The sequence below is a fragment of the Neoarius graeffei genome, chromosome 9 (assembly GCF_027579695.1).
Source record: "Neoarius graeffei isolate fNeoGra1 chromosome 9, fNeoGra1.pri, whole genome shotgun sequence".
In the NCBI taxonomy this organism is placed as follows: domain Eukaryota; kingdom Metazoa; phylum Chordata; class Actinopteri; order Siluriformes; family Ariidae; genus Neoarius; species Neoarius graeffei.
This window is the reverse complement of record NC_083577.1, coordinates 18,318,018-18,891,651: the sequence shown is the minus strand read 5'-3', so window position 1 is coordinate 18,891,651 and position 573,634 is coordinate 18,318,018. Positions and strand designations below refer to the sequence as shown.

The 573,634-nt window shown below is 44.2% G+C and overlaps 5 protein-coding genes, 89 non-coding genes and 1 pseudogene across 111 annotated transcripts; 3 read left to right on the top strand and 92 right to left on the bottom strand.

The window, feature by feature from the left end:
• Nucleotides 1-61,898: 61,898 nt before the first annotated feature.
• LOC132891505 (histone-lysine N-methyltransferase PRDM9-like) lies at nt 61,899-144,860 on the bottom strand. 5 transcript variants are annotated; one of them, XM_060929158.1, is made up of 8 exons: nt 144,651-144,834; nt 143,843-143,921; nt 143,501-143,606; nt 143,264-143,380; nt 116,417-116,688; nt 102,083-102,150; nt 101,708-101,898; nt 61,899-63,278 (listed from the first exon to the last, which is right to left on the bottom strand). In XM_060929158.1, the coding sequence occupies exons 2-8, from the start codon at nt 143,897-143,899 to the stop codon at nt 62,182-62,184; spliced, it is 1,908 nt and encodes a 635-aa protein (XP_060785141.1). In that variant the 5' UTR covers nt 143,900-143,921; nt 144,651-144,834; the 3' UTR covers nt 61,899-62,181. The 5 variants fall into 5 exon arrangements, with proteins under 5 accessions (XP_060785141.1, XP_060785138.1, XP_060785137.1 ...); XM_060929155.1 differs by having other exon boundaries at nt 61,900-63,278; nt 143,264-143,383; nt 144,787-144,860; XM_060929154.1 differs by having other exon boundaries at nt 61,900-63,278; nt 143,264-143,383.
• Nucleotides 144,861-170,139: 25,279 nt separating this feature from the next.
• LOC132892106 (zinc finger protein 239-like) lies at nt 170,140-171,410 on the bottom strand (annotated as a pseudogene).
• On the bottom strand, nt 171,375-265,820 carry LOC132891504 (histone-lysine N-methyltransferase PRDM7-like). Of its 7 annotated transcripts, none has more exons than XM_060929150.1 (8): nt 265,679-265,820; nt 263,276-263,342; nt 262,928-263,033; nt 262,689-262,808; nt 233,306-233,577; nt 211,746-211,813; nt 211,387-211,576; nt 171,375-171,432 (listed from the first exon to the last, which is right to left on the bottom strand). In XM_060929150.1, the coding sequence occupies exons 2-8, from the start codon at nt 263,330-263,332 to the stop codon at nt 171,427-171,429; spliced, it is 819 nt and encodes a 272-aa protein (XP_060785133.1). In that variant the 5' UTR covers nt 263,333-263,342; nt 265,679-265,820; the 3' UTR covers nt 171,375-171,426. The 7 variants fall into 7 exon arrangements, with proteins under 7 accessions (XP_060785133.1, XP_060785129.1, XP_060785131.1 ...); XM_060929148.1 differs by lacking the exon at nt 171,375-171,432 and adding an exon at nt 187,772-187,897; XM_060929149.1 differs by lacking the exon at nt 171,375-171,432 and adding an exon at nt 187,918-188,049.
• Nucleotides 265,821-287,753: 21,933 nt separating this feature from the next.
• trnal-aag (transfer RNA leucine (anticodon AAG)) lies at nt 287,754-287,836 on the bottom strand. Its single transcript has one exon. It is a non-coding gene; the product is annotated as a tRNA-Leu (tRNA).
• A 996-nt stretch (nt 287,837-288,832) lies between these two features.
• Nucleotides 288,833-288,914, bottom strand: trnas-uga (transfer RNA serine (anticodon UGA)). Its single transcript has one exon. It is a non-coding gene; the product is annotated as a tRNA-Ser (tRNA).
• A 164-nt stretch (nt 288,915-289,078) lies between these two features.
• trnal-aag (transfer RNA leucine (anticodon AAG)) lies at nt 289,079-289,161 on the bottom strand. Its single transcript has one exon. It is a non-coding gene; the product is annotated as a tRNA-Leu (tRNA).
• Nucleotides 289,162-290,157: 996 nt separating this feature from the next.
• trnas-uga (transfer RNA serine (anticodon UGA)) lies at nt 290,158-290,239 on the bottom strand. The gene has a single exon. It is a non-coding gene; the product is annotated as a tRNA-Ser (tRNA).
• A 164-nt stretch (nt 290,240-290,403) lies between these two features.
• On the bottom strand, nt 290,404-290,486 carry trnal-aag (transfer RNA leucine (anticodon AAG)). The gene has a single exon. It is a non-coding gene; the product is annotated as a tRNA-Leu (tRNA).
• Nucleotides 290,487-291,834: 1,348 nt separating this feature from the next.
• Nucleotides 291,835-291,916, bottom strand: trnas-uga (transfer RNA serine (anticodon UGA)). The gene has a single exon. It is a non-coding gene; the product is annotated as a tRNA-Ser (tRNA).
• Nucleotides 291,917-292,080: 164 nt separating this feature from the next.
• trnal-aag (transfer RNA leucine (anticodon AAG)) lies at nt 292,081-292,163 on the bottom strand. Its single transcript has one exon. It is a non-coding gene; the product is annotated as a tRNA-Leu (tRNA).
• Nucleotides 292,164-293,159: 996 nt separating this feature from the next.
• On the bottom strand, nt 293,160-293,241 carry trnas-uga (transfer RNA serine (anticodon UGA)). Its single transcript has one exon. It is a non-coding gene; the product is annotated as a tRNA-Ser (tRNA).
• A 164-nt stretch (nt 293,242-293,405) lies between these two features.
• trnal-aag (transfer RNA leucine (anticodon AAG)) lies at nt 293,406-293,488 on the bottom strand. The gene has a single exon. It is a non-coding gene; the product is annotated as a tRNA-Leu (tRNA).
• Nucleotides 293,489-294,484: 996 nt separating this feature from the next.
• On the bottom strand, nt 294,485-294,566 carry trnas-uga (transfer RNA serine (anticodon UGA)). The gene has a single exon. It is a non-coding gene; the product is annotated as a tRNA-Ser (tRNA).
• Nucleotides 294,567-294,730: 164 nt separating this feature from the next.
• Nucleotides 294,731-294,813, bottom strand: trnal-aag (transfer RNA leucine (anticodon AAG)). Its single transcript has one exon. It is a non-coding gene; the product is annotated as a tRNA-Leu (tRNA).
• Nucleotides 294,814-296,161: 1,348 nt separating this feature from the next.
• On the bottom strand, nt 296,162-296,243 carry trnas-uga (transfer RNA serine (anticodon UGA)). Its single transcript has one exon. It is a non-coding gene; the product is annotated as a tRNA-Ser (tRNA).
• Nucleotides 296,244-296,407: 164 nt separating this feature from the next.
• trnal-aag (transfer RNA leucine (anticodon AAG)) lies at nt 296,408-296,490 on the bottom strand. Its single transcript has one exon. It is a non-coding gene; the product is annotated as a tRNA-Leu (tRNA).
• A 996-nt stretch (nt 296,491-297,486) lies between these two features.
• On the bottom strand, nt 297,487-297,568 carry trnas-uga (transfer RNA serine (anticodon UGA)). Its single transcript has one exon. It is a non-coding gene; the product is annotated as a tRNA-Ser (tRNA).
• A 164-nt stretch (nt 297,569-297,732) lies between these two features.
• Nucleotides 297,733-297,815, bottom strand: trnal-aag (transfer RNA leucine (anticodon AAG)). The gene has a single exon. It is a non-coding gene; the product is annotated as a tRNA-Leu (tRNA).
• A 996-nt stretch (nt 297,816-298,811) lies between these two features.
• trnas-uga (transfer RNA serine (anticodon UGA)) lies at nt 298,812-298,893 on the bottom strand. The gene has a single exon. It is a non-coding gene; the product is annotated as a tRNA-Ser (tRNA).
• Nucleotides 298,894-299,057: 164 nt separating this feature from the next.
• On the bottom strand, nt 299,058-299,140 carry trnal-aag (transfer RNA leucine (anticodon AAG)). Its single transcript has one exon. It is a non-coding gene; the product is annotated as a tRNA-Leu (tRNA).
• Nucleotides 299,141-300,488: 1,348 nt separating this feature from the next.
• Nucleotides 300,489-300,570, bottom strand: trnas-uga (transfer RNA serine (anticodon UGA)). Its single transcript has one exon. It is a non-coding gene; the product is annotated as a tRNA-Ser (tRNA).
• Nucleotides 300,571-300,734: 164 nt separating this feature from the next.
• On the bottom strand, nt 300,735-300,817 carry trnal-aag (transfer RNA leucine (anticodon AAG)). Its single transcript has one exon. It is a non-coding gene; the product is annotated as a tRNA-Leu (tRNA).
• A 996-nt stretch (nt 300,818-301,813) lies between these two features.
• On the bottom strand, nt 301,814-301,895 carry trnas-uga (transfer RNA serine (anticodon UGA)). The gene has a single exon. It is a non-coding gene; the product is annotated as a tRNA-Ser (tRNA).
• Nucleotides 301,896-302,059: 164 nt separating this feature from the next.
• On the bottom strand, nt 302,060-302,142 carry trnal-aag (transfer RNA leucine (anticodon AAG)). Its single transcript has one exon. It is a non-coding gene; the product is annotated as a tRNA-Leu (tRNA).
• Nucleotides 302,143-303,490: 1,348 nt separating this feature from the next.
• Nucleotides 303,491-303,572, bottom strand: trnas-uga (transfer RNA serine (anticodon UGA)). Its single transcript has one exon. It is a non-coding gene; the product is annotated as a tRNA-Ser (tRNA).
• Nucleotides 303,573-303,736: 164 nt separating this feature from the next.
• trnal-aag (transfer RNA leucine (anticodon AAG)) lies at nt 303,737-303,819 on the bottom strand. Its single transcript has one exon. It is a non-coding gene; the product is annotated as a tRNA-Leu (tRNA).
• A 1,348-nt stretch (nt 303,820-305,167) lies between these two features.
• trnas-uga (transfer RNA serine (anticodon UGA)) lies at nt 305,168-305,249 on the bottom strand. The gene has a single exon. It is a non-coding gene; the product is annotated as a tRNA-Ser (tRNA).
• A 164-nt stretch (nt 305,250-305,413) lies between these two features.
• Nucleotides 305,414-305,496, bottom strand: trnal-aag (transfer RNA leucine (anticodon AAG)). Its single transcript has one exon. It is a non-coding gene; the product is annotated as a tRNA-Leu (tRNA).
• A 1,348-nt stretch (nt 305,497-306,844) lies between these two features.
• trnas-uga (transfer RNA serine (anticodon UGA)) lies at nt 306,845-306,926 on the bottom strand. Its single transcript has one exon. It is a non-coding gene; the product is annotated as a tRNA-Ser (tRNA).
• A 164-nt stretch (nt 306,927-307,090) lies between these two features.
• On the bottom strand, nt 307,091-307,173 carry trnal-aag (transfer RNA leucine (anticodon AAG)). The gene has a single exon. It is a non-coding gene; the product is annotated as a tRNA-Leu (tRNA).
• A 996-nt stretch (nt 307,174-308,169) lies between these two features.
• On the bottom strand, nt 308,170-308,251 carry trnas-uga (transfer RNA serine (anticodon UGA)). The gene has a single exon. It is a non-coding gene; the product is annotated as a tRNA-Ser (tRNA).
• Nucleotides 308,252-308,415: 164 nt separating this feature from the next.
• On the bottom strand, nt 308,416-308,498 carry trnal-aag (transfer RNA leucine (anticodon AAG)). Its single transcript has one exon. It is a non-coding gene; the product is annotated as a tRNA-Leu (tRNA).
• Nucleotides 308,499-309,494: 996 nt separating this feature from the next.
• trnas-uga (transfer RNA serine (anticodon UGA)) lies at nt 309,495-309,576 on the bottom strand. Its single transcript has one exon. It is a non-coding gene; the product is annotated as a tRNA-Ser (tRNA).
• A 164-nt stretch (nt 309,577-309,740) lies between these two features.
• On the bottom strand, nt 309,741-309,823 carry trnal-aag (transfer RNA leucine (anticodon AAG)). The gene has a single exon. It is a non-coding gene; the product is annotated as a tRNA-Leu (tRNA).
• Nucleotides 309,824-311,171: 1,348 nt separating this feature from the next.
• Nucleotides 311,172-311,253, bottom strand: trnas-uga (transfer RNA serine (anticodon UGA)). Its single transcript has one exon. It is a non-coding gene; the product is annotated as a tRNA-Ser (tRNA).
• A 164-nt stretch (nt 311,254-311,417) lies between these two features.
• trnal-aag (transfer RNA leucine (anticodon AAG)) lies at nt 311,418-311,500 on the bottom strand. Its single transcript has one exon. It is a non-coding gene; the product is annotated as a tRNA-Leu (tRNA).
• A 1,348-nt stretch (nt 311,501-312,848) lies between these two features.
• trnas-uga (transfer RNA serine (anticodon UGA)) lies at nt 312,849-312,930 on the bottom strand. Its single transcript has one exon. It is a non-coding gene; the product is annotated as a tRNA-Ser (tRNA).
• A 164-nt stretch (nt 312,931-313,094) lies between these two features.
• On the bottom strand, nt 313,095-313,177 carry trnal-aag (transfer RNA leucine (anticodon AAG)). Its single transcript has one exon. It is a non-coding gene; the product is annotated as a tRNA-Leu (tRNA).
• A 988-nt stretch (nt 313,178-314,165) lies between these two features.
• On the bottom strand, nt 314,166-314,247 carry trnas-uga (transfer RNA serine (anticodon UGA)). Its single transcript has one exon. It is a non-coding gene; the product is annotated as a tRNA-Ser (tRNA).
• A 164-nt stretch (nt 314,248-314,411) lies between these two features.
• Nucleotides 314,412-314,494, bottom strand: trnal-aag (transfer RNA leucine (anticodon AAG)). The gene has a single exon. It is a non-coding gene; the product is annotated as a tRNA-Leu (tRNA).
• Nucleotides 314,495-315,834: 1,340 nt separating this feature from the next.
• trnas-uga (transfer RNA serine (anticodon UGA)) lies at nt 315,835-315,916 on the bottom strand. Its single transcript has one exon. It is a non-coding gene; the product is annotated as a tRNA-Ser (tRNA).
• Nucleotides 315,917-316,080: 164 nt separating this feature from the next.
• Nucleotides 316,081-316,163, bottom strand: trnal-aag (transfer RNA leucine (anticodon AAG)). Its single transcript has one exon. It is a non-coding gene; the product is annotated as a tRNA-Leu (tRNA).
• A 1,340-nt stretch (nt 316,164-317,503) lies between these two features.
• trnas-uga (transfer RNA serine (anticodon UGA)) lies at nt 317,504-317,585 on the bottom strand. Its single transcript has one exon. It is a non-coding gene; the product is annotated as a tRNA-Ser (tRNA).
• Nucleotides 317,586-317,740: 155 nt separating this feature from the next.
• trnal-aag (transfer RNA leucine (anticodon AAG)) lies at nt 317,741-317,823 on the bottom strand. Its single transcript has one exon. It is a non-coding gene; the product is annotated as a tRNA-Leu (tRNA).
• A 1,340-nt stretch (nt 317,824-319,163) lies between these two features.
• On the bottom strand, nt 319,164-319,245 carry trnas-uga (transfer RNA serine (anticodon UGA)). Its single transcript has one exon. It is a non-coding gene; the product is annotated as a tRNA-Ser (tRNA).
• Nucleotides 319,246-319,409: 164 nt separating this feature from the next.
• Nucleotides 319,410-319,492, bottom strand: trnal-aag (transfer RNA leucine (anticodon AAG)). The gene has a single exon. It is a non-coding gene; the product is annotated as a tRNA-Leu (tRNA).
• Nucleotides 319,493-320,832: 1,340 nt separating this feature from the next.
• Nucleotides 320,833-320,914, bottom strand: trnas-uga (transfer RNA serine (anticodon UGA)). The gene has a single exon. It is a non-coding gene; the product is annotated as a tRNA-Ser (tRNA).
• A 164-nt stretch (nt 320,915-321,078) lies between these two features.
• On the bottom strand, nt 321,079-321,161 carry trnal-aag (transfer RNA leucine (anticodon AAG)). Its single transcript has one exon. It is a non-coding gene; the product is annotated as a tRNA-Leu (tRNA).
• Nucleotides 321,162-322,501: 1,340 nt separating this feature from the next.
• Nucleotides 322,502-322,583, bottom strand: trnas-uga (transfer RNA serine (anticodon UGA)). The gene has a single exon. It is a non-coding gene; the product is annotated as a tRNA-Ser (tRNA).
• Nucleotides 322,584-322,747: 164 nt separating this feature from the next.
• trnal-aag (transfer RNA leucine (anticodon AAG)) lies at nt 322,748-322,830 on the bottom strand. The gene has a single exon. It is a non-coding gene; the product is annotated as a tRNA-Leu (tRNA).
• A 1,340-nt stretch (nt 322,831-324,170) lies between these two features.
• Nucleotides 324,171-324,252, bottom strand: trnas-uga (transfer RNA serine (anticodon UGA)). The gene has a single exon. It is a non-coding gene; the product is annotated as a tRNA-Ser (tRNA).
• A 164-nt stretch (nt 324,253-324,416) lies between these two features.
• On the bottom strand, nt 324,417-324,499 carry trnal-aag (transfer RNA leucine (anticodon AAG)). The gene has a single exon. It is a non-coding gene; the product is annotated as a tRNA-Leu (tRNA).
• A 1,340-nt stretch (nt 324,500-325,839) lies between these two features.
• On the bottom strand, nt 325,840-325,921 carry trnas-uga (transfer RNA serine (anticodon UGA)). Its single transcript has one exon. It is a non-coding gene; the product is annotated as a tRNA-Ser (tRNA).
• Nucleotides 325,922-326,085: 164 nt separating this feature from the next.
• trnal-aag (transfer RNA leucine (anticodon AAG)) lies at nt 326,086-326,168 on the bottom strand. Its single transcript has one exon. It is a non-coding gene; the product is annotated as a tRNA-Leu (tRNA).
• A 1,340-nt stretch (nt 326,169-327,508) lies between these two features.
• On the bottom strand, nt 327,509-327,590 carry trnas-uga (transfer RNA serine (anticodon UGA)). The gene has a single exon. It is a non-coding gene; the product is annotated as a tRNA-Ser (tRNA).
• Nucleotides 327,591-327,754: 164 nt separating this feature from the next.
• Nucleotides 327,755-327,837, bottom strand: trnal-aag (transfer RNA leucine (anticodon AAG)). Its single transcript has one exon. It is a non-coding gene; the product is annotated as a tRNA-Leu (tRNA).
• Nucleotides 327,838-329,177: 1,340 nt separating this feature from the next.
• trnas-uga (transfer RNA serine (anticodon UGA)) lies at nt 329,178-329,259 on the bottom strand. The gene has a single exon. It is a non-coding gene; the product is annotated as a tRNA-Ser (tRNA).
• Nucleotides 329,260-329,423: 164 nt separating this feature from the next.
• trnal-aag (transfer RNA leucine (anticodon AAG)) lies at nt 329,424-329,506 on the bottom strand. Its single transcript has one exon. It is a non-coding gene; the product is annotated as a tRNA-Leu (tRNA).
• Nucleotides 329,507-330,846: 1,340 nt separating this feature from the next.
• On the bottom strand, nt 330,847-330,928 carry trnas-uga (transfer RNA serine (anticodon UGA)). The gene has a single exon. It is a non-coding gene; the product is annotated as a tRNA-Ser (tRNA).
• Nucleotides 330,929-331,092: 164 nt separating this feature from the next.
• Nucleotides 331,093-331,175, bottom strand: trnal-aag (transfer RNA leucine (anticodon AAG)). The gene has a single exon. It is a non-coding gene; the product is annotated as a tRNA-Leu (tRNA).
• Nucleotides 331,176-332,515: 1,340 nt separating this feature from the next.
• Nucleotides 332,516-332,597, bottom strand: trnas-uga (transfer RNA serine (anticodon UGA)). The gene has a single exon. It is a non-coding gene; the product is annotated as a tRNA-Ser (tRNA).
• A 155-nt stretch (nt 332,598-332,752) lies between these two features.
• Nucleotides 332,753-332,835, bottom strand: trnal-aag (transfer RNA leucine (anticodon AAG)). The gene has a single exon. It is a non-coding gene; the product is annotated as a tRNA-Leu (tRNA).
• Nucleotides 332,836-334,175: 1,340 nt separating this feature from the next.
• Nucleotides 334,176-334,257, bottom strand: trnas-uga (transfer RNA serine (anticodon UGA)). The gene has a single exon. It is a non-coding gene; the product is annotated as a tRNA-Ser (tRNA).
• A 164-nt stretch (nt 334,258-334,421) lies between these two features.
• trnal-aag (transfer RNA leucine (anticodon AAG)) lies at nt 334,422-334,504 on the bottom strand. Its single transcript has one exon. It is a non-coding gene; the product is annotated as a tRNA-Leu (tRNA).
• Nucleotides 334,505-335,837: 1,333 nt separating this feature from the next.
• Nucleotides 335,838-335,919, bottom strand: trnas-uga (transfer RNA serine (anticodon UGA)). Its single transcript has one exon. It is a non-coding gene; the product is annotated as a tRNA-Ser (tRNA).
• Nucleotides 335,920-336,083: 164 nt separating this feature from the next.
• trnal-aag (transfer RNA leucine (anticodon AAG)) lies at nt 336,084-336,166 on the bottom strand. Its single transcript has one exon. It is a non-coding gene; the product is annotated as a tRNA-Leu (tRNA).
• Nucleotides 336,167-337,506: 1,340 nt separating this feature from the next.
• trnas-uga (transfer RNA serine (anticodon UGA)) lies at nt 337,507-337,588 on the bottom strand. Its single transcript has one exon. It is a non-coding gene; the product is annotated as a tRNA-Ser (tRNA).
• Nucleotides 337,589-337,752: 164 nt separating this feature from the next.
• trnal-aag (transfer RNA leucine (anticodon AAG)) lies at nt 337,753-337,835 on the bottom strand. Its single transcript has one exon. It is a non-coding gene; the product is annotated as a tRNA-Leu (tRNA).
• A 1,340-nt stretch (nt 337,836-339,175) lies between these two features.
• On the bottom strand, nt 339,176-339,257 carry trnas-uga (transfer RNA serine (anticodon UGA)). The gene has a single exon. It is a non-coding gene; the product is annotated as a tRNA-Ser (tRNA).
• A 164-nt stretch (nt 339,258-339,421) lies between these two features.
• On the bottom strand, nt 339,422-339,504 carry trnal-aag (transfer RNA leucine (anticodon AAG)). Its single transcript has one exon. It is a non-coding gene; the product is annotated as a tRNA-Leu (tRNA).
• A 1,340-nt stretch (nt 339,505-340,844) lies between these two features.
• Nucleotides 340,845-340,926, bottom strand: trnas-uga (transfer RNA serine (anticodon UGA)). The gene has a single exon. It is a non-coding gene; the product is annotated as a tRNA-Ser (tRNA).
• Nucleotides 340,927-341,081: 155 nt separating this feature from the next.
• On the bottom strand, nt 341,082-341,164 carry trnal-aag (transfer RNA leucine (anticodon AAG)). Its single transcript has one exon. It is a non-coding gene; the product is annotated as a tRNA-Leu (tRNA).
• Nucleotides 341,165-342,504: 1,340 nt separating this feature from the next.
• Nucleotides 342,505-342,586, bottom strand: trnas-uga (transfer RNA serine (anticodon UGA)). Its single transcript has one exon. It is a non-coding gene; the product is annotated as a tRNA-Ser (tRNA).
• A 164-nt stretch (nt 342,587-342,750) lies between these two features.
• Nucleotides 342,751-342,833, bottom strand: trnal-aag (transfer RNA leucine (anticodon AAG)). The gene has a single exon. It is a non-coding gene; the product is annotated as a tRNA-Leu (tRNA).
• A 1,340-nt stretch (nt 342,834-344,173) lies between these two features.
• On the bottom strand, nt 344,174-344,255 carry trnas-uga (transfer RNA serine (anticodon UGA)). The gene has a single exon. It is a non-coding gene; the product is annotated as a tRNA-Ser (tRNA).
• A 155-nt stretch (nt 344,256-344,410) lies between these two features.
• Nucleotides 344,411-344,493, bottom strand: trnal-aag (transfer RNA leucine (anticodon AAG)). Its single transcript has one exon. It is a non-coding gene; the product is annotated as a tRNA-Leu (tRNA).
• Nucleotides 344,494-345,833: 1,340 nt separating this feature from the next.
• On the bottom strand, nt 345,834-345,915 carry trnas-uga (transfer RNA serine (anticodon UGA)). Its single transcript has one exon. It is a non-coding gene; the product is annotated as a tRNA-Ser (tRNA).
• Nucleotides 345,916-346,079: 164 nt separating this feature from the next.
• Nucleotides 346,080-346,162, bottom strand: trnal-aag (transfer RNA leucine (anticodon AAG)). The gene has a single exon. It is a non-coding gene; the product is annotated as a tRNA-Leu (tRNA).
• Nucleotides 346,163-347,495: 1,333 nt separating this feature from the next.
• trnas-uga (transfer RNA serine (anticodon UGA)) lies at nt 347,496-347,577 on the bottom strand. Its single transcript has one exon. It is a non-coding gene; the product is annotated as a tRNA-Ser (tRNA).
• Nucleotides 347,578-347,741: 164 nt separating this feature from the next.
• On the bottom strand, nt 347,742-347,824 carry trnal-aag (transfer RNA leucine (anticodon AAG)). Its single transcript has one exon. It is a non-coding gene; the product is annotated as a tRNA-Leu (tRNA).
• A 1,340-nt stretch (nt 347,825-349,164) lies between these two features.
• On the bottom strand, nt 349,165-349,246 carry trnas-uga (transfer RNA serine (anticodon UGA)). Its single transcript has one exon. It is a non-coding gene; the product is annotated as a tRNA-Ser (tRNA).
• A 164-nt stretch (nt 349,247-349,410) lies between these two features.
• trnal-aag (transfer RNA leucine (anticodon AAG)) lies at nt 349,411-349,493 on the bottom strand. Its single transcript has one exon. It is a non-coding gene; the product is annotated as a tRNA-Leu (tRNA).
• A 1,340-nt stretch (nt 349,494-350,833) lies between these two features.
• trnas-uga (transfer RNA serine (anticodon UGA)) lies at nt 350,834-350,915 on the bottom strand. Its single transcript has one exon. It is a non-coding gene; the product is annotated as a tRNA-Ser (tRNA).
• Nucleotides 350,916-351,088: 173 nt separating this feature from the next.
• trnal-aag (transfer RNA leucine (anticodon AAG)) lies at nt 351,089-351,171 on the bottom strand. The gene has a single exon. It is a non-coding gene; the product is annotated as a tRNA-Leu (tRNA).
• Nucleotides 351,172-352,511: 1,340 nt separating this feature from the next.
• trnas-uga (transfer RNA serine (anticodon UGA)) lies at nt 352,512-352,593 on the bottom strand. Its single transcript has one exon. It is a non-coding gene; the product is annotated as a tRNA-Ser (tRNA).
• Nucleotides 352,594-352,757: 164 nt separating this feature from the next.
• On the bottom strand, nt 352,758-352,840 carry trnal-aag (transfer RNA leucine (anticodon AAG)). The gene has a single exon. It is a non-coding gene; the product is annotated as a tRNA-Leu (tRNA).
• Nucleotides 352,841-354,180: 1,340 nt separating this feature from the next.
• trnas-uga (transfer RNA serine (anticodon UGA)) lies at nt 354,181-354,262 on the bottom strand. The gene has a single exon. It is a non-coding gene; the product is annotated as a tRNA-Ser (tRNA).
• Nucleotides 354,263-354,435: 173 nt separating this feature from the next.
• trnal-aag (transfer RNA leucine (anticodon AAG)) lies at nt 354,436-354,518 on the bottom strand. Its single transcript has one exon. It is a non-coding gene; the product is annotated as a tRNA-Leu (tRNA).
• Nucleotides 354,519-355,858: 1,340 nt separating this feature from the next.
• On the bottom strand, nt 355,859-355,940 carry trnas-uga (transfer RNA serine (anticodon UGA)). The gene has a single exon. It is a non-coding gene; the product is annotated as a tRNA-Ser (tRNA).
• Nucleotides 355,941-356,104: 164 nt separating this feature from the next.
• Nucleotides 356,105-356,187, bottom strand: trnal-aag (transfer RNA leucine (anticodon AAG)). Its single transcript has one exon. It is a non-coding gene; the product is annotated as a tRNA-Leu (tRNA).
• A 1,340-nt stretch (nt 356,188-357,527) lies between these two features.
• On the bottom strand, nt 357,528-357,609 carry trnas-uga (transfer RNA serine (anticodon UGA)). Its single transcript has one exon. It is a non-coding gene; the product is annotated as a tRNA-Ser (tRNA).
• Nucleotides 357,610-357,773: 164 nt separating this feature from the next.
• Nucleotides 357,774-357,856, bottom strand: trnal-aag (transfer RNA leucine (anticodon AAG)). The gene has a single exon. It is a non-coding gene; the product is annotated as a tRNA-Leu (tRNA).
• A 5,750-nt stretch (nt 357,857-363,606) lies between these two features.
• LOC132891145 (uncharacterized protein C21orf62-like) lies at nt 363,607-369,048 on the top strand. 2 transcript variants are annotated; one of them, XM_060928608.1, is made up of 3 exons: nt 363,607-363,693; nt 363,878-363,957; nt 367,648-369,048. In XM_060928608.1, the coding sequence occupies exon 3, from the start codon at nt 367,688-367,690 to the stop codon at nt 368,342-368,344; it is 657 nt and encodes a 218-aa protein (XP_060784591.1). In that variant the 5' UTR covers nt 363,607-363,693; nt 363,878-363,957; nt 367,648-367,687; the 3' UTR covers nt 368,345-369,048. The 2 variants fall into 2 exon arrangements, with proteins under 2 accessions (XP_060784591.1, XP_060784592.1); XM_060928609.1 differs by having other exon boundaries at nt 363,621-363,693; nt 363,885-363,957.
• A 9,438-nt stretch (nt 369,049-378,486) lies between these two features.
• On the top strand, nt 378,487-426,612 carry LOC132891502 (interleukin-10 receptor subunit beta-like). Of its 7 annotated transcripts, XM_060929139.1 has the most exons (10): nt 378,487-378,642; nt 379,130-379,303; nt 392,749-392,837; nt 397,602-397,722; nt 400,902-401,053; nt 401,209-401,357; nt 406,979-407,162; nt 410,414-410,538; nt 423,150-423,287; nt 423,393-426,612. In XM_060929139.1, exons 3-10 carry the CDS (start codon nt 392,786-392,788, stop codon nt 424,086-424,088), a joined length of 1,617 nt encoding a protein of 538 aa, XP_060785122.1. In that variant the 5' UTR covers nt 378,487-378,642; nt 379,130-379,303; nt 392,749-392,785; the 3' UTR covers nt 424,089-426,612. The 7 variants fall into 7 exon arrangements, with proteins under 7 accessions (XP_060785122.1, XP_060785128.1, XP_060785121.1 ...); XM_060929145.1 differs by lacking the exons at nt 379,130-379,303; nt 392,749-392,837 and adding an exon at nt 400,668-400,731; XM_060929138.1 differs by lacking the exon at nt 379,130-379,303.
• Nucleotides 426,613-526,514: 99,902 nt separating this feature from the next.
• Nucleotides 526,515-573,063, top strand: LOC132891499 (interferon alpha/beta receptor 2-like). The gene is made up of 7 exons (XM_060929136.1): nt 526,515-526,949; nt 537,046-537,178; nt 540,712-540,884; nt 541,515-541,657; nt 542,851-542,998; nt 552,399-552,511; nt 571,048-573,063. The coding sequence occupies exons 1-7, from the start codon at nt 526,901-526,903 to the stop codon at nt 571,753-571,755; spliced, it is 1,467 nt and encodes a 488-aa protein (XP_060785119.1). The 5' UTR covers nt 526,515-526,900; the 3' UTR covers nt 571,756-573,063.
• The last annotated feature ends 571 nt before the right edge of the window (nt 573,064-573,634 follow it).

The window sequence follows — 573,634 nt, the reverse complement described above, 5'->3', positions numbered from 1 at the left end:
ATGTCTTGGAATGGCCTAGTCAAACCCCAGACCTCAAGCCAATTGAGAACCTGTGGCATAACTTGAAGCTTGCTGTACACCAACATAACCCATCTAACTTGAAGGAGTTGGAGCAGTTTTGCCTTGAGGAATGGGCAAAAATCCCAGTGGCTAGATGTGGCAAGCTAATAGAGACATACCCCAAGAGACATGCAGCTGTAATTGCAGCAAAAGATGACTGTACAATGTGTTGACTTTTGGGGGTGAATACCTATGCACATTCCAGATTTCTGGTTTTTCATCTTAATTATTGTTTGTGTCACAATTAAAAAAAAACTGCACCTTTTTAAAGTGGTCGGCATTTTGTGTAAATCAAATGGTGCTAACCTCCCAAAAATCCATTTTAATTCCAACTCGTAATGCGGCAAAACAGGACAAACACCAAGGGGGATGAATACTTTTGCAGGACACTGTATGCTCATTTTGAATTTAGTGGCAGCAACATGTTTCAAAAAAGTTGGGTAACAAAAGACTGGAAAAGTTGTGTTATAAAAAAAAGTAATTAATAAAAAAAGCTTTATTCATTATACAACCAGCTTTGATGTGTATTTGGGGTCATTGTCCTGTTGGAACATCCAGTTGTGTTTCTGATGGGTTTGAGGTTATCCTGATGAATTCTGAGGTAGTCCTTCTTCTATACTATTCCATTACCTGCAATACATCACTTCCAGTGGCAGCAAAACAGCCCTAGAGCATGATGCTACTATGACCATGCTTAACAGCTGGTACAGTGTTCCTATGTACCTTTGGTCACTGTAGCCAAACAACTAATCTTTGTCTCATCTGATTATAAAACTTTCCTCCATAAGGCTTTTCTTTGTCCATGTGGTCAACTGCAAACTTTAGTCAAGCTTGAGGGTATTGATTTTGGAGCAGGGGCTTCTTTCTTTGATGGTAGCCTCTCAGGCTATGGAGATGTAAAACTTGCTTGACTGTAGACGGTGGTCCAGCAGCATCCAGTTGGCAGGCCTGTGCCTTGATGGTTCCTGACTTGTTCCTGACCAGCCAAACAATTTCCTTTCAGCTGAGGGTGACAGTTTGGGTCTTCTTTCAGCAAAGTGGCTTGGTAAAATGGCTACACCTCCCAATAACTTGTACTTGCATAGAATGTTTGAACTGATAATCTGGGAATCTGCAGTTGTGTAGGAATGGCTCCAAGAGACATTCCTGCATTGTATAAATCTACGATCCTCTTGTTCAATATCCTTTTTCTCAGATCTGCACTGAGCTCCAAAGATGAAACTTACTAAGTGACATTTAGCCAAATTTAACCAAAGGTGTGCTGTTTGTATAATTTTGACCCTATGTTGGTTTCAGAAAACCCAAAATAAATTAAAAACTTATGCACCAAATTCATGTTTTTTTGTTGTTTTTTTTAAATAAAGATCTTATTCAATCATTCTGCCAGAAGAAAAAGGAACAGTTCAGAGAAATAATTGAAAGCCCATTACATTCATCCCCATGATGACATTTATATTTGTGTATGTAAACTTATGACTGCAACTGTTTACATTTAAAAAAAAAAAGCTCTGATGCCATTAATATTCACCTCTGTTGCTGTGATACCACTAAATTAGTTTTAGTGCAACCCGTTACCATCAGAAGTCACATAATTAGTTGAATGGATTTGACCTTAGTGCAAATATAATTACACCTGTCTCTGGAATGTCCCAGATTTTTTTTTAAATACGTTTTTATTTCGAAGTTTGAACAAGGCAAACACACAACAATAAATAAATACATGAATGAATGAATGAATGAATGAATGAATGAGGGTTTGATACAACATACACAGCAACTTAACAGTTATATATCATACACATGGCTTAGATACATGCCTTATGTTCAAAAATAATTATTTCTTTAACTCTTTGAAGAAAGCTATAGCAGCTGACCAGTTATTGCTTGTTTGTGGTGCTTTATGAAATCTGGCTGTAGCATGCTCCAAAATCAAAACATCCAAAAAGTAGGAATGCCAGACAGATGACGGATGAATATCGGGTTCAACCCGACCTTTCAAAATTGTCTTTTTTGAGGCGGTCAAAGCTTCCATTAATATCCTTTTCTGTTGTAAGCTAAGCATTAAACCAGAGTCATCTGCTAGTAAAAGTAAACCTGGGCATAAAGGGATATCAGTCATTAAAAATTTTGAAAGTACTGTAACCACATTATTTCCAAAACTTCACAGTGGAAGGGCATTCTCAAAACATATGCATATAATCCCCAATAGAACATGTACTGCATTTATTACAAAATTTGTCATTCAACAGTTTCATCAAAAAAGCTCTGCATGGTGTTACAGTATGTAAACCCTATGGGTAAACTTAGTGTCTTAACTGATGAGACAGACATTTGGATGATGAGAAAATATTGCTCCAGATAGTTTCCCAGTCAAGTTCCACACCACGTGCATGAAATTCCCTGAACCACACTGAAACAGTACCTATAGCAGGATATTTAAGTGTAGCAAATAAATCATACAGATAAGACACCAAACCCCTGGATGATTTAAATTTCTGCAGGTGTTCAAGAAGGGGATGATTATCTAAGTGGTTATCCCACGGAACACCATATGCCGTAAGTGCAGAGTGTAGTCTAAGGTATAAGAAATAAGATGTACCAGGGAGAGAGAAGGAGTTGCAAAGGTCCTGAAAGGAGGGTAAACCATCAGAGTTGAAACAAAGGAATGTCCCAGAATTTGTTAGACAACACACGTAATCAAACAGCATGAAGCCCAAAGAGTTTAAAAAATAAATAAATAAATAACCTCAAGCTTTGAGCATCAACAAATTATTAAAACTTGGAAAGGACATGGCGCAACTATGAATCTGCCTAGAGGAGGCCATCCATCAAAACTCAGTGACTGGCTAAAGAGGGAAATGGTCATAAAAGCAATCAAGAAGGCATGGTTAGCACTCAACATGATGTTACCACCACCATGCTTCATTGTGGGAATGGTCATCGCAGGGTAATGAGCAGTGTTGGGTTTTCGACAAACATGGTGGTTTGTGCCAAGTCCACAGTGGCACTTTTGTGTCATCAGACCAAAAGAACCATTTTCTGAATTTCTGCTTTTTGGTAAACACTAAGTGGGTTTTCATATGACTCACCTCATACAGCATATCCATTCTGTGGTTGTCCTATGAACAGCTTCTACCATCTGTAGATCTCTCCTGTTCATTCAGAGTTACCCTTGGCCACTTGGTTGCTGTTCCCACTGATGCCCACTTTACCATCACTTTTGTTGGGTGGCCTCCTCTAGGCAAAGTTGTAGTTGTCTTATTATTTCCACTTTTTAAATAATGGATTTAATGCTTCTGTGACAGTTTATCAAAGTTTGGACATTTTTTAACAATTTTTATTAAAAGGGGTCATAGTGAATACTTATGCAATACTCAGGCACTGTACCTGTAAAATTAAATCATCTTATTATTTGTTACATTGGTCACGTTTAGTGACTTCAGCTATTTTAGAAAAGAGAAGCACAATTCTGTTATTTACTTAACCAAAGCTGTATTTGTGTATGTATTTATTTATTTAGAACCATTTAGGCAAACAGATTTTTAAATTTTGTAATATTTTTATTATTTATTGTTCAGAGGTTATTTGTAAAGTCTGCAGAAAAAAAACCTAAAAATATTTTGGATTATGCTTTTAAAATAATTTCTTTATTTTTGGAATGATGACAGTGTGAACCTTAATCCTGGGAGACATTAGCTTCATAAAGCCATAAGGAACCAAACTGCCATGGAGAATCGAACACCTGAACATTCATGTAATTATCCAGTCTGCGAATCATGTGACACCAGGACAGTGCATAATATCATGCAAGTCAATAGCTTCAAGTAATGTTCACATCAAACGTCAGGAGGGTGGGGTTGGGGTATAATGTGCAGCTGGAGTAACGTGTAGTTTGACAGAGAAAGAGAACGCAGAGCATTAGTTTTATCCTGTAGTGGTTTAAGTGGATGTACTTTGTGTATAGATTGCACGCTTGCAAGATGGGCTGACAGCGTAACTAAAAAAAAACTTGAGTGAACACGTGAGTTGCAGGGTTAGCCAAGTCAACCAAAACACCCTATGCTTGTGAAACCTCCATATCTGTGCCTGTACCTGTAAGAAAATCTATTAACAAAAGTGTTGACTAAATAAATAGTTTTCAAGCCAAGACAAGATGCCAGAATGTAAAGCAAAAATATTGAAATTAAATGTTTCTACATTTAAAGAAAATACTATAAAGAGCAGTAAACAGTAATAAATGCAACAAAGTCAGTATTTCTTGTGATGACCCTTTGCTTAAAAATATTGTAGTCTCAGGTAAAAACTGAGTGTAGTTTTATAAGGAAATGAGTTATAAGTTTTACTGAGCATCTTGCAGAAGCAACCACAGTTCTTCTGGACACTTTGACTGTCATACTTGCTTCTTATGTTTGCAGCAAAACCCAGAAGCCTTCATTATGTGGGTTTTTTTTTTTGGTCTGAAAAGTGGTCTCTTACTTAATATACTGCTTTTGTGGTTACCAGACGACTAGCTCCCCACTGTAACCCTAGCTAGGTAATAGGTGAGAGGCTGAGGGCTACGGAAACAGAGATTGGCAGTGCCCTATGTACCACATGGCGTGGGAAGGGACTTCGACTTTTTGACCTGACTTTCTTTACTGACCTACAAACATTTTTCTGTAACATTTAATTTTGGGATGGAAGGCTAATTTTTGGAATCTAAAATGTTTTTGTACTACATGATAATGCTGTTTTCAAATAAAAATCTATGACAAAATTTGTACTAAAAATAAATAGGGTGCCTAAGACTTTTGTACAGTAATGTATGTCATGACTAATATTTTATAATCAGTGAAAAATTTTAATGGTTGCGGATACAGTGTGGATAAGCGAGGATGTGATGTGATGTCAGATCTTCTGGTTAACATTTGGCTGCTGAATTCTGGGCTAACTGGAGTTTGTTTACATTCCTACTGGAACATCCATGAAGCAAGGCAATTATAATAGTCCAACCTAGAGGTGACAAACCATGAACTAGTTTTCCTGCATCTTTCATGGAGCACATAAACGTTATTTATTATTGTCTGTTAGGGTGCAGAGATAGGCTGCTCTAGCAGCTTTAAGAGCCTTTCTGTAGCTAAGACTGGTTCAGTTTTATACACACACGCACACACCTCCTCTCACTCCACTCTATTTAAAGTAATAAACCTGAGGTGTTCCACAAATGTGAAATGAGTAAAGGATGGCCGCACACAAAATTTCCAGTAAAAAAAAGTCCAATCTCTCCTTAAAAACTTTAAGATACAATGAACTTCACAGCAGGTAAGAAGTTGTATTTTTAAAATGTGTAAAATTGTTAAATTATAATGGTGTTAGAATGTTCAAATAATTTTTATTACAGAGCAAGACCAAACTATGCTCATCTGATTCTAGTGTCTAGGAATTTGAAACAACAAATGAAAACCAATTTGGTAAGCGGAGCCCCATAGGCATAGTGTGGATACATAAAGAAACCCATCGAATTGTTTACTGATGGTTTTGATCCTGTGTGTGTGCCTGCCACTGCAGGAAACCCAACAGCTGAGTAGTGAGTAACCCATCGAGTTGTTTTCTGATGGTTTCGGTCCTGTGCGTGCGTACCCTGACTCTACTCATCAAGCCAGAGCTATTCTCTTTCTGTGTATGTTTTGTACAACATAAGGAAACAGTATAGTAACTATAATGGTAAAGAAATAAAACAAAAGAGGCTGGCTATGACATAAGAGAATTCTACAACCCAGAAACAGATGGGAGTTCCGTTTTAAGGTAATGCCTAAATCTATATATTATCATTTTGTGTCTCAGAGCTGTGAAGTAAGCTAAAAAAATAACTAAGAGAATGTGTGTGTGTGTGTACTGATTATTTTAGACAAGATTCCAGGAACATCCACACAAGGCCATTCGAATTCTAGATCACTGGGACATAACCGTTCTATCCAAAGATCAAAAAGCATGTTTGTAGCCACTATAGTACCACAGCCTAAAACAATCACGAAAACACTCCATAAAAGTGTGAAAATTTTCAAGTTGCAATGTCTTTCATTTATCATATGCATGCATTTTGTTTATTTCATATTTAGAAGTTGAGGATATCCCAATTATTAGTGATGATGAAGCAAGTGCTTCAGGTGATGTCTATATTTCACCTTCTATTTCAGTCTATGTTCATCTAAGATGATGGTAATATAGAACACCAAGAGGAGGAGGACAATGTTGAAGAAAATAACATCAGACAAACTGATAGCAAACAAAATGAGATCAATATCACGTCAAATAAATTCTTCCAACTAAAGAAAGCTTATACAGTACCAGTCAAAAGTTTGGACACACCTCCTAATTCAGTGTTTTTTTTTTTTCTTTATTAATTAAAAGATACTTCATGTCTTGAAGTAATGATGGATGTCGTTTCTCTTTACTTAGTTGAGCGGTTCTTGACATAGATTATTACAGTTGTGGAATAAGGCTATTTATAATTTACTATTTACTGTTTGATCTTAAATGCGTTAAGAAGGCGAAAAATTGCACTAATTAACTTTTGACAAGGCACACCTGACAATTGAAAAGCATTCCAGGTGACTACCTCATGAAGCTGGCTAAGATAATGCCAATAGTGTGCAAAGCTTTCATCAAGTTTGATTATATTAAACATTTTGTTTTTGTTTTTAACACTTCTTTATGTTCCATGTGTTATTTCATAGTTTTGATGTTTTCAAGTCAGTTTATTTGTATAGGGTTTTTAACAACAGACATTGTCGCAAAGCAGTTTTACAGAAAAATAAAGTATCAGAGTGCAGGCACTTACAGATGTATGTGCAGAAGAAGATGAGAAACAAACTGTAAACGAAGCCAAAACGAGAGACGGAAATTGTGGGCGGAGACTAGCAAGGGTCAGGCGATCGGCGAACAACTTGGTAGAGATGAGATAAAGGGTGAAAACGAGAAAGGGCAAGAAAAGAGTCAGAGAAACAAAGCTTGGTATGTACTGAAATGAGCAGAACGATACTTCGCACTGAAGTGGCATGTGTGAGAGGCTTAAATGGGGAGAGCAGTGATTAGGGAAAAGAGTGTCAGCTGAGTTCAATAATTGGAAGACAGAGGGCGCTGTGAGACTTGGGAGTTGTAGTTTGAGGTGTCCATCTTTTGTAGTCCGGGTGTTCTCAGCCGATTTACTGACAGGACCCCCCGAGGAGCTCCCTCTGGGAGCTACAGTCTTCTTGGGATGACCCCTACCTCTGGGTGCTGGTTTGTCAGGATGTTGAGTGTGGAATTCTTGCATGAGCAGCAGGTCTAGGATGTCTTTGGCAGTGACCCAGCTCTGTTTTTCAGGGCTGTAACCCTCCCAGTCTACCAGGTACTCAATTTGTCCTCCTCTTCGTCTGGAGTTGAGGATCTTATTTACCTGACAGACGGGTTCTCCCTCAATGTCGAGAGCTGGGTGCTCCTGAACCAGTGTGTTCTCAGCAAGGGGCCCTGGGATGGCAGGTTTTAGACTGGAGACATGAAAAGTGGGTGCTAACCTGCTGTGAGGGGGGAGTTCCAAACGGTACGAGACCTCATTAATCTGCCGAAGGACCTTGAATGGTCTGATGTATCGTGGTTGGAGCTTTCTACAAGTGTTGGGTTCCGTTAGGTTCCTTGTTGCCACCCATACTCTGTTGCCTGGTGAAAAGTCTGGATTGTTTGCCCGATGTTTATCTGCATACTCCTTATATCGGGCATTGACTGTTTCAAGACATTGGTGGACCTCTTCCCATATTGTCTGGCTGTGAGAAAACCAATCGTCTATTGATTGTACTTAGCTGGGCGTGTCATCCCAGAGGAACAAAGGTGGCTGGTAGCCGAATATGCATTGGAATGGGGTCAGTTGCATTGCAGTGTGTTTAAGCGAATTTTGTGCATACTCGGCCCATGGGAGGAATCATGCCCAGTCCCCTGGTTATGCATGCAGAAAATTCTTAAGAAGCAGCCAATTTCTTGATTGACTGTTGCCACTTGGCTGTTAGATTGAGGATGATATCTGGACTTGAGACTCACAGATACCCCCAGTCTCTCCATGAAACATGTCCAGAAGCGTGAGATGAATTGAGGGCCCGGATCGCTGACAATGTCCTTAGGTAGGCCATAGTATCTGAAGACGTGCCGAAATATACCCCTTTTCCACCAAATCAGTTTCAGGGCTGGTTCGGGGCCAGTGCTGATGCTGGTTCACAACTCGTTCAACTTGCGAGCCAGCTGAGAACCAGTTTGCTTTTCCATGGCTCGGGGTGCTAAGGGGAGCCACGTCATTACGTCACTGTATACATCAGTTACGTACGGTAGCTGCGTTTGCATAAACCTTGGCGCAAACATCGAAGCAACAATAACACAGAGAAGAAGAAGAAGAAGCAGCAACAACAACAATAATAATGGATGACTGCTGCTTTACTGCATCCATGATATCTCGTCGCTTATTTAAAACTGCCGACCTTTCGCGGTCTTGCTATTGTTGGTCTTAACAACTCCCCCCCCCCCCCCCCCGCTGACATAAGCAGTTCTTTCCTCTGGCCCAGCAAAGAGCTGGTGCTAGCCTGGAACCGTTTTTTCTGGCCCCAGAGCCAGTTCTTTGTCAGTGGAAACAGAAAACCCTGTTCCAAACTAAGCACTGGCCCCGAACCAGCCCTGGAACTGATTTGGTGGAAAAGGGGCAACAGTAGTTCTGTGGTTTGACATGCTGTGGGGATGCCAGGTAACAGGATGAGTCTTGGAGCCTTTGAAAAGCGGTCGATGATCACTATTATGGTGGTGCTACCCTGGGGGGGGGGGAGGTCGGTGATGAAGTCAATGGCTGTGTGTGACCAGGGTCTCTGGGGTACAGGGAGTGGACAGAGTTTGCCTGCTGGCAGAGTTCTGGGAACTTTGGCTTGGGCACACATGGAGGATGAAGTGGTTGATATCAGTGATCATGCTCTCCCACCAATACTTGTTCTTTAGCAACTGGTGGGTGCGTTGGCTGCCAGGGTGTCCAGTGGCAGGAGATGCATGAGCCCAGATGGTAAGTTTATCTCTGATGCGCTTTGGTACATACAGTAGTCCCAGGGGGAGGCTGTGGGGTAGGGTCAGAGGTTGTGAGTTCCTTATCTCCCTATCTAGGTCCCAGGTGACGGACTATACAAAGCACTGCTGAGGAAGAATGGAGTGTGTGACAGTGTCCTGATGAGGTGTGGCAAAGACTCAAAACAGTGCATCAGCCTTAGTGTTCTTGGAGCTTGGGCGGAAAGATATGGTGAAATCAAAACGCATGAAAAAAGGGCTCACCTGGCCTGGCACGGGTTTAATCTCTTTGCTTTTCTGAGGTATTCCAGGTTTTTATGGTCTGTGAGGATGATAAATGGATGAGTAGCTCCCTCTAACCAGTGTCGCCATTCTCTAAGGGCTAATTTTATGGCAAGCAACTCTCTGTTCCCCACGTCATAATTCCTTTCAGCAGCTAAGAGTTTCCTGGAAAAGAAGGCTACAGGATGAGTTCTCAATTTCTCCCCAAAACATTGAGACAAGATGGCACCTACCCCAGTATCTGATGCATCAGCCTCAAGGATGAAAGGTTTCGACGGGTTGGGGTGCTGCAATATCGGAGTGGAGGTGAAAGCTTGCTTCAAACTTTCGAAGGCCTCTTCTGCTGCAGGGTTCCACTGGAGCCGCTTGGGACCCTTCTTGAGCAAAGCGGTTAAGGGGGCGGCGACCATGCTGAAACCCCTAATGAAGCAGTGATAGAAGTTGGCGAAGCCCAGGAAATGTTGGAGGTCCTCGATGGACTTGGGAGTGGGCCAGGATGTGACTGCTGAAACCTTGGATGAGTCCATGCTAACCCCTTCAGCACTGATGACAGCCTAAGAAAGAGATACGTCTCTGATGGAATTCACATTTCTCTGCTTTGACGTACAGGTGGTTCTTGAGCAGGCAAGTGAGAACAGCTCGAACATGATCCATGTGGGTTGCTTTGTCTGGAGAGCAGGGGTGAAAGTAAGCCGGTCCTGGCCGGTCTGGCGTACCACTAAAAGATTTTGCCGTACCGGAAAGAAAAATATACTGTCTCTGAAAAAAAAAATGCACTTTCAGCATAACAACACACCTGCTAATGTCCAAGTTTTCCTCAATATACATTGCATATAACTCGTTCTGACCTGTCTCTGAATTATGTCTGAAGTGAATTCCTTCCGTGTTTCACTCGACAGCCAACGTGCGAGATAGTGCGCGGAGCCCACTGCTTAACCATCTTGCGCCAACATGCACAGCTGGTATTCAAAGTGTTTTAGTAGACGGATGTTTGTTGCAAAGTCTCCCAAATAAAAACAACATATACAGAAACATATGTTGATGTTTCAATATTCTATTATGTGTACAGTGTTTCCCTGGACAAACAGCGAGCGAGCTACAGCGCACGTACGGCTTAACCAGATCTTGTACTATAACGTGCGCAGCTGGTAATCAAAGTAACTTTCACTTTTCTGTTCTGTTACACTGTTCTGTGTCCAATGTCCAAAATGAAAAGTTAGTTTTCAACTGTTCAGCTAAAAAAAAGTTATTAAAACGATTGTGTTGTTGAAATAATGTTTGCAATTTTTTTATAATCAAAAACTGATAGGTGGATGAAAGAGTGATAGTGTGATAAAGTACTATACTAGTACTACTGAGTGATAAGAAGTCCTAGTGAATGCTTGATAAGTAGACAATAATAAATAATTAGGTGTATTTTTTGGTACGCGCTGCGCGCACGCACTATGACTCAAATAATAGTACCAGCAAGAAATAAAAGTTACTTTCACACCTGCTGGAGAGTAGATGAGGATATCAATATATGCAATGGCATATTTGCCTAGCATGTCCTGTAGAACATTGGTTATTAGACACTGGAACACGCTAGGTGCTGAAGAAAGGACATACGGCATTACCCGGTATTCAAAGTGACCGGCAGTAGTGCTAAAGGTGGTCTTCCACTCATCGCCCCTTTTGATTCTTATGAGATTATAAGCGCTGCGTAAGTCAAGCTTGGAAAAGATTTTCGCAGACCTGAGTTGTTCCAAAGCTGCCGGAACCAGTGGAAGAGGATATGGATACTTTACTGAAACTTGATCAAGCCCTCTATAGTCAATGCGTGGCTGGATACCGCCACCCCATTTCTCCACAAAGAAGAATCCCGCCAAGGCTGGAGATCTGGAAGGTCAGATGTAGCCTTGTTTGAGAGCCTCCTGAATATATTCTTCCATAGCTGCGTGCTCCTTCTGGTAGAATGGGTAAATGCAGCCCTGTGGTGGTGACATACCTGGCAGCAAGTCGATCGCGCAGTCATATGGACAGTGAGGTGGTAGCCCACAGGCTTTTCCCTTGCTAAACACGTTCTTGATGTCCAGGTAGTACTCAGGGACGTTGTCAAGGGAATCAGGTTGAGGGCTTTCCACCAAGGTTTAAGAAATGTTGACTTATGGTCGATCTATGCAACTTTGGAAGCAGGCTGGTGACCACTGGAGTTTTTCTTTATTTTGCGAGGAGATCAAGGGGTTGTGAAGTTGTAGCCAAGGGTAACTGAGGACATTGTCATGCTTCTCTGTAGTGGTGACATAGAGAGAGATGAGTTCTGAATGCAACGCCCCCCATCTACATGTGAAGGGGAGTGGTGCGCCTAGTGACGAAACCCTCTCCTATGGGTCCTCCGTCAATGGCTAAGTTGCTGAGTGCACTTCGGAGAAGGGTGGTTGGAAGGTTAAACCGCTGCATAACTGAGTCGCTGACAAAGTTCCCCTCTGCTCCTGAGTCGATAAAAGCAGAAAGTACATGTGTGGCATCTGCCAATTTTAACAGTACAGGAACCTTAAATGATTTGGAATTAAAAGTTCGTGTTGGACTCACACTTCATGCTGGGGCTGCTGTACAGGACAGGCGGATGGTACATTGCCTGAGCTGGTGTTTGGCATTCCAGCAGTAAAAGCATAAGCCCTCCCATTTCCTCTTGAGACATTCAGACCATGACAGTTGAGCACATGACACTTCCATGGGTGAACTGCTGTCGGATGACTAAACCGGTTGAACACTTTCCTGAATGGAGGGGCGGTGTGTCAATAGATGATCCAGGTGAATGGCTAGGTCAATGAGTGAGTTCAGCATGCACTGTTCATCTTTGCAGGTGAGCTCGCTGAGGATTTCTGGACGCAGGCATTGACGAAAAACAGCTTTCAGAGCTGGATCATTCCACCCACTGGTTGCTGCCAGTGTCCTGAAGTCCAGGGCATATGCAGCCACACTCCGGGAACCTTGAGAAATGTTGAGAAGGCTTTCTCCTACCTCAATTCCCTTGGGTTCATGGTCGAAGACCCTCTTAAATTGGACGAGAAACTGCTCATAAGTCTTCGTTTGCTCTTCTCATTGGTTCTAAACAGCACTGGCCCATTGGAGTGCTTTGCCTTGCCTGTGAGAAAAGAGAGGAACTTCGCAATTTTATGTTCATCAGACAGGTGAGGCATAGTAGCAAAATACATGGAGCATTGTAGCAGGAAACCCTTACATGCATTTGTGTCCCCAGCAAATCTTTCTGGACCTGGAAGTTGCAGCGTGGGGCTCAGAGAAGCTTCAGGACACGCTACGAGGGCCTGCAACATCACAGAAGCTAGTTGTGCCATCCGTGTGTTGGGGTCTGCTAGCATCTGCTGATTTTCTCCTAGAAGGTGTCCCTGAGCGTTAAGCGCAGTCTGTTTCGCTTCCTCCACTACATCCATGGTAGCGAAGTATCCTGTCAGAGTGCAGGCACTTATGTGCAGAAGAAGATGAGAAACAAACTGTAAATGAAGCCAAAACAGGGGAGAGACAACATAGTGGCGAGCTGAACACAGGCGTCGACGGCTGATCCCTCCGAGCTAGTGGCTAATTCTGCAGTTAGATTAGATTAGATAAGATAAAACTTTATTGATCCCTTTGGGAGGGTTCCCTCAGGGAAATTAAGATTCTAGCAGCATCATTACAGATAAACAGAGAAAAGAAATAGAGAAAAACTTCTAGATAAATTAAGTTGTAAGACTTTGAGCAGGTGGGTGGAGCACAGAAGTACAGCAGGCCAGAACTGAGTTACAAAAACACTTTTATTTTCAGCTTTTACAATCTCCCAGTCACACAGACACACACATCAGTCGTCTGGTTGGGGAGAGAGCTCCCTTCCTCTGCTCTCTCTCTCGTTATATAGGGCATGGTCACTGGGGAAGACACACAAACACAGGTTAACTGACATCAGGCGCAGTGATTCTGCCACTTACCTTCCCTGACTCCGCCCTCCGGTCACAGACCGCCACTTGACCACACCCCCGCTGCCACATACCCCCACCGCCTGACTCAGGCCGGGCAGCCATCTGGTCTGCAGCCGACTCCCCCCCCCCGACGAGAGAGGAAGTCCGCCACGACCATCTGCGCCCCTGGCCTGTGGATCACCTTGAAGTTAAAGGGCTGGAGTGCCAGATACAAACGGGTGATCCGCACGTTGGCATCCTTCATGCAGTGGAGCCACTGGTGGGGCGCATGGTCCGAACAGAGGGTGAAAGGGTGTCCCAGCAGGTAGTAGCGGAGGGCGAGGACCGCCCACTTGATGGCTAGGCACTCTTTCTCTATGGTGTTGTAGCGCCCCTCACGCACCGACAGCTTTCTGCTGATGTACAGCACGGGGCAATCCTCCCCCTCCACCTCCTGGGACAGAACAGCCCCCAGCCCTCTGTCTGGGCCATTATTCAGGCTAGTGTCTTATCCTACCTCAAGTGTCCAGCCATGGGATTAAAGTGAGCTGCCTGGAATACCAATTCCCGGCGGCTCTTTGGGATCAAAAGTTGTGTGATCGGCTCCTTAGTCTGAGTGTCCTGCGTCACTCAGTATAACCTATCCTTCATAATGGAAAAATAGGGGAAGGACGGGGTGGCGTTTGGCTGGAGTGTTTGACTATCGATTACTCTCACTTGGTCAAACGCATGCTGCAGAGTCTCATCTCGTGACTGCTCCAACGGGAAATCTGCGAGGGATTCCCCGAGAGAGGGAGAAGGAGCCTGCTGCTCCTCACTCTGACGCGGACATGACGTAGACAGCTCTGTGACAGCTGCTCCCACCAAAGCCACACCGGGACCTCCCCCTGCTGAACTACAGCAGGACCCACTCTTCACTAAATGAGTCATTAACTCCCGAAATCCCGGCCAATCAGTCCCCAAAATTATCAAGTGGGTAAGGCGAGGATTAACTGCTGCCTTTACACTAAATTTTTACCCTCGAAATAGAATGTGGACCGACACTAAAGGGTAGTTGTGAACATCCCCGTGCACACACAACACCACCAATTGTGCTCCCCCCAATGCCTCGTCTTGCACCAGGCTTTGGTGGATTGAGGTCTGATTACAGCCAGAGTCCACCAAAGCCTGATACATATCCCCTTGGACACTCACTGGTATGCGATACGCTCCGGCCCGATCGAGGGCAGTTCCTGGCGCGTCGGGGATCCGGACCACCGCGCCCACCTCCATTGCCGAGCACTGATGCTGGAGGTGCCCCGACTCCCCGCAGCGCCAGCAAACCAGCCCGGGCTCTCTCTCTGCATCGGCGCTCTGGGGCTTGCTCACCTGAGGGGGGGGAGAGACAGACACGGAAGCAGAAAACAGGAGGGCACCGTTGGTGCGGCGGGCCGGCTGGGGTGGAGTCGGCCCCTGCCTCCGCAGTGGGAGAACGGGGCGAGGGCGAGACACAGAAGGGGAGGGGGAGGGAGAGAGAGAGGAGAAGAAGAGATCTGTGATCCTGCCGTTGGAACAGCTGCCAGATGATCCTCTGCCAATTCAATGGCCTGATCCAGCGATGCCAGGCGGTGGCACTGGACCCACTCCGTGGTCCCTTCGGGAAGTCAGGCGATGAAGTGCTCCAGTACCACTGGATCAACGATTCCATCGGCGTCTCGGTTGTCAGCCTTCAGCCACCGCCAGCAGGCGTCCCGGAGTTGCTGGCTAAATGCAAACGGCCGGCCAACCTCCTCTAGGCGTAGAGCGCGGAAGCGCTGGCGCTGTCGTTCTGGGGTGCACCCCACACGCTGGAGGACGGCCCGGCACAGGTCTGCGTAGACCAGCCGGCTGGCAGCGGGGAGCTGTAGCGCGGCCAGCTGCGCCTCGCCCATTAGCAGGGGGAGGAGGCGTACCATTCCACCGGCCAGCCCCAGGCCTCTGCTGCTTGCTCGAAGAGCGCTAGGAAGGCCTCGGGGTCATCGTGTGGGCCTGTGGTAGCGGGGGTGTGGTCAAGTGTCGGTCTGTGACCGGAGGGCGGAGTCAGGGAAGGTAAGTGGCAGAATCACTGCACCTGATGTCAATTAACCTGTGTTTGTGTGTCTTCCCCATTGACCACGCCCTATATAAGGAGAGAGAGAGCAGAGGAAGGGAGCTCTTTCCCCAACCAGACGCCTGATGTGTGTGTGCGTGTGTCTGTGACTGGGAGATTGTAGGCTGAAAAGCTGCAAATAGAGTTTTTTGGAACTCAGTTCTGACCTGCAGTACTTCTGTGCTCCACCCACCCGCTCAAAGTCCTACAGTGGTGCTGAAACCCGGGAAGGAGCACAGAGGAGAACAGCCCCATGGAGTCCTCCCCCTTCGTGGACCTGATCCATGCCCTCGCCAAGGCCCAACAGAGCCAGCACCAGGTGCTGGTGACCCTCCAAAAGGAGCAAGCACAAAGGTTCGAGGCCCTGGTGCTGGCACAACAGGAAGATCGTCAGGCGTTCCAGCACCTCCTCATGTCGGCGGGGTCCACCACCTCCACCGCCGTGGGCCCTCCCCACCTCACCCTAACGAAGACGGGCCCACACGATGACCCCGAGGCCTTCCTAGCGCTCTTCGAGCAAGCAGCTGAGGCCTGGAGCTGGCCGGTGGAACAGCACGCGGCATGCCTCCTTCCCCTGCTAATGGGTGAAGCGCAGCTGGCCGTGCTACAGCTCCCCACCGACAGCCGGCTGGTCTACGCAGACTTGCGCCAGGCCGTCCTCCAGCGTGTGGGGCGCACCCCAGACCAACAACGCTAGTGCTTCCACACTCTACGCCTAGAGGAGGTCGGCCGGCCGTTCGCGTTTGGCCAGCAACTCCGGGACGCCTGCCGGCGGTGGCTGAAGGCTGACAACTGCGATGCCGAGGGAATCGTCGATATGGTGGTACTGGAGCAGTTCATCGTCCGACTTCCCGAAGGGACCGAGGAGTGAGTCCAGTGTCACCGCCCGGCGTCGCGGGATCAGGCCATCGAGTTGGCGGAGGATCATCTGGCAGCTGTTCCAACGGCAGGATCGCAGATCTCCTCTTCTCCTCTCTCTCTCTCTCCCTCCCCCTTCCCTTCTGTGTTTCATCCTCGCCCCGTTCCCCCACCACGGAGGCGGGGGCCGACTCCACCCCAGCCGGCCCGCCGCACCCGCAGTGCCCTCCCGTTTTCCACTTCCGTGTCTGTCTCTCCCCCCCGTCAGGTGAGTGAGCCCCAGAATGCCAGTGCAAAGAGAGAGCCCGGGCCGGTTTGCTGGCGCTGCGGGGAGCCGGGGCATCTCCAGCATCAGTGCTCGGCAATGGAGGTAGGCGCGGTGGTCCAGATCCCCAACGTGCCAAGAGATTGGGCCGGAGCATATCGCATACCGGTGAGTGTCCAAGGGGATACCTATCAGGCTTTGGTGGACTCTCGCTGTAATCAGACCTCAATCCACCAAAGCCTGGTGCAAGACGAGGCATTGGGGGGAGCACAATTGGTGTAGGTGTTGTGTGCGCACGGGGATGTTCACAACTACCCTTTAGTGTTGGTCCACATTCTTTTCCGAGGAGAAAAATTTATAGTGAAGGCGGCGGTTAATCCTCGCCTTACCCACTCTATAATTTTGGGGACTGATTGGCCGGGATTTTGGGAGTTAATGACTCATTTAGTGAAGAGTGGGTCCTGCTGTAGTTCAGCAGGGGGAGGTCCTGGTGTGGCTTTGGCAGGAGCAGCTGTCACAGAGCCATCTACGTCATCTCCGTGTCAGAATGAGGAGCAGCAGGCTCCTCCTCCCTCTCTCGAGGAATCCCTCACGGATTTCCCGGTGGAGCAGTCACGAGACTCTGCAGCATGCGTTTGACCAAGTGAGAGTAATCGATGGTCAAATGCTCCAGCCAAATGCCACCCCGTCCTTCCCCTATTTTTCCATTATGAAGGATAGGTTATACCGAGTGACGCAGGACACTCAGACTAAGGAGCCGATCACACAACTTTTGATCCCAAAGAGCCGCTGGGAATTGGTATTCCAGGCGGCTCACTTTAATCCCATGGCTGGACCCTTGGGGCAGGATAAGACACTAACCCGAATAATGGCCCGGTTCTATTGGCCAGGGATTCACGGCGATGTCCGTAGGTGGTGTATGGCGTGCCGCGAATGCCAGTTAGTAAATCCAGTGGCCATTCCAAAAGCGCCTTTGCGCCTTCTGCCATTAATCGAGACCCTGTTTGAAAGAATTGGGATGGATCTCGTCGGGCCATTAGATTGTTCAACACGAGGGTATCGCTTTATTTTAGTTCTGGTGGACTAGGCAACGCAATACCTGGAAGCAGTGCCCCTTCACAATATCTCAGCATGTAGTATTGAAGAAGCGCTCGTCCACGTCATCTCCCGAGTCGGAATCCCCAAAGAGATTCTGACTGATCAAAGCACTTCGTTTATGTCATGCACACTGCGCGAACTGTATGGGTTACTGGGAATTAAGCCAAGCCGCACCAGCGTTTATCACCCACAAACGGACGGTTTAGTCGAATGGTTCAATCGCACCCTCAAGAACATAATTAAAAAGTTTGTACGTGAGGACGCACGCAATTGGGATAAATGGCTCGAACCCCTGTTATTCACAGTGCGAGAGGTCCCACAAGCCTCCACGGGGTTCTCCCCATTCAAATTATTATATGGGCGTAAGCCGCGCGGCATCCTAGATGTATTGCGGGAAAATTGGGAGGAGGGACCTTCACCGAGCAAAAATGAAATTCAATACATAATCGACCTGCGCGCAAAACTCCACACTCACACACCTAACCCAGGAGAATTTGTGGCAGGCCCAAGAATGGCAAATCCGTCTGTACGACAGGGGTACGCGCCTTAGGGAGTTCACACCGGGAGATAAAGTACTCGTACTGTTGCCCACGTCGAGCTCCAAATTGATCGCCAAGTGGCAAGGACCCTTTGAGGTCACACGGCGAGTCGGGGACGTTGACTATGAGGTGAGGCGAACGGACAGGGGTGGGGCACTACAGATTTACCACCTCAATCTGCTCAAACTCTGGAACGAGGAGGTCCCCGTGGCGTTGGTGTCGTTGGTTCCGGAGAAGGCAGAGCTGGGGCCGGAGTTTCAAAAGGGAACATTGACATCGCTTACCTCTCCGGTCCCCTGTGGAGACCACCTCTCCCCGACCCAACTCACGGAGGTTGCCCAGTTGCAGACAGAGTTTTCGGACGTGTTCTCGCCCCTGCCCGGCCGCACCCGCCTCATAGAACACTACATTGAGACGCCCCCGGGGGTGGTATTGCGCAGCTGCCCTTACAGGCTGCCCGAACACAAGAAAAAGGTGGTTCGGGAAGAACTCGAGGCCGTGCTCAAAATTGGCATTGTCGAGGAGTCCCACAGTGACTGGAGCAGCCCGGTGGTCTTGGTTCCCAAGGCCGACGGGTCGGTCTGGTTCTGTGTGGACTATAGAAAAGTCAACGCGGTGTCTAAATTCGATGCGTACCCAATGCCTCGTATTGACGAGTTCCTGGATTGACTAGGCACGGCTCGCTTTTATTCGACACTGGATTTGACAAAGGGTTATTGGCAGATCCCCTTGACTCTACTATCCCGAGAAAAAATAGCCTTTTCCACACCGTTTGGCTTACACCAATTTGTCACGCTTCCTTTTGGGCTGTTTGGGGTGCCCGTCACGTTCCAGCGGCTTATGGACAGGGTCCTCCGCCCCCACGCCACCTATGCAGCCTCATACTTAGACGACATCATAATCTATAGTAATGACTGGCTGCGGCATCTGCAACACCTGAGGGCTGTCCTTAGGTCGCTGAGGCGAGCGGGTCTCACCGCCAACCCGAAGAAGTGTGCGATTGGGCGGGTGGAAGTACGGTATCTGGGCTTCCACTTGGGCAATGGGCAGGTGCGTCCCCAAATTAATAAGACAGCAGCGATTGTGGCTTGCCCGAGGCCCAAGACCAAAAAGGGGGTGAGACAGTTCCTGGGGCTGGCTGGCTACTATCGTAGGTTTATACCTAATTATTTGGACGTCACCAGCCCGCTGACTGATCTCACTAAAAAGGGGGCACCAGATCTGGTCCAGTGGACAGAGCAATGCCAGCTGGCTTTCTCTGAGGTGAAGGCTGCACTGTGCGGGGGGGCCACTGAGACACTTCCCTGACTTTTCTCTCCCCTTTATGTTGCAGATGGATGTGTCAGACAGAGGGCTGGAGGCTGTTCTGTCCCAGGAGGTGGAGGGGGAGGATTGCCCCGTGCTGTACATCAGCAGAAAGCTGTCAGTGCGTGAGGGGCGCTACAGCACCATAGAGAAAGAGTGCCTAGCCATCAAGTGGGCAGTCCTTGCCCTCCACTACTACCTGCTGGGACGCCCTTTCACCCTCTGTTCGGACCACGCGCCCCTCCAGTGGCTCCACCGCATGAAGGATGCCAACGCACAGATCACCCGTTGGTATCTGGCACTCCATCCCTTTAACTTCAAGGTGATCCACAGGCTGGGGGCGCAGATGGTCATGGCAGACTTCCTCTCCCATCGGGGGGACTCGGCTGCAGGCCGGACGGCTGCCCAGCCTGAGTCGGGTGGTGGGGGTATGTGGCAGCGAGGGCGTGGTCAAGCGTCAGTCTGTGACCAGAGGGCAGAATCAGGGAAGGTAAGTGGCAGAATCACTGCACCTGGTGTCAATTAACCTGTGTTCATGTGTCTTCCCCAGTGACCGCGCCCTATATAAGGAGAGAGAGAGCAGAGGAAGGGAGCTCTCTCCTCAACCAGACGCCTGATATGTGTGCACGTGTGTCTGTGTGACTGGGAGATTGTAAGCTGAAAAGCTGCAAATAAAGAGTTTTTTGGAACTCAGTTCTGGCCTGCCATACTTCTGTGCTCCACCCACCTGCTCAAAGTCCTACAGGGCCCATCTTCGTTGGGGTGAGGTGGGGAGGGCCCACGGCAGTGGAGGTGGTGGACCCCGCTGATATGAGGAGGTGCCAGAACGCCTGACGATCTTCCTGTTGCACCAGGGCCTCGAACCTTTGCGCTTGCTCCTTTCGGAGGGCGACCAGCGCCTGGTGCTGGTGTTGGGCCGTGGCGAGGGCATGGATCAGGTCCGCGAAGGGGGAGGACTCCATGGGGCTGTTCTCCTCTGTGCTCCTTTCCCGGGTTTCGGCACCACTGTAAGACTTTGAGCAGGTGGGTGGAGCACAGAAGTACGGTAGGCCAGAACTGAGTTCCAAAAACACTTTTATTTTCATCTTTTCAGCTTTTACAATCTCCCAGTCACACAGACACGCGCGCACACACACATCAGTCATCTGGTTGGGGAGAGAGCTCCCTTCCTCTGCTCTCTCTGTTATATAGGGCACGGTCACTGGGGAAGACACACAAACACAGGTTAACTGACATCAGGTGCAGTGATTCTGCCACTTACCTTCCCTGACTCCGCCCTCCGGTCACAGACCGATGCTTGACCACACCCCCGCTGCCACATAAGTATTTACATATACAAATATAAAAAGAATAAGTTATGGGGAAGAGAGGAAGGGGGGAGAGAGGAGGGGAGAAAGGAAAAAAAAGGAAAAGGGGGGCAGCAGAAGAGATATTGCACATTATATTGCACATTGTCTGGTATTGCTTATTGTTAGGCTAGGCTACTGCTCCTTCCCATCCTCTGTCCTCCTGTTACCCATCCTCCCCCCCCAGAGAGGAGTTGTACAGTCTGATGGCATGAGGGACAAAGGAGTTTTTGAGTTTGTTCATCCTGCACTTGGGAAGGAGCATTCTGTCACTGAACAGGCTCCTCTGGTTGCTGATGACAATGTGCAGAGGGTGACTGGCATCATCCATGATGTTCAATAGTTTGTCCATAGACCTCTTCTCTGCCACCGTCACCAGAGAGTCCAGCTTCATGCCTACCACAGAGCCGGCCCGCCTGATCAGTTTGTCCAGCCTGGATGTGTCCTTCTTGGATGTGCTGCCCCCTCAGCACGCCACAGTGTAAAACAGGACACTGGCGACCACAGACTGATAGAACACCCACAGGAGTTTCCTGCAGGTGTTAAAGGAGGACCGCAGCCTCCTAAGGAAGTATAGCCTGCTCTGTCCCTTCCTGTATAAGTAATTGGTGTTGCAAGTCCAGTCCAGCTTGCTGTCCAGCCACAGCCCAAGGTACTTGTAGGAATCCACAGCCTCCACCTCGACTCCCTCGATCAGAACTGGTCGTGACCTTGGTGATCCCGGCGATAACAACCCTTAGAACCATTTAAGTATCCCAAATACTTTTCACAGGGAAATTGTTTCAATATGATTCAACATACTCCGAATCAAAATTGAAAACTACCATGATACAAACAAGCCAAAGTTACAGACAAAATACGAATACACTTACCCATCTGATGACAGTCGTTAAATTCTTCTCCGGAACTTTTTTAACACTGATTTCTCTCACCCATCCACACACAAACTGGTTACATGCTTGTAAGCTTTTATAAGCTCAAAATTCATCCATGAGTTTGTTTTTAAGACTAGATAGGACACAATATCCAAGAACAAAATGGCTGAATATTTGTCAGTTTCTCTGCACAATTGATTATTAGGCACCTCATAAAGGTCGATGCTGTCTATTCTTGCTACTTTTTCCTGATATCGTTGCTTTTCCTTTGAATCTAGTGATCATGGATATGATTTCTTCCATGACATGACAAACTCCTTCATACAGCTGTCAGAACTGACCTTAAATATGGTGGTCAAAAGGGTTGTCATGGGACATGTGATGTCAAAGAAAAACCTCTGGAGCCAGGGTGCCAGACATAGCAGGTAATCTTAGGGTCTTAGGCAAGCATATGTTTCCAAAGTTAGTTATTCTTGTGGGAGCTAACAATATACACCTTCATCAGCCTGAGATTACTAAGAGTAACTTTGTAGAGGTGTTTAAATTAGTGAAGGTGATGTCCAATGCTGTAATATGCTCTGGCCCCATCCCAATGCAGTGTGGTGATGTACCATACAGCAGGTTATGGTTGCTGAACTGCTGGTTGTCCAGGTGGTGCTCTGAACACAATGGAGGCTTTATAGATAATTGGAGTAATTTTGAGGGCAAAGCTGGCCTGTTAGGGTGGGACGGTATCCATCCCACTCGGGAAGGTGCTGCTCTCATTTCCTGCAGCATAGCTCATAGTCTCAGAACAGGCCTAGTTAACTTGTGACAATCCAGAGCCAAGGCCAGGGAGCAGACAAACAAGATAAATTGACTTCCACTATATTGAGACTGTGTCTGTTCCCTGGACTATATAAAAAAGTAGAAATACTCAGAGAGTTTGTTCTAGTAACCTAATTAACATAAAAGTAGATCATACTGAATGTACAGCCATTGCCAGCACCTTTTGATCTAAGAGTAGGACTATTAAAAATCAGATCTCTTACATCTAAAGCACTAATTGTTATTGAAATTATTACTGATTGGGAGTTTAATGTACAGTATTTAACAAAAACGTGGACTAAACCAAATGAGTATGTAGCATTAAATGAAGCTAGTCCTCCTGGATATATGGTTATATGCCAAATCAAATATCTGGAACAGATCCACTTTGGTGACCCCTAATGGGAGCAGCCAAAAGGAGAAGTTATCAGTTTGTTGATGTAAATGGTGATTTTTTTTCTATGCATACTAAAGCCTCACTCACAACCCGCTGTATGTGCTGTTACAGGCAGTCTACAGTAAAAAAAAATTGGCAAAACTGTGCTTGAGACCTGCACAACACTTGCATCTGTTCAGCGCCGTAGAAGGTCTCAGACTGCCCATGGAGACTTTTGGTCCTGCACATGCAAATTCTACGGGTCTTGCGACAAATCAAGAATGCATACACTACGTACATAACCTGTACTCCTTTTGTACGCCTGAACCAAGTCAGCAGCATGGCTAGTAGGGGCTTTTTGTGATGACAGTAAAGCCTCACTCACAACCTCCTGTAAGTGTTTTGGACACGCATGGGTTGCAGGGTTTGGTAACTCACAGCTGTGCCGCAGGGTTGCGGTGAACCCGGGGGAAAGTTCGGGGGAGGAGTATGGGCAAAGTATTTGTCAAGTACAGGTTGCACACCTGACTTCCTCGAGGCGTGGGAACAATTGCACTGTTAGCCCATGGAAAGCGTATGTCTGACGCATGTGATCAGTGCGTGTTCAGTGAGTGTGGAGTGTGTGAGACTTGCATTTTATCAGTTTCCTGCGCTACGAGTTCAGGCCGCACTTGTGAAGCATGTGTGATGCATGTGATTTAGCATGTTACAATCACTCATAACTTGCGTGTGATGCAAGCCAGGAGTGGGTATAACACCAGCGTGTGTGCAGCATTCTGCATCTGTCTTTCGACTGAAGAACATTGGATATTTTGTGGGAAAAATTAAAAAATTTTCAATTTAAAGTTTAGAAAATGGGACCCAAGAAGAAGCGAGCAAAAGTGAAATAACCCAGCCCGAAACAGCAGAGGGGGAGGAGGAGGAAGAATTTGATGATGGTAGCAGCACCGGCAAGCCCTGCACAGATGGAGAAGTATGCCTTCAAGCAAGCAGAAGGCACAGCACCCCACCAGAGATATTTTCACAGGTAAATACACATGCTTTAAACATTCATTTCAGTATCTATGCTTATGTAATTAATATTATATATGCTGATTTTTGGCAGCACGGTGGTGTAGTGGTTAGCACTGTTGCCTCACAGCAAGAAGGTCTGGGTTTGAGCCCCGTAGCCGGCGAGGGCCTTTCTGTGCGGAGTTTTCATGTTCTCCCCGTGTCCGCGTGGGTTTCCTCCGGGTGCTCCGGTTTCCCCCACAGTCCAAAGACATGCAGGTTAGGTTAACTGGTGACTCTAAATTGACCGTAGGTGTGAATGTGAGTGTTAATGGTTGTCTGTGTCTATATGTCAGCCCTGTGATGACCTGGCGACATGTCCAGGGTGTACCCCGCCTTTCGCCCATAGTCAGCTGGGATAGGCTCCAGTTTGCCTGTGACCCTGTAGAACAGGATAAAGCGGCTAGAGATAATGAGATGAGATGAGATGCTGATTTTCATGTATGTTTCAGCTAACGACACCCAGAAGTGAGGACACTGCAATCCCATCGTTGCTGTCAGGCCATTGTGCCATGCTCAGTGATGAGGACAAGAACATCCTGACACCCCTTCCCACCACTCAGCAGCAGTAGGAGCAGGACAGTAGCTCGGAGTCAAAGTGTGTTTCAGTGCTCAAACTGGTGGGCTATTTAGTTGGGATTTTTTACAGTGTAATAAAATGTGTTATTCCCTTATACTCATGTTTTATTATTTGACGTTTGCATGGTAAACATATACTCAAATAAAAACAGCAAATGAGTTGGTCTTCTTCCTTTCTACAATGCTACACGATCGGTTCCCTGGTTCCTCTCCAATATATATACCCAGAGTCCTGCCCCTCGTGTCACATGCAGGTGGCATGCGCTGCATGCAGGTCACGTACGCTGTGTGCACACCACACATGGGGTAAAAAGTGAGATGAACAGTGGTGCTTGAAAGTTTGTGAACCCTTTAGAATTTTCTATATTTCTGAATAAATATGACCTAAAACAATCAGATTTTCACACAAGTCCTAAAAGTAGATAAAGAAAACCCAGTTAAACAAATGAGACAAAAATATTATACTTGGTCATTTATTTATTGAGGAAAATGATCCAATATTACATATCTGTGAGTGGGAAAAGTATGTGAACCTTTGCTTTCAGTATCTGGTGTGACCCCCTTGTGCAGCAATAACGGCAACTAAATGTTTCCAGTAACTGTTGATCAGTCCTGCACACTGGCTTGGAGGAATTTTAGCCCATTCCTCCATACAGAACAGCTTCAACTCTGGGATCTTGGTGGGTTTCCTCACATGAACTGCTCGCTTCAGGTCCTTCCACAATATTTCGATTGGATTAAGGTTAGGACTTTGACTTGGCCATTCCAAAACATTAGCTTTATTCTTCTTTAACCATTCTTTGGTAGAACGACTTGTGTGCTTAGGGTCATTGTCTTGCTGCATGACCCACCTTCTCTTGAGATTCAGTTCATAGACAGATGTCCTGTAATTTTCCTTTAGAATTCGCTGGTATAATTCAGAATTCATTGTTGCATTAATGATGGCAAGCTGTCCTGGCCCAGATGCAGCAAAACAGGCCCAAACCATGATACTACCACCACCTTGTTTCACAGATGCACAGTAGCACAGAAGATAGTGTGTAGGGTGAAATAATCAGTGAGAGTGAGCTCCATGATTGACACTAGTGTACATCGCAGCTGGCCCGACAGCAGAGGATAAGCAGGCCAATTGCGGGGGCATTCCTGATTTGAGGCTGGTCAGAAACAATTATCTGCCCAAATATAATCCTGTAGTGTGAGGAATTTGCAGAGATAGTAATCTTAAGGTCACTAACCTATGATTGGGTTGCGCATGCGCATTCTGTGCTATGCGCTTCCTAGTTCCCGAGTTGTTTGTGATGTCTTTTGTCCGTGAGTGTTGGCGTTAAACACTAATCTTTTTTTATTTTTTTCTACAAACAATTTTCCAGTATCCTCTTCAGTTTTTATTGTACTTTCAATACAATACTTTCAATACAATGTACTTTTTATTGTACTTTCCTTTTTGTACTTTCCACTTTTGCTTTCCTTTTTCCGTTTTTTTCTCTCTTTTTTTGGAAGAACGCCAAGACCAGAAGCTTTCTTTTTTTTCTCCTCCTGCATAAAGACCACAAGTGGAGGCCATCCACATGGGATCTGCTTTAATATCAACAGATCTTCGATTAAGGTACGTGAATCCTTTCATCATGGCACACCTTCAGCCTGTTCAGTGTGCTGAGTGCAGGATGTTTAGTCATTCTTCCTCCATTGCTAGCGATTGCTTTATTTGTGATAAATGCAGATTAGTTAGCTCTCCAACGGAGAAGATAACAGTGTTAGAAGCGCATATCCAAGCTTTAGAGAAGGCCAGTGAGAATGAGAACAGTGTAGTTTCTGTAGGGGAAAGTCTGGATGCCCTAAGTGGAGTTAGTAATCCCCCAACTCCAGCATTAGAGCCCTTACAGCGGGGCAAATGGGTGACGGCTTGGCGGCATAAGCGTAGAGCCAAAGCTACTGATGAGGCTCGCCCACAGGAGCACCACTCCTCTCCGCTTCACATGTCGAACAGGTTTGCTCTCCTTAGTGATGCACCCACTGAGAAACCCAAAAGAGCTCTGGTTATAGGGGACTCTATCATACGGCATGTGAAATTAGCTCAGCCTTTAGGGGCACCAGCAGCTTTAGTCAGGTGTATTCCGGGAGCCAGGGTGCCAGACATAGCAGGTAATCTTAGGGTCCTAGGCAAGCACAGGTTCTCAAAGATAGTTATCCATGCAGGAGCTAATGATATATGCCTTCATCAGTCTGAGGTTACTAAGAGTAAATTTGTAGAGGTGTTTAAATTAGCTAAGGCGATGTCTGATGCTGTAGTATGCTCTGGCCCCATCCCAATGCGGCATGGCAATGTAGCTTACAGCAGGTTATGGTCGCTGAACTGCTGGTTGTCCAGGTGGTGCTCTGAAAACAGTGTGGGGTTTATAGATAATTGGGCTAATTTTGACGGCACTGCTGGCCTGTTAGGGTGGGACGGTATCCATCCCACTCGGTTAGGTACTGCTCTCATTTCCTGCAGCATAGGTCATTGTCTCAGAACAGGCCTAGTTAATTTCTGACAATCCAGAGCCAAGACCAGGGAGCAGACGAACAGGCTAAACTGACTGTCTGCTAGCTGCACAGAGTCGCCACTCAGGATCCACTACATCGAGACTGTGTCTGTTCCCCAAGCTCAACTAAAAAGTAGAAATACTCTGAGAGTTTGTTCCAGTAACCTAATCAATAAAAAATTAGATCATACTGACTGTACAGCTGCTGCCAGCACCTTTGATCTAAAGGTGGGGCTATTACAGTGGTATGCAAACGTTTGGGCACCCCAGTCAAAATTGCTGTTACTGTGAACAGTAAGCAAGTTGAAGATGAAATGATCTCCAAAAGGCATAAAGTTAAAGATGACTCATTCCCTTTATATTTTAAGCAAAAACATTTTCTTATTTTCTTCTTTTACATTTTCAAAATGACAAAAAAGGAAAAGGGCCTGAAGCAAAAGTTTGGGCACCCTGCATAGTTAGTACCTAGTAACACCCCCTTTGGCAAGTATCACAGCTTGTAAACACTTTTTGTAGCCAGCTAATAATCTTTCAGTTCTTACCTGGGGGATTTTCACACATTCGTCCTTGCAAAAGGCTTCCAGTTCTACAAGTTTCTTGGGCTGTCTTGCATACACTGCTCTTTTGAGATCTATCCACAGATTTTCAATGATGTTTAGGTCAGGGGACTGTGAGGGCCATGGCAAAACCTTCAGCTTGTGCCTCTTGAGGTATTCCATTGTAGACTTTCATCGTCTTATTGTAGGACCCATCCTCTTTTTAACTTCAACTTTTTTACAGATAGTGTGATGTTTCCTTCCAGAATTTGCTGGTATTTATTCAAATCCATGCTTCCCTCGACCAATGAAATGTGCCCTGTGCCACTGTCTGCAACACAACCCCAAAGCATGATCGATCCACACCCATGCTTCAGAGTTGGAGAGGTGTTCTTTTCCTGGAATTTGGCACCCTTTTTTCTCCAAACATACCTTTGCACATTGTGGCAAAAAAGTTCTATTTTGATTTCATCAGTCCACAGGACTTGTTTCCAAAATGCATCAGGCTTATTTATATGTTCATTTTCAAACTTCAGACACTGAATTTTGTGGCTAGGACACAGGAAAGGTTTTCTCCTGATGACTCTCCCATGAAGGTCATATTTGTTCAGGTGTCGCTGTATAGTAGAACAGTGCACCACCACTCCAGGGTCTGCTAAATCTTTCTGAAGGTCTTTTCCAGTCAAACAGGGGTTTTTATTTGCCTTTCTAGCAATCCAACGAGCAGTTCTTTCAGAAAGTTTTCTTCATCTTCCAGACCTCACCTTGATCTCCACTGTTTCTGTTAACTGCCATTTCTTAATAACATTACAGTCTGAGGAAACAGCTACCTGAAAACACTTTGCTACGTTCTTATAGCCTTCTCCTGCTTTGTGAGCATCAATTATTTTATTATTTAGAATGCGAGGGAGTTGCTTAGAGGAGCCCATGGCTGTTGATTTTAGGGACAAGTTTGAGGAGTCAGAGAGTTTATGCAGCTTTGAAATCTGCATCATCTGACCTTTCCTAACAAAGAATTTGAACAAGCCACAGTTCAATAAGCTAATTAAGGTCTGGAACCTTGGTAAAAGTTACCTGAGAACTCAAATGTATTGGGGTGCCCAAACTTTCACATGGTGTTCCCTTTCTTTTTTCACTCTCCAATTGTACAAACAAAAATAATACACAAATCTTGCAGAAAACGCTGAAAAGAAATGTGTCATCTTTACCTTTATGCCTTTTGGTGATCAGTTCATCTTCTGCTCACTTAACTATTCACAGTAACAGACATTTTCAGTAAGGCTGCCCAAACTTTTGTATGCCACTGTATTAGATCTCTTACATCTAAAGCGCTAATGGTTAATCAACTTATTACTGATCAGGAGTTTAATGTACTTTGTTTAACTGAAACATGGATTAAGCCAAATGAATATATAGCATTAAATGAAGCTCGTCCTCCTGGATACAGTTATATACACCAGCCTCGTCTAACTGGTAGAGGAGGTGTCGCGGTTATTTATAATGATTATCTAGGTGTAACACAAAAACCTGGTTATAAATTTAATACATTTGGAGTTCTTCATACTCATATCATGTATGTAGCCTCGAAAAATACGTCTACCCAGTTAATTCCGTTACTTATTATTTACAGGCCCACAGGGCCATATTCTGAGTTTCTTTCTGAATTTGCAGATTTTATCTCAGATCTGGTTATTTCCTTAGACAAAGCTTTAGTTGCCGGAGATTTTAATATTCACTTTGATAACCCAGAAGACCCTTTGAAAACAGCATTTGTGTCCATTTTAGATTCAGTAGGGATTAATCAGAATGTCATAGGACCGACCCATAATGGTGGTCACACCCTCGATCTAATACTAACATTCGGGTTAAACGTAGAAAATATAGTCATACTTCCACAGTCTGAAGTTATCTCAGAACATTATCTCATCTCATTCAAAATATGTCTGAGTAATAATATATGCACCTCGCCACGCTACTGTATTAAACGTACATTCACGCCAACTACTGCACAGAGCTTTATAAATGATCTCCCAGAGTTATCAACTTTGATTGGGCCACTGTCAGCCCCTGCAGAACTTGATCAGGCAATTGATTGCTTAGACTCAACGTTCCACTATACCTTAGATAATGTAGCTCCTCTTAAAAGAAAAATGGTCAGAGACAAAAAAAAATTAGCACCCTGGTATAATGATGACACTCGCACATTAAAACAGACTACTTGAAAATTTGAACGTAAATGGTGTCAAACAAAATTGATAGCGTTCAAATTAGCGTGGAAGGAGAGCTTCCTGAAGTATAGAAAAGCTCTTAGTGCTGCGAGATCAACATATCTCTCCTCCCTAATAGAAGATAACAAAAATAATCCTAGATTCCAATTTGATACTGTAGCAAAATTAACCAGGAATAAGTCCACTATAGACACATGCACACCTGTAGTATGTAGTAGCAACGACTTCATGAATTTTTTTAATGACAAACTTGAGAATATCCGACAAAAAATTCAAACTACTAATTTAAGGTCAGACAATGTAAGTGACCCAGTGGTTAACAATATAACTGTATCAGATCAGCAATTAGAATGTTTTATTCCCCTTAGAGAAATTGAATTACTTTCATTAATCTCCGCATCAAAAGCCTCAACTTGTGTACTAGATCCCTTACCTACACGTCTATTCAAACAGATAATACCTGAAGTAATTGAACTGCTTCTAAAAATAATAAATTCTTCTCTTACGATTGGCTATGTACCCAAATCCTTTAAACTAGCAGTTATTAAACCCCTGATTAAAAAACCTGACCTTAATCCCTGTCAGCTGTCCAATTATCGGCCAATATCAAACCTCCCCTTTATCTCCAAGATCCTTGAAAAAGCTGGGGCACAGCAGTTATGCTCATATTTACATAGGAATAACATCCATGAAGTGTATCAGTCAGGATTTAGACCTCATCATAGCACAGAGACAGCTCTGGTTAAAGTAGTAAACGACCTACTGTTGGCGTCTGATCAGGGCTGTGTCTCGCTGCTTGTGTTGCTTGACCTTAGTGCAGCATTTGATACCATTGATCATTCCATTCTTCTGGATAGACTAGAAAATGTTGTGGGAGTTAAGGGAACGGCCCCCTCCTGGCTCAGGTCTTATTTAACTGATCGCTATCAGTATGTTGATGTAAATGGTGATTTTTCTAGACACACTGAGGTAAAGTTTGGTGTTCCACAAGGTTCTGTCTTGGGTCCATTGCTTTTTTTCTTTATGTTACCTCTGGGTGATATTTTTCGTAAACATTGTATTAGTTTCCACTGTTACGCTGATGACACACAGTTGTATGTTTCTGCAAAACCTGACGAGACACACCAGCTTAATAGAATTGAGGAATGTGTGAAGGACATTAGACACTAGATGCTTATTAACTTCCTTCTGCTTAACTCTGACAAGACTGAAGTACTTGTACTAGGACCACATGCAGCTAGAAGTAAGTTTTCTGATTACACAGTAACTCTGGATGGCCTTTCTGTTTCTTCGCGTGCAGCAGTAAAAGACCTCGGAGTGATTATTGACCCCAGTCTTTCATTCGAAACTCACATTGATAAGATTACCCAGATAGCTTTCTTTCATCTCAGAAATATTGCTAAGATAAGAAATTTAATGTCACTACATGATGCGGAAAAATTAGTTAATGCTTTCGTTACCTCCAGGTTGGATTATTGTAATGCCTTACTGTATGGATGTTCCAATAAGTGCATAAACAAGCTCCAGTTAGTTCAAAATGCAGCAGCAAGAGTCCTTACTAGAACTAGAAAATATGACCACATCACCCCTGTCTTATCCACACTGCACTGTCTCCCAATCAAATTTCGTATTCATTATAAAATACTACTATTGGGGCGGCACGGTGGTGTAGTGGTTAGCGCTGTCGCCTCACAGCAAGAAGGTCCTGGGTTCGAGCCCCGGGGCCTTTCTGTGTGGAGTTTGCATGTTCTCCCCGTGTCCGCGTGGGTTTCCTCCGGGTGCTCCGGTTTCCCCCACAGTCCAAAGACATGCAGGTTAGGTTAACTGGTGACTCTAAATTGACCGTAGGTGTGAATGTGAGTGTGAATGGTTGTCTGTGTCTATGTGTCAGCCCTGTGATGACCTGGCGACTTGTCCAGGGTGTACCCCGCCTTTCGCCCATAGTCAGCTGGGATAGGCTCCAGCTTGCCTGCGACCCTGTAGAAGGATAAAGCGGCTAGAGATAATGAGATGAGATACTACGATTGACCTTTAAATACTGAATGGTCTCGCACCACAGTACCTGAGTGAACTTCTGGTCCTCTATGACCCGCCACACCTACTTAGATCAAAAGGTGCAGGCTATCTGCTGGTACATCATATAGTGAAGGCTACATCAGGGGGCAGAGCCTTTTCTTACAAAGCCCCACAGTTATGGAACAGCCTTCCAAGTAATGTTCGAGAATCAGACACAGTCTCAGCATTTAAGTCTCGGTTGAAAACATATCTGTTTAGTCAAGCCTCTTGTTAATGGTGTTTATGAGGTAAAGGAGTAGATCTAGAGCAGACCTGGGCATTTAACGGCCCGCGGGCCGCATCCGGCCCGTTGGTTCATTCTGACCGGCCCGCGTAAGGTTAATTAGAAATTACAAAATAAACGTATTTTCTAATTTTACCTCATGCATGGACTGAATGTGCATTGCTTTTATTTTGAAGTTGTGTTTAACAAAAACGCAATGCGCGCGACATGAACATGACATGAAATCCCACGAAACCTAATCCCGCGATAACTACTTCCGTAATTTGTCCAGACCAACCACAAACTTGTACGTCATCCTTCAAACGGTCCAGCCAATCACATAGTGTGACGTCACCAGCAGGCGCCGCAGCCCGAGCCGATCTGTAGATCTGATTCCTACTTTTTGGTGAATAATCTCATTATTTTTACAAAATATTACATACACAAGTGTCGATATGCCAAATCCCCCCCTTCATGGCCTGCTCTTAAGAATGAACTGTCCTTGTTACAAAAATGTCTGAAATATATAAACAATCCCCATGCAAATATACTGTACACATTCATAGCAGAAGTTAATCTTTCATAAACCCCTCGTTTTTTTTTTCCATTTTACATATATTGTGTATATATGTATTTGATAAGTTTTCTTTTTAGATTATATTTTCAGAGGAGGTGTGATTTTATGTTGTAATATAAAATAATTCTGTTTATGTTTGAATTTAATAATTTAAAGTTTATAACAAGTTATAAACAAGTTATTAGATTATATTTTCAGAGGTGTGATTTTATGTTGTAATATAAAATAATTCTGTTTGTTTGAATTTAATAAAAAAAAAAAGATCTGATTCCTACACCGAATCGACTGATGATCATCTGTCAGCTGTGCTTCGCATCTCCACCTCAGACATTCAATCTGACTCTGATGCACTCGTTAAAGACCAACAGAGACTAGATTTCTCTCACTGAACAAATAAAAAACTGAAAAAGTAAAACTGAAAAACACCAAATGAGGTGATTAGACTACAAATGTGGACATCATTATTATAATATGATGTATCTTGCTTGATATTTGGAGTAGAAAGACAATATTGTGATGTCTTTATTGTGTTTTGGGGTGAATGTGACTGAAAAAAAATGGTACAAATGTTCACATTTTGTTAACCATTGTTTTGGGAAATTTGATTGAATAAATGACATTTTTTGTAAGGCAACCTCGTTTTTTCCATACTCTTACCAGTCTTAGCAGCTTGTAAAAACAATGTTATTTATTGCTTTATATAAAGAAATACAATTAATATTATGCAGAATTTAGTTCAGCCTTTTGGTCCGGCCCTCCACAAAATTTTCTGTTTCTCATGTGGCCCCATGGAAAAAATAATTGCCCACCCCTGATCTACAGGGTCCTCAGACATGGAGTGTTTTGGTAAACTGGGATGTATGGATGCTGTCAGTCCCCCACTCGCTTGCTCACTCGAGTTTGTTGATGGTGTAGTGGCTGCTGCTTAATGTCCCGGGGCTCCCTCATGCCTGTGTTACCTTCTGGCTCTCCCCTTTTAGTTATGCTGTCATAGTTTTGCCGGAGTCCCTGCTTGTACTCAGTGCAATATGTATACTGTTCCTACTTATTCAGGTGACATTGGGCACACCTTACAATATGTGTTTTCTCTCTTTCTCCCCTCCCCCCCAATCTGTCCCTCTGAGTTACATGTCGGTCCTGGGATCAAGATGCTGACCTCTTCTGCTCCTCTGACCTGCCTGAGCCATCCTGATGCCCTGTGTCTGGTTGGAGTCTCATCACATTGCTCTTGTGGGCGACGGCCCCATATGGACAGTTGAAAGTCACACTTGGAAGATGCTCTGGACACTTACAGTCATGCTTTTATGGCTGAGGACTACAGTTGACTTGCTAACTTTAGGACTGCAGTTGTCATGAACAGTTTTGCACTCAAGTTTCCATCAATGAAGAGTTTATAACATCAACAAAACTGACTTTATGTTAAAACTGTTAATATTATAGTCATGTTGTCTGTTGTTGCCCAAATGAGGGTGGGTTCCCTTTTGAGTCTGGTTCCTCTCGAGGTTTCTTCCTCATGTCATCTGAGGGAGTTTTTCCTTGCCACCGTCGCCACAGGCTTGCTCATTGGGGATAGATTAGGGATAAAGTTAGCTCATGTTTTAAGTCGTTCAAATTCTGTAAAGCTGCTTTGCGACAATGTTTATTATTAAAAGTGCTATACAAATAAACTTGACTTGACTGGATCAGACCCTCCCCAATTTCGAATTGTAATTATCAAACGTTTGATATTTACGACTCGAAATCCTGTAGTGTGAAAGGAACAGAGATGGAATATTGAGCAGAAACCCTTAGTAACCAATGAGAATGAGCTGACTGGGAAGCGTCACCAACCAGTTGTTGCATATATGTGTAGAAAGGCATCTCCATAGCAGTGGAAGGTCGGATAATGTATAAAAATGACTACATTTCTAATGGTCACAGGTTTCACTCTCCCCTCAACCTGTGTACAAATAACATTAGTTTGTAGCAGTATTTTACACTAGCTCACCTGCAGCTTGTGCTGCAAAATGTATAAAGCCATGCTGATTCCATTCTTCTTAGCCATGAATTCAACCATTTTTTTCTTCACATTTTTGTTTTTCAGCACAAAACACAGCACATACACACGTGCAATCAACTGACAACGTCAGTCTGCCTCCATGTTTGTCTTGCTGAAGTCATATTTGATCTCGAGTTCTCTGTAGTATACTCGCCAAGTGTGTGGTCCTGCATCTTGACTGAATCATCTGGTGTGCTTTCTTACAATTAAAATATTAAAAATCAGTTAAGATGTTATTACTTGTGTGGTTTACCACATTTTAAAAATCACTTAAAGAGGAACCAAAGGCAAATTTTTTTATCAAAATTCTATTTATTTCATTTTATAAAATGTAGGAATGCATTTCTGACAGCTATTTTGTCACTGCTATAGCAAGTTATGAGTGTTTGAAATATGCTATGTAATATATCAGTCCATATGTCAACGCAATGGCCGTAAACGAGATTCACTGAGATCTGTGTGAGACCTCATAGGACAGAAGTAAAACATAAAGTGGAAATCAAAGTGACCAACATCTGCCAACATTGTCAAAAGATGCGTGCGCCCTCCTTCGAATGCTGACATAATCAAGCCGGAAGTTTTTCCTGTGTCCGAAATCGCTCCCTACTCACTATATAGGGCACTATATAGTGGGGACGCCATTGTGTAGTGCTTTCCAAAACCTGAGTGAGGATTATGTGGGAAATGCGCTCAGTATAATATGTATTTATCACAAAAATGCATGCATTTATTTATTCTTTTGAAAACCCACCAGCCACCTGATCTGGCATGTTTTAATTGTGCAACAGTAATGAGGTAAACACTAGTGCGACGGACTAGTCCTTATCCTGTCGTCTTTCCAACTCTTCTCTACGCCACGTTGGTTCGAAGTCATATGGAATAATCTCCATGTCACGTACGCGAGGGAGGCGGATGAATGTGCGGAAGTATACAGTTTAATAAAATGCAGAATATATATACAGTGAGACAATATATACATAGGCAAACAATCCAAAATGGCAGGCTAGATCAAAAACGAGAATACGGGCAAAAGGGTCGGTTGAGGCGCAAACAGTTCCTCAAAGGCTAAGCGAGGACAAGAATGAGAAACAGGCACAAGGATTGTGAAACAGGAAATCAAGACAACAGGTAGAAAGGCTCAGTCATGCGTACATGCGTATCGTAATACTTCGCGATGCAAATGCATCAGGGTAAGTCCAAGCCAAAAAGACCCAATATATAGAAAATTGGTTGCAGCAATATCTCATCTCATCTCATTATCTGTAGCCGCTTTATCCTGTTCTACAGGGTCGCAGGCAAGCTGGAGCCTATCCCAGCTGACTACGGGTGAAAGGCGGGGTACACCCTGGACAAGTCGCCAGGTCATCACAGGGCTGACACATAGACACAGACAACCATTCACACTCACATTCACACCTACGGTCAATTTAGAGTCACCAGTTAACCTAACCTGCATGTCTTTGGACTGTGGGGGAAACCGGAGGACCCGGAGGAAACCCACGCGGACACGGGGAGAACATGCAAACTCCGCACAGAAAGGCCCTCGCCGGCCACGGGGCTCGAACCTGGACCTTCTTGGTTGCAGCAATATTTTTATGTTGGAAGTTTGGTGCAGGGACCAAACACATTTTGCTATATATTATTAAGGAACTAACCATTAGTTCTATTTATAGAGTTCCAGCACCATACAGTAAGTTTGTTACAAGTACTATCTACACTCTAGACTACAAGTTTGGATCTTTGAACAGGAGCAATTTTAAAGATCACTCAGATCTCAAAACAGAAAGGAAATATCAAATAAAACTGATATAAATTATATGCACGCATTTTAAAATACTGGTGTATACATGATCTATGGAAAATTATAAATCCTGATATAGTCTCTGTCAGAAATGCAACTGTAAACAAACAATACACCCAATATCAGTCATGACAAACATATGAATAGGAGAGTGTTGCGTCTGTGATCTTAAATTACTTTTTCATGGTCAAGTATATAGTTATTTTTGAACTGTAGAGTACATGTAACAGCAAAAAAAAAAAATCGAGGGCATTAAAAATGGATGATTTGGGATTGAAAAAAGAGAATGATGCACAAATAACAAGATGACACTTCACATGTTTGTAGTGATTGAATTAATGAAACTATTTACCAAGTTGCGGACCTGTGCTACCTGTGCTTCATTTCCATTCAGGGTCTTAAAAATATGATACTTTTTGTGGGGTATGTAATTGAATCTGCCATATTTCTGTAAATACTCTATCTAGAGAGTTCCCATTATATAAGTGACCAGGCAATCTGGTTTATAATAAGACCAGGCAGTGATAGGAAAAGAATACATTTGTTTTCTAGTATTTTTAGGGCCCTAAACCCCACTCACGAGTTTTTCTTAATTTTTTAGCATTTTTGGGAAGTACCTATGGCCAGGATTTTCTAGAGTGAAGGCTCTATGTTTTCCTTCCAGATTAGCAACATGTAGAGAGTTAATTTACCAAATTTCAAACCTCTGTGTAGCCTAGAAGCTGAGAAAAATGCATTTAAAACCCCAAAAATACCTGGCGAGGATTTAGGGGGTACATTGTAGTCTAATTTCAGTGATTTTCAAAATGACCTAGTTCATTAAATACACAGAATACGGCCCTGAAATTTTTAATCAGTTCATATTTCACCAGTATCTATTACCATAAGCTCTCACAAAGAAAATGAATCTGGTGCTGCAACCACCATCTGGTCATTTGGCATGGACCTACCCATCAGCACAGTCCTTAAATAGGCAAACACACAGTTCCTTAATTGAGCTCAGGTGCACCTTGTTCATGGTGCACATGCTGGAGTCCACTCAGTGTGCGCACAGCCCAAGGCGCGCCTTCAGGTGCATGCGCCACAGAGCGCAGGACACTCCATCACTGATAAAGCTGGCAAATCTCAAATTAATCTAAATTGGAATGATATGGCGATCTGGCCGCTGTGTAAACTGTTTTCAAAACAACGGCGCTGACACGTCACGTTTAAAGTCTCGCATAAGTCTCGTGAAGATCACGTGGATAAGCGACGCCTGCCATGGACCATACGAACTACATTCAACATGGCTAAAAATCGAAAAGGCTGATAAGTGTAATATAATATGCCAATACGAGTCATGATATAAGGTTAATAAAACCGAAAACATAATTGAATAACAAATAAAGCAAGTTTAAAAATTACTTCAGTTCCCCTTTAATATTTGAAAATCCTTGAGTGTGCGCCAGGCTTGATGTCTTACAGAGGTAGTCTTTGTCAGCTTCTTCATCTATAATGGAGATAACTTCAGGTGTGTTGTTGAAGTTGTCTCCATGGTTGAAGATGCTCAGCTCCAAGGTTTCCTCTTTCTTCACAGCAGTGGCGGCTGGTAGTCTTTCAAACAGGGGAGGCTGGTCGGTTACGATATTTCCAGATTTTAAAAGAAAAAAGAAAAAAACACATCGATTTTGCCCATACTCTTGCCTCTGATCTGGCTGATTGTTGGCAGGGTCACAAACTGTGAAATAACAGGTTCTTTTGGCCCATTAGCCTACTGTCCAATATACATGATGGTGGTGTTGGGGGGGGGTATATTTTAACATTTTATATTTTAAAATTGTGCCATGTTGTTTAAAAATTGATCATTATTGAAAGCAGCTCTTTGTCAGGAACCTCAGCAGTAACAGCAGTGTTCTGGAATAGGCACAAGCACTGACCTTGGGGAGCCAAACATAGAGCTGGGTGCCACACATTTCATTCAATGACACTTTCCCTATATTTTACTTATTTTGACTGAGAAATGTTTTATTGACAATTTTGATAACCCTTCACTTTTAATCCAGGTCTGTAGTGTGAAATGTTCTCAGCTGTGTTTTTGTTTAAAAATGTTTTCCACATTGTAGCTGTGTTTAATTCATATCCAGAAAAATATATATTCCAATATAATATACTCAGCATAAACATTTTAAATAGATTCTATATTTTTGGTCCATCCATGACATATTACTAAAGTAGCCTATTTACTGTTGTTGATGTGGGTCACTTGCTGTTAGCCAATTCACTTTCTCGTACCAGGAGACCTGAAAGGAACGAGTATTATTCCCTACCTTTTTCACCAAGTCAATTTGAGGCGTTGGTCTACCCTGCTCTTTAATTTAAATTTTTTCCTCGAAAGGAAGACTGGCAAATGGCTTCGCCAAAATTAAATCAGCAATGCTTGGCATCCGTGCGCAGCTTTCTTGCTAGCTGACTAGCCCCCTCAAGTTCAAGTTCAGTCACTCAAATAAACGAAATTTCTGGAACTAAGATAGCAAACTTGACAACACTATATTTACACTTTATTTACAGTGAAAATATATACAAACTAAAAAAGCTGGTAGAAACCGTATGTAATGAATGAAATCGAAATGTAAGCTGATCTCTTACAATACACCACAGCACTTGCGAATCCGCATGGGACTGAACTGAAATTCACCGCTGCCTGTCTATAGTTGAAACGAGCTGTCAATCAAAGAAAATATCCAGCCGCTTTCACCAATCACCAGTCTCCTCGCGGAAACTGCCATGTCCCTCCCACTGTGAGGCTGGGAGTCCGTGGGGCGGGCGTTTTCGCAGTATTTGTCCAATAACCGTCTTGCATTTTGATTTTGAAAAGCGCATAGCTCCCAAATGCCATTGAAGTCCACTGAGGCTGGGAGTCCGTGGGACTCCGTGGGCGGGCGTTTTTGCAGTATTTGTCCAATAATCATCTTGCATTTTGAGATTGACAAGCGCATAGCTCCCAAATGTCAATGAAGTCCACTGAGGCTGGGCTGCATTGCGCTGTCACGAGGGGGAGAAACGCACGCACACATTAGGCGAACTGGGGAAAGTTATAACGGAATGATTTCACACTGTAGTTGGGTTGAGCACATATATTTCTATGATTCTGGATCTGAAATAGCAATGTTGTAAGGTTGGCTATAACATAAGCCTAGCACAATTCATCCTACACGATGTTCATTTTTATAGGAGGCTGAGCCTCCCTCGTTGTCTTAGAGCAATCGCTCGTGCTTCACAGAGCCTTCTAATGTGCATGTCCGGACACAGACAGGATGAGAGTCTTACACATACTGACAGAACACCACCATTAATTAGACATTTACAGTGTTTATATATCTGTATGTGTAGCAGCTGGACTGACCAGGGCTGAGAGCCATATGGACTCCTCCAGCCTGCTGGTCCACAGGGGGATCCTCTGAATCTGATATCCCTCCACTTGAAATCTCTGTTTCCAAATCCTCACACAGCTAAAGTGCAAACAAGACTTGTTCAGCAAAGAACATAAACACTGTTTAGACTTTGGTTTGCTGATCTGAAAACAGCTTTAGATCTTATTTTTCACTCCTAATTAAAGGATATGGTTAGCAGAACAGCATGTAAGTGATGAAACAAGGGATTAAAACTTAAAAGACTGGTCTAACTTTAACATCAGATTACTGATTTCTCATAGAAACTGTGAGAAAGTTCATCTCATCTCATTATCTCAAGCCGCTTTATCCTTCTACAGGGTCGCAGGCAAGCTGGAGCCTATCCCAGCTGACTACGGGCGAAAGGCGGGGTACACCCTGGACAAGTCGCCAGGTCATCACAGGGCTGACACATAGACACAGACAACCATTCACACTCACATTCACACCTACGGTCAATTTAGAGTCACCAGTTAACCTAACCTGCATGTCTTTGGACTGTGGGGGAAACCGGAGCACCCGGAGGAAACCCACGCGGACACGGGGAGAACATGCAAACTCCGCACAGAAAGGCCCTCGCCGGCCCCGGGGCTCGAACCCAGGACCTTCTTGCTGTGAGGCGACAGCGCTAACCACTACACCACCGTGCCGCCCTGTGAGAAAGTTATACACATCATTAAGCTTTACCTGTGAGCAAGCAGGATCAGGAGCCTGAGACTGCTGTCTGTCTTCTCCTGAACTCATTATAACAGGTCTAAAAAGATGACGATGATGATGATGATATAGAAAGAGTAAGCACTACATGCGTATACATGTATATAGTATACTTAGGGTCATTTTTCATCTGCACTGTAAAGTGCTGTCCAATGCAGTTTTAAACATTTGGCTGAATCTGAGCATATAATGTAGCCCTGTACACGTCAGAATTCATCCTACTGCTTTTGGCAGCAGTCACATCATCAATAAATACAAGAAAACCAGTTCTACTTTGATTTTTCAGCCAAATAATGGCTTGCTTCATTGACAGTGGCCACTCTTTGGACTTCATTTTGTGGGTTAACAACAGCAGCTCCCAAATATATATACTAGTGCATCTAAAAAAATTAGAATATTGTGAAAAAGTTCAATATTTTCCATCAGTTATTTAAGAAAGTGAAAATGTTATATATTATAGACTCATGACACAAACTAAAATGTTTCAAGCATTTTTCTATTTTAATTTTAATCAGTATGGCAAACAGTACAAAAACATAAAAAACCTCTCTCAAAATATTAGAATAATTCATTTCGAGTTTGAGTAAAACAGTATGAACACAGTGTATCTCTCGGTCTAGTTCAGTACACACAACCACAATCATGGGGAAGACTGCTGACTTGACTGTTGTCCAGAAGATGATCACTGATGCCCTCCACAAGGAGGGTAAGCAACAAAAGGTCATTGCTGGGTGGCTGGAAAAGGTGCACAAGCAACAGGGATGGCCGCAGTCTTGAGAGGATTGTCAAGAAAAGTTGATTCAAGAACTTAGGAGAGCTTCACAAGGAGTGGACTGAGGCTGGTGTCAGTGTATCAAGACCCATCACGAACAGACATCTTCAAGAAAGGGGATACAACTTTTGCATTCCTAATATCAAGCTACTCCTGAGCCAGAGACAATGTCAGAAGTGTCTTATCTGGGCTAAGGAGAGAAAGAAATGGACTGTTGCTCAGTGGTCCAAAGTCCTCTTTTCAGATGAAAGTACATTTTGCATTTAATTTGGAAATCACGGTTCTAGAGTCTGGAGGAAGAGTGGAGAGGCACAGAATCCAAGGTGTTTGAAGCCCAGTGTGAAGTTTCCACAGTCTGTGATGATTTGGGGTGCCATGTCATCTGCTGGTGTTGGTCCACTGTATTTTATCAAGCAGGGTATCTGCACATTTTTCAAGTACAAATTTAAAGACTTTTAAGACCTTTTCAAGACCTCTAAATGGAAAAATTAAGACTGTACCATGGCAAAGAAAGTGATAAATACGACAACTTAAAACTGTTTTCTGCAATAGTTTTTTTTTTTACTAACTTTAAGAAGAATGCACACAAGTGGTGAACAACAGGGTGCATCAATGGCAACTGTTAGACGTGCAAACAGCTGAAGCAAAGTCGTGTGTTTTGGGCCTGCAGAACTACTGTAGCAGCAAGGAGAAGACTAGTGTTTACTGGAGAAAACACCATGAATCATTTCAAAAACGAAAACAATAAATGGCAAGTAGAACCAGCTGAACAACCTTAGCCGGCATTATTTCAATCCGCAAAGATTATCTTTGATGATGTGTGATTTTGTGTCTGACAGCAAAATCAGTCTGAGTGTCGTACAGTATACAGCTGGCTGAGGAAGTTCTCGAGTATCTTCTGCATGATAGCAGGTAACAGCATAAACCTGTTTATGCAGTCATACAATCATCAGAATGTTACATTAAACACAGAAAAACAACTGTCATCTTTCATAACTATCATCAATATTAATCAATGTGTTGTAATAACTGTAAACTAATTATCAGTGCAATTGCTATATCAATGTTCATTATTCAAAAATAATCATTATTATCTATAATCCATGAATAATTTTGTATTACTACTACTACTACTACTAATAATAATAATAATAATAATAATAATAATAATAATAAACTACTTTTTAATAATAATTTTAAAAAATTAACTCAATTTTATAACATTTTAACAATCACTACTTATTAGCTATATTAATTAATAAGTAATAGAGTAGGAATTATTATAATTCAGTATTATTAATTACTACTTAATAAGCAGTGATTATCAAAATGTAATTTAATAATAAGGAGTAATTATTATCAACTACTAAATTATACTAATAAATAATAAGTAGTGATTATTAAAATGCTATAAAATTGAGTTATAAGATTAGTTAAAATTATTATTAAAAAAGTAGTAATTATTATTATTATTATTATTATTATTATTATTAGTAGTAGTAGTAGTAGTAGTAGTAGTGATACAAACAATTATTCATGGATTATAGATAATTTGTTTTTAATAGTGAACATTGATATAACAATTGAACTCATAATAATAACATTAACAACAAGTCTTACTAGTAGTATTATTGTTTACTATTATTAGTAGTATTACAATTATTTTATATCAGTGTTCACTATTTAAAAAAATTATCTATAATCCATGAGTATTTGTTTGTATTCTACCAATTACTACTTTTTAATAATTATTTGTAATAATTTTTAATAACAATTTTATAACATTTAATAATCCCTAGTACTTATTAATCACTAATTCATAAGTAGTAATGATTAATAATCAATAATAATTACTATTACTACTAATTATTATTAGTGGTTTTTAATATAATAATAAGAATAATATTAACAACACTGTTGTAGACGATAAGCAATAAAACAAAACTTTTTGTACAAATTAGTTATATTGTACTATATTTAGAATTATTGTATTTTCTGGAGTTCTTTTTAATTGAGTTTTGAAATAAAGGTTGTTTATATATTTATATTTAACTTAGTACAATAAACAATGTTAATTATGTAAAAAAATGCTAATTATTATTATTAGTATTATGTCCTATAAGTCCCATTTTCTACCTGACTCTTGTGCGCATGCGCAAACCCCCCTGCATTTCACTCCGGAGCACTTGACCTCTAACACACGCGCGCGCGCCTCGTGTCCATGAAAAACCAGTTTCCCAGTCCGCCGTGTCCCCAGTGCTGCATTACCGTCTTTAAACACATTTGTGCGATCCAGCGCTTTTTATCGCCAACAATTCTTCTCCTTATTTGGGGGGTATTTGTCATCCCCCAACCACTTGTTAAACAGACATCTTCCCATAATTATCAACGCTTTCTAGCGCCTGCGTAAGCTACCTGCGTATCTCTCACTCTTCACAACCACCACACCACACTTCCTCCAGTAGCCTCCTAACGTTAGTTCTTGATCTATGGAATGCACAGAATGCACAGAACCAATGCTGCCCCCAAAAGGTACGCTGGTCACTTTTAAAATTACGGTTAAAAAAATACCCCAAACCGGATGGAGACATTTCACTCGTTCGGTCCAATATTAAATTTAATACCTCCCTTTCGAAAATTCCAGTCATTCCAAACAATTTAAGACGTTTTTAGGCCTTGAAAACCGAAAGTTGTATTTAAGACTTTTTAAGGACCCGCAGGAACCCTGTCAAGTCCAAAGTCAACACAGCCATCTACCAGGAGATTTTAGAGCACTTCATGCTTCCATCTGCTGACGAGCTTTTTGGAGATGCTGATTTCCTTTTCCAGCAGGACTTAGCACCTACCCACAGTGCCAAAACTACTACCAAATGGTTTGCTGACCATGATATTACTGTGTTTGACTGGCCAGCCAACTTGCCTGACCTGAACCCCATAGAGAATCTATGGGGTATTGTCAAGAGGAAGATGAGAAACACCCGACCCAAATACAGATACGCATACAGATACGCTGAAGGCCACTATCAAAGCAACCTGGGCTTCAATAACACCTCAGCAGTGCCACAGACTGATCACCTCCATGCAGGCCCGGCGCCATGGGGGGGCGAAAGGGGGCGTCGCCCCCTCGTGGCTACAGCCCCGCCCCCTCAACGGAGACTCAGATCACTTAACTGATTTCTTATGAAAATATAATGTATTATAGACGTATTAATAATTTGCATTTTCAAATACGAAATATTAAGTGGTTGCGCATTGCACAAAAATACATTTCACATAAACCACTACTAAAACTGGCACGGTAGAACAAATCTGATTGGTTGTTATGATTCTTACGTTGCAATCATAGAATTCAACTGTATTAAGGTAGGATTATTTCAAAAAGCCTGAATTTAATATTAACCCTGTTTTAGACATATGTATCAATCCTAACTACTGGGGACTAGTTATTGTGGGTGTATGTGTGAAATGCTGACACAGCCGCGCACACACAGACCTGTGATAAGGACAGGGGGAGGGGTCGCGCTGGCGGGCGGGGGTTTTACATGCACTCTTACAAGTGCACTGTCTCTGCAATATCCTGTAATGTGCAGTCAGTTTCCGGGAGTAGTCTTTCCCCTTCCGAATTAAACCAATTCAATCACAATATTGTGAATCCATTTTCTTTCTTTGTAGGCTAAGTTTATCTCCGTTTATGTTGGTGTATGTGTTCATATATGGTCCGCTTTGTGCGCAAATAGCGTAAGAATATGTGTCGTTGACGTCACCCCCCCATGCAGCCGGGGGTGAAAATTCATCACTTCAGAGTGTTTAGTCCCCTACACGCCTAAACTGGGATCGCGGATTAAGTGGTTAGCGTTACTTGCATTGACGTTTTGTTTTCATGCCGCGGAGCTATTTGTATGTATTTTAAATGTAAAGGACTTGCCTGTAGGTTTGTGTGTGTTGTTTTATGTTTGGCATCTTTCCGGTTGTACCGCGTGTCTGTGAGAAAATTGGAGGGGAGGGGTAACAGGTGGGCATGGGGGTTGATAAAGCGCAACTGCCCTGGTTATATGCCACATGATTTTCCCGGACTAAAGCAACCTTCGGGGCCGTGGTTTTGTGGTTGGCGCAGTTAATTGTTTGAAACATGTTGTCAGACCGCCATCACTACTACACACTATATGAAAAATATTTGCCCCCTTGCGATTTCTAATTGCCCCCTTAGTAAACTGTTCCTGGCGCCGGGCCTGCCTCCATGCCACACCGCATTGATACAGTAATTCATGGTAAAGGAGCCCCAACCAAGTACTGAGTGTATAAATGAATATACTTTTCAGAAGTTGGACATTTCTGTACTGTAAATCCTTTTTTTGATTGATCTTAGGGAATATTCTAATAATTTGAGATACTGGATTTCTGATTTTCATGAGCTATAAGCCATAATCATCAAAATTAAAACAAAAAGGCTTTAAATATTTCACTTTACATGTAATGAATATAGAATATATGAAAGTTTACCTTTTTGAATTAAATTATTTTAAAAAAAGGAACTTTTTCATGGTATTCTAATTTTTTGAGATGCACTAGTATATATTGAAGTTATTCTCAGTGTTACTATGACATTTGTTATACTACTATAACAACGTTAGTAAATGGAATCTGGTCTGAAAGTATGACTTAGAACAAGTTACAGTTATTTAAATGCTTGTAAAACATACACAGATAAAACGTTTTGCTGCACTACACATTAAAACAGCTCACTAAGGCCGAATTCTAAATCACTCCACAACAAACACATAGTGCACTACATAGGGTCTAAACGTTATCCGCGGTACGATGTCGTCATATGAAAGGCCCCTATAAAGTGTACGAAAATTACGTTTACAAATCGGACATAAACCATTAGCCGAGTAGCTTCAGTTTAATTTACCTCAGGTTTTAAAGCAGAACGAGAGTTTTAGAAACTCAAATACTGACGCAATAAAGTTTTTTTATTTTTACTCGATCAAATCTATTAACTGTAAAACTTTATTAGGAATATTATAGTATGAAAATGACTAATCCGGCCTCATAATTAATCCGTTTAGGCGAAGAAGCAGCAGCTTCTTCATCATCTTCGAATTGATAGCGGTACTGGTGCATTACTGCCATCTACTGGCCTGGAGGGAAGGCGGGCGGGGGAATGTGAGTGACTCATCTCATCTCATTATCTCTAGCCGCTTTATCCTTCGACAGGGTCGCAGGCAAGCTGGAACCTATCCCAGCTGACTATGGGCGAAAGGCGGGGTACACCCTGGACAAGTCGCCAGGTCATCACAGGGCTGACACATAGACACAGACAACCATTCACACCTACAGTCAATTTAGAGTCACCAGTCACCTAACCTGCATGTCTCTGGACTGTGGAGGAAACCGGGGCACCCAGAGGAAACCCACGCGGACACGGGGAGAACATGCAAACTCCGCACAGAAAGGCCCTCGCCGGCCACAGGGCTCGAACCCAGAACTTCTTGCTGTGAGGCGACAGCGCTAACCACTACACCACCGTGCCACCGGGTTTTTATCAGATGTTCATTAATATTTCGCACCAACGTTCTGTGTGAGAATGCAGCCAGCCAGAGACACTTATATAGCCTTAGAAGGACTTTGATGCAGCACATTCTATGTACTATCTACGTCCACTAGTCTACATCCAATCCAATCCATATTAAACACTTCTGTGACCCAATCAGAGATCGTGGGCATCACACGACACAGAGTGCAGTTAGTGAACGACGGCTAGTCAAGATGCCAAAGTGGGCAAAATACAAAAAAAGTACAGAAAGGAGTGGGGAAAATGACCCAGATTTAAAGTTATGGATAGTTTCATCGAATGACGGAGAGAAGGCACACTGCAAAGTTTGCAACACTGACATAAGAGCTCACCTCAAGGACTTGAAAGACCACGCTGCAACTAAAAAGCACAAGATGAGGTGCCAGCCAACAGTCAGAACTTTTACGGTGAGGAGAGCTAACACGACTGATATCCGTGATGACCATAAACGTCATGAACTACGGATAGCAACATGCATTGCTTACAAATAGTATACTGGTCTTTAGCTGCATATTTTTACTTTACAAGATAGACATCAAGTACATTTTGGACGGTTTTAAGTGCATTTTGGCAGGTTTTGAACATATTTTGGGCTGGAAAACGTCAGCAGTATCTGGCAACACTGCCTGGTAGCTATAGTCTCCCTTGGTCATCAGTGGCGAAAGCAGCACCACCTACTGCAATGGTTGCTTAACTGAGCAGTGGGTCAGGACATCAGACCCAACCATCTGAAGTTGTTCCAGGGGTTCTTCAACACAACCAAAGCAGGGAAAAACACACCTGCATAGGAAATGGGCACCTGAAATTAGCACTTTCATCATGCACACCTATTATGAGGCATATTAGGTGAAAAATTAAATTCAAGTCTGTGTGGGTTTCCTCTGGGTGCTTCGGTTTCCCCCACAGTTCAAAGACATGAGGTTAGGTTAACGTGGGGCAACCTTAGGTTGAGGGGTAGGAGCGGGGCACCTACCCCTCAACTGCTACCTGGGAGCTGTTAACATGGCTGCCTACTGCTCTGGGTATGTGTGTATGTGTGCGCGGTCACTGCTTCAGATGAGTTAAATGCAGAGAGGAATTTCACAAGTGTACATGTGATGAATAAAGTTGTTGTTCTTCTTCTAAATTGAAATAAAAAAAAACCTGAAAGCCTAAACAAAATAAAAACTAATGAAAGTTTCAAAACTATAATAATTCTGATTCCAACAGGCCAAACTTATTGTACATAAGCACATTAAATACACACTAACACAAAAATACACATTTCACCTTACAGAAATATTAAAAACACATCTACATGCACGTCATACAATCAAAGCTATCAACATAAATATGGACATCCACAAAACTACCACAGCTCCAAAGGAAAACATGTACATTACTAACAACACATAAACATCACCTAAAATCAGCCATGGAGAAACTCATCCTCCCACGTGCTATTAAGTTAGCTAATGTGATGTGACGAACATTCATAGTGAGATCATGTTGGAATATGATGTCACTTTGTAAATATTTTACAGTGGTGCTTGAAAGTTTGTGAATCCTTTAGAATTTTCTATATTTCTGCATAAATATGAGCTAAAACATCATCAGATTTTCACAAGTCCTAAAAGTAGATAAAGAGAACCCAGTTAAACAAATGAGACAAAAATATTATACTTGCTCATTTATTTATTGAGGAAAATGATCCAATATTATACTGTATATCTGTGAGTGGCAAAAGTATGTGAACCTCTAGGATTAGCAGTTAATTTGAAGGTGAAATTAGAGTCAGGTGATTTCAATCAATGGGATGACAATCAGGTGTGAGTGGGCACCCTGTTTTATTTAAAGAACAGGGATCTATCAAAGTCTGATCTTCACAAAACATGTTTGTGGAAGTGTATCATGGCATGAACAAAGGAGATTTCTGAGGACCTCAGAAAAAGCATTGTTGATGCTCATCAGGATGGAAAAGGTGACAAAACAATCTCTAAAGAGTTTGGACTCCACCAATCCACAGTCAGACAGATTGGGTACAAATGGAGGAAATTCAAGAGCATTGTTACCTTCCCCAGGAGTGGTAGAGACACAAAGATCACTCCAAGAGCAAGGTGTGCAATAGTCGGCGAGGTCACAAAGGACCCCAGGGTAACTTCTAAGCAACTGAAGGCCTCTCTCTCATTGGCTAATGTTAATGTTCATGAGTCCACCATCAGGAGAACACCGAACAACAGAGGTGTGCATGGCAGGGTTGAAAGGAGAAAGCCACTACTCTCCAAAAAGAACATTGCTGCTCGTCTGCAGTTTGCTAAAGATAATGTGGACAAGCCAGAAGACTACTGGAAAAATGTTTTGTGGACGGATGAGACCAAAATAGAACTTTTTGGTTAAAATGAGAAGCGTTATGTTTGGAGAAAGGAAACACTGCATTCCAGCATAAGAACCTTAGCCTATCTGTGAAACATGGTGGTGGTAGTATCATGGTTTGGGCCTGTTTTGCTGCGTCTGGGCCAGGACGGCTTGCTATCATTGATGGAACAATGAATTCTGAATTATACCAGCGAATTCTAAAGAAAAATGTCAGGACATCTGTCCATGAACTGAATCTCAAGAGAAGGTGGGTTATGCAGCAAGACAACGACCCTAAGCACACAAGTCGTTCTACCAAAGAATGGTTAAAGAAGAATAAAGTTAATGTTTTGGAATTGGCCAAGTCAAACTCCTGACCTTAATCCAATCGAAATGTTGTGGAAGGACCTGAAGCGAGCAGTTCACATGAAGAAACCCACCAAAATCCCAGAGTTGAAGCTGTTCTGCACAGAGGGATGGGTTAAAATTCCTCCAAGCCGGTGTGCAGGACTGATCAACAGTTATCGGAAACGTTTAGTTGCAGTTATTGCTGCACAAGGGGGTCACGCCAGATACTAAAAGCAAAGCTTCACATACTTTTGCCACTCACAGATATGTCTCTCATCTCATTATCTCTAGCCGCTTTATCCTTCTACAGGGTCACAGGCAAGCTGGAACCTATCCCAGCTGACTACGGGCAAAAGGCGGGGTACACCCTGGACAAGTCGCCAGGTCATCACAGGGCTGACACATAGACACAGACAACCATTCACACTCAATTTAGAGTCACCAGTTAACCTAACCTGCATGTCTTTGGACTGTGGGGGAAACCGGAGCACCCGGAGGAAACCCACGCGGAGAACATGCAAACTCCACACAGAAAGGCCCTCGCCGGCCCCGGGGCTCGAACCCAGGACCTTCTTGCTGTGAGGCGACAGCACTAACCACTACACCACCGTGCCACCCCTCACAGATATGTAATATTGGATAATTTTCCTCAATAAATAAATGACCAAGTAGAATATTTTTGTCTCATTTGTTTAACTGGGTTCTCTTTATCTACTTTTAGGACTTGGGTGAAAATCTGATGATGTTTTAGTTCATATTTATGCAGAAATACAGAAAATTCTAAAGAGTTAACAAACTTTCAAGCACCACTGTATATGGCTAGCTAACTTAAAGATGACTTTTTTTCATGTTCTTTCAAAAAAGAACAGTCAGTCTACTACTGTACTTCTTCACTCAACACATAAGTCAAAAGATTGATCGGCAGTGGAGAGGTGAGTGAAAAAAACTTCAGAAAGAAAAAATAAAATGTCCGACTTTAATTAGAATTATAAATCAATTAGGACTATAAATGGTTCAAATGCCATTTTAATTTCTAATTCACTACAACATGAATGAAAGTATTTTTATTTGGAAATAATTTCTTGTGTCTGTAACTCAGCAGAAACAGCTGCTCCAGGAGATAGGTAGGGAGGAGGAACAGCTGTGGCAGGTCATAGGCAAGGAGCAGGAACAGCAGGTAGAAAGTGGAGAGGTGAGCAAATTACAAATTACAGAATCAAACAACAAGGTATGAAAGGCTATGGTGCAGATGGGTGACAAATTAAAACCAAAATGAAGTGTCTTAACAGGGAGGCCACCATCAGACTCCAGAATATTTGAGTGCTCCTTGCCAAGTCGGTGGAACTGTATTGGAGGGATGAAATTGCTTCCAAGATATTCCTTCATTTATATACAGTGGTGCTTGAAAATTTGTGAACCCTTTAAAATTTTCTATATTTCTGCATAAATATTACCCTAAACCATCATCAGTTTTTCACAGGACCGAAAAGTAGATAAAGAGAACCCAGTTAAACAAATGAGACAAAAATATTATACTTGGCCAATTATTTATCGAGGAAAATGATCCAATATTACATATCTGTGAGTGGCAAAAGTATGAGAACCTTTGCTTTCAGTATCTGGTGTGACTCCCTTGTGTAGCAATAACTGCAACTAAACATTTCTGGTAATTGTTGATCAGTCCTGCACACCGGCTTGGAGGAATTTTAGCCCATTACTCAGTACAGAACAGCTTCAACTCTGGGATGTTGGTGGGTTTCCTCACATGAACTGCTCGCTTCAGGTCCTTCCACAACATTTCGATTGGATTAAGGTCAGGACTTTGACTTGGCCATTCCAAAACATTAACTTTATTCTTCTTTAACCATTCTTTGGTAGAACGACTTGTGTGCTAAGGGTCGTTGTCTTGCTGCATGACCCACCTTCTCTTGAGATTCAGTTCATAGACAGATGTCCTGACATTTTCCTTTAGAATTCGCTGGTATAATTCAGAATTCACTGTTGCATTAATGATGGCAAGCCGTCCTGGCCCAAAAGCAGCAAAAAAGGCCCACACCATGATACTACCACCACATTGTTTCACAGATGGGATAAGGTTTTCATGCTGGAATGCAGTGTTTTTCTATCTCCAAATATAACACTTCTCATTGAACACAAAAAGTTTTATTTTGGTCTCATCCATCCACAAAACATTTTGCCAATAGTCTTATGGCTTGTCCACGTGATCTATAGCAAACTGTAGACAAGCAGCAATTTTCTTTTGGAGAGAAGTGGCTTTCTCCGTGCAACCCTGCCATGCACACCATTGTTGTTTAGTGTTCTCTGATGGTGGATGCATGAAATAATGTTCATTGGCCAATGAGAGAGAGTTAAGGTTAAGGTTGCAGCCTCCTCTGGAGGTGTGGGTTTGAATCCCACTTTTGACAAGTGCTGTAGCAGGTTGGGCTGTGGGGTCTGTGCTCAGTAGCTGAAGGTGCAGTCCAGCAGGAAGCATTTCCAGGTTGAAATGGAGAAAACAGTCACGTTCTCATATTGGTTAGTTGCTTTTAAAATGAAGCCAACCAAAACGATGATAAAAATGTTCATCAGTGAATCCTTTTCTCATGAGTAAAATGTGATGCTGATGAGACACAGACAAGTGTAACATTACTCAGTCAGTGGCAGTTGGAACGACTTGCTATTTTGCCTAACGTTAACCTGGCTAGATTAGCTGTTATATTTTTACACACAATTTAAGCATGCTTAATCAGATGAGTTTGAACTGTCTTTGAATAAACTTGTGCTAGAAATAAATCAAGAAGGCTATATAATGTGTGAAGCCACTGTCATTGTCAAGTCTGTGTCATTGTCTTTGTAACTTTGCAGATGAACTCCTTTACTAATATTGAATATTTAGGAACTACATGACTGCCCTTCTGTTCTCAACGAAGAAACAAATGAAAGGGGATGCAAGAACAGAGCATGGGAGGGTGGGCCCGTGGGCTGAGACTCTGACCTCAGTACACACTAGACACGTCCATGAGACAATGTATTTTGTTCCGAGGTGCAGGGCCTTCAGTGTCCACTGGAGGTGCCAAGGACCCTATTGTTTCCACAAGGATATTAGTTATATCATATATTTCAAAAAGGGGAAAAAAAGCAATATAATGTGTTTAAGCTTTAGTTATGCTGTGTGAGCAAGCTGATACTGATGGTGAATCTGGATATGGGATAGGATACCTCTAATTGTCACCTTTCATTTGAGGCGAAAATTCAAGACTAGTAGCCTTTTTTTATCCTATGTATGCGACCATGGTTACCAAGGATCCTTTGGAGTCTCCAAATGGTCTATTTTGGGAAATGCATAGATATACCCTTAGAAAAACATGTTGTAAAATATTCATGTTCTGTTGTATAAAATGTGAACCTGGAGTAGGTAAGACTTCCTGCTGTGGTCCCAGTGTGTTATAGCTATAGTCATCTACAGGCATCTGTTTGCAACAAAATATTCAGGCAGAAAAAAAATACCTTCTACTTCAGTGTGTTCAAACTTCTATTATTCAATGCCAGTAGCACTTAGAGTGATTCTGACTGTTGTAGAAACACGTCAGTGTTGCCTTTCAGAGAAGCCCAAAATCAAGCTTGATTTTCTGTGTCAATTTCACAACAAATAAAGGCCTTTGAAACAACATGGTCAGGTGGTGTCACTGGTGTAACCCGTATTCTTCATAAAAATATGAAGATTAATATTGAATAAAATGTAATCCTCCACTGCAGTGTAATAGCATGTTTTTTTATAAAGATATTTTTATTGAAGTCTTTATGTATAATTTCACAAACAAAGGAACAGACATACAAAATCAGAACCCCTCACCAACCCCCACCCCTGGTATGGCTAAAAAAAAAAAAAAATTATATTATATACACACACACACAGTACCAGTCAAAAGTTTGGAAACACCTTCAAATTCGATGTTTTTTCTTTATTTTAATTAACTAAAAGACACTTTGTGTCTTAAAGTAATGACTGACTGTTATTTCTCTTTACTTAGTTGAGTGGTTCTTGACATAATATGGATTACTACAGTTGTTGAACAGGGCTATTTACTGTATTTTTATTATTTACTCTTTACTGGTTGATGGTGTCAAATGCATTAAGAAGGCAAGAAATTCCATTTTTGACAAGACACACCTGTTAATTGAGAAGCATTCCAGGTGACTACCTCATGAAGCTTTTTCAGATAATGCCAATAGTATGCCAAGCTGTTATCAAGGTAAATAGTGACGACTTTGAAGAATCTAAAAGATGAAACTTTGTTTTTTTAACACTTTTTTGTTTATCATATAATTCCGTACGTTCCATATGTTATTTCATAGTTTTGATGAGTTCAGTATTGTTCTACAATGTAGGAAAAAAAATTAAAATAAAAACATTGAATCTGAAGGTGTTTCCAAACTTCTGACTGGTACTGTATATATACAAATACAATCATTTGATTGTATTTTATTTTGATTTTCAGATGTAACCAAAGGTGAATTCATGCAATTGATTATTTTATATATATATATATATATATATATATATATATATATATATATATATATATGAGTGATTCCACGCTTATGGGTACTGAAATGGGGACATGAACTTATTCACTTAAACCATTTCTTTTTTTACCATCGGGTCACAAAACATGTACTCTTTAATGAATGATATGTTAAAAGAACTTTAATTTTCTGAGATGTAATAAAAACATATTTATATGCCAAAGTCAAGCCTATGAGTTCCAAAATGATGTCTGTTACATTACTTCTGTTACAATTGTCCATCTCGCGTCTGTTACAAATTAATTACAATCTAGCTATATACCATGTTAATCTTATTGAAAGAATGTGTATGTTTATTCTACTACACATGTTTATTAATTATATTTGCTAAAACATCACCTTCCTATGTTTCAAAAAGTAATTCTACATTGTTAAAATTGAGAATATATATGTCCACAACACTTCTGTTACGTTCTGACTTTGGCATATAAATATGTTTTTATTACATCTCAGAAAATTAAAGTTATCTTTTAACATATCATTCATTAAAGATTACATGTTTTGTGACCTGATGGTAAAAAAAAAAGAAATGGCTTTAGGTGAATTTTTAAAAATAAGTTCATGTCCCCATTTCAGTACTCATAAGCGTGGAATCACTCTCTATATATATATATATATATATATATATATATATATATATATATATATATATATATATATATATATAATAAATTGCATGAATTCACCTTTGGTTACATCTGAAAATCAAAATAAAATACAATCAAATGAAGTATGAGGTCCCAAATAATCATAAAATCATAAAAGTTTAGTAGACAAAATAGTAAAAATAGTAAAGGGGAACAAGTTATATACTGACGTACTAATTAAAGTAATGTAATGATGGTAGTAAGGCCAAGAAAGAGCCCCATATCTTTTCATACTTCTCTGGGTTTCTCCTCACACTGAATAAGATTTTTTCAGGTGTGCTGTAGGATGTTAATTCATTTAACCATTGTCTCTGCGATGGAGGAAACTCTGATTTCCAATTCTGCAAAATACATTTTTTACCAGCTGTACCTGCCAGTAATATGAAATATTTTTTAGTAAAGCTTACATCTAGAGTTTGTATATCTCCCAGAATCCATATCTTCGGGTCAGGGGGAATCTTGATATTTGTAGTTTTTGAAGCTATATTAATGATGTATTTCCAATAGGTTTCCAAGTTAGGACATTTCCAAAGCATATGAAGCAAGTCCCCCTCACAGGTTCTACATCTCTGACAATTTGGAGAGGAATTGTGGTGTATTTTGTGCAGTCTATATGGAGTATAATAAGTTCCATTAAATATTTCATAACTGTATTTGTCTGTGTTTTGTTGAGATTAGTACTGATTGAAAGATTTCAGGGATATTACACCAGTCATTATTGTCATATCTTATGTTAAGATCTGATTCCCATTTCTTATTTGTATTAATCTTATTATATATTGTAAGGTTATTATTTAAAATAATATAAATAGCAGATATCACCCCCTTACTAGTGTTTAATGTTTCACACATTAAATATTTTTCAAACGGGGATTCCGGGGGGATATAAGGGAAGTTTGAACAGTTATTGCAGATCCACTGTCTAATATGAAAATATTTAAATAAGTTATGTTTGGGTAGTTTGAATTTCTCTATCAGTTGTTAAAAGTTTGAAAATTCATTTTGGATATGCAGATCTTCAACTGCTTTTATGCCCTTACTAACCCAATTGCTCAATATTCCATCTGTAATCTGATGGGTAATGTTGGGATTATCACATAGAGGAGTTTTACAAAACAGAGAGATGTTCAGACCGATGACAGCATAAGCTTCACACCATGCAGAGAAAGAGTTCAAAATGATAGGGTTCTTAGTAATGTTTAGGAGTATTTTCTTAGAGGTTAGGAAGAGACTTCAACGGAACGTTTTAATTGGTGTTGTTCAATAGGGAGCCATCTTGCCACACATTTGTCCCCATGTAACCAGCACCATACTGAGCGAAACTGAGCTGCAAAATAATAGCATCTAAAATTGGGAAGATTTAACCCTCCTTTAGAGTATGGAGCCTGAAGAGTTGATAGTTTGACTCTGGGGGATTTAGCTTTCCAAAGAAAACTACATAAAGATTTATTTAGGTCATCAAAGAAAAAATTGGGTACTTTAAATGGGATGCATTGGAAAAGATATAAGAATTTGGGGAGGATGCACATCTTAATTAGATTAACTCTGCCAATTAGTGATAACGGAAGGTCCCTCCAGTTTTGTAAATCTATTTTAACCTGGTCTAAGAGACTGATATAATTTTCTTTAAAGGTTTTATCTACAGAGGTTTGAATTTCTATGCCCAAGTATTTAAGTCCACTGGGGCGCCATTGCAAAGGTTTGGTTAAGTTCTTGATATAGTTGTCCTGTATGTTTAAGGGCAGGACCTCACTTTTCATAAGGTTTAGTTTATAGCCAGAAGCTACACTATACTGTTGGAAATATTGTAAAGGGGGGGTTTGCAGGGTCAGCCACAAAGGCTAATAGGTCATCTGCATACAAAGCCAGTTTATGCTCACTCGTCCCAAAAATACCAGTAATTGTGTTGTTAGAGCGAATAGCCAGAGGTTCTATAGCGATCAAGAACAACAATGGAGAGCAGGGGCAGCCCTAACGGACCCCCCTGGATAGTGAGAAGATATCCGATAAGACCCCATTTGTTAAAATTTTTGCTTTAGGGCCGCTGAACAGTGTTTTAATGTAGTAAATAAATTTAGTTCCAAAATTCATCGCTTCAAGAGTTTGAAAGAGAAAGCTGGGTTCGATCTTGTCGAACGCCTTTTCCACGTCCATTGACAGTATTAGCATGGGGTCCTTTTGTGAGTGGGCTGCTTCAATTATATGAAAAAGTCTACGTACATTGTCTGATCCATATCGATTTTTAACAAAACCTGTCTGATCAGCATTAATAATTTTGGGGATTATGCATTCCAATCTTAATGCAATTAACTTTGATAAAATTTTACAGTCCGAGTTCAGAAGACTGAGAGGACGATAAGAAGTACATTTTTGGCGATCCTTTCCTGGTTTTGGTAGCAAAATTATCGTAGCCAATTCCAAAGAGTTAGGGAGAGTTTTATTAGTCAGTGCTTCGTTGATCATGTTTGTTAAAGGGGTTATAAGCTTATCAGAAAAGGTTTTAAAGAAATCAACTGGAAAGCCATCTGGCCCAGGGGCTTTATTATTTTGAAGGGATTTCATAGCATCAAGAACCTCCTTTTCAGATATATTAGCATCCAGGCAGTTTTTATCAACAGGGTCTAATTTAGGCAGGGTTAATGAACTTAAAAATGTTGTTGCTTTGGTGTTCTCAATCCCATGTTCTGTCTTATATAGTGTCTCATAGAATAATTGAAATTCACGATTGATATCATATGGATTAAAAACGGATCTTCCATCGTCTGTGATAATAGAATGTATAGTTTTTTCGTTTTCTTCCCTTTTAATTTGCCAAGCTAGTAGCTTGCTGATTTTGTCATGAAATTCGTAGTAATGATAACTGGTCCTAGCTAAATCAGCTTCAGCCTTATTAGTACATAAGTTATTATATTGAATACGTTTTAAAGACAAGGTATTGAACACCACTTCACTTTTAGTGTGAGCATGATCACGCTCCAGGTCTCATTTTGTTTTCCAAATTCGCAAGAGTTTTCTTTTATTCTCTGATCTTGTGAGAGCTATACAATAGGATCTAGCCTCCCATATAAAAGCATGAGATGAGGAATTAATATTCATTTCCATAAATACATCAATGTGAGCGCTCATAAATCTAATAAATTCAGGGTCCTTCAGCATATAGGATTTAAACCTCCAGGTAAAGGGTTTCGATTGTGTAGTATCAATCTCCCAGGTTATTTTTATAGGATTATGATCAGACAATGTAGCTGATAGATAAGAGCAATCAGTGACCCTGGCGGCTATATTGTAGGGTATTAGAAACATGTCAATTCTGGAATACGACTTGTGAACATTTGAAAAGAATGAAAAGTCTTTAGCTTTTGGGTTAAGTTGCCGCCAAATATCACACAGTCCCAAATCCCTCATCCCCATGAGCAGAATTAAAGCAGCCTTAGAGCGATTAACAGATCTTGGTGTGGCTCGATCTAAATTGGGGTCCAATACCAAATTGAAGTCACCACCAACCAAACAGTGCTCCTCAGCAGTTGCAAGTTTTAATACAAGGTCATTAAAAAAAGCAGGATCGTCGTGGTTGTGGCCATACATATTAATAAGTGTAACCCTATTGGAGTTCAAGTCACCCTTAACTAAGACAAATCTTCCATTACTATCTTTTTCTATTGATGTTAATTTGAAGTTCAATTTTTTATTAATAAGGATGGCAACCCCCCTAGGTTTTGTGTTGAATGAGGAGTGGTAGACGTGTCCCACCCAATCTCTCCTTAGTTTGATATGTTCTGCATCGGAAAGGTGAGTTTCTTGAATAAATGAAACATCAATGGACTGTCTCTTTAAGTATGTCAAAATTTTCCTCCTCTTAATTGGAGAATTGATCCTTGACATTCAAAGAAATTAAGTTTAGTTGGCTAGTCATATTTTAGTAACAGATGCAACTTAAGTATATTGGGAGCCTCAGTGCTTACATATAAAATGAAAGTTAGGTGAGTAACTATGCTTTTAAATAAAAACCGTACCAAACCCCCATATGCAACCCACCCATTGATAGCCTTAGTACTAAACAACCCCATTGGGTAGGTAACTCTACTCTCTCTACATGACCTCTCAACAGTCAGAAAAAATATATATTAAGCATCAAACTATGGTGAAAATTCCAAGAAGCAGTTATATATCAAAAAGAAAGAAGAAGAAAAAGAAGAAATAAAAAATAAAAATATTACTAGGATTTAAAGCATAAACACGAGATTTGGTAGCTCAGCGTGAAGCAGACTAGAAGTATAGCATGATCCAGTGGCTTATAAGGGGAATGGCATGTAGAAGGGGAACAGAGTTAAATGATTATTTGACCCATGTTGGTGATCTATGCTCCCTGGTTCCCCTAATATATTTTACTGAATTAAAGAAAACAAATAAGTAAATAATACCACTAAGGTACACAAGTAAAAAGATAAATAACTGAAATAATTATAATATTAGCAACATCCCCAACAGCCAATAAATAACTAAGGGTGGTCAAAGTAAGTAAATATTGGTGGCTATAAGAAATAAGGGGAGCAAAGAAGAAAGATATAGATAAATAAATAAAAAATTAAAATTAACAAATTTAAAAAATAAATAAAATAATAACAATAGTAATAATAATAATAATAATAATAATAATAATGTTATAATAATAAATTTTCCTGCTACTCAAAATAAAGTGAACATATGTTTCAAAAGGTCAGCTGGATACAGCCACTATTTTTGTTATTACCGTATTAAACAAAAGTCTAAACATCCACCCGGAACCGGGAGTGGGACCATCTTTTCCACATGTCTGAAGTGGGACCAGGAACAGAACAGATGTAATGCAGGGATTAAACACATATCTAGCCAGAGTCACTTTGCGTTACGACAGACAGCTTCACGCGAGTTCAGACTGTCCACTAGTCACTGCGTTTGGGCAAAGTCATTCTAAACAGTGTGGAAATTGAGCGGGGCTCTTAAGACAATGATTTCTATCCTACTCAGTAGTAGACATATCTCAAAAGTTATGTATGAGCCCTCTTTGTAGACCGCATGTTAAGTTACGCGTAACCTCGCCTCTGCGTCACAGCAGTGCAGGTGGAGCAGCCAGGTGGGAGCCCCCTGGTGCATATACTGCTGTGACATCTCAGCTGCTCGGTCAGTTGTTATTGTCAATAGTTTTCAAAAGTCCGCCGCTGCGGAAGGTGATGCAAACCACCTAATGTTGCCCTCATGCGTAATCCATAGTTTGGCTGGATAATGCAGGGAATAAGCAATTCCTCTTGCCCGAAGGCTCTTTATAACATCCTTAAAGGTGTCTTTAAGGTGTTGCAGACTGGGGCTGCAGTCTGGGAAGATGTACACCCTGCTGTTATCGTAATGAATCTCTCCCTTTTGTCTGGTGAGGCGCATTATTTTCTCCTTGTTCTTAAAGTTGAGGAGCTTAGCGACCATGGGTCTCGGCATGTTCCCTCTGCCAGCGGGGGGTTTTCCCAGGTGGTGAGCTCTTTCACAGGTAATGGGGGTAGGAAAGTTTTCGATACCGAGGATTTCCGGTATGACTCGCTCCAAAAACCCCGCAGCATTGCGGCCTTCGGCCTCCTCGGGGAGCCCGAGTATGCGGATGTTGTTACGCCGGCTCCTGTTCTCCAAGTCGTCCACTTTATCTTTGAGGGACTGTACCTCCTTCTCCAGTTTCCCAATATGCGTGGTGACATCTTTAATGTTATCATTTGCTGATATGCGTCCCTCCATTCCTTTGACTTGGTCCGCTAGTGTTGACATCGCCGTTTCAATCTTAGAGAGTGAGGACTGGATGGAAGTTGTTTTAGCATCAATCTGTCTTGATATCTCTTCCTTACTTTCCTGAATGGCTGCCATCACTGCATCAAGAGTAGGGCTTTCACCTTTAAGAGAACTGGTCGCCATTCTGGTTGTGTGCACGGGTCTGGCTGTTTGCTTAGACAGCGGTGTAATATCCTTAAGACCCCTTAAGTTATACTGTGCCATGCGCCACAACAAAGAGTCAATTACTTTCTAGGGTTTTAGTATCATGGTTTTGAAAAGTTTAACGGAAAATAAAAGCAACTGTTGAGGTACCACCTGTGGACCTCATGCTTGCATGTCCATCCGGAAGTCCCCGTAATAGCATGTTTTTGACAAATTATTTAATAATTGTTTGTAAAGATTATTTACAAAACAGGTGTTTTCAGCACATGTCCTACTTGATATTGAAAAAGCATATAAAATTTAAATTTAGAGATAATGCTAATTATCACTATTTTCATGTGATATTTTAAAATGTAACTGTTTTTACTTACAGACTTGCACTCTCAGGGAATAAATATTTATTAATATTTCCCATTATTTTGTGGTTGCGGGGCAGCACAGTGGTGTAGTGGTTAGCGCTGTCCCCTCACAGCAAGAAGGTCTGGGTTCGAGCCCCGTGGCCGGCGAGGGCCTTTCTGTGTGGAGTTTGCATGTTCTCCCCGTGGGTTTCCTCCGGGTGCTCCGGTTTCCCCCCACAGTCCAAAGACATGCAGGTTAGGTTAACTGGTGCCTCTAAATTAACCGTAGGTGTGAATGTGAGTGTGAATGGTTGTCTGTGTCAGCCCTGTGATGACCCGGCGACTTGTCCAGGGTGTACCCCGCCTTTCGCCCGTAGTCAGCTGGGATAGGCTCCAGCTTGCCTGCGACCCTGTAGAACAGGATAAAGCGCCTAGAGATAATGAGATGAGATTTTGTGGTTGCACCACTTGATATTTTCAGGAGCATTCAGTCTTACATTTTGTAGAAAAAAAGGTGAAAATGTCATTTCAAATGACAGGAAACCAACATAAATAGAAAATGTACATTTTTATAAACTTGATGCATGTTTTTAAAGCAAGTTTTTAAAAGATTTTTCTATTACTCATCTTGCAGAAGCTCATTTGTAATAATGGGAATGACCCTTACACAGATCATTTTAAACCAAAACAATAATGATAATCATCTTTAATTTGACAAATAAAAATTATGCAATGGCTCCGTTTTAATGCACTCATGAGTCTTCAATGTAACTGAATAAGTGAAATACTTTGTTGTGTAAAACTCTTCTCACACTGTGAGCACTGATATGGCTTCTCTCCTGTGTGAATGCGCTAGTGTTTTCTTAGGTCACCCTTTCGAGTAAAGCTCTTTCCACAATGTGAGCAAAGATATGCCTTCTCTCCTGTGTGAATGCTCTGATGTTTTCGCAGATTACACTGGTGACTAAATCTCCTCTCACACAGTGAGCACTGATACGGCTTCTCTCGTGTGAATGCGCTGGTGTACTTTGAGAGTACTTTTTTGATGAAAATTCTTTCCACACTGTAAGCATTGATACGGTTTCTCTCCTGTGTGAATGCGCTGGTGTTTTCTGACGTGACTCTGGTAAATAAAACGTTTCCCACATTGCGAACACGAATACGGCTTCTCTCCTGTGTGAATGCTCTGATGTGTTTGGAGATTAAATTTGGCTGCAAAACTCTTTCCACACTGTGAGCAGTGATATGGCTTCTCTCCAGTATGAAGGTGCTGGTGTTTTTGGAGCTTACTCTGGTGATTAAAACACTTCCCACACTGTAAGCATGAATACGGTTTCTCTCCTGTGTGAATGCGCTGGTGTGTTTGGAGAGTACTCTGTTGATTAAAACTCTTTCCACACTGTGAGCAGTGATACGGCTTCTCTCCTGTATGAATGCGCTGGTGTCGTTGGAGATCACTCTGTCGGTAAAAACTCTTCCCACACTGTAAGCATGAATACGGCCTCTCTCCTGTGTGAATGCGCTGGTGTCGTTGGAGATCACCCTGTCGATTAAAACTCTTCTCACACTGTAAGCAGTGATACGGCTTCTCTCCTGTATGAATGCGCTGGTGTGTTTGGAGAGTACTCTGTTGATTAAAACTCTTTTCACACTGTGAGCAGTGATACGGCTTCTCTCCTGTGTGAATTCTCTGGTGTCGTTGAAGAGCACTCTGATGAGAAAAACTTTTCGTACACTCTGAGCAGTGATGCGGCTTTTCTCTTGTGTGAATGCGCTGGTGTGTTTGGAGATGACTCTGGTAAGAAAAACATTTCCCACACTGTGAGCAGTGGTGAATTTCCTTCTGCATTTCTTTGACAGAGGTGTCGGAGTCAAGAGTACCAGGTGATGTTTGTTGACTAAGAAAGTCTTTAGTGGGTATCTGAACGTTATATTCCATCTCAGGTGATTTCTGCACTCTCACATATTCCTCAGAGTGACATCTCTGGATGTGGTTCTGGAGATATATTTGAGATGTATCGGAAAGTGGACGCAAGGAGCAGGAGAAGACTTGCAACAGAGCGTTGTTTACTTCTAGAGTAGTGGAAGAAAAAGCAAACAAGTGAAAATTTATTTTAAGAATCTGAAACTTTTGAACTATGCATTAAAATTCTATGAGGTTAGGTTAAAATTATTATGAACACTAGTAGTCATTCACTTACAGCCTTACATCCCTGACAAGGCATAACCGGCCAGCATCATAAATTAATGTGTTTAGTTGACTCGCTACCCATCATCCAGAAAACAGCTATCAATGGGAAGTGCATTTAGTCAGCATTGACGAAGCTCCTGCATGGCATAGGTAGCTCTGTGTAGAGGTAGTACAGTTGTAGGCTATCAGCTGCACTCCTGGAGTGCACTGTTGCACTAGTCCTCACATGTCTGCTCAAAGCGCCAGACACTGGGACACCACTTCTGCTGGCTGGGCTAAAATATAATAGGGAGTGATGTTAACACTGAATCACTGGACAACTTCTGATCTCAACGGCCAAGAGTTTGGGATAAGGGTGCAACACCACCTTGTGGACTGCTGTACTGGCAATCCACATCTATGGCTTGAAATAGGAGGGAAGGTGGACATCTTCAGGCTTGTACCACAATATGCCAAAAAACATGTGACCTATAGACCTCACTGTCACCATCCTAGCTTCCTAGGCCATGACAGATGAACACACTGCACTCCATCTTAAAATTCCACTGCAGATGCACGAACCATGTCCATGTCTCCTTTTCCCAACTTGTTCTTCATATGGGCAAAGTACACTACAGAAGAAAATGTATTTCCCACTTACCATAAAATTGGAAAAGGGTAATTGCGCATCAAATCAGATAAGATTGTTGCAGCACTATCTCAGGTTTTGTTCAAACCTCGTCTATATCATGAATGGGTCCCAAAACTAAGGCCTATAAAATAGTTCTGTTCAAATCCTGTTTTCATGTTTTTTCAGCCCTTGGTATTTCATTATATAGCTTCATCTGGGAAGCCATGCTTGGGCATTAATATCCTGAGAACTATTATTCCTAGCCCCGCCAAACCTTGTAGGATGGAAGACAAAGGAGTAGGGGTGTGTGTGTGTGTGTGTGTGTGTGTGAGAGAGAGTGAGTGAGTGAGAGAGAGAACCATTAAAGCCTGTGCTGCATGCCATTTCATTTTTAGAAGATCCTAGATTTTTTTATTTTTTTGGGGGGAGGGGTAAACTTCCTAAACAAGAGTGATATTGAAGTTACTACAAACCTCATTTTTGCACCAATATGATCAGGGTTAGATCTTAACACTAGACCGCTAGCCCGTGGCTAGTGCAGATAGCCACGGGCTAGTGCAAAGTCTCTGCTACTAGCCCGTGTTGGCTAGTGCAATAACTTGACATGGGTGTGGCCATCTTGAATCACGCAAAATCTGATACAAAATCTTTTAGCTCATTCTATTTATTGTACATGGTGTAATGCATTGTTGCTGAACATTACTGTCACAGTTCATTGACACAGATTGTAACTGTGTACCATGATGAGTGCCTAATTTGCCAGACCTACCACAAGGTGGCACCACCATTCAGCACATTTAATATTCTGTAAGAGTAGGTGGCAGGGCAGTGGGGGCTGATGTCAGCCATGTTTGAAAAGTTTTGAGACGTGAGTAAGAGGAGATTTGCACTGAATTTGCAAGACAGCATAGTTTTTAACTGGCCTATCCATATGGCCAGTGATTCTGAGTGAATGAAGCATAACCTTGTGAGTATGAAAATTCAAGATGACTCCAAATCAGTCAGTTTTTAGAATTGAAATACATGTCACATTGTGCTTGTATGGCAAAGCATTAATGCCATAACATACAATTTAAAGCAATGTATTGTCATCAGTAGTTTATCATTTTGTATTTTGAAGAGTGCATTCACAATGTTTGCTCACTTGTAATTTCATTAATTTGCAGGAATGGAACAGAATTTTTAAAAATTGTGGCTGTTAAATTTTAGTTATTTTATTTTATTACCTATAAATTGTCAGTATATTATGAGCATAGAGGTAAATATCGAAGTTGATATGCCTGAAATAGAGACATGTTAAGGCCAGCTTTCTTTACCAGATTTTTTGTTGTTAATTTACTGCAGTTTTGGTTCCAGGTCCACCACTAGCCCATGCGCATAGAGCAAATGAAGTCTGAATAAAGCAGAATTGTGTTGTCATCCTCTACACACAACAGTTGCAGCATGTGGCTTAAATTGAATTGGGCTTAAAATAGCAGGCTAGTGCAACACTCTGCGGGCTAGTGCAATTTGCAAGCCACTAGCCCGGCTGGCTAGTGCAGAAAAACCTTAAGATCTAACCCTGATGATAATGATTACATTTCCTGCAAATACAATCTTATTGTGTGCCAATATTTGAGGTCTCTATCATCAATGCACATGATATTATGAATAAAACGAGGCATGGTAGCATATTTTGATTATTTCCATAGGATCAAAATAGTATGTGGCTAATAGGAACATAAATGTACATGGAAATTGCGCATGTTATTTAGGGGACAAAATGCCAGTGTCCTTCCAATTTTTTCCTTCTAACAAAAAATAGACACGGATTTGAGAGATATTTTACCTGTGGCAGAAAAATGTTACATTTTATTGCCCAAGTTTCTCCATGAATATTGAATTCCCGTATCATAGAAATTGTAATAAATAAAAGATAAACATTCTCAGTGTGCTTACTGGAATAGAGGGCATTTGAGATGGGAATTGTGCCTTTGGTAAGGTCCTGGATATTTAAAATAAGTGAAATATTGTGATAAAACTTTTGGTATAAGGAGCAATAACTGGTATCTTAAATAGCCCTCTCAGGCTCCAGTGGGAGTATCTGAACATGTTTACTGTACACTTAAAATGTTGGAGGAGCTTATAGATGTAATTTTACAGTGTGCATGTCAAAGCTACATATGGAATTTGGTACACTGGACATCATCCTCAATAAAAGTTATTTAATTTATTAAATGCTATTCTTTTTTAAATATAGTATATCAAATATACCCATTCCATTGAATATAGCATCTATCAGAGTTAATGTCTTTTTCTATAATGAGGCCCTGATAGTAAAGAATATAGCTTGCATTAATTACCTATAATAAAATGATACAGAAAACATGCATTTCTTTACTCCAGTCAATATTTCAGAGGCTGGGATACACATAAGTAGAGGCAGAGATGGGGACTCGAGTCTGAGACTCGAACTCGAGTTGCACTTAAGTCGCACAAAGAATTGAAACTTGACTTGAGACTTGACTTGAACTTGCGTGTTGTGACTCGTGAACAACGTTCATTTCATGGAAGTATTTATTTCATTATTTCAGTTTTTCCAATGTGTTGCCAGATTTCAAATCAACACTGACCATGGTGATGGCAAGTTCACCTGGAACTGTGCTATTTGTTATCGCATTTGGATATAAAGCCTTCACACAGACAGCTAACAAGCGAACGGCCACTTGCAAAGTGTGTGGCATCAGGATAAATGATGCCGGCTCAACTACATCCAACTTTATCAGGCACCTCAGAACGCACAAGGATCGGTCAGTTACTTGGTTAGGTGAAATGAAAATTTAGCGTGTATGGACAGATAACGTTACCGCTAGCAAACTAATCGAACCACAGATTACATGCAGATTATAGATTTATTGTTACCCGCCCGACGTTAGGGTTTTATTTGATTAACATCTCACCATGTTTGAGCCTACTATTATACTCTGCTACCTGTTACCAGATAGTGGCAGAGTAGGCTATATGGATGTAGCCTAACGTTAATCTTATGCATTAATCGCGGTTTCAGAATAGGCTACTGTTATGATCTGGTAAAACTACATTCACCTCCCCAAGTGTTTATTCAGAAAAAATATTAAAACGTATTTCTTTCAGAACGTCTATCACAAACATACTGTTGGCCTATTCCACTGCATTATTACTGTTATCCTAATATTGTTCTGGAGTAAATGTCATATTTTGGACAAAATGTATACAAAATAGCCTACTGGATTTTACTGCAAAAATGCAATATGGTATAAAAAAAAAAATATTGCAGCAATGCAGTTAATATAAAATAACAGCAGGGTTTTTAATTGTGAAGGTACATCCACATATAGTATTTTGTCTATAAGCAACAATATTAGCTTTAGCATCCATATTTTATAAATGGATTTATATGTTCATCTTCAGGTTTGCAGAATTCAGCAAAGCAAAGACAGGAACCAGTGAAGAGGGACAGAGCAGCACCGAGTCTTTCTTGGTTCAGACGAGAGGTGTGCAAGTATACCACCAGGGTCATCCTAGACAGAGGATCATCACTGAATCAAGTCAATGACCTGGTCATTGGATGCAATTTGCCTGTCTTTGATTGAGCACCCCAATTTCAGGAAATTTTTTGTCAGTGACAGAGGAGAGATATAAACCAGTAAGTCGATGCACCGTTACAAGACGTCTGAGTGATCTAACATCAGAGAAACAGGCCTCTATCAAATCAAAACTAGAAAAGACAGGCACTTGTGGCTGTGACTGTGGACATTTGGACAGACAGGACCATGCAAGGCTTTTTAGGGGTAACAGCCCACTTCATGGAGCTAGATAGAAGTAGCCCAAGATTCCAGACAGTTCTTTTAAGTTGTGAAAGATTCACAGGGTCACACACTGGTCAGAGAATTAGTGATGCATTTAAAGAAATGTGAGACAACTTTCACATCAAGCACAAAATAGATTTTATCATCTGTGACAATGCATCTAACATGAAGAAAGCTTTCACAGTTTGTTTTCCCTCTGCTACAAGTAGTGAAGATAATGAAGGCCTGGACAACAGTGATCTCTGGGAGGACTTAAGTGAGGAGTACCAGGATGACATAGAAACTAGCCAGAGCAGTTGCCGACAACGACTGCAGTGCTTTGCTCATTCACTACAGGTTGTCATGCAAGATGGACTGAAAGAGACAAAGGTTCTGAATAGTGCCATGGCAAAGGTGATCAAATTCTGCAGTTTACTGCATTCCACTTGTGGCCTAAAAGAAGCATTTGAGGCAGAGTATGGAGCCAACCATAGCATCCTCTCAGCTGTATCAACGCCATGGAATAGCACACTCTACCTTGTCCAGGCAGTGACTGACTTGGATCTCCAAAGTTTGAATGCACTCCTGGAAGCCCAAGGTCATAAAAGCCTGTGTCTATCAGCCAGAGAATGGGGTCAGCTGAAAGAGCTTGTGGATGTTTTGGCTCCATTTCAACAAGCCACAGACCTTACTCAAGGGGAGAAAGTGGTGACCATAAGTACAGCGCTCCCTTGTGTGCTCTCACTGAACAGTCACTTCATCAGGATGCTGAGTACGACACGTCACCTGGTGGCTTTAGTGAAAGCACTGCAGAAGTCCCTCCAGATCCGGTTTGAGGGGATGTTTGTGAATGTCAGAATGGATGGCTCCAGTAACCTGGCAGTGGATCTTCCATTTGGAGATCTACATGATTTCTGCATTGCTAGACCCATCATTCTGCTTCTTTTGGCTAGAGCAAGATATCCAAGGGCCAGACGAAGTTAAGAGTGAGGTGAAAGAGATGATTATAGGTAGATATACACAACCTTGCTAAACACCTGAACATCACATTATAGAACAAAATACAAAACAAAATTAAAGCCGCTAGCGGCCTTGACGGGCCCTCGCACGTGTGGTTCTGCAGCCCAGGACATTCCGCCACCCAACAAAACAGTCACATGTCATACATTCATCAAATGTTCCAAGGTGATGCGCATGTTACAAATGCCATGACTGCTTGACGGATGAGAGATAGACAAAGACTAAGTGTGTGTGTTTCTGTGGTGTGAAAAAGTCATTTATACATGTACAAAACTATACGTGTTTCCTCCTCATCTCTATCTCACGCTGTAATCTTAAGTCATCTTAGCTTTCCTGTGTCTGCAGTGTGTGTGTCTGCAGCAAAATGCACAATGATGGCAAGTCACTATAATTGTGTGTGTGGCTGTTTGTCAGAGGGGGAGAGAGAGAGAGAAAAAAAGTGTGTGTGTGTGAAAGAGAGTGCTCATAGATGTGTGTGCATGTGAGTGCATACTTGTGAGTGTGTGTATGCATAAATATGCATATGAGTGTGCACAGAATTGTATACGTTACCCATTCTTGTGAGTATTCATGTGTATATATAATTGCAACTGTGCGCGCGCGCATGATAGAGGTGGGGGTATCGATCTGAGTATCGATACCAAGGTGAGTATCGGAATCGAATCAATACTAGTGTGATGAGATCGATACTTTCGTCGCAGTTTCTCTTCAATACGTCCAGTAAATTACTCGAATTTCCTCAGAGTTCATGCAAGCGTAGTTTCTCTCTAAATCTGTCTGTGTACACAGCACACCTCTCTCTCTCTCTCTCTCTCTCTCTCTCTCTCTCTCTCCCACTCACACCTTGCCCCTCCCCCTCCCTGCTTTGTCAGAGAGCGGAGAGTCAGAGCACTGACTGAGAGCAGGCCGTGATGGCGGAGAGAAAGAGAAGCACTGTGTGGACATTATTCATTGCAGTTGACAAAGACAATGCCACATGTGATGTGTGCAGAAAAGTTATTCGCTACTGTGGTAACACCACCGATTTATTTAAATATATTAAAGCAGTTCACCCCAGGGAGAACAGTGAACTACAAAAAAAGTTGAGGGAGGGGGAGGGGGGAGATCCCCAAACCCAGGCCAGACCTCCGACAGAGACAGAGGTCTCTGGAAGAGACTCTTCAACCCAAAACTCAGGAACATCCAGGTAATCTCCAGCATAAAGTAATATTTTCACAGCGTAATTGGTGATCAGAGATGCAATTTCAGCAGACTAATTAAACCATTATCATATATTCAGCCCTTTGAAAAAAAATTTGTTTTACTGAAACTAAAAAAATATACACTTATATAAAGATGTCTCAAAACTGAAATATGAATATGGCTGAACATAAAAACCTTTTTGTGTTAACTGTTGAAGGAAAAATAGTATTCCTATTTAGGCCTACATGCAGATTACAGTTACAGAATTAATTATCATTTTATGTCACCTAGATAATTCACAAAGAGCACTGCCAAGATGATTGTGAAGGACCTACAACCCCTTTCTGTGGTTGAACAGGAGGGTTTTAAGGAGTTTAATCAAGACACTTGATCCCCGCTACAGAATTCCAAGTAGGAAATTTTTCATGGGAGAGAAATACCTTCAATGTATGAAGAGTGTCGCTCAAAAATAAGAAAATGTCTGGATGCTGCTGACAGTGCTGTATTGACCACTGATATGTGGACATCAAGAGCCACAGAGGCTTATTTAACTGTCACTTGCCATATTATTGATGAAAACTGGCAAATGCAAGCATGTGTGCTAGAAACCAGTAGTTTCTCAGGAAAGCACAGTGCTGATAATATTTGCTCGGAATTAAAAAGAAAATCACATATGAACGGGGCATAACTGCCAAAATTCAGGCTGTGGTCACGGATAATGCTGCCAATGTGGTTGCTGCTGTACACAGAGCAGGTTGGGCACATTATCTATGTTTTGCACACACCCTTAATCGGGTAGTGAAAGACTTCATTAAGACCCTCCCTGAGCTTCTTGACATCCAACACAGATGCAGTGCTATTGTAGCTTTTTTCCATCACAGCACAAAAGCAACAGAGAAGCTCAAAGAAATACAGAAACAATTGAAGTTTCCAGAGCACAGACTGATCCAAATCAGTTGAAACACGCTGGAACTCTGTATTTTACATGTTTGAGAGACTTTGTGAGCAAAAGGAAGCAGTGACTACCATACTTTGCCTTCTTGGCAAGAGCTCACTGTGCTTGAGTGAAGAGGATTAGTCCATGGTTCGTCTCTCCCTTGATGCCTTGAGACCATTTGAAGAAGTCACGAGGGAGATATCATCTGAAAAACATGTCAGTTTCAAAGGTGATCGCCCGGTAACATTACTTCTTAGGTCGGCTGCATCTCATGAGGCCCAAGGCAGTAAGCTAGCTGCTGTGCTGTCAGCACAGTGCCAGCACCGTTTCAGGAATACTGAAACCTACTATGCTCTCAGTACCAGCACCTACCTGGACACAAGATTTAAAAACTTTGGGTTCCGGGACATGGCAAATGTTAACACAGTGAAAAAAAAAAAACTTGTTGCTGAAATGCAGTCACTGAGCCAGTCCTCAGTCTATTCAGAATCAGATCCTAAACCTAGCACAATCTCTGCCACCAGCACTGCCTCAGCAATGGCTCCTGCAACTACCTCACACTACCCTGCAGGAGCTTCTCCATCCCCAGCTGTAGCAAAAGGCAGGATATGGACAGAGTTTGACACTCAAATCCTGCAACTGCAGCAGCATCGCACAGCTACTGTAGCACTGATGCAACTATTGAAATGCGCCGGTACACGGAAGAGAAGCCAATTCCACAGGATGGAGACCCACTTCTTTGGTGGAAAATGAATGAACCTACATTTCCCTCTCTGAGCAAGATTGCAAAAAAACATCTGGGAGTAATTGCAACATCCATACCTGCAGAAAGGATTTTCTCTAAGGCAGGACAGTTAATAACTCAGAGAAGTGCAATAAAAGGGAAGAATGTAAACATGTTACTGTTCCTGAACAAAAACCTTTAACCCTTTGGTGACTGACCCCTTGAAAATGGTTCCTCCAGGAACCATGACGTTTCAGTTGTCAAGACAACGGAAAAACTAAAATACAAATACAAAAGCATTTTGTTTTGTGCACAAGAGCATTGTGACGTATCTTTCTGTTTTTGTATTTTAGTTTTTCCGTTGTCTTGACAACTGAAACGTCATCGTTCCTGGAGGAACCATTTTCAAGGGGTCAGTCACCAAAGGGTTAAATCTGTTAACATGGGAACAGAGCCAAAAGGGCACCTCAAGGGATACTTCCTTGGACGGCTTTGTGAGCAAAGAGCCAAAGGTTACGAGCCACTTGTAGTTTACACCTGATTTGCACTACTGACTTTATTTTTCACACATATTTGCGTGCAATGGAAGGTATTTTTTTGTTGTGTTTGTTAATATTGTTTTATATTTATTACCTTGTTGCTTTTGTTTACTTATTTTGCACTACTGGCTTTGTTACTTTATTACTGACTATTTTTCACAATATTTGCGTGCAATGGAAGGTATTTTCTGTGGTGTTGACATTGTTATATTTATACTTTTATTACATTGTTGCTTTGTTATTTTGCACTAGTGACTTTTTTCTTAAACAATTGTGTAGCAGAAGGTGTTAAGGGAATTTTATTATTAATATACTGTTACATTGTTATATATTGTTGTAGTTAGTTAATAAAAACATTTTTATTTGCCTAAAATATTTGTCCTGTGTTTTATCATACTCAATCAACTAAAAAAGGCAAAATCACAAAATTATTCAATGATCATAACATTTCAAGTAAAAAGTATCGGTATCGGCGATACTAGCCCTGTATTTACTTGGTATCGGATCAATACCCAAATTCCCAATATCACCCACCCCTAGTGCGCGTGCGTGCGTGTGTGCTACATGTATAATATATGGATTTAGGCACTGCCTAAAAGCGGAGCTGCCATCTGTTTCTGGGTTGTAGAATTTTCTTATATCATAGCCAGCCTCTTTTGTTTTATTTCTTTACTGGCGAGCACTGCCCACTAGGTGGTGTGTATGACTGGTAATTACTAACACTGGCCACTAGGCGGTATGACTGGTAATTAACACTGGCCACTAGGCGGTGTGTATGACTGGTAATTACTAACACTGGCCACTAGGCGGTGTGTATGACTGGTAATTACTAACACTGGCCACTAGGCGGTGTGTATGACTGGTAATTGCTAACACTGGCCACTAGGCGGTGTGTATGACTGGTAATTGCTAACACTGGCCACAAGGCGGTGTGTGTGACTGGTAGTTGCTAACACTGGCCACAAGGCGGTGTGTGTGACTGGTAGTTGCTAACACTGGCCACTAGGCGGTGTGTATGACTGGTAGTTACTAACACTGGCCACTAGGCGGTGTGTATGACTGGTAGTTACTAACACTGGCCACTAGGCGGTGTGTATACGTTTCCTGTACACGTACGCGGACAAACCACACACAAAAAAAAATAAAATAAATACTCAATGGGTTTACCATTTTTTCTTAGGTATGGAGCTCCACGAGTTTGAGTGTGTTGGTGGCGCCATGTCAGGCATGTCATAGATCAATCCGTCAAAGCATTGAAAATTTTTGGCACATTTCCTGCTTGGCCAGATGGTGATACTGTGCTAGGCATGTGAATTAGACATGTCAATATCATCAGAATCACGATATCCAATATTTTGTAAAGTTTCAGATCAATCCATCAATGAATTGAACATTTTTTGCCCATTTCCTGCTTGGCCAGATGGTAGCGCTGTGCTAGGCATCTGAATATCATCACAATCATAATACACAATATTTTGTAAAGTGTCAGATCAATCAGTTAAGGCATTGCCGATTTCTGGCACATTTCCTGCTTGGCCAGGTGGTGGCGCTATAACAGGCAGGCCCATTGGGCGTCAGGTTATCATAATATCTATTGAAGTAAGAAGTGTCTGACCATACAGTCAATGCACTGTGGCTTTCTGACACGTTTCCTGTTTATGTGGCAAGATATTAAAATCATAAGGCCATTCCAACAAATTAGTACAAGATATCAAAAATCCCTTCGCAATTTAATATCAGCGACATCTTGGCATCACGTATAACAAATTTCACATGAATCTCATGAACCGTCGAGGAGGAGCATGTTAAAATTCATCATGTGTCAAAACACACACATTCAAAACCCTATTCTTTCCTTGGTCAGTTGGTGGCGCTATACCAGACAGGCCCATAACGGCTAAAGAGCATCAGAATCAGAATCATATTACAAGATATCAAGTTCAACATTCAGCAATATCTTGGCATATTATATGTTATAATATTTCAACATATCAAAAATCCCTACGCAATTCAACTTCAGCAATATCTTGGCATCATGTTTGCCAAGTTTGACATGAATTTGATGAACCGTCTAGGAGGAGTATGTTAAAAATGACCATGTGTAATTTCACTCCTAATGGCCTTATGACATCATTCCAAAGTTCTACCCATTCATTTCAATGGGAAATGGAAAAAGGGGTGCTATGAAGTCCCTCGGCCATGCCCGGGGCCAAACGTCTGTGGCTGAGTAGCAGTGACAATGACTGATGTGTGCATCAAATTTCATGAGTTTTCGTGCATGGGAAATGCCTCAAATAAGGCCAAACGCGATAGAAAAAAAAAAAAAATCCTTCGAAAAACAATAAGGTCTCGCACCAAACGGTGCTCGGGCCCTAATAATCTCATCTCATTATCTATAGCCGCTTTATCCTGTTCTCCAGGGTCGCAGGCAAGCTGGAGCCTACCCCAGGTGACTACGGGTGAAAGGCGGGGTACACCCTGGACACGTTGCCAGGTCATCACAGGGCTGACACATAGACACAGACAACCATTCACACTCACACCTACGGTCAATTTAGAGTCACCAGTTAACCTAACCTGCATATCTTTGGACTGTGGGGAAAACCGGAGCACTCCGAGGAAACCCACGCGGACAACATGCAAACTCCGCACAGAAAGGCCCTCGCCGGCCAAGGGGCTCGAACCCAGACCTCGAACCGGACCTTCTTGCTGTGAGGCGACAGCGCTAACCACTACACCACCGTGCTGCCCCATAATAATCCTTCGAAAAACAATAGGGTCTTGCACCGAACGGTGCTCTGGCCTTAATAATAATCCTTAGAAAAACAATAGGGTCTTCGCACTGAATGGTGCTCAGGCCCTAACAAAAAGAAGATTAATTTGTTTATTAACTTTACCCTCAACTCTGTGTATATTAATGTGCATGTGTAATGTGATGTATATTATAACTCAGTGTGGATTTATTGAACTTTTTAAGAACTCGTCTTGGCTGAGGCACGCAAAGTCACTGTACCAGACAGCAGTAGTGGTGGTGGTGATGATGATGATCAAGAGCCATCACCACCTGCAAAAATTCCACATCTCTTCTCTAGATCCAAAAAAAAGCAAGAAAAGCACTGACCATGGCTCATCTGTGAGGGCAGAGCTGATCATTCAGTTGTCAGCTAATGAAGAGGACAAGGGATGTCTGGACTTTTGGCAAAGGCATCAAAAGGCTTTCTCTGGTGGCTATGAGGGTGTTGGCTGTGCCTGCCACCAGTGCTCCTGTGGAGAGGGTGTTCAGCCAGAGCAGGATCATCATGCGCCCTCACAGAGCCAGACTTAGTGCAAAGACACTGTCAGAATTAATGTTTTTAAAATGCAACTATTCTGTTGTCTAAACCCTTTTCCAGAATGTAGATCATATTCAAAGGTTTGTTCCACAGATGTTGTTACAGCTGTGTTGGTCACCTTTTGGCAGAACTATTTTGTTATTTTTCTCATTACTTGCAGTTGAGAGTGTTAAAGGACAAGGAAATTGTTAGTTCAGTGCCTTTGGCACCATGATTGGTGGTAGAACACTATCAAAACAGATGTTAGACCTTAAGAATGAAAAGGCTACACAACATAATACATTTGTTAATGTATCCTGTGGTATTTTTTTCCAAAATATATTTATCAAGTTCAAACAAAGCTTTCATGTTTCTTCACATTACACATTGAAATAGCCCTCCTAGGTTACCATGCTCTGATAAATTTTGATAGTGTATAATAGCCTAATAGATGATAAAGTACAGTAAATGCTTTCAATCCAAAACATACAGAAACACAGTATCATCTCAGATAGCATCTAATGAGAGAATGTCAATTTCAGTCATTTGAGACTTGACTTGGGACAAAAGACTCGAGACTTGACATTGCCCGCCTCTCACCCGTAGTCTGCTGGGATAGGCTCCAGCTTGCCTGCGACCCTGTAGAACAGGATAAAGCGGCTAGAGATAATGAGATGAGATAAACACGTTGTGAATTTGATGCCTGCAACACATTCCAAAAAAAGGTAAGTTGGGGTATGGTTACCACTATTACATCACTTTCTTTTAACACTCACTGTTTGGGAACAAAGGAGAGTAATTGTCGAAGTTTAGAAAATGAAATTCTTTCCCATTCTTGCTCGATATACGACTTCAGTTGCTCAACTGTCTTTGAATCTTTGTTTCAACAGTCTATGAAAAAGCTTTCATGTTTCTTCACATTACACATTGAAATAGCCCTCCTAGGTTACCATGCTCTGATCAATTTTGATAGTGTATAATAGCTTAATAGATGATAAAGTACAGTAAATGCTTTCAATCCAAAACATACAGAAATGCAGTATCATCTCAGATAGCATCTAATGAGAGAACGTTAATTTCAGTCATCTGAGACTTGACTTGGGACAAAAGACTCGAGACTTGACTTGGCATTGGAAAGAATGACTTGTGAACATCTCTGAGTAGAGATAACAGGGTATCTGCACATTTTTCAAGTACAAATTTAAAGACTTTTAAGACCTTTTCAAGACCTCTAAATGGAAAAATTAAGACTGTACCATGGCAAAGAAAATGATAAATACGACAACTTAAAACTGTTTTCTGCAATAGTTTTTTTTTTTTTTTACTAACTTTAAGAAGAATGCACACAATTGGTGAACAACAGGGTGCATCAATGGCAGCTGTTAGACATGCAAACAGCTGAAGCAAAATCGTGTGTTTTGGGCCTGCAGAACTACTGTAGCAGCAAGGAGAAGACTGGTGTTTACTGGAGAAAACACCATGAATCATTTCAAAAACGAAAACAATAAACGGCAAGTAGAACCAGCTGAACAACCTTAGCCGGCATTATTTCAATCCCCAAAGATTATCTTTGATGTGTGATTTTGTGTCCGACAGCAAAATCAGTCTGACTGTCGTACAGTATACAGCTGGCTGAGGAAGTTCGAGTATCTTCTGCATTATAGCAGGTAACAGCATAAACCTGCTTATGCAGTCATACAATCAGAGCGTTACATTAAACACAGAAAAACAACTGTCACCTTTCATAACCATTATCAATATTAATCAATGTGTTGTAATAACTGTAAACTAATTATCAGTGCAATTGTTATCAATGTTCATTATTCAAAATGAATCATTAATTATCTATAATCCATGAATAATTGTTTGTACTACTACTACTACTAATAATAATAATAATCTACTTTTTTTAATAATAATTTTAAAAAATTAACTCAATTTTATAACATTTTAATAATCACTACTTATTAGCTATATTAATAGTAGAGTAGCAATTATAATTCAGTATTATTAATTACTTAATTAATAAGCAGTGATTACCAAAATGTAATTTAATAATAAGTAGTAATTATTATCATCAACTACTAAATTATACTAATAAATAATAGTGATTATTAAAATGCTACAAAATTGAGTTATAAGATTAGTTAAAATTATTAAAAAAGTAGTAATTATTATGGGCGGCACGGTGGTGTAGTGGTTAGCGCTGTCGCCTCACAGCAAGAAGGTCCTGGGTTCGAGCCCCGGGGCCGGCGAGGGCCTTTCTGTGTGGAGTTTGCATGTTCTCCCCGTGTCCGCGTGGGTTTCCTCCAGGTGCTCCGGTTTCCCCCACAGTCCAAAGACATGCAGATTAGGTTAACTGGTGACTCTAAATTGACCGTAGGTGTGAATGTGAGTGTGAATGGTTGTCTGTGTCTATGTGTCAGCCCTGTGATGACCTGGCGACTTGTCCAGGGTGTACCCCGCCTTTCGCCCGTAGTCAGCTGGGATAGGCTCCAGCTTGCCTGCGACCCTGTAGAAGGATAAAGCGGCTAGAGATAATGAGATGAGATGAGTAATTATTATTAGTAGTAGTGATACAAACAATTATTCATGGATTATAGATAATTTGTTTTTAATAGTGAACATTGATAACAACTGAACTGATAATAATAATAATAATAATAATAATAACAACATTACCAACAAGTATTACTAGTAGTATTATTGTTTATTATTATTAGTAGTATAGTTATTTTATATCAATGTTCACTATTTTAAAAAAATATCTATAATCCATGAGTATTTGTTTGTATTCTACCAATTACTACATTTTAATAATTACTTGTAATAACTTTTAATAACTTAAATTTTATAACATTTAATAATCCCTAGTACTTAATCACTAATTCATAAGTAGTAATGATTAATAATCAATAATAATTACTATTACTATTAATTATTAGTGGTTTTTAATATTCTTATTACATTAAAAACACTTGTAGATGATAAGTAATAAAACTAAAAAAACTTTTTGTACAAATTATTTATATTGTACTATATTTAGAATTATTGTATTTTCTGGAGTTCTTTTTAATTGAGTTTTGAAATAAAGGTTTATATATTTATATTAAACTTAGTACAATAAACAATTTTAATTACGTAAAAAAAAAATTGATGCTAATCATTATTATTAGTAGTATTATGTCCTACAAGTCCCATTTTTCACCTGACTCTTGTGCGCATGCATGAACCCCCCTGCGTTTCACTCCGGAGCACCTGACCTCTAACACACGCGCGCGCCTCGTGTCCATGAAAAGCCAGTTTCCCAGTGGGCGTGTCCCCAGTGCTGCGTTACCATCTTTAAACACATTTGTGCGATCCAGCGCTTTTTATCGCAAACGATTCTTCTCCTTATTTGGGGGTATTATTACAAAAGCACACATTTAATAAAATATGATGGTTTAATCAACTGAAACTTGTACAAAAACTAAGTTAGCATTTTAAATGCTGACTGCAACATTTGCAAAACTTTTACAAAGGTACTTAAAATGTCCAACACACAGACTTTTTGTAGTTCTAAATCGACCGTTAGGCCTAGTTCGGATGAAATTAATTACTTACTGCTGCTGTTGTGGGTAGACCCACATAGTGCCAACACAAACGACCGCCAACTTTTCCTGTCCTGCGACGCCACCATAGCCTCCTCATATGTTAGGGATTGTTGAAGGTCTCTAGTGACCGCGTTACGCCAACGCATACGCTGTCTGCCTGGGTGCCGGCGTCCTTGAGGTGCCCAATAAAGTCGGCGCGGCAGCAGTGTTGGAGGCATGCGCATAACGTGCCCAAACCATGATAGTCGTCTTTGTCGAAGGATGTTCGTTAGAGGAACCTGTCCAGTTCTTTGGAAGATCTCCGCATTGGATTTACGCTCCCTCCAGGAAACACCAAGAGTTCTGCGAAGGCATCTAGTATGGAAGGCCGATAGTCGCTTCTCTTGCTGCATTGTTGTGTTCCAGGCTTCGGCTCCATACATTAGGATGGTAATTACTACGGCCTGATAGATTGCCATTTTTGTGCGAAGCTGGATGGACTTGTGGTACATGATGGGTAGAAGTTTATTAAAGCCGTTCGCTGCTTTCCCTATACGGTTGTTAATCTCTCGGGTTAAGTTACCATCGGATGTTATCGTACTTCCCAAATAAACAAACTTCACCTTCTCCAACGCATCTTGGTTGTTTAGACTGATTGTAATGTCGCATTTATCCTTTGAGACAGCCATAACTTTGGTCTTCGTGGGGTTAATGGTTAGTCCTATTTTACTCCCTCCCTCTTTCACTTGAGTGGTTGCATACTGTAATCTTTCTTCCGACTCGTCAATAAGAGCGATGTCGTCTGCAAAGTCAAGATCAGATAATCTTTGCTGCTGGTAATGTGGGCTCCTTCGTCGTTCGAGTACAATTCCACAGTCATTCCTGTCCAGGGCTTGTTTCAGCACCCAATCGATCAATATGGCAAACAACATTGGAGACCATACACAGCCTTGTCTAACGCCTGCCGATACCGGGAACCATTCAGTTGTTTCTCCGTCGACCTTGACACAGCATTCCGATCCGTCATAGGTGTTCATGATGTTTACTATCTTCTTGGGAAACCCATATGCTTCAAGAATTTTCCAGAGGGATTCTCTGTCTACGCTGTCGAAAGCAGCTTTAAAGTCGACGAAGTTGATGTTGGCCGAGAGTTGAAATTCAAGGCACTTTTCTACTTGTTGGTGTAGGGCGAAGCACGGATTGATGCATGATCTCCCCTTTCTAAATCCACCCTGGTTTTCTGAGTCACTCATCCACGGCGAAGCTGCGCGAGAGCGGGCCGAGAGGTTGCGCGGGAGCGAAGCTGCGCGAGAGCGGGCCGAGAGGTTGCGCGGGAGCGAAGCTGCGCGAGAGCGGGCCGAGAGGTTGCGCGGGAGCGAAGCTGCGCGAGAGCGGGCCGAGAGGTAGCGCGGGAACGGGCCGCGTAATAACAACAAACGCAATGCCCCCGAAGAAAGCTCCTACGGTCGAGGAGATAGATGATATTAAAAAATCCCTCAACTTTCTGGGGGAAGAAATCTCTGCTGTCAGGATGCAGCAGAAGACCATCCTGGACCTGGTAGAAGAGGTCAAAGCTCTGAGGCTGCAGAACACGGAGAAGGCAAAGAGAATCGCCATTCTCGAGAACCGAGTGGAGGAGCTGGAGCAGTACACCCGGATGAATGACATCATTGTGACCGGACTGCAGATTCAGCCCCGCTCATATGCTGGAGCAGTGGCGAGAAGAGGTGGAGAGGAACTGAACGAGGAGGATGCTAACTCTGTGGAGAAACAGGTGTTAGCATTCCTGCACTCCAAGGGGATTGAGGTAAAAAGCAATAACATTGAAGCATGTCACCCTCTCCCACGGAGAAGCAACACTGGCAAACCAGCTGTAATAATGCGATTTGCCAACAGAAAGCATAAGATGCAATTGTTAAAACAAGGGAAGAAACTGAAAGGCTCAGATGTTTTTTTAAATGAGCACTTAACAAAAAAAAAATGCAGACATTGCAAAAAAGGCGAGACTACTAAGGAAACAGGGGAAAATCCAAAACACTTGGACACAAAACTGCAAGATTTTCATCAAGCTGAAGGGATCTCCAGAAGAGGCCAAGATCTTGGTCATCAGAGATATTGGGGAACTGGACAAATTCTGAGGGAGCCAAATAAAGCAATTTACAATCATGACACAAGGACTGGACACTGGACACAAGAACTGGACACTTTCCATTATACTGAGCACAAAATACAAGATATGGAAAATAATATTGATCCGGAAAATAATCTTTTCAGCAACATCAATATCAGCTGCCGGTATTACACTGAATATCAATACAATGCAAAGATCAGAGACGGAAATAAGATATCAATTATTCATTTCAATATCAGAAGTATGTATGCCAATTTCCATAAAATGAAGGAATATCTCAGTCAGTTCAATACTCCATTCAATATAATAGCCATATCAGAAACTTGGATCAACAATGAGATGGGAGTAGATTTTGAGCTGAACGGGTATGAATTAAATTATATCAACAGAAAGAACAAAAGAGGAGGGGGAGTGGCAATATATGTTGATAATAGTTTGGAATATAAAATTAATAATAAAATGACGGTAGCTGTTGATGATTGGATGGAGTGTATTACAGTAGAAATATGCTGTGAAAAAATGAAAAATATAATAGTGAGCTGTATATACAGATGTCCTGGATCAAGCATAGAAGTTTTTATAGATTGGATGGAAAGTATGTTTATAAAATCAACTCAGAAGGTCATGTACATCTGTGGTGATTTTAACATCGACCTCTTAAATCATAAGAAACACAAAATGACAGAAGAGTTCATTAATTCAATGTTAAGTATGGGACTGTACCCAACTATTACCAGACCAAGCAGGATCACTTCTCACAGCACCACTTTAATAGATAATATATTTACTAATATCCTGGAAAATAATATAGAGAGCGGTCTACTATTAACAGACATCAGTGACCACCTACCTATTTTTAATGTATATTACTGTAATTATAGCAAGAAAAAGGATACTAAAAATTATAAATATATAAGAGTGAAAACTGAAGAAACCATGATTGCACTAAAAAATGACTTAATACAGGACTGGAATGTAGTTTATAAAGAAAAAGATGTTGATAAAGCATATGAGGAATTTTTAATAATATTCAATGAACTATATAATAAAAATTGTCCTATAAAGAAATACAGTAATATACATAAATATACAAATAGTCCGTGGGTCACCAAGGGGCTACAAAATGCCTGCAAAAAGAAAAATATATTATACAGACAATTCTTAAAGCATCGAACTATAGAGGCAGAGGAAAAATATAAAAAATATAAAAATAAATTAACTAATATTATGAGGATATGTAAGAAAGACTATTATAATAAATTAGTGGAGAAAAATAAAAATATTAAAAGGTATACGGACTGTATTAAATGGTATTGTGAGAAATGGATCCAAAACTACAAATTACCCGGAGTATTACACTGAAAATGACAAGACCATAAATAATATGAAGGATGTGGTGAATGGTTTTAATCAATTCTTTGTAAATGTGGGACCAGATTTAGCGGCAAAAATAAAGGAACCTGAGACAACACAATGTGGGAACATAGAAGATATGGGGGACAGAAATCCAAGTACAATTTTTCTAACTGCAACTGATGAGGAAGAAATTATCCAAATTGTAAGAAAATGTAAAAACAAAACTTCTGCAGACTGGAATGATATAGACATGTTAACAGTGAAGACAGTTATTGAGGGAATTGTGAAACCACTCACCCACATCTGCAATTTATCTTTTCAATCAGGTACATTTCCAGACAAAATGAAAATTGCAAAAGTGATACCATTGTTTAAAACTGGAGATAGACACCATTTCACAAACTACAGGCCTGTTTCTTTACTCCCCCAATTTTCCAAAATACTCGAAAAACTTTTTTCAGATAGATTGGACAAATTCATTGAAAAACACAACCTCCTTACAGACAGTCAATATGGATTCAGAACAGACAGATCAACATCGATGGCACTAATGGAACTAATAGAGGAAATCACAAAATGTATAGATAATAAAAAAATAGCAATTGGAGTATTTGTGGACCTAAAAAAAGCATTCGATACTATTGATCATAATATATTATTAAGTAAACTAGAAAAGTGTGGTGTTAGGGGAGTCGGGTGGAGCTGGCTGTCGAGCTATCTAAGAAACAGGCAACAGTTTGTGCAGATAGGTGACCATAAATCTGATTTCATGAATATTAAATGCGGGGTACCACAGGGGTCAATATTAGGTCCGAAATTATTCATAATATACATCAATGACATATGTACAATTTCGAAAGAACTGAAATTTGTTTTGTTTGCAGATGACACCAATATTTTTTGTTCCGGTGAGAATTTGCAGCAGACTTTAGAGATAATCACAACTGAAATAAATAAACTAAAACTATGGTTTGACAAAAATAAATTATCATTAAATCTAAGCAAAACAAAGATTATGTTGTTTGGGAGACATAAAATAGGTTGTAATGTAGAATTGATAATAGACAATATTAAGATAGAAATGGTACAGGAAATTAAATTTCTTGGTGTGATTTTGGATCCTAAAGTCTGCTGGAAACCTCATGTAGGATATGTACAAGCAAAACTGGCAAAGTGCTTGGCAATTCTGTGGAAAACAAAATATATTCTTGATTGTAAATCTTTGCATACTCTATATTACTCATTATTTTTGCCATATCTGACTTATTGTGTCGAAGTCTGGGGAAACACCTACAAAACCACTCTGCAGCCGATATGTACAATACAGAAAAGAGCAATAAGGACAATAAACAAAACAGGATACAGAGATCACACAAACCCACTATTCATAAAATCACACATGTTGAAATTTATGGATCTGGTCAAATTCAGAACAGCACAAATAATGTACAAAGCAAGAAATAATCTATTGCCGAAAAATATACAAGGAATGTTTAGTGAGAGAGAGGGGGGATATAATCTAAGGGGAGACCTAAATTTTAAAAAACCAAAAGTTCGAACAAATATGAAAAGCATGTGCGTATCGAGCTGTGGGGTGACTTTATGGAACAGACTGGAGACAGAAACAAAAAGTGCAAATATAAATCTGTTTAAAAAAAGGTACAAAAAAATATTTTTAATCAAGTATATTACAGAGGAAGTATGTTAATGGAGGATGATGAGGGATAAATAGAATAGGGTTGATTGTTATATTAGAACTAGCTTAGTATATGGTATATAATTATTTATGGGGATAGATATCTTCATATTTACTGGGATATGTAGTAGATATTTTTTTTGTAATTATATATTTATATAGATATTTATGAAGTGTATGTGTTTGTATGTATGTATGTGTGTGTGTGTATATATATATATATATATATATATATATATATATATATATATATATATATATATGTGTGTATGTATATATGTATGTATATGTGTATATGGTATGTAGTATATATTTATTTTTGTAATTATAAATTTATATGGATAATCATGAAGTGTATATATGGTATATATTTTTATAGGTGTATTAATGTAGTTTGGATTTCGGGGTAGTTAAAAAGGGGTGGGAAATTAAAAAAAAAAAAAAGTATTGTACTTCTTCCCACTCCTTTTTCGAACAATGTGCAGTGTATTGTAATGTATTAGCTCTTTATGTTATTTTATTTATTCTTTTTTTTGTCACTTTTTTCATTTTCTTTCTTTTGTATGTACAAATAGTTACATACATTTTTATACATGTTCGAAATAAATAAATTCATCATCATCATCATCATCATCTCTAGTACGCAGGAGAACCAAGATGCAGAGTACTTTCCCAGCTATGCTTAGAAGGGTAATACCGCGGTTATTACTACAGATGGTGAGATCTCCTTTCTTTGGGAGTTTGATGATGACTCCTCTTTTCTAATCTTTTGGCACGCTTTCCGTCTTCCACACTACAATGCAGATTCGCAACAACCAGTCTACTAACTTCTCTCCTCCAGCTTTTAACATCTCTGCAGTAATTTCATCATATCCAGGTACTTTATTTTTCAGACGCTTAATGGCTTCAATAACTTCCTCCCTAGTAGGGTCATTCAGGTCAATATCAAGCTGGTCCCACTCAACGGGGATGTCCTCCATCGCATTTGCAGGTGGTTCAGCATTGAGGAGTTCACTGAAATGTTCAGCCCATCTCTCCAACTTCTTTTCCTCGTCACCTATTATATTTCCATCTTTATCTTTGACTAAACGTGATGATACACGGGGCAACTTTTTGGGCAATGTTGCCGAGCAATGTTGCTGGGCAATTGCGTTTTGACTCTCTTCTATTGAGATTGGGCAACATTGTTTCTTTCTGAATGGTTTTGATAATCTCTGGCAACTTTGAGATAAGCCAATCAGAACGCGAGTATCGAGTCATGTGACCTCCGGTGAGGTTTGGATCAGAAATTTCAAACAAATATGGCGGCCGCTCAGTGTCAGTGGAGTGAAGAGATGGAGAGACTCCTCATCTGTTTTTACGCCGGTAAGTTATTTTAATATTCTATATGGAGGAATTTACCTCACCAAAGCTCTAAAAAACAACAGACAGCTTGATTAAATGGTCACAGCAAAAATTAAGACATCGTTTTTTTTTTAGCTAACTGTAAACTGCCGTTGCTAACTGTTGTTGCCCATTGTAAGTTGCCCTGTGTCTCACCTAGTTGCCCGTTGCCAGCAACATTGCTCAGCAACATCGCCCAAAAAGTTGCCCCGTGTATCATCACCATAAGGGTGTACTGCTTGTCTTTTTGCCTGTAAGCGTCTTCACTTTTTGGTATACGACTCTCTGGTTGTTTTTAGTTGATGCTTCTTCAAGCTCCTTCGCTTGCTCATCTATCCAGGATTTCCAATCTTTCTCAGCACTGTTCTTAACGCTCTTGTCTAACTCTCTGTACTTCCTCTTGTTATCCTCCGTATTGTCATGATCTCTGACCCTCTTTGCGATTCTGCGTTGCTCAATCAATTCATATATCTCCTTACTTATCCAGCTCTTATGCTCTCTTGTCTGGGGTCCTACCGTCTCCTCAGCTGCTTTGTAGACCGTTTCTTTAAATCTACTTCATTCGTAATCTATATCCGGCTCAGATGCTATATCAGATAATGCTTCGAATTTTTCAGCTATCTTTGACTGGTAGTCTCTAGAGAAGGGTGGAAGCTGTAGATCCGTGCATTTCAGTTTAGACTTCTTTGACGTTTTCTTCTGTGCCACCAATTTAAGTTGGACTTTGGCTATAACTAAGTCATGGTCACTCCCTATATCTGCTCCCCTGAAGGTTCGAACGTCCAGTAATGACTTTCTCCACCTGCCGTTGATCAACACATGGTCGATCTGATTATGAGTGTTACCATCAGGAGATGTCCAGGTCGTCTTGTGGATGATTTTATGTTGGAATAAGGTACCACCAATGACCATGTCGTTTTCAGCACAGTACTCAACCAGCCTCAATCCATTGTTGTTCATAACATCCACACCATGGGACCCCATAACTCTTGTCCAGTTGCTATTATCGCTACCAACTTTCGCATTGAAGTCCCCAATAACAAGTCTGAGGTCGTGTCTTGGCACATCATCCGTGACTGACTGCAGAATTTCATAGAAATGATCTTTCACATCGTCTTCTGCCTCTTCGGTAGGGCCACAATGATAGTAACCTTTACTTGCTTTGTGTATAGCCTCGCTCTCAAGATTCTCTCATTAATAGTTTCGTATGGCATTAAACTTGCTCTTGTTCTTCTAGAAAGCATCAGACCTACACCGTGTGCATGAATGTCGGGCAAGCCTGAATTAATGTGTGTCCAACCTTCAATAGTCTCGATATCAGATCCGGTGATATGAGTTTCGCAGATGCCACAAACATCAAGATTGTATCGTTCCATCTCATTTACTAAGAGTTCTTGTGTTCCACAACCCAACTCTCAATGGTTTCTTCATGATTTTAAGGCTCTTCCGTTTGCCACCTCGTGTCAGACTATCGGCTTCTTGGGTCAAGCTTTGACCGTTAGTCGTCATCATACTGGCTTGTGAGGCAGTGAGGTCGCTCACAGAAGAAAGTTCAGTGATGTGATTTGTCCTTGTGTTAGATTCCGTAGCAAACTATACTCCAGGCGGGATGCTGGCCCACTGTGGAGGGTTTTTCTGTCGGGGTGGCCTTCCCTTACCCCTTTTAGTTGCCTCTTACGACACGCACGGGTTACGTTGGATGTATTCTAAAGCCCAATCCACAGGCTTTGAAATTACACTATTAAAATGATCACTGAATTATTTGTTTTTCTGAATCTTTACTATTTTGTTGTTCGCTAGAATACCATTTTGCAATTTCACACTTAAGCAAATGTTTGAAAACTCCAGATCTCCTTCCTTCATGGTGGCTGCCATTTTTTTGTGCCGCACGGCGCATGCGCAGAGCTGATCCAATTCTATATTCTGCACGGAATGCAGGGCTTTCCACAAGCGCCGGCTGCCGGCCGTACAGTCGCCTACACAATTAAGTCCAACCGGCTACTTTAATGACTACTTTTGTAGCCCACAGGCTCCAAATATTAATTTTCGATTTTAATAAAATTAAATGTTTATCTAACAGACTGAATGTCAAACTGAACCGCACTCATTTAAGTTGTGATTCGCGCTGTTTGTACCGATAACCACCACAAACTCCCCGCCGACTTCGTTGATCAAGGGAGAGTAACTCATCCGCGGCCCTGACATGCGGTGTGCGTGCGCGCACTCGGCGGAGGCAGTAGTGTGTCGGGGCCATCGGAGGGAACAGAAGCAGAGATAATGCTTCTTTTGTCTCCAGTAAACCAGTCTTCTCTCGTTCAATTACGTGCTGGCATCAAAAGACACCGTTGGTTGTAAATGAAACCAAACTGAGTCGTTGGAGTGTACTTTCATACACAAATGGAGAAATGTTCGCTGAGTGTTTGTGTAACTGCCATTGCAGACTGTTGTCGTTAATTCATAGCATGCTCAGTTGTGTGAATGTGTCATGCACCGAAAATAAGAGATTTACAAGCCAGGAATGCCTCATGATGCAATACGCAAGAAAAGAAAGATGATTTACTTAGCCTGGGCCCGCCCATCCTAAGTGTGACGCAACACGGGGGCCTGTTGCGAACTTAGCTTGCCTTTTGCCAGACTATCTCCAGCTCTTCCAAGCTCCTGAAAAATCGGGAGCCAATCAACTTTGAGCATCTCCAACGGCCCTGGGTAGAGGCGTGTTCAAGGCAGTGAGGTAGTAGAACTGCGACCAGAAGCCATAGATTGTTTACAGAATCTATGCCGGAAGCGCTTCATTCACTAGAAACATTACGAACATGGAGCAGCGGCAAGCCTTTGACACAGCGGTAGATGCTGTATTGAAAGCATTCAACGGGAAGTTCTCATTGAAAACGGAGCAAAGAGCAGCCCTGGAGGTATTTATCTTCCTGTTACTCAAGCAGTTGCCGTCGCGTCACATACGTCAGAGGAAAGAGTGATGTGATTGGTTTAAGCTTCGTCACAGCCTTTTCTGGCTTCGACCAGTAGCAAACTGAGGCATTTCAGGGAGGCGGGTCAACCACACGTTTTGAGAAACGGTTGGGCTTAATATCTTTGCCAGACCAATGCTCGCAGAGCTTTGAAGTTGCGTTAGCCAGACTAAAGGCCTCTGCATGCTCTTGCGACAAGGCTTTCGCAGATAGCTTTTCGCAGACAGTTGTAATTTATCGTTGAGCGGGGAGTAATAGGCATGCGTGATGTTATTCACCGCCACAACACAAGGGGGCACGAAGTTGCGAAATCGCTAGGAGTAGTTGGTGGGTGTGGTTAGTGGAGTGTTTATCCTCCGGTTACTTATAATGACTAGAACTGGAGTCGTATAGATGTCCGTACTTCCTCACTTCCTCGATCAACCGCTCTTCATGCTGCTCCATCTTCACTCGTGTTTTTAAAAATGGCGGTCGTGAAAACAAAACAAACCAGGAAAGTAGGGACGCGGAAGTGCGTGTACAGCGGATGTAGAGTGGACCAATCAGAGCCCTCTTGTCTGCGACGCTGTCTGCGAGGCTTCTGCGGTGGTCACAATTTTTGGGAGGTGCGTGCAGAGTGTCTGCGAAGGTGGGGGGGCTACGCAGACGCTATCTGCGACACCATCTGCGAGGACTGCGTTGTCAGCATAAATTGGCCTTAAGATTTACTGCCATTTTACTTTGTATTTGAGTAAAGTGAATAAATAAATGGTCTGTGGAAAATACATTTAATCCTGGGAACTGCGTGCACAGGAGTTTATTTTGTGTTTACTCCCCCCTGGCTGGCTACTTATTTGTCATGGCTGCCTAGTATGAGCCTTAGTGGAAAGTCCTGGGAATGCGTAAATGTCAAGTTCGAGTTTAGATTTATGAACCCAAAAAAGTGTCAAAAAAAAAAAAATTTCAACCGCACAAACGGCACTCACCCGGCCAGTGGACCGGAAACAGAACATTTTTTAATAATGGCCTCAGGGAAATTAAGATTCCAGCAGCATTATTACAGATAAACAGAAAAAATAGAGAAAAAACTTCTAGATAAATTAAATTATTTACATATACAAATATAAAAAGAATAAAAGATATGGGGAAGAGAGGAAGGGGGGGAGAGAGAAGAGGAAAAAAGGGGGGGAAAGGGGGGGGGCAGCAGGAGAGATATTGCACTTTATATTGCACATTGTCCAGTATTGCTTATTGTTAGGCTAGGCTACTGCTCCTTCCCATCCTCTGTCCTCCTGTTACCCCTCCTCCCCTCCAGAGAGGAGTTGTACAGTCTGAGGGCATGAGGGACAAATCAAATCACCATTTGATTTACACAACATACCTACCACTTTAAAGGTGTAATTTTTTTTTTTTTTTAAATTGTGACAAACAGTAATTAAGATGAAAAAACAGAAATCTAGAGTGTGCATAGGTATTCACCCCCCAAATTCAATACTATGTAGAGCCACCTTTTGCTGCAATTACAGCTACAAGTCTCTTGGGGTATGTCTCTATTAGCTTAGCATATCTAGCCACTGGGATTTTTGCCCATTTCTCAAGGCAAAACAGCTCCAAATCCTTCAAGTTAGATGGATTGTGTTGGTGTACAGCAGTCTTCAAGTTATCCCACAGATTCTCAATTGGACTGAGGTCTGGGCTTTGATTAGGCCATTCCAAGACATTTAAATGTTTCCCTTTAAACCACTCCAGTGTAGCTTTAGCAGTATGCTTAGGGTCATTTTCCTGTTGGAACATGAACCTTCATCCCAGTCTCAAACCTCTGGCTGACCAAAACAGGTTTTCCTTCAGAATTGCCCTGTATTTAGTGCCATCCATTTTTCCTTCTGTCCAGACCAACTTTCCTGTCCCTGCAGATGAAAAATATCCCCACAGCATGACACTGCCACCACCATGCTTCACTGTAAGAATGGTGTTCTCAGGATGTTGGGTTTGCACCACACATGGCATTTCCCATGATGGCCAAAAAGATCAATTTTAGTCTCATTTAACCAAAGACTATTCTTCCATATTTTTGCGGAGTCTGCCACGTGTTGTTGGGCAAACTCTAAATGTGTTTTCTTCAGCAATTACTTTTTTCTGGCCACTCTTCCATAAAGTCCCACTCTGAGGCGTGTACAGCTTAAAGTGGTCCTATGGACAGATACTCCCATCTCCACTGTGGATCTTTGCAGCTCCTTTAGTGTTATCTTTGGTGTCTTTGTTGCATCTCTGATTAATGCCCTCCTAGCCTGGTCTGTGAGCTTTGGTGGGCAGCCTTCTCTTGTTAGGTTTGTAGAGGTGCCATATTCTTTCCATTTTGCTGTAATGGATTTAATAGTGCTCCGTGGGATATTCAAAGTTTGGGATTTTTTTAATAACCCCACCCTAATCCATACTTCACATCTTTGTCTCGGACTTGTCTGAAGTGGTCCTTGGTTTTCATGTTGCTTGCTTAGTAATGTTACAGAGTCAGGGTCCTTCCAGAACAGGTTGATTTATACAGACATCATGGGGCAGATCATGTGACATTTTGATTGCACACAGGTGGATCTTAATCAACTAATTACTGTATGTGACTTATGAAGTGAACTGGTAGGTTCAGCTCTTATCTGGGGTTTCATACGAAAGGGGGTGAATACCTATGCACACTCCAAATTTTCTGTTTTTTCATCTTATTGTTTGTGTCACAACAAAACTTGCACCATTAAAGCAGTAGGCATGTTGTGTAAAGTAAATGGTGCTAATCCTCCAAACATCCATTTTAACTCCATCTTGTAATGCAACAAAACAGGACAAATACCAATGGGGATGAATACCTTTGCAAGACACTGTACCTATAACCCCTCTCCAACATATCTTGGAGTAAAACTAGACAGGCAATTGACTTTCAAACACCTTGAATCACTACGCACTAAAGTGTAATCCAGGAACAACCTCCATTATTGCCTGGCAGGTTCATCAGGGGGAGCCAGTATGTCCACCCTCCGAACTGGTGCCCTTGCCCTGGTCTACAGTGCCGCAGAATACGCCACACCAACGTGGTGCTGGAGTGTACACACAAGAAAGCTAGACACAACTCGCAAGGAGACTTTGAGAATTATCACTGTCCGTCTATGACCCACTCCTATTGACCTCCTTCCAGTGTTATTGGTATCGCACCTGCGGCTCTTCACAGAGAACACCACACCTATAGACTGGTGAACAAGGCTCTCTATGACTTCAAGCACCCTTAACACAACTTCACCCAAAACTCACAATTAGGTTGTCAATGCCTACCTGCTTACTGCCCCATCTCCTGCTATGCAGCAACCCTGTGTGGCTTTAATTTCATCATCCTTGACTCATGGAGAACTGGCTGGCGGCAGACCCCTCGAATTCCTAGCATGAAGCTGCCACCAGGTGCAGACCTACCACGCAGAGAATGGGTCACCCTGAACCAGCTATGCACAGGAGTCGACCGGTTCAATGCCAACATGTACTACTGGGGGCTGCGGCTGTTAGCAGCTTGCATATGTGGACCCACCAATAAGACCACACACCACATTCTACACGAGTGCCCCACCCTCCACCCACCCAAGGACAAAATCCTAGACTTGACCAATACATGCATTCTGCATGTATTACAACTGCACAGTCAGATGACTGCAGCGCCTGCCTGAAACTGCATAGCTACACAGCTTCCTCATATGCAAAAAGTAGTAGCTATGGATACCGCATCCTTTGGGCTAAAGAGGAGAGGGACCATTCAGCTTCTCATCAGCACACGGTTCAAAAGCCAGTATCTGTGGTGGTATGGAGCGCATTAGTGCACATGGCATGGGTAGCATGCACATCCAGGAAGGCTCCATTAATGCTGAATGATTTATATATAGATTTTGCCACAAAACATGCTGCCATCCAGATGATGTCTTTTTTGGAGGGAAAGACCTTGTTTATTTTGGCAAGATGATGCCTAACTGCATTCTGCATGTATTACAACTGCATGGTTCAACAGTAAGAGAGTCTGTGTGCTAAACTGAACTGACTGCAATCCAGACCTGTCTTCCACTGAAAACATGTGATGTGTTAGGAATTGCAAAATATGACAAAGGAGACCCCAAAATGTTCAGCAGCCGAAATCTTATATCAGGCAAGAATGGGACAACATTTCCCTTTCAAATCTACAGCAACTGGTCTCTTCAGTTCCCAAAAGTTTAGAGAGTGTTGTTTAAAACAGGGGTGATGCAACACAGTGGTAAACATGTCCCTATTCCAACTTTTTTGTAAAAAGTGTTGCTGGCATCAAATACAAAATAAGTATATAAATTTTTCAGTTTCAACATCTAATATGTTGTCTTTGTACTATTTTCAATGAACTATAGGGTTTCCATGATTTGCAAATCACCACATTGTGTAAACGTAAAAACAGCGTCCGAACTTTTTTGGAAATGGGGTTGTATTTCTACACATTTGTCACACTTAACTGCTTCAGATCTTAAAACTAAATTTAATAGAAGACAAAGCCAACTGAATAAACAAAAAATAAATATTTAAATGATCATTTTATTTTTTGAAAGGGAAAAAAAGTTATCCAACAACTGACCCTGTGTGTTTTTTGTTTTTCCAAAGACTCCTTAGGCCCTGTCCACACGGCAACGGATTCAGGTGAATCCGATAAAATTGTTTATCGTTTCGGCCTGGCGTCCACACGGCACCGGCGTTTTGGGTGCCCCAAAACGAAATCTTTTGAGAACGGGTTCCAGAGTGGAAAGATCTGGCAACGGCGCCGTTGCAAAGTCGTCTGGATGAGTAGAATGGATTTGTTTACGATGACGTCACAACCACATGTGCTTCACGCCAGGTAGAAGTGTAACGAACTCGATGCGAGTTGTCAACAAATCCTATAACTTGGTTCATGAAACGCGCTTACAAAATATTTTCACTGTGAATATTTATTGTGTAATGGTGCAAAGTGAGAGAGAGAGAGAGAGAGAGAGAGAGAGAGAGAGAGAGAGAGAGAGAGAAAATAGCCCTTAGGGCAGAGTCAATCCCGCCAGCAAAAATAGGGAAAAAAAGGAGCGATCTCACCTCTTCAGATGTTGGTTTAAGTCCTACAATACATTCCTCAAAAAGGGCGTAGAAGAACAAATTAATCCATCAACGTGTAGCATTCAATTTATTCCGGACCATTAAAGACGCCGCCTTCCGCGTAGAATCATAAGTCATCCTCGCCGCCATATTGGATGGGTCAAAGCGGAGAATAAAGATGCCTCATTCATGTGCTGCGTTTAACTGTACCAACAGGTTTGCCGTCCAAACGAGATCACATGGGATTACCTTTCACAGATGAGACTGGAAAAATACTTTTCATTGTATTTGGTTATTATAATGTAATTTTACGAACAGATTTTTCTGACTTTGGGGCTAATATGAAGTCTCGCGCATAATAGTTTATGTGCACGCGTCCTTACTTCTATTGTTCTGGTGTCTCCGAAGGGACTGTCTTACAGCGCCCCTAGAGGTGTGGCATGTGTATTGCATCGTTTTCAGCAAGCGTTGCATTGCCTTGTGTACCTGATATTTTACTGATCCGTTGCCCATGTGGACGCGATATTTTAATAACATCTCGTTGCCGTTGTCGTGTGGATGTAGCCTTAGTGACTCAACCAATGAACCAAATGTAAGTGATAATTTGGTTAATTTAGACTAGACACAACCAGGATAGATTACTGATGCTGTTGAATATACATATCATGTAAATAGGACCATTCCAGCAATGTGAAGTAGGCTAAAAGATCTCAACAATTAGCACACGATGTCATGATCAAAAGAATTTTGGAAGAGAGGAGAAAGTTGTTATAAAAATACATCAGTCTGGAAAGGATTACAAAGCAATTTCTAAGGCTCTAGGACACTAGCAAACAACATTATCTCCAAAGGGAGAGCCATTATCTTCAAATGAGCTTGGAATGGTGGTGAATCTGAAGTGGCCAACGTAATTTCTCTAAAAGCACATTGACGACTCATGCAAAAGGTCCCAAGGACCCAGATCAACATCTAAGAAACTGCAGACCTCATTCACCCAAGATAAGGTCAGCATTCATGATTCCACCATTAGAAAGAAACCAGGTATCCATGGGAGAAAATGGTATCCATGGGAGAGTTGAAAGGCAAAAACCAGAGGAACATAAAATTGTCATACTTCTGTAGAAAAAACACCTCTGATCACCCTCACGCTTTCCGGGATAATGTTCTGTAGACTGATTAGCTCTTCTCGCTATCCTGCACCTGGCTTGAATATGGTGTTTAATTAGTCTCAAAACCCATGCACATAAAAACCATGCACATGCATGTGATACAAGCCAACAGAACAAAATGCGAGCAGAAAAGCATCCTTGTGAGGGAGCATTTCTGCTCTGCATACAGAAATGTGGTCTCAAGAGGATACTGTTCTGCAGAGCAGAAATGTTCCCTTGCAAGGATGCTTTTCCACTTATGATGCCCCATAACCCACCACCTCCCCTCCCCTTTCACATTTTATTTTACCTAGTATATGAGAAGCATTGTGTGAAATTTTAGCCCTCTATCTTGAAAACACTTTGTTTTTACAAGTGTTACTAAGAACAACAACAACAACTTTATTCATCACACACTTGTGAAATTCCTCTCTGCATTTAACCCATCTGAAGCAGTGAACACACATGAGCAATGAGCACACGCACATACCCAGAGCAGCTGGCAGCCATGCTAACAGCGCCCGGGGAGCAGTTGGGAGTTAGGTGCCTCACTCAAGGGCATCTCAGGTGGGGTTTACATTAGACCGTATAAAGCGGATCATCAGATTAACGTTTTTAAAACGATTAGCGTGCACAGAGCAACACCAATACACGGATACGCTCAGCTCCGCAGGCATCCTGCGCTCCAAATCACTCCGCCCTGAAAAGCGAGTGCCCTCTGGAGGGTGCGCACTCCGGCCCTGCGCAGCTCACAGAGCACGCGAGTGTAGTGCACGAGCAGTGATTCGGGACTGAGCTGCTGTGTGTGAGATCTCAGTGCATATCACTTACCACTTGCAAGTGGAAGGATGGCAAGCCTAAAGACAATCATAACTACACAATGGGCAGTATTTGCATCAGTATTTGCAGTATTTTCATACTTTTATACTCTTTAATGAAAGGTGATACAAGGCAGAAGTCCGCGCCGTTTTTCAGCAGTCGCGTCACATGACCAACGCCAGCGAATCAGGAAGGTGGATGTCACAGTGACGTTGTCCAATGACGACGCCAGCTAGAGCTCGGCACAGCGTATCCGCGTATTCTCAATGTTTACACAGCACCGGACCAGACACGATCTAGATTGAATATGTGGACCCTGGCGGATTCCCGTTTCCCGGCGTTTTAATGTAAACGGACAGTGCATCCGCGAAGAAAACGAGACAGATACGGTCTAATGTAAACTTGGCCTCAGACCAAGGCCGTCTCATATTAACCTAACTGCATGTCTTTGAACTGTGGTGGAAACTGGAGCACCCAGAAGAAACCCACGCAGACACGAGGAGAACATGCAAACTACACACAGAAAGGCCCCCGCCGGCCGCTGGGCTCGAACCCAGAACTTTCTTGCTGTGAGGCGACCATGCTAACCACTTACACTAAGTGTATATAGTATATACAGTGGTATGCAAACGTTTGGGCACCCCTGGTCAAAATTCCTGTTACTGTGAACAGTTAAGGAAGTTGAAGATGAAATGATCTCCAAAAGGCATAAAGATGATTCATTCCTTTTATATTTTAAGCAAAAACAATTTTTAATTTTCATATTTTACATTTTCAAAATGACAAAAAAGGAAAAGGGCCCAAAGCAAAAGTTTGGGCACCCTGCATGGTTAGTACCAAGTAACACCCCCTTTGACAAGTATCACAGCTTGTAAACACGTTTTGTAGCCAGCTAATAATCTTTCAGTTCTTACCTGGGGGATTTTCACACATTCGTCATTGCAAAAGGCTTCCAGTTCTACAAGTTTCTTGGGCTGTCTTGCATGCACTGCTCTTTTGAGATCTATCCACAGATTTTCAATGATGTTTAGGTCAGGGGACTGTGTGGGCCATGGCAAAACCTTCAGCTTGTGCCTCTTGAGGTATTCCATTGTAGATTTTGAGGTGTGTTTTGGATCATCGTCTTATTGTAGGACCCATCCTCTTTTTAACTTCAACTTTTTTACAGATGGTGTGATGTTTGCTTCCAGAATTTGCTGGTATTTATTCGAATACATGCTTCCCTCGACCAATGAAACGTGCCCTGTGCCACTGGCTGCAACACAACCCCAAAGAATGATCGATCCACACCCATGCTTCAGAGTTAGAGAGGTGTTCTTTTCTTGGAATTTGGCACCCTTTTTTCTCCAAACATACCTTTGCACATTGTGGCCAAAAAGTTCTATTTTGATTTCATCAGTCCATAGGACTTGTTTCCAAAATGCATCAGGCTTATTCAGATGTTCATTTGCAAACTTCAGACGCTGAATTTTGTGGCTAGGATGCAGGAAAGGTTTTCTTCTGATGACTCTCCCATGAAGGTCATATTTATTCAGGTGTCGCTGCATAGTAGCAGTGCACCACCACTCCAGGGTCTGCTAAATCTTTCTGAAGGTCTTTTCCAGTCAAATAGGGGTTTTTATTTGCCTTTCTAGCAATCCAACAAGCATTTCTTTCAGAAAGTTTTCATCTTCCAGACCTCAGCTTGATCTCCACTGTTTCTGTTAACTGCCATTTCTTAACATTACAACCCCGATTCCAAAAAGGTTGGGACAAAGTACAAATTGTAAATAAAAACGGAATGCAATGATGTGGAAGTTTCAAAACTCCATATTTTATTCAGAATAGAACATAGATGACATATCAAATGTTTAAACTGAGAAAATGTATCATTTAAAGAGAAAAATTAGGTGATTTTAAATTTCATGACAACACCACATCTCAAAAAAGTTGGGACAAGGCCATGTTTACCACTGCGAGACGTCCACTTTTCTCTTTACAACAGTCTGTAAACGTCTGGGGACTGAGGAGACAAGTTGCTCAAGTTTAGGGATAGGAATGCTAACCCATTCTTGTCTAATGTAGGATTCTAGTTGCTCAACTGTCATAGGTCTTTGTCATATCTTTCGTTTTATGATGCGCCAAATGTTTTCTATGGGTGAAAGAGCTGGACTGCAGGCTGGCCAGTTCAGTACCCGGACCCTTCTTCTACGCAGCCATGATGCTGTAATTGATGCAGTATGTGGTTTGGCATTGTCATGTTGGAAAATGCAAGGTCTTCCCTGAAAGAGACGTCGTCTGGATGGGAGCATATGTTGCTCTAGAACCTGGATATACCTTTCAGCATTGATGGTGTCTTTCCAGATGTGTAAGCTGCCCATGCCACACGCACTAATGCAACCCCATACCATCAGAGATGCAGGCTTCTGAACTGAGCGCTGATAACTTGGGTCGTCCTTCTCCTCTTTAGTCCGTCCCTGATTTCCATAAAGAACTTCAAATTTTGATTCGTCTGACCACAGAACAGTTTTCCACTTTGCCACAGTCCATTTTAAATGAGCCTTGGCCCAGAGAAGACATCTGCGCTTCTGGATCATGTTTAGATACGGCTTCTTCTTTGAACTATAGAGTTTTAGCTAGCAACGGCGGATGGCACGGTGAACTGTGTTCACAGATAATGTTCTCTGGAAATGTTCCTGAGCCCATTTTGTGATTTCAAATACAGAAGCATGCCTGTATGTGATGCAGTGCAGTCTAAGGGCCCGAAGATCACGGGTACCCAGTATGGTTTTCCGGCCTTGACCCTTACGCACAGAGATTCTTCCAGATTCTCTGAATCTTTTGATATTATGCACTGTAGATGATGATATGTTCAAACTCTTTGCAATTTTACACTGTTGAACTCCTTTCTGATATTGCTCCACTATTTGTCGGCGCAGAATTAGGGGGATTGGTGATCCTCTTCCCATCTTTACTTCTGAGAGCCGCTGCCACTCCAAGATGCTCTTTTTATACTCAGTCATGTTAATGACCTATTGCCAATTAACCTAATGAGTTGCAATTTGGTCCTCCAGCTGTTCCTTTTTTGTACCTTCAACTTTTCCAGCCTCTTATTGCCCCTATCCAAACTTCTTTGAGATGTGTTGCTGTCATGAAATTTCAAATGAGCCAATATTTGGCATGAAATTTCAAAATGTCTCACTTTCGACATTTGATATGTTGTCTATGTTCTATTGTGAATACAATATCAGTTTTTGAGATTTGCAAGTTATTGCATTCCGTTTTTATTTACAATTTGTACTTTGTCCTAACTTTTTTGGAATCGGGGTTGTACAATCTGAGAAAACGTCTACCTGAAAACACTTTGCTACGTTCTTGTAGCCTTCTCCTGCTTTGTGAGCATCAATTATTTTATTATTTAGAATGCGAGGGAGTTGCTTAGAGGAGCCCATGGCTGTTGATTATAGGGACAAGTTTGAGGAGTCAGAGAATTTATACAGCTTAAGAAATCTGCCATCATCTGACCTTTCCTAATGAAGAATTAGAACAAACCACAGCTCAATAAGCTAATTAAGGTCTGGAACCTTAGTAAAAGCTACCTGAGAACTCAAATGTATTGGGGTGCCCAAACTTTCACATGGTGTTCCTTTTCTTTTTTCACTCTCCAATTGTACAAAAAAAAAAAAAAAAAAAAAAATCTTGCAGAAAATGCTGAAATGTGTCGTCTTTACCTTTATGCCTTTTGGTGATCAGTTCATCTTCTGCTCACTTAACTATTCACAGTAACAAACATTTTCAGTAAGGGTGCCCAAACTTTTGCATGCCACTGCAGGGCTCGAAATTCGCGGTGGTCCGGTCGCCCGAGGTGACTTAATTTGTCATTTGGCGAGTAATTCCTGTCACTAGCCAGCCCGGCTGGCTAGTTGAAAATAAAAAAAAGATATATGAAGCGAAAATTCAGACACACCGTCAACTAAAGCCGCCACATATTAAGCATGTGCCGTGTCTGTGTTAATCGATGTGTTTATTGGCAGGACGGTCAGGCTGTCGTTTTTTTCACTACTGCACATGCATATAACAGACATCCCAAGTCTCCCAGAAGTTCCAGGAGTCTCCCGCATATTGATAGTGGCTCCCTGATGCCCGCAAATTGGAGAATATCTCCCGGAATCTAGAGCAAGCGAGCAAGCGCGTGCACGCGAAACATTAATGTCTGCATCACGCATATGACGGAATGCGCGACTGAGACTGTGTGTGTGCCTGTTCATGAAGTGCATGCTAGACAAAGAGCATCCTGATTGGTTTACAGACATCGCAACTTGCAGACCCCTAACCCGCTGATGGGGAAAAAAGTCCAATATATTATTTGTTGATATTATAGTGCTCTGTGCTGTTCTCATTTATGTATTTAACAACAGTATCAAAATAATCCGGTTCTTGAAATAAATGCACATTAGTCATGAACAATGGCAACTACTCTCTTTTGTGTTATTTTTGACAGAAGTAAAATCAGGGGTGAAAGTAAGCCGGTCCTGGCCGTTCCGGCGTACCACTAAAAGATTTGGCCGTACCGGAAAGAAAGATGTACTGTCTCTGGGAAAAAAAAAAAAAAAAATGCACTTTCAGCATAACACACCAGCTAACGTCAATTTACCAAAAGCAACACGTTTTCCTCAATATACATTGCATATAACTTGTTCTGACCTGTCTCTGAATTCTGTCTGAAGTGAATTCCTTCCGTGTTTCACTCGATAGACGTGCGAGTGCGCGCGCGTAGCCCACTGCTTAACCATCTTGCGCCAACGTGCGCAGCTGGTATCCAAAGTGTTTTAGTAGACAGAATGTCCAAAATGAAAAGTTAGTTTTCAACTGTTCAGCTAAAAAATGTAATTAAAACGATTTTGTTGAAATGATGTGTTTGCAATTTATTTATAATCAAAAACTGATACAGGTGGATGAAAGAGTGATAAAGTACTATACTAGTACTACTGAGTGACAAGAAGTCCTAGTGAATGATAGACAATAATAAATAATTAGGTGTATTTTTCGGCGTGCTGTGCGTGCGCACTATTACTCAAAATAATAATACCGGCAAGAAATAAAAGTTACTTTCACCCGAGTAAAATTCATACATGAACAAATTTGGGCTAGTTGATTTTCTGTTTGGCTAGTTACTTTGAAAGGTAACTAGTCCGGCTGGCTGGTGAAAAAATATACGAATTCCGAGCCCTGCACTGTTGTACACGAAATGTACTATATACACAAAGTGGCCGCCGAACTTAAATATAGGAGTGTTTCAAAAATGCATTTGGGGAAAATGAAGAACACCATCACAAACTCTGGATATAATATAAACAGAAACATGCTCTTCCTAAAAAAGTCAATTTGGTACATGGCATCATACCTGGGGAAGTTGAAGTGAAGACACTGAAGTTGGATGAAAATGTGTGGGCATGTGAGTTTTTTCTCTGATACCATTCACCTGATTTAGACTATTTCAGACAACATATTTCATCTTGCATATGTGAAGCTGCATATATATTATCAGTTCCCTATGGTTAAAACTGTGGTTTTCTATAGGTTTTCAAATCTGCTGCCAGAATTCACACAGTTGATATTTTTAGGAAATTTAAGCACCCAGCATTCTATGGTCAAGTTGAGCTACATTCCTGAGAGTTCATAGTCATAGTACCAGATATTTATAACACATTTGAAGGACCTAGCTCAAGTATTTTTCTAGATATTGCCATTTTAAAATGGCCCCTCAATACATAATGCTAGAAAAAGACTTCAAAACACCCCCTAACTCTGTCCCTTTATAAAAAAAAAAAAAAAAAATTGAGAAAACTAATAACAGTAGAAACCAGAAATTTTGTACTTTTGTAATATCTTCAACCTGGAATTTTTTTAGGCAAATCTGACATGGCCAGGTGGGAGACATTTGATAAACTGGTATGGAATGATTAAATACATTTATTTAGCTGTTAATAATAAAATGAGTTTTAAAATAAAATATTTATTGTAAAAATATTACATTTGAACCTTACCATTTTCAAAGCACTTTTTAATCCAGAGTGAGTCAAATGTAGGGCCAAGATTTTTGGCATACTCCTTTTCAGGCCACACCAAGAGCTCCTGTCCTGGGTTAATAGGTTGACAGCAACGATAGAGAATCCCCCCGCGATACTGAAATGCCACAAGATTCTTCTCTTCATCATTACGAGCACAATTCACATACCTAGAAAATGAGTCAAAGCATCAGAAAAGGTAAAAAGAAAAAAAAAATCTCAGAAATGAAAACACAGAGGGAGAGAAAGCATGGGGAGATATCAGTGAGAGGAGAAAGACAAAGTTTTTCCAACAAATCAAGAACCGGAAAATCAAAGACTAAGCAAGGACCAAATAACCAATATATTCCTCACCTCATCCAATTAGCATACATTTCTCTCTTGGCATCTATGTATTTGTGGTACTGGTCGCTCCTGTATATCTGTAAAAAATGTACATTTCATGCATTAAATAAATCTATGCCTTCAATTTAAGAGTTCTGCAGCAAAAAGTATGATGTTCCATGCAAATATTTTCTACTAAACATTGTAAAGGCAATAGTAATCTTTTGCTTTAAACAAAATTAACAGACTCACTTGTCACGTTAATAGCAACACCTGTACACTTGCTCATTCATGCAATTATCAAATTAGCCAATCATTTGGCAACAACACAATGCATAAAATCATGCAGACACAACTCAAGAGCTTCAGCTAAAGGGAAACTCCGGGATTTTTTAACTTGGGCCCCAATTTAAGATTCAAAGATTTTTATTGTCAATTGACTATACATCCAGTTCATATAGGAGAATCAAAATGCCGTTTCTCTCTCAACTTACTTGTAAAATCAGATCAAAAAATATTTATATTAAGAAAAAATTAATAATTATTATATATATATATATATATATATACATACACACACACACACACACAGAGATAGACAGATAGTGACCAGAATGGACGAGCAGGGTAACGTCGACCCGTTTCAAGCCTAACCAAATTTCAATCTTATCTTTGGCTCTCGCAGCCAGCACTGCCTCAAGGTCGTTGCTGGAGCAACAGTCTTCCCCTGAAGATCACTGCAGTTAGACTCTCTCCCTGTATTTCCTATTATTCCCTACTATTGCACCATTCCTGCGTTTTGTTTGTTCGTTGTGTGTGTACGCTTTTATCTGTGTTGTACTATGAAAGCTAAGTAGTACTGGAGTCAAATTCCTCGTGTGTGTTCGCACACCTGAAAATAAAAGTGTTTCTGATTCAGATAGACAGACAGACAGATAAAAATACACTCTAAAATCAAACAATGTACAAAATAGCAGTAGTGCAAACAGTGCAATATCTAATGGAGAAGGTGCTTAGAAGAGTAGCTTATGAGGTGTATATGAACAGTAGTGCAAATGACCAACAGCAGCAGATACAACAGGAATGCAAATGATTGTAGTGATGTGCAAACAGATGAGATCGAGTTTCTTGTGTGAATGAATGTGTTGCAGACCAGGGGCAGGTAGTGGACAGAGTTCAGCATCCTGACAACCTGGTGGATGAAGCTGTTCAGTAGTCTTGTGGAGCAGGCCCGGAGGCTCCGGTACCTTTTCCCTGAGGGCAGGAGGCTGAAGAGCGAGTGTGAAGGGTGGGAGGTGTCACCAGCGATGCTGATGGCTCTGCGGGTGAGATGGGAGTGATAGATGTCCGTAAGGGAGGGCTGAGGGGTACCAATGATCTTGCTGACCATGTTCACTATGCTTTGCAGAGTCTTCCAGCAGGAGGCATTGCAGCCTCCATACCACGCAGTGATGCAGCCAGTAAGGACACTCTCAATGGTGCCCCGTAGAAAGAGCACATGATGGGGGTGGGACTCATGCACTCCTCAGTTTGTGGAGAAAGTAGAAGCGAGTTTGAGCCTTCTTGGTCAGCGATGTGGTGGTGTTGGACCAGGAGAGGTCCTCAGGTGATATGCACCCCTAGGAATTTGGTGCTGCTCGCCCTCTCCACTGCAGCACTGTCGATGGTCAGAGGGGGATGCTGTGAATGACCTCTTCTGAAGTCGACCACAATCTCTTTGGTCTTCCCAACGTTCAAGAAGAGATTTTTGTCTTTACTCCACTGGACCAGTTGGCTCACCTTATTCCTGTAGTTGGCTTCATCGTTGTTAGTGATGAGGCGCACCACAGTCATGTCATCCGCAAACTTGATGATGTGGTTGGTGCTGTAGATTGGTACACAGTCATGGGTCAGCAGGGTGAAGAGCAGCAGGCTGAGCACACACCCTTGTGGGGCCCCTGTGCTCAGCATGATGGTCCTGGAGGTGTTACTGCCGACCCAAACATTCTGTGGCCTCCCTTTAAGAAAGTCCAGCACCCAGTTACAAAGAGAGATGTTGAGTCCCAAATGTCCGAGTTTTTGTATTAGCTGCTGGGGAATGATTGCGTTGAATGCTGAACTGTAAATCAAGAACAACATTCGCACATGGGTGTTCTTTGAGTCCAGGTGAGTGGGGGCTGAGTGTAGAGCAGCGGAGATAGCGTCCTGTATGGACCTGTTTGACCTATATGCAAACTGGAATGGGTCATGAGAGGGAGGGAGGATGGACTTGATGTTCTGCACGACCAGTCGCTCAAAGCACTTCATGATAATGGAAGTTAGTGCTACGGGCCGATAGTCGTTATAGCTGGATGGGAGGGGCTTCTTTGGCACTAGTATTATGGTTGTAGCTTTGAAACACGTGGGGACAGCAGCTTGGTTCAGGAAGACGTTAAAGATGTCAGTAAGGACATCATTGAGGTCTCAGCTCCATGGCACAGTCCTACAGAACATGACCAGGTATGTTGTCTGGTCCAGCTGCCTTACGGGGGTTGATCCTGGAGAGGGTCCTCTCCACACTGGCTGGAGCCAGACATACAGCCTGCTCATCCGGGGGAGGAATGATAATCTGTGCTGGTGTGCTGTTTTGTATTTCAAAGCGTCCAAAGAAGTCATTTAGGCAGTTTAGCAATGTGATGTCACTCTCACAGGTCCATGGGGGTTTGTAGTTTGTGAGGGTTTGAATGCCATGCCAGAGAGACTGTGCATCTCTGGTGTTGCTGAAGTGTTCAAATATTTTCTTGCTGTACTGACGTTTTACCTCCCTGATGCCGCGGGACAGGTTGGCTTGGGCTGTTGCTAGTCCTGCGGTGTCACCGGCCCTAAAGGCTACGTCCCGAGCCTGCAGGAGCCTGTGAACCTCTTCTGTCAGCCAAGGCTTCTGGTTAGCATGAACAGTGTTTTGCACTGAGTAACATCACCAGTGCATTTCACGATGTATGCTGTGATGGCCTCGGTGTATTCCTCTAAGTCTATGTGGTCATTGTAGGTGGCTGCTTCTTTGAAAATTTCCCAGTGTGTAGTGCTAAAACAGTCTTTCAAAGCATAGGAGGCCCCCTGTGGCCACACATGTACCTCCTTTTGTGTTGGGCTGATGGCTCTCACTCTGGGTCTATGGACCCATCCCACGTGACGTCACGACAAATGCGGCTGCCATTTTGGACATGAACTACCAGTAGTCTACCACAGCCAACAACGAGGAATGACGGCGAAGCATCGAAAGGAATATAGCCATCAAAGAAAGTTTTTACTTTCAGCAAGACTTCCATCATGCCATTATATTGTTGTGCACCTGGATGTAGTAACCATCAACACACAAGGCAAGATTTATCATTTTATCGGATCCCAACAGATGCTGACCAACGGAGAAGATGGATGGTCTCTAAAATATTGTCAAAATGATGTTTATTGACATAGCAATCGTGTGTAACGGGAAGCATTTGCATATCCGAAGTGTTGTGTTTACATCAAAGATAAAATAAACCGATATGACAACGACTGCTGCTGCCAGGTTGGGGACACAAACTAGTAGAAAGGAAGTGTGCCAACACACTTCCTTTCTACTAGTTTGTGTCCCCAGAATTTTCCCACAACTTCTATCCATGTTTCCGTAGTTGCCCCTCTTTCCCACGGTTGTTTTGCTACAATGTTTGTAGTGGGTGTGGCAGTAGGTTGAGAAAGTGTTTATCATTTGGTGCATCTTCAGATCATGCGAGTGCTAGTCTTCAGCGTTAGCCATGTCGAAAAGAAAACAAGGTACTCTTTCGAGTTTTGGATTTGTTAAGAAAAGTAAAAATTCCGAGGAGCAGCAAGACGGTTCTTCAGCAGATGACAGTGGACAATCGTCTGCAACCACCATCGCTGCACCTGCTTGGAATACCGGGCCCGCTGTCAGCATGCAGCAGGATGAGCAAAACCTGCAACAGACTGCATGAGAAAAGCCTGTCATCACTACTTTTTGTGGATTTAAATGGGCCCCCACTGGAGCGATTTGACCCAGCAAATCAGTATCACATCATGGATTAAATCAGGTCATCGCCTGTCCACGTCATGGGTTTCGGGACCAACAGCCAAGGAAGAAAAGCCCAGGCCTTTGTGGTCGATTCTGCTTAAGGTAAGATGCATTTAATTATTCGTCTGCTGTGGGTTTGGAATCGGTAGCCTGACCGATTTGTTCATGTTTGTGGTGCCATTTGTTTGTTGACGTGTGTTGAAATGGAAGATTGGTTGTTGACATGATTTCCAGTGATGCTTTGGTGCTGCTGTGGATCAGATGTGTTGAGTAGCCTGACTTTTTTTTTTTTTTTTTCTTGCGTGTGGTATCATTGTTGACGCGAGGTTGTTTTTTGAACATGCCAATGCGGACACGATTTTCCCTGATGAGTTATGACTTCAGACGCGATGCGTGTGTGGAGTCCGCGTGATACAGTGGGGCAAAAAAGTATTTAGTCAGCCACCAATTGTGCAAGTTCTCCCACTTAAAAAGATGAGAGAGGCCTGTAATTTTCATCATAGGTATACCTCAACTATGAGAGACAGAATGGGGGGAAAGAATCCAGGAAATCACATTGTAGGATTTTTAATGAATTAATTGGTAAATTCCTCGGTAAAATAAGTATTTGGTCACCTACAAACAAGTAAGATTTCTGGCTCTCACAGACCTGTAACAACTTAAGAGGCTCCTCTGTCCTCCACTCATTACCTGTATTAATGGCACCTGTTTGAACTCGTTATCACTATAAAAGACACCTGTCCACAACCTCAAACAGTCACACTCCAAACTCCACTATGGCCAAGACCAGTCAAAGGACACCAGAAACAAAACTGTAGACCTGCACCAGGCTGGGAAGACTGAATCTGCAATAGGTAAGCAGCTTGGTGTGAAGAAATCAACTGTGGGAGCAATTATTAGAAAATGGAAGACATACAAGACCACTGATAATCTCCCTCGATCTGGGGCTCCACGCAAGATCTTACCCCGTGGGGTCAAAATGATCACAAGAACGGTGAGCAAAAATCCCAGAACCACATGGGGGGGGACCTAGCGAATGACCTGCAGAGAGCTGGTACCAAAGTAACAAAGGCTACCATCAGTAACACTACGCCGCCAGGGACTCAAATCCTGCAGTGCCAGACATGTCCCCCTGCTTAAGCCAGTACGTGTCCAGGCCCGTCTGAAGTTTGCTAGAGAGCATTTGGATGATCCAGAAGAGGACTGGGAGAATATCATATGGTCAGATGAAACCAAAATAGAACTTTTTGGTAAAAACTCAACTTGTCGTGTTTGGAGGAGAAAGAATGCTGAGTTGCATCCAAAGAACACCATACCTACTGTGAAGCATGGGGGTGGAAACATCATGCTTTGGGGCTGTTTTTCTGGAAAGGGACCAGGACGACTGATCCGTGTAAAGGAAAGAATGAATGGGGCCATGTATCGTGAGATTTTGAGTGAAAACCTCCTTCCATCAGCAAGGGCATTGAAGATGAAACGTGGCTGGGTCTTTCAGCATGACAATGATCCCAAACACACCGCCCGGGCAACGAAGGAGTGGCTTCGTAAGAGGCATTTCAAGGTCCTGGAGTGGCCTAGCCAGTCTCCAGATCTCAACCCCAGAGAAAATCTTTGGAGGGAGTTGAAAGTCAGTGTTGCCCAGCGACAGCCCCAAAACATCACTGCTCTAGAGGAGATCTGCATGGAGGAATGGGCCAAAATACCAGCAACAGTGTGTGAAAACCTTGTGAAGACTTACAGAAAACTTTTGACCTCTGTCATTGCCAACAAAGGGTATATAACAAAGTATTGAGATGAACTTTTGTTATTGACCAAATACTTATTTTCCACCATAATTTGCAAATAAATTCTTTAAAAATCAGACAAATGTGATTTTCTGGATTTTTTTTCTCATTTTGTCTCTCATAGTTGAGGTATACCTATGACGAAAATTACAGGCCTCTCTCATCTTTTTAAGTGGGAGAACTTGCACAATTGGTGACTGACTAAATACTTTTGTGCCCCACTGTATGTGCGTAAGATAGGCTTCTCATGTGTTTGGAGATCCACGCTCTGAGACAAGCACAAGCACCCCCCCCAAGGGAAAAAAAAGGGACCCCCCGAAAATATCGGCATAGTTCGAACACTGGGTTGGAGAAAGTAATGGCAAATAGTGAGTGCACAAACCATAGAAGGTAAACTGTACACAGCGCCAGGGCAGTGTGATGGTGTCTACTTTTAGATTGTGTTAGCTTATCAATGAACACACTCGTCACTCGACAAGTTTCACGTCTTTACGATGGATACTTAAATGTGTGTTAGGTATTATTGTTGCAGTCTAAGCAGTCGTTGTAGCAGCTAGATGAGCGAGAACCGAAAGGGTCTGTGCCATAAACCGTTATTTCTTCATGTCCAAAATGGCGGTCGCGTTTACGAAGGTCACGTGAGTGGGAAGGGTATGCAGGTATCAGCATGATGGTGATGTGATCAGAGAGACCCAGGTGGGGGAGGGGGGAGGCCTTGTAAGCTCCTTTGTGGGTTGTGTACACCAAGTCCAGTAAGTTGTCACCTCTTGTTGGAAAGTCCACATGTTGATGTAGTTTGGGCAGTAAAACCTTTAAATCTGCATGACTGAAATCTCCTGCTGTGATGAGGAATCCGTCTGGGTGCGCTGTCTGTTGTTCACTGATGGCCTGGTAGAGTTCATCGAGTGCCTCGCTCCTAACATTGGTGTTAGCGGTGGGAGGGATGTAAACAGCAACGAGCATAATCGACGTAAACTCCCTCAGTAAGTAGAAGGGTCGGCACTTGATGATGGAAAAACTCCGCCAGCGGAGAACAGTGTTTGTGTACAACAGTAGCATTCCAGCACCAAGCATCGCTGATGTAAACACACGCTCCCCCGACATGGGTCTTGCCTCCTTCCATAAAGGCTCGGTCAACGCGGTAGCATGTTAGCCCAGCTAGCTGGATAGCGGAGTCCGGGATGTTGTTATTCAGCCAGGATTCCGTAAAGATGAAAACACAGCAGTCCCTCACATCACGTAGCGCAGATCGCATGAGTTCTAGGTTATCTATTTTGTTATCTAGTCAGCATACATTGGCCAGAATGAAGGATAGTATGGCGGGTCTGTGCGGGCTAATGACTAGCCTGGCTGCCTCCACGCTTGCCACATTTCTGTTTTCTCTCTCACCACTTCTAGCACCTCCTCTCTGGGTGAGACACAGCAGGTGAGTCTGGTGATGTAGTAGCCCGGCAGAGAAGACCCAGGCCTCGAAGTTCCTCAATGACTTTCTGGTCCAAGGCGAGATGTTTGGTCATATTTCCTGTAGCGAGAAGGCAGTGGCAATGGTATCTTGTGACCGATGTCAAGTGCACTACTCGCACATATGCATAGACATAAAGCACAGAGACATACACTGGAACATGCACTTTTAGACACTAAATACGGAGAGAGAGGGGCTGCTGCATCCGTTCGCACCGCCATCTTGATATAATTTCCCATCTTCTTGCATACAAATTTTTACAAGGGACAAAAACAATCAAAATCGATCCAGTATTGAGTTAGAACCCTGGAACCAGCAACCACAAAAAGGTTATACAATATAATCCTACAGGGCAAACACCCATGTCAAAGTAAACCGCTTGTTTTCACCAATGTTAAGTGTCTGACAACGTGGAAAGGATCCAAGAGAGATACACCTGTATCTGTTTACCTCAATAAGTGTAAAGAAACTGTAGAAAACAACTGCTTCTACACTAATTGTTTTACAACCCCGATTCCAAAAAAGTTGGGACAAAGTACAAATTGTAAATAAAAACAGAATGCAATAATTTACAAATCTCAAAAACTGATACTGTATTCACAAAAGAACATAGACAACATATCAAATGTCGAAAGCGAGACATTTTGAAATTTTATGCCAAATATTGGAGCTGGAGGACCAAATTGCAACTCATTAGGTCAATTGGCATAGGTCATTAACATGACTGGGTATAAAAAGAGCATCTTGGAGTGGCAGCAGCTCTCAGAAGTAAAGTTGGGAAGAGGATCACCAATCCCCCCCCCCAATTCTGTGCCAACAAATAGTGGACCAATATCAGAAAGGAGTTCGACAGTGTAAAACTGCAAAGAGTTTGAACATATCATCATCATCATCTACAGTGCATATCATCATCAAAAGATTCAGAGAATCTGGAAGAATCTGTGTGTAAGGGTCAAGGCCGGAAAACCATACTGGGTCCCCGTGATCTTCAGGCCCTTAGACGGCACTGCATCACATACAGGCATGCTTCTGTATTGGAAATCACAAAATGGGCTCAGGAATATTTCCAGAGAACGTTATCTGTGAACACAATTCACCGTGCCATCCGGCATTGCCAGCTAAAACTCTATAGTTCAAAAAAGAAGAAGCCGTATCCAAACATGATCCAGAAGCGCAGAAGTCTTCTTTGGGCAGAGGCTCATTTAAAATGGACTGTGACAAAGTGGAAAACTGTTCTGTGGTCAGACGAATCAAAATTTGAAGTTCTTTATGGAAATCAGGGACGCCGTGTCATTCGGACTAAAGAGGAGAAGAACGACCCAAGTTGTCATCAGCGCTCAGTTCAGAAGCCTGCATCTCTGATGGTATGGGGTTGCATTAGTGCGTGTGGCATGGGCAGATCTGGAAAGACACCATCAATGCTGAAAGGTATATCCAGGTTCTAGAGCAACATATGCTCCCATCCAGATGATGTCTCTTTCAGGGAAGACCTTGCATTTTCCAACATGACAATGCCAAACCACATACTGCATCAATTACATCATCATGGCTGCATAGAAGAAGGGTCTGGGTACTGAACTGGCCAGCCTGCAGTCCAGATCTTTCACCCATAGAAAACATTTGGCGCATCATAAAACGGAAGATACGACAAAAAAGACCCAAGACAGTTGAGCAACTAGAATCTTACATTAGACAAGAAAACTGGGTTAACATTCCTATCCCTGAACTTGAGCAACTTGTCTCCTCAGTCCCCAGACATTTACAGACTGTTGTAAAGAGAAAAGGGGATGTCTTACAGTGGTAAACATGGCCTTGTCCCAACTTTGAGATGATGTGTTGTCATGAAATTTAAAATCACCTAATTTTTCTCTTTAAATGATACATTTTCTCAGTTTAAACATTTGATATGTCATCTATGTTCTATTCTGAATGAAATATGGAATTTTGAAACTTCCAAATCATTGCATTCCGTTTTTACTGACAATTTGTACTTTGTCCCAACTTTTTTTGGAATCGGAGTTGTACCTATTCCATCTTCCAATCTCTGCTGCAGCTACCCATTCAAGTGACTGCAGTCAATTATCACACGGGGTGGTTTTCTGATGTTTACAAATGGAGAAGTCATGCAGAATTTGTGAAGTCTATTTCCAAAATAATGCCTGAATATTTTGCTGAATATGACAATATGAATGAAACATTTGTATTTGATGGCCATCCCTATTTACTTGAGCCAGAGTATACAGTCCCTGTCCAATAATCGACGACAGACACTGAATGCGGCCCAGGTTAAAAAATACTGGAGTTTCCCTTAAAGGTTCACATCAAACATCAGAATGCAAAATGCAAACTTTGACTTTGAACATGGCATGGTTATGGGTGCCAAATGGACTGGTTTGAGTATTTCAGAAACTGATCATTTCTTTGAATTCTCACACATACAACAGCCTCTAGAGTTTACCCTGTAAAGCAAGGAAAACGATCAACCAAACAAAAAGAAAACTTCCAGCAAGAGAGAGAGAGAGAGATCAGAGGAGAACAGCCAGACTGGTTCAGGCTAACAGGAAGGCTACTGCACCTTAATTAACAATCTTCACAACTATAGTGAGCATAAAAGCATCTAGGAACACAGGACACGTGAAATTTTCAGAGAGATGGGCTACAACAGCAGAAGCCCACACTGGGTTTCACTCCAGTCAGTCAAGAGCAGGAATCCGAGACTACAGGTGGGCAGTTCTGCCTGGATAACTCCAGCTTACTGAAGATCAACAATTGCTGAAATACTCAAACCAGCCTATCTGACCCCAACAACTATGTTGTTTGCTGCATGGCTGTGGAAATTTCCCATTCAGCCACAAGAGCATTGGTGAGGTTAGGCTCGATGCAGGGCTCAGTTCTTCCTCTTCAAACCTGGCACACCATGTCTGAATGGAACTCGGTTTGTGCACAAGGACATTGTCATGCTTGAACAGGTTTGGGCCTCATTTCTCCAGTTAAGGGAAACTGTAATGCTACAGCATACAAAGACATTCTATACAACTGGGTGGTAAGAAGTTTACATGCACTCATCATTGGGCTTTCAATGATTTATTTGAATTGTTCTTTTTCCATGGCAGAATGATTGTAAAAGTTTTAATTTATTTTGGGTTTTCTGAAATCAATACAAGGTCAAAACTACACATACAGGGTTAAAAACATACCAACTACACACCTAATCTCTGGGTAAATATCCCTTAGCAAGTTTCACCTTCTCCAGACACTTCTGGTAGCCATAAACAAGTGCCTGGCAAAATCCTGGTTGGATATTTGACCACCCTGCTTGGCAGAATTGGTTGTGTTCAATTATATTTGTTAGCACAGATCATACTTTTAAGCACAGTCCACATATTTTCAACCATCAAGCTGATGGTTTGAGTTTATGCTGAAGAATGCCGAGGTAGACCTTTTTATTCATTATTCCATTTACTTTAACTATGCATAACAGTTGTACAGTGTTCTTGGCATTGTTCATTGTGGCCAAACAACTCAATCTTCATCTCATCTGACCATAAAACCTTCCTCCAAAACACTTTTTCTTTGGTCATGTAGTCAGCTGCAAACTTTATTTGAGCTTGAAGGTGTCAATTTTGGAGCAGGGGCTTCTTTCTTCAACAGAAGCCTCTCAGTTCATGGTGATGGATTTTTATTCACCATGTACACTGTTCTCAACAATTACATGAAAATGAGCATGCCTAACAATCTCTCTCTTGCTCTATAGCTACACATGCCACTCCCAAGATACCAGTGATGCTGACCATTCCTGTTCTCTGGACCTGCCTGATGCATCCTGATGCCCTACTTCTGGCTGGAGTTCTCATTACTTTGCTCCTGTGGAGAAGGGCTTAAAGATAGACTTAAAAGAATGGCTTTGGAAAATTAATACAAACAATTTTGTATGATGGCTGAGGACGACAACTGCCATGATAAGTTTTGGTCTGCAGTTGTCATGAACATTTTTGCACTCAAGTATCCTTCAGGAAACATTTGATAACGTCAACAAAATAGACTACAAAAACTATAGTATATAACAGGATAGTAAAAACTATAATAAATTTCCTGGTTACACAATTGCACTTTTTGAACATATAGGACACAGTTATTGAAGCAAGTTATTCATAAATCACACTATCTGTTATCACCCAGATGAGGATGGGTTCCCTTTCGAGTTTGTTTCCTCTCAAGCTTTGTTCCTCATGTCACCTCAGGGAGCTTTTCCTTGCCAGCATCACCTCAGCCTTGCTCATTAGGAATATATGTTTATAAATTCATATATGTTTAAAATAAGATATCCGAAGTGTATATATTTTTGTAAAGCTGCTTTGCAACAATGTCTATTGTTAAAAGCATTATACAAATAAAACAGACATGACAATTTACAGTGAAATGCATTTAAACTAATTCAGAGGAACTTCATCATGCTACAAGAAAATGTCCTAAAGTGCACTACCATCACAATAAAGGACTTCAACAGGAGAAACAGTGGAAGGTTTTAGCCTGGCCAGAAGAGAAGACTGAAGGGAGAAACCCCCCAAACCAGGGGCGTGTTTAGCCTATTTTTGGGGGTGCTCAAGCACCCCCAAAAACGAGCTCAGCACCCCCTAGCTCAGCACCCTCAAAAACACTGCTTTTGGACGTAATTTTCAGAAATAAGTGCCCTTGCACACTGCGCAATGAATGTGTGCGCGGGCGTGTGTGTGTTCTTGAATTCACGTGTTACGTGATAGTTCTACGACCAGTAAAATACCTCTCCTCCTTGCGTCCCCTCTGATTGGGTTGCCTGTCCGCGCGAGTGCTTGCTACGACATGGTGTTTTTTAACCCCGCCGACAGTAGTCGGAGGGGTTATTATTTTCACCTGCGTCAGTCTGTGTGTGTGTGTGTGTGTGTGTGTGTGTGTGTATCTGTCTGTCTGTGTGTCTGCAAGATATCTCAAGAACCAATGGATCGATTTGGACCAAATTTTGTACGTGTTGCCAATCACCCAGGAAGGAAACCATTAAATTTTGGAGGTCAAAGGTCAAGGTCATGGCAGAACTTCGAAATTTTCGCCCAATGTATTTTAATAGGGAAAAGGCGGGGTTTGCACTCGTTAGAGTGTCCCTGTCTAGTTTTTAACTGGATTCCACGCCGATGAGGAACTCGAAGTAGCACCTGAGTATTACTGGCATAGCGAGATGTGAAGGTACGGACTGGAGTTACAATTGTTAAACACAACACAATAATATGCATAATGCAATATTGATGTTCCCTGGTCTATGAACAGAATGATAAAAACGACATTTATCATCCATATCGAGATACTTTTGTGCAGAGCTGTACAAGTGCTACGGTGCTAGACCACCGTGTGTTAGTCAATTTTATTTAATGTAACATAGCATTTACGTTTGCTTATCATTCACAAATCCAAACCCTGGTCATTGTCTGGGGGGGGTGGGGGGGTGGGGGGGGGGGGGGTGACAGTGAGTGTGGTTTGGATATAGCCTACATTTTCAAAAGAACACTACCAAAATATAACAAAAAATATAAACTAACGTAAACTAATGTAAAATCATAATACACACTATTATTACACAATAACACATTAACAATTACCACTGTTCAAAATGAATAGCTCCAACATTACAAATGCAGTAGTAGGTCTTGTTAAGTTAAAAATATAAATATTTGTGTCAGTGGTTGTAAATGTGTAGATATCATAGTTTATTGGGTCAGCTTCTGTTAAAACATTGCATAAGTCTAGTCTTCTTGTCTAGTTAAGTCTAGTCTAAATGCGGAATAAACGTGGAAACACTGTCGTTCAAGCCAGGTGCCTCTGTCAGCTCTGGGGGCTAAGCACCCCCAAAGATCAGATGCTAGAATCGCCCCTGCCCCAAACCAAACAACAACTGAAAGAAGCTGAAGCTTGGAAAAAAGCCATCTGGATGCCATTATTGCAAGCAAGGTACATGCAACCAAATATTAAGTGTTATTTACTTTTAAGACCATCTATTCCAATACTTTTACTGACCTAAACATCGGGTGATCCGACACAGTGTTATGTTCTAAGCTGTTCAACTCATCTAGATGTAAATATCAGGAAATACAGCCGAATCTTTAATCTCTCAACTCATTTATCTTTTGATCTCAAATCCAAATGTCTTACGTTTAAACAAAAACACAAAAGAATTGGCCTTGCCATTCAAATACTTTTAAAGGGATCCATATATGGTTAAGAGTCAGAAATGAACTAACGAGGCTTGAACGATATATTAGACAAGGTACTATGCGATACTGAGGTATTTAGAAATCCTCTTTTTATCAAACATATGGAGATGCTGTATTGAGGTGATATAGTGCACAGCACGCACCACCAGTCAATCTACTGGTGAGAAAGATGGTGATTGGTTAACTACATTTCCCATGCAACTTAGGCAGTGATTACATTGTGTGTTCTGTAACAATGAGGAAGTGGAGTGGTGGTGTTGAAATAAACAGAGATGTCAACAAGAAATTGTCTCTGTGTTCACTTAGCACTCAACTTCCACACTGGCAATCCCATTTACTCTTGGACAAGTCCGATGCTGCTCTATAGGCAATTAGTTAAATACAACTAGATCTGGAATCATGAAAATATTGCCACATATAACTTTATCTTGAGATGTCTTCTTCCAACTACAAAAGCAATTCATTAGCCAATTTTTTTTTTCAACTGCCAAACAGATCATCTCCATTCAGCACACTGATGTTTCGATATCCACCGTGGCAATGTCCAGTATCTGCCGTGGCATTGGGTCCTACAGAAAGGTGTGCTGAATCTATGGAAGAAGAGCACTTATTTCCTATCAAGTATTCCATGGCTCATAAATACTACATGCTACAATGATCTCTATCACCAGCAGCTCAACTGTTGTGTTTAAATATAAATAAATAAATAAATACAAAACATCACCATAAACCCAGGAGATACCCTGGAGAAATGTCAGGATGGTATGAAGATATGAAAAAGGAGATACTGCCCAAGCCTTGAACTAACCTTGCTCTTGTGCCATTTATCACAAATTTACAAAAACTCACCACCCAGGAGTATCCACTGTTCACAGCTTCCTCTCCGTCAACCAGCTCTCCCTGGTAGGGTCCAAAGTGTGCACCAACTGGAACAGTCTCCCCCTTATTAAACACTCCCAGGCCTGCGTCAGGAATACTGGAATTCTGAATCTCTAGTCCAGGAGGAAGTGTTTGTATGGCTCGGTCAGGGACTCCCATGGGAACAGTCGTATCAGGGATGAAGAGTGCTGGACCATGAACCTCACATTTGTTGAAGAAAAAGGATTTGCAAACCTCACAGTCTGGAAGGAAAGAATTTTTAATAAATAAATGAAATATAAAGGTGAGCTTGTTTCAACCACCAGAGCCTATTTATAAGTGTGACACTAGAATACATGGCTATATGCATGTATTTGATACCTCACCACTGTTAAATACTATCTGATTAAATTGAGATGGAAATCATAGTCAGTAATTTGCTCTTCTGTTTTTTTTAGGCCCCTCCTTCAATATCCATTTTATCATGGTGGAGGGGTTTGTGTGTTCCAGTGATCCTAGAAGCTAAGTTGCTGGGGGTAATCACCCCTGGTAGGGTCTCCCAAGGCAAACTGGTTCTAGGTGAAGTACCAGACAAAAAAGCAATTCAGAAGACCCTCATAAGGAAAGATTAAAAACAAGGACACTGATAGCTCGCCCGGAACAGGGGGCTCAGGTCTGGAGCCAGGTCTGTGGGAGGGGCTTGAGGTGTTCATAAGTACACTCGGTAGCAGACAGTGTTGCCAGATTGGGCGGTTTTCCGCCCAATTGGGCTACTTTTGATTACATCTGGCGGGGAAAAAATGCATTGGGCGGGTATATACAATTTGGGCTGCTTTTGCCAACAACTGGCGGTTTTTTAATATTGTGAAAACTGCACAACAAACCTTATTTTATGGTTTAAAAACAATACAAATACAAAATTCAGTATACATCACTCACTCGTATTATGGTCATTGCAGTGAGTTATTCAGTCGCTATAACAACGTGACGTCACATCAACAAACTAGCGTAGTGCGCCGACGCAGAAGCCTGAGGCAGAAGCCCGCGCTCTCTCAACTCTGGTATCCTAGTCGTTCTAGGCTCTGTGCTGGTATTCTGGTAGCGAAATAGTCATCATGCCGAAGTGGGGAAAATATAAAAAACTTTACAGGAAGGAATGGGAGACCGACCCTGAATTAAAAACCTGGATCGCGCCTATCCCAGCAGACGACAGCAGGGCTCGTTGCAGGTATTGTAATGTTGAATTAAGAGCACACCTCAACGACTTGAAAGAACATGGTGCTACAAAAAAAGCACAAGTCTCGCTGTCAGCCCAGCATTAAAGCCTTTGCTGTCCCAGCGGGATCTGGTGCAGGACAAGCCACAATCAAAGATGATCAAAAACGTCGTGAACTTAGGGTTGCAACCTACGTTGCCTGCCATACATCCATCAATGCTGTCGATGATTTGTCTGATACTCCAAGAGGAGATGGGTGCATTCAAAATGCACAGGACAAAATGTACGGCCGTTATAACATCAGTTCTGGCACCGCACTTCAGAGATGAGTTAAAGGAGGATATCGGTGAGTCTCCGTATTCTCTCTACCTGGATGAGAGCACGGATATATCAGTGAACAAGCTCCTCTGCATTTGTGTGAAGTACCGCTCACAGAAACACGGCAAGTTTGTAAGTACCTACCTGGGGCTGGTCAACCTGCTCAGCGCAGATGCTTGTGGCATAGCAGATGCAATAGTGACTTTTCTCGGTGAGTACGGACTGGACATCAAAAATATGGTGGGCATTGCCACAGACGGCGCAAGTGTTATGGTCGGAAAAAATCATTCAGTTTTTTCACTTCTTAAAGAGAAGCAGCCTAGCTTGCAGCTTATTCGCTGCGTTTGCCACTCACTTGACATTGTTGCTAACAAAGCAATGCAACTTCTCCCAAGCAACCTGGAATACATGATCAGGGAAACGTACAATTGGTTTGCGCATTCTGCAAAACGCCAGAGTGATTATAACAGCATCTACCGGGCTATTAATGATGGCGGCTGTCCGCTTAAATTAATATCACCCAGCTCAACCCGATGGTTGGTGATCGCAGATTGCATTGAGAGGATTTTAGATCAGGAAGATGCCCTCAAGCTACACTTCAGTTTGGCATCAGGCGTAGAGCACTGCTATGCTGCCAGGATTCTGAATGATATGTAGAGTGACAAATCAAACAGGATGTACATGCACTTTCTCCGGCCTGTCTTGATTGAGATCAAGACTGTGAACAAATATTTTCAGCTGGAAACTGGAGATTCACTGGGTGTGTTCAGAGATCTTGACAGACAATACATGTCTACACTGAGGAGAATTGTGAAGCCCAGCGTACTACGCATGAACAATGACAGTCATCTCAGGGAGCTTGACCTGAAATCATCAAGCCTCTACCTTTCACACCAGGACGCAGATCTGGGTTATGACTTCCAGCGGCAGTTGGAGGCCAGTACATTAGCACCAGAAGTGAAGGAGAGGATTTTATCTCGGTGTTTTGACTTTCTAAAGGAAGTGCTGGTGCAATATCAAATGCGCCTTCCTGCATCATTGGAAATGCTGCGCAAACTGGAGCTGTTTTGCCCGACCTCTGTGATGTCCGCGACAAATAGGCCAGGAGTTAAAGATCTGCCCACTGACGACTTCTTGTGCTCATACGACACCTTGGAGTGCCAGTGGAGAAACGTTGCTTCAGCCGGCTTCTCAGGTGATCAGACAATTGACGCATTTTGGCTGCAAGTTGAAGCATTCAAAGATGCTGGTGGAAACCAGTGCTTTAAAGAATTAGCCCTCGGTGTGATCAGACTACTCACTCTGCCAATATCAAATGCTCACGTTGAGAGAGCGTTCTCCCAAGTGACACTCCTGAAGGATGACACAAGAAACCGCATGGGATTACGGCTCCTTTCCAGCCTCATGGGTGTGCGCTCTGGCCTGAGCAGAAATGGATGGACATCCGCTACCTTCAAACCTCCCCGGCAGTTGTTGGGGAGATTTGATTCATCCATGTATTAGCCAGCTGACCTGGCTTCAAGTAACTGTGCATAGTTCTAAAAGTTCTTCAAATCAAATCAAGTTCTTCAAATGAAAGACACTGATTCTGCGTAAAGGTAAGATGATTTTTTTTTATTTACGCCATGACCTTTGTTAATTGCGTCCACTGTTTTAATGCATTTACTGACTGGCTTAAAATAACTTTTCACGGCGTTGTGTGCTCTTGATCCATGTTAGCTGTCATACTGTAGACTAACAGCTGTAGCGCCGTGCGTCTTTCAGCACCCTGGTGGAGAGTGACTGTTCATGTAAATATAGTCTCCATATGTCCATAGTAATCTTTTTACGTGTAAATAGCAGGTGGTTACTGCTGCTGTGTTAACTTGGGCCTGGCACTGGGATACACGAGGTGTATTTGGCAAGTTCTGTGATTGTTTTATGATGCTCTTTTTGGTTGTGATTTGCTATCTGTAACAGTCTAGATATTTCTGCAGTGTCGAGTAAGGCCACAAGAGGGTGGCGCCTACTTTTTTGTATCGTGTATGCACTATCTTGTTCTCCCCTGCCACACGGACTTCCATTCTCTTTCTTATGCTTATATTCTCTTGTAAGTGGTGATAGCGTATCAGCCTATGCGATCCTACGCATGTATGACTAATAAACGCAAATACCGTTGAGATCTGGCAACTTAAGCCTTTGGGCGGGATTTTATTGGATTGGGCGGGTTTCAAACTGTGATTGGGCTGGAAACTGTCACTCTCATCTGGCAACACTGGTAGCAGAGCACTCTAAGTAGTAGGTCGATGATCGATTTCGTAGTCATATCATCAGACCTGTGGCTGTACGTCTTGGACACTCAGGTGAAGAGAGAAGCTGAGCTATCAACTGATCACCACCTGGTAGTGAGTTGGATCAGATGGCAGGGGAAAACACCAGACAGACCTGGCAAACCCAAAACGTATAGAGCAGGTGTGCTGGGAACATTTAGCAAAGCCCCCCGTCAGAAAGGACTTCAACTCACACCTTCACCAGAGTTTCTCCTACATTCCGAGAAAAGCTGGGGACATCGAGTCCAAATGGACCTTCAATACTGAACCAGCTGTGGGGCACTGTGGTTGCAAGGTGGTGGCAACCCCTGAACCCAGTCATGGACACCAGCAGTTAAGAGAGTCATCAAGCTGAAGGAGGCCTTCCAAGCTTATGAAACTCCTGAAGCAGCTGACAGGTATCTACAGGCCAAGTGGAGCATGGCTGCAGCAGTTGTGGAAGCAAAAACTTGGGTGTGGGAGGAATTTGGTGAGGCCATGGAAAAAGACTTTTGGTTGGCTTTGAAAAGATTCTGGCAAACTGTCAGGTGACTCAGGAGGGGAAAGCAGTGCTTTGCCAATGCTGTTTACAGCAGGGATGGAGTGCTATTGACCTCAACTGGGGATACAGTCTGGCAGTGGAAGAAATACTCTGAGGATCTCCTGAACCTGTCTGATATGCCTTCCATAGAGGAGGCAGATTTGGAGGACTTGGGGGAGGATTCTCCCAGAATTAGAGCCAAGGTTATTGAGGTTAGGGGTCGACCGATAATCGGCCTGGCCAATATATCGGGCCGATATTCTGCATTTTTAGGGTTATCGGTATCGGCCATAATTTCCACCGATATGCCGATAACATGCCTTTTTGCAGCCATTTCGTTCCTAACGCGACTGTCACTGCACATCCTTTCCTGCACTCACCTCTCTGAGTTCAAGAACACGGTCCCGCCCACCACAACCTCTGATTTGTTTGGCACAAGAGATGTAGCCAATCGACACGCGTAGCTAACCGCTGTGAACTGTTTCAAGGCGGCTGTATGGGCACTCGGGCAGAAGCAGATCCCACTTCAAGGTAAGGACATGCTGCTTTTGCCGCAATAAGTCACAAACACACAAGTTGCAAAAGCACAACATCATTATATGTTTACATTCTTCATCTACTACTCGTTAAAATTGTCCATTTGCATCTGTGTAGCCAGGCAAACTTAGCTTACGGAAGGAAGCACTTGAATTAGCCTACAACCAACTAGTCTCGCTGAAACTACATGTAATGTTGTCCATAGTAAGCAGTCCCCAGCATAACGTAGGCTGCAGTCATTTTTAAATCCCCGTCTGGAAACGTTGTGAATGTGCCAGTAGTTCTACTCGAACAGTAGAATGACAGCCATACAGGGAGGTGGTCAAGGGAAGACGAAATAAAACGTAGTGTTTGTGCTCTGTAGGCTAGCGCAAGCCTACTGGCTATTTGTTATGGTGATGAGTAAACTTCATGACGTGACTCGTGCTCAAAAAGCGCATTGCACTTGTATATGTTAGGTAACTTTATAAAGCGCTATTTGAACATTTAAACACGCCAGGTGTGATATGGTGCTAGCAGGCTATGTTTGTCAGGACGCTTGTTGTGGGCTCAGTAATTAATTGTGTCGTGGATGCACACTTGCTTGGATAAACGCTAATGAACGAAATACATCAATTAAATTCCTGACTTAAATGTTCTTATGCTACTTCACATTGCGCTGTAATGCACTCCACTAGTATTTATAATTCTTGCGCAAGTGATTCTCCTCGCTAGCGCTTCGGATTCGGAAAGCGATATACTCTTAAAGGAGCAGCCGCTCCTTTTAACCAGAGCTTTTAACATGCAGAGCAACTGTGCTTCCTTCACTACAATATAATCCTGAATTGGGAATATTAGGCTTGGGCATTAAAAGCATTAGAATGTAGATGGTTACTTGTTAAGTTGTTACATAATAGGGAGTGATAGCCTACTTTATGTTTGATTTTACTTTTAAAAAAATGCTGCAGGCAGCTCCCGACACTTGATTTGTTATTTAAAAACTACTTGAAGTTGGTAAGTCTTACTTAGTTCTTAGTGTAAAAGAATCCAGAGTGTATTTTCATTTATTTTCCACTGAAAATGGTGAGCTGTAATATAGTAGGGGGATTTATTTTTTTATTGGTGAATATTTATTTTATTATTTCTCATTTTATTCTAACTAATGTTTGACTTTATTGTACAAATGCTGCTGGCATCTCCCTGCACAAAATTTCATGTTCAATTTTACAATTAAACATACATTTCATGGATATGAAGGTCTGTGTCAGTGTGTGCTATGTTTAATTTCATGTGACTTATAATGTTTACATTTATCGGTTGCACATATCGGTTATCGGCATCCCAATTCCATAATAATTGGTATCGGTATCGGCCCTGAAAAAAACAATCGGTCGATCCCTAATTGAGGTAATCCAAAAACTCCTCAGTTGCAGGGCTCCAGGAGTGAATGAGATTCCTCCTGAGTTCCTGAAGGCTTTGGATATTGTTGGGCTGTCTTGGCTGACATGCCTCCACAACACTGTGTGGAGTGCTCCCACACCCAATCTGGGCTGTGCACTGGACTCAGTGGACCTAGTGGGAGAGAGGAGGATGTTGGCCAAGTTGTCATTCTTAATGGCGAACACCTCCCATCCACTGCAGGAGACAGTAACAGTACTGGGAAGCTCCTTCAGTGACCGGCTTCTCCATCTGCGGTGTGTTAAGGAGAGATATAGCAGCTCCTTCCTCCCTACTGCTGAGAGACTGTACAACTGGCACCTCACCAAGCACAGCACCAGTCACTCCTCACAATAATGAACAATACTGTCCAGATTACTTCTACATCCACAGAAACCCCTCTGAATGTATACTGTGTTCACTGACTATCAGCATCAGTACTTTACAGTGAACTGCTAGCTACACACTGATAAAATGGCTCTTGTGCAATTTATCTACTTGTGCAATGCTACCTGTGTAATACTGGTAATACTACCTGTGTAATACTTACACATGCAATACCACCTGTGTAATATACTTATGTTAACTGTATATATGCAAACCTGTTCATTGATGCAAATTTGTTAATTTTTATCTTTAAATCTGTAGCTTATTTCTTTTCATATATACCCTTTAATATATTTAGTACTTTTGCACTATTCCTTCACTGTCTTATCTTTTTCTCTTTCTATATTTTGCTGCTATAACAATGTAAATTTCCCCTTGGGGGATAATAAAAGGCTCTCTTATTTATTTGAATTTTAAGCAGCATTTTAATACTCATGCCAATTCACACCCTTTAACCTCCAGAGAATCTCTTCCTTCTTTCATGTGGAGTTATACAATGGGAAAACAACACAATCAACTAGAATACAGATAGCTTTGGGTTTGTATTTGTTGCTGAGCCATGTTGTTGTAGTGGTGAAGTGCCAGTAACGCAGAAAGTAGTGTGTAGGGTGAAATAATCAGTGAGAGTGAGCTCCATGATTGACACTAGGGTACATCGCGGCTGGCCCAACAGCAGAGGATAAACAGGCCAATTGCGGGGGCAGGGATGTGATTGGCCAAGGACAAAAAAGCAGGAAAATATATAGACCCATAATGCGACATGGCAGCAGTGTGGTGTGGTATAAACAGACAGTTTCAGAGAACTTTACCCAGGAATTTTATAATCTTTACTTTCTCTGCATGTTTTAAATTTACTTTAATTTTAACTTTATTCTATTTTATTCTTTATTCTATTCTGCTGGTTTCTTTTTTTTTCCTCCTCCTATTTGAACTTCTACTTCATTTTATTATTTTATTTCTACTATTGTTTAATTCTTATTCTTTTCTTTTAATTCTTTTAATTAATTGTTTTAGAATAAAAATAAAATTATGTAATTTTATTTCTCTATTGTTTACTGTTTTTGTTTTTACTTCTGTAAAGCACATTGAACTGCCATTGCGTATGAAATGTGCTATATAAATAAACTTGCCTTGCCAGGAGATGTTATAATGACTCAGCACCCCGTTAATGGCCAAATGGAATTCAAGGTGAGCAGTTTAACTCCACACAGAAAGGCCCTTGCCGGCCACGCGGCTCGAACCCAGGACCTTCTTGCTGTGAGGCGACAGTGCTAACCACTACACCACCGTGCAGTATAATAATAATAATTATTATTATATAATTATATAATATAATTATCATCATGATTATGAACAGGCCAAATCCCAAACAGCTCCTGGTTGAAGATGGAGTGCACTACTGTAGAAGCCTTTTTATATTTTCTATAGGGCGGTTTTGGAGAGAGCTGGGAGGCATTTGGGATTCAGTTAATTATTATTAACAAAAGAGCAGCTAGCTGCGGCTGAATCCCAAATGCCTCCCAGCTCTCTCCAAAACCACCCTATAGAAAGTATAAAAAGGCTTCTACAGTAGTGCACGCCGTCTCCAACCAGGAGCCGTTTGGGATTCGGCCTGTTCATACGCATGTGTAATAGCGCTCGTTTAAGGAGGTCGGTCGGTCGGACGGACATTTCCAGTGAATTCAAACTGGGACACACTTTAAAACTACTACCTAGAAAACAAAACTGTTGATGAATTAACAAACTGATTAATTCCTAACTTCACTCGTGTGTACTTATGTAAAGTATTAAATTAGTTTGCAAACTAACAGTGTAATGTGTTTCTACATCCAGGCTGCTTTAGCTCGCGCGCACACACGCAAACACAGCCAACATGGACTGAGAGAGGAACCCCACACACACACACTCAGACACTCACCCAGAAGTTTCTTCACCTCATCTTCACTCATGTAAACATTGACACTCGGGTGGTTATGGCTGTTGGTGCTGATTATCCCGCTGGGTCTGGCAAGGCACAGGGCCACCTGGAGCAGCAGGAGCAGCACGCAGCCCCCAAGTGTCCTGACGGCTGGAAGCGGCCAAGCGCGGAACTCCGTCCGGCAACCCTCAGCGCCCCGCGCCGCCTCCTTTTGCCCCAGCAGCGCACCTTCACTTTTCCCTCACACGGCTTTAGCAAACCCTCAGGCTCTACCCTCATCCAAAACTTGAGTGGCCTCAGGTGGGCAGCATTCCTATAGTAGGTGTTGATAACGACGCTCACAAAAACCCCGCTCCGTCTCCAGCCTGTTGTCCGGTGCTTCCTGGCCGAGCTAACCATACCGCTACCGACGCCAGCTAGCTAGCTAACTTTGTTCAAGTCTTCAAGACTCAGGTCACAAAGGTTACTCTCGCGTTATGCATAATGGGCTTTTTTTTTTTTTATTGGGGGCCAAGCAGCAAAGGCACCCACAGTGTTTCTATTGTTTCTTATTATTATTCAGTCCACTTCCGCCTCTGCAAGTCTATGGCAGCCCATAGAACCGTCTGGTAAAAAGTTGTGAAATTTGGCACACTGATTCTAGACAGTCTCAACATTCCTCTCTTCAAATTTCAGGCCTCTACCTGAAACCCTCTAGCGCCACCAACAGCTCAAATTCACAGGTACATTTCTACTTGTAACTTTTGAAATGTTGGTCCGATTTTAAAAAAACTTGGTATCACTGGAACCCTTGGGCCAAGACGAATCCAACGCACCCTATGACGTCATTTTCCACCCATTTAGTTTTCCCGCCATTTTGAATTTTGTGAAAATCAATTAAAATGCTACTCCTCCCTCAATTTTTGACCAATTTTTCCCCAGACTTGGTACATAGCATAAGGGGACCAAGCCGCACAAAAGTTATACTCAGTGTTTTGAATTTCATAAGCGTTTGGCCGTGGCAGCCAATCAAAATTGGCTTCGCAGACGCGAAACAGGAAGTGTGCTCATATCTCGGCCGCCCTCTGGCGTATCTTAACGAAACTTGGTGGCATTATGCCCCACCCCTCCACAAATGCCCACAAAACATTTGGAACAAATTGGAGGCTAGGGGGCGCTATAACTAGGAAAAATGTCTTTTGGCTCATATCTCATGATGCATTTTGGGTAGAAACAAAATTCCACTATCTCTGGAATCCTTGGGTCAAGACGAATCCGTCACACCCTATGACGTCATATTCTGCCTTGAGGATTTTCCGCCATTTTGAATTTTGTTAAAATCAATGAAATTCTATGGCAACCCATAGAACCGTCTGACGAGAGGTTGTGAAATTTGGCACACTGATTCTAGGCTGCCTCAAGGTTCTTGTCAGCAAAATTTCAACTCACCACCTCAAACTCTCTAGCGCCACCAATAGGTCAAAGTTGGAAGTACATTTCTGCTTGTTACTTTTGAACCGCATGTCTGATCGTCAAAATCTTAGTATCGCTGGAATCCGTCGGTCAAAACGAATCCAACACGCCCTATGCCATCATATTCCACGTGGTAGATTTTCCGCCATTTTGAATTTTGTGAAAATCAATTAAAATGCTTCTCCTCCCTCAATTTTTGATCAATTTCTCCCAAACTTGGAACATTGCAACTTTGGACTAAGCTGCACAAGGGCCTTACCCAGTGTTTTGAATTTCATAAGCGTTTGGTCGTGGCAGCCAATCAAAATTGGCTGCGCAGACGCAAAACAGTTAGTGTGCTCATATCTCGGCCGCCCTTTGGCGTATCTTAACGAAACTTGGTGGCATAATGCCCCACCCCTCCAAAAAGGCCCACAAAAAATTTGGAACAAATTGGCCGCTACGGGACGCTATAACTAGGAAAAAAATATCGTCCAAAATTTCCCATTCATTTTCTATGGAATTAATTTTAAATAAGCCACTTTTTCAAACCTCCACTGCTATGGCATGCTTTGACCTAGAGACATGATTCAGACTTCAAAACATAGGAAAACTTCTCCTCTGTGGATCTGCCATTCAACTTTTTTGCTAGGGTCTCTACTTTTGGATCAGTCCCAGCTCAAACTCTATGTGGGTGCCTGGATAAAAATCAGGCTTTATAATGGGTGTCTATTGCGTTACACACCAATGGAGCTCAGGAATTTAGAGTGTAGGCAGCCTGAAAAAAAAGCTCAAACTTTCTCTTTTAAACTGTGATTTCAGCCACAATTCTCACTCTACACACAATTTTCTCAAAAGTAGTAGCCACACTTGTCCTGATTCACACTATGTGTCTACCTCTACACGATAGGATTTACAGTTTTTGAATGAGAAGCCTGGAAGTAAGGAGAGGACAGGCGCACTTCCCCATAGACTCCCATTATAAACGTGGCAGAAAAGTCACTCATTTTTAACTCGCTCTAGTGTCCTCAATTTTTACACTACAGACAAAATAATTACATCAATGTGTTCAGGAGACCCTTGCGGCACTCAATGTGAAAGAATTGTGTGACTATCTCCTTCCGTTTTCGTGTAAATCCGCGTTGTTTGGGGGGTCCCCCCTGAGGAAAAACTGCCCTTTTTGTGTGCTTCTCTGTCTCTCTGCTTGCAGCGAGCTGGTGGGGGAGGGGCTGCTCGCTCTTATACACACACGGGAGGGAGGGGCTGCTCCCTCTCAGAGAGACACAGGCTTGTAGCTTCATGGCAAGTCACACATTCAAACAGTACAGCTCAGCTCCAGCAACTGTGACTGCTACGAAAATCCTCAAGGCAGCTACTGCCATCAACAGGTCAAAGATGGAAGTACATTTCTGCTTGTTACTTTTGAACCGTACGTCTGATCGTCAAAATCTTAGTATCGCTGGGATCCTTCAGTCAAAACGAATCCAACGCGCCCTATGGCGTCATATTCTGCTTGGCCCCCACATTGCTGCTTGCAGCTATATTTATTATCGGTACCGCTTACCCTAAGGTAGGTTATTATGCACACGCGTGGCTCATTGGAGTTGCCTATGGATAATGTGGTCCTACCCCGCCCCCCCAAAAAACCCCCCGAATTTGCATGATTCACGAGGGTCGCATTTTTATGCCTGAAAATCCGGAATTCCGGAAAAATCACATCCTCGGGGGGCATTCCTGATTTGAGGCTGGTCAGAAACTATTATCTGCCCAAATATAATCCTGTAGTGTGAGGAATTTGCAGAGACAGTAATCTTAAGGTCACTAACCTATGATTGGGTTTGCGCATGCGCATTCTGTGCTACGCACTTCCTAGTTCCCGAGTTGTTTGTGATGTCTTTTGTCTGCGAGTGTTGGCGTTAAACACGAATCTTTTTTTATTTTTTCTACAAACAATTTTCCAGTATCCTCTTCATTTTTTTTAATTGTACTTTCGCTTTGCTTTTTCTTTCCTCTCTTTTTTCGGAAGAACGCCAAGACCAGAAGCTTTCTTTTTTTCTTCTCCTGCGTAAAGACCACAAGCGGAGGCCATCCACATGGGATCTGCTTTAATATCAACAGATCTTCGATTAAGGTACGTGAATCCTTTCATCATGGCACACCTTCAGCCTGTTCAGTGTGCTGAGTGCAGGATGTTTAGTCATTCTTCCTCCATTGCTAGCGATTGCTTTATTTGTGCTTTATTTATAAATGCAGATTAGTTAGCTCTCCAACGGAGAAGATTACAGTGTTAGAAGTGCATATCCAGGCTTTAGAGAAGGCCAGTGAGAATGAGAACAGTGTAGTTTCTGTAGGGGAAAGTCTGGATGCCCTAGGTAGAGTTAGTAATACCCCAACTCCGGCATTCGAGCACGTACAGTGGGGCGAATGGGTGACGGCTCGGCAGCATAAGTGTAGAGCCAAAGCTACTGCTGAGGCTCGCCCACAGGAGCACCACTCCTCTCCGCTTCATGTATCGAACAGATTTGCTCTCCTTATTGATGCACCCACTGAGAAACCCGAACGAGCTCTGGTTATAGGGGACTCTATCATACGGCATGTGAAATTAGCTCAGCCTTTAGGGGCACCAGCAGCTTTAGTCAGGTGTATTCCGGCAGCCAGGGTGCCGGACATAGCAGGTAATCTTAGGGTCCTAGGCAAGCACAGGTTCTCAAAGATAGTTATCCATGCAGGAGCTAAGGATATACGCCTTCATCAGTCTGAGGTTACTAAGAGCAAGTTTGCAGATGTGTTTAAATTAGCGAAGGCGATGTCTGATGCTGTAGTATGCTCTGGCCCCATCCCAATGCGGCATGGCGATGTAGCTTACAGCAGGTTATGGTCGTTGAACTGCTGGTTGTCCAGGTGGTGCTCTGAAAACAGTGTGGGCTTTATAGATAACTGGGCTAATTTTGAGGGCACTGCTGGCCTATTAGGGTGGGACAGTATCCATCCCACTCGGGAAGGTGCTGCTCTCATTTCCTGCAGCATAGGTCATCGTCTCAGAACAGGCCTAGTTAATTTCTGACAATCCAGAGCCAAGGCCAGGGAGCAGACGAACAGGCTAAACCAACTGTCTGCTAGCTGCACAGAGTCGCCACTCAGGGTCCACTACATCGAGACTGTGTCTTTTCCCCAAGCTCAACAAAAAAGTAGAAATAGTGTGTTTGTTCCAGTAACCTAATAAATATAAAATTAGATCATACTGACTGTACAGCTGCTGACAGCACCTTTGATCTAAAGGTGGGGCTATTAAATACAATGGTATGCAAAAGTTTGGGGACCCCAGTCAAAATTGCTGTTACTGTGAACAGTTAAGCAAGTTGAAGATGAAATGATCTCCAAAAGGTATAAAGTTAAAGATGACTCATTCCCTTTATATTTTAAGCAAAAACATTGTTATTTTCTTCTTTTACATTTTCAAAATGACAAAAAAGGAAAAGGGCCCGAAGAAAAAGTTTGGGCACCCTGCATGGTTAGTACCTAGTAACACCCCCTTTGGTAAGTATCACAGCTTGTAAACACTTTTTGTAGCCAGCTAATAATCTTTTAGTTCTTACCTGGGGGATTTTCACACATGCATTCTTGCAAAAGGCTTCCAGTTCTACAAGTTTCTTGGGCTGTCTTGCATACACTGCTCTTTCGAGATCTATCCACAGATTTTCAATGATGTTTAGGTCAGGGGACTGTGAGGGCCATGGCAAAACCTTCAGCTTGTGCCTCTTGAGGTATTCCATTGTAGATTTTGAGGTGTGTTTTGGATCATCTTATTGTAGGACTCATCCTCTTTTTAACTTCAACTTTTTTTACAGATAGTGTGATGTTTGCTTCCAGAATTTGCTGGTATTTATTCGAATACATGCTTCCCTCGACCAGTGAAACGTGCCCTGTGCCACTGGCTGCAACACAACCCCAAAGCATGATTGATCCACACCCATGCTTCAGAGTTGGAGAGGTGTTCTTTTCCTGGAACTTGGCACCCTTTTTTCTCCAAATGCACCTTTGCACATTGTGGCCAAAAAGTTCGATTTTGATTTCATCAGTCCACAGGACTTGTTTCCAAAATGCATCAAGCTTATTTAGATGTTCATTTGCAAACTTCAGACGCTGAATTTCGTGGCTAGGACACAGGAAAGGTTTTCTTCTGATGACTCTCCCATGAAGGTCATATTTGTTCAGGTGTCACTGCATAGTAGAACAGTGCACCACCGCTCCAGGGTCTGCTAAATCTTTCTGAAGGTCTTTTCCAGTCAAACAGGGGTTTTTATTTGCCTTTCTACCAATCCAACGAGCAGTTCTTTCAGAAAGTTTTCTTCATCTTCCAGACCTCACCTTGATCTCCACTGTTTCTGTTAAGTGCCATTTCTTAATAACATTACAATCTGAGGAAACAGCTACCTGAAAACACTTTGCTACGTTCTTGTAGCCTTCTCCTGCTTTGTGAGCATCAATTATTTTATTATTTAGAATGCGAGGGAGTTACTTAGAGGAGCCCATGGCTGTTGATTTTAGGGACAAGTTTGAGGAGTCAGAGTGTTTATACAGCTTTGAAATCTGTATCATCTGACCTTTCCTAACAGAGTTTGAACAAGCCACAGTTCAATAAGCTAAGTAAGGTCTGTAACCTTGGTAAAAGTTACCTGAGAACTCAAATGTATTGGGGTGCCCAAACTTTCACATGGTGTTCCCTTTCTTTTTTCACTCTCCAATTGTACAAAACAAAAATAATACACAAATCTTGCAGAAAACACTGAAAAGAAATGTGCCATCTTTACCTTTATGCCTTTTGGTGATTAGTTCATCTTCTGCTCACTTAACTATTCACAGTAACAGACATTTTCAGTAAGGCTGCCCAAACTTTTGCATGCCACTGTATTAGATCTCTTACATCTAAAGCGCAAATGGTTAATGAACTTATTACTGATCAGAAGTTTAATGTACTTTGTTTAACTGAAACATGGATTAAGCCAAATGAATATATAGCATTAAATGAAGCTAGTCCTCCTGGGTACAGTTATATACACCAGCCTCGTCTAACTGGCAGAGGTGGTGTCGCAGTTATTTATAATGATTATCTAGGTGTAACACAAAAACCTGGTCATAAATTTAATACATTTGAAGTTCTTCATACTCATATCATGTATGTAGCCTCAAAAAATAGGTCTACCCAGTTAATTCCGTTACTTATTATTTACAGGCCCACAGAGCCATATTCTGAGTTTCTTTCTGAATTTGCAGATTTTATCTCAGATCTGGTTATTTCCTTAGACAAAGCTTTAGTTGCCGGAGATTTTAATATTCACTTTGATAACCCAGAAGACCCTTTGAAAACAGCGTTTGTGTCCATTTTAGATTCAGTAGGGATTAATCAGAATGTCAGAGGACCGACCCATAATGGTGGTCACACCCTCGAGCTAATGCTAACATTCGGGTTAAACGTAGAAAATATAGTCATACTTCCACAGTCTGAAGTTCTCAGATCATTATCTCATCTCATTCAAACTATGTCTGAGTAATAATATATGCACCTCACCATGCTACTGTATTAAACGTACATTCACGTCAACTACTGCACAGAGCTTTATAAATGATCTCCCAGAGTTATCAACTTTGATTGGGTCACTGTCAGCCCCTGCAGAACTTGATCAGGCAACTGAATGCTTAGAGTCAACGTTCCGCTATACCTTAGATAATGTAGCTCCTCTTAAAAGGAAAATGGTCAGAGACAAAAAAAAAAAAAGGCACCCTGGTTTAATGATGACACTCGCACTTTAAAACAGAATACTTGAAAATTGGAACATAAATGGCATCAAACAAAATTGGTAGCATTCAATTTAGCGTGGTAGGAGAGCTTGCTGAAGTATAGAAAAGCTCTTAGTGCTGCTAGATCAACATATCTCTCCTCTCTAATAGAAGATAACAAAAATAATCCTAGATTCCAATTAACCAGGAATGAGTCCACTATAGACACATGCACAACTGTACTATGTAGTAGCAACGACTTCATGAATTTTTTTTATGACAAGATTGAGAATATCCAACAAAAAATTCAAACTACTAATTTAAGGTCAATGTAAGTGATCCAGTGGTTAACAATATAACTATCAGATCAGCAATTAGAATGTTTTACTCCCCTTAGAGAAACTGAATTACTTTTCATTAATCTCCGCATCAAAAGCCTCAACTTGTGTACTAGATCCCTTACCTACATCTCATCTCATTATCTCTAGCCGCTTTATCCTTCTACAGGGTCGCAGGCAAGCTGGAGCCTATCCCAGCTGACTACGGGCGAAAGGCGGGGTACACCCTGGACAAGTCGCCAGGTCATCACAGGGCTGACACATATGCCGCTTTTCCACTACAAACGTGGCTGAGCCGTGCCGTGCCGAGTCGAGCTGAGCGGGGCTGTTGGAGTTGCATTTCGACTACAACCGCGCTGAACCGTGCTGGCTGGAAGTGGGTGGACACATTGGGTGGAGTTAGCGAAAGTGGGTGGACGTCATGTGATGCCGTTAAGCAGCGCAAACAGTGACATCAGTGACAGTGGCGGAACAAGTCAGAGCCGGGCCGGGGGCGGGGCAAATGACCGGGCCCTTTATTAAAGCTTATCATAACATCATTTTAGGCTACAAAATGTCCGCAACTGCGGTGTTTACCAATTTCAACACTACCGGGTGCAACTATGTTATTTAGTACATCAAGTCCTTCAAACGAACATGTAACTCAGAAACAAAAAACATTAGGATACTGTACATGGCTCATAATAAAACATCAATAGCCTATACTGCGCACATTATTTGAAGGGCATACGAATGAGCGCTCAGAGGTTGCAACGCTGACAGGAAGAGTCAGAAATAAAAGGAGGGCGGTGCAAACCTCACTGAATGCACTGTGTTTACCAATTTCAACACTCCGGGGTGCAACTATATGTTAGTTTGTACATTAAGTCCTTCAAACGAACATGTAACTCAGAAACAAAAAAAACCATTCGGCGACATACTGTACATGGCTCATAATAAAACATCAGTAGCCTACTGCGCGCATTATTTGAAGGGCATACGGCGAGCCTTGCGCTCCGCGAACTCGTCCACGATGCTCTGTATGTCACTGATTCAGTGAGCTTTTAAGCGGTAGTCTCACGACCCGGATAGTAAACAATAAACATGGAGGACATGGAGTCGTTAGTGTTGCTGGTCTTGGTGCTGTGGCTTGTTGTCACCGACAACGCGGACAGATACTGGCAAGAGCGTATAGATGAGGCGAGGCGCATAAGGCTTCAGAAATTCTCGTAATTCGTAATTATTCTTCTTCCGGGTTTGCGGTGTTTACAGATCCCAGCGCGCTCGCGGGGCGTGTGTGGGCATGTGAGGACACTCCTCCTCACCAGTCAGTGCACAGGGGAGTGTCTGCTCACGCCCCCAGCCTCAGTCGGCACGGTTTGGCTCGCTTCAGCCCTACTCCAAAACGGTGCGAGTTTTAGGGGCTAAGCAGGGCTGAAACGAGCTGAGTCGTGCTGGTTTTTGGTAGTCGAAACGCGAGCCGTGTCGGGCTGAAGTGAGCTGAAGCGAGCTGAAGTGAGCTGAAAAAGGGTAGTGGAAAAGGGCCAATAGACACAGACACAGACAACCATTCACACTCACATTCACACCTACGGTCAATTTAGAGTCACCAGTTAACCTAACCTGCATGTCTTTGGACTGTGGGGGAAACCGGAGCACCCGGAGGAAACCCACGCGGACACGGGGAGAACATGCAAACTCCGCACAGAAAGGCCCTCGCCGGCCACGGGGATCGAACCCGGACCTTCTTGCTGTGAGGCGACAGCGCTAACCACTACACCACCGTGCCGCCCCCCCCTTACCTACATGTCTATTCAAACAGATAATACCTGAAGTAATTGAACCGCTTCTAAAAATAATAAATTCTTCTCTTACGATTGGCCATGTACCCAAATCATTTAAACTAGCAGTTATCAAACCCCTGATTAAAAAAACCTGACCTTGAGCCCTGTCAGCTGTCCAATTATCGGCCAATATCAAACCTCCCCTTTATCTCCAAGATCCTTGAAAAAGTTGGTGATTTTTCTAGACATACTGAGGTAAAGTCTGGCGTTCCACAAGGTTCTGTCTTGGGTCCACTGCTTTTTTCTTTATATATGTTTAGAGATTAGCCGTGTTTCTGACAGAATCTGCATAATTAAGATCAATATTGGTGCCTCTATCCTGACAGTTGTCACTGTGTATGCTCCACAGTCAGGGCTAGATGAAAGAACAAAAGATGCCTTTTATGACCTTCAGTGCACTGTTTCTAAGATCTCTGATTCTGAGTGCCTGTTTGTCTGCGGTGACTTTAATGGTCACATTGGTGAAAAGTCTTCTGCCTATGATGGTGTACATGGTGGGTTTGGCTATGGTGAGCGTGGCTATGGTGAGCGTAACATCGAGGGGGAGAGAATCCTTGAATTCTCCACAGCCAATGACTTAGTTATTTGTAACTCCTTCTTTCATAAAAGGAATAGCCACCTTGTTACTTACCAGTCTGGAGGAGCCTCAACCCGGGTAGATTACATCTTAACCAGGAAGCGCCATTTCAAATCTGTTCGAAATGTGAAAGTTATACCGAATGAGGAATGTGCCTCCCAGCATAAGCTGCTTGTGTGTGATCTTGTTCTTACATCAAGAAAGCAGCTGAAACCTTCATTTACACCTAAGCTTCGAGTTTGGAAGCTAAAAGATCCTGCAGTAAGGAGTGAGTTTCTCAAAGAGGTGGAGACCAAAGTGAAAGACAGTCCTCATCCTTCATCAGTTAATGGTCAATGGCATCTTTTGAAAGACAGCCTCTTGGAGGTTGGTGACAAAATCTGTGGCTTCACCAAAAAGAACATCTGGAGAAAGCAAACCTGGTGGTGGGATGACTCAGTCAGCTCAGCCATAGAGAAGAAGAGGTATGTGGAAAGCCTGGAAGAATGGAGGTAGTAAAGATGACTACTATCATGCCAAGTGTGCAGCCAAGAAGGCAGTCTATGCAGCCAAGAAAAGGGCTGAGGCTGAGCATTTTGCTAACATAGAGAACGGCAAGGAAGGTATCTTTCGAATTGCCAAGCAGATGAAGAAGGAAAACCAAGACATGGTCAACGTATGCTGCATTAGAGATGATCATGGGAATCTTGCTCTCAGCACTGAGGCAAAGGCAAAGGCTTGGAAAGACCATTATGAGCACTTGTTAAATGTGGAGTTCCCCTGGTCTGTTGATGACCTGCCAGCAGCAGAACCTGTACTTGGTCCCCCCATCTTTATTAGTGCTGAGATGGTTGCTGAGGCAATCAACAAGATGAAGCAGTGCAAAGCCCCGGGACCCAGTGGTATTGTGGCCGAGATGTTAAAGGCCTCCTCTGAAGTCAGCTGCCCAATCCTCTGTGACCTTGCAAATGCAATTATTGCAGAAAAAGAAATTCCAAGTGACTGGAACATGAGCCATATCATCAATTTGTATAAAGGCAAGGGTGATGCTTTAGAAAGAGAAAGTTATCGTGGGCTCAAGCTAACAGAGCACTGTCTAAAGGTTATTGAAAGAGTGTTGGAGAAGATAACTCGCAGTCTTGTGGAAATAGATGAGATGCAGTTGGGCTGTGTCCCCAGTAAGGGCACAAATTATGCAATTTTTATCCTGCGCCAACTGCAGGAAAAACATCTGGAAAAAAGGCAAAACCCTGTACTTAGCCTTTGTTGACCTTGAAAAGGCTTTTGATCGAGTCCCACGTGAAGTACTATGGTGGGCAATGAGGCGACTGGGTATACCGGAATGGCTCGTCGGCACTGTCAAAGCAATGTACTCATTTGCTACAAGCAGTGTCAGAATTGACAATTTATACAGTGAGAGCTTTAAAGTCCAAGTTGGTGTCCACCAAGGATCAGTGCTGAGCCCCCTCCTGTTTATCATTGTCCTTGAGGCCTTGTCACAGGAGTTCCGCACTGGATGCCCTTGGGAGCTGCTGTATGCTGACGACCTGGTACTTGCCTCAGACTCCCTAGAGGGTTTGCAACAGACAGTGAGCTCCTGGAAGGCAGGCATGGAGTCAAAAGGCCTCTGTGTTAATATGAAGAAAACCAAAGTCATGATCTCAGGCATAAACCTGGGTACACTTAAAGATTCTGGTGGATACCCTTGTGGAGTATGTAGGAAGGGAGTTGGGGTGAACTCTATCCTCTGCACCAGTTGCTCCCACTGGATTCACAAGAAACGTAGTGGTATCCGTGGTAGACTGAACCCTGATCCATCCTTTAGATACAACCGGTGCCTAGGAACAGCTCGTCCCATTGATGGTAGACCATGCACTTCAGTAAGAGTCGATGACCAAGATCTTGCTGTCGTGGATTCCTTTTGTTATCTGGGGGACAGCATATCTGCAGAAGGTGGCTGTGAGGCTGCCACTGTAACTAGGGTCAGGGTTGCATGGGGTAAATTTAGAGAGCTTCTACCACTCCTCTGTTCCAGGAGTCTGTCTCTCAATACACGTGGCAAAATCTACAACAGCTGTGTTAGGGGGGCATTGCTTTATGCATGCGAATGCTGGCCCCTGAAACAGGCAGACTTGGCCAGGCTCCAGAGGAATGAAAGAACCATGCTTTGCTGGATGTGCGGCATCAAACCAACGGACAACATCCGAACCCAGGACCTCCGCCAGTGGTTGTACTTAGAAGATCTTGCTGATACCATTCGACGGAAGCGCCTCAGATGGTTTGGCCACATCCAGAGGAACAACACCTGGCTGAGTCGTATATACACCCTGGAAGTCGATGGACGTAGGCCACCTGGGTGACCTAGAAAGAGCTGGAGTGAGGTGCTGAAGGGAGACCTGAAGGCGTTGGGACTGACCCCGGGCAATGCATATGATAGAGGGTTGTGGAGGAGCAAAACCATGCAACGTCATACCCGCAGTTCAGTGGTCCAGTGACGTAAAATGGATAGTGAGTGAGTGATATGTTACCTCTGGGTGATATTATTCGTAAACATTGTATTAGTTTCCACTGTTATGCTGATGACACACAGTTGTATGTTTCTGCAAAACCTGATGAGAGACACCAGCTTAATAGAATTGAGGAATGTGTAAAGGACATTAGACACTGGATGCTTATTAACTTCCTTCTGCTTAACTCTGACAAGACTGAAGGACTTGTACTAGGACCACATGCAGCTAGAAGCAAGTTTTCTGATTACACAGCAACTCTGGATGGCCTTTCTGTTTCTTCACGTGCAGCAGTAAAAGACCTCGGAGTGATTATTGACCCCAGCCTTTCATTCGAAACTCACACTGATAACATTAGCCAGATAGCTTTCTTTCATCTCAGAAATATTGCTAAGATAAGAAATTTCATGACACTACATGACGCGGAAAAACTAGTTCATGCTTTCGTTACCTCCAGGTTGGATTATTGTAATGCCTTACTGTCTGGATGTTCCAATAAGTGCATAAACAAGCTCCAGTTAGTTCAAAATGCAGCAGGAAGAGTCCTTACTAGAACTAGAAAATATGACCACATCACCCCTGTCTTATCCACACTGCACTGTCTCCCAATCAAATTTCGTAGATTATAAAATACTACTATTGACCTTTAAAGCACTGAATGGTCTCGCACCACAGTACCTGAGTGAACTTCTGGTCCTCTATGATCCACCACGCCTACTTAGATCAAAAGGTGCAGGCTGTCTGCTGGTACATCATATAGCAAAGACTACATCAGGGGGCAGAGCCTTTTCTTACAAAGCCCTACAGTTATGGAACAGCCTTCCAAGTAATGTTCGGGAATCAGACACCGTCTCAGCATTTAAGTCTCGGTTGAAAACATATCTGTTTAGTCAAGCCTTTTGTTAATGGTGTTTATGAGGTAAAGGAGTAGATCTAGAGGGTCCTCAGACAGAGTGTTTTGGTAAACTGGGATGTATGGATGCTGTCAGTCCCCCACTCGCTTGCTCACTCGAGTTTGTTGACTGTGTAGTGGCTGCTGCTTAACGTCCCGGGGCTCCCACATGCCTGTGTTACCTTCTGGCTCTCCCCTTTTATGTTGTCATAGTTTTGCCGGAGTCCCTGCTTGTACTCAGTGCAATATGTATACTGTTCCTACTTATTCAGGTGACACTGGGCATACCTTACAACATGCGTTTTCTCTCTCTTCCCCCCCCCCCCCCCCCCCAATCTGTCCCTCTGAGTTACATATTGGTCCTGGAATCAAGATGCTGACATCATCTGCTCCTCTGACCTGCCTGATCCATCCTGGTGCCCTGTGTCTGGTTGGAGTCTCATCGCATCGCTCTTGTGGACGACGGCCCCATATGGACAGTTGAAAGTCACACTTGGAAGATGCTCTGGACACTTACAGTAATGCTTTTATGGCTGAGGACTACAGTTGACTTGCTAACTTTAGGACTGCAGTTGTCATGAACAGTTTTGCACTCAAGTTTCTCTCAATGAAGAGTTTATAACGTCAACAAAACTGACTATGGTGGGGTTTACATTAGACCATATCAGCGAATCATCAGATTAACGTTTTTAAAAACGATTAGCGTGCACACAGCAATGCCAATACACGATTCGCGTGCACACAGCAACGCCAATACACGGATACGCTAATCACATGACTAATTCGGCACGCAAGTTGAAATGTGTCAGTGCGGCTCATCGCTTCCTCCTCAGCGGCTGCGCTCCAAATCACTCCGCCCTGAACAGCGAGTGCCCTCTGGAGGGTGCGCACTCTGGCCCTGCGCAGCTCACAGAGCGCGCGAGTGTAGTGCACGAGCAGTGCTTCGGGACTGAGCCGCTGTGCACAAGTCACTTACGACTTGCAAGTGGAAGGATGGCAAGCCTAAAGACCATCATAACTACACAATGGGCAGTATTTGCATCAGTATTTGCAGTATTTTCATACTTTTATACTCTTTAATGAAAGGTGATACAAGGCGGAAGTCCGCGCCGTTTTTCAGCAGTCGCGTCACATGACCAACGCCAGCGAATCAGGAAGGTGGATGTCACAGTGACGTTGTCCAATGACGACGCCAGCTAGAGCTCAGCACAGCGTATCCGCGTATTCTCAATGTTTACACAGCACCGGATCAGACACGATCTGGACTGAATACGTGGACCCTGGCGGATTCCCGTTTCCCGGCATTTCCAGGCGGTTTAATGTAAACGGACAGTGCATCCACGAAGAAAACGAGACAGATACGGTCTAATGTAAACTTGGCCTATGTTAAAACTGTTAATCCTATATTCATGTTGTCTACTGTTGCCCAAATGAGGGTGGGTTCCCTTTTGAGTCTGGTTCCTCTTGAAGTTTCTTCCTCATGTCATCTGAGGGAGTTTTTCCTTGCCACCGTCGCCACAGGCTCGCTCATTGCGGATAGATTAGGGATAAATTTAGCTCATGTTTTAAGTCGTTCAAATTCTGTAAAGCTGCTTTGCGACAATGTTTATCGTTAAAAGTGCTATACAAATAAACTTGACTGGATCAGAGCCTCCCCAATTTCGAACTGTAATTATCAAACATGTTTGATATTTATGACTCGAAATCCTGTAGTGTGAAAGGAGCAGAGATGGAATATTGAGCAGAAACCCTTAGTAGCCAATGAGAATGAGCTGACTGGGAAGCGTCACCAACCAGTTGTTGCATATATGTGTAGAAAGGCATCTCAATAGCAGTGGAAGGTCGGATAATGTATAAAAATGACTACATTTCTAATGGTCACAGGTTTCACTCTCCCCTCAACCTGTGTACAAATAACATTAGTTTGTAGCAGTATTTTACACTAGCTCACCTGCAGCTTGTGCTGCAAAATGTATAATGATTCCATTCTTCTTAGCCATGAATTCAACCATTTTTTTCTTCACATTTTGTTTTTCAGCACAAAACACAGCACATACACACGTGCAATCAACTGACAACGTCAGTCTGCCTCCATGTTTGTCTTGCTGAAGTCATTTGATCACGAGTTCTCTGCAGTATACTTGCCAAGTGTGTGGTCCTGCATTTTGACTGAATCATCTGATGTGCTTTCTTACAATTAAAATATTAAAAATCAGTTAAGATGTTATTACATGTGTGGTTTACCACATTTTAAAAATCACTTAAAGAGGAACCGAAGGAAAATTTATCATCAAAATTCTATTTATTTCATTTTATAAAATGTAGGAATGCATTTCTGACAGCTATTTTGTCACTGCTATAGCAAGTTATGAGTGTTTGAAATATGCTATGTAATATATCAGTCCATATGTCAACGCAATGGCCGTAAACGAGATTCACTGAGATCTGTGCGAGACCTCATAGGACAGAAGTAAAACATAAAGCGGAAATCAAAGTGACCAACATCGTCAAAAGACATGCCCGCCCTCCTTCCTTCGAATGCTGACATAATCAAGCCGGAAGTTTTTCCTGTGTCCGAAATCGCTCCCTACTCACTATATAGGGCACTCTATAGTGGGGACGCCATTGTGTAGTGCTTTCCAAAATCTGAGTGAGGATTATGTGGGAAATGCGCTCAGTATAATATGCATTTATCACAAAAATACATGCATTTATTTATTCTTTTGAAAACCCACCAGCCACCTGATCTGGCATGTTTTAATTGTGCAACAGTAATGAGGTAAATACTAGTGCGACAGACTAGTCCTTATCCTGTTGTCTTTCCAACTCTTCTCTACGCCACGTTGGTTCGAAGTCATATGGAATAATCTCCATGTCACGTACGCGAGGGAGGCGGATGAATGTGCGGATGTATACGGTTTAATAAAATGCAGAATATATATACAGTGAGACAATATATACACAGGCAAACAATCCAAAATGGCAGGCTAGATCAAAAACGAGAATACGGGCAAAAGGGTCGGTTGAGGCGCAAACAGTTCATCAAAGGCTAAGCAAGGACAAGAATGAGAAACAGGCACAAGGATTGTGAAACAGGAAATCAAGACAATGGGTAGAAAGGCTCAGTCATGCGTACATGCGTATCGTAATACTTCGCGATGCAAATGCATCAGGGTAAGTCCAAGCCAAAAAGACCCAATATATAGAAAATTGGTTGCAGCAATATTTTTTATTTTAATGTTGGAAGTTTGGAGCAGGAACCAAACACATTTTGCTATATATTATTAAGGAACTAACCATTAGTTCTATTTATAGAGTTCCAGCACCATAAGTTTGTTACAAGTACTATCTACACTCTAGACTACAAGTTCGGATCTTTGAACAGGAGCAATGTTAAAGATCACTCAGATCTCGAAACAGAAAGGAAATATCAAATAAAAAGTGATATAAATTATATGCACGCATTTTAAAATACTGGTGTATACATGATCTATGGAAAATTATAAATCCTGATATAGTCTGTCAGAAATGCAACTGCAAACAAACAATACACCCAATATCAGTCATAAACATATGAATAGGAGAGTGTTGCATCCGTGATCTTAAATTACTTTTTCATGGTCAAGTATATAGTTATTTTTGAACTGTAGAGTACATGTAACAGCAAAAAAAATAAATAAATTCGAGGGCATTAAAAATGGATGATTTGGGATTGAAAAAAGAGAATGATGCACAAATAAGATGACACTTCACATGTTTGTAGTGACTGAATTAATGAAACGATTTACCAAGTTGCGGACCTGTGCTACCTGTGCTTCATTTCCATTCAGGTTCTTAAAGATATGATACTTTTTGAGGGGTATGTAATTGAATCTGCCATATTTCTGTAAATACTCTATCTAGAGAGTTACCATTATATAAGTGACCAAGCAATCTGGTTTATAATAAGACCAGGTAGTGATGGGAAAAGAATACATTTGTTTTCTAGTATTTTTAGGGCCCTAAACCCCACTCACGAGTGCGTTTTTCTTAAGTTTTAGCATTTTTAGAATTTTCTAGAGAGAAGGCTCTGTTTTTCTTCCAGATTAGCAACATGTAGAGAGTTAATTTACCAAATTTCAAACCTCTGTGTAGCCTAGAAGCTGAGAAAAATGCATTTAAAACCCCAAAAATACCTGGTGAGGATTTAGGGGGTACATTGTAGTCTAATTTCAGTGATTTTCAAAATGACCTACTTCATTAAATACACAGAATACGGCCCTGAAATTTTTCACGAGTTCATATTTCACCAGTATCTATTACCATAAGCTCTCTCAAAGAAAATGAATCTGGTGCTGCAACCACCATCTGGTCATTTGGCATGGACCTACCCATCAGCACAGTCCTTAAATAGGCAAACACATAGTTCCTTAATTGAGCTCAGGTGCACCTTGTTCATGGCGCGTGTGCTGGAGTCCACTCAGTGCGCGCACAGCCCGAGGCGCGCCTTCAGGTGCACGCGCCACAGAGCGCAGGACACTCCATCACTGATAAAGCTGGCAAATCTCAAATTAATCTAAATTGGAATGATATGGCGATCTGGCCGCTGTGTAAAATGTTTTCAAAACAACGGCGCTGACACTTCACGTTTAAAGTCTCGCATAAGCCTCGTGAAGGTCGCGTGGATAAGCGACGCCTGCCGTGGACCATACGAACTACATTCAACATGGCTAAAAATCGAAAAGGCGGATAAGTGTAATATAATATGCCAATACAAGTCACGATATAAGGTTAATAAAACTGAAAACATAATTGAATAACACTAATTAAGAAATAAAGCAAGTTTAAAAATGACTTCAGTTCCCCTTTAAGATTTGAAAATCCTTGAGTGTGCGCCAGGCTTGATGTCTTACAGAGGTAGTCTTTGTCAGCTTCTTCATCTATAATGGAGATAATTTCAGGTGCGTTGTTGAAGTTGTCTCCATGGTTGAAGATGCTCAGCTCCAAGGTCTTGTCTTTCTTCACAGAGCCTTCTAACGTGCATGTCCACACACAGACAGAATGAGAGAGTCTTACACATACTGACAGAACACCACCATTAATTAGACATTTACAGCGTTTATATATCTGTGTGTAGCAGCTGGACTGACCAGGGCTGAGAGCCATATGAACTCCTCCAGCCTGCTGGTCCACAGGGGGATCCTCTGAATCTGATATCCCTCCACTTGAAATCTCTGTTTCCAAATCCTCACACAGCTAAAGCGCAAACAAGACTTGTTCAGCAAAGAACAAACACTGTTTAGACTTTGGTTTGCTGATCTGAAAACAGCTTTAGATCTTATTTTTCACTCCTGATTAAAGGACATGATTAGCAGAACAGCATGTAGGTGAACAATGAAACAAGGGATTAAAATTTAAAAGACTAGTCTAACATCAGATTACTGATTTCTCATAGAAACTGAGAGAAAGTTATACACATCATTAAGCTTTACCTGTGAGCAAGCAGGATCAGGAGCCTGAGACTGCTGTCTGTCTTCTCCTGAACTCATTATAACAGGTCTAAAAAGATGACTGATGATGATGAAGAAAGAGTAAACACTACATACGTATACATGTATATAGTATACTTAGGGTCATTTTTCATCTGCACTGTAAAGTGCTGTCCAATACAGTTTTAAACATTTGGCTGAATCTGAGCATATAATGTAGCCCTGTACACTTCAGAATTCATCCTACTGCTTTTGGCAGCAGTCACATCATCAATAAATACAAGAAAACCAGTTCTACTTTGCTTTTTCAGCCAAATGATGGCTTGCTTCATTGACAGTGGCCACTCTCAGGACTCCATTTTGTGGGTTAACAACAGCAGCTCCCAAATCTCATCTCATTATCTCCAGCCGCTTTATCCTGTTCTACAAGGTCGCAGGCAAGCTGGAGCCTATCCCAGCTGATTACGGGCGAAAGGCGTGGTACACCCTGGACAAGTCGCCATTTGTTATACTACTATAACAACGTTAGTAAATGGAATCTGGTCTGAAAGTATGACTTAGAACAAGTTACAGTTATTTAAATGCTTGTAAAACATACACAGATAAAACGTTTGGCTGCACTACACATTAAAACAGCTCACTAAGGCCGAATTCTAAATCACTCCAAAACAAACACATAGTGCACTACATAGGGTCTAAACGTTATTACATCAATCCGCGGTACGATATCGTCATATGAAAGGCCCCTATAAAGTGTACGAAAATTACGTTTACAAATCGGACATAAAACATTAGCTTCAGTTTAATTTACCTCAGGTTTTAAAGCAGAACGAGAGTTTTAGAAACTCAAATACTGACGCAATAAAGTTTTTTTTTTTTACTCGATCAAATCTATTAACTGTAAAACTTTATTAGGAATATTACAGAAAGAAAATGACTAGCCCGACCTCGTAAGTCGATCCGTTTAGGCGAAGAATCAGCAGCTTCTTCATCATCTTCGAATTGATAGCGGTACTGGTGCATTACTGCCATCAACTGGCCTGGAGGAAAGGAGGGAGGGAAAGTGAAACACAGCGATCCTAGTGGTAGCGTTCCTAAGCCGAGAGCCATACTATTGAAAATCCCATAGACCCGATTTTAAAAAAAATCCCACGAAGTTATGACGTGGAACTTGTACACCCCCCAAAAAATATGTCGAATATGTTGGGATTATCTACTAACTGTGAAAGTATCAGGTGAAATTTCGCTGTCTTTTAAAAGGTCGAAATTGCGCCTAACCGGTCAGAAACGGACTACAACCAAACTGTCTAGTCAGAGTCGCTCATATGACGTCAGCAGTAGGCTTGATAAGTTTTGTTCTTCATACGAGCCCTTACGAGTGCTGACAGCTCTCCCTGTGAATAGCGGCAGTTGACTACATGCCCTGATCTGTAATGGTTATCCGCACGAGGGATGCATTTCTTATTGGTACAGAAATACTCAACCAACCACGCTATACAAATCGGCATGTTGATGTAGGCTACTCGCCGGCCGCTACCTGCTACAGATTTGGAAAGGCGCTAGACTTGCGGTGACGTCACATACGCGACGTCGGGTCCGTGTAGTCTTTGATCAGCTTATTAAAAACATTCAAAACAATTCAAATCGGTGGAAAAAATAAAGTATGATCACCAGGATCGATAGAGCTGCCTGACATGCACAACATATGGAAGCCGTTGTTTTAACTTTGAAGCGTGACCCGAAATGTAATTTTTTGAAAAGATATTCCCATTCATTTTGCCATAGAGGTTGGAACGCATCCAGTAGGGGGCGATGAGATTACTTTCCCTCCCTATAGTCTCCCTTGGTCATCAGTGGCGAAAGCAGCACCAGCAATGGTTGCTTAACTGAGCAGTGGGTCAGGACATCAGACCCAACCATCTGAAATTGTTCCAGGGGTTCTTCAACACAACCAAAGCAGGGAAAAACACACCTGCATAGGAAATGGGCACCTGAAATTAGCACTTTCATCATGCACACCTATCATGAGGCATATTAGGTGAAAAATTAAATTCAAGTCTGTATGGGTTTCCTCTGGGTGCTTCGGTTTCCCCCACAGTTCAAAGACATGAGGTTAGGTTAACGTGGGGCAACCTTAGGTTGAGGGGTAGGAGCGGGGCACCTACCCCTCAACTGCTCCCTGGGAGCTGTTAGCATGGCTGCCTACTGCTCTGGGTATGTGTGTGTGCATTCACTGCTTCAGATGAGTTAAATGCAGAGAGGAATTTCACAAGTGTACATGTGATGAATAAAGTTGTTGTTCTTCTTCTAAATTGAAATTAAAAAAAACCCTGAAAGCCTAAACAAAAATAAAAACTAATGAAAGTTTCAAAACTATAATAATTCTGATTCCAACAGGCCAAACTTACTGTACATAAGCACATTAAATACACACTAACACAAAAATACACATTTCACCTTACAGAAATATTAAAAACACATCCACATGCATGTCATACAATCAAAGCTATCAACATAAATATGGACATCCACAAAACTACCACAGCTCCAAAGGAAAACATGTGCATTACTAACAACACATAAACATCACCTAAAATCAGCCATGGAGAAACTCATCCTCCCATGTGCTATTAAGTTAGCTAACGTGATGTGACGAACATTCATAGTGAGATCATGTTGGAATATGATATCACTTTGTAAATATTTTACAGTGGTGCTTGAAAGTTTTGAACCCTTTAGAATTTTCTATATTTCTGCATAAATATGAGCTAAAACATCATCAGATTTTCACACAAGTCCTAAAAGTAGATAAAGAGAACCCAGTTAAACAAATGAGACAAAATATTATACTTGCTCATTTATTTATTGAGGAAAATGATCCAATATTACATATCTGGGGCGGCACGGTGGTGTAGCGATTAGCGCTGTCGCCTCACAGCAAGAAGGTCCGGGTTCGAGCCCCGTGGCCGGCGAGGGCCTTTCTGTGTGGAGTTTGCATGTTCTCCCCGTGTCCGCGTGGGTTTCCTCCGGGTGCTCCGGTTTCCCCCACAGTCCAAAGACATGCAGGTTAGGTTGACTGGTGACTCTAAATTGACCATAGGTGTGAATGTGAGTGTGAATGGTTGTCTGTGTCTATGTGTCAGCCCTGTGATGACCTGGCGACTTGTCCAGGGTGTACCCCGCCTTTCGCCCGTAGTCAGCTGGGATAGGCTCCAGCTTGCCTGCGACCCTGTAGAACAGGATAAAGCGGCTAGAGATAATGAGATGAGATGAGATTACATATCTGTGAGTGGCAAAAGTATGTGAACCTCTAGGATTAGCAGTTAATTTGAAGGTGAAATTAGAGTCAGGTGTTTTCAATCAATGGGATGACAATCAGGTGTGAGTGGGCACCCTGTTTTATTTAAAGAACAGGACTCTATCAAAGTCTGATCGTCACAACACATGTTTGTGGAAGTGTATCATGGCATGAACAAAGGAGATTTCTGAGGACTTCAGAAAAAGCATTGTTGCTCATCAGGCTGGAAAAGGTTACAAAACCATCTCTAAAGAGTTTGGACTCCACCAATCCACAGTCAGACAGATTGTGTACAAATGGAGGAAATTCAAGAGCATTGTTACCTTCCCCAGGAGTGGTAGAGAAACAAAGACATACATGTCAACCTTTGGTCAATCAAACCTGTATTACCAACCTCCAAAATCCTTATTTCCCTCATAAAATCCTTATAAGATGCAAATTAAAATAATTTACCTAAAATTTGAATGATAATTAACAATGATATATCCCAGTTACTTTTTATTCAATATTAATAACAATAAACCTTCAGAATGAATACAAAGCTCCAATGTTTGACAAAAACACAAAGTGTCACTCTAATATTCTGAATTGTACTCCATGACAGCTTTTTTAGCACTCTGCACCAATACCTCACTAAGCTGCATGTCACAGCAAGTGTCTGTGTTGATCTTACACTGCAGTAGGCCAGGTCAGTGTGTCTGCATTCAGGTCCTTTCTGCTCTCTGTGTGTATCTTCCTGACTTGAGAGAAAACTCTCTCACAGTCAGCATTACTGTGGGGTAAACAGAGCACTGCCTAACTTGAACTAAAATGCCCACTACCCTGTATTTTCTGTCTTTTCCAGTTGTTGGCATATCAGTTTTTGAGCGAGCAAATGCTGTCATCAGTGGCTGATTTTGCCTTTGGCTTGCATTCCGCTGATGTAGTTTCGATTTGAAATGTTCTTTCACATCATACACTCCCGATGCTGCAACTTTGATGTCACGCACACACAGTGTGCAGTGTGTGTATTCGTCGTTTTTGGAGGCTGCCGGTTGGATTATGCCATTGAAAAGGTCCTTCCATTCAGGGAGAAACCTACCGCTATATTGTGTTTTGAATTTCTTTGCCGGAGTGCCCATTCAGAATCTTTTCAGTCGCTAGTGAAAGTCGCTCAGGTGGAAATACGCTTTTCAAACAAAATGTTACTTCGCGGTTGGCGGGATTCTCACAATGCGGTGTGTGCATGATCAAAAGTGGAATGAAGTCTCGCTACCACGAGATAACGTGCGATTTCATAAGACTCTTTACTGGCTGTCTGTGCTTTCTGTGGTGTACAGTACGTTTGTAAATGTTATGCGCTCTTTTATCATCGTGGGAATTGATTATATGTAACGACCCTCTCTTGGTCTGCTCCAGGTGTAGGTGAATGATGGACTGGACCCAGGGGATTTCTCAGTGGCTTTTATTGCTTGCCTGCATTCAGACATTCACATAATGTTGGGCTCTATGTCTCGACTGCATGCATGTCTTCCAGCACAGGGAAATCTAGCTGGCATACAGGAGCTAGCAACTATTGCTGCATTACTATTGCTGGATTACTTAAAAAGCTTCATAAAGCATTATGTGAAATAATAGCTCACTAATATTTATGCAAGCAATAGTGTGAAGTAGACAGGATAAAATGACAGGCAATATCTGGCACACTGAGTGATCGTATAGTTTGTATAGTAACATGAACATAACATTGGCAATACATACACATTCTTAACCATATGCAATGCATATAAAACACGTACCTGCATTCACACATTCACATAAACAAAGTTGGGCTCTATGTCGCAACTGCATGCATGTCTAAAAATAGCATAAAACCAAAATTAGTCAAGACCATGCTTAAGTTATAGCGTGGCGCGATTGGCACCAGAATACACTTAAACTTGTTTACAATTTACATAGCATTTAATTCGTTACAATTTCAGAAAAACCCGTTAGTACACTTTATATATATATAAATATGCATTAAACATTTTGTGGCTTGCATGCGTCAATTTACTAAAATATCAAAGTTGTACTCAGAGCGCTTCCAAAACATGCTTACCTTCCAGCACAGGGAAATCTACCTGGAAGGTACGGGTAGTGCACGGACCCAAAAAGCATAAATATGAACATAAACGAGCAGTCGCGCAGCCCCATATTCAACATTGGTGAATGCAGGACAACACCCGAAACCTTTACAAGGAAACCAATCAAAAAGTATAACATTATAATGATACTGTATGTGATCTACAATTTTGTACGAATTCACCTCACATACCAAAGGCCATTTTTAACTCTGTTACATATAGCTCTAAATAAATTTAGAAGTTTTTTTAAAGAATCCATATAACTTTATTTGTACACCCGTATACTACATTTATTGAATCAAATCCGTATAAAATACGGACATTCCGTATAGGTTGACATGCATGCAAAGATCACTCCAAGAGCAAGGTGTGTAATAGTTGGCGAGGTCGCAAAGGACCCCAGGGTAAATTCTAAGCAACTGAAGGCCTCTCTCTCATTGGCTAATGTTAATGTTCATGAGTCCACAATCAGGAGAACACTGAACAACAATGATGTGCATGGCAGGGTTGCAAGGAGAAAGCCACTACTCTCCAAAAAGAACATTGCTGCTCGTCTGCAGTTTGCTAAAGATCATGTGGACAAGCCAGAAGACGATTGGAAAAATGTTTTGTGGACGGATGAGACCAAAATAGAACTTTTTGGTTAAAATGAGAAGCGTTATGTTTGGAGAAAGGAAACACTGCATTCCAGCATAAGAACCTTATCCTATCTGTGAAACATGGTGGTGGGAGTATCATGGTTTGGGCCTGTTTTGCTGCGTCTGGGCCAGGACGGCTTGCTATCATTGATGGAACAATGAATTCTGAATTATACCAGCGAATTCTAAAGGAAAATGTCAGGACATCTGTCTATGAACTGAATCTCAAAAGAAGGTGGGTCATGCAGCAAGACAACGACCCTAAGCACACAAGTCATTCTACCAAAGAATGGTTAAAGAAGAATAAAGTTAATGTTTTGGAATTGGCCAAGTCAAACTCCTCACCTTAATCCAATCGAAATGTTTTGGAAGGACCTGAAGCGAGCAGTTCATGCGAGGAAACCCACCAACATCCCAGAGTTGAAGTTGTTCTGTACTGAGGAATGGGCTAAAATTCCTCCAAGCCAGTGTGCAGGACTGATCAACAGTTATCGGAAACGATTAGTTGCAGTTATTGCTGCACAAGGGGGTCACACCAGATACTGAAAGCAAAGTTTCACATACTTTTACCACTCACAGATATGTAATATTGGATCATTTTCCTCAATAAATAAATGACCAAGTAGAATATTTTTGTCTCATTTGTTTAACTGGGTTCTCTTTATCTACTTTTAGGACTTGGGTGAAAATCTGATGATATTTTAGCTCATATTTATGCAGAAATATAGAAAATTCTAAAGAGTTTACAAACTTTCAAGCACCACTGTATATGGCTAGCTAACTTAAAGATGACTTTTTTTTACATGTTCTTTCAAAAAAGCACAGTCAGTAGGGATGTCCCGATCAGGTTTTTTTGCCCTCCGATCCGATACCGATCATTTGATTTTGAGTATCTGCCGATACCGAGTCCCGATCCGATACTTCTTATAATCCATAAAAAATAAAGACGAGGAAAGAAACGGATCCAGGATGTTCCTCATTTTTAATTTAACACCTTATTTTAACATCCAACAACTCCGTTAGCAAACAGAGCACTTACGTGAGGCAGTTTGAACAATAAATAACAAATTTAAAAAAATAACCTTAAAATACCTGGCAGGAATGTAAACAAATAAAAAAAAATAAAGTGCCACAGTGCCAGTAATTTGCTTTTAAGAACGCATCTCACAGAAAGAAAAAATAAGCTGTCCGACTTTAATTAGAATTATAAATCAATTAGGACTATAAATGGTTCAAATGCCATTTTAATTTCTAATTCACTACAACATGAATGAAAGTATTTTTATTTGGAAATAATTTCTTGTGTCTGTAACTCAGCAGAAACAGCTGCTCCAGGAGATAGGTAGGGAGGAGGAACAGCTGTCGCAGGTCATAGGCAAGGAGCAGGAACAGCAGGTAGAAAGTGGAGAGGTGAGCAAATTACAAATTACAGAATCAAACAACAAGGTATGAAAGGCTATGGTGCAGATGGGTGACAAATTAAAACCAAAATGAAGTGTCTTAACAGGGAGGCTACCATCAGACTCCAGAATATTTGAGTGCTCCTTGCCAAGTCAGTGGAACTGTATTGAAGGGACGAACTTTCTTCCAAGATAGTCCCTCATTTATATACAGTGGTGCTTGAAAGTTTGTGAACCCTTTAAAATTTTCTATAATTCGGCATAAATATCCCCTCCTAGAACTGCCACCTTATTGTGGTGGAGGGGTTTGTGTGCTTGAATGATCCTAGCAGCTATGTTGTCGGGGGCATTATGCCCCTGTTAGGGTTTCCCAAGGCAGACAGGTCCTAGGTGACAGGCCAGACCAAGAGCAGTTCACCAAAAAACCCCTATGGAGAAAAAATCCAGGACCGTGACGTCGCCCGGTAGGACGCAGCCGGGGCCCCACCCTGGAGCCAGGCCCGGGGTTGGGGCTCGTATGCGAGCGCTTGGTGGCCGGGCCTTTGCCCATGGGGCCCGGCCGGGCTCAGCCCGAAGAGGTGACGTGGGCCCGACCTCCTGTGGGTTCACCACCCACAGAGGTAGCAGTAGGGGTTTGGTGCAGTGTGGATTGGGTGGCAGTCGAAGGCAGGGGCCTCGACGACCTGATCCCCGGACACAGCGGCTGGCTGTTGGGACATGGAATGTCACTTCGCTGGGGGGGAAGGAGCCTGAGCTTGTGCGGGAGGTTGAGAGGTACCGGCTAGAGATAGTCGGGCTCACCTCCACGCACAGCTTGGGCTCTGGAACCCAGCTCCTCGAGAGGGGCTGGACTTTCCACTTCTCTGGAGTCGCCCGTGGTGAGCGGCGGCGGGCTGGTGTGGGCTTCCTTATAGCTCCCCAGCTCAGCCGCCATGTGTTGGAGTTTACCCCAGTGAACGAGAGGGTCGCCTCTCTGCGCCTTCGGATTGGGGAGAGGGCTCTTGCTGTTGTTTGTGCCTACGGGCCAAATAGCAGTATAGAGTATCCGGCCTTCTTGGAGTCCCTGGGAGAAGTACTGAGGGGTGCTCAGACTGGGGACTCCATTGTGCTACTGGGGGACTTCAATGCTCACGTGGGCGATGACAGTGACACCTGGAGGGGTGTGGTTGGGAGGAACGGCCTCCCCGATCTGAACCCGAGTGGTGTTTTGTTATTGGACTTCTGTGCTAGTCACAGTTTGTCCATAACGAACACCATGTTCGAGCATAGGGGTGTCCATAAGTGCACGTAGCACCAGGACACCTTAGGTCGGAGGTCGATGATCGACTTTGTAGTCGTGTCATCTGATCTCCGACCCTATGTCTTGGACACTCGGGTGAAGAGAGGGGCTGAGTTGTCAACTGATCACCACCTGGTGGTGAGTTGGATCCGCTGGCGGAGGAGGAAGCTGGACAGACCTGGCAGGCCCAAACGTATGGTGAGGGTCTGCTGGGAACATCTGGCCGAGCACTCTGTTGGGGAGGTCTTTAACTCCCACCTCCGGGAGAGCTTTTCCCAGCTTCCGAGGGAGGCGGGGGACATTGAGTCTGAGTGGACCATGTTCTCTACCTCCATTGTGGATGCAGCTGTTCGGAGCTGTGGCCGCAAGGTCTCCGGTGCCTGTCGTGGCGGCAATCCCCGAACCCGGTGGTGGACACCGGAAGTAAGGGATGCCGTCAAGCTGAAGAAGGAGTCCTATCGGGCCATCTTGACCTCCGGGACTCCTGAGGCAGCCGACGGGTATCGGCAGGCCAGGCGCGCTGCAGCTCAGGCAGTTGCGGAGGCAAAAACTCGGAACTGGGAGGAGTTCGGGGAGGCCATGGAGAAGGACTATCGGTCGGCCTCGAAGAAATTCTGGCAAACCGTCCGGCGCCTCAGGAGGGGGAAGCAGTACTCTGCCAACACTGTTTACAGTGCGGGTGGGGAGCTGTTGACCTCGACTGGGGACATTGTCGGGCGGTGGAAGGAATACTTTGAGGATCTCCTCAATCCCACCGTCATGTCTTCCACTGAGGAGACTGAGGCTGATGACTCAGAGGTGGACTCGTCCATTACCCAAGCCGAAGTCACTGAGGTGGTTTGCAAGCTCCTCGGTGGCAAGGCACCGGGGGTGGATGAGATCCGCCCTGAGTATCTCAAGTCTCTGGATGTTGTGGGGCTGTCTTGGTTGACACGCCTCTGCAACATCGCGTGGCGGTCGGGGACAGTGCCTCTGGAGTGGCAGACTGGGGTGGTGGTCCCTCTTTTTAAGAAAGGGGACCGGAGAGTGTGCTCCAATTATAGGGGAATCACACTTCTCAGCCTCCCAGGGAAAGTTTACTCCAGGGTACTGGAGAGGAGAATTCGACCAATAGTCGAACCTCGGATCCAGGAGGAACAATGCGGTTTTCGTCCTGGTCGCGGAACACTGGACCAGCTCTATACCCTTCATAGGGTGCTCGAGGGTTCATGGGAGTTTGCCCAACCAGTCCACATGTGCTTTGTGGATCTGGAGAAGGCATTCGACCATGTCCCCCGTGGTATTCTGTGGGGGGTGCTTCGGGAGTATGGGGTTCGGGGCTCTTTGCTAAGGGCTGTCCGGTCCCTGTACGAACGGAGCAGGAGTCTGGTTCGCATTGCCGGCAGTAAGTCAGACCTGTTCCCAGTGCATGTTGGACTCCGTCAGGGCTGCCCTTTGTCACCGGTTCTGTTCATAATTTTTATGGACAGAATTTCTAGGCGCAGCCAGGGGCCGGAAGGAATCCTGTTTGGGAACCACAGGATTTCATCTCTGCTTTTTGCGGATGATGTTGTCCTGTTGGCTTCTTCAAACCAGGACCTTCAGCATGCACTGGGGCGGTTTGCAGTCGAGTGTGAAGCGGCTGGGATGAGAATCAGCACCTCCAAGTCCGAGGCCATGGTTCTCGACCGGAAAAGGGTGGCTTGCCCTCTCCAGGTTGGTGGAGAAGTCCTGCCTCAAGTGGAGGAGTTTAAGTATCTCAGGATCTTGTTCACGAGTGAGGGAAGGATGGAGCGTGAGATCGACAGGCGGATCGGTGCAGCCTCCGCAGTGATGCGGTCGCTTTACCGGTCCGTCGTGGTGAAGAAGGAGCTGAGCCAAAAGGCGAAGCTCTCAATTTACCGGTCGATCTACGTTCCGACTCTCACCTATGGTCATGAGCTTTGGGTAATGACAGAAAGAACAAGATCGCGGATACAAGCGGCTGAAATGAGTTTCCTTCGCAGGGTGGCTGGGCGCTCCCTTAGAGATAGGGTGAGAAGCACAGTCACTCGGGAGGAGCTCGGAGTAGAGCCGCTGCTCCTCCACATCGAGAGGAACCAGCTGAGGTGGCTCGGGCATCTTTTTCGGATGCCTCCTGGACGCCTCCCTGGGGAGGCGTTCCAGGCATGTCCCCCCGGGAGGAGGCCCCGGGGAAGACCCAGGACACGCTGGAGGGACTATGTCTCTCGGCTGGCCTGGGAACGCCTCGGTGTTCTTCCCGAGGAGCTGGCCGAGGTGTCTGGGGAAAGGGAAGTTTGGGCTTCCATGCTTAGACTGCTGCCTCCGCGACCCGGTCCTGGATAAGCGGAAGAAGACGAGACGAGGCATAAATATTACCCTGACCATCATCAGTTTTTCAAAGGACCGAAAAGTAGATAAAGAGAACCCAGTTAAACAAATGAGATAAAAATATTATACTTGGTCAATTATTTATCGAGGAAAATGATCCAATATTACATATCTGTGAGTGGCAAAAGTATGTGAACCTTTGCTTTCAGTATCTGGTGTGACCCCCTTGTGCAGCAATAACTGCAACTAAACATTTCCCATGACTGTTGATCAATCCTGCACACCGGCTTGGAGGAATTTTAGCCCATTCCTCTGTACAGAACAGCTTCAACTCTGGGATGTTGGTGGGTTTCCTCACATGAACTGCTCGCTTCAGGTCCTTCCAAAACATTTCGATTGGATCAAGGTGAGGAGTTTGACTTGGCCAATTCCAAAACATTAACTTTATTCTTCTTTAACCATTCTTTGGTAGAACGACTTGTGTGCTTAGGGTTGTTGTCTTGCTGCATGACCCACCTTCTCTTGAGATTCAGTTCATGGGCAGATGTCCTGACATTTTCCTTTAGAATTCGCTGGTATAATTCAGAATTCATTGTTGCATTAATGATGGCAAGCCATCCTGGCCCAAAAGCACCAAAAAAGGCCCAAACCATGATACTACCACCACATTGTTTCACAGATGGGATAAGGTTGTCATGCTGGAATGCAGTGTTTTCCTATCTCCAAATATAACACTTCTCATTGAACCCAAAATGTTTTATTTTGGTCTGATCCGTCCACAAAACATTTTTCCAATAGCCTTCTGGCTTGTCCACATGATCTATAGCAAACTGCAGATGAGCAGCAATTTTCTTTTGGAGAGAAGTTGCTTTCTCCGTGCAACCCTGCCATGCTCACCATTGTTGTTCAGTGTTCTCTGATGGTGGATGCATGAAATAATGTTCATTAGCCAATGAGAGAGAGGCCTTCAGTTGCTTAGAAATTACCCTGGGGTCCATTGTGACCTTGCCAAAAATTACACACCTTGCTCTTGGAGTGATCTTTGTTGGTCAACCACTCCTGGGGAGGGTAACAAAGGTCTTGAATTTCATCCATTTATACACAATCTGTCTGACTGTGGATTGATAGAGTCCAAAAACATTAGAGACGGTTTGTCAACTTTTTCAGCCTGATGAGCATCAACAATGCTTATTCAGAGGTCCCCAGAAATCTTCTTTGCTCATGCCATGACACACTTTCACAAACATGAAGAGCCATGCACTTGGCAAACTATTGCAACACTGTAGGCAATTTTCTCATTTTTGCAAAGCCAGAGTTGCTGAAGCCTCCAATTTCACCCACCAGATGGCAAAACTCCCACCCAGGGCAACCAGCACAGACCCCACAGCCTGCTGCAGCAATTGTCAGAAGTGAGACTCAAACCCACACCTCCAGAGGAGGCCACAACCTTAACACAGCACCTCAGACCACTCAGCCACCCTGACACACTGCACCAAGCCTGAATCCGTGGCCAAACATGCTGAGGCCTCATGACAACCTCATGTGCAGGCCATACGCTTGGCTAACTATTGCAATACTCTGGGCGGTGCCTGACAAGCAACCTCTGCCAATGTTTTACGGCAGTGCTTTGACTGCACCTGTCCGGGAGAGAAGACCTTTTCGTTAGGGACAGATACCGGGATTTGGAACCGCTCCCTCTTCTGGCAGATGAGTAAAAGATTGGGTAAAAGCCACTGCAAAACAAGACTTCGGCTGCCTTTCCACAAGCCAAATTTCACATGGAGTCAGCAGCACATTCAAAGTGGTGTGGGAGACGTCAAGTATATCAATTTAACCGGGTGGCCGTGACTACACATGGGGCCTCGTGACGGCCATGCGCAAATGTCAGGAGATGCTTCGGTGCCCTTCCTTTCAAAACGTGTACACTTCAGGGAGGCAGAATCCTCAGGTTTGACGTGAACAGCTCAACAACCTAGTCTTGGTGATTCACCGGATGTACAGCCGTCTATGGGCAGTGCTGCAGATTAAAGCCAGTGTTGTAAAATGAACCTGAGAATTGACTGCAATGACCAGTTTTCACCCATCGTATGGCAAAGAGAATCTCAAACTTACCCGTGAGCCTTCTGAGTTAAGTAGGGAAACATCAAGGCAGCCATTTCAGTACCTTAAAATGCAAAACTGGAGTTCGGCACGGTGTCAGTACACCATGGGGCCTCGTGACGGCCGTGCACAAATGTCAGGAGATGCTTCAGTGCCCTTCCTTTCAAAACGTGTACGCTTCAGGAGGCAAAATCCTCAGGTTTGACGTGAGGCCAATAATCCCTGCAGGACAAGTTTTACTCATGACATGTTAATTGAACTTAAGTTAGCTTAACCAAGCCAACTTTAGCATGAAGCTAGCGGTCCCATTCATTTTTGCCAGGTCACGGTGTTTTGGAAAACTTCATAGGAAATTAATCACAGACCGATTATTGAGTGACATTAACTAAAGCTAGCAAATGTATACATGATCTGTTAAGGACTTCTTGTAATGTTAACTTACCGTCACAGAAATAGCAGCATGGTGAGCCTTTAGATGCCTCTTGAGGTTGGTCGTATTCTTGCCACATAGTTTATAGCCACAGCCTGTACCTCTGTCTCCCACTACAAGGCATTCCGTTTTATTTTCTGCTGGATTATGTGTAAAGTATGTCCATAAATCATCGCGTCTTTTTCGCCCACCAAGCCCTTGTGCTGGCATTGCCGATGGTCCATGAACTGTGTAGCTGCCCCGGTGTGCACTGTGCCTGGACATGCCTGGTGGTGGACGTGACCAAACAAGGACCGGATGCAGGTGCATTGCTGATATTTTCAGCATTTGGCAGACAGGTTGCACGCGCCGTTGGAGGAAACACCATGCATTTTGATAGTCCTATAGCCAACCCACTAACATTTTCGTTTCGTCTCGTCAATGAAAACAACAGATACGTCTCGTCATATTTTCGTGATCAAAGAGTTATGTTTAGCTCGTCACTGTCTCGTTTTAGTCATGAAAAAAGGTGCGTTAAGGAAATCATTTCGTCATCGTCATCGTTAATGAAAACAACACTGCTTACTTAGTAGTGTTGCAGAGTCAGGGTCCTTCCAGAGCAGGTTGATTTATACAGACACCATGTGACAGATCATATGACACTTTGATTGCACACAGGTGGATCTTAATCAACTAATTATATGATTATGAAGTGAATTGGTTGGACCAGCTCTTATTTCGGGGTTTCCTATGAAAGGGGGTGAATACCTATGCACACTCCAGATTTCTGTTGTTGTTTTTTTTTTCATCTTAATTATTGTTTGTGTCACAATAAAACAACAATTTGCACCTTTAAAGTGGTAGGCATGTTAATTCCATTTTAATTCCAACTTGTAATGCAACAAAGCAGGACAAAAACAAAGGGGGATGAATACTTTTGCAAGACACTGTACACATGCATAATCACCCAGACTACATTCCCCAATCTCTCCAGGTTTTTCAGAATACTTATTAGGAAATGTGAGATAAAACTTTTGTTGACATTATAGTTATCCTGGTTAGCCTAAGTACAGTGTTATTTAACTATGTTTGAATTAATTCATATAAAGTTTGAGATCACCATCATAATTTGCTATCAGGTGGAGTAGCCTACTAACAGATAGCCAACATTGGTAACTGGTTGATGTTAATAGTTTACAATGTTAGCTGGCTAATTTATTACCTTTTCTGCTCAGTAAAATCCAGTAATTTGTACAAAAAAAAAGCATACTATAAGTTACCTGCTACATTTGTTGTTTTGTGTATTCACTTAAATTCTGGCTTATTATGCTAGCTAGATGTTGACCGTCATCATCAGGTTTTTTGCTGCTCATTAGAGCGCTGGAGCAGTAGCTGAAGGTGCAGTCCAGCAGGAAACATTTCCAGGTTGAAATGATGAAATGGAGAAACCAGTCATATTCTCATATTGGTTAGTTGCTTTTAAAATGAAGCCAACCAAAACGATGATAAAAATGTTCATCAGTGAATCCTTTTCTCATGAGTAAAATGTGATGCTGATGAGACACAGACAAGTGTAACATTACTCAGTCAGTGGCAGTTGGAACGACTTGCTATTTTGCCTAACGTTGACCTGGCTAGATTAGCTGTTATACTTTTACACACAATTTAAGCATGTTTAATCAGATGAGTTTGAACTGTCTTTGAATAAACTTGTGCTAGAAATAAATCAAGAAGGCTATATAATGTGTGAAGCCACTGTCATTGTCAAGTCTGTGTCATTGTCTTTGTAACTTTGCAGATGAACTCCTTTACTAATATTGAATATTTAGGAACTACATGACTGCCCTTTGGCACGGTGGTGTAGTGGTTAGCGCTGTCGCCTCACAGTAAGAAGGTCCGGGTTCGAGCCCCGTGGCCGGCGAGGGCCTTTCTGTGTGGAGTTTGCATGTTCTTCCCATGTCCGTGTGGGTTTCCTCTGGGTGCTCCGGTTTCCCCCACAGTCCAAAGACATGCAGGTTAGGTTAACTGGTGACTCTAAATTGACCGTAGGTGTGAATGTGAGTGTGAATGGTTGTCTGTGTCTATGTGTCAGCCCTGTGATGACCTGGCGACTTGTCCATGGTGTACCCCGCCTTTCGCCCGTAGTCAGCTGGGATAGGTTCCAGCTTGCCTGCGACCCTGTGGAACAGGATAAAGCGGCTAGAGATAATGAGATGAGATGACTGCCCTTCTGTTCTCAACGAAGAAACAAATGAAAGGGGATGCAACGCTAGAACAGAGCATGGGTGGGCCCGTGGGCTGAGACCCTCACCTCAGTACACACTAGACACGTCCATGAGACAATGTACAGTATTTTGTTCCGAGGTGCAGGGCCTTCAGTGTCCACTGGAGGTGCAAAGGACCCTATTGTTTCCACAAGGATATTAGTTATGTCATATATTTCAAAAAGGGGAAAAAAGCAATATAATGTGTTTAAGCTTTAGTTATGCTGTGTGAGCAAGCTGATACTGATGGTGAATCTGGATATGGGATAGGATACCTCTAATTGTCACCTTTCATTTGAGGCCAAAATTCAAGACTAGTAGCCTTTTTTTATCCTATGTATGCGACCATGGTTACCAAGGATCCTTTGGAGTCTCCAAATGGTCTATTTTGGGAAATGCATAGATATACCCTTAGAAAAACATGTTGTAAAATATTCATGTTCTGTTGTATAAAATGTGAACCTGGAGTAGGTAAGACTTCCTGATGTGGTCCCAGTGTGTTATAGCTATAGTCTCAGCTATAGTATAGGCATCTGTTTGCAACAAAATATTCAGGCAGAAAAAATACCTTCTACTTCAGTGTGTTCAAACTTCTATTATTCAATGCCAGTAGCACTTAGAGTGATTCTGACTGTTGTAGAAAAACATCAGTGTTGCCTTTCAGAGAAGCCCAAAAGCAAGCTTGATTTTCTGTGTCAATTTCACAACAAATAAAGGTCTTTGACTGTAGAAACAACATGGTCAGGTGGTGTCACTGGTGTAACCTGTATTCTTCATAAAAATATGAAGATAAATATTGAATAAAATGTAATCCTCCACTGCAGTGCAATAGCATGTTTTTGACAAATTATTTAATAATTGTTTGTAAAGATTATTTACAAAACAGGTGTTTTCAGCATATGTCCTACTCAATATTGAAAAAGCATATAACATTTAAATTTAGAGATAATCCTAATTATCACTATTTTCATGTGATATTTTAAAATGAAGTAACTGTTTTTACTTGCAGACTTGCACTCTCGGGGAATAAATATTTATTAATATTTCCCATTATTTTGTGGTTGCAAACCAAATGGAACATTTAGAAAGTCTTGTTTGATGTACTCTGGGTCCCTGCAAATGGATGTAGAAAAAAGCTGGGATCCGATGTTGACACTATTCCTGTGTTGATAAGAAACAGAAAACATAGAGCACATTTAACCCTGGGGGTGAACCAATCTAATCTCTGTGGCAGCGGGGGCGTGGTCAAGCACCGGTCTGTGACAGGAGGGCGGAGTCAGGGAAGGTAAGTGGCAGAATCATGACACCTGAGAACAATTAACCTGTGTTTGTGTGTGTCTTCCCAGTGACCGCGCCCTATTTAAGGAGGGAGAGTGAGAGCAGAGGAGCTGATCTCCGGACTAGGCGCTGGCTGTGTGTGTCTGTCTAGCCAATATAAGATTGTTCACTGAAAAGTGTGGCAATAAAGCCATTTTGCAAACCTGATCTCTGTCCTGCCGTCCTCAGTGCTCCACCCACACGTAGGGAGTATTACAGTGGTGCCGAAACCCGGGACGTGGAGCACCAAATCAGCAGCCCCATGGAATCCTCCCCGTTCGCCGATCTGGTCCACGCCGTCGCCACGGCTCAGCAAAGCCAGCACCAGGCACTCGTCACGCTCCGAAAGGAGCAGGAGCAGCGCTTCGAAGCCCTGGTGCTGGCCCAGCAGGAAGACCGCGAGGCGTTCCGGCATCTCCTCGCGTCGGCGGGGTCCACCTGCGCTCCGGCCGCGGGCCCGTCTCCCCTCATCGTCACCAAGATGGGCCCGCAGGACGACCCCGAGGCGTTCATCACGTTGTTTGAACAGGTCGCCGAAGCCTCGGGGTGGCCGATGGAGCAGCGCGCGGCGCGCCTCCTCCCCCTGCTCACGGGAGAGGCACAGCTGGCCGCGCTACAGCTCCCCGCCGACCGCCGGCTGGCCTACGCGGACCTCCGCCGGGCCGTCCTCCAGCGCGTGGGGCGCACCCCAGAGCAACAGCGCCAGCGCTTCCGCGCGCTGCGACTGGAGGAAGTTGGCCGGCCGTTCGCGTTCGGCCAGCAGCTCCGGGACGCCTGCTGGCAGTGGCTGAGGGCCAACAATCGCGACGCCGAGGGAATCGTCGACCAGGTGGTACTGGAACAGTTCGTGGCCCGCTTACCAGCCGGAACCGCGGAGTGGGTCCAGTGCCACCGCCCGGCGTCGCTGGATCAGGCAGTCGAGCTGGCGGAGGATCATCTGGCGGCTGTCCCGGCGGCAGGACAGCAGATGGCATCGTCTCTTCTCTCCTCTTCTCTCTCTCCCTCTCCTCCTGTGTCCCGTCCTCGCCCCATTCCCCCACCGCGGAGGCGGGGGCCGGCTCCACCCCAGCCGGCCCGCCGCACCCGCGGTGCCCTCCCGTTTCTCCCTTCTGTGTCTGTCTCTCCCCCACCTCAGGTGAGTGAGCCCCAGATCACCGGTGCAGAGGGAAAGCCCGGGCCGGTTTGCTGGCGCTGCGGGGAGCCGGGCCACCTTCATCAGCAGTGCACAGCAATGGAAGTGGGCGCGGTGGTTCGGATCCCCGATGCGCCAGAGGCCGCCCTCGATCGGGCCGGAGCGTATCGCATACCGGTGAGTATCCAAGGGGCTACATATCAGGCGTTGGTGGATTCTGGTTGTAATCAGACCTCAATTCGCCAAAGCCTGGTTCAAAACGAGGCATTGGGGGGAGCACAAGGGGTGAAGGTGTTATGTGTGCACGGGGATGTTCACAGCTACCCTTTGGTGTCGGTCCACATTATTTTCAGAGGGGAAAAATTTATAGTGAAGGCGGCGGTTAATCCTCGCCTTACCCACTCTTTAATTTTGGGGACTGATTGGCCGGGATTTCGGGGTTTAATGACACGCCTAGTCGAGAGTGGGTCCTGCCATTTGACAGGGGGAGGTCCCGGTGTCGCTTTGGCGGGAGCAGCTGTCACAGAGCCGTCTACGTCATCTCCGCGTCAGAGTGAGGAGCCGCCGGCTCCTCCTCTCTCTATTGGGGAATCCCTCGCGGATTTCCCATTAGAGCAGTCGCGAGACGAGACTCTGCGGCATGCGTTTGACCAAGTGAGAGTAATCGATGGTCAAACGCTCCCGCCGAACGCCACCCCGTCCTTCCCCTACTTCGCTATTATGAAGGATAGATTATACCGAGTGACGCAGGACACTCAAACTAAAGAGCGAGTCACTCAGCTTTTAATTCCGAAAAGCCGCCGGGAATTGGTATTCCAGGCGGCTCACTTTAATCCCATGGCTGGACACTTGGGGCAGGATAAAACACTAGCCCGAATAATGGCCCGATTCTATTGGCCGGGGATTCGCGGCGATGTCCGTAGGTGGTGTACGGCATGCCGCGAATGCCAGTTAGTAAACCCAGCGGCCATTCCAAAAGCGCCTTTGCGCCCTCTACCGTTAATCGAGACCCCGTTTGAGAGAATTGGGATGGATCTCGTCAGGCCATTAGATCGGTCAGCACGAGGGTACCGCTTTATATTAGTTCTGGTGGACTATGCAACGCGATACCCGGAAGCAGTGCCTCTGCGCAATATCTCAGCACGCAGTATTGCAGAGGCACTCTTCCGCGTCATCTCCCGAGTTGGAATCCCGAAAGAGATTCTGACTGATCAAGGCACTACGTTTATGTCACAAACACTGCGCGAACTGTATGGGTTATTGGGGATTAAGCCGATCCGCACCAGCGTGTATCACCCACAAACGGACGGTTTGGTAGAACGATTCAACCGCACCCTCAAAAATATTATTAAAAAATTCGTAAGTGAGGACGCACGTAATTGGGATAAGTGGCTCGAACCCTTGCTGTTCTCAGTGCGAGAGGTCCCCCAAGCCTCCACGGGGTTCTCCCCGTTCGAATTATTATATGGGCGTAAGCCGCGCGGCATCCTGGACGTGCTGCGGGAAAATTGGGAGGAGGGACCTTCACAAAGTAAGAATGAAATTCAGTACGTTATGGACCTGCGCGCAAAACTCCACACGCTCACCCACCTAACTCAGGAGAATTTGCGGCAGGCCCAGGAACGGCAAGCCCGCCTGTACAACAAGGGTACGCGCCTTAGAGAGTTCACTCCGGGAGATAAGGTACTCGTACTGTTGCCCACGTCGAGCTCCAAATTGATCGCCAAGTGGCAAGGACCCTTTGAGGTCACACGGCGAGTCGGGGATGTCGACTATGAGGTGAGGCGAACGGACAGGGGTGGGGCGCTACAGATTTACCACCTCAATCTGCTTAAACTCTGGAACGAGGAGGTCCCCGTGGCGTTGGTGTCGGTAGTTCCGGAGAAGGCGGAGCTGGGGCCGGAGGTTCAAAAAGGAACATTGGCATCACGTACCTCTCCGGTCCCCTGTGGAGACCACCTCTCCCCGACCCAACTCACGGAGGTCGCCCAGTTGCAGACCGAGTTTTCGGATGTGTTCTCGCCCCTGCCCGGTCGCACTAACCTCATAGAGCACCACATAGAGACACCCCCGGGGGTGGTAGTGCGTAGCCGCCCTTACAGGCTACCCGAACACAAAAAAAAGGTGGTTCGGGAAGAACTTCAGACCATGCTCGAAATGGGCATCGTCGAGGAGTCCCACAGTGACTGGAGCAGCCCGGTGGTCTTGGTACCCAAGGCCGACGGGTCGGTCCGGTTCTGTGTGGACTATAGAAAAGTCAACGCGGTGTCTAAATTCGACGCGTACCCAATGCCTCGTATTGATGAGCTGCTCGATCGACTCGGCACTGCTCGATTTTATTCGACACTGGATTTGACGAAGGGATATTGGCAGATCCCCTTGACTCCACTATCCCGAGAAAAAACGGCCTTTTCCACACCGTTTGGTTTACACCAATTCGTCACCCTTCCGTTTGGGCTGTTTGGGGTGCCTGCGACATTTCAGCGGCTGATGGACAGAGTCCTCCGCCCTCACGCCACGTATGCGGCAGCATATTTAGATGACATCATCATCTATAGCAATGACTGGCAGCGGCACCTTGAACATCTGAGGGCCGTCCTTAGGTCGCTGAGGCGAGTGGGGCTCACAGCCAACCCAAAGAAGTGTGCGATTGGGCGGGTGGAAGTACGGTACCTGGGCTTCCACTTGGGCAACGGGCAGGTGCGTCCCCAAATTAATAAGACGGCAGCAATTGCGGCCTGCCCGAGGCCCAAGACCAAAAAGGGGGTGAGACAGTTCCTGGGGCTGGCTGGCTATTATCGTAGGTTTATACCTAATTATTCGGACGTCACCAGCCCGCTGACTGATCTCACTAAAAAGGGGGCACCAGATCCGGTCCAGTGGACGGAGCAGTGCCAGCGAGCTTTCTCAGAGGTAAAGGCTGCACTGTGTGGGGGGCCACTTCTACACTCCCCTGACTTTTCTCTCCCCTTTGTGTTGCAGACCGATGCGTCGGACAGGGGGCTGGGGGCGGTTTTGTCCCAGGAGGTGGAGGGGGAGGACCGCCCTGTCCTGTATATCAGCAGGAAGCTGTCGGTGCGTGAGGGGCGCTACAGCACCATAGAGAAGGAGTGTCTGGCCATCAAGTGGGCGGTTCTCGCCCTCCGGTACTACCTACTGGGGCGCCCTTTCACCCTCTGTTCGGACCACGCGCCCCTCCAGTGGCTCCACCGCATGAAAGATGCCAACGCGCGGATCACCCGTTGGTATCTGGCGCTCCAACCCTTTAATTTCAAGGTGGTCCACAGGCCGGGGGCGCAGATGGTCGTGGCGGACTTCCTCTCCCGTCAAGGGGGGGGGGAGTCGGCTGCAGGCCGGACGGCCGCCCGGCCTGAGTCGGACGGTGGGGGTATGTGGCAGCGGGGGCGTGGTCAAGCACCGGTCTGTGACAGGAGGGCGGAGTCAGGGAAAGTAAGTGGCAGAATCACGACACCTGAGAACAATTAACCTGTGTTTGTGTGTGTCTTCCCAGTGACCGCGCCCTATTTAAGGAGGGAGAGTGAGAGCAGAGGAGCTGATCTCCGGACTAGGCGCTGGCTGTGTGTGTCTGTCTAGCCAATATAAGATTGTTCACTGAAAAGTGTGGCAATAAAGCCATTTTGCAAACCTGATCTCTGTCCTGCCGTCCTCAGTGCTCCACCCACACGTAGGGAGTATTACAATCTCCTTCCTGTTTTAAAACAGCATCAGAGTGCACAACCAAATATTACTGTAAAACTAGCCCTTCTGAACATTAGATCACTTTTAAACAAGTCATTTTTAATTAATGATCTTATTTGTAAACACAATCTTGATTTTTTGCTTCTAACTGAAACCTGGCTGGATCAAGCAAATAGTGTTACCACCCTTATCGAAGCAGCTCCCCCAAATTTTAATTTTTTGAATGTTACCCGACAAGGGAAAGGTGGAGGGATCGCAAATATATTCAAAGTCTCTTTTCAATGTAAACAATCCTCACTTGGTGATTTTATGTCCTTTGAACACTTATGTGCACTTGTTACATGCTCTCCTAACATATTATTATTAACTATTTACAGGCCTCTGAGACATTCAGCCAAAGTCTTTCTTGAAGAGTTTGGTGAATTGTTATCAGTCATTTGCTTAGAGTTTGATTGTCTTATTATATCTGGGGATTTTAACTTGCATGTAGATAATACTGATAACATTTATGCCAAAGAACTATTTGCAATTATTGATAACTTTAACCTAGTACAACATGTACAGGGACCGACCCACTCCCGTGGTCATACTCTTGACCTCGTCATCACAAAGGGTCTTACTGTTTCTTATACTGTTGTTGACCTGGCCTTATCTGATCATTTCTGTGTTTTCTTTGAAGTTTCTATGGCTACGTTTACACTAGACCGTATCTGTCTCGTTTTCTTCGCGGATGCACTGTCCGTTTACATTAACCCCCCTGAAAAAGCGGGGAAACGGGAATCCGCCAGCGTCCACGTATTCAATCTAGATCGTATCAGCTCCGGTGCTGTGTAAACATTGAGAATACGCGAATACGCTGTGCTGAGCTCTAGCTGGCGTCTCATTGGACAACGTCACTGTGACATCCACCTTCCTGATTCGCTGGCGTTGGTCATGTGACGCGACTGCTGAAAAACGGCGCAGACTTCCGCCTTGTATCACCTTTCATTAAAGAGTATAAAAGTATGAAAATACTGCAAATACTGATGCAAATACTGCCCATTGTGTAGTTATGATTGTCTTTAGGCTTGCCATCCTTCCACTTGCAAGTAATAAGTGATATGCGCTGGGATCTCACACACAGCGGCTCAGTCCCGAATCGTGGCTTGTTCACTTCACTCGCGCGCTCTGTGAGCTGCGCAGGGCCGGAGTGCGCACCCTCCAGAGGGCACTCACTGTTCAGGGCGGAGTGATTTGGAGCGCAGGATGCCTGCGGAGCCGAGCGTATCCGCGTATTGGTGTTGCTGTGTGCACGGCTAACGGTTTTAGTGTAAACGCGAATCGTTTTAAGAACGTTAATCTGATGATCCGCTGATTCGACGTAATGTAAACGTAGCCTCAGTCTCCTCACATTCAGAATAGCTCAACGACTATAGGCAGGAGAGTCATAAACGACAACACATGTGCTCTTTTTAAGCAAGCTCTCTCTCAGAACTCAACCAAAATGTCAGACTCTGTAGATGATTTACTGGAATTTTTAAATTTAAATATGACCCAAATTATGGATGATATTGCTCCATTCAAAATAAAAAGTCAATGATAAGCAGAAAGCACCATGGAAGCAGTACCCGGCTGTTAAACTGCTAAAGAGAGAATGTAGAAAGACTGAAAGAAAATGGCGCAAATCTAAACTTCACATCCCTTATCAAATCCATAAAGAGATGCTTTATAATTATGAAATTCGTAAAGCAAGACAGTCTTTCTTCTCCAATATCATCAGCAGGAATATGAACAATGCCCGTGTGCTATTTTCAACAGTAGAGAAGCTAACTAATCCCCCACCACAATTAGCACCTGAACTTCTCTCAGTTAATAAATGCAATGAGTTTGCATCTTTCTTCAAAGGTAAAATTGATAAAATACAGCAGAATATTTCTCATAATATATCTCAGTTGCAAAAAATTGAAAAACTGCAATCACCAATGACACAGATAGATAACTTTAACACAATGTCAGAATTTTGTTTAATTGATTATGAGACTCTTGAAAAAACTGTACAAAATCTCAGTTCCTCAACATCTGAACTGGACATTCTGCCCACCAACTTTTTTAAGTCTGTTCTTCATCTTATAATTACAGATGTGCTTCAAATTATAAATACATCCTTGGAGACTGGTGTTGTTCCTGTGTCCCTAAAAAAAAGCTGTTGTAAAGCCCCTTCTTAAAAAAAATAATCTGGATCCTTCAGTGTTAAATAATTACAGGCCAATATCAAATCTACCATTCATCGGGAAAATCCTGGAAAAAATTGTCTTCAATCAATTAACTGCCTTCTTGATATCAAACAGCCGTTTTGATAATTTTCAGTCAGGATTTCGTGCCAATCATAGCACTGAAACAGCGCTGATTCAAGTTATAAATGACATACCTCTTAATACTGATGCAGGCAAAACATCGGTCCTGGTATTACTGGACCTCAGTGCAGCTTTTGATACTGTTGATCACAACATACTGCTATATCGACTTGAACACTGGGTTGGATTGACTGGTAAAGTTATCAATTGGTTAAAATCATACTTAAAAGATAGAAGCTTCTTTGTTACCCTGGGAAATTGTTCCTCAACGTCAATGCCCTTGACCTGTGGTGTCCCCCAGGGGTCGATTCTTGGACCATTACTTTTCAACCTTTATATGCTCCCACTTGGGCAAATTATCAATAAAAATTCAATTTTGTATCACTGCTATGCAGATGATACCCAAATTTATTTTGCTCTATCACCAAATGATTATGCCCCCCTTGAATGTCTCTACCAGTGTATCGATCAAATCAATAGCTGGATGTCACAAAATTTTCTTCAGCTGAACACAGATAAAACAGAAGTAATTCTATTTGGAAAAAAAGATGAAAGACTCAGGATTACCACTATTCTTGACACAAAAGGGATTAAAACTAAAGAAATGGTTAAAAATCTTGGTGTTTTCATTGACAGCGAGCTAAACTTTGACAGTCACATGAAAGCAATCACTAAAACGGCATTTTATCACCTAAAAAACATTTCCAAACTAAGAGGACTTATGTCAAAACATGATCTGGAAAAACTAATACATGCCTTCATCTCTAGTAGGGTTGATTACTGCAATGGCCTTTTCACAGGCCTGCCAAAAAAGACCATCAAACGACTTCAGCTGGTTCAAAATGCAGAGGCTAGGGTTCTCACACGAACAAAAAGAACAGAGCACATTACTCCAATTCTAAAGTCCCTTCACTGGCTTCCAGTAAGCTACAGAATTGACTTTAAAGTATTGCTGCTGGTGTACAAATCTCTAAATGGTACAGGGCCCAATTACCTCTCTGATATGTTGCAGCGGCCTAACCCAATCAGATCTACCAGATCGCAACAGAAAAATTTACTATTAAAACCAGTTGTTAAAACAAAGTGTGGTGAAGCAGCTTTTAGCTACTATGCAGTACAGCTATGGAACCAACTGCCAGAGGACATTAAAAATGCTCCTGCTGTTGGCAGCTTCAAATCTAGGTTAAAGACCAAGCTGTTTTCAGATGCTTTCTGTTAAATAATTAATATTTTTACATTTTTTATAATCTTTACTTTCTCTGCATGTTTTAAATTTACTTTAACTTTATTCTGTTTTATTCTGCTAGTTTCTTTTTTTTTCTTTCTTTTTCTCCTTTTTCTTTTTGGCATTTTAATATTTTATTTCTACTATTGTTTAATTCTTATTATTTTCTTTTAATTCTTTTAATTAATTATTTTAGAATAAAGATAAAATTATTTTATGTAATTTTATTTCTCTATTGTTTACTGTTTTTGTTTTTACTTCTGTAAAGCACATTGAACTGCCATTGTGTATGAAATGTGCTATATAAATAAACTTGCCTTGCCTTGCCTTGCCTTGCACCACTTGATATTTTCAGGAGCATTCAGTCTTACATTTTGTAGAAAAACAGGTGAAAATGTCATTTCAAATGACAGGAAACTAACAAATACAAAATGTACATTTTTATAAACTTGATGCATGTTTTTAAAACAAGTTTTTAAAAGATTTTTCTATTACTCATCTTGCTAAGGCTGATTTGTCACTGACCCTTACACAGATCATTTTAAACCAAAACAATAATGATAATCATCTTTAATTTGACAAATAAAAATTATGTAATGGCTCTGTTTTAATGCACTTATGAGTCTTCAATGTAACTGAATAAGTGAAACACTTCCTACACCGCGAACAGTGATATGGTTTCTCTCCTGTGTGAATGCGCTGGTGTGTTAAGAGATGACCATGATGATAAAAACACTTCCCACACTGTGAGCACTGATACGGCTTCTCTCCTGTGTGAATGCGCTGGTGTGTTAAGAGATGACCATGATGACAAAAACATTTCCCACACTGTGAGCACTGATACGGCTTCTCTCCTGTGTGAATGCGCAGATGTCGTTGGAGAGTACTTTGTTGTGTAAAACTCTTCTCACAGAGCACTGATATGGCTTCTCTCCTGTGTGAATGGGCTGGTGTTTTCTTAGGTCACCCTTTCGAGTAAAGCTCTTCCCACAATGTGAGCAAAGATATGCCTTCTCTCCTGTGTGAATGCTCTGATGTTTTCGCAGATTACACTGATGACTAAATCTCCTCCCACACAGTGAGCACTGATACGGCTTCTCTCGTGTGAATGCGCTGGTGTACTTTGAGAGTACTTTGTTGATGAAAATTCTTTCCACACTGTAAGCAGTGATACGGTTTCTCTCCTGTGTGAATGCGCTGGTGTTTTCTGACGTGACTCTGGTAAATAAAACGTTTCCCACAGTGCGAACACGAATACGGCTTCTCTCCTGTGTGAATGCTCTGATGTGTTTGGAGATTAAATTTGGCTGCAAAACTCTTTCCACACTGTGAGCAGTGATATGGCTTCTCTCCAGTATGAAGGTGCTGGTGTTTTCGGAGTTTACTCTGGTGATTAAAACTCTTCTCACACTGTAAGCATGAATATGGCTTCTCTCCTGTGTGAATGCGCTCGTGTGTTTGGAGAGTACTCTGCTGATTAAAACTCTTCCCACACTGTAAGCAGTGATACGGCTTCTCTCCTGTGTGAATGCGCTGGTGTCGTTGGAGATCACCCTGTCGATTAAAACTCTTCTCACACTGTAAGCAGTGATACGGCTTCTCTCCTGTATGAATGCGCTGGTGTGTTTGGAGAGTACTCTGTTGATTAAAACTCTTTTCACACTGTGAGCAGTGATACGGCTTCTCTCCTGTGTGAATTCTCTGGTGTCGTTGAAGAGCACTCTGATGAGAAAAACTTTTCGTACACTCTGAGCAGTGATATGGCTATTCTCCTGTGTGAATGCGCTGGTGTGTTTGGAGATGACTCTGGTAAGAAAAACATTTCCCACACTGTGAGCAGTGGTGAATTTCCTTCTGCATTTCTTTGACAGAGGTGTCGGAGCCAAGAGTACCAGGTGATGTTTGTTGACTAAGAAAGTCTTTAGTGGGTATCTGAATGTTATATTTCATCTCAGGTGATTTCTGCACTCTCACATATTCCTCAGAGTGACATCTCTGGATGTATTTCTGGAGATATATTTGAGATGTATCGGAAAGTGGACACAAGGAGCAGGAGAAGACTTGCAACAGAGCGTTGTTTACTTCTAGAGTAGTGGAAGAAAAAGCAAACAAGTGAATATTAATTTCTTTTAAGAATCTGAAACTTTTGAACTATGCATTAAAATTATATGAGGTTAGGTTAAAATTATTATGAACACTAGTAGTCAGTCATTCACTTACAGCCTTACATCCCTGACAAGGCATAACCGGCCAGCATCATAAATTAATGTGTTTAGTTGACTCACTACCCATCATCCAGAAAACAGCTATCAATGGGAAGTGCATTTAGTCAGCATTGACGAAGCTCCTGCATGGCATAGGTAGCTCTGTGTAGAGGTAGTACAGTTGTAGGCTATCAGCTGCACTCCTGGAGTGCACTGTTGCACTAGTCCTCACATGCCTGCTCAAAGCACCAGACACTGGGACACCACTTCTGCTGGCTGGGCTAAAATATAATAGGGAGTATTCTTTAAATTCGTTTCTTAAGACAAGGATTTTTTTAAGATGTTACTGTGGCAGCGGGGGCGTGGTCAAGCGCCGGTCGGTGACAGGAGGGCGGAGTCAGGGAAGGTAAGTGGCAGAATCACGACACCTGAGAACAATTAACCTGTGTTTGTGTGTGTCTTCCCAGTGACCGCGCCCTATTTAAGGAGGGAGAGTGAGAGCAGAGGGGTATCTCCGGACTAGACGCTGGCTGTGTGTGTGTGTCTGTCTAGTCACCGTAACGATTGTTCACTGAAAAGTGTGGCAATAAAGCCTTTCCCCAAACCTGATCTCTGTCCTGCCGTCCTCAGTGCTCCACCCACACGTAGGGAGTTTTACAGTGGTGCCGAAACCCGGGAGGTGGAGCACCAAACCAGCAGCCCCATGGAATCCTCCCCGTTCACCGATCTGGTCCACGCCCTCGCCACGGCTCAGCAAAGCCAGCACCAGGCACTCGTCACTCTCCGAAAGGAGCAGGAGCAGCGCTTCGAAGCCCTGGTGCTGGCCCAGCAGGAAGATCGCGAGGCGTTCCGGCATCTTCTCGCGTCGGCGGGGTCCACCAGCGCTCCGGCCGCGGGCCCGTCTCCCCTCATTGTCACCAAGATGGGCCCGCAGGACGACCCCGAGGCGTTCATCACGTTGTTCGAACAGGTCGCCGAAGCCTCGGGGTGGCCGATCGAGCAGCGCGCGGCGCGCCTCCTCCCCCTGCTCACGGGAGAGGCGCAGCTGGCCGCGCTACAGCTCCCCGCCGACCGCCGGCTGGCCTACGCGGACCTCCGCCGGGCCGTCCTCCAGCGCGTGGGGTGCACACCGGAGCAACAGCGCCAGCGCTTCCGCGCGCTGCGACTGGAGGAAGTCGGCCGGCCGTTCGCGTTCGGCCAGCAGCTCCGGGACGCCTGCTGGCGGTGGCTGAGGGCCAACAATCGCGACGCCGAGGGAATCGTCGACCAGGTGGTACTGGAACAGTTCGTCGCCCGCTTACCAGCCGGAACCGCGGAGTGGGTCCAGTGCCACCGCCCGGCGTCGCTGGATCAGGCAGTCGAGCTGGCGGAGGATCATCTGGCGGCTGTCCCGGCGGCAGGACAGCAGATGGCATCGTCTCTTCTCTCCTCTTCTCTCTCTCTCTCTCCCTCTCCTCCTGTGTCCCGTCCCTGCCCCATTCCCCCACCGCGGAGGCGGGGGCCGGCTCCACCCCAGCCGGCCCGCCGCACCCGCGGTGCCCTCCCGTTTCTCCCTTCTGTGTCTGTCTCTCCCCCATCTCAGGTGAGTGAGCCCCAGATCACCGGTGCAGAGGGAAAGCCCGGGCCGGTTTGCTGGCGCTGCGGGGAGCCGGGCCACCTTCATGAGCAGTGCACAGCAATGGAAGTGGGCGCGGTGGTTCGGATCCCCGACGCGCCAGAGGCCGCCCTCGATCGGGCCGGAGCGTATCGCATACCGGTGAGTATCCAAGGGGCTACATATCAGGCGTTGGTGGATTCTGGTTGTAATCAGACCTCAATTCGCCAAAGCCTGGTTCAAAACGAGGCATTGGGGGGAGCACAGGGGGTGAAGGTGTTGTGTGTGCACGGGGATGTTCACAGCTACCCTTTGGTGTCAGTCCACATTATTTTCAGAGGGGAAAAATTTATAGTGAAGGCGGCGGTTAATCCTCGCCTTACCCACTCGTTAATTTTGGGGACGGATTGGCCGGGATTTCGGGGTTTAATGACACGCCTAGTCGAGAGTGGGTCCTGCCATTTGACAGGGGGAGGTCCCGGTGTCGCTTTGGCGGGAGCAGCTGTCACAGAGCCGTCTACGTCATCTCCGCGTCAGAGTGAGGAGCCGCCGGCCCCTCCTCTCTCTATTGGGGATTCCCTCACGGATTTCCCATTAGAGCAGTCGCGAGACGAGACTCTGCGGCATGCGTTTGACCAAGTGAGAGTAATCGATGGTCAAACGCTCCAGCCGAACGCCACCCCGTCCTTCCCCTACTTCGCGATTATGAAGGATAGATTATACCGAGTGACGCAGGACACTCAAACTAAGGAGCGAGTCACGCAGCTTTTGATTCCAAAAAGCCGCCGGGAATTGGTATTCCAGGCGGCTCACTTTAATCCCATGGCTGGACACTTAGGGCAGGATAAAACACTAGCCCGAATAATGGCCCGATTCTATTGGCCGGGGATTCGCGGCGATGTCCGTAGGTGGTGTACGGCATGCCGCGAATGCCAGTTAGTAAATCCAGCGGCCATTCCAAAAGCGCCATTGCGCCCTCTACCATTAATCGAGACCCCGTTTGAAAGAATTGGGATGGATCTCGTCGGGCCATTAGATCGGTCAGCACGAGGGTACCGCTTTATATTAGTTCTAGTGGACTATGCAACGCGATACCCGGAAGCAGTGCCTCTGCGCAATATCTCAGCACGCAGTATTGCAGAGGCACTCTTCCGCGTCATCTCCCGAGTTGGAATCCCGAAAGAGATTCTGACTGATCAAGGCACTACGTTTATGTCACGAACACTGCGCGAACTGTATGGGTTATTGGGGATTAAGCCGATCCGCACCAGTGTATATCACCCACAAACGGACGGTTTAGTAGAACGGTTCAACCGCACCCTCAAAAATATCATTAAGAAATTCGTAAGTGAGGACGCACGTAATTGGGATAAGTGGCTCGAACCCTTGCTGTTCTCAGTGCGAGAGGTCCCTCAAGCCTCCACGGGGTTCTCCCCGTTCGAATTATTATATGGGCGTAAGCCGCGCGGCATCCTGGACGTGCTGCGGGAAAATTGGGAGGAGGGACCTTCACAAAGTAAGAATGAAATTCAGTACGTTATGGACCTGCGCGCAAAACTCCACACGCTCACCCACCTAACTCAGGAGAACTTGCGGCAGGCCCAGGAACGGCAAGCCCGCCTGTACAACAAGGGTACGCGCCTTAGAGAGTTCACACCGGGAGATAAAGTACTCGTACTCTTGCCCACGTCGAGCTCCAAATTAATCGCCAAGTGGCAAGGACCCTTTGAGGTCACACGGCGAGTCGGGGACGTCGACTATGAGGTGAGGCGAACAGACAGGGGTGGGGCGCTACAGATTTACCACCTCAATCTGCTCAAACTCTGGAACGAGGAGGTCCCCGTGGCGTTGGTGTCGGTAGTTCCGGAGAAGGCGGAGCTGGGGCCGGAGGTTCAAAAAGGGAGTTTGGCATCACGTACCTCTCCGGTCCCCTGTGGAGACCACCTCTCCCCGACCCAGCTCACGGAGGTCGCCCAGTTGCAGGCCGAGTTTTCGGATGTGTTCTCGCCCCTGCCCGGTCGCACTAACCTCATAGAACACCACATAGAGACACCCCCGGGGGTGGTAGTGCGTAGCCGCCCTTATAGACTACCCGAACACAAAAAAAAGGTGGTTCGGGAAGAACTTCAGGCCATGCTCGAAATGGGCATCGTCGAGGAGTCCCACAGCGACTGGAGCAGCCCGGTGGTCTTGGTTCCCAAGGCCGACGGCTCGGTCCGGTTCTGTGTGGACTATAGAAAAGTCAACGCGGTGTCTAAATTTGACGCGTACCCAATGCCTCGTATTGATGAGCTGCTCGATCGACTAGGCACGGCTCGCTTCTACTCGACACTGGATTTAACGAAGGGATATTGGCAGATCCCCTTGACTCCATTATCCCGGGAGAAAACGGCCTTTTCCACACCGTTTGGCTTACACCAGTTCGTCACACTTCCGTTTGGGCTGTTTGGGGCGCCCGCTACGTTTCAGCGGCTGATGGACCGGGTCCTCCGGCCCCACGCCACCTATGCGGCCGCCTACCTGGACGACATTATCGTTTATAGTAACGACTGGCAGCGGCACCTGCAACACCTGAGGGCCGTCCTTAGGTCGCTGAGACGGGCGGGGCTCACTGCCAACCCAAAGAAGTGTGCGATTGGGCGGGTGGAAGTACGGTATCTGGGCTTCCACTTGGGCAACGGGCAGGTGCGTCCCCAAATTAATAAGACAGCAGCGATTGCGGCCTGCCCGAGGCCCAAGACCAAAAAGGGGGTGAGACAGTTCCTGGGGCTGGCTGGCTACTATCGTAGGTTTATACCTAATTATTCGGACGTCACCAGCCCGCTGACTGACCTCACTAAAAAGGGGGCGCCAGATCCGGTCCAGTGGACGGAGCAGTGCCAGCGGGCTTTCTCGGAGGTAAAGGCTGCACTGTGTGGGGGGCCACTTTTACACTCCCCTGACTTCTCTCTCCCTTTTATGTTACAGACGGATGCGTCGGACAGAGGGCTGGGGGCCGTTTTGTCCCAGCAGGTGGAGGGGGAGGATCGCCCGGTCTTATACATCAGCCGGAAGCTGTCAGTGCGTGAGGGGCGCTACAGCACGATTGAAAAGGAGTGCCTGGCGATCAAATGGGCGGTCCTCGCCCTCCGGTACTACCTGCTGGGGCGCTCTTTCACCCTCTGTTCGGACCACGCGCCCCTCCAGTGGCTCCACCGCATGAAAGATGCCAACGCGCGGATCACCCGTTGGTATCTGGCGCTCCAACCCTTTAATTTCAAGGTGGTCCACAGGCCGGGGGCGCAGATGGTCGTGGCGGACTTCCTCTCCCGTCAAGGGGGGGGGGAGTCGGCTGCAGGCCGGACGGCCGCCCGGCCTGAGTCGGGCGGTGGGGGTATGTGGCAGCGGGGGCGTGGTCAAGCGCCGGTCGGTGACAGGAGGGCGGAGTCAGGGAAGGTAAGTGGCAGAATCACGACACCTGAGAACAATTAACCTGTGTTTGTGTGTGTCTTCCCAGTGACCGCGCCCTATTTAAGGAGGGAGAGTGAGAGCAGAGGGGTATCTCCGGACTAGACGCTGGCTGTGTGTGTGTGTCTGTCTAGTCACCGTAACGATTGTTCACTGAAAAGTGTGGCAATAAAGCCTTTCCCCAAACCTGATCTCTGTCCTGCCGTCCTCAGTGCTCCACCCACACGTAGGGAGTTTTACAGTTACCTTGACAGTTTCGGCGATAAACTTCCGCCTTCTTCAAAACAGTCACCAGGGTCCGGTTTCACTAAAGTAGTTTAGACTGGTCTATGGGTTAAGATTGGTCTTAAGTTTCTTTATAGACCAGTCTAATGCAAGTAAGACAGTTTCACAAAAGTTAAGACTAATTTTTTAAGTCTAATTTTAGGCTTAAAAAGTAAGACACCCTCCCCCCAGTCTAATATGTGTCTAAGGGCTATAAAATTTAATTAAAAAAAAAAAACAGTCAAGCCATAAGTGCCATCAATGTCAATAACTACAAGAAAGCTTGAAATGTTAAGGCAGTGAAGTACATTGCAAGTATGTAATACACAAATTTAGGCTATTATAATCTAACTATAAAGTATTCAATAAAGAACAAACAGTGTAATGCCAGCTTATTCATTTTATTACTTATAAATATATATAAATAATATAAATATCAATTAATTTATGCATATAATTACATCACCACTCATCACTTATCTCTCTCTCTGTCTCATACACTCACACACACACACACACACACATATATATATATATATATATATATATATATATATATATATATATATATATATATATATATATATATATTACTACATCACTCCTCCATCTGCATGAGTCTCTTCAATTTAAGTTGCAGTCTTTCCTTTTGGTAGGCTCTTCGTGTAGTGTCACACCCGCGCAGGTACTGGGTGATGACAACTCCGAGGGTGAAGGAGCCTCAGCTTCAACGTTGCTAGCAACGTTGCTAGGGGAGTTGCTGCTGGGTCTGGCGAAGCCGGTTACTCCGCTCTCCTTTCCTCCTTTCACTCCCCAGAATAAGGGCGACTCATCGCCATAAATGTTGATGACCATTTCGGTGGTTACTTTTAGTTTCCGTTTCTGCACGGCAGCAGCATCTCTTCTTGCAGATGGATTAACGCTATTCACAGACGACGTTATTTTTTCCCACACTTCATGTTTTTTCTTATTGCTACGTTCTTCGCTGAATTTGCCTAATAAAACGTCTTTGTAGGAATTAAATTCCTCTAATATAGCCAGATTTTCCGAGTGGCTAAACGGCACTGAACGACCACTGTCCGCCATTTTTTTTGTTTTGAAAAGAGTCTTAAAATACCCACAATCCTTTGCAGCATAGTACGACTTAAGATAGTCGGAGTCTTAACTGCTTTGTGCAACAGTATTTGTTAGACGTCTATGTTAAGCCCGACTATACCCGCTGTCTAAGTTAAAGTCATAGTCTAACTTAGTGAAACCGGCTGCAGATGTCGAGTGGTGACGTGCCTTATCAGCTGATGTTACTCTAAGGAGGCATGAACGTCCCGCCCAATTTGACAGGTAGTTCATGCCTCCTGCTGTCAGGTCGCTCCTCCAGGACGGCGCTCCAGGTGTGTGACAGCGCGTACGCTCCCTCATCCCGGTTCATCGTTCTCTGCGCACGCTTTCGTATCTCCACTGCCTCGAAAATCCAACGCTGGAATCTATTTTCTTCAGCGCGAATGACTCTGGCCTCTTCCCAATTCATTATATGATTTTGCCATTTACAGTGGTCTGAAATGGCTGATTTTAAGTTTTCTTGGTGTGCTTTTTCTTTTTCGGATCTTGTGAGTCTTTTTGTTGTTTCTTTTTCACATTCTATTTGGTGTTCTTTTTTGCGAATATGGAAGCATCTGCCCATTTCGCCAATATAAACTTTATTACATGAACGGCAAGGGAGTTCATATATGACGTTGCATTTATTGTCCAGTTTTATTTTGTCTTTGGGGTGAACTAGCAGCTGTCGAAGGTTTTTGTATGGTTTGACCGGGGTGTTGATGTGGTATTTCTTCATGGATCGTTGGATGCATTCTGTAACTCCTTTTATGTATGGTAGTGTGACAAAGCCTCGGTTTGTTTTTTCTGTGTTTTTCCTTGTTTGTTTGTTTTTTTCCTTTGTTTGTGTCTGTAATTTCCTTTTTCGGATTGCCCACGGTGGATATTGGCAGTTTTTTAATGCCTGTTGGATGTGTTGTTCCTCCTCCTGTCTGTCTTTCTCCTCCGTGATGTTCTGTGTTCGGTCGTATAGTGTTCTGATTACTGACATTTTGTGTGTGATGGGATGTTCAGATGTCCAGAGTAGATATTGGTCGGTATGTGTAGGTTTTCTGTATGTTGTGATTTTAATGTTCCCTTCTTCTGTGTGGTGTATTTTTAGGTCCAGAAAAGCTATTGTCTTGTCCGTTTCCTCTTCGTGTGTGAATTTGATGTTGCCTGTCTTGTCTATGGAGTTTAGATGATCCGTGAATTGTTGTGTGTGACCTGTTTTGGTTATTTCAAGAATGTCATCAACGTATCTTTTCCAGAAGATAGGTTTGCGGTCATCCGGTGCTGTTTCTATGGCTCGGGTTTCCAGATCCTCCATAAAAAAGTTGCATAGAGTGGCAGATAGCGGGTCCCCCATTGCAAATCCCTCTTTTTGGCTTTGTCACACTACCATACATAAAAGGAGTTACAGAACGCATCCAACGATCCATGAAGAAATACCACATCAACACCCCGGTCAAACCATACAAAAACCTCCGACAGCTGCTAGTTCACCCCAAAGACAAAATAAAACTGGACAATAAATGCAATGTCATATATGAAATCCCTTGCCGTTCATGTAATAAAGTTTATATTGGCGAAACGGGCAGATGCTTCCATACTCGCAAAAAAGAACACCAAATAGAATGTGAAAAAGAAACAACAAAAAGACTCACAAGATCCGAAAAAGAAAAAGCACACCAAGAAAACTTAAAATCAGCCATTTCAGACCACTGTAAACGGCAAAATCATATAATGAATTGGGAAGAGGCCAGAGTCATTCGCGCTGAAGAAAATAGATTCCAGCGTTGGATTTTCGAGGCAGTGGAGATACGAAAGCGTGCGCAGAGAACGATGAACTGGGATGAGGGAGCGTACGCGCTGTCACACACCTGGAGCGCCGTCCTGGAGGAGCGACCTGACAGCAGGAGGCGTGAACTACCTGTCAAATTGGGCGGGATGTTCACGCCTCCTTAGAGTAACATCAGCTGATAAGGCACGTCACCACTCGACATCTGGTGACTGTTTTGAAGAAGGCGGAAGTTTATCACCGAAACTGTCAAGGTAACATCTTAAAAAATCCTTGTCTTAAGACACGAATTTAAAGAATAGTTTCAATAGGTAGACATAATGAACTTTCACTACATATAATAGGGAGTGATGTTAACACTGAATCACTGGACAACTTCTGATCTCAACGGCCAAGAGTTTGGGATAAGGGTGCAACATCACCTTGTGGACTGCTGTACTGGCAAATCCACATCTATGGCTTGAAATAGGAGGGAAGGTGGACATCTTTAGGCTTGTACCACAATATGCCAAAAAACATGTGACCTGTGGACCTCACTGTCACCATCCTAGCTTCCTAGGCCATGACAGATGAACACACTGCACTCCATCTTAAAATTCCACTGCAGATGCACGAACCATGTCCATGTCTCCTTTTCCCAACTTGTTCTTCATATGGGCAAAGTACACTACAGAAGAAAAGGTATTTCCCACTTACCATAAAATTGGAAAAGGGTAATTGCGCATCAAATCAGATAAGACTGTTGCAGAACGATCTCAGGTTTTGTCTATATCATGAATGGGTCCCAAAACGAAGGCCTATAAAATAGTTCTGTTCAAATCCTGTTTTCATGTTTTTTCAGCCCTTGGTATTTCATTATATAGCTTCATCTGGGAAGCCATGCTTGGGCATTAATATCTTGAGAACTATTATTCCTAGCCCCGCCAAACCTTGTAGGATGGAAGACAAAGGAGTAGGGGTGTATGTCACTGTCTCTGTGTGTGCGTGTGAGAGAGAGAGAAAACCATTAAAGCCTGTGCTGCATGGCATTTCATTTTTAGAAGATCCTAGATGTATTATTATTTTATTTTTTTGGGGGGGGAGGGGTAAACTTCCTAAACAAGAGTGATATTGAGGTTACTACAAACCTAATTTTTGCACCAATATGATAATGATTACTTTTCCAGCAAATACAATCTTTTATTAATTGTGTGCCAATATTTGAGGTCTCTATCATCAGTGCACATGAAGATATTACGAATAAAACGAGGCATGGTAGCATATTTTGATTATTTCAATAGGAACAAAATAGTATGTGGCTAAAAGGAACATAAATCTACATGGAAATTGCGCATGAATGTTATTAAGGGTACAAAGTGCCAGTGTCCTTCCAATTTTTTCCTTCAAACAAAAAATAGACATGGATTTGAGAGATATTTTACCTGTGGCAGAAAAATGTTAGAGGGCGGCACGGTGGTGTAGTGGTTAGCGCTGTCGCCTCACAGCAAGAAGGTCCTGGGTTCGAGCCCCGGGGCCGGCGAGGGCCTTTCTGTGCGGAGTTTGCATGTTCTCCCCGTGTCCGCGTGGGTTTCCTCCGGGTGCTCCGGTTTCCCCCACAGTCCAAAGACATGCAGGTTAGGTTAACTGGTGACTCTAAATTGACCGTGAGTGTGAATGGTTGTCTGTGTCTATGTGTCAGCCCTGTGATGACCTGGCGACTTGTCCAGGGTGTACCCCGCCTTTCGCCCGTAGTCAGCTGGGATAGGCTCCAGCTGCCTGCGACCCTGTAGAAGGATAAAGAGGCTACAGATAATGAGATGAGAGAAAAATGTTAGATTTTATTGCCTAAGTTTCTCCATGAATATTGAATTCCTGTATCATAGAAATTGTAATAAATAAAAGATAAACATATTCTCAGTGTGCTTACTGGAATAGAGGGCATTTGAGATGGGAATTGTGCCTTTGGTAAGGTCCTGGATATTTAAAATAAGTGAAATATTGTGATAAAACTTCCGGTATAAGGAGCAATAACTAGTATCTTAAATGGCCCTCTCAGGCTCCAGTGGGAGTATCTGAACATGTTTACTGTACACTTAAAATGTTGGAGGAGCTTATATATGTAAATTTACAGTGTGCATGTCAAAGCTACATATGGAATTTGGTACACTGTACATCATCCTCAATAAAAGTTATTTAATTTTTTATTAAGTGCTATTCTTTTTTTTAAATATAGTATATCAAATATACCCATTCCATTGAATATAGCATCTATCAGAGTTAATGTATTTTTCTATAATGAGGCCCTGATAGTAAAGAATATAGCTTGCATTAATTACCTATAATAAAATGATACAGCAAACTTGTATTTCTTTACTCCAGTCAATATTTCAGAGGCTGGAATACACATAAAGTAGAGGCAGAGATGGGGACTCGAGTCTGAGACTCGAACTCGAGTTGCACTTAAGTTGCACAAAGACTTGAAACTTGACTTTAGACTTGCCCTCAATTACTTGAGACTTGACTTGGACTTGCGTGTTGTGATTCGTGAACAACGTTCATTTCACGGAAGTATTTATTTCATTATTTCAGTTTTTCCAATGTGTTGCCTAGCCTTATGGGAAAATCGGAGGCAGACTGAATATTTCCCTCCCTTGACAGGCTATTACGCACAACGTAACGCATGCGTGCAGCCACAGATGTCAAATCAACACTGACCATGGCGACGGCAAGTTCACCTGGAATTGTGCCTTTTGTTATCGCATTTGGATATAAAGCCTTCACACAGACAGCTAACAAGCGAACGGCCACTTGCAAAGTGTGTGGCATCAGGATAAATGATGCCGGCTCAACTACATCCAACTTTATCAGGGACCTCAGAACGCACAAGGATAGGTCAGTTACTTGGTTAGGTGAAACGAAAATTTAGCGTGTATGGACAGATAACGTTACTGCTAGCAAACTAATCGAACCACAGACTACATGCAGATTATAGATTTATTGTTACCCGCCCGATGTTAGGGTTTTATTTGATTAACATCTCACCACGTTTGAGCCTACTATTATACTCTGCTACCTGTTACCAGATAGTGGCAGAGTAGGCTATATGGATGTAGTTCATGGATGTAGCCTAACGTTAATCTTATGCATTAATCGCGGTTTCAGAATAGGCTACTGTTATGATCTGGTAAAACTACATTCAACTCCCCAAGTGTTTATTCAGAAAAAATATTAAAACGTATTTCTTTCAGAACGTCTATCACAAACATACCGTTGGCCTATTCCACTGCATTATTACTGTTATCCTAATATTGCGCTGGAGTAAATGTCATATTTTGGACAAACTGAATGTATACAAAATAGCCTACTGGATTTTGCTGCAAAAATGCAATATGGTATAAAAAATATTGCAGCAATGCATTTAATATAAAATAACAGCAGGGTTTTTAATTATGAAGGTACATCCACATATAGTACTTTGTCTATAAGCAACAATATTAGCTTTAGCATCCATATTTTATAAACAGATTTATATGTTCATCTTCAGGTTTGCAGAATTCAGCAAAGCAAAGACAGGAACCAGTGAAGAGGGACAGAGCAGCATTGAGTCTTTCTTGGTTCAGACGAGAGGTGTGCAAGTATACCACCAGGGTCATCCTAGACAGAGGATCATCAGTGAATCAATAGTCAATGACCTTGTCATTGGATGCAATTTGCCCGTCTTTGATTGAGCACCCCAATTTCAGGAAATTTTTGTCAGTGACAGAGGAAAGATATAAACCAGTAAGTCGATGCACAGTTACACGATGTCTGAGTAATCTAACATCAGAGAAACAGGCCTCTATCAAATCTCAACTAGAAAAGACAGGCACTGTGGCTGTGACTGTGGACATTTGGACAGACAGGACCATGCAAGGCTTTTTAGGGGTAACAGCCCACTTCATGGAGCTAGACAGAAGTAGCCCAAGACTCCAGACAGTTCTTTTAAGTTGTGAAAGATTCACAGGGTCACACACTGGTCAGAGAATTATGGCCCTTTTCCACTACCCTTTTTCAGCTCACTTCAGCCCGACATGGCTCGCGTTTCAACTACCTTAGAGCAGCATGACTCAGCTCGCTTCAGCCCTGCTTAGCACCCACAACTCGCACGGTTTTGGAGTAGGGCTGAAGTGAGCCAAACCGAGCCGAGTGGGGCTAGGGGCGTGAGCAGACACTCCCCTGTGCACTGATTGGTGAGGAGGAGTGTCCTCACATGCCCACACACGCCCCGCGAGCACGCTGGGATCTGTAAACACCGTAAACCCGGAAGACGAAGAATTACGGATTACAAGAATTTCTGAAGCCTTATGCGCCCCGCCTCATCTATACACTCTTGCCAGTATCTGTTGGCGTTGTCGGTGACAACAAGCCACAGCACCAAGACCAGCAACACTAACGACTCCATGTCCTCCATGTTTATTGTTTACTATCCGGGTCGTGAGACTACCGCTTAAAAGATCACTGATGTCACTGTTTGCGCCGCCTAACGACATCACGTGACGTCCACCCACTTTCGCTAACTCCACCCAACGTGTCCACCCACTTCCAGCCAGCACGGTTCAGCGCGGTTGTAGTAGAAATGCAACTCCAACAGCCCCACTCAGCTTGACCTAGCCCAACTCGGCACGGCACGGCTCAGCCCAACTCAGCCGCGTTGGTAGTGGAAAAGTGGCATTAGTGATGCATTTGAAGAAATATGTGACAACTTTCACATCAAGCACAAAATAGATTTTATTATCTGTGACAATGCATCTAACATGAAAAAAGCTTTCACAGTTTGTTTTCCCTCTGCTACAAGTAGTGAAGATGATAATGAAGGCCTGGACAACAGTGATCTCTGGGAGGACTTAAGTGAGGAGTACCAGGATGACATGGAAACTAGCCAGAGCAGTTGCCGACAACAACGACTGCAGTGCTTTGCTCATTCACTACAGCTTGTCGTGCGAGATGGACTGAAAGAGACAAAGGTTCTGAATAGTGCCATGGCAAAGGTGACCAAATTCTGCAGTTTACTGCATTCCACTTGTGGCCTAAAAGAAGCATTTGAGGCAGAGTATGGAGCCAACCGTAGCATCCCCTCAGCTGCATCAACGCGATGGAATAGCACTCTCCACCTTGTCCAGGCAGTGACTGACTTGGATCTCCAAAGTTTGAATGCACTCCTGGAAGCCCAAGGTCATAAAAGCCTGTGTCTATCAGCCAGAGAATGGGGTCAGCTGAAAGAGCTTGTGGATGTTTTGGCCCCATTTCAACAAGCCACAGACCTTACTCAAGGGGAGAAAGTGGTGACCATTAGTTCAGCGCTCCCTTGTGTGCTCTCACTGAACAGTCACCTCATCAGGATGCTGAGTACGACATGTCACCTGGTGGCTTTAGTGAAAGCACTGCAGAAGTCCCTCCAAATCCAGCTTGAGGGGATGTTTGTGAATGTCAGAATGGATGGCTCCAGTAACCTGGCAGTGGATCTTCCATTTTGAGATACTCTCTACATGATGTCTGCATTGCTAGACCCATCATTTTGCTTCTTTTGGCTAGAGCAAGATGTCCAAGGGCCAGACAAAGTTAAGAGTGGGGTGAAAGAGATGATTATAGGTAGGTATACACAACCTTGCTAAACACCTGAACATCACATTATAGAACAAAATACAAAACAATAAGATTAATTTGTTTATTAACTTTACCCTCAACTCTGTGTATATTTATGTGTATGTGTAATGTGATGTATATTATAACTAAGTGTGGATTTATTGAACTTTTTAAGAACTCGTCTTGGCTGAGGCACGCAAAGTCACTCTACCAGACAGCAGTAGTAGTAGTGGTGGTGATGATCAAGAGTCATCACCACCTGCAAAAATTCCACGTCTCTTCTCTGGATACAAAAAAAGCAAGAAAAGCATTATGATTAATATACCTCTGGGTATATTAATTCTGTTAGAAGTTGCAAGCTTTGAAGGATGATAAAGACTTTCTCAGCAACACTAAGTAGGGATATGCCTCTACAGTTTTTGCATTCACTTTTGTCACCCCTTTTAAACAAAATGACAATGATCGCCTCAATCCAGTCCAAGGGGATTATCTCTGAAGCCCAAGAGATGTTGAACAAGGTAAGCAGAAAAGCCCTCAGGTGGCTACCACCATACAGAAGTACTTCAGGAAGGATTCCATCAGCACCTAGGCTTTTCCCTAATCTGGTGTTCGTTAGAGCTTGATCCAGTTCTTGTTCTTCAATTGAGCAATCCATTGATTTAATGATTGGTAGCTGGTCTATCTCATCAGCAGTGCTTAAGTCGACATCAGTTGGCTGGTTTAACAGATCACTAAAATGCTCAACCCATCTGTCCTTGAGAGCATCGGGAGCAGTCAGGAGCTCACCGTTTTTGGACCTTATTGGATGCAAAGTAGGGTGTGGCTGGTCCCCACCAAAATCTAAAATTTTATTTTATCTTACCTGACTTTTTTTTGGTAATGAGGTTACACATGTAGAGTATAATTGTGAAATTTCATCAATTTTGAAGAAGTTTTAGGGGTGGCTGATTGCAATTTTATTTTTCATGCATTTAAAAATCAGACAAAAAATATCAATGAAGGAAAATAAATTTATTTTGTACTCAGATTGTACTGCTATACATAATACATTCAGTAACTCACTTAGATTATTAATTATTAAACACAAAAGACTTAATATAAAAATGACAGATAATAATTTCTTCATTTAATCTAGTATTAAGCTCCAAGTTTCCGGATCTAGGCACTTTTGTCGTTTATGCTGGTCTGGAACATTCTTCCTGTCATTTTCAACCACTTGCAAAATCTGTTGGTATTTGTCCTCATTCTTTGAAGACTGCAGAAAGTCTGCTGCAAGCTTGACTCCTCTCTCAGCACTGTCATTTGACACTCTTAATGCATCTACTATCTCTTTACCTTTCACATAGCTATCATTTTCGGCCCACTCTTCAACAGGCTTGTCCAAAAAGGAGCTATCAATATGAAGCAGAGTGAAGAACTGCCATGAGTCAGTTCCAGCTAGTTTGTCTAATGTTGTGCCTTGTTCAATACAAGGAAATGTTGGCTTGCCAAATGATGTACCAAATCTAGAACAATATGAATCAAGTTTGGGATGGGCAAAAATAGCGTCTGCCAAATTTCGCCTTTCTCTGTCACCAAGTTCATCATCAAAAAGTGCTAAGGGGATCAAATCTGGCACCAGATACCACAAATGCCTCTGAAATGCTAGTTTGGCTGCCTCTGCTACAACAGCATCAATGTCTTTGTATTTGTTCAAGTTCTCAATCAATGTTAAGTCACTGGAAGGTGCTGCACTGCTTATGCCACATGTAAACCACCATGGTACATAGATATGCACCACAAATGTGACAAAACGGTTAAGTTTTGCAGCCTGATATCTTGTGCATATTCCTGGTGACTTTTCAATATTCTTCTGAAGAAGCACCATTTTAAGGGCATATAAAAGTTTCCCCATCCATCTTGCTCTGTGAGTTGCCCCTGGTTTACAAAGAGAGAAGCTCTCTGGACACTCCCCAGTGAGGTACAATAAGGTTAGATCCAATAGTTCCTTATAGTCAGCACGAACTAAATTATTGAACTTGTCTTGCCTGAGGGTTTGAAGAAGATCACATACTGTTTGCCTCTGTTCTAAGAGGAACACATCAGAAGCTGGATCTGCATATGTGTAAGTGGTTGAATCATCGTGTTTCAGAATGGAAAAGTGATCTCTGAATCTTTGGAATATGGTTATATCCTTGCTGGCAGATACCTCCATTTTGAGACCCTCCCATACTTTTGTTAAGACAATCTCACCAATGTGCTTTCTACAGGCACACCACAATAGTGCCCTTCCTAGCTGTTGCTGTATGCAAATACAACCAGCTGTCAAGTGACCTGAAAAATTAAGACATACATGTAAATTTAAATTAAATCCTTACTAAAATGAGCTAATAGTTATATTCTATTTATGTGATTGTGTACTTCACCTGTGTTTGCAGCTGTTGTGTCAAACACCATGGCAGAAACATTTCCTTCACATTGCCAGGATTTCAGTAGGCCAACAGTAGCATCAGCTATTAGGTTTCCTGCTGGCTGGGATGACTTCACTGGCAGTCCTGGAACACCAAGGAGCTTAACACCACCCACTCCTGAGATAAGAGTTGGAAGTCTATCAACTTTCTTGTATTTGTCACCAAGGGTCTCCAAGAGCTTCCCATCCCAGTGCAGGCTAGCTGGATTTGGGGGTGTCCAATCACTCTTTATATTTTCAGCAATTTCCTGCACAGCCTGTACCCTGTACCTGAAAGACAGGCAAATTATACATTTAATAACATTTAAATTACTCATATTTTAAAGGTTGCAATTGTATTTTTTTTTAATCAAAACTGCTTCTTACCTGTATGACTGACTTTGATGTAGCTTTAACTTTGATGTACTATCACCTTTGCAGGTACTTATCAAAGCATGCATGGATGATGCAAGAGCCGTTGGAGAAATGTTTCTCACTGCAGTAGAGACTAACTGTGGTGATTTTAAGATATCATAGGGAATATGAATGTCCTCCCCAGTCTTCTTTGTGCGTTTATGTGATGACTTGGGGTGTTTTGGCCAAAAGACTTCATCAACATCATAGTTATCTTCCTCCATGTCATCATCAATTTCTTCACCTCTTGTTACTGTTGTCAGCTGTCTCTTCCTAATAGCTTCTCTTTCAACATGCTTTGTGGCTTCTTGCTCCCTTTTTTCTCTGTTTCTGTCTTTCTTTTCTTGAATTTTATCAACTCCAGTCATACTGGCTTTTCTGTCACCTTGCATACTTATCAGAAATGCTCTATCTTCTTCTTTCTCAATCCTCTGTAGTGCATCCCTAGGCCAAAACTTCATTGTCTGATGCATACCCTTCTTAAATTCTGTTATTCTCTGAAGTGGCTTTCCTTCCTTTTCTCTTTCACTCTGTGGAATTTTAAGCAGGTCTTTAAATACAGAATAATACTTCATAATCTCTTCAGCCATTTTGTTTCTTGCCAGGGCAGGGATTTTAGCCTTTTCATAGAATGTTACAACCAAGTCAGAAGTTGCATTGGCAGCTTCTCTCAACAGTTTCTTGCTTGGGTCTTCTTTGGCTAATTCTTCCTTGTGAGCAATAAAAGAAAGCAACACTTGTCTTCTGGTTGGCAACTTGGCTCCAGTTAATAACTTGTCATCTGATGTTGGGACTGTGTCCAGCAAGAAGTACCTTGGGTCTTTTGCTCGTGCCATCTTACTGCAGTCACCCAAGGATCTCTCTTCATGACATTTAATACAAGAAAGTTTTGACCATTACAGTGAGCCACCAATTGGCTTACTGAACTAAACATGAGAAAGAAACTGTCAAGACAGGTTAAATCTCATTACTTTTACCAAAGGAACAATTTACAAACCTTCTTTGTAATATGTATTTGTATTTATAATTAGGTGACATACGGATTTAATGAAAATTTAGCACAAATATTGACATACAATCAGCCACCCCTAGACCTTCATGAAATTACATGAAATTTTGTACTTTTAATATTGATACCAAACCTCACACAGAAAAAAAAAGTCAGGCTTTATCAGAGAAAGTTGGGGGATCAGCCACACCCTAATGCAAAGCTCTAGATCTAGGACTATAGACAGAGTTAAGAGTGTCATAGAACTTCCTATGATTCTTTTCCTTGGAGTACCGCTCTGCTTCTTCAGCTTTCTGTTGGAACCACTTGTCCTTGAGCACTCTAATGCGTCTTCTCAAAGTGTGTCTGTCCAAATTCTTGTCTTGTAAGAGATTTTGAATTTTCACATCTTGATCATCAAACCAGTCATTCACTCTCCTCTTCTTCTTTCCAAACACATGGGTAGCTGCATTTTGGAGAACTTCTTTAAACTTGTCATAGTCACTGTTACAAGCAGACAACCTCTCATCAAGAAACTGCTCTAGCCTCACTTTCTTGTCATCATCAAAATGCATGTCCAACTTTTTTGGTGGTCTTATACATTTCTTCTTTAACTTGAAAGAGAAACAACACTTGGACACTAGAAGCTTATGATCAGTAATGCAGTTTGCAGCTTAATTGACCATTGTCACTATAATATACTGTCTTGCAGCCTGATTTGATAGAACATGGTCAAGTTGGTGCCAGTGCTTCCAACGTAGATGTTGCCATGTGTTCTTCAAACTATCTTTCAATTGGAACATTGTACCTATTATGCTGAATGGAAATCTGATACAGAACTCCAACAGCATAAGGCCATTGGGGTTCATGTTTCCGACACCAAGTTTGGCAATAGCATTTGGCCATGATTTCCAGTCTTTACCCGCATGAGCATTAAAGGAACAGTCCACCGTACTTCCATAATGAAATATGCTCTTATCTGAATTGAGACGAGCTGCTCCATACCTGTCCGAGCTTTGTGCGACCTCCCAGTCAGTCAGACGCAGTCAGATGCGCTGTCACTCCTGTTAGCAATGTAGCTAGGCTCAGCATGGCCAATGGTATTTTTTTGGGGCTGTAGTTAGATGCGACCAAACTCTTCCGCGTTTTTCCTGTTTACATAGGTTTATATGACCAGTGATATGAAACAAGTTCAGTTACACAAATTGAAACGTAGCGATTTTCTATGCTATGGAAAGTCCGCACTATAATGACAGGCGTACTAACACCTTCTGCGCGCTTCCACAGCGCATTGATACGGAGCTCAGATATCAATGCGCTATGTAAACAGGAAAAACGCGGAAGAGTTTGGTCGCATCTAACTACAGCCCCAAAAAATACCATTGGCCATGCTGAGCCTAGCTACATTGCTAACAGGAGTGACAGTGCGTCTGACTGCGTCTGACTGACTGGGGGGTCGCGCAAAGCTCGGACAGGTACGGATCAGCTCGTCTCAATTCAGATAAGAGCATATTTCATTATGGAAGTATGGTGGACTGTTCCTTTAAAGTCACCCAGGATTAAGATGAGGTCATTATCAGCTGCAGATATGCAGCTTCCAAGCTTTCCAAAGAAGACCTCCTTCTCTTCAGGTGATCTTTGGATGGTTGGCGCATATACACTGATGAGAGACAAATAAATCACCGCTCCTCAACTGTATGCACAGTGACATGGAGTCTGTTGCTGATTGGTATTGGAGTGACACCTTGAGCGGCTAGCCTGTTAGAAATAGCAACGCCTGCTATTCTCTCTACTCCGCCACTCAAGAAAATTGTATGACTTCTCTCAACTATATTCCCAGTGCCAGGTCACTGTACTTCACTCAGAGCACAGATGTCAATATTAGCTTTCTCTAGTTCATGACAGATGAGTGCTGTTACACGTTCTGGTCTTATCCAGGTGCCCTTGAGCAAGGCACCTAACTCCCAACTGCTCCCTGGGCGCTGTTAGCATGGCTGCCCACTGCTCTGGGTATATGTGTGTGCTCATTGCTCATGCGTGTGTGCGCATGTGTGTGTTCACCACTTCAGATAGGTTAAATGCAGAGAGGAATTTCACAAGTGTGTGATGAAGTTGTTGTTCTTCTTTTTATCATCAAAGAATCGCCGTCGTTAGTTGTGCAAACATTCCAAGTGCCAAGAGTATAAAAACAAAAAAAACCTTCTTTTTCAAGAGTAAAAAGCTGTTTTTTGGGCGCATTATGCTTGTGGAGATGTTGTCATTCATCGGTCGCCCCAAATGCAGTAGCAGTATATGGACTTCGTCTACTTGTCACCACTGCCATATCGTGTGGTGCATCGGTTCCCCCATATGCGGTAACCGTATCTTCTCTCCTAGTCTGTACTACCATTAATACAAATAATACTATGAACTGTGAGGCTGCACCTGAGATGACGACACTGCCTGGTGCAAGGGCAGCATCCCTTGGCAAGAAGCTCTGTTAATTGACAACACAGCGTAGCTGAGATGTTCACAGAGATGACTTGTTGCCTAATGCTGGAGCTGATGTCGAGTTGACAGTCAGAACCACCAACTGTGTGTTGGCTGGTGGCTTGCCAGGAGCTCATCTGCCCTTTGACAGGTCTTGTTTTTAATTCTGCTGGGTGACATGCTACCCTCCTCACCAGTATACACTCGTGGAGGGGGCCAATTTAGAAGCCGACCACCTGTCCATGCAGCAGGTAGTACTGGGTTACAATCTTACCAGTACCAGACTCCTGTCTGACCTGACAACCCCAGCATTACCCCATGACCAAAAAAAAAAAAGGTTCAAATATCACCTGTGTATAGTGTGCTGCTGATGTCAGCTGGAAGAAATTACAGCAGTGCAACTGATGGAGATGGGCTGATTCATTTACTTGCTTCAAGACAAATTTATGTGAATAATAAAGAAACAAGGCTTCCAAGGAACTGTATTGCTCACTGAGGTGACAATTATCAAAGGGCACCCTTGCCAGTCAAGGTGATCAGAGGACCCAGATGGAGGGAGAACACCCTCAGAGAAAAGCTTTCTTGAACTAATGCCACCAAGAGAGCAGCTGAAATCCAGAGTACTGGAAAATAGCTCTTTGCAAAAACCAACCAACTGCAGCCTGCAAAGCTCAGTTATAGGACAGTCCTAACTGGCAGGATGCAACAATAAGAGATCTTGAGTGGGTGGGTGGGAGGTTCCTGGTACATGCACTGTTGGATTTAGGCAGTACTGACTTCCAGGTAAGATACCAACCTCAGTCTTATCACACAATTCTTAATAAGGTTATAGAGCTAGTGCAGCAAACATAAAAATAAAACCATATGAATGTAGCCACAATACAGAGAAAAGTACTTTCCCCCTGATTTTTTTTTTCTTTTCCTGATTTCTTCTACAACCCCATTTCCAAAAAGAAAAAAGCTGGGATGCTGTGTAAATTGCAAATAGTAACAGAATGTGATGGAAACCCTATATTTCATTTAAAACAATACAAAGACAATGTATTAAATGTTGAAACTGAGATATGTATTTTTTATTATTTTGAAAAATATATGCTCATTTTGAATTTAATGCCAGCAACACATTTAAAAAAAAAAGTTGAGACAGGGGCAACAAAAGACTGGAAAAGTTGTATAATATAATATAATATAATATAATATAATATAATATAATATAATATAATATAATATAATATAATATAATATAATAATGATTAGGTTAATTGGCAACAAGCCAGCAACATGACTGGGTATAAAACAAGTATCACAGAGAGGCTGAGTCTCTCAGAAGTAAAGATGGGGAGTGGTTCACCACTCTGTAAAAGACCACGTGGGCACATAGTGCAACAATTTAAGAATAACATTCCTCAGCGTAAAAATACAAAGAATTTCGGGATCACATCATCAATGGGACATAATATCATTAAAAGATTCAGAGAACCCAGAGAAATCTCTGCACCCAAGTGACAAGGCCAAAAACAACATTGCATGCCCATGATCTACAGACCCTCAGGTGACACTGGATTAAAAACAGACACGATTCTGTAGTGGAAATCGCTGCATGGGCTCAGGAACACTTCAGAAAACCATCGTCTGTGAAAACAGTTCATCACTGCATCCACAAATGCAAGTTAAGCATGTATATAAACAATATCCAGAAACACTGCTGCCTTCTCTGGGCCCGAAGCTCATTTACCATGGACTGAAATGAAGTGGAAATCTCTCCTTTGATCTGCTGATGAAATGAAATGTGAAATTCTTTTTGGAACTGACATTTACATTGTTATGGATACCCACTGCTGTAGCTGTCTCTAGATACCTTGGCAGCAACACAAGTGGAAGGTGTCACTATTACCAACGTCTACAAGCCTTCTATACAGTTAGGTCCATATATATTTGGACACTGACACAAATTTTGTTTTTTTACCTGTTTACTGAAACATATTCAAGTTATAGTTATATAATGGACATGGACATAAAGTCCAGACTTTCAGCTTTCATTTGAGGGTATCCACATTAAAATTGGATGAAGGGTTTAGGAGTTTCAGCTCCTTAACATGTGCCACCCTGTTTTTAAAGGGACCACAAGTAATTGGACAGTTGACTCAAAGGCTATTTCATGGGCAGGTGTGGGCAATTCCTTCATTATGTCATTCTCAATTAAGCAGATAAAAGGCCTGGAGTTGATTTGAGGTGTGGTGCTTGCATTTGGAAGATTTTGCTGTGAAGAAAACATGCGGTCAAAGGAGCTCTCCATGCAGGTGAAACAAGCCATCCTTAAGCTGCGAAAACAGAAAAAAAACATCCGAGAAATTGCTACAATATTAAGAGTGGCAAAATCTACAGTTTGGTACATCCTGAGAAAGAAAGAAAGCACTGGTGAACTCATCAATGCAAAAAGACCTGGACGCCCACAGAAGACAACAGTGGTGGATAATCGCAGAATAATTTCCATGGTGAAGAGAAACCCCTTCACAACAGCCAACCAAGTGAACAACACTCTCCAGGAGGTAGACGTATCAATATCCAAATCTACCATAAAGAGAAGACTGTATGAAAGTGAATACAGAGGGTTCACTGCACGGTGCAAGCCACTCATAAGCCTCAAGAATAAAAAGGCTAGACAGGGATCCCAGCAGTAATTGAAAAAAATAGAGGAATGTAAGAAACTATCAGCAGGGGTCAAGGAGGCTGCAAGCCCCTTGCGGGGGGGTACAGAGGGCGAAGCCCCCTGAAGCTGTTGAGATTTTAACATTTAAAGATGCTACAGAACACATTTTTTACATAGCTTTAACATAGAAAAGCAACAGAATTTAACAATGTGTATCTATTTGGTGCCATATTTTGTAATCAATGACATAAGTGGCAAAAAAAATTATGAAAATGTAGCTTTGAAGAATATACTTGCCTAAATATTCCACTGATTTTGTTATAACAATAGTATCCATAGTTCATCTCATTGTTTATTTTTTGTTTCGAGTTAGTCAATACGAGTCTAATATAAGCCACATTCATTTTTCAAAAAATCATAAATATGAGCAGAAATCAATGATTCAGTAATAGTAGATATATACATATGTACAGCAAATATTGGAGATATTTGATTTAAACCTCTCTTTTTGAAAGGTTTCACTACAGAGGAATTTAATGCTCTTTTCCGGGGTGCATTCTGTGATCTTTCCTCCAGTTTTCTCTGCTTTTGTTTCTCTGATCTTTCCTTCTGCTTTTTCTGATGTTCCTGCAGTGCTCTGAATTAAGTTCAACGCTGTGGCAGCGGGGGCGTGGTCAAGCATCGGTCTGTGACAGGAGGGCGGAGTCAGGGAAGGTAAGTGGCAGAATCACTACACCTGCCGTTAAGTAATGTGTTTGTGTGTCTTCCCAGTGACCGCGCCCTATTTAAGGAGAGAGAGCGAGAGCAAAGGGAGCTCTCTCCACAACTAGACGACTGATGTGTGTGCGCGAGTGCAGATATAAGCTGAAAAGCTGAATAAAAGCGAGTTTTGTGAACTCAGTTCTGTCCTGCCGTCCTTCTGTGCTCCACCCACCTACACGAACTGTCACAGTGGTGCTGAAATCTGGAATCGAGCACAGAAGGACGGCAGGACAGAACTGAGTTCACAAAACTCGTTTTTATTCAGCTTTTCAGCTTATATCTGCACTCGCGCACACACATCAGTCGTCTAGTTGTGGAGAGAGCTCCCTCTGCTCTCGCTCTCTCTCCTTAAATAGGGCGCAGTCACTGGGAAGACACACAAACGTTAATTAACGACAGGTGTAATGATTCTGCCACTTACCTTCCCTGACTCCGCCCTCCTGTCACAGACCGATGCTTGACCACGCCCCCGCTGCCACGAACGCATTAGAAACAAAAGCACGAACGGAGTTAAAACATGTTTTCTAGCAAATGGGCGCAGCCATATTGTTTTCTCGTTCTATCGCGTACAGTCTCGCGGTATTTACATCAATTTAACTTCCGAGTGTTCCTGAATGATAACGAGAACAAACGAAGCCGACGAAAACATTGCTAAACAAGCAAACCAAATCAGAACGTATTCTGCTGGTCATTTTACTTAAACATATTTTTAACGGATATACAAGAGATTTAAAAAAAAAAGAAACACTTTGGCTAGAAAAATAGCGGAATTCCGCTAAATAGCGGACATCTGGGATCCCTGGCTAGATTGGACTTTGCTAAAAAAACATCTAAAAAAGCCAGCACAGTTCTGCAAAAACATTCTTTGGACAGATGAAACCAAGATCAACCTCGACCAGAATGATGGAAAGAAAAAAGTATGGCAAAGGTGTGGTACAGCTCATGATCCAAAGCATACCACATCATCTGTAAAACACGGCGGAGACAGTGTGATGGCTTGGGCATGCATGGCTGCCAGTGGCACTGGGTCACTACTGTTTATTGATAATGTGACACAGGACAGAAGCAGCCGGATGAATTCTGAGGTATTCAGAGACATACTGTGTGCTCAAATCCAGGCAAATGCAGCCAAACTGATTGGTCGCCATTTCATAATACAGATGTACAATGACCCAAAACATAAAGCCAAAGCAACCCAGGAGTTTATTAAAGCAAAGAAGTGGAATATTCTTGAATGGCCAAGTCAGTCACCTGATCTCAACCCAATTGGGCATGCATTTCACTTGTTAAAGACTAAACTGCAGACAGAAAGGCCCACAAACAAACAGCAACTGAAAACTGCTGCAGTAAAGGCCTGGCAGAGCATTAAAAAGGAGGAAACACAGCGTCTGGTGATGTCCATGAGTTCAAGACTTCAGGCAGTCATTGCCAACAAAGGGTTTTCAACAAAGTATTAGAAATGAACATTTTATTTACAATTATTTAATTTGTCCAATTACTTTTGAGCCCCTGAAATGAAGGGATTGTGTTTTAAAAAATGCTTTAGTTCCTCACATTTTTATGCAATCATTTTGTTCAACCCACTGAATTACAGCTGAAAGTCTGAACTTCAACTGCATCTGAATTGTTTTGTTCAAAATTCATTGTGGTAATGTACAGAACCAAAATTAGAAAAATGTTGTCTCTGTCCAAATATTTATGGACCTAACTGTATCTTGGCTTCATGCAGACACCATCCCTGCTTTTGACTCACCCTGTATTTATGCTGGAGACTTCAACTGTCATAGCATTACCTAGGGCTACAGCACAACTAGTCTGGACAGTGTCAAACTCGAGGACTGGGCCTCAGCATCTGGAGTGCACCTTCTGTATGATTCCAAACAACGAGACAGCTTCCACTCTGATAAATGGAACATGACCTCTTACCTAAACCTGGCCTTTGCAAACCTGAATGGTCCTTCACCCGCACTGCATCATCATGGACTCTTTTCCAAGATCACAACACAGGCTATCTGTGATCATCCCTGACAGCCCAATAGAACCCATCCATCTATCCATTATCTGTAGCCACTTATGCTGTACAGGGTCGCAGACAAGCTGGAGCCTATCCCAGCTAACTATGTGCGAGAGGCAGGGTACACCCTGGACAAGTCGCCAGGTCATTGCAGGGCTAACACAGAGACAAACAACCACTCACACTCACGGTCAATTTAGAGGCATCAGTTAGCCTAATCTGCATGTCTTTGGACTGTGAGGGAAACCAAAGCACCCAAAGGAAACCCACGCAGACACGGGGAGAACATGTAAACTCCACACAGAAAGGCCCTTGTCGGCCGCTGGGTTCAAAGCCAGGACCTTCTTGCTGTGAGACAACAGTGCTTACCACTACACCACCATGCTGCCCCCAATAGAACCAGTACCAACCAAACCAGTGAAGAGGTGGAATTTTCGCAAGGCTAAATGGGACCAGTTCACAAACCTGGTGGACTCAGGCATAGACAGTATTCCCATTCCATTTTCTTCCAATCTGGACTATACCTACTCAGCCTTCTGCAAACTTCTCATCAGGGCAGCAAAGCGTGCCATTCCACAAAACAACATGGTTTTCAAAGTTGTTTCATCCCCACTTGGGACGAGGAGTGTGATGCACATTATGATGATTTCCTGCATGCAGGACCTGGTGCAGAGGCAGCCACCAAGCCACCAGCCACCAAGCACGGTGGTGTAGTGGTCAGCGCTGTCGCCTCACAGCAAGAAGGTCCAGGTTCGAGCCCCGTGGCCGGTGAGGGCCTTTCTGTGCGGAGTTTGCATGTTCTCCCCGTGTCCGCGTGGGTTTCCTCCGGGTGCTCCGGTTTCCCCCACAGTCCAAAGACATGCAGGTTAGGTTAGCTGGTGACTCTTAATTGACCGTAGGTGTGAATGTGAGTGTGAATGGTTGTCTGTGTCTATGTGTCAGCCCTGTGATGACCTGGCGACTTGTCCAGGGTGTACCCCGCCTTTCGCCTGTAGTCAGCTGGGATAGGCTCCAGCTTGCCTACAACCCTGTAGAACAGGATAAAGCGGCTACATGGGTGCAAGTATAAAATTTTCAAAAACCTGAAAAGTCTGACAAAGTCAGACGTGCATGGCGCAGCCATGCGGGGGGGTTACAAAGGGGGCTGAGCCCCCCGTAGGGCTTGAAAAAAAATTTAAATTACAAGTTAAAATGGTTGTCTCTCATGCAATCTCATGCAAACATTTATAATATTATAGTTATATGATTTGCATACTTACATCAAATGTTTAATAAATTTCATCAATTCATCTGAAATAATATTTCAAGTACAAGGCTTGATATTTCAAAACATCTAGCAACTACTAATTTAAATGTTGAAACAACCATTTTTAATATACCTTTTTTTACAATATATACACAGCTTGAGTTAAAATAAGGGGCCACATGTCTTTATGTCCTCAGAAACTCCTGGATTTTAGCAAATAACAAGATTCAGCTTTTTCCATATACAAAAATATCTATATTTTATAATCCATTACTGACTACAAATGAGTTTTCAACCTAACAACCACATTAGAAAAGATGATAAAAAAGCTAACAAACTTATTTCAAGACCTACCTTACTTTTTATTTAATAATTGAAAGGTAATCAAATGTAAAAAAAAAACGTTTATAAAAGCAGATACTTGTGATGAATAATTTCAATTCTAGAAGAAAGCACATTGCATTTGCACATCACACAATATCAGATGACAATCACCAATATATGTTTTGAATTCACTTATTACTACATAGCACAAAAATCAGAAAAGTGATTAGTCTCATCGGCGTGACTTTTAAGTCCCTTCTTCCCGCTGGAGCCGTACTTGATAGTCTTTGAACAGCAGTCATAATACGCAACTCCCGGGACGTCCAGTTTTCTCAGCCATATTCCCCATTTGTCACAGTTTTTGTCACACTCGCTTAACCATTCCCATCTCCATTTATTTCTAGATGTCTTTTCTAATTCTTTTGTATTGGAGCCTTCCGATAAAAACTTCATTTTTACATATTTTGATCAGCAACCAGAAGCAAAGCACTTGGATCTGTCGCAAGGGAGGGAAGCGAAGTAAGGCTTATTATAAAAGCTGAAGTTTCATTGGACGGCAGTTAACAGTGAGCCAATCAAAAGCACCGTTCTAACTTGCACCAAAAGAAACGGCGACTCATGGGAATAGCTGTGTTGATTTGGTCGAACAACGTGCGTGAAACATGATATCACACATGTATAACACCGTGAAACAATGGGCTAGTCAGGACCGCTCGTCGGTGAATGGTGTATAAATTGAATGAGGTTTGTGGTGAAGATGAGATGAAAAGATTTGTCTCATGCAGAGGCTGTACCACGGTAACCCGGTAATACGCTGAGAGTGAGACAGTGAGAGGGCCACCCCTATACCCCCCACCGGAAAATCTCAACGGATTTACACGATTTGGAAAAATGACTTTTTCAGAACCGAAAAAACCGGAGCTTCCGGGACATGCCGGAAAACTTGCACCCATGCGGCGAGAGATAAGGAGATGAGATGAGATGAGATTTCCTACATTCCAGCAGGCAGGCCTGGAAGACTTTCAAAGCTCCAGACCAACACAATGCCCTGTGACAGCCAACTCAATTGCTGAGCAGCTCCTTGCAAATGGTCGATTTCAGAACACAAACAAGGATCACACCTGCTCCATCAAGCAAGCAACAACCAAATTATGGCAAGGCCCAGGAGTTGATGGCCTTCTCTCAGCACCTTTCACATCTAAAGAGCTCTCTTCCGCTATCAGTCAACTGAAAGGCCCAAGGGCCTGACAACATCCCTCCAGAGTTCTTGCTCCACTATGGCCCAAAATGCCTGGACTGGCTTCAATTGTTTTACTCCTCATGCCTCCTCCACCAGTCCATACCCAAGATCTGGAGGAAGGCAACTATCATTGCCCTGCCAATACCAAAAAAGTCCATGGACAACCCAAAGAACTACCATTCCATCCCACTTCTCTGTGTCCCCCTCAAGCTTCTTGAACAACTCCTCCTGGCTTGGCTGGAACCTATAGTCAACCCCCAACTTCCTGATGAACAAGTAGGTTTCCTCCACGGATACAGCATCGTACATCAGATCGTAAAGCTTTCAAATGACATAGAATCCAGCTTTGAAAAACACCACAAAGCAGGAGCTATCCTGGTGGACCTGACTGCAGCCTACCATACTGTGTGGCATCAGGGCCTGATCCCGAAGCTCCTCCAGACCATCCCTGATCACCATCTAGTGCAGTTCATCTCCAAAATCCTTGCCAAATGCAGCTTTGTTCTGAAGACAAGTGATTGACTGGACTGTTTGTCATGATGCCTCAGAAATTTCCTCAAGGCTCAGTACTGGCCCCCATGCATTTCAACTTGTATATCAGTGATCTGCCACGCACAACATCAGGGCTCTGCAGACGACCTCACATTTCTTCTCTCACACAGAATCTGGTCTAAAGTAGAAGTTGTACTGATGACAGATATGGCACTAATAACTACGTATCTTAAGACTTGGAGATTGAAGTGGAGCATGGCAAAAAACACTGCAACAGCCTTCCACCTTAACATCAAGTAAGCATGGTGCATGCTCAAAGTCAATCTCAGTGGGTCACAACTTACAGTGTCTTGCAAAAGTATTCATCCCCCTTGGTATTTGTCCTGTTTTGTCGCATTACAAGTTGGAATTAAAATGGATTTTTATGGGGTTAGCACCAGATCAGATTAGATTAGATTAGACAGATTAGATAAAACCTTATTGATCCCTTTGGGAGGGTTCCCTCAGGGAAATTAAGATTCCAGCAGCATCATTACAGATAAACAGAAAAAAGAAATAGAGAAAAAACTTCTAGATAAATTAAAATAAATTAAGTATTTACATATACAAATATAAAAAGAATAAGATATGGGGAAGAGAGGAAGGGGGAGAGAGAAGAGGAAAAAAAAGGGGGGCAGCAGGAGAGATATTGCACTTTATATTGCGCATTGTCCGGTATTGCTTATACCGGACAATAGGCTAGGCTACTCCCGTCCTCTGTCCTCCTGTTACCCCCCCAGAGAGGAGTTGTACAGTCTGATGGCATGAGGGACAAATCAAATCACCATTTGATTTACACAACATACCTACCACTTTAAAGGTGTAAATTGTTTTGTTTTGTTTTCTTTTAATTGTGACACAAACAGTAATTAAGATGAAAAAACAGAAATCTGGAGTGTGCATAGGTATTCACCCCCCCCCCAAATTCAATACTATGTAGAGCCACCTTTTGCTGCAAGTCTCTTGGGGTATGTCTCTATTAACTTAGCATATCTAGCCACTGGGATTTTTGCCCATTTCTCAAGGCAAAACTGCTCCAAATCCTTCAAGTTAGATGGATTGTGTTGGTGTACAACAGTCTTCAAGTTATGCCACAGATTCTAAATTGGATTGAGGTCTGGGCTTTGATTAGGCCATTCCAAGACATTTAAATGTTTCCCTTTAAACCACTCCAGTGTAGCTTTAGCAGTATGTTTAGGGTCATTTTCCTGTTGGAACATGAACTTTCATCCCAGTCTCAAACCTCTGGCTTACCCAAACAGGGTTTCCTTCAGAATTGCCCTGTATTTAATGCCATCCATTTTTCCTTCTGTCCTGACCAACTTTCCTGTCCCTGCAGATGAAAAATATCCCCACAGCATGACGCTGCCACCACCACCACCATGCTTTACTGTAGGAATGGTGTTCTCAGGATGTTGGGTTTGCACAATACATGGCATTTCCCATGATGGCCAAAAAGATCAATTTTAGTCTCATTTAACCAAAGAATATTCTTCCATATTTTTGGGGAGTCTGCCACATGCTGTTGGGCAAACTCCAAATGTGTTTTCTTCAGCAATTACTTTTTTTCTGGCCACTCTTCCATAAAGTCCCACTCTGAGGCGTGTACAGCTTAAAGTGGTCCTATGGACAGATACTCCCATCTCCACTGTGGATCTTTGCAGCTCCTTTAGTGTTATCTTTGGTGTCTTTGTTGCATCTCTGATTAATGCCCTCCTAGCCTGGTCTGTGAGTTTTGGTGGGCAGCCTTCTCTTGTCAGGTTTGTAGAGGTGCCATATTCTTTCCATTTTGCTGCAATGGATTTAATGGTGCTCCGTGGGATATTCAAAGTTTGGGATTTTTTTTTTTGTTATAACCCCACCCTAATCCATACTTCTTCACATCTTTGTCTCTAGCCTGTCTGAAGTGGTCCTTGGTTTTCATGTTGCTTGCTTAGTAATGTTACAGAGTCAGGGCCTTCCAGAACAGGTTGATTTATACAGACATCATGGGACAGATCATGTGACACTTTGATTGCACACAGGTGGATCTTAATCAACTAATGACTGTATGTGACTTATGAAGTGAACTGGTAGGTTCAGCTCTTATCTGGGGTTTCATACGAAAGGGGGTGAATACCTATGCACACTCCAAATTTTCTGGGTTTTCATCTTAATTATTGTTTGTGTCACAACAAAACAATTTGCACCTTTAAAGTGGTAGGCATGTTGTGTAAAGTAAATAGTACTAATCCTCCAAACATCCATTTTAATTCCATCTGGTAATGCAACAAAACAGGACAAATACCAATAGGGATAAATACCTTTGCAAGACACTGTACCGATAGCCCCTCTCCAACATATCTTGGAGTAAAAAAACTAGATAGGCAATTGACTTTCAAACTAGAAAAGCACTCGGAGAGCGCAGACCTCCGCCAAGAATCTTTAAAAAAAATCCAGGATCCAGAAGGTGATCCAGATCACCGCCAAAATTTAATGGATTGTTACTTGTGCCCAGTCACACCTCTGGAAAAAATTTCAGAGCAATCCGTTCATAACTTTTTCCGTAATGTTGCTAGCAGACAAACCAACAAACAAACCAACGCTACCGAACACATTACCTCCTTGGCGGAGGAAACAACACCTTGAATCACTACGCACTAAAGTGTCATCCAGGAACAGCCTCCTTTATTGCCTGGCAGGTTCATCAGAGGGAGCCAGTACGTCCACCCTCCGAACTGGTGCCCTTGCCCTGGTCTACAGTGCCACAGAATACGCCACTCCAACGTGGTGCTGGAGTGTACACACAAGAAAGCTAGACACAACTCGCAAGGAGACTTTGAGAATTATCACTGTCCGTCTATGACCCACTCCTATTGACCTCCTTCCAGTGTTATTGGTATCGCACCTGCGGCTCTTCACAGAGAACACCACACCTATAGGCTGGTGAACAAGGCTCTCTATGACTTCAAGCACCCTTAACACAACCTCACCCAAAACTCACAATTAGGTCGTCAATGCCTACCTGCTTACTGCCCCTTCTCCTGCTATGCAGCAACCCTGTGTGGCTTTAATTTCATCATCCTTGACTCATGGAGAACTGGCTGGCAGCAGACCCCTCGAATTCCTAACATGAAGCTGCCACCAGGTGCAGACCTACCACGCAGAGAATGGGTCACCCTGAACCGGCTACGCACAGGAGTCAACCGGTTCAATGCCAACATGTACCACTGGGGGCTGCGGCTGTTAGCAGCTTGCATATGTGGACCCACCAATAAGACCACACACCACATTCTACACGAGTGCCCCACCCTCCACCCACCCAAGAACAAAATCCTAGACTTGACCAATACATGCATTCTGCATGTATTACAACTGCACAGTGAGATGACTGCAGCACCTGCCTGAAACTGCATAGCTACACAGCTTCCTCATATGCAAGAAGTAGTAGCTATGGATACCGCATCCTTTGGGCTAAAAAGGAGAGGGACCATTCAGCTTGTTATCAGCACACGGTTCAAAAGTCAGTATCTGTGATGGTATGGAGCGCATTAGTGCACATGGCATGGGTAGCATGCACATCCGGGAAGGCTACATTAATGCTGAATGATTTATATATAGATTTTGCCACAAAACATGCTGCCATCCAGATGATGTCTTTTTTTAGAGGAAAAGACCTTGTTTACTTTGGCAAGATGATGCCTAACTGCATTCTGCATGTATTACAACTGCATGGTTCAACAGTAAAAGAGTCTGTGTGCTAAACTGAACTGCCTGCAATCCAGACCTGTCTCCCACTGAAAACATGATGTGTTAGGAATTGCAAAATACAACAAAGGAGACCCCAAAATGTTCAGCAGCCGAAATCTTATATCAGGCAAGAATGGGACAACATTTCCCTTTCAAATCGACAGCAACTGGTCTCCTCAGTTCCCAAAAGTTTAGAGAGTGTTGTTTAAAACAGGGGTGATGCAACACAGTGGTAAACATGCCCCTATTCCAACTTTTTTTGTAAAGTGTTGCTGGCATCAAATACAAAATAAGCATATACCGGTAAATATTTCAGTTTCAACATCTAATACGTTGTCTTTGTACTATTTTCAATGAACTATAGGGTTTCCATGATTTGCAAATCAATACATTGTTTTTACATTTACACAACGTCCCAACTTTTTTGGAAATGGGGTTGTATTTCTACATATTTGTCACACTTAACTGCTTCAGATCTTAAAACTAAATTTAATAGAAGACAAAGCCAACTGAGTAAACAAAAAATAAATATTTAAATGATCATTTTATTTTTTGAAAGGGAAAAAGTTATCCAACAACTGACCCTGTGGGTTTTTTTGTTTTTCCAAAGACTCCTTAGTGACTCAACCAATAAACCAAATGTAATTGATAATTTGGTTCATTTAGACTAGACACAGCCAGGATAGATTACTGATGCTGTTGAATATACATATCACGTAAATAGGACCATTCCAGCAATGTGAAGTAGGCTAAAAGATCTCAACAATTAGCACACGATGTCATGATCAAAAAAATTTTGGAAGAGAGGAGAAAGTTGTCATAAAAATACATCAGTCTGGAAAGGATTACAAAGCAATTTCTAGGCTCTAGGACACTAGCAAACAACATTATCTCCAAAGGGAGAGCCATTATCTCCAAATGGGGAAAACGAGCGTGGAATGGTGGTGAATCTGAAGTGGCCAACCTAATTTCTCTAAAAACACACTGACGACTCATGCAGAAGGTCCCAAGGACCCAGATCAACATCTAAGGCTACATCCACACGACAACGGCAACGAGATGTTATTTAAAAATATATCGCGTCCAAATGGGCAACGATCAGTAAAATATCAGGTCCATATGGCAACGCAACGCTTGCTGAAAACGATGCAATACACATGCCACACCTCTAGGGGCGCTGTAAGACGGTCCCTTCGGAGACACCAGAACAATAGAAGAAGTAAGGACGCATGCGCATAAACTATTATGCACGAGACTTCATATTAGCCACAAAGTCAGGAAAATCTGTTCGTAAAATTACATTATAATGACCAAATACAATGAAAAGTATTTTTCCAGTCTCACCTGTGAAAGGTAATCCCATGTGATCTCGTTTGGACGGCAAACCTGTTGGTACAGTTAAACGCAGCTAATCTTTATTCTCCGCTTTGACCTATCCAATATGACGGCGAGGATGACGTATGATTCTACGCGGAAGGCGGCGTCTTTAATGGTCCGGAATAAATTGAATACTACACGTTGATGGATTAATTTGTTGTTTCTCACCTGTGAAAGGTAATCCCATGTGATCTTGTTTGGACGGTAAACCTGTTGGTACAGTTAAAGGCAGCGCATGAATCTTTATTCTCCGCTTTGACCTATCCAATATGGCGGCGAGGATGACGTATGATTCTACGCGGAAGGTGGCGTCTTTAATGGTCCGGAATAAATTGAATGCTACACGTTGATGGATTAATTTGCTCCTCTACGCCCTTTTTGAGGAATGTATTGTAGGACTAAAACCAACATCTGAAGAGGTGAGATCGCTCCTTTTTTTTCCCCTATTTTTGCTGGCGGGATTGACTCTGCCCTAAGGGCAGAGTCTCTCTCTCTCTCTCTCTCACTTTGCACCATTACACAATAAATATTCACAGTGAAAATATTTTGTAAGCGCGTTTCATGAACCAAGTTATAGGATTTGTTGACAACTCGCATCGCATCGCAATGAGATCATTGGCACTACTGGTGTTAAGAATCAGACCATTTCATAAATAAATATTTTGCTGTAGAGCTGCAGTGTTTGTACAATTGCATGTTTTTGCTTCACTATTACTGTCACTATTCTGCTTCTTGCATTACTACTGTGAACTAACACTGAACATAATAATAATAATAATAATAATAATAATAATAATAATAATATCCAAGCTCATGTTTCACTCTCACTAGTGCTCTGTAAGGCTTTTTCCTGGTGATATCCTGGTGATATTCGTTACACTTCTACCCGGCGTGAAGCACTCACAGTCATGTGGTTGTGACGTCATCGTAAACAAATCCGTTCTACTCATCCAGACGACTTCACAACGGCAACGTTGCCAGATCTTTCCACTCTGGAACCCGTTCTCAAAAAGATTGCGTTTTGGGCACCCAAAACGCCGGTGCCGTGTGGACGCCAGGCCTAAATGATAAGCAATTGTATCGGAGTCACCTGAATCCGTTGCCGTGTGGACAGGGCCTAAGAAACTGCAGACCTCATTCACCCAAGATAAGGTCAGCATTCATGATTCCACCATGAGAAAGAAACCAGGTATCCATGGGAGAAAATGGTATCCATGGGAGAGTTGAAAGGCAAAAACCAGAGGAACATAAAATTTTGTCATACTTCTGTAGAAAAAACACCTCTGATCACCCTCATGCTTTCCGGGATAATGTTCTATAGACTGATTAGCTCTTCTCGCTATCCTGCACCTGGCTTGAATATGGTGTTTAATTAGTCTCAAAACCCATGCACATAAAAACCATGCACATGCATGTGATACAAGCCAACAGAACAAAATGCGAGCAGAAAAGCATCCTTGTGAGGGAGCATTTCTGCTCTGCATACAGAAGTTTGGTCTCAAGAGGATACTGTTCTGCAGAGCAGAAATGCTCCCTTGCAAGGATCCTTTTCCACTTATGATGCCCCATAACCCACCACCTCCCCTCCCCTTTCACATTTTATTTTACCTAGTATATGAGAAGCACTGTGTGAAATTTTAGCCCTCTATCTTGAAAACACTGTTTTTGTTTGTTTGTTTTTACAAGTGTTACTAAGAAGAACAACAACAACTTTATTCATCACACACTTGTGAAATTCCTCTCTGCATTTAACCCATCTGAAGCAGTGAACACACACACATGAGCAATGAGCACACACACATACCCAGAGCAGCGGGCAGCCATGCTAACAGTGCCCGGGGAGTAGTTGGGAGTTAGGTGCCTCACTCAAGGGCACCTCAGACCAAGGCTGTCTCATATTAACCTAACTGCATGTCTTTGAACTGTGGGGGAAATTGGAGCACCCGGAGGAAACTCACGCAGACACGGGGAGAACATGCAAACTCCACACAGAAAGGCCCCCGCCGGCCGCTGAGCTTGAACTCAGAACTTTCTTGCTGTGAAGCGACCGTGCTAACCACTTACACACTCACTAAGTGTATATAGTATATACAGTGGTATGCAAACGTTTGGGCACCCCTGGTCAAAACTGCTGTCACTGTGAACAGTTAAGCAAGTTGAAGATGAAATGATCTCCAAAAGGCATAAAGTTAAAGATGATTCATTCCTTTTATATTTTAAGCAAAAACAATTTTTAATTTTCATCTTTTACATTTTCAAAATGAGAAAAAAGGAAAAGGGCCCAAAGCAAAAGTTTGGGCACCCTGCATGGTTAGTACCAAGTAACACTCCCTTTGACAAGTATCACAGCTTGTAAACACTTTTTGTAGCCAGCTAATAATCTTTCAGTTCTTACCTGGGGGATTTTCACACATTCGTCATTGCAAAAGGCTTCCAGTTCTACAAGTTTCTTGGGGTGTCTTGCATACACTGCTCTTTTGAGATCTATCCACAGATGTTTAGGTCAGGGGACTGTGTGAGCCATGGCAAAACCTTCAGCTTGTGCCTCTTGAGGTACAGTGGTGCTTGAAAGTTTGTGAACCCTTTAGAATTTTCTATATTTCTGCATAAATATGACCCAAAACATCATCAGATTTTCACACAAGTCCTAAAAGTAGATAAAGAGAACCCAGTTAAACAAATGAGACAAAAATATTATACTTGCTCATTTATTTATTGAGGAAAATGATCCAATATTACATATCTGTGAGTGGCAAAAGTATGTGAACCTCTAGGATTAGCAGTTAATTTGAAGGTGAAATTAGAGTCAGGTGTTTTCAATCAATGGGACGACAATCAGGTGTGAGTGGGCACCCTGTTTTATTTAAAGAACAGGGATATATCAAAGTCTGATCTTCACAACACATGTTTGTGGAAGTGTATCATGGCACGAACAAAGGAGATTTCTGAGGACCTCAGAAAAAGCGTTGTTGATGCTCATCAGGCTGGAAAAGGTTACAAAACCATCTCTAAAGAGTTTGGACTCCACCAATCCACAGTCAGACAGATCATGTACAAATGGAGGAAATTCAAGACCATTGTTACCCTCCCCAGGAGTGGTCGACCAACAAAGATCACTCCAAGAGCAAGGCGTGTAATAGTCGGCGAAGTCACAAAGGACCCCAGGGTAACTTCTAAGCAACTGAAGGCCTCTCTCACATTGGCTAATGTTAATGTTCATGAGTCCACCATCAGGAGAACACTGAACAACAATGGTGTGCATGGCAGGGTTGCAAGGAGAAAGCCACTGCTCTCCTAAAAGAATATTGCTGCTCGTCTGCAGCTTGCTAAAGATCATGTGGACAAGCCAGAAGGCTATTGGAAAATTTTTTGTGGATGGATGAGACCAAAATAGAACTTTTTGGTTTAAATGAGAAGCGTTATGTTTGGAGAAAGGAAAACACTGCATTCCAGCATAAGAGCCTTATCCCATCTGTGAAACATGGTGGTGGTAGTATCATGGTTTGGGCTTGTTTTGCTGCATCTGGGCCAGGATGGCTTGCCATCATTGATGGAACAATGAATTCTGAATTATACCAGCGAATTCTAAAGGAAAATGTCAGGACATCTGTTCATGAACTGAATCTCAAGAGAAGGTGGGTCATGCAGCAAGACAACGACCCTAAGCACACAAGTCGTTCTACCAAAGAATGGTTAAAGAAGAATTAAGTGAATGTTTTGGAATGGCCAAGTCAAAGTCCTGACCTTAATCCAATGGAAATGTTGTGGAAGGACCTGAAGCGAGCAGTTCATGTGAGGAAACCCACCAACATCCCAGAGTTGAAGCTGTTCTGTACGGAGGAATGGGCTAAAACTCCTCCAAGCCGGTGTGCAGGACTGATCAACAGTTACCGCAAACGTTTAGTTGCAGTTATTGCTGCACAAGGGGGTCACACCAGATACTGAAAGCAAAGGTTCACATACTTTTGCCACTCACAGATACGCAATATTGGATCATTTTCCTCAATAAATAAAGGAGCAAGTATAATATTTTTGTCGTATTTGTTTAACTTGGTTCTCTTTATCTACTTTTAGGACTTGTGTGAAAATCTGATGATGTTTTAGGTCATATTTATGCAGAAATATAGAAAATTCTAAAGGGTTCACAAATTTTCAAGCACCACTGTATTCCATTGTAGATTTTGAGGTGTGTTTTGGATCATCGTCTTATTGTAGGACCCATCCTCTTTTTAACTTCAACTGTTTTACAGATGGTGTGATGTTTGCTTCCAGAATTTGCTGGTATTTATTCGAATACATGCTTCCCTCGACCAATGAAACGTGCCCTGTGCCACTGGCTGCAACACAACCCCAAAGCATGATCGATCCACACCCATGCTTCAGAGTTAGAGAGGTGTTCTTTTCCTGGAATTTGGCACCCTTTTTTCTCCAAACATACCTTTGCACATTGTGGCCAAAAAGTTCGATTTTGATTTCATCAGTCCACAGGACTTGTTTCCAAAATGCATCAGGCTTATTTAGATGTTCATTTGCAAACTTCAGACGCTGAATTTTGTGGCTAGGACACAGGAAAGGTTTTCTCCTGATGACTCTCCCATGAAGGTCATATTTGTTCAGGTGTCACTGCATAATAGAACAGTGCACCACCACTCCAGGGTCTGCTAAATCTTTCTGAAGGTCTTTTCCAGTCAAACAGGGGTTTTTATTTGCCTTTCTAGCAATCCAATGAGCAGTTCTTTAAGAAAGTTTTCATTTTCCAGACCTCACCTTGATCTCCACTGTTTCTGTTAAGTGCCATTTCTTAATAACATTACAATCTGAGGAAACAGCTACCTGAAAACACTTTGCTACATTCTTGTAGCCTTCTCCAGTTTTGTGAGCATCAATTATTTTATTATTCAGAATGCAAGGGAGTTGCTCAGAGGACCCCATGGCTGTTGATTTTAGGGACAAGTTTGAGGAATCAGAGAATTTATACAGCTTTGAAATCTGCATCATCTGACCTTTCTTAATGAAGAATTTGAACAAGCTCAACAAGCTCAAAAAGCCCAATTAGCTCAATAAGCTAATTAAGGTCTGGAACCTTAGTAAAAGCTACCTGAGAACTCAAATGTATTGGGGTGCCCAAACTTTCACATGGTATTCCTTTTCTTTTTTCACTCTCCAATTGTACAAAAAAAAAAAATACACAAATCTTGCAGAAAATGCTGAAATGTGTCGTCTTTACCTTTATGCCTTTTGGTGATCAGTTCATCTTATGCTCGTTTCCTTCCTGACATTTCCTTATGCATGCTTTGAGCCAATCAGAGCATATACGCCTGCAATGGGCTGTTGGGGCTCATCAGAGACGGGCTAATACGACTGGTTCTGGGCTCGCTAACTTGAATCTACAATCTATGACACAGACAGGCCAGCAGAACTGATTGTACTGGCCTCCAGGCAGATTTATTTGCCTGGCAACAAATGATGGTTGAAATGTGATTGGTTAAAAATGCTTCAACATGAAAAATACACGTCTGGCAGCAGCGCAGCCATGGGAAAGGAAACGGCCAGACTATTTGGAATTATTTAATAGTTATGAAATGAAATAAAAATAATAAACAAAAAATTAACATCAATCAAAAAGACTTCAAAACACCCCCTAACTCTGTCCCTTTATAAAAAAAAATTGAGAAAACTAATAACAGTAGAAACCAGAAATTTTGTACTTTTGTGATAAGTATATCTTCAACCTGGAATTTTTTTTCGGCAAATCTGACATGGTCAGGTGGGAGACATTTGATAAACTGGTATGGATTGATTAAATACATTTATTTAGCTGTTAATAATAAAATTATTTTTAAAATAAAATATGTATTGTAAAAATATTACATTTGAACCTTACCATTTGCAAAGCACTTTTTAATCCAGAGTGAGTCAAATGTAGGGCCAAGATTTTGGCATACTCCTTTTCAGGCCACACCAAGAGCTCCTGTCCTGGGTTAATAGGTTGACAGCAACGATAGAGAATCCCCCCGCGATACTGAAATGCCACAAGATTCTTCTCTTCATCATTACGAGCACAATTCACATACCTAGAAAATGAGTCAAAGCATCAGAAAAGGTAAAAAGAAAAAAAAATCTCAGAAATGAAACAGAGGGAGAGAAAGCATGGGGAGATATCAGTGACAGGAGAAAGACAAAGTTTTTCCAACAAATCAAGAACCGGAAAATCAAGGACCAAATAACCAATATATTCCTCACCTCATCCAATTAGCATACATTTCTCTCTTGGCATCTATGTATTTGTGGTACTGGCTGCTCCTGTTTATCTGTAAAAATGTACATTTCATACATTAAATAAATCTATGCCTTCAATTTAAGAGTTCTGCAGCAAAAAGTATAACGTTCCATGCAAATATTTTCTACTAAACGTAAAGGCAATAGTAATCTTTTGCTTTAAACAAAATTAACAGACTCACTTGTCACGTTAATAGCAACACCTGTACACTTGCTCATTCATGCAATTATCAAATTAGCCAATCATTTGGCAACAACACAATGCATAAACTCATGCAGACACAATTCAAGAGCTTCAGCTAAAGGGAAACTCCGGGATTTTTTAACTTGGGCCCTAATTTAAGATTTAAGATTCAAAGATTTTTATTGTCAATTGACTATACATCCAGTTCATATAGGAGAATCAAAATGCCGTTTCTCTCTCACCTTACTTGTAAAATCAGATAAAAAAAAATTATATTAAGAAAAAAAATAATAATATATACACACACATAGATAGATAGATAGATAGATAGATAGATAGATAGATAGATAGATAGATAGATAGATAGATAGATAGGTAAAAATACACTCTAAAATCAAACAATGTACAAAATAGCAGTAGTGCAAATACTAAAATGGGCAATGGCTAGACTCTGCTTGGAGCCGGTCCAGAATGGAGATGTAAGGCGCCTCCTTCCCTCCACTAGCCTGGGTGGACACCTTGGGCAAGTGTTATTACACCCTTAGCCTCCCTCGGCCAGGGTTACGGTTCCTACTGCCTTGTAGGTGGCTAGGGATAGTCAAAGGCTAAGGGAGCAAACCCCTACAGAAAAACCTGGAGCGGAAAACTTCGAAATCAAGTCCCAGTAAATTCAAGCTACTGTGAGGGCAGCCCTCTGGATGAGGTAACTGGCCAGCTGCTGCGCCTCCACCCAGTGGGTGCACGTTTCAGCTCCCGAACCTGTACCCATAACTGACTGACAGGAAGAGAGGGTGTCCTGGGATTGCACGACCCATCGCCACCTTAATCACCCACTGTGCAGGTTTGTTTCCCTGCCACCTTTTCCACCATATTCCACCCCATGCAAGTCCTGTGGTGAGGGATAAGTGGCAACGGAGGCAGGGGGAGGATGCTCCTGGAAGCCTGTAGTCACGAGTCCACACGTATGGCGGCCCTGGTGTGATGGTCGCTCAGGGAATGATCTGGAGAACGCCCCTGTTCGTATCCTGCCAGGACAACAAGGCAGCCCTATTCAGGGACAGCGCTGCCTTCTCCAATTTGGAGAGGGGGGTATAAAAGATCCCCTAAAAAAAGCTTGCTCCACTTCGACTTGGCCATTGACCGCGATGGTCTGGTCATCCAGTTCTGCAGTAGAAACAGTAAGGAAAAGATTCACTTAGCAGCATGGAACGTTCGTACACTGCAGGATAATTCAAACAATCTGGAACACTGTACAGCCATTGTGGCCCAAGAACTTCAATGCTATAACATCGCTATTGCAGCCCTCAGTGAAACCCTACTTCCGGAAAGCTCTCAACTTACAGAAAGTGGCTCCGGGTACACTTTTTTCTGTTCTGGTCGACCTAAAGACGAACCCAGACAAGCTGGAGTCGGCTTTGCCATTAACAACCGGTATCTTAGCCTTTTAGACTCTGTGCCCCATGGGGTCAATGAACACCTTATGTCACTTCGTCTTCACCTAGAAGCTGGTTATGTCACCTTAATCAGTGCGTACGTCCCTACCATGACCCACACTGATGAGACTAAAGAGCAATTCTATGAAGAACTAGACAAACTCCTACAAGCCGTCCCTCGCTCAGACAAACTCGTGTTACTGGGTGACTTCAATGCCAGGGTGGGTCATGACTTCACCTCCTGGGACAAAGTCATTGGTCGACATGGCGTTGGGCAGGTGAACTCAAATGGAATCCTCCTTCTTACAACATGTACGCAGTGTCAGCTAGTCATCACGAACACCTTATTCCAACAATGTAGTGCAAGGAAAACCACTTGGATGCACCCCCGCTCCAGGCATTGGCATCAGATCGACTTTGCTATTGTCCGTCAGAGGGATGTCAGTGATGTCCACCATACAAGATCCATGTTGGGCTCTACCTGCTTCTCCGATCACCGTTTGCTCCGTGTCTCCATTGCATTCTCCTTCAAAACACCAAAAAGGAGGGTTAGACTGGCGGTACCAGCTAAGAAGCTTGATGTCTGAAAACTGTCCTCCCCTGGAGTGGCAACTCAGTTTCTTCAAAAGTCCGAAAGTGCCTTGAATAGCATTAGAACAGAGGGAATGTCTCTTGAGGATCACTGGAGCACTCTCCATGACACACTCCATAGCTCTGCAGAGGAAACCATTGGGTTCGTGAAACGTAAACATCGTGATTGGTTCGATGAGAATGATCCCATAGTTCAGGATCTCCTGGTTTGCCTACACCATGCCCACATTAGATACATGATGGATAAATCATCCCAGTCCAGGAAAGACCTTTACCTTTGTCTCAAGAGAGAAGCACAGGCCACCCTGAGAGACATGAAGAACCGTTGGTGGAAAGATCGTGCGGATGACCTGCAACTTGCTTACAACCAGAAAGACTCCAAAGCCTTCTTCACTGGACTGAGGGCCGTTTACGGTCCCTCATCCCATGGCAGCACGCGATTGTATGCTGCAGACGGCCAGACGCTCAAAGATCAGACTGGCATTCTCAACCGGTGGGCAGAACACTTTAATTCTGGATTGAACTGTGTGTCGACCATCTCTGATGAAGCCATTGACCAACTTCCTCAAAGACCCATCCATGAAGAACTTGACAATGCTCCCACAGAAGCCGAGACCATCAAGGCTGTTAAACAGCTCTCACCGGGAAAAGCAGCTGGCGCTGATGGGATACCTGCCAAAATCTACAAGTGTGGCGGCGAGCCAGTTGCAGTCGAGCTCATGTGGCTGTTTAATGTTATCTGGGATAGGGAATCTGTTCCACAGGACTTTAAAGATGCCCCGTTTGTACACCTTTTCAAAAACAAAGGTAACAGACACATCTGTGACAATCACCACGGCATTTCACTCCTGGCAATAACGGGTAAAATTCTTGCAACGATCATCAATCAATCACCTCATTGCCGCTATTGTGGATGAGATAATTCCAGAAAGCCAGTGTGGATTTCGTGCCTTGCATGGCACCACCGATATGCTCTTCTTCAGTGGGTCGTGAGGGTCTTTGGAAAATATTTGCCAAAGCTGGATGCCCTCCCTGTATAGTCAACATCATCCGCTCGTTTCATGATGGCATGGTTGGCCGCGTTGTAGACCAAGGCTCAATTTCTGCGCCTTTTGCCGTCGGTAATAGAACCAAACAAGGTTGTGTCATGGCTCCCCTGCTTTTCAACATAGTGTTTTCATCCATGCTCCACAATGCCTTCAAAGACTGCGATAAAGGTGTAATGATCTGCTTTAGAAGTGATGGCAGCATCTTTAACTTAAGGCATCTTCAGGCCAAGACCAAAACGTCATCTATGCTACTCCGGGATCTACTGTATGTGGATGATTGCGCTCTTATCGCCCATTCCTTTGATGACGCTCAGCTCATTGTTGACAACTTTTCAAGAGCTTGCTGCAGATATGGCCTTACCATCAGCATCAAGAAGACAGAGGTACTATACCAGCCGAGGCCTGGATCACCATCATGCTCTCAGTCCATCACTGTTTGCAGAGAAGCATTGAAATTGGTCGAGAAATTCTGCTATCTTGGAGGTATTCTTGCACAGAATGCTAAAATCGATGACGAAATCACAGCACGCATCAGTAAGGCTGGTTCTTCCTATGGCCGGCTGCAACACCACCTCTGGTCTGACCATGGCATACGGTAGAGGTCTGCGCGGGTCGGATTTTTCAGTCCCGCTCCCGCCCGCATTGTGCAGTCCCACTCCCGCCCGCGCCCGCAAAGAATTATGATTTTCAGTCCCGCTCCCGCCCGCGCCCACAAAGAATTATGATTTTCAGTCCCGCTCCCGCCCGCGCCTGCCATATTTTGTCCCGCTCCCGCCCGCAAATCCCGCATGATGCAGACGTTCGCGTTATTTCTCAGGAAAGTTCTTGTCTTGACACAGCGTGATGGTGCCCCGCCCCCTACTTTGAGTGGATTTGAGCATAAATATCTACAGCTTACGTTCACGTTTGTTATTATTTACCTTGTTTCTGAATTCAGCATGTAGTGTCTCTAATAATAATAATAATAATAATAATAATTAGTGCTGTCAAGCGATTAAAATATTTAATCACGAATCGCACATTTTTGTCACATGAGAAACCATTGTAATTCTCTGATCAGCATAAAAAAGTGAATGGGCTTGCTTTGTACCAATGTTTTTTTTTTTTTTATTGCAAAGCAGAGCTAGCAAGAGAACCATGAGTGAAGTGATTTACTGCTTGAGTTAGTCTACAACTCTAATCAGAGAGACAGGTTACACAGTGACGGTAGGCTTGACATGCTTGATTATAATATAAAGTACACTATTATATTAACTTTAAGTTGTTCGTTGATAAATATTGCATTGAATCTGATCTTTACTGTTTCAGCTCACTTAACACATTTTGTACTTTTACACTTTCTGCCTGTTGATGCGTCGCGCTGTCCAATCAGAGGCGGCCAAATTTGCATATTACAGGAAGGATTTCTGGGATAGCATTGAGTTTACAGACGCTGTCTTCTTAAAACTGAATAAATATTTAAAAAGAGCCAAATGAGCCAGTCTTTTGAACGGCTCTTTTCAAAGAACGGATCACAAAGATGCGGATCCCATCAAAGAGCCATAAATCCCATCTTTACTAGTTTTAAAAGCTTATGAGAAACCTACATCATGTCACAGAGCGTTAATCTCGCGATAAAAAAAATTATCGCCGTTAAAATTGAGTCAAGTTAACGCGATAATAACGCGACATTTTTTACAGCACTAATAATAATAATAATAATAATAAAAGACAGGCGAGCACATAATTCCAAGTGGAAATTTGGTATATTTATTGTTCAGCCATACAAAACATTAGGCTAACCCAGTTTACATTTGTTAAGCATTTCTAACTAGAATATCCTATAGAATACCCTATAAGCATAGCATATATAAATGTTATAACAAAACACAGTCCTAGCCTACAACAACAAAAAATCGACAGTATAGGCTACTGTAGCCATTATAGGGCTATGGTTGCACATTTCTAAAACTATTTGGGCTTGAGCCTCCGTGCAAGTGTTAAACTCAATATAACATAGCTGACCTTGTTTGAATATGAATAAGAAAAACGAGAAAATCAAACGCAGGTAAACGAAACAACTAAGCCTATTGCTTAGGCTATCGGGTTCTTTGAACAGCTATGGAGAAACAGCAAATTGTTCACTGTTGAGGGCTTCAACATACTGCGCCTTTCCTCCAGTATGCGACCACATATGCTGAACGTGCGCTCGGATGGTGCGCTGGAACCTGGAGTGGCCAGTACATGCCGTGCCAGTTTGGCAAGTGTGGGAAAGTCATAGCAGTGATTTTTCCACCACAGCAGGATATCTTTAGATTGGTGTGATTCGGATCCAATGAGTTTCACTTTCAGATAATCATCAATCTCGGAGTTTAAAGACTTCGATTCAGCACCCGTAGCACCGACATCCTCCCATTCCTCAAACTCACGAAAAGTGACCTTTTTAGGTGGAGGTGGCTCCGCGCTTTCATCAGTTTGGACATCAAACCCCAACTCCTCGGTCATCTCTTTCACAGCTTCCGTCACGTATTGTCTTTCATTTGCATTGATCATCCTAAGATTTCAGGACTCTTGACTTTTTAACAGTAAATGTACCTCTTTTTAAAGCAGCACTTACTTTTGAAGCACTGTGAGATTCAGTAAAGGAGCTCTGCTCTTCTGCCATGATCGGAGATCTCAAACACGGAAGAGGAAAGGAATCGAGAAACGAACGAGAGTTATTTATCCTCTCGTGGATCAGAATCAGAATTCTGATGACCAGCTCATCTAAGGTGTCATTGAGGCATCATGTTAGTGTGGGTCACTGGAGGCTGGGTGTGAACGGCGAGTCATTAGAGTGATCAAAGGATTGCCCGTTAGGGTGATCAATGGCAAATTTAAGATGCCATTCCTCACTCAATCTGGCAATCTGATTCTCTGCAAATTTAGGCATCTTAAAATGTTTTTATTAATGCCAAATAAAATATCCAGCACAAATTATATATGATAGACATAAATTAATAATTTATAAATTTTATTTCAAACACATTTTTAGTTAGTGGGACTGCAGCTTATCACCGCTCCCGCTCGTGCCGCATATGTGCACTCCCGCTCCCGCCCGCGACCGCATATGTGCACTCCTGGTCCCGCCCACGCCCGCAATGAGCTTTCAAAATTTGTCCCGCGCCGCACTGCTTTGCGGCGGGTCCCGCAAGTCCCACGGGACTCCCGTGGGAGTGCAGGGCTCTAGCATACGGTTAAGCACAAAAGTCCAGGTGTACAGGACTGTGGTACTGAGCACTCTCCTCTATGGCTGCGAAACATGGACCCAATACCGTCATCACATCAAAGCGTTGGAGCAGTTCCATCAACGCTGCCTTCTCAAGATCTGCAACTTGACCTGGAAGGACAAAGTTCCTAACACTACAGTTTTAGATTGCTGTAAAATCCCAAGTGTAGAATCGCTTGTTACATGCACACAGCTGGGCTGGGCCCGACATGTAGTGCGCATGGGTCCTGAAAGGATTCCGAAAGCCCTCATATTTGGCGAGCTGTCAACTGGAAAAAGATCGCAGGGCGGACAGCGTAAGCGCTACAAAGATGTCCTTAAAGCTTCTCTGAAGGGCTATAGGATCGACCCTGGGTCATTCGAGAAGACCGCCAAAGATCGGACTCAGTGGCACAGGACCTGCAACAAGGGTTGCCAGCTGTTTGAGGAAGCGAGGACTACCAGGCTGAATGAACAGCGTCGTCGTTGCCATGCTGCTATTACTGCCCCGCAAACTTCACAAGATTTGCAGTTTGTCTGCATTGACTGTCAGCGAGTTTGCGCTTCGTGCATCGGGCTGATCAGCCATCGCAGACATAGACACTAAGTGGCCGGGGACAGAAATTCATCATATCGATGACTCAATCCATCATCACCATCATCAGTGCAAATACAGTGCAATATCTGTAATGGAGAAGGTGCTTAGAAGAGTAGCTTATGAGGTGTATATGAACAGTAGTGCAAATGACCAATAGTAGCAGATACAACAGTAATGCAAATGATTGTAGTGTGACGTGCAAACGGATGAGATAGAGTTTCTTGTGTGAATTAATGTGTTACACAGGGTATCTGCACATTTTAAGTACAAATTTAAAGACTTTTAAGACCTTTTCAAGACCTCTAAATGAAAAAATTAAGACTGTACCATGGCAAAGAAAATGATAAATACGACAACTTAAAACTGTTTTCTGCAATAGTTTTTTTTTTTTACTAACTTTAAGAAGAATGCACACAATTGGTGAACAACAGGGTGCATCAATAGCAACTGTTAGACAGGCAAACAGCTGAAGCAAAGTCGTGTGTTTTGGGCCTGCAGAACTACTGTAGCACCAAAGAGAAGACTGGTGTTTACTGGAGAAAACACCATGAATCATTTCAAAAACGAAAACAATAAACGGCAAGTAGAACCAGCTGAACAACCTTAGCCGGCATTATTTAAATCCCCAAAGATTATCTTTGATGATGTGTGATTTTGTGTCCGACAGCAAAATCAGTCTGAGCGTCGTACAGTATACAGCTGGCTGAGGAAGTTCTCGAGTATCTTCTGCATTATAGCAGGTAACAGCATAAACCTGTGCAGTCATACAATCATCAGAGCGTTACATTAAACACAGAAAAACAAATGTCACCTTTCATAACCATGATCAATATTAATCAATGTGTTGTAATAACTGTAAAATAATTATCATCAGTGCAATTGTTATATCAATGTTCATTATTCAAAAATAATCATTAATTATTATCTATAATCCATGAATAATTGTTTGTATTACTACTACTACTACTAATAATAATAATAATTACTTTTTTAATAATTTAAAAAATTAACTCAATTTTATAACATTTTAATAATCACTACTTATTAGCTATATTAATTAATAATAGAGTAGCAATTATTATAATTCAGTATTATTAATTACTACTTAATAAGCAGTGATTACCAAAATGTAATTTAATAATAAGTAGTAATTATTTTTATTAACTACTAAATAATACAAATAAATTATAGTGATTATTAAAATGCTATAAAATTGAGTTATAAGATTAGTTAAAATTATTATTTAAAAAGTAGTAATTATTATTAGTAGTAGTAGTGATACAAACAATTATTCATGGATTATAGATAATTTGTTTTTAATAGTGAACATTGATATAACAATTGAACTGATAATAATAATAATAATAATAATAATAATAATAATAAGTATTACTAGTATTATTATTATTATTATTATTATTAGTAGTAGTAGTAGTAGTAGAAGAGTTATTTTATATCAATGTTCACTATTTTAAAAAATTATCTATAATCCATGAGTATTTGTTTGTATTCTACCAATTACTACGTTTTAATAATTATTTGTAATAATTTTTAATAACTTAATTTTATAACATTTAATAATCCCTAGTACTTATTAATCACTAATTCAGAAGTAGTAATGATTAATAATCAATAATAATTACTATTACTACTAATTATTATTAGTGGTTATTAATATTATTCTTATTATATTAAAAACACTGTTGTAGATGATAAATAATAAAACTAAAAAACTTTTTGTACAAATTATTTATATTGTACTATATTTAAAATTATTGTATTTTCTGGAGTTCTTTTTAATTGAGTTTTGAAATAAAGGTTGTTTACATATTTATATTAAACTTAGTACAATAAACAATGTTAATTATGTAAGAAAATGATGCTAATCACTATTATTAGTAGTATTTCCTATAAGTCTTATTTTCCACCTGACTCTTGTGTGCATGCGCGAACCCCCCTGCGTTTCACTCCGGAGCGCTTGACCTCTAATGCCGCTTTTCCACTACCAACGCGGCTGAGTCGGGCTGAGCCGTGCCGTGCTGAGTTGGGCTGAGTCGAGCTGAGTGGGGCTGTTGGAGTTGCATTTCGACTACAACCGCGCTGAACCGTGCTGGCTGGAAGTGGGTGGACACATTGGGTGGAGTTAGCGAAAGTGGGTGGACGTCATGTGATGTCATTAAGCAGCGCAAACAGTGACATCAGTGAGCTTTTAAGCGGTAGTCTCACGACCCGAATAGTAAACAATAAACATGGAGGACATGGAGTCGTTAGTGTTGCTGGTCTTGGTTCTGTGGCTTGTTGTCACCGACAACGCCAACAGATACTGGCAAGAGCGTATAGATGAGGCGAGGCGCATAAGGCTCCAGAAATTCTCGTAATTCATAATTATTCTTCTTCCGGGTTTACGGTGTTTACAGATCCCAGCGTGCTCGCGGGGCGTGTGTGGGCATGTGAGGACACTCCTCCTCACCAATCAGTGCACAGGGGAGTGTCTGCTCACGCCCCCAGCCTCACTCGGCTCGCTTTGGCTCGCTTCAGCCCCACTCCAAAACGGTGCGAGTTTTAGGGGCTAAGCAGGGCTGAAGCGAGCCGAGTCGTGCTGTTCTTTGGTAGTCGAAACGCGAGCCGTGTCAGGCTGAAGTGAGCTGAAGCGAGCTGAAGTGAGCTGAAAAAGGGTAGTGGAAAAGGGCCATATCACGCGCGCGCCTCGTGTCCGTGAAAAACCAGTTTCCCAGTCTGCCGTGTCCCCAGCGCTGCGTTATCGTCTTTAAACACATTTGTGCGATCCAGCGCTTTTTATCGCAAACGATTCTTCTCCTTATTTTGGGGGTATTTGTAATCCCCCAACCACTTGTCGTTAAACAGACATCTTCCCATAATTATCAACGCTTTCTAGCGCCCACGTAAGCTACCCGCGCATCTCTCACTCTTCACAACCACTGCACCACACCACCTCCAGTAGCCTCCTAACGTTAGTTCTTGATCTATGGAACGCACAGAACCAATGCTGCCCCCAAAAGGTATGCTGGTCACTTTTAAAATTACAGTTAAAAAATACCCCAAACTGGATGGAGACATTTCACTCGTTCGGTCCAATACTAAATTTAATACCTCCCTTTCAAAATTCCAGTCATTCCAAACAATTTAAGATGTTTTTAGGCCTTGAAAACCGAAAGTTGTATTTAAGACTTTTTAAGACTTTTTCAGGACCCGCGGGAACCCTGGTTACAGACCAGGGGTAGGGGGTAGGTAGTGGACAGAGTTCAGCATCCTGACAGCCTGGTGGATGAAGCTGTTCAGTAGTCTTGTGGAGTGGGCCGGGAGGCTCCGGTACCTTTTCCCTGAGGGCAGGAGGCTGAAGAGTGAGTGTGAAGGGTGGGAGGTGTCACCAGCGATGCTGATGGCTCTGTGGGTGAGATGGGAGTGATAGATGTCCGTAAGGGAGGGCTGAGGGGTACCAATGATCTTGCTGGCCATGTTCACGATTAATTGCAGAGTCTTCCAGCAGGAGGCATTGGAGCCTCCATACCACGCAGTGATGCAGCCAGTAAGGACACTCTCAATGGTGCCCCTGTAGAAAGAGCACGTGATGGGGGTGGGACTTGTGCACTCCTCAGTTTGTGGAGGAAGTAGAGGCGAGTTTAAGCCTTCTCGGTCAGCGATGTGGTGTTGTTGGACCAGGAGAGGTCCTGAGTGATATGAACCCCAAGGAATTTGGTGCTGCTCGCCCTCTCCACTGCAGCACTGTCGATGGTCAGAGGGGGATGCTGTGAGTGACCTCTTTTGAAGTCGACCACAATCTCTTTGGTCTTCCCAACATTCAAGAAAAGATTGTTGTCTTTACTCCACTGGACCAGCTGGCTCACCTTATTTCTGTAGTTGGCTTCATCGTTGTTAGTGATGAGGCCCACCACAGTCATGTCATCCACAAACTTGATGATGTGGTTGGTGCTGTAGATTGGTACACAGTCATGGGTCAGCAGGGTGAAGAGCAGCAGGCTGAGCACACACCCTTGTGGGGCCCGTGCTCAGCATGATGGTCCTGGAGGTGTTACTGCTGACCCAAACATTCTGTGGCCTCCCTGTAAGAAAGTCCAGCACCCAGTTACAAAGAGAGGTGTTGAGTCCCAAATGTCCGAGTTTTTGTATTAGCTGCTGGGGAATGATTGTGTTGAATGCTGAACTGTAATCCAAGAACAGCATTCGTACATAGGTGTTCTTTGAGTCCAGATGAGTGGGGGCTGGGTGTAGAGCAGCAGAGATAGCGTCCTCTATGGACCTGTTTGACCTATATGCAAACTGGAATGGGTCATGAGAGGGAGGGAGGATGGACTTGATGCTCTGCACGACCAGTCGCTCAAAGCACTTCATGATAATGGAAGTCAGTGCTACGGGCCGATAGTCGTTATAGCTGGATGGGAGGGGCTTCTTTGGCATAAGTATTATGGTTGTAGCTTTGAAACACGTGGGGACAGCAGCTTGGTTCAGGGAGATGTTAAAAGATGTCAGTAAGGACATCAGTGAGGTCTCAGCGCCATGGCACAGTCCTTCAGAACATGACCAGGTATGTTGTCTGGTCCAGCTGCCTTACGTGGGTTGATCCTGGAGAGGGTCCTCTCCACACTGGCTGGAGCCAGACATACAGCCTGCTCATCCAGGGGAGGAATGATCGTCTGTGCTGGTGTGCTGTTTTGTATTTCAAAGTGTCCAAACAAGTCATTTAGGCAGTTCAGCAATGTGATGTCACTCTCACAGGTCCATGGGGGTTTGTAGTTTGTGAGGGTTTGAATGCCATGCCAGAGAGACTGTGCATCTCTGGTGTTGCTGAAGTGTTCAAATATTTTCTTGCTGTACTGACGTTTTGCCTCCCTGATGCCACGGGACAGGTTGGCTCGGGCTGTTGCTAGTCCTGCGGTGTCACCAGCCCTAAAGGCTACATCCTGAGCCCGCAGGAGCCTGTGAACCTCTTCTGTCAGCCAAGGCTTCTGGTTAGCATGAACAGTAATTGTTTTGCAGTGAGTAACATCATCAGTGCATTTCGCGAAGTATGCCTCTAAAGCCTCGGTCACAAAAAACGCAAGAAACGCACGGAGGGCGTGTGTGTGACGTGCTTATTTTCAAGCCGTAGACTGGCCGCAGACCGGCCGCAGAGGTTCTTTGTCATGTCAAACAAACTCTACGGGTGCTTACGTTTTTTTCAGGTTGCAAGACAAACTTACGGCCAATGTGCATCTTTCTCCACGAACAAAAAAAAAGCAGCGATTTGGGAAACGCCAAAAATCCTACGTCCTGTGACCTAGGCTTAAGTCTATGTGGTCATTGTAGGTGGCTGCTTCTTTGAAAATTTCCCAGTGTGTAGTGCTAAAACAGTCTTTCAAAGCATAGGAGGCCCCCTGTGGCCACACACGTACCTCCTTTTGTGTTGGTCTGATGGCTCTCACTCTGGGTCTATATGCAGGTATCAGCATGATAGTGATGTGATCAGAGAGACACAGGTAGGGGGAGGGGGGAGGCTTTGTAAGCTCCTTTGTGGGTTGTGAACACCAAGTCCAGTAAGTTGTCACCTTTTGTTGGAAAGCCCACATGTTGATGTAGTTTGGGCAGCAAAACCTTTAAATCTGCGTGACTGAAGTCTCCTGCTGTGATGAGGAATCCGTCTGGGTGCGCCGTCTGTTGTTCACTGATGGCCTGGTAGAGTTCATTGAGTGTCTTGCTCCTAACATTGGTGTTAGCGGTGGGAGGGATGTAAACAGCGATGAGCAGAATCGACGTAAACTCCCTCGGTAAGTACAAGGGTCGGCACTTGATGATGATAAACTCCACCAGCGGAGAACAGTGTTTGTGTACAACAGTAGCATTCCAGCACCAAGCATCACTGATGTAAACACACACTCCCCCACCATGGGTCTTGCCTCCTTCCATAAAGGCTCGGTCAACGCAGTAGCATGTTAGCCCAGCTAGCTGGATAGCGGAGTCCGGGATGTTGTTATTCAGCCAGGATTCCGTAAAGATGAAAACACAGCAGTCCCTCACATCACGTAGTGCAGATCTCATGAGTTCTATGTTATCTATTTTGTTATTTAGTCAGCGTACATTGGCCAGAATGAGGGATAGTATTGCGGGTCTGTGCGGGCTAATGACTAGCCTGGCCCGGATGCCTCCATGCTTGCCACGTTTCTGTTTTCTCTCACACCAGTTCCAGCGCTTCCTCTCTGGGTGACACACAGCAGGCAAGTCTGGTGATGTAGTAGTCCGGCAGAGAAGACCCAGGCCTCGAAGTTCCTCAATGACTTTCTGGTCCAAGGCGAGATGTTTGGTGATATTTCCTATAGCTAGAAGGCAGTGGCGATGATATCTTGTGACCGACATTGCCAGTGCACTACTCGCACATGTGCGTAGACATAAAGCACAGAGACATACACTAGAACATGCACTTTTAGACACTAAACGCGGAGAGAGAAGGGACGCTGCATCCGTCCGTGCCGGCATCTTGATATAATTTCCCATCTTTTTGGGTCCAAATTTTTACAAGGGACAAAAACAATCAAAATCGATCCAGTATTGAGTTAGAGCCCTGGAACCAGCAACCACAAAATGGTTATACAATATAATTCTACAGGGCAAACACCCATGTCAAAGTAAACCGCTTGTTTTCACTAATGTTAAGTGTCTGACAACGTGGAAAGGATCCAACAGAGATACACCTGTATCTGTTTACCTCAATAAGTGTAAAGAAACTGTAGAAAACGACTGCTTCTACACTAATTGTTTTACAATTAGGTACTAATTGTACCTATTCCTTCTTCCAATCTCTGATGCAGCTACCCATTCAAGTGACTGCAGTCAATTATCACATGGGGTGGTTTTCTGATGTTTACAAATGGAGAAGTCATGCAGAATTTGTGAAGAAGTCTATTTCCAAAATAATGCCTGAATATTTTGCTGAATATGACAATATGAATGAAACATTTTAATTTGATGGCCATCCCTATTTATTTGAGCCAGAGTATACAGCCCCTGTCCAATAATCGACGACAGACACTGAATGCGGCCCAGGTTAAAAAATACTGGAGTTTCCCTTAAAGGTTCACATCAAACATCAGAATGCAAAATGCAACCTTTGACTTTGAACATGGCATGGTTATGGGTGCCGAATGGACTGGTTTGAGTATTTCAGAAACCAGGGATGTGATTTGGGGCTGGTGAAATTATCTGAAAATTTTAGGCGGGGGTCTGGGGGCCGCAGGCCCCCAGCTGGTCCAGGGCAGTGCCCTGGTGGGGGGACAAGGGGGGAAGCCCCCCGAAGCTCCTGGGTTTTTCTGACTTAAAAATTGTACTAAAATGGCAAGCAAAACACACAAGAAAAAACTTGTCATAATTAACAAATTCAAGCCAATTTAATGGTCAACATGCAACTCTGACACACGCTCACTCACTCTCACACACACTCGCTCACTCTCACACACACTCGCTCACTCTCACACACACTCGCTCACTCTCACACACACTCGCTCACTCTCACACACACTCGCTCACTCTCACACACAGTCACTCACTCTCACACACAGTCGCTCACTCTCACACACACTCACTCTCACCCCCCCCCAAAGAACCAGCGCGAGCAGGGCCCGCTAGCCTTGGGACGTAATTCGCCCTGAGGCGAGCCGCGGCGCTCCGCTTAGGTTTCATTTCTATCCCGACTTTGGACGCTCGTAGCTCGGGCAGGGGAGGTCCCAGTATCCCCAAACTTGACAGCCAGAGACCTCTGCCCTCTCCCCAAAGAACGAAATCGCTGAACAAATGTCTCACAGTCTTATGTCCAACGTCTGTAGCAACCTCTTTCTCCAACCATTCCCAGCGGAACTTGTTTTTCACTATTCTGTCGATTTCTTTAACTCGATTTGCATCTTTTCGCTCGATCACGGAGGCTGCCATCTTTCAACTCTTTGTTTGAAGCGAGCTTACGCACAGCTAACAAGCGCGTTCATTGGTTGTTACAGAGCGATGGGCCAATCACGTACCTCGTTTCATCTCATTGACGTAATTACGTCATTTACGCAATTACGTCATTGAGATGAAACGAGGTACGTGATTGGCCCATCGCTCTGTAACAACCAATGAACGCACTCGCTTCAAACAAAGAGTTGAAAGATGGCAGCCTCCGTGATCGAGGCATAAAGATGCAAATCCGAGGCTGCCATCTTTCAAACAAAGTCAGAACGAATAGGATACGAATGTGGATTTGAGGGAAAAATCGGAAACATTTTTTTTCAAGTTTTGAGGTGAAAAAAGCGGAATTCCGCGAATTCGCGGAAAAATCACATCCCTGAGAAACTGATCATTTCTGTGAATTTTCACACACGCAACATCCTCGAGAGTTTACCCAGTAAAGCAAGGAAAACAATCAACCAAACAAAAGAAAACTTCCAGCAAGAGAGAGAGAGAGAGAGAGAGATCAGAGGAGAACAGCCAGACTGGTTCAGGCTAACAGGAAGGCTACTGCACCTTAATTAACCATCTTCACAACTATAGTGAGCATAAAAGCATCTAGGAACACAGGACACATTAAATTTTCAGAGAGATGGGCTACAACAGCAGAAGCCCACACTGGGTTTCACTCCAGTCAGTCAAGAGCAGGAATCTGAGACTACAGGTGGGCAGTTCTGCCTGGATAACTCCAGCTTACTGAAGATCAACAATTGCTGAAATACTCAAACCAGCCTATCTGACCCCAACAACTATGTTGTTTGCTGCATGGCTGTGGAAATTTCCCATTCAGCCACAAGAGCATTGGTGAGGTTAGGCTCGATGCAGGGCTCAGTTCTTCCTCTTCAAACCTGGCACACCATGTCGGAATGGAACTCCGTTTGTGCACAAGGGCATTGTCATGCTTGAACAGGTTTGGGCCTCATTTCTCCAGTTAAGGGAAACTGCAATGCTACAGCATACAAAGACATTCTATACAACTGGGTGGTAAGAAGTTTACATGCACTCATCATTGGGCTTTCAATGATTTATTTGAATTGTTCATTTTCCATGGCAGAATGATTGTAAAAGTTTTAATTTATTTTGGGTTTTCTGAAATCAATACAAGGTCAAAACTACACATGCAGGGTTAAAAACATACCAACTACACACCTAATCTCTGGGTAAATATCCCTTAGCAAGTTTCACCTTCTCCAGACACTTCTGGTAGCCATAAACAAGTGCGTGGCAAAATCCTGGTTGGATATTTGACCACCCTGCTTGGCAGAATTGGTTGTGTTCAATTACATTTGTTAGCACAGATCATACTTTTAAGTACAGTCCACATATTTTCAACCATCAAGCTGATGGTTTGAGTTTATGCTGAAGAATGCTGAGGTAGACCTTTTTATTCATTATTCCATTTACAACCCCGATTCCAAAAAAGTTGGGACAAAGTACAAATTGTAAATAAAAACGGAATGCAATAACTTACAAATCTCAAAAACTGATATTGTATTCACAATAGAACATAGACAACATATCAAATGTCGAAAGTGAGACATTTTGAAATTTCATGCCAAATATTGGCTCATTTGAAATTTCATGACAGCAACACATCTCAAAAAAGTTGGGACGGGGCAATAAGAGGCTGGAAAAGTTAAAGGTACACAAAAGGAACAGCTGGAGGACCAAACTGCAACTCATTAGGTCAATTGGCAATAGGTCATTAACATGACTGGGTATAAAAAGAGCATCTTGGAGTGGCAGCGGCTCTCAGAAGTAAAGATGGGAAGAGGATCACCAATCCCCCTAATTCTGCCCCGAAAAATAGTGGAGCAATATCATAAAGGAGTTCGACAGTGTAAAATTGCAAACAGTTTGAACATATCATCATCTACAGTGCATAATATCATCAAAAGAATCAGAGAATCTGGAAGAATCTCTGTGCGTAAGGGTCAAGGCCGGAAAACCATACTGGGTGCCCGTGATCTTTGGGCCCTTAGACGGCACTGCTTCACATACAGGCATGCTTCTGTATTGGAAATCACAAAATGGGCTCAGGAATATTTCCAGAGAACATTATCTGTGAACACAATTCACCATGCCATCCGCCGTTGCCAGCTAAAACTCTAGAGTTCAAAGAAGAAACCGTATCTAAACATGATCCAGAAGCGCAGACGTTTTCTCTGGGCCAAGGCTCATTTAAAATGGACTGTGGCAAAGTGGAAAACTGTTCTGTGGTCAGACGAATCAAAATTTGAAGTTCTTTACGGAAATCAGGGACGCCATGTCATTCGGACTAAAGAGAAGGACCACCCAAGTTGTTATCAGCGCTCAGTTCAGAAGCCTGCATCTCTGATGGTATGGGGTTGCATTAGTGCGTGTGGCATGGGCAGCTTACACATCTGGAAAGACACCATCAATGCTGAAAGGTATATCCAGGTTCTAGAGCAACATATGCTCCCATCCAAACGACGTCTCTTTCAGGGAAGACCTTGCATTTTCCAACATGACAATGCCAAACCACATACTGCATCAATTATAGCATCATGGCTGCATAGAAGAAGGGTCCGGGTACTGAACTGGCCAGCCTGCAGTCCAGATCTTTCACCCATAGAAAACATTTGGCACATCATAAAACGGAAGATACGACAAAAAAGACCTAAGACAGTTGAGCAACTAGAATCCTACATTAAACAAGAATGGGTTAACTTTCCTATCCCTAAACTTGAGCAACTTGTCTCCTCAGTCCCCAGACGTTTACAGACTGTTGTAAAGAGAAAAGGGGATGTCTCACAGTGGTAAACATGGCCTTGTCCCAACTTTTTTGAGATGTGTTGTTGTCATGAAATTTAAAATCACCTAATTTTTCTCTTTAAATGATACATTTTCTCAGTTTAAACATTTGATATGTCATCTATGTTCTATTCTGAATAAAATATGAAATTTTGAAACTTCCACATCATTGCATTCCGTTTTTATTTACAATTTGTACTTTGTCCCAACTTTTTTGGAATCGGCTTGTAACTTTCATAAATGTTACCATATACAGGGCTTTCCATAAGTGCCAGCTGCTGGCCATACAGCCGACTACACAATTAAGTCCAGCCGGCTACTTTAATGACTATTATTTTTGTAGCCCACAGGCTCTAAATATTAATTTTTGATTTTAATAAAATTAAATGTTTATCTAACGGACTGACAATAATGTCAAACTGAATCGTACTCATTTAAGTTGTGATTCGCGCTGTTTGTACCGATAATAACCACAAATCCCCCGCCGACTTCGTTGATCAAGGGAGAGTAACTCATCTGTGGCCCCAACATGCAGTGTGTGCGCGCGCGCACTCAGCGGAGGCAGTAGTGTGTCGGGGCCGTCGGAGGCGACATCGGAGGGAACAGTAGCAGAGATGACGCTTATTTTGTCTCCAGTAAACCAGTCTTCTCTTGTTCAATTACGTGCTGGCATCAAAAGACACCGTTGGTTGTAAATGAAACCAAACTGAGTCGTTGGAGTGTATTTTCATACACAAATGGAGAAATGTTCGCTGAGTGTTCGCTGAGAAATGTTCTCCCTCAACCTGGACAAAAATGTCCAGGTTGAGGGAGAAGGTGTGGCAAGCACCAGGGAGAATCTCAGTAGGGCCCTTTTTGAGCTGGGCATGGACTCTGATCCTGAATGGGAAGATAGTGATAGTGAAGATGATTGCGATGGAAATGGGGATAAAACTATTTAAATGTATTCTGAAGTGCTGGTAGCATTCTGGACTTTTGTTGAATGATATTTAACTTTTATTTCAGAGTATTTTTATTTGTACATTTTAGGTTATATTTTTGTCACTCTGACTGTTATTCAACAGGTTATAATGACCTGCAACCTCAGTTTGTCAGTTGAACGCAAGAAAAGAAAGAAGATTTACTGCTATTTTGCTTTGTATTTGAGTAAAGTGAATAAATAAATGGTCTGTGGAAAATACATTTAATCCTGGGAACTGCGTGCACAGGAGTTTATTTTGTGTTTGAATCTGTCAGGAAATTTCTGTAGCACGAGTGAATGGCCCATGATCTCCTTTTAAACTCAGTGAACATGACTGTGTTTAATGGCAGCATGTAAATATTTTAAATGATACATTTTCTCAGTTTAAACATTTGATATGTCATCTATGTTCTATTCTGAATAAAATATGGAATTTTGAAACTTCCACGTTATTGCATTCCGTTTTTATTTACAATCTGTACTTTGTCCCAACTTTTTTGCAATCAGGCTTGTCCTTTAACTATGCATAACAGTTGCACAGTGCTCTTGGTATTGTTCATTGTGGCCAAACAACTCAATCTTCATCTCATCTGACCATAAAACCTTCCTCCAAAACACTTTTTCTTTGCCCATGTAGTCAGATGCAAACTTTATTTGAGCTTGAAGGTATCAATTTTGGAGCAGGGGCTTCTTTCTTCAACAGAAGCCTCTCAGTCCATGGTGATGGATTTTTGTTAACCATGTACACTGTTCTCAACAATTACATGAAAATGAGCATGCCTAACAATCTCTCTCTTGCTCTCGAGCTACAGTACACATGCCACTCCCAAGATACCAGTGATGCTGACCATTCCTGTTCTCTGGACCTGCCTGATGCATCCCGATGCCCTACTTCTGGCTGGAGTTCTCATTACTTTGCTCCTGTGAAGAAGGGCCTGAAGATAGACTTAAAAGAATGGCTTTGGAAAATTAATACAAACAATTTTGTACGATGGCTAAGGACTACAATTGCCATGATAAGTTTTGGTCTGCAGTTGTCATGAACATTTTTGCACTCAAGTCTCCTTCAGGAAACATTTGATAACGTCAACAAAATAGACTACAAAAACTATAGTATATAACAGGATAGTAAAAACTATAATAAATTTTCTGGTTACACAATTGCACTTTTTGAACATATAGGACACAGTTATTGAAGCAAGTTATTCATAATCACACTATCTGTTATCACCCAGATGAGGATGGGTTCCCTTTCGAGTCTGTTTCCTCTCAAGGTTTGTTCCTCATGTCGCCTCAGGGAGCTTTTCCTTGTCAGCATCACCTCAGCCTTGCTCATTAGGAATATATGTTTATAAATTCATATGTTTAAAATTGATATCCAAAGTGTATATATTTTTGTAAAGCTGCTTTGCAACAATGCCTATTGTTAAAAGCATTATACAAATAAAATAGACATGACAATTTACAGAGAAATGCATTTAAACTAATTCAGAGGAACTTCATCATGCTACAAGAAAATGTCCTAAAGTGCACTACCATCACAATAAAGGACTTCAACAGGAGAAACAGTGGAAGGTTTTAGCCTGGCCAGAAGAGAAGACTGAAGGGAGAAACCCCCCAAACCAAACAACAACTGAAAGAAGCTGAAGCTTGGAAAAAAGCCAGCTGGATGCCGTTATTACAAGCAAGGTACATGCAACCAAATATTAAGTGTTATTTACTTTTAAGACTATCTATTCCAATAATTTTACTGACCTAAACATCGGGTGATCCGACACCAAAAGTGTTATGTTCTAAGCTCTTCAACGCATCTAGATGTAAATATCAGGAAATACAGCCGAATCTTTAATCTGTCAACTCATATTTATCTTTTGATCTCAAATCCAAATGTCTTACGTTTATACAAAAAAACAAAAGCATTGGCCTTGTCATTCAAATACTTTTAAAGGGATCCATATATGGTTAAGAGTCAGAAATGAACTAACTAAGCTTGAACGATATATTAGGCAAGGTACTATGCTATACTGAGGTATTTAGAAATAATCTTTTTATCAAACATATGGAGATGCTGTATTGAGGTGATATAGTGCACAGCAGGCACCACCAGTCAATCTACTGGTGAGAAAGATGGTGATTGGTTAACTACATTTCCCATGCAACTTAGGCAGTGATCACATTGTGTGTTCTGTTGTCTCTTGGACAAGTCCGATGCTGCTCTATAGGCAATTAGTTAAATACAACTAGATCTGGAATCATGAAAATATTGCCACATATAACTTTATCTTGAGATGTCTTCTTCCAACTACAAAAGCAATTCATTAGCCAATTTTTTTTTAACTGCCAATCTGCCGCACAGATCATCTCCATTCAGCACACTGATGTTTCGGTATCCACCGTGGCGATGTCCAGTATCTGCCATGGCATTGGGTCCTACAGAAAGGTGTGCTGAATCTATGGAAGAAGAGCACTTATTTCCTATAGAGTATTCCATGGATCATAAATACTACATGCTACAATGATGTCTATCACCAGCAGCTCAGCTGTTATGTTTAAAAATAAATAAATAAATAAATAAATAAATACAAAACATCACCATAAACCCAGGAGATACCTTGGAGAAATGTCAGGATGGTATGAAGATATGAAAAAGGAGATACTGCCCAAGCCTTGAACTAACCTTGTACTTGTGCCATTTATCACAAATTTATAAAAACTCACCACCCAGGAGTATCCACTGTTCATAGCTTTCTCTCCATCAACCAGCTCTCCCTGGTAGGGTCCAAAGTGTGCACCAACTGGAACAGTCTCCCCCTTATTAAACACTCCCAGGCCTGCGTCAGGAATACTGGACTTCTGAATCTCTAGTCCAGGAGGAAGTGTTTGTATGACTCGGTCAGGGACTCCCATGGGAACAGGCGTATCAGGGATGAAGAGTGCTGGACCGTGAACCTCACATTTGTTGAAGAAAAAGGATTTGCAAACCTCACAGTCTGGAAGGAAAGAATTTTTAATAAATAAATGAAATATAAAGGTGAGCTTGTTTCAACCACCAGAGCCTATTTATAAGTGTGACACTAGAATACATGGCTATATGCATGTATTTGATACCTCACCACTGTTAAATACTATCTAATTAAAGTGAGATGGAAATCATAGTCAGTAATTTGCTCTTCTGTTCTTTTTATGCCCCTCCCTCAATATCCATCTTATCATGGTGGAGGGTTTTGTGTGTTCCAGTGATCCTAGAAGCTAAGTTGCTGGGGGTAATCACCCCTGGTAGGGTCTCCCAAGGCAAACTGGTTCTAGGTGAAGTACCAGACAAAAAAGCAATTCAGAAGACCCTCATAAGGAAAGATTAAAAACAAGGACACTGATAGCTCGCCCGGAACAGGGGGCTCAGGTCTGGAGCCAGGTCTGTGGGAGGGGCTTGAGTTGTTCATAAGTACACTCGGTAGCAGAGCACTCTAGGTCGTAGGTTGATGATCGATTTGGTAGTCATATCATCAGACCTGTGGCTGTATGTCTTGGACACTCAGGTGAAGAGAGAAGCTGAGCTATCAACTGATCACCACCTGGTAGTGAGTTGGATCAGATGGCAGGGGAAAATGCCGGACAGACCTGGCAAACCCAAAATGTATAGAGCAAAGCCCCCTGTCAGAGAGAACTTCAACTCACACCTTCACCAGAGTTTCTCCTGCATTCCGAGAAAAGCTGGGGACATTGAGTCCAAATGGACCTTCAATACTGAACCAGCTGTGGGGCACTGTGGTTGCAAGGTGGTGGCAACCCCTGAACCCAGTCGTGGACACCAGCAGTTAAGAGAGTCGTCAAGCTGAAGAAGGAGGCCTTCCAAGTTTATGAAACTCCTGAAGCAGCTGACAGGTACAGGTATCTACAGGCCAAGTGGAGCATGGCTGCAGCAGTTGTGGAAGCAAAAACTTGGGTGTGGGAGGAATTTGGTGAGGCCATGGAAAAAGACTTTTGGTTGGCCTTGAAAAGATTCTGGCAAACTGTCAGGTGACTCAGGAGGGGAAAGCAGTGCTTTGCCAATGCTGTTTACAGCAGGGATGGAGTGCTGTTGACCTCAACTGGGGATACAGTCTGGCAGTGGAAGAAATACTCTGAGGATCTCCTGAACCTGTCTGATGTGCCTTCCATAGAGGAGGCAGATTTGGAGGACTTGGGGAGGATTCGCCCAGAATTAGAGCCAAGGTCATTGAGGTAGTCCAAAAACTCCTCAGTTGCAGGGCTCCAGGAGTGAATGAGATTTGTCCCGAGTTCCTGAAGGCTTTGGATATTGTTGGGCTGTCTTGGCTGACATGCCTCCACAACACTGTGTGGAGTGCTCCCACACCCAATCTGGGCTGTGCACTGGACTCAGTGGACCTAGTGGGAGAGAGGAGGATGTTGGCCAAGTTGTCATTCTTAATGGCGAACACCTCCCATCCACTGCAGGAGACAGTAGCAGCACTGGGAAGCTCCTTCAGTGACCGGCTCCTCCATCTGCGGTGTGTTAAGGAGAGATATAGCAGCTCCTTCCTCCCTACTGCTGTGAGACTGTACAACTGGCACCTCACCAAGCACAGCACCAGTGACTCCTCACAATAATGAACAATACTGTCCAGATCACTTCTACATCCATAGAAACCCCTCTGAATGTATACTGTGTTCACTGACTATCAGCATCAGTATTTTACAGTGAACTGCTAGCTACACACTGACAAAATGGCTCTTGTGCAATATATCTACTTACTTGTGCAATACACATGCAATACCACCTGTGTAATATACTTATGTTAACTGTATATCTGCAAACCTGTTCATTTATGCAAATTTGTTAATTTTTATCTTTAAATTTGTAGTTTATTTCTTTTTATATATACCCTTTTTTATATACTTAGTACTTTTGCACTACTCCTTCACTGCCTTATCTTTTTCTATATTTTGCTGCTGTAACAATGTAAATTTCCCCTTGTGGGATAATAAAAGACTCTCTTATTTATTTGAATTTTAAGCAGCATTTTAATACTCATGCCAATTCACACCCTTTAACCTCCAGAGAATCTCTTTCTTCTTCATGTGGAGTTATACAATGGGAAAACAACACAATCAACTGGAATACAGATAGCTCTGGGTTTGTATTTGTAGCTGAGCCATGTTGCTGTAGTGGTGAAGTGCCAGTAGCGCAGAAGATAGTGTCTAGGGTGAAATAATCAGTGAGAGTGAGCTCCATGATTGACACTAGGGTACATCGCGGCTGGCCCGACAGCAGAGGATAAACAGGCCAATTGCGGGGGCATTCCTGATTTGAGGCTGGTCAGAACCGATTATCTGCCCAAATATAATCCTGTAGTGTGAGGAATTTGCAGAGACAGTAATCTTAAGGTCACTAACCTATGATTGGGTTGCGCATGCGCATTCTGTGCTACGCACTTCCTAGTTCCCGAGTTGTTTGTGATGTCTTTTGTCTGTGAGTGTTGGCGTTAAACACTAATCTTTTTTTATTTTTTCTACAAACAATTTTCCAGTATCCTCTTCATTTTTTTATTGTACTTTCGCTTTCCTTTTTGTACTTTCCACTTTCGCTTTCCTTTTTCCATTTTTTTCTCCCTTTTTTCGGAAGAATGCCAAGACCAGAAGCTTTCTTTTTTCTCCTCCTGCATAAAGACCACAAGTGGAGGCCATCCACATGGGATCTGCTTTAATATCAACAGATATTCGATTAAAGTACGTGAATCCTTTCATCATGGCACACCTTCAGCCTGTTCAGTGTGCTGAGTGCAGGATGTTTAGTCATTCTTCCTCTATTGCTAGCGATTGCTTTATTTGTGATAAGTGCAGATTAGTTAGCTCTCCGACGGAGAAGATTACAGTGTTAGAAGCGCGTATCCAGGCTTTAGAGAAGGCCAGTGAGAATGAGAACAGTGTAAGTTTCTGTAGGAGAAAGTCTGGATGCCCTAGGTGGAGTTAGTAACCCCCCAACTCCAGCATTAGAGCCCTTACAGCGGGGCGAATGGGTGACGGCTCGGCGGCATAAGCGTAGAGCCAAAGCTACCGCTGAGGCTCGCCCACAGGAGCACCACTCCTCTCCGTTTCATGTGTCGAACAGGTTTGCTCTCCTTAGTGATGAAAGAAACCCGAAAGAGCTCTGGTTATAGGGGACTCTATCATACGGCATGTGAAATTAGCTCAGCCTTTAGCGGCACCAGCAGCTTTAGTCACATGTATTCCAGGAGCCAGGGTGCCGGACATAGCAGGTAATCTTAGGGTCCTAGGCAAGCACAGGTTCTCAAAGATAGTTATTCATGCAGGAGCTAATGATGTACAGTACGCCTTCATCAGTCTGAGGTTACTAAGAGCAAGTTTGCAGATGTGTTTAAATTAGCTAAGGCGATGTCTGATGCTGTAGTATGCTCTGGCCCCATCCCAATGCGGCATGGCGATGTAGCTTACAGCAGGTTATGGTCGCTGAACTGCTGGTTGTCCAGGTGGTGCTCTGAAAACAGTGTGGGGTTTATAGATAATTGGGGTAATTTTGAGGGCACTGCTGGCCTGTTAGGGTGGGACAGTATCCATCCCACTCGGGAAGGTGCTGCTCTCATTTCCTGCAGCATAGGTCATCGTCTCAGAACAGGCCTAGTTAATTTCTGACAATCCAGAGCCAAGGCCAGGGAGCAGACGAACAGGCTAAACCAACTGTCTGCTAGCTGCACAGAGTCGCCACTCAGGGTCCACTACATCGAGACTGTGTCTGTTCCCCAAGCTCAACAAAAAAGTAGAAATAATCAGAGAGTTTGTTCCAGTAACCTAATCAATATGAAATTAGATCATACTGACTATACAGCTGCTGCTAGCACCTTTGATCTAAAGGTGGGGCTATTACAGTGGTATGCAAACGTTTGGGCACCCCAGTCAAAATTGCTGTTACTGTGAACAGTAAGCAAGTTGAAGATGAAATGATCTCCAAAAGGCATAAAGTTAAAGATGACTCATTCCCTTTATATTTTAAGCAAAAACATTTTCTTATTTTCTTCTTTTACATTTTCAAAATGACAAAAAAGGAAAAGGGCCTGAAGAAAAAGTTTGGGCACCCTGCATGGTTAGTACCTAGTAACACCCCCTTTGGCAAGTATCACAGCTTGTAAACACTTTTTGTAGCCAGCTAATATTCTTTCAGTTCTTACCTGGGGGATTTTCACACATTCATCCTTGCAAAAGGCTTCCAGTTCTACAAGTTTCTTGCGCTGTCTTGCATACACTGCTCTTTTGAGATCTATCCACAGATTTTCAATTATGTTTAGGTCAGGGGACTGTGAGGGCCATGGCAAAACCTTCAGCTTGTGCCTCTTGAGGTATTCCATTGTAGATTTTGAGGTGTGTTTTGGATCATCGCCTTATTGTAGGACCCATCCTCTTTTTAACTTCAACTTTTTTACAGATAGTGTGATGTTTGCTTCCAGAATTTGCTGGTATTTATTCGAATACATGCTTCCCTCGACCAATGAAATGTGCCCTGTGCCACTGGCTGCAACACAAAGCATGATCGATCCACACCCATGCTTCAGAGTTGGAGAGGTGTTCTTTTCCTGGAATTTGGCATCCTTTTTTCTCCAAACATACCTTTGCACATTGTGGCCAAAAAGTTCGATTTTGATTTCATCAGTCCACAGGACTTGTTTCCAAAATGCATTAGGCTTATTTAAATGTTCATTTGCAAACTTCAGACGCTGAATTTTGTGGCTAGGACACAGGAAAGGTTTTCTCCTGATGACTCTCCCATGAAGGTCATATTTGTTCAGATGTCGCTGCATAGTAGAACAGTGCACCACCACTCCAGGGTCTGCTAAATCTTTCTGAAGGTCTTTTCCAGTCAAACAGGGGTTTTTATTTGCCTTTCTAGCAATCCAACGAGCAGTTCTTTAAGAAAGTTTTAATTTTCCAGACCTCACCTTGATCGCCACTGTTTCTGTTAAGTGCCATTTCTTAATAACATTACAATCTGAGGAAACAGCTACCTGAAAACACTTTGCTACGTTCTTGTAGCCTTCTCCTGCTTTGTGAGCATCAATTATTTTATTATTTAGAATGCGAGGGAGTTGCTTAGAGGAGCCCATGGCTGTTGATTTTAGGGACAAGTTTGAGGAGTCAGAGTGTTTATGCAACTTTGAAATCTGCATCATCTGACCTTTCCTAACAAAGAATTTGAACAAGCCACAGTTCAATAAGCTAATTAAGGTCTGGAACCTTGGTAAAAGTTACCTGAGAACTCAAATGTATTGGGGTGCCCAAACTTTCGCATGGTGTTCCCTTTCTTTTTTCACTCTCCAATTGTACAAAACAAAAATAATACACAAATCTTGCAGAAAACGCTGAAAAGAAATGTGTCATCTTTACCTTTATGCCTTTTGATGATCAGTTCATCTTCTGCTCTGTGAAAAATGGCGAGCGGTGGTAATTACATTTTTCACAGAGCGCCACTACATCTCATACATGTATTCGCCTACACTCACAGATACCGCTCGACACTCAGACACTCTCTTTCATGCGCTAACAAACACACACACACATACGCATGCGCATGTAGCCAAGACACCGGTTAGCTTTTGCAAGCACTCATTCAGCATTCGGGGCAAGTTACTTTTTATCGCGGCCAGCGCGAAATGACACCCACACACAATATCATGTATATTTGGTTGGAATATTCGTTTATTTACCATCTTAGCGAGCAGCGTGGTACCCGTTGTCTCAGCTCCATAATCTATATGCACTCCAACTTCACGCGACCAGCAAACATTTCACTCATCTCACTTTCTGTGCGTCAGCCATCAGGTCCGGGGGGAAACCAGAGCCTCTCGGAACCTAAGTTCTTATACACTGATCTGGGACAGTGGAGAGAACGTTTCCACATGGAAGTGTAGGGTTTTGGGGAAATTGTATTGTGCAGCTTTATTTCCAACATGTAAGTCTGTCAAAGTGTTCTGTGTCATTTCTTTTATTTTTAATGTGGGTTGGAGAGTATGGTGGTATTTTGTATTGGACTTTAAATGTGTGTTTTAATATTTTTTGTAACATAATTTTTCCTATTGGTTGATTACAGGACCAATCAGCAGTGATGTGGAGTCTGGGAACCCTTTAAAAAGGGCTGGTCTTTTTCATTTTGGGAAGAGAGGGGTAGGTGAGCACAAACTTGCTGTGAGGCGGTGTTGCGATAAGTAAGTGCTAAGAAGTGTGTATTTAGAAAATATTGTGATGTAGTTTGTGATTTTATTTGCCTGATTGAGGCCGGTTTTGTTTTGCGTTTATTTAGTTTTTGGTTTCCTATGTTGAATACTCACTTCTGCATTGTAAATAAATCTGCACCCGTATTCACTATATATTTTTAGTTGCCTAGTTTCGTCTTTCTTCATTTTGTTATTGGTGAGGGCCAGTCCTGACATGAGTTGGGGGGGGTGGAGAAGCCCCTGTCTCACAAGTGGTGTCGAGAAGTGGTGACAGTGGCGCCTCGGAAGACCCTGAAGAAGACCATAGGCAGACGGGTTCAGCCTAGACGAGGCATGGCGTATCGGCGTCTACCCCGAGATACCCTGGAGGAGGTGACAGCCGAGGAGGAGAAGCATGATGCTGGTGAGGGGACAGAAGGAGCCATTGGCGGAGGAGATGGTGTTCCACAGACACTGGATATGAGCTCGCTGTACAGTCTGCTACAGAAGTCCATCCTGGACCAGCAACGCGAGGCGCACAAGCAGGGCATGAGATGGCACAGCGTCCAGACCCAGCTCAACACTGTGCACGGCGAGCTGGAGAGAGAGCGATGAAAGGCAGCAGAGGAGCGGCATCAGCAGCTAGATGACGACGGCACCAGGGCTCCATTACAGCTAAGACCTCAACACAATCCAGCAGCACCAGCATCAGTGCCAGCAGCGCCGAGGCAGCCTCCAGCACAGCAAGCAGCGTCACCTCCAATAGGGCCAGCCACACTGACTCCAGTTGCTTGGACAAGGGCGGCAGTGCCGAAGCTGGAAGAGGGAGATGATATTGAACAATATCTCACAACATTTGAAAGACTTGCCTTGGCCTACAGGTGGCCTAGGGCAGACTGGGCCATCTACCTGGTGCCATATCTGACGGGTCGGGCCCGAGCGGCATACGTCACAATGGACATGAACGAGGCCATGGATTATGATCAAGTGAAGGCAGCAATCCTCTCGAAGTACGAAATTAATGGTGAGACATACCGGCAGCGTTTTCGTGATCCAGATGTGCAAGCAGAGGAGACCCCCCGGGAACTGTACAACCGCCTGATGGACCTATATAAGAAGTGGGTGAGACCAGCAGGCAAGACTGTGGAGGAGGTTGGAGAAATCCTTGTGCTTGAGCAGTACCTGCGCACCCTAGCTCCTGAAATCCGGGTCTGGGTTAAGGAACACAACCCAGCTACAGGCCAGCAGGCAGCTGAACTCATGGAGGCGTTCCTGGCAGCTCAACCGGGTCCGAAGGTGTTCCGCAGCCAGAACTATAACCGACCAGCCGGAGGTGGTAAGTCTGGGGTTCCTGGTGTGGGAGTTGGTCCTAGGGGGTTAGGTCAGGTCAGGCCACTGCACCACACCTACACTTCCCCTTACACCCCATCGTCTAGGCCTCCTATACGCCCCTACGCTCCACCGCCTAGATACTCAGCACCCACAGCTACCACACATCGGCCACCCTTCACATGCCATCACTGTAACAAACCGGGTCACATTGCCAGAGACTGTCCGGGCAAGAAAGCTCAGGGGTCCAGTTTTTTTAATGTCCCTAGACCTGACAGCGAAGTTGATGACACGGTATCCAGAGTGCAGTCTATCACTGTGATTGTAAATGACAAGCCAACATTTGCTTTACTAGACACTGGCAGCACACACACTCTAGTCAAACCACACCTGATCGATAAGTCAGAGGAATTGAGGACAGAACAGCTTAGGGTGTGTTGTGTGAATGGAGACGAGCATGTGTATCCAGTGGCAGACATTTGTCTTGAGGTTCAGGGGCAAGCCTTTTTGCTGAGGGCAGGCATTGTACAAGGTTTATGGTATCCTGTAGTGTTGGGTCAGGATGTCCTTATTTTGCCTGAGCTGGTGCGGTCAGCAGAGCCTGTGAGCATGGTGGTTATCAGGGCCAGGGCTAAGCAGTCTGCTGAGGAAGAGGCAAAGAAAGCTATTTGTGAGATGATACCCTATAACCAGTGTGACATTGACCCCCCTGTTGCTACTAGAATGCCTAAGACACGTAGACAGCGCAGACATGCTAAGCTGCAGGGCACAGCAGATAAGGTTGTCAGCCAGTTGCCAAAACCTGTTGATGAAAAGGATGTGTGGAAGCCTCCTCATAATCTGAGTGACCTGCAGAAAAATGATGACTCGTTGAAGGATGCATTTGCTAAAGTGACAGAGATTGATGGTGTTGAGACTGGTGTGGTTAAGGAGCTAACTGGTGAATATTACTTTGTGACAGATGGCCTACTGTACCACCAACCTGAAGACGGCAGTGTAGAGCAGGTGGTTGTGCCAAAATGTTTGAGAGAGTGCTCAGTTTGGGACATGATATACCCTGGGTGGGGCATTTGGGTACTGTTAAGACCCTAGAAAGAATTACACAATGCTTTCACTGGCCAGGGCTCTACACAGATGTTCAAAAATACTGTCGCACATGTTCTACCTGTCAACGTACTAGCAAACACAAGGCTAGACCCTTCCCTCTGCAACCACTCCCCATAATGGGTATTCCATTTCAGAGGATAGGGATGGACATTGTGGGACCCTTGGAGAGAACTAGGTCAGGGCACAGGTTCATTTTAGTTATGTGCGATTATGCCACATGTTACCCGGAAGCATTCCCCCTTCGAAAGATAACTGCAGGGTCAGTTGCAAGAGCATTGTTACAACTAATATCACGGGTAGGCATACCACATGAAATTCTAACAGACCAGGGCACTGCATTTCTATCCAGAACACTTAGACAAGTGTATAGTTTGCTGGGGATTAAGGGGATTCGGACTACTCCCTACCACCCTCAGACTGATGGGCTGGTGGAACGTTATAACCAAACCCTCAAGTCGATGTTGAGGAAATTTGTGGCAGAGAACGGCAAAGATTGGGACCAGTGGTTGCCGTACCTCCTTTTTGCCTACAGGGAGGTACCACAGGCTTCCCCCCAGTTGAGTTGCTGTATGGGCGCCAGGTCCGGGGTCCATTGGATCTACTCCGTGACGCCTGGGTGACACCAAAGCCCCAGGAGCCAGACAGTGTGCTTTCCTACATCCTGAAGATACAGGAGAAGATGGGGAAGATGGCCAGCTTGGTGGAGGAGAACATGACTAAGGCCCAGCAGACGCAGGCACGGTGGTACGATCAGAGGGCGAGGCAGAGGAGCTTCACACCTGGGCAGCAGGTTCTCTTGCTGTTGCCAACTACAGAGAAGAAGTTGCTGGCCCGCTGGCAAGGTCCCTACACTGTGGTGCGTCAGCTGGGGTCGGTGACTTACGAGGTGGGGATGCCAGGTCGATGAAAGACAAAGCAAGCCTTCCACATCAACCTGCTTAAGGAGTGGCATGTACGGGAGACGCCGTTCAGCCAGCAGCTCCTGGTGCAGGACGTGGAGGGTGATGTGGAACCGCAGGAGCAGTTCTTCCCTGCAGCAGTCGTACCAACTGAACCGGATGTCTCCCACCTGACAGCTCGGCAAGCACAGGAGTTGCAGGCCATCATCCCTCCGGGCTTGTTCTCTGAGCAGCCTGGGCGCACTTTGTTGGTGGAGCATGACCTCCAATTGAAGGACTCAAAACCAGTGCGGCAAAGGATGTACCGCATCCCAGAGCGGTTGCTTCCCGCTCTGCAGGAGGAGCTGGATATAATGAAGCAGCTGGGGGTTACTGAGCGTTCCAGCAGCAGCTGGAGCAGTCCGGTGGTGCTGGTCCCAAAGAAGGACGGCAGCATCCGCTTTTGCATCGATTTTAGACAGTTGAACTCTCAGTCTACATTCGACGCCTACCCAATGCCCAGGCTGGACGACTTGATCGAGGGGCTTGGGAGGGCGTCTTACATCACGATCCTTGACCTCTGCAGGGGGTATTGGCAGGTCCCGCTGGCTGAGGGGGCAAAACAGTACACTGCCTTCCGTACCCCTCAAGGCCTGTACCAGTTCACCACCATGCCCTTTGGCTTGCAGGGGGCACCGGCGACCTTCCAAAGACTCATGGACCGTGTCCTGGAGGACACGGGGGGCTTCGCCGCAGCTTATCTTGATGATGTGGTGGTTTGGAGCGCCACCTGGGGGTAGCACCTCCAACATCTGGCTGAGGTGTTCCGGCCAGGGATGTGATTTGGGGGTGGTGAAATTATCTGAAAATTTTAGCCGGGGGTCTGGGGGCCACAGGCCCCCAGCTGGTCCAGGGCAGCGCCCTGGTGGGGGGACAAAGTAGTCAATGAACCAAAGTAGTCAAATTTTGAAATGCAAGGTAGAACTGTCCAGACAAGTCGCCAGGTCATCACAGGGCTGACACATAGACACAGACAACCATTCACACTCACATTCACACCTACGGTCAATTTAGAGTCACCAGTTAACCTAACCTGCATGTCTTTGGACTGTGGGGGAAACCGGAGCACCCGGAGGAAACCCACGCAGACACGGGGAGAACATGCAAACTCCATACAGAAAGGCCCTCGCCGGCCACGGGGCTCGAACCCGGACCTTCTTGCTCTGAGGCAACAGTGCTGACTGCTACACCATCGTGCCACCCTTAATTTTTTTTTTTTTATTGCTGTAAATTTTGTTAATTATGCCTTAGATATCACGGTAATGTGTAAATAATGTAATGTATCTACACTGGTTGTAAATTTAATTAAGTTCATTTCATTCATTCATAATTATCATACTTTTTAAAAAAATAATTTAAAAAATAATAAATAAATAAATAAATAAATAAATTTAACAACCTGGCTGATAACACTGGTAAAGATGATGTTGACACTTCTCTAAAACGAAACTAACTTTATATAGTAGCCTCCATATACACACACTGAAGGCTCAATCCCAAATCACTTCCTCCTTCCTATACAAGTGCCCTACACCGCACACACAGCGAGCCCCTGTAGTCTCTCTAGTGCACTCTATATGCCTTATGGAGCGGTTTGGTCTTCAGCGCAACAGATTTCCTCTTCATCAGCGCGGTGGAGCAACAGGACAGGGGGCGTTTCCAGCTGCGCAGCGCTCACTTTCACTTGGCCTGTTAGCCAGAGCAGGCAGCTGCAACACATATTTTGACTTCCTATGTAGCCAGAAGAAGCTATACATGCTCCAAAATAGGATTAAATTATAAATAAATGCCCTTGACAAACTTGTGTTTAAGCGGTGCATTAAAGCTCTTGCTAGCTACATGGCTAAGTAGCAACAAGCCTGAGTGTAAAGTAACAGAACTTCACTGCTACTAGCAAGCCGTGCTAACTCAGGAGCTAACTCTGGTGTCGGGTCTGTTCCCTGAGCAAATGTTCCAGTCATTTTACACCCAAAGTGGAAATATTTCCACGGACTAAATGACGAACGGCATCTCCTCCTCTCTTTCCTTTCCTCTCCTCTCCGCCCAGCGCGCCGGTATGTGAACTCATTCCGGGTGACCGTCAGCCAACCTCTCGCCTCCCTAAACACACACATGCAAAGCCCACTAGCTCGACCCAGACAACCATGTCCTGTCAAACACACTTGGCTCTGCCACGTCGGACAAAACGCACACATAAAAAGCTGAGTTTGTTCGTGACCAAACGCCACACACTCACAGATAACACGCTGATGCGTAGAGGGGCCTCCAGCAAGCATGCCATCTCTCTCTCCCCCTGAGCGAGAGACAATCCACCCCGATCTGAACAAATGTCTCACAGTATTATGTCCAACGCCTGTAGCAACCTCTTTCTCCAACCATTCCCAGCGGAACTTGTTTTTCACTATTCTGTCGATTTCTTTAACTCGATTTGCATTTTTACGCTCGATCACGGAGGCTGCCATCTTTCAACTCTTTGTTTGAGGAGAGCTTACGTACAGCTATCTAACAAGCGCGTTCATTGGTTGTTACAGAGCGATGGGCCAATCACGTACCTCGTTTCATCTCAATGACGGAATTACTGAAAGTCAGAACGAATAGGATACGAATGCGGATTTTTGAGCGAAAAATCGGAAAAAAAATTTTTTTTTCAAATTTTGAGGTGAAAAAAGCAGAATTCCGCGAATTTGCGGAAAAATCACATCCTTGTCCGGCGCATCAGCGAGGCTGGCTTGACCATTCAGCCAAAGAAGTGTTCCCTGGCCCAACAGGAGGTTCGTTACCTAGGGCACATCATTGGCAAGGGGGTGATCAAGCCCCAGAAGGACAAGGTCGAGGTGGTCCGGGACTGTCCGTGACCCCGTACTAAGAAGGACGTCCGCTCTTTCCTGGGCCTTGCCGGGTGGTATCGGAGGTTCATTCCGAACTTCGCCACCCGTGCTGCAACCCTTACAGATCTGACTCGCAAGTCGGGGTCAACCAAGGTGAAGGTGGAGTGGGGGGAGGTGCAGGAGCATGCCTTCCAGGACCTGAAGGGGGCTCTGCTTTGTGAACCTGTGTTACAGAGCCCAGATTTCGCACAGACATTTACTGTACAGACAGATGCCTCTGGGGTGGGGCTGGGGGCAGTCCTACTTCAGGGAGAGGCGGAGCAGCAGAAACCGGTGGCATATATTAGCCGAAAGCTTTTCCCCCGAGAAACAAGGTACTCGGTGGTGGAGCTTGAGTGTCTTGCTGTGAAGTGGGCGCTAGAGACATTCAAGTATTACCTGTTGGGCAGAGACTTTTTATTAGAGACTGACCACAGAGCATTGCAATGGTTGGGGCGAATGAAAGACTCTAATGCTAGAATTACACGTTGGTTTCTCTCTTTGCAGCCCTACAGGTTCACAGTGAAATACAGGGCAGGGTCACAGAACCCTGTAGCGGACTTCCTGTCTCGCCACCCTGGTGGCGAGCCAACCGAAGGGGGAGGAAATGTGAAAAATGGCGAGCAGTGGTAATTACATTTTTCACATAGCGCCACTACATCTCATACATGTATTCGCCTACACTCACAGATACCGTTCGACACTCAGACACTCTCTTTCATGCGCTAACAAACGCACACACACATACGCATGCGCATGTAGCCAAGACACCAGTTAGCTTTTGCAAGCACTCATTCAGCATTCGGGGTAAGTTACTTTTTATCGCGGCCAGCGCGAAATGACACCCACACACAATATCATGTATATTTGGTTGGAATATTCGTTTATTTACCATCTTAGCGAGCAGCGTGGTACCCGTTGTCTCAGCTTCATAATCTATATGCACTCCAACTTCACGAGACCAGCAAACATTTCACTCATCTCACTTTCTGTGCGTCAGCCATCAGGTCCGGGGGGAAACCAGAGCCTCTCGGAACCTAAGTTCTTATACACTGATCTGGGGCAATGGAGAGAACGTTTCCACACGGAAGTGTAGGGTTTTGGGGAAATTGTATTGTGCAGCTTTATTTCCAACATGTAAGTCTGTCAAAGTGTTCTGTGTCATTTCTTTTATTTTTAATGTGGGCTGGGGAGTATGGTGGTATTTTGTATTGGACTTTAAATGTCCCCTCCTAGAACTGCCACCTTATTGTGGTGGAGGGGTTTGTGTGCTTGAATGATCCTAGGAGCTATGTTGTCGGGGGCATTATGCCCCTGTTAGGGTTTCCCAAGGCAGACAGGTCCTAGGTGACAGGCCAGACCAAGAGCAGTTCACCAAAAAACCCCTATGGAGAAAAAATCCAGGACCGTGACGTCGCCCGGTAGGACGCAGCCGGGGCCCCACCCTGGAGCCAGGCCCGGGGTTGGGGCTCGTATGCGAGCGCTTGGTGGCCGGGCCTTTGCCCATGGGGCCCGGCCGGGCTCAGCCCGAAGAGGTGACGTGGGCCCGACCTCCTGTGGGTTCACCACCCACAGAGGTAGCAGTAGGGGTTTGGTGCAGTGTGGATTGGGTGGCAGTCGAAGGCAGGGGCCTCGACGACCTGATCCCCGGACACAGCGGCTGGCTGTTGGGACATGGAATGTCACTTCGCTGGGGGGGAAGGAGCCTGAGCTTGTGCGGGAGGTTGAGAGGTACCGGCTAGAGATAGTCGGGCTCACCTCCACGCACAGCTTGGGCTCTGGAACCCAGCTCCTCGAGAGGGGCTGGACTTTCCACTTCTCTGGAGTCGCCCGTGGTGAGCGGCGGCGGGCTGGTGTGGGCTTCCTTATAGCTCCCCAGCTCAGCCGCCATGTGTTGGAGTTTACCCCAGTGAACGAGAGGGTCGCCTCTCTGCGCCTTCGGATTGGGGAGAGGGCTCTTGCTGTTGTTTGTGCCTACGGGCCAAATAGCAGTATAGAGTATCCGGCCTTCTTGGAGTCCCTGGGAGAGGTACTGAGGGGTGCTCAGACTGGGGACTCCATTGTGCTACTGGGGGACTTCAATGCTCACGTGGGCGATGACAGTGACACCTGGAGGGGCGTGGTTGGGAGGAACGGCCTCCCCGATCTGAACCCGAGTGGTGTTTTGTTATTGGACTTCTGTGCTAGTCACAGTTTGTCCATAACGAACACCATGTTCGAGCATAGGGGTGTCCATAAGTGCACGTGGCACCAGGACACCTTAGGTCGGAGGTCGATGATCGACTTTGTAGTCGTGTCATCTGATCTCCGACCCTATGTCTTGGACACTCGGGTGAAGAGAGGGGCTGAGCTGTCAACTGATCACCACCTGGTGGTGAGTTGGATCCGCTGGCGGAGGAGGAACCTGGACAGACCTGGCAGGCCCAAACGTATGGTGAGGGTCTGCTGGGAACGTCTGGCCGAGCACTCTGTTGGGGAGGTCTTTAACTCCCACCTCCGGGAGAGCTTTTCCCAGCTTCCGAGGGAGGCGGGGGACATTGAGTCTGAGTGGACCATGTTCTCTACCTCCATTGTGGACGCAGCTGTTCGGAGCTGTGGCCGCAAGGTCTCCGGTGCCTGTCGTGGCGGCAATCCCCGAACCCGGTGGTGGACACCGGAAGTAAGGGATGCCGTCAAGCTGAAGAAGGAGTCCTATCGGGCCATGTTGACCTCCGGGACTCCTGAGGCAGCCGACGGGTATCGGCAGGCCAGGCGTGCTGCAGCTCGGGCAGTTGCAGAGGCAAAAACTCGGAACTGGGAGGAGTTCGGGGAGGCCATGGAGAAGGACTATCGGTCGGCCTCGAAGAAATTCTGGCAAACCGTCCGGCGCCTCAGGAGGGGGAAGCAGTACTCTGCCAACACTGTTTACAGTGCGGGTGGGGAGCTGTTGACCTCGACTGGGGACATTGTCGGGCGGTGGAAGGAATACTTTGAGGATCTCCTCAATCCCACCGTCATGTCTTCCACTGAGGAGACTGAGGCTGATGACTCAGAGGTGGACTCGTCCATTACCCAAGCCGAAGTCACTGAGGTGGTTTGCAAGCTCCTCGGTGGCAAGGCACCGGGGGTGGATGAGATCCGCCCTGAGTATCTCAAGTCTCTGGATGTTGTGGGGCTGTCTTGGTTGACACGCCTCTGCAACATCGCGTGGCGGTCGGGGACAGTGCCTCTGGAGTGGCAGACTGGGGTGGTGGTCCCTCTTTTTAAGAAAGGGGACCGGAGAGTGTGCTCCAATTATAGGGGAATCACACTTCTCAGCCTCCCAGGGAAAGTTTACTCCAGGGTACTGGAGAGGAGAATTCGACCAATAGTCGAACCTCGGATCCAGGAGGAACAATGCGGTTTTCGTCCTGGTCGCGGAACACTGGACCAGCTCTATACCCTTCATAGGGTGCTCGAGGATTCATGGGAGTTTGCCCAACCAGTCCACATGTGCTTTGTGGATCTGGAGAAGGCATTCGACCGTGTCCCCCGTGGTATTCTGTGGGGGGTGCTTCGGGAGTATGGGGTTCGGGGCTCTTTGCTAAGGGCTGTCCGGTCCCTGTACGAACGGAGCAGGAGTCTGGTTCGCATTGCCGGCAGTAAGTCAGACCTGTTCCCGGTGCATGTTGGACTCCGTCAGGGCTGCCCTTTGTCACCGGTTCTGTTCATAATTTTTATGGACAGAATTTCTAGGCGCAGCCAGGGGCCGGAAGGAATCCTGTTTGGGAACCACAGGATTTCATCTCTGCTTTTTGCGGATGATGTTGTCCTGTTGGCTTCTTCAAACCAGGACCTTCAGCATGCACTGGGGCGGTTTGCAGTCGAGTGTGAAGCGGCTGGGATGAGAATCAGCACCTCCAAGTCCGAGGCCATGGTTCTCAACCGGAAAAGGGTGGCTTGCCCTCTCCAGGTTGGTGGAGAAGTCCTGCCTCAAGTGGAGGAGTTTAAGTATCTCGGGATCTTGTTCACGAGTGAGGGAAGGATGGAGCGTGAGATCGACAGGCGGATCGGTGCAGCCTCCGCAGTGATGCGGTCGCTTTACCGGTCCGTCGTGGTGAAGAAGGAGCTGAGCCAAAAGGCGAAGCTCTCAATTTACCGGTCGATCTACGTTCCGACTCTCACCTATGGTCATGAGCTTTGGGTAATGACAGAAAGAACAAGATCGCGGATACAAGCGGCTGAAATGAGTTTCCTTCGCAGGGTGGCTGGGCGCTCCCTTAGAGATAGGGTGAGAAGCACAGTCACTCGGGAGGAGCTCGGAGTAGAGCCGCTGCTCCTCCACATCGAGAGGAACCAGCTGAGGTGGCTCGGGCATCTTTTTCGGATGCCTCCTGGACGCCTCCCTGGGGAGGTGTTCCAGGCATGTCCCCCCGGGAGGAGGCCCCGGGGAAGACCCAGGACACGCTGGAGAGACTATGTCTCTCGGCTGGCCTGGGAACGCCTCGGTGTTCTTCCCGAGGAGCTGGCCGAGGTGTCTGGGGAAAGGGAAGTTTGGGCTTCCATGCTTAGACTGCTGCCTCCGCGACCCGGTCCTGGATAAGCGGAAGAAGACGAGACGAGACTTTAAATGTGTGTTTTAATATTTTTTGTAACATAATTTTTCCTATTGGTTGATTACAAGACCAATCAGCAGTGATGTGGAGTCTGGGAACCCTTTAAAAAGGGCTGGTCTTTTTCATTTTGGGAAGAGAGGGGTAGGTGAGCACACGCTTGCTGTGAGGCGGTGTTGCGATAAGTAAGTGCTAAGAAGTGTGTATTTAGAAAATATTGTGTTGTAGTTTGTGATTTTATTTGCCTGATTGAGGCCAGTTTTGTTTTGCGTTTATTTAGTTTTTGGTTTCCTATGTTGTATACTCACTTCTGCACTGTAAATAAATCTGCACCCGTATTCACTATATATTTTTAGTTGCCTAGTTTCGTCTTTCTTCATTTTGTTATTGGTGAGGGCCAGTCCTGACGTGAGTTGGGGGGTGGAGAAGCCCCTGTCTCACATGCTCACTTAACTATTCACATTAACAGACATTTTCAGTAAGGCTGCCCAAACTTTTGCTTGCCACTGTATTACATCTAAAGCGCAAATGGTTAATGAACTTATTACTGATCAGGAGTTTAATGTACTTTGTTTAACTGAAACATGGATTAAGCCAAATGAATATATAGCATTAAATGAAACTAGCCCTCCTGGATACAGTTATATACACCAGCCTCGTCTAACTGGCAGAGGAGGAGGTGTCGCGGTTATTTATAATGATTATCTAGGTATAACACAAAAACCTGGTTATAAATTTAATACATTTGAAGTTCTTCATACCCATATCATGTATGTAGCCTCAAAAAATAGGTCTACCCAGTTAATTCCGTTACTTATTATTTACAGGCCCACAGGGCCATATTCTGAGTTTCTTTCTGAATTTGCAGATTTTATCTCAGATCTGGTTATTTCCTTAGACAAAGCTTTAGTTGCTGGAGATTTTAATATTCACTTTGATAACCCAGAAGACCCTTTGAAAACAGTGTTTGTGTCCATTTTAGATTCAGTAGGGATTAATCAGAATGTCATAGGACTGACCCATAATGGTGGTCACACCCTCGATCTAATACTAACATTCGGGTTAAACGTAGAAAATATAGTCATACTTCCACAGTCTGAAGTTATCTCAGATCATTATCTCATCTCATTCAAACTATGTCTGAGTAATAATATATGCACCTCATCACGCTACTGTATTAAACGTACATTCACGTCAACTACTGCACAGAGCTTTATAAATTATCTCCCAGAGTTATCAACTTTGATTGGGTCACTGTCAGCCCCTGCACAACTTGAACAGGCAACTGAATGCTTAGAGTCAACGTTCCACTATACCTTAGATCAGGGTTCTTCAATCCTATCCGCAAAGGGCCGGTGTAGCTGCAGGCTTTCATTACAGCCAAATTGGAGGCTCACTTGATTGTTGACTGGAGACGAGGGTGAAATGATTAAACAAGTGAAATCAGGTGTAGCTCCTGCTTGGTTGGAATGAAAGCCTGCAGCCACACTGGCCCTTTGTGGATAGGATTGAAGACCCCTGCCTTAGATAATGTAGCTCCTCTTAAAAGGAAAATGGTCAGAGACAAAAAAAAAAAATAGCACCCTGGTATAATGATGACACTCGCACTTTAAAACAGACCACTTGAAAATTGGAATGTAAATGGCGTCAAATAAAATTGGTAGCGTTCAAATTAGCGTGGAAGGAGAGCTTCCTGAAGTATAGAAAAGCTCTTAGTGCTGCTAGATCAACATATCTCTCCTCCCTAATAGAAGATAACAAAAATAATCCTAGATTCCCATTTGATGCTGTAGCAAAATTAACCAGGAATAAGTCCACTATAGACACATGCACACCTGTAGTATGTAGTAGCAACGACTTCATGAATTTTTTTAACGACAAAATTGAGAATATCCGACAAAAAAATTCAAACTACTAATTTAAAGTCAGACAGTGTAAGTGACCCAGTGGTTAACAATATAACTGTATCAGATCAGCAATTAGAATGTTTTACTCCCCTTAGAGAAACTGAATTACTTTCCTTAATCTCCGCATCAAAAGCCTTAAAGTGCCATTCCACCATTGGATGTATTCCTTGGCATAAAATACAATATATTTTATGACAACATGACTAGACAGAGAAATCTTTTAGCTTCAAAATGATATATCAAACATAATTTTTTGACAACGACAAGTATATTAATTTTGCGACCAAAGTCACCTACCCTTTTAATTTCCGTGCGGTAGTGAAACGTGATGTCATTGGCAGGTTCCCCTTCTTGTGTACCACGTGTCGGTCTATTTTTAGACCAGGAAACCCCCAAAGTGAGAGAGTCATTTCTCCTCGTATATGGGGGCCAAAAAAATTGCGAAAAATTTTGAGTTAATCTTTCAGTTAGCTAGATTTATTGGTATTAGCTAGATTTATTGGTATTATTTTTATCGCGTTCTATCCGCCATTGCTGATAATATGTGCCACGTCACACATCATGTGGTACACAAGAAGGGGAACCTGCCGATGATATCACGCGCGGAAATTAAAAGGGTAGGTGACTTTGGTCGCAAAATTAATATACTTGTCGTTGTCAAAAAATTATGTTTGATATATCATTTTGAAGCTAAAAGATTTCTCTATCTAGTGATACCATTTATATATGTTGTCAAAATATATTGTATTTTATGCCAAAGAATACATCCAATGGTGGAATGGCACTTTAACTTGTGTACTAGATCCCTTACCTACCGGTACATGTCTATTCAAACAGGTAATACCTGAAGTAATTGAACCGCTTCTAAAAATAATAAATTCTTCTCTTAGGATTGGCTATGTACCCAAATCCTTTAAACTAGCAGTTATCAAACCCCTGATTAAAAAATCTGACCTTGATCCCTGTCAGCTGTCCAATTATCAGCCAATATCAAACCTCCCCTTTATCTCCAAGATCCTTGAAAAAGCTGGGGCACAGCAGTTATGCTCATATTTACATAGGAATATGTATCAGTCAGTATTTAGACCTCATCCTAGCACAGAGACAGCTCTGGTTAAAGTAGTAAACGACCTACTGTTGGCGTCTGATCAGGGCTGTGTCTCGCTGCTTGTGTTGCTTGACCTTAGTGCAGCATTTGATACCTCTGATCATTCCATTCTTCTGGATAGACTAGAAAATGTTGTGGGAGTTAAGGGAACGGCCCTCTCCTGGCTCAGGTCTTATTTAACTGATCGCTATCAGTATGTTGATGTAAATGGTGATTTTTCTAGACATACTGAGGTAAAGTTTGGTGTTCCACAAGGTTCTGTCTTGGGTTCACTGCTTTTTCTTTATATATGTTACCTCTGGGTGATATTATTCGTAAACATTGTATTAGTTTCCACTGTTATGCTGACGACACACAGTTGTATGTTTCTGCAAAACCTGATGACAGACACCAGCTTAATAGAATTGAGGAATGTGTGAAGGACATTAGACACTGGATGCTTATTAACTTCCTTCTGCTTAAAGGAACAGTCCACCGTACTTCCATAATGAAATATGCTCTTATCTGAATTGAGACGAGCTGCTCCGTACCTGTCTGAGCTTTGCGCGACCTCCCAGTCAGTCAGACGCAGTCAGACGCACTGTCACTCCTGTTAGCAATGTAGCTAGGCTCAGTATGGCCAATGGTATTTTTTGGGGCTGTAGTTAGATGCGACCAAACTCTTCCGCGTTTTTCCTGTTTACATAGGTTTATATGACCAGTGATATGAAACAAGTTCAGTTACACAAATTGAAACGTGGCGATTTTCTATGCTATGGAAAGTCCGCACTATAATGACAGGCGTACTAACACATTCTGCGCGCTTCAGCAGCGCATTGATACGGAGCTCAGATATCAATGCACTGCCGAAGCGCGCAGAAGGTGTTAGTACGCCTGTCATTATAGTGCGGACTTTCCATAGCATAGAAAATCGCTATGTTTCAATTTGTGTAACTGAACTTGTTTCATATCACTGGTCATATAAACCTATGTAAACAGGAAAAACGCGGAAGAGTTTGGTCGCATCTAACTACAGCCCCAAAAAATACCATTGGCCATACTGAGCCTAGCTACATTGCTAACAGGAGTGACAGCGCGTCTGACTGACTGGGAGATCGCGCAAAGCTCGGACAGGTACGGAGCAGCTCGTCTCAATTCAGATAAGAGCATATTTCATTATGGAAGTACGGTGGACTGTTCCTTTAACTCTGACAAGACTGAAGGACTTGTACTAGGACCACATGCAGCTAGAAGTAAGTTTTCGGATTACACAGTAACCCTGGATGGCCTTTCTGTTTCTTCACATGCAGCAGTAAAAGACCTCGGAGTGATTATTGACCCCAGTCTTTCATTCGAAACTCGCATTGATAAGATTACCCAGACAGCTTTCTTTCATCTCAGAAATATTGCTAAGATAAGAAATTTAATGTCACTACATGACGCGGAAAACTCGTTAATGCTTTCATTACCTCCAGGTTGGATTATTGTAATGCCTTACTGTCTGGATGTTCCAATAAGTGAATAAGCAAGCTCCAGTTAGTTCAAAATGCAGCAGCAAGAGTCCTTACTAGAACTAGAAAATATGACCACATCACCCCTGTCTTATCCACACTGCACTGTCTCCCAATCAAATTTCGTATTCATTATAAAATACTACTATTGACCTTTAAAGCACTGAATGGTCTCGCACCACAGTACCTGAGTGAACTTCTGGTCCTCTATGACCCGCCACGCCTACTTAGATCAAAAGGTGCAGGCTATCTGCTGGTACATCCGATAGTGAAGGCTACATCAGGGGGCAGAGCCTTTTCTTACAAAGCCCCACAGTTATGGAACAGCCTTCCAAGTAATGTTCGGGAATCAGACACAGTCTCAGCATTTAAGTCTCAGTTGAAAACATATCTGTTTAGTCAAGCCTTTTGTTAATGGTGTTTATGAGGTAAAGGTGTCGATCTAGAGGGTCCTCAGACATAGAGTGTTTTGGTAAACTGGGATGTATGGATGCTGTCAGTCCCCCACTCACTTGCTCACTCGAGTTTGTTGACGGTGTAGTGGCTGGCTGCTTTATGTCCCGGGGCTCCCTCATGCCTGTGTTACCTTCTGGCTCTCCCCTTTTAGTTATGCTGTCATAGTTAGTTTTGCCGGAGTCCCTGCTTGTACTCAGTGCAATATGTATACTGTTCCTACTTATTCAGGTGACATTGGGCATACCTTACAACCTGTATTTTCTCTCTCTTTCCCCCCTCCCCCCCAATCTGTCCCTCTGAGTTACATGTCGGTCCTGGGATCAAGATGCTGACCTCTTCTGCTCCTCTGACCTGCCTGAGCCATCCTGGTGCCCTGTGTCTGGTTGGAGTCTCATCGCATCGCTCTTGTGGACGACGGCCCCATATGGACAGTTGAAAGTCACACTTGGAAGATGTTCTGGACACTTACAGTAATGCTTTTATGGCTGAGGACTACAGTTGACTTGCTAACTTTAGGACTGCAGTTGTCATGAACAGTTTTGCACTCAAGTTTCCATCAATGAAGAGTTTATAACATCAACAAAACTGACTTTATGTTAAAACTGTTAATGTTATAGTCATGTTGTCTGTTGTTGCCCAAATGAGGGTGGGTTCCCTTTTGAGTCTGGTTCCTCTCGAAGTTTCTTCCTCATGTCATCTGAGGGAGTTTTTCCTTGCCACCGTCGCCACAGGCTTGCTCATTGGGGATAGATTAGGGATAAAATTAGCTCATGTTTTAAGTCGTTCAAATTCTGTAAAGCTGCTTTGCGACAATGTTTATTGTTAAAAGTGCTATACAAATAAACTTGACTTGACTGGATCAGAGCCTCCCCAATTTCGAATTGTAATTATCAAACATGTTTGATATTTACGACTCGAAATCCTGTATTGTGAAAGGAACAGAGATAGAATATAGATAGAAACCCTTAGTAGCCAATGAGAATGAGCTGACTGGGAAGCGTCACCAACCAGTTGTTGCATATATGTGTAGAAAGGCATGTCCATAGCAGTGGAAGGTCGGATAATGTATAAAAATGACTACATTTCTAATGGTCACAGGTTTCACTCTCCCCTCAACCTGTGTACAAATAACAACATTAGTTTGTAGCAGTATTTTACACTAGCTCACCTGCAGCTTGTGCTGCAAAATGTATAAAGCCATGCTGATTCCATTCTTCTTAGCCATGAATTCAACCATTTTTTTCTTCACATTTTGTTTTTCAGCACAAAACACAGCACTTACACACGTGCAATCAACTGACAATGTCAGTCTGCCTCCATGTTTGTCTTGCTGAAGTCATATTTGATCTCGAGTTCTCTGCAGTATACCCGCCAAGTGTGTGGTCCTGCATCTTGACTGAATCATCTGGTGTGCTTTCTTACAATTAAAATATTAAAAATCAGTTAAGATGTTATTACATGTGTGGTTTACCACATTTTAAAAATCACTTAAAGAGGAACCGAAGGCAAATTTTGTATTATCAAAATTCTATTTATTTCATTTTATAAAATGTAGGAATGCATTTCTGACAGCTATTTTGTCACTGCTATAGCAAGTTATGAGTGTTTGAAATATGCTATGTAATATATCGGTCCATATGTCAACGCAATGGCCGTAAACGAGATTCACTGAGATCTGTGTGAGACCTCATAGGACACAAGTAAAACATAAAGCGGAAATCAAAGTGACCAACATCTGCCAACATTGTCAAAAGACGCGCGCGCCCTCCTTTGAATGCTAACATAATCGAGTCGGAAGTTTTTCCTGTGTCCGAAATCACTCCCTACTCACTATATAGGGCACTATATAGTGGGAACGCCATTGTGTAGAGCTTTCCAAAACCTGAGTGAGGATTATGTGGGAAATGCGCTCAGTATAATATGTATTTATCACAAAAATACATGCATTTATTTATTTATTCTTTTGAAAACCCACCAGCCACTTGATCTGGCATGTTTTAATTGTGCGACAGTAATGAGATAAATACTAGTGCGACGGACTAGTCCTTATCCTGTTGTCTTCCCAACTCTTCTCTACGCCACGTTGGTTCGAAGTCATATGGAATAATCTCCATGTCACGTACGCGAGGGAGGCGGATGAATGTGCGGAAGTATACAGTTTAATAAAATGCAGAATATATATACAGTGAGACAATATATACACAGGCAAACAATCCAAAATGGCAGGCTAGATCAAAAACGAGAATACGGGCAAAAGGGTCGGTTGAGGCGCAAACAGTTCCTCAAAGGCTAAGCAAGGACAAGAATGAGAAACAGGCACAAGGATTGTGAAACAGGAAATCAAGACAACGGGTAGAAAGGCTCGGTCATGCGTACATGCGTACCGTAATACTTCGCGATGCAAATGCATCAGGGTAAGTCCAAGCCAAAAAGACCCAATATATAGAAAATTGGTTGCAGCAATATTTTTATTTTAATGTTGGAAGTTTGGTGCAGGGACCAAACACATTTTGCTATATATTATTAAGGAACTAACCATTAGTTCTATTTATAGAGTTCCAGCACCATAAGTTTGTTACAGGTACTATCTACACTCTAGACTACAAGTTCGGATCTTTGAACAGGAGCAATGTTAAAGATCACTCAGATCTCAAAACAGAAAGGAAATATCAAATAAAAAGTGATATAAATTATATGCACGCATTTTAAAATACTGGTGTATACATGATCTATGGAAAATTATAAATCCTGATATAGTCTCTGTCAGAAATGCAACTGTAAACAAACAATACACCCAATATCAGTCATGACAAACATATGAATAGGAGAGTGTTGCATCTGTGATCTTAAATTACTTTTTCATGGTCAAGTATATAGTTATTTTTGAACTGTAGAGTACATGTAACAGCAAAAAAAATTTGAGGGCATTAAAAACGGATGATTTGGGATTGAAAAAAGAGAATGATGCACAAATAACAACAAGATGACGCTTCACATGTTTGTAGTGATTGAATTAATGAAACTATTTACCAAGTTGCGGACCTGTGCTACCTGTGCTTCATTTCCATTCAGGGTCTTAAAGATATGATACTTTTTGTGGGGTATGTAATTGAATCTGCCATATTTCTGTAAATACTCTATCTAGAGAGTTCCCATTATATAAGTGACCAAACAATCTGGTTTATAATAAGACCAGGTAGTGATAGGAAAAGAATACATTTGTTTTCTAGTATTTTTAGGGCCCTAAACCCCACTTACGAGTGCGTTTTTTTTTATTTTTAGCATTTTTAGGAAGTACCTATGGACAGAATTTTCTAGAGAGAAGGCTCTATGTTTTCCTTCCAGATTAGCAACATGTAGAGCAGTGGTCGGCAATTAGGGGCCCGCGGGCCAAAACTGGCCCGCCATCAATTCTATCTGGCCCGCGAGATGACGTTAATTTATTGTTTAAAAAATATGATTTTTAATATATTTTTTAAACCTCATGTTTTATTTTAAAAAAATACAACAATTCCACCGATTTCGTAACATTTATTGAAGTGTAGCTGATAAGTAACGTGACAAAAGCAACAGGTAGAACATCCTTGCAGCCTGTTTAGCCTTACTTGACGCACAGGTCGGAACGGTAATTGGCACGCGTGTGCGCGTAATCTTATGGAAAACAAAAGTGTCCTGTCTTCCTCTCGCAACGGACAAGGTGAAAAAATAGCCTATGTTTCATTAGGCTACATTAAAAAAAACATAAGGTCGGCTCAAATATCAAATAGCCTAATTAAAAAAAAAAAAGAAAAAAGCGAATGCACATCAGCGGCGTGGGAGAAGGATCTGCACTGTTCCTGAATAAAGAAAGAAAAAAGAGGAAATTACGATTTAAATAAGATCAAACAATATGACTATTTAAAAAGACTATTAACAAGGCCAGTAGTCACTTAATGGGAAAAGTGACACTTCCCATCGGTCACAATTTTGTGGATGTCGGGCGACAGGGATGTCACTTTTATCCTCAAGCAGTTCTCCAAGGATTGTATTGGTCAGACGGTTCCTCTCGTGTGTTTTGATTGCGTTCATTGAAGAAAAGCTTGACTCACAAGTGTAGGTAGATGGAAACATCGTCAGCACAAAAAGGGCAAGTTTCTTAATCCCCGTGTACTCCTCCGAGCATCCGATCCAGAAATCCTCCACGGAATGCTCACTAAACGCATCACGGACGAGGGAGCTTGTCTGGAAATCAATGAGCTCCAACTGAAACGTTGCCTCGTCTAACGAGCTGATGGTTTTTTTCACCAATGAGGAGAATTCCTCGCTTCGGATGGAGAATGGGTCGCGGACAAAACCAACGATTTCCCTTGGGACACAGTAGTGTTGGAACCATGACTGAAAGTTGGCCCGTAGCTTTTCGATGAATTCAATCATTATTCCTGTCACTCGCCCCCCTCCCTGTGATTTTAATGTTGCGAAGTGCAAGAGCCTTCCACTTGATATATCTGACTGGAACAACTCCAGTTTCCTTGTAAACGAATCCATCTTCTCGATCAGGTCCACAGTGGTTTTCCCTCTCCCTTGTAGCTGCAGGTTCAGCTGGCCAAAAATGTCCGTTAAAAACACGATGTTTGAAATGGACATTTCATCTTCTAGAAAAGCCAGGTGGTCGTCTGAAGCACACATCTTGCTCAATCGCAGGAAGGCTTTAACTTGCTCTAGTAGCGCACAGAAGCGCTCCAGCGCTTTTCCTTTACTTAACCAGCGCACATCATTGTGAAGCAGCAGATCCTCGTAGCAGGCCTCTGACTCAGCCACAAGTTGGCGGAAAAGACGGTGCTGAGTGCTTGATGCACCCTGGACAAAATTAATGACTCGCATCACTTTATCCATAACACTCTTTAGCTCACCACTGAGTCTGGCGCACAGAACACTCTGGTGAATTAGGCAATGCAATGCAATGCGTGCATTTGGGGTGCTGTCTCCTTCAATCGGGCCACCAGACCTCTGTGGCAACCAACCATGGCAGGTGCCCCATCTGTCATGATGAGGTTTATTTTCTCAAATGGCAATGCATGTAGTTTAAACAATTCCTCCACTTTGGCAAACATAACATCCCCAGTGGTGTTCCCTTCTAATGGAATTAGAGACAACAACTCCTCCCTGAACTCCTTCCCATCAAAATACCACACGCAGATGCACATCTGGCTTATATCAGTGTTGTCTGTACTCTCATCAATGGCAACTGAAAAGTAATTGGCCTGACTCAGGCTACTCATAATTGATCCCCGCACAGCGTCAGACAGGCTTTCTATGCGTCGGGAAGCTGACCTCGCAGAGAGCAGCATCTGTTTAACTGAGGCAATCACACCATCCATCGACTTATCAGTAACCAGCTCCTCCAAAACAGCCACCATCACTTCCTTAAAAACCTCTGTGTCAGTAAATGGTTTGCTGTGATGGGTAAGAACCCATGCTGCTTTAAGGGACGCACTTGTAACCTTTTGCTGCTCGGTGAGTGACTGAATCAGGATCTTGCTGCTGTGTGCATATCCAGCCTCCAAGGCTTTAATTTTCTGTGTTCGCATCTCTGTCCCAGGAGGATATGCGTTTTTGAAGTGGCCATGCTTTGTGTCATGGTGTCTTCTAATATTGTATTCTTTACAAACGGCAACAACCTCGTTGCAAATGAGACACGTCGGCTTGGCATTAATAAATGCAGGCAGGATGAACGCATACCTTTGCTTCCATTCTTCTTTGTAGGTCCTGCATTCGGAATCAACTTTTCTTTTCATGGCTTTTGACAACGACATTTTGCATCAATAGCTAGCAATCTTCAGCTAATCATTTACATGTCATCCAAAAGAATAAACAACCGGCAATTGTATACATTAGGTACGGCAGGTTGCTAGGCAGGTCGCCTGTTTCATGAGAGACGCCAGGAGATGCAGCAGTCGGCATAATAACAGCGCATAGAAGCAAATTAATGTTTTAAATGAAATTAAATTAAATGCATTTTTTTAAAGATTTTTTTGGGCTTTTTTCACCTTTATTGGATAGGACAGTGTAGAGACAGGAAATGAGCGGGAGAGAGAGATGGGGAGGGATCGGGAAATGTCCTCGGGTCGGAATCGAACCCAGGTCCCCGGATTTATGGTATGGCGCCTTATCCACCTGAGCCATGACGCCCCCAAAATAAATGCATTTTAAAAGTTAAATAACGTTTATTTTAAATATAATAGAAAAAATATATAATTTTTTCCTCCATTAGAAAAGCATGGCCATGGCCCGCGATGCCATTGTCAGAAAAAAATTTGGCCCGGGTCCAAACTTAATTGCCGACCCCTGATGTAGAGAGTTAATTTACCAAATTTCAAACCTCTGTGTAGCCTAGAAGCTGAGAAAAATGCATTTAAAACCCCAAAAATACCTGGCAAGGATTTAGGGGGTACATTGTAATCTAATTTCAGTGATTTTCAAAATGACCTAGTTCATTAAATACACAGAACAGGGCCCCGAAATTTTTCATCAGTTCATATTTCACCAGTATCTATTACCATAAGCTCTCACAAAGAAAATGAATTTGGTGCTGCAACCACCATCTGGTCATTTGGCATGGACCTACCCATCAGCACAGTCCTTAAATAGGCAAACACATAGTTCCTTAATTGAGCTCAGGTGCACCTTGTTCCTGGCACGCGTGCTGGAGTCCACTCAGTGCACGCACAGCCCGAGGCTCGCCTTCAGGTGCACACGCCACAGAGCGCAGGACACTCCATCACTGATAAAGCTGGCAAATCTCAAATTAATCTAAATTGGAATGATATGGCGATCTGGCCGCTGTGTAAAATGTTTTCAAAACAACGGCGCTGACACTTCACGTTTAAAGTGTCGCATAAGTCTTGTGAAGGTCGCGTGGATATGCGACGCCTGCCGTGGACCATACGAACTACATTCAACATGGCTAAAAATCGAAAAGGCTGAGAAGTGTAATATAATATGCCAATACAAGTCACGATATAAGGTTAATAAAACCGAAAACATAATTGAATAACACGTTAATTAAGAAATAAAGCAAGTTTAAAAATGACTTCAGTTCCCCTTTAAGATTTGAAAATCCTTGAGTGTGCACTAGGCTTGATGTCTTACAGAGGTAGTCTTTGTCAGCTTCTTCATCTATAATGGAGATAACTTCAGGTGCGTTGCTGAAGTTGTCTCCATGGTTGAAGATGCTCAGCTCCAAGGTCTCCTCTTTCTTCACATAGCCTTCTAATGTGCATGTCCGCACACAGACAGAATGAGAGAGTCTTACACATACTGACAGAACACCACCATTAATTAGACATTTACAGTGTTTATATATCTGTATGTGTAGCAGCTGGACTGACCAGGGCTGAGAGCCATATGAACTCCTCCAGACTGCTGGTCCACAGGGGGATCCTCTGAATCTGATATCCCTCCACTTGAAATCTCTGTTTCCAAATCCTCACACAGCTAAAGCGCAAACAAGACTTGTTCAGCAAAGAACAAACACTGTTTAGACTTTGGTTTGCTGATCTGAAAACAGCTTTAGATTTTATTTTTCACCCCTAATAAAAGGATATGATTAACAGAACAGCATGTAGGTGAACAATGAAACAAGGGATTAAAATTTAAAAGACTGGTCTAACTTTAACATCAAATTACTGATTTCTCATAGAAACTGAGAGAAAGTTATACACATCATTAAGCTTTACCTGTGAGCAAGCAGGATCAGGAGCCTGAGACTGCTGTCTGTCTTCTCCTGAACTCATTATAACAGGTCTAAAACGATGACGATGATGAAGAATGTGTAAACACTACATACGTATACATGTATATAGTATACTTAGGGTCATTTTTCATCTGCACTGTAAAGTGCTGTCCAATACAGTTTTAAACATTTGGCTGAATCTGAGCATATAATGTAGCCCTGTACACTTCAGAATTCATCCTACTGCTTTTGGCAGCAGTCACATCATCAATAAATACAAGAAAACCAGTTCTACTTTGATTTTTCAGCCAAATGATGGCTTGCTTCATTGACAGTGGCCACTCTTTGGACTTCATTTTGTGGGTTCACAACAGCAGCTCCCAAATATATATACAGTTGTGCTCATAAGTTTACATACCCTAGCAGAATCTATGATTCTTTGACCATTTTTCAGAGAATCTCATTATCTCTAGCCGCTTTATCCTTCTACAGGGTCGCAGGCAAGCTGGAGCCTATCCCAGCTGACTACGGGCGAAAGGCGGGGTACACCCTGGACAAGTCGCCAGGTCATCACAGGGCTGACACATGGACACAGACAACCATTCAGACTCACATTCACACCTAAGGTCAATTTAGTTTTTCAGAGAATATGAATGATACCACAAAAACATATTTTCCACTCATGCTTAGTGGTTGGGTGAAACCATTTATTGTCAAACAACTGTGTTTTCTCTTTTTAAATCATAATAACAACAGAAACTACCCAAATGACCCTGATCAAAAGTTCACATACCCTGGTGATTTTGGCCTGATAACATGCACAGAAGTTGACACAAATGGGTTTGAATGGCTACTCAAGGTAACATCCTCACCTGTGATCTGTTTGCTTGTAATCAGTGTGTGTGCATAAAAGCTGAGTGAGTTTCTGGGATCCAGACAGACTCTTGCATCTTGCATCCAGCCACTGACGGTTCTGGATTCTGAGTCATGGGGAAAGCAAAAGAATTGTCAACGGATCTATGGGAAAAGGTAGTTGAACTGTATAAAACAGGAAAGGGATACAAAAAGATATCCAGGGAATTGATAATGCCAGTCAGCAGTGTTCAAACTGTGATTAACAAATGGAAAATCAGGGGCTCTGTTAAAACCAAACCACAGTCAGGTAGACCAACAAAAATTTATGCCAAACAGCACAGAGACAAGCCTCAAAACTTCTGGACCATGGTAATTCAGAGTGATGAGACCAAAATTGAACTTTTTGGCCACAACCATAAACGTTACATTTGGAGAGGTGTCAACAAGGCCTATGATGAAAGGAACACCATTCCTACTGTAAAGCACGGAGGTGGATCGCTGATGTTTTGGGGATGTGTGAGCTACAAAGGCACAGGAAACTTGGTCAAAGTTGAAGGAAAGATGAATGCAGCACGTTATCAGCAAATACTGGAGGCAAATTTACGCTCATCAGCCCGGAAGCTGCGCATGGAACATACTTGGACGTTCCAACATGACAACGATCCAAAACACAAGGCCAAGTCGACCTGTCATTGGCTACAGCAGAACAAAGTGAAGGTTCTGGAGCGGCCATCTCAGTCTCCTGACCTCAATATCATTGAGCCACTCTGGGGAGATCTCAAGCACGCAGTTCATGCAAGACAGCCCAGGAATTTACAGGAACTGGAGGCTTTTTGCCAAGAAGAATGGGCAGCTTTACCATCTGAGAAAATAAAGAGCCTCATCCACAACTACCACAAAAGACTTCAGGCTGTCATTGATGTTAGAGGGGGCAATACAAGGTATTAAGAACTGGGGTATGTAAACTTTTGATCAGGGTCATTTGGATGTTTTTTGTTGTCATTATGATTTAAAAATAGAAAACACAGTTGTTTATCAATAAATGGCTTCACCCAACCACTAACCATGAGTGGGAAAAAAGTTTGTGTGTTATCATTCATATTCTCTGAAAAAAAAAAAGGCCAAGAAAGCAAAAATTCTGCCAGGGTATGTAAACTTATGAGCACAACTGTATATATTGAAGTTATTTTCAATGTTACTATGACATTTGTTATACTACTATAACAACGTTAGTAAATGGAATCTGGTCTGAAAGTATGACTTAGAACAAGTTACAGTTATTTAAATGCTTGTAAAACATACGTTTGTAAAAAAAAAAAAAAAAAACAAGCATTTGTAAAACGTTTTGCTGCACGACACATTAAAACAGCTCACTAAGGCCGAATTCTAAATCACTCCAAAACGAACACATAGTGCACTACATAGGGTCTAAGCGTCATTACATCAATCCGCGGTACGATGTCGTCATATGAAAGGCCCCTATAAAGTGTACGAAAATTACGTTTACAAATCGGACATAAACCATTAGCCGAGTAGCTTCAGTTTAATTTACCTCAAGTTTTAAAGCAGAACGAGAGTTTTAGAAACTCAAATACTGACGCAATAATGTTTTTTTTTTACTCGATCAAATCTATTAACTGTAAAACTTTATTAGGAATATTCTAGTATGAAAATGACTAATCCGGCCTCATAATTCATCCATTTAGGCGAAGAATCAGCAGCTTCTTCATCATCTTCGAATTGATAGCGGTACTGGTGCATTACTGCCATCAACTGGCCTGGAGGGAGGGCGGGGGAATGTGAGTGCGTGTTTGTTTATTACAGGGAGGGTGAACTTACCGACCGTTGCTAGGATGTGCGCGCAGCCTGAGCCCTGGGCCCTGTACTACGAAGCGGGTTTTCTGGCTTATCAGGGTAACTTCGAGAGTAACTTGATCACGTGCAGCGTAACTTCCCGATTAACCCATACTACGAAAGTTGGCTATGTTCAAACCGAGGTATGCTGCCATGGCAACTTACGCTGCATCTCAAACCTGCTCGTCTCAGGTCAGGGCCGTAACCAGGATTTTTCAAATACCGAGGTCAAACATTGCGATACATCTTATTTGCCAAAAAAAAAGTCCTAATATGGTGACTTTTCATACATTTTGGAAACGAGTCAAAATCACAAGCCCAACAAGATGAACATGTAGGTGAACATGTTTATTTTAACAATTTCAAAACTGCACGATCACAAAAGTATTTTGTGCGTGCGTGAGTGAGAGAGAGAGTGTGTGAGAGTTTGAGTAAGTGATGGAGTGTGAGTGAGTGAGTGAGAGAGAGAGAGAGAGAGAGAGTGACAACGCAATCTAGCCGAGCCTGAATGGACTTCAATTGCTTTTTAAAAAATATATGCCCTTTTCAATAGCAAAATACTAGACGGTTATTGGACAAAACCGACTAAAACGCTACATTCGGAGACTGAGCCTCACTGGAGATGGGAATCAATAAGAGGGGCGGGACAAGACTTCCCGAGAGGAGGCTCATCTCCAGCTGCTGATTGGAGGAGGAGCTGTGAACGCGGCTGGGCTGGTCATGATTGACAGAAAGCAGTCAGAGGCGGTACATCATGTTGTAAATAAAATGTGAACATAATAAGTTTGCTACCCGTTTTCATTTCCGTTCGAAAATACAATCAATGATCAAAACAATAGTGTCTTGTGTTCACGTTAGCCTATAGTCTGGTAAGTTAGCAAAATAGCTCAAGTCTCGTCAGCACCCAATAACTTCATAAACAACAGGTCACGACTGTCCAGCCTTTTCTGATCTGAAACGCACCAAATCAAATCGAGACGAGAGAGAATAAAAGAGTTTGTGCCGCCTGGAAAACGAAAATCCTATCTAGCTAAGTGGCTCCCACTGTTGTTGCTTGAAATGCTAATTAAAATTGCACTGTTAATGATCATAAGCATTCCGGACTGGCAAAATTAACTCACCTTCTTCCCTCTTTCTTTTTCTCTCACTTGTTGACTTTCCAAAGCTGAGTTTGGTTTGTTTTAATGTAGTAGACTTCTTCATCTTATGTCAATTTTCAGATTCCACGACTAACTGACTGGCTGCGGAGTCGGACCTTGATGAGAACACTTCTCAACTCTTGTATATCCCGTGGTGCTTAGCTGACTATCGCGAGGCTGCCTGATATGAAATGTTTCCAATGTCGGATATTTCAGCTCGGTTTAAAAATGATTATGTGGACTTTATTTTTAGACAAACAAATGAGAACAGGGGGATGCAAGCTGAATTTAGAATTTTCCACCGATCAAAGTCAGAACGAGTTTCATCATATATTAATTTCACATTTCTGAGTGAAAAAAAAAATACCGTGGGAAAAAAATGCCGAGGACATGACCTCGGTGTCCTCAATGGTAGTTACGGCCCTGTCTCAGGTTATGTTCTTGGTTAACTCGAGGTTTCCGATTAACCACACCCTATTTAAACACCACGTCTCCACCGACATTTCCTCTAGAGACAATGCCAGCGTACCTGGATGACCCGTGCGATATCGGAGCGCAGATTAGAGATGGGGTTTATGGCTCTTTGATGGGATCCGCATCTTTGTGATCCGTTCTTTGAAAAGAGCCGTTCAAAAGACTGGCTCATTTGGCTCTTTTTAAATATTTATTCAGTTTTAAGAAGACAGCGTCTAAAGAAGCCAGATCCCTCTGCTTAGACAGTGACATCAATATTTCTGGACATACCTTTTATATAAAGCAACCTCGACTTACATTATTGTAACCCCTAAACGCTCATAAATAACCATTAAAAAACAATGAGGGCTTCAATGAATGTCCATGCAGAACGGCTTTTCTGTAAAAAAAAAAAAAAAAGAACCCACTCAAGAACATAGTTATCAAGAACGCAAGAATATTTTATAGAAAAACACTTGTTTTACAAAAATACAAAATATATACAACTACAATAAATATAACACAAGAACTAGTTATCACACAAGAACATTTTAATAGAAAAAACAAAACTTTCTATATTAAAAATATTGAAATTGTAACAAAAATAGATACAACTAAACAGTCAGATAAATAGATAAAGTTATAACAAGAACACAAGATTAATAGGAAAAAACAAACTATTAATGCAAAAAATATATTATTATTAGAAAAATAGATACAACTAGACAAACAGATAAATAAATAAAATACACGAAAATAGAACAAACAAAATGACGATAGAATAAATTAAATGAATGTCCGTGCAAAGTAGTTTTCCCACAATATTATCATTAATATCACACAACAACATTATAAACTGTATACAAAACAATTTGAACTATTAGGGAAACAGATAAAACTTGAATAAATAAAAGGCAAATGAATGCTTGCTTGCACGCGCACACACACACCATTATGAATGATGTTTTGATATTTCATTTTCACCTGTTGCCAGGTGCGTTTGGCACTGCTGTTGCCTCTGAAATGTTCACAGGACATACACCAACTTAGTCAAAGGGACTGAACAGTCAGTCATCCTAATTCATGTGACTCTGTGCACATATCAGCTTAAGTAGGCTACCCCATGAATTTACCATACCAAATTTTATTCAGGATTTTTTGGACATTAAACAAGCTATATATGACTGGGGCCACGTCGAAGGACCATTTTCTGTGACTTGTGATTGATCATGAAGCTTTCTCTCATCCTATACTTCTGTTCTGGAACATGTAGAAGGGAGAATGTACTTACGCATTTACCCGATCGGCAGTTCGTTGCCAACATGCTTGCCGCTCCTTATTGGCAGCCGCTGTGTTAGATTTTGCTCTTAATGTTGTTTTGAACTCCTCGTAGCTTTGCATTATGACAGCACATTCTTCCTCCGTGAAGTACGGCGACCGTGCCATTGTGAACAGTGGTGATTTGCGCTGATAACCTCCCCTTTAACGTGAACGCGCATTAACTCTGATTAGGTTAAACCAGGTTCAACAAATCAACTTCATAACTGGCGTCGTAGTACCGTTTAACCCCAAACAAGATAACCAGGTTTTGTCAACCTCGGTTTAGCGGGGGAACCCTGGGTTACTTCTGGGTAGGTTGACCTCCGTTCGTAGTACAGGGCCCTGGACTCAGAAACAATGGCGCTGCTCATAGACCGGCATTATGAGCTGTCAGATTATGCAAAACAATTGTCGTTACAAGATCGAGAATGCTACATAAATAAGTTAACTCTAACAAGTGGACATCGCTTACCGGATCCGTATTTAATTAAAGAGTGGACGGACGATGTTAGTAAGTTCCCTGGTATAGACCCCTTCGTATGTTTGTAAACAAACCGACCGTTGCCAGGATGTGCGTGCAGCCTGGACCCAGAAACAATGGCGCTGCCCATAGACCGGCATTATGAGCTGTCAGATTATGCTAAACAATTGTCGTTACAAGATCAAGAATGCTACATAAATAAGTTAACTCTAACAAGTGGACATCGCCTACCGGATCCGTATTTAATTAAAGAGTGGACGGACGATGTTAGTAAGTTCCTTGGTATACAATGGCCAGATATATACTCGTACCTTATTGACAAGACTTCAGTGTACACCCACGAAAAACTTCGTGCCTACAAGTCTTTAGACGCATATGATTATGTTATGTGCGGGCATGTACAACTTGATTAACAATGGGCCATTCATATTCATTTTGTTTTAATCAAATTATGCCAGTGATGTGATGGCAATGTGGCTTTAGCTACAACAGCAAATACCACAGCAATTTGCAGGAGGTAATGGCATGAAAGGAATGATAGTGTAAAGAGTGCAGCTAAGAGAAATCAGAGCTGCGTAAAAAGCGAGAGGCAGAGACCAGAAATGAAACTGAACGGGGCGGGAGCTAGGTTAGAGCAGTCAACGTAAGTTGGCATTTAGAGTGAGGGCACACAATTTTGCCTTTCCATCCTTGCTTTAAAATTGTGATTTTCGGCATACACAAATAATGATGGCACAAAATCTGGACTGCTTGAGTCAAGCGAGACCTCTCCTACAAACCAAATTGCATGCAAAGCTAAGCTAACATGCTAACAATATTCATTACATTGTGTAACTATGACCCAGCTAATCAGACAAACGTTACCAAAGTATTTTGCTACATCAATAAACGAAGACTAGAAAGAATAAAAAAGAAAGATTTAATAAATAGCCTGATCTTACCTGTGATGAAGTGGGCGCTGCAAACCCGCGCATTTTTGATAGTGCTTTCATCCCAGTCTACACGTTTGATGGCTTGTAGTCATAGACGTCGGCAATTTCTTTGGAATGGGTGAGATCCTGCTGGAATTCTGAACATTTTAACCCCATCACTGCTACGATTCTGACACCCGACAACACAACAACTAGGCACTTCTGAGTCTTTTTTGGGTCCAGGCTGCGCGCGCAATTTCCGCTTTCGTATGAATGACGTTTACTGCGAAGGGGTCTATACAATGGCCAGATATATACTCGTACCTTATTGACAAGACTTCAGTGTACACCCACGAAAAACTTCGTGCCTACAAGTCTTTAGACGCATATGATTATGTTATGTGCGGGCATGTACAGAACGTGTTTTACACTGAAATTGATGATGCTAACAATATTCTACATTGTGTAACAACATTGTAACAACATTGTGTAACTATGACCCAGCTAATCAGACAAACGTTACCAAAGTATTTTGCTACATCAATAAACGAAGACTAGAAAGAATAAAAAAGAAAGATTTAATAAATAGCCTGATCTTACCTGTGATGAAGTGGGCGCTGCAAACCCGCGCATTTTTGATAGTGCTTTCATCCCAGTCTACACGTTTGATGGCTTGTAGTCATAGACGTCGGCAATTTCTTTGGAATGGGTGAGATCCTGCTGGAATTCTGTACATTTTAACCCCATCACTGCTACGATTCTGACACCTGACAACACAACAACTAGGCATTTCTTCCAAATATTTCTTCTCGTCTCTACCGTCGCCAAAAGTCAGTCTGACCGTCGCTGAGTCTTTTTTGAGTCCAGGCTGCGCGCGCAATTTCCTCTTACGTATGAATGACGTTTACTGCGAAGGGATCTATATGCTTAATTTACACGTACCTGGGTATGTATAGAAACGGATAACCCTGCTTCTCCGTTTTCAAAAATATCCACGATTACACCAGACTGTTCTTCAAAATATCTGAGCCATTCCACCGAATCAGTGCCATTTCCGTCCCTAGAAAATTATATGTATAAATGCACATAAAAATGTACTTTAAAATACATTTCCTTATTACTCAGAATGTCCTGCACATTGATCTGATTTCAAATTTAAGATATATAATTGTAAGGATTAATAAAAACTACCTAAAACACTGAAAAATAGCATGTGTTACCTGTCCCCGCACTCTAACTTTATACTTAACTATGAAATATTATGATTAAAATCCTTCAGAAACAGTATTTCTTTTGCACTGTTGTGTGACTCCATATCCTGTCCATGGTTTAAATATTTTTTTCATTAGAAATCCACAATATCTTAGTTAAAATACACATTTTAGTCGTGTCCCTGGGTTTTCACTCAGTCCTGTTACCCAAACATATTACCCCATCTGACAAATTTGGAACATTCCATAAATCACATGCTCAACAGGAAGTTACATCAGTTGTGTCTTCTGAAGGCCATGGGAAGACCAAAACTTAGTGCTCTCATTTACTTTTCTGTATATTTGATGATTTTTTTTAACTTTGACTGATAAGGTCAATGTCAACATACTTAAATTATTACTTAAATAATTATTACTTAAATTATTTCTTAGATGATATTTGTTTATTTTAAAAATACAGATTTTTGGTAAATCACTAGAATGTGCTAAGTGTGGTCATGCTATTAAGCCTCGGTAACAACCGGCCGTACATGCTCCTACGGCCGGTCTACGTGCAAAAAACGCAAGAAACACACGGAGGGCGCGCGTGAAATGCACGGAGGGCGCTCGTTTGACGTGCTGATTTTCGAGCTGTAGACTGGCCGCAGAGGTTCTTTGTCATGTCAAACAAACACTACGGGCGCTTACGTTTTTTTCAGGTTGCAAGACAAACTTACGGCCAACGTGCGTTTTTCTCCACGAACAAAAAAAATGCAGCGATTTGGGAAACGCCAAAAATCGCACGGCCAAAAAATTGTACGTCCGGTTGTGACCTAGGCTTTAGCGATGATGCCATGTGGCTTAATTCCATGTATTAGCTAATCCTAGGCTAAAAACTCAGTCCTGTTACTTTCAGAGTTTTGGTAACAGGACTGAAAAAAATGCAGCCATCTTTGACTTCCAAACCTTGTAACGTAGCCTGAGGTTGACCAATACACATTTTGAATAGTTAAATATGTGTGTTATTATAATCAGTGTTGAAAAGATATAACAAATTAAGTTTAATTTGGGAGTGGTACAACAAGCAAATGGCACCCATTCAGTGGAATGTCCCATCTGCATTTACACGGATCCGCATAGATACCCGGCTAAGCGCTATTATGAGCATGCCAAACATATAGGTGGCAGTATAAGGAGAAGTATAAAGCCATATTAGCCTATCAGAATCGTGAAAATACAAATGACATGACAGCGGCGGCGACGTTGGTAAGCAGCAAGCCTTTGTCTTGGTGGGAGGAAAAGTGCCTGAAAATTTGTGACCCTCCTCGCAGTCCTTCTCCTCTGCTCCTCATAAAGCAGTTGTAGTCCTATTTGCAAATGCAAACAAATCAAAAGTGTTTGCAAATATGTAAAAAGGATGACCACCCGTGTTGCATCCATGAGACCTTTTTTTTTAATTTAAGATTCGACAATACAACAAAACAGTAAGAACAAGTGAAAGACAAAGTGACAGACATTCTAAGACATGACAAAGGCATAAATAAAAAAATAAGTAATATAGAAAAAAATAGTGGTGATAATATAAGTGAATAAAATAACATAAAATAATAAATAGAAATAAGTTTCTCATCTCATTATCTCTAGCCGCTTTATCCTTCTACAGGGTTGCAGGCAAGCTGGAGCCTATCCCAGCTGACTACGGGCGAAAGGCAGGGTACACCCTGGACAAGTCGCCAGGTCATCACAGGGCTGACACATAGACACAGACAACCATTCACACTCAATTTAGAGTCACCAGTTAACCTAACCTGCATGTCTTTGGGGGAAACCGGAGCACCCGGAGGAAACCCACGCAGACAACATGCAAACTCCACACAGAAAGGCCCTTGCCGGCCCCCGAACCCAGGACCTTCTTGCTGTGAGGCGACAGCGCTAACCACTACACCACCGTGCCGCCCTAGAAATAAGTTTAAAGAAAGAAAAGGAGATATAAAACAGGGTTAATTGAAATGACAGACAATTTCACTTAATATAATTTGAATAAAATTGAATAACTGATAAGCACTTTTTGTTGGATTCGATATGTGATAGAGACTCGAAATACATTTTTAATTCAATTAAAAATAATGGGAATGAGGGGGTTGCCTTGGACATTTTGACTTTATGTATATGGAATTTACCTAGTAATATAAGGAGATTAATTATGTTAAATTTATTATTGTACGAGAAAGTGCCAAAAATAATGATTTTTTCATCAAAGTGATACTTGACTGTAGTTTTAGCAAAAAGAAAATTTCCCAAATCTTTCCAAAAGGTGATACAAAATGGGCATTTATAAAATAAATGGATGATACTTTATCTTTTTTACAAAAGGTACAGCTGTCATCGATATCGGAAAATCTGGAGATGTATGCATTAGTAGGATAGATGTTATGTAATAGTTTAAGATGTAATTCTCTGATTTTGTTAGAAATTAAAAATTTAAATGAGACAAGCCAAGCTCTACTCCAGTTTATATCTTTGAAGAGGGAGTTCCAATAAATCTTTCCATGAGGAGTTATTTTCCTTTTGCTATAAAGGCATCTTCTAATATGTTTATTTGTACATTTATAACTAATAAACTGGATTCCATCTAAATAAGTGTCTGTTGAAGGTTAATAACCTCGTGTAGATTACTACAGCCTTTCATTAGCTCTTTCAAACCGCTGGGAATAGAGCTAACTATAAATCTATATTCCTAGTTGCATCCATGAGACCATCAAACCAAAATATTGAACACCTGACGCAAATATTGTTCTGTGACGCATATCATGACGTCGGGAAAACCTAAAACTCCGTTTTCCACTCTTTACACGCAGGCATGAAAACAGAGTTTTCAGAAATCTCCACTTTGCCGGGAGTTTTCAAAGAGATCCGTTTTCAGTGACTGAAACCTCCGTTTACGTGTAAATGAGAGGTGCAATTGCATAAATAAATATGCGTCTTCATAGATATCCGACTACGTGTAAATGGGGTAATAGTCTCCCTTGGTCATCAGTGACGAAACCAGCACCAGCTACTGCAATGGTTGCTTAACTGAGCAGTGGGTCAGGACATCAGACCCAACCATCTGAAGTTGTTTCAGGGGTTCTTCAACACAACCAAAGCAGGGAAAAACACACCTGCATAGGAAATGGGCACCTGAAATTAGCACTTTCATCATGCACACCTATCATGAGGCATATTAGGTGAAAAATTAAATTCAAGTCTGTGTGGGTTTCCTCTGGGTGCTTCGGTTTCCCCCACAGTTCAAAGACATGAGGTTAGGTTAACATGGGGCAACCTTCGGTTGAGGGGTAGGAGTGGGGCACCTACCCCTCAACTGCTCCCTGGGAGCAGTTAGCATGGCTGCCTACTGCTCTGGGTTTGTGTGCGTTCACTGCTTCAGATGAGTTAAATGCAGAGAGGAATTTCACAAGTGTACATGTGATGAATAAAGTTGTTCTTCTTCTAAATTGAATTAAAAAAAAACTGAAAGCCTAAACAAAAATAAAAACTAATGAAAGTTTCAAAACTATAATAATTCTGATTCCAACAGGCCAAACTTACTGTACATAAGCACGTTAAATACACACTAACACAAAAATACACATTTCATCTTACAGAAATATTAAAAACACATCTACATGCATGTCATACAATCAAAGCTATCAACATAAATATGGACATCCACAAAACTACCACAGCTCCAAAGGAAAACATGTACATAACTAACAACACATAAACATCACCTAAAATCAGCCATGGAGAAACTCACCCTCCCACATGCCATTAAGTTAGCTAACGTGATGTGACGAACATTCATAGTGAGATCATGTTGGAATATGATATCACTTTGTAAATATTTTACAGCGGTGCTTGAAAGTTTGTGAACCCTTTAGAACTTGGGTGGCCAACCCGCGGCTCGCGAGCCGCATGCGGCTCTTTGCCCGGTGTCATGCGGCTCTTACGTTCATATCGAAGTTTGTGTTTGTGTTTTTTTTTATGTGCGTGTGCACTTTGCTTGAGTTCAGTATGGTATTTTCGTCAAATGCATCTTCGCTTTGCTTGGGTATATTACGGTATTTTCAGGTCATGTCAAATGCGCATGTGCGTGAGATAATCGCTAAGTTTTTGGGCAAGGTGTATCTTGTGTCAAGTAGCCTCTCAAAATGGCAATGAAAAAATGCACAGCAAAACGAAAATATGAAGACGAACATAGGACATTTTTAACAGAGTGGGAGAGTTTATACTTTTTTGTTGAATGTAATGGCAAGCCATTCTGCCTTATATGTCAGTTGTCATTAGCTCATTTCAAAGCTTCCCGCCTCCCTGAATAAGCAAGGAGCCAGATATGCAACACTAATTGAAAACCTGCACGAAAGCTTTGTAACCCGGTTCCGTGATATACAACTGAAAAGGCCACAGGTTACGTTCCTCGTCGACCCATTCAATGCGGAGATGGACTGTTTGAAAGCCCTGCTTGTCACAGATGAGGCTGCGGCTGAGTTGGAGATGATCGATCTTTGTGAGGAAGACCAACTGAAACCTGTTTTGAGGGAAGGCACCATTGAGTTTTGGAAAAGTGTGCCATTGGAAAAATACCCGAATGTGAAACGGGCTGCGCTTAAGATACTGTCAATGTTTGGGTCAACATACGTCTGCGAGTCTGTGTTCTCTACCATGAAACATGTGAAGTCAAAGCATCGTTCTGTTCTGACTGAAACCCATGTGAATGAACTGCTTCGAGTGGCAACGACGGAATACAAGCCAGATTTGAAGAGGATTGTTCAAGGCAAGGAATGTCAGAAGTCCCACTAAGCAACATGCATAGTAAGTGCACACAATATTGATTGCTGTAAATGACTGGCCTGTGGTATTAGTACTGACTGAAGGAGTAAATTTCTCTCATGTTGGCGTGTGACATTTACTATTAATCTGGCTGAGCAGAGGTGCGTGAGCGTGTGCGTGTGTGTCTGTGAGAGAGAGAGAGAGAGAGAGCGAGGGGGGGGGTGATGTTCATGTGCGGTCATGTGTATGGTGTGGCTTTTTTTTTGGTAATGCCATGAGTCCCACTAAGCAGCAGGCATAGTAAGTGCACACAATGTTCATTGTTAAAAATGACTGGCCTCAGCCTGTGGTCTTAGTACTGTAGGAGTAAATATGTTGGTGTGTGACATTTACTATTAATCTGGCTGAGCAGAGGTGTGTGTGTGTGTGTGTGAGAGAGAGAGAGAGAGAGAGAGAGGAAGAGATGGGTGATGTTCGTGTGCCCATGTGTATGATGTGGCTCTTTGCGGTAATACAGTAAAAAATGTGGCTCTTGGTCTCCAACTGGTTGGCCACCCCTGCTTTAGAATGTTCTATATTTCTGCATAAATATGAGCTAAAACATCATCAGATTTTCACACAAGTCCTAAAAGTAGATAAAGAGAACCCAGTTAAACAAATGAGACAAAATATTATACTTGCTGGGCGGCACGGTGGTGTAGTGGTTAGCGCTGTCGCCTCACAGCAAGAAGGTCCTGGGTTCGAGCCCCGGGGCTGGCGAGGGCCTTTCTGTGTGGAGTTTGCATGTTCTCCCCGTGTCCGCGTGGGTTTCCTCCGGGTGCTCCGGTTTCCCCCACAGTCCAAAGACATGCAGGTTAGGTTAACTGGTGACTCTAAATTGACCGTAGGTGTGAATGTGAGTGTGAATGGTTGTCTGTGTCTATGTGTCAGCCCTGTGATGACCTGGCGACTTGTCCAGGGTGTACCCCGCCTTTCGCCCGTAGTCAGCTGGGATAGGCTCCAGCTTGCCTGCAACCCTGTAGAAGGATAAAGCGGCTAGAGATAATGAGATGAGATGAGATTATACTTGCTCATTTATTTATTGAGGAAAATGATCCAATATTACATATCTATGAGTGGCAAAAAGTATATGAACCTCTAGGATTAGCAGTTAATTTGAAGGTGAAATTAGAGTCAAGTGTTTTCAATCAATGGGATGACAGTCAGGTGTGAGTGGGCACCCTGTTTTATTTAAAGAACAGGGCTCTATCAAAGTCTGATCATCACAACACATGTTTGTGGAAGTGTATCATGGCATGAACAAAGGAGATTTCTGAGGACCTCAGAAAAAGCATTGTTGATGCTCATCAGGCTGGAAAAGGCTACAAAACCATCTCTAAAGAGTTTGGACTCCACCAATCCACAGTCAGACAGATTGTGTACAAATGGAGGAAATTCAAGAGCATTGATACCTTCCCCAGGAGTGGTAAAGAAACAAAGATCACTCCAAGAGCAAGGTGTGTAATAGTCGGCGAGGTCACAAAGGACCCCAGGGTAACTTCTAAGCAACTGAAGGCCTCTCTCTCATTGGCTGATGTTAATGTTCATGAGTCCACAATCAGGAGAACACCGAACAACAGATGTGTGCATGGCAGGGTTGCAAGGAGAAAGCCACTACTCTCCAAAAAGAACATTGCTGCTCGTCTGCAGTTTGCTAAAGATCATGTGGACAAGCCAGAAGACGATTGGAAGAATGTTTTGTGGACGGATGAGACCAAAATAGAACTTTTTGGTTAAAATGAGAAGTGTTATGTTTGGAGAAAGGAAACACTACATTCCAGCATAAGAACCTTATCCTATCTGTGAAACATGGTGGTGGTAGTATCATGGTTTGGGCCTGTTTTGCTGCGTCTAGGCCAGGATTGCTTGCTATCATTGATGGAACAATGAATTCTGAATTATACCAGCGAATTCTAAAGGAAAATGTCAGGACATCTGTCCATGAACTGAATCTCAAGAGAAGGTGGGTCATGCAGCAAGACAATGACCCTAAGCACACAAGTCGTTCTACCAAAGAATGGTTAAAGAAGAATAAAGTGAATGTTTTGGAATTGGTCAAGTCAAACTCCTGACCTTAATCCAATCGAAATGTTGTGGAAGGACCTGAAGTGAGCAGTTCATGTGAGGAAACCCACCAACATCCCAGAGTTGAAGCTGTTCTGTACTGAGGAATGGGCTAAAATTCCTCCAAGCTGGTGTGCAGGACTGATCAACAGTTATCGGAAATGTTCAGTTGCAGTTATTGCTGCACAAGGGGGTCACACCAGATACTGAAAGCAAAGTTTCACATACTTTTGCCACTCACAGATACGTCTCATCTCATTATCTCTAGCCGCTTTATCCTTCTACAGGGTCGCAGGCAAGCTGGAGCCTATCCCAGCTGACTATGGGCGAAAGGCGGGGTACACCCTGGACAAGTCGCCAGGTCATCACAGGGCTGACACATAGACACAGACAACCATTCACACTCACACCTACGGTCAATTTAGAATCACCAGTCAACCTAACCTGCATGTCTTTGGACTGTGGGGGAAACCCACGCGGACACGGGGAGAACATGCAAACTCCACACAGAAAGGCCCTCGCCGGCCCCGGGGCTCAAACCCAGGACCTTCTTGCTGTGAGGCGACAGCGCTAACCACTACACCACCGTGCCGCCCCTCACAGATACGTAATATTGGATAATTTTCCTCAATAAATAAATGACCAAGTAGAATATTTTTGTCTTGTTTGTTTAACTGGGTTCTCTTTATCTACTTTTAGGACTTATGTGAAAATCTGATGATGTTTTAGCTCATATTTATGCAGAAATATAGAAAATTCTAAAGAGTTCACAAACTTTCAAGCACCACTGTATATGGCTAGCTAACTGTAGGACTTTGAGCGGGTGGGTGGAGCACAGAAGTACAGCAGGCCAGACCTGAGTTGTCAAAACTCTTTATTGTGACACTTTTCAGTCGAACACAATCTCCCAGTCGCACAGACACGCACAAACACATTAGTCATCTGGTTGGGGAGAGAGCTCCCTTCCTCTGCTCTCTCTCTCTCCTTATATAGGGTGCGGTCACTGAGGAAGACACACAAACACAGGTTAATTGACATCAGGTGTAGTGATTCTGCCATTTACCTTCCCTGACTCCGCCCTCCGGTCACAGACCAACGCTTGACCATGCCCCTGCTGCCACATACCCCCACCGCCCGACTCAGGCCGGGCAGCCATCTGGCCTGCAGCCGACTCCCCTCACCTTGACGGGAGAGGAAGTCCGCCACGACCATCTGCGCCCCCGGCCTGTGGATCACCTTGAAGTTAAAGGGCTGGAGTGCCAGATACCAACGGGTGATCCGCACTTTGGCATCCTTCATGCGGTGGAGCCACTGGAGGGGCGCGTGGTCCGAACAGAGGGTGAAAGGGTGTCCCAGCAGGTAGTAGCGTAGGGTGAGGACCACCCACTTGATGGCTAGGCACTCCTTCTCTATCGTGCTGTAGCACCCCTCACACACCGACAGCTTCCTGCTGATGTACAGCATGGGGCGATCCTCCCCCTCCACCTCCTGGGACAGAACAGCCCCCAGCCCCCTGTCCGACATGTCTGTCTGCAACATAAAGGGGAGAGAAAAGTCAGGGGAGTGTAACAGTGGCCCCCTACACAGTGCAGCCTTCACCTCAGAGAAAGCCCGCTGGCATTGCTCCGTCCACTGGACCAGATTTGGTGCCCCCATTTTAGTGAGATCAGTCAGCGGGCTGATGACGTCCGAATAATTAGGTATAAACCTACGATAGTAGCCAGCCAGCCCCAGAAACTGTCTCACCCCCTTTCTGGTCTTAGGCAGGCCGCAATCACTGCTGTCTTATTAATTTGTGGACGCACCTGCCCATTGCCCAAGTGGAAGCCCAGTTACCGTACTTCCACCCGCCCAATCGCACACTTCTTCGGGTTGGCTGTGAGACATGCTTGCCTCAGCGACCCAAGGACAGCCCTCAGGTGTTGCAGATGCCGGGGCCAGTCATTACTATAGATTATGATGTCGTCTAAGTATGCGGCCGCATAGGTGGCGTGGGGGCAGAGGACCCTGTCCATAAGCCACTGGAACGTAGCGGGCGCCCCAAACAGCCCAAAAGGAAATGTGACAAATTGGTGTAAGCCAAACGGTGTGGAAAAAGCCGTTTTTTCTCGGGATAGTGGAGTCAAGGGGATCTGCCAATAACCCTTTGTCAAATCCAGTGTCGAATAAAAGCGAGCCGTGCCTAGTTGATCCAGCAACTCATCAATATGAGGCACTGGGTACGCATCGAATTTAGACACTGTGTTGACTTTTCTGTAGTCCACACAGAACCGGACCGACCCGTCGGCCTTGGGAACCAAGACCACCGGGCTGCTCCAGTCACTGTGGGACTCCTCGACGATGCCCATTTCGAGGATGGCCTCGAGTTCTTCCCAAACCACCTTCTTCTTGTGTTCAGGTAGCCTGTAAGGGCGGCTGCGCAATACCACCCCCGGAGGCGTCTCAATGTGGTGTTCTATGAGGTGGGTGCGGCCGGGCAGGGGCAAGAACACGTCCGAAAATTTGGTCTGAAAACTGGGCAACCTCCATGAGTTCGGTCGGAGAGAGGTGGTCTCCACAGGGGACCGGAGTGGTAAGCGATGTCAATGTTCCCTTTTGAACCTCCGGCTCCAGCTCCGCCTTCTCCAGAACCAACGACACCAATGCCACAGGGACCTCCTCATTCCAGAGTTTGAGCAGATTGAGGTGGTAAATCTGTAGCGCCCCACCCTTGTCCATTCGCCTCACCTCATAGTCAATGTCCCCGACTCGCTGTATGACCTCAAAGGGTCCTTGCCACTTGGCAATCAGTTTGAAGCTCAATGTGGGCAACAGTACGAATACTTTATCTCCCGGTGCAAACTCCCTAAGGTGCGTACCCCTGTCGTACAGGCGAATTTGCTGTTCTTTGGCCTGCCGCAAATTCTCTTGGGTTAGGTGTGTGGAGTTTTGCGCGCAGGTCAATAACGTATTGAATTTTGTTTTTCCTCGGTGAAGGTCCCTCCTCCCAATTTTCCTGCAGTACATCTAGGATGCCGCGCAGCTTACGCCCATATAATAATTCGAATGGGGAGAACCCCGTGGAGGCTTGTAGGACCTCTTGCACTGTGAATAACAGGGGTTCGAACCATTTATCCCAATTGCGTGCGTCCTCGCGTACAAACTTTTTAATTATGTTCTTGAGGGTGCAATTGAACTGTTCGACTAAACTGTCTGTTTGTGGCTGATAAACGCTGGTGTGGATCGGCTTAATTCCCAATAACCCATACAGTTCGCGCAGTGTGCGTGACATAAACGTAGTGCCTTGATCAGTCAGAATCTCTTTGGGGATTCCGACTCAGGAGATGACGTGAAAGAGTGCTTCCGCAATACTGCATGCTGAGATATTGTGAAGAGGCACTGCTTCCGGGTATCGTATTGCATAGTCCACCAAAACTAAAATAAAGCGATACCCTCGTGTTGACCGATCTAATGGCCCGATGAAATCCATCCCAATTCTTTCGAACGGGGTCTCGATTAATGGTAGAGGGCGCAAAGGTGCTTTTGGAATGGCCGCTGGATTTACTAATTGGCATTCACGGCATGCTGTACACCACCTACGGACATCGCCGCGAATCCCTGGCCAATAGAACCGGGACATTATTCGGGCTAGTGTCTTATCCTGCCCCAAGTGTCCAGGCATGGGATTAAAGTGAGCCACCTGGAATACCAATTCCCGGTGGCTCTTTGGGATCAAAAGCTGCGTGATCTGCTCTTTAGTCTGAGTGTCCTGTGTCACTCAGTAGAATCTATCCTTCATAATAGAGAAATAGGGGAAGGACGGTGTGGCATTTGGCTGGAGCATTTGACCATCGATTACTCTCACTTGGTCAAATGCATGCCGCAGAGTCTCGTCTCGTGACTGCTCAAACGGGAAATCCACAAGGGATTCCCCGAGAGAGGGAGGAGGAGCCTGCTGCTCCTCACTCTGACGCGGAGATGACGTAGATGGCTCTGTGACAGCTGCTCCTGCCAATGCCACACCGGGACCTCCCCCTGCTGAACTATGGCAGGACCCACTCTTCACTAAATGAGTCATTAACTCCCGAAATCCCGGCCAATCAGTCCCCAAAATTATCGAGTGGGTAAGGTGAGGATTACCCGCCGCCTTTACACTAAATTTTTACCCTCGAAATAGAATGTGGACCGACACTAAAGGGTAGTCGTGAACATCCCTGTGCACACACAACACCTTCACCAATTGTGCTCTCCCCAATGCCTCGTCTTGCACCAGACTTTGGTGGATTGAGGTCTAATTACAGCCGGAGTCCACCAAAGCCTGATACGTATCCCCTTGGATACTCACCGGTATGCGATACACTCCGGCCTGATCGAGGGCGGTACCTGGCGTGTCGGGGGTCCAGACCACCGCGCCCACCTCCATTGCCGAACACTGATGCTGGAGGTGCCCCGGCTCCCCGCAACACCAGCAAACCGGCCCAGGCTTTCTCTCTGCACCGGCGCTCTGGGGCTCACTCACCTGAGGGGGGGGAGAGACAGACACGGAAGCGGGAGACGGGAGGGCACCGCGGGTGTGGCGGGCCGGCTGGGGTAGGGCCGGCCCACGCCTCTGCGGTGGGGTAACGGGGCGAGGACAAGACACAGAAGGGGAGAGAGAGAGAGGAGAAGAGGAGATCTGCGATTCTGCCTTGGGAACAGCCACCAAATGATCCTCCGCCAACTCGATGGCCTGATCCAGCAACGCTGGGTGATGGCACTGGACCCACTCCGTGGTCCCTTCGGGAAGTCGGGCGATGAACTGCTCCAGTGCCACCAGATCTACAATTCCCTCGGCGTCATGGTTGTCAGCCCTCAGCCACCACTGGCAGGCATCCCGGAGTGGCTGGCCAAATGCGAACGGGCGGCCGACCTCCTCTGGGCGTAGAGCACAGAAGCACTTGCGTTGTTGTTCTGGGGTGCACCCCACACGCTGGAGGACGGCCCGGCGCAGGTCCGTGTAGACCAGCCGGCTGTTGGTGGGGAGCTGTAGTGCGGCCAGCTGTGCCTCGCCCATTAGCAGGGGGAGGAGGCACGCCGCGCGCTGTTCCAGCGGCCAGCCCCAGGCTTCTGCTGCTTGCTCGAAGAGCGCTCGGAAGGCCTCGGGGTCATTGTGCAGGCCCATCTTCATTAGGGTGAGGTGGGGAGGGCCCACGGTGGTGGAGGTGGTGGACCCCGCCGGAGCGAGGAGGTGCCGGAACGCCTGATGATCTTCCTGTTGCGCTAGCACCAGGGCCTCAAACCTTTGTGCTTGCTCCTTTCGGAGGGTGACCAGCGCCTGGTGCTGGCTCTGTTGGGCCATAGCGAGGGCATGGATCAGGTCCGTGAAGAGGGAGAACTCCATGGGGCTGTTTTCCTCTGTGCTCCTTTCCCGGGTTTCGGCACCACTGCAGGACTTTGAGCGGGTGGGTGGAGCACAGAAGTATGGCAGGCCAGAACTGAGTTGTCAAAACTCTTTATTGTGACACTTTTCAGTCGAACACAATCTCCCAGTCGCACAGCCACGCACACACACATTAGTCGTCTGGTTGGGGAGAGAGCTCCCTTCCTCTGCTCTCTCTCTCCTTATATAGGGCATGGTCACTGGGGAAGACACACAAACACAGGTTAATTGACATCAGGTGTAGTGATTCTGCCACTTACCTTCCCTGACTCCGCCCTCCAGTCACAGACCAACGCTTGACCATGCCCCTGCTGCCACACTAACTGAAAGATGCCTTTTTTTTTACATGTTCTTTCAAAAATGCACAGTCAGTCTACTACTGTACTTCTTCACTCAACACATAAGTCAAAAGATTGATAGGCAGTGGAGAGGTGAATGAAAAAAAACTACAGAAAGAAAAAATAAGCTGTCCGACTTTAATTAGAATTATAAATCAATTAGGACTATAAATGGTTCAAATGCCATTTTAATTTCTAATTCACTACAACATGAATGAAAGTATTTTTATTTGGAAATAATTTCTTGTGTCTGTAACTCAGCAGAAACAGCTGCACCAGGAGATAGGTAGGGAGGAGGAACAGCTGTTGCAGGTCATAGGCAAGGAGCAGGAACAGCAGGTAGAAAGTGGAGAGGTGACCAAATTACAGAATCAAACAACAAGGTATGAAAGGCTATGGTGCAGATGGGTGACAAATTAAAACCAAAATTAAGTGTCTTAACAGGGAGGCCAGCATCAGACTTGAGAATATTTGAGTGCTCCTTGCCAAGTCGGTGGAACTGTACTGGAGGGACAAACTTTCTTCCAAGATATTCCCTCATTTATATACAGTTGTGCTTGAAAGTTTGTGAACCCTTTAAAATTTTCTATATTTCTGCATAAATATTACCCTAAAACATCATCGGTTTTTCACAGGACCGAAAAGTAGACAAAGAGAACACAGTTAAACAAATGAGACAAAAATATTATACTTGGCCAATTATTTATCGAGGAAAATGATCCAATATTACATATCTGTGAGTGGCAATAGTATGTGAACCTTTGCTTTCAGTATCTGGTGTGACCCCCTTGTGCAGCAATAACTGCAACTAAACATTTCCGATAACTGTTGATCAGTCCTGCACACCGGCTTGGAGGAATTTTAACCAATTCCTCAGTACAGAACAGCTTCAACTCTGGGATGTTGGTGGGTTTCCTCACATGAACTGCTCGCTTCAGGTCCTTCCACAACATTTAGATTGGATTAAGGACAGGAGTTTGACTTGGCCAATTCCAAAGCATTAACTTTATTCTTCTTTAACCATTCGTTGGTAGAACGACTTGTGTGCTTAGGGTCGTTGTCTTGCTGCATGACCCACCTTCTCTTGAGATTCAGTTCATAGACAGATGTCCTGTAATTTTCCTTTAGAATTCGCTGGTATAATTCAGAATTCATTGTTGCATTAATGATGGCAAGCCGTCCTGGCACAAAAGCAGCAAAAAAGGCCCTAACCATGATAATACCACCACAATGTTTCACAGATGGGATAAGGTTTTCATGCTGGAATGCAGTGTTTTCCTATCTCCAAATATAACACTTCACATTGAACACAAAAAGTTTTATTTTGGTCTCATCCGTCCACAAAACATTTTTCCAATAGTCTTATGGCTTGTCCACATGATCTATAGCAAACTGAAGACGAGCAGCAATTTTCTTTTGGAGAGAAGTTGCTTTCTCCGTGCAACCCTGAAATGCACACCATTGTTGTTCAGTGTTCTCTGATGGTGGATGCATGAAATAATATTCATTAGCCAATGAAAGAGAGGCCTTCAGTTGCTTAGAAATTACCCTCGGGTCCTTTGTGACCTTGCCAAAAATTACACGCCTTGCTGTGGGACTGATCTTTGTTGGTCAACCACTCCTGGGAAGGGTAACAAAGGTCTTAAATTTCATCCATTTATACACAATCTGTCTGACTGTGGATTGGTAGAGTCCAAAAACAATAGAGACGGTTTGTCAAATTTTTCACTCTGATGAGCATCAACAATGCTTATTCAGAGGTCCTCAGAAATCTTCCTGGCTCATTACATGACACACTTCCACAAACATGAGGAGCCATGTGCTTGGGGAACTACTGCAGTACTCTAGGCAATTTTCTCATTTTGGCAAAGCCACACCTGCTGAAGCCTCCAATTTCACCCACCAGCTGGCAAAACTCCCCCACAGGGCATCCGCCAAACACAGGACCAGAGCACAGACTCTACGCCAAATTTCATACGGAGTCAGCAGCACATTCAAAGCGGGGTGGGAGACGTCAAGTGGACGTCAAGTACATCGGTTTAACCGGGTGGCCGTGACGACAAATGGGGCCTCGTGATGGCCATGCACAAATGTCAGGAGACGGTTCGGTGCCCTTCCTTTCAAAACGTGTACGCTTCAGGGAGGCAAAATCCACAGGTTTGACGTGAAAGGCTCAACAGCCTCGTCTCGGGGATTCGCCAGATGTACAGCCGGCTATGGGCAGTGCTGCAGACTAAAGCCAGTGTTGTAAAATGAACCCGAGAATTGACTGCAATGACCAGTTTTCACCCGTCGTATGGCAAAGAGAACCTCAAACTTACTACAGAGCCTTCTAACTGACGTAGGGAAACATCAAGGCAGCCGTTTCAGTACCTTTAAGTGCAAAACTGGAGTTCCGCACGGTGTCAGTACACCATGGGGCCTCGTGACGGCCGTGCACAAATGTCAGGAGACGCTTCGGTGCCCTTCCTTTCAAAACGTGTACGCTTCAGGGAGGCAAAATCCTCAGGTTCGACGTGAACGGCACTACAGCCTCGTCTCGGTGATTCGCCGGATGTACAGCCGTCTATGGGCAGTGCTGCAGACTAAAGCCAGTGTTGTAAAATGAACCCGAGAATTGACTGCAATGACCAGTTTTCACCCGTCGTATGGCAAAGAGAACCTCAAACTTACTAGAGAGCCTTCTAACTGACGTAGGGAAACATCAAGGCAGCCGTTTCAGTACCTTTGAGTGCAAAACTGGAGTTCCGCACAGTGTCAGTACACCATGGGGCCTCGTGACGGCCGTGCACAAATGTCAGGAGACGCTTCGGTGCCCTTCCTTTCAAAACGTGTACGCGTCAGGGAGGCAAAATCCTCAGGTTCGACATGAACGGCACAACAGCCTCGTCTCGGTGATTCGCCGGAAGTACAGCCGTCTGTGGGCAGTGCTGCAGTCTAAAGCCAGTGTTGTAAAATGAACCCGAGAATTGACTGCAATGACCAGTTTTCACCCATCGTATGGCAAAGAGAATCTCAAACATACTGTACTCGTTAGCCTTCTGAGTGACGTAGGGAAACATCAAGGCAGCCGTTTCAGTTCATTAAAATGCAAAACTGGAGTTCGGCACGGTGCCAGCACACCGTCCCGAACGTCAGCAGACAGGATCCGACGCACATCAGGGTCGAGATTGAAGAACGCGTCTCCGCCGGACGCCGCGAGCTGCTCACAAGTCAGCTGGGCATGACCCCAAAGCGAGACGCGTCGTCGACCACACGAGTTGGCAGTGGGTCACTGTTCAAACACCTATGTGCAGTGATCAAAAGGAGACCGCCGCCCCGTTCCATGCCTATCTCACAGCGGCTCCGGTCCACCTCGGGTGGCGCTCGACACGTCTCAAACCTCACGCAGTCAGCAGGATTCGAACCTGCGCGGGGAAACCCCAACGGATTCAAGTCCGTCGCCTTCACCACTCGGCCATGACTACCGGGATCGCTGTGGTTCACCTGCGGCAAAAATTTTCTCATTTCTGCAAAGCCTCCAATTTCACCCACCAGCTGGCAAAACCCCCACGCAGGGCACCCGCTGCTTACGCCAAACACAGGACCCGAGCACGGACCCCACGGCCCGTGCACTACCCGCTGCAGCAATTGTCAGAAGTGGGATTTGAACCCACGCCTCCAGAGGAGACTGCGACCTTAACGCAGCGCCTTAGACCACTCAGCCACCCTGACACTCTGCACCAAGCCTGAATCCGTGGCCGAACACGCTCAGGTCTCATGACGACCTCACGTGCGGGCCGTGCGCTTGGCTAACTATTGCCATACTCCGGCCGGTGCCCGACAAGCAACCTCTGCCAATGTTTTACGGCAGTGCTTTCACTCCACCTGTCCGGGAGAGAAGACCTTTTGGTTAGGGACAGATACCGGGATTTGGAACCGATCCCTCTTCTGGCAGACGAGCTAGGGTAAAAGCCACCGCAAAACAAGGCTTCGGCTGCCTTTCCACAAACCAAATTTCACACGGAGTCAGCAGCACGTTCAAAGCGGGGTGGGAGACGTCAAGTGGACGTCAAGTACATCAGTTTAACCGGGTGGCCGTGACGACACATGGGGCCTCGTGACGGCCGTGCACAAATGTCAGGAGACGCTTCGGTGCCCTTCCTTTCAAAACGTGTACGCTTCAGGGAGGCAAAATCCTCAGGTTCGACGTGAACGGCTCAACAGCCTCGTCTCGGTGATTCGCCGGATGTACAGCCGTCTGTGGGCAGTGCTGCAGACTAAAGCCAGTGTTGTAAAATGAACCCGAGAATTGACTGCAATGACCAGTTTTCACCCGTCGTATGGCACAGAGAACCTCAAACTTACTAGAGAGCCTTCTACCTGACGTAGGGAAACATCAAGGCAGCCGTTTCAGTACCTTTGAGTGCAAATCTGGAGTTCCGCACGGTGCCAGCACACCGTCCCGAACGTCAGCAGACAGGATCCGACGCACATCAGGGTCGAGATTGAAGAACGCGTCTCCGCCGGACGCCGCGAGCTGCTCACAAGTCAGCTGGGCCTGACCCCAAAGCGAGACGCGTCGTCGACCACACGAGTTGGCAGTGGGTCACTGTTCAAACACCTATGTGCAGTGATCAAAAGGAGACCGCCGCCCCGTTCCACGCCTATCTCACAGCGGCTCCGGTCCACTTCAGGTGGCGCTCGACGCGTCTCAAACCTCACGGAAGACGTAGTCAGCAGGATTCGAACCTGCGCGGGGAAACCCCAACGGATTTCAAGTCCGTTGCCTTCACCACTCGGCCATGACTACCGGGATCGCTGAGGTTCACCTGCGGCAAAAATTTTCTCATTTCTGCAAAGCCGCCAATTTCACCCACCAGCTGGCAAAACCCCCACGCAGGGCACCCGCTGCTTACGCCAAACACAGGACCCGAGCACGGACCCCACGGCCCGTGCACTACCCCCTGCAGCAATTGTCAGAAGTGGGATTCGAACCCAAGCCTCCAGAGGAGACTGCGACCTTAACGCAGCGCCTTAGACCGCTCGGCCACCCTGACACTCTGCACCAAGCCTGAATCCGTGGCCGAACACGCTCAGGTCTCATGACGACCTCACGTGCGGGCCGTGCGCTTGGCTAACTATTGCCATACTCCGGCCGGTGCCCGACAAGCAACCTCTGCCAATGTTTTACGGCAGTGCTTTCACTCCACCTGTCCGGGAGAGAAGACCTTTTGGTTAGGGACAGATACCGGGATTTGGAACCGATCCCTCTTCTGGCAGACGAGCTAGGGTAAAAGCCACCGCAAAACAAGGCTTCGGCTGCCTTTCCACAAACCAAATTTCACACGGAGTCAGCAGCACGTTCAAAGCGGGGTGGGAGACGTCAAGTGGACGTCAAGTACATCAGTTTAACCGGGTGGCCGTGACGACACATGGGGCCTCGTGACGGCCGTGCACAAATGTCAGGAGACGCTTCGGTGCCCTTCCTTTCAAAACGTGTACGCTTCAGGGAGGCAAAATCCTCAGGTTCGACGTGAACGGCTCAACAGCCTCGTCTCGGTGATTCGCCGGATGTACAGCCGTCTGTGGGCAGTGCTGCAGACTAAAGCCAGTGTTGTAAAATGAACCCGAGAATTGACTGCAATGACCAGTTTTCACCCGTCGTATGGCACAGAGAACCTCAAACTTACTAGAGAGCCTTCTACCTGACGTAGGGAAACATCAGGGCAGCCGTTTCAGTACCTTTGAGTGCAAATCTGGAGTTCCGCACGGTGCCAGCACACCGTCCCGAACGTCAGCAGACAGGATCCGACGCACATCAGGGTCGAGATTGAAGAACGCGTCTCCGCCGGACGCCGCGAGCTGCTCACAAGTCAGCTGGGCCTGACCCCAAAGCGAGACGCGTCGTCGACCACACGAGTTGGCAGTGGGTCACTGTTCAAACACCTATGTGCAGTGATCAAAAGGAGACCGCCGCCCCGTTCCACGCCTATCTCACAGCGGCTCCGGTCCACTTCGGGTGGCGCTCGACGCGTCTCAAACCTCACGGCGGACGTAGTCAGCAGGATTCGAACCTGCGCGGGGAAACCCCAACGGATTTCAAGTCCGTCGCCTTCACCACTCGGCCATGACTACCGGGATCGCTGAGGTTCACCTGCCGCAAAAATTTTCTCATTTCTGCAAAGCCTCCAATTTCACCCACCAGCTGGTAAAACCCCCACGCAGGGCACCCGCTGCTTACGCCAAACACAGGACCCGAGCACGGACCCCACGGCCCGTGCACTACCCGCTGCAGCAATTGTCAGAAGTGGGATTCGAACCCACGCCTCCAGAGGAGACTGCGACCTTAACGCAGCGCCTTAGACCGCTCGGCCACCCTGACACTCTGCGCCAAGCCTGAATCCGTGGCCGAACACGCTCAGGTCTCATGACGACCTCACGTGCGGGCCGTGCGCTTGGCTAACTATTGCCATACTCCGGCCGGTGCCCGACAAGCAACCTCTGCCAATGTTTTACGGCAGTGCTTTCACTCCACCTGTCCGGGAGAGAAGACCTTTTGGTTAGGGACAGATACCGGGATTTGGAACCGATCCCTCTTCTGGCAGACGAGCTAGGGTAAAAGCCACCGCAAAACAAGGCTTCGGCTGCCTTTCCACAAACCAAATTTCACACGGAGTCAGCAGCACGTTCAAAGCGGGGTGGGAGACGTCAAGTGGACGTCAAGTACATCAGTTTAACCGGGTGGCCGTGACGACACATGGGGCCTCGTGACGGCCGTGCACAAATGTCAGGAGACGCTTCGGTGCCCTTCCTTTCAAAACGTGTACGCTTCAGGGAGGCAAAATCCTCAGGTTCGACGTGAACGGCTCAACAGCCTCGTCTCGGTGATTCGCCGGATGTACAGCCGTCTGTGGGCAGTGCTGCAGACTAAAGCCAGTGTTGTAAAATGAACCCGAGAATTGACTGCAATGACCAGTTTTCACCCGTCGTATGGCACAGAGAACCTCAAATTTACTAGAGAGCCTTCTAACTGACGTAGGGAAACATCAGGGCAGCCGTTTCAGTACCTTTGAGTGCAAAACTGGAGCTCCGCACGGTGTCAGTACACCATGGGGCCTCGTGACGGCCGTGCACAAATGTCAGGAGACGCTTCGGTGCCCTTCCTTTCAAAACGTGTACGCTTCAGTGAGGCAAAATCCTCAGGTTCGACGTGAACGGCTCAACAGCCTCGTCTCGGTGATTCGCCGGATGTACAGCCGTCTGTGGGCAGTGCTGCAGACTAAAGCCAGTGTTGTAAAATGAACCCGAGAATTGACTGCAATGACCAGTTTTCACCCGTCGTATGGCACAGAGAACCTCAAACTTACTAGAGAGCCTTCTACCTGACGTAGGGAAACATCAGGGCAGCCGTTTCAGTACCTTTGAGTGCAAATCTGGAGTTCCGCACGGTGCCAGCACACCGTCCCGAACGTCAGCAGACAGGATCCGATGCACATCAGGGTCGAGATTGAAGAACGCGTCTCCGCCGGACGCCGCGAGCTGCTCACAAGTCAGCTGGGCCTGACCCCAAAGCGAGACGCGTCGTCGACCACACGAGTTGGCAGTGGGTCACTGTTCAAACACCTATGTGCAGTGATCAAAAGGAGACCGCCGCCCCGTTCCACGCCTATCTCACAGCGGCTCCGGTCCACTTCGGGTGGCGCTCGACGCATCTCAAACCTCACGGCGGACGTAGTCAGCAGGATTCGAACCTGCGCGGGGAAACCCCAACGGATTTCAAGTCCGTCGCCTTCACCACTCGGCCATGACTACCGGGATCGCTGAGGTTCACCTGCGGCAAAAATTTTCTCATTTCTGCAAAGCCTCCAATTTCACCCACCAGCTGGCAAAACCCCCACGCAGGGCACCCGCTGCTTACGCCAAACACAGGACCCGAGCACGGACCCCACGGCCCGTGCACTACCCGCTGCAGCAATTGTCAGAAGTGGGATTCGAACCCACGCCTCCAGAGGAGACTGCGACCTTAACGCAGCACCTTAGACCGCTCGGCCACCCTGACACTCTGCGCCAAGCCTGAATCCGTGGCCGAACACGCTCAGGTCTCATGACGACCTCACGTGCGGGCCGTGCGCTTGGCTAACTATTGCCATACTCCGGCCGGTGCCCGACAAGCAACCTCTGCCAATGTTTTACGGCAGTGCTTTCACTCCACCTGTCCGGGAGAGAAGACCTTTTGGTTAGGGACAGATACCGGGATTTGGAACCGATCCCTCTTCTGGCAGACGAGCTAGGGTAAAAGCCACCGCAAAACAAGGCTTCGGCTGCCTTTCCACAAACCAAATTTCACACGGAGTCAGCAGCACGTTCAAAGCGGGGTGGGAGACGTCAAGTGGACGTCAAGTACATCAGTTTAACCGGGTGGCCGTGACGACACATGGGGCCTCGTGACGGCCGTGCACAAATGTCAGGAGACGCTTCGGTGCCCTTCCTTTCAAAACGTGTACGCTTCAGTGAGGCAAAATCCTCAGGTTCGACGTGAACGGCTCAACAGCCTCGTCTCGGTGATTCGCCGGATGTACAGCCGTCTGTGGGCAGTGCTGCAGACTAAAGCCAGTGTTGTAAAATGAACCCGAGAATTGACTGCAATGACCAGTTTTCACCCGTCGTATGGCACAGAGAACCTCAAACTTACTAGAGAGCCTTCTACCTGACGTAGGGAAACATCAGGGCAGCCGTTTCAGTACCTTTGAGTGCAAATCTGGAGTTCCGCACGGTGCCAGCACACCGTCCCGAACGTCAGCAGACAGGATCCGACGCACATCAGGGTCGAGATTGAAGAACGCGTCTCCGCCGGACGCCGCGAGCTGCTCACAAGTCAGCTGGGCCTGACCCCAAAGCGAGACGCGTCGTCGACCACACGAGTTGGCAGTGGGTCACTGTTCAAACACCTATGTGCAGTGATCAAAAGGAGACCGCCGCCCCGTTCCACGCCTATCTCCCAGCAGCTCCCGTCCACTTCGGGTGGCGCTCGACGCGTCTCAAACCTCACGGCGGACGTAGTCAGCAGGATTCGAACCTGCGCGGGGAAACCCCAACGGATTTCAAGTCCGTCGCCTTCACCACTCGGCCATGACTACCGGGATCGCTGAGGTTCACCTGCGGCAAAAATTTTCTCATTTCTGCAAAGCCTCCAATTTCACCCACCAGCTGGTAAAACCCCCACGCAGGGCACCCGCTGCTTACGCCAAACACAGGACCCGAGCACGGACCCCACGGCCCGTGCACTACCCGCTGCAGCAATTGTCAGAAGTGGGATTCGAACCCACGCCTCCAGAGGAGACTGCGACCTTAACGCAGCGCCTTAGACCGCTCGGCCACCCTGACACTCTGCGCCAAGCCTGAATCCGTGGCCGAACACGCTCAGGTCTCATGACGACCTCACGTGCGGGCCGTGCGCTTGGCTAACTATTGCCATACTCCGGCCGGTGCCCGACAAGCAACCTCTGCCAATGTTTTACGGCAGTGCTTTCACTCCACCTGTCCGGGAGAGAAGACCTTTTGGTTAGGGACAGATACCGGGATTTGGAACCGATCCCTCTTCTGGCAGACGAGCTAGGGTAAAAGCCACCGCAAAACAAGGCTTCGGCTGCCTTTCCACAAACCAAATTTCACACGGAGTCAGCAGCACGTTCAAAGCGGGGTGGGAGACGTCAAGTGGACGTCAAGTACATCAGTTTAACCGGGTGGCCGTGACGACACATGGGGCCTCGTGACGGCCGTGCACAAATGTCAGGAGACGCTTCGGTGCCCTTCCTTTCAAAACGTGTACGCTTCAGGGAGGCAAAATCCTCAGGTTCGACGTGAACGGCTCAACAGCCTCGTCTCGGTGATTCGCCGGATGTACAGCCGTCTGTGGGCAGTGCTGCAGACTAAAGCCAGTGTTGTAAAATGAACCCGAGAATTGACTGCAATGACCAGTTTTCACCCGTCGTATGGCACAGAGAACCTCAAACTTACTAGAGAGCCTTCTACCTGACGTAGGGAAACATCAGGGCAGCCGTTTCAGTACCTTTGAGTGCAAATCTGGAGTTCCGCACGGTGCCAGCACACCGTCCCGAACGTCAGCAGACAGGATCCGACGCACATCAGGGTCGAGATTGAAGAACGCGTCTCCGCCGGACGCCGCGAGCTGCTCACAAGTCAGCTGGGCCTGACCCCAAAGCGAGACGCGTCGTCGACCACACGAGTTGGCAGTGGGTCACTGTTCAAACACCTATGTGCAGTGATCAAAAGGAGACCGCCGCCCCGTTCCACGCCTATCTCACAGCGGCTCCGGTCCACTTCGGGTGGCGCTCGACGCGTCTCAAACCTCACGGCGGACGTAGTCAGCAGGATTCGAACCTGCGCGGGGAAACCCCAACGGATTTCAAGTCCGTCGCCTTCACCACTCGGCCATGACTACCGGGATCGCTGAGGTTCACCTGCCGCAAAAATTTTCTCATTTCTGCAAAGCCTCCAATTTCACCCACCAGCTGGTAAAACCCCCACGCAGGGCACCCGCTGCTTACGCCAAACACAGGACCCGAGCACGGACCCCACGGCCCGTGCACTACCCGCTGCAGCAATTGTCAGAAGTGGGATTCGAACCCACGCCTCCAGAGGAGACTGCGACCTTAACGCAGCGCCTTAGACCGCTCGGCCACCCTGACACTCTGCGCCAAGCCTGAATCCGTGGCCGAACACGCTCAGGTCTCATGACGACCTCACGTGCGGGCCGTGCGCTTGGCTAACTATTGCCATACTCCGGCCGGTGCCCGACAAGCAACCTCTGCCAATGTTTTACGGCAGTGCTTTCACTCCACCTGTCCGGGAGAGAAGACCTTTTGGTTAGGGACAGATACCGGGATTTGGAACCGATCCCTCTTCTGGCAGACGAGCTAGGGTAAAAGCCACCGCAAAACAAGGCTTCGGCTGCCTTTCCACAAACCAAATTTCACACGGAGTCAGCAGCACGTTCAAAGCGGGGTGGGAGACGTCAAGTGGACGTCAAGTACATCAGTTTAACCGGGTGGCCGTGACGACACATGGGGCCTCGTGACGGCCGTGCACAAATGTCAGGAGACGCTTCGGTGCCCTTCCTTTCAAAACGTGTACGCTTCAGGGAGGCAAAATCCTCAGGTTCGACGTGAACGGCTCAACAGCCTCGTCTCGGTGATTCGCCGGATGTACAGCCGTCTGTGGGCAGTGCTGCAGACTAAAGCCAGTGTTGTAAAATGAACCCGAGAATTGACTGCAATGACCAGTTTTCACCCGTCGTATGGCACAGAGAACCTCAAATTTACTAGAGAGCCTTCTAACTGACGTAGGGAAACATCAGGGCAGCCGTTTCAGTACCTTTGAGTGCAAAACTGGAGCTCCGCACGGTGTCAGTACACCATGGGGCCTCGTGACGGCCGTGCACAAATGTCAGGAGACGCTTCGGTGCCCTTCCTTTCAAAACGTGTACGCTTCAGTGAGGCAAAATCCTCAGGTTCGACGTGAACGGCTCAACAGCCTCGTCTCGGTGATTCGCCGGATGTACAGCCGTCTGTGGGCAGTGCTGCAGACTAAAGCCAGTGTTGTAAAATGAACCCGAGAATTGACTGCAATGACCAGTTTTCACCCGTCGTATGGCACAGAGAACCTCAAACTTACTAGAGAGCCTTCTACCTGACGTAGGGAAACATCAGGGCAGCCGTTTCAGTACCTTTGAGTGCAAATCTGGAGTTCCGCACGGTGCCAGCACACCGTCCCGAACGTCAGCAGACAGGATCCGATGCACATCAGGGTCGAGATTGAAGAACGCGTCTCCGCCGGACGCCGCGAGCTGCTCACAAGTCAGCTGGGCCTGACCCCAAAGCGAGACGCGTCGTCGACCACACGAGTTGGCAGTGGGTCACTGTTCAAACACCTATGTGCAGTGATCAAAAGGAGACCGCCGCCCCGTTCCACGCCTATCTCACAGCGGCTCCGGTCCACTTCGGGTGGCGCTCGACGCATCTCAAACCTCACGGCGGACGTAGTCAGCAGGATTCGAACCTGCGCGGGGAAACCCCAACGGATTTCAAGTCCGTCGCCTTCACCACTCGGCCATGACTACCGGGATCGCTGAGGTTCACCTGCGGCAAAAATTTTCTCATTTCTGCAAAGCCTCCAATTTCACCCACCAGCTGGCAAAACCCCCACGCAGGGCACCCGCTGCTTACGCCAAACACAGGACCCGAGCACGGACCCCACGGCCCGTGCACTACCCGCTGCAGCAATTGTCAGAAGTGGGATTCGAACCCACGCCTCCAGAGGAGACTGCGACCTTAACGCAGCACCTTAGACCGCTCGGCCACCCTGACACTCTGCACCAAGCCTGAATCCGTGGCCGAACACGCTCAGGTCTCATGACGACCTCACGTGCGGGCCGTGCGCTTGGCTAACTATTGCCATACTCCGGCCGGTGCCCGACAAGCAACCTCTGCCAATGTTTTACGGCAGTGCTTTCACTCCACCTGTCCGGGAGAGAAGACCTTTTGGTTAGGGACAGATACCGGGATTTGGAACCGATCCCTCTTCTGGCAGACGAGCTAGGGTAAAAGCCACCGCAAAACAAGGCTTCGGCTGCCTTTCCACAAACCAAATTTCACACGGAGTCAGCAGCACGTTCAAAGCGGGGTGGGAGACGTCAAGTGGACGTCAAGTACATCAGTTTAACCGGGTGGCCGTGACGACACATGGGGCCTCGTGACGGCCGTGCACAAATGTCAGGAGACGCTTCGGTGCCCTTCCTTTCAAAACGTGTACGCTTCAGGGAGGCAAAATCCTCAGGTTCGACGTGAACGGCTCAACAGCCTCGTCTCGGTGATTCGCCGGATGTACAGCCGTCTGTGGGCAGTGCTGCAGACTAAAGCCAGTGTTGTAAAATGAACCCGAGAATTGACTGCAATGACCAGTTTTCACCCGTCGTATGGCACAGAGAACCTCAAACTTACTAGAGAGCCTTCTACCTGACGTAGGGAAACATCAGGGCAGCCGTTTCAGTACCTTTGAGTGCAAATCTGGAGTTCCGCACGGTGCCAGCACACCGTCCCGAACGTCAGCAGACAGGATCCGACGCACATCAGGGTCGAGATTGAAGAACGCGTCTCCGCCGGACGCCGCGAGCTGCTCACAAGTCAGCTGGGCCTGACCCCAAAGCGAGACGCGTCGTCGACCACACGAGTTGGCAGTGGGTCACTGTTCAAACACCTATGTGCAGTGATCAAAAGGAGACCGCCGCCCCGTTCCACGCCTATCTCACAGCGGCTCCGGTCCACTTCGGGTGGCGCTCGACGCGTCTCAAACCTCACGGCGGACGTAGTCAGCAGGATTCGAACCTGCGCGGGGAAACCCCAACGGATTTCAAGTCCGTCGCCTTCACCACTCGGCCATGACTACCGGGATCGCTGAGGTTCACCTGCGGCAAAAATTTTCTCATTTCTGCAAAGCCTCCAATTTCACCCACCAGCTGGCAAAACCCCCACGCAGGGCACCCGCTGCTTACGCCAAACACAGGACCCGAGCACGGACCCCACGGCCCGTGCACTACCCGCTGCAGCAATTGTCAGAAGTGGGATTCGAACCCACGCCTCCAGAGGAGACTGCGACCTTAACGCAGCGCCTTAGACCGCTCGGCCACCCTGACACTCTGCGCCAAGCCTGAATCCGTGGCCGAACACGCTCAGGTCTCATGACGACCTCACGTGCGGGCCGTGCGCTTGGCTAACTATTGCCATACTCCGGCCGGTGCCCGACAAGCAACCTCTGCCAATGTTTTACGGCAGTGCTTTCACTCCACCTGTCCGGGAGAGAAGACCTTTTGGTTAGGGACAGATACCGGGATTTGGAACCGATCCCTCTTCTGGCAGACGAGCTAGGGTAAAAGCCACCGCAAAACAAGGCTTCGGCTGCCTTTCCACAAACCAAATTTCACACGGAGTCAGCAGCACGTTCAAAGCGGGGTGGGAGACGTCAAGTGGACGTCAAGTACATCAGTTTAACCGGGTGGCCGTGACGACACATGGGGCCTCGTGACGGCCGTGCACAAATGTCAGGAGACGCTTCGGTGCCCTTCCTTTCAAAACGTGTACGCTTCAGGGAGGCAAAATCCTCAGGTTCGACGTGAACGGCTCAACAGCCTCGTCTCGGTGATTCGCCGGATGTACAGCCGTCTGTGGGCAGTGCTGCAGACTAAAGCCAGTGTTGTAAAATGAACCCGAGAATTGACTGCAATGACCAGTTTTCACCCGTCGTATGGCACAGAGAACCTCAAACTTACTAGAGAGCCTTCTACCTGACGTAGGGAAACATCAGGGCAGCCGTTTCAGTACCTTTGAGTGCAAATCTGGAGTTCCGCACGGTGCCAGCACACCGTCCCGAACGTCAGCAGACAGGATCCGACGCACATCAGGGTCGAGATTGAAGAACGCGTCTCCGCCGGACGCCGCGAGCTGCTCACAAGTCAGCTGGGCCTGACCCCAAAGCGAGACGCGTCGTCGACCACACGAGTTGGCAGTGGGTCACTGTTCAAACACCTATGTGCAGTGATCAAAAGGAGACCGCCGCCCCGTTCCACGCCTATCTCACAGCGGCTCCGGTCCACTTCGGGTGGCGCTCGACGCGTCTCAAACCTCACGGCGGACGTAGTCAGCAGGATTCGAACCTGCGCGGGGAAACCCCAACGGATTTCAAGTCCGTCGCCTTCACCACTCGGCCATGACTACCGGGATCGCTGAGGTTCACCTGCGGCAAAAATTTTCTCATTTCTGCAAAGCCTCCAATTTCACCCACCAGCTGGTAAAACCCCCACGCAGGGCACCCGCTGCTTACGCCAAACACAGGACCCGAGCACGGACCCCACGGCCCGTGCACTACCCGCTGCAGCAATTGTCAGAAGTGGGATTCGAACCCACGCCTCCAGAGGAGACTGCGACCTTAACGCAGCGCCTTAGACCGCTCGGCCACCCTGACACTCTGCGCCAAGCCTGAATCCGTGGCCGAACACGCTCAGGTCTCATGACGACCTCACGTGCGGGCCGTGCGCTTGGCTAACTATTGCCATACTCCGGCCGGTGCCCGACAAGCAACCTCTGCCAATGTTTTACGGCAGTGCTTTCACTCCACCTGTCCGGGAGAGAAGACCTTTTGGTTAGGGACAGATACCGGGATTTGGAACCGATCCCTCTTCTGGCAGACGAGCTAGGGTAAAAGCCACCGCAAAACAAGGCTTCGGCTGCCTTTCCACAAACCAAATTTCACACGGAGTCAGCAGCACGTTCAAAGCGGGGTGGGAGACGTCAAGTGGACGTCAAGTACATCAGTTTAACCGGGTGGCCGTGACGACACATGGGGCCTCGTGACGGCCGTGCACAAATGTCAGGAGACGCTTCGGTGCCCTTCCTTTCAAAACGTGTACGCTTCAGGGAGGCAAAATCCTCAGGTTCGACGTGAACGGCTCAACAGCCTCGTCTCGGTGATTCGCCGGATGTACAGCCGTCTGTGGGCAGTGCTGCAGACTAAAGCCAGTGTTGTAAAATGAACCCGAGAATTGACTGCAATGACCAGTTTTCACCCGTCGTATGGCACAGAGAACCTCAAACTTACTAGAGAGCCTTCTAACTGACGTAGGGAAACATCAGGGCAGCCGTTTCAGTACCTTTGAGTGCAAAACTGGAGCTCCGCACGGTGTCAGTACACCATGGGGCCTCGTGACGGCCGTGCACAAATGTCAGGAGACGCTTCGGTGCCCTTCCTTTCAAAACGTGTACGCTTCAGTGAGGCAAAATCCTCAGGTTCGACGTGAACGGCTCAACAGCCTCGTCTCGGTGATTCGCCGGATGTACAGCCGTCTGTGGGCAGTGCTGCAGACTAAAGCCAGTGTTGTAAAATGAACCCGAGAATTGACTGCAATGACCAGTTTTCACCCGTCGTATGGCACAGAGAACCTCAAACTTACTAGAGAGCCTTCTACCTGACGTAGGGAAACATCAGGGCAGCCGTTTCAGTACCTTTGAGTGCAAATCTGGAGTTCCGCACGGTGCCAGCACACCGTCCCGAACGTCAGCAGACAGGATCCGACGCACATCAGGGTCGAGATTGAAGAACGCGTCTCCGCCGGACGCCGCGAGCTGCTCACAAGTCAGCTGGGCCTGACCCCAAAGCGAGACGCGTCGTCGACCACACGAGTTGGCAGTGGGTCACTGTTCAAACACCTATGTGCAGTGATCAAAAGGAGACCGCCGCCCCGTTCCACGCCTATCTCACAGCGGCTCCGGTCCACTTCGGGTGGCGCTCGACGCGTCTCAAACCTCACGGCGGACGTAGTCAGCAGGATTCGAACCTGCGCGGGGAAACCCCAACGGATTTCAAGTCCGTCGCCTTCACCACTCGGCCATGACTACCGGGATCGCTGAGGTTCACCTGCGGCAAAAATTTTCTCATTTCTGCAAAGCCTCCAATTTCACCCACCAGCTGGCAAAACCCCCACGCAGGGCACCCGCTGCTTACGCCAAACACAGGACCCGAGCACAGACCCCACGGCCCGTGCACTACCCGCTGCAGCAATTGTCAGAAGTGGGATTCGAACCCACGCCTCCAGAGGAGACTGCGACCTTAACGCAGCGCCTTAGACCGCTCGGCCACCCTGACACTCTGCGCCAAGCCTGAATCCGTGGCCGAACACGCTCAGGTCTCATGACGACCTCACGTGCGGGCCGTGCGCTTGGCTAACTATTGCCATACTCCGGCCGGTGCCCGACAAGCAACCTCTGCCAATGTTTTACGGCAGTGCTTTCACTCCACCTGTCCGGGAGAGAAGACCTTTTGGTTAGGGACAGATACCGGGATTTGGAACCGATCCCTCTTCTGGCAGACGAGCTAGGGTAAAAGCCACCGCAAAACAAGGCTTCGGCTGCCTTTCCACAAACCAAATTTCACACGGAGTCAGCAGCACGTTCAAAGCGGGGTGGGAGACGTCAAGTGGACGTCAAGTACATCAGTTTAACCGGGTGGCCGTGACGACACATGGGGCCTCGTGACGGCCATGCACAAATGTCAGGAGACGCTTCGGTGCCCTTCCTTTCAAAACGTGTACGCTTCAGGGAGGCAAAATCCTCAGGTTCGACGTGAACGGCTCAACAGCCTCGTCTCGGTGATTCGCCGGATGTACAGCCGTCTGTGGGCAGTGCTGCAGACTAAAGCCAGTGTTGTAAAATGAACCCGAGAATTGACTGCAATGACCAGTTTTCACCCGTCGTATGGCACAGAGAACCTCAAACTTACTAGAGAGCCTTCTACCTGACGTAGGGAAACATCAGGGCAGCCGTTTCAGTACCTTTGAGTGCAAATCTGGAGTTCCGCACGGTGCCAGCACACCGTCCCGAACGTCAGCAGACAGGATCCGACGCACATCAGGGTCGAGATTGAAGAACGCGTCTCCGCCGGACGCCGCGAGCTGCTCACAAGTCAGCTGGGCCTGACCCCAAAGCGAGACGCGTCGTCGACCACACGAGTTGGCAGTGGGTCACTGTTCAAACACCTATGTGCAGTGATCAAAAGGAGACCGCCGCCCCGTTCCACGCCTATCTCACAGCGGCTCCGGTCCACTTCGGGTGGCGCTCGACGCGTCTCAAACCTCACGGCGGACGTAGTCAGCAGGATTCGAACCTGCGCGGGGAAACCCCAACGGATTTCAAGTCCGTCGCCTTCACCACTCGGCCATGACTACCGGGATCGCTGAGGTTCACCTGCGGCAAAAATTTTCTCATTTCTGCAAAGCCTCCAATTTCACCCACCAGCTGGCAAAACCCCCACGCAGGGCACCCGCTGCTTACGCCAAACACAGGACCCGAGCACGGACCCCACGGCCCGTGCACTACCCGCTGCAGCAATTGTCAGAAGTGGGATTCGAACCCACGCCTCCAGAGGAGACTGCGACCTTAACGCAGCGCCTTAGACCGCTCGGCCACCCTGACACTCTGCGCCAAGCCTGAATCCGTGGCCGAACACGCTCAGGTCTCATGACGACCTCACGTGCGGGCCGTGCGCTTGGCTAACTATTGCCATACTCCGGCCGGTGCCCGACAAGCAACCTCTGCCAATGTTTTACGGCAGTGCTTTCACTCCACCTGTCCGGGAGAGAAGACCTTTTGGTTAGGGACAGATACCGGGATTTGGAACCGATCCCTCTTCTGGCAGACGAGCTAGGGTAAAAGCCACCGCAAAACAAGGCTTCGGCTGCCTTTCCACAAACCAAATTTCACACGGAGTCAGCAGCACGTTCAAAGCGGGGTGGGAGACGTCAAGTGGACGTCAAGTACATCAGTTTAACCGGGTGGCCGTGACGACACATGGGGCCTCGTGACGGCCGTGCACAAATGTCAGGAGACGCTTCGGTGCCCTTCCTTTCAAAACGTGTACGCTTCAGGGAGGCAAAATCCTCAGGTTCGACGTGAACGGCTCAACAGCCTCGTCTCGGTGATTCGCCGGATGTACAGCCGTCTGTGGGCAGTGCTGCAGACTAAAGCCAGTGTTGTAAAATGAACCCGAGAATTGACTGCAATGACCAGTTTTCACCCGTCGTATGGCACAGAGAACCTCAAACTTACTAGAGAGCCTTCTAACTGACGTAGGGAAACATCAGGGCAGCCGTTTCAGTACCTTTGAGTGCAAAACTGGAGCTCCGCACGGTGTCAGTACACCATGGGGCCTCGTGACGGCCGTGCACAAATGTCAGGAGACGCTTCGGTGCCCTTCCTTTCAAAACGTGTACGCTTCAGTGAGGCAAAATCCTCAGGTTCGACGTGAACGGCTCAACAGCCTCGTCTCGGTGATTCGCCGGATGTACAGCCGTCTGTGGGCAGTGCTGCAGACTAAAGCCAGTGTTGTAAAATGAACCCGAGAATTGACTGCAATGACCAGTTTTCACCCGTCGTATGGCACAGAGAACCTCAAACTTACTAGAGAGCCTTCTACCTGACGTAGGGAAACATCAGGGCAGCCGTTTCAGTACCTTTGAGTGCAAATCTGGAGTTCCGCACGGTGCCAGCACACCGTCCCGAACGTCAGCAGACAGGATCCGACGCACATCAGGGTCGAGATTGAAGAACGCGTCTCCGCCGGACGCCGCGAGCTGCTCACAAGTCAGCTGGGCCTGACCCCAAAGCGAGACGCGTCGTCGACCACACGAGTTGGCAGTGGGTCACTGTTCAAACACCTATGTGCAGTGATCAAAAGGAGACCGCCGCCCCGTTCCACGCCTATCTCCCAGCAGCTCCCGTCCACTTCGGGTGGCGCTCGACGCGTCTCAAACCTCACGGCGGACGTAGTCAGCAGGATTCGAACCTGCGCGGGGAAACCCCAACGGATTTCAAGTCCGTCGCCTTCACCACTCGGCCATGACTACCGGGATCGCTGAGGTTCACCTGCCGCAAAAATTTTCTCATTTCTGCAAAGCCTCCAATTTCACCCACCAGCTGGTAAAACCCCCACGCAGGGCACCCGCTGCTTACGCCAAACACAGGACCCGAGCACGGACCCCACGGCCCGTGCACTACCCGCTGCAGCAATTGTCAGAAGTGGGATTCGAACCCACGCCTCCAGAGGAGACTGCGACCTTAACGCAGCGCCTTAGACCGCTCGGCCACCCTGACACTCTGCGCCAAGCCTGAATCCGTGGCCGAACACGCTCAGGTCTCATGACGACCTCACGTGCGGGCCGTGCGCTTGGCTAACTATTGCCATACTCCGGCCGGTGCCCGACAAGCAACCTCTGCCAATGTTTTACGGCAGTGCTTTCACTCCACCTGTCCGGGAGAGAAGACCTTTTGGTTAGGGACAGATACCGGGATTTGGAACCGATCCCTCTTCTGGCAGACGAGCTAGGGTAAAAGCCACCGCAAAACAAGGCTTCGGCTGCCTTTCCACAAACCAAATTTCACACGGAGTCAGCAGCACGTTCAAAGCGGGGTGGGAGACGTCAAGTGGACGTCAAGTACATCAGTTTAACCGGGTGGCCGTGACGACACATGGGGCCTCGTGACGGCCGTGCACAAATGTCAGGAGACGCTTCGGTGCCCTTCCTTTCAAAACGTGTACGCTTCAGGGAGGCAAAATCCTCAGGTTCGACGTGAACGGCTCAACAGCCTCGTCTCGGTGATTCGCCGGATGTACAGCCGTCTGTGGGCAGTGCTGCAGACTAAAGCCAGTGTTGTAAAATGAACCCGAGAATTGACTGCAATGACCAGTTTTCACCCGTCGTATGGCACAGAGAACCTCAAATTTACTAGAGAGCCTTCTAACTGACGTAGGGAAACATCAGGGCAGCCGTTTCAGTACCTTTGAGTGCAAAACTGGAGCTCCGCACGGTGTCAGTACACCATGGGGCCTCGTGACGGCCGTGCACAAATGTCAGGAGACGCTTCGGTGCCCTTCCTTTCAAAACGTGTACGCTTCAGTGAGGCAAAATCCTCAGGTTCGACGTGAACGGCTCAACAGCCTCGTCTCGGTGATTCGCCGGATGTACAGCCGTCTGTGGGCAGTGCTGCAGACTAAAGCCAGTGTTGTAAAATGAACCCGAGAATTGACTGCAATGACCAGTTTTCACCCGTCGTATGGCACAGAGAACCTCAAACTTACTAGAGAGCCTTCTACCTGACGTAGGGAAACATCAGGGCAGCCGTTTCAGTACCTTTGAGTGCAAATCTGGAGTTCCGCACGGTGCCAGCACACCGTCCCGAACGTCAGCAGACAGGATCCGACGCACATCAGGGTCGAGATTGAAGAACGCGTCTCCGCCGGACGCCGCGAGCTGCTCACAAGTCAGCTGGGCCTGACCCCAAAGCGAGACGCGTCGTCGACCACACGAGTTGGCAGTGGGTCACTGTTCAAACACCTATGTGCAGTGATCAAAAGGAGACCGCCGCCCCGTTCCACGCCTATCTCACAGCGGCTCCGGTCCACTTCGGGTGGCGCTCGACGCGTCTCAAACCTCACGGCGGACGTAGTCAGCAGGATTCGAACCTGCGCGGGGAAACCCCAACGGATTTCAAGTCCGTCGCCTTCACCACTCGGCCATGACTACCGGGATCGCTGAGGTTCACCTGCCACAAAAATTTTCTCATTTCTGCAAAGCCTCCAATTTCACCCACCAGCTGGTAAAACCCCCACGCAGGGCACCCGCTGCTTACGCCAAACACAGGACCCGAGCACGGACCCCACGGCCCGTGCACTACCCGCTGCAGCAATTGTCAGAAGTGGGATTCGAACCCACGCCTCCAGAGGAGACTGCGACCTTAACGCAGCGCCTTAGACCGCTCGGCCACCCTGACACTCTGCGCCAAGCCTGAATCCGTGGCCGAACACGCTCAGGTCTCATGACGACCTCACGTGCGGGCCGTGCGCTTGGCTAACTATTGCCATACTCCGGCCGGTGCCCGACAAGCAACCTCTGCCAATGTTTTACGGCAGTGCTTTCACTCCACCTGTCCGGGAGAGAAGACCTTTTGGTTAGGGACAGATACCGGGATTTGGAACCGATCCCTCTTCTGGCAGACGAGCTAGGGTAAAAGCCACCGCAAAACAAGGCTTCGGCTGCCTTTCCACAAACCAAATTTCACACGGAGTCAGCAGCACGTTCAAAGCGGGGTGGGAGACGTCAAGTGGACGTCAAGTACATCAGTTTAACCGGGTGGCCGTGACGACACATGGGGCCTCGTGACGGCCGTGCACAAATGTCAGGAGACGCTTCGGTGCCCTTCCTTTCAAAACGTGTACGCTTCAGGGAGGCAAAATCCTCAGGTTCGACGTGAACGGCTCAACAGCCTCGTCTCGGTGATTCGCCGGATGTACAGCCGTCTGTGGGCAGTGCTGCAGACTAAAGCCAGTGTTGTAAAATGAACCCGAGAATTGACTGCAATGACCAGTTTTCACCCGTCGTATGGCACAGAGAACCTCAAACTTACTAGAGAGCCTTCTAACTGACGTAGGGAAACATCAGGGCAGCCGTTTCAGTACCTTTGAGTGCAAAACTGGAGCTCCGCACGGTGTCAGTACACCATGGGGCCTCGTGACGGCCGTGCACAAATGTCAGGAGACGCTTCGGTGCCCTTCCTTTCAAAACGTGTACGCTTCAGTGAGGCAAAATCCTCAGGTTCGACGTGAACGGCTCAACAGCCTCGTCTCGGTGATTCGCCGGATGTACAGCCGTCTGTGGGCAGTGCTGCAGACTAAAGCCAGTGTTGTAAAATGAACCCGAGAATTGACTGCAATGACCAGTTTTCACCCGTCGTATGGCACAGAGAACCTCAAACTTACTAGAGAGCCTTCTACCTGACGTAGGGAAACATCAGGGCAGCCGTTTCAGTACCTTTGAGTGCAAATCTGGAGTTCCGCACGGTGCCAGCACACCGTCCCGAACGTCAGCAGACAGGATCCGACGCACATCAGGGTCGAGATTGAAGAACGCGTCTCCGCCGGACGCCGCGAGCTGCTCACAAGTCAGCTGGGCCTGACCCCAAAGCGAGACGCGTCGTCGACCACACGAGTTGGCAGTGGGTCACTGTTCAAACACCTATGTGCAGTGATCAAAAGGAGACCGCCGCCCCGTTCCACGCCTATCTCACAGCGGCTCCGGTCCACTTCGGGTGGCGCTCGACGCGTCTCAAACCTCACGGCGGACGTAGTCAGCAGGATTCGAACCTGCGCGGGGAAACCCCAACGGATTTCAAGTCCGTCGCCTTCACCACTCGGCCATGACTACCGGGATCGCTGAGGTTCACCTGCGGCAAAAATTTTCTCATTTCTGCAAAGCCTCCAATTTCACCCACCAGCTGGCAAAACCCCCACGCAGGGCACCCGCTGCTTACGCCAAACACAGGACCCGAGCACAGACCCCACGGCCCGTGCACTACCCGCTGCAGCAATTGTCAGAAGTGGGATTCGAACCCACGCCTCCAGAGGAGACTGCGACCTTAACGCAGCGCCTTAGACCGCTCGGCCACCCTGACACTCTGCGCCAAGCCTGAATCCGTGGCCGAACACGCTCAGGTCTCATGACGACCTCACGTGCGGGCCGTGCGCTTGGCTAACTATTGCCATACTCCGGCCGGTGCCCGACAAGCAACCTCTGCCAATGTTTTACGGCAGTGCTTTCACTCCACCTGTCCGGGAGAGAAGACCTTTTGGTTAGGGACAGATACCGGGATTTGGAACCGATCCCTCTTCTGGCAGACGAGCTAGGGTAAAAGCCACCGCAAAACAAGGCTTCGGCTGCCTTTCCACAAACCAAATTTCACACGGAGTCAGCAGCACGTTCAAAGCGGGGTGGGAGACGTCAAGTGGACGTCAAGTACATCAGTTTAACCGGGTGGCCGTGACGACACATGGGGCCTCGTGACGGCCATGCACAAATGTCAGGAGACGCTTCGGTGCCCTTCCTTTCAAAACGTGTACGCTTCAGGGAGGCAAAATCCTCAGGTTCGACGTGAACGGCTCAACAGCCTCGTCTCGGTGATTCGCCGGATGTACAGCCGTCTGTGGGCAGTGCTGCAGACTAAAGCCAGTGTTGTAAAATGAACCCGAGAATTGACTGCAATGACCAGTTTTCACCCGTCGTATGGCACAGAGAACCTCAAACTTACTAGAGAGCCTTCTACCTGACGTAGGGAAACATCAGGGCAGCCGTTTCAGTACCTTTGAGTGCAAATCTGGAGTTCCGCACGGTGCCAGCACACCGTCCCGAACGTCAGCAGACAGGATCCGACGCACATCAGGGTCGAGATTGAAGAACGCGTCTCCGCCGGACGCCGCGAGCTGCTCACAAGTCAGCTGGGCCTGACCCCAAAGCGAGACGCGTCGTCGACCACACGAGTTGGCAGTGGGTCACTGTTCAAACACCTATGTGCAGTGATCAAAAGGAGACCGCCGCCCCGTTCCACGCCTATCTCACAGCGGCTCCGGTCCACTTCGGGTGGCGCTCGACGCGTCTCAAACCTCACGGCGGACGTAGTCAGCAGGATTCGAACCTGCGCGGGGAAACCCCAACGGATTTCAAGTCCGTCGCCTTCACCACTCGGCCATGACTACCGGGATCGCTGAGGTTCACCTGCGGCAAAAATTTTCTCATTTCTGCAAAGCCTCCAATTTCACCCACCAGCTGGCAAAACCCCCACGCAGGGCACCCGCTGCTTACGCCAAACACAGGACCCGAGCACAGACCCCACGGCCCGTGCACTACCCGCTGCAGCAATTGTCAGAAGTGGGATTCGAACCCACGCCTCCAGAGGAGACTGCGACCTTAACGCAGCGCCTTAGACCGCTCGGCCACCCTGACACTCTGCGCCAAGCCTGAATCCGTGGCCGAACACGCTCAGGTCTCATGACGACCTCACGTGCGGGCCGTGCGCTTGGCTAACTATTGCCATACTCCGGCCGGTGCCCGACAAGCAACCTCTGCCAATGTTTTACGGCAGTGCTTTCACTCCACCTGTCCGGGAGAGAAGACCTTTTGGTTAGGGACAGATACCGGGATTTGGAACCGATCCCTCTTCTGGCAGACGAGCTAGGGTAAAAGCCACCGCAAAACAAGGCTTCGGCTGCCTTTCCACAAACCAAATTTCACACGGAGTCAGCAGCACGTTCAAAGCGGGGTGGGAGACGTCAAGTGGACGTCAAGTACATCAGTTTAACCGGGTGGCCGTGACGACACATGGGGCCTCGTGACGGCCATGCACAAATGTCAGGAGACGCTTCGGTGCCCTTCCTTTCAAAACGTGTACGCTTCAGGGAGGCAAAATCCTCAGGTTCGACGTGAACGGCTCAACAGCCTCGTCTCGGTGATTCGCCGGATGTACAGCCGTCTGTGGGCAGTGCTGCAGACTAAAGCCAGTGTTGTAAAATGAACCCGAGAATTGACTGCAATGACCAGTTTTCACCCGTCGTATGGCACAGAGAACCTCAAACTTACTAGAGAGCCTTCTACCTGACGTAGGGAAACATCAGGGCAGCCGTTTCAGTACCTTTGAGTGCAAATCTGGAGTTCCGCACGGTGCCAGCACACCGTCCCGAACGTCAGCAGACAGGATCCGACGCACATCAGGGTCGAGATTGAAGAACGCGTCTCCGCCGGACGCCGCGAGCTGCTCACAAGTCAGCTGGGCCTGACCCCAAAGCGAGACGCGTCGTCGACCACACGAGTTGGCAGTGGGTCACTGTTCAAACACCTATGTGCAGTGATCAAAAGGAGACCGCCGCCCCGTTCCACGCCTATCTCACAGCGGCTCCGGTCCACTTCGGGTGGCGCTCGACGCGTCTCAAACCTCACGGCGGACGTAGTCAGCAGGATTCGAACCTGCGCGGGGAAACCCCAACGGATTTCAAGTCCGTCGCCTTCACCACTCGGCCATGACTACCGGGATCGCTGAGGTTCACCTGCGGCAAAAATTTTCTCATTTCTGCAAAGCCTCCAATTTCACCCACCAGCTGGCAAAACCCCCACGCAGGGCACCCGCTGCTTACGCCAAACACAGGACCCGAGCACGGACCCCACGGCCCGTGCACTACCCGCTGCAGCAATTGTCAGAAGTGGGATTCGAACCCACGCCTCCAGAGGAGACTGCGACCTTAACGCAGCGCCTTAGACCGCTCGGCCACCCTGACACTCTGCGCCAAGCCTGAATCCGTGGCCGAACACGCTCAGGTCTCATGACGACCTCACGTGCGGGCCGTGCGCTTGGCTAACTATTGCCATACTCCGGCCGGTGCCCGACAAGCAACCTCTGCCAATGTTTTACGGCAGTGCTTTCACTCCACCTGTCCGGGAGAGAAGACCTTTTGGTTAGGGACAGATACCGGGATTTGGAACCGATCCCTCTTCTGGCAGACGAGCTAGGGTAAAAGCCACCGCAAAACAAGGCTTCGGCTGCCTTTCCACAAACCAAATTTCACACGGAGTCAGCAGCACGTTCAAAGCGGGGTGGGAGACGTCAAGTGGACGTCAAGTACATCAGTTTAACCGGGTGGCCGTGACGACACATGGGGCCTCGTGACGGCCGTGCACAAATGTCAGGAGACGCTTCGGTGCCCTTCCTTTCAAAACGTGTACGCTTCAGGGAGGCAAAATCCTCAGGTTCGACGTGAACGGCTCAACAGCCTCGTCTCGGTGATTCGCCGGATGTACAGCCGTCTGTGGGCAGTGCTGCAGACTAAAGCCAGTGTTGTAAAATGAACCCGAGAATTGACTGCAATGACCAGTTTTCACCCGTCGTATGGCACAGAGAACCTCAAACTTACTAGAGAGCCTTCTAACTGACGTAGGGAAACATCAGGGCAGCCGTTTCAGTACCTTTGAGTGCAAAACTGGAGCTCCGCACGGTGTCAGTACACCATGGGGCCTCGTGACGGCCGTGCACAAATGTCAGGAGACGCTTCGGTGCCCTTCCTTTCAAAACGTGTACGCTTCAGTGAGGCAAAATCCTCAGGTTCGACGTGAACGGCTCAACAGCCTCGTCTCGGTGATTCGCCGGATGTACAGCCGTCTGTGGGCAGTGCTGCAGACTAAAGCCAGTGTTGTAAAATGAACCCGAGAATTGACTGCAATGACCAGTTTTCACCCGTCGTATGGCACAGAGAACCTCAAACTTACTAGAGAGCCTTCTACCTGACGTAGGGAAACATCAGGGCAGCCGTTTCAGTACCTTTGAGTGCAAATCTGGAGTTCCGCACGGTGCCAGCACACCGTCCCGAACGTCAGCAGACAGGATCCGACGCACATCAGGGTCGAGATTGAAGAACGCGTCTCCGCCGGACGCCGCGAGCTGCTCACAAGTCAGCTGGGCCTGACCCCAAAGCGAGACGCGTCGTCGACCACACGAGTTGGCAGTGGGTCACTGTTCAAACACCTATGTGCAGTGATCAAAAGGAGACCGCCGCCCCGTTCCACGCCTATCTCCCAGCGGCTCCCGTCCACTTCGGGTGGCGCTCGACGCGTCTCAAACCTCACGGCGGACGTAGTCAGCAGGATTCGAACCTGCGCGGGGAAACCCCAACGGATTTCAAGTCCGTCGCCTTCACCACTCGGCCATGACTACCGGGATCGCTGAGGTTCACCTGCGGCAAAAATTTTCTCATTTCTGCAAAGCCTCCAATTTCACCCACCAGCTGGCAAAACCCCCACGCAGGGCACCCGCTGCTTACGCCAAACACAGGACCCGAGCACGGACCCCACGGCCCGTGCACTACCCGCTGCAGCAATTGTCAGAAGTGGGATTTGAACCCACGCCTCCAGAGGAGACTGCGACCTTAACGCAGCGCCTTAGACCGCTCGGCCACCCTGACACTCTGTGCCAAGCCTGAATCCATGGCCGAACACGCTCAGGTCTCATGACGACCTCACGTGCGGGCCGTGCGCTTGGCTAACTATTGCCATACTCCGGCCGGTGCCCGACAAGCAACCTCTGCCAATGTTTTACGGCAGTGCTTTCACTCCACCTGTCCGGGAGAGAAGACCTTTTGGTTAGGGACAGATACCGGGATTTGGAACCGATCCCTCTTCTGGCAGACGAGCTAGGGTAAAAGCCACCGCAAAACAAGGCTTCGGCTGCCTTTCCACAAACCAAATTTCACACGGAGTCAGCAGCACGTTCAAAGCGGGGTGGGAGACGTCAAGTGGACGTCAAGTACATCAGTTTAACCGGGTGGCCGTGACGACACATGGGGCCTCGTGACGGCCGTGCACAAATGTCAGGAGACGCTTCGGTGCCCTTCCTTTCAAAACGTGTACGCTTCAGGGAGGCAAAATCCTCAGGTTCGACGTGAACGGCTCAACAGCCTCGTCTCGGTGATTCGCCGGATGTACAGCCGTCTGTGGGCAGTGCTGCAGACTAAAGCCAGTGTTGTAAAATGAACCCGAGAATTGACTGCAATGACCAGTTTTCACCCGTCGTATGGCACAGAGAACCTCAAACTTACTAGAGAGCCTTCTAACTGACGTAGGGAAACATCAGGGCAGCCGTTTCAGTACCTTTGAGTGCAAAACTGGAGCTCCGCACGGTGTCAGTACACCATGGGGCCTCGTGACGGCCGTGCACAAATGTCAGGAGACGCTTCGGTGCCCTTCCTTTCAAAACGTGTACGCTTCAGTGAGGCAAAATCCTCAGGTTCGACGTGAACGGCTCAACAGCCTCGTCTCGGTGATTCGCCGGATGTACAGCCGTCTGTGGGCAGTGCTGCAGACTAAAGCCAGTGTTGTAAAATGAACCCGAGAATTGACTGCAATGACCAGTTTTCACCCGTCGTATGGCACAGAGAACCTCAAACTTACTAGAGAGCCTTCTACCTGACGTAGGGAAACATCAGGGCAGCCGTTTCAGTACCTTTGAGTGCAAATCTGGAGTTCCGCACGGTGCCAGCACACCGTCCCGAACGTCAGCAGACAGGATCCGACGCACATCAGGGTCGAGATTGAAGAACGCGTCTCCGCCGGACGCCGCGAGCTGCTCACAAGTCAGCTGGGCCTGACCCCAAAGCGAGACGCGTCGTCGACCACACGAGTTGGCAGTGGGTCACTGTTCAAACACCTATGTGCAGTGATCAAAAGGAGACCGCCGCCCCGTTCCACGCCTATCTCACAGCGGCTCCGGTCCACTTCGGGTGGCGCTCGACGCGTCTCAAACCTCACGGCGGACGTAGTCAGCAGGATTCGAACCTGCGCGGGGAAACCCCAACGGATTTCAAGTCCGTCGCCTTCACCACTCGGCCATGACTACCGGGATCGCTGAGGTTCACCTGCGGCAAAAATTTTCTCATTTCTGCAAAGCCTCCAATTTCACCCACCAGCTGGCAAAACCCCCACGCAGGGCACCCGCTGCTTACGCCAAACACAGGACCCGAGCACGGACCCCACGGCCCGTGCACTACCCGCTGCAGCAATTGTCAGAAGTGGGATTCGAACCCACTCCTCCAGAGGAGACTGCGACCTTAACGCAGCGCCTTAGACCGCTCGGCCACCCTGACACTCTGCGCCAAGCCTGAATCCGTGGCCGAACACGCTCAGGTCTCATGACGACCTCACGTGCGGGCCGTGCGCTTGGCTAACTATTGCCATACTCCGGCCGGTGCCCGACAAGCAACCTCTGCCAATGTTTTACGGCAGTGCTTTCACTCCACCTGTCCGGGAGAGAAGACCTTTTGGTTAGGGACAGATACCGGGATTTGGAACCGATCCCTCTTCTGGCAGACGAGCTAGGGTAAAAGCCACCGCAAAACAAGGCTTCGGCTGCCTTTCCACAAACCAAATTTCACACGGAGTCAGCAGCACGTTCAAAGCGGGGTGGGAGACGTCAAGTGGACGTCAAGTACATCAGTTTAACCGGGTGGCCGTGACGACACATGGGGCCTCGTGACGGCCGTGCACAAATGTCAGGAGACGCTTCGGTGCCCTTCCTTTCAAAACGTGTACGCTTCAGGGAGGCAAAATCCTCAGGTTCGACGTGAACAGCCTCGTCTCGGTGATTCGCCGGATGTACAGCCGTCTGTGGGCAGTGCTGTAGACTAAAGCCAGTGTTGTAAAATGAACCCGAGAATTGACTGCAATGACCAGTTTTCACCCGTCGTATGGCACAGAGAACCTCAAACTTACTAGAGAGCCTTCTACCTGACGTAGGGAAACATCAGGGCAGCCGTTTCAGTACCTTTGAGTGCAAATCTGGAGTTCCGCACGGTGCCAGCACACCGTCCCGAACGTCAGCAGACAGGATCCGACGCACATCAGGGTCGAGATTGAAGAACGCGTCTCCGCCGGACGCCGCGAGCTGCTCACAAGTCAGCTGGGCCTGACCCCAAAGCGAGACGCGTCGTCGACCACACGAGTTGGCAGTGGGTCACTGTTCAAACACCTATGTGCAGTGATCAAAAGGAGACCGCCGCCCCGTTCCACGCCTATCTCACAGCGGCTCCGGTCCACTTCGGGTGGCGCTCGACGCGTCTCAAACCTCACGGCGGACGTAGTCAGCAGGATTCGAACCTGCGCGGGGAAACCCCAACGGATTTCAAGTCCGTCGCCTTCACCACTCAGCCATGACTACCGGGATCGCTGAGGTTCACCTGCGGCAAAAATTTTCTCATTTCTGCAAAGCCTCCAATTTCACCCACCAGCTGGCAAAACCCCCACGCAGGGCACCCGCTGCTTACGCCAAACACAGGACCCGAGCACGGACCCCACGGCCCGTGCACTACCCGCTGCAGCAATTGTCAGAAGTGGGATTCGAACCCACGCCTCCAGAGGAGACTGCGACCTTAACGCAGCGCCTTAGACCGCTCGGCCACCCTGACACTCTGCGCCAAGCCTGAATCCGTGGCCGAACACGCTCAGGTCTCATGACGACCTCACGTGCGGGCCGTGCGCTTGGCTAACTATTGCCATACTCCGGCCGGTGCCCGACAAGCAACCTCTGCCAATGTTTTACGGCAGTGCTTTCACTCCACCTGTCCGGGAGAGAAGACCTTTTGGTTAGGGACAGATACCGGGATTTGGAACCGATCCCTCTTCTGGCAGACGAGCTAGGGTAAAAGCCACCGCAAAACAAGGCTTCGGCTGCCTTTCCACAAACCAAATTTCACACGGAGTCAGCAGCACGTTCAAAGCGGGGTGGGAGACGTCAAGTGGACGTCAAGTACATCAGTTTAACCGGGTGGCCGTGACGACACATGGGGCCTCGTGACGGCCGTGCACAAATGTCAGGAGACGCTTCGGTGCCCTTCCTTTCAAAACGTGTACGCTTCAGGGAGGCAAAATCCTCAGGTTCGACGTGAACAGCCTCGTCTCGGTGATTCGCCGGATGTACAGCCGTCTGTGGGCAGTGCTGCAGACTAAAGCCAGTGTTGTAAAATGAACCCGAGAATTGACTGCAATGACCAGTTTTCACCCGTCGTATGGCACAGAGAACCTCAAACTTACTAGAGAGCCTTCTAACTGACGTAGGGAAACATCAGGGCAGCCGTTTCAGTACCTTTGAGTGCAAAACTGGAGCTCCGCACGGTGTCAGTACACCATGGGGCCTCGTGACGGCCGTGCACAAATGTCAGGAGACGCTTCGGTGCCCTTCCTTTCAAAACGTGTACGCTTCAGGGAGGCAAAATCCTCAGGTTCGACGTGAACGGCTCAACAGCCTCGTCTCGGTGATTCGCCGGATGTACAGCCGTCTGTGGGCAGTGCTGCAGACTAAAGCCAGTGTTGTAAAATGAACCCGAGAATTGACTGCAATGACCAGTTTTCACCCGTCGTATGGCACAGAGAACCTCAAACTTACTAGAGAGCCTTCTACCTGACGTAGGGAAACATCAGGGCAGCCGTTTCAGTACCTTTGAGTGCAAATCTGGAGTTCCGCACGGTGCCAGCACACCGTCCCGAACGTCAGCAGACAGGATCCGACGCACATCAGGGTCGAGATTGAAGAACGCGTCTCCGCCGGACGCCGCGAGCTGCTCACAAGTCAGCTGGGCCTGACCCCAAAGCGAGACGCGTCGTCGACCACACGAGTTGGCAGTGGGTCACTGTTCAAACACCTATGTGCAGTGATCAAAAGGAGACCGCCGCCCCGTTCCACGCCTATCTCACAGCGGCTCCTGTCCACTTCGGGTGGCGCTCGACGCGTCTCAAACCTCACGGCGGACGTAGTCAGCAGGATTCGAACCTGCGCGGGGAAACCCCAACGGATTTCAAGTCCGTCGCCTTCACCACTCGGCCATGACTACCGGGATCGCTGAGGTTCACCTGCGGCAAAAATTTTCTCATTTCTGCAAAGCCTCCAATTTCACCCACCAGCTGGCAAAACCCCCACGCAGGGCACCCGCTGCTTACGCCAAACACAGGACCCGAGCACGGACCCCACGGCCCGTGCACTACCCGCTGCAGCAATTGTCAGAAGTGGGATTCGAACCCACGCCTCCAGAGGAGGCTGCGACCTTAACGCAGCGCCTTAGACCGCTCGGCCACCCTGACACTCTGCGCCAAGCCTGAATCCGTGGCCGAACACGCTCAGGTCTCATGACGACCTCACGTGCGGGCCGTGCGCTTGGCTAACTATTGCCATACTCCGGCCGGTGCCCGACAAGCAACCTCTGCCAATGTTTTACGGCAGTGCTTTCACTCCACCTGTCCGGGAGAGAAGACCTTTTGGTTAGGGACAGATACCGGGATTTGGAACCGATCCCTCTTCTGGCAGACGAGCTAGGGTAAAAGCCACCGCAAAACAAGGCTTCGGCTGCCTTTCCACAAACCAAATTTCACACGGAGTCAGCAGCACGTTCAAAGCGGGGTGGGAGACGTCAAGTGGACGTCAAGTACATCAGTTTAACCGGGTGGCCGTGACGACACATGGGGCCTCGTGACGGCCGTGCACAAATGTCAGGAGACGCTTCGGTGCCCTTCCTTTCAAAACGTGTACGCTTCAGGGAGGCAAAATCCTCAGGTTCGACGTGAACAGCCTCGTCTCGGTGATTCGCCGGATGTACAGCCGTCTGTGGGCAGTGCTGCAGACTAAAGCCAGTGTTGTAAAATGAACCCGAGAATTGACTGCAATGACCAGTTTTCACCCGTCGTATGGCACAGAGAACCTCAAACTTACTAGAGAGCCTTCTAACTGACGTAGGGAAACATCAGGGCAGCCGTTTCAGTACCTTTGAGTGCAAAACTGGAGCTCCGCACGGTGTCAGTACACCATGGGGCCTCGTGACGGCCGTGCACAAATGTCAGGAGACGCTTCGGTGCCCTTCCTTTCAAAACGTGTACGCTTCAGGGAGGCAAAATCCTCAGGTTCGACGTGAACGGCTCAACAGCCTCGTCTCGGTGATTCGCCGGATGTACAGCCGTCTGTGGGCAGTGCTGCAGACTAAAGCCAGTGTTGTAAAATGAACCCGAGAATTGACTGCAATGACCAGTTTTCACCCGTCGTATGGCACAGAGAACCTCAAACTTACTAGAGAGCCTTCTACCTGACGTAGGGAAACATCAGGGCAGCCGTTTCAGTACCTTTGAGTGCAAATCTGGAGTTCCGCACGGTGCCAGCACACCGTCCCGAACGTCAGCAGACAGGATCCGACGCACATCAGGGTCGAGATTGAAGAACGCGTCTCCGCCGGACGCCGCGAGCTGCTCACAAGTCAGCTGGGCCTGACCCCAAAGCGAGACGCGTCGTCGACCACACGAGTTGGCAGTGGGTCACTGTTCAAACACCTATGTGCAGTGATCAAAAGGAGACCGCCGCCCCGTTCCACGCCTATCTCACAGCGGCTCCGGTCCACTTCGGGTGGCGCTCAACGCGTCTCAAACCTCACGGCGGACGTAGTCAGCAGGATTCGAACCTGCGCAGGGAAACCCCAACGGATTTCAAGTCCGTCGCCTTCACCACTCGGCCATGACTACCGGGATCGCTGAGGTTCACCTGCGGCAAAAATTTTCTCATTTCTGCAAAGCCTCCAATTTCACCCACCAGCTGGCAAAACCCCCACGCAGGGCACCCGCTGCTTACGCCAAACACAGGACCCGAGCACGGCCCGTGCACTACCCGCTGCAGCAATTGTCAGAAGTGGGATTCGAACCCACGCCTCCAGAGGAGACTGCGACCTTAACGCAGCGCCTTAGACCGCTCGGCCACCCTGACACTCTGCGCCAAGCCTGAATCCGTGGCCGAACACGCTCAGGTCTCATGACGACCTCACGTGCGGGCCGTGCGCTTGGCTAACTATTGCCATACTCCGGCCGGTGCCCGACAAGCAACCTCTGCCAATGTTTTACGGCAGTGCTTTCACTCCACCTGTCCGGGAGAGAAGACCTTTTGGTTAGGGACAGATACCGGGATTTGGAACCGATCCCTCTTCTGGCAGACGAGCTAGGGTAAAAGCCACCGCAAAACAAGGCTTCGGCTGCCTTTCCACAAACCAAATTTCACACGGAGTCAGCAGCACGTTCAAAGCGGGGTGGGAGACGTCAAGTGGACGTCAAGTACATCAGTTTAACCGGGTGGCCGTGACGACACATGGGGCCTCGTGACGGCCGTGCACAAATGTCAGGAGACGCTTCGGTGCCCTTCCTTTCAAAACGTGTACGCTTCAGGGAGGCAAAATCCTCAGGTTCGACGTGAACAGCCTCGTCTCGGTGATTCGCCGGATGTACAGCCGTCTGTGGGCAGTGCTGCAGACTAAAGCCAGTGTTGTAAAATGAACCCGAGAATTGACTGCAATGACCAGTTTTCACCCGTCGTATGGCACAGAGAACCTCAAACTTACTAGAGAGCCTTCTAACTGACGTAGGGAAACATCAGGGCAGCCGTTTCAGTACCTTTGAGTGCAAAACTGGAGCTCCGCACGGTGTCAGTACACCATGGGGCCTCGTGACGGCCGTGCACAAATGTCAGGAGACGCTTCGGTGCCCTTCCTTTCAAAACGTGTACGCTTCAGGGAGGCAAAATCCTCAGGTTCGACGTGAACGGCTCAACAGCCTCGTCTCGGTGATTCGCCGGATGTACAGCCGTCTGTGGGCAGTGCTGCAGACTAAAGCCAGTGTTGTAAAATGAACCCGAGAATTGACTGCAATGACCAGTTTTCACCCGTCGTATGGCACAGAGAACCTCAAACTTACTAGAGAGCCTTCTACCTGACGTAGGGAAACATCAGGGCAGCCGTTTCAGTACCTTTGAGTGCAAATCTGGAGTTCCGCACGGTGCCAGCACACCGTCCCGAACGTCAGCAGACAGGATCCGACGCACATCAGGGTCGAGATTGAAGAACGCGTCTCCGCCAGACGCCGCGAGCTGCTCACAAGTCAGCTGGGCCTGACCCCAAAGCGAGACGCGTCGTCGACCACACGAGTTGGCAGTGGGTCACTGTTCAAACACCTATGTGCAGTGATCAAAAGGAGACCGCCGCCCCGTTCCACGCCTATCTCACAGCGGCTCCGGTCCACTTCGGGTGGCGCTCGACGCGTCTCAAACCTCACGGCGGACGTAGTCAGCAGGATTCGAACCTGCGCGGGGAAACCCCAACGGATTTCAAGTCCGTCGCCTTCACCACTCGGCCATGACTACCGGGATCGCTGAGGTTCACCTGCGGCAAAAATTTTCTCATTTCTGCAAAGCCTCCAATTTCACCCACCAGCTGGCAAAACCCCCACGCAGGGCACCCGCTGCTTACGCCAAACACAGGACCCGAGCACGGACCCCACGGCCCGTGCACTACCCGCTGCAGCAATTGTCAGAAGTGGGATTCGAACCCACGCCTCCAGAGGAGACTGCGACCTTAACGCAGCGCCTTAGACCGCTCGGCCACCCTGACACTCTGCGCCAAGCCTGAATCCGTGGCCGAACACGCTCAGGTCTCATGACGACCTCACGTGCGGGCCGTGCGCTTGGCTAACTATTGCCATACTCCGGCCGGTGCCCGACAAGCAACCTCTGCCAATGTTTTACGGCAGTGCTTTCACTCCACCTGTCCGGGAGAGAAGACCTTTTGGTTAGGGACAGATACCGGGATTTGGAACCGATCCCTCTTCTGGCAGACGAGCTAGGGTAAAAGCCACCGCAAAACAAGGCTTCGGCTGCCTTTCCACAAACCAAATTTCACACGGAGTCAGCAGCACGTTCAAAGCGGGGTGGGAGACGTCAAGTGGACGTCAAGTACATCAGTTTAACCGGGTGGCCGTGACGACACATGGGGCCTCGTGACGGCCGTGCACAAATGTCAGGAGACGCTTCGGTGCCCTTCCTTTCAAAACGTGTACGCTTCAGGGAGGCAAAATCCTCAGGTTCGACGTGAACAGCCTCGTCTCGGTGATTCGCCGGATGTACAGCCGTCTGTGGGCAGTGCTGCAGACTAAAGCCAGTGTTGTAAAATGAACCCGAGAATTGACTGCAATGACCAGTTTTCACCCGTCGTATGGCACAGAGAACCTCAAACTTACTAGAGAGCCTTCTAACTGACGTAGGGAAACATCAGGGCAGCCGTTTCAGTACCTTTGAGTGCAAAACTGGAGCTCCGCACGGTGTCAGTACACCATGGGGCCTCGTGACGGCCGTGCACAAATGTCAGGAGACGCTTCGGTGCCCTTCCTTTCAAAACGTGTACGCTTCAGGGAGGCAAAATCCTCAGGTTCGACGTGAACGGCTCAACAGCCTCGTCTCGGTGATTCGCCGGATGTACAGCCGTCTGTGGGCAGTGCTGCAGACTAAAGCCAGTGTTGTAAAATGAACCCGAGAATTGACTGCAATGACCAGTTTTCACCCGTCGTATGGCACAGAGAACCTCAAACTTACTAGAGAGCCTTCTACCTGACGTAGGGAAACATCAGGGCAGCCGTTTCAGTACCTTTGAGTGCAAATCTGGAGTTCCGCACGGTGCCAGCACACCGTCCCGAACGTCAGCAGACAGGATCCGACGCACATCAGGGTCGAGATTGAAGAACGCGTCTCCGCCGGACGCCGCGAGCTGCTCACAAGTCAGCTGGGCCTGACCCCAAAGCGAGACGCGTCGTCGACCACACGAGTTGGCAGTGGGTCACTGTTCAAACACCTATGTGCAGTGATCAAAAGGAGACCGCCGCCCCGTTCCACGCCTATCTCACAGCGGCTCCTGTCCACTTCGGGTGGCGCTCGACGCGTCTCAAACCTCACGGCGGACGTAGTCAGCAGGATTCGAACCTGCGCGGGGAAACCCCAACGGATTTCAAGTCCGTCGCCTTCACCACTCGGCCATGACTACCGGGATCGCTGAGGTTCACCTGCGGCAAAAATTTTCTCATTTCTGCAAAGCCTCCAATTTCACCCACCAGCTGGCAAAACCCCCACGCAGGGCACCCGCTGCTTACGCCAAACACAGGACCCGAGCACGGACCCCACGGCCCGTGCACCACCCGCTGCAGCAATTGTCAGAAGTGGGATTCGAACCCACGCCTCCAGAGGAGACTGCGACCTTAACGCAGCGCCTTAGACCGCTCGGCCACCCTGACACTCTGCACCAAGCCTGAATCCGTGGCCGAACACGCTCAGGTCTCATGACGACCTCACGTGCGGGCCGTGCGCTTGGCTAACTATTGCCATACTCCGGCCGGTGCCCGACAAGCAACCTCTGCCAATGTTTTACGGCAGTGCTTTCACTCCACCTGTCCGGGAGAGAAGACCTTTTGGTTAGGGACAGATACCGGGATTTGGAACCGATCCCTCTTCTGGCAGACGAGCTAGGGTAAAAGCCACCGCAAAACAAGGCTTCGGCTGCCTTTCCACAAACCAAATTTCACACGGAGTCAGCAGCACGTTCAAAGCGGGGTGGGAGACGTCAAGTGGACGTCAAGTACATCAGTTTAACCGGGTGGCCGTGACGACACATGGGGCCTCGTGACGGCCGTGCACAAATGTCAGGAGACGCTTCGGTGCCCTTCCTTTCAAAACGTGTACGCTTCAGGGAGGCAAAATCCTCAGGTTCGACGTGAACAGCCTCGTCTCGGTGATTCGCCGGATGTACAGCCGTCTGTGGGCAGTGCTGCAGACTAAAGCCAGTGTTGTAAAATGAACCCGAGAATTGACTGCAATGACCAGTTTTCACCCGTCGTATGGCACAGAGAACCTCAAACTTACTAGAGAGCCTTCTAACTGACGTAGGGAAACATCAGGGCAGCCGTTTCAGTACCTTTGAGTGCAAAACTGGAGCTCCGCACGGTGTCAGTACACCATGGGGCCTCGTGACGGCCGTGCACAAATGTCAGGAGACGCTTCGGTGCCCTTCCTTTCAAAACGTGTACGCTTCAGGGAGGCAAAATCCTCAGGTTCGACGTGAACGGCTCAACAGCCTCGTCTCGGTGATTCGCCGGATGTACAGCCGTCTGTGGGCAGTGCTGCAGACTAAAGCCAGTGTTGTAAAATGAACCCGAGAATTGACTGCAATGACCAGTTTTCACCCGTCGTATGGCACAGAGAACCTCAAACTTACTAGAGAGCCTTCTACCTGACGTAGGGAAACATCAGGGCAGCCGTTTCAGTACCTTTGAGTGCAAATCTGGAGTTCCGCACGGTGCCAGCACACCGTCCCGAACGTCAGCAGACAGGATCCGACGCACATCAGGGTCGAGATTGAAGAACGCGTCTCCGCCGGACGCCGCGAGCTGCTCACAAGTCAGCTGGGCCTGACCCCAAAGCGAGACGCGTCGTCGACCACACGAGTTGGCAGTGGGTCACTGTTCAAACACCTATGTGCAGTGATCAAAAGGAGACCGCCGCCCCGTTCCACGCCTATCTCACAGCGGCTCCGGTCCACTTCGGGTGGCGCTCGACGCGTCTCAAACCTCACGGCGGACGTAGTCAGCAGGATTCGAACCTGCGCGGGGAAACCCCAACGGATTTCAAGTCCGTCGCCTTCACCACTCGGCCATGACTACCGGGATCGCTGAGGTTCACCTGCGGCAAAAATTTTCTCATTTCTGCAAAGCCTCCAATTTCACCCACCAGCTGGCAAAACCCCCACGCAGGGCACCCGCTGCTTACGCCAGACACAGGACCCGAGCACGGACCCCACGGCCCGTGCACTACCCGCTGCAGCAATTGTCAGAAGTGGGATTCGAACCCACGCCTCCAGAGGAGACTGCGACCTTAACGCAGCGCCTTAGACCGCTCGGCCACCCTGACACTCTGCGCCAAGCCTGAATCCGTGGCAGAACACGCTCAGGTCTCATGACGACCTCACGTGCGGGCCGTGCGCTTGGCTAACTATTGCCATACTCCGGCCGGTGCCCGACAAGCAACCTCTGCCAATGTTTTACGGCAGTGCTTTCACTCCACCTGTCCGGGAGAGAAGACCTTTTGGTTAGGGACAGATACCGGGATTTGGAACCGATCCCTCTTCTGGCAGACGAGCTAGGGTAAAAGCCACCGCAAAACAAGGCTTCGGCTGCCTTTCCACAAACCAAATTTCACACGGAGTCAGCAGCACGTTCAAAGCGGGGTGGGAGACGTCAAGTGGACGTCAAGTACATCAGTTTAACCGGGTGGCCGTGACGACACATGGGGCCTCGTGACGGCCGTGCACAAATGTCAGGAGACGCTTCGGTGCCCTTCCTTTCAAAACGTGTACGCTTCAGGGAGGCAAAATCCTCAGGTTCGACGTGAACAGCCTCGTCTCGGTGATTCGCCGGATGTACAGCCGTCTGTGGGCAGTGCTGCAGACTAAAGCCAGTGTTGTAAAATGAACCCGAGAATTGACTGCAATGACCAGTTTTCACCCGTCGTATGGCACAGAGAACCTCAAACTTACTAGAGAGCCTTCTAACTGACGTAGGGAAACATCAGGGCAGCCGTTTCAGTACCTTTGAGTGCAAAACTGGAGCTCCGCACGGTGTCAGTACACCATGGGGCCTCGTGACGGCCGTGCACAAATGTCAGGAGACGCTTCGGTGCCCTTCCTTTCAAAACGTGTACGCTTCAGGGAGGCAAAATCCTCAGGTTCGACGTGAACGGCTCAACAGCCTCGTCTCGGTGATTCGCCGGATGTACAGCCGTCTGTGGGCAGTGCTGCAGACTAAAGCCAGTGTTGTAAAATGAACCCGAGAATTGACTGCAATGACCAGTTTTCACCCGTCGTATGGCACAGAGAACCTCAAACTTACTAGAGAGCCTTCTACCTGACGTAGGGAAACATCAGGGCAGCCGTTTCAGTACCTTTGAGTGCAAATCTGGAGTTCCGCACGGTGCCAGCACACCGTCCCGAACGTCAGCAGACAGGATCCGACGCACATCAGGGTCGAGATTGAAGAACGCGTCTCCGCCGGACGCCGCGAGCTGCTCACAAGTCAGCTGGGCCTGACCCCAAAGCGAGACGCGTCGTCGACCACACGAGTTGGCAGTGGGTCACTGTTCAAACACCTATGTGCAGTGATCAAAAGGAGACCGCCGCCCCGTTCCACGCCTATCTCACAGCGGCTCCTGTCCACTTCGGGTGGCGCTCGACGCGTCTCAAACCTCACGGCGGACGTAGTCAGCAGGATTCGAACCTGCGCGGGGAAACCCCAACGGATTTCAAGTCCGTCGCCTTCACCACTCGGCCATGACTACCGGGATCGCTGAGGTTCACCTGCGGCAAAAATTTTCTCATTTCTGCAAAGCCTCCAATTTCACCCACCAGCTGGCAAAACCCCCACGCAGGGCACCCGCTGCTTACGCCAGACACAGGACCCGAGCACGGACCCCACGGCCCGTGCACTACCCGCTGCAGCAATTGTCAGAAGTGGGATTCGAACCCACGCCTCCAGAGGAGACTGCGACCTTAACGCAGCGCCTTAGACCACTCGGCCACCCTGACACTCTGCGCCAAGCCTGAATCCGTGGCAGAACACGCTCAGGTCTCATGACGACCTCACGTGCGGGCCGTGCGCTTGGCTAACTATTGCCATACTCCGGCCGGTGCCCGACAAGCAACCTCTGCCAATGTTTTACGGCAGTGCTTTCACTCCACCTGTCCGGGAGAGAAGACCTTTTGGTTAGGGACAGATACCGGGATTTGGAACCGATCCCTCTTCTGGCAGACGAGCTAGGGTAAAAGCCACCGCAAAACAAGGCTTCGGCTGCCTTTCCACAAACCAAATTTCACACGGAGTCAGCAGCACGTTCAAAGCGGGGTGGGAGACGTCAAGTGGACGTCAAGTACATCAGTTTAACCGGGTGGCCGTGACGACACATGGGGCCTCGTGACGGCCGTGCACAAATGTCAGGAGACGCTTCGGTGCCCTTCCTTTCAAAACGTGTACGCTTCAGGGAGGCAAAATCCTCAGGTTCGACGTGAACAGCCTCGTCTCGGTGATTCGCCGGATGTACAGCCGTCTGTGGGCAGTGCTGCAGACTAAAGCCAGTGTTGTAAAATGAACCCGAGAATTGACTGCAATGACCAGTTTTCACCCGTCGTATGGCACAGAGAACCTCAAACTTACTAGAGAGCCTTCTAACTGACGTAGGGAAACATCAGGGCAGCCGTTTCAGTACCTTTGAGTGCAAAACTGGAGCTCCGCACGGTGTCAGTACACCATGGGGCCTCGTGACGGCCGTGCACAAATGTCAGGAGACGCTTCGGTGCCCTTCCTTTCAAAACGTGTACGCTTCAGGGAGGCAAAATCCTCAGGTTCGACGTGAACGGCTCAACAGCCTCGTCTCGGTGATTCGCCGGATGTACAGCCGTCTGTGGGCAGTGCTGCAGACTAAAGCCAGTGTTGTAAAATGAACCCGAGAATTGACTGCAATGACCAGTTTTCACCCGTCGTATGGCACAGAGAACCTCAAACTTACTAGAGAGCCTTCTACCTGACGTAGGGAAACATCAGGGCAGCCGTTTCAGTACCTTTGAGTGCAAATCTGGAGTTCCGCACGGTGCCAGCACACCGTCCCGAACGTCAGCAGACAGGATCCGACGCACATCAGGGTCGAGATTGAAGAACGCGTCTCCGCCGGACGCCGCGAGCTGCTCACAAGTCAGCTGGGCCTGACCCCAAAGCGAGACGCGTCGTCGACCACACGAGTTGGCAGTGGGTCACTGTTCAAACACCTATGTGCAGTGATCAAAAGGAGACCGCCGCCCCGTTCCACGCCTATCTCACAGCGGCTCCTGTCCACTTCGGGTGGCGCTCGACGCGTCTCAAACCTCACGGCGGACGTAGTCAGCAGGATTCGAACCTGCGCGGGGAAACCCCAACGGATTTCAAGTCCGTCGCCTTCACCACTCGGCCATGACTACCGGGATCGCTGAGGTTCACCTGCGGCAAAAATTTTCTCATTTCTGCAAAGCCTCCAATTTCACCCACCAGCTGGCAAAACCCCCACGCAGGGCACCCGCTGCTTACGCCAAACACAGGACCCGAGCACGGACCCCACGGCCCGTGCACTACCCGCTGCAGCAATTGTCAGAAGTGGGATTCGAACCCACGCCTCCAGAGGAGACTGCGACCTTAACGCAGCGCCTTAGACCGCTCGGCCACCCTGACACTCTGCGCCAAGCCTGAATCCGTGGCCGAACACGCTCAGGTCTCATGACGACCTCACGTGCGGGCCGTGCGCTTGGCTAACTATTGCCATACTCCGGCCGGTGCCCGACAAGCAACCTCTGCCAATGTTTTACGGCAGTGCTTTCACTCCACCTGTCCGGGAGAGAAGACCTTTTGGTTAGGGACAGATACCGGGATTTGGAACCGATCCCTCTTCTGGCAGACGAGCTAGGGTAAAAGCCACCGCAAAACAAGGCTTCGGCTGCCTTTCCACAAACCAAATTTCACACGGAGTCAGCAGCACGTTCAAAGCGGGGTGGGAGACGTCAAGTGGACGTCAAGTACATCAGTTTAACCGGGTGGCCGTGACGACACATGGGGCCTCGTGACGGCCGTGCACAAATGTCAGGAGACGCTTCGGTGCCCTTCCTTTCAAAACGTGTACGCTTCAGGGAGGCAAAATCCTCAGGTTCGACGTGAACAGCCTCGTCTCGGTGATTCGCCGGATGTACAGCCGTCTGTGGGCAGTGCTGCAGACTAAAGCCAGTGTTGTAAAATGAACCCGAGAATTGACTGCAATGACCAGTTTTCACCCGTCGTATGGCACAGAGAACCTCAAACTTACTAGAGAGCCTTCTAACTGACGTAGGGAAACATCAGGGCAGCCGTTTCAGTACCTTTGAGTGCAAAACTGGAGCTCCGCACGGTGTCAGTACACCATGGGGCCTCGTGACGGCCGTGCACAAATGTCAGGAGACGCTTCGGTGCCCTTCCTTTCAAAACGTGTACGCTTCAGGGAGGCAAAATCCTCAGGTTCGACGTGAACGGCTCAACAGCCTCGTCTCGGTGATTCGCCGGATGTACAGCCGTCTGTGGGCAGTGCTGCAGACTAAAGCCAGTGTTGTAAAATGAACCCGAGAATTGACTGCAATGACCAGTTTTCACCCGTCGTATGGCACAGAGAACCTCAAACTTACTAGAGAGCCTTCTACCTGACGTAGGGAAACATCAGGGCAGCCGTTTCAGTACCTTTGAGTGCAAATCTGGAGTTCCGCACGGTGCCAGCACACCGTCCCGAACGTCAGCAGACAGGATCCGACGCACATCAGGGTCGAGATTGAAGAACGCGTCTCCGCCGGACGCCGCGAGCTGCTCACAAGTCAGCTGGGCCTGACCCCAAAGCGAGACGCGTCGTCGACCACACGAGTTGGCAGTGGGTCACTGTTCAAACACCTATGTGCAGTGATCAAAAGGAGACCGCCACCCCGTTCCACGCCTATCTCACAGCGGCTCCTGTCCACTTCGGGTGGCGCTCGACGCGTCTCAAACCTCACGGCGGACGTAGTCAGCAGGATTCGAACCTGCGCGGGGAAACCCCAACGGATTTCAAGTCCGTCGCCTTCACCACTCGGCCATGACTACCGGGATCGCTGAGGTTCACCTGCGGCAAAAATTTTCTCATTTCTGCAAAGCCTCCAATTTCACCCACCAGCTGGCAAAACCCCCACGCAGGGCACCCGCTGCTTACGCCAAACACAGGACCCGAGCACGGACCCCACGGCCCGTGCACTACCCGCTGCAGCAATTGTCAGAAGTGGGATTCGAACCCACGCCTCCAGAGGAGACTGCGACCTTAACGCAGCGCCTTAGACCGCTCGGCCACCCTGACACTCTGCGCCAAGCCTGAATCCGTGGCCGAACACGCTCAGGTCTCATGACGACCTCACGTGCGGGCCGTGCGCTTGGCTAACTATTGCCATACTCCGGCCGGTGCCCGACAAGCAACCTCTGCCAATGTTTTACGGCAGTGCTTTCACTCCACCTGTCCGGGAGAGAAGACCTTTTGGTTAGGGACAGATACCGGGATTTGGAACCGATCCCTCTTCTGGCAGACGAGCTAGGGTAAAAGCCACCGCAAAACAAGGCTTCGGCTGCCTTTCCACAAACCAAATTTCACACGGAGTCAGCAGCACGTTCAAAGCGGGGTGGGAGACGTCAAGTGGACGTCAAGTACATCAGTTTAACCGGGTGGCCGTGACGACACATGGGGCCTCGTGACGGCCGTGCACAAATGTCAGGAGACGCTTCGGTGCCCTTCCTTTCAAAACGTGTACGCTTCAGGGAGGCAAAATCCTCAGGTTCGACGTGAACAGCCTCGTCTCGGTGATTCGCCGGATGTACAGCCGTCTGTGGGCAGTGCTGCAGACTAAAGCCAGTGTTGTAAAATGAACCCGAGAATTGACTGCAATGACCAGTTTTCACCCGTCGTATGGCACAGAGAACCTCAAACTTACTAGAGAGCCTTCTAACTGACGTAGGGAAACATCAGGGCAGCCGTTTCAGTACCTTTGAGTGCAAAACTGGAGCTCCGCACGGTGTCAGTACACCATGGGGCCTCGTGACGGCCGTGCACAAATGTCAGGAGACGCTTCGGTGCCCTTCCTTTCAAAACGTGTACGCTTCAGGGAGGCAAAATCCTCAGGTTCGACGTGAACGGCTCAACAGCCTCGTCTCGGTGATTCGCCGGATGTACAGCCGTCTGTGGGCAGTGCTGCAGACTAAAGCCAGTGTTGTAAAATGAACCCGAGAATTGACTGCAATGACCAGTTTTCACCCGTCGTATGGCACAGAGAACCTCAAACTTACTAGAGAGCCTTCTACCTGACGTAGGGAAACATCAGGGCAGCCGTTTCAGTACCTTTGAGTGCAAATCTGGAGTTCCGCACGGTGCCAGCACACCGTCCCGAACGTCAGCAGACAGGATCCGACGCACATCAGGGTCGAGATTGAAGAACGCGTCTCCGCCGGACGCCGCGAGCTGCTCACAAGTCAGCTGGGCCTGACCCCAAAGCGAGACGCGTCGTCGACCACACGAGTTGGCAGTGGGTCACTGTTCAAACACCTATGTGCAGTGATCAAAAGGAGACCGCCGCCCCGTTCCACGCCTATCTCACAGCGGCTCCTGTCCACTTCGGGTGGCGCTCGACGCGTCTCAAACCTCACGGCGGACGTAGTCAGCAGGATTCGAACCTGCGCGGGGAAACCCCAACGGATTTCAAGTCCGTCGCCTTCACCACTCGGCCATGACTACCGGGATCGCTGAGGTTCACCTGCGGCAAAAATTTTCTCATTTCTGCAAAGCCTCCAATTTCACCCACCAGCTGGCAAAACCCCCACGCAGGGCACCCGCTGCTTACGCCAAACACAGGACCCGAGCACGGACCCCACGGCCCGTGCACTACCCGCTGCAGCAATTGTCAGAAGTGGGATTCGAACCCACGCCTCCAGAGGAGACTGCGACCTTAACGCAGCGCCTTAGACCGCTCGGCCACCCTGACACTCTGCGCCAAGCCTGAATCCGTGGCCGAACACGCTCAGGTCTCATGACGACCTCACGTGCGGGCCGTGCGCTTGGCTAACTATTGCCATACTCCGGCCGGTGCCCGACAAGCAACCTCTGCCAATGTTTTACGGCAGTGCTTTCACTCCACCTGTCCGGGAGAGAAGACCTTTTGGTTAGGGACAGATACCGGGATTTGGAACCGATCCCTCTTCTGGCAGACGAGCTAGGGTAAAAGCCACCGCAAAACAAGGCTTCGGCTGCCTTTCCACAAACCAAATTTCACACGGAGTCAGCAGCACGTTCAAAGCGGGGTGGGAGACGTCAAGTGGACGTCAAGTACATCAGTTTAACCGGGTGGCCGTGACGACACATGGGGCCTCGTGACGGCCGTGCACAAATGTCAGGAGACGCTTCGGTGCCCTTCCTTTCAAAACGTGTACGCTTCAGGGAGGCAAAATCCTCAGGTTCGACGTGAACAGCCTCGTCTCGGTGATTCGCCGGATGTACAGCCGTCTGTGGGCAGTGCTGCAGACTAAAGCCAGTGTTGTAAAATGAACCCGAGAATTGACTGCAATGACCAGTTTTCACCCGTCGTATGGCACAGAGAACCTCAAACTTACTAGAGAGCCTTCTAACTGACGTAGGGAAACATCAGGGCAGCCGTTTCAGTACCTTTGAGTGCAAAACTGGAGCTCCGCACGGTGTCAGTACACCATGGGGCCTCGTGACGGCCGTGCACAAATGTCAGGAGACGCTTCGGTGCCCTTCCTTTCAAAACGTGTACGCTTCAGGGAGGCAAAATCCTCAGGTTCGACGTGAACGGCTCAACAGCCTCGTCTCGGTGATTCGCCGGATGTACAGCCGTCTGTGGGCAGTGCTGCAGACTAAAGCCAGTGTTGTAAAATGAACCCGAGAATTGACTGCAATGACCAGTTTTCACCCGTCGTATGGCACAGAGAACCTCAAACTTACTAGAGAGCCTTCTACCTGACGTAGGGAAACATCAGGGCAGCCGTTTCAGTACCTTTGAGTGCAAATCTGGAGTTCCGCACGGTGCCAGCACACCGTCCCGAACGTCAGCAGACAGGATCCGACGCACATCAGGGTCGAGATTGAAGAACGCGTCTCCGCCGGACGCCGCGAGCTGCTCACAAGTCAGCTGGGCCTGACCCCAAAGCGAGACGCGTCGTCGACCACACGAGTTGGCAGTGGGTCACTGTTCAAACACCTATGTGCAGTGATCAAAAGGAGACCGCCGCCCCGTTCCACGCCTATCTCACAGCGGCTCCGGTCCACTTCGGGTGGCGCTCGACGCGTCTCAAACCTCACGGCGGACGTAGTCAGCAGGATTCGAACCTGCGCGGGGAAACCCCAACGGATTTCAAGTCCGTCGCCTTCACCACTCGGCCATGACTACCGGGATCGCTGAGGTTCACCTGCGGCAAAAATTTTCTCATTTCTGCAAAGCCTCCAATTTCACCCACCAGCTGGCAAAACCCCCACGCAGGGCACCCGCTGCTTACGCCAAACACAGGACCCGAGCACGGACCCCACGGCCCGTGCACTACCCGCTGCAGCAATTGTCAGAAGTGGGATTCGAACCCACGCCTCCAGAGGAGACTGCGACCTTAACGCAGCGCCTTAGACCGCTCGGCCACCCTGACACTCTGCGCCAAGCCTGAATCCGTGGCCGAACACGCTCAGGTCTCATGACGACCTCACGTGCGGGCCGTGCGCTTGGCTAACTATTGCCATACTCCGGCCGGTGCCCGACAAGCAACCTCTGCCAATGTTTTACGGCAGTGCTTTCACTCCACCTGTCCGGGAGAGAAGACCTTTTGGTTAGGGACAGATACCGGGATTTGGAACCGATCCCTCTTCTGGCAGACGAGCTAGGGTAAAAGCCACCGCAAAACAAGGCTTCGGCTGCCTTTCCACAAACCAAATTTCACACGGAGTCAGCAGCACGTTCAAAGCGGGGTGGGAGACGTCAAGTGGACGTCAAGTACATCAGTTTAACCGGGTGGCCGTGACGACACATGGGGCCTCGTGACGGCCGTGCACAAATGTCAGGAGACGCTTCGGTGCCCTTCCTTTCAAAACGTGTACGCTTCAGGGAGGCAAAATCCTCAGGTTCGACGTGAACAGCCTCGTCTCGGTGATTCGCCGGATGTACAGCCGTCTGTGGGCAGTGCTGCAGACTAAAGCCAGTGTTGTAAAATGAACCCGAGAATTGACTGCAATGACCAGTTTTCACCCGTCGTATGGCACAGAGAACCTCAAACTTACTAGAGAGCCTTCTAACTGACGTAGGGAAACATCAGGGCAGCCGTTTCAGTACCTTTGAGTGCAAAACTGGAGCTCCGCACGGTGTCAGTACACCATGGGGCCTCGTGACGGCCGTGCACAAATGTCAGGAGACGCTTCGGTGCCCTTCCTTTCAAAACGTGTACGCTTCAGGGAGGCAAAATCCTCAGGTTCGACGTGAACGGCTCAACAGCCTCGTCTCGGTGATTCGCCGGATGTACAGCCGTCTGTGGGCAGTGCTGCAGACTAAAGCCAGTGTTGTAAAATGAACCCGAGAATTGACTGCAATGACCAGTTTTCACCCGTCGTATGGCACAGAGAACCTCAAACTTACTAGAGAGCCTTCTACCTGACGTAGGGAAACATCAGGGCAGCCGTTTCAGTACCTTTGAGTGCAAATCTGGAGTTCCGCACGGTGCCAGCACACCGTCCCGAACGTCAGCAGACAGGATCCGACGCACATCAGGGTCGAGATTGAAGAACGCGTCTCCGCCGGACGCCGCGAGCTGCTCACAAGTCAGCTGGGCCTGACCCCAAAGCGAGACGCGTCGTCGACCACACGAGTTGGCAGTGGGTCACTGTTCAAACACCTATGTGCAGTGATCAAAAGGAGACCGCCGCCCCGTTCCACGCCTATCTCACAGCGGCTCCGGTCCACTTCGGGTGGCGCTCGACGCGTCTCAAACCTCACGGCGGACGTAGTCAGCAGGATTCGAACCTGCGCGGGGAAACCCCAACGGATTTCAAGTCCGTCGCCTTCACCACTCGGCCATGACTACCGGGATCGCTGAGGTTCACCTGCGGCAAAAATTTTCTCATTTCTGCAAAGCCTCCAATTTCACCCACCAGCTGGCAAAACCCCCACGCAGGGCACCCGCTGCTTACGCCAAACACAGGACCCGAGCACGGACCCCACACTACCCGCTGCAGCAATTGTCAGAAGTGGGATTCGAACCCACGCCTCCAGAGGAGACTGCGACCTTAACGCAGCGCCTTAGACCGCTCGGCCACCCTGACACTCTGCGCCAAGCCTGAATCCGTGGCCGAACACGCTCAGGTCTCATGACGACCTCACGTGCGGGCCGTGCGCTTGGCTAACTATTGCCATACTCCGGCCGGTGCCCGACAAGCAACCTCTGCCAATGTTTTACGGCAGTGCTTTCACTCCACCTGTCCGGGAGAGAAGACCTTTTGGTTAGGGACAGATACCGGGATTTGGAACCGATCCCTCTTCTGGCAGACGAGCTAGGGTAAAAGCCACCGCAAAACAAGGCTTCGGCTGCCTTTCCACAAACCAAATTTCACACGGAGTCAGCAGCACGTTCAAAGCGGGGTGGGAGACGTCAAGTGGACGTCAAGTACATCAGTTTAACCGGGTGGCCGTGACGACACATGGGGCCTCGTGACGGCCGTGCACAAATGTCAGGAGACGCTTCGGTGCCCTTCCTTTCAAAACGTGTACGCTTCAGGGAGGCAAAATCCTCAGGTTCGACGTGAACAGCCTCGTCTCGGTGATTCGCCGGATGTACAGCCGTCTGTGGGCAGTGCTGCAGACTAAAGCCAGTGTTGTAAAATGAACCCGAGAATTGACTGCAATGACCAGTTTTCACCCGTCGTATGGCACAGAGAACCTCAAACTTACTAGAGAGCCTTCTAACTGACGTAGGGAAACATCAGGGCAGCCGTTTCAGTACCTTTGAGTGCAAAACTGGAGCTCCGCACGGTGTCAGTACACCATGGGGCCTCGTGACGGCCGTGCACAAATGTCAGGAGACGCTTCGGTGCCCTTCCTTTCAAAACGTGTACGCTTCAGGGAGGCAAAATCCTCAGGTTCGACGTGAACGGCTCAACAGCCTCATCTCGGTGATTCGCCGGATGTACAGCCGTCTGTGGGCAGTGCTGCAGACTAAAGCCAGTGTTGTAAAATGAACCCGAGAATTGACTGCAATGACCAGTTTTCACCCGTCGTATGGCACAGAGAACCTCAAACTTACTAGAGAGCCTTCTACCTGACGTAGGGAAACATCAGGGCAGCCGTTTCAGTACCTTTGAGTGCAAATCTGGAGTTCCGCACGGTGCCAGCACACCGTCCCGAACGTCAGCAGACAGGATCCGACGCACATCAGGGTCGAGATTGAAGAACGCGTCTCCGCCGGACGCCGCGAGCTGCTCACAAGTCAGCTGGGCCTGACCCCAAAGCGAGACGCGTCGTCGACCACACGAGTTGGCAGTGGGTCACTGTTCAAACACCTATGTGCAGTGATCAAAAGGAGACCGCCGCCCCGTTCCACGCCTATCTCACAGCGGCTCCGGTCCACTTCGGGTGGCGCTCGACGCGTCTCAAACCTCACGGCGGACGTAGTCAGCAGGACTCGAACCTGCGCGGGGAAACCCCAACGGATTTCAAGTCCGTCGCCTTCACCACTCGGCCATGACTACCGGGATCGCTGAGGTTCACCTGCGGCAAAAATTTTCTCATTTCTGCAAAGCCTCCAATTTCACCCACCAGCTGGCAAAACCCCCACGCAGGGCACCCGCTGCTTACGCCAAACACAGGACCCGAGCACAGACCCCACGGCCCGTGCACTACCCGCTGCAGCAATTGTCAGAAGTGGGATTCGAACCCACGCCTCCAGAGGAGACTGCGACCTTAACGCAGCGCCTTAGACCGCTCGGCCACCCTGACACTCTGCGCCAAGCCTGAATCCGTGGCAGAACACGCTCAGGTCTCATGACGACCTCACGTGCGGGCCGTGCGCTTGGCTAACTATTGCCATACTCCGGCCGGTGCCCGACAAGCAACCTCTGCCAATGTTTTACGGCAGTGCTTTCACTCCACCTGTCCGGGAGAGAAGACCTTTTGGTTAGGGACAGATACCGGGATTTGGAACCGATCCCTCTTCTGGCAGACGAGCTAGGGTAAAAGCCACCGCAAAACAAGGCTTCGGCTGCCTTTCCACAAACCAAATTTCACACGGAGTCAGCAGCACGTTCAAAGCGGGGTGGGAGACGTCAAGTGGACGTCAAGTACATCAGTTTAACCGGGTGGCCGTGACGACACATGGGGCCTCGTGACGGCCGTGCACAAATGTCAGGAGACGCTTCGGTGCCCTTCCTTTCAAAACGTGTACGCTTCAGGGAGGCAAAATCCTCAGGTTCGACGTGAACAGCCTCGTCTCGGTGATTCGCCGGATGTACAGCCGTCTGTGGGCAGTGCTGCAGACTAAAGCCAGTGTTGTAAAATGAACCCGAGAATTGACTGCAATGACCAGTTTTCACCCGTCGTATGGCACAGAGAACCTCAAACTTACTAGAGAGCCTTCTAACTGACGTAGGGAAACATCAGGGCAGCCGTTTCAGTACCTTTGAGTGCAAAACTGGAGCTCCGCACGGTGTCAGTACACCATGGGGCCTCGTGACGGCCGTGCACAAATGTCAGGAGACGCTTCGGTGCCCTTCCTTTCAAAACGTGTACGCTTCAGGGAGGCAAAATCCTCAGGTTCGACGTGAACGGCTCAACAGCCTCGTCTCGGTGATTCGCCGGATGTACAGCCGTCTGTGGGCAGTGCTGCAGACTAAAGCCAGTGTTGTAAAATGAACCCGAGAATTGACTGCAATGACCAGTTTTCACCCGTCGTATGGCACAGAGAACCTCAAACTTACTAGAGAGCCTTCTACCTGACGTAGGGAAACATCAGGGCAGCCGTTTCAGTACCTTTGAGTGCAAATCTGGAGTTCCGCACGGTGCCAGCACACCGTCCCGAACGTCAGCAGACAGGATCCGACGCACATCAGGGTCGAGATTGAAGAACGCGTCTCCGCCGGACGCCGCTCACAAGTCAGCTGGGCCTGACCCCAAAGCGAGACGCGTCGTCGACCACACGAGTTGGCAGTGGGTCACTGTTCAAACACCTATGTGCAGTGATCAAAAGGAGACCGCCGCCCCGTTCCACGCCTATCTCACAGCGGCTCCGGTCCACTTCGGGTGGCGCTCGACGCGTCTCAAACCTCACGGCGGACGTAGTCAGCAGGATTCGAACCTGCGCGGGGAAACCCCAACGGATTTCAAGTCCGTCGCCTTCACCACTCGGCCATGACTACCGGGATCGCTGAGGTTCACCTGCGGCAAAAATTTTCTCATTTCTGCAAAGCCTCCAATTTCACCCACCAGCTGGCAAAACCCCCACGCAGGGCACCCGCTGCTTACGCCAAACACAGGACCCGAGCACAGACCCCACGGCCCGTGCACTACCCGCTGCAGCAATTGTCAGAAGTGGGATTCGAACCCACGCCTCCAGAGGAGACTGCGACCTTAACGCAGCGCCTTAGACCACTCGGCCACCCTGACACTCCGCGCCAAGCCTGAATCCGTGGCCGAACACGCTCAGGTCTCATGACGACCTCACGTGCGGGCCGTGCGCTTGGCTAACTATTGCCATACTCCGGCCGGTGCCCGACAAGCAACCTCTGCCAATGTTTTACGGCAGTGCTTTCACTCCACCTGTCCGGGAGAGAAGACCTTTTGGTTAGGGACAGATACCGGGATTTGGAACCGATCCCTCTTCTGGCAGACGAGCTAGGGTAAAAGCCACCGCAAAACAAGGCTTCGGCTGCCTTTCCACAAACCAAATTTCACACGGAGTCAGCAGCACGTTCAAAGCGGGGTGGGAGACGTCAAGTGGACGTCAAGTACATCAGTTTAACCGGGTGGCCGTGACGACACATGGGGCCTCGTGACGGCCGTGCACAAATGTCAGGAGACGCTTCGGTGCCCTTCCTTTCAAAACGTGTACGCTTCAGGGAGGCAAAATCCTCAGGTTCGACGTGAACAGCCTCGTCTCGGTGATTCGCCGGATGTACAGCCGTCTGTGGGCAGTGCTGCAGACTAAAGCCAGTGTTGTAAAATGAACCCGAGAATTGACTGCAATGACCAGTTTTCACCCGTCGTATGGCACAGAGAACCTCAAACTTACTAGAGAGCCTTCTAACTGACGTAGGGAAACATCAGGGCAGCCGTTTCAGTACCTTTGAGTGCAAAACTGGAGCTCCGCACGGTGTCAGTACACCATGGGGCCTCGTGACGGCCGTGCACAAATGTCAGGAGACGCTTCGGTGCCCTTCCTTTCAAAACGTGTACGCTTCAGGGAGGCAAAATCCTCAGGTTCGACGTGAACGGCTCAACAGCCTCGTCTCGGTGATTCGCCGGATGTACAGCCGTCTGTGGGCAGTGCTGCAGACTAAAGCCAGTGTTGTAAAATGAACCCGAGAATTGACTGCAATGACCAGTTTTCACCCGTCGTATGGCACAGAGAACCTCAAACTTACTAGAGAGCCTTCTACCTGACGTAGGGAAACATCAGGGCAGCCGTTTCAGTACCTTTGAGTGCAAATCTGGAGTTCCGCACGGTGCCAGCACACCGTCCCGAACGTCAGCAGACAGGATCCGACGCACATCAGGGTCGAGATTGAAGAACGCGTCTCCGCCGGACGCCGCGAGCTGCTCACAAGTCAGCTGGGCCTGACCCCAAAGCGAGACGCGTCGTCGACCACACGAGTTGGCAGTGGGTCACTGTTCAAACACCTATGTGCAGTGATCAAAAGGAGACCGCCGCCCCGTTCCACGCCTATCTCACAGCGGCTCCGGTCCACTTCGGGTGGCGCTCGACGCGTCTCAAACCTCATGGCGGACGTAGTCAGCAGGATTCGAACCTGCGCGGGGAAACCCCAACGGATTTCAAGTCCGTCGCCTTCACCACTCGGCCATGACTACCGGGATCGCTGAGGTTCACCTGCGGCAAAAATTTTCTCATTTCTGCAAAGCCTCCAATTTCACCCACCAGCTGGCAAAACCCCCACGCAGGGCACCCGCTGCTTACGCCAAACACAGGACCCGAGCACGGACCCCACGGCCCATGCACTACCCGCTGCAGCAATTGTCAGAAGTGGGATTCGAACCCACGCCTCCAGAGGAGACTGCGACCTTAACACAGCACCTTAGACCGCTCGGCCACCCTGACACTCTGCGCCAAGCCTGAATCCGTGGCCGAACACGCTCAGGTCTCATGACGACCTCACGTGCGGGCCGTGCGCTTGGCTAACTATTGCCATACTCCGGCCGGTGCCCGACAAGCAACCTCTGCCAATGTTTTACGGCAGTGCTTTCACTCCACCTGTCCGGGAGAGAAGACCTTTTGGTTAGGGACAGATACCGGGATTTGGAACCGATCCCTCTTCTGGCAGACGAGCTAGGGTAAAAGCCACCGCAAAACAAGGCTTCGGCTGCCTTTCCACAAACCAAATTTCACACGGAGTCAGCAGCACGTTCAAAGCGGGGTGGGAGACGTCAAGTGGACGTCAAGTACATCAGTTTAACCGGGTGGCCGTGACGACACATGGGGCCTCGTGACGGCCGTGCACAAATGTCAGGAGACGCTTCGGTGCCCTTCCTTTCAAAACGTGTACGCTTCAGGGAGGCAAAATCCTCAGGTTCGACGTGAACAGCCTCGTCTCGGTGATTCGCCGGATGTACAGCCGTCTGTGGGCAGTGCTGCAGACTAAAGCCAGTGTTGTAAAATGAACCCGAGAATTGACTGCAATGACCAGTTTTCACCCGTCGTATGGCACAGAGAACCTCAAACTTACTAGAGAGCCTTCTAACTGACGTAGGGAAACATCAGGGCAGCCGTTTCAGTACCTTTGAGTGCAAAACTGGAGCTCCGCACGGTGTCAGTACACCATGGGGCCTCGTGACGGCCGTGCACAAATGTCAGGAGACGCTTCGGTGCCCTTCCTTTCAAAACGTGTACGCTTCAGGGAGGCAAAATCCTCAGGTTCGACGTGAACGGCTCAACAGCCTCGTCTCGGTGATTCGCCGGATGTACAGCCGTCTGTGGGCAGTGCTGCAGACTAAAGCCAGTGTTGTAAAATGAACCCGAGAATTGACTGCAATGACCAGTTTTCACCCGTCGTATGGCACAGAGAACCTCAAACTTACTAGAGAGCCTTCTACCTGACGTAGGGAAACATCAGGGCAGCCGTTTCAGTACCTTTGAGTGCAAATCTGGAGTTCCGCACGGTGCCAGCACACCGTCCCGAACGTCAGCAGACAGGATCCGACGCACATCAGGGTCGAGATTGAAGAACGCGTCTCCGCCGGACGCCGCGAGCTGCTCACAAGTCAGCTGGGCCTGACCCCAAAGCGAGACGCGTCGTCGACCACACGAGTTGGCAGTGGGTCACTGTTCAAACACCTATGTGCAGTGATCAAAAGGAGACCGCCGCCCCGTTCCACGCCTATCTCACAGCGGCTCCGGTCCACTTCGGGTGGCGCTCGACGCGTCTCAAACCTCACGGCGGACGTAGTCAGCAGGATTCGAACCTGCGCGGGGAAACCCCAACGGATTTCAAGTCCGTCGCCTTCACCACTCGGCCATGACTACCGGGATCGCTGAGGTTCACCTGCGGCAAAAATTTTCTCATTTCTGCAAAGCCTCCAATTTCACCCACCAGCTGGCAAAACCCCCACGCAGGGCACCCGCTGCTTACGCCAAACACAGGACCCGAGCACGGACCCCACGGCCCGTGCACTACCCGCTGCAGCAATTGTCAGAAGTGGGATTCGAACCCACGCCTCCAGAGGAGACTGCGACCTTAACGCAGCGCCTTAGACCGCTCGGCCACCCTGACACTCTGCGCCAAGCCTGAATCCGTGGCCGAACACGCTCAGGTCTCATGACGACCTCACGTGCGGGCCGTGCGCTTGGCTAACTATTGCCATACTCCGGCCGGTGCCCGACAAGCAACCTCTGCCAATGTTTTACGGCAGTGCTTTCACTCCACCTGTCCGGGAGAGAAGACCTTTTGGTTAGGGACAGATACCGGGATTTGGAACCGATCCCTCTTCTGGCAGACGAGCTAGGGTAAAAGCCACCGCAAAACAAGGCTTCGGCTGCCTTTCCACAAACCAAATTTCACACGGAGTCAGCAGCACGTTCAAAGCGGGGTGGGAGACGTCAAGTGGACGTCAAGTACATCAGTTTAACCGGGTGGCCGTGACGACACATGGGGCCTCGTGACGGCCGTGCACAAATGTCAGGAGACGCTTCGGTGCCCTTCCTTTCAAAACGTGTACGCTTCAGGGAGGCAAAATCCTCAGGTTCGACGTGAACAGCCTCGTCTCGGTGATTCGCCGGATGTACAGCCGTCTGTGGGCAGTGCTGCAGACTAAAGCCAGTGTTGTAAAATGAACCCGAGAATTGACTGCAATGACCAGTTTTCACCCGTCGTATGGCACAGAGAACCTCAAACTTACTAGAGAGCCTTCTAACTGACGTAGGGAAACATCAGGGCAGCCGTTTCAGTACCTTTGAGTGCAAAACTGGAGCTCCGCACGGTGTCAGTACACCATGGGGCCTCGTGACGGCCGTGCACAAATGTCAGGAGACGCTTCGGTGCCCTTCCTTTCAAAACGTGTACGCTTCAGGGAGGCAAAATCCTCAGGTTCGACGTGAACGGCTCAACAGCCTCGTCTCGGTGATTCGCCGGATGTACAGCCGTCTGTGGGCAGTGCTGCAGACTAAAGCCAGTGTTGTAAAATGAACCCGAGAATTGACTGCAATGACCAGTTTTCACCCGTCGTATGGCACAGAGAACCTCAAACTTACTAGAGAGCCTTCTACCTGACGTAGGGAAACATCAGGGCAGCCGTTTCAGTACCTTTGAGTGCAAATCTGGAGTTCCGCACGGTGCCAGCACACCGTCCCGAACGTCAGCAGACAGGATCCGACGCACATCAGGGTCGAGATTGAAGAACGCGTCTCCGCCGGACGCCGCGAGCTGCTCACAAGTCAGCTGGGCCTGACCCCAAAGCGAGACGCGTCGTCGACCACACGAGTTGGCAGTGGGTCACTGTTCAAACACCTATGTGCAGTGATCAAAAGGAGACCGCCGCCCCGTTCCACGCCTATCTCACAGCGGCTCCGGTCCACTTCGGGTGGCGCTCGACGCGTCTCAAACCTCACGGCGGACGTAGTCAGCAGGATTCGAACCTGCGCGGGGAAACCCCAACGGATTTCAAGTCCGTCGCCTTCACCACTCGGCCATGACTACCGGGATCGCTGAGGTTCACCTGCGGCAAAAATTTTCTCATTTCTGCAAAGCCTCCAATTTCACCCACCAGCTGGCAAAACCCCCACGCAGGGCACCCGCTGCTTACGCCAAACACAGGACCCGAGCACGGACCCCACACTACCCGCTGCAGCAATTGTCAGAAGTGGGATTCGAACCCACGCCTCCAGAGGAGACTGCGACCTTAACGCAGCGCCTTAGACCGCTCGGCCACCCTGACACTCTGCGCCAAGCCTGAATCCGTGGCCGAACACGCTCAGGTCTCATGACGACCTCACGTGCGGGCCGTGCGCTTGGCTAACTATTGCCATACTCCGGCCGGTGCCCGACAAGCAACCTCTGCCAATGTTTTACGGCAGTGCTTTCACTCCACCTGTCCGGGAGAGAAGACCTTTTGGTTAGGGACAGATACCGGGATTTGGAACCGATCCCTCTTCTGGCAGACGAGCTAGGGTAAAAGCCACCGCAAAACAAGGCTTCGGCTGCCTTTCCACAAACCAAATTTCACACGGAGTCAGCAGCACGTTCAAAGCGGGGTGGGAGACGTCAAGTGGACGTCAAGTACATCAGTTTAACCGGGTGGCCGTGACGACACATGGGGCCTCGTGACGGCCGTGCACAAATGTCAGGAGACGCTTCGGTGCCCTTCCTTTCAAAACGTGTACGCTTCAGGGAGGCAAAATCCTCAGGTTCGACGTGAACAGCCTCGTCTCGGTGATTCGCCGGATGTACAGCCGTCTGTGGGCAGTGCTGCAGACTAAAGCCAGTGTTGTAAAATGAACCCGAGAATTGACTGCAATGACCAGTTTTCACCCGTCGTATGGCACAGAGAACCTCAAACTTACTAGAGAGCCTTCTAACTGACGTAGGGAAACATCAGGGCAGCCGTTTCAGTACCTTTGAGTGCAAAACTGGAGCTCCGCACGGTGTCAGTACACCATGGGGCCTCGTGACGGCCGTGCACAAATGTCAGGAGACGCTTCGGTGCCCTTCCTTTCAAAACGTGTACGCTTCAGGGAGGCAAAATCCTCAGGTTCGACGTGAACGGCTCAACAGCCTCATCTCGGTGATTCGCCGGATGTACAGCCGTCTGTGGGCAGTGCTGCAGACTAAAGCCAGTGTTGTAAAATGAACCCGAGAATTGACTGCAATGACCAGTTTTCACCCGTCGTATGGCACAGAGAACCTCAAACTTACTAGAGAGCCTTCTACCTGACGTAGGGAAACATCAGGGCAGCCGTTTCAGTACCTTTGAGTGCAAATCTGGAGTTCCGCACGGTGCCAGCACACCGTCCCGAACGTCAGCAGACAGGATCCGACGCACATCAGGGTCGAGATTGAAGAACGCGTCTCCGCCGGACGCCGCGAGCTGCTCACAAGTCAGCTGGGCCTGACCCCAAAGCGAGACGCGTCGTCGACCACACGAGTTGGCAGTGGGTCACTGTTCAAACACCTATGTGCAGTGATCAAAAGGAGACCGCCGCCCCGTTCCACGCCTATCTCACAGCGGCTCCGGTCCACTTCGGGTGGCGCTCGACGCGTCTCAAACCTCACGGCGGACGTAGTCAGCAGGACTCGAACCTGCGCGGGGAAACCCCAACGGATTTCAAGTCCGTCGCCTTCACCACTCGGCCATGACTACCGGGATCGCTGAGGTTCACCTGCGGCAAAAATTTTCTCATTTCTGCAAAGCCTCCAATTTCACCCACCAGCTGGCAAAACCCCCACGCAGGGCACCCGCTGCTTACGCCAAACACAGGACCCGAGCACAGACCCCACGGCCCGTGCACTACCCGCTGCAGCAATTGTCAGAAGTGGGATTCGAACCCACGCCTCCAGAGGAGACTGCGACCTTAACGCAGCGCCTTAGACCGCTCGGCCACCCTGACACTCTGCGCCAAGCCTGAATCCGTGGCCGAACACGCTCAGGTCTCATGACGACCTCACGTGCGGGCCGTGCGCTTGGCTAACTATTGCCATACTCCGGCCGGTGCCCGACAAGCAACCTCTGCCAATGTTTTACGGCAGTGCTTTCACTCCACCTGTCCGGGAGAGAAGACCTTTTGGTTAGGGACAGATACCGGGATTTGGAACCGATCCCTCTTCTGGCAGACGAGCTAGGGTAAAAGCCACCGCAAAACAAGGCTTCGGCTGCCTTTCCACAAACCAAATTTCACACGGAGTCAGCAGCACGTTCAAAGCGGGGTGGGAGACGTCAAGTGGACGTCAAGTACATCAGTTTAACCGGGTGGCCGTGACGACACATGGGGCCTCGTGACGGCCGTGCACAAATGTCAGGAGACGCTTCGGTGCCCTTCCTTTCAAAACGTGTACGCTTCAGGGAGGCAAAATCCTCAGGTTCGACGTGAACAGCCTCGTCTCGGTGATTCGCCGGATGTACAGCCGTCTGTGGGCAGTGCTGCAGACTAAAGCCAGTGTTGTAAAATGAACCCGAGAATTGACTGCAATGACCAGTTTTCACCCGTCGTATGGCACAGAGAACCTCAAACTTACTAGAGAGCCTTCTAACTGACGTAGGGAAACATCAGGGCAGCCGTTTCAGTACCTTTGAGTGCAAAACTGGAGCTCCGCACGGTGTCAGTACACCATGGGGCCTCGTGACGGCCGTGCACAAATGTCAGGAGACGCTTCGGTGCCCTTCCTTTCAAAACGTGTACGCTTCAGGGAGGCAAAATCCTCAGGTTCGACGTGAACGGCTCAACAGCCTCGTCTCGGTGATTCGCCGGATGTACAGCCGTCTGTGGGCAGTGCTGCAGACTAAAGCCAGTGTTGTAAAATGAACCCGAGAATTGACTGCAATGACCAGTTTTCACCCGTCGTATGGCACAGAGAACCTCAAACTTACTAGAGAGCCTTCTACCTGACGTAGGGAAACATCAGGGCAGCCGTTTCAGTACCTTTGAGTGCAAATCTGGAGTTCCGCACGGTGCCAGCACACCGTCCCGAACGTCAGCAGACAGGATCCGACGCACATCAGGGTCGAGATTGAAGAACGCGTCTCCGCCGGACGCCGCGAGCTGCTCACAAGTCAGCTGGGCCTGACCCCAAAGCGAGACGCGTCGTCGACCACACGAGTTGGCAGTGGGTCACTGTTCAAACACCTATGTGCAGTGATCAAAAGGAGACCGCCGCCCCGTTCCACGCCTATCTCACAGCGGCTCCGGTCCACTTCGGGTGGCGCTCGACGCGTCTCAAACCTCACGGCGGACGTAGTCAGCAGGATTCGAACCTGCGCGGGGAAACCCCAACGGATTTCAAGTCCGTCGCCTTCACCACTCGGCCATGACTACCGGGATCGCTGAGGTTCACCTGCGGCAAAAATTTTCTCATTTCTGCAAAGCCTCCAATTTCACCCACCAGCTGGCAAAACCCCCACGCAGGGCACCCGCTGCTTACGCCAAACACAGGACCCGAGCACGGACCCCACACTACCCGCTGCAGCAATTGTCAGAAGTGGGATTCGAACCCACGCCTCCAGAGGAGACTGCGACCTTAACGCAGCGCCTTAGACCGCTCGGCCACCCTGACACTCTGCGCCAAGCCTGAATCCGTGGCCGAACACGCTCAGGTCTCATGACGACCTCACGTGCGGGCCGTGCGCTTGGCTAACTATTGCCATACTCCGGCCGGTGCCCGACAAGCAACCTCTGCCAATGTTTTACGGCAGTGCTTTCACTCCACCTGTCCGGGAGAGAAGACCTTTTGGTTAGGGACAGATACCGGGATTTGGAACCGATCCCTCTTCTGGCAGACGAGCTAGGGTAAAAGCCACCGCAAAACAAGGCTTCGGCTGCCTTTCCACAAACCAAATTTCACACGGAGTCAGCAGCACGTTCAAAGCGGGGTGGGAGACGTCAAGTGGACGTCAAGTACATCAGTTTAACCGGGTGGCCGTGACGACACATGGGGCCTCGTGACGGCCGTGCACAAATGTCAGGAGACGCTTCGGTGCCCTTCCTTTCAAAACGTGTACGCTTCAGGGAGGCAAAATCCTCAGGTTCGACGTGAACAGCCTCGTCTCGGTGATTCGCCGGATGTACAGCCGTCTGTGGGCAGTGCTGCAGACTAAAGCCAGTGTTGTAAAATGAACCCGAGAATTGACTGCAATGACCAGTTTTCACCCGTCGTATGGCACAGAGAACCTCAAACTTACTAGAGAGCCTTCTAACTGACGTAGGGAAACATCAGGGCAGCCGTTTCAGTACCTTTGAGTGCAAAACTGGAGCTCCGCACGGTGTCAGTACACCATGGGGCCTCGTGACGGCCGTGCACAAATGTCAGGAGACGCTTCGGTGCCCTTCCTTTCAAAACGTGTACGCTTCAGGGAGGCAAAATCCTCAGGTTCGACGTGAACGGCTCAACAGCCTCATCTCGGTGATTCGCCGGATGTACAGCCGTCTGTGGGCAGTGCTGCAGACTAAAGCCAGTGTTGTAAAATGAACCCGAGAATTGACTGCAATGACCAGTTTTCACCCGTCGTATGGCACAGAGAACCTCAAACTTACTAGAGAGCCTTCTACCTGACGTAGGGAAACATCAGGGCAGCCGTTTCAGTACCTTTGAGTGCAAATCTGGAGTTCCGCACGGTGCCAGCACACCGTCCCGAACGTCAGCAGACAGGATCCGACGCACATCAGGGTCGAGATTGAAGAACGCGTCTCCGCCGGACGCCGCGAGCTGCTCACAAGTCAGCTGGGCCTGACCCCAAAGCGAGACGCGTCGTCGACCACACGAGTTGGCAGTGGGTCACTGTTCAAACACCTATGTGCAGTGATCAAAAGGAGACCGCCGCCCCGTTCCACGCCTATCTCACAGCGGCTCCGGTCCACTTCGGGTGGCGCTCGACGCGTCTCAAACCTCACGGCGGACGTAGTCAGCAGGACTCGAACCTGCGCGGGGAAACCCCAACGGATTTCAAGTCCGTCGCCTTCACCACTCGGCCATGACTACCGGGATCGCTGAGGTTCACCTGCGGCAAAAATTTTCTCATTTCTGCAAAGCCTCCAATTTCACCCACCAGCTGGCAAAACCCCCACGCAGGGCACCCGCTGCTTACGCCAAACACAGGACCCGAGCACAGACCCCACGGCCCGTGCACTACCCGCTGCAGCAATTGTCAGAAGTGGGATTCGAACCCACGCCTCCAGAGGAGACTGCGACCTTAACGCAGCGCCTTAGACCGCTCGGCCACCCTGACACTCTGCGCCAAGCCTGAATCCGTGGCAGAACACGCTCAGGTCTCATGACGACCTCACGTGCGGGCCGTGCGCTTGGCTAACTATTGCCATACTCCGGCCGGTGCCCGACAAGCAACCTCTGCCAATGTTTTACGGCAGTGCTTTCACTCCACCTGTCCGGGAGAGAAGACCTTTTGGTTAGGGACAGATACCGGGATTTGGAACCGATCCCTCTTCTGGCAGACGAGCTAGGGTAAAAGCCACCGCAAAACAAGGCTTCGGCTGCCTTTCCACAAACCAAATTTCACACGGAGTCAGCAGCACGTTCAAAGCGGGGTGGGAGACGTCAAGTGGACGTCAAGTACATCAGTTTAACCGGGTGGCCGTGACGACACATGGGGCCTCGTGACGGCCGTGCACAAATGTCAGGAGACGCTTCGGTGCCCTTCCTTTCAAAACGTGTACGCTTCAGGGAGGCAAAATCCTCAGGTTCGACGTGAACAGCCTCGTCTCGGTGATTCGCCGGATGTACAGCCGTCTGTGGGCAGTGCTGCAGACTAAAGCCAGTGTTGTAAAATGAACCCGAGAATTGACTGCAATGACCAGTTTTCACCCGTCGTATGGCACAGAGAACCTCAAACTTACTAGAGAGCCTTCTAACTGACGTAGGGAAACATCAGGGCAGCCGTTTCAGTACCTTTGAGTGCAAAACTGGAGCTCCGCACGGTGTCAGTACACCATGGGGCCTCGTGACGGCCGTGCACAAATGTCAGGAGACGCTTCGGTGCCCTTCCTTTCAAAACGTGTACGCTTCAGGGAGGCAAAATCCTCAGGTTCGACGTGAACGGCTCAACAGCCTCGTCTCGGTGATTCGCCGGATGTACAGCCGTCTGTGGGCAGTGCTGCAGACTAAAGCCAGTGTTGTAAAATGAACCCGAGAATTGACTGCAATGACCAGTTTTCACCCGTCGTATGGCACAGAGAACCTCAAACTTACTAGAGAGCCTTCTACCTGACGTAGGGAAACATCAGGGCAGCCGTTTCAGTACCTTTGAGTGCAAATCTGGAGTTCCGCACGGTGCCAGCACACCGTCCCGAACGTCAGCAGACAGGATCCGACGCACATCAGGGTCGAGATTGAAGAACGCGTCTCCGCCGGACGCCGCTCACAAGTCAGCTGGGCCTGACCCCAAAGCGAGACGCGTCGTCGACCACACGAGTTGGCAGTGGGTCACTGTTCAAACACCTATGTGCAGTGATCAAAAGGAGACCGCCGCCCCGTTCCACGCCTATCTCACAGCGGCTCCGGTCCACTTCGGGTGGCGCTCGACGCGTCTCAAACCTCACGGCGGACGTAGTCAGCAGGATTCGAACCTGCGCGGGGAAACCCCAACGGATTTCAAGTCCGTCGCCTTCACCACTCGGCCATGACTACCGGGATCGCTGAGGTTCACCTGCGGCAAAAATTTTCTCATTTCTGCAAAGCCTCCAATTTCACCCACCAGCTGGCAAAACCCCCACGCAGGGCACCCGCTGCTTACGCCAAACACAGGACCCGAGCACAGACCCCACGGCCCGTGCACTACCCGCTGCAGCAATTGTCAGAAGTGGGATTCGAACCCACGCCTCCAGAGGAGACTGCGACCTTAACGCAGCGCCTTAGACCACTCGGCCACCCTGACACTCCGCGCCAAGCCTGAATCCGTGGCCGAACACGCTCAGGTCTCATGACGACCTCACGTGCGGGCCGTGCGCTTGGCTAACTATTGCCATACTCCGGCCGGTGCCCGACAAGCAACCTCTGCCAATGTTTTACGGCAGTGCTTTCACTCCACCTGTCCGGGAGAGAAGACCTTTTGGTTAGGGACAGATACCGGGATTTGGAACCGATCCCTCTTCTGGCAGACGAGCTAGGGTAAAAGCCACCGCAAAACAAGGCTTCGGCTGCCTTTCCACAAACCAAATTTCACACGGAGTCAGCAGCACGTTCAAAGCGGGGTGGGAGACGTCAAGTGGACGTCAAGTACATCAGTTTAACCGGGTGGCCGTGACGACACATGGGGCCTCGTGACGGCCGTGCACAAATGTCAGGAGACGCTTCGGTGCCCTTCCTTTCAAAACGTGTACGCTTCAGGGAGGCAAAATCCTCAGGTTCGACGTGAACAGCCTCGTCTCGGTGATTCGCCGGATGTACAGCCGTCTGTGGGCAGTGCTGCAGACTAAAGCCAGTGTTGTAAAATGAACCCGAGAATTGACTGCAATGACCAGTTTTCACCCGTCGTATGGCACAGAGAACCTCAAACTTACTAGAGAGCCTTCTAACTGACGTAGGGAAACATCAGGGCAGCCGTTTCAGTACCTTTGAGTGCAAAACTGGAGCTCCGCACGGTGTCAGTACACCATGGGGCCTCGTGACGGCCGTGCACAAATGTCAGGAGACGCTTCGGTGCCCTTCCTTTCAAAACGTGTACGCTTCAGGGAGGCAAAATCCTCAGGTTCGACGTGAACGGCTCAACAGCCTCGTCTCGGTGATTCGCCGGATGTACAGCCGTCTGTGGGCAGTGCTGCAGACTAAAGCCAGTGTTGTAAAATGAACCCGAGAATTGACTGCAATGACCAGTTTTCACCCGTCGTATGGCACAGAGAACCTCAAACTTACTAGAGAGCCTTCTACCTGACGTAGGGAAACATCAGGGCAGCCGTTTCAGTACCTTTGAGTGCAAATCTGGAGTTCCGCACGGTGCCAGCACACCGTCCCGAACGTCAGCAGACAGGATCCGACGCACATCAGGGTCGAGATTGAAGAACGCGTCTCCGCCGGACGCCGCGAGCTGCTCACAAGTCAGCTGGGCCTGACCCCAAAGCGAGACGCGTCGTCGACCACACGAGTTGGCAGTGGGTCACTGTTCAAACACCTATGTGCAGTGATCAAAAGGAGACCGCCGCCCCGTTCCACGCCTATCTCACAGCGGCTCCGGTCCACTTCGGGTGGCGCTCGACACGTCTCAAACCTCATGGCGGACGTAGTCAGCAGGATTCGAACCTGCGCGGGGAAACCCCAACGGATTTCAAGTCCGTCGCCTTCACCACTCGGCCATGACTACCGGGATCGCTGAGGTTCACCTGCGGCAAAAATTTTCTCATTTCTGCAAAGCCTCCAATTTCACACACCAGCTGGCAAAACCCCCACGCAGGGCACCCGCTGCTTACGCCAAACACAGGACCCGAGCACGGACCCCACGGCCCATGCACTACCCGCTGCAGCAATTGTCAGAAGTGGGATTCGAACCCACGCCTCCAGAGGAGACTGCGACCTTAACACAGCACCTTAGACCGCTCGGCCACCCTGACACTCTGCGCCAAGCCTGAATCCGTGGCCGAACACGCTCAGGTCTCATGACGACCTCACGTGCGGGCCGTGCGCTTGGCTAACTATTGCCATACTCCGGCCGGTGCCCGACAAGCAACCTCTGCCAATGTTTTACGGCAGTGCTTTCACTCCACCTGTCCGGGAGAGAAGACCTTTTGGTTAGGGACAGATACCGGGATTTGGAACCGATCCCTCTTCTGGCAGACGAGCTAGGGTAAAAGCCACCGCAAAACAAGGCTTCGGCTGCCTTTCCACAAACCAAATTTCACACGGAGTCAGCAGCACGTTCAAAGCGGGGTGGGAGACGTCAAGTGGACGTCAAGTACATCAGTTTAACCGGGTGGCCGTGACGACACATGGGGCCTCGTGACGGCCGTGCACAAATGTCAGGAGACGCTTCGGTGCCCTTCCTTTCAAAACGTGTACGCTTCAGGGAGGCAAAATCCTCAGGTTCGACGTGAACAGCCTCGTCTCGGTGATTCGCCGGATGTACAGCCGTCTGTGGGCAGTGCTGCAGACTAAAGCCAGTGTTGTAAAATGAACCCGAGAATTGACTGCAATGACCAGTTTTCACCCGTCGTATGGCACAGAGAACCTCAAACTTACTAGAGAGCCTTCTAACTGATGTAGGGAAACATCAGGGCAGCCGTTTCAGTACCTTTGAGTGCAAAACTGGAGCTCCGCACGGTGTCAGTACACCATGGGGCCTCGTGACGGCCGTGCACAAATGTCAGGAGACGCTTCGGTGCCCTTCCTTTCAAAACGTGTACGCTTCAGTGAGGCAAAATCCTCAGGTTCGACGTGAACGGCTCAACAGCCTCGTCTCGGTGATTCGCCGGATGTACAGCCGTCTGTGGGCAGTGCTGCAGACTAAAGCCAGTGTTGTAAAATGAACCCGAGAATTGACTGCAATGACCAGTTTTCACCCGTCGTATGGCACAGAGAACCTCAAACTTACTAGAGAGCCTTCTACCTGACGTAGGGAAACATCAGGGCAGCCGTTTCAGTACCTTTGAGTGCAAATCTGGAGTTCCGCACGGTGCCAGCACACCGTCCCGAACGTCAGCAGACAGGATCCGACGCACATCAGGGTCGAGATTGAAGAACGCGTCTCCGCCGGACGCCGCGAGCTGCTCACAAGTCAGCTGGGCCTGACCCCAAAGCGAGACGCGTCGTCGACCACACGAGTTGGCAGTGGGTCACTGTTCAAACACCTATGTGCAGTGATCAAAAGGAGACCGCCGCCCCGTTCCACGCCTATCTCACAGCGGCTCCGGTCCACTTCGGGTGGCGCTCGACGCGTCTCAAACCTCACGGCGGACGTAGTCAGCAGGATTCGAACCTGCGCGGGGAAACCCCAACGGATTTCAAGTCCGTCGCCTTCACCACTCGGCCATGACTACCGGGATCGCTGAGGTTCACCTGCGGCAAAAATTTTCTCATTTCTGCAAAGCCTCCAATTTCACCCACCAGCTGGCAAAACCCCCACGCAGGGCACCCGCTGCTTACGCCAAACACAGGACCCGAGCACGGACACCACGGCCACCACGGCCCGTGCACTACCCGCTGCAGCAATTGTCAGAAGTGGGATTCGAACCCACGCCTCCAGAGGAGACTGCGACCTTAACGCAGCGCCTTAGACCGCTCGGCCACCCTGACACTCTGCGCCAAGCCTGAATCCGTGGCCGAACACGCTCAGGTCTCATGACGACCTCACGTGCGGGCCGTGCGCTTGGCTAACTATTGCCATACTCCGGCCGGTGCCCGACAAGCAACCTCTGCCAATGTTTTACGGCAGTGCTTTCACTCCACCTGTCCGGGAGAGAAGACCTTTTGGTTAGGGACAGATACCGGGATTTGGAACCGATCCCTCTTCTGGCAGACGAGCTAGGGTAAAAGCCACCGCAAAACAAGGCTTCGGCTGCCTTTCCACAAACCAAATTTCACACGGAGTCAGCAGCACGTTCAAAGCGGGGTGGGAGACGTCAAGTGGACGTCAAGTACATCAGTTTAACCGGGTGGCCGTGACGACACATGGGGCCTCGTGACGGCCGTGCACAAATGTCAGGAGACGCTTCGGTGCCCTTCCTTTCAAAACGTGTACGCTTCAGGGAGGCAAAATCCTCAGGTTCGACGTGAACAGCCTCGTCTCGGTGATTCGCCGGATGTACAGCCGTCTGTGGGCAGTGCTGCAGACTAAAGCCAGTGTTGTAAAATGAACCCGAGAATTGACTGCAATGACCAGTTTTCACCCGTCGTATGGCACAGAGAACCTCAAACTTACTAGAGAGCCTTCTAACTGACGTAGGGAAACATCAGGGCAGCCGTTTCAGTACCTTTGAGTGCAAAACTGGAGCTCCGCACGGTGTCAGTACACCATGGGGCCTCGTGACGGCCGTGCACAAATGTCAGGAGACGCTTCGGTGCCCTTCCTTTCAAAACGTGTACGCTTCAGGGAGGCAAAATCCTCAGGTTCGACGTGAACGGCTCAACAGCCTCGTCTCGGTGATTCGCCGGATGTACAGCCGTCTGTGGGCAGTGCTGCAGACTAAAGCCAGTGTTGTAAAATGAACCCGAGAATTGACTGCAATGACCAGTTTTCACCCGTCGTATGGCACAGAGAACCTCAAACTTACTAGAGAGCCTTCTACCTGACGTAGGGAAACATCAGGGCAGCCGTTTCAGTACCTTTGAGTGCAAATCTGGAGTTCCGCACGGTGCCAGCACACCGTCCCGAACGTCAGCAGACAGGATCCGACGCACATCAGGGTCGAGATTGAAGAACGCGTCTCCGCCGGACGCCGCGAGCTGCTCACAAGTCAGCTGGGCCTGACCCCAAAGCGAGACGCGTCGTCGACCACACGAGTTGGCAGTGGGTCACTGTTAAAACACCTATGTGCAGTGATCAAAAGGAGACCGCCGCCCCGTTCCACGCCTATCTCACAGCGGCTCCGGTCCACTTCGGGTGGCGCTCGACGCGTCTCAAACCTCACGGCGGACGTAGTCAGCAGGATTCGAACCTGCGCGGGGAAACCCCAACGGATTTCAAGTCCGTCGCCTTCACCACTCGGCCATGACTACCGGGATCGCTGAGGTTCACCTGCGGCAAAAATTTTCTCATTTCTGCAAAGCCTCCAATTTCACCCACCAGCTGGCAAAACCCCCACGCAGGGCACCCGCTGCTTACGCCAAACACAGGACCCGAGCACGGACCCCACGGCCCGTGCACTACCCGCTGCAGCAATTGTCAGAAGTGGGATTCGAACCCACGCCTCCAGAGGAGACTGCGACCTTAACGCAGCGCCTTAGACCGCTCGGCCACCCTGACACTCTGCGCCAAGCCTGAATCCGTGGCCGAACACGCTCAGGTCTCATGACGACCTCACGTGCGGGCCGTGCGCTTGGCTAACTATTGCCATACTCCGGCCGGTGCCCGACAAGCAACCTCTGCCAATGTTTTACGGCAGTGCTTTCACTCCACCTGTCCGGGAGAGAAGACCTTTTGGTTAGGGACAGATACCGGGATTTGGAACCGATCCCTCTTCTGGCAGACGAGCTAGGGTAAAAGCCACCGCAAAACAAGGCTTCGGCTGCCTTTCCACAAACCAAATTTCACACGGAGTCAGCAGCACGTTCAAAGCGGGGTGGGAGACGTCAAGTGGACGTCAAGTACATCAGTTTAACCGGGTGGCCGTGACGACACATGGGGCCTCGTGACGGCCGTGCACAAATGTCAGGAGACGCTTCGGTGCCCTTCCTTTCAAAACGTGTACGCTTCAGGGAGGCAAAATCCTCAGGTTCGACGTGAACAGCCTCGTCTCGGTGATTCGCCGGATGTACAGCCGTCTGTGGGCAGTGCTGCAGACTAAAGCCAGTGTTGTAAAATGAACCCGAGAATTGACTGCAATGACCAGTTTTCACCCGTCGTATGGCACAGAGAACCTCAAACTTACTAGAGAGCCTTCTAACTGACGTAGGGAAACATCAGGGCAGCCGTTTCAGTACCTTTGAGTGCAAAACTGGAGCTCCGCACGGTGTCAGTACACCATGGGGCCTCGTGACGGCCGTGCACAAATGTCAGGAGACGCTTCGGTGCCCTTCCTTTCAAAACGTGTACGCTTCAGGGAGGCAAAATCCTCAGGTTCGACGTGAACGGCTCAACAGCCTCGTCTCGGTGATTCGCCGGATGTACAGCCGTCTGTGGGCAGTGCTGCAGACTAAAGCCAGTGTTGTAAAATGAACCCGAGAATTGACTGCAATGACCAGTTTTCACCCGTCGTATGGCACAGAGAACCTCAAACTTACTAGAGAGCCTTCTACCTGACGTAGGGAAACATCAGGGCAGCCGTTTCAGTACCTTTGAGTGCAAATCTGGAGTTCCGCACGGTGCCAGCACACCGTCCCGAACGTCAGCAGACAGGATCCGACGCACATCAGGGTCGAGATTGAAGAACGCGTCTCCGCCGGACGCCGCGAGCTGCTCACAAGTCAGCTGGGCCTGACCCCAAAGCGAGACGCGTCGTCGACCACACGAGTTGGCAGTGGGTCACTGTTCAAACACCTATGTGCAGTGATCAAAAGGAGACCGCCGCCCCGTTCCACGCCTATCTCACAGCGGCTCCGGTCCACTTCGGGTGGCGCTCGACGCGTCTCAAACCTCACGGCGGACGTAGTCAGCAGGATTCGAACCTGCGCGGGGAAACCCCAACGGATTTCAAGTCCGTCGCCTTCACCACTCGGCCATGACTACCGGGATCGCTGAGGTTCACCTGCGGCAAAAATTTTCTCATTTCTGCAAAGCCTCCAATTTCACCCACCAGCTGGCAAAACCCCCACGCAGGGCACCCGCTGCTTACGCCAAACACAGGACCCGAGCACGGACACCACGGCCACCACAGCCCGTGCACTACCCGCTGCAGCAATTGTCAGAAGTGGGATTCGAACCCACGCCTCCAGAGGAGACTGCGACCTTAACGCAGCGCCTTAGACCGCTCGGCCACCCTGACACTCTGCGCCAAGCCTGAATCCGTGGCTGAACACGCTCAGGTCTCATGACGACCTCACGTGCGGGCCGTGCGCTTGGCTAACTATTGCCATACTCCGGCCGGTGCCCGACAAGCAACCTCTGCCAATGTTTTACGGCAGTGCTTTCACTCCACCTGTCCGGGAGAGAAGACCTTTTGGTTAGGGACAGATACCGGGATTTGGAACCGATCCCTCTTCTGGCAGACGAGCTAGGGTAAAAGCCACCGCAAAACAAGGCTTCGGCTGCCTTTCCACAAACCAAATTTCACACGGAGTCAGCAGCACGTTCAAAGCGGGGTGGGAGACGTCAAGTGGACGTCAAGTACATCAGTTTAACCGGGTGGCCGTGACGACACATGGGGCCTCGTGACGGCCGTGCACAAATGTCAGGAGACGCTTCGGTGCCCTTCCTTTCAAAACGTGTACGCTTCAGGGAGGCAAAATCCTCAGGTTCGACGTGAACAGCCTCGTCTCGGTGATTCGCCGGATGTACAGCCGTCTGTGGGCAGTGCTGCAGACTAAAGCCAGTGTTGTAAAATGAACCCGAGAATTGACTGCAATGACCAGTTTTCACCCGTCGTATGGCACAGAGAACCTCAAACTTACTAGAGAGCCTTCTAACTGACGTAGGGAAACATCAGGGCAGCCGTTTCAGTACCTTTGAGTGCAAAACTGGAGCTCCGCACGGTGTCAGTACACCATGGGGCCTCGTGACGGCCGTGCACAAATGTCAGGAGACGCTTCGGTGCCCTTCCTTTCAAAACGTGTACGCTTCAGGGAGGCAAAATCCTCAGGTTCGACGTGAACGGCTCAACAGCCTCGTCTCGGTGATTCGCCGGATGTACAGCCGTCTGTGGGCAGTGCTGCAGACTAAAGCCAGTGTTGTAAAATGAACCCGAGAATTGACTGCAATGACCAGTTTTCACCCGTCGTATGGCACAGAGAACCTCAAACTTACTAGAGAGCCTTCTACCTGACGTAGGGAAACATCAGGGCAGCCGTTTCAGTACCTTTGAGTGCAAATCTGGAGTTCCGCACGGTGCCAGCACACCGTCCCGAACGTCAGCAGACAGGATCCGACGCACATCAGGGTCGAGATTGAAGAACGCGTCTCCGCCGGACGCCGCGAGCTGCTCACAAGTCAGCTGGGCCTGACCCCAAAGCGAGACGCGTCGTCGACCACACGAGTTGGCAGTGGGTCACTGTTAAAACACCTATGTGCAGTGATCAAAAGGAGACCGCCGCCCCGTTCCACACCTATCTCACAGCGGCTCCGGTCCACTTCGGGTGGCGCTCGACGCGTCTCAAACCTCACGGCGGACGTAGTCAGCAGGATTCGAACCTGCGCGGGGAAACCCCAACGGATTTCAAGTCCGTCGCCTTCACCACTCGGCCATGACTACCGGGATCGCTGAGGTTCACCTGCGGCAAAAATTTTCTCATTTCTGCAAAGCCTCCAATTTCACCCACCAGCTGGCAAAACCCCCACGCAGGGCACCCGCTGCTTACGCCAAACACAGGACCCGAGCACGGACCCCACGGCCCGTGCACTACCCGCTGCAGCAATTGTCAGAAGTGGGATTCGAACCCACGCCTCCAGAGGAGACTGCGACCTTAACGCAGCGCCTTAGACCGCTCGGCCACCCTGACACTCTGCGCCAAGCCTGAATCCGTGGCCGAACACGCTCAGGTCTCATGACGACCTCACGTGCGGGCCGTGCGCTTGGCTAACTATTGCCATACTCCGGCCGGTGCCCGACAAGCAACCTCTGCCAATGTTTTACGGCAGTGCTTTCACTCCACCTGTCCGGGAGAGAAGACCTTTTGGTTAGGGACAGATACCGGGATTTGGAACCGATCCCTCTTCTGGCAGACGAGCTAGGGTAAAAGCCACCGCAAAACAAGGCTTCGGCTGCCTTTCCACAAACCAAATTTCACACGGAGTCAGCAGCACGTTCAAAGCGGGGTGGGAGACGTCAAGTGGACGTCAAGTACATCAGTTTAACCGGGTGGCCGTGACGACACATGGGGCCTCGTGACGGCCGTGCACAAATGTCAGGAGACGCTTCGGTGCCCTTCCTTTCAAAACGTGTACGCTTCAGGGAGGCAAAATCCTCAGGTTCGACGTGAACAGCCTCGTCTCGGTGATTCGCCGGATGTACAGCCGTCTGTGGGCAGTGCTGCAGACTAAAGCCAGTGTTGTAAAATGAACCCGAGAATTGACTGCAATGACCAGTTTTCACCCGTCGTATGGCACAGAGAACCTCAAACTTACTAGAGAGCCTTCTAACTGACGTAGGGAAACATCAGGGCAGCCGTTTCAGTACCTTTGAGTGCAAAACTGGAGCTCCGCACGGTGTCAGTACACCATGGGGCCTCGTGACGGCCGTGCACAAATGTCAGGAGACGCTTCGGTGCCCTTCCTTTCAAAACGTGTACGCTTCAGGGAGGCAAAATCCTCAGGTTCGACGTGAACGGCTCAACAGCCTCGTCTCGGTGATTCGCCGGATGTACAGCCGTCTGTGGGCAGTGCTGCAGACTAAAGCCAGTGTTGTAAAATGAACCCGAGAATTGACTGCAATGACCAGTTTTCACCCGTCGTATGGCACAGAGAACCTCAAACTTACTAGAGAGCCTTCTACCTGACGTAGGGAAACATCAGGGCAGCCGTTTCAGTACCTTTGAGTGCAAATCTGGAGTTCCGCACGGTGCCAGCACACCGTCCCGAACGTCAGCAGACAGGATCCGACGCACATCAGGGTCGAGATTGAAGAACGCGTCTCCGCCGGACGCCGCGAGCTGCTCACAAGTCAGCTGGGCCTGACCCCAAAGCGAGACGCGTCGTCGACCACACGAGTTGGCAGTGGGTCACTGTTCAAACACCTATGTGCAGTGATCAAAAGGAGACCGCCGCCCCGTTCCACGCCTATCTCACAGCGGCTCCGGTCCACTTCGGGTGGCGCTCGACGCATCTCAAACCTCACGGCGGACGTAGTCAGCAGGATTCGAACCTGCGCAGGGAAACCCCAACGGATTTCAAGTCCGTCGCCTTCACCACTCGGCCATGACTACCGGGATCGCTGAGGTTCACCTGCGGCAAAAATTTTCTCATTTCTGCAAAGCCTCCAATTTCACCCACCAGCTGGCAAAACCCCCACGCAGGGCACCCGCTGCTTACGCCAAACACAGGACCCGAGCACGGACCCCACGGCCCGTGCACTACCCGCTGCAGCAATTGTCAGAAGTGGGATTCGAACCCACGCCTCCAGAGGAGACTGCGACCTTAACGCAGCGCCTTAGACCGCTCGGCCACCCTGACACTCTGCGCCAAGCCTGAATCCGTGGCCGAACACGCTCAGGTCTCATGACGACCTCACGTGCGGGCCGTGCGCTTGGCTAACTATTGCCATACTCCGGCCGGTGCCCGACAAGCAACCTCTGCCAATGTTTTACGGCAGTGCTTTCACTCCACCTGTCCGGGAGAGAAGACCTTTTGGTTAGGGACAGATACCGGGATTTGGAACCGATCCCTCTTCTGGCAGACGAGCTAGGGTAAAAGCCACCGCAAAACAAGGCTTCGGCTGCCTTTCCACAAACCAAATTTCACACGGAGTCAGCAGCACGTTCAAAGCGGGGTGGGAGACGTCAAGTGGACGTCAAGTACATCAGTTTAACCGGGTGGCCGTGACGACACATGGGGCCTCGTGACGGCCGTGCACAAATGTCAGGAGACGCTTCGGTGCCCTTCCTTTCAAAACGTGTACGCTTCAGGGAGGCAAAATCCTCAGGTTCGACGTGAACAGCCTCGTCTCGGTGATTCGCCGGATGTACAGCCGTCTGTGGGCAGTGCTGCAGACTAAAGCCAGTGTTGTAAAATGAACCCGAGAATTGACTGCAATGACCAGTTTTCACCCGTCGTATGGCACAGAGAACCTCAAACTTACTAGAGAGCCTTCTAACTGACGTAGGGAAACATCAGGGCAGCCGTTTCAGTACCTTTGAGTGCAAAACTGGAGCTCCGCACGGTGTCAGTACACCATGGGGCCTCGTGACGGCCGTGCACAAATTTCAGGAGACGCTTCGTTGCCCTTCCTTTCAAAACGTGTACGCTTCAGGGAGGCAAAATCCTCAGGTTCGACGTGAACGGCAGAACAGCCTCGTCTCGGTGATTCGCCGGATGTATAGCCGTCTATGGGCAGTGCTGCAGATTAAAGTCAGTGTTGTAAAATGAACCCGAAAAGTGACTGCAATGACCAGTTTTCACCCATCGTATGGCAAAGGGAATCTCAAACATACTCGTGAGCCTTCTGCGTGACGTAGGGAAACATCAAGGCAGCCGTTTCAGTACCTTTAAATGCAAAACTGGAGTTCGGCACGGTGTCCGTACACCATGGGGCCTTGTGATGGCCGTGCACAAATGTCAGGAGATGCTTCAGTGCCCTTCCTTTCAAAATGTGTATGCTTCAGGGAGGCAAAATCCTCAGGTTTGATGTGAACGGCTCAACAGCCTAGTATCGCTGATTCGCCGGATGTACAGCCATATATGGGCAGTGCTAGAGATTAAAGCCAGTGTTGTAAAACTGCATCTGTATGAAAAGCTTGTTGATTTCTACACATCATTCCTCAGTCTTTTTTGTTCAACTTGGTGCTTGAAGCAGTTACATTTCCTCATTGATACAAAACCAAAACAGATCTAACAAGAAGACTAGAGCAATTATTTAAACTAGAGACCTGTGCATGTCTGAGCTCAGCCTTTTATGTCAAAATTGGGCTTCAAACTAGGGTGACCATATTTTGATTTGGGAAAACCAGGACACCTTAGTGGGCGGCACGGTGGTGTAGTGGTTAGCGCTGTCGCCTCACAGCAAGAAGGTCCGGGTTCGAGCCCCGTGTCCGACGAGGGCCTTTCTGTGCGGAGTTTGCATGTTCTCCCCGTGTCCACGTGGGTTTCCTCCGGGTGCTCCGGTTTCCCCCACAGTCCAAAGACATGCAGGTTAGGTTAACTGGTGACTCTAAATTGACCGTAGGTGTGAATGGTTGTCTGTGTCTATGTGTCAGCCCTGTGATGACCTGGCGACTTGTCCAGGCTGTACCCCGCCTTTCGCCTGTAGTCAGCTGGGATAGGCTCCAGCTTGCCTGCGACCCTGTAGAACAGGATAAAGCGGCTAGAGATAATGAGATGAGATGAGGACACCTTAGTGCGGGGGGGTAGTAGTAGTGTTAGTAACAATATCAAACTACAAACTTACCTCACTCTGTTAAGGTGTCCCATTCTGTGGTGTTAGTACTGACTGGAGTAATCACTTTGATTGGAAGAAGAAGGGTGGTGTGCAGACCAAATTAATTGAGGTGAAAGATACACCAAATGAGACAGCAACCACCATCGCAAACTACCTAATGGAAACATTGGTAAAAAACTATTTGTCTTCCAAATGCAGAACAAAACACTCATTGGTGCGGGTTGCCCAGTACACGTACTGAACAATTGTGTCCATCACGGGGCAGACACACTTGATGTGGACCTTGAAAATATCATTTTTAAAATATACCAGTACTTCCACATTTACACCGTGCGTACTGAGTCCCTCAAAGAGTACTGTGATTTTGCTGACATTGAGTACAGGAGGATGCTTTCACACAGCAAGACAAGGTGGCTCTCTCTGTTCCCAGGCACAGAGAGGATGCTACAGATGTTCCCTGCTTTAAAAGCATTCTTTATGTCTCAGCAAAAGCCACCCATGGTGATCAAGGTGTTTTTTGAAAACCCATTTAGTGAGATATACTTATGGCAAATGCACTCACTTAAGAAACATACAAATAAAATGATATTTAAAGTTGGTTTATTAAAAATGCTTTTCATAAAAGTCAACAATAACTCCAATAACAAATGATATTTAAAATGTATTTATTCAAAAATGCTTTACAATTTCTGTAATGAATGAATGACACAATGAAAGAAATAATGTCTCATCTAAACCACATTCACTCATATTAACAATAAAAGTTAACAATAACTCTCAACTCCCAATAACAAACATACTGATACTCAGTTAGCCTCAATTTCAGTAATGAAAGAAATAATGTCTGATCTGTAGGCTATTGGAAAAGATAAATTAACAAATTAGCTAATTAACAAAAATACCTCTTGTATATTAACTTTAAAAATAACTCAAAAATGTAAAAAAAACTAACAAAAAATATCAATAGTCTATCTTTAGTTTCCTGCTTAATCCTCATCTTCGTCTTCGTCTGGTTTTTCTTCCTCTTCGTCTGGTTTTTCTTCCTCATCCTCCTTGTTTGCCCATTGATATTTTGCTGTAGAGCTGATCTTTCTCAGCAGTTTTTTGTTGCTCAACAAATAAGCATGAAAGTCTTTGCAAGACATATCTTTGAAATTGTATTGTACAAATAGAATCCCTTTCAATGATTCAACAGAGAGCTGGTTCCTCTCCTTTGTCCACTGGCTCTGCATCAGTGAAAAAACTCTCTCCACATATGCATTGTGAGAAGGAAGTGCAAAGACAAACTGTGCAATCTTCAGCAGTTCTGAGTAGCATGCAGTATTTTTGGCCTTCTCAAAGTATTTGGTCCACTTCTGGTGCACCTGCAGGCCCATGAACTCATCATCACTGCAGCTTTCAATGAATTTCTTCAGATTGGCAACCTGGTCAAAACATTTAACGTCATCAATTGGCACCCCCTTCTCTCCAAGGTACTTGATGCAGGCCTCCACATCATTCCACTTTGGTGGCTCACTCATGTCCATCCACATGAATGGTGAGAACTCTTCCATGGGAGTCATCCACTTCTCCAGATACTCTAAACATGAACTGTACATGCCGAGCGCATCAGCCATGAACTTGTCACAGCCCCCTTCAAGTCCATCTCTGCGATTTTCGGCCAGCAGTCCCTTAACTTTGAGGGACATGAAATTGTTGTTCTTCCGTTCAAGAAGAATGTTGTGGATGCTGCTCAATATTTTCTTAACCTCCATGATGGAGTTATTCTCCCTTTCCATTTCTTGAATGTGATTGTGGAAGATGGACATGAGTGAGTGCATGTGCCACAAGTATATCTCACTAAATGGGTTTTCAAAAAACGCCTTGATCACCATGGGTGGCTTTTGCTGAGACATAAAGAATGCTTTTAAAGCAGGGAACATCTGTAGCATCCTCTCTGTGCCTGGGAACAGAGAGAGCCACCTTGTCTTGCTGTGTGAAAGCATCCTCCTGTACTCAATGTCAGCAAAATCACAGTACTCTTTGAGGGACTCAGTACGCACGGTGTAAATGTGGAAGTACTGGTATATTTTAAAAATGATATTTTCAAGGTCCACATCAAGTGTGTCTGCCCCGTGATGGACACAATTGTTCAGTATATGCGCTGGGCAACCCACGCCAATCAGTGTTTTGTTTTGCAGCAATCTTTTCAAATTCGCAAATACATTGTTTCCCCCTTCGTCACGCCGGGTTCCACCAAAATTAGTGTTACAATTGTCCCCAGTAAATGCGATGCATTTGGAAGACAAATTGTTCTTTGCCAATGTTTCCATTAGGTAGTTTGCGATGGTGGTTGCTGTCTCATTTGGTGTATCTTTCACTTCAATTAATTTGGTCTGCACACCACCCTTCTTCCAATCAAAGTATTGGATAATTATGGGGAAGATTTTTACTGCACCGTGATTACTCCCGTCAGTACTAACACCACAGAATGGGATATCTTTGAGCACTTCGTGCGCCAATTCGACAGAGTGAGGTGCCAGAACACCGTTAACAATTGCCTCCGTCTTAGTACGGGCACAACTGAACTTTTTGGCCGTGTCAGAATCGGGGAGGGTCTTTTTCAACAATGAACTCGTGCAGTCCATAGACCGATAACTGTTATGATGTTTCACTGTGTGAAATGACCAGGCACCCTCCGCTGCATTCACGGCATCCTCGTTCCCTGGTTTCACAAAGTACTCTGTTATCGACTTTGAGGTACTCTCGCCTCGAACAGCTTTTTTGTGTTTCTCGGTGTCCAGGTGGAATTTTAAATCCCTGGCACCTCCACTGGACACCGAGACATATGTACCTGCTTTGCACACTGTGCACAAAGCTTCCCACTTGTCTCGACCCGGTCTGAAAGCGGGGAACTTCTTTTGTAAGTCGTCTGTAAATGTGCATTTGCGCTTCGGCATGTTGCTGGCGTACTGACAGCCACGCTGTCTTCTGATTATAAAAAGCTGATCGCACTGAAGCGGCTCAGGGATTACGTCACACGCAGCACCGTGCGCAGTGCCCTAGTGCCGGTCAATTTAATGGTCCAATGAAAGGTAATAAAAAACAGGACATTTCCCCACTTTCTAAAAAAAAAAAACCCGGACGCCCCGGACAGGACGTGAAAAACGGACATGTCCGGGGAAAACCGGACGTTTGGTCACCCTATTCAAACAAGCATTGTAAAAGCTGCTCCCTTCCTCAACAGCACCACAGACGATTATATCACTAGCTAAGGTTATATAATGTGGGACTTACATAGTCAGTCTGCAGTGGTACAACACTGTCATTGTGGAATTGCTACCTGAGGCTGGCACACCAATTACATTCTTAAACATGCTCATACTCAGTTAAACATACACATACAGGTGCCTCTATAGGCTTCAGCCAAAAGATCAGATATTAATTGTAATTCATGTTTCTAAAATTAATTATTTGACTTGTAGTTTGTTGACCTTTTTCTTGTAGCTATTTTACACACCCAATGAATTCATGCCTTGTGTAAACCATTCTAATGGGCAAAAAGACCTGCTTGCATCTTTGGCTTGAAATGATACTGAGGACTATTTGTCACTCGATATACAAACCTGTTTTTTTCCTGTCAAACAAACAAACAAACAAACAAATACTCTGTAGCACCACAAGATGGCAGCATATTTCTTGCCTTGCAATGCTGGAAGAAAGCAGCAACTGTGGAGTCGAAGCCACAGCGAGCCAACATTCATTACCAAAGAGACTTGTCTGAGGGGCCTCGAGAAGGGACGTCAGAGGGAGGAGAGATGGAAAAGAGGGGAAGGAGGGAGGAAGAAAAGGAGAGGGAATAAGAGCTGAAGCCAGAAGTAGTCAAGATTGTAATGTCCTTGAGACTCACCAGCGAATGGACAAAATATTACTGAAGGTGGGTCCCTCATTATCTTACATCATAGATCTCTGTGTCTCAAGATTTATTTTATTATATTACTTCTCTTCTTGCTATTCATCCATGTTTGTTTTCTTAAACATTTCATTCTCTGAACCTGACTATATCATGTATATATAATAGATGCTCCGACCATTACCTTGATTTTTATTTCCTTATGAAGAGAATAGGATCTTTCTCCTCATATGATCCAACGATTCAGTGTTCAGTGAGCAGCTCGCAGCGGACGCTTCATCAGTGAAGGTCAGTGTTTCTTGGACGTGAGAAATGGGAATATTGATTTTTTTTTTTAACTGATTTGCTTTGACAGCCATCATGGACAAATCCTGAATGGATTTGTAAAATGGAGTGACATTTTATCAAATGGAGTGACATTTTGAAGGTCAAAGTTCTCTCAAACCTACAGTACAAAGATGTTTTTCAATGCTTACAGCTTTTTAATCTGACTTGTGATGATATATGGCTTTTTGCTAATATTCATATAATATTCTTTTATATTCCTAGAAATATTAAGATATACAATGCAGTGCATGAACAAAATACAAATGAAAATAAAAATGAATATATTAGATAGGTTTGTGCCATCAAAAGCAATAATGTTTTTTTGTACTTAATTTCTTGACAAAAAAAGACAACAAATTTGACATGAAGGAACAAAAATACTTTTGTTCACCAATATCATGTGTTCACTAACATTCTTTACAATTAAAATAATTAACATTTCATTTTTGTTTTATTCATTTCTTGTTATCTTGATGAAACGTAGATGCTTCATCAGTGAGTGTTCAGGAAATTAATTTGAAGCTGGTTAACAGGTCATTAAATGAACACATTTCATTCTTCAAATTGGTCAAAATGAACTAGAACAGCATTTGTAAAACATAAACAAACCCATGTTCCTTTGGCTCCTGTTTGTCTCAGTTGTAACCTTGTTATCCTTATACAGTATCTTGCAAAAGTATTCATCCTCCTTGGTGTTTGTCCTGTTTTGTTGCATTACAAGATGGAATTAAAATGGATTTTTGGGGGGTTGGCAGCATTTGATTTACACAACATGCCTACCACTTTAAAGGTGCAAATTGTTGTTTTATTGTGACACAAACAATAATTAAGATAAAAACAGAAATCTGGAGTGTGCATAGGTATTCACCCCCTTTCATGTAAAACCCCTAAATAAGAGCTGGTCCAGCCAATTCGCGTCATAAGTCACATAATTAGTTGATTAAGATCCACCTGTGTGCAATCAAAGTGTCACATGATCTGTCCCATGATGTCTGTACAAATTAACTTGCTCTGGAAGGACCCTGACTCTGCAACACTACTAAAACAAGGAACATGAAAACCAAGGAACACTTCAGACAGGTCAGAGACAAAGATGTGAAGAAGTATGGATCAGGGTGGGGTTATAGAAAATATCCCACGGAGCACCATTAAATCCATTGTAGCAAAATGGAAAGAATATGGCACCTCTACAAACCTGACAACAGAAGGCCACCCACCAAAACTCACAGACCAGGCAAGGAGGGCATTAATCAGGGATGCAACAAAGACACCAAAGTTAACACTGAAGGAGCTGCAAAGATCCACAGCACAGATAGGAGTATCTGTCCACAGGACCACTTTAAGCTGTACACTTCACAGAGTGGGGCTTTATGGAAGGATGGCCAGAAAAATGTCATTGCTGAAAAAGACATGTTTGGAGTTTGCCCAACACCATGTGGCAGACTCCCCAAACACATGGAAGAATATTCTTTGGTTAAATGAGACTAAAATTGATCTTTTTGGCCATCATGGGAAACACCATGTGTGGCACAAACCCAACACCCTGAGAACACCATTCCTACAGTGAAGCATGGTGGTGGCAGCATCATGCTGTGGGGATATTTTTCATCTGCAGGGACAGGAAAGCTGGTCAGGACTACACTAAATACAGGGCAATTCTGGAGGAAAAACTGTTTGAGTCAGTCAGAGGTTTAAGACTGAGACAAAGGTTCACATTCCGGCAAGACAATGACCCTAAACATACTGCTAAAGCTACGCTGGTATGGTTTAAAGGAAAACATTTAAATGTCTTGGAATGGCCTAGTGAAAGCCCAGACCTCAATCCAATTGAGAATCTGTGACATAACTTGAAGATTGCTGTACGCCAACGCAACCCATCTAACTTGGAGTTGGAGCAGTTTTGCCTTGAGGAATGGGCAAAAATCCCAGTGACTAGATGTGCTAAGCTAATAGATACATACCCCAAGAGACTTGCAGTTGTAATTGCAGCAAAAGGTGGCTCAAAGTATTGACTTGGGGGGTAAATACCTATGCACACTCCAGATTTCTGCGTTTTCATCTTACTTATTGTTTGTGTCACAATTAAAACAATTTTCACCTTTAAAGTTGCAGGCACTTGTGTAAATCAAATGGTGATAAGCCCCCAAAAATCCATTTTAATTCCAGCTTGTAATGCGACAAAACAGGACAAACACCAAGGGGGATGAATACTTTTGCAAGACACTGTAAATCAGTATTTATGACTCCAAATCCAATCTGCATTTCTGTGCTCATACTTGAGTTAAATCATCATTTTGCTCCACAAACTACAATGTTTACTTGGACAGAGATAGGTAGAAACCTTTTGGGGGGGTCAACAGATTTGGATTTCTGGTTCAGTCTCCCTGACTTACCAGTTATTTGTAATCCTGCTCATGTCTAGTGTGATGGTGATAACACATGGCTATGTCTGTATGGATATAACAGCCAAGGTATTCATGTGCTTAAAGAGAGTGTAAATCAAATAAAATACTGAATTAAAACACGTTTGTAATTTCTAGAGCCTTTCACTGATCAAAACATTTCACCTTTATTCCACTGCATTATTTACAAACAAATATATTAAGACTTGAATCAAAAGGCCACAATAAGTTACTTTTATCTTGATGTTAACCTTTTATTCCTTCATATTTTTCTCTAAAAGACAACCAAGGGTTTAGTGATCTGGTGCCATATTCCACTGTCTGAGCTGCCATATTCCTAAAGTGAGGTTTCTCCAGGGTAAGCATTAGCTCTTAGGAACATTTACATAATCAAGAAGCAGAAGGCAGTAAAGGATTCTTTGTGGTCATGTCACGTGTTGATTCATTCTGAACTGACTCATTTGTCCTTGTAGGCTAATAGCACTAATGGAATGTCTGTCCTTTCATTAAACCTTTAAAAATGGGAGCAGACTGAAGTGTAGAAAGCAATGTTTTCCCTCAGAAAACAGATACTGTGTCTGTTTTCCTGCAAGGTTTGACCACAGCTAACTCAGAGCACACTATGCTTCAGTCTAAGAATTTAATAGCCAGCCACAGTGTGTACTGCAATACAGCTGGACTGAAGGTCTCAGAAAACTAGCAGTTTTCCCTCACAATTTTAATTCTTTATCCAATAAAATGCGGTAAGGCCTGCATGCAAGAAAAGATTTTACATTAATTGCTGGGACTTTTCAGCAGTGGAACAACAGCTGGACTATGGCTTGTGGAGAGTTAATGTTTTTACGAGTGAGGCTGAAAACTGGCAGTCAATGCAGAGTTCTGGAAATGATCACCGAAGATGGCCTGTAACGTCTTCACAGTGTAGACGACAGAAATAACTTGGGAGAAAAAGGACATATCTAAAAGAATTCAAATAAATCGCACAGTATCATTTTCAAATCAGTCATTTACTCACATGAGGGATAAAAGAACAAATAATGCACAAACATTGTTAAAGGTAAGGAAAAACATCTTGGGTATATGCAGAAAATAAAATGCTCAAGGAAAATAGTTTTCATTCATTTTCTTAGGCCAACACTTTTCATGTGCTGTATGATATGGTATGCGTTTTAGTAAATGAAATGCGATAGAATTGTAGAAGGAGGAAACAAACCCACAATAAGTAACTTTATAACATTCTCTTTTCCAGCAAATGTAAACTGTACTCTGGATCAGGATGGAGGCCTGGTATGGATGAAAAAATGCTGCTGTGTGTCTTACAGCATATCTTGTGCATTCTCCTCCTGTTACACTTCGTGGAAACTCAGCATCCCCTTCAAGCCAACATCACACTTGTGTTTGACAGCTCGGACCGAGCAGACCGCTTATGCAGCTGCAGCTGTGCGACAGCGGTGCGCAGTTGCGATGAAGCTCTTGCCAATCTGATGTGCAGCTGTGGCACTGTGTGGCGCTCAGCTCTGTCGCCTGGCACCCTGGAGGCGGAGACACTGACAGTGTGGGTGTGGCAGCCCTGGGTGCTGAGGGAGCTGCTGAACGGCAGCAGGGTTCCAGAGCTGCAGCTGTCTCTGTGTAGCCCTGTCTCAGTTCTTGAACCCTCTCAGTATCTCACTATTGTGGGCCTGAGGAAGCTTCAGATCTCCAATAATGGAGTGCTACAGCACAAAGGAGAAAGAGTCCTGAACATCGGACTGAACACGCAAGATGGGAATCTCAGAGTTGCATTTTTAGATTTGTGGTCACTGAACAATCATTTGAAGGCCTACAGTGTCATTGGACCACCACTGCAGATGCTTCTGCAGCATTTTCCTTCCCTTCAGCAAGCCAGTATAAAGATTACTGAGATAGAAGAGATCCATAAGCCATCTATCCTCACTTTTATTTATTAAATTGAATCTTGGAATAAACAGAGCCTCAAGAACCAATCAAGTTTTATTCAGCTAAAGAACATTGAGGAAGAGCTTCTTTCTATACTGGACTAATAATATTATCATGCCTGTCCAATCATATTCCCTACAAACCTATAAGGGCATTATGAGTATTTTGTTTCCTCTGGGGTATATTTGCACATGAGCCCATTGCAGTGCAATTTGGGATTTGATGAGTGCCCTGGATATTTCTTCACTTATTTCCTCAGGCATGGCTACAAATCCGAAATCCCCCCATACCATGCACCTTTTAGTGAACAGTGTGTGGTTTCAGACATGTGAGAGTTTACTATAAAGGAGCATTTCCTCCATTTTTAGATTTTCTACCAACACTGCAAAAAAAAAAGGGCACTCAGAATCACTTCCTTTTTCCTTTGAGGCTGTACATTCATATAAGCACCATTGGCATTTTCTTGGCAGTAATTAATTACTGAAACATTTGCAATTAAGCCTTAAATTCATTCAGTTATCAAGAACTTATTCAGTTCCAAAGGTCATGGAGTCATAATCAGAACTGCTTATTTTCTTAATTTGAACCAGATATATACATTCTTTTGAACTGCAGATGTAAGAAATGATGTAGAATCTTTATTCCTGTGCGTCATGATAAGTATATTATCATACTAGCATTGCAGAGTTTAGCAATCAGTTAAACATAAAACATTAACTGCACTATATATTTTAAAATTGGTCTTTTAATACTACTAGCACTTAACTAAATCAACAAAAATATTGGACATGGAAAGATTCTTAATGAAAATGTTTTAAAAAACAAACAAAACCCTTCCAAAGCCTAGGCTTTCAATAGAAAGGATTTTTACAATATCGGATTGTGCTTGGAATTGCAACACTGTCCATGTCTGGTGATAAATCTTGCTCAGTGTATTATTGTTAGCACGTCTGGATGTAAATAGAGAAGACTGATGTACAAAATTTGCACAGTTATTATTATTATTATTATTATTATTATTATAACTGAATATAGTGAGAAAATATTCTGTTAATCTTTGAAGCATATGATGAGTAACTGACCTACAGGCTTAAATAAATGACAAATCAATGACCACCACAATATCGGATTTTTATACAAATGCCAAGTTTACAAGTTGGGGATGAAATTGACTTTACAATTTTAGTTTATACGTTGTAATCTTGTCAGAAATAATTTTCTTTCCACAACTTCTTGAAAATACTGTATATTATATTGGATTTTGAACTTGTAAAGTAGGAATGTCTAAGCAGAACTTGAGATTAGCATAATTTCCTAGCAGTTAACTCGTTAGGTAGCAATAAAATTACTGACAATGACATATGGATTGCTGTACACTAAGCGAAATAAAAGTGGAAAGAGAAGGGATGAGCAGTTTTCAATGTGCACATCATGCATATCCATAGACTATTGTATTTTTGAATGAGGGTGAAATGGAGCTACTCCTAGGATATTTTAGTATTTTTGTCAGGGATAATGTACTGTAAGCAGGTCATTATTGTGAAATAAACCACTCTTGAATCACCCTGAAGGGGGTTACACTTACCGGCCACTTTATTAAGAACACCCATAAAACAGCAGGTGTATGCATTTATCGAATCAGCCAATCCATTGATAGTGGCACAATGCATAAAATCATGCAAATACAAATCAAGAGCTTCAGTTAATGTTCACTTCAAACATCAGAATGGGAAAAATTTTTAAAATAGGCTTACCTGGGCACAGCCATTTGCACTGAAACCGGATATCCGCCTGTGATGTAACTAGATTACTAGTAGTATGTTGTTTCCCTTAGTAATACAGAGACATCAAATAAATCTCTCTCTCTCTGTGTTCACTGCTTCAGATGGGTTGAATATAGAGAAAGAACTTCACTGTACTGTAAATGTGACAAATAAAGACTTCTATAATAAGTCCCTGATGTGGGTGGAGTACAGAAGCACAGCAGGGGAGAGATGATGTTCACACACTTACAACCCCGATTCCAAAAAAGTTGGGACAAAGTACAAATTGTAAATAAAAACGGAATGCAATGATGTGGAAGTTTCAAAATTCCATATTTTATTCAGAATAGAACATAGATGACATATCAAATGTTTAAACTGAGAAAATGTATCATTTAAAGAGAAAAATTAGGCGATTTTAAATTTCATAACGACACATCTCAAAAAAGTTGGGACAAGGCCATGTTTACCACTGTGAGACATCCCCTTTTCTCTTTACAACAGTCTGTAAACGTCTGGGGACTGAGGAGACAAGTTGCTCAAGTTTAGGGATAGGAATGTTAACCCATTCTTGTCTAATGTAGGATTCTAGTTGCTCAACTGTCTTAGGTCTTTTTTGTCGTATCTTCCGTTTTATGATGCGCCAAATGTTTTCTATGGGTGAAAGATCTGGACTGCAGGCTGGCCAGTTCAGTACCCGGACCCTTCTTCTACGCAGCCATGATGCTGTAATTGATGCAGTATGTGGTTTGGCATTGTCATGTTGGAAAATGCAAGGTCTTCCCTGAAAGAGACGTTGTCTGGATGGGAGCATATGTTGCTCTAGAACCTGGATATACCTTTCAGCATTGATGGTGTCTTTCCAGATGTGTAAGCTGCCCATGCCACACGCACTAATGCAACCCCATACCATCAGAGATGCAGGTTTCTGAACTGAGCGCTGATAACAACTTGATTCGTCCTTCTCCTCTTTAGTCCGAATGACACGGCGTCCCTGATTTCCATAAAGAACTTCAAATTTTGATTCGTCTGACCACAGAACAGTTTTCCACTTTGCCACAGTCCATTTTAAATGAGCCTTGGCCCAGAGAAGACGTCTGCGCTTCTGGATCACGTCTAGATACGGCTTCTTCTTTGAACTATAGAGTTTTAGCTGGCAACGGCGGATGGCATGGTGAATTGTGTTCACAGATAATGTTCTCTGGAAATATTCCTGAGCCCATTTTGTGATTTCCAATACAGAAGCATGCCTGTATGTGATGCAGTGTTGTCTAAGGGCCCGAAGATCACGGGCACCCAGTATGGTTTTCCAGCCTTGACCCTTACGCACAGAGATTATTCCAGATTCTCTGAATCTTTTGATGACATTATGCACTGTAGATGATGATATGTTCAAACTCTTTGCAATTTTACACTGTCGAACTCCTTTCTGATATTGCTCCACTATTTGTCGGCGCAGAATTAGGGGGATTGGTGATCCTCTTCCCATCTTTACTTCTGAGAGCCGCTGCCACTCCAAGATGCTCTTTTTATACCCAGTCATGTTAATGACCTATTGCCAACTGACCTAATGAGTTGCAATTTGGTCCTCCAGCTGTTCCTTTTTTGTACCTTTAACTTTTCCAGCCTCTTATTGCCCCTGTCCCAACTTTTTTGAGATGTGTTGCTGTCATGAAATTTCAAATGAGCCAATATTTGGCATGAAATTTCAAAATGTCTCACTTTCGACATTTGATATGTTGTCTATGTTCTATTGTGAATACAATATCAGTTTTTGAGATTTGTAAATTATTGCATTCCGTTTTTATTTACAATTTGTACTTTGTCCCAATTTTTTTGGAATTGGGTTTGTTTTTTCTTAACACTTTTCAGCTTTAACATTTGCTCTAGACATACATACATACACACACACGTGTCTGTATGTACAATATATATATATATATATATATATATAGAGAGAGAGAGCGTGGCACGGTGGTGTAGTAGTTAGCGCTGTCACCTCACAGCAAGAAGGTCTGGGTTCGAGCCCCATGGCCGGCGAGGGCCCTTCTGTGTGGAGTTTGCATGTTCTCCCTGTGTCTGCGTGGGTTTCCTCCGGGTGCTCCGGTTTCTGCCACGGTCCAAAGACATGCAGGTTAGGTTAACTGGTGACTCTAAATTGACCATAGGTGTGAGTGTGAATGGCTGTCTGTGTCTATGTGTCAGCCCTGTGATGACCTGGCGACTTGTCCAGGGTGTACCCTGCCTTTCGCCTGTAGTCAGCTGGGATAGGCTCCAGCTTGCCTGCGGCCCTGTAGAACAGGATAAAGCGGCTAGAGATAATGAGATGAGATGAGACATACACACATAAGTGTCTTATTAACTTTATGGCATATTAACTTTGCCACTCACCTTCCCTGGCCCCGCCCTCCATTCACAAACTGATGCTAGGCCACGCCTCTGCTGCCACAGCTTCTCGTTCTAAAAATTTAATCATTAATTTTCTGTAACCATGTGATTTTTACTGCCAACAAAATCCGCAAATCAACAAAATTCACTTTTATTAAGTTTAAATCTCACTCGGCGAGATAATGCATACGCAGTACTGACACAGATACTAGTAAATAATGTTTGTTGTCATGGCAACACGATTGTTGCCATCTAAAAAGATCTTTTTTCTCAGTGAATAAAAACAAACAAAAGCATGTCACATAAAAATACAAGGAAACATTTAATTAAAAACAAAAACACTGTGAGAAGCCAGCAATGGAGCATTCATAGGTAGCAAAAGGCGCCCAAAGGCTGTGTGTGTGTGTGTGTGTTGTCATTCACTGCATCAGTGATCGGGTTTATTTTTACAGCCAAATGTTTGACACTTGGCATCTGCAGGGTTGTTTACAACAATTTAGAAGTGATGTATCCACTAGATCTCAGCCTCAGTAAGTCATGTAGTGTGGTGACGTCACAATCTCAGTTTCTTTTGCGTACTTTGTACTTAGAGTGCGATATTTGAACCTCGGAGAGAGAAAGATGTCAGATGTCAGAGAGAACTATGTCTTGTATGGATATTATCTGTTAAGATAAAGGAGTTTACTTTTGTTTTTTGTTTGGCTTTATTGTTGTGGAACAGCCTCAAGACAAGTTGCTTCCAGTTCACTTACATGATCACATTAATGAACAGTCCCGCAGCTTCTCTCTTTCTTTTCATTGAAGTACAACCCAGATTCCAAAAAAGTTGGGACAAAGTACAAATTGTAAATAAAAACGGAATACAATAATTTACAAATTTCAAACTGATATTGTATTCACAATAGAACATAGACAACATATCAAATGTTGAAAGTGAGACATTTTGAAATTTCATGCCAAATATTGGCTCATTTGAAATTTCATGACAGCAACACATCTCAAAAAAGTTGGGACAGGAGCAATAAGAGGCTGGAAAAGTTAAAGGTACAAAAAAGGAACAGCTGGAGGACCAAATTGCAACTCATTAGGTCAATTGGCAATAGGTCATTAACATGACTGGGTATAAAAAGAGCATCTTGGAGTGGCAGCGGCTCTCAGAAGTAAAGATGGGAAGAGGATCATCAATCCCCCTAATTCTGCGCCGACAAATAGTGGAGCAATATCAGAAAGGAGTTCAACAGTGTAAAATTGCAAAGAGTTTGAACATATCTACAGTGCATAATATCATCAAAAGTTTCAGAGAATCTGGAATAATCTCTGTGCGTAAGGGTCAAGGCCGGAAAACCATACTGGGTGCCCGTGATCTTCGGGCCCTTAGATGGCACTGCATCACATACAGGCATGCTTCTGTATTGGAATTCACAAAATGGGCTCAGGAATATTTCCAGAGAACATTATCTGTGAACACAATTCACCGTGCCATCCGCTGTTGCCAGCTAAAACTCTATAGTTCAAAGAAGAAGCCGTATCTAAACATGATCCAGAAGCGCAGACGTCTTCTCTGGGCCAAGGCTCATTTAAAATGGACTGTGGCAAAGTGGAAAACTGTTCTGTGGTCAGACGAATCAAAATTTGAAGTTCTTTATGGAAATCAGGGACGCCGTGTCATTTGGACTAAAGAGGAGAAGGACGAATCAAGTTGTTATCAGCGCTCAGTTCAGAAGCCTGCATCTCTGATGGTATGGGGTTGTATTAGTGTGTGTGGCATGGGCAGCTTACACATCTGGAAAGACACCATCAATGCTGAAAGGTATATCCAGGTTCTAGAGCAACATATGCTCCCATCCAGACGACGTCTGTTTCAGGGAAGACCTTGCATTTTCCAACATGACAATGCCAAACCACATACTGCATCAATTGCAGCATCATGGCTGCGTAGAAGAAGGGTCCGGGTACTGAACTGGCCAGGCTGCGGTCCAAATCTTTCACCCATAGAAAACATTTGGCGCATCATAAAACGGAAGATACGACAAAAAAAGACCTAAGACAGTTGAGCAACTAGAATCCTACATTAGACAAGAATGGGTTATCATTCCTATGCCTAAACTTGAGCAACTTGTCTCCTCAGTCCCCAGACGTTTACAGACTGTTGTAAAGAGAAAAGGGGATGTCTCACAGTGGTAAACATGGCCTTGTCCCAACTTTTTTGAGATGTGTTGTTGTCATGAAATTTAAAATCACCTAATTTTTCTCTTTAAATGATACATTTTCTCAGTTTAAACATTTGATATGTCATCTATGTTCTATTCTGAATAAAATATGGAATTTTGAAACTTCCACATCATTGCATTCCGTTTTTATTTACAATTTGTACTTTGTCCCAACTTTTTTGGAATCGGGGTTGTAAATAAAAAAATGCGGCTTGTCATGTTCCTGAGAAACTGGAAAGTCCTTTGACCCTGTCACAGTTGTCAGAGACTCCTGCTCTTATCAAAAACGTTTAATAAAATTCTCACAGAAAACTTCATATCAACAGTCACTCCGATTTTTTTTTTTTTTAGTTTATGTGGAGATTCTATGATGATCCTATGATATCTTAATTTAGGAGATGGATGTAAATCTTACTGGCTGTACAAGCCCCTGTGTAAACTGTTACAATAGAAACGAGCGCATTGATATGTACCTGTGACTTGTAGCCAGAACTACTGTCAGAGCTGTTGTGATAGGAATTCATTCAGCTATTTCATTTATTTTAAATATTCACCAGAGCTATGATAGGAATTCAGATAACAGTTTCGCTTTCCGTTTCCCTCTGTGCTTTGCCGTGTATTAAAATTACGAAGAAGCACCGAATCTTAGGAAAAAATTCTGCTCTTTTTTTCCACAGATAATCATGAATAAGCCTACAAAATGACTACTCGTGCTGAATTAAGTAATCTGGGGATTTTCCCTCATCTAGCCAGTCAGACATAGCTTTTCCAGGAAGTAATATTTTCATCTACAGCTCAGCTGCAGACTTTTGTTTTCAACAGTCTGCCAAAACAGTACACGAAAATAAATAGTTAATAATTATGTAATGCTTATGCGGTCATGTAATGGCGGAGTAACACTGTGCTCGTGCTCCTTCTGTGGGTTTCATGCCACGTTCACTGGCTCGACTTGTGTTTTCCTTCTTGCAAGTCGGGACTAAGTCTTTTTTTTTTTTAATCTTACTTTAAAGTCGGGTAGATTAAGCAATTTTAATACCGACGTAAACTCAAAAACGTCTGATTGGTGCAGCAGTTAGAAATGAAAGCATACTTTTTTATATATATACATACATACACACACACACACACATATATATATATATATATATATATATATATATATATATATATATATATATATATATACACACACACACAACCCCGATTCCAAAAAAAAGTTGGGACAAAGTACAAATTGTAAATAAAAACAAAATGCAATGATGTGGAAGTTTCAAAATTCCATATTTTATTCAGAATAGAACATAGATGACATATCAAATGTTTAAACTGAGAAAATGTATCATTTAAAGCAAACCTGGGCATTATCCGGCCCTTTGGTTCATTCTGACCGGCCCGCGTAAGGTTAATTAGAAATTACAAAATAAACGTATTTCCTAATTTTACCTCATGCATGGACTGAATGTGCATTGCTTTTATTTTGAAGTTGTGTTAAACAAAAACGCAATGCGCGCGACATGAACATGACATGAAATCCCACGAAACCTAATCCCGCGATAACTACTTCCGTAATTTGTCCAGACTAACCACAAACTTGTACGTCAGCCTTCAAACGGTCCAGCCAATCACATAGTGTGACGTCACCAGCAGGCGCCGGAGCCAATCTGTAGATCTGATACCGACACCGAATGGACTGATGATCATCTGTCAGCTGTGCTTCGCATCTCCACCTCAGACATTCAACCTGACTTTGATGCACTCGTTAAAGACCAACAGAGACTAGATTTCTCTCACTGAACAAATAAAAAACACCAAATGAGGTGATTAGACTACAAATGTGGGCATCATTATTATAATATGATGTATCTTGCTTGATATTTGGAGTAGAAAGACAATATTGTGATGTCTTTATTGTGCTTTGGGGTGAATGTGACTGAAAAAAAAATGGTACAAACGTTCACATTTTGTTAACCATTGTTTTGGGAAATTTGATTGAATAAATGACATTTTTTGTAAGGCAACCTCGTTTTTTCCATACTCTTACCAGTCTTAGCAGCTTGTAAAAACAATGATATTTATTGCTTTATATAAAGAAATACAATTAATATTATGTAGAATTTAATTCAGCCTTATGGTCCGGCCCTCCACAAAATTTTCTGTTTCTCATGTGGCCCTATGGAAAAAATAATTGCCCACCCCTGATTTAAAGAGAAAAATTAGGTGATTTTAAATTTCATGACAATAACACATCTCAAAAAAGTTGGGACAAGGCCATGTTTCCCACTGTGAGACATCCCCTTTTCTCTTTACAACAGTCTGTAAACGTCTGGGGACTGAGGAGACAAGTTGCTCAAGTTTAGGGATAGGAATGTTAACCCATTCTTGTCTAATGTAGGATTCTAGTTGCTCAACTGTCTTAGGTCTTTTTTGTCGTATCTTCCGTTTTATGATGCGCCAAATGTTTTCTATGGGTGAAAGATCTGGACTGCAGGCTGGCCAGTTCAGTACCCGGACCCTTCTTCTACGCAGCCATGATGCAGTAATTGATGCAGTATGTGGTTTGGCATTGTCATGTTGGAAAATGCAAGGTCTTCCCTGAAAGAGACGTTGTCTGGATGGGAGCATATGTTGCTCTAGAACCTGGATATACCTTTCAGCATTGATGGTGTCTTTCCAGATGTGTAAGCTGCCCGTGCCACATGCACTAATGCAATCCCATACCATCAGAGATGCAGGCTTCTGAACTGAGCGCTGATAACAACTTGATTCGTCCTTCTCCTCTTTAGTCCGAATGACACGGCGTCCCTGATTTCTATAAAGAACTTCAAATTTTGATTCGTCTGACCACAGAACAGTTTTCCACTTTGCCACAGTCCATTTTAAATGAGCCTTGGCCCAGAGAAGACGTCTGCGCTTCTGGATCATGTTTAGATACGGCTTCTTCTTTGAACTATAGAGTTTTAGCTGGCAACGGCGGATGACATGGTGAATTGTGTTCACAGATAATGTTCTCTGGAAATATTCCTGAGCCCATTTTGTGATTTCCAATACAGAAGCATGCCTGTATGTGATGCAGTGCCGTCTAAGGGCCCGAAGATCACGGGCACCCAGTATGGTTTTCCGGCCTTGACCCTTACTCACAGAGATTCTTCCAGATTCTCTGAATCTTTTGATGATATTATGCACTGTAGATGATGATATATTCAAACTCTTTGCAATTTTACACTGTTGAACTCCTTTCTGATATTGCTCCACTATTTGTCGGCACAGAATTAGGGGGATTGGTGATCCTCTTCCTATCTTTACTTCTGAGAGCCGCTGCCACGCCAAGATGCTCTTTTTATACCCAGTCATGTTAATGACCTATTGCCAATTGACCTAATGAGTTGCAATTTGGTCCTCCAGCTGTTCCTTTTTTGTACCTTTAACTTTTCCAGCCTCTTATTGCCCCTGTCCCAACTTTTTTGAGATGTGTTGCTGTCATGAAATTTCAAATGAGCCAATATTTTGCATGAAATTTCAAAATGTCTCACTTTCGACATTTGATATGTTGTCTATGTTCTATTGTGAATACAATATCAGTTTTTGAGATTTGTAAATTATTGCATTCCGTTTTTATTTACAATTTGTACTTTGTCCCAAGTGAAAACCACCGAAACTTTCGCTTCTTTCGTCTTGACTACAGTGTAAAAGGGCAATAAACCAAACATGACATTACAGGATGTTTATTTGTTCAGGTTTAGAACTTGTATTAACCAAAATTGAGAGCGCACTTGAAGGAAGCACGGGTAAAAGTGTGACGTAGAGCATGGTCATGTGATCAGGGAAAAGGAAAGTAGGTTTGGTCGAGACGCAGTAGCTGGCAGTGTGTTGTTTTTTTTCTCTCTCTCTCTCTCTCTTCCCCCATTTTAAATGTCCAGGATTGTGTGCCAGAGGACGAAGCCTAAAACAGTGAGTGTGATCTTGTATTATAAATTATGGGTTTGGGAAAGTGTGTGTATATATATATATATATATATTTGTGTGTATGTATGTATGTATGTGTGTGTACACACACACATATATATATATATATATATATATATATATATATATATATATATATATGTGTGTGTGTGTGTGTGTGTATATGTGTGTATGTATATAATATATATGTGTGTGTATGTACATACATATGTGTGTGTATATATATATATATATATATATATATATATATATGTATGTATGTATGTATGTATGTATGTACCGTGTGTGTGTGTGTGTTATTGGAGAGAAAGTCAGCCAGCTGTCTCCGTACTTTTGTTATTTAAATCACTCTTATACAGTGTTTCTTTACATATACAGTGCTGTTTCGGACTGTAGAAATCCCGTGGTGTTTAATTTAGAACAGAAAATAAACAATAACTATTATTGTTTTGTTATTCCCTCCCACCACCAGTTTTCTTTTTTTATTTAAAGTTTAGCTTGGTGGATGGAAGTTAATGCTGAGATTAAGAGGAGAGAGGCAAGGAAAAGAAAAGTCTCCAGAAGAGTAAAATTAAACAGTACTGGGCTGAGCACAGGAAAGGTGTATTGTGCATTTACAGCACAGGTCCAAGTCTAGAGTATCCAGGTGAGACTAAAAAGAAGAAGAACTTTTATTTATCGCACATACACTTAAGTACAGTGAAATTCCTTTCTGCATTTAACCCATCTTATGCATTTAACCCATCTTATGCACATGCACACATATCCAGAGCAGTGGGCAGCTATGCTACAGCGGCCAGGGAGCAGATGGGGGTTAGGTGCCTTGCTCAAGGGCACCCCATGTTAACCTAATCGCATGTCTTTGAACTGTGGGGGGGAAACCAGAGCACCTGGAGGAAACCCACACAGACACGGGGAGAACATGCAAACTCCACACAGAACGGCCCCCGTTGGCCACTGGGCTTGAACCCAAAGCCTTCTTGCTTTCAGGCGACAGTGCTAAACATTGCACCACCATGCCACCCAGGCATGAATAAGGGTGAGAGTTGAGCATAAACTGTTTTCAGAAGTGAAACTCTGAATCTCAGAATGTCTACGTGTCAATGTTTGTCCAGCCACAGTAGGAGAAAGTGAGTCACAAGTGCCAAGAAGAATCAGCCAGGTCTAAAAGATGAGAAGCTAAGCGATCACTGGCAGAGAAGTGTTTCAGGATCACGCAGCAGGAGCACATACAGCTCAGCATAGAGAGAGAGAGAGAAACGGATTATTAGGTACACCGTTCCTTATCCTATAGTGGTATAGATTGTGACTCCAGCAGGTCTAACTATGACTGCCAGCGTAACTGTAAAGGAGGGCAAGAAGACTTTATCATGAGACATAAATCACCTGGGACAGAAAGCCACATCATGCCACTCCACCATCACAAACCTGAAGAAAGACATGAGAGTGAAGAGAGAAAGCATCCAAACATCTCAGTTTATTAAAACTCTCTAAACTCATATGAACGAGTTTCTTTCACCCAGCTGGACAGATTAGACTGGTATTACTTTAAATGGCAGAATTTTTTACAATACATAGATGGCCTTGAGTAGTGGTTTACTGCAGGCTTACCCCCCCACACTCATTGTCACAAACCTACTGTACAAGAGATGTAGCTTCTAGTGCGGCCCCCTCCTCCGTATGTTTTTTTTTTTTTAATTTGATTTGTTTTGTGTATGTTTTTTTTCTTGTGGGTGTGGTAGGTGCACCCCTTTTTGAACTTTTCTGTTGATGTTAGATTATGTCTCTGTTTTGCTGTTGTGTGTGTTATGACTAAGCCTATGTTCATGTTTCATATGCCTGACGTGTATGCCTTATATGTCTTTAAATCAATAAAATGTTAATCACAAAAAAAACCTCTCTAAACTCATGAGCACGTCAAAATCTGCACCTTTAACTAAAATATTTTTTTTCAAAAGCCTGACTAAACAAATAGGTGTCAGTATAGACTTAAAAACTGAGTGTCTGAATTATTCACAGATGCATTTGCTTAAAGTTTAAATGCTAAATACCCACATCACTATTGTTGTTCTGTTATTTGGAGTCTTGTCTTACTTCACGTTTGCTTGTTTTGTTTTTTTTTTCTTCGCTAAAGTTGTGTGCTATGTAGTACTTATGCAACTTTAGAAAGGAACAAGAAATTATTTTTCAAGGAAATATATAAGATTTATATAAAATATATATAAAATTTAAATCACTGTATAAGAGTGATTTAAATTTTCCTGTGTAACATATAAATAAGACATGGAAAGAATCCTAGTCATGATAATCATGTTAATTGCACTATTACTGTGTATTTCTTATTTTAAATGTCGGGTTTTTGAACACATTGGCTACCAGGCTAAAACATAGCACTCGATACAATACCACCTTTTTTGCATACTGAAGTAACCTAATATTTTGTAACAACAATACATTTGGTCATGAAGCTTTAGCAGGAACATGTAAAAATGTAATATAATGATGACATCCAAATTATTCAAACTTTATCCATAGTGGTGCACAGCTCTGGAAAAATGAAGGTCAGTATTAAAGTTATTTACTGTTAAAGACCTTTGTGTGATTTATGAACAATAACAATAATGAAGGAAAAATGTATTTATCAGAAAATCACACAAAGGTCTTCAATAGCAGAACAGTATGAAATTTGTACAGTGGTGCTTGAAAGTTTGTGAACCCTTTAGAATTTTCTATATTTCTGCGTAAATATGACCTAAAGCATCAGATTTTCGCACAAGTCCTAAAAGTAGATAAAGAGAACCCAGTTAAACAAATGAGACAAAAATATTATACTTGGTCATTTACTTATTGAGGAAAATGATCCAATATTACATATCTGTGAGTGGCAAAAGTATGTGAACCTTTGCTTTCAGTATCTGATCTGACTCCCTTGTACAGCAATAACTGCAACTAAACATTTCCGGTAACTGTTGATCAGTCCTGCACACCGGCTTGGAGGAATTTTAGCCCATTCCTCCGTATAGAACAGCTTCAACTCTGGGATGTTGGTGGGTTTCCTTACATGAACTACTCGCTTCAGGTCCTTCCACAACGTTTTAATTGGATTAAAGTCAGGACTTTGACTTGGCCATTCCAAAGCATTGACTTTATTCTTCTTTAACCATTCTTTGGTAGAACGACTTGTGTGCTTAGGGTTGTTTTGCTGCATGACCCACCGTCTCTTGAGATTCAGTTCATGGACAGATGTCCTGACATTTTCCTTTCGAATTCGCTGTTATAATTCAGAATTCATTGTTCCTTCAATGATGGCAAGCCATCCTGGCCCAGATGCAGCAAAACAGGCCCAAACCATGATGCTACCACCACCATGTTTTACAGATGGGATAAGATTCTTATGCTGGAATGCAGTGTTTTCCTTTCTCCAAACATCTCATCTCATTATCTCTAGCCGCTTTATCCTTCTACAGGGTCGCAGGCAAGCTGGAGCCTATCCCAGCTGACTACGGGCGAAAGGCAGGGTACACCCTGGACAAGTCGCCAGGTCATCACAGGGCTGACACATAGACACAGACAACCATTCACACTCACATTCGCACCTACGGTCAATTTAGAGTCACCAGTTAACCTAACCTGCATGTCTTTGGACTGTGGGGGAAACCGGAGCACCCGGAGGAAACCCACGCGGACACGGGGAGAACATGCAAACTCCACACAGAAAGGCCCTCGCCGGCCCCGGGGCTCGAACCCAGGACCTTCTTGCTGTGAGGCGACAGCGCTAACCACTACACCACCGTGCCGCCCTTCTCCAAACATAACACTTCTCATTTAAGCCAAAAAGTTCTATTTTGCTCTCATCTGTCCACAAAACACTTTTCCTATAGCCTTCTGGCTTGTCCACGTGATCTTTAGCAAACTGCAGACGAGAAGCAATGTTCTTTTTGGAGAGCAGTGGCTTTCTCCTTGCAACCCTGCCATGCACACCATTGTTGTCCAGTGTTCTCCTGATGGTGGACTCATGAACATTAACATTAGCCAATCTGAAAGAGGCCTTCAGTTGTTTAGAAGTTACCCTGGGGTCCTTTGTGACCTTGCCGACTATTACACACCTTGCTCTTGGAGTGATCTTTGTTGGTCGACCACTCCTGGGGAGAGTAACAATGGTCTTGAATTTCCTCCATTTGTACACAATCTGTCTGACTGTGGATTGGTGTAGTCCGAACTCTTTAGAGATGGTTTTGTAACCTTTTCCAGCCTGATGAGCATCAACAACGCTTTTTCTGAGGTCCTCAGAAATCTCCGTTGTTCATGCCATGATACACTTCCACAAACGTGTTGTGAAGATCAGACTTTGATAGATCCCTGTTCTTTAAATAAAACAGGGTGTCCACTCACACCTGATTTCAATCAGTGGGATTACAAACACCTGACTCTAATTTCACCTTCAAATTAACTGCTAATCCTAGAGTTCACGTACTTTTGCCACTCACAGATATGTAATATTGGATCGTCTTCCTCAATAAATAAATGACCAAGTATAATATTTTTGTCTCATTCTCTTTATCTACGTTTAGGACTTGTGTGAAAATCTGATGTTGTTTTAGGTCATATTTATGCAGAAATTTAGAAAATTCTAAAGGGTTCACAAACTTTCAAGCACCACTGAAAATGTATATACAGTACCAGTCAAAAGCTTGGACACACCTTCTGATTCAAAGTTTTTTCTTTATTTTTATTAATTAAGCCACTTCATGTCTTAAAGTAATGATGGATGTCATTTCTCTTTACTTAGTTGTTTGGTTCTTGACATAATATGGATTACTGCAGCTGTGGAATAGGGCTGTTTACTTTTTGATCGCAAATGCATTAAGAAGGCAAGAAACTAGTCCGCTAATTAATTTTTGACGATGCACAACTGTTAATTGAAAAGCATTCTAGGTGACTAACTCATGAAGTTGGTTAAGATAATGCCAATGTATGTATAATTCCACATATGTTCCATATGTTAGTTTATAGTTTTGATGTCTTCATTATTGTTGTAAAATGTAGAAAATACAGAAAAACCTATGAATGAGAATGAGGTGTGTTCAAATTTAATCTTTTAATCATCACCAGCATATATAGGAACTTCATGATTTGTTGAAAGTAAAAAGGGATGGTCTCTGACTTTTTCATAGCACAGTGTCAGCTCAGAAATTAGTAGTATAAATTACATGCACTACAACGGTATGGAACATTTGTTAACTCAGTTTTTAATGAAATATTTGACATTTTCAGGTCACACTAAAAGGCAGTTATGATATATGGCACTTTCTATAAAAATGACCATTTGAATGTATTTTAGAATAAGCAGAACAGGTTTGTGAAAGAGGATGCTGTTAATGATGCATTTCGCATGCATTCCATAAATAACTCTCCCTACGTCAGTAAATGGAACAAAGATATACAAATGACGAACAAGATTTACTACCTTTTGAACATCAGAGGTGTGACTGTGCACAGCTTGTGTTACACTCTGAAAGCTTTTAATGTAGGTATTTGTATGAACTCCTAATGGAAGTGAGTTATGTTCAACTATTTACTGATTTTTTTAATTGTCTAATTCTGCTGCGATGTTGGACCTGAAAGGTTTCATCAACTCTCATCATGATACTGCATCATCTGTTATTTTTAAATGTTACCAGGAAAAAAAATAGCCGACTAAATTGAAAGGGAGAAAGTACAAACATTATGTAATGTCTCAATGAGTGTCATTGCTCCAAATAACAATAACTAGTAGTAATTTGAATTTCGGGGCAGCAGAATATTATATAAAACTTGACTGATGTGAAGTTTGAGTGTCTTTGTTTGTAACTGATTTTCCCTTTGCTGTAAATTACAAGCCAGTGTAAGAATTTAAAAAAAAATGTTTAATAGTAATTAGCGAATTATGAATTAGAAATGGTCAAAGATTCAAATAAACATGAAATATAATTTTAATTGTGTAATATATTGTGAATGAAGTCTGATTCTCATGAACAGGACACAGTCTCAGCACTTGAGCCAGTAACAGCGTTTCCTGTTTTTACACAGTAAACTAGATGTGGGCTCCCATTTTGTCCTAACAGCAGCAGAATGTGTGAAGTGAAAGTGCAGATGTGATCCGGATTGTGTGCTGGAATGCACCATTTCCATGCTTTTATTATGCTATTAATGCATTAATGAATTTTGCCCATTTGTGTTTTTTTTTCTTTTTTTTCGAAAGAAAATATACACTGTTTAATTGCTAAGCTGATGCAGCAGGATGGAGTTCTTAATCTTATTGTGCCATATAAAATTTGGTCCTTGAGTTGAGTATCTTCTTCGATTAAGATGCCGTCTCCTCTAATCTCCTCCATGCACACCAAATAAAAAGAACAGATATGGGGCCTGTACAGGAATAATTCATCCCATTCTCATCTGTTCTGATTGACAGTCTCCGATGTGTGACGTCATGTTGTCTTGACAACCATGCAATACGGTGTTTTCCCCAGAAAAAGATTAAAGCCCTAAATTCTGGCATGATAAAACACAGACAATTGAGCGCCAATGGCGTGAAGTGAAACTAGGGGGGTCTGGGGGCATGCTCCCCCGGAAAATTTTTTGAAAATAGATGCTCTCAGGTGCATTTTCAGGGTCTCGGAGAGGTTTTAGATACATGATTATCGGATAGATTTTAACAGTGCTTCAATGATTTCTGACCTAAATAGTATTAATGTATACACATTTGAAATTTCACCTTAAAGTTCAACATGCAAGTTAAACTGTTTTGTTATAGATTACTTAGGTATATGATAGATTGAAAATCTACGGGGATCCCTTAATTATCTCTGATCAAGTAGTGTTGTAACAAAAATGTGCATGAAAATATGAACAGTGGTTTTGCTCCATCTGATGCAATCCAATGAAGAGACTCGATCATCATGACCTCCTGTTGATCACAAAGGGATCTGAACCTAAGACCTGCCACCTTAAAATAAGTTGCTGTATTACTATAACTGTAATGATTTAGAAGGTTTCTGATACAATTACTGTAATATATGTATAACTAAGATGCACTGAAAAGAAAAGTAAGGCAACTGCATATTATAAAGTTTAAATTTTGGCACTTTATTAAATGGACTAGATTAAGATTAAAACATATTTAAAGGAAAAGAAAACTTAATTCATACATTTAAGTTTGCAGAAAGATTATGTATTTATAAAAACATTCATGAAGAGAATTTGTTAATAAGTGTCAAATGTAGCATAATTTGGAATAATAATGATAAGCGTATTTGTCAGTGTGATGTCACTGTGAGCCTTTAACAAAAGAAAAATACGGAGCCGCCTTTTGTTAAATGGATCCCAGGGACATCACACTGCCAAAAATGCTTATGATGATTTTTTGAAATTATGCTGTATTTGACACATTTGGACAACTTCACTTCGTGAGAGTGTTTATAAGCACATAATCTTTCTGCAAACCCAAACTAATGAATTAAGTTTTCTACTCCTTTAAAGCAGGTTAATTCTCCTTGGCTTTTGCTTGGCCCAGTGTTGGGCAGCCCTCTCATAGTCCATCTCGCTGTCATCCATGCTGATGTGGATCAAATTGTCCCGCGAGTCTTCTCCTAGTTTATTAAAATCAGTCAGCTTTGTCCGTCTGGTGGGGGACAACATCGGCAGCCAATGAGATCGCTTGTAATGAATCGGAAACTTCCTGGATGTCTGATGTTTTCTTTCGATGTTTTTATTGGACGGTTTGAACACGTGATCTTGACATAGCCAACAGATTAGTTTGTTTACATCATACCACGCGGACATATTACTGTGACAGAATCGACACAAACATTGGAAAAAAAGGCCGCTTGTTTCACACAAATATCAATCAGTATGTTAATGGATCTGTTATTTGCTCTCCTATGTATCTAGTTACTTGTGGGTAGGAAATTTAACGTATCGGTATAAATCTAAGCGTATCGGATTTTAACTAAAGCGACTAAGCGTATCAGCAGGCAGAGCAAGCGTATCGGGCCCAACACGCTAAAACGCTTTGGGGAAAACCATGCAATATCATAAACCATATTGACTGCTCATTCTCCATTGGGTAGAGTGACGTAATACACATAAGATAAGTGATACACTATCATTCAAAAGTTTGGGGTCACTTTGAAATTTCCTTATTTATGAAAGAAAAGCACTGTTCTTTTCAATGAAGATCACTTTAAACTAATCAGAAATACACTCTATACATTGCTAATGTGGTAAATGACTATTCTAGCTGCAAATGTCTGGTTTTTGGTGCAATATCTACATAGGTGTATAGAGGCCCATTTCCAGCAACTATCACTCCAGTGTTCTAATGGTACAATGTGTTTGCTCATTGCCTCAGAAGGCTAATGGATGATTAGAAAACCCTTGTACAATCATGTTAGCGCAGCTGAAAACAGTTTAGCTCTTTAGAGAAGCTATAAAACTGACCTTCCTTTGAGCAGATTGAGTTTCTGGAGCATCACATTTGTGGGGTCGATTAAATGCTCAAAATGGCCAGAAAAACGTCTTGACTATATTTTCTATTCATTTTGCAACTTACGGTGGTAAATAAAAGTGTGACTTTTCATGGAAAACACAAAATTGTCTGGGTGACCCCAAACTTTTGAACGGTAGTGTATGCTAACAATATTGCATGCTATCAAGCCAAAATAATGGAACCCACTAGAAGGGAATAGAATACATGTTTTTATTCCATTGAAAAAGTGTCCTGTATGTATAATAATTAAATAATATTGGCTGGTTTTGATTGGTCTTTCACAGTAGTTCTCAACCGTTTCTGCTTTGAGGCCCACCTATTCATACTTGTAACGAGTCGGGGCCCGTTAAAAAAGATCCCCAATTGTTTTGGCTCATCTATTCTATTAGAATCTAATCATCTATTGTATTAGTGTATTAATGGGATGCAACAGATGGGAGCCCAGGAGTTAAATAAATGCAATAAAAAAATTTTATTTATTTTTTTTTTTTAATTGTAGGTATTGCATTTAAAACTGTATGGATGTGCCAGAAGCCAAACCATGCATGCAGGGCATTCTCAGTCAAAAGGGATTAATGATCCAAAAGTGGAGTGTGGTCGATTAACATTAGATTAGATTAGATTAAATTAGATAAAACTTTACTGATCCCTTTGGGAGGGTTCCCTCAGGGAAATTAAGATTCCAGCAGCATCATTACAGATAAACAGAGAAAAGAAATAGAGAGAACTTCTAGATAAATTAAAATAAATTAAGTATTTACATATACAAACATATAAAAAGAATAAGATATGGGGAAGAGAGGAGGGGGAAAAAAAGGTGGGGAGAAGGGGGGGGGGGCGGTAGGAGAGATATTGCACTTTATATTGCACATTGTCCGGTATTGCTTATTGTCAGGCTAGGCTACTGCTCCTTCCTGTCCTCTGTCCTCCTGTTACCCCTCCTCCCCCCCAGAGAGGAGTTGTACAGTCTGATGGCGTGAGGGACAAAGGAGTTTTTGAGTTTGTTTGTCCTGCACTTGGGAAGGAGCATTCTGTTACTGAACAGGCTCCTCTGGTTGCTGATGATGGTGTGCAGAGGGTGACTGGCATCGTCCATGATGTTCAATAGTTTGTCCATAGTCCTCTTCTCTGACACCGTCACCAGAGAGTCCAGCTTCATGCCGACCACAGAGCCGGCCCGCCTGATCAGTTTGTCCAGCCTGGATGTGTCTTTCTTGGATGTGCTGCCCCCCCAGCACACCACGGTGTAAAACAGGACACTGGCGACCACAGACTGATAGAACATCCACAGGAGTTTCCTACAGATGTTAAAGGACCGCAGCCTCCTAAGGAAGTATAGCCTGCTCTGTCCCTTCCTGTATAAGTGTTAAACATGATAACTTATTGCCATGTTTGTGTACAGCAAACAAGCAAGTTATTAAAAACCAAGAAGTACACTCTAAAGAAGTGGTTATAGAAACCACTCAATGGGATTAGATCCTTATATGCTAACAAAGACAGATTTTTCCGATGAAAGAAAAATTTACTTGCTAAATTTGACGTTAGTAGAATAAATTTTGTTCCTTTTGTCGCTGTAACTAAATAGAAAGACAATAGTTATGCATACTATTACTTAACTTAATGTGAATATAATTGACAGAAAATCAACAGTTTAAGTTTTTTTTTAAGATTGTGTATATTTTTAGTCTTTTGTATTTGCAATTTGTATCTGGGGCGGCACGGTGGTGTAGTGGTTAGCGCTGTCGTCTCACAGCAAGAAGGTTCTGGGTTCGAGCCCCATGGCCGGCGAGGGCCTTTCTGTGTGGAGTTTGCATGTTCTCCCCGTGTCCGCGTGGGTTTCCTCCGGGTGCTCCGGTTTCCCCCAAAGACATGCAGGTTAGGTTAACTGGTGACTCTAAATTGACCGTAGGTGTGAGTGTGAATGGTTGTCTGTGTCTATGTGTCAGCCCTGTGATAACCTGGCGACTTGTCCAGGGTGTACCCTGCCTTTCACCCGTAGTCAGCTGGGATAGGCTCCAGCTTGCCTGCGACCCTTTAGAAGGATAAAGCAGCTAGAGATAATGAGATGAATTTGTATCTGTACATGCACGACCCCACCAGCTCTGCTGATCAGCTTATCGTGCTTAAAAAAAGTTATTCATTCATTCACAATGGGTTGGAAAATTATCCATCTGTTGAGTTGCCCAACATCTCAAACTATCTGGTGCTCCAGACATCGTTCTACACAGACAAATAGATGAAAGCCTGGAAGATCATGGAGATGTGCAACTTTTTATATGTGGCTGGGTTAAAGATCTGGGGATCAGGACACTACAAGATAAATCCTATAAAGCCTTCCAGCTTGTGTAGTGTTAGCGAACGCCAATGCTAGTGCAGTCAAGCTGATTATTATTATTATTATTATTTTCCCTATGTAATTTACTTAGTTACTTTTAAAATCAACATTGACAACTACACACAACAAACCTACCTGGCAGCCAGAATTCTCTCAAAATCTACCGTTTTTAATGAAGCAAACCTGGCAGTTATGTTTGTTTACAAACTGTCACTGTCGCTTGTTAACACTGAAGTTTTACATCTCCAACATGTGACGTGTTGTCTTGACAACGTGCAATATTGCACGCTCATTCTCCCTTGGGTACAGTGGCGTAATATACGGCGGATAAGCGATATATGATAACAATATTGCATGCTATCAGTCCCACTAGAAAGGAATAGAATATATTTTTTTTATTCCATGGAAAAAGTGGCCTGTATGTATAATAATTCCTGATATTTCACTCTGATGATGTCACTCCCAGTGTTTTCCCGCTGACTCGACAGGCGTTGTCAAAATGGTGAACCGATTCAAAATTATGAAGTTTATCTTCTCATATTGAAGATATTTTCACTCGTTCATTTTGCTCACTCATGAATATGTTCACCACTCGAAGATAAACTTTATATCTTCATGCCACCGTGTAATAGCCTATATATATTTATGTGTGTGTCATATGCGCACACACACACGCGTGTGTGTATACAGTATCTCAGGTTAGTCTTAGTCTTAGACATGCAGTTAGGTTAACATGGGACGGCCTTGGGCTGAAGTGCCCAAGAGTGACGGCGCACACATATGCAGCGGCTTTGCTATCCTATGATGAATTAATTTCGTTGTACGTTTGTGCAGTGACAATAAAGGCATTCCATTCTATATTTGGTGTGTGTGTGTGTATATATATATATATATTATAGTGGGGCAACAATCAGCCACCTGCTCTACATGGATGACATCAAGCTGTATGCCAGGAACGAGCGAGAAATAGACTCGCTGATCCACACCACCCGGATCTACAGCGATGACATAGGGATGTCATTCGGATTGGACAAGTGTGGCCGGATGGTCTCAAAGAGAGGCAAGATGATCCGGACTGAGGGGATTGACCTACCAGAGGGCAACATGGGTGATATCCAAGACAGCTACAAGTACCTTGGCATCCCACAGGCTAATGGAAACCATGAAGAGGCCACAAAGAAGTCAACCACAGCCAAATACCTCCAGAGAGTAAGGCAGGTCCTGAAAAGTCAGCTGAATGGTAAGAACAAGGTCCGAGCCATCAACATGTACGCATTACCAGTCATCAGATACCCCGCTGGTATCATAAACTGGCCAAAGGAGGAGATAGAAGCCACAGATATCAAGACTAGAAAGCTCCTCACCATGCATGGAGGGTTCCACCCCAAGTCCAGCACCCAGAGACTATACACTAAGCGGAAAGAGGGAGGCCGAGTGCTAGTGAGCGTCAAGACCACGGTCCAGGATGAAACATCGAAAATCCGAGAATACATCAGAAAGATGGCCCCAAAGGATGAACTGCTAAGTGAATGTCTCAGGCAGCAGAACCCTGATGAGAGCGCAGAGGAGGAGGAGGAGGAACAGACAACCTGGAGGGACAAACCCCTGCATGGCATGTACCACCGTCAGATAGAGGAAGTGGCTGATATCAAGAAATCCTACCAGTGGCTGGATAATGCAGGACTGACAGACAGCACAGAGGCACTAATCATGGCAGCACAAGAACAGGCCATAAGCACAAGAGCCATAGAGGCCAGGATCTACCAGAGTAGATCAGACCCAAGATGCAGACTGTGCAAAGAAGCCCCTGAAACAGTCCAGCACATAGTAGCAGGGTGTAAGATGCTAGCTGGATCAGCGTATATGGAGAGGCACAACCAAGTGGCTGGGATAGTATACAGGAACATCTGCAACCAGTATGGAATAGAAGTACCCAAGTCCCAATGGGCCATACCACAGAAGGTGGCTGAGAACAACAGGGCCAAGGTTCTGTGGGACTTCAGCTTCCAGACTGACAAACAGATCCTGGCTAACCAACTGGACATAGTGGTGGTGGACAAAGAACAGAAGAGGGTGGTGGTGATAGATGTGGCGATCCCAGCTGACGCCAACATCAGGAAGAAGGAACATGAGAAACTTGAGAAGTATCAAGGGTTGAAAGAGCAGCTGGAACGGATGTGGAAGGTCAAGGGTTGCGTGGTCCCCGTGGTAGTGGGGGCACTTGGGGCAGTAACCCCCAAACTGGGAGAGTGGCTCCAGCAAATCCCAGGAACAACATCTGAAGCCTCAGTCCAGAAGAGCGCAGTACTAGGAACATCGAAGATACTGCGCAGAACCCTCAAGCTCCCAGGCCTCTGGTAGAGGACCCGAGCTTGAAGATGACATGGATACCACCCCCCCGCCGGGGGTGAGAAGGAGATATATGTATGTATGTATGTATGTATGTAATTTCATTGAAGATAGTACAAAGACATGTCAGATGTTGAAACTGTGAAACTGAGAAATTTTGTTTTTTGAAAAATATATATGCTCATTTTGAATTTAGTGCCAACAACATCTCATCTCATTATCTCTAGCCGCTTTATCCTGTTCTACAGGGTCGCAGGCAAGCTGGAGCCTATCCCAGCTGACTACGGGCGAAAGGCAGGGTACACCCTGGACAAGTCGCCAGGTCATCACAGGGCTGACACATAGACACAGACAACCATTCACACTCACATTCACACCTACGGTCAATTTAGAGTCACCAGTTACCCTAACCTGCATGTCTTTGGACTGTGGGGGAAACCGGAGCACCCGGAGGAAACCCACATGGAGACGGGGAGAACATGCAAACTCCACACAGAAAGGCCCTCGCTGGCCACGGCCTTCTTGCTGTGAAGCAACAGCGCTAACCACTACACCACCGTGCCGCCCGTGCCAACAACATGTTTAAAAAAAAAATGAAACAGGGCATGTTTACCACAGTGTTGCATCACCTCTACTTTTAATAGCACTGTAGATGTTTGGGAACTGAGGAGATCAGTTGCTGTAGTTCTGAAAGTGAAATGTTGTGCCTTTCCTTCCTAATCTACAATTTCAGCTGCTCAACTGTTTGGGGTCTCGTTTGTCGTATTTTGCATTTGATGATGCACCAAATATATAAATATAGAGATAAATTTGTTTATTTTGTCAGCAATATAGCAACATATTGTTCTCTAACTACACTGTTTTTGTTTTTTCCCTCCAGGGAGAATATGACATTGTAGATCTGATTCCCAGTTAATATGAGGATTCTGTCCCTGCTATGTGTTTATTTTTTGGTTTTCGATTCTGAAGGTATGTGTAGTATTTGTCCTTGACACAAATCCCTTTTGCAATAACGATATCCCTTTACAACAGTGCTGAATGTCAGTGGTAATTAAGCTCTGTATGTATTGTATACGCTGTCTCATGGATATTCTGTTTTATCTTTCCAAGATCTGTTTGAATATTTCCCAGTTCTAAATATTCTTTTCAGCTCACTCATAGCTACAGTGGTGCTTGAAAGTTTGTGAACCCTTTAGAATTTTCTATATTTCTGAATAAATATGACTTAAAACATCATCAGATTTTCACACAAGTCCTAAAAGTAGATAAAGAGAACCCAGTTAAACAAATGAGACAAAAATATTATACTTGGTCATTTATCTACTGAGGAAAATAATCCAATATTACATATCTCTGAGTGGCAAAAGTATGTGAACCTCTCGGATTAGCAGTTAATTTGAAGGTGAAATTAGAGTCAGGTGTTTTCAATCAATTGGGATGACAATCAGGTGTGAGTGGGCACCCTGTTTTATTTAAAGAACAGGGATCGATCAAAGTCTGATCTTCACAACACGTTTGTGGAAATGTATCATGGCACGAACAGAGGAGGTTTCTGAGGACCTCAGAAAAAGCATTGTTGATGCTCATCAGGCTGGAAAAGGTTACAGAACCATCTGTAAAGAGTTTGGACTCCACCAATCCACAGTCAGACAGATTGTGTACAAATGGAGGAAATTCAAGACCATTGTTACCCTCCCCAGGAGTGGTCGACCAACAACGATCACTCCAAGAGTAAGGCGTGTAATAGTCAGCGAGGTCACAAAGGACCCCAGGGTAACTTCTAAGCAACTGAAGGCCTTTCTCTCAAAATTTTATTTTGGTCTCATCCATCCACAGAACATTTTTCCAATAGCCTTCTGGCTTGTCCACATGATCTTTAGCAAACTGCAGACAAGCAGCAATGTTCTTTTTGGAGAGCAGTGGCTTTCTCCTTGCAACTCTGCCATGCAGACCACTGTTGTTCAGTGTTCTCCTGATGGTGGACTCATGAACATTAGCCAATGTGAGAGAGGCCTTCAGTTGCTTAGAAGTTACCTTGGGGTCCTTTGTGACCTCGCCGACTATTACACGCCTTACTCTTGGAGTGATCGTTGTTGGTCGACCACTCCTGGGGAGGGTAACAATGGTCTTGAATTTCCTCCATTTGTACACAATCTGTCTGACTGTGGATTGGTGGAGTCCAAACTCTTTACAGATGGTTTTGTAACCTTTTCCAGCCTGATGAGCATCAACAACACTTTTTCTGAGGTCCTCAGAAACCTCCTTTGTTCGTGCCATGATACATTTCCACAAACATGTGTTGTGAAGATCAGACTTTGATCGATCCCTGTTCTTAAATAAAACAGGGTGCCCACTCACACCTGATTGTCATCCCAATTGACTGAAAACACCTGACTCTAATTTCACCTTCAAATTAACTGCTAATCCGAGAGGTTCACATACTTTTGCCACTCAGAGATATGTAATATTGGATTATTTTCCTCAGTAGATAAATGACCAAGTATAATATTTTTGTCTCATTTGTTTAACTGGGTTCTCTTTATCTACTTTTAGGACTTGTGTGAAAATCTGATGATGTTTTAAGTCATATTTATTCAGAAATATAGAAAATTCTAAAGGGTTCACAAACTTTCAAGCACCACTGTATTTCTGAGAAAGGAGCAAGTAAGAAAGAGTAGTAGGTAGAGGTTAAGCGTAAGCTGAGCGGAGGCTGCGTTAGCTGCTGCCGCGATGTATAAAAAAGAGGGGGGTCCGGGGGTCCTCCCCCGGAAAATTTTGAAAATGTAGACGTTAAATGGTGAATTCTGAGTGATCCTGAATGCAAAATTTGGATAAAAATTATATTCATGATCTGAAGATCATTTAGTGTGTTAATATGTACAAATATACATTTTAAAAATAAAAGACTGACACAAGAATACAATTTCAATCAGTTATTCATTAGAACTTAGAAAAAGTGACAAATACTATACATCATTTGTATTTCAAACTATTATTAACAAGTCAATTGTATTGAAATGTTCTAACAGAACTTTAGTAAATATCATATTCACAGTCACACAGCTTATCAACTATCCGTGATCAATAAAATGTTTCTTTGCTAATTATGGTCAAAAAATATAAATTTTATTAATCACAAGACCCATATTTGCTACATCTAATCATAATTCTAACAATATACATTATATGTATACATCGGGAAGCACACCAAACTAGGAACTACTTAGTCTCTTTACTGCCTGACAGCTGTCAAAAGCCTGTCATTTTAACTTTCAAAATGGCGGAAAACGTTTATCGGCAACATGAATGGGAGACAAGTAACTAAGACATGGTTTGGCCACAGATATGTTTTCTCAAATTCCTGTGTAATGTGATGAATAAAAGTTGCACTGTTTATAGCCCCAGGCACCCAAATTTGCGGGCTTGATCAAGTACTTAGGCCTATTTCATACAGTAATAAATCCAAATTTTATATCCCTTTACTTCTTGTACAAGCTCTGGTCTCGGTGTGTTTAACAATTTCGCGCCATTTTGACTTTAATATATCGGCCTTAGGCTAGTATTTGCAGTCACCGGAAAATTAAAAACTTTTAAAACTAACAAGGATTCATTTCTAAACATTTTCCAACATGATAAAAGGCATCTTTATACGTATACAAGCAGACATTAGATCTACCTGATACAGGCTATAAATCATTATAAACTACATTAAGAAGCCAAAACAACATGCCAAGATGCTCAGGGACCTCATAAACAATAAAAACATTCACAAAATTATCAAGTTTTATTTATTTTGAAGAGTGACAAAAGACGATCACATTAATCCCGGTCTTAACAGGTTGTCGGTATTGGATTTGATATCATCATCATATGCTTGTTCCGGGGGCCGCATACAAAAATGACACTTAATGACAGTCCACATAATTAGGCCTGCTTACCACAGTTAATAGCTAGCACTTCACCACTAATTTGAGTTAATCATTGTCCAAGCATGTAACTTTAGGCCTCACAAAATGACCGACATGCATCATTTTAATACAGCAAAGAACGTTTTTAACCCTGATACACGCACACAATGGAATATATATATATATATATATATATATATATATATATATATATATATATATATAAAATATGGAATGGCTAACTATCCATATGCTATATTAATTTGCAAAAACGTGTGGGGCCAGATACTATAGGCCCTACAGCGAAGCGCTGCATGTTAACCTAGATCTGTTATCGCTCCAATGTTTCTCCCAGAAGCTGGAGAAAATAAAAAAGAAATAGTCACTTTCCAAGCATGGTTTGTTACATGTTTACAGCAAACACTGGAGGACCCGTCACAGTCTTATTACCTTGTGTTTTCGACCTTTTTGCAGCGAAAAAGTCACTGATGTTTGCCTGGTGCTTCCCTGACATTTTTCGGCTTTTTGTAAGCCTAACGTAGTGTTGAACAGCCCCGGGTGAACGCCACAGTTACACATAACGCACATGCATGCATACCGCAATATATCTGTCAAGTCTAGGCTGTCCGCATACCCGAACAGAATACCACTGTGAGTAGCCAGCAGTGGAGCGTTTGTAGGTGGCAAAATCGCCGGTTGCCGGCAGTTATTGAGAGGACTGCTGTTTGTTTTCAAGTGCAGCAAAACTCTGGTTCAGTGTAATTCAGTGTAAAGTGCTGCTCTTTGGCAGAACATGACATGCATCACTGATGTATAGAACATTGTTAAAGCATACATTGGCATTATATAAGGGGTTATAGGAGACTGACGACAAACCTGATTACTTTTGCTTCATACCAACTTTATTGAGGTGAACTCTGATTTATGAATTCATGAGCTTCGGTATTGTGAGCCAGTAGAAACCACATAACCGCACTTTGGTTGGTTTAAAAAAAAAAGTGGCACCACTTATTGGTCATGGGTGCACATCTGAAATAATATAGCTATCTTGTCCCTCACTCACTATATCACCATGTCAACAATTATACATTTTTCTTTGTTAAATGACAAGAACTTGTATTTTTCCCCCATTTTCTTCCCAATTTGGTCATTTGTAACTTCCTACCCACTTACCAGCCGTATTTCCTGTATCAAATGGCCAGTTTTGCTCCCTTGGCCATGGACAGCTGTGGCAGCATCAGGATTTGATTGTGTATGGTGAATACATATCTCTTGCATCACTCAGGAGCCCCAACAATATGTTGTTAAGGCATTTTATTATTAGACTTGGATTATGTGGTACATCCACCATGCAGGTCCCTGTGAATTAACCCTGTGAAAAGATGTAATGAATAAGCACACTGATTAAACCCCGCTGACCAATCAGATTCAAGACTCACGTTGTGACTAAACTTGTAAGATCCACAAGTTACAGAACATTTGCTGGGTCTTGCGTTATCATTTTTTTCTTAATTTATTATTATTATTATTATTTATTTTTTGGCTCTGTGTGTTTAGTTATGCGATTTCAAAAGAAAAACTACCCAAATAATTTATATATTTACTTCTAATGATTATTTTGGTATATGTCAAGTCTGTTGGTTGTCCACAGCAGAAGTAATTCTAACCAAAAACCTTTTTAGATGGTTTATTTTGATTCATTTGTCAGGTTTAAAAAATAGATTTGTGCTCATTTACCTAATATTGGTAATAACATTCATGTCCACAGTGTGAAAGGATGATGGAAAAGTCAAGTTGCTTCAAGTTTGCTTGTTGTCCTTTTCAGGCACTGTTTCAGTCCCGGCACCAGTAGAAGCTGAAGTCTTGTCGAACAACTTCATCCAAATCTTGCAGTGGAGTCCAGGAAAAGGGACACAACCTGGAACAGTTTACAATGTGAACGTTGGGTGAGTTGATGATGAAAATATGTAGAAAAAGATAATGAATACCTAGAGAGTTTTTCAAATCCCATAAAATTTTTGTTTTCGTCATTGTAATGGAGCTGATGTAAATGTACGTACACTATACATACACTGTCAGTATTTTGGGATGCAGTTATGTGATATTAATCTCAATGTATCATAATGTAAGCAGACATATTCATAAGCTGCAATAAAACCTTCAATTGATCTATTTAAATGCTACCACACTGCTTATTAAATATAACTAAAGACAGGTGACATGAAAGTAAAAAATAATAATAATAATTAATTTTAAAAAATGTCTCTGTTATGCTCTGGGAGGACTGTAGTGAGCATGGTTTTGGTCCACTCAGAGGCAAGGGTCACTGCAAATCAAGGCAAAGGGACATGAGGTTTCACTGAATGATTTGATGAGACTGAAAAGAATATATAGTTAAAGATGATATGATACAAGATGGCCTTCACAGTCACTACATCTCAGCCCAACTGAACACTTGTGGGAGATTTTGGAGCTATGTGTTAGACAGCTCTCACCATCACTAAAACACAAATTAGGGGAATATCTTTTGTAAGAATGGTGTTCATCTGTCCAGTTCCAAAGAGTTGGAGGATACAGAACATGCCAAGGTGCATTGAAGCTGTTCTGATGGCCCAGCACCTTACTAAAACACTGATTCAATATTATTTATTAACAATTTTTAAGAATTATTATTATTATTATTATTATTATTATTATGACATTCTTTCATTTGTCTGAATAAAAGCAGCCTAAAGACACAGGTCCTGAAATTCTTGCTTGCTTGATTGTCAGTTTCAGGTTTAAAATGAGTTTACTTCTACCATTATGGATGTGCTGATCACCCCTCTGACCCACTCTCACCCACATGCTCACATTAGTGATACACACCCAAACACACCTTACACAACCTTTCTTAGGTGTTTATATACACACACTCACTCACTCACTCACTCATGACTGTGGCCAACTATGCAGTCTGTTTTACAATGCATGTTAGATACTTGTATGTCGAAAATAAAACCTTGAATTATAAATCAGAGCACAAACAGAACAATTATTTCACAATTCACTTGATAATAATATCAACAATAACACAATTGTAAAATGAAAATTTCATAAAACAATTGGACAGATACGGTCTCAAAGTAAATTTTTTTATAATAAACACATCAGACAAATGAATTAATCATAATCTAAACACAGACACTAAACTGCACTTTATTATATGGGCATAATTTTATACCTGAAGCACTTCACTTAAAAAAAATACAGAGGTGGGTTTCCCAAAGGCCTCTTAATGCTAAAAGCGTTTTAAAGGGATAGTTCGGGATTTTTGACATGAATCTGTATGGCATCCCCATCAATAGTGTCGTGCAAACACACTGACTTACCCCTGACAGCATCCTGTGAGTCCAGTTCTTGTCCAGTTTTGGTCCAGACGAAAGTAGTCCGGCAAGTTTGTTGGGGTCACGAAAGTAAAACGTTTTTCATCTCAAAACAGTATGTGTTCAAAAGAGTGATATATTTGCATCACAAAACCGTTGCCAAATAAAAAGTCAGACCTCGAAATCGCTTGGCACTATTTTCTCTCCCTTCTTATCACTGCGCGCTGCCGCCAGGTGACAGCCACGGCTGTTTCATTCATTGTTTACTGCTAGCAAAGTTAGCGACAACATGTCTGACTACGACAGCGACGTTGAAAACATTGACTTCATCTCACAGCCAAAGGGATATCTTTATGAACCCGAATATACAGATGAAGAAATTCGCCAGATGGAGTTAGAACGGGCAGAGAGAGAAAGGGTGGACAGAGAAGTGGAAAAAGGTGAAGCTGGAGCCGCAGCTGGAGCCGCGAGACGCCGGGTGACCGACAAATGGTGGTGTACTTGTTCCAAATGTGAAGTAATGCAGACAGAGGTGGAGTGCTACTGCTGCCACGAATGGGATCTCATCATGCCGTTTCTTCCTCAGTCCTGGGCATGAAGAAACATAGTCGTCGTCGCTGAAGTGCGCACTGCAAACACGAAGCTTTTTTACCTTTGCCTGTTTGGAGTCCACATGGAAGCCCAGAGCAACAAGCCAAAGTTTCCTCAGTGACACGTCCGTCATGGGAAAACGGTGAAATGTGTGCGGAGATTCAGCCACATCTTTGTTGCTACAGCCTGGATAGTCGCAAGTGCGCACCATTTTCACAAATATATTATTGTATAGGTTATAGAAGGTGATAAATGTGTCGCTGTTCTTGCTCTCAAATTAGCTTGTTAGCGCCGCTGATCTGAACTCCTAATCACTGCCAAACAATGGGAAAGGTGTTGATTCCTGCCCAGATGTCAACATGACAGCGCGCAGTGATACCGAGGGAGACAAAATATAGCGTCAAATAATTGCGAGGTCTGACTTTTTATTTGGCAACGGTTTTGTGATGCAAATATATCACTCTTTTGAACACATACTGTTTTTGAGAAGAAAAATGTTTTACTTTCATGACCCCAACAAACTTGCCGGACTACTTTCGCCTGGACCAAAACTAGACAAGAACTGGACTCACAGGATGCTGTCAGGGGTAAGTCAGTGTATTTGCACGACACTGTTGATGGGGATGCCATACAGATTCGTGTCAAAAATCCCGAACTATTGCTTTAACTTGGAGAGGGCGCACGTTGATTGGGCTACATGCTCTACCATTTGACGATGCTCTTTGGGCTGCAATGCTTTTGGGAAACTCGGCACAGATCTAAAAATATGACTTGCACAAAACTGTGGCTTTTTTTATTCAGTTAAACTCTCAAACACAAATACACAGAAAATATAATAAAGTATAAATATAATAAAATCAGTTCTAACAAAAAAATATGTCTCTTGACATGTAAACATTTCCAAATTCAATTCCATTCTTTTCCATTTGTTACAGGACGATATCGAAATCATTCCTTTTTTCTTTTTCCCCTCTGCTATCCAATCTACTATTTTTGCTGGTATGAACTCCATACTGTTCCTGGGTATCAGATCTGTGCAATCTAAACAAATCATTTTTTATTCTAGTGGAAATAAGTAAATGCACTCTAACTGAAGTTCATGCAAAGGATGTAAATGTAGGTAAATTATAAGTTGTTGTTTCTTTTCCCCCCCCTTTCCTTCCTGATAGTAATAATCAGAGACGTAACATCAATGGTACATCTATTGACATCTCTGAATACATGAAAGATATATTCCATAGTTACAAAATCCAGCTTTGGGCATCATTTGGCAACAGCTCATCGTCCATAATCAATATTAGTTTTTCACCATGGATGGATAGTAAGTTGCACTTTCAATTTTTTTCTTCTAAATACAGTTATCTGTGGCTTTTCATTAACAAGCACTTATTATTTCTGAAAGGAAATCTCTTGCATTTGCTTCTATTAGTGTTTTTTGTCCCCCCCCCCCCCCCCCCCCCCCCCCCCCCCCCCCAGCCACTATTGGGCCTCCAAAGTTGTCTCTGTCTGGCTGTGGTACCTGCCTGAATATAAGCATTGACCTACCAAATCGCCAGGATGACTTTTCCAACTTTTACAATGCTATATATTTTAACATCCACTGGAGGAAAGTTGCTGATGAAAAGGTAAGTCTCAGCCACTGCCCAAACAGTTATGCTGTAACCCTTCAGTAAAATGTAGAACCAACTTTAGCAACGACAACTTGAAGTATACATTTTCTGGAGAGGTTTATTAGTCTCTAGCATCATTTTGGAGAAATTTTGGCCTGCTCTTCTTTACAGCATTGCTTCAGTTCATTGATGTTTGAGAACATTCATTTATGCACAGCTCTTTTAAGATCATGCCACAGAATCTCAGTGGATTTGAAGTCTGGACTTGGCCATTCCATCTCCTTGATTTTTGTTATGCCTCCACCACCGTAAGGTGCAGGAGGCATTATGTTTTCGGGTTGTCCGTCTGTCCGTCCGTGCATCCGTCTGTGCTTGCGTCCGTCCCGAAACCTTGTGAACGCGATATCTCAAACGCTAATGAAAGGAATTTTACCAAACTTTCACTATTTGTGCGCTTTGGGACAAACATGAACTGATTAGATTTTGAGATCAAAAGGTCTAAGGTCAAGGTCACTGTGAGGTCAAATGTCTGTCCGCGTGCGTCCGTCCCGAAACCTTGTGAATGCAATATCTCAAAGACTAATGAAAGGGATTTCACCAAACTTTCACTATTTGTGTGCTTTGGGACAAACATGAACTGATTAGATTTTGAGATCAAAAGGTCTAAGGTCAAGGTCACTGTGAGGTCAAATGTCTGTCCGCGTGCGTCCGTCCCGAAACCTTGTGAATGCAATATCTCAAAGACTAATGAAAGGGATTTCACCAAACTTTCACCATTCGTGCACTTTGGGACAAACATGAACTGATTAGATTTTGAGATCAAAAGGTCTAAAGGCAAGGTCACTGTGAGGTCAAATGTCTGTCCGAAAACCTTGTGAACACAATATCTCCAAGGCAAATGAAAGGAATTTCACCAAACTTTCACCGTTTGTGGATTTGGGGGCAAAGATAAACTGATTAGATTTTGAGATCAAAAGGTCTAAGGTCAAGGTCACTGTGAGGTCAAATGTATGTCCAAAAACCTTGTGAACACAATGTCTCCAAGGCTGATACAAGTAATTTCACCAGGTCAAGATTACTGTGAGGTCAAATGTCCATCCCCAAATCACAACTTAATAAGGCGTGTAGTCTACTGGGCGGAGGCATCCCCATCGACGCCGTTGGCGTCGAGTTCTATCTAGTTTTTCCTTCTTTAGCCATTCAGATGTCAATTTGCTGATGTTCTTGGGATCATAGTCCTGTTTCATGACATGATGTTGGCCCAGCTTAAACCGTTGGACAGAACACCTCACATTTATCTCAATAATATTCTGATATAAAGTGAATTCTGATATTCATCATCGTTGTCTCAGTGACCAAGTTTCCCAGGCCCTGTGGCTGCAAAACAAACCCAACTCATCACCCCTCCACCACTACATTTGACAGTTGAAATGAGGTATTTGTGGTGGTGCTTTTTCTCCCCCCCCTTTTTATTTTATTATTATTATTATTATTATTATTATTATTTTAACCGAACATGGATCTGTGTATGATGACTAAACATCTTCACCTTGGTCGAATCCGACCATTGCATTGTTGTGATGCAAGTCCATTTTCCAACAAGAAAGATGGCCAAAAAGACATTTTACAAAAAGTTTCATCTGACATTAACCAGAATGTCCAAGTTCTGAGAAACGCCCTGTTGATTTGAGACCGCTACAGTGCCAAACTTGACCAATTCATGGAGCCTGAACCACGTTCGCAACAAATTGATGAAGTGGAAGAATTTATCATCAATGCAATTAGACAAGCCTCTAAAAAAAAAAACATTCCTTCTAGAGCAAAAAGCAGTATCGAAAAACCATGGGTCAATCAAGAATACCAAGAATGCTTGCTAAAACACTCTAATGAGAAAGACCCAACAAAAAGAAAATCCCTAGCAAATAAATGGCAAGAAACTCTGGATTCAACTAAAGAATGCCTACTTTAAAATGAAGGCAGATGAACTTAATCTTCCAAGCGGACAACAGAAAGCTGAAGAGGAATTTGAGATTGATGAAATGGCATACATTACTGCAAAGATCAAGTAAGCCAGTAATATCACCATCCAAATTGGAGGATCACTTTACCAATCACTTTGGCCCCTGTGAGTATGAACCACAACCTGAACTAGAACACCCAGAGAGCTATACATGCATACTACCACCAGAGAATCTACTTACCATCGATACATCTGTCCCAGATCACGCAGAGATTTAGGAAGGGATAAAAAGACTAAAGAATGGCAAATGCAGAGGAACAGATAAAGTTTATACCAAACACCTGAAATATGCGACATCAGAGAGATTAGTGAAGTATATTGTATTCCTAATAGGGCTAGTGTGGACATGCCTCCAAGTACCAACCAGTTGGCTTACTGTGAGCATTACATGTCTCCACAAACGAGGTCTGAGATCATGTGCTGAGAACTACAGAGGTTTGAGTATCATTGCATCCTTGTCCAAAGTCATATCAGGGATCATCATTGAGAGAGCTCAGGAAGCATATGAACATATGTTATTACCATGATCCCAAGTTGGATTTCAATCAAATAGACCAACTAATGATGATACAACTGGATACCATGTGATGCTCTGATAAAGTGTCTTGAAATTTGACTCAAATGCCCCCAACTGGTCTCAGTCTTTCGTGTGTTATACACTGGCACAAAAGCCTGTATTAAAAAGACAACTTGTTTTTTTTTATAGTGTAATCGAGTGTTGGCAAGTTGCTCTAGAGTCCCCATCCATTTTCAATATCTACATGGACTTCGTTGTTAGGACTGCGCATCATGAAGAGTTGAGGCGATATCGTGAGACAGGCTTCAAAATAAAATACTGCATCCCAAATGAGGTATCTCCAAGAGAACTTCGTAAGAAAGCATGAACGGCAGAGGAGAATAGAATAACAGGACTTCGGTACGCGGCTGATCAAGCTCTTTTTGTTGAATCCACTGAACTACAAAACGTCCTTCACATCTGTGATGATACTTATAGCCATTTTGAATTAGAAATGTCATATGTCACAACAGAGACGATGGCTTGTCAACGAAAATGTTAAAAATTAGGAGAGTCTGATATGTCTTGGTGGTAACGAGATCAAGAATGTATGCAGCTTTAATAGGCAGCTCCTATTAAAATCATCATAAAAGGACTTTCTTTGTTTGAAACACAGGCTTCTGATTGGCTAAAACATTTCCCGATATGTTTCAAAAGAAAACAGACATGCTAGATTTTTTGTTAAACTCTGATATCCATAATTATAACACACGAGTAAAGAACAGTATTCATATTGTGAAGATAAACTCAAAATCAGGACATGGGACTTTTGCTTTTTCAGCTGCCATGGTATATAATTCTCTGCTATGTTAAAAACTGAGACTACTAAGAAATTTAGAATTAACTGTTGGAAACACTTTTCTGGTATTTAGATAGAAATTGTATTCCTTATTAATCATAATAATGTTTGTCTTATTATATTGTATATTACTTATTTTATATTAGTTATATTTTACAAATTTAATGATCACAGATACATGAGGTCCTCTAAACATTTCAACTCTGTGTACTTGGGCTCAGCTTAAAGGAACAGTCCACCGTACTTCCATAATGAAATATGCTCTTATCTGAATTGAGACGAGCTGCTCCGTACCTCTCCGAGCTCTCCGAGCTTTGCGCGACCTTCCAGTCAGTCAGACGCAGTCAGACGCGCTGTCACTCCTGTTAGCAATGTAGCTAGGCTCAGCATGGCCAATGGTATTTTTTGGGGCTGTAGTTAGATGCGACCAAACTCTTCCACGTTTTTCCTGTTTACATAGGTTTATATGACCAGTGACATGAAACAAGTTCAGTTACACAAATTGAAACGTGGCGATTTTCTATGCTATGGAAAGTCCGCACTATAATGACAGGCGTGCTAACACTTTCTGCGCGCTTCGGCAGCGCATTGATATGGAGCTCAGATATCAATGCGCTGTCGAAGCGCGCAGAAGGTGTTAGTACGCCTGTCATTATAGTGCAGACTTTCCATAGCATAGAAAATCGCCACGTTTCAATTTGTGTAACTGAACTTGTTTCATGTCACTGGTCATATAAACCTATGTAAACAGGAAAAACGTGGAAGAGTTTGGTCGCATCTAACTACAGCCCCAAAAAATACCATTGGCCATGCTGAGCCTAGCTACATTGCTAACAGGAGTGACAGCGCGTCTGACTGCGTCTGACTGACTGGGAGGTCGCGCAAAGCTCGGAGAGGTACGGAGCAGCTCGTCTCAATTCAGATAAGAGCATATTTCATTATGGAAGTATGGTGGACTGTTCCTTTAAGGAGCTCGATGTTAATACTTCCTAAGTATATCAATCATAAATTCCAGGGTTGAAACTTGGAGGTCAGCAAGGTCGCCAGAGATGACTAAAAACTGACCAGGGCCACAAAAAGTCGAGGTTTGGCGACTATGATTTGAGAAGTACGAAAAAAATTACAATAAAAATTAAATAAAATGTTCCTTCCTTGGAGTACCTTTCTTTTCTTTGCTTTCCTTTCCTCAACTCTCAGTTCATGAATTCTAGTAAAAGTTTAGTTCTAAAGTGCAAAATTCAAAGCCATTCGTGAGTTTTCAGATCGCTCCATGATATCCATTGCTGTCTCCGACATCATTCACTACTCACTATATAGTGGACTATATAATGAGTTCGTCATTTTGTAGTGCTGTCCGAATGTATAGTGAGAATTCTTACACCCTATATAGTATCCCACAATGCATCGTGAAAAGTAGTGTACAACCGATGATAACTAACCAAGCAATATATACCATCATGCATTGTGGTCACGCATTTTCACAGAGCGATAAAAGCCATTTTGTAAGGATCGTTAAGTATTTTAAATTGAGTGTAGTAGTAGTTTGTTTTTCCTTATGACAGCGGGCATGAGACAAATTTATAAGTTGTGGCGCAAAAATGGCAATAATATTGTTGTGTGTTGGGGTGAATGGACGGAGGAAGAAACATTGTAAATGGACATTCAAGTACAATTAAAATAGTAAGAGAATAGAAAATAAGCTAAAATAGAATAAGACAGATAAAATACAAGAATAAAAGTTATGTAAAACACTGTGAGTGCAGGCCAGCGGATGAGTGAAGAGGTGGAACAATCATGTTTCATTCCATGTACGGTACAAGGCAATCATGCCTAGTGTGTATACAGTGCTCTTATAGAGGTCACGCTTCTTGATAATTAACTAATCCTGTGCATTTCATTCATTATACCTGGCTGCTAATTACTCTCTTAATGATTGCGGAAGGATGCATTTATTTTCCCCCACCTTGTTTCTGAATGTTGTACTTTTGGGGAGTAATGACCACATATTGAAATCTTGGTGAGCTTATAGAAGTTGGTGAGGACCACAAAATTATTATTTAGGCCCTGATAAATAAAAACAAACTTTTTTTCATCCATCATTGTACACAAATACATAGTTACCAGACACTAATTGATCAAAAGGTCCTCCATGAACAGATCATTACTTGTTTACTATTGTATAATAATTTTCAAATATGTATATGATGTAATTTTTGTTCCTTATTTTAATATTCATTCACCTTTTCATTCATTTATTTTAGGATGATTGCAACAGTTCATTTACCAATGACCAGAGTATATCAGGTGTGTCATATTCAAACGTTCTGTCATATCTTGAGCCGGACACACGCTACTGTGTACAAGTCCAGCCAATGACCGTGATTCCTCGTAAACTACTGAACTCCTGCGCTTGTGAATTCACCAGTCGAATAGAGCCAAGGGGAGGTAAGCTGACTGAGCTTTTAATACTGCCTTTTAACACTGCCTTTTAACACTGCCTTTCGTGCACAGCTCATAATTTTATTCATAAAAATTTGGCCCTCAATAATCACTGACTCAGATTATACAAAAGAAAAAACTCTGCCTTGTGTATGTAATCCTTGGATAACTCATAAATAGCACTGGGTTAATCTGAGGTCTAAATACCAATATGCACAATTTTTGGTATTAATCCTCTCTACGTGAGCATGACTGAATTGTAATGTCATGTACAAGGAAATGTATAATTCAAACACATGACTACATGTTGTAAACTGGCTTCTTTCTTTACTCCTATATTTGCATGCTGCATGTGACTGCATCAACAACAGTATACTTCTGAATATTAAAAAAAAAAAAGTCTAATATTGTTCCTCTGTCAGGAAATAGATACACAATACTTGGTAATCTAAACACATCTCTGAAAGGCATGATTTTCTCTGCAGTGTATCTCAGGACTTTAGTACTAGATCAGTCATTTGTTTACCTTAAAAACATAAGCTGAAAGAACTTCCAGAATTGACAGACACCTTTTAAAAAATAAAAATACTAAATAACACATAAAAGTGAATGCATTTTAAAGTGACGTTCCTGATGTTCAAAAATCTATTTTAAAAAATGCTTTAAATATGTAACTAGTCATACTTAAAAGTAGATAAACACAGGAGCCTCTGGACATTACAGCATGCTCTGCCCTGATGTGAAGCAGTTGTACTGAATGGAGGTAACAGCCATGAATGTTGTTCTTTACTGCCCTCTTTTTTTCCCCCTAGCATTTCAGTTAGCTGCGTTCTCCACTCAATGTCCCCTGTGTAGGTTTGAGGGGGTTTTGTTATTTGGCATGCACTGTTGTGTTTTAGCAGGAAATGTACTGTTGAAGTTCTCAGAAGCAGTTCTTTGCTGTGTGAAAGGCAATCTTCATAAACCACAATGTCTCATCTCATTATCTCTATCCGCTTTATCCTGTTCTACAGGGTCACAGGCAAGCTGGAGCCTATCCCAGCTGACTACGGGCGAAAGGTGGGGTACACCCTGGACAAGTTGCCAGGTCATCACAGGGCTGACACATAGACACAGACAACCATTCACACTCACATTCACGCCTACGGTCAATTTAGTGTCACCAGTTAACCTAACCTGCATGTCTTTGGACTGTGGGGGAAACCAGAGCACCCGGAGGAAACCCACGTGGACACGGGGAGAACATGCAAACTCCGCACAGAAAGGCCCTCGCCGGCCATGGGGCTCAAACCCGGACCTTCTTGCTGTGAGGCGACAGCGCTAACCACTACACCACCGTGCCGCCCCTTAACCACAATGTGTTATGCAAAAAACTTTGTTTCCTGTGTGTGCAAATATATCCCAAAGAGACAAAAACGAGTCTTCAACGAGAATAAAGAACTTATTCAGCCAAATGATTCATGGACATCACCATTATTGTATATTGGAAAAATCAGTTTTCATCACATCATGGGCATGGTTTTTATGATTGTTGTGCAGAAACTAAATAATACAGATAATCTCACTGTTACATAGTTTGGTTGTTTCAGTATTATTGTGGGAGTGTCCCAAACACAGAGAATTGAATACAAGTGTACAAGTGCAGTCCAAAATAATTTAAAATTATAAAAAGGGTTAAATAATAAATATATCAAACTAATGCAGGGATCTACACTCATTAAAGAGAAAATATGCACAAGGTCAATGATGAATAAAGAGATACTGTCAGAGTTCACCAGCTGCACACGTGGCACATTTCCCTAAATATGCTTCACACAAAACACTTTAAAATACAGTATTAATGTTAAATTGCACATGACCCGTAATTAAAAGTTTATATAAACTACATTGAACAGTTAATAAATAATAAGTCAATAAACAATAATTTAATACATGCAAAGTCTTGCTTAGAATATTTAAGCAATGGAAATTAAAAGTTTGGTCACGATGTCATCGGCTAATTATGTCTAATCGCATTACTTAAAGGTGACTTGTTATACCCTTTTTTTTTTTCACAAGTTGACACAGTTCCCTGAGACTAATGAAATGTCTGTGACATGCTTTGGTCAAAATACTACAAGAATAAAGCACTACAGCTCCCTTCTCACCCTGTCTTAAACAGCCCTGTTCAAAACAGCTGATTTAAGCGACTGTTCCTTTAAATGATAATAAGCCACTGCTCACCCCGCCCCCTTCTTCCATCAGCCAATCAGGTAGCACTTTCCTCATGAAAATTCATTCACATGGCAGTTCTCAAGCCATGAGTGGAGATACTCAGATGAGGTAGTGGTGTAATTCTAATGAGTTTCACTTGTGACATAGAAAGAGGAGATGAATCTGAATGGCTTGTTGAGTCACAAATTTTCTGAAATAGGAGCCCAAAAGAAACTGACTGGGTGTCTTATTTCAGAGTTTGTAGGTTTGTAGGCTCTAGATACCCAAATGTATGTGCACAAGCACTGAAAAAGCACAACACAATTTCATGCTGTAATTTAAAACAGGGGGCGGCACGGTGGTGTAGTGGTTAGCGCTGTCGCCTCACAGCAAGAAGGTCCTGGGTTCGAGCCCCGGGGCCGGCGAGGGCCTTTCTGTGTGGAGTTTGCATGTTCTCCCTGTGTCCGTGTGGGTTTCCTCCGGGTGCTCCGGTTTCCCCCACAGCCCAAAGATATACAGGTTAGGTTAACTGGTGACTCTAAAATTGACCGTGAATGTGAGTGTGAATGGTTGTCTGTGTCTATGTGTCAGCCCTGTGATGACCTGGCGACTTGTCCAGGGTGTACCCCGCCTTTCGCCCGTAGTCAGCTGGGATAGGCTCCAGCTTGCCTGCGACCCTATAGAAGGATAAAGTGGCTAGAGATAATGAGATGAGATGAATTTAAAACAGAAAACATGAACATCCACAAAAAATGGTTTGAAAGGAATGGAATGGGGTGTAAACCTCACTCCAGACACTTATCCCTGTGCTTGCAATAAGAGGGGGAAATTCTTGATTGTTGCTCCATGTTGGAACAGAGGGTTAATTTATGATCAAGAAAGTAGTAGTGGGGGGAATAGTAACATGCCAGTATTTAAAAAATTCCCCATTTGCCTAAATGCAGACTATTTATCCTTTTTTAAACAGTACCAGACATAAAACCTACATTTTGCCTGAAATACACTGTACTGCCTTTGGTTGTGCCTCATGATACATTTTTATTCTTCTTTCTGTCACTTTGCAGTAGCCTTCCTGGCTGGTTGTGTTGTCAGCGCTGTGCTGGTGGGATTGTGTTTTCTGAGTTTCATATTCAGCCTCATTTATACTGGCTTTCTGTGCAAGCCCAGTTTCAGACTTCCTAAAGCACTGGTAAGAACTACAAGACTATAAAACCTTTACAGACCTGCTGTACCCAGTATAACACTGTAAATATGAATGGACACTGTACATCCAGGGAGTTCTGGTTTATTAGGTCTATTCATAAATAATGAACTAATAAACACCATTTCATAAGTTATGTGGTTAAGTGGGTGGGGGGGAGGCAAATGCCTACGGTTCTACCTTAATAATCATGACAAACTTTTTTGTTAAAACAGGGTCTTACAAAACACATACTTCCAGTGAAGCGGTTTACATGTGAACTCGCGGCACACCTGTCAAAACACGACCATATCCGTTATTTCAAATTACACACTTCCACTTTTGATCCATTTATAGACACTGTATAACACAGCACACAATGGCCGAATCCCATTTCACCCCTTGGACCAACCCCTTGGCCCTTCCCCTCCATTTTGCGCGTTCACGTGAAGGGGTAGGGGTATCCCAATCCCAGTTAACGCGGAGGGGTAGGGGAAGGGGTAGGGCTTCTGTACCCCTCCAAATGGAGATTTTCCTGGAGCTGACTCCGAACGAAGGGGTTTGAGTGATTTCCCACAATGCCATGCAGATTTCAGCGAGATTTCATGCGGATTTCAGAAAGATGGCGGTTCCCGCGGCGAAAGATTGTCATAAATGTATTTTCTCCATTATTTACGTGTTTTAAGTTGTTATCCAGAGGAAACACGCCGCTTGATTCGCTTTCGAGCTGAGAATGAGCAGCGATTTCTGAAATCCAAGCTGCTGCTAAAAAGCTTTGGGAGTGAGTATTGTTTTCGGTTGCTTGACTGCGTACGTTTTGTTCTGTTATTCTCGCTTTTATTGTTTACATGAGTGTTCTGACACCTCATTCTGTCGGATGTGGTGCACGAAGCGCCAAAGATATCCCATTCAGTGGTGTTAGTTAACAAATCACACCCTGCCAGCAGAGATTTCTGCCTCTGGCTCTGACTGTAGCGGCTGGTCGCAGCCAATGACGCATTTGGTCGCGTTTTGCTAACGTAAACGCTGACGGAGGTACGCGATGACGTATGCGATCGTTGAAGGGCTATCCCAATACGTAAGGGTTGAATTTCAAGCCCTATCCCTTGTAGCTCAGTTTCAAGGGGAAGGGCCAAGGGGAAGGGGGAGGGGTAGGGGTAGAAATTAGAATTGAGATTGGGCCAATCACTTGTATGCTGATGCTTTACATAATCTGCAACTAATCACACAGAAGCACAAAAGTATTAAACTTCTGAATATATAATATTTAAGTATATAATCATTGATATGTGTGTAAAGAAATGTTCATTTAGCATTTATGGCAGGAGTCTCCAGTGTCACTCTTTAACACCCTTGTGTTCTTTGTAACACAACAAGCTTTTTCTATTTCTTTGTCTTGTTTACTTCAAAATCGAGAAACGAAACGGTTTATAGCTGTTATGTGATAACATGAACTAACTTGTTTTGCAGATGCTCAACACGATTAATTGTAACTAAATGATTAAAAGCACAATGTATCATTCATTAACAAATGAAAAAGTACTGTTTTTGGTAAATTGGTGTAGTATAAGAGGAATAAAACACTTGGGAACCTGCTGTTCTTGCAAAATGGTCCACTTTGGGATACTCCCACCACCCTGGCATGGATCAACTTACTGAATACTTCAATTTACATTTGAGAGCATCGAGAGTGCATGCGCATTCTGTGTGACGTACTGTACATCTTGTTTTTCGAGTTGTTTGTTTGTGACGAGTCTTTTTTCCACGAATGTTGGCATTAATCGCAAATCTTTTTATCTTCTCTACAAATATCAAGTATCTTTTTCATTTTTTATTGTACTTTCACTTTCCTTTTTCCACATTTAAATTTTTTTCGGAAGAAGGCTAAGACTGGAAGTTTTTTTTAGTCCCATGCAAAGACCACAAGCGGAGGCCATCCACATCGGATCTGCTTTAATATCAACAGATCTTCAATTAAGGTATGTAAATCAATTTATCATGGCACACTTTCAGCTTGTTTGGTGTGCTGAGTGGAGGATGTTTAGTCATTCTTCCTCTGTCACTAGTGATGGCTTTATTTGTGATAAGTGCAGATTAGTTAGTTCTCTGACGGCGAAGGTTACAGCTTTAGAGGTGCATATCCAGACTCTAGAAGGGGTTAGTGGGAATGAGAGCAGTGTAATTTCTGCAGGAGAAAGTCTGGATGCCCTAGGTAGAGTTAGCAATCCCCCAACTCCAGCATTAGAGCCCTCACAGTGGGGCAAATGGGTGATGACTCTGTGGCATAAGTGTAGGGCCAAGGCTACTGCTGAGGCTCACCCACGGGAGTTCCACTCCTCTCAACTTCATGTGTCAAACAGGTTCATTCTCCTCAGTGATGCACCCACTGAAAAACCTGGAAGAGCTCTGGTTATAGGAGACTCTATCATACGGCACGTGAAATTAGCTAGGCCTTTAGGGGCGCCAGCAGCTCCTGGTATACACTGCGCCATCAGCCCCCACAGAACTTGATCAGGCAACTGAATGCTCAGAGTCAATGTTCCACTATACTTTAGATAATGTAGCTCCACTTGAAAGAAAAATGATTAGAGAGAAAAAATTAACACCCTGGTATAATCATTACACTTGCACTTTTTAAAACAGACCACTCAAAAATTAGAAAGTAAATGGTGTCAAACAAAATTGTTAGCATTCAAATTAACATGGAGAGCTTCCTGAAGTATAGAAAAGCTCTTAGTGCTGCTAGATCAATGTATCTCTCCACCCAAATAGAGGATAACAAAAATAATCTTAGATTCCTATTTAACACTGTAGCAAAATTAACCAGGAAAGAGATCACTGTAGATACATGCACACCTGCAATATGTAGTAGCAACAACTTCATGAATTTTTTCAATGACAAAATGAAAATATCCAATAAATATTCAAACTGCTAATTTAAGGCTAGACAATAAGTAACCCTGTAGTTACGTAACAGTATAACTGTATCAGATCAGCAATTAGAATGTTTTACTCCCCTTAGAGAAATCAAACGGATTTCATTAATCTCCACATCAAAATCTTCAACTTGTGTACTAGATCCCTTACCTATATGATTCTTCAGATAATACCAGAAGCAATTGAACCATTTCTAAAAATATAATAAATTCTTCCCTTAGAATTGGCTATGTACCCAAATCCTTTAAACTAGCAGTTATCAAACCCCTGATTAAAAACCTGACCTCAACCCCTGTCAGCTGTCCAATTATAGGCCAATATCAAGCCTCCCCTTTATCTACAAGATCCTACAAAAAGCTGTAGCACAGCAGTTATGCTCATATCTACATAGGAAATGTATCAGTCAGGATTTACACCTAATCATAGCACAGAGACAGCACTGGTTAAAGTAGTAAACGACCTACTGTTGGCATCTGATCAGGGCTGTGTCTCCCTGCTTGTATTGCTTGACCTTAGTGCAGCCTTTTAACACTATTGATCATTCCATTCTCCTGGATAGACTAGAAAATGTTGTGGGAGTTAAGGGAACGGCCCTCTCCTGGCTCAGCTGTTATTTAACTGATCACTATCAGTATATTGATGTAAATAGTGATTTTTCTAGACATACTGAGGTAAAGTTTGGTGTTCCACAAGGTTCTGTCTTGGACCTACTGCTTTTTTTCTTTATATGTTACCTCTGGATGATATTATTCATAAGCATGGTATTAGTTTCCACTGTTATGCTAATGACACGGAGTTGCATGTTTCTGCAAAGCCAGGTGAGAGACACTAGCTTAATAGAATTGAAGAATGTGTAAAGGACATTAGACACTGGATGTTTATTAACTTCCTTCTGCTGAACTCTGACAAGACGGAAGTAATGTTCAGGACTCAGACACAGTCTCCGTGTTTAAGTCTAGGCTGAAAACATATGTTTAGTCAAACCTTTTGTTAATTTTATTAGGTAAAGGAGTAGATCTGGAGGGTCCTCAGGCATAGAGTGTTTTGGTAAACTGGGATGTATGGATGCTGTCATCCCCCCACTCACTCGCTCACTCATTTGTTGACGGTGTAGTGGCTGGCTACTTTATGTCCCAGGGCGTCCTCATGTCTGTGTTACCTTCTGGCTCTCCCCTTTTAGTTATGCTGTCATAGTTAGTTTTGCCAGAGTCCCTGCTTGCACTCAGTGCAAAATGTATCCTGTTCTTACTCATTAGGTGACATTGGGCATACCTAACAACCTGTTTTCTTCCCCTTCCCTCTGTTTGTCCCTCTGAGTTACATGTTGATCCTGAGACACCAATAAGATGCTGACCTCTTCTGCTCCTCGGCCCTACCTGATCCATCCTGATGCCCTATGTGTGGCTGGAGTCTCATCATGTTGCTCCTGTGGAGGATGGCCCCATATGGACAGTCGAAAGTTGCACTTGGAAGATGGCTCTGAACATTTACAGTAATACATTTATGTCTGAGATCTACAGTTGACTTGCTAACTTTAGGACTGCAGTTGTCATGAACAGTTTTGCACTCAAGTTTCCATCAATGAACAGTTTATAACTTCAACAAAACAGACTTCATGTTAAAACTAATAATGATTCCCCTGTTTTCACAGTTATCCTTTATGACTATATAGGACAGAGTTATAGAAGCAAGTTATTTATAATCACGTTATCTGTTATCACCCAAATGAGGATGGGTTCCCTTTTGAGTCTGGTTCCTCTCAAGGTTTCTTCCTCGTGTCATTTGAGGGAGTTTTTCCTTGCCACCGTTGCTACAAGCTTGATCATTGGGGATAAATTAGGGAGAAAATTAGCTCATGTTTAAAGCCTTTGATTTTCTGTAAAGCTGCTTTGCAACAATGTCTGTTAAAAGTGCTATACAAATAAACTTGACTTGACTTGATTATTTTCCTAGAACAGCATGTCTTGAAGTGTTTTAACCCTTTCCCCACTGCATAACTTTTTCTCAACAGTGAGACCAGAATAGCAGTCTACAGTGGTGAAAAGGTTGAGAGAAAACAATTTCATAAATAGATGTGGTAAAACAGGCCTCAGGTTTACTACATTAGTTATTGCCCATGCTAAATCACATACCGCTGTGGTCAGAAGTTTACATACAGTGACATGAATGTCATCTTGGATATGAATGTCATGGCAATATTTGGGCTTTCAGTAATTTCTCTGAACTGTTCTTTTTCTGTGGAAGAATGATTGTACAGCATACATCTTTAAAAAAAAACTAGAATTTGGTGCACAATTTTCTTTGTGTTTTCTGAAATCAGCACATGGTCAAAAGTATACATACAGTGTCAAAAGTTTACATACAGCACACCTAATATTTGGGTAAAATGTCTCTTTGCAAGATTCACCTTGACCAAACAATTTTTGTTTACCATGAACAAGCTTCTGGCAGAATTCTGGTTGGATATTTCACAACTCTTCATGGTAGAATTGGTAGAGTTCAATTACATTTGGGGTTTTTTTTCTTGGCATAGCCTTGACTTATAAGCACGGTCCATATATTTTCAATAGGGTTGAAGTCAGGGCTTGTTTTAAGCTTAATGTTAGCCTGCTTTATCCTCCACAACCAGCTCTGATGCGTGTTTGGGTTCGTTGTCCTGTTGTGACTCCCAATCATGTTCAAGTTTCCAGTGGTTTGAGGTCATGCTGAAAAATTCTGGGGTCGTCCTCCTTCATTATTCCATCCACTTTGTGCAATGAACCAGTTCCACTGGCAGTAAAACAGCCCCAGAGTATGATGCTGCTACCACCACCACCAGCTGGTACAGTGTTCCTCTGTACATCGTGGTCATTGTGGCCAAACAACTCAATCTTTGTCTCATGTGACCATACAGCTTTCCTCCAGAAGGCTTGTTCTTTGGCCCTGTGGTCAGTTGCAAAGTTTAGTTAAGCCCGAAGGTGTCAATTTTGGAGCAGGGAGTTATTTCTTGGATAGCAGCCTCTTAGTCCATGGTGATATAAAACTCACTGAACTGTAGCCAGTGATCCATCAGCTTTCAGTTCATGGCAGGGCTGTGCCATGGTGGTTCCTGAGTTGTTCCTGACCATCTGAACCAATGTCCTTTCAGCTGAGGGTGACAGTTTGGGTTTTCTTGAAGCAAAGTGCCTTGGCACCTTCCAGTAACTTGCATACAATTGTTTGAACTGATCTTGGGACCTGCAGTTGTTTAGACATGGCTCTTGTAGACATTCCTGAGTTGTGTACATCTGCAATCCTCTTTCTCAGATCTGCACTGAGCTCCTTGGACTTTCCCATTTTACTGTGTGTTGGTCATTCCAATGAGTGCTGTAAACAAACCCTTTTTATGAAGGCATGGAGAAGCTACCAGCTGTAGTCAATCATAATCACTAACAGAAATTTAAGAGGCCTTGGCAAGATAAGAGACATTTTGGAAGTCTCAGCAACTCTAAATTAATAATCTCAGTGAGCGTATGTAAATGTTTGACCCTGTATGTACAGTGCCTTGAAAAAGTATTCATACCCCTTGAACTTTTTCACATTTTTCCACCTTACAACCATGAAGTTTTTTATTGAGATTTTATGTGATAGACCAACACAGAGTAGCACATAATTGTGAGGTGAAGCGAAAATGATAAATGGTCTTCAAAATTTTAAACAAATAAAAATCTGAAAAATGTGATGTGCATTAGTATTCAGTCCCCCTGCGTCAATACTTTGTAGAGCCACCTTTTGCTGCAATTACAGCTGCAAGTCTTTTGTAGTATGTCTCTACCAGCTTTGCACATCTAGACACTGAAATTTTTGCCCATTCTTCTTTGCAAAATAGCTCAAGCTCAGCCAGATTGGATGGAGAGCATCTGTGAACAGCAATTTTCAAGTCTTGCCACAGATGCTCAATGGGATTTAGGTCTGGATTTTGACTGGGCCATTCTAACACATGAATATTCTTTGATCTAAACCATTCCATTGTAGCTCTGGCTGCATGTTTAGGGTCATTGTCTTGCTGGAAGGTGAATCTCCTTCCCAGTCTCAAGTCTTTTGCAGCCTCCAACAGGTTTTCTTCCAGGATTGCCCTGTATTTAGCTCCATCCATCTTCCCATTAACTCTGACCAGCTTCCCTGTCCTTGCTGAAGAAAAGCATCCCCATAGCATGATGCTGCCACCACCATGTTTCACAGTGGGGATGGTGTGTGCAGGGTGATGAGCAGTGTTAGTTTTCCGCCACACATAGCGCTTTGCATTTAGGGCAAAAAGTTCAACTTTGGTCTCATCTGACCAAAGCACCTTCTTCCACATGTTTGCTTGTGTCCCCTACATGGCTTCTGGCAAACTGCAAACAGGACTTCTTATGCCTGTCTTTCAACAATGGCTTTCTTCTTGCCACTCTTCCAAAAAGGCCAGATTTGTGGAGTGTATGACTTATAGTTGTCCTGTGCACAGATTCTCCCACCTGAGCTGTGGATTTCTGCAGCTCCTCCAAAGTGATCATGGGCCTCTTGGCTGCTTCTCTGACCAGTGCTCTCCTTGCTCGCTCTGTCAGTTTAGGTGGACGGCCATGTCTTGGTAGGTTTGCAGTTGTGCCATACTTTTTCCATTTTTGAATGATGGATTGAACAGTGCTTCTTTAGATGTTCAGAGCTTGGGATATTTTTTTTTTATAACCTAACCCTGCTTTAAACTTCTCCAGAACTTTATCCCTGACCTGTCTGGTGAGTTCTTTGGTCTTCATGATGCTGTTTGTTCTTCAGTGTTCTGTAACAAACCATTGAGGCCTTCACAGAACAAGTGTATTTATGCTGAGAGTAAATTACACACAGTAGGACTCTATTAACTAATTAGATGACTTCTGAAGGCAATTGATTGCACTGGATTGTATTTAGAGGTATCAGAGTACAGGGGGCTGAATACTAATGCACACCACATTTTTCAGATTTTTATTTGTTTAAAATTTTGAAGACCATTTATCATTTTCATTTCATTTCACAATTATGTGCTACTCTGTGTTGGTCTATCACAAAATCTCAATAAAAAACTTTTAAGTTCGTGGTTGTAAGGTGGAAAAATGTGAAAAAGTTCAAGGGGTATGAATACTTTTTTCAAGGCACTGTATAATTTTAACCCTGTGTTGATTTCAGAAAACCCAAAATAAATTAAAACTTATGCACCTAATTCATGGGGTTTTTTTCTATTAAAGAAATATGTTGTACAATCATTTTGCCACAGAAAACGAACAGTTCAGAGAAATCATTGAAAGCCCAAATATTGCCATGACATTCATATCCCAGATGACATTCATGTCACTGTATGTAAACTTCTGATCACAACTGTATGAGCTGCAGGGTAGAGTGGGTGTACAATACCGAGCATGATATGGATATTTGTTATATCTCATGCCAGATATTTTCACTGTGATCACTTAGAAAGCTCTTTTACCGTCAGCGAGCTGCTTCTTAAAAAGAACCGTGGATAAACAAAGTGGGTGAATGTTTCATATATGCTTATGGGTTACTTCTTGGAAATAAAGAATCAGAACTGAAACATGCAAAGATGGAGACTAAAATCCATTATTAATAATCAGTTACAGTCATTTTCCCCAACATGCTGTCATCTACTCGGTTGGCATGCAGGACACGTTTACGGTAACATTTACAGCAGTTTTAAGGTGATGAATGTGTTCTTTGCCTCTCCACACCCTACTTGTATATCTATCCATCTATCGATCGTGTGATTCCACAGCACTTTTATTGACCAGTAAAGTAGTTAGTAGGTAGACCCAGTGAAGATTTACTAATTACAGCATAGAACACAGGAATGTCAACAAACAAGATAAAGAATAAAGCAATTACCTACAAGCAGAATGTCAGGATTACAGGAGGCAAGTCTGCTGTTTCACTCTGCTTGTGGTGATCCCTTCAAAAATAATAATGTGAAAATGTTCTAAAGCTGGGGATGGTGTAATGTAATTGTTACTGGAGTTTCTCTGTAATTGTATGCAATCAAATGACCAGTAGAAATAACCCCAGGCAATATTTTACACTATATAGCCAAAAGTATGTGCACCCCAACCATCACACCCATATGTGCTTGTTGAACATCCCATTCTATACTTATTCCTTTTGCTGTTATAATAAGCTCCACAATTTTTATTTATTTATTTATTTATTTATTTATTTATTAGAAGTCTTTCCACTAGATTTTGGGGTGTGGCTATGGGGATTTGTGTTCATTCAGCTACAAGAGCATTAGTGAGATCAGGCACCGATATTGGTTCAGGGGGTCACTCAAGTTCTCAATTACAAACAGGCAATTCTAAAGTTAACATTTCATCACCATTCAGTATGTGTTTGGCTCGTGGTTTCTTTTTGACACTGGAGAAACCACACAAGCTCATCTACTCTGACATTTAATACTGCATTACAACCCCAAATCAGAAAAAAAAACCTTGTGACAGTATGTTGAAATGTAAATTTAAATTGAAAATGATTAGTAAATAAGATTTGACCTTTATTGCACTCAAAACAATACAACAGCACGTTATTTGATGTTTTACCTCATGAATTATATTATTTATTTTGAAAAAAACCCCAAAACACATTTCAATGCTGATTCTTGCAACACACACATTTAAAAAAAAAATTGGGACAGTAAAGCATTTACCACCTTTACAATGTTTCCCTTCCTTTTCACAACACTTGAAAGATGTTTAGGGAAAGCACCAAACGATGAAGCGTTTCAGGTGTTATTTTGTCCCATTCTTCCTGTAAACCAGTGGCGGCTGGTAGTCTTTCAAACGGGAGGCTGGTCGGTTATGATATTTCCAGATTAAAAAAGAAAAAACATCAGTTTTGCCCATACTCTTGCCTCTGATCTGGCTGATTGTTGGCAGCGTCACAAACTGTGAAATAACAGGTTCTTTTGGCCCATTAGCCTACTGTCCAATATACATGATGTTGGTGTGGGGGGGTATGTTTTAACATTTTATATTTTAAAATTGTGGCATGTTGTTTAAAAAGTGATCATTATTGAAAGCAGCTCTTTGTCAGGAACCTCAGCATTCAATGACACTTTCCCTATATTTTACTTATTTTGACTGAGAAATGTTTTATTGACAATTTTGATAACCCTTCACTTTTAATCCAGGTCTGTAGTGTGAAATGTTCTCGGCTGTGTTTTTGTTTAAAAATGTTTTCCAAATTGTAGCTGTGTTTAATTCATATCCAGAGAAATATATATTCCAATATAATATACTCAGCATAAACATTTTAAATAGATTCTATATTTTTGGTCCATCCATGACATATTACTAAAGTAGCCTATTTACTGTTGTTCATGTGGGTCACTTGCTGTTAGCCAATTCACTTTCTCGTACCAGGAGAGCTGAAAGGAACGAGTATTATTCCCTACCTTTTTCACCAAGTCAATTTGAGGTGTTGGTCTACCCTGCTCTTTAATTTAAATTTTTTCCTCGAAAGGAAGACTGGCAAATGGCTTTGCCAAAATTAAATCAGCAATGCTTGGCATCCGTGCGCAGCTTTCTTGCTAGCTGACTAGCCCCTCAAGTTCAAGTTCTGTCACTCAAATAAACGAAATTTCTGGAACTAAGATAGCAAACTTGACAACACTATATTTACACTTTATTTACAATGAAAATATATACAAACTAAAAAAGCTGGTAGAAACCGTATGTAATGAATGAAATCGAAATGTAAGCTGATCTCTTACAATACACCACACCACTTGCGAATCCGCATGGGACTGAACTGAGATTCACCGCTGCCTGTCTATAGTTGAAACGAGCTGTCAATCAAAGAAAATATCCAGCCGCTTTCACCAATCACCAGTCTCCTCACGGAAACTGCCATGTCCCTCCCACTGTGAGGCTCGGAGTCCGTAGGCGGGCATTTTCGCAGTATTTGTCCAATAACCGTCTTGCATTTTGAGATTGAAAAGTGCATAGCTCCCAAATGCCATTGAAGTGCACTGAGGCTGGGAGTCCTCACTGGCTAAGGGCACTGACACAACCCCATACCATGACAGACCCTGGCTTTTGGACTTGTTCCTGGTAGTAGTCTGGATGGTCCTTCTTGTCTTTGGTCCAGAACACACGGTGTCCATTTCTTACAAAAAAAGGGCTGGAATACTGATCCGTCTGACCACAATACACATTTCCACTGATCTTTCAAACATGAAATATCTTGTTCATACTGTCTGCAATGAAATACAAGTCAAAATAAATGTAGAAATCACTGTTTGTTTGTTTGTTTGTTTGTTTGTTTGTTTGTTTTAATTTACATTTTCAATACTGTCAACTTTTTGTTTTGAAACCACACACATTTATGTACTCTGACATTTAATACTGAATCAGACTAGACTTCAGTTACTCCCTCTTTTTTTTTTTTTGGTACTAATAATGTAATATAAAATTAAGAATAAAAATTCACAAGACAAAATAACTTTTACAAAAAAGACAAAAGTTAGCTTTTTATCAGTTAAGGTTTATTTTATCAGTTAAGGATATTTTAGGTTTTAGCACTTTTTCAGTACACACCCAATGAATACATAATGTTCAGGAAGCGTGACTTTATTACTGTGTGTGTGTGTGTGTGTGTGTGAGAGAGAGAGAGAGAGAGACATTGAAGCAGTTACTCATGCTTCCTTACAGATAATACTCCAAACAAATTCATTGTTACTCTGTTACTCATCATTATTTTTGTCTCAAGCTTCTCTTTTTCAAAATCTGGACAGTGTAAATGCTTATTTGTGCAATTAGACATAATGGTTCCAGATAATTAAAGGATACAAACTTGCTTTAGGAAATGTAGTGAAGTAAATGTTTAATTGAAGTAAAAATGTCCCAAAGCCTCCTTGTTCATAAAGATCATGAACTAATCATCAGTCAGTTCAGTTAATTTCTATCGAGGTTTGTTTTATTTCTGTAAAGCAGTTTTATCCCTAATGAGCAAGTCGGTGGTGACAGCTGTGTAGAAGAAGAAGAAGAAGAAGAAGAAACCTCACTGAGATGAACCATACAATACCTTTTTCACTAAGTTTCAGGTGGAGGGTTTTTTTTGTTTGTTTTATTTTGGGGTTTTTTTGGTTGGGTTTTTTTTTGTGAATTTTGGGAATTCATTCATTTCCAATTAAACATTTTGTATATTATTGTTAATTTATTTTAAAATTTGTGACGTTACACTTTGCAAACGTTAAAAACACTCAGGACAGAAACATAACTAGCATAATTAACATTAGGGTGTTTGCACCGTTCAGGCTTTTTTCCCCTTGCAGCCTGGGAAGTAAGTGATAAATGAAACTGAAATGTTGATGAGATGAGTAAGAGGAGACCAATGTGGGGGGGGGGGGGGGGGGGAGAGCAAAAAGATGTGTGCCGAATGTCAGGCCTTCAGCGTCTTGGTCACCATCTAAAGGTCAGACCACAGTGTGAAAACAAGTGACACGTGAAAAGATTTTCCAGACATACATATTCTCTTGCAGGGTGAAAAATGCGTGTAGGCAGTACCAGCGCTATTTCTGTGTCTCAGGTCAATTCAGTGTAACAGTAACCACATCTTCCGTTTTGTGTTCTTTATTTTTAACCAACTTAAAAGGTAAAAAGATTTATGATTATTATTTTTTTTAAATCCTCCCATTTTTCCCCTCACAGATTTTTCCTGATCCTGGCCACTTCCTTTCCCCAGAGGAGACATATATATCAGTAGCTGAAGTTGAGTATGGCATACAAATACACAAGCCTGAAAATGATCACCACAAGAAAAAGGAAAAAGGGAATGGTGTCCATAAGGTCTGACTGATTGTTGCATCCTAATTCTGAACACTGATCATGTTTTACTTGCTGAATGCACCATGAGAGAAACTGATATTCCTGTTCTTTATATCTCTGTCTCAGCAGAACAGTGACGATGATGATGTAGACGAGGATGATGATGAGGACGAAGAGGGCCACCGTGGCTACATGGATCGAGCAGCTCACAGCAAGTCAGAGAGCACCGGCAGCAGGAGGTCGGCATACGTTGGGGAAGTTGAAGAGAATCCAGAAAGATGTAGCTTCGAGGACATGCCCACAGACACCAAAGAGACTTTATCACTGTCTCAGTTTCAGCATGATGGAGTCAAAGCTTACAGCCAAGCAGATTTACTTGAGCCAGTTATGAAAAACTTGAATCCTCCTCATGCAAAAGAATGGAAAAAATTAGGAGGACAAATGAAGGAGGAAGAAAAAAATAATGATTCTGGGAATGTTAACCTGTGGTCAGTGGTACTGAAGTCCATGCATTCGGAGGAAGAGGAGGCTAATGAACCGAGTGAAGCCAAACAGCCTCTGTTACCTTTAGTACTAAAAGAATTACAAGAAGATTCACTCATGCTAGCAAAGCCACAGACAGGAAGTTCTTCAGAACTCCACACAGTGCTTTTACTCCACACACAGACCAGTCAAGAACTCAAAAATGACACTGCTGACACGAGTGTGTGTGACCGCATGCAAACAGGATACATGGCATCACACACAGGCGCTATAGACACAGGAAGCTATGAATCGGAGGAAGAAGAGGAGGATTATACATCAAGCTACATGACCAGATGAAGATGTGTAGTGGTTTATCATTAACTCAGACTGAATTGTGTTTTCAAGACAGCATTTACCGTATGTGCATTTTGACAAATCATGTGCTGGGCTTGCAGCATGCCGCCCTCTGCTGAAGGGGACCTGGTTCACAACTAAATTACTGAAATATTTTTTTCCCCTCTTAGCTCCTGTCAGGTGGCTTTCTACGACAGTGTATTAGGGCCATTGTAGGTGGGATGGATGGATGGATAACGAGCTGATGGAGGGGCGGAATATTTGGAGAATGAAACACAGAATTTCCAAGATGAAAGTTGTAAATTGATAAGGAACAAAACTCAGATATTTTCTGAGTTTATAAAGTCATAAATTTGTGAGAAGAAAACCTCAGAAATGCTGTGATTTTAAAAAGTCACAATAAAACCCTCAGATATTTTCTGAAACAACAATCGTGCGCTTCCTGGCTGCAGTGCAGTCTGAGAAATGTAGTTAAAAATCTCTTTGCACTTTATTCTTTTATATTATATATAGACATGAGTGTTTTACTGGGAAATACACCACTCAAATTTTTCATACGAGCTACATCTGGGACATTGAGAACAGTAACAACAAATCTCTATATGTTGCTCATGAGGAAATCGATGAATTGTTTTGCTAAATTTGGGTACTTTTTGTTTGTGAATGTGTCTGTGTAATAAAAAGAAAATCACACATTGGCCTGAAGATATGAAGTTTATCTTCTCATGTTGAAAAACTCACATTTTTTCATACAAAGTGCATCGTGGATCTGAGTGACACATTTCCCAGTATTTCATTCCGATGACCTCACTCCCAGTGACTAGATACACTTTGTCAAAATGGTGAACTGGTTAAAAATTAAAATTCTTTTGATTAACTTGCAGGTTTTGTTTTTTTTTTTGATGGATGTGTCCATATAATATAAAGAATATTGCACGGTGGCACAAAGATATGAAGTTTATCTTCTCATGTTAAATTTACATTCACCACTCAAAGGTAAACTTAATATCTTTGCACCATCATATAATATCCTGTCTATTGTGCAATTGATGAGGAAAGACTAGAATTCCTATGACTCTCAGCTCAGCCACGGCATCTATGGTGTGATCACATTGATCTGACCTTGCAAATTGAAGCGATATGATTCCTTGACCAAAAAAAAAAAGTGTGTATGTATGTGTGTGTGTATTCCCCAAGTTTTTTTTTTCTTGCAAATTTGTGACTTTAATATCAGAAATTGAGTGGGGTTTTTTTTCCTCAGAATTTTACCCCCTCCTGCAGCTCTGTATTTTTTTTTAAATGTACAATGGCACTAATACAGTGTCATAGACTTCTGTTTTTGTATAATAATCTGTAAAGCATCATTATACATGTATACGGAGTTAGGATTTTGCCCCAGTTTTAAGTAGCTTTTAAGCTCCCAGGGTTCAGATTTGTGATTTTTACAGAGATATGTTTTTAACAGCGTTTAAAGGTTTTGTTTTTTGCAAAAAAAAATTTAGTTCTGTATATAGACATAATATAATTTTGCTTCTGACTTTTATACACATGGTCTTAGGAGACATTCCTATTCCTTAAACATCTATAGAGAGAGCCCTCGGTTTGGCCTGTTTAATCAGACAGATGTGAGGGTTTGGTCATACAGGGTGTACAGACAATTCATCAGGGAAGGAAAGTAAATGAACTGAGAGACATTGAAAATAAAAGCGGTCATATGAAGATAGATGAGTTTCTGTTAACGTGGCTGGTCCGATGATTCCTTGTTTGTTTACACTTCTGCACAACTGGACGGGTTGGAAACAGCTGCATGACCTGGCACTAGCTAATCATATTCATTAAGTGCTTTTGCCATACAACTCCATGAGTGTCTGGTTTCAGACATTGAAACATGCAGCTGGTGAGTCAACCCTCAGAGCTGCTGTGATTTTTTTTTTTTAATAACTAATTAATTTATATTTAGGGAAATAGAACAAACTTGGTTCATGAGAAAATGTCTGAAGTTAAAAACCCCAGACTGGCGCACACATGTATGTGAAGTAATCTGCTGCATCATGATGTGTATAATGTCCTGGTTTATTGAGTGGGTGTGGTTATTGATCATTCTGCAGTTTATGGAATAAGCTTTAATCTAGAACTCTTACAACCCTGAGAACTTGGGAACAAAGAGTGATGTAGAAATGGGGAACCATATGTTTAGCACTTTATTTGAGTTTGATTTGTTTGTGTTTGCTACATCTTCATCGTTGTACCTTTTTATAGATTGTGATAATTACCTTAAAGTAATTATAGATAGAACCCCAGTAGCAACACAAAAGGATTTCATTGATCTGGCTATAATGAAAAGCCAGTAAAGGAAGTAATGCAACCAATTACAGTACTATCATTTAATTTAGATTTAATATAATTTATAACATCACACTCGAGGTGATTTGCTCTGTCTTGTATTTTAAAATGTGGGGTTTTTTTGTTTTGTTTTTTTTAATGTGGTCAACCAAACAGTCATAAAATGAAATAATTTGTACCAATAAAGTCACTGTTAAAGTCAAGCCTCTCTCGCTCTTATTCTCTTTGGTTCTCTCTCTCTCTCACACACACACACACACATCAGAAAGCTCTAAGACAGATGTTATCATTTCAAAAGGAATTCAAAAAAGGAATACAAAGAAGTAATTCTCCAATGGAAACATCACTTGCAGAAGTGTTTAGACTTAAATGGAGGATACTGTATGTAGAGAAATAGCTTTATATTCATAAAGAAATTTCTCTTCATTTGTCTTAGAACTTATATTTCTGCATAAATATGACCTAAAACATTAGATTTTTCACACAAGTCCTAAAAGTAGATAAAGAGAACCCAGTTAAACAAATGAGACAAAATTATACTTGGTCATTTATTTATTGAGGAAAATGATCCAATATTACATATCTGTGAGTGGCAAAGGACTGACACCAGAAGTTTAAGCTGAGATACATGAAAGGTAGAGTGAACATGTTGCATGGTGAGTGGTAATGCCAGTCTAACAGAACATGGGTTGATTACCTTCTTGATGAGGAAGGGTCCAAGGAACCTGGGTGCTAGCTTGCGAGAGACGGTCCTAAGTGGTAGGTGGCACATGGAGAGCATAACTCGTTGACCTACTCGGCAGGTGGATGCCTTGGAGCGACGTTTGTCGGCCTGCCTCTTGGATGCGAGTGCGGAGCAAATGAGTCTTCTCCAGGCCAATGCCCACATCCTCCTGCAGTGGCGTATAAAAAGCTGGGCTGAGGGTACAGTGACCTCCTCCTCTTGGCTGAGGAACAGTGGTGGTTGGTAACCTAGTGAGCACTGGAACGGAGAGAGACCTGTGGCAGAGGAAGGGAGAGTGTTATGTGTATATTCAATCCAGGGTAGGTACCTGCTCCAAGAACTGGCATCCCTGGACGCCATGCACCTGAGTGCAACCTCCAAAACCTGGTTCGCCCATTCTGCCTGGCCATTGGTCTGTGGGTGGAAGCCTGAGGAGAGACTACAGGTGGCCCTGATGAGTTTGCAGAAGGCTCTCCAGAACTGTGCAGTGAACTGAGGACCCCAGTCAGAAAATATGTCGGTAGGCAGACCATGTGTTATGGCGTTTTTCAGAACGCCAAGTGAGGATGGAGCAAGTGGTTCCCGACACGCAGTCAATTAAGCACTCACGGAAAAGATGAAGTAAAGTTGGTGTTGTTTTTTATTCCATCCAGTCCGGTTCTCTTTCCAGTAGCAAACAAAGAAAGTAAAACAAAGTATTTCTAACAGTTCTTACGTCTTGCGTTTCTACGTTTCTGCGGTCTGAAAACTTTTCCTATCTACTGCCATCCTAGCAAACACAAGCCGGAAGCACTGATTAAATATCAGGCTTCGCGCCATCGGCACGTCTATGGGGCGTGTCAGCAGTCATGTGGCAAGAAATCAATTAAAGTTTCAGGTAGGCAGGTGTACATCTGGTAAGTATAATTAACAAAATAAGTTATATAACTAAATAAAGATGCATTGAAAATAACTATATGGCAACATGGTTTACAAACCTAAGTTGAATATAAATATGGCTCCAACACACTGGCCCCTAATTGTCAATACTACATGGTGACAATTACAATAAACAAACAATATGTGGAGCCATAACGTGCTAGTCAAAATACATAGTACCTAACTGATGTCACAAAATCAAATCATCAGTTTCAAACAGTGTTTAAGAGTGAAATTTTACAATACGTGACAATACAGTTTTTTTTTTGTAATTTCTGTTTTTTTTTGTACGTTTTTTTTTTTTTTTAAACCCAAAGTCCATAGGGCTCATAGTGAGCCCAATCCCCCCAAAGTCCATGGGTATGGGTCCAAAAAAGGAAAAAAAGGTGTCCAAAAAACGCAGTCCATTGACTCTTGGGAGTCAATGTGTTAGTGTGCTGCATGAGTGAGAAGTCCATGTATGTGCATAGCAATGAGTGTAGATGTGCTGTATAAGTGAAAGTCCATGTATGCAGGTATGGGCTGGTGTGTGGGCACGCAATCAAAGTATGTAGGTTTGTCAGGATATGTGGGTGCGTGCAAAGACATGGAGCTCATAGCTCATGGGCCTGGCAGAATCAGCCAGACCTTTAAGCCGATTCCTCAGCTTCTAAGATCAAGCACAGCTTGTCGACCGGCCTCTGGATGATGCTGGTCTTAGTTTTCATCATGATGCTCCTCACAAGGCCCTTTGGCCCTGGCAAAGGTTTCAGCACCCTGACTAAAGGCCAGGAGCTTCTTGGCGATGTTGGATCTACGATGACCACCACGTCATTTTCTTTGAAGTTTCTTTTGGCACTGGTCCATTTCTGCAGCTGCTGCATCAGCGTGAGGTATTCAGCTGTCCAGCGCTTCCAGAAGAGGTCGGCCAGGTATTGCACCTGCCTCCATCTCCTTCTGCTGTACCGATCATTTCTGTCGAAGACACCAGGGGGCAGCAGGGGTTTGGTGTTCAGCTGCAACAGGTGGTTGGGAGTCAGTGGGTCAAGGTCATTTGGGTCACTGGATACAGTTGTTATGGGTCTGTCGTTGAGAATGGATTCCACTTCACAGAGGGCTGTGTGCAGCATGTCATCATCAAGTGTCTGTTGCTTTAGGACTGACAGGAGTACCTTTTTCACCAGCTTGATGAGTCGCTCCCACACACCGCCAAAGTATGCAGCAAAGGGAGGATTGAACAGCCATTTGATGTGGTGGGTCATCAGAGCATCATGGATTCTTTGGTGGTCTAACTGGTCTGCAGCAGCCTGTAATTCTTTCTGAGCACAAACAAAGTTAGTACCACAGTCAGTTCGAATGGTGAGCATTGGCCCTCTCCTGCAAAGGAAATGCCGTATAGCGTTAATGCAGGAGTCTGTGTTGAGCATACTCGCCACTTCCAGGTGAACAGCCCTGCTTGCCAGGCAGGTAAAAATGACACCCCATCTCTTCACAAGGGAACAGCCCCTTTTGACCTCAATAGGTCCGAAGTAGTCAATGCCTACATGAGAAAAGGGAGGTAAGTCTGGAGTGACTCGTTCCATTGGCAGGTCTGCCATCTTTTGGACTCCAACTCTGGCCTGCATTTTCCTACAAAACACACAAGACTTAATGACAGATCTTGCAGAGGAATTAGCAGAGGAAAGCCAGAACCTTTGCCTGAGCCTGGAGAGCATGTGGTTTCTTCCTGCATGTCCTACTTGGTGATGTATGTCACACAGGATGAGTTTGGATACGTGCGAGTCTTTAGGAAGAATAATTGGGTTTTTTAGACTCACCGGCATGGACGATTGACTCAGCCTGCCGCATTGTTGCTCACCTTTAAGTTTGGATGTCGTATTGTCTCCTTTTCTACTTCGGAGCAGAAGGATGCGTTTCAGCTTCAGCAGCCAGGCTACAGCCCTAAGGAGCTCTGCATCACAGGCGGGTATGTAGCTCAGATCCTCAGTTGTATCAGGCCACTCAGATTCCCCTCTTGAGAGGAAGTGAGGGCCATGGAGCCATCTAGTGGACATCAGCAGTGGTTCAATATGGAGTCCACGTGAGGCGTCATCTGCCGGATTGTCCTTTGTCCTGACATACCTCCACTGGTGTACCTGAGAGAGGCTATGTATTACTGTAATCCTGTTGGCAACATATGTGCGGAATCTTTTGGTTTTGTTGTGGATGTATTTCAGCACGGTTGTGCTGTCAGTCCAGAAAGTGGAGTCCTGCAAGTTCATATGCAGTTCTTTCTGAAGCATTTTGTCCACTTTCACTGCCAGTGTTGCAGCAGCAAGCTCCAGTCTGGGAATAGTCATCTGCTTAAGTGGCGCGACTCCAGATTTTGCCATTATAAAGGCAATGTGAATGTCTCCACAGCTGTTCGTGAGACTGAGGCAAGTCACCATTCCGTAACCTGCTTCACTGGCGTCACAGAAATGGTGTAACTGAACAGTCTTTGTTGGGCCGAAACCCTCAGGTTTTATGCACCTGTCCACTTCGAATCTGTGCAGCTGATTCAGTTCAGTCATCCATCTTTGCCATGTCTTGGAGAGTTCGTCTGGAATGCGTTCATCCCATTCACACTTTTCAATGCACAGTTTCTGCAGAATTTGCTTGGCTTTGAGAATGAAGGGTGCTAGGAAACCCAATGGGTCGTAGATGGAGCTCACGACAGAAAGGATAGCTCGCCTTGTGAGTGCTGTGGTCTTGTTGGCAACTTTAAAGGTGAGTGTGTCCTTCTGAATGTTCCACTGGATTCCTAGGGCCCTTTCAAGAGGTGGTTTTTCTCTGTCCAGATCAAGCTGTTTCACGAGCGTGGCTCTGTGACTCTCAGGTATTGTGGCAAGGACTTCACAGCTATTGCTCACCCACTTGTTCAGGGTGAATCCTCCGAGGGTGCATGCTTCCCTGAGGTCCTGCGTAAGCTGTATTGCCTCTGCCACAGAAGCCATGGACTGGAGACAATCATCTACATAAAAATTGTGCTTGATTGTGTCAAGTGTTTTTGCACTGAACTGCTCTGTGTTGTCAACTGCTGTTCGTTTCAGGGCAAAGTTGGCGATGCTTGGTGATGACACGGCACTGAAGAGATGAACCTTCATCCTGTATACTTCCAATGGCTTGCTCGTGTCCCCCTGTGGCCACCAGAGGAATCGGAGAAAGTCACGGTGATGTTTCTGTACACGAACTTGGTAGTACATCGCTTCAATGTCAGCCATTACAGCAATCCTCTCTGCTCTGAATCTCAACAGAACACCCAGCAGTGGGTTCACCAGGTCCGGACCCTGAAGAAGTTCTGTATTCAGCGATTTGCCCTTGAAAGAAGCAGAACAGTCAAATACAACTCGCAGCTTGCCTTTCTGCTTGTGGTACACGCCGTGATGTGGCAAGTACCAGGTCATGCCATCATTTCTTTGCACCTGGCTGGCTGGCACCATTTCTGCATAGCCTTTGCTGAGCACATCCTCCATGAATGTTTTGCACTCATTTGCATAAGCAGAATCCCTTTTGAATCTTCTTGACAGACTCACTGCTTGTTGTGCCGCCATCTGCTGGTTATCAGGCAAAGTAACATGTTCATCACGAAAAGGTAAAGGCAAGTAATAGTGGTTATTTTTGAGCATGACTGACCTTGTTGTCACATCCATGAATCTTTTGTCCTCAACAGACATCTCATTTTTCTCCTCAGATTCCTTTTCAGGGAAATCATGGTTGTACTGCCTCATGAGCATATCCTTGATGTTCTCCAATGAGATTCGATTGACTGTGACGGACTGTTTTCCACTTCTTTCCACAGCAGAGCAAGAACTGAGTGGACCGTTCACCACCCATCCAAGTAGTGTCTTGACTGCGTATGGTCCATTGTTTTGGCTATTTAGGACTTCCCATGGTTCCATTGCCTTAGGTACATCCATTCCAATCAGTAGTTCTACATCAGCATTAATGCTGTCCAGTGTTATGCCACTTAGGTACGTTCATCTCTTGAGGTCGTCAGGTGTAACCAAGTGGTCTTTTGACACAGGGATTTTGGCTTGCGTGTACACTGTGGGTAACTGAATGAACACACTGCCATCAATGTTGCCCACTTCCAGTCCTGTGAGCTCATGACACCTCACCATCTGCTCCTGTCCCATTGTTCTCAGCGCGACCTTAGTCCTGCGCCCGTTGACGTTGAGTTGGCACATGATGTTGTCAGAACAGAAGGTTGCTGAGCTGCCTGGGTCAAGGAACGCATAGGTCTTGATGGTTTTAGACCCCTTGGCTGCCTTGACTTGTACTGGCACAATAGCCAATACACAGTGACTGGCCCCTGTAGCATAACTAGCTGAGATCAGCGCACTGTTGACAGATGTTTGTGTCTTGACAGCCTCCACACTGTTGATGTGCAGTAGGGTGGGGTGATTGCACTTACACAGATCACATATGGCTCTTTTCACACAATTTTTTGCTGAGATGGCCTTTCTTTAAACACCCAAAGCAGTGCCCATTTTTCTTTAGGTGGTCCAATTTTTGTTCACGTGTCTGTACTTTTAGGTTTTCACAGTCAGAGATGGCATGCTTACCCAAGCAGAAGCTACATGATGATGAACTTGAAACACAATTGGTGGTTTGCTGTGTTTTAACTGACTGAACCACCTGAGCATCAGCTGGCGCGACAGAGGTTGCAAAGCTGCTACCACCTTTCAGAGTCTTTGTGCTCGGTTTGGCTTTTGAGACTGGTTTAGAGGCTGAAGCATCTCTGATGTCACCAAAGACTGGGTCGAGCAAGATATTCGCTTGGCGATCTAAGAACTCCACGAGGTGGCGGAATTTAATTCAAGTGTTGTTCTGCTGGGATGTTTCGTATACTGCAGTTCGCCAGCATTCATGCAGTTTGTAGGGCAATTTGGAGACCAGTAGCTTTAGATTGGATGCCACATTCAGTTCATCTAAATCAGGGGTGTCAAACCTGATCCATAAAGGGCCTTGTGGCTGCAGGTTTTCATTCCAGCCATGCAGCAGCACACCTGACTTGGCTCATTCAATCAACTGAACTGTCTTCACACAGTCAAATACTTGCAGCCACACCCACCCTTGATTAAAGGGTGGGTGTGTCAGTTGATTGAATAAGCCAAATCAGGGTGCTGCTGCATGGCTGGAATGAAAACCTGCAGCCACACGGCCCTTTATGGATCAGGTTTGACACCCCTGATCTAAATGGTCCAAATTTTGCATGGCATTAAGGCATTCCCTTAAACAGTGCATATTCAAGCAGAGCCTTTCCATCGTCAGGTTTTAAAAGTGCCCAATTAAGAGCCTTGTTCAAGTATGCATTTGCAATTTTTGTTTCATTCCCGAAATGTTTTTTCAGTAGCCTTTTTGCCTCATCATAGCCCTGGCGGGCATCCATATGCATGCAGCTTTGCACAATATTTTTGGCGGGACCGTCAGTGTACTGCTGCAGGAAATACAGTCTATCTCGAGAATCATCTGTATTTTTCTCAATTGAGTGTTCAAAAGCCAGAATGAAAGGTTGGAATGACAAAGGATCACCACTAAAAACAAGCACATCTCTTTTGGGTAGGAGTGAAAGATTTTGTTGCCTCACCACAATTTCAGTAAGCTCCCTCTGTCTATGCAGCAGCTCCGTGTCTGTAGAACTGGTGTTCGTTTCTCCCTGTGGTGTCCGTTGGTTCCTGGTGGCAGCTCCGGTATCCATGGAGCTGCTGTGTAGTTGACGCACCGCCCGTTGAAGCGGTGTTTTTGGAACAGTTGCCACAGGCGCAAATTCAAGAGCAGACACGTCCGGCGGAGTTGGCTCCACGGGCTGTGCTTTGCTGGATTCCAAATATGCATTTATTGCATCCTCTTGCTCCTCACTGTCACTGAGCGCCTTCAGTTTAGCGTTTGTCTCTGCCATCTGCATTTGTAGCTCCAGGCTCTCGCGCTTAGATTTAAGAGCCATCTCCTCCATTTGCAGCGCTGGCAGCGCCTTACTACGCGCCTCTAACGCTGCCTTCTCGGCTAATGCCATCTTTGCTGCCGATGAAGTTCTAGATGTTTTAGAGGTCTTAGAAGCAACCGAAATACTGTCTTCTGGCCTGACTAGTGACTGCAATTTTCGCTGTTCGTTTTTCCATGAATCAACTTCTTTGAGGAAGTACTGGATGTCCTGCATCTTGGTTTCAAACCAGTCATTTTCACTTTCCAAATCCTCATCGTCCATCATTGATTGCACTAATTTGTGCGCGGCTTTAAAGCCTTCAATGCTTAAGAGCAATGTCCTTACATTATCGTCCACATGTGACACATCAACATTTTGCGCAAGCACTGTCCGTATCTCATTAATTCATCTTGCGCAAACGCTCAATTTCCCTCTGCGCGAGGCGATTCGGGCTTCTAACATATCGGCTGGATCTTCCGCCGTCTCACTTTCTTTGTCCGACATTGTGATTAGTTTGTACAGTTCACAATCACTGCAATTTAGTCCTTTTCACGTTTGAAGTTATTCAAGTGGCTATAAACACTTCCAAGAGACATGCGACTCACCCGCTTTGCTTCGTTGCTTTCTTTTGCGCTTTCTTAAGCTCCACAGGAAAGCATCAATTTAATGTCCAACCACTGACAAATCCTCACGTAATTCGAATTATTTCAAAGCAGTCCTTTGTTACTGTCGGGGCTTCGGAGTTTTCAGACTTTTGTTATGGTGTTTTTCAGAACGCCAAGTGAGGATGGAGCAAGTGGTTCCCGACACGCAGTCAATTAAGCACTCATGGAAAAGATAGGGTGACCAGACGTCCCGGTTTTACCGGGACAGTCCCGATTTGGGGTTGTGTGTCCCGAGTCCCGACAAAAGTCTGTCGGGACACGGATATGTCCCGGTTTTCGCCACTCGCAACGTTTGCGACTGAGCAGCGTGGGAATTAGCGGAGAAATGTCTGCATTTGCTATTTTGATGAATTGACAGGAATCGCAAACTTTCCTGGTTCCTGGCCCTGTGGCATGGGTGTTTATTTAGCCACATTATTCCAGACCACAGAACGTGTTGCCATGCAACAATAAAATAAATATTAACTGGCGCGAATGTTCTTTGTCTAGCAGCTAGCAGCAGTAATGCTGCAGCAATTATGCCAAAAAGAAAATGTACCTTTTCCAAAGATTTACAGGGCACCTACCCCTTCCTCCGAGAGGTGCAGAACAATGCGCACGAAGCCGACTGCACACACTGTAAGTGTTTTGTTCTTGTACTGAGTTGGGTAGCCTATGCTGCAAATGCTGTGTGCTCCTGTGGGGGCTTTCCTCGGGCTGTCACCCCTCTCGGCCCTTCATATAATCTTTTTTTTATTCACCTTGTTATCCCGAGATAACGACATAATTAATTCGAGATCTCGAGAAAACAAAACCGTTATTCCGTGATCTCGAGAAAACTATACAATTATTTCATGATCTCAGCTGGATCACTGTATCTCCGTCGGTAGAGACGAAGCCGGGCCAGTCTTCTGCGGAGGTGCCGCGGACTAATTTTGAAATTATCCCTTATTAAAAGACTTAATGCAATCTCTCCCTGTGTCAACCCCTGATCAAAATATTGCCTTATTAGGTGATCGATTATTCCAGACATTCTAATGACCAAAGTTGCGTCTATACAGAATGAGAAATAGCCCCAAAGTCAGCATATCACAAGTCTCTTGGCGCACCTGAATGAACCATTTCTCAGCTGTTTACTCGAGATCACGAAATAATTGTTTTGTTTTCTCGAGATCTCGGAATAACAGTTTTGTTTTCTCGAGATCTCGAATTAGTTGTGTTGTTTTCTTGAGATTCTGAATTAATTATGTCGTTATCTTGGGATAACAAGGTGAATAAAAAAAAGGATTATATGAAGGGCCTCTCTCGGCTTCTGTAGTATATATTCTCAAATCACTTGTCTCTTTTTTGTTTCTGTTTAACATACCATTCTGACAGTTTGGCCATATTGAACAGCTTGTTGCACCTTCCATTAAAGTGTTCACTTTTGTACACATCTTCTTGCTTTATTCATTCAGTTGTGGGGAATGGTTAGTAAGGTTGATTCTGACCTAGGCTATGTTGAGGTCACATATCTACTTTTTAAGTTCATGCTATAGTGCATACAATTTTAGAGATATAGCCTACATGTGCATATGCATTCTTCTTGGTGTTCTCACAAACAGGTGAAATAAATCAGTTTAAATTTGGCCTATGGACATAGCCTGGCCTATTCTCAGCCATTACAAAATCTGTTGTCTGACCAACTGATCTGTATACCACTATGCTACTAGATAACAAAATGCCTGTTTGTTTTATTTCATGTGAGATGTTGATAAATGTGAGCTTCAACAAAATGATAAGAGCACCTCTCTGAGTGTCACGTTTACGTAAAAAAAAGGTGTGCGTGCACGAGCATGGTCGCGCGCAAAAGTGTCCCGGTTTCAGACTAGGGAAATCTGGTCACCCTAGGAAAAGATGAAGTAAAGTTGTTGTTGTTTTTTATTCCATCCAGTCCGGTTCTCTTTCCAGTAGCAAACAAAGAAAGTAAAACAAAGTGTTTCTACGTTTCTGCGGTCTGAAAACTTTTCCTATCTACTGCCATCCTAGCAAACAAGCCGGAAGCACTGATTAAATATCAGGCTTCGCGCCATCGGCACGCCTATGGGGTGTGTCAGCAGTCATGTGGCAAGAAATCAATTAAAGTTTCAGGTAGGCAGGTATACATCTGGTAAGTATAATTAACAAAATAAGTTATATAACTAAATAAAGATGCATTGAAAATAACTATATGGCAACATGTTTTACAAACCTAAGTTGAATATAAATATGGCTCCAACACCATGTAGGTGGAAAACGTGGTGGACGAGTAGTTCTGCAGTCTCTTTGGCTGAGGGGAACTTGGGCAGAGGAATGAAATGGACGGTCTTAGAAAAATGGTCAATAACAGTGAGGATACGTGTTGCCACCTGAGTTGGGGAGTCCTGTGATGAAGTCCAGGGCAATGTGAGACCAAAGTCGATGCGGAGTCGGGAGGGGTCTTAGCAAGCCGGCAGGGGGTTGATTGGCTGTCTTGTTCCAGGAGCATGTGTTGCAGGCTGCCACAAACTCCTGGATGTCCTCCTTGATGGATGGCCACCAAAAGCACTGCTGGAGGAGTGCCAGGGTTTGGGAGGCTCCCGGATGACAGGCCAGCTTGGAGCCATGACCCCACTACAGCACCTGGGTTTGCACAGGACAGGGAACAAACAGATGGTTAGGAGGAGTGTTGTTGGGGTTACTTTCACCAGGGTCCTGCTCCAGGGCCTTCTGCATGAGCGTCTCAACCTCTAGAATGGTGGCCCTCACCAGGCAGCGTGGAGGAAGGATGGTCTCAGGTGGCTTGGACTCCTCTTGGTGGGAAGAGAACATCCTGGACAGGGCATCAGGTTTGCTGTTCTTGGAGCCTGGGTGGTAGGAGAGTGTGAAGTTGAACCGGGAGAAGAAGAGAGACCAACAGGCTTGACGGGAATTGAGAAGTTTGGCGGATTTGAGGTACTCCAGGTTTTTATGGTTGGTCCAGACTAGGAAAGGGAGATCAGACCCCTCGAGCCAGTGCCTCTACTCCTCCAAGGCTAGTTTCACGACCAGTAGTTCTCGGTCACCGATGTCATAGTTCTGTTTGGCTGGGGATAGCCGGCGGGAGAAGGAGCATGGGTGGACCTTGTTGTCGTTGGCCCTCTGGGCTAGGATGGCTCTGACCCCTGACTCGGACCCAGCTAACAATTTTATGTAGTAACTACGTACTTACAACGTAGTGGTTTGGTAGATGTTACCCCCCACCAGCGGTCGTAGTAGGGGGCCCCCAACCAACCTCAAAAAAAAAAAAGAAAAAGCCCCTTATCATGATTCATGAACACTTCAAAAGTATGGTACATTTTACAACCCCGATTCCAAAAAAGTTGGGACAAAGTACAAATTGTAAATAAAAACGGAATGCAATAATTTACAAATCTCAAAAACTGATATTGTATTCACAATAGAACATAGACAACATATCAAATGTCGAAAGTGAGACATTTTGAAATTTCATACCAAATATTGGCTCATTTGAAATTTCATGACGGCAACACATCTCAAAAAAGTTGGGACAGGGGCAATAAGAGGCTGGAAAAGTTAAAGGTACAAAAAAGGAACAGCTGGAGGACCAAATTGCAACTCATTAGGTCAATTGGCAATAGGTCATTAACATGACTGGGTATAAAAAGAGCATCTTGGAGTGGCAGCGGCTCTCAGAAGTAAAGATGGGAAGAGGATCACCAATCCCCCTAATTCTGCACTGACAAATAGTGGAGCAATATCAGAAAGGAGTTCGACAGTGTAAAATTGCAAAGAGTTTGAATATATCATCATCTACAGTGCATAATATCATCAAAAGATTCAGAGAATCTGGAAGGATCTCTGTGCGTAAGGGTCAAGGCCAGAAAACCATACTGGGTGCCCGTGATCTTCGGGCCCTTAGATGGCACTGCATCACATACAGGCATGCTTCTGTATTGGAAATCACAAAATGGGCTCAGGAATATTTCCAGAGAACATTATCTGTGAACACAATTCACCGTGCCATCCGCTGTTGCCAGCTAAAACTCTATAGTTCAAAGAAGAAGCCGTATCTAAACATGATCCAGAAGCGCAGACGTCTTCTCTGGGCCAAGGCTCATTTAAAATGGACTGTGGCAAAGTGGAAAACCGTTCTGTGGTCAGACGAATCAAAATTTGAAGTTCTTTATGGAAATCAGGGACGCCGTGTCATTTGAACTAAAGAGGAGAAGGACGACCCAAGCTGTTATCAGCGCTCAGTTCAGAAGCCTGCATCTCTGATGGTATGGGGTTGCATTAGTGCATGTGGCATGGGTAGCTTACACATCTGGAAAGACACCATCAATGCTGAAAGGTATATCCAGGTTCTAGAGCAACATATGCTCCCATCCAGACAACGTCTCTTTCAGGGAAGACCTTGCATTTTCCAACATGACAATGCCAAACCACATACTGCATCAATTACAGCATCATGGCTGCGTAGAAGAAGGGTCCGGGTACTGAACTGGCCAGACTGCAGTCCAGATCTTTCACCCATAGAAAACACTTGGCGCATCATAAAACGGAAGATACGACAAAAAAGACCTAAGACAGTTGAGCAACTAGAATCCTACATTAGACAAGAATGGGTTAACATTCCTATCCCTAAACTTGAGCAACTTGTCTCCTCAGTCCCCAGACGTTTACAGACTGTTGTAAAGAGAAAAGGGGATGTCTCACAGTGGTAAACATGGCCTTGTCCCAACTTTTTTGAGATGTGTTGTTGTCATGAAATTTAAAATCGCTTAATTTTTCTCTTTAAATGATACATTTTCTCAGTTTAAACATTTGATATGTCATCTATGTTCTATTCTGAATAAAATATGGAATTTTGAAACTTCCACATCATTGCATTCCGTTTTTATTTACAATTTGTACTTTGTCCCAACTTTTTTGGAATCGGGGTTGTACTAATATTCCTAAGAAATACGTTGAAGTAGTAGTTAAAATGTCCAGTTCATGGTTATCTGTCCCTACACATACACCCCATACTTTCACAATGAAATGGACTAGTCCATAACGCTGCGCAGCGCGAAAGGTAAACACATAGTGACAGGAGTCTGAACAACGCGCAAATGAAAAGGAGTTACCCAAGCAGATCAAAAAAAAGAAAAAAGCGAAAAGACGCTGAGAAATATGTGACAATGCTGCCTAAGTTGGGAAACTTTTTTACAACTACTGTTAGCAGTAGAGACCGTGACAACAATGTCAACGTCATTCAAAACGTTGAACATGATGCCGGTACAGCAGCAGCAGCTAGCTGCTGTGAAGTGGCACTAGCTGAGGAGGATAACGTCAAGCAAGACACGTTGTTGCCACCTTCCATCACTGACAGTGTCAACGTTGACACAAATGAGGTGGAAGAGTTGTCCAGTGATGGCCATTTTGACACCGATGATGATGACAATGGGGCTTTGGTGAGTCAACTGCAAACTTCTGCTAGTAATAGCCATAGCTGTGCCATACCTGCTGCTACCAACCAAAGCACTGTAGGCTTGCTGACAGATGACCCGTCCCTCTGGCCCAAGAAGCTCACAACAGAGGAGCGATGTGCGATCATTTGCAAAGGTCCCATACAAGTTAGTTTAGAATTCCCCAAAAATCTGGAGGGGCGGAGATTTACTACTGCATCCAAATGAAGAACAGGGAGACGATTAATAGGAGGTGGCTCATCTACAGTGAATCAGGGGACTGTGTTATGTGCTTTTGTTGCCGACTTTTTGGAGATGGGAAAACACATTTAAGTTCAGATGGTTTTAACAATTGGAGAAACCTTGGTGCTCACCTGAAACAGCATGAGAGGTCTGCTGAACATGTGTCTCATATGGAGTCCTGGCACACACTTACCCAAAGATTTCAGACAGTCACAGCCATTGATCAGCTGAATCAAAATGCAATAATGGCAGAAATTGAGAGATGGAGAAACATTTTAAATAGATTGCTTGCCATAATTACCATCTAGCTGAGCGAAATCTTGCTTTTCATGGGCATACAGAGAGGTTATACGAGCATGGCAATGGAAACTTCCTAGGACAAGTACAGCTGATGGCAAAATTTGACCCTTTCATGAAAGAACATTTAAGGAGAATCCAAGAAAAAGAGCTGTCAGACACTTATTTGAGTAAGCACATCCAGAATGAACTGATAGCACATGTGGCAAAGGGCACCCTTGATGTCATTGTTAAAAGAGTGCCAAATATTATGCTGTTATAATGGATTGCACATCTGACATAAGCCACAATGAACAGCTGTCTGTGGTCCTGCGCATAGTTAATTGTGAGCTTCACAAAGGTGTGTCCATCCACGAGCATTTTGTAGGCTTTCTTTTAGCAGAGGACACAACTGGCAAAGGCCTACTTGAACTTTTCCTTGGACATTTGGAATCACTGCTCTTGGATATCTCTGACTGCCGTGGTCAATTGTATGACAATGGTAGTAATATGCAGGGAAAGAAGCAGGGGGTACAAAAGAGGGTCCTTGACCTCAACCCCAAAGCCCTCTGTGTCCCGTGTGGAAGTCATACACTGAACCTGGTCATTGGGGATGCTGCCAAATCCTCCACAACATCCCTTAAATTCTATGGTGTGTTACAGAGACTCTACAATCTTTTTAGTGGCTCTGTTCAATGGTGGGCCATTCTTCCGGCGAATGTGAAGGATTTTACCATCAAGGCCTTGTCAACTACCAGATGGGAATGCCGTGTGGAGGCTGTAAAAGCTGTATGGTATCAGCTTCCAGAAATTTTGAATGCCCTGGAGGCTGTACATGACTTCGCCATAGAAAAGAGGGATTCAGAGTGTGCATTCAGTGCTTCAAGCCTCTGCAAAGAACTGAAGAAATGGCCATTTATGGTAAGTTGTGTGGTGTGGTACAATGTATTGTACGTCATCAACAAAGTCAGTAAGTTACTACAGGGCCCCAAAGTGAGCATTGAGACCATGAAGAGGGAAGTCTCTGCAGTCATAGACTTCCTCAAAGATTTCAGGGTGAATGGATTCAATGCCGCTAAAATAGATGCCAGGGAAATTGCAGAGAAGATTGGGGAGGTGGAGATGATCTGTCCAGACGTTTGGCAGAAAAAAACAAAAAGGCAGTTTGACTATGAGGGCACAGAGGAGACCACTTCAACTGCAGAGGAACGTTTCAGAAGAGAGTTCTTCTTACGCCTAGTTGATACTGCCCTGGTCACGACTAGGGAAAGATTCTCATACATGGAGAACTTTTTTAATTTGTATGGATTTCTCTACTCCACTGAAACAATGAAAAGCACTGTACAGGCAGGCAATCTAGATGAATGCTGCAACAGGTTTGAGAAGGCAATGGAGGATGTGGATGCAGGGGACCTAACAATGGAAATTACAGGTGCTGTTAGGTCTTTTCCCCCACACATCTCATCACCATTGGAAGTTCTTAGCTACATATACAAAGAGAATCTCCTAGATCTTTATCCAAATCTGAGCATAGCCCTGCGGCTCTTGCTCACACTTCCCGTTACAATTGCATCAGGTGAGAGAAGTTTCTCTACACTGAAATGATTGAAAACATATCTGCGCTCATCTATGTCCCAAGAAAGACTGTCATCCCTGGCTGTCATTTCTATTGAACATGAGATAGTGGAAACTATTGATACAGACTCCATAATTATACGATTTGCTGAGGCTAAGGCTCGCAGAGTAAAATTGGTATGAACATGATGGGAAAGACAAAAAAAGGCATGAGGAGGAAGAGAGGGAGGAGGAGAGTAAAGGCCAATTTATGCTGACAACGCAGTCCTCGCAGATGGTGTCGCAGATGGCGTCTGCGTAGCCCCCCCCTTCGCAGACGCTCTGCGCGCACCTCCCAAAAATTGTGACCACTGCAGAAGCCTCTCAGACAGCGTCGCAGACAAGAGGGCTCTGATTGGTCCACTCTACATCCGCTGTACACGCACTTCCGCTTCCCTACTTTCCCGGTTTGGTTTGTTTTCACGACCACCATTTTTAAAAACATGAGCGAAGATGGAGCAGCACGAAGAGCGGTTGATCGAGGAAGTGAGGAAGTATGGACATCTATACGACTCCAGTTCTAGTCATTATAAGTAACCGGAGGATAAACACTCCACTAACCACACCCACCAACTACTCCTAGCGATTTCGCGACTTTGCGCCCCCTTGCGTTGTGGCGGTGGATAACATCGCGCACGCCTATTACTCCCCGCTCAACGATAAATTACAACTGTCTGCGAAAAGCTATCTGCGAAAGCCTTGTCGCAAGAGCATGCAGAGGGACCGAGACAAAAGCAGATGGAATACTCAGCACTCAAACACAGTCATAAAGAAGAACAGGAGAAGAACAGAAAAAGAAGGAGAGAAAGAGAAAGAAAGACAAGGGAGAGAAAGTAAAAACAGGCATGAGGAGGAAAAGAAACAGCAGGATGAGGAAGAGAGATAGGAAGGGACAGAAACGCAAAAGAGAGAAGGTAATCATTTAGGCCTAACAATACAAAATTCATATTATTTCTTAATTCCAATGATTGCTGTTGTTTTTTGTTATCCTCTCAATTCATAATAGAAGATGCCCATCACTAACTTCTGAATAGCTAAAGTAATTGAATCAGCCTTTTATTGACACATACACTCATTTTTTTCATAGACCATATTGTTAGTTGGTGACAATGTTTTTTTATTATTATTATTTTACATTTTCCTACATCTGGCTGTGCATCATGTACGTGTGAAGACCTGTGAGAAGACATCAACAAGTAGGACTCTGTGATGTGGAGAACAATCTCTCTTTTCTCTCACATAGACTCTCTCATTCATTCACTCGCTCACCCTCTTTCTCTCTCACACACACAACACTCTCTCTCACACACTGTCTCATTCTTACGGAAGCGTATTAGGGCCACTTGGAGAAAATATTTTTTTCTAAATTCCGAGATTAAAAGTCGAAATTTCAAGAAAAAACTCGAAATTCCGAGATTAAAAGTCGAAATTTTCGAGAAAAGAAACTCGAAATTCCGAGATTAAAAGTCGAAATTTTCGAGAAAAGAAAGTCGAAATTTTCGAGAAAAGAAAGTCGAAATTTTCGAGAAAAGAAAGTCGAAATTCCGAGATTAAAAGTCGAAATTTTCGAGAAAAGAAACTCGAAATTCCGAGATTAAAAGTCGAAATTTTCGAGAAAAGAAAGTCGAAATTTTCGAGAAAAGAAAGTCGAAATTTTCGAGAAAAGAAAGTCGAAATTCCGAGATTAAAAGTCGAAATTTTCGAGAAAAGAAAGTCGAAATTTTCGAGAAAAGAAAGTCGAAATTTTCGAGAAAAGAAAGTCGAAATTTTCGAGAAAAGAAAGTCGAAGTCACAAATCTACCAGAGAGCAAGTGGAGTCACAGCGCTTTTGAAGGAGACGTGTTTGGTTAGGCTCGTTGCTGAAATGGATGACTTAATTAAATGCTATTTCGAGATTGGCTTGAACAACAAAGAGATCCTTGGAGTCTTGGCTCAGAATCACAATTTTGTGATTTCTATACGGACTTTGAAGAGGCGTTGTCGCCAACTTGGTCTTTTCAGGAGGCGAAATCAGACCGAGATCGACAGTGTGATAGCCTTCGTGCAAGAGGAACTGCGTGGGAATGGCCAGATGCAGGGCTATCGTTGGCTGCATGTTCGAGCACGTCAAAGGGGGTTAGTGGTCTCGCAAGAAAGCATTAGGAAGATCCTCAAGGCACTTGATCCACACGGGGTGGAAATGAGACGGGCACATCGTCTGAGGCGGCGTGAGTATACAGCCCGCGGGCCTAACGCACTTTGGCATGTGGATTCATATGACAAATTGAAGCCATTTGGGATCTGTATCAACGGATGCATTGATGGTTACAGTCGCTATGTGTTGTGGATGGAGGCGTATACTACCAACAATGACCCTAAAGTCATTGCCTACTACTATGTACAGTGCGTTGAGCGTGTGGGGGGCTGTCCAGAGCGGCTGCGAGCAGACAGGGGGACTGAGAACGGCCACGTCGAGGGCATGCAAATCTTCCTAAGAAGAGAGCACACTGATGCATTTGCCGGCGACAAAAGTTTCTTGTATGGCCGCAGCACTGCCAATCAGCGCATTGAATCATGGTGGGGTATCCTTCGCAAGCAGAGCGTGCAGTTTTGGATGAACCTTTTCAAATCATTGCAAGATGCTGGCCACTTTTCCGGTGATTTCCTGGATAAGAGTCTTATGCAATTCTGCTTCCTCGAACTAGTTCAGGTAGGCTACTGTTTGCAACACCCAGCTACAACACACACACACACCAAAGTTCAAATCATTTTCAAAAAGCCATATAGGCCATAAATCCTAGACTAGGCCTACTTCTACTTCTAGGCAGTCATGCTAGCTTCCGATGTTTTAGGAAAACATGTAACAGAATACCACCAGATACTGCAGGGTACAACTAATCAGTAATTTATTAATGCCAGGAATCTGCTATGTTCAATGAAATTGTTGTGGGTGAAGAGCTATTATTATCAGGGTTATGTTCACTACGTTCTTAAAAAAATCAATGTCCCATACACCTTTTCCAAACATACTAATTTAAATATTCACCTTTTTCATTGGCCTACCTACATTCTGCTCCTATATAGGCCTACATTAGCTGCATATAACAATTACCAACCTTAACGTGTCTGTACATACTCTTCACATAGGTATACCTATCTTACTTGCACTACCTGTAAATAATGGCATACTGCATGCAATCTGTACAATTTTATATTTGTTTACCCTGTATTCATGCATGTGTATTGACAAAGTAGAATCTAATCTTAAACCTTTTTTCTAAGAACAATAGTACTGTACTGTATTTCCTTCTGCATTACAGTGTAGTGCTGTAAAAATGAATAGGAAATTATTTAAATGTATATTGACATCATTATAATCGTACTCTAGCAGACCTACTAATTAAGTTAACGAACAGATCCATTGAGTGTTTTACACATGTAATTTTAATTTCAGTTTACTTTTCATTGTCTTGCAGAAAGAGCTGGACGAGGTTGTGCAGACATGGAATGCACATAGAATCAGGCCAGCTCCATCCAGGGGTGACTCTGGGGGTCGTCCAGTCCTATTATACACAGCCCCACAGATTTTTGGTGGGGAGGACAGATTGAGGTTGTTTAATCAAGAAGAGGTTGATCTTTGTAAGGAGGAGTGCACACCCAAGGGTCAATTGCCTTGTGATGAAACAGTGTTTGAGCTGTCGGTTTTGCTTATGCAGGAAAATGGATGGACAACTCCTAAAGATGCGTTTGAAGCTGCTGAATTGTACACACTGTTACGAGAGGAGATAACAAATAATCTGTGAGCATTTCACCTACCCTGCTGTGTCCATTGCCAACATGTCAGCTGCTGAATCCATCTTGTGTGCATCGGCTGCTGTTGTCCATCTCACCTGCATCAGCTCTTGCTGTGCCCATTACCACCGCCTGCCCATCTCCTCTGCCGTCCTTGCTGCTGTGGCCATTATCACCATCTCCTTTACCTCAGTTGCAGTGGCCATCACCACCATCTCGTCTGCTTCTGTGCCCATCTCCTCTGCTTCAACTGCGGTGGCCATCACCACCATGTCCTCTGCTTTTCTGTTGTGTCCATCTCCCGTGCCTTGACTGCTGTGGCAATCTCAACTATCCTCTGTGTTTCTTGCTGCTGTGCATCAGCTCCTGCTGTGCCCATCACCTCCACCACCGCCTCGACTGCTGTGCCCATCTCCACCGCCTCGACTGCTGTGCCCATCTCCACCGCCTCGACTGCTGTGCCCATCTCCTCTGCATCAGCTGCCATGCCTATCTCCTCAGCTGTGCCCATAACCATCATCTGTTGTTTCTCTCCTTTTTGTGCCTTGTGCCCACTGCCACCTCAACTGCAGCATCAGCTCATCACTGCCATCTGCAGTGCCCATCTTCTCTGCCCTCCTTGCAGCTGCCCCCATCTCCCTTGATTTAGGTGCTGTGCCAAACTCCAATACCTCGGCTGCTGTACTCGTCTCGCCAGCATTGGCTTCTTGATGTGACCCTCACCACCATCTGACAGCTGTGATTATTTGCTTGATCTCTGTTAAAGATGGGTGCACTCAACAAAGCTCAGATGAAAACGGCTTTTTAGACCCTTAAACAAGCGCGGAAAAACTCAACGCTTCACCAGCGGCACAACAAAGGTCTCAACTTTCAAACCAAGGCACAGAGAAGTATGTAATTGTAAAAGAGTGTTTGAAGAGGGTTTACCTTACGCCAGTCCAAGTTGCTGCTGCCATTTTCAACTTTCAATCTATAAACTTGTCTGTGCCTCGGTTTGATGGATAAGACCTTTGTTATGCTGTCGCTGAAGTATGGAGTTTTTTTCGAGCTTGTTTACTTTTGAAAACAACCGATATCTTAGATATTTTTGAATGCCCATTCACTTGCAATAACAGTGTTTTCCACTAAAAGCGCGAAATCGGCCAACTTTGGAATGCTGCGGTCTAGCCCAGAATTGCTCCTCAAAATACATACTGACGAGCCATGACCATTTAATGTTCCAATTTTGATTTTAAACTGCAGCATTCCTTTAACGGTCTAAAAAGCCGTTTTCACCTGAACTTTGTTGAGTGCACCCATCTTTAGCAGTTGTGGTGTTTTCGACCAAAACATAAAAAATGCTCAACCATCAGAGGAAGAGCTAATTTTATTGGCAAATACTGACAGGTTTGAAAACCTGAAAACAAAATCTTACTGCCTTTGTAGTACAGTCCATAGTCAGTTGTTGTTTTATTGTCTTTGTATGTTGTGGTATTTGTGTTTGTTAAATCAAAAAATGCAAAATATGTCATCCTGAGTAGTGTAAGTGAAAACCATCTGTAGGCCCTAAATAACCAAACTAAAGCCATAACTAATAAAAGAAAACCTGCATTAAATGAGTAAATATCCATATACTAACCACTGAATTACAATACAGCTACATGTATCACCCAGATGGCACTCTAAGATCATAAATGGCACAGCTGTGACAAAATGAATTAGGCCAGCCCCAAAATACCAGGAACAGCCTAGGTTTGTATTCTTGTTTTCTGGACTTATACAGTCTCATCGACAACATGTCAATACCAAGCTTTATATAATAATAATAATAATAATAATAATAATAATTATTATTATTATTATTATTATTATTATTATTATTATAACAACAATATTATTATTATTATTATTACTGTATTTGTATAGCATAATTCATACAACAATGTAGCCCAACGCTTTAACATAATGACAGCAAAACAGGTTTGGAAGATTTTTAGACATGCCCAGTAGCCAAGTCAAAAATCAAAATGTCAAAATCCTCTGGGGTAAGGAAAAACTCCCTTATAGTTTTGCTGATCTAGAAAGATAAAAAGCTTTCAAAGGTAGTTGAGCTGAAAGTGACAGGTGACCCATTGTACAGATGACCTCCTTATGTTACAGGAATTCACCATTGTTGTGTGTTCAGTGATTGAAAATCATGGTTATGTAGGGGGCATGTGTTTACATGCAAAGTACTTTGTCTTGTTTAAGGATAATTCAATAGTTATCTTCATTCAACTGTAGCCCTATAAGTTATCGTTGTGTTTTAGGTATTTTAAAATACAGAACACAGCATTTTTAATACATGTGTGTGGTTGGGTTTTGTATCTGTTTTGAGTGTTGGGTATTTCATGTTGCATTTGGAAATACATTTTGGTCTTGTGCCCATCCCTAGGAAGTTGTACAGTATTTTATATAATGTACTTGTATATTACAAAGGGATATTGTATATAATGCAACTGTATATAGTGTATATACAAATTCCATCATAGGCCTATTGCATGTTGTCATTTGTATGAAATATAGAATAGCATGTCATTTGTATGAAATATAGAATTGCATGTTGTCATGTATGATATATAGAAATTGTCACATTAAATTGCATGTTTTTAAATGACCTTGTATGCTGTTCATATTTCTTTTTCCTCTGGCTGCGGGCACACCTCTGATATATGGTATCCTCAAAGGTGTTTTGTTGCAGATGCCTGTCATTATTGGTGGTGTTGACAGACAACAGCAGACAGTTAAGGCTAAGAAAAACTAACTCTGCCAAATAACAGGTGTTGATCATATGGCAGTTGTGTAGCCTACTCCATCAACTACCTTGAATGAAGATTATACTTGTGCAGTATGATTACAGAGCCCCCCCTTAAAAAGAGGTGAAGCTATCTGCATTTTTATAACAAAATCCTTAAATGTCTTTGGTGACCTGCATTAGATGTGCCATCAGACATTTACATGTAGTACCATTTTTATGTGACAATATTAAAAGGCCTTCCTTCAAGATAACACATGGTGGCTGTTTATGCTGTTCAGAATTCAAAGTTCACTCACCATTAGTTTAACTCCCCAGATGAGTAAGGAGCCCATAAGCAAGACACTACCCTATACCCTCATAGATGGTGGCTCTCGAACTAACCAAGTTGAATGATTTGTCGTACCTATAGTACTGACAGTGCAAGACACCATGGTTTTTAAAAATAATGAAGTTTTCAGTTCTGTAATCAAATGACACTTTCCCACATCCTCTCAAATGAGCTCATAGAAGAGACTAGAAGGCCCTTAACCTCTGCATTGTGTGTACATACAGCATTCTTTGTATGGTAAACTACTCACCAGCTTTCACTGTTGCCACACCAGAGAATGTTTATAGACAATGACATGACTTTATAAACCTATAAAATGACTTATCACAGAAATAGGTCTTGGATATGTAGATAAAACTAACCCTACCTGGCTTGTATACTCTGTACTTCTGCACATACAGTATTGTATGCTTCTGTTTATGTCCTCGATTGTAAAGCACTTTGGTTAAAAAGTGTCTGCCAAATGCAATGTAATGTAGATGCAACCATGGTAATTCATTATTTGTATGTAAGAAAAATAAGTAATTGATCCCTCCACATCTTTAAAGTTTGAGTGACCATTATACCAATATAATCAAACTCAGTCATCTTGGTCAATGTTGCTGCTCCACATAAGACACCTTGCTGTAATTAGGCTCTGTTTCAACAATCATTAAGATGGAAATGATTGACACAATAATGTTTTTAGCACAGATCTTTAATAAGACATTTAGTGTGCAGGAATGCATATTGAACATTACTTGAACCGTATCATTAAAAAGTCTAACATCCAGAAGTTTGGACCAAAATGGGCACACACACCAGGGTTACCGACCTTCAGGCACCACAAACACACATGCACAATGTTTCATGTGCTCCCTTGTGACACTGACATATTTGTGTACATTCCCTTTCCCATCTTCCCTGATGTTCCCCTACACACATACCACACTTAAGAGAAAATGGGCTTCTGCCGTGAACCAACACATTTCAACTTGAGACAATACTTTTGATTATCTTTTTTAAAAACAGTGTAAACATTTTGGCAGCTTGAAAAACTCATCATAAACAAATGTATAGTGCAACAACAACACAACAGTCAGTCAGTCAGTCAGTCTGGGTACGAGCCCCCTCTCCCCGGCCCCCAACACCCAACCCATCTTATTTCCCCCCAACCCACCTTATTCTCCCCAGGCCACTCTACCGTACCCCTTCTCTACCCCCATCCACATAGAAGACAGTCAGTCAGATAGAGCCCCCCCTTTCACACACTACACTCAAATGAACACACACGTGCGCACGCACACCAATCAGGGTTACCGCCCTTCAGGCACCACAAACACACACATGCACGATGTTCACACATTTCGTGTGCACTCTTGTGACACTGACATATTTGTGTACATTCCCTTTCCCATCTTCCCTGATGTTCCCCCACACACATACCACACTTAACAGAAACTGTACTTCTGCCTTTTAGAAAGATGATTACCGTCACCCCTGACGCGAGCACACACACACACACAGAGAGAGAAAGAGACGATTACTGTTACCCCTGACGCGACCATACACAAAGACACACACGTACTGTACAGAGAGAGAGAGAGAGAAAAATGCACGCATACACATGCACACAAACACAACTGGCCTGAAATTAAACAATGTCCATGATCCAAATGTTATTGTCAAATACACCGTTGAAATCTGAGCGGAAGTCCGGAAAGCTGTCATAGCTGTCAGACAGCTCTAAGACACACCCACAAGTGTGCGCGATAGGCCTCCTTTTAAATTTAGACATGTTGGTAAACATAATTTCAATTCGGTCACAGGTGATAACATCACTTCCTGTGCTGAAGCGCAGAAATTTGCCAAGTTTTGTGTCATCCAATTCCCTGAGGTATCTTTTCAGATGATTCTCCACCTCTCGTTGCTTTGGAGTCATCACCTCAGGAAAGTGGAGGAGTGCTTGGAGTTTCCGAGGGGTTGGTGTCAGTTTGGCAATCATGTTGCGAAGCTCGTCTTGGTTAAGGATGATGTTTTCCTGGATTACTTCCCACCAGCAGTCGATGACATACATGGGCTTTTGCAGAAGCTCCTTGTGTGAAATCTCCAGCAGTGTTTCTTTGAGGGTGTCAGGAGCAACAAGTCGGCGGCACTCATAAGTCTGAAGGACCTCCAGCAACTCATCAAAACTGACTGATGTGAAATCTTCGAGGGCCCTCTGCAGGATGACAGAATCCTGTGCACTCACAAACCGCATAAAAGTTGAGAGTAGGTCACTGCTTAGTTTTCCGTAAACTACTTCCTCTAGTAGAGGAAGTACCAGCTTTATTGGCAGGTAGTCACAGGTTTTATAACCCACCACAAGCACTCTACCAATAGCCTTCCATGTTTCACTGCTGTAATCATGGCGGATGAAAGGAATCTTTACATCTGTTCCTATTGTGCAACGGTCGTAAAACTCCTGCCAGAAAGACGAAAACACATCCCTGAGCACACCTGAGCCAATAGCCTTTTCTTCTGTGTTATCAGGAAGCAATCTCTTGATTGTCAAGGGTTGTGTTAGCACTGCTGGATCCATGAATTCACTGATCATTTCATTAAGACAGTTGCCATGGTGAATAACAATCAGTTTTGGCTTGGACAGCAGCAGCGGATCAGAGGCGGCGAGTTGCAGACCGGAGGCAGCAAGTGGCATGGAGAGCGGCATGGAGGGTAGTGGCGGATCAGAGGCGGCAAGTGGCACGGAGGGCAGGAGTTGTAGTTCATCGTCTCTGAATGCATCTGCAGTTGTGGGCTGCTGTAAAATGGGAAATTCAAACGGCTCAGTGTCATCATTGTCACCATCATATTCTCCACTGGACGGACCCAAAATGATTTCATGGTCAAGATCCAACATGTAAGTGTGTATCAGCTGAGCGTCATTATCATCTGCAATTTCTATTACCGGTTCATCTTCTATCACATCTTCACTGTCCATGGCATAATCAGTTTCAATGTCCTCCTTTGGGAATGTGGCGATGTAGAATCTTAATCTGTTCATGCATAGGGTGTCATAAATTAATCCAACGGTAACGTTTTCATTTACAGGATTGTGTTTGTAATCCCATATTTCAAAGTTAAACTGTTTTTCATGGCCTTTTGTTGACATTCCGTTTGGGAAAAATAATTCTTTACCCTTTTCAAGTATTGTGTTCATCCTGCATTCCACATTCACGTCAACCGTTCTTGTTCCACCTCCCTGTTTGGCTCTCATCTGTTTTATCCCTGCTTGTCCCTTCTCACGGTTTAACCAGCCGATTTCAATTTTGCGGTGACTTTGCCTCCCTCTCCTCCTAGGGTGTGACTGTGAGGATGTACTTTTTGGCACTTCATCCACAGGTTTATTCCCATGCCCTTCTTTCTGCAGCTGCATCTTTGCCCTTAGTTTTTCAAAGAGGCCCATTTTTCTCCTCTGAGCTGATGTTTGATTTTTGCAGAAGTTGGTTACAGCCAACCTATCTCCATATGAGGAGATGTATTTTGCCAGCTCTCTGTCCTCCATGAGAGGGATGACATCTTTGTCAATCTGTTAAATCACATAGTAAGTATGATTAAATTCAAATCATTTCATTACAGTTTTCCTCCATTGGTTTGGCTCATTTCTTTAAACTGAAATGACATTCTTATAACTATAAGATCATTTGGCCAGTCTTACAGTTCTGCACAACATTCCAGATAACAAGCAAAATGTTACGTCTCCCTACTATATGATGACTTGCACTACAAAATCATGCTGACGTGTTGAAGAGAACAACCATTAGACTGACAATTGACTATAGTTCAGATAAACAAGATCTATTCATTTGAAATGTGATGAAAGCAATGAGAAATGCCATTCTCTTGTGAACAATTGCAAGTTGGTTTGGGAAATTGTCCGTGTCGCTTTGAGAATGTCATTTCTGTTTCAAGAAATGAGCCAAACTAATGGAGAAAAACTGTAACATAAATAACCACTAAAACAGTGATAACAATAAATTAGGTATAAGACTATCTGAATTTAATGTATAATGTATGCCCTGGATAATAAACTCATCCAGGGTGAACTATTCAATGTGTGAATTTTAAGAACAACAAGGTGAATACCATTAATGGCAACTTCATAATTGAAGTGAATTAAAGTAGTTAGCACAGCTGCCCACTATTGCTGCATTAGGCCCAGCATTTGTCAATTCTTGTATTGCTGAAAGTGCATAATACGGGAATGAAGAAGTTGTTTACTTCATCTTTGGGCTTTTATAAAGGCATTGTCTTGGATATCTTGCTGAGTTATCTACAGTGTTGTGGTTTTAAGATACCTTTTCCTCCTCCAGACGCTGTATGCTTTCGGTTGGGACACCACGCTGTTCAAGGAAATCAGACAATGTGACGATGGCTTCTGGCAAAGCTGTGAAGTAGATAATATGATCATCAAGCTTAAAAAATACTAAGTCTATGCAGCCTTATAATTAGAACACCAAAAACAGCTCCAATGAAATACACCGGTCTTGAATCATTTCACCAATTTAAATTGAATTTAAAATAATATTAACTGAACTTGTTGCAACGTTGGCACATAGGTACGGCAACACAGGAACATGGTAAATGCAACTGAAATAGATTTGTAGTGCTGTACCGCAGCATTACATAAATAAAAAAAAAATAAAATAAAACAGCAGTTTGTCGTTTCAAATATGTTTAATACTCATCACCACTACGTGGCAGACATGTTCTTTTTCATTCAGTCCCAGTTCAGAGGCAGTTTTCTTCTTTATTGGTTTACATTTGTCAAATCAGAACTGAAATTCTCAAAAGTTCTTGTTCAGTCAACAAACTACAAATGCTGTCGCCATCCATGCAAATGATTGTGTACAATTTTCAGTTTCTTTGTACATTATCAGTTGCTTTTGTCATGTAGGCTAAATCAAAATCCTTTGTTATTGAATCTATGAAATAGTCTCGACCCCCAAAACATTTACACCCTATTCATTACCAAATCAGAGCAGAAAAAAGATGTAATAGTAGCTCATATGGACAGTATCGCGGTGTAAATACATACATAGATAGCCTACATATTATGTATATTTGTGCTATTCATTTCAATGAGACTCTGCTCACAGCACGCTCGACCCCGCGCGGAAAAATAGACTCGGTGTTTGAGTGGTGTTCACAGGACTTGTCGGTGTGAAAGGACTAATCTGTTAGCAAGCATTCCTAAATTTTCAGGACAGAGTACGGACAATTTTGCGTCCGACCCGTACATACGGAGAATGTCAGTGTTGAGCCGTTATGGGGCTTAAGAAAGTAGGCTAGCCCTGAGTGCGCATTTACTGACCACGCCGAAGGCTACGGTAGCAGTGTAGCTGCATTTGGCTTCTTTCTTTGTGAGAATTAGCCTAATTAGCTCGAAATGTTTCCACATGCCACAGTTAGTGTTTCGAGCTGTGTCACTTGACTCGTAGCAATAAATAGGCCATTTAATCTCTTCAAGCAAAGATTTTCTAGGTTCTAACTGACTCGAGCCGACGAATTAGCCTGGCTGACAAACACAGGTGTTGAACTTTACCGCTATCAGACATCATAACTAACACTGAGTGGCAAATATGGCATTCTGTACGTAGCCAGCCATATAAACTTATTAAATAAATTAACTTACTTTGTGCAGCCATGGGTCTGCACCTCTTCCCAGGCATCGTCTTTCGCAGTGCATTCATGACCCACCCCCACGACGTGTCTCCGGGTCTCTACTGATGTGACTCCACTTGCTCTCTGGTAGATTTGTGACTTCGACTTTCTTTTCTCGATAATTTCGACTTTTTTCTCGAAGATTTCGACTTTTAATCTCGAAAATTTCGACTTTTAATCTCGAAAATTTCGACTTTTAATCTTGAAAATTTCGACTTTCTTTTCTCGAAAATTTCGACTTTCTTTCTCGAAAATTTCGACTTTTAATCTCGAAAATTTCGACTTTCTTTCTCGAAAATTTCGACTTTTAATCTCGAAAATTTCGACTTTCTTTTCTCGAAAATTTCGACTTTTAATCTCGGAATTTCGAGTTTTTTCTTGAAATTTCCGACTTTTAATCTCGGAATTTAGAAAAAAAAATTTTCTCCAAGTGGCCCTAATACGCTTCCGTACATTCTCTCTCACTCACTCACTGACACATACATTCACATGGATATGGAGTTGCTTAGAGCCAAATGCCACCTCATCTCTTCTCAGTCCACACTTCTTACCTCCCCTCACTCACTCACTCACTCACGCACCCACCCACTCTCTCTCTCACACAAACACACAAACACTCACACACACTCTCACACACACAAACACTAACTCACTCACTCACACACACTCTCACACACACAAACACTAACTCACTCACTCACTCACTCACACACACTCTCACACACACAAACACTAACTCACTCACTCACACACACACACTCTCACACACACAAACAAACACACACACACACACACACAATCATGTACATAGTTTTATTTATAGAATGTTTGAAATGTTCTGATCTTTAAAAAAAATAAACAGTGCTGGTTTTCCTGGCATTTTGGCAAAGACAGATGTTATCTGAAATCTTATTCTCTGTTGGGTTCCATCATGACTATTAGTTTGTGTAGTGCTACACTTTGTGTGTTCTCTGCTTTCCATCTTCATTTTGGAGTAAAGAAGTGTATGCAGGGTTTAAAGGGGAATGTTCTTTTCTCCTCTCCAACCTTTACTTCCTTATAGATTAGCTTTACCTGCCTATCCACCATGCAGTCGGTACATTGTTTTGTTTTGTTTTTTTTTCGGATCGGATGAGGGGGGCCCCATACATACCTTCGCCTGCACTGTAAAAAATGTTCGTAGAATTAACAGTGAATTTATGTAAAATCATGACATAAAAAAAACTGTAAATACAAAAACAATGAAGCAGTGTGTAATTTACATCAATATACTGTAAAACTCCTAACCAAATACCACTGTTAATTTAACAGTAAGAATATGTTGAATTGATCATATTTTTTTGTAGAATTTACAAATTGTTGTAGTTTAAACACAGACAAACTGTAATACTAAAACAGAATGTGATAGTTAAAATTACATCATTGCCCTGTTAAAAAAATAAAAAAAAGTGTCAGTAGAGGCTCTCCGGCACATTTCGTAAAACTCTAAATCAAATAAAATATCTGGGGGTCGTCATGGCTCAGTCGACTAAGGCGCTATACCATGAATCCGGGGTTGTCGTGGCTCAGTCCACTAAGGTGCCATACCATGGACCCGGGTTCGATTCTGACCCAAGGTCATTTCCCGATCTCTCTCCAGCTCATTTCCTGTCTCTACACTGTCCTATCCAATAAAGGTGAAAAAAACCCCATAAAATCTGTCTAGAAGATCATTGCTTGTAACCATCATTGTTTATTGTACAATGAATATCCGTAAAATTAACAGTTATGTATTGATTATTGTACATTGAATACCTGTAAAATTTACATTTAGTTATCATTAATTGTACATGGAATCCCAGTGAAATGTACAAGTTATTCTGTAATGTGGTTTACATTTCACTGTATTTTTAACAGGATTATTCTGGCAACAACAGCTGCCAGTATTTTTCCATAAAAACAACGGATTTTTTTTTACAGTGTGGGGCCCCCAATTTGCTAAATCCGCCACTGGGACTACCAGCAACGTTTTTACTACGTCGTAAAGTGTAAAGGTTCCCAGAACAGTCAACCTCTCGAGATCAATGCCTTCGTGCCACCTGTAGAATTCTGGGGCGAAAAAACACCGCGAAAAACAGACCAGAAAAAACAGAGATTGGTTTCACCGTCGTTTATTCACAGTTTTTTCACCAAAGATAGAGCGTCCAAAAAAACCTTTTATAACATCCAAAAAACTGTTTATCTCTCTAAAAGGCAGCTGTGTTTGTGTGTTGTGTCTGTCGTGTGTGTGTGTGTGTGTGTGTGTGTGTGTGTGTGTGTGTGTGTGTGTGTGTGTGTGTGCAGTGTTGTATAGTAATGAAGTAAAAATACTTCACTACTGTACTTAAGTACATTTTTGGAGATTTTGCATTTTACTTGAGTTTTCAAGTTTTTGAGAACTTTCACTTTTACTTTAGTATATTTTTTAACTTAATTGCATACTTTTACTCCGATACATTTTCAAAGAGCCGTTTAGTTACTCATTACAAAAAAAGAAAGGAAAAAAAAACGTGTTTTAACCCCACTGACTGCAACGAAGTCAGGAAGTGCCTGGGCTTGTTCACCACTTGCGCATGACAACCAATAGGCTATACCTGTTGGCTTCACGCAGTAAGCAGAAAGCTAGCTTCGCAATCAACAGCCCTGATGGAAGAGGAGACGGAGACAGCAGCTACTTCGGCTACAAATGAAGAGGAACCTGATGATGAGCACCCCTGGCCGTATTTGAACACAATGTTCTCTTACATTGATGTGAAGGATTCGTCCTATCGAATGAAGTGCCTCTTATGCCTTCCAAAAAACGTGGAAATTCTATCTTATAGAAACTCCCCGTCCGATCTAAAGAAACACATCAAGGTAAGTTCTAGGTTTATGAAATTGTTACAGTATATTCCCATTTCAGCAACCATAGTATGAATATTCTAGACACAATTGTGAAACCTTGAGCATTCCTGTACAAACGAACTTTGTTCTTCAGTTCCACGCGGTTTTGGCATTTGTTGGCTGTAGCAGGCTACCTAGCTGCGAGCCTTTTCGGCTCAAGGAAAGGCATAGCTGTAAGTGTAAGGAGGATGAATAGGGAAAACTGGCATACAAGTTCAAAATGGAAAAAAAAAACATTAACAATTGAAATGAGCTTTGTGTGTGCTTCTGCTATCTAAGTAACAAAGCAAGGGTTAGCAAAGCTTGCAATTCTGTCTTGGTGAACTGCTACACTGTCGAACTTCAGTGCTAGCTGGTGCGATGCCCATGGCGACATAACCCACAGTTTAGTTTTGAATATTTGACATTCAAATACATTTAAGCTGTGATGTAAATCACAGATTCTTCAAACAATTTTTACTGTCTTCATAATAATCCAGACTATACTGCAAGACAGTAAAGTAAACAAAATCATACTATGATTTTCTACTATCCTAAATATTACTATATCACAAGTTAAATGCTCTTTTTAAATAAGTTCAATTTTAAATATTCAATTCCAACCAATTCATCATTGGCACTAAATGTAAGCCTATGTTTTATGTGTACAGCATGTTTTATTTAGCAACTTAGACTACGTTCAGACTGCACCCTGAAACGACCCATATCCAATTTTTTTGCCCATATGCGACCTGTATCCAATTTGCTATTGACAATCTGAATGACACAAATCCGATTTTTTCACATGCGACCCAGGCCGCTTGGATATGTGGTCCTAAATCCGATGCATATCCGATATTTTCACATGTGACTGCAGTCTGACCGGACAGGTCGCATTCATGCGACCTACACGTCATCAACAAGAGACAAACGTCACTATTCTGCGTTGGCTAATCCCGCCTCTTTGGTGGAAAACAACAACATTTGTACAGTTTTCAGAATTTAAATTGACTTTTATAGAATTGATCAAGCTAATGGTGGATTTGGTAGGGACCTGGATGTTGATCTGTTAGCCTGATTAAATAAAACAGTTTCTATAACTGATTTATAACTTAAACCATCCTGTATTACAAGATTATAAGATTGTTCTGGAAATTTCCAGTAATTTGACACCTTCGGTCTCATTACTCTGCTGTTAATCAGATTATTGTGTGAGTTCCGCCGCCGCCACAAAAACCACATCGCCAGGTCTCGCCTCATCTCCAGAGCAAACTGCACTGGTGTTTATGCACCTTGAGCCAGCGCTGAGAGGAGTTGCAGAATTCAGCTGGCTATAAACAATCTAAATAAATATTTATAAAAATATAGAAAAAGTTTATTAATATGACAAAATAAATATGTGCAAATTATTAAGCCTGAATTAAGAGTTTGGTAATACAGCGGCCGTATCCCAAATGACTGCCTGCTGAAGCTCGAGTGCACTATATAGAGTTTAAAAATCCATTACTTCCTAGTAACATGTAGTGCACTTATATAGAAATTAGAGAGACATTAGGAGCCAACCCTCGTTACCAGGCTACACGTTTTCATTTCAGTTCAGAAACAAAAACACACACGAGACCTCACACTTTAACACTAACCAGATAATTAAACAAACAAACAAAAAAAAGAAATCATTAAACATGAAGAGTGCGCTTTTTTTTGTTTACGTATTACGTAGATGTGCTTATTACGTGTCAATTTGCGCATGCGGGACACTTTTGGGTCGTTTTCCGTTCATATTGGAGATCGCATACAAGTCTCATATAATTGGTAATGTGAACGGCCTAACAAAAAAAATCGGATTTCACAACAAATTGGATATGGGTCGTTTCAGGTTGCAGTCGGAACGTAGTGTTAAGCAAATTGGTAAATGTGATGCACTGTTTGTAAGTAATGTGTGGGTGAGTTAATTTGTGTTCAGTTTGACTAAATATAGCGTGTGTCCTTTTTTTGTCTGTTTCAGAGAAAGCATCCGCACCATGTTCAAAAATACATCGAGCTGACCACAGCAAAGCGGAAAAGGGTCAGTGGAGCATCCACCACCAGCAAGCAGGCCACATTAACACAGTCCTTGACCATGACACCTCAGAAGAGAATTGACAAGGCCGTCGTTAAATATGTTGTACATGGGCTTCGGCCATTTTCTGTAGTTGAGCAGGAACCTTTCAGATAATTAGTTAAGGACCTTGTCCCTAATGCCAAAATGATGTCCCGGGTGACTCTCACCTGCATGATTGATGATGGCTTCAAACAAATGAAAACGGCTCTGACTGAGGCAATGAAGGGGGTCGACCACATTGCCACTACTACCGACTGTTGGTCTGTCAGAAGGCGAGGCTTCATCGGTGTTACTGCACACTGGATTGACCCTGAGACTCTTCAAAGATGTTCAGCAGCCTTAGCTTGCAGACAGTTGAGGGGTTCACACACATTTGACCTGCTAGCCAATGCTCTGAATGACATACATGCGGAATTTGAGATTCGAGGCAAGATTGTGAGGACGACCACTGATAATGGTTCGAACTTTGTCAAGGCTTTCCGAGTGTTTGGGGAAGATGAGAACAACAATGCGGAGGGAGTTGAGGAAGCTGAAGAGTCTGCACAGTCTGAAGAGGAAGACGATGGTGGAGTGGATGAGGACAAAGATGTACAGTACGTTAATACGGCAGCTCTTCTAAATGAAGATGATGGCTTTGAATTTCAACTACCGAGACACCAACGCTGTGCTTGTCATATCTTAAATCTAATCGCTAGTGAAGATTCCACAAATGCAACCTCCAATGATGCATACAAAAAGCTGCACCATGCAACATTTGGCAAGTGTTACGGCCTATGGAACAAATGTGGAAGATCCACACTTGCAGCTGAGATGATTGAAGATGTCTGTTCCATTCAGCTTCTAAGACCAAATAAAACAAGGTGGAATTCCTTGTCCATGGCCATGGAACGCCTACTCCAGATTAATAAAGGGAAGGGAGAGGGGGCCCTAAGAGCTATTGCCACCGACCTGAAGGTCCCAATGTAAGTAGACCTAAGAATTGTATGTTTTTTTATTAAAGTAAATATGGAATAACAGATACAGATAAACAAAACAGATTTCCAGTGTTTTTTGTTTTTCATCATAGGTGCTATTTTTTTCACATTGTATCAGAACTGTGAAATTTCTATTTAGTGTTCATGTATAATTCTTGGTTCCATCTAACAAATATCTGGGTGTCGTGTGTGTTCTTTTTTTTTTTTTGTCAAATCAGGTTCAACCCAGCGGAACTTGCATTTCTCACTGAATATGCTGCTGTAATGAGCCCTGTCGCCCAAGCAACCAACATACTGCAAGCAGAGACCAACGCAAAAATGGGGTGGCTACTTCCTACAATCCACCTGCTGACGGTCAAACTTGACAAGGTCAAGTTTCAGCTGAAGTACTGCAGGCCACAACATAACATCAGTCTCTCCTCTGTACTGCTCTGGCTTCCAGGGGTCGGGGGCTGGCTGACTTGTGTGGGGGGTTCTGGCCATGGTGGGGCCGTGGTGGGGCCTCTCCCCCGCTGCCTCTGCTGCGGACCCCATCCTCCCCTGGAATGGACTGGGCTGCCTCCACTCTGCGTGTCTCACTTTTTAACGCTCCACATTAGCTGACTCGGAAAGTACATTCCCACTCAATAATACAAACACCTCCAGTAAGTAAGGGCCGAGGTGGGGCGCTCTGTAGAGTGGCCTGTAAAAAGGCCCGAATCAGCTTGCGCCTCACTTCTTTTAATGCATTACATCTTAGAAAAATCACAATCTCAATTTATAGGAAAGGTGGGGGTGGGTCGGGGGGGAGTCTTTAGTAAGGCTCTCTCTCTGCTCTGCCCCCCCTCTTTTTAATGCATTTAGACATTAGATAAAACACATCATAGGGCCAGTGAGGCGCGTGGATTGGGAGGGCCTTGGGCTCCTGTTCTGTTCGGGATGGTGGGGGGTGGGGGTGGTCTGGGGGGCTCTGCGGCGGCCCTTTCCTGTCCTCTCCTCCCACTAGGGTTCGGCTTGTACCTCTGATGCACTGGGGCTTGGAGTGGTCAGAGGAAGTCATCTTACCACCCCCCCTCCATTTTATTTTATTTATTTAATTTTTCTCTTGGGGGTGTGATTGTGTCTGGGGGGGGGTGCATCAGTTTGCCCGAAGTCTGCTTCTCCCTCCCTTGTCTCTTCCTCCCTTCCTCCACTTCCTCCCAGTGGGACTCATCCTAATCCCCCATGCTCCGGACTTTTCTGCTTACATATCATTTACATAATTGCTAAACTGATAATATACCTATGTATTCATGTACACACACACACACACACACACACACACACACTATATACACACACACGCATACACAAATACCCCCCTCACACCCACACTCAAACATCCCCCTCTAACCAGTGGCGGCTGCTGGTTTTTAAAACAGGGGAAGCCCATTTTACGCATTCATTGTAAAACCTGTAGGCCGGATATCAAAGCATAGAAAGGTGTGCCCCATTAGCATAGTGAACTAGACAACCCTACCTAGTGGCAGAAAGTATTTTTGCTTGTACATTTCATGTTATAGTCTGGCTTGCCAGGCTAGTGCCTCATATCCTTAATCTAAAATATCAAACATCCAAAAATCACTGACTATTCAACGAAGAGCCTTGAACATCATACCCTGATATGCAACACAGAGTCTTTAACACAACACCCAGCTGTGCAACACATCCTTGAACATCTTCTGCAACACAGTCTGGAAATCCATAACCAGGTAGGCTATGCAACACACAGAACCTTGAATATTATACCCAGGTATAACCTATAACACCGACCCCACCATTCTCTTAACATTACTGAACAATATACACACTTCAGATTCATGAACATTGATGAACATTATATGATGCACACTATTTATACACAAATTCTGCCCTCCGCTCCTTTTCCAGAAAATGGTCTGTGACCCTGTCATACTAGCTGCTTGTGCTTTCCAGAGACTTCACCAATTTCTGTTAGCAGCTAGCACTGCAGATCCCAATAAGGCTCAAGCTAGCCTACAACCAGATTGAACTACAAATGAAATAAATGAGTGAATTCACGAATGATCAAACTGATAGAATGGATGAAAGTTAACAGAGCACAACAAGTAATATTTACATTTATTTACAGAGTAATGTACAGAGACATCAATGAGAAGAAATGTTTATATGAAAAGAAATTCGGACAGCACTTTGGCACACGACTACACTTTCTCAACATCCGTGTTCCTCGCCGACGTCGAAGTACAGAGCCTGCCCTCCTCATGTCTTTCAAACACTACCTCCAATAATCCTTCATCAGCCCGGCTTCTTGCCCCTCCCACTGTCTCGTTTAGTCCCAGAGAAGCCTGGCTTCCCTGGAAGTGACGATTTTGTCGATTTTAACCAATAACAACTAGCCAAAATTGGCTGTTCAGAGCCGTCTCATAGACTGCAACGGATACCTGGCTGCCAGCCATAGATCCTATTGAAATAAGAAAGGTTACAGCCAGTGTTGCCAGATTGGGCAGTTTTAAGTGGATTTTGGCGGGTTTTGAACATATTTTGGCTGGAAAACGTCAGCAGTATCTGGCAATGCTGGTTACAGCCTGGCAGCAAAGGTGATTCTCATAGCAAACTGAAAGTTCGTCAGACATCACTCAAATAAGTTACAGGATAGTTATGAACGTAAATACAATCTTGGGCATATATTATATTATGCAAGTTATTGTTTTAATGAGAATTCAACATCGTAGATGCCGCAGTTTGGGGAGAGAATTTTAGGGGAAGCTCGGCTTCCCTTGTTGTCTCTGAGAAATCGCCCCTGCACTATAGCATGAACTTAAAAAGTAGATACAGTATGTGACCTCAACATAGCCTAGGTCAGAATCAACCTTACTAACCATTCCCCACAACTGAATAAATAAAGCAAGAAGATGTGTACAAAAGTGAACACTTTAATGGAAGGTGCAACAAGCTGTTCAACACAGCAATATGGCCAAACTGTCAGAACGGTATGTTAAACAGAAACAAAAAAGAGACAAATGATTTGAGAATAGGGCGGCACGGTGGTGTAGTGGTTAGTGCTGTCGCCTCACAGCAAGAAGGTCCGGGTTCAAGCTCTGTGGCCAGCGAGGGTCTTTCTGTGTGGAGTTTGCATGTTCTCCCCGTGTCCGCGTGGGTTTCCTCCGGGTGCTCCGGTTTCCCCCACAGTCCAAAGACATGCAGGTTAGGTTAACTGGTGACTCTAAATTGACCATAGGTGTGAGTGTGAATGGTTGTCTGTGTCTATGTGTCAGCCCTGTGATGACCTGGCAACTTGTCCAGGGTGTACCCCGCCTTTCGCCCGTAGTCAGCTGGGATAGGCTCCAGCTTGCCTGCGACCCTGTAGAACAGGATAAAGTGTCTAGAGATAATGAGAGAGATGAGATTTGAGAATATATACTACGGAAGCCAAGAGAGGCCCTTCATATAATCCTTTTTTTTATTCACCTTGTTATCCCGAGATAACGACATAATTAATTCAGGATCTCGAGAAAACAACACAACTAATTCGAGATCTCAAGAAAACAAAACAATTATTTCATGATCTCGAGTAAACAGCTGAGAAATGGTCCATTCAGGTGCGCCAAGAGACCTGTGATATGCTGACTTTGGGGCTATTTCTCATTCTGTATAGACGCAACTTTGGTCATTAGAATGTCTGGAATAATCGATCACCTAATAAGGCAATATTTTGATCAGGGGTTGACACAGGGAGAGATTGCATTAAGTCTTTTAATAAGGGATAATTTCAAAATTAGTCCATGGCACCTCCGCAGAAGACTGGCCCGGCTTCGTCTCTACCGACGGAGATACAGTGATCTAGCTGAGATCATGAAATAATTGTTTTGTTTTCTCGAGATCTCGGAATAACGGTTTTGTTTTCTCGAGATCTCGAATTAGTTGTGTTGTTTTCTCGAGATCCTGAATTAATTATGTCATTATCTCGGGATAACAAGGTGAATAAAAAAAGATTATATGAAGGGCCTCTCTCGGCTTCCGTAAAATATACACTCAAACAAAACAGCAATAAAGGAGGAGAGGGGCGACATCCCGAGGAAAGCCCCCACAGGAGCGCACAGCATTTGCAACATAGGCTACCCAACTCAGTACAGGAACAAAGCTAAGGCGACTGTCAATCCACCCACCCTAAACAAAATGCATTAGCCTACGTATATTTACAAGAAGAGTGGGCTACGGAGAAGGAACACTTACAGTGTGTGCAGTAGGCTTCGTGCGCATTGTTCTGCACCTCTCGGAGGAAGGGGTAGGTGCCCTGTAAATCTTTGGAAAAGGTACAATTTCTTTTCGGCATAATTGCTGCTGCATTACTGCTGCCAGCTGTTAGACAAAGAACATTCGCGCCAGTTAATGTTTATTTTATTGTTGCATGGCAACACGTTCTGTTGTCTGGAATAATGTGGCTAAATAAACACCCATGCCACAGGGCCAGGGGGCAGTAACCAGGAAAGTTTGCGATTCCTGTCCATTCATCAAAATAGTAAATGCAGACATTTCTCCGCTACTGATTCCCACGCTGCTCAGTCGCAAACGTCACGAGTGGCGAAAACCGGGACATATCCATGTCCCAACAGACTTTTGTCAGGACTCGGGACACACAACCCCAAATCGGGACTGTCCCGGTAAAACCGGGACGTCTGGTCACACTAGTGTAGAGGGGTGGGGGTAGGATGTGTGTGTGTTATGTGTGTGCGTATGTGAATGTGTTGATATCTTGTGCTAAGTCAGCAAATCACATCTTAATTCCATCAATATGTATGTGTGTGAGTGAAACCTTGGATCAATCATAAGCAAAATATCTTGTATATATTTCATATCAACGGATGTTCTTAACAACTCAGCAACTCAGCATTTACGCATGACAAAGCGCGAGATGTTTTTTACGACAATTCTAAACAAAGACACTATGTTTAGTCTAGCAAAGAAGTGTCTTCTCCACTGGAAGAAGGTCACACAGTAACTTTTACAGGAAGTTATACAGGAATAGTTAATAAAGGATCTAAGAAGCTAAATATTAAAATCATAAAGTCTTAACAATCCTAAATTACATTCTGCATTCTAAAACTATAAAACTAACTTAAATCACTTAATGCAGCTTTAAATCTAACATTAAATCTAACATTCAATCATTTCAATTTCAAATTCAACACTGAAGAGACTGGTTAAATCTAACAATCCTAAATCACATTTTGCAGCTATAAAACTAACTTAAATCATGGCTTTAAATCTAACATAAAGTTACGTGGAGAAATTACGTTCCTACCACCTTCCCACTACCTTATGGGCACCTTCCCACTATACTATGGATACTTTCACACTCATATGGGCACATTCTCACCACCTTACATTTTCACATCCTTTCTACTACCTTACAAAACCCGAGTAATATTATGCAGAAAACATGGAAGAAGCAACAATATTTTGCATAGTCGGTGCATTTATTTCAACAACAAAAAAAATAGCTGCATCAGCCAGGTTAGGTTAGAAATGTGAACAATATATATAAAACCGCATGTACTAGTGCAATTGACAAACATAACAGGTCATGTGTTGTAGTTTCACAGGATGAAATAGATTAATATATGCATTACCTGAATCAAATGTAATCATGAATATGCAAAGGAACTTAAAGGTATTATTCTGCACTTTTATGATGGCCGCTGGTCAGATATTACATTACACTAAAATGGCATAAAAACCTACAGAGACTGACTGCAATATTTACACACATGCCAACCATTATTTTTGTTCTGGCTCTAGAAAATATTTAATGGTGAACCAGTATTCAATAATAGAAATTCTAGCAGTGAAAGAGCAAACAGCCGTCTCTGGTTTCTGAATCAGATGAATGGTGGGTTGGTACAGTAGTTGTCTCCTTAGTTGTTGCAGCCACAGCAGCGCGAGCCTGCAAATATAATTATAATCAATGATAAATTGGGAAATCCTTGTTTACCATTATATGGTCAGATTAAGTGATGTATGTACACATGAAAATATTTGCAAGAGGTAAGTACCTACAGATAATTCTGCACAATTTCATCTACACGCATCAGAACCCCTCTCTGATAATCTATAAAAACACATAAAAAGGAAATGGTGAGTATCATGGGCCACATAAAAATGAGTGAGCATTATGCATTTATGAATTAAAGACATACATTTAAAAAAATGGTTAGATTTTATGATATTACTTATGTGTATTATTTTATTAGTACTGGATGTCACTACACAGATATTCAGACTGACAGATCACAAATGTAAATCATTTATTCAAGTAGTGTTTCTCATCTCATCTCATTATCTGTAGCCGCTTTATCCTTCTACAGGGTCGCAGGCAAGCTGGAGCCTATCCCAGCTGACTACGGGCGAAAGGCGGGCTACACCCTGGACAAGTTGCCAGGTCATCACAGGGCTGACACATAGACACAGACAACCATTCACACTCACGGTCAATTTAGAGTCACCAGTTAACCTAACCTGCATGTCTTTGGACTGTGGGGGAAACCGGAGCACCCGGAGGAAACCCACGCGGACACGGGGAGAACATGCAAACTCCGCACAGAAAGGCCCTCGCCGGCCACGGGGCTCGAACCCGGACCTTCTTGCTGTGAGGCGACAGCGCTAACCACTACACCACCGTGCCGCAGTAGTGTTTCTATCTTTTCATAAAATGATCTCCACCATGCGCGCATCATCCCCCACAAACAACATGGCGCCGCGCGGGCTTTCTTGTGATGGAGACTCACACACTAACATTCATTAAAATAAACATTTAACAATAAAATTTGCATATAATATATCATCAGACTTAATCACCTTACTTTCACACAGTGACAACAATAGCAAGGGTAACATTCTTACCTTGAAAGAATCTGTTGATCAAAACTCTCCAATTATAGCCAAACACCTTCCCTTCGCACCAGTAAAAACAACTGGGAGGCCGGAAGTCGCTCCAACGGGTTTTGAAAGACCGACGTGATCCAGAGCCGCAAAGCATGATGGGATAGCAGTCCTTTTCCCGCCAAGTTAACAGGGTGGAGGGGGTCAGGAAGAGGGGCGGGGATTGTATTGTATTGTATTGATAATTTCTACGAAAAGCGTTGGCGAGCGGCCCGAAGGCGCCCTGGGAAATGAAACTGTACATGTTTGTTCAGTAAATTTGACCATATTTTGAATAATTTTGCTTGCTTCAAACTTTCTGTTGTGTTTACTCTTTTATACCCCCCCTTCCGGTCGCTGAAGGGGGGTTAAACCCCTCCCCCAGATCCATCCCTGGGGGTCACAAACAAACAAACAAACATTCTCAATCACACACCACAGGAAGAGAAACAGGCTCAAATCACCGGTCACGGAAATAATTTGTTGGCAATCACGGATCATGTGAAAGTCCTCCCCTTCAGTTAAAGGTTTGCGTGTACCAAACATGATTTTGGATTAAAAAAAAATACCACTAATAATTTTATTAGAGGGTTACAATGCAGATAAACTGATAAGACATGCCTAACTGCAAAATCATGAATCTACAAACTTTTATTTCATTGAAATGGCCTCATTCAGCACTATTTTAAAGTTAAAATACGATCAATTCATCAATAGACCAAGATCACATTGTCAATGTTATTTATAGAGACATACAACAAAATGTACGAAAGCAAATTATTAATACATCGATCATCAAATAGAAAATACACACAACATGTAGACTACGTAGTAGGACATACATCACTGGATGGTCGCCAGATAACATGTCCGTTACATATTACCACTACGTTGTTGTTACATATTACCACTACGTTGTATTAGGACATGCCTACTACGTAACGACGACGTATTTCCCTGACATTACCAAACCACTACCTAACCACTATGTCGTATATACATTGTGTGTTTGCTGGGGAGCCGTCAACCTCGATGAACTGCTTGGTAGAGTTGGGTATGGTGAGAATGGCTGCTGTGGTAAACCTGCGCTTGAGACTGGAAAAGGCTTTATCTGCTTCCTCCACCCACTTGAACTTGGTCAAGGTCAGGGCTGAGAGAGGTCCAGCCACAGTGCTGAAGTCACGGATGAAGCGCCTGTAGAAGTTGGCGAACCCCAGGAAGTGCTGGAGCTCTCGTCTCGAAGATGGGGTGGGCCAGTCAGCAACTGCCTCCAGCTTGAGGGGGTCCATCTGGATCTTAGCTGGAGAGATGAACCACAGGAATGAGACAGAGCCTTGTTGGAACTCGCTCTTCTCTGCCTTAACAAACAGCTTATTCTCCAGTAGGCATTGAAGAACCTACCAGACGTGACCCCAATGTTCTTCCAGGGAGCGAGAGAAAATCAAGATGTCGTCCAGGTAAACAAAGACAAAAGGTGTTAAAGTCTCTCAAGACATCGTTAACTAACGCCTGGAATGCCACGGGCGCATTAGTCAGGGCAAAAAGGACTACGAGGTACTTATAGTGGCCTGTGGTAGTGCGGAAGGCCATCTTCCTCTCATCCCCTTCCCTGATCCTTACTAGGTGATAGGCATTGCACAAGTCCAGTTTAGTGAACACCTTAGCTCCCTGGAGTAGTTCGAAGGCTGTGGTCATGAGCGGTAATGGGTAGCGGTTCTTGATCGTGATGGCATTGAGACCTTGATAGTCAATGCAGGGGCGGAGCAACTTGTCCTTCTCCATGAAGAAGAATCCCACCCCTGCTGGGGAGGAGGAAGGGTGGATGATCCCAGCTGCCAGAGACTCCATGATATATTTCTCCATGTCTTGTCTCTCGGCAGAGGAAAGAGAGTAGAGACATCCCTTGGGTGGCGCTGTCCCAGGCAGGAGGTTGATACCGCAGTCATAGGACCTATGAGGGGGAAGGGACACTGCTCAGCTCTTACTGAAGACAGGCTTGAGGTCCAGATATTCCAGAGGCACATGAGAGAGGTCGGGAAACTTGCTGGCTGAGGGCTGTGGTGGTTTGGCGGGAGGCAGAGCGGAGTTCAGGCAGGAGGCCAGGCAGGAAGGACTCCAGCCTAAGATGGTGTGGTCAGTCCAGTTTAAGTGGGGGTTGTGCTGCATCAACCAGGGTAGTCCAAGAATAACAGGAACATGAGGGTTGTTCATGACATGAAGTTGTATCGTTTCAGAGTGACTGCCTGAAATCCTTAGGGTGAGCGAGGTGGTGAGGTGAGTGATGGTGGTCAAGCCAGTGCCATTGAGTGTCAGGATGGTGAGAGGGACCTCGAGGGCAAGTAACAGGATTCTGAGATCCTTGGCAGTGGTGGAGCAGATCAGGTTCCTGTCCACCCCCGAGTTGATGAGCGCCTGAAGATGGTGATGCCGGTTGTTGAGAGTGATAACGGGGAGCAACGGTTGGTCAGCAGGGGACTGGCTCTGAGCATTGCCCACCAGGGCCCCTCAATTTACTGGTGGGCTTGTCCTTTTAGCGGGCAGGCTCGGCAGATGTGTCCCTGCTGACCGCAGTAGAAGCAAGCCCCCGTGCTCCGTCAGCGCAGTTGTTCTTCTGCTGACACCTGTACCCGATCTACCTGCATGGGTTCGATGGACGAGGTGGGAGGTGGAGAGGGGTTGAAGTTGAGGAGGCTCCTCTCTCTCCTCTGTTGTTGAACCCGCGCATCAATACGATTGGCAAGGTTCATCAGGCTGGAGAGATCCGACGGCAGTTCCCAAGAGACAAGTTCGTCCTTGATGGCATCGGATAAGCCATGTAGGAACGCGTCGACCAGGGCACTCTCATTCCAACCGCATGACACTGCCAACATCCGAAACTCGATGGCATAATCCGAGGTAGATCGGGACCCCTGCCGCAGCTCCATGAGCTCTCTTGCCGCCTCCCGGCCGGACAGAGAGCAGTCAAATGTTCGCCTCATTTCCTCAGAGAATTGCTTGAAGCTGGAACAGGGCGCGTCGGTGTCCCAGACCGCTGTTCCCCATTCCCTGTCCTTGCCAGTGAGGAGTGTGATGGTATAGGCTACCCGGGAGCATTCTGTGGGGAAAGTCAGAGGTTGAAGCTCCAAGATCAGTGAACACTGACAGAAAAGATCTGCAGGTACCTGGCTCCCCACTGTAGGGCTGAGGCGAAGGAAGTCTCGGTTCATGGTGAGCGGTGGTGGCGGGAGGTGAAGGACGCAGCTGGGCAGGGGTAGGCATGGCTTGGGAGTGCTGGAGTTGTGTGGCTAGAAGATTGAGTGAGTTGGACAGGGTGGCCAGGCTTTGGGTGATCTGTTTGAGTTCCTGTTGGTGGGTCCTGAGGAGGGCTCCTTGCTGCTGCATAGCTGTTCTCAAATGATTCAGTTCCGCTGGATCCATGTTGGCCAGAACGTACGGTTAAGGGTGGTGAGAAGGATCCAAAAGCAGAAACACAGACCAGTAACTCCAATAATAAAAAAGATTTAATAGGAAAAATAAACCAAAACTAATCCAAAAAAACTAGGGACAAAAAAAGAGGCAGGCAAGGACAAAAAACACTAACATGAAAAATAGTCCAGACAAAAAACTCGACACAAAAATGTAGTGCAACAAACATGGAAAAAAAGACAAAAATGTAGTGCAAAAAACTGTGACAAGAAACAGGCAAAACAGAGAGCAAAAATCCAAGAAGCGATAACGGTGCAGAGACAAGGTGGAAAAACCAAGGAGACATTCTGGCAAAGTCCCCTTCTGAGAACTGCCCTTTTATGCACATATATATAAAACCTGGCAACTTTTCCATGGTGTACCCCGCCTCTTGCCCATAGTCAGCTGGGATAGGCTCCAGCTTGCCTGCGACCCTGGAGAACAGGATAAGCGGCTACGGATAATGGATGGATAGATAAAATGTGTCTGTGTATACACACACACACACACACACATATTGTGTGTGTTTGTATAAAATTTCTTTTACAAATGGACCTGGTTCTCTTTTCACTACACGATCAGACAGCACAGTAATCTATCTCTCATACTGTCAATAAAATGAATGCAAACTCTTCCTTTTAAGTGTCTTTAAGGTTTTTTTTGTTTAATTTCCTTTTTCCCCCAGATCACAGTGTGGCAGCTGCCATACACACATCTTTACATGCATCTCTAGTTTAACTGTCGACCCTGTAAATAATCTTGAATTCTCTGAATGCATCAAACTTTTTTGGCTGATAGAAACATGTCCTGCTTTTGTACCTTTGACTCCAGCTCAGGGCCCTGTACTACAAACGGAGGTTAACCTACCCAGAAGTAACCCAGGGTTCCCCCGCTAAACCGGGGTTGACAAAACCTGGTTATCTTGTTTGGGGTTAAACGGTACTATGACACCAGTTATGAAGTTGATTTGTTGAACCTGGTTTAACCTAATCAGGGTTAATGCGCGTTCACGTTAAAGGGGAGGTTATCAGCACAAATCACCACTGTTCACAATGGCACGGTCGCCGTACTTCACGGAGGAAGAATGCGCTGTCATAATGCAAAGCTACGAGGAGTTCAAAACAACATTAAGAGCAAAATCTAACACAGCAGCTGCTAATAAGGAGCGGCAAGCATGTTGGCAACGAATTGCTGATCGGGTAAATGCGTAAGTACATTCTCCCTTCTACATGTTCCAGAACAGAAGTATAGAGTGCTCCGAGATGATGCTAAAAATAGTAACCATGCGGTCGGCGCAGCCATCTTGGATGCCACTCGCTCCAGAGCGCTCATAGAGTACACATCATAGAGTACACATTCACCAATTTGTTTCCGCGTTAGAGGGCTTAGAAGCTTGGATTTTTTAAGAATTTAGACATCTGAAGTGATGGAGCACTACTGTGATAGTTTGGATAAGCAGGCATGGGAGCGTTATGCTGAGAAGGTACGTTTCATTGGGAATGTAGATCCATACACTGTTAGTGAGTAGGAATGGAAAGCTGACCCCAGCTTGTTGCCGCATGTGACATACATCGATCTTGTGAACTATCTAGTGTTTCACCCAAGTCCATTTTGTGAACTAAAGGATTTCTAGAACTACAAGAGTATGGAAGCATACGATAGATTTGTGTCCGGTTGGGTCCGCGATGTGTCGGTGTTATAACTATTATAATTATTATCAATTATTTTAGTTAGTGAATAAAATGTAGGCCTAGTATGTAACTTGTACTAACAGCATGTGTACATAAACATTACTAGGCCTAGATCTTAAATGCCATTTGATGCAACAATGCACTGCAGTCGACATAAGCTACCTAATGTGACAAATATATCCATTAATCATTGCTGAAAGTACATAGAAAAGATAATAGTTTGTATCACATTTATTTTAGTAACTATGAAATTCAAGACAATTTAACCTACCTGTCACAAAGTGATCAGAACAAATCCGGATACAGTCAAGTTGTCCTAAATTTGATCAGTTAATGGCAGCCAGCCACTGTCGTCTCCTCCGCTCGCTTTTCTCCTGTGCTGCAATTCCCTGGTTAGTCACGACTTTAGGGAGTCTGTGGAAGCTTTTGCCACCCTTTTCCCCCCGGCTACTACAGCCAACAATGACACACACATTCAGCATTGTCACCCCTTTTTGCTTCGCTGAACAACAACAATGCACTGACACAGCGAGCTTTGACTTCCAATATGGCCGCCTCTGGGTTCGCGCTGACCTCGAAGCACTCTATAGGATGAGAGAAAGCTTCATGATCAATCACAAGTCACAGAAAATGGTCCTTCGACATGGCCCCAGTCATATATAGCTTGTTTAATGTCCGAAAAATCCTGAATAAAATTTGGTATGGTAAATTCATGGGGTAGCCTACTTAAGCTGATATGTGCACAGAGTCACATGAATTAGGATGACTGACTGTTCAGTCCCTTTGACTAAGTTGGTGTATGTCCTGTGAACATTTCAGAGGCAACAGCAGTGCCAAACGCACCTGGCAACAGGTGAAAATGAAATATAAAAACATCATTCATAATGGTGTGTGTGCGCGTGCAAGCAAGCATTCATTTGCCTTTTATTTATTCAAGTTTTATCTGTTTGCCTAATAGTTCAAATTGTTTTGTATACAGTTTATAATGTTGTTGTGTGATATTAATGATAATATTGTGGGAAAACTACTTTGCACGGACGTTCATTTAATTTATTCTATCGTCATTTTGTTTGTTCTATTTTTGTGTATTTTATTTATTTATCTGTTTGTCTAGTTGTATCTATTTTTCTAATAATAATTTTTTTTTGCATTAATAGTTTGTTTTTTCCTATTAAAATAATCTTGTGTTCTTGTTATAACTTTATCTATTTATCTGACTGTTTAGTTGTATCTATTTTTGTTACAATTTCAATATTTTTAATATAGAAAGTTTGTTTTTTTCTATTAAAATGTTCTTGTGTGATAACTAGTTCTTGTGTTATATTTATTGTAGTTGTATCTATTTTGTATCTCAGACTTAAATATTTTTGTAAAACAAGTGTTTTTCTATAAAATATTCTTGCGTTCTTGGTAACTATGTTCTTGAGTGGGTTCTTTTTTTTTTTTTTACAGAAAAGCCGTTCTGCATGGACATTCATTGAAGCCCTCATTGTTTTTTAATGATTATTTATGAGCGTTTAGGGGTTACAATAATGTAAGTCTAGGTTGCTTTATATAAAAGGTATGTCCAGAAATATTGATGTCACTGTCTAAGCAGAGGGATCTGGCTTCTTTAGACACTGTCTTCTTAAAACTGAATAAATATTTAAAAAGAGCCAAATGAGCCAGTCTTTTGAACGGCTCTTTTTAAAGAACGGATCACAAAGATGCGGATCCCATCAAAGAGCCATAAATCCCATCTCTAATCTGCGCTCCGATATCGCACGGGTCATCCAGGTACGCTGGCATTGTCTCTAGAGGAAATGTCAGTGGAGAGGTGGTGTTTAAATAGGGTGTGGTTAATCGGAAACCTCGGGTTAACCAAGAACATAACCTGAGACGAGCAGGTTTGAGATGCAGCGTAAGTTGCCATGGCAGCATACCTCGGTTTGAACATAGCCAACTTTCGTAGTATGGGTTAATCGGGAAGTTACACTGCACGTGATCAAGTTACTCTCGAAGTTACCCTGGTAAGCCAGAAAACCCGCTTCGTAGTACAGGGCCCTGAACTGAACCTCAGGAATGCTTTGGAATGTTTTGTTTGCCTTCTGTAGTGTAAACTACCCATAAACCCATACATCATATTTCACAATAAAGCTGATCAGCAGGCTGGACTCACTGCAGACCTTCATTTCACGGCTGTTTGACTGTGAAGCAAAGAGGACAGTGATGTTAAATATTCAGTTTTCCATCATTGTGTGAACTGATGCTGAGCTGAAACTGGGGGTCTATAAATGAGTCGCCTGAATGAATAACACAGATTTCTTACATAATTCCAACCAACACTGTATAATGCCTAAAAGTCTCAAGGCATGGTTTAGTTTGGTTTAGTTCTTTATGGTCTGAAAATAAATATCAAATGTTGTGATAAAATTAAAGACTAAAGTGCAGGGTCAGAGATGTGTGTTTGGAGATGCTTTTCTGCTCACCACGGTTGTAAAGAGTGATGATTTGAGTTCCTGTGGACTTCCTGGCAGCTCAGGTCATTCTCCTCTGATCTCTCTCATCATTGAGGTGTTTCAGGCTACAGTCACACTACAGCTCGTGATGTTTTGCGATGGGTTTTGGTGGCAATGCATGGTGATGTGTACTTTGTACAGGTGAGCTAAAAGTTGTGGTCACATAGCAAACAAACACTTGATGATGTTCTTTTGAGGAGACCTGGCATTTTTCCTAGGAAGCATGCTTGAGGGTATTGTACATATTGGTGTCTGACAGGAGCATGATCGCTGATGCCTTGCTCAATAGATTAACAGTGTGTAACATCAGCGCCAACCAATCAGCAATGATCACAAATGTGTCATCTAACCATCAGTAAACGTGCAAAATATTCATGAACCCTTCGCCCAACCAATTATGAACCTCAGTGAAGGATCACTGAATGTAAATGCACTTTTCAAGTCTCAGTGAAGATTAGGCTATATCTCACTGCTGTGTGGCCAAGGTGCCTGCAAGCATCAGGAATATGGATTTGAGAAAAATACATCTCAAGAGGCTTAGCGAAGGTTCCCCGAGCATCGGGAAGTTTTCCTAAACCCATCTGCGAGTATTTGCCGCTTAGTTTGCAGACAAAAACATCACCACCAAATTTCAATTCATGCACTGAAACTTTTCATAAAGTTTTTGTCCACTCATGAGGCAGAGACACACCAAAAACAACTCGCAAAGCTCAGAGAACATTCACCATGCATTGCATGATTGGTGGCAATGCTACCAATTTTTCCATCGCCAAGTATTCACAAACTCATCGCGAGCTGTAGTGTGACCAAGGCCTCAGCCTGCAGATCCTCAGCTCACATAATGATGATGTTGTTGTTTTTTTCCTGTGATTGTGTATTTTTTGCTCTCGCTGTTGGTGGCTTAGTTTCTGTTCTCTCAGTGCATTTGTCCATTTTGTCCACCAGATGTTGCTGTAGTGCACAGTTCAGCTACTGAACTCTATGTAAAAATCTGGAGAACTCATAAGCTCATCAGAGTGAAGCCATCTGGCTGCCATCTTACCACTCCCATCGCGGAGCGGAACAAGAAGCTACACAAAACTGGACAAGTTATTTATGTAGTTTGTGGGAAAAATTACAAGAAAAATGCCTGCATGCGCACCAGTGAACTGCACAAACCGTCAAGTCAAAGGTTGTGGACAGACATTTCACCTGTGAATGTTGATAGTATGTGATCATTTTTACGTGTGTGCACAGTGCCATTTACGTGGACCCCCTTGTAGCATTTTATGATGGTTTGCAAGAGCAAAAGAAGAAAAAACAGAAAATCTGTCTCATTGTCTTGTCTGTTTTTGTTGAAAATCTGACATTGATATCTGGGATGAACACTGTGACTGTGTCAGATTTTTGATGGAAATGTCCCAGACTAGATCAAAGCCAAAGTCTAGACCTGTTTGATATTGAATGTGAGAGCTCAAGTTCAACGGCTAAAATTCAGAAACAAAAATGAACTGAGTAAACTAGACAGGGACACTCTAACGAGTGCAAACCCCGCCTTTTCCCTATTAAAATACATTGGGCGAAAATTTCGAAGTTCTGCCATGACCTTGACCTTTGACCTTTGACCTCCAAAATTTAATGGTTTCCTTCCTGGGTGATTGGCAACACATGTACAAAATTTGGTCCAAATCGATCCATTGGTTCTTGAGATATCTTGCAGACACACAGACAGACAGACAGACAGATACACACACACACAGACTGACCCAGGTGAAAATAATACCCCTCCGACTACTGTCGGCGGGGTTAATTAGCCTGAGTGGCCTAAATGAAAGAAGGATCATAGCATGAGGCAGAAATGGCAGTGAGGGATGCAAATAAAAATATATATGTTATTGTTCTAGTTTGGTCAGTAGTTATTTTCATTTACCTAAGGCTAAACACAATTGACAGTGTAGCTCATCTACACATGCCACACCCTCTTGTGCAAACTGACAAAATGGGCATGATTGTCAGTTTTAACTACATGATTTTAGTTTAAATTGAGTGCAAGTATATTGATAAGTACTCTTAAATCAGGGCTGGTCATATTTCCCGGTCAATGGCTTATTTCCTGGACAAAGAAAAACTGAAATAATTTCCATAAAAATAATTACAATAGTAAAACATCTGTTCAAAAAAAAATTATCAGAAACTGAACCGGAAATGGAAAATAAAAACAATAACAATGAAGGTGAGCGCTATAAATATATGTAAGGAATGTGGGTCTCATCTCATCTCATTATCTCTAGCCGCTTTATCCTGTTCTACAGGGTCGCAGGCAAGCTGGAGCCTATCCCAGCTGACTATGGGCGAAAGGCGGTGTACACCCTGGACAAGTCGCCAGGTCATCACAGGGCTGACACATAGACATAGACAACCATTCACACTCACATTCACACCTACGGTCAATTTAGAGTCACCAGTTAATCTAACCTGCATGTCTTTGGACTGTGGGGGAAACCGGAGCACCTGGAGGAAACCCACACGGACACGGGGAGAACATGCAAACTCCACACAGAAAGGCCCTTGCCAGCCACGGAGCTCGAACCCGGACCGTCTTGCTGTGAGGCGACAGCGCTAACCACTACACCACCGTGCCGCCCCAGGAATGTGGGTAAAGTTGAGAAAATAAGAGGAGGTAATGAAAGGAAATAAAAAGTCAAGAGACACTTTTCTTGGAGCAAATTTGGTGGTTTAACACATAAGTCAAATACATGTGATGTGAGTGGTAAGATGGTAGCCAGGTTGTCTGTGAAGATTCTCAATCATCCAGGTCATAGTAAACTGTGGGTGGTAGAAATGGGCAACTGGACTTGCTTGAAGATTCTTGAAAACGTTTCACCTCTCGTCCGAAAGGCTTCCTCAGTTCTGTCTGACTCAGACAGAACTGAGGAAGCCTTTCGGACGAGAGGTGAAACGTTTTCAAGAATCTTCAAGCAAGTTCAGTTGCCCATTTCTACCACCCACGGTAGCCAGATTGCTTCACTCATCTCTACAGTAAGGAATGCCCACCATGGCTGACGTCTGTGTACTCCTCCTGCAACCGTTTTTATTTGTTTGTTTTCCTAGTTGTTTTTACGTGTTTAGACATGCAAATTTCATCTGCACTGATTGCGTACGGGGCGGCACGATGGTGTAGTAGTTAGCGCTGTCGCCTCACAGCAAGAAGGTCCGGGTTCAAGCCCCGCGGCCGGTGAGGGCCTTTCTGTGTGGAGTTTGCATGTTCTCCCCGTGTCCGTGTGGGTTTCCCCCAAAGACATGCAGGTTAGGTTAACTGGTGACTCTAAAGTGAGTGTGAATGGTTGTCTGTGTCTATGTGTCAGCCCTGTGATGACCTGGCGACTTGTCCAGGGTGTACCCTGCCTTTCGCCTGTAGTCAGCTGGGATAGGCTCCAGCTTGCCTGTGACCCTGTAGGACAGGATAAAGCAGCTAGAGGAGATGAGATGAGATGAGATTAAATACGACAGAGAAACATTGCTGGAACTCGGTAAACAACCTCAGGCTATTATCTTTAACTTGGCGGACTTGGACTATTTTATCTGCCGGGATTCTTGCAGGCCAGACCCGCTAGCAGCGGAGTTGAGTGAACAACACAGCTAGAGGAAGGAGCGACCCAGGCAGCAGTGAGACAAGAGAGGCTGGCTAAAGGCTAGGGCTAGCAGACCACCTCACCCCAGCCTTATGCTCACTAACGTCCATTCTCTCGAAAATAAGATTGATGAACTCAGAGCCAGAATTACATCTCAGCGAGAAGTGAGACACTGCTGTGCACTGATTTTCACTGAGACCTGGCTATCGGGCAATATCCAAGAAACAGGCGTCCAGCTACACACTCACTCCATTCATCACCAGAACTATACAGCACACTGCAAAAACTCAAAATCTTGCCAAGTATATTTTTCTAATTTCTAGTCAAAATATCTCATCACAATATAAGACAAAATCACCTAAAGAGTAAGATTTAAGTGAGATAAAGGAGCTTGTTTTTAGACAGTGCATCTTGAATATCTTAAGTGAAACAGTCTTGAAAACATCTTGTTTTGAGTCATATCTCAGATGAAACAAGCTTTTTTGACATGTCATAAGGTTTTTAAGCTGCTGTGTTATTTGTAAAAGATGAATCATCTTGTTTCAAGAAATAGACTTAACTTGAATTGAGACAACAAATCTGCTTTATTGAAAACTGCAGGTCAACATGCCCAACTCACAACAACTCGCAATGCACAGTACAGTGTGGCTATTTTTCTTACAGTTCCATCAAACCATGTCCATGTGATATGTAAGAAAGACAGAGGCAAAAGCTGGAATTATGTTTCCTTCTCTGTTCTGTTGCACTCTGGACATACTGCACCACATTATTCCAAAAGTAATAAGTAAAAATAAATGCTGTCATCAATTACAGTGTTTGTCAGTGCTTAAAAAAAATTCAGCCCAAATACCCACACTCACTACAGACTCAAGAATGATGTTTGATGATGTCTGTGAGATCATACTTCAGTGGAATGCACTTGTTATTGAAGTTTACATCATAGTATGGTGTATAATCAACAAGCTTTTCAGCATCTATGAAAATATTAGCTTGAGCTAGGTCAGGAACTTCTACCTTGTAAGCTAAATAATGATTATTCCACCCAACTGTAGAGAGAGGTTGGCATTCAAAACAATACACTGACGCATTTAAAATATAAATGTTTTTCACAAGTGCAAACTCTGGAGTATCATTGATGACATTAGAAATAACCAAAGATTTTCCACATATATGCTTATTTCCATGTTGCATAATCCACTGTATCGAAACTATATGTTCAACGTGCTCTATTCCTAAGAAGTCTTTAATCTTTCCTTCTACATAGTGAACATTTTTCACCTCAGAGGCTGGGCCCATGTCAACTTTACTTGAACAAATTGGATGTTTCTCGTGCACATTCTGACTACATTCATAAAGTTGGTTGTGCTTCACAAGAGACTTACAGATATTTTTAAAACTACTTTTCAAAGCCCACTGATTAAAAAAGCAATGCTTTGACTCAAAGCGCATACCATACACATATGTCTCACTGTAGGACCAAGTGCCTTAATCTGAGAAGGAAGATGCAGCAAGTAATGCTGTTTAGGTATAATATTTGCATCTGGAAACAGTTGTTTGAAATGTTTTAAATGTTGCTCTATTAAAAGTTTCAGCCTTGAAAGAGTTGAGAGAGCAATAATAGGTGAAAACAGAACTTTGACTATCTCTAACAACTTAAGTAGCATTTGTGTGTAATCATTTTCTCCAATTTTGTCAATGAGAAATGGCAGGATCTTTAACAAAACCAGCATCTGCCCAGCTGACTGTTTCAATTTATTGTCATTTGATGACAGTGTATTGACAGATATGGGGCAAGGCTTATCCCTTGCATCCACAGGAGAATAAGGGAAACAAATAATTGCACTGTTGAATGCGTCTAAGTCCATATGCCCTGAAAGCACAAGATGCTTTAAAACACATTTGATTTCATATGGGGCAACACCTTCAAGAATGACATGCATGATGTCTTGTGGGGTTTGATTGATTATATCAAAGTGAGGAAATTCTGTTAATTTGCTTCTCCTGTTTATGCCATATGTCATTTTTAGATTGTCTTTCAGAAAGTCAGTATTTGCCTTTTCAATGTCATTACATTGCCTGTTATGACTTGCCATTGTCCTTTTAACAAACAAATCTTCATTAAATTGCTCCTGCATGTCTTCAAAGTTGCATTCGTAGTGCCTGCATTTACTGTAGGCAAACCCCACTCCTATCTTAAAACTTCATGCTGAGCTAGAGTGTCTCCGCACACAGACATACTGTAAGTGCCCCATAAATTGTCCTCTCACCATTTGCAGTGACAACCTGGACACCATCATACAGCTCAGTTAAGTCACGGTTAATCCTCTCAAATATCTCATCAATACCACAGTGGGAAAGATCTTTTGATTTTACCATGGCAAGCAGACGAATGGCAGCAAGTCTTGATCTGTATTTAGGGTTGATGTTACCTAAGGTGTAATAAATCAATAACAATTTGTTTTTGTTTGCCCGAGATCCAAGAGGATTGCATAGCTCAATTTCATCTGTATATAAAACCAACTGCAATGCTGTGGGAAATTTCAAAAACAGTGGGTGCGACTTGAAAATGTCTCCATCAATGAAATCATGAAAAAAATCCATCCTTGCATGTCTGTGGCCTCTCATCAATCATTGCAATAATTCTTGGATGTGATAGTAGCTGCTCCAAACTTTTCACCAATGGTATATAATGAAAACAATGGTCCTTAATGGTAAGAACTCTGGAGTCTCCATGTTTCACATAACATACTGTTTGTTTTGCGACAACAATCTCTGGTTCAACTGGTTCTAACAGTTCTTTGATGGTCTTATCCTGCAAATGGGTGGAAGCAATTTGACTGAAAGGGTCAACAAACTGGTTGAATATCCCCATTGCATCATTCTTTAGTTGATCCAGATCCCCAGAGTGTCTCTCAATCATGTCGCTCATTTGCTGTTTTAGGTGCTCCAATACTGCGGCCTGATATTGCTGGGCTCCACTCACCATTTGGTTAACAGCTCTCTGGGGAGTAGAAAACAAACAAACAAACAAACAAACAAACAAACAAACAAACAAAATACTACTGTAACAGTTTGTATGGGTGGGTGGAGCACAGAGGATGGCAGGACAGAGATCAGGTTCGTAACCAGGGATTTTATTGCCACACTTTTCAGTGAACAACTCGTAAACTATACAGACACACACACACAACCAGCGTCTGGTTCGGGGATGAGCTCCTCTGCTCTACGCTCTCCCTCCTTAAGTAGGGCACGGTCACTGGGAAGACACACACAAACACAGGTTAATTGACATCAGGTGTAGTGATTCTGCCACTTACCTTCCCTGACTCCGCCCTCCTGTCACAGACCGGTGCTTGACCACACCCCCGCTGCCACAACTACATTATAAAATTAATATAAAAATGCAGTCAACATGCAAACTCACAGACACTTTTTTTTTCAAAGTAACCCTTCAATTACATATTGTTAGTGACATGCAATGATCAAAATAGGCTATTTCCAGCAAAACCATCATGAAATAATATTGCCTTACACTTGGTCTTAAAATGCGCTTTGAGCAATAGTATCACAAGTGGACAGTGCTAAATAAAAGTGTAAATATTGGGTGTATTATGTTGTCTCTATTCTTAGCTCATGCTCAACAAATATAGTGGATGGGCAGATTTTGTAAGCAAAGTATGTGTCCATTTGCATATATAGCGGGGAAGTGAGATCCGATCACAAGTGGTCACTGAAGAAGCATGTGGAGACACATTCTAATGTCAGGTGTTTCTCTGGCATACCTTTAGCTGTCCACCTGTGATCGGATCAACCAAGATGCCAGGTCTGAACAGTGGCTAAGTCATTCTACAGTTTAATCTTATTGCTTTTAAGCTTGCTACTAAAAATGAAATACAATTAATTGGAAAATCAATGGCATAAATTACCTGTGTCAGTCGGTGGGTTTCTCTGGCTTGAAGAATAAATGCAGTTGCATGTTTAGAAAGGTCAACATTCATGCGACCCTCTCCATCTTCTTGAAATCCACTCTGAAAGAGATTAACAACAAACATATCTATTAAAACAGGGAAAATATTGGCATTTGTAGGTAGCACCACCAGACAATCTGACAACTACCTGCTTTGGCGTGCACAGACTTTTTGAAGGGCAGGGGCGGAAAGAAAAAAAGGGCACATATAGCGCGTCCTCACCACTGTAGAGGGCACTTTAGACACATTTTATATGTTATACAAATGGCACATTATATAGCCTTAAAACAGACTAACTAGACAGACTACTCAGTTTAGTTTGCTGTTAGGATCAGCATCCATGAGAACTGTGTGGATTTCAACATTGGACTGTGAAGAACACACAGTGATATGGATGTATGAAGGAAATAAATCCCTAGGGGGTCTGGGGGGTCTTCCCCCAGAACATTTTCAATTAAGTACCGGTAGATGCCATTTCCTGTATTCTAGTGCATTTTAACACCATATTAGCACCAGAGAATCCAAACTGGTTCTGTGAGATATAGTTCTGGCTCAATATAGATCAACAAAGGGCCCAACATAAAAGTCATTGCAACAGTAATTGCTTCCAGGACTCCCTGGAAGAAGAGGTCTTTGTACCTCAATGGGACCTTCCTGGTTAAATAAAGGTCAAATTAAAAAAAAATAGTATTTCTTGGTCCTAATAGTCTTCTGGAGTTTAATGTATTTTCTTCACCCAAGAGGGCTCTGTGATAAAATCACACAACTCAAAAGAAACAAACTATGATGAACGACGATGACTAGTCTCAAGTCTTTGTGCCCATATGTGGCAAGTGGAACTACAGTAAAATTCTTCGTTTGGCCATCTGTTTGTATATGTCAATGACCTTGTTCTGGTCAATTGGGATGTCTCTTTCAATGAAGAGTAGCATTAGGTCAGAGAGCCTTTTTTCCCCACACCGGTTTCTCAGCACAGTTTTAATGAGTTTCAGTTTTGAGAAGGACCACGCTACTGAAGCTGTTGGCACTGGTATAGTCACATATCTTTTGAGGAGCATGGTCAGACTCAGAAAAACTGATTCAACATCATTTTCTCCAAGGTGCAGCTGTGACATTGTTGGAGGGGAGTGCATATGATGAGTGGAATACCTTGAGCTCAGTGATGAGGTTTTCTTCATCTACATCATAGAACTGGCACATGTTTGACAGATGCAGCAGCTTTGTCATCTAGTTTACCCTTCCAGTGATGTGAGACAGTAAGGCAGTGAAGACCTGATAAGATTGACCCAGTAGGTGTGTCATTCTTTCCCTTGAATCTTCGGTGTAGCTCATGGGACAGCCTGTCAAGGAAGGAAAAGAACACCTTTCCCCAGTAGTGCTCTTCCAAGTCTTGGGCTTGGTAATCCTCTGTTGCTGATTTAGAGCTATACTTGTACTTTTGAGGTACCTTCCTGCATCTGGCTTGTCCAGGTATTTCTTCTGGCACCTCAATGGCTGCTGCCTTGGCTTGTCTTTTTTCTTTTGTAAAAAGGACCTCGAACTCCTCATCTGTCCTCATTGCCTTTACTCTTTGTATGACCCCTTTGACGATGGTGTATGATGCTGATAAGTCAAGGTTCTTTCTCTGAAGCGTAGCAGATGCAATGGCAGTCTCATTAAAGATGGGTGTGGTGATCTCCATGCACAGGATAAATTCAAAATCTATACTGTGCAGGAGCATCCGGGCATCACCTGCTGCAGAGTCTGGTGGATCACTGTCAGCCATGTTCTGAAGAAGCTTCACCACTGCAGAAAGGACCTTCTTCAGGGATCTCAGAGCATCTTCTCTGCATGCCCACCTTGTGTCAGACAGCCTTTTCAGTTCACAGACTCTTTGACCTGGGTACATGGTTTGTTGGAGTGTCACAAATGCAGCATGGCATTTTGGGGATCTGGCTAGGAAAGTGTAGAGACTCTCAACTAGATTGAAAAAACTAACAAAGGACTGACTTGATTTGGCACTCTCCACCAAGACGAGGTTGAGACAGTGGGCATGGCAGTGCACATATAAAGCTTTCTCGTTGTGGCTTTGAATTCGTGACTGCAGGCCACTGTATCCTCCACTCATGTTAGCGGCTCCATCGTAGCCTTGGCCCCTGATGTCTTCCACTTTTAATCCATTCTCCTCAAGGACTGTCATCACAACATCCTCCAATTCTTTTGCTGTCGTTCCACTCACATCACACACCTGTAAAAATCTCTCCTTGATTTCCATTTGATGGACAAAACAAATAACAAAGGACACTTGCTCAACATGAGAAACATCTGTTGTCTCATCCAAGAGAATGGAGAATGTTTTTGACTCATCCATCTCTTTGAGAATTTCTCCTCTAACATAGGTAGCAAGGGCACTGATTATGTCATTCTGTGTCCTGTTGGACAACAGTGATACATGGGCTGTTTTCTGTTTTGAATGGATTTTGTTGATGTGATCAAGATGCATTTTGATGATGGAGTCATATTTTGAAAGTAGCTGTACAAGCTCAAGGAAATTTCCTTTGTTCAGAGATGTATTACTTTTGTTCTGACCCCTGAATGCTCCATTTTGTCGCACAAGATACAGTGTAATGTCTATCAGTCTTCTCATTATCTCCCTGTTTCATTGTCATTCTTCCTCTCTTCTGGCTTGGCCTTCCATGTCTGCCCTTCTGAAAGCTTCTTCCAGTGGTCTCTGCTTAAAGTTGCTCCACCTTACCATGCTTACCATATGTGCTTCTGTTTTTTTATGCTCCTTAATATTTTCTGTGCCTTTTTTCCAATTGTCAACTCCCACCGTTCTCCAAGCTACTTTACTCTCATACTTTTCCTCTTTCATGAAAAGTCGGCAACTAAAACAAAACATGGAATCACTTTCCACAGAATATTCTAGCCAGGGATTGTCTTGATACCACTCCCTGTGGAATGAACGCCCCTCAGTTGTTGGGAAACCTTCAACTGGCTGACAAGGTCCAATGGAGCAACAAAACTCAACAAATCTGTTAGAGTGATCTATGCTGTGCTTTTGAACATGTGCTGGATCAGTGGAATGTTTTAATGAAGATAGGAGGGCATAATTGTTATTTGTTGTTGTATCGTCATCTGTTTTCTCTTGTATGTCTTCAACATCACTTCTCTCCATATCACTGTCGTCAGTCTTCTCTCTATCTTCATCATTTCCCTCTATATCATCCTCATTTCCCTTCTCTCTTTCTTCATCATCACCATTTCCCTCCATATCATCCTCATTTCCCTTCTCTCTGTCTTCATCATCACCATTTCCCTCATATCAATATCTGTCTGTTCTGTGCCTTTAACTTCTTCCTCCCTGATTTCATCATCATTTTCCTCCTGAATATTTTCATCTTCTTTATCCTCTATCTACCTTGTATCCCTCAGCTCTCTGGTATCTCCATCACTACTTTCTGTATTGTCTTTATAAGATAGTGTTAGGATTTTGCTGGGATTCGAACCTGGTTCGCTGGCGTGATAATCCAGCAAACCCCCACTAGGCCACCAGGGGGATGACTCAAATGCAGAGGCGTGAGGTGGAAGTAGAAAAAGTATCAAAAGGTTTATTTACAATATTTACATGCAAAAAAAAAATCCAAAAAGTATAATCCAAAACGCTCAGAAGATATAAGGGAAAAAATAAAAAATCCAAAAGTTCAAAGTCAATACAAAAGCTAATAACCAGAAAAGAAGGGGTAAAATCCAAATGCTCAGAAGATCCAAAAAGTCAAAAACAAAATCCACAAAGTCCAAAAGAAAGCAAAAATACAAAGAACACAAGGACATAGACGAGGAAATCGGAACAGAGGTAACTGGAGCTAAACATAACAGCACAAAGACTCCGTGACAAGAGGACTGAACTCAGGGGTATAAATACACAAACTAAAATAGGACACAGGTGACACTAATGAGGACTAGGCGGGGCACAAGACACATGGAAAACAACAAACATAAAACACAGAAACAGTGGCGGCCTCTAGAGGCCAAAACAAACATGACAAGAAAATGAAATAACAGCGGCCTCTAGAGGCCAAAACAGTCCCAGTCCTAACAGGACACCCCCCCCCCCCAGGAGCGTCTCCTGACGTTCCCAGGGCGATCCGGATGGGCTGAATGGAAGTCCCGACACAGTTCTTTATCTAAGACGTCCCGAGCGGGAACCCAGCAGCGCTCCTCAGGACCATAGCCCTCCCAGTCCACTAGATATTGAAGCCCGCCGCGGACCCGGCGGGAGTCAAGCAGGCGATGCACAGTGAACACAGTCTGACCCTGGAAGATGCGGGGGGGTGGGGGTTTCCTGGGGCAGGGGCATACGTGGACGTCAGTACAGGCCGCAACAGGGAAACATGGAATGTGGGGTTGATCCTCAGAGTCCAGGGCAACTGGAGCCGGTAGGTGACAGGGTTCACCCTGCGCACCACCTTGAAGGGGCCAATGTAGAGAGGAGCAAGCTTGCGGTTCTCCACCCACAGCAGAAGGTCCTTAGTGGACAGCCAAACCCGCTGCCCAGGGCGGAAAGCATGGGCAGGTCTTCTATGGCGGTTGGCCTGAGTCTGGTTGGTTCTGGAGGTCTGGATGAGGGTCTTCCTGACCTTGCTCCAGGTCTTGCGACACCGTCTCACATATTGGTTGACTGAGGGCACCCCCACGTCCTCCTCCTGGTCCGGGAACAGAGGTGGCTGGAACCCGAATTTGCACTGGAATGGCGACAGCTTGGTGGCCGATGACTGCAGGGTGTTGTGGGCGTACTCTGCCCATGGCAGCCAGGTGCTCCACAATGTTGGGTTATCCATAGCCAGGCCTTGCAGGGTGGTTTCCAGGTCCTGGTTGAGCCTCTCCATCTGGCCATTGGACTGTGGGTGAAACCCAGAGGAGAGGCTGGCAGTGGCTCCGATGACCTTGCAGAACCTGTGCCACACTCGGGAGGAGAACTGGGGCCCTCGGTCTGAGACGATGTCCTGTGGGAGACCAAAGACTCGGAAGACATGATTAAAAATAAGTTTGGCTGTTTCAAGAGCAGAAGGGAGTTTGCACAGTGGTATGAAGCGGCAGGCCTTTGAGAATCTGTTGACTATAACCACAATGACAGTGTTACCTTGAGACTCAGGGAGACCCGTGATGAAGTCGACTGCTACGTGGGACCAGGGATGCCGGGGAATAGGCAGAGGATGCAGGAGACCCTGGGGACGCTGTCGCGGGTTCTTGGTTCTGGTGCAGACCTCACAGGACAGGACAAATGACCTTACTTCCTTCTCCATGTTAGGCCACCAGAAGCGTCTTTTCAGGAAGTCCAGGGTCCTCTGAGCTCCCGGGTGGGCGGTGAGGGGGGAAGAGTGACCCCACTGGAGAATCTTGGCCCGGGCTTGATGTGGGACATACAAGAGGCCCGGTGGCCCCGTCCCAGGACCGGGGTCCTGGCGTTGGGCTCATCGGACGGCCTCCTCAATACCCCAGTGGACAGGAGCCACAATCCGGGACACAGGGATAATAGGCCCGACTTCACTCTCCCTGTTAGTGGCAGAGAACAGCCTGGACAGTGTGTCAGGTTTGGTGTTCTTGGAGCCGGGGTGGTACGAGAGGGTGAAGTCAAACCGACTGAAAAACAGGGCCCACCTAGCCTGTCGTGGGTTCAGTCTCTTGGCTTGCTGGAGGTACCCCAGGTTCTTGTGGTCAGTCCAAACCAGGAATGGATGTTGCGCTCCCTCCAGCCAGTGCCTCCACTCCTCAAGGGCCAGTTTGACCGCGAGCAGTTCTCAATCCCCCACATCGTACCGGGACTCCGCAGGACTCAGGCGGTGGGAAAAGTAAGCGCAGGGGTGCAGCTTTCCTTCCGAACGTTGAGAGAGCACCGCGCCAACACCACTGTCCGAGGTGTCCACCTCCACGATGAATGGTTGGGAGGTGTCTGGGAGGACCAGAATGGGTGCCGTGCAGAAGCGGTCCTTGAGGTCTTTGAACGCCTTTTCCGCCTGAGGAGACCAGACATAAGATCCACCTGTCCCTTTGGTGAGGTCCGACATGGGTGCTGCTACAGAACTAAAGTTCCTGATAAACTTGCGGTAGAAGTAAGCAAATCCTAAGAACCGCTGAACCTCTTTGGCGGACTTGGGAGTGGGCCAGTCCCGGACGGCCAGGGTCTTGGCTGGGTCCATTTGGAGTTGGCCTGTCTGTACAATAAAACCCAGAAAGGAGACCTCAGTAACATGAAATTCGCATTTCTGGGCCTTGGCGAACAGATTGTTCTGTAGCAGCCTCTGGAGAACCTGGCGGACATGGTGGTGGTGCTCCTGCAAGGTCTTGGAAAAGATAAGGATGTCGTTGAGGTAGACAAAAACATACAGGTTAATCATGTCCCTCAAGACGTCATTGATTAGGGCCTGAAAAACAGCTGGTGCGTTGGTGAGTCCGAAGGGCATCACCTGGTATTCGTAGTGCCCAGATGGGGTGTTAAAGGCAGTCTTCCACTCGTCTCCCTGTCGGATACGGATGAGGTGGTATGTGTTCCATAGGTCCAACTTGGTGAAGATGGTGGCACCTTGGAGCAGGTCGAATGCTGTGGACATCAGCGGAAGGGGATATCGGTTGCGCACAATGATCTTGTTCAGGCAACCTGTAGTCAATACATGGTCGGAGCCCCTCATCCTTCTTGCTGACAAAGAAGAAGCCGGCACCAGCAGGTGAGGTGGAGGGTCGAATGAACCCAGAGACCAGGGCGTCTTTGAGGTATTCCTCCATGGCCTTGCGTTCTGGCTGAGAGATGGAAAACAGTCTGCCACGAGGAGGGGTAGTCCCAGGGAGCAAGTCGATGGCACAGTCGTAGGCCCGGTGCGGAGGAAGAACGGCGGCCCTGCTCTTGCTGAAGACCTCCTTGAGATCCCAGTACTCTGTGGGAACTTGACATGGGCGTCGCCACCATTGAATGTGAAGGGGACATGTCCCCCTCACATTTCATAATTCTTCGTTTGGACCCCCCCACATTTAACATAAAATATGAGTTCACCCAGCGCCGTTTCTATTGCTTCGTGAAAGAATCCATTCCACTTGATTGATAAGAGAATACACAGACCACTGAAAATCCACTCCGGGTTTTCCGGGCGTTCCCTACAACAGTTCACCGCGTGCGAGTGAAGTGAATCTCAGCGCGAGCAGAGAAATGTTGGTGCAGCTGCTGGAAAGTGGAGGAGGTGACGTCAGCCCCATTGCCACCTCACAATGTCTAGCTTTTGCTAAAACCTTATTCTTTTGTTATGTGCCCTCAAAATTAACCCTAGGACACATTAAATTAATATTCAACTAAACAATGAAATGGGGTATTCTTGGTTGATGATGAATTGTTTGCAGTATTTGCTCCCCCCCAGACACAATGGACATAAGGACATTCTTTACAAAGAAGCGGAAAGTCAGTCAAAATTTCCCCACAGGACAGGGTTTTTTTGTCCCAATGGAAATGTCTAGTCAATGTTAGGAGATGTATCAGCTAGCTTAACCTTAGCTATCATTTAATTCAAACCCAGTAGGCCTGCCTTACTGTAATGCCAAGAATGAGGTCAAGTCTGCTCTGATGAAATTTATTGATTCCCTGTTTGATTTGAAGAACTTGTTTTGTCTGGTCTTTGGCAGTTTTCTGGAAAGTAAGATGGGAAATCAGTGTATGGGGAAGGAATAGTAGAAAGGAAAGTAAGGCAGAGAGATGGATGTTATTCCAGGTGGATTGTGAAGGAAAGGGGGATAAAAGTTATGAAGTGGTAGAAATTGTGGTGGCACCAATATAAGAAGGAGTTATATCTATAAATCTATTTGTTATACTAATCTGTAAATGCTACTGTAGTACCACCATTGCATGTAGGTTGACAAAACTGTTCATTGTGTGAAGTTATCTTTTATGTGTCATTGCTTGACCCAGTGTAATTTTGTTATGAAGACTGCATGATGCCATGTCATTTTTGTTATGAGTATCACTAAATTGGAAAAAAGTAAAATGCACCCACTAAAGTCACTGTTGGTGGTGAACAAAATTGCACCTGTTCATTGTGTGAAGTTATTTTTTATGTGTCACTGTTGCTTGACACAGTGTGATTTTGTGTTATGAAGTTTGCATGATGCCATGTCATGCCTGTTCATTGTGTGAAATTATGAATATTCTTATTTTTAAACATACAGTTGAGTGTCACTATTGCTTGGCCCAGTGGCATGTTGTGTTACATCTAAAACTAAATAGAAAACACAAAATAAAAAGTAAAATGCACCCATAAAGTAATTGTTGGTGATAAATTGTGTCACATTCATCTCATTATCTTAGGCAGAGCGGTGGGTTTAAAAACAGGCTGATGAATATATGGACTAGTTGAATGAGGACTTATTGTTGAGTCTCTAAAATAGTCATTGAATTAAGTGACTTTTGTAGGTAAAATTAGGTGTTTAACAACCTGTTAAAAATACACCAGAATGCAGGAAATGGCATCTAATTAATTAAAAATTTTCTGGCGGAGGAGCCCCCGCCAGTGTGTCCCCCCCACATTAAAAATGCTTCTGACGCCCCTGGAACTTGAGATAACTCGGTGAGATCAGGGGGCTCGGCAGGAGACACAGGAGAGCTAGAGAGCAGACAAGAGGCATGGCATGCAGGGCCCCATTCCACAACCTGGCTTGTTACCCAGTCTATGCGAGGGTTGTGGCGAGTAAGCCAAGGAAGGCCTAGAATAACTGGGAACTCAGGTGAAGGAATCAGGTGCAGGGATATTTCTTCCTTGTGGCCTTGAGACTGGAAGAAGACTGGAGAAGTAACTTGGGTGACTCTTCCATCACCTAACGCTTGGCCATCGAGGCAGACACAGACAGTGGGACTTCAAGAGGTGCAGTTGGGGCATTGATACTTTGGGCAAAGTGAATATCCATAAAGTTCCCAGCCGCCCCTGAGTCTAACAAAGCTTGACAAGAGTGGACAGACTCACCCCAGTTGATGGAGACCGGGATGTAGATTCCATGGCCAGGGAGTCCGGGAGAGAGGGTAGGCCCCGTCACAACCCTCCCTCGGCTGGACGGGGCGGTCCTTTTCCTGAGAGTTCGGGACATGATGCTCGGAAGTGACCAGGCTTGCCACAGTAGATGCAGCACTTGTCCCTCCTTCTGCGCTCCCTCTCAGATGCGGAGAGGCAAGTACGACCCACTTGCATGGGTTCTGGACAGTCACTGGAGGAGGTAGACGGGCTCCAGGTAGAGGCAGGGAGGCTGGGGAGGCTCAGGACTTGGCAGCGTTCTCTCATCCTGTTGTCCAGACGAGTAGAATGTAAGATCAGAGTTTCGAGGTCACTTGGGCATCCAATAGAGGCCAGGCCGTCCTTGATGGGGTCAGACAAACCATGGTGAAAGGCTGAAACCAGGGCAGCCTCATTCCATCCGCTGACTGCTGTGAGCATCCGGAACGATATGGTGTAGTCTGCGACACTTCCTCCTTGCCGGATGGACATGAGCTTTCTGGCTGCGTCGGTACTGATGTCCGCCTGGTCGAAGACTCAAAGCATCTCTTCAGTAAACAGTTCAAAATCAGAACACTCGGGTCCCCGTCTTTGCCAGATAGCTGTTGCCCAAGCTCGTGCCTTACCAGCTAACAAGGTTATCACAAAGGCGATCTTGCGGCGATCCGTAGTGTAGGTGGTAGGCTGGAGCTCAAAGGTGAGTTGGCACTGGGTAAGGAACTCCCGGCACTCACCGTGCTTGCCGGAAGGTGCAGGAAGGCTGGGTTCGCAATGTGGCGGGAGGCACTGGAGCAGGAGCTGGATCAGGAGATGCAGGCAGAGGTGTCAGCTGTGCCAGGGTTTTCCCAATTTGCTGAAGCAGTACCTCATGGCGAGCAAGGGCCTCACGTTGGCTTGTGAGCGTTCGTCCATGAATGTCCATGGTCGCTCCGAAGCATGTCGGAGCTGCCATAATTCCCTGAAGGTTGGCCAGGTAGACAGTTGAAGCAGCCTCTGCTGAGTCAGTCATGACGGAGTCTTTCTGTTAGGGTTTTGCTGGGATTCGAACCTGGTTCGCCAGTGTGATAATCCAGCAAACCCCCACTAGGCCACCAGGGGGATGACTCAAATGCAGAGGCGTGAGGTGGAAGTAGAAAAAGTATCAAAAGGTTTATTTACAATATTTACATGCAAAAAAAAAAATCCAAAAAGTATAATCCATAATGCTCAGAAGATATAAGGGAAAAAATAAAAAATCCAAAAGTTCAAAGTCAATACAAAAGCTAATAACCAGAAAAGAAGGGGTAAAAATCCAAATGCTCAGAAGATCCAAAAAGTCAAAAACAAAATCCACAAAGTCCAAAAGAAAGCAAAAATACAAAGAACACAAGGACATAGATGAGGAAATCGGAACAGAGGTAACTGGAGCTAAATATAACAGCACAAAGACTCCGTGACAAGAGGACTGAACTCAGGGGTATAAATACACAAACTAAAATAGGACACAGGTGACACCAATGAGGACTAGGCGGGGCACAAGACACATGGAAAACAACAAACATAAAACACAGAAACAGTGGCGGCCTCTAGAGGCCAAAACAAACATGACAAGAAAAGGAAATAACAGCGGCCTCTAGAGGCCAAAACAGTCCCAGTCCTAACAGATAGAGCAAATAACAATAGTATTATACTAGCTGAATATAATTATACTGTGTACTGTATTGTATGATGAGTGGCCCAAATGTATTATTAAATAGTAGGCCAATGCCGTACAGCACTACTTAACAATCTTGGCTTGATTGGAGGAGAAAGGTCTATGGTTGGTCAATTCAAATGCTGGTGAATTTAAACCTTGAGAAACATTTTTCTGTACAAATTAAGCATTCTTGATCATGTTAGCATCAAATTCTCTGTGATAATCCAAACTGGCTCTGTGTGATACAATAGTAACAGTGAGGAGTAGCCTATAAGCCTACACATACCTCTATCATGATCTCCTCCTTTGTTTCCTTGGATCCAGTCTTTCAAAGACGAGCTGGCTTTTGCAGCAGTTTCCAGCTGCTTTTTAACAACTTTCTGTTTTCTTTCTTTCCTGGGCATTCTGAATCTGTAATCATAGAATATGCAGGGTTTCCCCCCAAAACTTGTTAGGCCCGGGGACAAGTACGTTGGACCGGTGTAGACAGACTGATAGCAGCATTATAAGATAGGGCCCGATAGTTTCTGTGATGACAGGGTCACGGATGGAATCAAGTAAGTGAGAATTAAAAAAAAAATACAACACAGATTCCACAGGGGGGCCCACATTAAGCCAAATTCCAAAAGCTGACTGGATAATTTAAAATATGGCCACGTAATGCATGTCATTTACTCAACACACATTTTGACAAATCAACAATTCAAGAAGAGTCTTATAGAGAATCAGACAATGTGCATTCTTGAATGCTGTGTTTTCAACAGCAACAAAAGAAATTGAATTAAAATAAAACAATATCAAAGCTTAAAGGAACAGTCCACCATACTTCCATAATGAAATATGCTCTTATCTGAATTGAGACGAGCTGCTCCATACCTATCCGAGCTTTGCGCGACCTCCCAGTCAGTCAGACGCAGTCAGACGCGCTGTCACTCCTGTTAGCAATGTAGCTAGGCTCAGTATGGCCAACGGTATTTTTTGGGGCTGTAGTTAGATGCGACCAAACTCTTCCGCGTTTTTCCTGTTTACATAGGTTTATATGACCAGTGACATGAAACAAGTTCAGTTACACAAATTGAAATGTAGCGATTTTCTATGCTATGGAAAGTCCGCACTATAATGACAGGCGTACTAACACCTTCTGCGCGCTTCGGCAGCGCATTGATATCTGAGCTCTGTATCAATGCGCTGCCGAAGCACACAGAAGGTTTTAGTATGCCTGTCATTATAGTGCGGACTTTCCATAGCATAGAAAATCGCTACATTTCAATCAGTGGCGGCTCCTGAATTTTTTTTCAGGGGGGGCAGTTTTCCTCCGTTATGTCTACACGGACCGTAAATGTCCACAGGACTGAAGTAAATTGACCTAGGCAGCAAATCAATTGGCCGAACTTGTTTTTGCCTGGTAAATTCAGATATCAATATAGACAATATCTCTCCTCTCCACTAGGTGGCAACACTAAACAAGTTAAAGGTGGCAAACTAAGGTAGCCTAGTAAACTAGACCCACCCGCCTAGCGGCCAAAAATATTTTTGCCTACAAGTGGCAAATATTCACATTTAGTCTGGCTTGCCAGGCTAAAACTAAGGAAGATTCATTGTGAAGCCTTCAAAGCAAAACATTTGGCATCACAATCAATTAATATTACATTACTCATTTATTTTCTCATATTATTCCAGTATTCTATAATAAGTAGACACAAATTCTTAATTATAAACACATTCTAATTTCTTCAATTCTAAAGAATGCAATTAAAGTGGCAGGATATAAACCAAAAGTGTTTATTTAAGTTTTGAAAAAGATGAAGAAAAGCATAACCATCAAACAAACATGTGCAGCTTAATTATGTGGTTTTTTTAAATATGGAATTGCACCATTTTAACAACAAATAATTCTAAATAAATTCTGCAGTTTTTTTCCCCAAGAATTCCTCCAGAAAGCCATGCCTTAAAAGCACATTTAAAGTATTACAAGCATGTCAATGAACACAAAAGGCTTTAGTTATTTAGCTATATACACACAAGGTTACACAAGGTTTTGTAGTCAGTGCAACTTGGCTTAACAAGTTGGAAAAAAGGTAAGGTGCTGCTGGCTCCAATGAACACATATACTGTACAATATATAAAAACTGAAAATATGCTTAATTTACACCAAGTCAGAGAGAACTTGAGGCTACTGAAATATTCCAAGCATGCCCATGTTAAACTGCCATTGGTAAAACAAAAACATGGCAATGTTAAACTGCCATTGGTAAAACACACACACACAAAAACAACTTTTGCCTAGTAAATTCAAATATCAGATATCACTGTACCGTCTGCTGTGCTACTTCCAGGGTGGAAGAGAACGCAAGGGTAGCAAAAAAGAGCATTGACTACATCACAGCCAGCTAGCCAAGTTTTCCGGTGGTACCAGTTCTTGTTAAAACCTCTTGAGCAGGTCTTGTCCCCCTTCGTAGACACTTGCTTGATGTTTAAATTCGGTCTAGGAGGTCCTAGCTGTTTGATTGCCGTTTTCTCCTCATTGGTACTACGACTAAAGGGAACTTCTTTCAGAGACGCTATCGTATTGTTGCACTCAACACTCGCCGTCATCTTCTTCATAGAATGTTCACACATTTCCCGCGCAAGTTGCGTTTTCCAGCCCAAAATTATGTTCAAAACCTGCCAAAATGCACTTAAAACCAATCTGGCAACACTTGCGCGGCGCAACAGGCGTATGACGTAAGCACGCTGCTTGTGCGAGCACATAAAACCCAATAGAAAATGCATTGGGAGCATGATTTTCGAAAAAAAACGTACGTACCATTAGTGTCAATGGGAGATTTTGGGGCAAATCTGAACCTGACAGAAATCGCCCCAAAAGGGCGTGGCTACACCAGGCGCGACCTTAGCCTGATTGGACAATATTACTGTTGGTAGTAGGAGTAGATTAAAAAAAAAAAAATCTCCCTCCCTGTTTGGGAGTGTGTCGCCCAAATCGCCCCTATTAACGAGCCGCCAGTGGTTTCAATTTGTGTAACTGAACTTGTTTCATGTCACTGGTCATATAAACCTATGTAAACAGGAAAAACGTGGAAGAGTTTGGTCGCATCTAACTACAGCCCCAAAAAATACCATTGGCCATGCTGAGCCTAGCTACATTGCTAACAGGAGTGACAGCGCGTCTGACTGCGTCTGACTGACTGGGAGGTCGCGCAAAGCTTGGATAGGTACGGAGCAGCTCGTCTCAATTCAGATAAGAGCATATTTCATTATGGAAATACGGTGGACTGTTCCTTTAAGCCATAGCTGTTGAAAAGGTCTGAGACACATTTACTGCTCTGTGGAATAAATTGTGGCTCATTCATGTCTCTAAAATTAGCTAGCCTTCACAAAATTCAGGAAATCTGCTTTGCACAGATGACTTCATTATCTATTTTTATTGCAAAGTGTATCATAATATACACTAAAGCTACATTCACAGTTTATAATGCTCACCCAGCTGTGTTCTACTTAGCTGATCATCACACTGGTCTCTCTCTCCCTCTCAAGGCTCCCAAGGGGGCACTTTAGCACGTGTTTTGGCTCCCGAGAGGGCACTTGAGGGCAGTTTAGTATGCGTTTTGGCTCCCAAGGGGGCACTTGAGGGCAGTTTAGTATGCGTTTTGGCTCCCAAGAGGGCACTTGACGGCAGTTTAGTACACGTTTTGGCTCCCAAGGGGGTACTTGAGGGCACTCTAGCATGCGTTTTGGCTCCCAAAGGGGCACTTTAGCACGTGTTTTGGCTCCCAAGGGGGCACTTTAGCACGTGTTTTGGCTCCTGAGAGGACACTTATGGGCAGTTTAGCACACGTTTTGGCTCCCAAGAGGGCACTTTAGCATGCGTTTTGGCTCCCGAGGGCACTTTCCCTTAGCAAAAAGTAGTATACTTAAAGTTCATTTTATTAAGTATGCTTCAGTATAAGTATAGCAAGTATACTACAGACCATGTACTTTTAGTGTACTAGAAAGTGTACAAATTTAATACTTTTTCAGACTAAATTGGAACATTTGAAGTTTATAAAAGTATACTTTAAAGTTCATTTTAAGTTTGCAAAAGTACACTTTAAAGTATACAACAAGTACACTCATCTATATACTATCAATGTACTTGGTATATCACTCTCGTATACTTAAAGTATACCACAAGTACACTTATTGATATACTGCCATTGTACTAGTTATATACTTCTTTTTTGGGGGGCTTTTTCACCTTTATTGGATAAGACAGTGTAGAGACAGGAAATGAGTTGGAGAGAGAGACGGGGAGGAATCGGGAAATGACCTCGGGTCGGAATTGAACCCGGGTCCCCGGACTGAGCCACGGCGCCCCTTAGTTATATACTTCGAGTCCCTATTTTTAGTTTATTATTGTATACTTTAAGTATACTGTTATAAACGTTGGTTATTTCACTAGTTTACTTGTTATATTTTAAGTTTGCTTGGCATATTACTTGTAGCTTACTATTTATATACTGGAAATATACTCCTTAAAGTATTCTTAAAGTTTACTCATACTGTATGTACACAAGAGTGTGATGCATTTACAAAATCACAAGACAGAATGTTGAAAACAGGTTTGATATATTTTCAAACATTTCAAAAACAAAGACCTATGAAATCAAGTCCTTCCTTACTGGAGAAATTGATCAATAAAGTCAAGTCAAAAGTTTTTCTGTTTTTGTGTATGATTTTAAGGTACATAAAGATAATGCAGTTGAGCACACATACTATATACTGTAAAGTTTAAAACTCCAGCATTATATTATATTAATATATAAATTAAATGTTAAGCATGAGTCAATGACTTGACCTTATTATGCACTTGGAGCAAGATATACTAAGTATTATTACTTTGTGGCAGAAAAACATAAAAAGTATACTAAAGTATAAGTTTTAGTATTAAAGTATAAGTGTAAGTCTTAGTATTAATGTACTTAGTCTTAGACTTTTGTTTATACTTTTCAGTATAAGCCAAGTATACTTCACTATACTATTCTTAAGTATATAAAATATAGTTTATAAAAAGTCAACTTCAAGTATACTTCCTCAGTTTTAGTAAAAAAATAAGTATACTCATAGTACACTTGAATAAACTTCTTTTTGCTAAGGGTTAGCATGTGTTTTTCAACAATTGGGCCACAAGGGGGGGGGGGGGGGGGGGGCGACCCCTCCCCCCCCCGTGCACGCCACTGACTACCTGGGTAAGCTAGCTAGCTTGATTTCTTCCTATAAAAAGGTACAAGATGGGTGTATTTTTACTGATTGGTGTCTTTATTTTGAGTATGTAAAATAACAACATAAACAACAACTAATAAAAACAAAACAAAACAGTACTACAAAAAACAATGACTTTGACAGCATCAGAAAAAATCTGTACTTCATGAGTGTTAAGATTGACACACATACTAAATTGTATCCCTTCACTTGCTCTCTTGCCAATAAATTAACATTACTAAAGGCCTTTGAACAGAACTTGTATTCCAATAAGCTATAAGGAGACAACATCCTGTCACACACTGTCATGAAGACATGTCTCACCTGCCAGTTATAACTTTGTGAATGATAAGCTAATAATACACATATTACAGCCTCTATGCTTGATTCAAACTGTTGAAGGATAACCTGTAATTTTTAATTGTTTAAATGACTAACATTAACATTACTGATTTTTTTCAATGAAGTCTGGTAACTGAATTATATAACTAATAATTAAACTAAACAAATTAAACTAATAATCAAACAAGTGAATTAATTTACCAATTACTGCATATAAAATTAAACAGTTGTCAGAAAAGTAACTTTTGTGTTCTAAATATTTGCTTTAATTCTCTTATTAATGTGCAGATACACTGCTATTATTTTAGTGTACCTAAATTTCTTTTTCTTGACATTACACATTTGAACACATCATGATGACATTTTATTTAACTTTGCCTAATAGTCATTTTACTGAGCCCACCTTGAACACATCATATGTAAACCTCTTTCTGTCAGCTAACTAGCTTCTACCCTGCTGATTTCAACACGTATTTCAACACTGGATTACCATTTTTAATTAATGGGATTTGCTACTAAGTTTGAATGCATTTACCAGTGGATGGATGAGTAAAAAACTGTCTGACTGGACTGCTGCAGCAGCAGGAAGCAGAGAAACAAAGCTGCAGTCCAGTATATCTATATGCACTCCACTACACTTTTCAGCCAAGGTGAGTTTATCATGACTGAGTCTCATATGTTTGCAATTAAATACAGGTTAACTGATGCTCGCTGTAATGTAATGTCTAGTGACATTAGCTCATAAGTTTGTCAACATAAATGTAACCATTAACTAGCCGATTTAAATCTCAGTAGGCTAGTTGCATTTGCGTTACTGGTTCGATTACTCGTTACTGACAAAAGTAGTGGAATTACAGTAACGCATTACTTTCAACACTGCTATTACTTTATCTTAAAATTACAACCTGAGCCTGTCATTGACAAAAACAAACATGTTTAGTGGACGTGCTTGGATCAGGCACAGTTGACTTAAATAAATGTTACGTTAAATTTTAGCTTGTGTAACGACTTACCGCTGGAATGACGATGCTTGAGCCCTCCGCTTCAGCCACAGGGCTTGCATTAGTTTGGCCGTTTGCGGCTGTCCTTTCACCTGCTCCAGGTAAACCATGGCGAGTCGGTCCTTCCTCCGCCGCTTCAACTTGGAGAAGATGATGCGCGTGTGTCTGCTTAACGTGATAGTAGAAGGAGTTATACACCCTGTACTCACTTGGACAGCCATCAATCCCGCACACAACGTGAAAGTCAGGGCTGCGACTGTGCATGGTGTTAATGTGACTCAAAAGTTGTTTCAGAGTCAATGCCACAAATACGTAGCATATGAAGCAATGCCAAATCATGCTGGAAGCAAAGATGAAGCAAAGGCAAGAGGGCGGTAAACTGGTCACAGGTTGGTAGAGCAAGACTGCCGTAAAAACTTGTTACTATGGTTACACCCGCCAGCTAGCTGCTGCAAATGAGAATGTGGGCGTAAACTAACGTTATATGGGACCGACTTGGATTTGAACTTGACATGTTTCATTGCAAGTAAATTAAAACGCTGTATCCAGTGCTCATTCTTTGTAGTTCACATCGCACACCCTTTGAATGTTATCGACGTTTCAATGTGTTTTCAGTGTTTATTGTGTATCGTTGCAGCCGAACAGAGACAGCGAGGCGAGCTAATGTTAGCGGCGCTAACTAGCTAGCTAAGTCAGCTAACAGCATGGAAGAATTGGATGATGTCGCAGTGTCGATTTTAAGGGGTAATGTATACAAATATTATTCTTTATCATATATGAACGTACGAATGCAGAGGCGTGCCAATGAAATTAGTTTACACATAATTGAAGCTAAAAAAAGAAGCTAATTGCTTCCTGGCGCTGCTCCACATGTGACCCGCTACAGCAGCACTGTGGGCCTCAAACTCTTTCTCCCATTTGTCATATCACACTCCTTCTGTTGCCTGTTGTGTGAAGTGTTATGTGTGGTCGGTGAACTGTAGGAACTGAATTGCGCTTTGGGGATAATGTTGTATATTATGTTGTGTTCAGTCCAAAAGCAAAGTGAATTTTTGCCTCCCGTTACTCACGCCATTTTGTTCCCGTTAAATTCATAAACTGTGGAGACTAGTCAACTAATGGCGACAAATGACAATTGTTGGTCACTAGGAAAATTCTTAGTTGGTGGCAGCTCTAGTTATACTAGTAACATCTATATGACATACAACAGCAGCCAATGAGGTATCTACATTTCTATGCTAAGCTGGTTAGCACTAGCTACCTAATTTGAATGAAGTGTCAACTTCTAATAGTCTCATGCAGTTTCATTTCTAGGGCACTGTTTCATCTTGCTATGTTTGTCTTCCAATGTTTTCATAGCTGCAAACGTCACAGAGACAATGATGAGCACCCTGTCTCGTGAAGACTTGCGGGATCTTTTCCCAGGCCCAAAGAACTTTTTACGGAGAAAAGCGGTCTGGCGTGCCTGTCATTGTGCGTCGGAGGAGGTCAGTTTCTCAGTTAAGTGGCCTAAACTAACCACCTATTTAAGTTGGCAGCAGCACATTGAGCTAACAGCACAGTGTTTTTGGAACAGGCATGGTAGTCTACATGTGTGTTCAATTCAGTTTAGATTAATTGATAGGTGTTCAGTTAGTTGATCTAAGCGATTTCACCTCTAAAATGGAACATTGCTTATTTACTGTATACGCGTGCAAAGCTGTCAGTGCTACATTGCATTTTGTGTTGTCACAAAAAAAATGTTGCTTTTTGCAGTAGTTCATTATCTTTTATTTTACAGGAGTCTGGCCAAGAACACTCAATTATCGGGCAGTTCCTCCTTTGATGCGTCACCCATGTGACAGACATCCACTCCTGTGAACGCAAGTCCTGCAAAGTACACAACCCCTGAAAAGGTTGTGAAGTTATCCTTTCCAGAATACGTATTGCACACCGACACAGAACTTGAGCAAGTCCGACAACAGTACTTTGAGTTGTCGAAGAGAGGTGAACAGCGCAACTGCCAGATGTCAAAGGAGCTCAGATGCCGGCTCATTCGAAACGCCATGACCAGTATGATTGCAATCCTGAGGGCAAAGGGGGATGGAGAATCACACAGATACCCATCAAAGCCAGAAATTACAGCAATGGCAAAGAGAATAGTACTGTACTACCCCATGCTGCAGGACCAAGGCCTCCATACATGGGTAAGTGAAATGCATCCAGTTGATGACTGTGTTTCATGTTGGACATTTTTAGTAGCGATTTGAAAAATTGATTAAATGTCTTGTGCAGGTCACTGTGTACACACAGCTATACTAAAGATTGCAAAATGTGAGATCCCCCCGAAAAAGAACTCCAGATGGGAGACATTCAAAGAGGTGAGCTGTATGATTATTTTCATCAAAGATTCATCTGTTAATCATTTTCAAGATTAATTGATCAGTTGTCTGGTCAATATAAAGTCCAAGGTGATGTCCTCAAAAGTCTTCTTTGGTCCACAACCTAAAGATATTAATTTCACTGTCATAGAGGACTAAAGAAGCTAGAAAATATTCACATTTGAGAAGCTGAAATCATATTTGGACATTCCAAAAAAACAAAGAAAAATGACTCAAAATGATCAATCATGTCAATGTCCTGGGTGATCTGTCTCTAGTGTTTCCTCACTTCCCATTTTTAATGAGTGCTCTTATTTTAGTGATTGACTACAAAGTAATTGCTTTGGATGTGTGTGTGGGGGGGGATATTGCTTTTTATTACGAAGCACTTTGTGTTACATTTTGTTTGTATGAAAAGTGCGATACAAATAAAGTCAGATGGATTGATTGATTTAGTAGTTGACAACTAATTGATTAACTGACTAATCTTTGCAGCTCTACAAAGAGGCGCTGTCTTGAGCAGCCAACAGACACAGATGAAATCGATTCAAGTGACTCAACAATCATTCTGGATCGGTCCACAGAAGGAAGTACAGGGTTCGTACGGGTGCTTGAAATCCTTGAAAATGCTTGGATTTCAATGTCCTGATTTCAAGGTTTGAAAAACGCTTGAATTTTGGGTCAAGTGCTTGTAAATGCTTGAAATTGTTAGCATATTTCTCGGAAGTCTGACTCAATAGACCACCATTAAATGGAAAGAAATAAAATAAAAGAAATAAAAGAAGTCGGATTAAAATCACGCCTACACAGCTCACTCTGGGCTTCACGTGAACTTTTGTTTGTGATCTGTCACCGTATTGATAGTTGTCATGTTATGCATAGACTGTGTCACGTCGCCCCCAAGAGGACAGTTGACCAACATGCCGGGAGGTTGTCGTTTCAACGAACGTTGGCTGGTAAATGAAAAGTATAAACTCTGGATAAAACGTGGACCAAATCCACGCGTAGCCTGCTGCAAAGTATGCAAAAAAGACATCCAGATTTTCGCAATGGGAGAGTCAGCGCTCTCTAGTCACATGAAAGGTAAGTCACAGAGATGATTACCCCTACACCATGATTTGTTTGCTAAGCGTTAGCTACATGTTACACCTAAACATAGAAGCACTAAATGTGATATTAGTGCTAGGATTACATGTCAGTTTTGGACAGTTGTTATCGGCAATGTAAAGAACAATGCCAGCGTTTCTCAATGGTAAATTAATGTAATTAAGAACTTCCCGCAACTGAAAATTTAAGCACAGCTGACGTTAGCACATAACATAGCTAACACAGTGCTAATACAGTGTGTGTTATAGCCCAGTTGCAAGGTTGTGACTGACTAAAAAAAAATTGACGTTTATATTTTCATGTGTTTTGTAGTCGGATTTTGTTTTAGCTGGTAATAGGTGGATGTGTTTGATTAAAAGTATTACCCTTCATAATGTATGTTTTTAGACAATTTACTGCCTATAGCCAACTGCTCTCCACTCTAGAAGGCAATGTTTAGGCTGTTTGATTTGGCATGATGTGATCATTGACTGCATATATGAGGGAGCTGCATCTTCTTACTTTAAATATTATTAAGAATACCAATTTTAATGGAGGAGAGGTTACAAAGAAATGAAATGCATTTTCCCCAGAAGAACATTAGATGGATGCACCCATATTTTAAAATGATATGCATGCCTGCAGCAGTGTTTGGCACACCCCGTGGTAATTGTCATGCATCTCTTATTGTCTTATTGCTGTAAAGAGATAAAATGTTTTAGAAGTCATAGTTAAGGGTGATTTTACTTTTAACAGTGTGGGCCCTAGTTGATATAAGATCTTTTTAGCATCTTACTGATACTTGAGAGTAAACAGTTTGAAATATAATTTCCTTGTTTTTGATGTTAGGAAAAAAGCATCAAGATCTGCTTAGAGCACTTCAAGGTCCAGGTCCTACAGTGGGGGATTTTTTCCATCTGACAACCCATGCATCAGACTCCATGGCTACATCCACACCAGCAACCAGGATTGTGGAGAGTGCAGTGGGAACAGGCAGTGGAGTAACAGCATCCCTAGCTTCCTCTATTCCAGATAAGACAACCAACAAGCCCTCAAGCACTTTAACATCATTTGTTAGCTCTAATCCAACACTTAAAGCAGAAATATGCTGGGCAATAAAGGTAGTAACTAGTCATTATTCCTACAAATCATGTGAAAATGCAGGGGACATTTTCCGAACCATGTTTCCTGATAGTGACATTGCCAAGCAGTTTTCCTGTGGAGAGAGAAAAGTGGCATACTGTACCTCACCACATTTGGGATTGCTCCTCATTTCTCTTCCTTAATGAAGTCCATAGCCAAGAAAGAATCTGGTTATGTTATTCTGTTTGATGAAAGTCTTAATAAGGAAATGAAGAAATACCAGCTTGACATGCATGTCAGATTCTGGAACAATAACCAAGTACAGTCAAGATACCTGACATCATTTTTCATGGGTCATCACAATGCAGAGCAAATTCATGAGAAGATTGAAAAAGTGTGTTCAGAGATCGGCTTTCAGAACCTCATTCAGCTGTCGATGGATGGTCCAAATGTAAATTGGAAGACCTTCACTTTAGCCCAGCAGAACATTGAAAAACAAACAGGGAGGAAAATGCTAAATGTTGGAAGTTGTGGTTTGCACACATTACATAATGCTTTCAGAACAGGATGTGCCCCCACCGACTGGGACCTATGAAATGCCTTGTCAAGCCTGAAATGGCTCTTCAAAGATGTTCCAGCGTGTCGGGAGGACTTCACAGAAGTCACAGGTTCAACGTCCTTTCCTCTGGACTTCTGCAGTCACCGATGGCTAGAAAATATGGAGGTGGCTGAGCGTGCCCTTGAGATTTTGCCCTCATTGAAAACATACATCAGCGTTGCCAAAACAAAACAAATTACAGAGCCATGCACAAAATCCTTTAAGAAAGCTGAGGCCATTGTACATGATGACCTCTTCCCAGCCAAACTCAGCTTCTTTCTAATGGTTGCAAGGGAAGTCACGCCATTTTTGAAGCTGTACCAAACTGACAAACCCATGCTGCCGTTTATGTGCAGTGATCTCACATCTATACTTAAGAGTCTTTTGGAGAAGTTTGTCAAGCCCAGTGTGATGGTGACTGCAACTAACACACTAAAGCTTCTCAAAGTTGATTATGAAGCACAAGACAACCACGTGGATATCAACAAAGTGAAAGTTGGCTTCGCTACAGAACGAGCCTTGGAGGAACATGTGAAGAACTCGGGGGCTGAGAGGCTGAGGCTCGAGTTTAGGCAAAACTGTAAGCTTTTTTTAGTGAAGATGGTGTCCAAGCTTTTTGAAAAGGTGCCAGTGAAATACACATTGGTGAGAAGCCTATCTGTCCTGGATCCAAGGGTGCTCCTCAACAACAAAGAGCTGAGTTCCCAAAAACTCACTAATGTTCTCCGACTCCTTGTGGAAAATGGCCGGCTTGAGGAAAAATGCTGTGATGATGTTCTTAGGGAATTTGGTCAGTTTTTTGACAAAAGCCTGATGTTTTCATCAGATTCATTCTGGAAATTCAGTCCAAAGAGTGAAAGGTTGGACGAGTTTTACCATGAACTCTTGGCCAATAAAGCAGAGTTTAGCCAGCTATGGGAGACAGTAAGACTCTCCATAGTCCTCTCGCATGGTCAAGCTTCTGTTGAGAGGGGCTTTTCCGTTAACCAGGAGGTGAGGGTAGAAAACCTCAAAGAACATTCACTGGTTGCTCAACGGATCATCCATGACCATGTGCGCGTTATTGGAGGGCTGCACAACATATGCTACACAAAGGAATTGTTCCTGTCCACGTCTGCTGCTAGACAGAGGTACCATATATACCTTGATGATGAAAGGCGTAAAAAACAAGATGAACAAAAAGAACAGAAAAGAAAAGCACTGATGGATGAGATATCAGAGATGAAAGTGAAAAAGAAGAGGATGGAAGAGGATGTGAGGGTCCTTGTGAAATCTGCTGATAGCAATGCAGAAAAAGCTGAAGCTAAGGGCAAACTCTACCTCATTTCAAAGTCAAACGGACTTAGGAGGGCAGCAAAAGAAAAAGAGAGGAATCTTCAGAGTTTGGAGAAAAAGTTGACAGAAGATGAAGGAACTGAATGACACACTTTAAAGGGTCCTAAACAATTTGGCCTTTGGTCTTACCTTGAAGTTTTAACTTGCCTGCATACCTCAGCTAAAGCAAATGGTTTTGACTTTTTGTTGACATTTACCTATTAGGCTAGGTAACCTAAAGTTACCTATTTCTCTTCTTGGCTAATTGTGTTAAAAAAAGCTCCATAGTCATTATCAAAGCCACAGTTATAACCTTAGTTTTCAAGCAAGTTCTGCTTACTTAAAAGTGACTGACATTGTCAATGTGACAATCTTCCCCTTTAATTTGTTATCCTGTTAATTTGGGAAAGTTTTGTTAATAAATAAACACATGAAATGGCCATTTTGAGGGTGCATGAATTTGTATCGCATTATGCAATTTACAACTTCTTAAAGGAGAAATATGGTCTAAATCAGTCCATAGCTCTGCTGTTCGAGGTCACAAAGAGATGTCAATAAGAAAAAGAATGAGTAAAATTTTCTACAACATACACCAAATACAGAATCAGTAGCCAACTAATGAAATGGGGCACAGTAGCTCATTTTCTATGCCCCATTCAGTTAATGTTAGCTGCCGGTTCGATATTCGGCCTGTATCAGATTTTCTAGTTCTTTTTCCCACAGGCAGAACTCAGTGACCTCAGACAAACAAAGGGCTATGGATTGAATCACACGAGATTTCTCCTTTAATGGTACTGGAAAAACTGGAAAATTGACCTTGAAAGTCCCTAAAAAGTGCTTGAATTTGATTGTAAAAAATGTGTACGAACCCTGCCAACCCCGGGCCTGGCTCCAGGGTGGGGCCCCGGCTGCGCCATACCGGGTGACATCACGGTCCTTGATCTATTATCCATAAGGATTTTGGTGGACTGCTCTTGGTCTGGCCTGTCACCTAGGACCTGTCTGCCTTGGGAGACCCTAACAGGGGCGTAATGCCCCTGACAACATAGCTCCTAGGATCATTCAAGCACACAAACCCCTCCACCACAATAAGGTGGCAGTTCTAGGAGGGGAAAATGTATAGTGTGTGTGGGAAATAAGATGTTGAAACTTATTTTTTTACCTCCACTCAGTAAAAATTGAGCTCTTTTTTCACTCTAAGTAAGAGTTATGAACTTTAGGAAAGAATAATGCCAGACAATAAGATTACCAGTGTCACTGGTGGTAATAGCCGAAAGCATACAGGCACGACCTACAAACAAGCAGAAGACCAGATACCTGAATCAGACATGAGTGAACCTGAATTTGAGTCCACCTTACAGATAATATTGTCTGAACTGAAATCTCAGCGTACTGAGATAGTAGGTTGACTGGATGGCATAGATACGTGCCTAGGAGATGTGACCATGCAAGTAGCAGGAATTAAGATCGCATTGGATACCATCAATCAAACACTTGAGGAACAAAAGCAATGCATGGATGCAGTTGAACAGAGGGTTTCAACCGCTGAAGACACGCAGAAAACCATTACAGCGGTATTGACTAAAGTAGAAGGAAGGATACACAAGCTGGAAACCAAAGTGGATGCGTTGGTGAATATAGATAGGATGAAGAGCCTGGTGTTGCTGGGCCTCCCAGAAAATGTTGAATGTGAACTAGCTCTCACCGACTACATCCAAGAGAAGTTACCCAGCTGGCTCAAATTTCCAATGGATAAACCATTTGAACTGGATCAAGCCATGCGCTCGGGTCGAACCCCACCTGAGCCAGGTAGACCGCCTAGACCAGTCTTGATTCATCTCTTAAGGCTCAGAGACGGACATAGGATACTACAAGTGGCTAAGAAAACATTAATGCGAGAAGATGGAACTAAACTTACCATTCGTAGGGATCTGCCGGGCGAGGTGCGGCAGAAACGCAGGGAGTTCGACAGGGTTATTAGGGTGCTGATCCAGAAAGGAATGTTCAGAGGGTTTGTATACCCACATCGGCTGCGTGTTTTGCACAAGAGTGACATCACTCTTTTTAATGACCCGAAGGAAGCAGAAGCGTTCATCGAGCGTCTCGGACTGTAAAGACGCATGTCAGTTTTGCATTTAAGAGGGGGGTAAGACGTTGTTAAATTCCCTCCTTATGAACATCGTGGAGTAGAGTAGTACATTTACCAAAGATTAGGGTAAACGTTGATTGTTTAGTGTATATTCTTTGGTTTCTGTTGGTTAATAGATTGAACTAAATGATTATTCCATGATGAACAATGGGGAGGTGAGAGGTTAAAATGAGTTTGAGGGTTGGAGCTCCGGGCACCATGCTATAAAGACTCTAGCAATCCCATAATCTATCACAACATGTGTGACAAATTATATGTATGTATACGTGGGGATGTGAATGTGTGTGTTATGAATGTATTTGTTGTGTGTTTTATATGTTTAATGGTTCACAAATTTGAAGATAGAATAAATATTTTGATTTATAATGATTTCAATTAAACTACCATGAAAAGGGTTTAAATTAGGCCATATAATCATCTGCAGCCTGAGACATAAAGTCACGGAAGTATCAGAAATATTATCTTTTGGAATAAATTTATTAGCATTGTCAGAAACTCATTTAGATGATATAGCTATTTAATGACGAGGTATTGGCTATACAGGGGTACAATATTTTTAGAAGGGATAGAAATTCACAAGGGGGGGGGGTAGCAGTATATGTTCAGAATCAAATTCCAACAAAAATAAGATATGATTTAATGGTTGTGGATATTGAAGTGATATGGTTGCAAATTAATTTACCTTATTTAAAACCTCTGCTAGTCGGATGTGTCTATAGGCCGCCGAATGCAAAGTTGGAGTATTTGGATCAGCTTTGTGACATGCTAGACAAAGTATGCAATCTTGGTAATGAAGTTTATTGTTTAGGAGATTTTAATATTGATTGGAGTTCATCTAACTGTCCATTAAAAGAGAAGCTTCAATCAGTAACAAATGCATGTAATTTAATCCAAATGGTGGAAAGGCCAACGAGAATATAAGGAAAGATGGTCATAAAAGTGAAACTTGTATTGATCATATTTTCACTAATTTAATTTGTTTATGTTCTAAAGCAGTTTCAGTAAAAGTGGGGTGTTCTGACCATAATATAATTGTAATTGTTAGAGATGCAAAGGGGGCGGCACGGTGGTGTAGTGGTTAGCGCTGTCACCTCACAGCAAGAAGGTCCAGGTTCGAGCCCTGTGGCCAGCGAGGGTCTTTCTGTGCGGAGTTTGCATGTTGTCCGTGTGGGTTTCCTCTGAGTGCTCCAGTTTCCCCCCCACAGTCCAAAGACATGCAGGTTAGGTTAACTGGTGACTCTAAATTGACCGTAGGTGTGAATGTGTGTGTGAATGGTTGTCTGTGTCCATGTGTCAGCCCTGTAATGACCTGGCAAATTGTCCAGGGTGTACCCTGCCTTTTGCCCGTAGTCAGCTGGGATAGGCTCCAGCTTGCCTGCGACCCTGTAGAACAGGATAAAGCGGCGAGAGATAATGAGATGAGATGAGATAAGATGTGAGAAATGATAAAAAGATGTGGTCTGTTGTAAATGAAATGATGGGAAGACAGCCAAAATCCTGCCCTTCCCATTTGTAAGTGGATGGAAAATGGTTGACTAAACTAGTTCATATTGCTAGTTATTTTAATGATTATTTCTCTTCAAAGATAAATAATTTGAGGAGTAATATGCAACAGACAGGTATTGATTCTTCTATAACAAGAATTAAAGAGTTAGTGATGAATAATAAGAACTGTGAATTTAAAATAGCAAAGGTTTCTGTTAAGGATGTTGAGTGTTTAATTAAAAAATGTAAGGAACCACAGGAGGAAAGTAGCCAGTCTCAGTACCTTCTACTGGCACATCTTCCTGCAACCCTCTGAGGAACTTGTAGGAATTCTACCGACTCAAGTTACTGGAATACGAGTAACCCATTCAACTACAAGTGGTTACCCATACCTTGTCAATGTGCCAAATTCCAACACTCAGCTTCATTTATCTTCATATGCACCAAGGACAAGCAGGCTGTAGAACTCACTGCCAGCCTCGGTTTTCCCTGTCATTGCAAATGTGAACACTTTTAAAACTGCAGTTAACAGATTCCTCTTAAACTCTTCTTAATGTTACTTTGTTGTATCTACATGTATATCTACTGTTTTAGAGGTAATTAAATGCGGATGACAATGTTCAATGTAACTTCAAGGCAAGATTGTGATGTGACGCATTCTTTTTTTGTTTTTGCTATTATGTTTTGTATTATTTGATTTAATGTATGAGCCACTGTTCATCTTTAATGATGGCAACACCAGGCTCTTGTTGAACCTGATTAAAAAAAAAAGGTCACCAGGGGTGGATAACTTGGATGTTAAATTTCTCAGTTTAGCTGCCAGTGATTTCAGTTCCTGTCTGTCATATTGTCAAGCTGAGTATTGAAAAATGTATTTGTCCTAAGGCATGGAAGATAGCAAAAATTATTCCACTTAAAAAAAATCCATCTGGTCCTTTTTTGGGCACAAACAGTCATCCTATAAGTTTGTTACCAGTATTAGGAAAGGTGATGGAGAGAATTATTTTTGAACAAATACAAAGATATTTTGATGTATATAATTTAAACACAGACTATCAACATGCCTATAGGCCCGTCCATAGTACATGTACGGCTTTAACACAAATGATTGATGACTGGCAATGTAATATGGATGATGGAAAATTGGTGGGTGCTGTTTTACTGGATTTCAGTGCAGCGTTTGATATTATTGATCATTTTTTGTTATTGGATAAACTTAAACATTATGGTTTCACTCCTTCTGCATTAAAATGGATGGAGAGTTACTTAAGAGATAGAGGGCAGATTGTTTACTTTAATGGTAGTTTTTCTAAAGTTAGTCCTGTTGACTGTGGAGTACCACAGGGGAACTGTTTAGGGCCTTTATTGTTTTCGATTTTCATTAATGATCTCCCCTTGGTGCTGAGTAAAGCTCAAATTTCTATGTATGCGGATGATTCAACAATATATGCAGCGGCAGAATCAGCTGATATTGTTAATGATATGTTACAGAAAGAACTACAATTAGTGGCAGAGTGGGTAACCAGTAATCAACTTGTGCTTAATATGACCAAAACAAAGGCAATATTAATAGGATCAAGGTATCAATTGAAAGCTGAACCAAAATTGAATTTACAGGTAAATGATATTTCTGTTGAACAAGTACAAGAGACTAAACTTCTGGGCATTATTATTAATCATACTTTATCATGGTCTAACCATATTGATAAAATTGTAAGGAAAATGGGAAGGGGAGTGTCAGTTGTAAGAAGAATTTCAAAAGGTATGCCACCAGAAGTTATCAAACAGGTTCTAAATGCTTTATTGATGTCACAGTTAGATTATCGCTTTATAATATGGTCTAGTGCTTCTATGAAAGATATGAGAAAACTGCAAGTTGTTCAAAATAAAGCAGCACGTTGTGCATTACATTGTTCTTACAGAACCAACGTGAAGGACATGCATAATCGATTGAGATGGTTAACTGTAAGACAGAGGTCTTATTATGTTCTGTTAATCTTTTTGAGAAACATTATGTTAACAAAGTCCCCAAGAATAGTGTATAAAAGGTTACTGCCTAATTTTGTTCAACATGAATATCAAACTCGATATGCAACTGATGGAAGGTTTATATTGCCGGGAGCCAATACATGTAGTATTCACAAGACGGTCATATATAGAACGATGGAGAGGTGGAACTCATTACCAGTGTATATTGTGCATGAGAATACTAGGGAAAGATTTAAGATGTTGATAAAACAATACCTTGTAGGATTTCATGAATTATGATTTTGTTGTGGGAAGTCCAAAATGTTACTGAGTATGATAAAAATAGACTGTATTGTTTTATTGAGTTTGTATTATGATTTATGTTTTTGGAAGTGAGGAGTGGGAGTGGGGGGTGTCTAGGGGTGCGGGTGTCGGGCGCGTGTTCACCGGTGCCACTCTACAAGGGACCCTCCGCTGCTGGGGGGGGGGCACATGCTGGGGGCTGGGTGTCTGCATCCTCGGGTCACTCTCAGACTTACTTCTTTCTTTTGGTGTTGTTGTTTATGTTTTTTATTATTTGAATTGGAGATAAGATAATATGGAAAGTGGTGAGAAACCCGTGGTAATGTATATTAGAAATGAACGTATTTATGAATTTTATTGTATTTGATTCAAATATGTGAACTATTATGTGTTTGGTTGTAGTGTATTGTATGTTGTAATGTATTGTATGTATATGTATGATTTGCTTGTTTGATGTTGTGATGCGAGATGATTGAACACCAGGAAGAATAGCCTTGTTTATAACAAGTGCTATTGGTGATTCCGAATAAAAATGAAATGAAATTCTTACTCATCAGGTGACAATGGGCATACCTAACAACCTGTGTTCTCTCTCTCTCTCTCTCTCTCTCTCTCTCTCTCCCACCACTCTGTTTGTCCCTCTGAGTTACATGTCAATCCTGAGATTGAGATGCTGACCTCTTCTGCTCCTCTGACTTGCCTGATCCATCCTAATACCTTACGTCTGGCTGGAGTCTCATCTCATCACTCCTGTGGAGGACGGCCCCATACAAACAGTCAAAAGTCACACTTGGAAGACGGCTCTGGACACTTACAGTAATGCTTTTATGGCTGAGGACTATAGTTAACTTGCTAACTTTAGGACTGCAGTTGTCATGAACAGTTTTGCACTCAAGTTTCCATCAATGAACAGTTTATAACTTCAACAAAACAGACTTCATGTTAAAACTATAATGATTCCCCTGTTTTCACAGTTATCCTTTGTGACTATATAGGACACAGTTATAGAAGCAAGTTATTTATAATCATGTTATCTGTTATCACCCAGATGAGGATGGGTTCCCTTTTGGGTCTGGTTCCTCGCGATGTTTCTTCCTCATGTCATCTGAGGGAGTTTTTCCTTGCCACCGTTGCCACAGGCTTGCTCATTGGGGATAGATTAGGGATAAAATTAGCTCATGTTTAAAGTCTTTAAATTTCTGTAATTGCTTTGTGACAATGTCTATTGTTTTAAATAGACGATAAAAATAAACTTGACTTGACTATAACACCAGAGTTCTCAGGAGGGCCCTTAACATTATCAAGGACACTACCCATCCACAACACGAACTGTTCATGCTGCTGCCTAGGCTGAAATTTTCCTCAATAAATAAATGATCAAGTATAATATTTTTGTCTCATTTGTTTAACTGGGTTCTCTTTATCTACTTTTAGGGCTTGTGTGAAAATCTGATGATGTCTTAGGTCATATTTATGTAGAAATATGGAAAATTCTAAAGGGTTCACAAACTTTCAAGCACCTGGTATTGTTAACATGCATGTTCACAAGCCAAAATGAGGAGATGCTGCAGCAGGCTTACTGCGTGTACACACGTGTCGACTGTCCGGCTACTGCTCGTATTCATTAATAGGGAATCCCTGTATTTACTGTACCGTGTATGTACATGGTACAGTATATGTGCCATTTGGGGTGAGCCTCACTTTAATTTTTATGACAGCAGCTGGATAGGTCTGTGAGAGATGTTGATTTTTGCAATGGCTCTGAAGAAAATCTGCTTGAAACCCCTTGATTCTTGGGAACTAAGACTTATTATAGGACTTGTTCACATGCAACTCACACAATCATTGTATTGTTATCTCAGTCTCAGGAGCTCAGACTGCAGTTACTAACTCTGTATTATAGACATGCAACTCTTGCAGTCTTTGTTTATAGTTATCTCGGTATTAAAGATCATAGGCAACGGTTTTCAATTTATGCACATTTGAAACTTTATATGTTAAAAAACCCTCTGTAATTTTTTTTCTGGTCCCAAGAAGTATTGTTAATAAGTAATAACTTAAAATAAATTAATGCAGATCACGGCGAATTTCTGTTCAGTGATTTTTGTGACCACTCGGCATGTGACGTCATTCAAGACAAACAAACCGCTTGAGGTGAGTCCACTTCCGTTTACTTGCATTGCCGTTTGGCTTGAGTGCAGACGTGCGTTCGGGAATTTCCAAAGAAAAACCATGCCTTATTGTTGTGCAGTGAACTGTAACAACAGGACCGGTTCAGGAAGAAGTTTTTACCTTCTTCCGAGAGAGGCGGAGAGAGTGGATTGGCTTTTTCTGGAAGAGGAGAAGAAGCGGAGCAAGAGGGTTGGCTTTTTCTGAAAAAGGAGAAGAGGCAGAGTGAGTGGGTTGGGTTTTTCCAAAAGAGGAGAAGAGGCGGAGTGAGCGGGTTGACTTTTTCCAAAAAAGGAGAAGAGGTGGAGCAAGAGGGTTGGCTTTTTCTGAAAAAGGAGAAGAGGCGGAGCGAGTGGGTTGGCTTTTTCCAAAAGAGGAGATGAGGTAGAGAGAGTGGATTGTGCGTGTGAAGCCAGAGGGTTGTTTTTTTCCGGAAGAGGAGACGAGCCGGAGAGAGTGGATTGTGCACGTGAAGCTACTGTAGAGGGTTGGCTTTTTCCGAAAGAGGAGACGAGGCAGAGAGAGTGGATTGTGTGCGCGAAGCCAGAGGGTTGGCTTTTTCCGGAAGTGGAGATGAGGTGGAGAGAGTGGATTGTGAGCGTGAAACAAAATCAAGCAGTCAAAGAAGAAACGGACCAGCAATGCTCAAACAAAAAGCAGAAGATTGGAGGTAAACATTTTTACCTTTGCTTGCAATTGACAAGTCAAGAATCCTGAGGGATCCTGTACAATCATTATGGAAATGAGACAAAGAGATATTTCCTCACTTAAAGTAGGCTATAAATAGTATAATGCTGCAGATGGCAGGCTAATGTGGCCTACCGGTGCACTGTCAAGTAATCGTTACCTATATCCACTAGGGAGGGTGGTTTAATTATTCTTCAAAAGGGCTCTTATTTAGTATTACGAAGAAAGTAGGAATTTATCATAATTACCAGGATAAATCATTTGGGCGCGAGTCTTATTGAGGTCCGGGGTCACCGCGATCAGAGTCGGCCGAGTCGCTGTCCAATTCCGAGGCCCCGTGCGGTCTCAGGTCCTTCCACAACATTTCCATTGGATTAAGGTCAGGACTTTGACTTGGCCATTCCAAAACATTCACTTTATTCTTCTTTAACCATTTAACACCCACTAGGGAGGGTGGTTTAATTATTCTTCAAAAGGGCTCTTATTTAGTATTATGAAGAAAGTAGGAATTTATCATAATTACCAGGATAAATCATTTGGGCGCGAGTCTTATTGAGGTCCGGGGTCACCGCGATCAGAGTCGGCTGAGTCGCTGTCCGATTCCAAGGCCCCGTGCGGCCTCAGGTCCTTCCACAACATTTCCATTGGATTAAGGTCAGGACTTTGACTTGGCCATTCCAAAACATTCACTTTATTCTTCTTTAACCATTCTTTGGTAGAACGACATGTGTGCTTAGGGTCTTTGTCTCGCTGGATGACCCACCTTCTCTTGAAATTCAGTTCGTGGACAGATGTCCTGACATTTTCCTTTAGAATTCGCTGGTATAATTCAGAATTCATTGCTCCATCAATGATGGCAAGCCGTCCTGGCCCAGATGCAGCAAAACAGGCCCAAAACACGATACTACCACCACCATGTTTCACAGATGGGATAAGGTTGTTATGCTGGAATGCAGTGTTTTCCTTTCTCCAAACTTAACGCTTCTCATTTAAACCAAATTGTTCTATTTTGGCCTCAGCCGTCCACAAAACATTTTTCCAATAGCCTTCTGGCTTGTCCATGTGATCTTTAGCAAACTGCAGACAAGCAGCAAGTTTTTTGGAGAGCAGTGGCTTTCTCCTTGCAACCCTGTCATGCACACCATTATTGTTCAGTGTTCTCCTGATGGTGGATTCATGAACATTAACATTAGCCAATGTGAGAGAGGCCTTCAGTTGCTTAGAAGTTACCCTGGGGTCCTTTGTGACCTCGCCAACTATTACACGCCTTGCTCTTGGAGTGATCTTTGTTGGTTGACCACTCCTGGGGAGGGTAACAATGGTCTTGAATTTCCTCCATTTGTACACAATCTGTCTGACTGTGGATTGGTGGAGTCCAAACTCTTTAGAGATGGCTTTGTAACCTTTTCCAGCCTGATGAGCATCAAGAACACTTTTTCTGAGGTCCTCAGAAATCTCCTTTGTTCATGCCATGATACACTTGCACAAACATGTGTTGTGAAGATCAGACTTTGATAGATCCCTGTTCTTTAAATAAAACAGGGTGCCCTCTCACACCTGATTTGTCATCCAATTGATTGAAAACACCGGACTCTAATTTCACCTTCAAATTAACTGCTAATCCTAGAGGTTCACATACTTTTGCCACTCACAGATATGTAATATTGGATCATTTTCCTCAATAAATAAATGACCAAGTATAATATTTTTGTCTTATTTGTTTAACTGGGTTCTCTTTATCTACTTTTAGGACTTGTGTGAAAATCTGATGATGTTTTGGGTCATATTTATGCAGAAATATAGAAAATTCTAAAGGGTTCACAAACTTTCAAGCACCACTGTACTTCAAAATCGCTATCACTTTCAGACATTTTACACAACCTCTCACGACCAAAGTCCGTACACGTGTGCTCAGTTCGCAAGTAAACACAGAACTGCTCCCAGTCTGTTTGCCTTGAATGACGTCATGATGACTGTCCTCTGGTGGTGAAAGTGCACATAAGTGAGATGTAAACAAAGTTTTGGAAATTGGGCAAAACAGTATATTTTAACCGTTTTATTCAATTTTAGGGTGCAAATTAGACACTAGGAAGATTGAATTTGCTTTTTGGGTCGTTCTTCTCGACAATAAAGTTGATATTCTACGTTTCACCTCCGACCATTGCCTATGAACTTTAAGCTCTATCTTAAGTGGCCACTGACATTACCTCAGTTTACCTGGGTATATTCACTGTCTTATAGGTACATTGAATGTCCTGAGCAGGGCTCAGATTGCAGTTGTTAAAATAGTAATAATTTATTGATATAAGGTGTTTTGTGTTCAGTGTACAGCACTGTAGCGTGTCATGTGGTAATGCATGAGGAGACAATGTACAACCCCGATTCCAAAGAAGTTGGGACAAAGTACAAATTGTAAATAAAAACGGAATGCAATAATTTACAAATCTCAAAAACTGATATTGTATTCACAATAGAACATAGACAACATATCAAATGTCGAAAGTGAGACATTTTGAAATTTCATGACAGCAACACATCTCAAAAAAGTTGGGACAGGGGCAATAAGAGGCTGGAAAAGTTAAAGGTTCAAAAAAGGAACAGCTGGAGGACCAAATTGCAACTCATTAGGTCAATTGGCAATAGGTCATTAACATGACTGGGTATAAAAAGAGCATCTTGGAGTGGCAGCAGCTCTCAGAAGTAAAGATGGGAAGAGGATCACCAATCCCCCTAATTCTGCACTGACAAATAGTGGAGCAATATCAGAAAGGAGTTCGACAGTGTAAAATTGCAGAGTTTGAACATATCATCATCTACAGTGCATAATATCATCAAAAGATTCAGAGAATCTGGAAGAATCTCTGTGCGTAAGGGTCAAGGCCAGAAAACCAAACTGGGTGCCCGTGATCTTCGGGCCCTTAGACGGCACTGCATCACATACAGGCATGCTTCTGTATTGGAAATCACAAAATGGGCTCAGGAATATTTCCAGAGAACATTATCTGTGAACACAATTCACCGTGCCATCCGCTGTTGCCAGCTAAAACTCTATAGTTCAAAGAAGAAACCGTATCTAAACATGATCCAGAAGCGCAGACGTCTTCTCTGGGCCAAGGCTCATTTAAAATGGACTGTGGCAAAGTGAAAAACTGTTCTGTGGTCAGACGAATCAAAATTTGAAGTTCTTTATGGAAATCAGGGATACCGTGTCATTCGGACTAAAGAGGAGAAGGACAACCCAAGTTGTTATCAGCGCTCAGTTCAGAAGCCTGCATTTCTGATGGTATGGGGCTACATTAGTGCGTGTGGCATGGGCAGATCTGGAAAGACACCATCAATGCTGAAAGGTATATCCAGGTTCTAGAGCAACATATGCTCCCATCCAGACGACGTCTTTTTCAGGGAAGACCTTGCATTTTCCAACATGACAATGCCAAACCACAGACTGCATCAATTACAGCATCATGGCTGCGTAGAAGAAGGGTCCGGGTACTGAACTGGCCAGCCTGCAGTCCAGATCTTTCACCCATAGAAAACATTTGGCGCATCATAAAACGGAAGATACGACAAAAAGACCTAAGACAGTTGAGCAACTAGAATCCTACATTAGACAAGAATGGGTTAACATTCCTATCCCTAAACTTGAGCAACTTGTCTTCTCAGTCCCCAGACGTTTACAGACTGTTGTAAAGAGAAAAGGGGATGTCTCACAGTGGCAAACATGGCCTTGTCCCAACTTTTTTGAGATGTGTTGTCATGAAATTTAAAATCATCTAATTTTTCTCTTTAAATGATACATTTTCTCAGTTTAAACATTTGATATGTCATCTATGTTCTATTCTGAATAAAATATGGAATTTTGAAACTTCCACATCATTGCATTCCGTTTTTATTTACAATTTGTACTTTGTCCCAACTTTTTTGGAATCGGGGTTGTAACTTTCATAAATATTACCATATATCAGTTATAATTAGGTTCTATGCATATACCTGCAACTCTGACAATATCATTTTCAGTGCCTAATAAAAACGTTTTGAAAGTTCCTACTTTTAAAACATATTTTTGATATGGTAATTTTCTTTAAGAGATTTCATTTACAACATATCTCTGACAGCTCAAAATGGATCTCCGGGCATTTAAAAACTACAAAGCTTATGGGAGCCTCTGGTGGCCCCCAGACCCCCAGCCTTATTGGGTTGACGCCGTTCCCTTCCATTTTCCTGGATCTGCCTAACCTTAATCACTTGCAGAATCAGCCTGCAGCGCACGCAGTGAGGAAAATCTCACTTTTTATGCAAGTAATGATCAAAATACATGAAAAACAGAAATGTCCCCCTTTTTTATTACAAAGATGAAAACATTAGATGGTTTAATGACGTTTTCACTGTCAAACCGAAAATGTCCCCGGTTTTCTTCTCAGAAATCTGGTTACCTTAGGTTATGTTGCTAGAGGACTCACAGAAGAAGAATTTCATTGTATCGTGTGACACTGTCTCGAGTACATATGACAATAAAGTTGAATTGAATTGAATTATATTGAGATGGGCTATGAGCTCTCCAGATTTTTACATAGAGCACAGTGGATTCAGCCCACAGCGTTAGAAGTTGAATCTGTCAGGAAATTTCTGTAGCAGGAGTGAATGGTCCATGATTTCCTTTTAAACTCAGTGAACATGACCGTGTTTAATGGCAGCATGTAAATATTTTACTGGAGATGTGATGAGTGGCATTTCATTTTCCGCTTTCATTCTGCTTGCACTTTGATCAATGACAAATAAAATATTAAAATATTGTACATATTTTTTTTGGCATCCTGTTTATTATGCATTTTTGAAAAATAATAATCCATCCATTATCTGTAGCCTCTTATTCTGTTCTACAGGGTCGCAAGCAAGCTGACTAGGCAACCTTTCCCAGCTGACTATGGGCAAGAGGCAGGGTACACCCTGGACAAGTCGTGAGGTCATCGCAAGGCTGAGAAAAAAAATTAATAATAATAATATAGTGTATATTACTTATTACTAAGGGCGGCACGGTGGTGTAAGTGGTTAGCACTGTCGCCTCACAGCAAGAAGGTTCTGGGTTTGAGCCCAGCGGCCGGTGGGGGCCTTTCTGAGCACAGTTTGTATGTTCTCCCGGTGTCTGCATGGGTTTCCTCCGGGTGCTCCGGTTTCCCCCACTGTTCAAAGACATACGGTTAGGTTAATATGGGACGGCCTTGGGCTGAGGTGCCCTTGAGCGAGGCACCTAACTCCCTGGGCACTGTTAGCGTGGCTGCCCACTGCTCTGGGTATGTGTGTGTGCTCATTGCTCACGTGTGTGTGCATGTGTGTGTTCACTGCTTCAGATGGGTTAAAGGCAGAGAGGAATTTCACAAGTGTGTGATGAATAAAGATGTGCTTTCTTTCTTTCTTTCTTTCTTTCTTTCTTTCTTTCTTTCTTTCTTTTCTTTAGTTATATAGTTTATAAATTTTATAATGTTGATAGATTATTAGCATACGTTTATCCACATCTCCAATGGAAACCAGCGTCAGCTGTGTGGATCTTGTGTTTAATAAGCTATCAATAATAATAATAAGGGCGGCATGGTGGTGTAGTGGTTAGCACTGTCGCCTCACAGCAAGAAGGTCCGGGTTCGAGCCCCGTGGCCGGTGAGGGCCTTTCTGTGTGGAATTTGCATGTTCTCCCTGTATCTGTGTGGGTTTCCCCCATAGTCCAAAGACATTTTTCTTTTATTGAATTGCAACAGTACAATACAATGGACAGCCCAGGCAGCGATGCTGATTTCGGGTGCCATAAACATACATCGGGTTAAGTGTGAACTGTTGCCTGTCTTCGTGTGTGCCAGCCATGCGACGACCTGGCGACCCGCCCAGGGTGCACCCCATACCCTTGTACAGGGTAAGCAGCTACGGATAGAGTCCATCCATCCATCCATCCATATATATATATATATATATATATATATATATATAAAATCCATCCATCATCCGTAGCCACCTATCCTGTCCAACAGGGTCGCAGGCAAGCTGGAGCCTATCCCAGCTGACTATGGGCACACCCTGGACAAGTCGCCAGGCCACCGCAGGGCCAACACACAGACACAGACAACCATTCACACCCACGGCCAACCCAGAGCCACCAATCAGCCCAACCCGCATGCCCCTGGACCGCGGGGGAAACCGGAGCACCCAGAGGAAACCCACAGGGAGAACACGGAAACTCCACACAGAAAGGCCCCCACCGGCCACCAGGCCCGAACCCAGGACCCTCCTGCTGCGAGGCTATGGCACCAACCACTTCACCACCATGCCACCCGCCCGCTCTCTCTCTATATATCTCATCTCATTATCTCTAGCCGCTTTATCCTTCTACAGGGTCGCAGGCAAGCTGGAGCCTATCCCAGCTGACTACGGGCGAAAGGCAGGGTACACCCTGGACAAGTCACCAGGTCATCACAGGGCCGACACATAGACACAGACAACCATTCACACTCACATTCACACCTACAGTCAATTTAGAGTCACCAGTTAACCTAACCTGCATGTCTTTGGACTGTGGGGGAACCCAGAGCACCCGGAGGAAACCCACGCAGACATGGGGAGAACATGCAAACTCCGCACAGAAAGGCCCTCGCCGGCCACGGGGCTCGAACCCGGACCTTCTTGCTGTGAGGTGACAGCCCCAACCACTACACCACCGTGCCGCCCGCTCTCTCTCTCTCTCTCTCTATATATATATATATAAAATGTGAATGTTAAATATAATAGAATTGATAGCTCATACAGCGCCAGTCTCAAAGCTCTAGCAATGAATGATTGCTGATGGCTCTTCATTCTTGAAAGCGGTGCTTGGTTACTTTCCCTGTTCCTTCAGCTGTAGTTGTGTACAGTTTCAGATTGTTGAAATAAAGAGTTACTCTCCATTACACTTTAGTTTGTGTCTTTTTCTTGAACAAGTGGTTCCAGGGTGTCCTTTGGAAGTCCAGGGGTCCTCAGACAGCGGTCTTGCACTCTTTTCTTTAAAATGACATGCAGGTTAGGTTAACTGGTGACTCTAAATTGACCGTAGGTGTGAATGTGAGTGTGAATGGTTGTCTGTGTCTATGTGTCAGCCCTATGATGACCTGGCGACTTGTCCAAGGTGTACCTCGCCTTTTGCCCATAGTCAGCTGGGATAGGCTCCAGCTTGCCTGCGACCCTGTAGAACAGGATAAAGTGGCTAGAGATAATGAGATGAGACACACTACCATTCAAAAGTTTGGGGCCACCCAGACAATTTTGTGTTTTCCATGAAAAATCACACTTTTATTTATCACCATAAGTTGTAAAATGAATAGAAAATATAGTCAAGACATTTTTCTGGCCATTTTGAGCATTTAATCGACCCCACAAATGTGATGCTCCAGAAACTTAATCTGCTGAAAGGAAGGTCAAGTCAAGTCAAGTTTATTTGTATAGCACTTTTAACAATAAACATTGTCGCAAAGCAATTTTACAGAATTTGAACGACTTAAAACATGAGCTCATTTTATCCCTAATCTATCCCCAATGAGCAAGCCTGTGGCGACGGTGGCAAGGAAAAACTCCCTCAGACAACATGAGGAAGAAACCTCGAGAGGAACCAGACTCAAAAGGGAACCCATCCTCATTTGGGCAACAACAGACAGCATGACTATAACATTAACAGTTTTAACATGAGGACAGTTTCGTTGATGTTATAACTCTTCATTGATGGAAACTTGAGTGCAAAACTGTTCATGATAACTGCAGTCCTAAAGTTAGCAAGTCAACTGTAGTCCTCAGCCATAAAAGCATTACTGTAAGAGTCCAGAGCATCCTCCAGGTATAACCCTCAACTGTCCTCATGGGGCCATCCTTCACAGGAGCGATGCAATAAAACTCCGACCAGACACAGGGCACCAGGATGGATCAAGCAGGTCCGAGAGGCAGAAGAGGCCAGCATCTCAATCCCAGGACCAACATGTAACTCAGAGGGACAGATTGGGGGGGGGGGAAGAGAGAGAGAAAGAAAACACATGTTGTTAGGTATGCCCTAAAAATGACAAGTATTAAATCTGTGTGGTAGGCTCGCAGAGACGAGAGTCTTGACATCAGGCATGACACACAACAATGGCATGTTAATATGGTTAAAAAATATCATGACCTGCTCTGGCTGGATGCTTGATTGGGTGATGGGAGCACACTCCTCAGCAATGATGAGATGCAGATGGGACCCTTAGGGCTGGCCAAGACAATTCAGTTACATTTCACCGGATCTGGGACATGCGACAGAATGTCTGATGGCCGATTCCCTGCAGGCTATGATAGCCAGTCGAGGTCTCACCCTCTCCACCAAAAGATTTCCTGTTGACTCTATGTAACTCAGAGGTAGCCTGGGCCCGCCCATCCTAAGTGTGACGCAACACGAGGGCCTGTTGCGAGCTTAGTCTGGCAAGGCAAGCTATCTCCAGCTCTACGAAGCTCCCGAAAAATCGGGATCCAATCAACTTTGAGCATCTCCAACGGCCCTGGGTAGAGGCGTGTTCAAGGCAGTGACGTAGTAGAACTGCGACCGGAAGCCATAGATTGTTTACAGAATCTATGCCGGAAGCGCTTCATTCACTAGAAACATTACGAACATGGAGCAGCGGCAAGCCTTTGACACAGCGGTAGATGCTGTATTGAATGCATTCAACGGGAAGTTCTCATTGAAAACGGAGCAAAGAGCAGCCCTGGAGGTATTTATCTTCTTCCTGTTACTCAAGCAGTTTCCGTCGCGTCACATACGTCAGAGGAAAGAGTGATGTGATTGGTTTAAGCTTCGTCACAGCCTTTTCTGCCTTCGACCAGTAGCAAACTGAGGCATTTCAGGGAGACAGGTCAACCACGCCTTTGGGAAACGGTTGGGCTTAATATCTTTGTCAGACCAAATGCTCGCAGAGCTTTGAAGTTGCGTTAGCCAGACTAACTCAGAGGGACAGATTTGGGGGGGGGAGGGAAAGAAAACGCAGGTTGTTAGGTACGCCCAATGTCACCTGAATAAGTAGGAGCAGTATACATATTTCACCGAGTACAAGCAGGGACTCCGGCAACTAACTATGACAGCATAACTAAAAGGAGAGAGCCAGAAGGTAACACAGGCATGAGGGAGCCCCGGGACATAAAGCAGCCAGCCACTACACCGTCAACAAACTCGAGTGAGCAAGCGAGTGGGGACTGACAACATCCATACATCCCAGTTAAGGTCAGTTTTATAGCTTCTCTAAAGAGCTAAATTGTTTTCAGCTGTGCTAACATGATTGTACAAGGGTTTTCTAATCATCCATTAGCCTTCTGAGGCAATGAGCAAACACATTGTACTATTAGAACACTGGAGTGATAGTTGCTGGAAATGGGCCTCTATACACCTATGTAGATATTGCACCAAAAACCAGACATTTGCAGCTAGAATAGTCATTTACCACATTAGCAATGTATACAGTGTATTTCTGATTAGTTTAAAGTGATCTTCATTGAAAAGAACAGTGCTTTTCTTTCAAAAATAAGGACATTTCAAAGTGACCCCAAACTTTTGAACGGTCGTGTAATAATAATGAAGTCATTCTTCTGCATCAGGTCGTTGCCTTTGTCCTTAAGACGTCAGCAGCTGGCTATGGTGTACTGGACGAACTTACAGGGTCATAAAGAGGCTCACCCTACCAAGTACATTTTAAATCAATGTTGGGAACATGGTAAGGCAGATTTTAATAGTTTTGGGTGGGTCGGGAATGGTCAGGCTGAGGAACTTGGCCTAACTGAGTTGACCCACAGTTCTGTGATACCTCTACCGGTTATTCCACCTTGGCTGTTTATTATGCCTATGGTGGATCTTGACTTAGTTAAAACGCGTAAGGATGCTGGCGAGGACAGTGATGTGAATTATTTGATTAATGTGCACATACAAAACAAATATCCTGAAGGGGTTCAGATTTTTACAGATGGCTCTAAAGACCCTGAAACAGGGAAGACTGCGGCTGCAGTCTTTATCCCAAAATATAACAAAGAAATATCAAAAAGGGTGTCTGACCACCTAGCAGTTTACTCAGTAGAATTATTTGCAATCTGTCTTGCACTGGAATGGATTGAAGAGGTTAAAACTAGATATAATGTTATATGTTCTGACTCTATGTCAGCATTGACCAGTATTCTACATGGCAAGTCAGTGTGTAGACCTGACCTACTGTACGATGTCCTTCAAAGTCTCTTCAGACTGCATCAGCAAGATATTCTGGTTAATTTCTTATGGGTTCCATCTCACTCAGGTATTGAAGGGAATGAGGTTGCAGACCAGCTTGCCAAAAATGCTTTAAAATTTGAGGCACAGTTTAATATCCCACTGAGTAGAGCAGAAGTTAAGACCATCATAGTCACTAAAATGCTAGGACTATGGCAGGGGCAGTGGGACAGGGAGAGTAAGGGCAGCTTTCTGCGCACTGTACAAAAAAAGGTTCCCACTAGAAGACAGGATACTTGGAGTCAGAAAGAAGAGCAAGTTATAACAAGACTTAGGATAGGACACACTAGACTAAATCATAACCTCTACATCATTGGCAAGCATGCCACAGGTCACTGTGTTAACTGCAGCGAAATGGAGACTGTTAGACATGTTGTGTTAGAATGCCAAGCATACAGTAGACAGAGAAGCGTTCTACTAGAAGAGGTTCGAGAACTAGGGGAGACCAGTCTCACTCTTGAGAGATTATTTGCCTTTTCAGTACCGTCAGCTTGGAGATTTGTTCTTATGTTCCTGAAGAATATTGGCATTTTTGACAGGATTTAGTTAATTTTTTTTTTGTCACTCCTCCATTGAAGCTCCATACCTCATTGTAATGTCGCAATAATACAGTTGGTGGCGGTAATGCACCATAGTGGATGCCAACCGCCAATAAATCGGAAAGAAGAAGAAGAAGCAGAGGATGCATCAGGTCGTAGATCAGGACTTTTATTTTGGATGATGGCGAGACATCCGGCAGGAAGTGTTTGTAATTTGTACCGCTCTATGTACGCCTCGCAAGTCTCCTGCCTTCTCACTACGATTGGTTGGAGGTAAAGATTTACAATCAAGTGACCAATCAAAAGGAGGTATACCCGTAGGAAGGGCGGGAGCTAAAAACGTTTTCCGGAAGCTCATTTGAAAATTCCGAGAAGTGTTTTAGTTTCTTTTGTCAGTGTTTCCTGGATGTTTTGATGTTAGAAAGCAGTTCCGTGGTAGTTGTTAGAGATGAGGTGTGGCTTTGGACTTCTGAGAGATAATTTAACTTGGTGTATGGAAATCGTCAATTGATTGTATTCGGAAGTTGAAGTTAGAAGTCACGCTAACTTTTTTTTTTTTATCTCTTGATCAAAACGGGAAGCGGTGAACATCTGCTTAGCTTCAGAGCTAAAGCTAATAACGTTGCTAGTATGGCGGCGTTGTTCTCCTGGAGGCATATTGTGGTTTAGAAACAGTGGAATGAAGGGCGTTACACGTGTAAAGCCTTTAGCAGTGATGTGAAAGGGAGAGAGGGACGGGACGTGTCTTTCTGACTCTGTTGCTATGGATCATGTTTACACCCTGCTCATGATGCTCACTGTTTCCTGCTCAGGTCTGGAACACACCTTTTCTCTTCTGTATTTAATATTGAACACACTCAGTGTAACTTTACAGGCTGATTGATCTGAATTAATAAGCCTAACTTCTTTTTTTTTTTAATTCAGAAAAGGTCAGTTTACAAAAAATTCAGCTTCACTTGTTATCCTTACAAAACAGAAAAACCTTTTCCATTTTTGCATATGCACATGAACTCAAAAGCCTTACATCTTTCTGATCCTGTGAGCTATAATTCACAGGCCTAGAAATTCATATTTTTTTTTCACCAGCCAGCCGGACTAGTCACCTTCCAAAGTAACTCGCCAAACAGAAAATCAACTAGCCAAAATTTGTTCATGTGTGAATTTTACTTCTGTCAAAAATAACACAAAAGAGAGTAGTTACCATTGTTCACGACTAATGTGCATTTATTTCAAGACCCCAGTATTTTGATACTGTTGTTAAATACATAAATGAGAACAACACAGAGCACCATAATATAATATCAACAAATAATATATTGGAAAACTTGGCAACTTGGTGTATGAGTATTGAAAACAAATATACTTACGATCATGACTATAGCACCCAAAATATGTCCAACATGCTTTCTGTATTTAACCATTTATGAGAGAGAAAGCATTAGGAGCTTCATATTGACTAGGAATCAACTTGAAAAAAATTAATTATTCCATAAAAATCATATCGCAGCCAAGGCCTACCCTGCTCCCACGTTTGCTTAGCCTATAAGTCCTTTGTCGTTTCTCCTTCTCGTATGCTTTATCGGTGGCCTTTTTCTCCTCTTCAGACCGAGGTCGCTTTGTCCCCGTCTCTGGCAGTTTCTGTACACCTTTCAGAAAATTCCACATCACAGTGTAGCTTTGGCAGATGTAGATGTAAACAACAACAAAACACACGTGTTGTTTAAATGGGCAATAATGTGGCCTATTGAATTTGATAACATGATGTGGCAGTAGGGGTGTGGCCAAGCGTCAGTCTGTGAATGGAGGGTGGAGTCAGGGAAGGTAAGTGGTGGAATCATTGCACCTGATGGGGATTAACCTGTGTTTGCGTGTCTTCCCCAGTGACCGTGCCCTTTAAAAGGAGAGGAGAGCAGAGAAAGGGAGCTCTCTCTCCCCAACCAGAACACGTGTGTGTGTGTGTGTGTGTGTGCGCGCGCGCGGCTGGGAAATGATTAAAAGGCTGAAAAGCTAGCAATAAATAGTTCATTGAGAACTGTTCTGGCCTGCCGTGCTTCTGTGCTCCACCCACCTGGTCCAATACCACACGTGATTACCGCGATATTCAACGAGATGCGTTACATGCATGCACAGTAGTGAAAAACTGACACCCTGACTCGTACACGACATGATTTGAAATTCTTCGGTATTTTCCGTCCTGCCGATAAACACATCGATTAACACAGACACGACACACGCTTAATATGTGGCGGCTTTAGTTGACAGTGTGTCTGAGTCTTCGCTTCATAATTTTTTTTTTTTTCAACTTGCCAGCTGGGCTGGCTAGTGACAGGAATTACCCGCCAAATGACAAATTAAGTCGCCTCGGGCGACCGGACCACCGCGAATTTCGAGCCCTGATTCAGACCACGAGAGGAAATTCAAAAAGGAAGATAAAAAATAGAATATGTACCCAAGTACCTCCTTAAATCTGTCTTAAAGTACCTCTGCTAGAAGCTCTTACATATGTGAGAAAGACAAAGCTATGTTCATATTATGTCCTCCTGTCATGAATAACACAATCACAATAAACACTAGAACCAAGGGAGCTTATATTGCTATTATTCGCATCAGCACAAGGGAATTTGTACTAAGTAACAGTAACAATACAAAGTCTGCTCTCATCGGGATGATGAATTCAATCTATTTATTCCAAATTTGTTAGAATTTGTCCTTTTGAATCCGTAGAGAATAGGTCAATTTCTCCATTTTAAATATTTCCATAATTCTTCCATACCAATCATCCAATGTAGGTGGTACTGGATTTGGCCACCTTCTCGTGATCGTTTTTTTTTTTTAAACTTGCCGCTAGAAGGGCGTGCAGCAGCTTTATGTCCTCCCTCTGTTTCAGAACTAACACATGTCCCAGGTAAAGATTCTTCCAGTCCATTGGTATCTGAGCTTCAAATACCGAGCACAGTGCTTTCTGAATACCATTCCAATACAAGTTCAGTTTGGGGCAGTCCCAGAATATGTGATAATAATTTGCTACCATTGAACCACATTGTCTCCAACACATCAAGTTCGTATTTCTGTATTTCTCCTGATGTGGAGTTTTAAAAAACCTTATTATATTCTTCCAACAATGTTCTCTCCACTCCAAGGAGTTAGTCGATGCCAATTGAAAACTGCATATTTCCCCCCAAACCTCCTCTGAGATCCCTATTCCTGCTTCTTTTCCCCATTTTTCTTTCACATACAAAGTGTTTTCACTTTTAGCATGTAAAAGAGCATTATACAATCTAGAAATGGACTTGCTAGGTAACGTAATAGAGGCTGACTTCAGGATTTTATAAAACTCAGACTCCACCGTGGAGAAGTCTGTAAGTTTGCACTTCTTGTTAAAGTAATCTCTTACTTGAAGATATCTAAAAAAAATAATTTTGTTCTAAGCCATGTTTTCCCTGCAGAGACTCAAAACTTGATAGTGCATTTTTTTATATGTAAATGAGATGTATGTTGTAAGTCCTTTCTTAGTCCAAGATTCAAATTTCTTATCGCCCCTGTTAGGGAAAAATTCTGTCGTAGGCACACCATCTGAAAATTCTTAGCATAATATGAAGTCCACATAACCACCTTATACCATATTTTTAATGTGCAATTTATCCATGGATTTTTTTTTTTTATCTCTTCCACTCGTGTTACTAGTCCACCATCTGCGATTACCGCCTGTAAAAGCAGATTAGCAGTCATCCCGAATTCCAATTCCTTCCATCTAGATTTATACTCCCTATTGCACCAATATAACAGAGTTAACTGTGAGGCATAAAAATAGTTTCTTAAACAGGGCAATGCCATACCTCCTCTTTCTTTTCCCAATTGCAGGACACTGAATCGGATTCTTGGTCTCTTTCCCTGCCAGATAAACCGTGAAATCCATTTATCCCATTCCCTAAATTGATTATCATTTACCTCTACTGGGAGTGTTTGAAAAATGTGTAATAGTCGAGGGAAGATGCTCACCTTGACAGCGCTTATTCTGGCGTTCAGGCCTAAGATAAGATTAGATTCCATCTGTGCAGGTCCGATTTTATCTTTAGAGATAATTGCCCATAATTTGCTTGTGTTAGTTGTGAGAGATCTTTAGTCAGAGTTATTCCTAAATATTTTAAAGCTTCTGCTTCCCACTTAAGATTATATTTGTCCTGCAGGTTCTTTGGGGCCATAAAGTTCAGAGTCATGACCTGTGTTTTTGGCATCCCTGGTGCAAATTCTACACAGGATCCTGTAGGATCCTGGTAGGATCTTATTTAGGAATGGGATCCTGAATAGGATCCTACATAGGAACAGGATCCTATTTAAGATCCTGAATAGGATCCTATGTAGAAATAGGATCCTGCACAGGATTACATTCCTATTTAAGATCCTAAGTAGAAATAGGATCCTATATAAGATCCTGTGCAGGATCCTAGAAGGAGCCAAAATCTTGGCAGTGATAGGATCTTGAACAGGATCCTGTATAAGATCTTGAAAAAGTATCAGGATCCTGTAAAAGATCCTAAGTAGGATCCTGAGTAAGATCCTAGCTCATATGCTTCAGGATCCTAAGTAGGATCTTGTAGGATCTTAAACAAGATCTTGAGTAGGATCCCGAATGAGATCCTAACTCAAATGCTTCAGGATCCTGAGTAGGATCTTGTAGGATCTTAAACAAGATCTTGAACAGGATCCTGTACAAGATCCTGTAGGATATTGTAGGATCCTTCACAAAATCCTGTAGGATCTTACCAGGATCCTAACCAGGATCTTGTACAAGATCCTGGTTAGGATCCTAAAGGATCTTGTCCAAGATCCTACAGGATTCCTACAAGGATCCTACAAGATCCTTTAGGATTGTATTTCAGATCCTGTACAAGATCCTGGTTAGGATCCTGGTAAGATCCTGCTAGGATCCTGGTAGGATCCTGGCCAGGATTTGCACCAGGGATGCTGAGCTTGTAGACCAGGGGTGCCCAACCTTTTTTTGCTTGAGGGCCCCATAAAGAAAAATATGAGCTGCCAAGGGCCGATAGAAATTAAAGATGTCTTTTAGACTAGTTACAATGTTTTTTTAGACCGTGCAAAACATTGTATTTTTGTTGAAATAGTAGCCTACTTGATATGATGTGAATTATAGGCACATAATAAACGCATAATGATGTCTGAGTACTTTATTAAATTTACAGTACACACCTTTACTTATCCTTGGTTTCATTCAAATAAACATTTGAAAATCTCAGAATGTAACCTGAAATATGTAGAATGCAACAGACTATGAACATAAATGTCTGAGTGAACAACACAGAGGGTTAAGGCAGTTTCAACACTTCTGAGAGAAAGTGGCTGTGTAAGCTAATGTAGTTTGGTATAAAATGCGAATGGCTTACATAAGAACATAGCCTAACTAGAAAAGCACTCAGAGTGCAGACCTCCGCCAAGAATCCTTTAAAAAAAATCCAGAAGGTGATCCGGATCACCGCCAAAATTTAATGGATTGTTACTTGTGCCCAGTCACACCTCTGGGAAAAATTTCAGAGCAATCCGTTCATTACTTTTTCCATAATGTTGCTAACAAACAAACCAACCAACGCTACCAAAAACATAACCTCCTTGGTGGAGGTAATAAAACAACCTACTTTGGTATGAAATGAATTTCAATTAGCCTAATAACTGACAATGTAACAAAGGTCTGCAAATGAATAAATATCACATTCACATGTAGCCCAAAAGGAGAAAAGGAAAAAGGCAGTACAGGCAGTCACATCAAGAAAATATGCCTGTGTATAGGCCTAATCTTAGTGCTTTGTTAAGTAGCCTAACTGAAAATGGGTCACGATCAGTGACAAAGGTGCAACAAGACTGATGAAAACATTTGCAGGTAAAAAAAAAAAAAATTGCAATGTCATTCAGTGGGAGCAGTGATGCTGAGTCTTGGACTGAAGAATAGCTGGCAGGTCAGGAGTAAGCCTTCATGTTGCGATGTGAAAAATGTCGCAGAGATGTCTGTCGGTCAGCCTCGTTCTTAGTCGGCTTTTGTTCAGAGTCATAAGAGAAAATGTCTGCTCGCATATGTACGTAGACCCAAACAGACTAATCATTCTTGTGGCATGGCGTTTCATGAGAGGAAACCTGGTCTTATCCAAACTCTGATAAAGCTCTGGTAGGGGGAGAAGCTGATGCTGACTTTTTAGTGAATCGTCGCACTGGATCTCAATAACTTCCATCTGCATATGCTCATCAACATCTGTCACGTCAACCGAGAATGGTGTTGTGAATAGTTTCATGTCTTTCTCAATGACCGAAAAATCCTGAACGCGCTTGCGAAATTCTGCCAGAAGAGATGTGATCACTGATGCATCAGGGCTCGACATTAGCACTTGCCCGATGGCCCGGCGGTGTTTTTTACGTCTTTCGGGCCAGTTCGGGCCACTAAATTTGTCCAAACAGTGGCCCGGGCGGGCCAGTACATTTTCGATACAAATTAACAAATTTTATTACTCATATTTTACCCAGAATTGTGAAGAAATTGTTCGTAAAATGCACCTTTTCGATACGAGGTCCGTCATCTTTGTTTTCATCACGCTCCGCTCCGCAGCAGGAGTGTGTCGTCTTCGTGCATCTTCGGAGATGTTCGGCACTGTTCGGAAGCGTCATTTTGGCGGGAAAATAGCATCTTGTAGACGAAGACGGTTGCAGCAAGGCGACCATCAGAACGGTGAAATTCAAATAGAAATATGTTCAAACTCCATGCTCCCCAACCTGGCCAAAGGCCAGGTAAACAGTTTAAATACGATCATGCATAAATTAACTATCAGCTGTTAACGAACGGCTTCATTTTGAACTCGGCAGCCAATCAGAGCGCGTGACGTCACGCTCGGTTTACAACTCGCCAAATCGTAAAACATTTCAACACGCGCTTTAGCTTCAGATGGTGTAAAATCGTTCAGACTTTGTATATTAATATCAAAATTTCAGGATACACTGCCAAGAAATATGGCTACACGTGTATCAACTTTTAGTGATTTAAAGAATGAAGTATAAATGTTGGTTGCTATGACTGAAATAGAAGAACAGATAAAATAATGTGGTAAATTAGATCTGATCCCATATATTATATTATTCAAATATCCAAAGATGATGAAATCTATCAAAATAGCCAAACTAGGTCTACATTAGTTCATTACAACAAATAACTATTCTGACCCTCTCTGGTACAACCAGACCATGCTAAACCCAGTATACTAGGGCTGCACAATTAATCGAATTTAATCGAAAATTGCGATTTTGACTGCCACGATTAAATTAAATGAAAATCGCGATTTATTTCCATTTAAAATGCGAGCTCTGCTGTATATCTGATCAAGCACTTTTTGACCAATACTCCGCCAAACCATTAGGGGGCGAACCGACGCATGTAAGGTTTCATTACTCCGCCTAAATAAGCAAGCAAGCCAAGTGCAGTGTTGCCAGATTGGGCAGTTTTAAGTGCATTTTGGCGGGTTTTGAACATATTTTGGGCTGGAAAACGTCAGCAGCATCTGGCAACACTGGCCAAGTGCACAGAGCTTCAGTGCAGCGGTATCTTCTTCAAGGGGTGATAGCGTGAGAGTAGGTAACAGATTGAGGTGAGAGAGAAAAGCTAACTATGTCGGAACAACGGACTATTTAGCACTGGAGGCAATGTTGTGACCTGCCTTTGCTCATGTTTAAAGCCAGAGCATGTTGATAGGCTGGTCTTTCTAGCTAAAAACTTGTAGGCCTCAGTATAATGCTATGTAATTGTTGCATGGTCCTTCATCCTTTGGTAATTTCTTGGATAAATTTCATTTATTTGTCATTTGGAAATCAGAATTTCTCTTTTAAATTTCATTCTGCACTGAAAGCTGTTCATATTGTTTGTTTGAATATAATGAAATAAAATTTGTGATTTCCCTAACATCAAGAATAATCGTGATTAATGATCGCGATTACAATTTTGATCAAGATAATCGTGATTATCATTTTTTCCATAATCGTGCAGCCCTACAGTATACCCCCAGTTGCTAGGGTATCTGCTGTTGCTATGGCAATGGTTTATGCAAATGAGCTGAATTTGCAAAAACGTACTACTAGTTCCCCCAAGGACATATCCTGAAAATTTGGTGTTTATATCTTGTCTTATTAAAAAAACACATTTCACCCCTTTTTGGCTCACCTGAGCATACCTGTTAATTAGCTAATTAACAGGTAATTAGGGTTATAAATCACCCCCGAGCAGGTAAGGCTTTGCAAAAATCTCACTCGATTATTCCCCAAAGTCCACCCTTTCGGGAAATGTATGGTTTGTCAGTGATTCTCATGATATTTTATTAATTAAGAAATAAAACTTCTTCATGGGCAATAAAAATGCCCATTTAAATCCAGCATGATAAGGGTTAGTATGCCACCCTCACCTTTCATCCAGCCTTGGGACTGGCCTGTGTGTGTCTTGTGGCTATTATATAAAGGTGTATTTAAAAAGTTCATTGTACTTCTATTTCTATAAGAATATCTACAGTGGTGAGAATTCAATATCTACAATGTTGAGAATATATGAGCCAAAGTTGAAACCATGACAAACAAGGAAAATATGTCTACATCACACAGGGTGGGTTACAGGCAAAGCTTATTCTATAAACAAGTTAGTGGCATGGTGAGGCAAAACTTGGCTTATTCTAAAACTTATACAAACAATTGTTAATGTAAAACAGTAATCAACAGCGTGTGTTAAACGAACAGAGAACAAAGGAAATTTTTAAATGTAACTAAGAAATTGATAGAACAAGAAATGCAAACAATAAAATATCAATGTGAACAAAGAAAGATATAATAATGTTAGCAAAATATGAATAATCTTATTTTCATTAATTTCACCTTAAAATGCACGAATATGAATTGAAAAATCAGAATTTTCCAGGGGAGGGCCCCCAGACCCCCCTCTTTCTGCAAGCACCTATGGTGCTTGCAGCAGCTGCCTGCGGCAGCTGTGGTTTGGGTACCGCGCGCATTCGGGCCACCACATTTTCCATTTGGGCCAGTAACTTTTCAATTCCACTGGCCCAATGGGCCACCAGTGGTAAATGCTTAATGTCTAGACCTGTACATATTTATTTTTTTGGGCAGAGATGTTGGCATTCGGAAAAGCTGTCTTTAGCTCCAACATTGTGGGGAAGTGAACTACATTGAAGTCGCGTAGTTGCGCCTCTAAAAGTTTGAGCTTGACACAGAGCGCTTTCAGGTGTGCGTACAGGTGAGAGACAAGTTGATCTTTGCATTGAAGGCGCTTGTTCAGTGCGTTAAGATGGCTGGTCAGATCTACCAAAAAAGCCAGGTCTGCCAACCATAGGGGATCATCCAGTTCGTGAAGAGGCTTGCCTTTCTCTTTCAAAAACTGGTCAATTTCTGATCTCAGTGAGTAAAACCTGTGCAGAACGGTGCCGCAACTGAGCCAGCGCACATCTGAGTGGTAGATGACATCTCCAAATTCGGCTTCAACTTCAGACAAAAAAGTTTGGAACTGTGATTGAGCGCCTTTGCACGAATGAGATTGATTGATTGTTTTAACCACCATGTCCATCACATCATTCACCTGAACAGTCTTAGCACAGAGTGCTTCCTGCTGGATAATGCAGTGCATTTTTACAGCCTCACCTCCCCTTTTGCGAACTTTTCTGCACACCATAGAAGCCATCCCATTACATTTGCCAGTCATTGCTGGAGCCCCATCTGTGGTAACTCCACACAGCTTGTCCCAGGGCAGGTTAATGTCATTAATCGCAGCCTATACAGCCTCAAAAATGTCCATACCCGTTGTGGTACCTTTTAGACTCCTAAGATCAAGTAACTCCTCGGTAATGCCAAAGTTAATGTCGATGCCTCGTAAAAAAATCAGCAGCTGCGCTGTGTCTGTAGCATCGGTACTCTCATCACACACAATAGAGTAAAACTCAAATGCTCTTGCCTTGTCTGATACTTGCTGATTCAAGTTAGCTGAGAGGTCTTCGATTCGTCTGGCAACTGTTTGTCTGGACAAACTCACATTTCTGAAGTCCTGAATCTTCTCTGGACACATTATCCCGGCAACTTTAGTGAGGCAGTGTTTAACAAATTCACCGTCCGAGAAAGGTTTTCCATGCTCAGCGATCAGTTGAGATACCTCATAGCTAGCTCTGGTGCTGTTTTCTTGAAGTTTGTTGGCATGAAAAAAATGCTGCTGTTGTGCTAACAGGCTAGCTGTCATCTGTTTGACTTTTCTCTCCCTCTCCAGGCCAGTGTATGAAGTGTATGACTGATGTTTAGTTTCATAGTGTCTTCAAACATTATAGTCTTTCATCACTGCTACAGACTCCTTCCAAATCAAACAAACACATTTTCCCATCTAGTCTGAAATTTTCTACACTCATTCTCCATTTTTCGTCTTTTCACTTCCATCTTTTGTCAGTTACTGTGAGAGTGCATGTAATCGCTCATCTGAGTGCTTTGCTCGTCTCCAAGGCAACAACCAATAAAGTAAACAACAGTAACGTGAGCGAACGTGAGCAACTCAACCAAAGAGTCTAGAGCTGAGCCAAATCTTGCTCAAAATTGCAGCGCCACCCAGTGTTGAAACTAAAGTGCAATGTACTCAGACTGACATTACAACGGGCCAAATTACAGTTTGATTTTTATAATTCATGTTGGGCCGCAGTTTGGCCACCCCTATTGTAGCCTGCCAATCTACCATATTCAACCAGCAATGTCATCAATCCCACAAATGAGTCTTCTGGCTCAATAAACCTAATTCTAACTCACTTTTATGAAGTAGACTTAATCTAGTGCACTTTCTTGAGCAATAATATAACACACTACAATCCCCCTTTTCCTTTCTGTTTCCAGTGTTGTGTGGAGACATCCCTGCACCGGTGAACCTCAGGATGGAGTCCCAGCACTTCATTTATCTGCTGATGTGGCAAGACGGGCCAGGGTCTCCTGCAGGACTGCATTACAGAGTCGACTTCCGCACCATCGCGTATGGACCTTACTGATGTTTACAGATACTAATTCATCAGAGAGACAGTCAGAGATGTTTTAGTCCATCAGAGAGACCGGTCCAGTCCATCCACACAGACGCTTTAGTCCATCAGAGAGACCGGTCTGGTTCGTCCAGACAGAGTAGTAGAGTAAACTTTATTGTCCCCTAAGGGAAATTTTGTCTTGGGCATAGTGCTACATTTCATTGCTTCACAAAACAAAATAAAAACACCATCACAGGAAACATCATTACAAAAACAGTTCTGTCACATAAAACAAACATGGACTACATTTGACAATGGCAGTACAAAGACATTAGGCAAATTAAAATGAAGAAAAAGTGCTAGTGCTGAAGTGCCTGTGTGTTCATTGCACGCTGCCCTACCGCACTAGTTTTTAACATTGTTCAACAGCTTAATAGAGGCTGGAACAAATGATAACTTGAGGTGGTTTGTCTTGCACTTTGGCATTTGGTATCTTCTTCCTGATGAGAGAAGTTCATATTCAGAGGACAGTGGATGAGTGGAGTCTGAAGAGATTTTTGTTGCTTGTTTCATGACTGACTGGTTGTACAAATTCTCTATTACCCCTTTTCCACCAAATCAGTTCCAGGGCTGGTTCGGGGCTGGTGTTGGTTCACAACTCGTTCAACTTGCGAGCCAGCTGAGAACCAGTTTGCTTTTCCATAGCTCGCGGTGCTAAGGGAAGCCACGTCATTTACGTCGCTGTATACGTCATTTACGTCGCTGTATACGTCATTACGTCGCTGTATACATCAGTTACATCGCTACGTTTGCATAAACCTTGGCGCGAATATCAAAGCAAAAACAACACGGAAGAAGCAGCAGCAACAACAATAATAATAATAATAATAATAATGGATGACTTCGCGATTGTACAGCTGCTGCTTCTCGTCGCTTAAAAATGGCGATCTTTCGCGGTCTTATTGTTGTTGGTCTTAACAACTCCGCCCCCCCCAAGCGGTTCTTTCCTCTGGCCCAGCAGAGAGTTAGTGCTAGCCTGGAACCGGTTTTTCTGGCCCCAGAGCCAGTTCTTTGTCAGTGGAAACAGAAAACCCGGTTCCAAACTAAGCACTGGCCCCGAACCAGCCCTGGAACTGCTTTGGTGGAAAAGGGGCATAGGGATTCATTTTTGGGGCTTTTCCACTACCAACGCGGCTGAGTTGGGCTGAGCCGTGCGGTGCTGAGTTGGGCTGAGTCGAGCTGAGTGGGGCTGTTGGGGTTGCATTTCGACTACAACCACGCTGAACCGTGCTGGCTGGAAGTGGGTGGACACATTGGGTGGAGTTAGCGAAAGTGGGTGGACGTCACTTGATGTCGTTAGGTGGCGCAAACAGTGACCGTGACCTTTTAAGCGGTAGTCTCACGACCCGGATAGTAAACAATAAACATGGAGGACATGGAGTCGTTACTGTTGCTGGTCTTGGTGCTGTGGCTTGTTGTCACCGACAACGCCAACAGATACTCGCAAGAGCGTATAGATGAGGCAAGGCGCATAATTTGTCGTAATTATTCTTCTTCCGGGTTTACGGTGTTTATAGATGGTGGTTCCCAGCGTGCTCGCGGGGCGTGTGTGGGCATGTGAGGGCACTCCTCCTCACCAATCGGTGCACAGGGGAGTGTCTCCTCACGCCCCTAGCCCCACTCGGCCAAACGGCTCACTTCAGCCTCATTCCAAAACCGTGCGAGTTTTGGGTGCTGAGTAAGGCTGAAGTGAGCTCAGTCGTGCTGCTCTGAGGTAGTCGAAACGCGAGCCGTGTTGGGCTGAAGTGAGCTGAAAAAGGGTAGTGGAAAAGGCCCATTTGTTTCATACCAATTATCTTCATTGCTGTTTTGTGCATGCTAGCCAGCCTGTTTTTCAGTTGTACTGTTGGGTTACCAAGCCAGGCTGTGATTCCATATCTGATGAGGCTCTCTAAGATAGCTTTATAAAAAAATTAGCATGATCTGGTTGCTAACACCATGCAGCCTCAGGTGTCTCAAAAAATACAATCTCTGCTGCAGTTTGTTGCACAAATTGTCAATATGTGATTTCCAGCAGAGAAGGTTATCGATATGGATCCCTAGGTATTTGCATGTGGCCACTTGATTGATAGTCTGGTCTTTAATGACCACTGGCTCATGTGTCGTCACTTGCCTTGGGTCAAGAATCATCTGTTGTGTTTTTGCCACGTTTAAAATCGGATGGTTTTTGTCACACCACTTAATGAAGGTGTTGGATCTCATTGTGGTATACAAAAGAATCCATGTCCTTATGCAGAAGACTCACAATTGCTGTATCATCTGCAAATTTAAAAATAAAATTGGGATGTACTTTCCTGCAGTTGTTGGTGTGCAGTGTAAAAAGTATTGGTGAAAGCACACAGCCTTGTGGGACTCCTGCATTAGTGTTTGATGTCTGACAGTGTCTGATTAGCTAAAAAAGAATAAAACCATTTACCAAGGTAGTGTTGACATTCATGTCCCTCAGCTTCTCTAAAAGCAGGTGGGGTTGCACAGTATTCAATGCTGAACTAAAATCAAATGAATAAAATCAGAACATAAGCTTTTGTCTCTTCCAGGTGCTTAGAAATAAAGTGCAACATAGCATCCTCTGTACTGTGTTCATGGTTGGAGGCAAACTGACATGCATGTAACACAGGCTGTACTTCTATTTTGAGCAGCGAGACACATTTTTCAAAACCTTTCATGATTATCGAGGTCAAAGCTACGGGGCCAAAGTCATTATTCTCTGTAGCGCAAGGCTTTTTGGGCACTGGTGTTATTATTGACCTCTTCCACAGAGCTGGGACAGTATGGGTATCTAACGACTGCTGGAATATAGGACCCCATGCTGGTGTCCGTTCCTCTGCACAGCTTTTGAGCAGAAAAGCCGGCAGTCCGTCTGGGCCTGTGGATTTATCAGTTCACACAGTACTAAAGAGCCGCTGAACATTAAGTGGATCCACTTCCAGCCAGCAGGTGGTATCAGTTTCTGGTAGAGACTGCATCACACTGTCACACTCGTAAGAAAAATTCTCCAAGTCGAATCTCAAATAGAAATCATAAAGCTCATTTAGTTTTTGCTGTTCATCCAAAGTGGTAATTTGTTTTTTTGCAGGGTTCATATTAGTTACTGATTTCATTGTATCCCAGAGTCTTTTAGTATTTGAAGTTAAGAGGCTCTGTTCCATTGTTTGTGTTCTCTTGCTTTAGTTAGGAGTTGCTTCAGTTCTTTTTGAACTTCTATCAGACTTGCTCTGTCTTTACGCTTTAGTCCATCAGAAAGACGGGTCCGGTCCGTCCAGACAGACGCTGTGGTCTATCCGAGAGACGGGTCCGGTCCGTCCAGACAGACGCTGTGGTCCATCCGAGAGACGGGTCCGGTCCGTCCGGACAGACGCTGTGGTCCATCCGAGAGACGGGCCCAGTCCGTGTCTCGGACAGACAATTTAGTTTATCAGAGATGCTTAAGGCCATGAGACACTTTATTCTGTTTAACTTGCTGGTTCTGGTTTGTGTGAATTTGCAGTGAGGACTGGATGGTGGTGCACAGTTGTGTGGAAGTGCGTTCCCCATTGCGCTGTAACCTCACAGACGTTTTCTCTGATCTGCATAAGACCTACTACGTCAATGTTACAGCCGTCTTGGGGAACAAGACATCCACACCAACTACCTACTTTCCGATTAATCCAGAAAGTGACAGTAAGTATCATCTTCACAAACTTCATTTAGAGTTAACGACTCGTTTATGGCAACATGTTGACTTTTACAAATGTTTATGTAGACAGAGGTTTCCAGTTTGAGTGATAAAACTCTCACACCTGAGCAAGAGTAAAGCGATCACAGGAGCCGTGAATTTCTAGTGGGTTGTGTTTTCTACCACCTTGGACGTTTGCGTACCGCAGTCTTATGATTATGCTTCATTCACAACATGGTGTTCAAGCCGTCAAAAGTGCAGGAGTAGAGAAAAGACATGAGCTCTTAGTGCCTGAGCACTGAGCCCCTAAATCAATTTATAAATAATTTTGGACACCATCACAGCTCACATACAAGTCTGATGTAGGTGTTTGAGATGATACAATGAAACAATGAAAATATAAAACATTTACGTTACCCAATACAGGTTACAAAAAGTGTACACACAAGCTTTACAATATAGCACACAATGCGAGGGGCTGTTATTTTTAACAGCCCCTCGCATTGTGTGCTATATTGTAAAGCTTGTGTGTACACTTTTTGTAACCTGTATTGGGTAACGTAAATGTTTTATATTTTCATTGTATCATAGAAGGAACGAACTTTTATTTATATTAGACGTTTTGTGTTTCATAGCGATCCCAGAGCCTCCGTCACTGCGGGTTTCACCATGTAATGATTCCCTCTGTGTGTATCTTCAGTCTCCGTCTAAGAGACTTGACACAATTTATAAGAAGTTCCACTATACACTGAAAGTGACCAACGAAAAAGGAGATCAGGTAAGGAGTGTTATTTCTTATCTTATATTTGCATGATTTTTTTTTTTCCCTCTCCAGTTAGAGAATAAGCTGGGGAGTGTGTGGAATATAGTACTGCCTTTTGTTGTGTCAGGATTTACAGACGTCAGACTGTCACTGCAGACACAGCATGTTTTACACTAACAGGAAGGTGTATAATAAACCATCATTCACATTGTAATAATTACTTCTGCAGTGTTGGTGTATTTTTATAATTGTTAACACAATGCATTATAAGTAGTGCTGATTCGTAATGTACTGTTATTATAAGACATTACACGTTGTGTTAAATTATTTATGAGCATGCACTAAATTCTTCACATGCGTTATATATAGGATATTACACAGTTGCGCGAAGATATGAAGTTTATCTTCGAGTGGTGAACATATTCATGAGTAAGCGAATGAATTATGTATTTTTCAACACGAGAGGATAAACTTCATATCTTTGCGCCACCGTATAATGTTCTTTATATTATATGGACACGTCCACAAAAAAAATGCAAATTAATCAAAAGGATTTTAATATTGAGCCATTTTGACAACGTGCATTGTCATTTTTCAAAAAAATTGCTACTGTCATTTCGCTGGTTTGTTTCCATTTTTCATCTTTAAGCATTAAAATTTGTTGAATTTTTTTCAGACTGGTTCAAAAGCTCAAAAGTTTGAAAATGACATAACTGAAATATCCAAGGAAGCATTAAATAAATGTTTAAAGCTATTCTATATCTCAGCAAGACTGCACTTTCTACAAAAAAAAAACACAAGTCTATTCATGCAGCCATTGATAGGTTTTTAAAAAGCCTAAATTATTTTGTTGGATGTTTTATATAAACTTTTTTTTATTTATAAGGTTTGCAAAAAATAAAACTGCTCTCTTTCTCAAAATCCAGTGAATATGGATAGAATAAAAGTTATTCTACTCAGTCTCACTGTACATGGCTTATAGCCAACTTAGTGCTACGCACCTCGTTATCAACTCATGTGTGACTTGGTTTCGTGGAATAACTGTTAATTATACTGTCGTAGTGATAAGTTGCTCTACTTTGCAATTTGTTTTAAATGTGAAAGGAAAATGACCGCACTACAGCTGAGAAACTCATGGTAAAAAGGTGGGTAAGCTACATTCTCGTCTAACACATTTTTATCGTGTTTGTTTGTTTGTGTGTGTGTAGTTCTTGAAGGACACCCAAGGGTTGGACACTGTATATCTAAATGTGGTGCCGGGACTAGAGTACTGTGTGTCTGTTAACAAGATCGGTAAACATTCCATGGATGCAGTCCTCGTGTGTGCTTCTAAACCTGCAGCAGTGAGCAACACAGGTAATGTTTGAGTGCATCGCAGTATATAAAAATATAAACCACCTAACAATACACATTAAAAGTCATAGGCAAGGGTCGGAGGTGGAACGTAGAATGTCAACTTTTATTTTCTAGAAGAACGACCTAAAAAGTGAATTCAATCTTTCTGGTGTCTAATTTGCACCCTAAAATTTTTAATAAAACGGTTAAAATGTACTGGTTTGTGAACTGAGCACGCGTGTACGGACTTTGGTCGTGAGAGGTTGTGTAAAATGTCTGATAGCGATTTTGAAGTAGGAACTCTGCAAATTGAATATCGAGAGGTGAAACCATATATGTATAAACCCATGGCCGTTGCGAAGCAGTCCGTGAACGTGGCTCACTGGTTTGACCGTGCGGCCTCGGAATCGGACAGCGACTCAGCCGACTCTGATCACGGTGACCCCGGACCTCAACAAGACTCGCGCCCAAACGATTTATCCTGGTAGTTATGATAAATTCCTACTTTCGTCGTAATACTAAAGAGCCCTTTTGAAAAATAATTAAACCGCCCTCCCTAGTGGATATAGGTAACGATTACTTGACAGTGTGCCGGTAGGCCACATTAGCCTGCCATCTGCAGCATTATACTATATTTTCCGCTTGGCCTACTCTAAGCGAGGAAATATCCCTTTGTCTCATTTCCACAATGATTGTACAGGATCCCTCAGGATTCTTGACTTGTCAATTGCAAGCAAAGGTAAAAATGTTTACCTCCAATCTTCTCCTTTTTGCTTGAGCGTTGCTGCTCTGTTTCTTCTTTGACTGCTTGATTTTGTTTCACGCTCACAATCCACTCTCTCCGCATCGTCTCCTCTTTCGGAAAAAGCCAGCCCTCTGGCTTCACGCGCACAATCCACTCTCTCCGCCTCTTCTCCTCTTTTGGAAAAAGCCAACCCGCTTGCTCCGCCTCTTCTCCTCTTCCGGAAAAAGCCAACCCACTTGCTTCGCCGCTTCATCTCTCTCAGAATAAGGTAAAAACTTCTTCCTGAACCGGTCCTGTTACAGTTCACTGCACAACAATAAGGCATGGTTTTTCTTTGGAAATTCCCGAACGCACATCTGCACTCAAGCCGAATGACAATGGAAGTGGACTCAACTCAAGCGGTTTGTTTGTCTTGAATGACGTCACGCGCCGAGTGGTCATGAAAATCGCCGAACAGAAATTCACCGTGATCTGCATTAACTTATTTTAATTATTACTTATTAACAATACTTCTTGGGACCAGAAGAAAATTACAGAGGGTTTTTTAACATATAAAGTTTCAAATGTGCATAAATTGAAAACCGTTGTCTATGAGCTTTAAATGTGTTTGCATTTTTGAAAGCAAAAGGCAGTGTCAAATTAGCAATAATAAAGGTGTGTGTGCATGCGTGCGCGCTCTGTGTGTACGTCAAATCACCTATTGGATTTGGGACACTGACATCCTGAACTCTGCATGCACAGGTCACGCGCCTGCACACACAGGGAGCATGTGCGCGCTCTGGACACCGTACAGTGGTGCTTGAAAGCTTGTGAAACCTTTTAGAATTTTCTATATTTTTGCCTATGACCTAAAACATCAGATTTTCGCACAAGTCCTAAAAGTAGATAGAGAACCCAGTTAAACAAATGAGACAAAATATTATACTTGGTCATTTATTTATTGAGGAAAATGATCCAATATTACATATCTGAGTGGCAAAAGTATGTGAACCTCTAGGATTAGCAGTTAATTTGAAGGTGAAATTAGAGTCCGGTGTTTGTCATCCCATTGATTGAAATCAGGTGTGAGTGGGCACCCTGTTTTATTTAAAGAACAGGGATCTATCAAAGTCAGATCTTCACAACACGTTTGTGGAAGTGCATCATGGCACGAACAAAGGAGATTTCTGAGGACCTCAGAAAAAGCATTGTTGATGCTCATCAGGCTGGAAAAGGGTACAAAACCATCTCTAAAGAGTTTGGACTCCACCAATCCACAGTCAGACAGATTGTGTAGAAATGGAGGAAATTCAAGAGCATCGTTACCCTCCCCAGGAGTGGTCGACCAACAAAGATCACTCCAAGAGCAAGGCGTGTAATAGTCGGCGAGGTCACAAAGGACCCCAGGGTAACTTCTAAGCAACTGAAGGCCTCTCTCACATTGGCTAATGTTAATGTTCATGAGTCCACCATCAGGAGAACACTGGACAACAATGGTGTGCATGGCAGGGTTGCAAGGAGAAAGCCACTGCTCTCCAAAAAGAACATTGCTGCTCGTCTGCAGTTTGCTAAAGATCATGTGGAGAAGCCAGAAGGCTATTGGAAAAATGTTTTGTGGATGGATGAGACCAAAATAGAACTTTTTGGTTTAAATGAGAAGCGTTATGTTTGGAGAAAGGAAAACACTGCATTCCAGCATAAGAACCTTATCCCATCTGTGAAACATGGTGGTGGTAGTATCATGGTTTGGGCCTATTTTGCTGCATCTGGGCCAGGACAGCTTGCCATCATTGATGGAACAATGAATTCTGAATTATACCAGTGAATTCTAAAGGAAAATGTCAGGACATCTGTCCATGAACTGAATCTCAAGAGAAGGTGGGTCATGCAGCAAGACAACGACCCTAAGCACACAAGTCGTTCTTCCAAAGAATGGTTAAAGAAGAATAAAGTTAATGTTTTGGAATGGCCAAGTCAAAGTCCTGACCTTAATCCAATCGAAATGTTGTGGAAGGACCTGAAGCGAGGAGTTCATGTGAGGAAACCCACCACCATCCCAGAGTTGAAGCTGTTCTGTATGGAGGAATGGGCTAAAATTCCTCCAAGCTGGTGTGCAGGACTGATCAACAGTTATCGGAAACGTTTAGTTGCAGTTATTGCTGCACAAGGGGGTCACACCAAATACTGAAGGCAAAGGTTCACATACTTTTGCCACTTATAGATACGTAATATTGGATCATTTTCCTCAATAAATAAATGACCAAGTATAATAATTTTGTCTCATTTGTTTAACTGTGTTCTCTTTATCTACTTTTAGGACTTGTGTGCAAATCTGATGATGTTTTAGGTCATATTTATGCAGAAATTATAGAAAATTCTAAAGGGTTCACAAATTTTCAAGCACCACTGTATATCTAAATGTGGTGCCGGGACTAGAGTATTGTGTGTCTGTGAACAACCTCGATAATCGTTCCACAAATGCGCCCGTGCGCGCGCACGCGAGCCCGCACTCCGTACACTGTATATCTAAACGTGGTGCCGGGACTACAGTACTGTGTGTCTGTGAACAACATCGATAATGGTTCCATGAATGCATCCGGGGGCACAGAGTGCAACGCAGTCTTTAAAAAAAACAAAACACAAAACTTTATGTTGATTATCTGTTAATTATTTTCACATTAAGTTAAGTAATGGTATGCATAACTATTGTCTTTGTACCATATTTAGGTACGGCTACAATAGGATCAAAATTTATTCTACGAACGTCAAATTTACTTGCTAAATTTGTTCTTTCATAGGAAAAATCCTTCTTTGTTAGTGTGTAAGGATCTATCCTATAGAGGATGTGCAGTCACGTGACCCACACGTGTGTACTCCGCCATATTGGACGGCATCAGGATTGTTTACCTTGCGCGAGCGTAATGGATCCAGGGAGTAATCCCCAAGAAAATTCGGAAAATACCCCATCTACATCGCGCGATAACTTTTCTAAGTTTGTTCAGCATCTTGAAGATGACGTGAGGCAGCGTTACGTGGAAAAGTGTTCCAGGTTGGGGATTGCAGATCCGTACAACTTGCCGCAATCCTTGTTCAGGGAAATTCGGAGCTGCGGTGCCGGCGATTTGCCCGATCTGGCCTACCACGACATTTACAAATTTCTTGTTAATCGTGTTACACTGGCAAAGCCCTCAAAGATTACAAGAGCCTGGAAGCTTATAAATATTTTGTTGTGGGATGGGTATCCCAGCTATACCTCTGGAAGGTTCCGAAGAAGAATGTCTACTTGATAACCTCACGGGTAAGTGGCATTAAGACGTTTATCATAAAGAGACTATGCAGGACGTTTTATCGTAAGAATGTTCGAAATCTAAACTCAGTTCCAGATAATGACAGGGTTGTAAATATGTATGTTTTTGTCTGAAAAACAGTAAATCAGAAAGCTGTGCACTAGGGCTGAACGATTTTAAGAAAAAATTGAATTGCGAATTTTTTTTTTTTTCCCTCCTGGCGGATATTGCGATTTTGATTTCAGCCACGTTTTTTTTTTTCTTTAAATCGAGTTTCAGTGCAAATTAATTAATACAATGAATTCCATAAAGCTAATGCAAGAATGAAAACTGAGGTCAACAGTTTTCAAATGTAGGCCTGTTTATTAACATTGAGTGCCTGAGGAACAAGTTATAATAACTTAAAATAGAGAGCCATCTTTCTTGAGTAAACTTTTGCTTCTTTTACTTTTCCCATCTACAACATATCAGACATAAAAAAGGTTGATCAATGGCTCAGCAGCATCAAAATATTGCACTTTTGTAAAAGAATGTACATAAGCATTATAAATTATAACTAGAGCCAACAATTCCTCTGTGGGAAATTGTGAGAGTGATGCAGTGCACGCAGCAGTCGCTATTGCAGGAGCTACACTGTACTGTGTGAATGTGTGATTTGCCATGAGCCTACAAGCCTGTGTCTCTCTGAGAGGGAGCAGACCCTCCTTCGTGTGTGTGTTTATGTGAGAGCGAGCAGCCCCTCCCCCACCCGCGCGCTGCGCGCAGACACACAAATAAGCTGTGACACAGAGTGGTAGCTGACAGAGTGTTTTTACACCATATTGGGGCAATATGTAGAGCATACATGTGTGAAATTATTGATGAAACAAAACATGGGTCAGTTTAGGAGCACTGAGAAAAACCGCAGCTTTGACGATCCCAAAATCATGTTGTCTGAGATCGCGATTTTCGGTCGAAAACGATAGATCGTTCAGCCCTACTGCATACGTTTGCGCGGAAGCTGCGCAAATGTGCGCAGCTTTCTGATTTACTGTTTTCTTCTCATACTTCCTATTTCATGGACTGTAACGGCATTTGCTTATTTAGTAATTTTAATACAGAATTTACTTTGATGAAATTATTCAGACACTCCAACGCCCCCCCTAAAAAAAAAATCGGATCTGCACGATTCAGCCGTGAAAAAGGCGGCATCCGCCGTTTGCATCCCTGTTTAAACTTATAGGTTAACCGGCTAATGAGGCTCGGTGGTCGGTCAAGATTTTTTTTTAGTTTACGCCATCCCTACTATGGATTGGCTTTTCAAAGGCATATACGAGCCAAAAAGATAAAACATTGTCATAGACTAGGCCAGGGTAGTAGGGCTAGGCATAGCCATTTTAAACGTTAGAGACTGTCTAGTTTCTAAGTATGCAGTTATCATTCAATCCGAAAATCAACTTAACAGATGTACTAGGAGTATTGAATTAGAAGATTACACCTACCTGATATGAAGTGTTCACTACAAATTTGGCTGGTAGAACTGGGTTACCAGTTTTTTCTTCGCACAGCGGACACCCATTTTGCACGTCTCTCCTCGTCTGCGGGGAATCTATAAAATGACAGGCCCTCCTTTTGGACCTGTCTATTGGTACAACCAAATGCTGAACACATGCATGAAAATCCCTCACCTTTCGGCGAAATTCGCCGTTTTGAAACCAAAATGGGTGACCTACGTGAATCGTGTAGATGCAATGAGAAAAAAAATGGGGGGGGTTGTTTGATATTGACCCAAAGGGCAAGGAGGTCGCTTCGTACCCATAGACAGTTTGTGCTGGTTTGCGCCTCCTCCTCCTGCTTTGATATTGACGCCATAGCGACGAGTACATCTCACTGCGAAGGGCAAGCAGCATCATTTCGTGCCTCTTCTCCTGCTGGCCAGAGCGTGCACACATCAGTCGGAGTGCAGACCAGACCGCTGGAAGCTGGATTGAGTCATCGGACTGAATTTCCTACTTTTTTCAAGCTTTCCTGATTTGCCATCAAAACAAACAAAACTTCCGGCTTGATTACGTCAGCATTTGAAAGAGGGCGCACGCGTCTTTTGACAATCCCTGTGTCCGAAATTGCTCACTACTCACTATAGAGGGATTTCACTGACGTCACCCGAAACCGGAAGTAAACAGACCCTGCGCCATTTTGGAAGACCAACAAACTCGTGATTAGGGGGAAATAACGGCAGCGGTATGTGAACCCACGAGAATAAAATGCAGTGGCAAACGACTTAAACAAATCTGAGCTGTTTTATTTATGATTTATTGGCCCAACAGTAGACGTGAAAGAAACCTGTGTGAGACTTGGCAAAAAACTGTGGATATAATGGATAAGTCTGTGCATGATCTGTGGACACTGAGGTAAGCAAATGCAAGAAATTCAGATTTAAAACATGCTAAATTGGCCCCAAGTTGATAACTGTATGAGGAGCAAGCCTCCCAGACTTCTACAATTTAATAATAATAATAATAATTTAGGATGGTTTGGGGCTTGCTCTCCCTCCTATTATATAAATAAAGCATAGTTGTTGTGTAAGCATATATCATAAATACATGTGTATAATTTGGATAAATTAACCTAAATTATGGATACCTTAATAGTAACAAAAAGTATTAATTTTTCAACTGAAAAGATATATTATTAAAAGATAATTATCAACAAGATTACCTTGGCCATAACTATGTGTAGGTTATTCTTAATAACAGCTGTAGTATCACGAACCAAGCCACTAACAACATAATTGTAAGCCTGTAAGCCTTCAAGTCATCAGCAGTGTAGGCACTGGGTGTAAACAAAAATAATTTACAATGTCTGGGTAGCAAACAGATGGCAGAATTGGTGTCAGGTCCTCCTTATGTTTCCATTCTCCCTTGCCCCGAGTCTTATCATATGGGTCAAACCCATCAATCACAGCCAGTTTCTCCACATACCGTGCCCTTTCTGCAGCTGGTAATGTACTCGCATAACCAGAATTATCATCCATCGTGTCACTTTACTCTCGCTCATACTTTGTTTTATATTGTGAATGCATGTACTTGGTCTTCCAATATGGCGCCTAACAAAATCTCGCGGCGCGGTGACGTCATGCGGTAGCCCTCTATAGGGCACTGTATAGTGGAGACGCCATTTTGTAGTGCTGTCCGTGCTGAAAGAAATCAAATTAAAAGTCTCAAATTTGATTTAATAAAAGACAGCAGCAAAGAAGAAAGTATTCAGCCTTGATTTAAAAAGAACTGAAAGCTGCAGGTACTTCCATATCTTGGCAGGCTGAGTGGTATGCTGGGGCACCTCTTGCCAGCAGACCAGGATATCCAGAGGGAACTTGTGTGGTTGTGTTGACCTGACCATCCCCAGCTTCAAGGAGGGAGAGAGCATCATGGAGTGGTGGGGTCATGTCTTCGACAAACCAGACAAGTGCCCCTCCCTGGGTGCACTGGTTAAGTGTTGCCTCTCCATCTTTCATGGACCTAGAGTTGAGTCCTCATTTAGTCTGATGAATGATGTAATTGATCAAAGGAGTGGCAACATGAATGTAGAAACATTTAATGCAATACAGACGGTCAAGTACACGCTGATGTCCAGGGGGAAGACAACTATGCAGCTCTTTAGAAGGGAGGACGTGAAGTTTGGGGAAGTGGACAGAACATTGTGCAAGAACATTAACTCTGCAGCAGCCACATACAAACACCAGTAGAGGGTGAACAAGGAGGAAAAGCAGCAGAGCAAGTATGGCTCTCAAGCAACTTGCAGTGCTCAGCAGGCCAAGAAACCGACTGCTGAAGGAGAGAAGCGGGCAAGGCTGAAACATGTGGCAACTCGGCGAAAGCGGGCCATGGAGACACTGGTGGGCCAGGCAAATAAAAGGAAAAAATGATCACTATTCCTTGTGTGTTCCACTTTCTTCGTTCTATTATTCGCATTTTTTTTCCAGGGCATAATTTCACTATAACTGCATGTATTTGTACAGTATGTCCTTGTGCAAATGTCAATACAGTATACATAGTAAGGAGGCTATAATATTTATTCTGGGGGAGGACCTCCCAAACAAAATAAAACAACACCAGAGGCCACGTCACCACTCGCGCACCTTTTTCACCCCTGACCCGTTTTCATGCCTGTGAACAAGATATAACCATTCTCGAAAAATCTACTCCCACACACTTGATAATTAGAACGGGTTCGTCTAAGTTCTATGCGTGGCCTTGCCGTCCAAGATGGCAGATAAACAAATATCACGTAACCTCGTGACGTCACGTGCATGCTCTCTATTGAGTGGTTTCTATATCCACTTCTTTTGAGCGTACTTCTTGGTTTAAATAACTTGCTTGTTTGCTGTACACAAACATGGCAATAAGTTCGTGTGTTAATGGACCAGACTCCACTTTTGGATCATTAATCCCTTTTGACTGAGAATGCCCTGCATGCATGGTTTTATGTTGGCTTCTGGCACATCCATATAGTTTTAAATACAATACCTACAATTAAAAACAGTTTGTTTTTATTGCATTTATTTAATTCCTGGGCTCCCAACTGTAACAGGGAGTGGTGTTGCATCCCATTTAATACACTTTACAATAGATTATTAGATTGTAATAGAATAGATGAGCCAAAATAATTGGGGATCTTTTGTAATGCGCCCTGACTCATTACAAGTATGAATAGGTGGGCCTCAGAGCAGAAAAGGTTGAGAACACGCGGGTGTGTGTGTGTGTGTGTGTGTGTGTGTGTGTGTATAAAATTTAGTATCTGAGCAGCATATTGCATAAAAGAGCACTTCAGATTAATAAAGAAAACATCATGAAGGCTACTGGGTTTTGCTGCAAAAAGAAGCAAGTGTGACAGTGTCCAGAAGAACTGTGGCTGGTTCTGCAAGATGCTCAGTAAAACCTACAGCTCATTTCCTTATAAAACTGTGCTAGTTGTGCCAGAGACTACTATGCTTTTTATTTTTTTTTTTAAGCAAAGGGTCTGATTTGCTGTCCACACTCTATATATGTAAATTATTGTACATGAGTCATAACCAAGAGAACAAATAGTTGTAAATGTGTAATTTCAGAAAATACATTTATTGAGACGAAAGACTTTTTACAAATATGATAGTGTACATCGGGCAATGCTGGACCAGTGATTAGACTTGATATCTGACTGACAAATCAACATGGGGGATTTTTTTTTTATTTATTTATTTAAATCTTGCATGGTCACTATTATAGTAAACCATGTCTATGAGAGCAAATATATTGTTCTCCTCTTCTTAAATACTTGAATATATCAAACATAATGCACTATAAGATGAATACTTGTGTTGCTTTTGTTATTATAATTCATAAGTTTTGCCAACAGTTGCACTTTTTCTCATTTTTCAATTTCTCTGTTTTAGATGCAGTGATCTCAGTGGTTCTCAGTCTGCTGGGGCTGGTGCTTGGGCTGATTTTTGTTCTGCTGTTTTTTAAAAGGCTCATAAGCTTGAAAACCCATCAGCCATTAGTTCTGGTGAGAGACACTTTCTGTTTGTTTGATTTAAAATCCATATTTATTTGTTGTTCACAAGCTAGTTGATGTTAATCAACTGCATCAGAATGCTAATGTAATTTGGTCAGCATGTTCATGCTAATGTGCCACGTGATGGATAAAATCAAGCAGCTCCAATATAAATTTTAACGGGGCTCGTTATAAAGAAAAGATTGACACTCCACTGTTATGAATTGCAGCAGTGATGATTGGGAATATCGTAAAACTGTAATCAATGCTGTCTTGAATCGTATCAATTCTTTAAATGATTGCAGAAGAAAACTACAAAAGCACTCAGAGCGCAGACCTCCGTCAAGAATCCTTTTAAAAAAATCCGGGATCCAGAAGGTGATCTGGATCACCGCCAAAATTTAATGGATTGTTACTTGTGCCCAGTCACACCTCCTGGAAAAAATTTCAGAGCAATCCGTTCATAACTTTTTCCGTAATGTTGCTAACAGACAAACCAACGCTACCGAAAACATAACCTCCTTGGCGGAGGTAATGAGAGAGAAAGAGGGTTTTTTTTTTGTTTTGTTTTTTTTTAAATTGCAGTGTGCAACAGATTTAGACCAGCATCAGTGACATTAACAAGAAGATGTCTGTGAAGATTCTCAGTTATCCAGGTCATAGTAAACTGTGGGTGGTAAAAGAGAGCAACTGGACTTGCTTGAAGATTCTTGAAGATGTTTCACCTCTCATCCGAAAGGCTTCTTCAGTTCTGTCTGACTAAGGCCCTGTCCACACGGCAACGGATTCAGGTGACTCCGATACAATTGCTTATCGTTTAGGCCTGGCGTCCACACGGCACCGGCGTTTTGGGTGCCCAAAACGCAATCTTTTTGAGAACGGGTTCCAGAGTGGAAAGATCTGGCAACGTTGCCGTTGTGAAGTCGTCTGGATGAGTAGAACGGATTTGTTTACGATGATGTCAGAACCACATGACTGTGAGTGCTTCACGCCGGGTAGAAGTGTAACAAACTCGATGCGAGTTGTCAACAAATCCTATAACTTGGTTCATGAAACGCGCTTACAAAATATTTTCACTGTGAATATTTATTGTGTAATGGTGCAAAGTGAGAGAGAGAGAGAGACTCTGCCCTTAGGGCAGAGTCAATCCCGCCAGCAAAAATAGGGAAAAAAAGGAGCGATCTCACCTCTTCAGATGTTGATTTAAGTCCTACAATACATTCCTCAAAAAGGGCGTAGAAGAGCAAATTAATCCATCAACGTGTAGCATTCAATTTATTCCGGACCATTAAAGACGCCACCTTCCGCGTAGAATCGTACGTCGTCCTCGCCGCCATATTGGATAGGTCAAAGCGGAAAATAAAGATTCATGTGCTGCGTTTAACTGTACCAACAGGTTTACCGTCCAAACGAGATCACATGGGATTACCTTTCACAGGTGAGAAACAACAAATTAATCCATCAACGTGTAGCATTCAATTTATTCCAGACCATTAAAGACGCCGCCTTCCGCGTAGAATCATATGTCATCCTCGCCGCCATATTGGATAGGTCAAAGCGGAGAATAAAGATTAGCTGCGTTTAACTGTACCAACAGGTTTGCCGTCCAAATGAGATCACATGGGATTACCTTTCACAGGTGAGACTGGAAAAATACTTTTCATTGTATTTGGTCATTGTAATGTAATTTTACGAACAGATTTTCCTGACTTTGTGGCTAATATGAAGTCTCGCGCATAATAGTTTATGCGCATGCGTCCTTACTACTTCTATTGTTCTGGTGTCTCCGAAGGGACCGTCTTACAGCGCCCCTAGAGGTGTGGCATGTGTATTGCATCGTTTTCAGCAAGCGTTGCCTTGCCATATGGACCTGATATTTTACTGATCGTTGCCCATTTGGACGCGATATATTTTTAAATAACATCTCCTTGCCGTTGTCGTGTGGATGTAGCCTAATAGGGAGTGTCAGGTATTTATCCTCTCGTGGATGAAAAGTAATCCTAAGGTGTCGTTAAGTCATCCTGTTGCTGTGGGTCACTGGGGGCTGGGTGTGAACGGCCTAGAGAGTCGTTGGGGTGATCAAAGGATCGTTCGTTCGCTCTGTCCTCCTGTGAGTCACTCAGGCTACGTTTACATTACGTCGAATCAGCGGATCATCAGATTAACGTTCTTAAAACGATTCGCGTTTACACTAAAACCGTTAGCCGTGCACACAGCAACACCAATACACGGATACGCTCGGCTCCGCAGGCATCCTGCGCTCCAAATCACTCCACCCTGAACAGCGAGTGCCCTCTGGAGGGTGCGCACTCCGGCCCTGCGCAGCTCACACAGCGCGCGAGTGAAGTGCACAAGCCACGATTCGGGACTGAGCCGCTGTGTGTGTGATCCCAGCGCATATCACTTACTACTTGCAAGTGGAAGGATGGCAAGCCTAAAGACAATCATAACTACACAATGGGCAGTATTTGCATCAGTATTTGCAGTATTTTCATACTTTTATACTCTTTAATGAAAGGTGATACAAGGCGGAAGTCCGCGCCGTTTTTCAGCAGTCGCGTCACATGACCAACGCCAGCGAATCAGGAAGGTGGATGTCACAGTGACATTGTCCAATGAGGACGCCAGCTAGAGCTCAGCACAGCGTATTCGCGTATCTCAATGTTTACACAGCACCGGACCAGATACGATCTAGATTGAATACGTGGACGCTGGCGGATTCCCGTTTCCCGGCTTTTCCAGGTGGTTTAATGTAAACGGACAGTGCATCCGCGAAGAAAACGAGATAGATACGGTCTAGTGTAAACGTAGCCTCAGTCTGTTTACATGCACATAGAGAAAATCGAAGTTCTAAATGCCATGGAAACACCTTAGCTCGGCTGAAATCGAACCGAACTGGATTTCTCATAATCGAGCTACGCAATCTAGATTATGCGATTGTAGCTGAGCTACTTGGTGCATGTAAACCCTATCAAGCTACGTAGTCGAGCTACTTACTTCAGCACTGCCCCTTCCGGAAGTGACGAGTGACGAGACCACAAGCGGGAAACACAACAGCCTCGGTCGGCATGACACTTCACCTTAGCCGCCACTTTATTAGGAGCACTTGTGTCTGGGCGTGTACGCACCCATTTCCAATTAGTTGGTAAGTTATTAGCATGTTAGCAGGCTAACAGTTAATATGTTCACCATTACAGATCAACTTGAACTTGGTGGCCATTTTATTAGGAACACTTCTGTTCGTACATACAAACACTCTTCTTGTGAACACGGAACTTATAACTGTTTATACTCTTGAATAGCTCTTCATGACGACAACCGGAAGTGTACCAACACAATGGGGCGTGTAGCGCCACCTGTGGCTCGGGTACACAATGTACCTCACACAATAGCTCGATTTCCTTGTGTGCATGTAGGATTGGATTTCTCTGGCACCCCTGCTGGGACCCTTAGCTCGATTACCGACAGTAGCTCGATTTGGATGTGCATGTAAACGCACTGACTGAAAACAGCTGGGTTTTGGTGTGCATTCAGTTGTCTGGGAAGTGTGCCACGGACTGCATTGTAGGTGGTTGATAAATGATGTCTTAGACCACCACCTCTGTTCAGCGATGGCCGTTCCAGGTTGACAAAAATGGCTGCTTTAACTCCTCGCTCATACCAGCGATCCTCTCTGGCTAGAATGCGTACGTTACAGTCCTGAAATGAGTGTCCTTTGTTGTTGAGATGAAGGTAGACAGCAGAGTCTTGGCCTGAGGAACTGGCTCTCCTGTGTTGAGCCATGCACCTGTGAAGCGGTTGTTTTGTTTCCCCAATATACGAGTCCGTGCATTCCTCACTGCACTGAATTGCATATACTACGTTGTCCTGTTTATGTCTGGCTATTCTGTCCTTGGGGTGGAGCACTTTCTGCTTCAGGGTGTTACTGGGTCTGAAATGTACCAGAATGTTGTGTTTGTAGAAGATCCTCCTGAGTTTCTCAGATAGAACGCATTCTAGCCAGAGAGGATCGTTGGTATGAGCGAGGAGTTAAAGAAGCCATTTTTTTCAACCTGGAATGGCCATCACTGAACAGAGGTGGTGGTTTAAGACCTCATTTTTCATTCTCCTCTCATTCATCTCATTATCTCTAGCCGCTTTATCCTGTTCTACAGGGTCGCAGGCAAGCTGGAGCCTATCCCAGCTGACTACGGGCGAAAGGCGGGGTACACCCTGGACAAGTTGCCAGGTCATCACAGGGCTAACACATAGACACAGACAACCATTCACATTGGCACACTTCCCAGACAACTGTTTTCAGTGACTACGTTTACATGCACGTCCAAATCGAGCTGCTGTCGGTAATCGAGCAAAGGGTCCCAGCAGGGGTGCCAGAGAAATCCAATCCTACATGCACAAGTGAAATCGGGCTATTGTGCAAGGTGCATTGTGTACCCGAGCCACACGTGGCGCTACACGCCCCATCGTGTTGGTACACTTCCAGTTGTCGTCATGAAGAAGAGCTATAGTGTTGACAGATACTGCTGACGTTTTCCAGCCCAAAACATGTTCAAATCCGCCAAAATGCACTTAAAACCCCCAATCTGGCAACACTAGCAGTTCCGTGTTCAAGCTGTTAGGCTTGCTCTAACAGACTATGGCTACAAACTGTCCGGCGCAGACCACTGTTTTGTAAGACAACTTATTTTGCACAATAATAATTTTCTAAAGTCAATTTTTGCTTACAAAATTTTTTTTTTTTTTGCTTACAATTTAACTTATGTCTTAATAAACACACACAAAGTTCAATTGTTTTGTTTTTATTGACATTCTTCAGATGTTGGGGAGATATATATATATATACACACACACAAATACAATGACTTGTTTATATACACAATTCACAGCTATGCAACAGCTGTACAGATGTATTTGGTGATACAGTAAGTGAGCTAAATTTTAACAGTGCAAACAATGCCACAAAAAGAAAAGATTCATGCCGTTGTCATGATTCGTTGTCATGCCGACCGAGGCTGTTGTGTTTCCCGCTTGTGGTCTCGTCACTCGTCACTTCCGGAAGTAGCTCGACAACTAGCTCGATAGGGTATACATGCACAAAATAGCTCGGCAGAAATCGCATAAACTAGGTCGTGTAGCTCGATTCCGAGAAATCAAGTTCGGTTCAATTTCAGCCGAATTAAGGTGTATACATGGCATTTTGAACTTCGATTTCAGTCGAGCAACGGCAGAAATTTGATTCTCTCTATGTGCATGTAAACGTAGTGAGTGACTCACAGGAGGACGGAGCGAACCAATGATCCTTTGATCACCCCAACGACTCTCTAGGCCGTTACACCCAGCCCCCAGTGACCCACACCAACAGGATGACTTAACGACACCTTAGGATTGCTTTTCATCCATGAGAGGATAAATACCTGATACTCCCTATTAAGCTGTGTTCACATATACACCGGTACGATAGTGGTATAACTATCAATACAAAGTATACCGGTACAGTTTAGTGCATCTGTCCACACTAGCGAGAAATGTTTGCGGTTTTCTTTTACGGTAGTTGAAATGCGCGTGTGCGAAATGTTTCCGTGGTTACCGAGTAACTTCCTTCCGAGAATATGGCGGATGAAACAACGTGTGTGTGCTTTTTGTTGTCAGTGTACAGTCTCTGTATTTCTGGTGGTCATTTATTCAGTCGAATCGTATAAAACGCGTGAGGCAGTTGAGAAAGAAACAAACTGTTCCTGGCATCGCTCGTCTCCCCAAAGCTCCAACAAACACAACTTCGTCTTTGCTCCATGTAGCTCCATGGTCGTTTTGAGCCATTTTGATGTTTTATTTACAGCTGGAAAGCACGTGTGTATTGTATTGTATGCATAACCCGGAAGAAGTAGGAATTGTTCATTGCGCATGCGCATTATATTTGTATCAATACAGAACCGCTTCATCTGTCCACACTACAGCGAAGCGCTACAGTACCGATACTGTACCGGTACAAAACATACATTTGTGGGTTTCATACCGATACAGTTATACCGCTACAGTACCGGTATAGTTGCTAGTGTGGACAGGTGTTGCGGTATGAAAGTACTATCGTATCGGTACAAAATCCCTAGTGTGGACAGGGTATTAGTCAGACAGAACTGAAGAAGCCTTTCGGATGCGAGGTGAAACGTCAAGAATCTTCAAGCAAGTCCAGTTGCTCTTTTTTTTTTTTTTTTTTTTTAACCACCCACATTAGCAAGAAGGCAGAGTTTAGAGTTTCTGCAAACGGAAAGGATTACCATTTGGCTCAATTATAGAAATATGTTAAATATACCAAAGTTCTTTATTTGGCATATAAGGAACAGAGTGATGGAACAGGACTTGTCTCATTTATTAAAATACATCTATATGATAATGGACAAGGGCTTGATATTAAAGGTAGTCCGACTGTCCGGGATGACCAAACGATTGGTCCGGACAAGTCAAATCCGCATCTGCCTGTCCGACAGGATGAGTTGAATATTTGTTGAAAATCGCCATTTTTATAGAACTTATTCAAGAGCGACCTCAATAAAGTTCCAACGAAACTAATTCAATCCCCTCAGTGATCCAGCAGTATCACTGAAATTGGAGAAATGATCAAGTACCTCAGTAAAATAAATATCTGTGGTGAATATTCCTTTCATTCGGACATTAATTGTAATTTTTCTTTTGTATGGTTCACATCATTAACCATCACAAATGTCATAAAATATTTCAGGGGAATTTTATGACCGTGCCGAACTCACTCACGGTTTGCTTGCGTTCACAACGTGATTGTCACCCTGATCATGTCCAACTTGTTTTGTTTTGCTTTTATTTCTTTAAGTTACTTTATATTTCAAGTTTTACTGGATTAATGAAAATGTAACTTCATTTCCTCCAGAAGCTTTGAATTTGGGTGAGTCTGACTCTTAAAACTGCAGATCATGTTATGGGTTATAACACCTGCACCATAATGGGACATTTGGATAGTTTCTGTTTATTGTTTCAGTTAAAATTTTATTTAAAAATTATAAATCATTGAAGCATATTATTTATCAAAAAGCAGGTATAGTTATAAACGTATTTTTTTTTAAAGTAATATTCCTTCATTGAACTAGTAAATACATGGGAATAAAAAGGTTATGGTCAGGACAAGTGAAAAATCTTGCTGCTTGTTTGACTGGATGAGTGGATAAAAACTTGTGTAGCCCTGTTGAATAAGAGCTAGCAGTTTAGCAGCCTTCAGAGTTTGAAATAACTCTTTGTAGTTGATATTTATAGCTTGCATATTTAAAGTAATGCTGTAGTAAACATTTTGAGAATGGCACCTTGTGTTTTTTTTAATAAATATAGTTATTTCAAAATGTACTAAATGCACTTCTAGTTTACTGCTGGCTCATTTTTCGCAGCTACAGAGGAAATGGTGAACTCCACATCACTAACATTTGATATAAGAGCAATTCCAGCGTTATGGACGTGACACTTGAACTCAAAATGGCAACAAATGACCCAGTGCATGTTTTATTGTCTCCCAGTATTTAAACAGGTGTTGCATATTTTAAGGCTGTACCATACTGGAGAAGTGATAGAACAAGAACAATTCCCATAGTACATCTAGGGCATGCCAGAAAATGCCAATAAAAGATGCGTTATGGATGTGACAGAAAAAGTATCACTTTTCTTGGGTGACTGTACATTTTTATCAAACTCTGTGAAATCGTAAACCTAATGTCGAAATGGAGATATCCGTTTGATAGAGGGGTCCAAGGTGAATATTAAAAAAATCTTTGTTTAAAATATTTTGTATTTCATGCAGAGTTTCGGAAGGAAAAGTCAGCGTTATGGATGTGACGAAATTCCGTTATGGATGTGACGCGTCTGAAATAGACATGGCATATGTTTAGAAAATCAGCAATTTAACCACCATAACCCTTTGAAAAACACTCTAAATATCAGCTAAAACTATCAAAGTTCTTAAATAATATTTAGGATGGCTATTGTTTTGTGGATTTTAGCATACATTTCTGTGGCTTGTGGCAATAATATAGAATTGTACATGATCAAAGTTGATTTTAGCTTGGGGTTTACATTATAAGAAAGAAAGACTGACAGTGACATATTAGGTTGGTTACAAATTGGTTCAACTTATTCACATCTGTAAAATACAGGCCTAGGTGATATCTCTGGGAGTGGTTTTGATGTATTACATGTTGCTTTATTTTTGCATGGTGAGGTTGACATTTACATGGAATTGCCCATGACCAGACTGATCAACACGTTGTAGCATGTTGCAGTTGTGGTTACAAAGCCACAATGTTGTTCCCTTTCAGAATTACTCATTGTGTGTGTGGCACTGTCAGGCTACCAGGTTGTTTATGTATTCTAAAGGTATAACAATCCACAAAACTCCTGTATTATACAACATGGTGGTGTCTTGATGTCATACGTTTTTTGATACAAGCAAAATAAGCATTGTTTGTTTGAATATGTGCCTTAGGATTTTCATTTAAAACATTCAACATTTAGGCTTGTGCAGTATAACAGTATCATTGTCCCTACATGATATGTTGCTATGATATTCAGTGACATTTCTCACTGATTGCATTACTTGACTTGCTAACCTTTTATGCGTTGTTTGTAGGAGCTCCTCAGACATCGCAGTACACTTATTACTTTATTGCTTTTTTTTTAATGCTAAATTTAACTCGGGTGCATCTTGTTAATTCTCAATAATTAAAATGAGCAATTCACCAACGAACGTGTGAATCAGGAATGATCTGCCCAGGTGTTTTGAACTCCCTGGTATTTTAAGACACTTCCTGAACACCACGACTCTCATTTGTTCCCATCTCAAGCCATTATGCTCGCATGGGCTCCTTCACTTTCTGTTAACGTAAATGGAGGTTTCAATTTCATTAAAGTGAAAAATCTTTCAGACTTTCGTATGTTTGACTTTACAAACATTAGACAGTTATACAGCACGAGTCAAAAGTTTGGACACACCTTCTAATTCAGTGTATTTTCTTTATTTTTATTAATTAAAAGCCACTCCATGTCTTAAAGTAATGATGAATGCCATTTCTCTTGACTTAGTTGAGTGGTTCCTGACGTAATATGGATTACTACAGTTGTGGAATAGGGCTATTTACTCATCTCATCTCATTATCTGTAGCCGCTTTATCCTGTTCTACAGGGTCGCAGGCAAGCTGGAGCCTATCCCAGCTGACTACGGGCGAAAGGTGGGGTACACCCTGGACAAGTCGCCAGGTCATCACAGGGCTGACACATAGACACGGGCAACCATTCACACTCACATTCACACCTACGGTCAATTTAGAACCACCAATTAGCCTAACCTGCATGTCTTTGGACTGTGGGGGAAACCGGAGCACCCGGAGGAACCCCACGCGGACACGGGGAGAACATGCAAACTCCGCACAGAAAGGCCCTCGCCGGCCACGGGGCTCAAACCCGGACCTTCTTGCTGTGAGGCAACACCGCTAACCACTACACCACCGTGCCGTCCGCTATTTACTCTGTTTTTATAATTTACTATTTACTGTTTTGTTCTCAAATGCATTAAGAAGGCAAGAAATCCATCCACTAATTAACTTTTGATGAGGCACACCTGTTAATTCAAAAGCATTCCAGGTGACTAGCTCATGAAGCTAGTTAAAATAATGCCAGTCTTGTGCAAAGTGTCAAGGTAAACTGTGGCTACTTTGAAGACTCTAAAATATCAAACATTGGGGTTTTTAACACACGCGTTTACCACGTAATTCCGTATGTTATTTCATAGTTTTGATGTCTTCAGTATTGTTCTACAATATAGAATATAGTCAAAATACAGAAAAACCTATGAATTTGTAGAGTAGGGGTGTACAAACTTTTGACTGGTACTGTACATGTGCACCAATCAGCCATAATGTTAAAACCACTGACAGGTGAAGGGAATAACATTGATTATTAGGGTGCATCAGTTGCCCCCTAAAAATGAAAAGTTCCTTCGATCATGATGCATTTTTGTTTTTATGTTCCTTTTGGTAAGAAAACACACTGGGTGAAATATTTTGACAAAATTCAAAAGTTTAATGGTGGCACCAGGAGCTCAAAGTTATGGAAAAAGCTGCTATTTTATGACTTTTATGACAAAATTTCGATCACTTTTCATGAAACATTATGGCACCTTTATAGAGTATACCAAATATCTTAGATACTGTAGACAGTATGTCTAGAATGTCTAAAAATATTTGGAGGTTTATTTTAGGGTGTCACTAGCATTATCAATGTTATAACCCTAGCATATGCTAGCCCCTATTAAAGTTATAATGATGCTGGATTACCTGTTTAAGACAACTGAAGATACAAGTGAAAATGTTAAGAAGCAAATTCTCAATGTCTATTTCCTATGTGGCTGTCTCAGATTTGGAACCATTACTCTGTCTTTTGCTACAACTTGCACAATGTTCTGGAATCTTTCTTCTGTTGTGGCAGAACCAACTTTCTCAGGGCTAGTTTAACCCCACGTTCTACCACATAATTTGTCACAATGAAGTTTGTGAGTGTTGCCTTTATCCTCTGGTAAGATACCAAGCCATCCCATTGTGACACTGGTGTTGAGAGCAGATGATCATCAAATATATCAAAAGCTGCAAAGAACAGCCACGAGTCTTCACCTATGAAGTTTTCCAGTTTGACGGCCACAGCTTCCTCTGGTTGACTTGGAAAGCATGGTTTGCCGTAGTCTGTTCTTGTCCTGTTCCTGGGGATAGCAGCCTTTGGGAAGCTCAGCAATCTATCCACCATAGCCTGCTTGGTGGATGTCTGCACTCTCTCACTGAACAGAGCAAGTGGTACAAGCTCTGCTGTCAAATACCACAGGTGGTTTGAGAAGGTCTTAATTGCAATTTGAGCTACCTCTCTATCGACTTCTTTGTACAAGTAGAGATCTTTGAGTAGTTGCAGGTCATTTTGTGGTGCAGGTGAACCACCATTTCGCTTAGACGAAACAAACAAACTTCACCAATCTTTGAATGCGAGGGAGTTGTCTGCCACGCTTGTCCAAGACAGTACCAGCAGGTAATGCAGCAATCACATCAGAGAGTAGAGATATTTTCAAAAGGTAGATACATTTTGCCATCCACCTGGCATGATGGACTGCTCCACATGTGAGAAATGTTGTGAAAGTGAAGCTGTCATCTCTCAAATACAACCTCACAAGGTCCAGAAATTCCTTGTAGTCATCTCTTGGTAGAAGATCATGATCCAGGACCTCTTTTGACACTTCCAAGAAAGTTACGAAGATTATGCAAAACTTGTGGGAGTTCTGTTACATCACTGACTGACTTCAAAAGTTATCTGCATGGGATCTGCATGTGGTAAGGTGTTAAAAGCCTCTCTCAAACGAAGAAAGACTTTGATTTCAGGAGCTTGGCTAGTCTCCTCCACTTCTTTGAAGATATGTGAGATAATCAGTTCACCAATGTGATGGCGACACATCGTCCAGAGAAGATACTTCTTCACTTTCTGTTGTAGTGTGATGCAGGCAGCAGTAACCTGACCTGTGTTGGAAGCAGTGGTGTCACACATCATGGCAGTAATGCTAGCAAGACAGTTCCAACTGAAAAGGAGATTGTAAACTTCTCCAGTCAAGGTACCCGTCTTCTTTCCACCAACAGCTTTGAGTACGATTGGTATTCCCAACAATTTGAAATCGCCTCCTCCAGAAACAATGACAGGCAGACGATCATCCATTTTATACTTGGACTTCAAGGCTTCTATCATTTTTCCATCCCAATGTACTGCAGTAAAGTCAGGTACAACCCATTGCTCCTTTATTGACTGTGAATTCTGGCTGTGAGCTTATGTGCATGATCTATCTGCAGTGCTGTAAGAAGAAGATTATCTTTGAAGGATCTCCTCCAGTTTTCTCAATTAATTTTCTGGTCAAAGAAGCAGTGTTTGTGGGCGTCATACCCAACCATTCAGTGTTGTTGGATCTCAGTGTCTTGAAGAATGTCATGAGGCACATATGTTGCAGTCCCTGTTTTTACAACTCTTCTGTGTTTCCTCTTTGGGGTTATTTCAAATAACTCCTCCTCTTCATCTTCACTGCTGTCACTGACATTAGAACATTGTCCTGAGTCTGTTTCTTTGAATTGAATTGTTCTTCTTGAGCTTTCTTTTTTTTTTTTCATTGCTCGTCACACTTTTCTCCAATCTTTGCTTTTTCCTTTCTTCTTTCCTCTTCTGAATTAAATCCAGTCCAGCAATAGTTGCAAGTCTGTCTGTCATCATTGATTGCAGGAAAAGCTTATCTTCCTCATTTTCAATTTGTTGAAAGGCATCTTTAGGCCAGAGAACACAAGTTTTGTCCAACAAGTCATTGTATTCTTTTTCCTTTTCGACAGTTCTCTTGTTTTTTGCAGTTTTTCGGAATTTCTTGTCATTCTCAAAGAATTTCACAAGCTTGTTGCATGTGCTTTTCTCCAGATCTTTCGGACTTGACTTTCCAGGCTGTAGTGGAACTCCTGCCCTTTTATATATATTTTCAATTTGGGGGAAGAGAACTGTTGCACTCTCATAAACAGACCTATTCCTTTTCCCACATGTTTCTGTTGAGAGATATTTTAATGCTCTTATGATCATCCTCAGGGTTGGAAGCTTTGATGTAGGAAGAACTAAGTCATCTTTAGTAGCAGCTGGTCCAAGCCCATACAGCAAAGATGATGCCCGAGTTTTACGAGCAGCCATACTTACGTACAGTGGTGTCAACCTAATACAAGACTTCTACCATAGAACATGTATGAAGCTTCTAAGTTGAAGAACTTTACTTCTAATGGATCATGCAAAAAGTTTGTTCAAATAAACTAGACTGAAAAGTATATGATATTGATGGATTATGAGATCTACATTTTTATTACATATTCTAAATATATTATCAAGCACACTTGGAGTTTTAGCTGTTCATTGAATCATTGTTCAACTACTTTTAAACAATACAAATGTATTATGAATCACACTAATGCTTCTCAATCCCTTGCAAAGGTTCTTAACATGATCTCTGGGTCACAAGAAATCAGTAAATGGAGTCCAGCATTGTGATTCAAACCTTACGTGAAAACATATCTCATCTCATTATCTCGAGCCGCTTTATCCTTCTACAGGGTCGCAGGCAAGCTGGAGCCTATCCCAGCTGACTACGGGCGAAAGGCGGGGTACACCCTGGACAAGTCGCCAGGTCATCACAGGGCTGACACATACACAGACAACCATTCACACCTACGGTCAATTTAGAGTCACCAGTTAACCTAACCTGCATGTCTTTGGACTGTGGGGGAAACCGGAGCACCCGGAGGAAACCCACGCGGACACGGGGAGAACATGCAAACTCCACACAGAAAGGCCCTCGCCGGCCCCGGGACTCGAACCCAGGACCTTCTTGCTGTGAGGCGACAGCGCTAACCACTACACCACCGTGCCGCCCCACGTGAAAACATATAAGCGTTTTTTTTGGCAAAAAATGAACCTCATGGTGCCACCATTAGACTTTTGAATATGGTCAAAAAATTTTACAGGATGTCTTTATTGGTGAAAAGGAACACCCAAACAAAAATGCATCAGATTTTATGAAAGTGAGGGCAACTGATGCACCCTATTGATTATCCCATTACAATGGCACCTGTCGAGGGATGGGATATAGTATTAGCCAGCAAGAGAACAGTCAGCTCTTGAAGTTGATGCGTTGGAAGCAGGAAAAATGGGCAAGTGTAAGGATCTGAGTGACTTTGACAAGGGCTAAATTGTGATGGCCAGATCATTGGGTCTGAGCATCTCCAAAATGGCACATCTTGTGGGGTGTTTCTGGTATGTAGTGGTTAAAACCTACCAAAAGTGGGACAAGGAAGCACAGACTGCTGAAAAAGTTAATGCTGGCTAAAACACAAAGGTGTCCGCATTAACTTTTTCAGTACTTTATGCTACAGTAGCTCTTCTGTGAGATTTGGATCCAGGGTTTCCTGCAGAAATTCAGTTAGTCAAGGTGGTGACCAGGGGGGAGGGGGTGTCCTGTTTGGGCAACATTTGGCAAGAAATCTGGATCACAGGGCCAACAACTTCTTTAAGGGCAACAGCCTTTTATTTACGGACCTCTTTTATAAATTAACAAGACAGTTAAAGTGCAATAACAAAGTGCAATAACACAAAGATAACAACATACAAAGTGCAGCTAGACTGCATTTTCGCAGAGAAAATGCAGTGTGCTTGCTGAGCTGTAGCAGAACAGCCATCATGCTAGCATGTTAAAAGCTAGCATGCCAGCATGTTAACAACTAGCATGCTAACAGTTAGCATACTAACATATTAAAAGCTAGCATGTTAACATGTTAATGCTAACATGCTAATAGATAACATGCTAACAGCTAGCATTCTAACATGTTAATGATTAACATGCTATTTGTTAAAATTCTAACACTTTAAGGCTAATATGCTGACAGCTATCATAACAGCTAACATGCTAATGGCTAGTATGTTAACTTTTAGCATGCTAACATGCTCAGGTGAACTTGCTAACAGCAACCATGCGAACTCTGCATGCTACTATGCTAATCCTAACATGTTAACAGCTCTCATGATAACATGCTAATGGTGAACATGCTAACAACTCGTGAGCTAACAGCAGGCATGATATCATAATGGGTAACATGCTAGCAGCTAGCATGATAACACATGAATGCTAATTGCTACCGTGTTCGTGCGTGTAAGTATTCCTAATAAAGTGGCCATTGAGTTGAAGTTGATTTGCTGTCAAAGTCTCAAATGAGCAGATACTTGCCAAATGCATCATCACCTATGGGGGAAGGGAGGAATGACTCAGTCAAGCTTCCACTGATTAGCGGCAAAATAGAGAAAAAATGGACAGATGAAAAGCAAGATAAAGATGAGTGCGGGTCAGAACCGATATCGTGTGTGATGGTGATTTGGCCTGAGGTGCCGTATGAAGTTTGGTGGATGTGTGGTGAAGTGTTACTGAGCAAAACTCCATTCATTTGAATGGGGCCAAAAATCAATGGAAGCCTATGGAGGTAAAAAGAGATGCATGAAAACCAAGGAAAGATGAGTGCAGGTCTCAGATGAGGGGCTGGATCTGTGCAGGGACTTGGCCTGAGGCATCAAGTGAAGTTTCTTGAAGTTTGGTCACTTGGTTAAAAAAATTGGAGAGTGAAAGTTTTTCTCCTGAAACACCATTCATTTTCAATGGGACCAAAAATCAATGCAAGCCTATGGAGGAAAAAGGGATGAGCAAAAAGAAAGGAAAAATATGAGTGCGGGTCAGAACCGATTGCATGTATGTGTCGGGGGAGTTGGCCTGAAGTATCACATGAGGTTTGGTGCATCTGCGATGGAGCGTGTCCGACTAGGACGATTCGATTCATGAGCCCTATTCGTTCTCTATGGGGGAAAAAAACAAGAAAAATGACAAGAACAAGAGAACAGGCGCGTTGATCCAAAAGCTGTATACAAGCACACTACACCACTTCGGGCCAGACGTCTCAGAGTTGGAACGGTGTCTCTATCTCAAACGCCCTAGGAGGAGTAGTGGATCCAAAAAACGTGTCGGAATAAGGCAGAATAAGTGAACTTAAGAAGAACAATCACTAATAACAAAATAACAATCACACAACATGTGCAAGTATTCTAGTGTGATACAACTTCACATAGTTGTCTGTAAACTCTGAAGGGGCACTGTTGAGTCTTGTCTGTGATTGGGGTGGAGGTAGGTGTTTACAGGATCATAAGGGAAACAACGTCTTATTTACTCTTTATAAATAAATAAAGCAGTAACTAAGTGCAAGGTACAGCATACAATTGCACAACGTGCAAAAACACTTCTAGATAGTTGTCAGACTAGATGCAAGTTCAGATAGAAATGCTTCACTGGTGGACACAGCTAAAGAAAAAAAATGTTTATTTAAACGCAATTATCAAATCAACCAATATCCTTGAACATCTCAAAAACACTTGTGCTGGATTGGGCAGCAATGGCAAGGGATGAGCTATGGTTGTTTGAGCTCATGTGTTGGTCCAGTGCATCACGCCTATAATTTGTGAAGGGGACCTCAATGAAGGGCCTTTCTGAGGCACCACATGTTGCTCTTTGGCGATGAGTCCTGCATACTCTGCAAAACATCCCTAGGCAGGACAGTCAACTCATTATTTAACATATTCTTTACATGTCAAATGCTTGACTGAAAATGAATGCTACACTCCCCGTGTTCTGTCTGATATAGCCAACCAGAATATTTCGGGTCCACAGCCCACTCTGGGTTCCACCTACTACCGCGATGTTTAGAGGACTGGGGCTGTGGAGGAGGAGGCGGCGCAGATGGTGAAGTCGTCCGGCTTCTCTGAACAAAGTATCCTGATATTTTTGACTGCTTTTCCCCATCCATTACTGTACACTAGAGAAAACCACATGCAATTGTCAAACATGGCAGAAAGCCATGCATAAACACAGCGGTAGCCTTGATAAGATACTAAACGAAGGAATTGCAGAGCCTATCTAACAGAATGCATGGGCAAGCAGTTGATAGGACACTCTAAATATGTTTAGTTTAGATGAATAATTATCTTACCTCCACATGTCCTTCCCACGACGACAGGTTGTATGATGTCCAGTTGCCGGATAATTAGCCTCTTCTCGTTAAAAAAAATAATGTTGGTGTAGCAGCAGGTGATAGATGGCGCACTCATTTAAAAAGCAGATGCCATTATTCGGCCTCATCGCGATGCGGCCATGTTTTAATTGTCTATGCATGCGTGAATGCGGCAGACCCCCCCCCCCCCCCCCCCCCCCCCCCCGGGGGGGGGGACGTAGTCAAGGCGGGGGGCAGTTGTTGTCAAGGCGGCCGCCCTAACTATAAAGCGCTGCGGGAAACCCTGGGATCGTATGGGCTAGCTTTCATGCCCCATGCAAATCGCTGAGCCTTCGACACCCATGACCCTGTCGCCGGTTCACCGGTTGTCCTTCCTTGGACCACTTTTGGTAGGTTTTAACCACTGCATACCGGGAACATCCCACAAGATGTGACATTTTGGAAATGCTCAGACCCAGTCATCTAGCCATCTTAATTTGATCCTTGTCAAAGTCGCTCAGATCCTTACGCTTGCCTATTTTTCCTGCTTCCAGCACATCAAGAACTGACTGTTCTCTTGCTGCTTAATATATCCCACCCTTTGATGGGTGCCATTGGAATGAGAAAATCAATGTTCTTCACTTCACCTATCCGTTATCATAATGTTATGGCTAATCGGTGTGTGTGTGTATATAAAAAAAAAACATCAGTTTATTATATTTATTAGGAATGTTGCTGCCCAAAATGATCAAAAGTATTCAGTTTCTTGGCAAAAGAGGAAAAAAAAACCCAAAGATTTTGGCCCACAAAAATTAAATAGGTTGGTAATGAAGTGACAAAGTACTAAATACTTATTAGAAAGTGATTAAATATGCTGTGATTATTATTATTATTATTTTTAAACTGTGCGCTTCTGCTCAGCACAGCAGCAGCATTAGAGAAAATGTCAGTCATGTGAACATTAGACAGATTTCTAAAAGGGTTATATCGAAATATGATCATTTAACTGTGTACTGTGCATTAATGTTGAATTGCTTAAAAATCCTAGTCTGGTTAACACCAGACCATATCACAAGTGAAATATGGTCTGGAATCCGCCTATTGAATTTCTCGTAGGGGAGGTGTGGTTTACGATTGTCAACGGCCGTTTATTGGACGTTGCGAATGTATATCATTTGGCGTATGGCCAATCATGGCAGTTGTACCCGGTGACGTAGTTAGAACGACGAAGAAGAGAAGGAAAGAGAAGGCAAAACAAAAATAGGAAAACAATGGCACTGAACGATTACTGCCGTTTTAAAACAAACTTTCGCTCTAAACTATTCAGAACAGTGTCTAAAGCTTGATCGAAAGTTTGGTTCGTATCGCTCGCCGCCATGTTAAATGTGATCCGTAAACAGTCACAAATAAACTACAAGCTTCCGTTTGTCGAGTAGTATGCGTCACCGTCTTTCCACCCCTCCCCACTCTCTGATTGGCTCCCTAACTCAGGCGAGCCTTTAGACCATAGTTTCCATGCTGTCTTTTCAGATCGGAATGATTGTGCAAAGCAGCATGGGATTTCCCAGGCTATAAAAATCCATCATCCAGATGAGTTTTCATGATAGTGCAGTTAGGAACTGTAACAATGTTGTTGTTTTAATATTATTATGCCCTGCCCTGCATTGCTTAAAATAGTGGAAATTTTCATTTTCCTGTCTTGTGGTTCTGTGGAAAAAACAGCTTGGATGCTTTTTAAATCCCCGTTGCATCTTCTGTTTCAAGATAATCAGGAAGCTCCTTCTTACCTGCTTAAATCTTTTTAGCTAAATAAACAAAATGTTGTGTTGTATCAAAAAAGCCAAAACACAAACAAATCATTAAATTGCACTAATTTACATAAATACTAAAGTGTGCTCCTACTTCTCTTCCCAGAGTTCCTTTAATGCCCCGTATAAAATGCAGCTGCTTCTTTTGCCCACTGTGGAGTCTATAAATTGCATTTCCCTGGAGCCTAATGCATATGATGAGCTGATCAATGATGAGGTGGACCAAGAGAAAGAGGATGAAAAGGTGGTATATGAGGGACTAGGGGGTTGTGAAGAAGTTGTGTGTTGTGAAGAAATCTCAGAAGATGCAAGGTCTTCTCTTCCAGTTTCCCCAGAGATTCATCATGAGCAAACCAACAATTCAGTCATTGAAACATACACACATTTCCCTGGAACCTTTTTGAAACAGCAGGTGTTAACAACAACTCCTCAAAGTACCAGTCAGAGCCTCAGAACACACCTCTTATCCCCAAAAACACCAGTCCAAGAGATCAGAAAGAACAATTTGGCCTCGCACTGGCCTAAGAGAGGAGATGAACTTGGACAGCAGGAGGAGGGCAGTGACAATGTGAATTTCTTCTCCTTGACTCTGGGAAGGCACCATTCAGAAGAACAAGAAGAGACTGAGAAAGAAGAGCAGGTGGGGAATGTGAAAAAAGTGAAAACTGAGGTGCCTTTATTTGTGTTGGAGTCACCAAAAGCTGCCATGGACATTCAGCCCACGTATTCTGAGAACACAAACACACACATTTCATACTCTGAGGAGGATACGGAGGAAGAGGAAGCTTTTTCTGGATATATGATGCGGCGTTAGAAGCCGGGTTTCCTATAAAACTGAATTTTTCTTTTTTTTTTCCATCCATTATGCAAATGAGCAGCACAGCCTTGTGCCTCATTTTTTAATTATTATTTTTAATATAAACACAATATGCTGTACCACTTTTATCTCAGTGATGTGGAGGGTTTTTTTTTTATTTTATATTTTTTTTTATATTACAAATTTGCCAAAAGCCACAATGTATTCCAGACAACTAGTTACTAGAATCTTATCAAAGGATGAGATGTTGCTGCTTGATGTAAACATCCTTTGAACCATGAGTATTAAGAGTACATACAGTATATGCACTTAATTGGAGACCAAACGTTATTGTTGATTAATTCATTCATCTTCAGTAAGTGCCTTATCCTGGTTGTGGTCATGGTGGATTTGGAGCTGATCTTGGGAATCCTGGTGTGAGGTAGGAATGCACAATTCACAACACCTAGAGTTTCTGTAATGTAATGGACATGGTTTTTCTGAGAATGCAGAAGAAACTGAAGCAGACACTAGAACAGAATAACAAACTCCACACAGACCATACACCAAGCTCAGGATCAAACTGTGGACCCTGGAGTTACTTGATACTAATACAGTATCAAGTAACTCCAGAATGCTGCAGAATGCCGTTATTTTTAAAATGAAATGTTGCCATTTAAAAAATAAAATAAAATTGACAGTGTTCCTCATTTCAATGACAATAACACATTTAAATTACAAAGAGATTTTGACTTTGAAACAATGACATGATGCTGCCTTTACCATTAATTGTATCAGTTCAAAACGGACACAATTTATCACCCCTAATTAAACTGTGAAAGTCCTTTGCTGTTTGATATACAGTGGATTCAGAAAGTATTCAGCCACTTTTGGTTTTTGCAAACTTTATTGTATTACAGATTTAATTTAAAATGAATTGAGTTTGCCTTTTTGGCAATCAATCTACACACTGTAACAAATAAAAAGGTACAAACATGATTTTAGTAGTTTTTGCAAATGTATTAAAAATCAACAGCTGAAATTGCTTGATCAAAAATAACAGAACTCAGAGTTCCACCTTCCCACTTCCAAGTGAAGTCAAATGCAGCATAAATGTATACTTAGACACTTCAGCCTCTGGGAGGCTTTAATGTGTTTAAATACTTCATTGGTCCATAAAATACATCTCAGATCATCGACGTTGCATGAACTGGTCACTAAAGTCTTTCATATTTACTGCATGAAATGGTATTTTTTGCTGCATTTATTCCAGTCCTGTAATACGTGTAAGGTCTTTTTGTGAGGTAGGAATACATTTTTAATACATTTGCAAATCATTATATATATATATATATATATATATATATATATATATATATATATATATATATATATATATAAATTTTTTTTTTTTCCTTTTCCCCTCCTCCCCACTGATTGTGCTGCCTGGATCATGGTCGGTATTAACTATAACGTTAGCTGTAACTCAGTGTTAAACCGAGTGGCTGTTGGTTTCATTTCTTGCTATGGTTTTCATTTCTTCAGAAGCAGGATGATATTACTAGCTCCTGTAAACTGGGTCAGGATCTTGACTGGTTTATAAGTCAAAGTACAAAGGTTATTTCACCTAGACGAGTTAAAGTTAAGAGTGCTAACTTTGGAACATTTTGATGTATTTCAAATTGGTCTGTTTGCCAACATGTGTTTTTATATGCTTTTTAAGAACATGTTTATCATTGTCTCTGTAAGTGAAAATGTATATAAATATACAATACCAGTTAACAGTTTAGACACACCACCTCATTCATAGGTTTTTCTGTATTTTTATTATTTTCTACATTGTAGAGCAATACTGTGAAGACATCAAAACTATGAAATATCATGACACAGATATGGA

What these genes read in the sequence shown, in the direction of transcription:
- LOC132891505 (XM_060929155.1), bottom strand. Translation starts at nt 143,899, where the DNA reads ATGAGTTCAGGAGAAGACAGACAGCAGTCTCAGGCTCCTGATCCTGCT. An exon ending in CTGATCCTGCTTGCTCACAG is followed by an intron (nt 143,607 to 143,842) that starts GTAAAGCTTAAT and finishes TTTGCGCTTTAG; the next exon opens with CTGTGTGAGGATTTGGAAAC. An exon ending in TAAAAAGTGCTTTGAAAATG is followed by an intron (nt 63,279 to 101,707) that starts GTAAGGTTCAAA and finishes CCACTACTCTAG; the next exon opens with AAGTAAACAACGCTCTGTTG.
- LOC132891504 (XM_060929146.1), bottom strand. An exon ending in CATCAAAGTCAGTCATACAG is followed by an intron (nt 188,050 to 188,145) that starts GTAAGAAGCAGT and finishes CCTGTCTTTCAG; the next exon opens with GTACAGGGTACAGGCTGTGC. An exon ending in CACAACAGCTGCAAACACAG is followed by an intron (nt 187,644 to 187,735) that starts GTGAAGTACACA and finishes TTAATTTTTCAG; the next exon opens with GTCACTTGACAGCTGGTTGT.
- LOC132891502 (XM_060929138.1), top strand. Translation starts at nt 392,786, where the DNA reads ATGAGGATTCTGTCCCTGCTATGTGTTTATTTTTTGGTTTTCGATTCT. An exon ending in TTTGGTTTTCGATTCTGAAG is followed by an intron (nt 392,838 to 397,601) that starts GTATGTGTAGTA and finishes TGTCCTTTTCAG; the next exon opens with GCACTGTTTCAGTCCCGGCA. An exon ending in AAGGGAATGGTGTCCATAAG is followed by an intron (nt 423,288 to 423,392) that starts GTCTGACTGATT and finishes TCTCTGTCTCAG; the next exon opens with CAGAACAGTGACGATGATGA.
- LOC132891499 (XM_060929136.1), top strand. Translation starts at nt 526,901, where the DNA reads ATGGATCATGTTTACACCCTGCTCATGATGCTCACTGTTTCCTGCTCA. An exon ending in TGCAGCAGTGAGCAACACAG is followed by an intron (nt 542,999 to 552,398) that starts GTAATGTTTGAG and finishes TCTCTGTTTTAG; the next exon opens with ATGCAGTGATCTCAGTGGTT. An exon ending in CCCATCAGCCATTAGTTCTG is followed by an intron (nt 552,512 to 571,047) that starts GTGAGAGACACT and finishes TTCTCTTCCCAG; the next exon opens with AGTTCCTTTAATGCCCCGTA.
- LOC132891145 (XM_060928608.1), top strand. Translation starts at nt 367,688, where the DNA reads ATGGATGAAAAAATGCTGCTGTGTGTCTTACAGCATATCTTGTGCATT.